Source organism: Heloderma suspectum, chromosome 8 (genome assembly GCF_057233095.1).
Source record: "Heloderma suspectum isolate Gila_16-S chromosome 8, 16-S_ref, whole genome shotgun sequence".
NCBI classification, from domain to species: domain Eukaryota; kingdom Metazoa; phylum Chordata; class Lepidosauria; order Squamata; family Helodermatidae; genus Heloderma; species Heloderma suspectum.
In genome coordinates this window covers 41,669,164-42,229,667 of record NC_139465.1, presented here as the reverse complement: position 1 = coordinate 42,229,667, position 560,504 = coordinate 41,669,164, and the positions used below count along the sequence as shown (strand labels likewise).

At 46.7% G+C, this 560,504-nt stretch overlaps 7 protein-coding genes and 1 non-coding gene across 36 annotated transcripts; 3 read left to right on the top strand and 5 right to left on the bottom strand.

Annotated features, from left to right (window-relative positions):
* The first annotated feature begins 47,705 nt into the window (after positions 1–47,705).
* TRNAL-CAG (transfer RNA leucine (anticodon CAG)) lies at positions 47,706–47,788 on the top strand. The gene has a single exon. It is a non-coding gene; the product is annotated as a tRNA-Leu (tRNA).
* Positions 47,789–56,228: 8,440 nt separating this feature from the next.
* PLLP (plasmolipin) lies at positions 56,229–92,432 on the top strand. Of its 2 annotated transcripts, none has more exons than XM_084812144.1 (4): positions 56,229–56,480; positions 77,508–77,681; positions 86,742–86,864; positions 90,910–92,432. In XM_084812144.1, the coding sequence occupies exons 1-4, from the start codon at positions 56,352–56,354 to the stop codon at positions 91,027–91,029; spliced, it is 546 nt and encodes a 181-aa protein (XP_084668270.1). In that variant the 5' UTR covers positions 56,229–56,351; the 3' UTR covers positions 91,030–92,432. The 2 variants fall into 2 exon arrangements, with proteins under 2 accessions (XP_084668270.1, XP_084668271.1); XM_084812145.1 differs by lacking the exon at positions 56,229–56,480 and adding an exon at positions 71,459–71,734.
* A 3,014-nt stretch (positions 92,433–95,446) lies between these two features.
* ARL2BP (ARF like GTPase 2 binding protein) lies at positions 95,447–111,102 on the bottom strand. Of its 3 annotated transcripts, XM_084812148.1 has the most exons (7): positions 110,968–111,102; positions 106,767–106,818; positions 103,937–103,998; positions 102,847–102,953; positions 100,607–100,692; positions 97,959–98,055; positions 95,447–96,369 (listed from the first exon to the last, which is right to left on the bottom strand). In XM_084812148.1, the coding sequence occupies exons 2-7, from the start codon at positions 106,802–106,804 to the stop codon at positions 96,271–96,273; spliced, it is 489 nt and encodes a 162-aa protein (XP_084668274.1). In that variant the 5' UTR covers positions 106,805–106,818; positions 110,968–111,102; the 3' UTR covers positions 95,447–96,270. The 3 variants fall into 3 exon arrangements, with proteins under 3 accessions (XP_084668274.1, XP_084668275.1, XP_084668273.1); XM_084812149.1 differs by lacking the exon at positions 106,767–106,818; XM_084812147.1 differs by lacking the exon at positions 95,447–96,369 and having other exon boundaries at positions 97,753–98,055.
* Positions 111,103–114,151: 3,049 nt separating this feature from the next.
* On the bottom strand, positions 114,152–157,444 carry RSPRY1 (ring finger and SPRY domain containing 1). 5 transcript variants are annotated; one of them, XM_084812127.1, is made up of 16 exons: positions 157,254–157,444; positions 143,185–143,676; positions 137,501–137,571; positions 137,263–137,315; positions 134,619–134,731; positions 133,004–133,130; positions 132,113–132,171; positions 131,008–131,074; positions 129,229–129,360; positions 126,272–126,387; positions 124,090–124,233; positions 121,771–121,882; positions 120,630–120,732; positions 119,166–119,318; positions 118,271–118,375; positions 114,152–115,221 (listed from the first exon to the last, which is right to left on the bottom strand). In XM_084812127.1, the coding sequence occupies exons 3-16, from the start codon at positions 137,551–137,553 to the stop codon at positions 115,125–115,127; spliced, it is 1,434 nt and encodes a 477-aa protein (XP_084668253.1). In that variant the 5' UTR covers positions 137,554–137,571; positions 143,185–143,676; positions 157,254–157,444; the 3' UTR covers positions 114,152–115,124. The 5 variants fall into 5 exon arrangements, with proteins under 5 accessions (XP_084668253.1, XP_084668249.1, XP_084668250.1 ...); XM_084812123.1 differs by lacking the exon at positions 137,501–137,571 and having other exon boundaries at positions 121,726–121,882; XM_084812124.1 differs by lacking the exon at positions 137,501–137,571.
* Positions 157,445–157,639: 195 nt separating this feature from the next.
* Positions 157,640–181,490, top strand: PSME3IP1 (proteasome activator subunit 3 interacting protein 1). Of its 4 annotated transcripts, none has more exons than XM_084812143.1 (7): positions 157,640–157,729; positions 163,847–163,987; positions 167,636–167,734; positions 169,552–169,674; positions 172,243–172,375; positions 175,476–175,543; positions 180,726–181,490. In XM_084812143.1, exons 2-7 carry the CDS (start codon positions 163,858–163,860, stop codon positions 180,944–180,946), a joined length of 774 nt encoding a protein of 257 aa, XP_084668269.1. In that variant the 5' UTR covers positions 157,640–157,729; positions 163,847–163,857; the 3' UTR covers positions 180,947–181,490. The 4 variants fall into 4 exon arrangements, with proteins under 4 accessions (XP_084668269.1, XP_084668268.1, XP_084668266.1 ...); XM_084812142.1 differs by lacking the exon at positions 157,640–157,729 and adding an exon at positions 157,794–157,853; XM_084812140.1 differs by lacking the exon at positions 157,640–157,729 and adding an exon at positions 157,797–157,903.
* Positions 181,491–187,498: 6,008 nt separating this feature from the next.
* On the bottom strand, positions 187,499–370,815 carry CPNE2 (copine 2). Of its 11 annotated transcripts, XM_084812131.1 has the most exons (17): positions 370,457–370,535; positions 339,592–339,665; positions 334,357–334,553; positions 302,185–302,364; positions 298,012–298,086; positions 260,621–260,692; positions 254,484–254,567; positions 244,687–244,776; positions 242,654–242,752; positions 228,570–228,656; positions 227,416–227,475; positions 219,451–219,584; positions 218,155–218,209; positions 204,290–204,341; positions 197,477–197,610; positions 189,035–189,271; positions 187,499–188,035 (listed from the first exon to the last, which is right to left on the bottom strand). In XM_084812131.1, exons 3-17 carry the CDS (start codon positions 334,522–334,524, stop codon positions 187,928–187,930), a joined length of 1,635 nt encoding a protein of 544 aa, XP_084668257.1. In that variant the 5' UTR covers positions 334,525–334,553; positions 339,592–339,665; positions 370,457–370,535; the 3' UTR covers positions 187,499–187,927. The 11 variants fall into 11 exon arrangements, with proteins under 11 accessions (XP_084668257.1, XP_084668260.1, XP_084668256.1 ...); XM_084812134.1 differs by lacking the exons at positions 339,592–339,665; positions 370,457–370,535 and adding an exon at positions 370,744–370,815; XM_084812130.1 differs by lacking the exon at positions 339,592–339,665 and having other exon boundaries at positions 370,457–370,628.
* A 14,438-nt stretch (positions 370,816–385,253) lies between these two features.
* On the bottom strand, positions 385,254–494,817 carry NLRC5 (NLR family CARD domain containing 5). Of its 9 annotated transcripts, none has more exons than XM_084812098.1 (50): positions 494,642–494,817; positions 487,952–488,094; positions 481,834–482,143; positions 479,125–479,175; positions 473,090–473,164; positions 469,538–471,275; positions 466,786–466,869; positions 463,022–463,105; positions 462,813–462,896; positions 460,965–461,054; positions 460,574–460,624; positions 458,018–458,080; positions 456,715–456,798; positions 455,338–455,421; positions 454,592–454,681; positions 451,764–451,829; positions 450,945–451,016; positions 447,609–447,692; positions 447,180–447,263; positions 445,797–445,886; positions 445,605–445,652; positions 444,407–444,472; positions 443,439–443,522; positions 442,441–442,524; positions 439,046–439,135; positions 435,236–435,298; positions 431,481–431,564; positions 429,922–430,005; positions 428,584–428,673; positions 423,858–423,923; positions 422,823–422,906; positions 422,616–422,699; positions 422,125–422,211; positions 421,291–421,365; positions 419,611–419,694; positions 417,075–417,158; positions 415,651–415,734; positions 413,328–413,411; positions 412,885–413,061; positions 411,388–411,468; positions 407,150–407,233; positions 403,173–403,256; positions 402,417–402,500; positions 401,071–401,154; positions 400,489–400,572; positions 399,601–399,684; positions 397,053–397,136; positions 396,739–396,822; positions 394,280–394,363; positions 385,254–385,977 (listed from the first exon to the last, which is right to left on the bottom strand). In XM_084812098.1, exons 2-50 carry the CDS (start codon positions 487,958–487,960, stop codon positions 385,902–385,904), a joined length of 5,808 nt encoding a protein of 1,935 aa, XP_084668224.1. In that variant the 5' UTR covers positions 487,961–488,094; positions 494,642–494,817; the 3' UTR covers positions 385,254–385,901. The 9 variants fall into 9 exon arrangements, 8 of the variants coding, with proteins under 8 accessions (XP_084668224.1, XP_084668225.1, XP_084668226.1 ...); XM_084812099.1 differs by having other exon boundaries at positions 494,646–494,817; XM_084812100.1 differs by lacking the exon at positions 494,642–494,817 and adding an exon at positions 489,991–494,635.
* Positions 494,818–506,521: 11,704 nt separating this feature from the next.
* CETP (cholesteryl ester transfer protein) lies at positions 506,522–555,184 on the bottom strand. Its single transcript, XM_084812454.1, has 16 exons — positions 554,895–555,184; positions 548,796–548,910; positions 547,046–547,180; positions 544,804–544,874; positions 542,513–542,600; positions 537,014–537,083; positions 533,798–533,858; positions 531,936–532,027; positions 529,147–529,326; positions 525,578–525,628; positions 519,556–519,723; positions 518,435–518,502; positions 518,277–518,319; positions 509,505–509,574; positions 508,605–508,690; positions 506,522–507,551 (listed from the first exon to the last, which is right to left on the bottom strand). The coding sequence occupies exons 1-16, from the start codon at positions 555,019–555,021 to the stop codon at positions 507,477–507,479; spliced, it is 1,500 nt and encodes a 499-aa protein (XP_084668580.1). The 5' UTR covers positions 555,022–555,184; the 3' UTR covers positions 506,522–507,476.
* Between the last annotated feature and the right edge of the window lie 5,320 nt (positions 555,185–560,504).

The window sequence follows — 560,504 nt, the reverse complement described above, 5'->3', positions numbered from 1 at the left end:
GTCCAGATGGCCTTGTGCCCCTTATCTCCATCAGCGAATGGCTTCTCCGCTAGAGCATTTTGCTCCCTGAGGTGACATTTTGCTGCCTGAGGTGAAGAACAAGATGGTGTCTCCTCCCGTTCTGTGTACAAAAGCTGACTGGACTGGGAGGTGAATCTTACTTCAGTACTAGCGGTGGGGCAGCATCCTCCGTGATGCCTGAAGGCAGCAGGCTAGCTTAGGGGGCGCAGGGCACTTGGCACACAGCTCTCTCATCTGACATCCTGCTGCGGCCTCCCATCATCTGCCTGAAGTGACTCTGCCTCACGGCCGGGCCGGGCCGGGCCTGTTCTCCACAGAACAAGCACTGTGTAACAATATGAAGGAGCTGCAGGGTTCCGCCTGACTGGGTTGTGCTTCCTGGGAGGAACCAAGAAGTAAGGGCAGCGCCCAGTGATTCCGGCCTGAGGGGAGCGCGGGCACGCACAGCATGAGAGAGTTCTGCAGAAAAGCCTTTTTGTTTAAATAACACTTGCAAGTTGTTTAGGGAGCACCGTTTTTATTCTATGAGGTGCAATCCAGCAACTTTGAAACACAGTACGTGTCTACAAACCAATGTGCCAGGTCTGTTTTCAGTGTCTGCTATCCTTACAGAATGTAATACAAAGTTTTACTGGATTAGTGTCAAGTGCTCAGTGTTGGGCTGCCTTTGAAAACTGTCCAGAAGTTGCAGCTGGCCCAGGATGCTGCAGCCAGACTGCCAAGTGGGACCAGTTACAGCAGGGAGCGTGTGACTTCCTTGCTGACAACAACTTCACGGGCTCCTAGTACATTCCCAGGCACAATTGATAGTGCTGATTATTATCTCTTTAAAGCCCTACACAACCTGGGACCAGGTTAACTGAAAAATCCCCTTCTCCCATACATGTCCATGCAGAAATGGTTTGGCCTTCCCCTTGGGCTAGAATACAAGTCCAGCTTCTACATTTTCACAATAGAATGTTAACTTTGCCATCTTCATGTTTAGGCTGTAAAATTTATGGCTCTCCCTTAAAATCTCAAAAGAGAATAACTACATTTCAGATGCTTTCTAGAGTCCTTGATGGTCCCTGACTAAGATCCAGTCGAGGTCCAAACCTCAGTTCAGTCTTTTTGTGTTTGGAAAAGACTTTCTAACTGATGCAGTAATGGTCCTAGATTTTTTGGTTGAGTCCATGTATCAAGTCAGATAATCAGAAAGGCAAGTTCTTTGGGTCTTATTGCTTTAGCTTCACGTAGGAATGCTTTTGCAGAATTAAGGTTTAGTGTTGTCCCCTCTGCTTTCTTAGGAAGTGGTTAAAAGTAATTACCATTAGAACAGTGTTCTTGTGTATTTCATAAAACAGTTACTGAGGATATTGTGTATTATGTTACCCAATGCCCTCTTTATAAAGATCTGCATTAAAAATATATCTCTGAGTTTGGACTCAGGAAGAATTTAGTTACACCTAGGCTCAATCTACACATAGCAGTTACACTGTTATCATATCATTATAATAACTATTGGTGCCCATTGGTGTCATGTGTAACAATAGTTATGATAACGGTTGTCGAGGTTGAGTAGTAGTGGGAATTAAAGAATTCCACACTTGCAAAACCCTTGTTTATTATTTGGGTAGGAAAACAGATAGCTGCAGCGGATCTATCTTCATACACGCAGGTATGAAGACGAACACTTTCACATGGTGCTTTGCACTCTTTATACCTGACATTCGTCACAGGCTGCTTCTTCCGTGGCTCCCCCTCCCATTTTCCTGTGGCCTTTAGACAACGCAATGCAACCCTATGAGAATCAACAATACGGTGCTTTCCAGTTTCATAGGAAATAGCTTAACCACAAATTTGTGGTAAGAATTACAAAAAAAAGGTAGCATGGGCAAGTTTCTGAAGCAAAGTTTTCTAGTGCAGCCTTTTACCAAAATACAGAGCCAAGAAATAGGCTCATACAAGATGGAGGTCCAAACATAAAATGGCATTGCTTTGGTTAATGCCCTCTACCTTCCATCACACGGTATAACTGCTAAGTGTAGATTCAGCCCTAGTGAATGTGTATGTTTTCTATTCTTTGATCATGAAAATTATATTACTTTTGGAGTTTCCTTATTTGTCCTGGCAGCCAGCAGAGCTAATCTGAAAGCTACATTTGTTGCTCAGCTCTGAATGTTCTTTCTGTTTTTGCTACAGCTTATAGCTAAACAATAAAATTACTGCTACATATTACAAACCTGCCCAGGTTTTAAGGTGTTCGGAAGAGGCCTTCTTAGAGTGGCCACCTAGGGATTGACCAAAAAAGGACACCCCCACAGATTTGCATAACATTTGCATACATGAATATATATGTATAGATGCAAATTTAGAAATAATTACTATGATTTAAACAGAAATACACCGATGCAATGAATATGAACTTGAGCACACTCCGGGAGAGAGCAGAGGACAGGGAGGCCTGGCATGCTATGGTCCATGGGGTCACGAAGAGTTGGACACGACTGAACGACTGAACAACAACAACAAACAGAAATACAGTACAGCTGACCATAGCAGAGAAGAAGGTGACCTGTGTGCCCGCCTGTTCGGTCTGCTGTACAGGTGTGTGCAGCATATTTCTTTAGGGTGTATGCCTAGGGAATTCTTTTTTATTTTAAAGGCAAACATTTATTGAATACTCAGTTGTAAAAGACATTATTTTTATTCATAAAACAAACTAAAGAAACTAAAACTTAACTAAACTTAATTTTTTAAATTAACAACTTTACTTTAAAAATACAAACTTAAAAATGAGACACAAAATACCGATTTTTTTGTGGCTTCTTATATAGTTCAAAGAATTTTCTAGAAATTCTAGAAACTAGTCGGAGGGGAGGACCAATGGTAATACGGCGCCACAGTAGTGGGGATGCATGTTTGGAGGGAACGCGGGCTATATACATTGTATACATTTCTACAACATCTATATTATGCCATTTGGTGCTTATTGCATAATACAACAATCCATACTTTAAAACTAAAACAGTGTATTATGCGATTAAATTAAAATGCAAAGTCACTTCTTCTTTTGAGACATTAGGGTGTGGCTGGGCACACCCTGTATGCATGCCTGTGTGTGCAGGTGCTAAAGGCTGATGGGCAACTTCAAGTCTCCTGCGCGCCCTCCCTTTTTATGGTTCTATATCTTTAAACAGGCTTCGGACTGGACAGCCCTTCAGACGACTGTCCTCTGTACTGTAAGACCCATGGCCACCCTAGCCCTTTCTCAATGTCCCACAAACATCAGAGGCATATTGGCTGGGGATGAAAGAGAGAGCCTTCTCAGTGGCTGCCCCTAGCCTTTGGGGCTCTCTGCCGAGGACTACAAGTCCCATCAACCCCAGCCAATGGCTAGGGGTGCTGGGTGTAGTAGTCAAAAACATCTCAAGGGACCCAGATTGGAGAAGACTGCTGTTGGGGAAGGTAAGGCTGTGATTCCAGAGCCATGACTAACTTATGTCGAGCAAATCAGGCACTGCTCTCAGTACAAACTCTACTGGAGTTTCATCTCCTGCCGTGATCAGTATTAGCCATAACTCTATATCCTAGATCAGAGGAAGGGAACCTCTGGCCCACAGGCCTGGTCTGGGCCACAGAGGTTCTCTATCCAGCCTGCGGAGACTTAGGCTCCTTCCAGTGGAGGCTGGTGGCTCCGATTTCGGTGGGGCTGTTATTCTGCTCTGGGTTTCAGTCAGAACTCTAAAGAAGCTATCCAAGATGTTGATCCTATTTGGTGACAGGGTTCAGCACCAGGTTCAGCACCTTGGATAGCTCCTTTAGCGTTCTGGCTGAAACCCAGATTGGATCCACAGCCCCACTGATGTTGGAGCCCTCATCTCCACTGGCTCCCTCCCCTCCCCAAGCCCCACTTCCTGGTCTAGAAACTACTGGGGCTTGGGGGCAGGGAGAGGCAGGGAGAGTAATCCCCTTGTTATCTCTGATCTGTGATCAGAGATAACAAGGGGGCTCTCCTGTGCACCTCTCCCCCTCCCAATGGCACATTCTCCTGGTGTGTTGGCCAGGGACCAAAAAGCATCATGGGAGGGGGGGCTGGCCCCCACCCCCTGAAGTCATTCAGACCATGGTGGGGTGGGGTGAGGTCATCTGGCCCGTGACCCCAAAACAGTTCCTCACCATGTCCTACATCGAAACGGTAGAGATTTCCTCAGCCTGTCTCCTGAAGAACTTTAATCTTTCTTCTTTCGAGAGAGGGCATCTCATTTAGAATGTGGGGTTAGGGTGTTTCCAGCAGAACCATTATGGCTGCAATCCTATGCATGTTTAGAGAGAGAAAAGTCCTACAACTCCCAGCATTCCCCAGCCAGCCATGCTGGCTGGGGAATGCTGGGAGTTGTAGGACTTTTCTCTCTCTAAACATGCATAGGATTGCACCCTTAATTTATTTTCTAGAGACAGTTTGAAAAAGCCAACACAAGGCCTGGGAAAGAGAAACTTTTGAGTTGGGTTGCCCTATTGCCCAGGTTATACCCATATTCTAGTCATGCCACCCAATGCCTGTTTGCACCAGTAGCTGGCCTGCATTCTCGGCTGCCTTTCTTTTTCTTTTTTTCTTTCAAAAAGCAAGTATCATCTAGTCACTGTAGATCCAGAGATACCATGCAAAGTGTGCAAGCACTACTCTGCCCAATTGATTTGTGAGAAACTACCCTGCTCCCGCCTTTCAGCGTTTTTAGCCCATCAGTGTAGATATGATTGACATTTAGAGGAGCCATACTAGCCTCATAGAGATAAAAAGAGAAATAGAGTGACATGCCCATCATCTCAAGAAGGAACTTCTTGATTCATTATGGTTATGATGGTTTGCTTTTGAGATTGCTCATTTGAAGTTGTTTTACATATATATTTCTTTTGTGTATATTGTCTGTTCATGTGTGTTTTTTTTAATGTAAATGGTTTTTAATCTCTGTATATTGTATGTTTAATGTTTTTAATCTCTGTAAATCACCCAGAGAGCTTCAGCTATTAGGCAATATAGAAATGTAATTAATAATAACAACAACAATTTTGAATCTTTTGAGGGTGTATTCCCTTATTATAATACAGCCACTTATTATAGTCATCGGAGGTTTTTTATACCTGGAGGTTGCCATGTGTCAGTCCTCTATTTGAGGGGCTGCTGGTGAACCATCTTCTATGTGAAGGTGGCCTTAATTTAAAGGTGCCCTCTCCTTGAATGACTATCCAGTCCAATTCCAGTTTAAAAATAATGAACAGTAAGACCTATTGTCTGTCAACAGTTAGCACCTGGAAAGTAGACTGAACAGGTAGACACAGAGATGTACTGTTGTTGTTGTTCAGTCGTTAAGTCGTGTACGACTCTTCGTGACCCCATAGACCATAGCACACCAGGCCTTCCTGTCCTCCACTCTCTCCCGGAGTGTGCTCAGGTTCATCAATGTTCAATCTTGCCATCTCTAGGGATGGCGGAGAATTTCTCCACGAATCTCCGGGAGGCCGAATGCCAATGCATTTGGCCCCCCGAAATTGGTGGTGAAATTCTCCGCCCCCCCGCGCCCCCCTGGGATGGGACTTACCTCTGTCGAATGTCCCTCTCGGCGGCGGCAGGTCCCGGCGGCATTTCGGCGGCTTTTCGGCAGCGGCGGGAGCAGCGGCCAGTCTTCCAACCAGCTGCCGCCGCCGCCATTAGAAAATAAAGTAAAAAAAACAAAACAAAACGTGATAGGCTACGTAACGATTTACGTAGCCTATCACGGCTAGATTTTCAAAGTCAGCCGTGATAGGCTACGTAAATCTTTACGTAGCCTATCACGGCTGACTTTGAAAAGAAAAGAAAAAAAGCACGTACGCAAATGGCGGCGCCCATGGGGGCTGCCATTTGCGTTCCTTATTTGGGCAGGGATAGTCTACGTAAAGATTTACGTAGACTACGGCGAAAATAAGGGCAATGCTGCGTTGCTCTTATTTTCGCCGTAGTCTACGTAAATCTTTACATAGGCTACCCCTGCCCAAACAAGGAACACAAATGGCGGCGCCCATAGGCGCCGCCATTTGCGTGCACGCTTTTTTTTCCCCCCCAAAGTCTGCCGTGATAGGCTACGTAAAGATTTACATAGCCTATCACGGCTGACTTTGAAAATCTAGCCATGATAGGCTACATAAATCGTTACGTAGCCTATCACTTTTTTTTTTCAATTTACTTTTTTATTTTGCGGCCGGGGAGACGGGGCGCTCCCCCCCGGCCTGAATTTCGGCAGTGAGGGATGGGGCGCCTCCCCCCCCGGCCTGAATTTCGGGGGGAGAACCGGAGCGCCTCCCACACACATCGAACACAGCTGCGGGACCAGGTAAGGGACTTTCGTCCATCCTTAGCCATCTCATGTTTGACCACCTCCAGCTTACCTTGATTCATTGACCTTACATTCCAGGTTCCTAAACAATATTGTTCTTTACAGCATCGGACTTTCTTTTCACCACCAGACACATCCACAGCTGAGTGTCCTTTCGGCTTTGGCCCAGCCGCTTCACTCTTTCTGGCGCTCCTTGGAAATTCCCTCTGCTCTTCCCCAGTAGTGTATTGGACACCTTCCGACCTGAGGGGCTCATCTTCCAGCGTCATCTCTTTTAGCCTTGTGATACGTTCCATGGGGTTTTCTTGGCAAGAATCCTGGAGTGGGTTGCCATTTCCTTCTCCAGTGGACCACATTTTGTCAGAACTCTCCGCCATGACCTGTCCGTCTTGGGTGGCCCTGCACGGCATAGCTTATGGCTTCACTGAGTTACGCAAGCCCCTTCGCCACAACAAGGCAGTGATCCAGGAAGGGGGAGATGTACTGTATTTCTATTTAAATTATAATAACTTTTTAAAATTTGCAACTATGCATATCAATTAGCATGTGCAAATCATATACAAATCACTGCCCTTTTTGTCCTCTTTTTTGGTGATTCTTAACTGCCCCCCGCTCATTCCTGAGAGAGAAGACATATTGTTGGGGGGTGGCAGTGAAGTTCAGTGTTGTCCAGCCTCCTGGCATGTTGATGTTTTAGGCAAATGCAGTTGGGGGCTGGACTGTGAAGGCGATTATAGGAACAACAACTGAATTGGGCTGACCAGAGATGTAAAGGGTTGATCTCCACTTTTTTTTTTTTTAACAGTGGTATTGATATCAAAGTCAGAGACAAAAATACCACTTAAAAGTATTGAGTGATGCCTCTCTCCAAGAAAGAAAAGAAAACACCAGACTACATAGAAAAGAATAGAGTAAGGATTTTCCAAGCATAAAGGAAAAAAAAAAAACAGATTATGTAGCATCCTGCAGCCTTTACAAATTGAAGATTACTTCCTTGATTAGGCTAACAAGGTAGTCCTATACATTTTTTCCCCCAGAAGTAAGTGAGGCTTACCCTCAGGAAAGTGGGCATAGGATTGCAGCCATACACATATTACAAATATATAATTCTGTTGATTACTTTATTTAACCCTTGAGGGTTCAGATACATATTACATGCAAAATATCTAAGAAAACACAACTTTATGTTTCCTCCCCCTAAAGGAACTTTGAAACGGGTGATTTTGAGTGGGAAATCAAGAGGGAGAGAATTGCTTAACACTTGCCCAGCCCAGCACATGATCTGCATAATTAGCAAATATTTTGCATACTATGCAAATTAGGATGCCCAGATTTGGGGACCTGGAATATGCCAACCCAAAACTCCACTCTCAAGGCAGCCCACTGGTTTTTCCTAATCTGGCCTGGCAATAAATGTTTCCAAAGTCTCATCTACGCAGCACCAGAATGAGGTGGCACAGTGAATTGTATCATGTCAGACTGCAGGTGGAGGTGCCATTATTAATGCTTCCTCGTGGAAACCAGGCTTGCAAATTAAACCTGGGGCATTATCAGAGAGGTTCTCAGTTTATTGCTTGGCATCTTCAGGTGAAATAATCAGGTAGGAGATGATAGAAAAGACCTATATCTCAAATCGTGGAAAACTATAGCTTTTTAGAATAGATTAAGAGGGGACAGAAAATAGATTTTCAGATGTTTGGAATTTTAACCCCCCAAATTAGTCCCAGCATGGACATTCTGGGAGTGGATGTCCAAAACATCTGAAGATTTTCTTTTTCCACACCCCTGGAATGTATAATACTGAACTAGATGAATAAATAGTCTGACCTAGGGCAAAGCAATGTTCTGTATTCCCATAAATATACTTAGAGCTGTTTGTTGTTCAGAGCAGTCTTGATGCTGTACAGAAGATGAACATATATAATGTGCAGTGGAAGGGCAGGTGGCGGTGGGATGGGAGAGGGGCTTGACAACGAGCAGGAAAGATGGAGAAAAGGAATGTCAGGTGACCACAGAAGAAGAGGGCCTCAGTACTTGGTTATAGTCTCTACTGGGCATGTGAAGAACAGAAGGTGCAGGTTCCAGGAGGGGTGAGACCTGGGTCGGAATGGAATGTTGTACCAGAGGGCCTAGAGCAGTGATGAGAGTTGCAGTGGAGGAGGGGGTGATGGGATATGTGTGTGCGGGCACACATGCGTTTGTGTGCACGTGTGAATATGAGTGAGTGGGGTCTGGGCAATCACGCTGGGGCTGCATGCCAGCAGTGGGATCGCCCCGCCCACTGCTGACATGCACTCCCCAATATAGTTGCCCAGAACTAATTTGGCCCAAGGGCCAAAAATGTTCTCCACCCCTCGCCTAAGGAGAGCCTAGGGAACAGTTGAGTTCTGCATTAAGGTAGCACACAAGGAAAACCAATAGCAGGCAAGAGTCTAAGCAAAGAAGACTTACTGAAAGGAGCAGAACAACATAATTATCTCTATCGGAAAACCCAGGCACAGCTCCCATGGTACTGGATTCAGGCACATATAGATCTTCCCAGACTCAGTCCTAATCATCAGAGGTACTCCTGGTTGTGCCATGTCCTGCAAATGTTCATCTGGCAACAAACAGGAAGGGGGCCTTTTCTGTGGTGGCACCCACTCGCTGCAGTACCCTCCCCCCACCAATAGAACATGCATCAACTCTGATGCAGTTCAGGCCCATGTTGAAAACTTAAAAAAAAATATTTGCCCCGATGTTTGATGATTTGTGATGCTTGCCATTTTGATTTGTTCGTTTTCTGATGGATATTGATTATGTTTTAGTTACATTGTGTGGGTAAAATCCAAGATAAGCCCTATTTAGAGCAGCCCCCCCCCCCCAAATGAATGGGGCTTAAGTTTCTCCTCCATCAGTCAAAAACGGAAATGAGTTTTCATGGAATTTTCTTGACTGTTTCCTTTTTTCTCTTAATTGAAAGTACTCAGTCATATTTTACACTTCAACAACATGCAATAATTCAGAAAACCACATTTTTACAGCTGGAATTTCACTACTTTTCCACTTTGTGGCAATAAGTATTTTTGCAGCTGTCAACAAATTCCAAACCAGCTCATAGTATAATGATTTTACTTCCTCTTTGATATTTATTTATTTTATTTATTTCATTTCTATACCGCCCAATAGCCGAAGCTCTCTATAAGCTAACAATGTAACATAAATATATAACTATAAGATATAAGCTAACAATGTAACATAATCATAACATAATCAATGTTAATGACACACAATGATATACAATCATTAATAGTGCGATCTTATGCATGTTTAGACAGAAAGAAAGCCTAAAAGTCCCAGGATGCCCCAGCCAGCCGTGCTGGGAGTTGCAGGCCCTTTTTCTGTCTAAATATGTATAGGATTGTGCTTTAAGGGTACAATCCTGCTGGATTGCTCCCTGATAGATGGAAGTCTCCAATCCCGGAGGCTTCCATGTAACCAATGCCCCGCTGGGCTGCTGTCTGGCAGCACTGCTGGAGGAGCAAGGGAGGGGGGTTTTCTCTCCCCCTCCCCGTTTTCAGCATTTCCCACTAAACAGGCCTCTGAGCCCATCTTGTGGAGTTGTGCTACCAGAGGCGTCCCTGGGCCCTGAGAGGCCTTTGAATCCAGTGGATCCTCAGCCTCTCCCCTCCCCGTTCGCCAACACACAGATTGCAACAGCGATCTCCGAAGAGAAGCCCCCACAGTGCTTATTACAGTGGCTGTGAGGCACTGGGGTGGGAGACCATAGGACCATAGACCATTGGTCTGTAAATTAATGATATATCTGATCTTTTTCAGAGGATAACAATTTTGGGACAAGGCCACCAAATATGTCAAAAATTGGCATTCCTTTGTGCACCTCTCTAGCGCTGCCCTTTATCATTTTGACAGATCTTATTTAGATGTGCTGGGATTAAGTACCAATGATACTGAACTTTATAATAATTCTCTTTAATATTAATACAAGGAAACCATGCTGTTCTTTTAGTAAAAACCAACTGCCACTTTGATTCACTGAGAATTCTCCCAAGTGAATTTTTTTCTTGAAATTATGACCTAGACCTCCATCTTTCTCCAAAAGATAAATCTGACAAACTAACCCGCTATTTTCTCTAGTTTTAAAAATCATCTTTTCAAAATCTGATCGCCCAGTCTTCAAATTACCCTCCATAGTATTGGTTGCCACATAACTTGAGATTTGTAGATACCAGCAAATCATTTTCAAGCTTTTGTCTAATTTCAGTGCTGTTTAAACCTCTCCCTTCCAAAACTCTATCTTTAAACCTTAAAGAGCTACCTTTAAACCTCCTTCTACCTTTTGAAACTCTCCCCAATCTTAAACTGGTTGGAGTATATAAAGGATGTTAATAATGAATTAACTGGAGTAATTTATTTTCTAAATCTATCCCACACTTCAAGAACTGTTCTCATGCAAATAGTTTCTATTTTTAATATTAATGATGTAGTATATTTGCCAGTACAGTACCAGGGGACAAATTCCAGTAGGACTTAATTTTTAAAAATTTATTATTAACATGTATATACTGCCTTCTTTGCTAAACAAGCCATCAAGGCTATGTACAACCATTTAATACAATACATTTAAAACAACAAAAAGAACATTAAAACACTAAAAACATCAAAACTATACATTTTAAAAAGCTAAATTGGAAAGATGCATCTTCACATCCTTTCTAAAATCCAAGAGAGCATGGCCAATCCTAATTGTTGAGGGAGCACATCTCATAGTTTGGGGACAACCCAGGAGAAGGCCCTTTCACACAAACAGGCCTCTGGAGGAAACCGCACCTTCAAAAGGGCCTCTCCTGCAGATCTTAATACTCGGGCAGGTTCATACTGAGACATGGGATCCCTTAGACAGCCATGTCCAGAGCCATTTAGGGCTTTAAGGGCTAAAACTAACACCTTGAATTGAGCCTGGAAAGCAATTGGCAACCAGTGCAGGTCTTTCAGGACAGGTGTGATGTGGCCCCAATACCACACAGCCTAAGAGCCACAGTTTGCACCAATTGAAGCTTCCATGCACTCTTCAGGGGTAGCCCCATGTAGAGTGACTGCAGTAGTCTAAATGTTATCCAAGGCATGGATAACTGTTGCCAAGTCAGGCTGTCATCTTTGCTCTATAGAGCACCAAATTGGTCAATTTTTGTGAACCACCAAGACAGCTTCGGCTATTGTGCAGAATAGAAAGAAAGAAATAAAATTAAAATAAACAATTGATATTAACAATCCAAGCTGCAATAGCTTTATTTATTTATTTATTTATTTATTGAATATATTTCTAATCCATCCAACAACTAATGTTCTCTAATGTACAATAATAACTAATGTTACAACCATATCGCAGCATAGTATTATATAATATTAGGGAATTCCAAAACTTTATTCTGCTGTTTCTGAAGGCTGACAGGTTCATTTACGATTTACAGGGCCACCCTATCAGATGGAGGCGCACAAAGGCAGTTCATAGCTTATTGGCTGGCCGTCTCCTCCTCTTCATTCCCAGGCAACAACATCAAGAGCTTGGATTGTGGCCTTCATGGCTGCCCAGGGCATAGACAGTTGTACAGGGGAGGAAGTGTCAGGCATTAAAAGTAAAAGTGAGAAATCTCTGCTAACTCAGCATGGAGGATGGAGAGATTATGAGCGGAAACTATAATTTCTGCAGGGCAGCAAGAAAACAGAAATAAAAATAGGGTCAGTCCCATCTCCAGAATACGCGCTTTGGTAGAACACATCAATCCTCTGTAGTTCAAAAAAGTGGTAAGAGGAAGTGAAATGTATTCAGGCTCAGAGTTCAGGGCCTGGTCTCAATGAACTGAGTTCTCCTTTAAGGAGAAATTCCTAAAAAAAAACCAGATGAGGAAGCTGACCCTGGAGAACAGCCTTCTGCAACATGGTGCCCTACACATGTATTGGACCAACTCCTAGCTTCCCTCAGCCAGCCAACACATCTGTAGCCCAATACATCTGGAAGCAGTGTCGATCCAGGTTTTGGAAGGCCCTTTCGCAAGTCACCCTCAGTGGACCCTCTCCCTTAGTAAGCCTACCTTCTCATCAACATTTTGTTACCACATCATTGCTACCACATGCTTGCTTGACAGATGGAGAGCCAGTGCGTAAGTAGGCAGCAGAATCTACTGCTCGTCCTCTCCTCCTCACCACCTCTGTTGTCTGGGCCAGAGTGAGAGGCAGATAAACAAGCAGATTGCAGTGGTAAAGAGAAGCATGTCTAGGGGGCTCTTGTCAGTGGGCCCTTGACAGGAGCCTGATCATGCCCACCCTTGACGTCAACCCCATCTAGAGGGCACCAGTATGTAATCTTGCAGTGGGTGTTACGGCCTAGTCCTCCTTCCTCTCACTCAGGGCTCTTGCTTGTCCCAATTTATAATCCTCAATCAAGGAAGCAGTGCACCACTCCAGCTCACCTGTAGGGAATTCTGGGAAATACGCTTCCTATTTGATTGTGTAAGCCACTGCCCAAAGGTTGGATGGGTACTTCCCTGTTTGTCCATTAACCTTAAGAAATACGAACCAATACGTTGGGGGCCCTCAGCCCGGGGAAGTTTGCCCCCTTTGCATCGCGTCTCTGCACCTCTTGAAAGGAATGGGCGTGGATCATTACTAGTAGACCGTGTGCCTTTCATCCTAGCTTCAATTAGCATCTCTAGTTAGAAGGATCTCAGGTGGAAGAACTGGAAAAAGCAGCCTCCACCTGCAATCTTTGAAGGCCACTAACAGTGCAGGCCAACATGGACCATGCAGCAACATGTCCCTATTTTTCACCTGTGAGCTGGTGGATGGTATGATACTACCAGCAACTTGAATGCTGGTTCAGCTAGCATCAGGGCTGGTTCCAGGTTTTGAGGGCCCTTGGGCAAGACACCCTTGCTGCCCTCCCCCCTCAGTGAGTCTTCCTTTGCACCACCACTGTCACCAGCTGCTCTCGCTCCTCCGGGGAGCTCTTGCAGTAAGCCCCTACTGGGGTGTGGGCCCTCAGCTGGTGCCCGACCATGCCTACCTTTGACGCTGGCCCTGGCTGGAAGACTTCCCCTACCACGATGCTTCAAGTGAGCTGTCCACCTTCCTTATTGTTAAAAATGCCACATGAGCATTCATATGTCCCTAATTAAAAATGAAGACTTCTTTGTTATTAACTTTCCGCTGACAAGATTGTTCTTGTTTGATAAAAATAGGACTTTCCTTATCTGCCCCTACTGAACCCACTACCCAATGTTGGATTCTGCTCTGACACAACAGACAAAAAATCCATTTCAAGCCTGGAGACTTAGCTCAGAGGTTAGGAGAGTCCAGGTTGACTCAGAGGTCCAGAGGGCTGCCTGCCTGCCTGCCTGCCTGCCATGTAAACCCTGCAGCTTCCTGGCTCCGCTTCCCTTCCAAATGCCGTGAAATAGCTCCACAAAGATTTGGCTGCAGTTCTGTGCATACTTCAAGCCAAACCAGACGCGACCCAAAATGTGTGAGGACATTGATGATCCACATTTTTCCTCACACATCTCCAAGTAGGATTGCCAAGTCTCTGGGACTCAGGTTTTGGAGTCCATTCTCAAAATGGCAAGTTCAAATCTCAGGGCCACCAGCTCATTGCAACTTATGACCACTGGATTTTGGATCTAGCAGTTATGTAATGGTATTATTTTTAAAATATGACTTAAAGGAAATCACTCATTCTGAAAGCGAAAATAAGAGGGTATTCCCTCCAAGATTTCCCCACATTTCCAGTTTTCCCAGTGGAAAAACTGAATCCCTCCTATGAAAAACAAACATGTTTTTCCCCTGATTGGTTCCATTTTCCTGGGGGGTGTTTCCACCAGCAATTTACTCCAAGTGGGCTGCATGTTGAGGTCGTTAGGGATGCATGATGTTATGGCCATCCAGCAGCCACCCCGGAGCTTAGCATTTTAAAATCCGGTACTCCTCCATTCGCTTCTCCTTCCATTGTTGTGGAAACACACACTTGGACCTTCACATCTTCACCATATGCAAACATCCCCAGACCTTGCCTAGGTGTCAGGTTATCTTTTGACAGCCCCGTGACATCACTATGTCACACTGCATGAATCTCAGGCCTTGGTAGGTTGGGGGATAATGGGAATTATAACAGATCCAGAGGGCACCAGGTTGAGGAAAGCTAGTTGAAGCAGAATTATGTTGTTGCATTCAGCATTTCCCTGCTCACAGCAGCATGGGGAAACACCGGCCATGATGTGTTCACAGATCAGGTCTGCTTCAAGCAGTGGAGGAGTGGGGGCTCTGCACCTTGGATAGCTGCTTTAGGATTCTGACTGAAACCCGGACTGGATTCACCGCCCCACTGACATCAGAGCCCCCAGACCCCACTGGTTTCAAGTAGATGTTACTGAAAGACAGCGTGAAGAGATGCAGACTGGTGCCAGCCATGCATTTCATGCGAGAAATCCAATGTTAGCTCTGTGCAGAACAGTCCCATTTAAATGAATGGGAAGAGGCTGCGGACGAGCATCTGCTTTGCATGAAGGAGAGCCCAGGTTCAATCCCCAACTTCGCCAGGTAGGGCTGGAAAGTCTGGAGAACCACAGTGAGTCGGTGTCAACAATACTGGGCTAAATGGCCCAAGGGTCTGAGTCCATATAAGGCACCTTCCTACATACCTATGAATGGGACTTAAGTTAGTCATGGCTAACTCAAGTCCCATTTATTTCAGTGGTCTTCTCTACATAAAATGCATGTTGGATTTCACTGCAGGTACTGAATCTGCTGCTGCAAGATGAGGCGGTGGTGCCTCCAGGGGTTTGCAAGTGGACAAGACAAATTCGACAAGGAGCATGGATCTATCAGTGGCTATTAGGCCAATGGTGACCACATGGAGCCTTCAAGTTCAGGCAGCACAAGAAGAGACACAGTGGGGAAGGACCTCTCTTGCTACTGTGGGGAACAGACTACATAGACCTTTGATCTGCTCCACCTGGACCGTTCTTATGGAACATCTAGTTTGGCCTCTGCTTAGGGCAACCTTCCCCAGCCAGGCTCCCTCCAGATGCATCAGACTGCAACTCCCACCATTCTCAGCCAGCATGACCATGCTGGCTGAGGATGATGGGAGTTGTAGTCCAACATATCTGGAGAGTGCCAGGTCGGGGAAGGCTGGTTTGCAAGCAGGGCCCACGAAGCTTGCTGAGCCTTTCTTTCAACTGTACCACTCTGCTTCCAGTGCTGCAAGGAGAGAGCTCCAGGGAACAAATCTGGGTTCGTTCTAAAAAGCAGGATCTGCAGACAGTTTGAAGTCCAAACATGGGGAGTTCCAGAGAAGAGCTAGGTTATCTCAGGGAAATGTGAAGCAGGAGCTAATACGCCACCCTCATCTCAGCCCTCTGTGCTGGGAACTGAAGGCTTTGACCCCTGATCCTTCGGAGGCCACCCAGAGCACAGCTGTAGGCCATCAGTGCCACCTGAGGAGAGGTCTACTCATTAGAGCCTTGCTAGTTACAAGTACATCATTACTCTTGAGGAGTCCTTATTCCTCAGGTGGGTTTTTTGCATCTGGCAGCTAGCCAAGCCTGCAACTGGGCTCTGTGGCCAGGCCACTCAGCATCTGCCTTTGAGTCCAAGAGAGAGAATGGCCCTCTCTCAAGGGTTCAGGATCACACACTCCACCCCACAATCTGCATCAAGATCCCTTGACAAAACAGCTTTTTCAATGTTTGGCTTAGGGACTCTAACTCATAATCTGAAGAGTACTTTTCCAGAGGGGAGATGAAACATTGATGCACTGGATTTCATGAAACATAGAGTGGCCAGATAGCCTACTTTACAGAGAACATTCCTCTCTCAAAGGACCATCAGGGATAATCCTCTCTTTGAATATGTCTTCTGTTTGAAAGGGTTTCAGTCCAAACCTGGTTTAAAGAGAAAGACTCCTGAAAGCAGAGTTTTCAAGATACCCATCATTAACCAACCCCTGAACAGCCACCTGACCAGGCTGGAGGGGGCATCTGGTCACTGTCTTCCCCACTATGGTGAGATGCATTGCATTTCTATTTAAATTACAGTCATTCTTTCTCAATTTGCATCTATGCATATAAAATAGCATATACACAGTTTATACAGATCTGTGTCCACCCTCTTCTTTTGGTAAGGCATTTCCTCTTTTTTGGTGATGTGGAAATGGCCATCTTTTTTTCTACCCACCCTGCCCTCAGATCCAACATTGCATTTTAGGGCACCATCCTATGCATGTTTAGACAGAAAAAAGTCCTAGAACTTCCAGCATTCCCCAGCCGGCACAGCTGTGACCAGATGACAGGGAAACGCTGAGAGCTGTAGGACTTTTTTTTTTCTAAGCATAGAATTGCACAATTAGCTTGTTTTTTCTCCAGCTGGGCTCCAAGATGGAAAATAAGCCCAGGTTGATGAGTATATGTGTGGTGGGTGAGGGGATGATAATGTTGGGTGGGGGGCATTTGCAAGAGAGAATGAGTGGCAAGTATGGGACATCAATGTCAACCATTGTCCCCTACAAATGCCCCTCCACCTGTCCTTGCACGGTTATGTCTTGTGTTGTGTTTTTATGCTGTTGTAAACCACACTGAAATCAAGTCAAAAGGAGGGTGCTATGTAAATATTTTAAACAAAGAAATAAATGTGCATGGCTTCATTTGCAGAGGCTATCTTGTGGTTTCACATTCCCCGACTTTACCCAGTGAGTACGGTCATTATTGCTCACTGTGGTCTGAAGCCCTGCATGTTGGCTGAGTCATAACCACATCATAGCCCGAAGCATCCAAAATGTCAGCTTTCTATTTTCCTGAGGTGAAGCACCTGCTCAAGCAGAGGTGCTCGCTGTGCACAGGTATGAAGCAGGGCTGGCCCAGTCCTCGAGACAAACTAGGCAGTCACCTAGGGCCCCAAAATTACAAAGGTGCTGACCTCAGCTATGTGAAAATCATGGCCTGCTTAACCTATGGGCTAAGGAGACTGCATCCAGGGCCAGCCCTACCATAAGGCAGAGTGAAGCAACTGCCTCGGGTGGCAGATACTTGGAAGTGGCAACAAGGTGCTAGAAGACAGAGTAGTGTACCATGCAGCCTGCTTTGTGCCCCCTAAGCTAGCCCACTGCCTTCAGGTGCAGTAAAGGATGTTGTCCCATCAGCATAGAAGACAGATTCATCTGCCAGTCCAGTCAGCTTTTGTACCTGGAATGGGAGGGGGCGCCGTCTCATCCTTTGTCTTGGGTCAGGCCTGGTTGCAGCCCCCCAGCACAGCATCTAAGGGGGCCCACGAACTAGCCCAGATTCCTAGCTTTCAAATAATAACAAAAAGGAGCAAGTCTATGAGTATTTTGAGTCCTTTCTGTGCCTGACAGAAACCGGGAGAGAGGGAAGGGAGGTTTAGGTTGCAATTCTACGCACACTTACCTGAGAGCAAGTCTGCTTGAACACCATGGTTCCCTCTGCTCTAAGTTGACATACATAGGACTCTGCTGTAATGCTGCAGTTCTATACATGCTTTCCTGGGAGTAAGCCCCATTGAACTCAGTGGCACATCTGAGTAGAAATGTATGAGGTTTCACCATTAATAAAATGTCTTTGAGTTGATGACCATGCAGATAGAGGCATATGAGTGGGGGGAATGAGAAGCAGGAGAATGTTGTGTTGTTTTCCCCAAATTTTGAATGTTTAGAATGAGTTATAAGAGTGGGTGTCAGTCTTCAGGATTTAGCGCCATCCCCAGGGGCCTCTATATGAAGACACACCAGCAGAGTACTGGATGCATCTTGTCTCTTGCACAGGCATGTGAGTGTGTGTACATGGTAAGGCAACATGCACGCCCAGTTGGCCATTTTACATGCTAGGGAGGCTTATTATGGATATGGTGTAAGACAATTATGTTTTTCTAATATATCTATTTTTATTTGATTACATTTATGTTCTGCCTTTCCTCCATAAAGATCTCCCCATTTTTATCCTCACAACGATCCTGTGAGGTATGTTACACTAAAAAATAGTGAGTGGTCCAAGGTCATCCAGTGAGTAACTCTGGGAGTGGGAGGGGGGATACTTGCCAGCCCAAGATGTTTGCTTTTTGCTTATTTGTGTCTCTGTCTCCCTCTCCTGCCCTGTTTTTCTTTCATGTCCTAGTGAGTTGGTGATTCAGTCTGTTTCTCTTTCTGAAGTGTCTCTCTGTGTGAGTGTTTTAGTGAGAGAATTCCTATGTGTGTTTATGTTTCCTGTGCTGTATGCTGTAAAAGGGGAAGTGAGAAATGGGAGGTTCTGTTTGTACCTGAGTTCTCTACAATGCGTGAGATATTAGCCTTTTCCTCCCAGGAAAACACAGGAGATGATTTTGACTAAGATATGTAATGACAGAAGTTTTCAGTTGTTTGTTGTACATAAAATAGCTTTATTTGACTTTTTCTCTCTCTCTGTCTCTCTCCCTGTGTGTGTGTGTGTGTGTGTGTGTGCGTGCGCGTGCGCGTGCACAGATGTAATGTGTGAGTTCAGTGTAGAATAAGGAGCCCAGTATAGCTTGCTAGCCCCAGGGACCATCATGGCCTTGATCCTGCCCTGGTGAAAGTCTGGTAGAGACAGCACCACCGCTGGTCCTTTTCGAGGAAGGGCCATGCATGCACAGAAGAAGCTTAGCAGCTTGTGAGCAAGGCGATACCCCTTGCAATCCAAGGGAGACAGCTCAAGAGAAGTCTGCTCTCTACAGCTACGCCGGGCATAGATAGGGTCATAAAGGTGCTGGAGGAGTGGTAAATATTAAAAATGAAAAAACCATATGCTGACCAGCTCTTAATCATTTCATGCACTATTATGCTGTTCACCATATGATAAGACACTGGCAGTGGAGGCTGGTGTCTCCATTGTCAGTGGGGCGGTGAATCCACTCTGGTTTCAGTCAGAACCAGTCAGAACTCTAAAGGAGCTATGCAAGGTGCTCCGCTCTTTTAGAGTTCTGAGTGAAACCGGGAGCGGATTTACTGCCCCATTGACATCGGAGCCACCAGCCTCCACTAGACACAGGGGGGCATTTTAATTCTCCTACAAATGCAAAAATACATAAATCTGGGCCCAACCTCAGGCAGACAGTAGAGTTTAGGAGAGCTAGAAGGGCTTTGAGAGAGGCACCACATTCCCATGATGTACACATACATCTCTTTAGTCCCACTTTCACCTCTGATCAAACAGGTTCGGGGAGCAATACAAAAAATAACTGCAAAGCCTGTTTGACTAGAGGTAAAAGAAATTAGCAGCAGCAGCCTTTCTTTCAAAACTTCCTTCAGCCTCTGAAAACATTGGTCATGTTTCCAGTCAAACGGAGCCTGAAGCAAGAACCAAGCCAAACTGTATTTTAAAAAATTGCCCTGGATCAGAGCCTAAACCATTATAGTTCTTGGTGAAGGGGAGAGGAGGAGTGGTAGGTCGCTGATGCCAAAGGATTTGATGGGCTATTGGCCTCAGACGATCGTTGCCACCTTCAGAGTATTTCTACACCAGCCTAAAATCCTGCATTTAAAAAGGGGCTTTCTGCTTCCGTTTTAAATGCAGGATCACCACTGACTGCCCTTACACGCACTCCCCTCCCTGTATCCGAGCCTTCCATTATCTTTCATTGCTCTCGCTCCTTTTCTTGCTGCTTTAACTCTTTTGACGGAGGAAACTGAAGCAGAACACAGCTGGGTAATTTGATGGCTCATTATCTGCCATCTATTTAAAAACAGAACAAAGGGTATTTAGTGCAGGAGGTGCCTTGGAGGTTCACGGTGTCATGCAAAGAGCCCGCAAACATCCGTGAAGGAGCAATCTCAATTGCAGCATAAAAGCCCTGGTGTGAAGGAGCCCTTAAAATGTCTATTCCTGCCAGCCTGGTTGCTAGCTAACAGATTCACACACACGCATGCCCCTCTCTCTCTCTCTTTTTCATCTTTCACAGACACACTGGCCCTTCCTCCAAAATCTTCCTGGCTTTGCTTGACATAAACAGCAACCATTTTGCGCTTAACTTTGAAACTGAAAACGGCTGCATCTTCCCATTCCCGGAGCAGATTTGGGTGTGGCAAACAATTACAGCCACTTTGATGCACAGTTCCTTCTGCGTCAGACTGAGGGGGCTTGTTCATCTGGTCCACAGAGGCTACTGTGGCCTCCCCTAACCTTCTGCCCTTCAGATGTGTTGGACTGCAGCTCCCATCATCCCCAGCCGGGAAGAAGATTCAGTCTGGAAGAAGGGCTGCCAGCAAGGTGTGGATGTGACTGCCCATCAGGCTGGCTGCTGTTTTGCACACCCAAAGCCGTTCCCAGCAAAGAGAACACAGAAGTGAGCATTGGCTGATTAGGTCACATGGGTATGTAAACTGGCATTGATAATGTGGACCAGCTGTAAATGATTCTTAAGCTAGGCAGTCTCTCCAATTAAAGAATCCTGAGTCACCAGCTGAAAAAATAAATTACACTTTATATTTATTTTAAAGTGTGGTGTAGCGGCAAGAGTGTTGGGCTGGGAGCGGGGAGACCCAGGTTCTAGTCCCCACTAGGACTTGGCCATGGAAGTTCACTGGGTGACCTTGGGCCAGTCACAGCCCAACCTACCTCACAGGGTTGTTGTAAGGATAAAATGGACAGGAGAAGGATAATGTATGCCTCCTTGGATTCCTCAAAGAAGAAAAAAGGTGGGATATAAATGTAATAAACAAATATTATTAAAAAAACAGAAGTTATAGTCTCAGTTGATTACAGTCTTGGCTCAATTTAGAAAATATGCCAAACCATGGTTTGCACCAACCTTAGGTAAGAACCTAAGCCATGCTTTTAGCTTCCAAAGTTACAACCAAACCATGTTTTACAGCTGCTTATTTGCTTTTTCTGTCTGACATTTTCTGTCTACTCAGCACTCCAGTCTTTATGTTCAATGGCGTCCAGAGGCTTAGCAACAACTGCGAACCATGGTTTGTCCATTACATCACGCCATAGCATTTATAAACCTTAATTCGCAAACCCACTTCAAACCAGAGTTTCTGATTCTGGTTGGTAGCGTATTGTAACTCAAGGTGTGACAATTCAGGCATCACACCAAACCAAAACTTGCTCAAGCACGGGCTGGAGTAAACTGAGTCAACGTGACAAACTCAGAGGCATAGTCAATAAAGAGCAGCATAACAGATAGCACATCTGTTTTTTCTCCACAAATTCTTGACTCGTTGTTACTGCTGCTGCAGTGAACAAAACATCTATTTTAGTAGTAGTAGTTGTGTGTGTGTGTTTTTACAATCTTTGCTATATAACAGAAAAAAACAAACCTTTGCACCACCTTTAAAAATGTGATTGTGGCAGAAGCTTTAATGGACAAGACCCCACTTTACCACATGCAACGGGTGTTCACCTCAATGGGTTAGGATACCAGTCCTGAGTCCAAAGAGAAGACAATTATATATATATTAATAAAAGAGGATGTGTGCCCATCTATCTGTCTGTCAGCATCATAACTGCAACCCCGTGAAACCTAGACACCTGAAACTTGGCATGTGTACTAAGGGGACCATAGAGGTGCACACCTTGGGGTTATTTGATTTTTTTAAATACATTAATTAATTTTAATTAATTTAAATGTGTCCATGTGATTGTAGCCTGCAGTGATGCCTTCAGCCATTAGGGGCAGCCTTCCCTAACCAGCACTTGGCTTTGCAGCCCATACAGTCTGAAGCCCAGGGAAGAACAGGAGGTGCGGGGAGAGTTATAAGCCTCCCCCCTCCCCGCTGCTATGAGACCCCCCCAGGGGGGGAATGGAGTGGATAGATCCCTCCCTCCATTGGGGTGCACCATGGCAGGAGCCATGCCCAGGGGTGCCAGCAGACATGCCTTCACTCAGCCAGGGAGGCACAATGTGTCCAGCTCTGACAGCTCTGTGAAGTTGGCTTGAGGCTTTCCCTGCTTCAAACTGAGGGCTGTTCCGGAGCCAGGTCCCTCCACTGGTTTGTAATATGACAAAGGGAGGCCAAAAGGTCAAGCAGAAGAAGGAAGTGGTGCTTGGATGCTGGTGACATTTCGTAGCTGTCCTTTCTAAGTAAAGTTGTTTCCTCTTCATGATTAGAAAAAGGTGCCGGGGGCCAGGGCAGGGAAGGGCAAAGAGCTTTGGTCCCCAGCCACTTCCTGGGGAACATTGTGGGGGAGGCTCATGTTCCAGTTGCCCATACATGCAAAGGCTCCTGGATTCTGTTGAACTGGGAGAAGCAGCAGCCTTCTGCGTGTCCTTCAGTCCTCTGCCCAGCCCAGGGTGGACACCCTCTGGCCTGCCGCCTAATTTCACAAGCCCTCTGGCTGTGATCTGCCTATCCCTCTGGTGGGAGCACTCCGACCTTTCCCTGGCAGCTCGCTGGGCAGAAAGGAAGAGGGGGACAGCAACAAGAGGGTGGCAGAAAGTGAGAGAAAAGAGGGTGGCAGGAAGAGAAAAGGGGTGAGCCCCCCACGTTTGGCTCAGATTCCCCACAAAGGAATGCGGCCCTTGCCAGAAAAAAAGTTGCCCGCTCTTGGTCTAGTTCTTAAGTTTGCTATTAGCTCAGTTTGGGGGTTTTAACCACTGGCATGGCCTCGCTCTTTGTTGCTGGCCACCAGCCCAGACAACGAAAAAGGAAACGCTGTTTTTTTTAAAACCAGAAGCATCTGGCTGACCTCTGCTGGAAACAGGACGCTGGTCTAGATGGGCCTTTGATCTGATCTGGCAGGGCTCTTCTGATGCTCTTAGACAGTTCAGATGCCCCCTGCCCTTGGGGCCTGCTTCCAGAGATGGGCACTGTAAGAGTGGCAGTGCCCATCTCTTAGGGGCAGAAAGGCTCTGAATCCACGAGTCCCCTCTGCTCCCTCCAAGACATTGCCAGGCCCAGGACAACGTGCACTTCAGCTATTCCTGCTTTTATGTCACCACACCTAAAAAAGGATATTGTAGGACTGGGAAAAGTGCAAAAAAGGGCTACTAAAATAATTCAGGGGCTGGAGCATCTCTCCTGTGAGGGAAGGGACTGTTTAACTTAGAAACAAGGCAAGTAAAGGGAGACATGATAGAGATGTACAAATGATCCATGTTGTGGAGAAAATGGGTAGGGAGACCTTTTTCTCCCTTTCTCATAATACTAGAACCCCCGGGTCATCCCATAAAGCTGATTGGTGGGAGATTCAGGACTATGTGCTGTGTACTTCTTCACACAGCACATAGTCAGACTATGGAACTTGCTACCACAGGATGTAGTGATGGCCACCAATTTGGATGGCTTTAAACGGGGGTTGGACAAATTCCTGGAGGAGAAGGCTATCAATGGCTTCTAGTCCTGATGGCTATGTGCTGCCTCCAGTACTAGAGGCAATGAGCCTATCTACACCACTTGCTGGGGAACATGGGTGGGGGGGTGCTCTTGCAGTCATGTCCTCTTGTGGTTTCCTGGTCGACAGCTGGTTGGCCTCTGTGTGAAATGGACTAGATGGACCCTTGGTCTCATCCCACATGGCTCTTCTTATGTTCCTATTCCTGTTTACTAGGGACAGTTCTTGCAGGGTTTTGGGTCCCTCTGCCTACGTTTGCCTTTGTGGTGTTGCGCACGCATGCGCATGGTGGTGCCTTTTATAAATTGTGGCAACTTAAGGTGCTAGTGCTGTCATTCAGCTCCCATCTGCTGCTCACCGCCCAACCAGGGATTCTTAACACTGAGGCTGCGATCCTATGCACACTTACCTGCAAGTAACCTCCACTGAATTCAGTGGGATTTCTGAGCAGACGTGCATAGTATTGCACTGCAAATCTCTGAGTGGGGAACAGATGCCTCTTGTCTCTAGTGCAAATGCACGTCCAAGAACAGTAAGTCACCATGCAATGCACAACTTGTGCTTTCAGATGCTGCAGCTGCTGAGGTGTATTTTTAATTGTAGATATAAGACTGCAGGACAGTTGGGTTTTTCTAGTACATCTTTAATCCAAAGATCGTCATCTAGATCAGCCTTCCCCAAGTTGGTGCCATCCAGATGTATTGGACTACAACTCCCAGCATCCCCCAGTATCCCTGGGACTGTTAGACCAGAATATGGAGGGCACCAGGCTGGGGAAGGCTGATCTAGGCTTTTAAATCAGTGGCAAATAAGCTCTTGGAAGGCCATTTCTATATGAGGCTTTTATCCCGCACATTTACCGTGGCTTCTGCTTCTGGATTGTTTGTAGGATTAAGATCAGCTCCTTTACGCATGCTTTTTTCCCAGGGGCTTTCTTTCTCTGTCTTTCTATATGTTTCATTATACAGCCACTAGACTGTGGTATAGCAGAATTGCGCAATTACATTAGACTCTCATTTCGCCAGTTTTAAATATTATCAGACTTTCCTTGTTGGGAAAAAAACCCCATGATAATGGGAATGGCCCTGGCGGATGATGATGTCATATAAAGGACCCACAAACTACTGTGAGTGAGCAATCACAAGTGCCCAATAAAAGCCTCCTGTAAAAGGCTGTAAATGAACAGGGTGTGGGAAGGTGAGACAATATTTTCAGCTGTTGAAAGGTATGGGAGGGACTTTGTAGCCTGGGCAAAATTTGACCCAGTGCTTCTCTGAGGGACGTTTTACCTGCCAGGGAAATAAAAAAGTGGTAACCATACTACTCTGTGACCTTAATAGACTGTCTTTATTTAAAACCTTTATATTCTCTCTTTCATTACATTAAAGAGCACCCAAGGTGATTAACAGTAAATATAAAACCAAAAAAAGTGCCATCAACCCCTTACATTACTAAAACATGGAAAAACTATAATTTAAAATAAAATTACACCCCCGCCCCTGCAAACCAACTTCAGCCTTGTAGTCTACAGGGCAATCGTATTAGGAAGGCCATGTACACATGGCCAAAAAAGAGGCCCAAAGGGGGTACTAATCTGCATAACATTTGCATATGGAAATGTATATATATAGGTGGAAATTTAGTGGTAATAACTACAGATGTAAAATTTCCAGAAATTTTGAGGCCATGGAAGAAAAACTTTTTTTGGGGGGGGGGGGGTCCGAAAAACCCAGTAATTCTGGGAAGAATGGAAAAATAAGCAATACTTATTTTTTTAGCACGCCTTACAGATCTAAAGTCACTTTGTTGCTTTAAGACAGCCTTCCGCAACATGGTGCCCTCCAGATATTTTGGACTTCAGCTCCCATCAGTTGCAGGCAGCATGGCCAATGGTTAGGAATGCTGGGCACTGTAGTCCAACACATCTGGAGGGCACCAGTTTGGGGAGGGCTGCTTTAGGAACATAAAGCAGCCTGTCTGTTCCTAAAGGTATTTTATGTATGGCTTAGTTTGCTCTTAAAATTATCATTATATTTTAAAACTTTTAAAAGTAAACTCAGTAAATTTGTAATTTTTGTCTGAATAGATTAGAACTACATTAAATGAGGAGAGGATTCCCTCTGGGCCTTGGTTGCCCTGCAGTTTTCCTTAGACACCTGATTTTGGGCGTCTAAGCATGGCTTCATGGAGGGGGCAGGAACGGGGCTGGAGACCGCATAGGAAACTGTCTAAATAGCTTCCGCAGCCTCCTCCCCTCCCTGCCCTGGGAATGCCCCCTTTTTGCCCTGTCCATGCTCCATGTTACGAGCATGGACAGGCACGGAGGGGCATCTGCTGTGGTTCTCTCCGCCCCAGCTACGAGCGGGAGGGGGAAGGGTGCATGGTTTCCCGGCTCTGAGCTCGTAATGCTGTCTATGAGCTTGGACTTGGGAAATAGAAAAATCCTATTTCCCCCAGACACTGTTTAGGGGACATAGGATTGCTCTCTAAAGGACTGCTACAGCATCAGAAACACAGGACTCTATAGAACAAAACCCAAACTGTCGAGAATGCACAATGGTGACCCTACTCACATGTTGGGAAACTGAGCATAAATGTCTGTCAGGAAAATATACTTTAGATCAGTATTTTTAATAAGGAATGGAAGAGCTAACTATGCTGTGAATCTTACAGAGAGGATTAAAGAAACATTTTTCTCCACGGCTTCATTATTTCCAGACATTTTACATCTCAAGTCTTTCTATAATAGTGTTCTTCTTACATAGTTTCTAGAAATCACTTCAGGGGGTGTAAAAGCTGGGTAACAATATATAAATGCTTTGTCTTAAATTCTAAAAGAAAATATTTCATAACCCAAAGCTGTTCAGTTTTGGAGGAGAAGGCTGTCAGTGGCTACCTGTCTTGATGGCTATGTGCTACCTCCAGTACCAGAGGCAGTGAGCCTGTGTGCACCAGTTGCTGGGGAACATGGGTGGGAGGGTGCTGTTGCACTCAGGTCCCTGGTCGACAGCTGGTTGGCCACTGCGTGAACAGAATGCTGGACTAGATGGACCCTTTGTCTGATCCAGTATGGCTCTTCTTATATTCTTATGTTCTTAATTTTTCCAATTTTTCAGAAAAAAGACGGTTCTCGGGGGAACCCCCCCCCCCTGGAAAAAACTTTTTTTCCCTCTGGATTTTTCAGGTTTTTTTCCGGGCCTTCACATCTCTAGTAATAACTATAATTTAAATAGAAATACATCTCATCTTCAAGGTCCCAGCCTGCTCTCCTTTCTGCTCTCCCTTCTGATGGTTTTATCTTTAAACCAGACATGGACTGGACAGCCCATCAGAGGACACCTTCAAAGAGGGAGCTGTCCTCTGCACATGCATGTAGATATGTATCTGTTTGTTTATTATTTATTTATTTATTATGTTTATATCCCACTTTTCCACCAAGAAGCTCAAGGCAGCTTATATTATCCCCCCTCTCCATTTTAGCCTCACAACAATCCTGTGAGGTAGGAACATAGGAAGCCGCCTTCTACTTGAGTCAGACCCTGGGTCCATCTAGCCCAGTATTGTCGACACTGGCAGGCAGCGGCTCTCCAGGGTTTCAGGCAGGAATTTTTCCTGCCCTACCTGGAGATGCTGGGGGTTGAACCTGGGGCCTCTGCATGCAAGGCAGGGGCTCTACCACTGAGCCACGGCCCCTAAGGTAGGTTAGGCTGAGAGTCAGTGACTGGCCCAAAGTCACCCAGTGAGCTCCATGGGTGAGTGAGGATTTGAACCCACGGCTCCCAAGTCCCATTCCAACATTCTAATCACTATGCCACACTGGCTGTCTAAAACATACATACAAATCAGGAACAAAAATTACTTTCTGAATGTATCACTTTCTCGTGAAACTATAAAAAAATCGTTCCAAAAACTTTTTTTGGGGGGGGGGGGTGAAATGGAAGGTACTGAGAACTGAATTTCAGGAGAAGTTTCGATTTCCAAAGGGTAGTGGTGTTCGTCTATTGCAGCAAAAGAACAACACATCTTGTGGCAACTTCCTGCTTTCCAAATGATCATAGGCATAGCGAGGCACCCTATGCCTCCAACTCAGTATTGTGCTAGCTAGCAGCTCTCCAGGTTCTCAAAGATTTTTTTTACCCGCTGGAGATGCCGGGGACTGAGCCAGGGACTTTCTGCATGCAAAGCACCCAGAATCCCTGACTACGTTAGAAAATTGCTGTTGAAGGATGTATTGATAGTGGTTGGAATATATTTAAAAGATATAAAATAGAGGAAGGCAAATATTGGTATTGTTGTGATGAGAAAGATGACCTTTTTCATCTATGTGGTAGACAGACAGACAGATGATAAAGATGAAAATGTTCATACATGACATAAATGAAATGTCCCAGCAGAAGTTCTCTGTACAGCCAAAGTTATATTTACTAACTTTTGCTAAGAATATTGCACCTCTTAACTATTCTCACCCCGCTTTATAGTTACATCCTGCAGCTAGAGGTACATATGAGAAACTCTGGAACTCCTTAAGAAAAACAACAACACCTGAATGACTTTGTGAAGTCTGGGCATTAGTCAACGTAGTTAAACAAACCACTTCTCAAAGAGCAAACAGTGATTTTTTTTTCCTCCTCAAATGTTTGTGTTATCTGGAGACCGGTGACGCATATTCTATTTCAGAAATTCCCAGTAGTACCACTGTGAATCATAATGTTTATTGTTAACTTGATATAAATCAATTTCTGGTGCGTTGCCTTATCTTATGTTATTCTGTTACCTTTGTGATTTTCAAGAATGATTTGCTATTTGTGTGTCCCTGTATTGGGTAAGATTAAAACATTAAGTAGATGGACGCATACAAACATGGGGCTTCCAGGGCTCCAGCGATGATTTTTGTCTTTAATAGCAGCTTGATTCTACAGAAAACATCAGGGGAAAACTTTTCATTCCGTGGAGGTAAACATGATCACCCGCTAATATCTCCACATCATGGGGCTGTTAATGGTACAGCTACAAGGACCTGTGGAACAGTTGGCAATTCTGGGGAACCATGTAATGCAGGTATGGCAGCTACACAGAGTCCAGGAGCTACTTCTTGCCCCCCCAGAACCCACTGGGGAAGCACCGCCACCACCTCCACCCTCTGCAGCCAAATTTGCCACCAAACTGCTGTTGGCGATCTCGTAGCAGCAAAACTGCATTTCCAGGAAAACCTGGAAGAAAATAATTTGCCATTCAAACAAGGCATCAACTCACCGTGTACCTTGTTTTAACAGGGAAATGCATCTCAGAGGCACAGCAGTGGTGCTTGGGGGGGGGGTGCCAAAAAGAGGCAGAGGAGCCCTCATTTGACGGCGGTGGGGGAGTGTTGTCCATCCCTGATGTAATGCACATCCTGCAGTTTCAAACACCAAAGGTGTTGAAGGACCTTTTGAACTGTTAAGGATACATACAGATGTACCTTAAAAAGAAGATCTACCATGGGTTTTCTCTCTCTCAAAGTGAGCCTGGATTCCCTATGCCAGGTGTGGGGCTCAGGGGTCAAATGTGACCTGGGGTCCCAATTCAGGGTTCCCTAAAAGGCCACACCCCTGTTACTGATTTTTAATGGTTTCTCAGCATTTCCCCCTGTATTCTAAAAGATTGCAACTCCTCTCTTAAAGCTGAGTTACTGTTATCGTTTATTAAGTGTTACTAATTTTCCAAACAAAAGGACAAACAAGCAAATAACAAAAGAAAAGAAAATTACATCATGTTTAAGTCTTGTTGCTGATAAAGGGTAGTATATCTAACATATTTTCCCCTTTAAAGACAAAAATATAGATGGAATGCATTGGCTGCTTGGAAGTTTTCTTTATGTTTCTTCTTAATAGGAAATTATATGGAGGGAGCAATCCTATGGCCGCTAGACAGCAGCTAGATGGCCATAGGATATCTTGTTTTCCGGGAACTGACCTCAGAGCCCGCACTCCAAGGCTGCTTCCCAGAGAACTGACCTCCTGCCACTTCCATGCTGCCTCCAAGGCAGTGTGGAACAGCCCCGTGCATGAAGACCATGGAGCGGCTGAAAAGGGGTGTTCCCGGAGGGCGTTCTGGAGCGGGGAGGGCGGAAATGCCTGTACGACACATCCTATGTGTTGTATGGCAGCCTCCTCCTCCGCTCTGCCCTCCCACAGCTACATAGCCGCAATCGGCTGTCTAGCTGAAAATGCAGGACAGGAGAAGCACGGAGGGAACGATCCCCTCCGTGCTTCTCCTGCCCTGCACTGGATAGGCGGCCACCTCTGAGTTCGGAGGCGGCCGCCTATCTGAATAGGATTGCACCCTGAGTCTCTTTTCAATAATGTGAGGAAAGGCTTAGATAGATGTTGCTGGATATGTACTAAATTTGTATATGAAATCAAATCATGTAAAAATATGTAAAAATCAGATATTTTAACTTTGCCCGTAGTAAATTTCAATTGATACATCATTTTTTTCTGACATGGCTCTTTGTCACAGCTCTGTGTACCAAGACTTCAGTGTTAAAAGTTCTGCAGTTTTCCAGTTTGTAGGTATTACCCTATGTGCTGCCATCAGTATGAATAGGATTAATTCCTTAGTTGTCGCTTGCTTAGTATTTTTGACAGACAGACTTATCAGTGAATTGAACAATGATTTATCTGTCTCATACCCATCTCCTAGCTTCAGGCAGTCCAGTTACTTTTTTTTTTTTTAAAGCACCACTTGCAAGTTTATCCAATTTAGTTCAGTATTTTATTTTAACACCCCCCCCCCACACACACACAGACACTTTATCTCTAAAGAGTTGAAAAACTGCTTCCTGGGGGTGGGCAGGTAACGCAGCATCACAAGCACCCAGCCAGTCAATGCAGTACACAGCCACCTTCTGTGTCAAACACACAGATCCAGTTTTCTCTGAACTCAATCCTGGAGAGAGAGAAGACTGTGCATATGAACCCAACACGGTGTGTATACTCCTACAGTGGCCCCACCACTCAAAACATCTATGCCCCCCATTTTATTAAACTGGGTTATTAAACCCAATATCTGATATATTAATACGTAATGTATGAATAGAAATTAAAAGTGTGTGAGAGAAGAAAAACAACCATGCCTGCCTGCCTGCCTGCCTGCCTGCCTGCCTGCCTGCCTGCCTGCCTGCCTGCCTGCCTATCTATCTATCTATCTATCTATCTATCTATCTAATCACACATACAGAGAGAGAGAGACGGAGAGGGGGAGAGAGAGCCCCAAATGAACAACTCATGAACACAGAAGAAGAGCCGTGCTGGATCAGACCGAGGGTCCATCTAGTCCAGCATTCTGTTCACACAGTGGCCAGCCAGCTGTTGACCAAGAACCCACAAGCAGGACACGAGTGCAACAGGACCCTATTGCCCATGTTCCCCAGCAACTGGTGTACATAGACATACTGCCTCTGAAACTGGAGGTAGCATAGAGGCATTAGGACTAATAGCCATTGATAGCCCTCTCCTCCAGGAATTTGTCTAATACCCTTTTAAAGCCATCCAAATGGGTGGTCATCACGACATCCTGTGGTAGCAAATTCCATAGTTTAACTATGTGCTGTGTGAAGAAGCCCCTCCTTTTATCTGTCCTGAATCTCCCACTGATCCGCTTCGTGGGATGACCCTGGGTTCTAGTATTTTGAGAGTGGGAGAAATGAACTCAATGAACTCAGGCCAAATTGCTTGGAATTTCTCTTCCTTGCCATTCTGAGCATTTCTACATCAGACTAAGATCCCACAACTTTACCGGGGCTTTCTGCTTCCGTTTTAATGCAGGATCACGATGGGTTCCCTTTACACATGCTTCCTTCCCCCTCCCCCACTTTTCCCCTTTAGCTGTGTGTTCTATATGTTTCATTATACAGCCACTAGATAGCGCTGTGGTCTAGCTCCTCTTATTATGCAACTTCCTCTTTTCATGAGGAAACTCAATGTGCTGTAATTTGATAGCTCATTATCTCCAGTCTTTTAAAAAATGGGATAAAGGTCATTTAGTGCGGGAGACACCCTGGAAGTTGATGACGTCATCTAAAGCATCCACAAACCTCCATGAGTAACCAATCTCAATCACAGGATAAAAGCCCCATGTGGAGAAGCCCTTTGTCAGAAAAAGAGCCCATTCAAATGTTGATAAAGAACAAACATCAGCTCTCCACTGTTGTAAATCACAAGTGGATTTGTCCTTCCAGTGGTGTACCTGAATCTGGTGCCCTCTAGACTTTGACGGTGAAGCCCATCAAATAGAGAGCTCCTTCAAATAGAAGGGGGGGGGCAGAGAAAGAGGCAGAGGTGTAGCTTTAAGCTCTGGAAACAGTGGCGCCATTAGGATAGGACTTCGGGGCAGGTGTACAGGGCCTCACTCAGCAGAACGAGCAGAAGGGCCTCCAAATGCAGTAGGGCTGGCTTGCCATATTTTCAGGTAACACACATTAGCATCCAAGGGCATTCAGTTCACAGTGTAAAATTGCATAACTGAAGCACTTAGAAGTGTCTTTTTGGGGGGCTGCCTTTCTGGAGATGTGATGTGGGGAATGTGCTGTTTGCAGGAGTTAAGCTGTCTGCCTACATGCATGTTCAGCTTGTACATTTGCAAATAAACTCAGTTTTTGCAAAATGCCTTAAATCTCTAGTGAACCCTCCATCCAAAGGCAATTGAACCTGGGTAAGCACTGCATCTCTGGAACTTCTTCCACACCACCCATAGAAGTGGGGCACATGGGACATAGTATGTTAAGGGCAGGAGGCTTGAGTAGTGGTGTGAGAATAGGGATATAATAAATGGGGATGTATGAGAAATTCATTTCAGCTCGTTTCTGAACAGAATTTACCCAGTTCGTATCTCCCAGAATTGAACACAGATCCCAATGCAATCCGAACCTAAAATCATTTCCGAGTTTGCGATGTCATTTGCAGAACAAAAAAGATGCATTAAAAATGTGTACATTTGAAAAATGCTTATGAGCATGTATTCTCTTGAAAAATATGAACAAAGATGCTTTAATCATTGGAAGAAAAATGCCCATATTTAAAAAATACACACAGTTGATGTGTCCATTTGGGGAAAATTTGCATGTGTTTGTGTAAGAAGAGAAACAAATAAAGTTCGTAATATAATGCGGACACAAGTCGGAATGAACTTTGAGGTGGTATTCAGAGAACGTCAGTGCACTCACGTTTTGCTGATTCGCACACAGTCTTTATTTTCACTGGTGAGATGTTGGAAGGTATGGAGCTTCCAAAACAAGGGCAAACTCAATTACTCTCGGCCCTCTGGCGACTCCAGTGACTGTGCTTGTTCATCCCCCTCCAGTATCTTATTATCATCTCTCCAAAATAACACAAGTAACCTCCCAGATGCCCGTCCATTGTGAGCTTCCTTTTCCTGGCGTCTCCTCCCATGAGCTGTTTCCCAGTGTCCCGATGACACAGGCATGTAGCATCTTGTCAAGAGGGCTAGATGGCTTCCTCAGCAAGTAAAAAAGTGCCCAAAGATCACAATGAGAAGGAGACGGGTTGTGTAACTCTTGAAGAGACATTTTGTCTGAAAATGGAAGGGCCCATGAATCGGAGTAGGTGCATTGCAGACGCGTTTGGGCCTGCACAGATACTCTGCATATTTCATGTTTGGTGAAGCAATATGGAAACTGAGGTGTCTGAGAAAGGTTTAGCAGAACTCCAATCCACTAGGTCTGAGGAGTTTAAAAGACCAGCTATATGGACACTACAGGAAAAGCTTAAGAACTGAAACTCTGCACAATGACTCAGAAGATTGCTCTTAGAGGGCCTGGTTCCTGGATGGCACCATTTCAGGCTGCAGCTGGAAGGCTTCAATGTTTTGTACTCCCCAATGTAACAAACACACACCCCTCCCTGCCAGTGCAAAGCCGTGAGCCAAAGTAGACGCGACATGTGAGGAACATGACCGGATCTCCCAACATCTTTTTATCGGGTTAATACCAGTCTCTCTGGGCTGCCACTCACAAGGTGCTATTGTCTGCGGTGGGGGTGGGGGATCCATATTGTACTGGACTTCCTCCCACTCCCTTGCATGATTAATAGCTTGAAGAAGGCACAATTCACACTGAGGGAAGGCATGGGTGGGGAAGGGCTAAACCCCTCCCTCCTGCGATGCATCCCCAATCCAAATAAGAACATAAGAAGAGCCCTGCTGGATCAGTCCAAGGGTCCATCTAGTCCAGCATTGTTCATACAGTGGCCAACCAGCTGTTGACCAGTAACCCACAAGCAGGACGTGAGTGCAGCAGCACCCTCCCACCCATGTTCCCCAGCAACTGGTGCATATAGGCATACTGCCTCTGATACTGGAGGCAGCATATAGCCATCAGGACTAGTAGCCATTGGTAGCCTTCTCCTCCATGGCTTTTAAAGCCATCCAAATGGATGGCCATCACTACATCCTGTGGTAGCAAATTCCATAGTTTAACTCTGCGCTGTGTGAAGTCCTTCCTTTTATCTGTCCTGAATCTCCCACCAATCAGCTTCATGGGGTGACTCCACAGGGTTCTAGTATTATGAGAGAGGGAGGAAAATGTCTCCCTATGCACATTCTCCACACCAGGCATCCTTTGATACATGTCTACTAGGAAGAAAGCAACAAGTCTTCTGCCGTGTGAAGTCTTCCTGATGCCCACCTGGGCAAGCCTTAAAGTGTCTTTCGAAAGCTGGGTTTCAGCCTTTGGGAGAAGTGAAGTCATGAGAAAGAGTGCCTCTGAGGATATGCAGAGGTCTTCCCCCCTCGCCACCCCCCCGCCCCAAATAAACGCAATTACTATCCATTGGTCTGGGATTGGGTGGGCTGGTTTCAAGGCCAGAGGGTGAAACTTCCCAGTGAGGTTGCTGGTCTGATTCCAGTATTGTAGAAGTTTGGAACAAGATTTGGGGGCTTCCTCCACCCCAAGCCTGTACACCTCTTTTTTTCACTGAGGATCCTGCCTTGCGAGGAGGATAACAAAAGGTGCTAGCATTGTTTTGTTTTTTACTGACCTCAGGGCTGGCGTCAAGGGTAGGCATGGTTGGGCACCTGCCGAGGGCCCACACCCCAGCAGGGGCCCACTGACAAGAACCCCCTGGCCTTGCTCCTCCTCCTCACCATTGCATGTTCACCTGCCTCTTGCTCTGGCCCAGGCAACAGTGGTGGTGAGGAAGAGGAGGAGAGGCCACGGCCTGCCTGCTCCCTGGCTCTCCGCCTGCCAAGCAAGCATGTGGGAGCCATGATGAGGAAGAGGAGGAGGAGCAAGAGAAGCTGGTGACAGTGGTGGTGGAAAGGTAGACTCACTTGGGGAGTGGCCCAGTGGCGGGGGTCTTGCCAGGGGCCCTCCCAAACCTTCAGCCAGCACTGACGGCTTTTACACTTGTGCTTTCAACAGCAGCCTGACACACACAAACATCGAGAGGCAAAGCCGCTTTCCTGTGCAAGGAAAAAAGGGAGCTGTGATTTTTTTGTGGCCTTCCAACCAGCCTTAAAACCCCGTGCTCTTTTGCAGAGACTCGATGAAATGCCATCATCCACATCCTGCCGGGAGTTTCTGCCTAGCTCACACGTTTCCTTTTCCCCACGGAACTCTCAGCGTTGGGCCTTCAGAGGGAAAATCCCTGGGAACGATGTGGAAAGCTTCATCTCGCCTGGCCCAGCCAGCAGTACATGTGCTCGAGATGATGAAACCCGAGATCCTTGGCACGGGCTTCTCTGCACACAGAACCACATCCTTCCAGCAGCCCACTCTGCTCCCTCCTGCACAATCCACTAGGGAAGGACAAATCTGTCGATGACAGTTTTGCTCCATTTCTCCTTAGCCTTCCGCCCTGCCCACCGCTGGGATGCAGCCCCCAAGAGTTTCTCCAAACTTGAATGCAGCCCTCGGCTGAAAGAGGTTTGGCACCCCTGGCCTAGGCTGACTGGCTGGCTTTCGGAGAGAAGTCTTACCCAGACCTACCTGGAAATGCCAGGGACGCAACCTGGGGAGACCTTTGCATGCAAGGCATGTGCTCTGCCACTCAGCTCTGGCCCTTAGTGGGTGGTTAGTCTGCCCAAGTTGGTGGTGGTCAACCTGTTCTGGATAGGGCTGCATTTCCCCCAGAGGAACAGGTCCACCATTGAAGGGCTGCTCCTGGATCCAGCGTTGTCAACAGTCCTTCCAGTAGCCTTGGTGGCTCAGAGTGTTTCCCACCAGCTAAGGCTGGTGCACCAGTTGCAACCCCACCTGCAGAGAGATAGCCTGGCCATAGTTAGCCATGCTCCAGTCATGGCCAAATTAGACTACTCCAATGCAATTATACGCGGGGCTGCCCTTGAAGAATCATAGAATCATAGAATAGTAGGGTTGGAAGGGGCCTACAAGGCCATCGAGTCCAACCCCCTGCTCAATGCAGGAATCCAAGTCAGAGCATCCCTGACAAATGGCTGTCCAGCCTCGTCTTGAAGGCCTCCAGTGTGGGAGAGCCCACCACCTCCCCAGGTAATTGGTTCCATTGCCGTATTGCTCTGACACTCAGGAAGTTTTTCCTGTCCAAAGACTGTTTGGACACTGCAGTTACTTCAAAATATAGTGCTCAGCTGCTAACTGGAACAAGTGGAAAGGTACATAACTCTCCAGTGCGTAAACAGCTGCTCAGTCTTGGTCAGTTTCTGGGCACAATGTAAAGTTCTGATGCCTTACTTTTAAAGCCCTTCCTAGCCTGGGGCCTAAGCATAGGGTGTTGTTGTTCAGTTGTTAAGTCGTGTTCGACTCTTCGTGACCCCATGGACCATAGCACGCCAGGCCTTCCTGTCCTCCTCTCTCTCCCGGCGTGTGCTCAAGTCCATATTCATTGCATCGGTGATACTATCTAGCCATCTCATCTTCTGCCGTCCCCTTCTCCTTTTGCCTTCAATCTTTCCCAGCATCAGGATCTTTTCCAGGGAGTTTTCTCTTCGCATTAGGTGGCCAAAAGATTTGAGCTTCAGCTTCAGTATCTGTCCTTCCAATGAGCAGTCAGGGTTGGTTTCCTTTAGGATGGACTGATTTGACCTCCTTGCAGTCCAGGGGACTCGTAAGTCTTCTCCAGCACCAAAGCATAGGGTGGCCAGATGCAAAAAAGTACAGGGCTCCTGAACATTTAATAGTTTTGCAGAAGAGGGGATTTCAGTCCCCTCTTCTACACAACAATTAAAGGCGCAGGGGTCCTCTCCTCTGATGTATCACCAACACCAAACATAAGCCTGCCTACAACTTAGGGCACCTTCAGAGGGTCTCCCCCAGGTTTCCCCACTGCCTCTTGGTTGTGGCACCCCATTTATGGAATGCTCTCCTCAGGGAGCATCACTCAGTATGTACCCTATTGCCATTTGGGAGCCAGGCATTATTTCCCCAGGTTTGTAACCTGCAAAAGGAATAGTTCTAAGTGCTGGTTTTAAGCAATGTCATTTTAGTCTTGTGTTTCTGTTTTTATCATGGATTGCTTTAATGTTCCTTTGTGAGTCACCCCTGAATTATTACTTCTTTTTTTTTACATTGAAGGGGGGGATATAAACTGATTAAGTAAGTAAGTAAAACAGTTAAGAGAGCAATAGGACAATGGAACCAATGACCCAGGGAGGTGGGGGGCTCTCCCACACTGGAGGCATTCAAGATGAGGCTGGACAGCCATCTGTCAGGGATGCTCTGACTTGGATTCCTGCACTGAGCAGGGGGTTGGACTCGATGGCCTTGTAGGCCCCTTTCAACCCTACTATTCTATGATTCTATGATTCAATCCAATGGCACCATAGGAAACGGCAAATTGCCTCCTCTGCCCCCGTAGATGGAACTCCGAGCACGGCAGAAGAGACCTGGTCATGGCTCTTTCCTTCCCTCCCCTCCCCTCCCCTCCCCTCTCCCAGCTGCCCTGGAAAGCAATATGGCCTTGTAAGAGAAGTCAGAGGTCTGTCTAGCTGCTTTTTCATTTTAAATGGAGGAATTTTGCCTCTGTCCCTCTCTCGCCCTACCTGGCTCTTTGACAGCAGGGCTTAGGATAGTTAGAGGACTCCAAGTTCATTTAGGACAAACAGGTTCAGCCCAAGTAATTTTTGTGAACCTCCTACAGAACTTCAGCTATTGGGCTGTATAGAAATGAATGAATGAATGAATGATAAGACAGTTTGCTGCCTGAGGCAAAGGAGAAGATGCTGCACTTTTCCATTCCATGTAGAAAAGCTGCCTGGACTGTTCTCCAACTGTGGTTATGAAGGGGTATCTTCCATAGCACTTTAAGGCAGCAGGCTGGCTTTGGGGGCACTTGACACACAGTTCTCTCTTCCGACGCTCCAGTGTCATCTCCCAGCTTCTGCTGCCTGAAGCAACCGTTTCATTCTGCCTAATGGTAGAGCCGGCCCTTCGCACTGCAGAAAGAGACACAAACTGACTCATTGTCTCAGGCAGCAAAATAGGACAGGAGACCAGTGATGGATATTTATGTTCTGGCACTAGCTGCCCACTGTGTGAACAGAACTGCTGGACTAGATAGACCCTTGGTCTGATTCAGCATGGCTGTTCGTATATTCTTATGACAATTATTCCTTCCTCTCTGCCCTATCACCACAAATGTTTTGTCTGCAGACCTGACATGCTTTTGTCTGCAGTACTCTGAGATGGCACAGAGTTCTGCTCATTGCTGCTGATCAAAATCCTGTTACATGGACAGTTACAAGAGCTGGTTCAAAGGTTGGCAACTCCAGAAAAAACTCCATCCAAACTGAACAGTCTCTCTGGATCTCTTGTTACAACTAGGGTGGCCAGATGCAAAAGAGGAGAGGGCTCCTGTGCCTTTAATCATTGTGTAGAAGAGGGAATTTCAGCAGGTGTCGTTCATCCTCTTTTGCATCTGGCCACCCCCAGAAGAGCTGTTTGAAAGGCAAAATAATACTGCAGGAAACAATGAGATTTACCCTTCATGTAAGATGGAAGCAGAAAATCACAAGTTGGCTCTAAAATCCATATTAGTGTAATACCCTTATTAGGCCACCCCAAAGACTGCCAAAAAAATGTGCAAGCTTTCAAGATCTTCAGATCTCTTCATCAGGAAAAATGTTACAAAAAAGCAGGTCAAGCAGGGGGAGAGGTAGGGGGAAGAAGGTTGACTGGATGTTGTAGTCAGCCTATCTACACAGTCCAAATCTTAAGATGTTATAGAGAAGGAGGGTTTGCAGATATTCGAATTGGGCTCTGCCTTTTTCTCCCCACCTTCAATCTTGCCTGATGAAGAGATCTGGAGATCTCAAAAGTTTGCACATTGGGGGGGGGGGAATCTTTTGGTTGGCTTCATAAAGGGATGGCACTGTATGGATTTTAGAATCTTTCTTATGGCCAATGCGGCTACCTTTGCGTTTTGTTTTGTGTAGGCTCTAGTTTCTAGGATGGGCGAGCCAACAATTTTCGAGCTTGCTTAGATTCTCTGAAAATCACTTTGAAGCTTGTTTCAGCTTGCTCCTATTCTTTTTAACCTTTTCCCGGCATGTTCGAATGGGGGAAAGTGCACATTTTGAAGGGGAAAACTGCACATTTCTGTGCGTATTTTTCAAACGTGTACACTTCTCCCCCATTGACCAAAGCTTGAAAATGCAGTTGTTGTTTTTTTTAAAGGTGCATTTCAAAGTGCGTATCTTAAAAATTATGCATTTTTCAAATGTGATCACAAATTTGGGAATTTGTGAACATTTCTCCCCAAAACCTGCTCATGCTCACATTCAGAATTGCAAATGGGGCATGTTCGCATGATTTGCCGACAAACAAAATGCTTGTACATCGGTATCTGCTCATTCTGCTGAGTTTAGCTACTGCAGCTAACACAGCCCTCATGTGGCCATTCTAAGATTTGCACCGTTAGGTACTGCGTCTGCGGGGCATTTTTTAAGAGACATATAAAGCATTGGGGAAATTCTCCACCAGCTGGCATGAATTCCCCACCAGTGAACTCAAATGCCCCCATCAGCAAAATACCCTTTTCAACTCACTCAGCTTCTTTCTTCAGCCTAAGGACACACAGGCCCCTTTGTGCGCCTTCTCAGTAAATGCAAACCATTTCGTGTTGCTCCCTCTGAAATGCATTGTTCATAGCACCACGCAGACAGGGCTGGGATAACAGGCAAGCAAGCTAGCAATGCAGCTGCCATTCCTGTCTCCTAGCTCTTCTCAGGGCCCCTTTTGCTCTGCTGCCCATCTTTATTTGTTTAATGTATGTATGTAAAGTATTTTTGCCCTACTCCTCCGCCAAAAAGGTTCCCAGAGTGGCTTACATGCGATCAGTAAAACAAGATAGCCGCTGCCCACAGGATTACAAAAGACATAACACAAAAGGAACAAGGGATGGGTAGGGAAGAGGGAAAAATTACATAGTCTTTCAGCAGGGCTGGCAGAGTGAAGTGTCTCCCTCTGTACAGACTGCTGGAATGGCTCTTGGTTTTTGAGTCTTCAGTGTTACATGTGGTGAAAACGTGATGAGATTCACTGCTCACTTGAATAATTTCCTCTTTCCATGGACAGAAAAGAATATGGGAAAGCAGCAGTTAAACTGATACCCAGTTCCCTCATGCACCCAGGCTTTTGCATTGTTCCACCCCTGGGCGCTAGAGGTGAATGCAGAGGAGGGAGGGAAGAGTTTAACTTCGACTTGCTAAATACATCATAAAGAAGAGAATACCTCGGAAATCAAGAGAAATGTGTTTTCTGCAGGCTGGGTTATTGTGTTGTTTGAACGCAGCGTGTTTTCCGTAGGGTGGCTTGTTAACCATGCAGTGTGGCTTATTTTTCTCAAACACACCCCCTTGAGAGCCCATGGCTTGTTGTTGGGTTGTTCAGGGTGGTTAACAAGACACACTGCATGGTTAATGAGCAACCCTGCAGAAAATGCGCTGCGTTCAGGCAACATGCTAACCCACGATTCAACAACAAGCCACACTGGGGTGGGTCAGCATGTTGTGTGAACCCAGCCATTGAGAAGGAGAAAGGTAGTTTATTTTAATCAACTTGGGGCAGCCTTGTCCAACTTGGTATCATCCAGATGCATTGGACTACAATTCCCAGCATCCACCAGCCATGGAGTGGTCCAGTATGCATATAACTCTCTGCAAGCTGGTCTTGCCCCAGCTTCCTTAATAAACAAACAGACCTAAAGCTGAACAGGGAAGGATTTATTGGAATGCAAAGGGTAATAAGAGAGCAAGGAGCTCCCTGCCCACTCTTTCTGTGTGCAAGAGGCAGGAAGGCCTAGTTGGAGTCTGAATTAACAGCACAATCCTTTGCCTGATTACTCTGAAACAAGCTTCACTTTCCTCAATGGGGCTTACTCCTACATAAGTGGGACTAGGCTTGCAACCTAAGACTGTAGCCTAGGACAGCAGTGGGCAGAAAGGAGATCTCCAGATGTTTTGCACTTCACCTTCCAGCATTCCTGACCATTGGCCATGCTGGCAGAGGCTGCTGGGAGCTGAAGTCCAAAACAGCTGGAGATCAACCTTCTGCCCAGCCCTAGCGTAGGAGACTCAGGTGGGAGTAGGGTGGCCAGATGCCAAAGAGGGCAGGGCTTCTGTGGCTTTCATAGTTTAGCAGAATTCGGAATTTCAGCAAGTGCAGCTTGCATGACAAGCTAAAATCCCCTCTTCTACACAATGATTAAAGGCACAGGATCTCTCTCATCTTTGGCATCTGGCCACCTTACTGGCCGATCCATTTGTTTTCAGGTGCAATTCAAAAGGCTGGTTTTAAGCTTGAAATCCACTGGGACCTGAGTGACTTCAACTTCCACACCGAGACTGTAATTTCTGGGGCTTGGGACTTTGTGGCCACCACGGCAACCATGGGGCTATCCCAACATGTCATTGGCCCAGCGCATGTGGCAGGACTTACTCTTGATTTGGTCTTCAGTACTGGGCTGGAGGATGGGGATCTGGAGGTGGGGGACCTAACACGGTACCTATTGTCATGGTCAGATCACATTCTATTGAGGTTTACAGCCTTTCTACATGAGGCTGTTATTGTGCGCTCAGGATTGCTCACTCACAATATTTTGCGGGTCCTTTACAAGATGTCATCCTCCTCTAGGGCCCCTTCCACTCTTTGCAACCATTATCACATTTTTTTTTTCCTAACAAGGAAAGTCTGGTATTATTTAGAAATGGCAGAATGGGAGTCTCTTGTAATAGCGCAATTCTGCTGTATGACAGCACCATCTAGTGGCTGTATAATAAAACATATAGAAAGGCAGAGAAAGACCCCCCCCCCCAAAAGCACGTATAAAGGAGCCGAGCTTAATCCTGCAAAGAATCTAAAAGCAGAAGCCTTAGTAAAGGTGCGGGATAAATGCCTCATGTAGAATTGCCCTTGGACTTCTGGCTCCATTCCCCCTCTGCAAGGCTGAGGGGCCTATTAGAATGGTCTGCCCTCAGAGAATGATGGAAACTGATGGACTCCTGAGGGCTCTGGGGAATTTTCCTGCTGATACGGCTGGCGCTCCTGTTGAAACCTTGGCCTCCCAGTGGGATTCAGAAATGACCAGGGTGTTGACACAATTCCTCCTCAGCGCTTTGGTGAGAAGGCAGCCTCGCTGAAGGGAGGGGGCCCATTGAGGGTGTCTCTTTCCCAAAGGGCCTCAAAAACCTGGAGTCAACACTGGTGCTTCTTCATCTCATCCAAAAAAGGCTCACAGCCGGAAACCCCCCCCCCGCCCCCCCCCAAGCAAGTGCTACCACCCAAACCTGGAAGGAGGACCGTTCATGGGGTTCATCATGCCACAAAAAGTGAAGCAAAGGGGTACTTCTTTTTTCTTGCAAAGGGAGGCCAAAAGAGAAGGAAGTGAAAAGACAGGCCGCCTGTAACGTTCCCTGAACATTATTTCTCTGAACGTTCTAAGGAAAGATGTTTCCTTTTTTAAAAGGGTGGTGGTGGTGGGGGGGCGGCGGAGGAGATAAATGTCAAAACATTGCCGTCTATAGCTGCTTCCACGAGAGCCTAGGGTGGCCGGATGCTGGAACCGCACGGTGTGCTCGCAGAAGCTCTCACTGCTTTACCTTCACCCCTTGCAAATCCTTCCTTAGGCCTGGTAGCCCCAAGATCATCCAGGGCAAGCACAATCCTGAAGCAGGGCGGTGAGATGCAAAAGAGAATCGGGTTCCTGCACCTTTCGTAGCTGTGTAGAAGAGGGTAGTTCAGCAGTCACGCCGGGGCACCCCAGGGGAGGGCAACTACTCCCTCCCGTCGCCACTCCTTGGGCAAAGCTTTTCGAATTTATCACAATGCTTGGTCTATGTCAGGGTTCGGCATAGCTGGGCACTTGCTGAGGGCCATGACCTAGTGAGGACCCACCACCGGTCTCTACAGCCTCCTAACCTACAGCTGCTGCTGTTCCTTGCTCGCTTCTTATACTTATATCCCATCTTTTGTTCCAGGAGCCCAAGACTGTGTACATGGTCCTCTCCCCACATATTATATTATTATTATTATTATTAACATTTCTATACCGCCCAACAGCCAAAGTTCCCTGGGCAGATCCCAAAGTTAAAACCCTAAATTGCAACATGATAAAACATAATCTAATACCTTTAACATACAAAGATTTAAAACCATCTAAAACAGCTATAAAAAAAAGGACTTAACAATAACATTTCAGGACCTGATAAAATAACTATCAAAATTTTAGGAGCCCCTCATATGCCATCAAATGCCTGGGAGCAGGGGAAAGTCTTAACCTGGCACCGAAAAGATGACTTTGTTGGCACCAGGCAGATCTCACTGTACTGGGGAAAGCATTTGCAATTAGGGGGCTGCCACCAAGAAGACCCTCTCTGTTGTTTCCACCCACTGAACTTCCTTCAGAGGAGGACCTTGGAGGAGGGCCTCAGATATTGATCATAATGTACAGGTAAGTTAATATCGGGAGAAGCACTCCATCAGGTATTGTGATTCCGAGGCATCTAAGGCTTTGCAGGTCAAAATCAGCACTTTGAATTGGGCTTGGAAATGTACAGGCAGTCAGTACAAGTGGACCAGAAACACTGTTATATGCTCAGACCCCCTTCTATCAATCTGGCCACCACATTTTGCACATGTTGCAGCTTCCAAACTGCCTTCAAAGGCAGCCACACATAGAGTGTGTTGCAGTAGTCTAACCTGGAGGTTACCAGAACATAGACCGCTGAAGCCAGGCTATACTTGTCCAACAACCCTGTGAGGCAGGTTACTCTGAGAGTTGGTGACTGGCTCAAGTTTCATGGGTGGGTGGGGATCTGAACCTGGGTTCATCTGCACTCAGTGTGAGGAGAAGGAACAGTAACCTTCTCCCCATATTCTGGGAGGTGGTGTGGACTGGGCCCAGAGGAAGAGCAAGTGAGTGGGGCAGCAGATAAGAAGGAGTTGAGCCCTGAACAGTGACTCATCCAGAGACATGCAAAAGATGAAGAAGATCTTATCGGCAAAGGCAGGAAGAATCCTGAGTGAGGTGGCAGCTGCTGGGGCGGTGAGGCGGGGAGGTGTTGGAGGACAGAGCTGTGTGTGCCACTCCACCTGCCCTACGCCCCCCAAGCTAGCCTGCTTCCCTCAGGTACAGTGGCGGACATTGCCCCATTGCCACGCTTTGGTCCACTTCTGTTCCAGAGGGTGCCATCTTGGGATAAGTGGGCGGCTGCCATCTTGTCCTTGCCTCAGACCGCAAGATGTCTTGGGCCAGCCCTGGCTGCTTCCCTTCACCTAGAAGGGAAGTTGTAACCACTCCAGATGTTTGAGAGCCCTTGGGCAAAACACCTCTCCCTCGGCCTGCCTTCTCACCACCCATATCACCAGCTCCTCATCCTCTTCCCCATCGTGGCTCCCACTTGCTTGCCTCACAGGCAGAGAGCCAGAGCGCAAGTAGGCTGTGGCCTCTCCTGCTCCTCCTCCTCGCCACCACCACCGTCGGCTCGCCCAGAGCGAGAGGCAGGTGAACAAGCAGGTCGTAAGGGCTAAGAGGAGGAGCAAGGCCAGGGGGCTCTTGACAATGGGCCCCTGCTGGGGTGTGGGCCCTCAGCAGGTGCCTGACCAGGCCTACCGTGGGCTACCTTCTGATCACCCTTGTCTCCACCTGCTCTTGCTCCTTCTCTGTGGTAACCCTTAGCTTCCATCCCTGCAACCGCTGATGTCGACAGATCACGTTGTTTTTAGGCCTAAGACCAGGCCAGGCTTTTTTCTTCATCTATTCACAGCTCTGCCTGCAGGTTTTGTCCACTTGGGCCGTGGCGGCTGCAGAAACTTCGCTTGGCATGCTGGGTGCCATTATCCCATGGATGAATTAACAAGATTTGTTTTGACCATCCGAGTCCTCCTCCACCAAAGCCCGTGTGTGTGTGTGTGTGTGTGTGTGTGTGTGTACAGTCATGGAAAGAACCCAGGGGACAGATGGTCAAAGGGGTTTTTGTTTTTTTCCCAGTGGCCAAAGGCTGGCAATTATCAAGCAGTGCGGCTGACCGGCTGCCAAGCTCAGGGCCCGGGCCCGGGCCCGCCCAAACAGCCCTTAGGCAATTGCTTCCTTGGCTCAAAAGCTTCTCATGATGATGGGCAAAACCAGTGGAGGCCTGGCCTAGCAACATTGCTGGATTCAAATCAAAACTGTACCTCTTGAATTTCTGCCTGTCACTCAGCTCTTAAAATGGGAACTCCTAAACTGTGTGCTGAGGCACATTAGTGGGCTATGAGAAGGCTTTTCAGATGCCTCTAGTTGGCCACTGTGGGAAACACAGTGCTGTCCTTGGCGGTCTGATTCAGCAGGAGTCCTCCGATGCTCTTGATAAAAGGCAAGTGGGAACTGCAACCAAATGTTGCAGTGCAGGAGTGCTCCTGGTCAGGGTGACAGCCTGGCCTTCCCTCCAAGCAGGGAATTCCACCACCTGCCTCCGTTTCCTGTTTTTATTTATACATTTCTATACCCAGTGTCGGCTCCGGCTTTTGGAAGGCCTTTGGGCAGGATATCTTTAGTGGGGCCCCTCCCTCACCGAGTCTCCCTTCTCACCACCACTGTCTCCAGCTGCTCTTGCTCTTCCTCCTTCTTTCTCATCATTGCTCCCACTTGCTTGCTGGCAGGCAAAGAACAGTGAACAAGTAGGCCGTGGCATCTCCTGCTCCTCATTTGCACCGCCACCATTGTCCGCACCACAGCAAAAGGCAGATAAGCAAAGAGGTTGCAATGGTGAGGAGGAGCAAGTCCAGGGGGTTCTTGTCCGTGGGCCCCTGCTGGGCTGCGGGCCCTCAGCGGATGCCCGACAATGCCTACCTGTGACACTGGCCCGGTCTATACCATCCAACAGCCAAAGCTCTTTGGCTGTTGGATGGTATAATATAAAAACCTTTAAAAGTTTAAAGCGGAATAATACCAAAGTAATAGCCAGCGTAAAAGCCAGCAGCAGGATAAAGATCTAAAACCACAATAACACATTAAAAAAAAAAAATTAAAACCGACGCACGGTAATTTTCAAAATGACCCACATGACATTCTATGGCTTGCCAGCTCTCATCGGCTTGTTTCGGGAAGGAGAAAAAGAATGATCAAAAAATCTTCTGTACTTCTGCAAATGTCAGCACTCTCTCAAGTGCGCTGATATCACCCCTCTTCTTCGTAAGGGCCAAACAATATGTTATATTTCCTGCATGCCTAGTTGCCACATGGAGGATTTTTTAATTTTTAATTTTAGGCACGGGGTGTGTGTGTGTGTGTGTGAGATGCACCCCCTCCAGCCACAAGCCTTAAGTGAAAAAACTCCCTTTGGCACCAGTGGGAGTTTTTCTAAGGGCTGAAAACTTGCAGCCTCATGCACCCTTACTTACTTAGAAATAAGCCTCATTTAACTCAGTATGACATCTGAGTAAACATGCACAGAATTACTCTCCGAAGTTGCAAGCCCTAACTACACTTAATTGGGGATTGGTCCCATTTAGAGTGGCCCGATGCAAAGGGCTGCTGCACCTTTAATAGTTGTATAGAGCAGTAGCAGGCAGACTACATCAGGCTTACAGGATCTACTTAAAAAAAAAAAAACAACCTACCATCCCGAGATCCACCAACCAGAGCTTGGTGTCAGAGTCATACAGTTGGAATTAAAGAATTCTGGGCCCAGGAATTTGTTTCCTATACCAGACCTGAATTGAGCTCAGAGTCCTTCCACACAACTATCCACTCAAGGTTATCCCAAACTGTTTTCATTTCTGCAGTATTAGGATGGCTGGGGAGCCATTTTGTTGCTGCTATGGTTGAACAACTGGAAGCCAGAAATCCTTGATGATGCATTGCAAATTACCTTGAGATCTACCAGTAGCCCCAGATGCCCCTTCTGCCCACCTCTGGTGCAGAAGAGGGGATTTTAGCAGTTGTGGCTTGCAGGACAAGCTACACACCTGCCAGAATTCCCCCTTCTACTCAAGAGCTACAATTCCAGGAGCCCTGGTCTCTTTTTTTGCATCAAACTACTTTTTTCCCTGGCCCCCCACCCCACCCCAACCCGCACCCTCATCCCAGAAATCAGCATGCATACAATAAGGCTGCACTGATCTTTCCTCCAGCCTTTCAGAACGATGGGAGCTGTAGTGCAACACATCTGGAGGGCACCAGGTTGGGGAAGGCCGGTGTATTTCCTCCCTAGAGCATCCCCTCCCTCCCTTTCAGACACAGCTAGAGCCCCCTGCAAACCAGCGCGTGCAGATCTAGGGAAACTTCACCCTGCCTGTGTTCCTCCCCAGCTAAACTGCAAGTTTCCCTGCAATCCACAGGGCGCTAAGACCCAGGGCACACCGGTCGGGTCCTTCCCTGAAGCTGGAGCAGCAATCTTGGCAACAGGAACGCAACACCAAAGGCGATCAAAGTGCGCCTGCGCGGGCGCCTCGCAACTGCCGCGCTGCGCGCACCCGGGTCTCCGATGAAAGCTCTTCTACGTGAGGGCAAGAAGAGCCAATCAGCCAGTCAGGATGGCCGAGCGGTCTAAGGCGCTGCGTTCAGGTCGCAGTCTCCCCTGGAGGCGTGGGTTCGAATCCCACTTCTGACAAAGAGCTGAATTTTTTCCCCCTCGTCCTAAAATGTTCTTGCAATAATTTTCCCTCCACCTTCCCCTCCTTGTTTAACAGCCCGAGTCCCTGCAAACAGGATCTACCGGGAGCAGACCAGAAAGGGGAGGCGGAAGCCCTGCTCAGCCCGAGTCCTGTAGGTAGAAGCTGCACTTCTGCTGACTCCGGATTAGGATTGTTCCGACCGTGTGAACACCCCCTTGAGCCCGATCCAACCTGGAGGGAGGCTTTACAAGACGCCGAATGGGATTTTGCAGGCGTTTTCTGCTTGCTTCCCAATTCCAGGCTGCAAAGCTCTTTTGCAACGGTCTCTCAGGATTATTCTGCGTATTCTTGCTCTATTTTGTTGTTCAGTCGTTGCGTCCGCCTCTTCGTGACCCCATGGACCACAGCACGCCAGGCCTTCCTGTCCTGCGCTCTCTCCCGGAGCGTGCTCAAGTTCATATTCATTGCATCGGTGATGCTATCTAGCCATCTCATCCTCTGCCGTCCCCTTCTCCTTTGGCCTTCAATCTTTCCCAGCATCAGGGTCTTTTCCAGGGAGTTTTCTCTTCGCATTAGGTGGCCAAAATATTTGAGCTTCAGCTTCAGTATCTGTCCTTTCCAATGAGCACTCAGGGTTGATTTCCTTCAGGATGGACTGATGTGACCTCCTTGCAGTCCAGGGGACTCGTAAGAGTCTTCTCCAGCACCACAGTTCGAAAGCATGCCCCAGCAGCAATTAAGATTGCCGGGAGTAGCCTCTTGTTGAAGGTGAAAGCGGAGAGTGCAAAAGCTGGTTCACCCTCAACAAGAGGCTCTTTAGATCGTCTTCGCTTTCTGCCATTAGGCTGGTATCGTCTGCGTATCTGAGGTTGTTGATAATTCTCCGGGCAAACTTAATTCCGACCTGTGATTCATCCAACCCGGTGTTTCTCATGATGTACTCTGCATATAAGTTAAATAAGCAGGGTGACAATATGCAGCCTTGTCGTACTCCTTTCCCAATTTTGAACCACTCGGTTGTTCCATGTCAGGTTCTTACTCTTGCTGCTTGACCCTCATACAGGTTTCTCAGGAGACAGGTAAGGTGGTCTGGTCCTCCCATCTCTTTCAGAATTTGCCACAGTTTGTTGTGATCCACACAATCAAAGGCTTTAGCGTAGTCAATGAAGCAGAAATAGACGTTTTTCTGGAATTCTCTTGCTTTCTCCATGATCCAGCAAATGTTGGCGATTTGATCTCTAGTTCCTCTGCCTCTTCGAAACCCAGCTTGTACTTCCGGTAGTTCTTGGTTCGCATACTGCTGAAGCCTAGCTTGTAGGATTTTGAGCATCACCTTGCTGGCATGTGAAATGAGCTCAATTGTATGGTAGTTTGAACACTCTTTGGCATTGCCCTTCTTTGGAACTGGAATGTAAACTGACCTTTTCCAGTCTTGTGGCCACTGTGGAATGTTCCAAATTTGTTGGCATATTGAGTGCAGCACTTGAACAGCATCATCTTTTAGGATTTTAAATAGCTCAGCTGGAAAACTGTCATCTCCTCTAGCTTTGTTGTTAGTAATGCTTCCTAAGGCCCACTTGACTTCACTGTCGAGGATGTCCGGCTCAAGTTCAGTGACCGCACTATCATGGCTATCATATACATTCAGATCTTTCCTGTATAGTTCTTCTGTGTATTCTTGCCACCTCTTCTTAATCTCATCTGCTTCTGTTAGGTCCCTGCCTTCTTTGTCCTTTATCATGCCCGTCTTTGCACAAAACGTTCCCTTGAGATCTCCGATTTTCTTGAAGAGATCTCTAGTCTTTCCCATTCTGTTGTTTTCCTCGATTTCCTTGCATTGTGGATTTATGCTACTGTAAAATTTTGTTTTCTTGCTGCTGGTTCAGGCATGACATGCACAAGAATGGATGAGGATAAACTTGGGGCAGAACGAGGCATGATCTCATCCAAGGCATGCTCCCAAATCCATGTTTGCTGAAGGAACACGCATGCAGGGCAGACAGGAGTGGCACGTGCAGAGGAAAACAAGATGGTGGATGAAAGTGCTTCACCTGCACTCGGGCCTGTTAATTCTCCCCTGCAAAAGTATCTCCCAAGGTTGCATTTTGCTCAAATAAGCATACTTCTGCCTTCAGAGCTGAGTGGAGTGGGATGGTTAAAAACCATCTCAGGGGGGATTTGTGAGGAAGAATTAGTAAGCAGGGGAAGGGTTAAGCATTTTTCCCTCTTACCGGCTGATTTCCTCCTAGACGTGCCACTTCTTCCCACAGTAAGGTTGTGAGGAAAACCAGGTTGGGAAGATCACATTTTATGTCCATATATGATGTAGCCATGGGAAGGCTCCTGCTCTGAAAAGCGACCAAGGAATATTTTAAATAAATACAAATCAATGAATTTGTGGATTGTGCAGGCTAAGCGACTGAACTATGAGTCCAGAAGTCCCCGATATGAATTGGCCACAAAATCAATCTACAAATATAGATCTCATAATAATACCAACCTGCTTTACAGGGTTGTTGTGAGGATGGCAACAAGGGGTGTCTGACTGTGCATCAGTTCTACATGTTAGGCTGTAGAAGTCTGCCACCTAGTGGAGCACACTAAGAAATGCTTGCAGAAGCCATAAGAAAAAGAAGCCCAGCTAGGCTGATGGGAAAACTGATCTGCATTATCTCCATTTTTATGTGTGTGTTCTGTAAAAAGCACAAATGGGAATGTAGAGCATTTCTACATGAGGCTTTTATTGCAGGCTCATGATTGGTCGCATACAGAAGTTTACAGGTCCTTTACACAAGGTCGTCAACCTCCAGGGCACATCCAGCGGTTTTTGAACTTTATCCCACTTTTAAAAAGATTGGAGATAATGCACTCCTTAAATGTAAATCTGCTTTAATGTTCTTATGTAATTGTGCAGTTGCACAATAACCTCAGCCTGGGAAGAAGCGAAGCATACTGACTGGGGCGGAGCAGGAAAATCACAGCTCCCCCCCCCCCCCCCGCATGTCTGCCTGTTAACCTGGGCTGGGAAGAGAGTTTTCTGGCTGAGCTAGGAGAGGTTCAAAGCAAGCACAGAGCTGACGGGGGGAAGAAGATGATAACCCCCCATGTAAAGAGCTGACAGCAATGAAGCGCCATACTGCTTTGCAGAGAGAGAGAGGCTTTGGATCTGTCGGGAGACTCACTGATTCACAGCTCGCTTTCTTGCTCTCTGCCCCAGAGGTTGAGGAGAACCTGCAGCCCGTGTCAGCCTGTGTAAGAAGCCGATCTTTAATCCTGCATAGAATCCTGAAGCAGAAGCCCTGGTAAATTGTGGAATAAAACGCAAATATGGTGTGGTGAAGCCCATATAGCGTGGATTAATGTTATAGTTGGCAGTGCAGCTAAAACTGGATCTTGGGGCTAAAGTCCAGGAGGTTCCCAAATGACCACTGACAGAGCAGCAGGTGATGGCAGGGCGGCTGCAAACAAGCCTGGGCATCAGCATCTGGGCTGATGCGGCTCATCATTTTCCTCTTATTTTAAAACTGTTTATAGTCAGGAAGCAGCCAGCAGGGCATGTGCATGGTTACAGATGCCCATTTTATTATATTTACTTCCAGCGTCTGTTATCCTTTTCTGCAACAAAATGGCACTTATTTGCAAGTCCAAGTGTTTAGCATCAGGGCAGCGGAAGTAAACTCCCATCTTATTCCTGTAGCCATGATGGTTCAAGGGAGTTTAAAATGCAAAATTGCTTATGCTCAGACTATTTCCTTTAAGAAAAAAAAAAAATCAGGGTTGACAAACAGCCTCCCCTCCCCCCCCCCCCGCAACATATCAGGAATGTAGAAGAAGTTGTAAAGCATGGAATGGCGGCTGGGGCGGGGCAGAAAAGTTTGTTGAGAACTTCACAACTGAACTGATGTTCATGGCCATCCAAACACCCCCATCTCACCAATAAGATCAATGGGTCTAAAATTACTTAGCTGTACCACTGGTTATTTTACTTTATGGCATGGTTGGGGGAGTTACTGGATGTAAAGTTTAGGTGTTTACCACCCCAACTTTCCCACAGTATCCCAGAGTGATGCTACATTAAGGGCATTGTGGGTAGGGATTTTGTTAAATCCGTTACGTTTGTGTTTTGCAGATTGTCAAGCACCTTCCGTTCCATCTTCCACTCATTGACGGAATCAGATTTTTTATATGAGAATTGCATTCATTTGCATATGTGCCCTTGTGCTTATGCGCATTAGCACTAATGCACCCTTGTGCTAATGTACATTAATGGAAGTCTGCATTACCATTAATGCACATTAGCCCAAGTGCACATTTGCAAACAAACAGAATTGCACAAAGCCCCCTCCCCCCGTAAAAAACTGATCTGAGAGTTGGTAGAATCCCCATGACTCAGAAGAAGTGGGTCCACTGTGGAAACCACAGGCTGGATTCATAGAAATCCAGACTCACTGGAACCAGCTGCAAATTTCTCCGACATCCTGAATTGTGGGAATTTAAATGGAGGTTCTTGAACCCAACATGGGGGTGTTGAGTAGAGGGCCCAGGGCAGGTGTCAGCAGTAAGCAGGACCAGACCAGACTGACCGTTAGGCAGAGTGAGACAACCACCTTAGGCAGTTGATTTGGAATGTCATAAAAAAGCAGCACATTTTAGAAATGTATCATTATTGTAGTTTCACCACCAGAGTAAAGGCACATCTAGGACTTTCTGTCTCAAGAGTCACTTGACTCTTGAGACAGAGTACCAGGGGCACTGGGGCACTGCTGAGATACTGGGCTGGTATGCACGTGGGGCCTCTTCTCTCACTCACCAAACATGTAGCTGACAGGAGGAGGTTCAGAGGATGGCAACAAGGGAGAGGGCCTTCTCGGTGGTGGCTCCCAATTATGGAACACTCCCCAGTGACAACAATGTCATCTTTTTGGCAGCAGGTTAAGACTTTCCTCTACTCCCAGGCATTTGATACCATATGATAGGGTTTTTCATGGGTCCTGGAATTTATTACCGCTGATTGTTAGCATTGTTTTTATTTTTTGTATGTCAGTGTTTTTTTTATATTAAGTATTGTATTTTTAAGGTTTTAAGGTTTGCCGCTGCCCAGTGAGCTTGAGTGGCTCTTGAGTGGTATAGAAATGTAATGAATGAAAGGAAATGAGCTGTGTTGCGCTCGAACATCCTTTCTATTATCCAACGTACAGTGGAGGCTGGTGGCTTGAGTTTTGGTGGGGCTATGCATCCATTCTGGGTTCCCACCAGACCGCCAAAGGAGCTATCCAAGGTGCTGAATCCCCCCCCCAAATAAGTTTGACACGTTGTATTCACAGCCTCACCAAAATCGGAGCCACCAGCCTCCACTGCCAACCTAAAGTACCTGACGGGGTTCATTGTGAGAATAAAGTGAGGGAAACTTGTGCGTGAACCCCTAGAATGGACTTCCCCAACCAGTTGCCCTCTAGATGTGTTGGGCTGCAACCCCCATCATCCCCAGCCAGCATGGCCAATGGCTATCTGACTCTGGCAAATGCTGAACAGGATGCAAATCTTTTCAGAATGCTCTGCCATCCAAGGACTGATGCTGCTCCCAGGAAGTGCTCCAGGTTTTGGGGGGCCCTTCAAGACACCCTCCATGGGCTCCATGGGTCCATCCTCTCATGGCCATGGTCCCCAGCTGCTCTGGCTCCCCCTCCTCTTTCTCATCCTTGCTTCCATGTGCTTGCTGGGCAGGCGGAGAGCCAGGGAGCAGGCAGGCCCTGGCCTCTCCTGCTCCTCCGCCTCACCACCACTGTAGTCTGGGCCAAAGTGAGAGGCGGGGGAACAAGCAGGCTGCCATGGTGAGGAAGAGGAAAAGCAGCTCCAGGGGTCTCTTGTCAGTGGGCCCCTGCTGGGGTGTGGGCCCTTGGCAGGTGCCCAACCATGCCTACCCTTGACGCCAGCTCTGCCCGCTATTATTATTAGCTGCACTAGTAGGCGATGATGGATAACAACAAAGAAGCTGCAGACACCTTTATGAGATCCATTTTTGTTCATGGAAACTGATGTGGCTGGGTGACCAGTCAGATGGGCGATTAATAAATGTAATAAATAAATAAATAAATAAATGTGGAGCCCCATTCACATCTGTCTTCATATCTAAAAACCAGCTCCCATCACACTTCGTAACCCGCCCAGAGAGCTCCGGCTATTGGGCGGTATAGAAATGTAATAAATAAATAAATAAATAAATAAATAACACTGTCACCCCACTAGTGTGACCAAGAGACAGGCAACGTTAGAGTTGGGTCGACATGGATTGGAAGCTGGCAGAGTTGTCACTTGATACCTCAGTTAGGTCTCTCCCCCTTAATATGCAAGTGTCTTGCTGCTCTTCAACTCAGTAGAAGGGAGGCAGCCATCTGATATGTGAGCGGGGGGGGAGCTATTTTGGGGATAGGGTTCAGCACCTTGAGTAGCTCCTTTAGTGTTCTGGCTGAAACCCAGAGGGGACTCATCGCCCCACCAAAATCGAAGCCACCAGCCTGGCTTGGTCATCTGAATGGGCTCCGCCACGCCTTGCAAAGCTCCGCCTACTGGCTCCTGAGCATCACACCTCTGTTAAAAGCCTCCTGGGGAGGCAGGGCAGCTAGGTAACGCTGGACGGTAATACTTCACTTCCTGCCAGATGTGGGAACTAGCCCTGCTGGTCTGGGCGGCCTTCCTGCTCATTCTGCTTAGCCGGGCCCCAGACGTGTGCCCCCAAGTCCCGTCGTAAGGGCACCGCTGCTCAGCCACACAGAGGCCAGATGAAAAGTGGGACCCCGCCTGGCTCTATTGCCTCCTCGTTTGTCCCAGATCTCCTCCGCCTCCTCACAAAAGCAGTATTTCATTTCCGAAAGGGAGCCTCGTTAGGCCGCTGCAGCAAGAGCAAGGAAGAGCCAGGGTGGCGCAGTGGCGAGAGTGTTGGACTGGGGCTGGGGAGACCCCGGTTCTAGTCCCCGCTCGGCCATGAAGCTCCCTGGGTGACTTTGGGCCAGTCGCTAACTCTCAGCCTAACCTCCCTCACAGGGTTGTTGTTGTGAGGATAAAATGGAGGGGGGGGGTCATGTCAGTTGCCTTGGCCTCCTGGGAGGAAAAGGGTGGCATATAAAAGCACTACTACAAAATAGGGTTTTTTGTGTCACTTCAAACACTAACAGCCCACTTCATCAGATGCAGTATTTAAGAGTCAGTCGCATGTGGGGTATTCTGCCTTACACAGCCCTATCCTAAGCACGTTAGCAAGTCCCGCTGAGTCTATGGGACGTACTCCTGGGTAAAGTGTCCCTTGGCCTGCAGCCTTCCAGCCCAGACCTACGCAGGTTCGCTCGGTAAACCGCACTGAGCTCAAAGGGGCTTTCTCCCAAGCAAGTGACCCTCTGGCTGGCGGCCACGGCGTGGCAACTCTCGGCGCGTCGCGCGGGAGCAGGCGGGCAGCGGGCCGGATGTGAGCAGGCGGGCGCGCCACACGCCCGCGCGAGAAGGCCCGTCTGTGAACGTGGGAATGGGTGCGACAGGGCCCAGAGACGCTGCAGGGGAGGGAACGGGCTTGCCCGCTCTTTTTCCCCAGCCCCGCTCCTGCCCTTTTGAAACAGCGGCCCGGTGCCCAGAAACGGAGCAGGGGGCGCTTTCCCTTCCGCGCCAGGGGGCAACGGCGCGGCAAGGCCGTTCTGGACTCGGGCTTCAGACGCGGCCAGCGGCGCAGGAGCGAGACATGGCCACGCGCATTACTTCAGCCGCGAAATGCGCCGCCCGCATTTCTCCCCCGCCGCCCCTGTCGCGCAGCTGTCTCGGCAGCCTTCACGCGCTAGGAGGGTCGCTAGCCCCGCTTTAGGGCAGGCTTCCCGAAGCGCGGCGCGATTCCGCGCGCCGGGCTCCCTCACGCCACAGCCCTGCCATGGGCGCGGGCACGGGCGCGGCGCGGAGCCCGCTTCGGCTGTCCTGGGGCAGGGTCCGATGGCAGGCCCGCGCGAGCAGACCCGCTGACAGGAATGAGCGCGGGCGCGAGCCGCGACTGACGTCAGCCCCGTGCATTCCCGCGGGCCAGCTCTCCGCAGGCCTCGCACCGGCTGCTACCCGGGGGTCCTCCTCGCCGGCCGCTCATCCGGGGCCCCCGGGGCGCGGGCTCCCGGGCGTCAGCCCCGAGGTCCGGCCCAGCTGCGCCTCGGCCGAGGAGGGCAGCTGCCCTCGCGGAAGCGCCTGTCCGGCCGCCCGGAGGCGCCGGAGCAGGGCCGGCTTCGCAGCGGCGGCGGGCGGGCGGGGCGCGCGGCCGTGCGCCTCGGGCGGCGGGAAGGGGTTAAGGCCGTTGCCTGGAGACCCCGCCCGGGCGCGCCCTCCCGGCTCCCGCGGGGCTGGGCGGCGCGGCGCGGCCCCGCGCTCCTCCTCCGCCTCGCCAGCCCGCGCGCACCGGCCGGGCGCGCCCTCGGGGCACCCGCACCAGCGCCGCTGCTCGACGGCGCGGCAGCCGCGCTCCCAGCTCCGCCGCCGCCGGCCTCCGCGGACCCCCCCCCGCCCAGCCGAGCCCCCCCTGCGCGGGGCGCCGGCAGCATGGCCGAGTTCCCGGCCAAAGTGAGCACCCGCACCAGCACGCCCGCCGGGGCGCCCGCGCCGCGCTCCCCCGCCCTGGACCTCGAGTTCCTGCGGTCGCTCTTCGGCGTCTTGATGGTCGTGGAAATCGTGAGTGCCGGCGAGGGGCTCTGAGCGCCCCGCCCCACTTCCCGCCGCGGGAAGCCGCCTCAGGGAGAGGAGCGTGCCTCTGAGCACGTGCAGAGCGCCTCTCCTCTCTTCCCCGGGAGATGCCGGCCGCCGCTCGGCGCGTTGCAGCGCCCTGGGGAGAAGAGCAGCGGCCGCCGGGGGTGGTTCAAGGAGCTCGATGCGAGCCTGGGCTCCTCTGAGTGTGCTGCTTGGGGCGGCTGGAGTGGGGGGCTCCTTCTCCCCAGGTTTTTGTTTTTCAGCCACGCCGCCCCTTCCCCCTGCGCCATAAGTGGATGGAGCCCGGGGCGTGGAGGAGCGGGAGGGAATCTGTCCTCTGCCCAGATCCTGTTGCCCCAGGAGGCTCTAGGTCGGGGGGCAACCGGATAAATCCCGAAGGACCTGGCGGATTCAGGGCTCGCAGAAGGTAGAACGGGACCTACTGGCGGCGCTCTGGGTGACTTGCAGGAGAGCAGCGGGGGGTTCTGGCTCCCGGTTGTCCAAGGGGGCTTCCAGGCGAGGCTGTCATTGTGCCATCGCCCTGCCTTAATCACAGACTTCTAGGGGGTCCGGAAAGGACCGTCATCCACTTGCAACCCGCCCGTGTTTCCCCGCCGCTTCTCCCGTCTTTTTTCTTCCATCCGAATAGCTGCGCCGCGCCTTCTGATTGCTGGCGCTATCTGGAAGCCCCCTACCAAGAGCACCGCTTAAAAGCCGTGTTTCCCCTGAAGCAGGGGGCTGGAAAAGACTGCTTTGGGTGGGGGGAGCCAGGAGTGGATTTTTGCACAAAAGGACCTGTCAGCTTGATTCTGGTGTGGATCACAGATTCCTGGGCGGAGGATGTGCTCAGAGGTACCCTGGCCCTTTATTCTGGGGTCTCCCCACCTGCCCGAGTCATGTTTTGCACCTGGTTCTGGTTGGTACTTTGGGGTTCCAGTAAAAAACAAAATAGGTCCAGCAAGCCTGAAGAGTCTCCCCGCCCAGCTGCCCTAGGCAGTCACCTATGTTGCTGGTAGGCTTGGGCCAGCCCTGGCCGAGATGTGTCCTGGTTTTTGTGCCAGAAGGTTTCTGTTCTGCGGCAGGCACCCGTGCCTGGGCTGGGATGGGGGGGAAGGCATGGGTTGATATTAAGAAAGGGGAGACTGGGAGAAGGTGAGGGGGTGATTCAGGACAGGGTCTGGGAAGCAGTTGTTTCAAGAACGGGAGATGGGGGACTGATGGATGGACCGTTCCGGGGTAGTGGAGAGGCGAGAAGCTGTCGGGGCGATCCTAAGTTGGGCATGGAGTCAGCGGGGCTAGGTGCAAAAGAAGGCCACGCTAACCGTCCAAGAGGGAATTGGGGCGGATGCGCCTTTCACGCCTTCATGGGAAGCTGCCCTGCTCCCCCTTTTGACAGGAGCCCATTCTGCTTTGCATCTGGCTACCCTCGACATAGGACAAGAGGCGAAGGGCTTAACATGGGGGGACTAGGACCTTGAGGCAGGCACGAAGGCTGCTGGAGAGCTAGGACTGGGCGTCATACCGCGATGTGGGTCGCTAGCTCATACCTGGCTGCGGTTGGAGTGTGGGGGTGGCATGACTTCCACATCAGTTTTTTGGTACGGAGGGGGCTTCCTGGTACTCCTCTGTTGGAACTCTTGTGCCATGTAAAGTAATGAGTGCCTCTAAGCATGTACAGAGTACCTTTTACCTGCACAATGTCAGACTGGGGGGGGGAATCATATTTTTGCATGCTCCCTGTCTAAGAACAAACTCTTCCCTGCAAATAGAAAACTAGCAGAGCATAGAGAGAGGGCTGGAGGAGAACCTTCCCCTCTGACATGTTAGTCTTCTACTTAGAGTTTTCTCAAACATTTTGAATTCCGGGGGAGCGGCTTCTGAGCCTGTTGTAGTTTTTTGGGGCCCCGACTCAGGAGAGCGTGTCGATTAGATAGATCTTTGTCCCAACTGTGATGCTTGTCCAGCTTTCCCAAACCTGGTCCCCTCCAGATGTGTTGGATTACAATCCCCATCATGCTGGTTTGGGATGATGGGGCTTGTAGTCCAACACATCTGGAGGGGGCCGGGTTGGGGAGCACTGCTCTAATCCAACATTGCGTTAACAGAAGAACAGAGCACGATCTCTTCTGTCTATCTGTTTCCACCCGGATGGTAAGCCCCTCCAGGCAGGGACTCGTCCTCTCATTCTTTGTAATGTAGCGGTGCCCAGGGGCAGGGCAGGACTTTGGGGAGATGTCCCAGGCCCCATTCAGTGCAGTGAGCAGGAGGACCCCCAAATGCAGCAGGCTAGACTTACCCCATGTTGACGGAAGTGAAGTGCTACACGCCACCATCCAAAGCGCCCCACCCAGGCAAGACGATAAGTCCAGTGTCTAAAATTACCCAGCTGCACCACTGCATTTGTGGAGGTCATAGGGCAGGATGAAGGAAATTCCCAGCGTTTTCTCTGGCACCTCCTCTTTCCGGGGAGGGTTGAGTGTGTATTTCAGCCTACCTCACCTTGAGATGGTCAACTTGTCTCTGGGGTGTACCACTTTGGCTGCGGGAGGGGGCTCACAAGACAGAATGCTCCTTGGTGCAAAAATCCCCCTCTATGGAGAAAACTAGCCTTTTAGTGAGGAAGCTTCCAGCCTGGTCTTCTCCCTGAGGCGCTAGTTTTCTACATGGAAAGCTGGTTTGGGGCTGTGGGGGGACATTCAGTCACGTGAGCCCTGCCCCCCACAGTCAGAAGTGGTATAGCCCAGACCTGGGACTGCCAGCTCAGGGAGAATGAGGCTGTGGAGTGAGGGAGGCTTGGTGAGTGAAGGCTTTAGGTCTTTTGCTCCCTAAGGTGAAACTCAGTTTGCCTTCCACCCCCTCTGCCCACATCACAGGTGTATGGGAGGATCTGTAGCTCAGTGGTAGAGCCCCTGCTTTGCCCGCCCACGGTCCCAGGCTCGATCCCCAGCATCTCCAGGTCGGGCTAGGAAAGAATCCTGCCTGAATCCTTGGAGAGCCGCTGCCAGTCAGTGTTCCTATGTACTTACGTTCCTATGTCAGGGGAAGCAATTGTCTTCCTTGATGGGTTCCCCAATTGCAGCCCCCTTTCCCTCTTCTGTACACCTAGCAGGTAGCTGAAAATGGGGGGAGGGGAATGGAGGGGGCACACCTCCCCCCCTCATCTCAGAGCTTTGGAGGAATGGGGCGGGGGGGGGGAGTAGACAGGACAGATCAAAGGCAGGACTTCTTCACACAGCACATAGTTAAACTATGGAATTCGCTACCACAAGCTGTGGTGATGGCTACCAACTTGGATGGCTTTGAAGGAGGGTTAGACAAATTCCTGGAGGAAAAGGCTATCAATGGCTACTAGGCTTGAGGGCTATGTGCTGCCTCCAGTATCAGAGGTATACCCGTGTACACCAGTTGTTGGGGAACATGGGTGGGGGGGTGCTGTTGTCCTCATGCCCTGCTTGTGGGTTCCTAGTCGACAGCTAGTCAGCCACTGTGTGATCAGAATGCTGGACTAGAGGGACCCTTGGCCTGATCCAGCAGGGCTCTTCTTATGTTCTGATGAAGAACAGTGTTTCTCCCCCCCCCCCATCAAGGGCATTCTTAATTGAGTCTGAGACCCTGAGTCTCCTTTTGGGGGTTCCTGATTAGCCCCTGCCCCTCTTATTCTGCCTGTCCGAGGCAGCTGTTTCTGGGGGCCCAGCTTCTTGCACCCACCTCTGCAGTGGCATACATTGCCGTCTTCCCCACTTCATGGAAGCTGTTCAGGCCAGCGTCCCTCAACTCGGGGCCCCTTAGATGTGTTGGATTACAACTGCCATCCTCCCCAGCTGGCCCAACACATCTGGAGAGTGCCGTGTTGAGGAAGGCTGGATTCAGTGGAGGCTAGTGGCTGCGATGTCAGTGGGGTGATGAGTCCACTCCGGGTTCCAGTCAGAGCCAGTCAGATGGGGTCTGACTTAACCCCGGAGTACCTGCAGTGCCCCACTGACATTGAAGCCACCAGCCGCCACTGGCTGGATTAGATCCTACGGGAGGGTGGAGCAGGGCTGAGGGCCAGTCGCGGAGGCACCAGGGCCTGCTTGGCACATTTTACCCCTGCGGGTGACTACACAACATGACGCAACCTCTGCAAGGTGCAACCCAGAGATAAGAGTCCCCTCCTCCTCCTCCTCCTCTTGTGAGGTGTGTGCATGTGTCCGCCTTGCGGCTGGCACCATCCAAACATCATAAAGCAACTTTGCAGGGAATTCTTCTGATTGCATGTTCCTTTTAAAATCTTGCTACCCCAGGTGAGATGGGGGAAGCTGGGCTGGTCCTGAGAGGAGGTGTGTGTGTGTGTGTGTGTGTGCATGCACAAGTCCATAATGGGGGGGGGGAGGCTTTTGTGGCTATTGCACTCCTGTTTTTGGGGAGTTTCATATGTTGTTTCCCAAAGGGTTGCCACATTAGTCTGTTGCAGCAAAAGGTCTTGTGGAAGACCAGCAAATTTATTATGCGATAATAAGCTCTTGTGGACTATCGCAGTGTGAAACCGGCGAATTGGAATTCATCAAGAACAACGAAGAGTCTTGTGGCACCTTAATGACTGACACGTTTATTCTGGCATAAGCTTTCATGGACAACTGTGCACTTCATCAGATGCATGAACTGTTATCCTCAAACAGTCAGATTTATATATCCATGCTTGGGGGCGGGTGGCAGTGGAGATGTAAACTGTGTTGTCAAAGGGAATTGGAGTGCACAAAGTACAGACAGTGATAATTACCTTAACAGTTGCCACTAACAAATCGTTGTTGGGTGATAACACAGACATAATTGCGATGGTGAGCCAATTAAACGTACAGAATGTACTGTGGTAATAAAAACCTTTGTCCTTATTCAGACTACAGGAAATAGACTTTAATCTATTGATGAATTGTACTTCAGTAATTTCACATTGATATCCTTTAAATTTGCTTTGTTCAAGAATGACCTTAAGGCCATTGACAGGAACCAGACCCTGTGGTAGACACAGATGCTAACTCTTTCCCCATATCTACGATGGCAATATTAATACAGGGCCTAATAATGCCATCTACAGCATCAGGGGTCGAATACCTGTTCATCTTCCAATAGGATATATGCCATCATTTGCCAGCAATGCCCTGTTGCGTTCTCCATAGGACAAACAGGCCTGTCTTTTTGCAAAAAGAATAAATGGACACAAATTTGACATCAGGAGTGGCAGTGTTCAGAAACCCTTGGGGAAACATTTCAGTTTCAAAGACCAATATCAAGGCGAACTTCCTGAAGTACAATTCATCAAGAGATTCAACTCTATTTCCTGTGGTCTGAATAAGGACAAAGGGTGTTTTTTAAAAAAAAAATCACAGTACATATGGTTCCAATGATGTCTGTGTTATCACCCAACAAGTTCTGTGAATGGCAGCTGCTTAAGGTAATTATCACTGTCCCATGCCTAGCCTCCATGCTGACCCCAGTTGTAATGTATTTATTCCCTCATATCCTGAGCCCTCTTCCCATGCAGCCATTAGATCTGTCCTTGTCGCTGCATGATGGAACTAGCTGGTATTACTTGCACAGTCCGCAATTATTTTGCTCAATTGGATAATAATGGTTAACAGGTACCCAGGAAGGAAACAAAAGGAACTAGACAATTAGGAAGGAGAGAGAGGAAGAATGAAAGAAAGAATAAAGAAAAGAAGCTGGGGAAAGGACTACCACAGAGAAGCAGCAGGGAGAATTGTCAGAGACTGACAAAGGGACTTCAGGGTGTTTATTCCCAGAAGCTTTTAAGGGAAAAAGAAATGGTTGCAAAAGCAGGGAATGTCCTCTGCTGCATCTGCGGGCCTTGGACAAAGCCCAGGCAGTCCCCCTCTGGTACCAGCCCTGTTTGGAAAGCTGCAAGAGGCCAGTCACTTTCCAACTGGGTGTGATCCCACTGCTGTGACCAGCTCTGCCCATGCTTCTAGTCCTCTTGGTCTGTGACTGGGCTGATGTGGGTACTGCAGATTGCAAAATGCCCTGGAGTATGCCAGCGCCAGTCTTTAAATAGCTTTTTGTGCTGGAAAGATCGTGCAGTGCTGTGCTTGATGCCCACAGGACTGTGTTACCCATTAATAAATATTGAGCTGGAATGGAAATGACCTATTCTTTTTCTTTCTTGCTAACTTTAATATAATGGGTCTGTTTCTCACCCTGATCTCCAGGATAGGTCATGGTACGAGTCCAAATGGTAAGGCAGTAGCCAGTAGTATTCCTACACAGAGTGCACCCACTGAAGTGAATGGGCGTAGTCTACGTAGGACTACCATTGGATACCGCCCAAGGTATTTTATTATTTTGCTCAAACATCCTGCCTTTATCCCGCCCTGGGTCTGTGCACTTTGGGCTCCCAGTTTCTGATCCGGTGTCCAGATTGAGATCTACTTAGCTTCAGCGCAGTTCTTGAATCCGGTGTCATCTTCATGTTAATTGCAAAGTACCGTAGCTGACGCTGTAAGAAGAAACAAAGGATATGTAATGCCAGCGAAGAAAGAGAGAAAGAAATGAAAACCATACCACAAAAATATAATTGGCTTTTGGCACTGGGTGCCATTAGATCAGGGTTGTTGAACTTCAGGCCCAGGGGTCAAATCCAGCCTACCTGTGTTCCCAGTCTGGTCTTCTGAGGGTCCCCAGCGATTGCCATGGTCCCATCTGCTTTCCCTCGACTGCCAGTAGTCTGGTGACTTCCTGGCTGAAATGAAACCTGCAAGGTTGAAATGCCTCTCATAGGGCTCAGTCACGAGGAGTGAGAGCTTTGAAGTAAATTGTGCTGGCATTTTGGTCCTGCCCTCTTTGGCTTCAGCCCTGCCCAGCTTGGGAATGCAGCCCCCAGGAGCTTCCCCGAAACTGAACCCCCCCCCCCCCCCCGGCTGAAAGTGGTTCTACACCTGTGCATTTTTTATTTGATTTGATCGATCGATTGCATTTCTATACTGCCCAATAGCCAAGGCGCTCATAAAAAAATCTTGTGGTCAGTTTATTAATGCAGGCTGCTTCAGAGGGGTCAGCAAAGGACAGACTGTTTCAGGGTAAATGCATCCCATCCTGTGTGCCCAGGCCGAGAAGGGCTGGGCCAAAGCTCAGGGGCAGAGCACGTGCTTTGCATGCAAAAGCGCCTCGTGGTTCAGTCCTCAGCATCTCCAGGGAGGGCTGGAAAAGACCCTGCCTGTCGGTGGAGACAGCAGCGGGGTAAATGGACCATTTGGAATAAGGTGGCTTCCTATGTAAGACGCTTCAGCAACACGCAGACAGTGGGGTGGTGGAGGCAGGGCTCACAAGGTCAAAGTGCTGGGACCGTTTGATTGGCAGGGACGCCGCCGACATCTTCCAGCCCCCTCAGACTACCCTGTTTCCTCCGAGCTTAGCTGCACTCTGTACAGTAGCTGGAGGTAGGGAGTTGGATTTTCCCAGAAACAATACATGGTTATCCCAAAGTATTTTGGGGTGGCTTGGTCTTGAATGGGCAATTATGGCCCATTTGCTTTACAAAAGACATAATACTGAGAGAGAGAGAGCGAGAGAGAGGGATGAGTGCAGCTGTCTGCATTTTGGGCTCTCCTTAAGGGCGTAGCTGAGGGGCCTATCATGATGAGTGCCTGCACTTCAAAATTTAGCACGACACCGCCGTTTGCAGGGCGGCCTTGCCTGGTGCTGAGAGTGTCAGATCCTTGAAAGTCAATAATCACAACACTAAACAAATTCCTGGCATCTGCCCTGGTTGGGCTCTCTGGAGCCCTGGCGTTTTCCCGACCTTGCTGGGTGCCGACTGCAGGCCTGGTGTGGGGGGTGTCTTGGGCAGTGAGCCTTGGTGTGTAATGTTGAAAGTAAGTAAATGAACCCCAGTTTCACCCATGGATGTTAGAGGGGTTGTGTTTTTCCCTCCTATCACTGTATGTTAGAGGGCTCAAGACTTCTTTTTTTTTTTTAAGGAGCCGAATATTTTAAAGGAGCTGAACATGCAGAAATTCCAGGGGCCTGGGTCTCACCGCGCCCCCCGCCCCAGCGACAACCCTGCTCACTGCCTGTTCTTTCATGATCAGGACGCAGTCCAAAGTGCACTTCCTGGAGAGGAGGCCCGGATCAGCGGGATGGGGCTGGCCTCTGCGTGAGCACACTCGGGACATGCGGTCAGCCCCTCAGCCCGGCTCCCTTGCAGCAGCACTTGCACTGCCCGGTGCCTTCCTGGGCAAACTCCCACCCAGTGGCCGGCCCGGTCGAGATGCAGCCCTCGTGGCTCAGTCTGCGGAATTGCGGTGCTGGAGGTGGAGGAGGGCGCAGTGTGGGCGTTGCAAGCATTTGTACTATGCCAGCCACGAGAACAATTTGGAGAGGCGCGAGTGAAAGTGGAGCAGAGATGCGAAGCGTTTGGTCTCCCAGCCGAGGCCGTCCGGGCCTGTCTCAGAAAAAGGACCGGGGTGGAGGCCAGTGGGGTGGTGGTCGGTTTGGCAGGGCAGGCGCTCATCGTGCAGCCCCCTTAGCCACGTCACGCAAGGGGAGTCCCAAAATCCAGGCTGCTGTGTTGATCCATATCAACAAGCCAGTTGCAGCAGTTCTCGTCTCCACCGGGAGCAGGTCTTTTTGTGAATGTGGCGGGTCTGAATTGCCCCTTCAAGACCAAGACACCCCGAAAACAGGGATCGCTGAGAACTGTGTATTGCTGCTAGAAAAACCCAGCGGAGGCCGGTGGCTCTGATGTCAGTGGGGCGGTGAATCCGCTCCGGGTTTCAGTCAGGACCAGTCAGAACTCTGAAGGAGCTCTCCAAGGTGCTTTGCGCCCTGAATACCTCCTTTAGGGTAGTATCCTGTGTTAGTCCTACATAGAGTAGAGCTATTGAAATAATAGAGTCTGAAGTTAGTCACGACTGACTAAAGTCTTATTCATTTCAGTGGATCAGCTCTGTACAGGACTAACACTGGATGCTACACTTAGAGTTCTGACTGAAACCTGGAGTGGATTCACCTCCCCCCTGAGATCGGAGCCATGAGCCTCCACTGGAAAAATCAGTCCCCCACTAGCTACTGTGAGGACTTCCGCTGTGTTCCGAGGGAACAGGGGAGCCCGAAGGGGCTGGCAGGTGATGTCATCGTCCCTGCTAAGGAAAATGTCTCAGCGCTTCGACCCTGCGAGCCCCGGCTCCACTATGCCGCTGGCCAGTGGGCGCGTGATGGCCTCGCATGTCCCCCCCTTCTTGGGTTTTCCTTCAGTTCCGAGCTGCTGCAGCTGCTGTGGTCCTGAAAGACCTGGCAAAAGTAGAGCAGGGGGCAAAATGTGAGATGGAGACTGCCCAGAGTCAGAAGGGGTGGGTGGCGGCTAACCTTCACAAGCCGGGGTGGGGTGGGGGCTGCAACTGCTAGTCCACCCTTCCCTTCCCTGGCTGTGGGATTATGAGAGCTGAAGTCAAGCACATCTGGAAGGCACCAGGTTGGGGAAGGCTGCTTTAGTCAAGTACAGTGCAATCCAGTACAAGTCTACTCAGAAGTAAGCCCCTTTGAGTTCAATGGGACTTACTCCCAAGTTGGCAAGACTAGGATTGTCGCTTTTGTTCATTTAGAACAGGGGTGTCAAATCTCTTTCTGCCGGAAGTCCCAATTCCAATTTGGAGATGCTTGGGGCGGGGGGGGGGGGCTCATTCCAGTGGTGGTGGGAGCCAAAATAGCAGCCTGTTTTAGCTTAAAGCTCTTACTGCCAGTAAGCAAAGTTTGGGAGAGACGTTTCACCCTTTTAGAGTGGGAAGAAATCTGCACAAAAGCCGGGAAACCACCAAACGGTGTGTGTGGGGGGGAAGAGTAGGGAGCCCGGCCCTCTGGGGAACCACGGAGGGCCGGATTTGGCACCTGGGCCAGAGGTTCTGTGCCTCTGGTTTAGATGAATTGCATTAAAAAAAAAACCCTCTTTAATCAAAAAGGTGCCTCTTACTCATCGATCGGCAGATTTTTAAAACAATATATTTTTGATAACGGCTGCTTGCAAAGTCGTGGGTGGCCGGCACCAGCTGGGAAGGTGCCATCACACCCACCCTCCTCTGTCACACAGAAGTTGATGACTCTTCTGAGGGGCTGGTCACTGAGCTGCGTGCCTGCGTAGCCTCGAAACAAAGTACGCTCACTTTCTACTACAATGTGATGTGGCTGCAAAAAAGGCAAATGCTCTTTTGGGCTGCATTATTAGAAGCATAGCTTCCAAATCCCGGGAAGTACTAGTTCCCCTCTACTCAGCACTGGTTAGGCCTCATCTGGAGTACTGTGTCCGGTTCTGGACACCACACTTTAAGAAGGATGCATACAGACTGGAGAGGGTCCAGAGGAGGGCAACAAAGATGATCAGGGGACTGGAAACAAAGCCCTGTGAAGAGAGACTGAAAGAACTGGGCATGTTTAGCCTTGAGAAGAGAAGACCGAGGGGAGATAGGATAGCGCTCTTCAAGTACTTGAAAGGTTGTCCCAGAGAGGAAGGCCAGGATCTCTTCTCCATCATCCCAGAGTGCAGGTCATGGAATAATGGGCTCAAGTTACAGGCATCCAGATTCCAGCTGAACATTAGGAGAAACTTCCTGACTGTTAAGAGCAATACGACAATGGAACCAATGACCCAGGGAGGTGGTGGGCTCTCCCACACTGGAGGCATTCAAGACGAGGCTGGACAGCCATCTGCCAGGGATGCTCTGACTTGGATTCCTACACTGAGCAGGGGGTTGGACTCGATGGTCTTGTAGGCCCCTTCCAACCCTACTATGATTCCAGTCTTGTTTTCTTCCTACGCAACTGCACGCAGCTTTAATCCATTACCACATTTATGATTAAATCAGCTAAGATTATTGCTGGCTGGCTGGCAGTCCTGCAAGCAAGACATGGAGAGGGAGAGGGAGAGGGAGACAAGATTGTGGGAAAGGATGAGCTGTTTCTATGAGATCAGGACCCATTGGCAACAGAGCTCTTTGTCTCTTCCCGTTTTAAGCCAAATGCAGATCCTTGAAAGCCTTAACTTTCTTCTTCAGAAAGAGGCCAGCTGCTGTGTGGCCTAGTGGGTTAGGAGCTCACCTGCAGAACAGAAGACTTGTGGGAGGAAGATGGAGCTCTGTACCTCCGTGGAAATTTTAGGAGAGGGTCCATAGTTCAGTGCTAGAGAAACCGTAGCTCAGTGGTCGAGCACCTGCTTTGCACGCCAGTCGCAGGTTCACTTCCCAGCTTCTCCAGGTAGGGCTAGGAAAGAATCCTGCCTGAAACCCTGGAGAGCCGCTGCCAATAAGTGTTGGCAGTACTGGGCCAGATGGACCAAGGGTCTGACTTGGCAGCTTCCGACATTCCTATATGCTCACTTTCCTATGTCAGGGGAGGTGACTACCTTCTTTCCTCGATGGTTTCCCCAGTTGCAGCTCCTTTTCCTTGTTTGAGAATCCTGCTTGAAACCCTAGAGCAGAGCTTTCCAAACTTTTCGTGTTAGTGACACACTTTTTAGACATGCATCATTTCGTGACACGGTAATTCAGTTTTACTAGCAAATCGGAGGTTAAACTAACCCGTTATAAGAGATGCGGACACATACATAAATTGTAATAACGAAATGTATGGGGATACAACATATCTCATGAAAACCTTTCATTTATATTTTTTAAAATATATGATTTGTAAGATAATAACATACATTGTTGTCATTTATGAGTAACAGTATGTAAATATGTGTAAGAATTTTAAAAAGTTGAATAACACCAATAACTACTTACCATTTCCAGGTCCAGGTAGGAGCTCAGCTGTAAAAACACATGAAGTAGAGAAGCAAAAGTCCAACAAAAATGGTGTAAATATATATGTCTCACTACAAGGCTATACTGCTGTAAATATTTGCAATGCCTATATCCAGAGTCCAGTGCCAGCACTCTCCGGTGGTACACTGCCAGTGGGTGGTTAATCCACAATTACAGCAGAGTAAAAATAAAAATAAATGGCAGAAATCAACTGAGCTCCGTTCCGACTGGCCAAGATGGCGGACGGCCCGCTCGGTGCAGTCCCAGGTGGCGTTTCCACCTGTGTGTTACTTTGGCCTGGCCGTGCGGCAGCGCGGTGCAGAAGTCCGCGAAGGGCACGCCTGAAACCACGCAGGGCTGGTGGCTGCTGCCACTTCTCTGCGCCGGTGTCGGCTGAGCTCTGCTCCCAGGGCAGTGCTTCCCTTCCCCTCTCTTCGCCCCGCTCCTCTACCTTTCTGGGGAGCGCAGGCTCGAACCTCCTCACCTGCCTGGCGCAGCCCTCCCTGCTCTGGGGGCATCCAGCGGGCCGTTGTTCTGCCCCGCTGCCCTGCAGCCGCACCGAGGACGTGGGGAAGCCTCTCGCCCGAGCTGATTGCAAATTGCTCGACTAATTGCTCTGCTAACTTGGAATTCTCCACACTCCTCGTGCAGCCAGCGTTACCACACTCCTCGCCGTACTGCTCCAACACCGCCAATCACGTGCGTCCTGTATCAGGACGCCACATGATCCTAAAGCAGCTAATGTTAAAGCACCTAAGCCTTAGCAGCTAAGCTGCATTAACATTAGCTGCTTTAAGGAAGTTCCAGGGGAGGGACCAAGCGAAGCAAATGTGAGTAAGGGAACTCCGCGGTGCCCTTCTGCACAATTTTCACGCGATACACCTACACACTGCCGGTGACACACTAATGTGTCGCGACACACAGTTTGGAAAGCTCTGCCCTAGAGAGCTGCTGCCAGTCAGTGTTGGCAGTAAGGGCCAGATGGACCAATGGCTTGACACAGTATAAGGCAGCTTCCGATGCAGAGCATGTGCTTTGCATGCAGGAGCAGGGCTGGCGCCAGGTTGAGCGGACCCTTGGCGTAGTGCCAATACGTCCACCCCACCTCCAGCCTCTGTCCCTTGGGCCCTGCCGCTGCCAATCACTCCCCCTGGATGTGTCCCCTGCTGGCAGTGCTGCTTCTGGATGAGTGGCACAGGCAGCCACTGCCTTCTCTTTCCCCAAATGCTGTGCCTGATGTCCGCACGTCGCTTGGGCCCTGGCAGCTGCCCAGGCTGTGCCCTCTGAGTTGAGCTGAGCTGTCATGATGAGCACCTGTGCTCCAGATTTTATCACTCCACTGCTGTTGCTGGCACTGGGCCTGTGCAGAAGGGCCCAGATTTGCTCCCCAGCCTCCTCGATGGAACGATTGTGGATAGCAGGGTGGGCAAAACCCTTGCTTGACACCTTGGAGAGAGCTGCCATCAGTCAGAGTAAGATAATCCTGAGCTGGATGGACCAGTGGTTGGCGCAGTGTATGTTCCATGACTTACGTTGGTATTTTCTTTCTTTTTTTAATAAATGGTTTGGGTTTGTTTTTCCATTGCTTTTTCTGGGGCGTATTATGTAAATCGTTTCCTTTGAACAACAGCAGATTACCTATGCAGCTTTCCCCAATTTGGCACCCTCTAGATGTGTTGGACTACAACTCCCAGCATCTCCCAGCCAGCATGGCTGGCTGGGGGATGCTAGGACTTTAAGGGCACCAGATTGGGGAAGGCTGATCTAAGCTGTATTCCAGCCTCCCTCCACTGGGCGTCCCTGCAGAAGTTTTGGATTACAACTCCAATCAGCCCCAGCCAGCGTGTCCAATGGTCAGGAATGCTGGGAGCTGAAGTCCAAGACATCTGGAAGGCACCAGGAAGCCTACTGCAGTCCATGCAGAAATTCAACCGGTTCCTTGAGTGGAAGAGTCCTCAACAATACAAGGTTAATGGAAGCCTGTCTGTGTAACATCTTCTTAAGTGAAAAACTGATTTTGCTTTCTGCATCGATGCTTGAAGAAGAGTTCTGTGTAACCCGAAAGTCTGTTTCCAGGACTTTGAATGTTAGTTAATCCAGTCACGGTACTGCCTTACTTACACCATCTATATCTTGTTGGTGGGACCAACAGAGCTGCCAGGATTCTGGGTATGCTTCTGGACGGGCTCCTAGCACTACCAACAAGAGGGCATTGTGCAGCAGCTATGCTGTCATTTCTTTCTTAACAGATTATCTGTGGTAAGAGAAAAAATGGAAGAAGTGGTGGGAAAACATGGGAGGGCTTCCAGTTGTAGACAATGTCATCTCCTCCCTGTCTGTTAACATCCATGAAGGAGGCAGTGCGATAGGACAGCTGACTATGTGTGAGAATCATTTTCCCCAAATCTTTCACCGTCATCCATTACTGCTCTGGTCACTGAGATTGTGCAGGGTTTTGTAATGCTTTAAAACAGCCCTGAAAATACAAATTCATAAAAGCTACTAGCTTGCCTGCCTACTGCCTAGACACATGCAGGGCTAAACGAAATGTGTGTTTACTAAACATGGCCTTGCCAGTTCAGCTATAAAGTGGGGGTTGGGTGGTTAACTTTTAACCATGAAAGGAGTGTGTGGGGAATGGGAGTCAGTTGGCCATGTGTCGTCTTTTACTGAGGACGGTCTACTCTTCGAAGGGCCCTCCTGTCCAATTCCCATTTAAAGATACAGGGCCTTTTCACATGTCACGGTGGCAATTTGGTTGTTTAACCCAGGAATTGTGGATGAGTGGAGTGCATGAGCTGCATGCTTGTCATTTCTGCTGTTAATTGACAACCCAGGAATGCCCTGGGTTGTTTCGTGACATGCAGACCCGGAACCTCTGGGTTCCCAGAGTTAACAACCCAGAGTTAACCCAACGATGAACTATTGTTCCTGGAATATTAATTGAAATTGGAAATGGCTTGCACGGTCTGCTCGTTCCTGCAATTCCTGGGTTAAACAACCCAGGAATTGCTGCTGTGACATGCAAGTCGGGTCAAAGAACCATAAGAACTGTTGCCCAGTAACAGTTGGCATCGGCACTGGGCTGAGCAGGCGGACACACCTGGTCACTGTCTTCCGCACTATGGCGAGATGTACTGTATTCTTCTTTAAATTAAAATAATGATTTATAAATAAACCTGCATATGCAAATTTTATACAATTCACTGTCCTCTTTTCTCCTTTTTTGGGGTGATTGTTGTTGTTGTTCAGTCGTTAAGTCGTGTCCGACTCTTCGTGACCCCATGGACCATAGCATGCCAGGCCTTCGTGTCCTCTGCTCTCTCCCGGAGGGTGCTCAAGTTCATATTCATTGCATCAGTGATGCTATCCAGCCATCTCATCCTCTGCCGTCCCCTTCTTCTTTTGCCTTCAGTCTTTCCCAGCATCAGGGTCTTTTCCAGGGAGTTTTCTCAGGTGATTCATACTTGGCCACCCTTGAAGGGAGCAAAACCTGCCCCTCATGCTCTGTTGCTTTACAGTGTTTTCCTCCAGCTCCAGTTCCAGCTATTGGAGCTGTGTTGGGGAAAACTTTTCAAAGCAGTGGAATGCAGGGAGGGAAGGTGGGAGGGTGGACTAGTGCTCCTTTGAATATTACAGTTGATAGCGTGTGTCCAGCCACCCCACGCTCGTCTGGTTTGGTCCTTTGTCACTTACGGTCTAAAACAAACAACTTTGTTAAGATCCCCTGTTTGATCATCCAAAGGCAATTTTGGAATGTGGTTTCAGCACGGCTTAAGATCCCGGTTAGTAAACAGACTTTAAACCACAGTTCCCCTGTTTGGATGTAACAGGGAACTGTGGTTTGAGCTCACCAGGATGGATGTGCCGAAGCTGGTGTGCAAAGGGAGACAACGAGGGGAGAGCATACAGACCTGACCGTCATTCCCATCTGGCCACAAATCTTATATCCAAACTGGGCCTCTATTCTGCTTTGATGTTTTTGTTTATTCAGAAGTGAGCCCTGAATATATGCTTTTCCTATTGTATCTGCTGATTTGTTCTCATGTTTTGGGAGTGGACTTACTATAAACTCGTGTCCCCCACTCAGCTGCCCCCAACCCCCCGTGAGCAATCACTCCGCTGCCGCCACGTTTCAGATCATCTGTGATTATTTTTTAGGATCACCTCTCTAATTCTTAAGAGATACTATTTTAAAAAAACAGCTGCCACAAATGCTCTTCGAATATATCTATGAGTAGCAGGGCTGACCCATCCTGTTCTTCACCTCAAGGCCTGAGGAGCAACAGGATGGCGCCCCCTCCAATTCCGTGTACAAAATTCGGCTGGACTGGCAGAGAAGTCTGTCTTCAGCACTGATGATGAGACAGCGTCTTCCACTGCAGCCGAAGGCAGCTGGCTAGGTTAGGGGGCACAGAGCAAGCCGCGTGGCATGCAGGTCTTCACCCTGCCTACTGGTAGGGCCGGCTCTGTCAGTAGGCCTTTCAGGCTTTAGTGGGAATGTTGTCTCTCCCCCACCCTTATTAAAAACTCCAGCGATGCCTTAGCGTTTGCCACGAACAGTGCCGCAAAACTGCCACTCCCTCACGGTAGTCCCCCCACTCCGGTTAAACCAAGAGCAGTTTTTCTCAATTGTGCTTTTGGCCTTCTGTACTGACATTACAAAACCAAACAAAAAACCGCCCTATTGTGTGGGTTAGAAACCGAGGACAAAAAAGAAGGCATTGTCCAGGCTGGAGCGAGAGGAGGGAGCCGGAGCGTTTGTGCTGGAGACAAACAATGTCTTTTTGGCCGCACAGCGTCCCTTTCATGGCTGTGAGCAATGAAGACTTTTGTAGAGTCACCGGTGGTAAATCAAGAGCCCGGACAGCTGCTTCCATGGCACCGTTCCCCTCCTCCGTCGGTGGCATTTTAATGAATCGAGCCCCTCGTGTCACAGGCTTTTGAACCTGGAGCTAGAGAGAGGGGCAGGCAGGAGGCGCAAGCCTACCTCGGAGGACTGGGCCAGGAATGGCCCAACTGGGACACAGGCCCTTCTCACCTGCAGGGGTGGGTCTGACATCAGTGCTTGGCAGAAGGTTTGTGAGAGAAACAGTAGTAGGCAGTTTGGCGGGGGGGAGTGAGTGCGAGCGCCAAGTGGTGCAGGTAGAGCTTCAACTGCCCCCCCCCCCCAAGCAGCAGGTGATAGGGGCAGCAGCAAACAAGCCCGGTGTAAGGACCTGGGCTGGCCCGCTGGGCTGACACTACTTGCCCGAGCATCCTTTCCTCCTTTTTATTTTTAAAAGCAGCTTCGAGTCAGAGGGCGGCCCGTGGGGCACGTACATTGTTGCAGATGGTCATCTTCATTATTTTTCCTTTAAAACTATATTCCCTTTTTCTACAACAAAACGGCGCTTCTTCCCAAGTAAATCAGGGCAGCAGAAGCAAACTCAGTTGTATTCCTGTAGCCCTGATGGTGCCATGATTTGAGCTCAAAATGTGGAACTGCACGTACTTCCTGATCAGGGTTGGCAAACAGGTTTTCTTTGTTAGTTTGCCCTGGCCTATCAGGAACGTAGAGGCAATTGCAAACCATGTAACAGTGTGGGGAAGAGGAGAAGCGTGGTGTGTTTCACAACAGAAGTGATGCACGTAGCCAGCTCAAGCCCACCCCCTCACCCCCGGCCCTCCGGTAAGTCTCTTGCCCCACTGCAAGAGTTTCTAGTCGGCGTGAGCAGGAACTGGGTTGCAGCATGAAAATTCCCAATCTGTGTAGCAGTAATGAAGTACTGGGTGTCGAGGCATACATTGCTCTCCCTGTTCACCCCCTGTTTTACTGTGACAACAACCCTGTGAGGTAGGAACATAAGAAGAGCCCTGCTGGGTCAGACCAAGGGTTCATCTAATCCAGCATTCTGTTTGCACAGCGGCCCACCAGCTTCCCATGGGGAACCCACAGGCAGGAGAGGAGCACAACAGCACCCTCCCACCCATGTTCCCCAGCAACTGGTGTACATAGGCATCCTGCCTCTGATACTGGAGGTGGCAGAGAGCCATCAGGACTAGTCGCCATTGAGAGCCTTCCCCTCCCTGGTTGGGCTGAGAGATACTGCCTGGCCTGAGGGCACATAGTGAGCTTTGTGGCTGAGTAGGGGGTCCAGGCAGTCCTAGCAGGACACCCTGACCACTGCACGGTACACACATGACCTCAGCAGTCCTTACAACAACCCTGTGAAGCAGTCCTGTGTGATTCCCCCCACATTGCAGCTGGTGGGAAGTGGAGAAGCGCCCCCTGAGCGCATAGCTGAGATGAGATTTGAACCTGGGCCTTCCCTGTTTCTGTTCTTGGTTGCTGCCATCTCACCAGCTGCTCATGGAGAGAGAACTGCGCTCTTTTCCAGTGTCCCGGCTTTTAATGTTCTAAAGTTTCCCTTTGCTGGTTTTAGTGCTGTAATTTAGATGGGTGCTTCTTTTTCTAGTTTGCTTATGGTAATGCATGTTTTGCTTTTTGATATCCCTTCTTTTTTGTATTCAGTCTCGTGAAACGGCTCTCGCGTGCCCTGTGGGCGGACGAGCAGAGCAGACATTGCTTGCTTTTCACAGGGGCCCAAGGGGCCGGCGGCCTTCGTTCAGGCAGCAACGGGTGGGCTGAGCCCCAGAGCCAGGAAAGACAACGGGCGCCAAGCCTCTGGGGAGGTGCAACATTTCTCTGGGTGGGTGGGGATATGCCAACGTGGTGCAGGAGTAACCATGGACACCGATGCCACGAGGCGACTTAAAGGTTCTGGAAGCACAGATACCCGAGGGAGTGCTAGGAGCAGAGGCAAAACAGTGGCAGACGGATCGGCTGCTGCACACCTGTGCATTGGTAGCAAAGAGCCCAGAGAAACCACAGCAGTCTGCTCCCTGTGCACCTCCGGAGTGGTTTTCCCTTGGACTGAAGTAGCCTAATGCTGGAATGTACCAGCTGACGATGCGTGTTTTGGGTGGCGCGGGCTGCACCTCACCGTCTTTCTTTTCATAAAAAAACCTCAAAGCAAATTAAAATGAGAACAGCTGTTTCAGGAGGATGTGATTCAGAGCAGTTGCACCCCCCCCGCCCCCCCCCGCCCAGGTCGCTTTTCTGGGTGAAAAAGGGCTGTTGGACTACGGTTGCATGTGCTTGGAACGTGAATCTTGGCATGCTGGCTGAGTATGATGGGAATTGTAGTCCAGCACATCTGGCAGACCCTGGGTTGAAGAAGGCTAATTTGGGGAGTGAGATGTGCAGTTAGAGCAATAACAGTGTCCAAATCGATAATTTCTGTGTGAGAACGTTCCCCTTCTGGGCTGCAGGGGAATGTATATTCTGGATTCAATCTTTCAGACATAATTTAGAGCATGCCGTTGCCCTCAGACCCCCCACAGAGGTGGCTTGGTCACTGGCACATGATTTCTGGGGAGGGGAGATGTGAAGGCTGGAGCCTGGGTGTCCCATTGCTGCACTGGTTCCTTTGCGTCCTGTTCCTGTGCCGCAAGGCAATGTGTGGGTATGGTATTTATAGCAGTGGTGTAGCGGGGCCAGTGTTTGCAGGGTCAAAGCGCCCAGACGTTTGGATTAGCAGGGGTGATGACATCACCTGCCAGCCCCCTCCGACTTCCCTCTGAACTTAGGCTCAATCTTAGCTGGGGGGAAACTGACTTTCTCAGCAACACTGCATTGTTGTGAGCTATCCTTGTGACGCAAAGTAATTTGGGGTGGCTTGGTCTCAAACGGGAAATTAAGACCAATTCACTTTGCTGAAGACCTCGTGTGAAGGTTTGAGGCCTACAGAGGTAAGGAAAGGGAGAAAGTCAGGCCTAGAGGCCTGGAGTTTTTGTTGGAAGGGGGTGTCCCTGAGAGGAGTAGTTTCATTTCCCTTGTTAGCTTTCATTTTCATTTCCCCAGTTAAGTTTCATTTCTTCAGGTTTGAAGCAGTACTTTCAGTTTTGGAAGAGGAGGGTATAAAAAGAGTCAGGGAGACCAGAGCGGAAAGAGCAGAGTCAGGGAGATCAGAGCCTGAAGAAGGAGCAGGAAGAAGCAGCCTGGAAGAGTCTAAGTTCAGCTAGGGTAAAGGAACTTGAGTTTTGCGACTTTTATTTTCTTGTAAGGCCTTTTGTATCACTCAGCTCTATTATGTAAATGACTTTAGTTGAGATTTGCTTGCTTTAATTCACTGGTAAACTGTTGTGGTTAAACCCTGTGTCTAGAGTGTCAACCACCCCACGTCTACAGCCTAAGCTCCAGGTTACTAAAAAGGGGAAGGTAAAAGAAGGAAGGTTGGACTCTTAAGGAGGCAAGAGATCCTTAAGGAGTTTCCCAGGGGTTCCAGGTCATAAGGGGAACCCTGACGCTGACTAAAGACAGAGATAAAAACTGCTATATCTGGTTTGTTGATTTTGAGATTCAACCTTTTTTCCTGGAGCTGGGAAAAGAAAATGCTGGGAAAAACTAAGTTGGTAGTCGTGTGCTGTGGGGACATGTTGTGTCTCTCCCTTTCCCTTTCTCATGTATTCTTGGGTCTCTCCAGCCAAAGCCCAGCATGCTAACCACTACACTGCCCTTTGTTGGCTCACTGTTCTGTGGCTGTCAGCTGATCATAATAAACTGGGTACCCCACTCTTTTGGTGGGGGGTGTGCACACGTACACAGACACGCACACACACAGAGATCAACAGAGTTGCCTGTATATTGGACCCTCCTTGGGGGCGTGGCTATGGGGACTGTCATGATGTCCACCTGCACTTCCAAATTGACCACTGCACCACTGATTTATACAGTGCTGGAAATGTACAGAGCGACATAACAAGCAAGATCCCTGCCCCAAAGAGTTTACAGTCTAAACTCTCACAGTGAAGAAGTCCGCACCGAGCAGGGAAAAATGGATAGGAAGGATAACTAACATGGGACGAAGATGAGCGTTCTTGTTTTGGGTGAGACTAACTTGCTATGGCCAAGGTTTGGCAGGAAAGGTGAAAAGCTTTTTTGCTGTGACAGAGGTCTCATGGGAATACGAGCTTATGAAAGCATTGCTGAACCTACAGTTTATGCATTTGTATTTATTTATAACACATCCAACATCCTTTGTGCAACAACTAGGTAAAGGCTGCATGGTTACTGTGTGTGGAGGAAAAAAGATGGACTTAAAAGATCCTTGGAGAACATAGATCCCTGAACCTATGTGTTAATGGCTCACTGTCAACACTGTTTCTCTCTTTCCCTTTTGTGCAGGTGCTGGGTTGTTTGGTGTGGGCTCTCATTGCCGACACGTACTACCAACCCTACCCTTCCTATGGCTGGGTGATGTTTGTAGCTGTATTTTTCTGGTTGGTGACTGTCATACTTTTTGGGATGTACCTTTTTCAACTTCAGATGAAGCTCTACATGATCCCTTGGCCAATTGTGGTGAGTACTGAAGGCTGGGAAGAGACGGCCTGTTCTGTTAGTTTTGGAAGCACTGGTGTTTTATTTATTTATTAATACATATATACCGCTTAATATAATAAAATCCCGCCGTGTTTACATATAACAATATTAAAAGCACAGCTTCCGATACGCTATTAAAACAATTTCAGCTACCATAACATATTGTGGTTTTAACGTTCTATATGTTTTAAATTGTTTTATTGTGTGCTGTTTGGTTTTAATTTTTGTGAGCCGCCCAGAGAGCTTCGGCTATTGGGCGGTATAGAAATTAAATAAATAAATAAATAAATAAACAGCAATAGAAAAAAACAATAAAATGAACAGCAGCGTGATTAATTACGATTAATTACAAGTCAGGAAAAGCTACTTTAGGGCATTTTCACACACAGGCTTTCCAAACCTTGTGCCTTCCAGATGTCTTGGACTGCAGCTTCCATAATCCCCCAGGCAGTATACCATTAGGCCAGGGTTCCCCAACTTTGAGGGGTTAGTAGGCACATTTGGAATTTTGAGAGAGTGCTGTGGGCACTCTCACAAAGTGAGTGTCAAGGGGGGGGGGTTGCCCATTAATTGAGCCAGCTCTTCCCCCTCCGCCTTGACTCTGTGCAGAGAGAGGCACAGAGCTCCGTGGTGCTCTCTGCATGGAGAAAGTGACTTGGGGCTTGCAGGAGATAGCACCTGCAAGAACTGACCAAATCCGGTGCCTCCTGCGTGCACCACTTGCTTCACAGTTGTTGTGTGAGAGGTGCTGGAAGGGACTCCACTGGGCTTTGCAGGACCTGGTCCTGCAAGCTCCAGCCAAATGCAGGGGAATCACTTTGTTATCTTGGCTCTCTGATCGTAGATAACAAAGGAATTCCCCTCTGCCACTCACCCTCCTGTTGGTGAATCGCCTTATCTCTGATCAGCGATAATGGGGCTGTTCGCATGTAACGGCAACATTCAGTGGCAAATTGGGGGTTAATTAAGCCATGATTTGCCAGGGATGTGCAGAGCACGCAAGCTGCTTCTGGGTTGCAAAACCACCTACAAATGCCTTGTTTGTAGATTGTTAGTGTGATGTCTGAACCCAGGCACTTTGGGTTATTTGTGGGTTAAACAACCCAAAGTTGACCTAAGAACAAATCGTAGGTTAACCTTGGGTTATTTAATCCACTAACAACCCAAAGTGTCCAGGTTCAGAGGTCACACTAACAACCTACGAATGGGGCATTAGTAGGTTGCTCTTTAAAAGTGGAAGTGGTGGGTGTGCAGGAGGCAGTGTGCCTACTCTCTCCTCTCATGCATGACAACCCATAGGTTGTTTAAACCATGGGCTGTTGTTACATGCGAACCACGTCAACTTGGGGATTCCTCTCCCCAGGCTAGAGGAGGAGGCATGGTGCCCAACCCTCTGCAGGCTGGAACTGGGCCAGCGGTTACTCTTGCCTGTGGTATAAGATAGCGTCCTAGGTTCCTGAGTTACAATATTTTACTTATGACCCTGCATTTCTCAGTTGAGTTTAATGTTTACCCACCCTGAGTTTGTGACATAGGGCAAACTAGCAATCCAACTAGATTAAATACATGATTTTCAAATATTCTTATGACTGTTATCACCCTGTAAGTGTACCTAATCCCCTTCATGGATCACTGCCTTGCTGTGGCGAAGGGGCTTGCATAACTCAGTGAAGCCATAAGCTATGCCATGCAGGGCCACCCAAGACGGACAGGTCATGGCAGAGAGTTCTGACAAAATGCAGTCCACTGGAGAAGGAAATGGCAACCTACTCCAGTATTCTTGCCAAGAAAACTCCATGGAACGTATCACAAGGCTAAAAGATATGACGCCGGAAGATGAGCCCCTCAGGTCGGAAGGTGGCCAATATACTACTGGGGAAGAGCAGAGGGTATTTCCAAGTAGCGCCAGAAAGAGTGAAGCGGCTGGGCTAAAGCCGAAAGGACACTCAGCTGTGGATGTGTCTGGTGGTGAAAAGAAAATCCGATGCTGTAAAGAACAATATTGTTTAGGAACCTGGAATGTCAGATCAATGAATCAAGGTAAGCTGGAGGTGGTCAAACATGAGATGGCAAGATTGAACATCGACATCTTGGGAATCAGCGAACGAAAATGGACAGGCATGGGTGAATTTAATTCAGGTGACTATCATATCTACTACTGTGGGCAAGAATCCCTTAGAAGAAATGGAGTAGCACTCATAGTCAACAAAAGGGTGGGAAAAGCTGTACTGGGGTACAATCTTAAAAACGATAGAATGATCTCAATACGAATCCAAGGCAAACCATTCAACATCACAGTAATTCAAGTCTGTGCCCCAACCACTGATGCCGAAGAAGCTGAGGTTGATCTATGAAGACCTACAACACCTTCTAGAACTACCACCAAAAAAAGATGTCCTCTTCATCATAGGGGATTGGAATGCTAAAGTAGGAAGTCAAGAAATCACCGGGATAACAGGCAGGCATGGCCTTGGTGTACAAAATGAAGCAGGACAAAAGCTAATAGAGTTTTGCCAAGAAAACACGCTGATCATAGCAAACACTCTTTTCCAACAGCACAAGAGACGACTCTACACATGGACATCACCAGATGGTCAATATCGAAATCAGATTGATTATGTATTTTGCAGCCAAAGATGGAGAAGCTCTATACAGTCCGTAAAAACAAGACCTGGAGCTGACTGTGGTTCAGATCATGAGCTTCCTGTTGCAAAATTTCGGCTTAAATTGAAGAACGTAGGGAAAACCACTAAACCATTCAGGTATGATCTAAATCATATCCCTTATGAATATACAGTGGAGGTGAGGAATAGATTTCAGGGATTAGACCTGATAGACAGAGTGCCTGAGGAACTATGGACGGAGGTCCGTAACATTGTTCAGGAGGCAGCAACTCAATCCACCCCAAAGAAAAAGAAATGCAAGAAAGCAAAGTGGCTGTCTGGTGAGGCTTTACAAGTAGCTGAGGAAAGAAGGGAAGCGAAAAGCAAGGGAGAAAGGGGAAGATATATCCAATTGAATGCAGAGTTCCAGAGAATAGCAAGGAGAGACAAGAAGGCCTTCTTAAATGAACCATGCAAAGAAATTGAGGAAAACAACAGAATGGGAAAGACTAGAGATCTCTTCAAGAAAATCGGAGATCTCAAGGGAACGTTTTGTGCAAAGACGGGCATGATAAAGGACAAAGAAGGCAGGGACCTCACAGAAGCAGATGAGATTAAGAAGAGGTGGCAAGAATACACAGAAGAACTATACAGGAAAGATCTGAATGTCCCTGATAGCCATGATAGTGCGGTCACTGAACTGGAGCCGGACATCCTTGAGAGTGAAGTCAAGTGGGCCTTAGGAACCTTTAGTAACAACAAAGCTAGCGGAGATGACAGTATTCCAGCTGAGCTATTTAAAATCCTAAAAGATGATGCTGTTAAAGTGCTGCACTCAATATGCCAACAAATTTGGAACACTCAACACTGGCTGCAAGACTGGAAAAGGTCAGTTTACATTCCAATTCCAAAGAAGGGCAACGCCAAAGAGTGTTCAAACTACCGCACAATTGCGCTCATTTCACATGCCAGCAAGGTGATGCTCAAAATCCTACAAGCTAGGCTTCAGCAGTATGCGAACCGAGAACTACCGGAAGTACAAGCTGGGTTTCGAAGAGGCAGAGGAACTAGAGATCAAATCACCAACATTCGCTGCATCATGGAGAAAGCAAGAGAATTCCAGAAGAACGTCTATTTCTGCTTCATTGACTACGCTAAAGCCTTTGATTGTGTGGATCACAACAAACTGTGGCAAATTCTTAAAGTGATGGGAGTACCAGGCCACCTTACCTGTCTCCTGAGAAACCTGTACGAGGGTCAAGAAGCAACAGTAAGAACCAGACATGGAACAACCGATTGGTTCCAAATTGGGAAAGGAGTACGACAAGGCTGCATATTGTCGCCCTGCTTATTTAACTTATATGCAGAGTACATCATGAGAAACGCGGGGTTGGATGAATCGGAATTAAGATTGCCAGGAGAATTATCAACAACCTCCGATATGCAGATGATACCACCCTAATGGCAGAAAGCGAAGAGGATCTAAAGAGCCTCTTGTTGAGGGTGAAAGAGGAGAGTGCAAAAGCTGGTTTGAAACTCAACATTAAAAAAACTAAGATCATGGCATCTGGCCCCATCACTTCCTGGCATATAGAAGGGGAAGAAATGGAAGCAGTGACAGATTTTACTTTCTTGGGCTCCAAGATCACCGCAGACGGTGACTGTAGCCATGAAATTAAAAGACGCTTGCTCCTTGGGAGGAAAGCTATGGCAAACCTAGACAGCATAGTAAGAAGCAGAGACATCACCTTGCCAACAAAGGTCTGTCTAATCAAAGCAATGGTTTTCCCAGTAGTAACGTATGGCTGTGAGAGCTGGACTATAAGGAAGGCTGAGCGCCGAAGAATTGATGCTTTCGAACTGTGGTGCTGGAGAAGACTCTTACGAGTCCCCTGGACTGCAAGGAGTTCAAATCAGTCAATCCTGAAGGAAATCAACCCCGAGTGCTCATTGGAAGGACTGATACTGAAGCTGAAGCTCAAATCTTTTGGCCACCTAATGCGAAGAGAAAACTCCCTGGAAAAGACCCTGATGCTGGGAAAGACTGAAGGCAAAAGGAGAAGGGGATGGCAGAGGATGAGATGGCTAGATAGCATCACCGACGCAATGAATATGAACTTGCGCATGCTCTGGGAGAGAGCGCAGGACAGGAAGGCCTGGCGTGCTATGGTCCATGGGGTCACGAAGAGTCGGACACGACTGAATGACTGAACAACAACAAAAAGTGTACCTAAGGATAGGTTTTTACCATGCAGTCTCTAACTTGTCTGTGATTAATATTGCAAATATGTACACCACACCTACGTCAAAAAGCTCTGCTGAGTGAAAGAGAAGACAGTGGGCCAGTTCACATGATCAAATAAGTCACAGTGGCTTGCTTTAATCAGCGGTTTGTGCCAGCCACCATTTACCTAATTACCTGTCCAGGCCAGGGGTTATTTGAGGGTTGTTTTCTACACACACAAGCCATGCTGCCTGGGTTCGGACGACATGACAAGCCAGCTCAGGCTGGTAATTCGGCTAATGGTGGCTGGCATGCCCCGCCGATTAAAGCAAGCCACCATGGCGAACAGGGTCTCCACGACCATTTCCACAAATGAAGTAGTGGTAGGATTTTGTCTGTTTTCCTGGTTTTAGGTTGCAGTCCTATACATACTGCCTGGGGAGTAAACTCATTGATAGGGTTCGCACAACACACTAACCCACACTCAGTGGTGGAGCTGTGGGTTGTTCGTTGAACTGTGGGTTAGTGTGTTGTCTCTGCAGGACTTTTTCTGCAGGGTAGCTTGTTCACCATGTAGTATGGCTTATTTTTCTTGAACAAGCCACCTTGAGAATCCATGGTTTGTTGTTGGGTTGTGCAGGGAGGTTAACAAGCCACACTACATGGTTAACTAGCCACCCTGCTGAAAACATGCTGCGTTCAGACAACACGCTAACCCACGGTTCAACAACAACCAACACTCAACTACTGAGTGTGGGCTAGAGTGTTGCGTGAACAGCCCCACAGGGACTTCCGTTGGAGTAAGCCTGCAGTGGATTGTGCTGTTAGTTGTGTTCTGGTTTTTATTGTGAGTTTATGATCTCAGCCGCTTTGAGTGCTCTTTCGGTCATTGGAAAACAGTCTTTAATTACTACTTTGGTGTGCACTTAAGAATTAAATGTATTTCCAACCTTGTAGTTAGACCAGGAGAAGGCAGCCCTGTGCCCTCCAATTGTTTTGGACCACACCTGCCATAATCCCTGACAATTCGCCATGCTGGCTGAGCCTGATGGGAATTGTGGTCCAAACCATCTGGAGGGCACCAGGGGCAGTATCTCACTTTGTCATTCTGTTAGCGCAAATGACGTTATGCTAGCAGCAACTAGGTTCTGAACAATGGGCAAGAGGAGAATCCAACTGAAGTTACGTTTGTGCAAGTGCAGTTGCACACTACGCTCGTGCAACCCATTGTGCAACTGGGCTGTGAAATGGGATTGCTCAACAAAGTTGCATGAGTTGCGTAATCCCGCCGCACAACAGAGTTGCGTAGTCCCGCTGCACAACAGAGTTGTGCAATGGAATTGTGCCACCGGTTGCACAGCTGCTCACACAACCAGTTGTGCGAGCGTAATGGGCAACCACTTGTGCAGCAGAAAGATTTGGCGCAGCTTCACTAGCGCTATTCGAGTTTGCGCAATGACACCGTTGGATACTGCCCCAGGTTGCCTACCCCTGAATTAGACAATCAGATGATGAGGAGGATGATTTTGAAAAAATGAACCTATGCAGAACTTGCAATGTTACACTACCAGAAGTGGGTTCATGTTGCATCTGCCAGCAGGGACTTAAACATAGCTGAGTTCCGTGCAAAATAGTTATAAAAGTGCTCACTTTTGCAGCAGTTCAGCAAGTCCCTTCCCTGCTGCCATGGATCAGCAAAGCGGCACCTCGCCTTTCTGCTTGCATTGTGCCAGCCCAGAAGGCAGACAGGGAAAGGAACAGTGCTTTCATTGTTATGCTTTCATGACTAGTAGGACTAGAATTCTTACGGCCATCTAAGCATAAACTGTTGCCAGAGTTCCAAAATCTAAAGGGCATCTCTTGTGGTTGCTTCTGCACAAATTAGTGAAGCATGCACTCATTTGGGCCAGAGAACATGACATCCTAATTTCATTCATTGGCCAGGAACGGATCCGCCAAAGGGCACATCCACGGGGGCTCACTTCTAAGGGATTGCATGTGCTTTCTTAGAGCACCTTTCCTTTCCTTTCCTTTCCTTTCCTTTCCTTTCCTTTCCTTTCCTTTCCTTTCCTTTCCTTTCCTTTCCTTTCCTTTCCTTTCCTTTCCTAGAGCAGTAAGGGGTGAAGCCAGACTTAATAGAAAGGCTGATTTTCTGTGTGCTGATTAGCTGTGGTGCAAAGCTGGCATTACAGTTTGAAGCTGGGATGCAGAAGCTCAGGCTCATGGGCTAAATTTGGACCTCTTGAGGTCCCAATCTGGCCCTGTGGGGTTCCCTGGACAGCTACGCCCCCTCCTGCTGGCCCCACCCCCTTTCCTCCAACTGCCGGTCATCTGGTAGTTTGCCTGGCATATGTATAGCGTCCCCCACCCCGTTGTAAATGGTTGGAATGCCTCTCTTAAGGCTTGCTTACAGGTTGAAAGAGCTTTAAGATAAAATACGCTGCTACTTTTGGGCCTGCCCCTTTTTGTCTTTGGCCCCACCCTCTTATGCCTTCAGCCCAGCTCCCACTCTAATGTGACCCCCCTCCGAGAGCGTCTCTGAAATAGAATTTGGCCCAAGGGAGCCATTTTGTGGTGGTGCCCACAGCAGTTTCTCAAATTCCCAAGTGTGTCCATGGGTCCAAAAAGGTTGGCGACCCCTGCTGTAGACACCCCTGTGACTTCGGGAGGGGGACTACACAGTCTGAGCTTTCCCCCTGTCTGCTCCCCCTTGCAGCCGCTGCAGAAAGAACTGTGTTGGCTGCTTTCCGAAGTCACAAACGCGGCCACAGAAGACCTTGTAGAGGTCAAAAAGGGAGTGCTCTGGTAGGAGTAGAAGGGAGGGGAGAGGCCAGAGTACGAACAATCCGATGGCCTCTCATGCTCCGACCCTGATAGTGCACCTCCACTAGATGGGCTGAAGCTAGAGGGGAAAATTTAAAAGGATGGGGAGGCGAAAATCACCTCCAGTGGTCCCCCGGCCCTGACTGTGGGCAGCAACCTGGCAGGGCATCGGATACTTGGAAGCCTCTGAGATTGGAGGCTTCTGCCTCGCAGGCAGCAGTCCCATAGGATGGCGCCCTCAATCGCATTCCCCAGCCATGGCCATTTGCAGTCAGCACATCTGGGGTTGGATGCAGACTAAGGCTGCAATCCTGTACACATTCCCCTGGAAGTAAGTCTCATTGAATGCAATGGGAAGTACGTCTGGGTAGACGAGTATAGGATTACAGAATAAACCCGGGGTTGGATCCAGGGTCTGCCCTCCATGAGAGAAAGTGCTCCATTCACGGAAGATCCCTTCACCCAATTTTGGGGGATTCCCCACCCCTCAATTTATCAGGGTCTCCTGACTCTGTGTCGCGTTTTCAGGCGGGTGGAGGGGATGCCATTGGAAGGAGGGGATGAGGAAGTCCACTTCCACCAGCGCAGTTGATCCAGCATAAATCTGGATCCAGTCCCTGGAGGGCACCAGGTGGGGGAAGATTGCTAAATCCTTCTTTTCCCTAGGATAAGCATACAAGTTCTCATCAACCAATTCTCCCGAAATTTGCATTCTAATATTTTAACCATATTGCTTGCACCTCCTTGAACACAGTGTGTTCCAAACAAGGCCTCATCACTGCTTATGACTTCTGACTCTTGGAAATGATGCTGTTGAGACCACGTAAACTGGCTTTAGCCTTTGAGGGGTGAAGGTAGGGGGTCAGAGGATGGCTGTGTAGTTACTGCAAACCCATGCCAACGCCTGCTTAGGGTGAAGACAGATGTAACCATTAAAAAGTGGCAGAGGTGTTCTGGAAGCACCTTCAGTGTTCTGGAAATGGATTTGCATCCTAAAACTCCTGGAGCACGGTCTTGCGGGGGGAAAGGGTTCTGCAATTTCCCAACATCTCTGGGAACATCCAGCTATGATTGGTGTCTATTGGCTAGAACCAGCTAGGTCAAACTTACCTCCCCCTTTCCAATTTCTTCAGCAGTTTTCAACTTGTTTCAAAATGTTTGTGATGTGTGAGATACATATAGATATAGATATAGATAAACTCTAAAATATATATTATAAAAATATATATATGGGGGAGGGGCAAGACTTGAGATTCAGCTTGCACAAGTAAGGCAAGTTGTGACATGGGGTTCATGCTGCGGGCAAAAGTCCACTGTGTCTTCTCCAGCATGAGGTCCCATGCAGCTTTGTAGAACTCTCCCCAAGACCGTCCTTCTCTTTTTCCCCAGCTAGTAGTATTCAATGTTGCAGCGACTGTCTTGTATGCAACGGCTTTCATAACGAGTGCTGCGTCCGTCGAGCCTTACTCCTGGCCACATTCACCGGACTACAACAGGAGAGCCTCTGCATCGGTAGGTAACAGTTTCTTCTCACCTCCCTGCTGTGCTCAGTGAAAATGCAGAAGAGAGGGCCTTGTTGGTAGTGGCCCCGAGTGTGGAATACCCTCCTCAGTGAGATCAGCCTGGTGCCAACATTGTTGTCTTTTCAGCACCTGGTTAAGACTTCCCTCCACTCCCAGGCATTGGTCAGCATATGAAGGGGCTTCTTGATCTAGTTATTTTACTGGGTCTTGATTGCTTGTCAGTGTGGTGTAGTGATCAGAGTGTTGGACGGGGAGCTGGGAGATCTGGGTTCTAGTCCCCACTCAGCCACGGAAGCTCACTGGGTGACTTTGGGCCAGTCACAGACTCTCAGCCCAACCTACCTCACAGGGTTGTTGTTGTGAGGATAAAATGGAGAGGAGGAGGATAATGTAAGCTGCCTTGGGTTCCTTGCAAGAGGAAAAAAGGTGGGATAGAAATGCAAACAATCAATCAGTGGTAATTGTTTTTAGTTTCTAAAAATTCTTTTAATGCAAAGTATGTTTTTAACCCTTGCTTGAGTCTTTTTTTTAGAGAAAGGCGCCGAATAAATTGAATAAACGAAATGAAAAGGCAAGCTGTTCCCAGTTAAGGGTGGGCCACAGGTCACCCACCAGTCACATCAGATCTGCTGGACCCTGCTAAATAGCATGGAGACCCTGCCCATTTATTATTTATTTAAAATATTTATATGCTGCCCATCATTAACAAATCACACAGGATGGTGTACAAAACGCATTAAAATAAAACACAAAGATAAAAACAGTAAAGAGAAGCTACTAGGTAGGTGTTAAAATCAGCAGCTGCCAGGATATACAGACAGATCAGTTTTCTTATCTAGCAGCTGCCTAAACACCACCAAGGGCAGCGCCTGGCGCACTGCAGTGGGGAGAATTCCAAAGGTGGGGGGGAAGCACTGCAGATAACGCCCTCCCCCTGGTTGCTGTCAGAGGTACACATGCAGGCAATGGGGCAAGCAGGAGGGCCTGATCTGTGGATCTTGGCGAACGGGCAGGTTGACCTGGGAGAAGGCTAGATTTCACACTGCCAATATCATACTGCCTTCACACAGATCTATGGTGTGACCACACTTGGAATACTGTGTACAGTTCTGGTCACCGCACCTTAAAAATGAAAAAGATATTGGAGAGCTGGAAAAAGTGCAGAAAAGGGCAAGTAAAATGATCAAGGGCTGGAGCATCTCCCCTATGAGGGAAGGTTACAACAGCTGGGATTGTTTAGCTTGGAAAAAAGGAGGGTCGGGAGACGTGACAGAGGTTTATGAAGTTATGCATGGTGTGGGGAATGTGGATAGGGAGAAAATTTTCTTCCTCATAATACTAGAAGCCAATGGGGGGGGGGGCATCCCATGAAGCTGATTAGTGAGAGATTCAGGACAGATCAAAGGAAGGGCTTCTTCACACAGCACATAGTTAAGCTATGGAATTCACTACCACAACATGTAGTAATGGCCGCCAATTTTGATGGCTTTAAAAAGGAGACAAATTCCTGGGGGAGAAGGCTATCAATGGCCACTAGTCCTGATGGTGATGTGCTGCCTCCAATATCGGAGGTGGAATGCCTATGGGTACCAGTTGCTGGGGAACATGGGTGGGAGGGTGCTGTTGCACTTGTGTCCTGCTTGTGGGTTTCCCGTGGGCAGCTGGTTGGCCACTGTGTGAGAAGAATGCTGGACTAGATGGACCCTTGGAGTGATCCAGCATGGCTCTTTTCATGTTCGTAAGGTGCACTCTCAAATAGCCTGGTCCCAAGCCCTTTAGGGCAGCATATCTCAATAACATCACCTTGAACCTGGCCTGGTAATATATTGGCAGCCAGTGCAGCTGTCGGAGCAAAAGTGAACCATGCTCACGAGAGGCTGCCCCACGCAGCAACCCAGCTGCTAAATTCTGCATTAGCTGCAGTATCTGGATCAGTCTCAAGATCAGCCCCAAATAGAGCACACTGTTTTCTTCTATTGTTCCAAGATGGTCTGTAACCCAGATTGCCTCTTCTCCCCTTGCCATCTTTTTTTTTAAACGGGGCTTGCTTTCTAGGGCATCATTTTGTGTCCTCATTCAGAGCTTGCAGTGCCAGCAATGAGCTAATACTCAGTAACTGGGAAAACAGCTGAAGCTACATCATACATTATATCCTCCTCTTTCCCCACACACAACTCCCTACTCCAGTGCCAGCCACCAGCATGATGAGGCTTATGTGGGGCTCCTCTGTTCCCTAAAGGCCATTTAACCTTTAGGGATGTTCTCATTAGACAAGGTACATTTCCACAGTCTAGGGTCCTCAGGTTGCATCCTTGTGGAGGGGCAAAGCCAGAGAGATCAGCTTGCTTAGATTATTCAGAGGATTTAGTCTCTGACAATGCTGAGGTTAAAATGTACTATTTCTTCCAAGACTTAAACATTCCATGTTGTCACAAAATCACCCCAGTCAACTTTCCAAGCTACATAAACATGATCCATAAGTAAGAAAAGAAGTTGCATCTATTTCAACCTTCCCCAACCTGGTGCCCTTCAGATGTTTTGGGCTGTAGCTTCCAGCATTCCTGACCATTGGCCATGCTTGGCTGGAGCTGATTGGAATTGGAAGACAAAAACATCTGGTGGGTGCCAGGCAGATGTTTACTTGAGGCAACTTTCCAGTAGACCCAGACCCAGTAGTTCCAGTCAGATTCCAAGATCCCTGTCTGGCCCGAAGTTTCTGCTGAAGTCAGTTTTAAGTTGTCACTGTTGTTTTGGCAACAGATTGACTTTGTGTTGAAAATTACCGGCTCGTATTGAATGCAGGTCCATTTGTGATTCAGGGTCTTACAATAGCCTGGTTCTACCATCAAGAGTGAAGTGCTGTTGCAGTAACAGTGGTTCTTAAATGTTGTTGTACTGAGGACCAGTTTTGGGTTGGTTGTGCTTGGCCTTAATTAGCGATGCATGAACCAGCAAAATATGAGCTTGCTGATGTTCTCTGAATTCCACCTCAAAGCTCATTCTGACATATGTCCATATCAGATTATGAGCTCCCTCCCCTTTTTTGCATGAAAATTTGTGCATATTTCAGTGCACATTTCCCCAATTTGTACACATCAATTTGGCATTTCTGAAACGTATGCATTTTCTTCCATTGATTAAAGCATGTTTGTGTGTATTTTACAAAAGTACACAATTTTTCTGTTCGTTTTTTGTCTTGCGAATCACATCGCAAGCTCAGATATGTATGGACTTTGACCACAGACTGCGTTTGTGTCTGTGTCCGATCCTGGGAGGTACAAACTGGGCAAATTTGGGTAAAAAACAAACGAACAAATTTCTCATATATCCCTAGCTGAGCGCCATCTTTTGTTACCTTATGAAAAACCATTGGGTTGGATGTTTTGAAAGGCTTCCCCACTCTCTCAGCACCTATTAGTATGATCCAGTGAATGAACATGAGAGATCTGTGGACAGGGCTCATTGCCAAGTTGCCATTTCCTTTACATTCCTGCTCCAGATGCCTGCAGGGATGAAAAGGCAGCCCACTTTGCACTGAGATTTGAAACTGAAAAGTGAGTTGCCTCTACAGGGCGCACTGGAAATCTCCCAAAGAAATGCTGGGTCTTCCGCATTTTCTTCTTCCATGTATTTGAAATATTTTTACCCCACCCTTCAGCTGAAAAAGGTCCCAGAGCGGCTGACCTAAAATCAGTAAAAACAAGCCAGACAGTCTTTTCCCACAGGCTTCAACACTCTAACCTTCGTACTTTTATATCCATAACTGTGGGGTCTGAGGTTCCAGATCCACTGGAAGGGTACTGTCTTAAGTGTTAGCCTACAACGCCGCCTTCCCCAAACTGGTGCTCTCCATGCGTGCTAGACTACAATGTCCACCACTCCACAGCCAGCATCCTCCAAATGTGTTGGACTACATCTCCTATCATTCTTAGCCAGCACGGCCAGTGCAGTCCCATACAGCTGGAGGGCGCCAGGTTGGCGAAGGCTGCTCTAGCTCCCGATGCACTAACGGCACCCCCCTCCTGTCTTTGCAGTTCTTCGCATGCCTGGTGATGATTGGCTATGGGGTCAGCGCCTGCCTCAGCATCCGAGCCTGGAGAGGATATGGAAGCAATGCAGCAACCAGCCAGGCAACGTTTTCTAATCATGCCTGAAAACTGTGGGCCATTTTGAATCAGCGTGGATTGACTGGGTGGCTCTGTGGCTATTGGGGCCTCTGGGTGCTTAGTTCTCTCCCCCCCATCCTCCCGCCCCTTTCAGACCTAGTACAGCCTGAAACATATTCCTGGCCCCAGCTTTTAGCATGGCCCCTGCTGTTTTAATGCCACCTATATAGCTGGTTTAGTGCTTGCCCCCTGCCTTGCACTAATCAGCATCCTTGGCAGATTGGCTATGGTGCGGCTGAGCCATGAAGACAGGACATCTTGCAAGGCCGGCAAACGATGACCTAGTGCTGGTTTGCAAACCCACGATTCCTGGTTTGTGCTGGGTCAGCACAGATTTCACACCACAGCTAGAAATGTCATGGTGTCTCATACTACCTTTAACACAGTGCTTTTCGAGGGAGGGGTTTTTACATGTTTTAGATGGGGCTTGTGCCCTGTACTGTAATCGGTGATGGAAATGTACGTGTGAACCCCACCCTTAATAGAGGGTTCCCCATCCTTTTTGCATCAGTGGATACATTTGCAGTGTTGAAAGTGTGTTGTGGGTACTCTCACAAAGTGGCTGCCATAGGGGTGAGGCTTGCCTATTCCTAAGATGGCTGCATAACCAATCGCAGGACACCCATTTCCCAGAAGGCAAACTCGAGACTAAAAGACACTTTCCCAAGAATCTTAAGTATAAGGCAGAGGTAAGGTCTGAGTTCCAAAACACAAAGCCACTCTTATGAACCCAGATAAAGATGGTTGCTGGAGGGCAGCACTTCATTTTGCAGCATGGCAGCCTATCAGTTTAAAAAAATCTTAAGAAATACAATAAAAATCAGGAGGGGCAGGGAGCCTTGTGGGCACCAAGAGGTTTCCATGGGGCACCACATTGGGGACCCCAACCTTAATATGAACGGATTACTGAAAACCACTGCATCTGGGCAATTGGTCTAGCATGGGTGGCATGTATCCACATGTGCAGATCTCTAATTTGACACTCCACAGGCCTGTTCCACACATGCGTTTACATCACTTGATGGCCGATTACCCTGAAAAGGCATTGTGTTTTAAGGTGATATGAATGTTCTCTTTGTGGTGCTTGAAATGGGATGGTCCACTCGCTCGTGCAGTTGTCGAGAGATGAACATGCATGTGCGAACCAGCCCAGAGGGTGCCTGTTTCCAGGGATGGCCAAGCCAGTACATCTCACCAGAACTAAAATCAACTAAAATGCAAACTCTGCAGCCTCCTCTTACGCCAGCCACTTGCAGCTGCTGTGTAAATAATGTATAATGATTAACTCATTATGTTTCATAGTAGCAGGGATGCTTCTGATACAAGAACACAGCAAGTATTTTGTTTCTAAAAAAATGTTTTAAATTAAAAAAAAATCTAAATCTCTCTCAGAGATGATAGTGTCACTGGCAGCTTGCTCCTTTAATATGAATCAGCAGGGAATGTCAGTCTCCCTCCTTCTTAATCATTTTAGATAGCACCACGGTAGGAGTGTGGGCATCTTGATCGCACCATGCAAGTGCATCATCCCCCACCTAGCATGGAATTCAGCACCCTGAGAAAGTCAGCTTTCATTCTGTGGTTAGGCAGGCAGAAAGGAAGTTTCTAGTCCTTATGCTGCAGGGGGACTGACAGCCTGGCTTCCTAAGGCAGAATAGGACTTGGCAACGAAGAGTTCCAAGCATACCAGGGGAGCTAGCTAGCTTTATATGATGGCATGTCTCACACCCTGCCTCTCTTCCCTGGTAGAACGCAAGGCAGCAGAGATGGAAGTGCCAGGCCATCTCCCATCCCAGCACTGACTAGACCCAGACCCACCCTCAAACCTAGCTGTTCCATGATGCTGAGCAGCCCTCCCCAAACACATTTGGAGGATGCCAGGCTGGAGAAGGCCAAATTAAGCGTGAGGGTTGTCCCCTCTTGCTTCTCCCCTCCCCCCAAATGTAGTGCTTCCTTCATAGGTACCACCTTACACTACAAAGGGAACGGTGATCTCCATTTACTGGCAGAAGAGCAACTAGCTGCAGTGGAAGGCAGTTACTGCTCCTTTAGTATTTGCCTAGAAGAGGATATTTCAAAAACTGCAGCTTTGATGTTCCCTCCCTGTAGAATACCTGCCGTCCATTGTTGTAGGATTGAAGACTTCCAACCCAGTGTAGAAGAAACACTGCCCCCTGACTACAGTGGGGCAGGGGGACTGCTAAAAATGAGGAACAATTACTTCAGAATACTAGCATACAGAGCAGTTAACTCAGAAGTTCCCTATGGGAGCAGAATCAAAAGCCACATTATTCTTGGATAAAAAAATATACAGACGTAATGATAATGGAATGGTAAAGAACTAGGGGCTGTTTCAACTCCACTGAACAAGTGCAAATGTGCAAACACGACTGCAAGGTTAGGCTCAGCTATCTGCTACGTTCTGCATTTATACACCCCAAAGAGGATTATTTTCAATTTAATTGTTTAATCCAACACAAAACAATAGTTATTTTTAGTGTCTCCACATGGCTTCAAAACCTCAATACAAGACATGCATTAACACACTACAAAAAGTAACGCCAGCCTTCACACCGAGGCTCTGGATAGCAGGAGTTGCCTTTGCCATTACAAACATGATGCTTCCTTTGTAGTCCTCCAAGGATTTTTTTTAGACTATTCAGTACCATAGGGACATCTAAAAATCCGTAGAGCCTGGATCGAAATTAATCCAATGCACCTCAGCCAGCCTTCCCCACCCTGGTGCCCCAGCAGTTGGGACTACAACCCACATGAATTGGCCCTGCTGCCTTGGGATGGTGGGAGTTGTAAGCCAACACATCTGGAGAGTACTAGGCTGGAGAAGGCTGTTCTAAGTCATTTTGGACAGGGTTAGAAAATGAAAACTCTTCCTTCTGTCTCTTCTCAAAGCTGCTCCAGATGTTGAAATGCAGTGCCTCTGAAATCAAGCTGGGGCTTTTGGCAACTGGGGAAAGGCCAGGGAAAGGGGAAATGTGCTGCTCGGGAGCTGATTCTGCACTCCAGACCTTGTCATCTATTGCTGATGAAACCACAGGGCCAAGATTGGACTTTAGAAAGCAAACAGCACCAAGATAAATACTGTTAACATTTTCAGCATCCTTTCACTTTGAAAATGCATGATTTGCTCCTTTCAGTATTAGTAAAGCTAAATACTAACAGACCAGTACCTTCAAGGTAAGGGGATACTTATTTATATACACGGGAGCCTGCAGGAAGAAACACTGCTCACAGAAAAGTTACAATAAATATCCCTTGCAATGTACAGTTTGCTTTGGCTGAAGATCTTGCAAACCAAATTTGAGATCAGTGTACAGTTCAAAAACATTACAGAACATCTTCAACCCCAGGAGGGAAACTTATGCAAGAGAAATACCACAGCAACTGTGAATATGGAATCACTAATTGTAAACTCCACAGTACTCTCTTCTATCTTCAGTATTTATTCCAAACCAAGTATTTGCCAAGCACATACTGCTCTGTAGATGACCCAAAGAATGACAATGGAAGAAGTTTGTAGCCAACCACATTGCAAGAAACACTCACCTTTCCTTGTATGAAAAAAAGATTTAAAGTTTGAAAGGCTCCACTAGTACATCTACTGGTCTCAATCATTTTGGCCTTTCTTCCATTATGTGTCTTTGGAAAAAGTCTTCCCCAGATATGGCTGAGTCTAGGAGTCACAGGAGCATACCTATAGGTTGTACATATGCAAGTTCTTAACCACTGTGTTGCCAATCTAGAATAAAGGCAGGTTACACACAAAATGGGAATCTTGGGGTTTTGAACTTCTTACTTCTATTGGCTTGCCCTGCTGTGAGGCTGAATTCAAGATGGCAGCAGTCACTACATCCTTGGCAGGAGCTCCACGGACCCATGTCAGGGCAAGCAAGAACTGGGATGTGGATGTGTGCGTTGAGCTAGTCCAATGCCACTGGCAGGTATTATCAGCTGATCTGGCTTAGCCAGGATTTAGGAAGGAAGACCTCGGTGAAGGTCTGGAGGTCTGTTTTTGTAATTGTGCAATGAAAGCTGTAGTAGGAACAGTATGCCCCACATACAATTTTCCAAATACCTAGTGAAGATGCAAACCTACAGATACATCTGCACAAGCAAAGGTCTCTGGAAAACCCAACACCGATGAAATTCCAGAGCTCACAGGTAATGGAATCATACAGGATAGATCTGCCACACTTTAAAACTAGTTGAAATGCCACTGCTTTCCTGGACAAACCCTGGGAACTTTACTTCTCACAGAGCAATTCCTGAGATACCTGTGGGGGGAATCATGATCATTGCAACCAGCTTAGGTTGGTAGTGTAGAAGACCAGCTTAGCCATCATTATGGTATCTGGGGAGCTATGCTTCCATTTTTAAGAAATGTAAGGGAAATCTCCGCATCTCACACAACTGTAATTCCAAAAGTTCCTTGGAAGCCACAACAGTTACAGGTTTAGGTTGAGAGTCCAGACACACACCATATTGACGGTGCAGAAAAAACATTGTCCATGCTAGAGAATATACTGTTGGTAGTAACAATATATGGTATGATGTTTCCCAGGAAAGAAAACTTGGATTTCCAAAGTAACTTGGTCACTTTTGCAGTTCAGGAGGCCTTTAGGTTCAAGTTATGAGAGCAACATAGTTAAGTCTGCTGGGGAGGAGGGGCAAGGAAGATACAAGTTCACAATTACTAGACAACAGATAACATTTTCATTTGTCACACGCACACACTACTTGTTAAGAGTAAAAATGTGGCATTCTGAACTACACTAAAAACATTGGGCCAGATGTGTTGTGGTTATGAGACTTCATAGAGGTTGTGTGGTTAGAACCATCGCACCCAAGGCAAGTTCAACACATGTCTTCCATTGCTATTTGCCCATGAAGGAGAAGTGCCAGGTTTTTGTGTTGCTTTTTAAAAACAACCACCCAGCAGCCATTAAACAGAGCATTGCGCTCACTGACCTTCATGACATAAAATCCAACTTGGGTGGCACAGCATGAGTGCTAAGAGACCATTATTTTAAGAGGGCTGGAGTTATACTTGATCATGGGGAAACACGAATTCATACGAGCAGCTGAGAAGAAGACTGGGCCTGCCAAAATGTCATTAGGTCTGTAACCCTAGGGATCACGCTCATATTTTCTGCTGTCTTTAGTGTTCAGTACATATCCCAAGTGAAGACAGCTCTCCTTTGGAGGCAAGCGCTAATGTCGTCGGCTGTTCTGGGAAGGCAACAGGGAGGACTTGCTTAAGGGCGTCACCACTAATCCACCACTTAAGTCCAGGCCTCGGCCTTCTTTTTCCTAGATGGAGACAAAAAACAGTCTCAATTCAGTGGCATTTCTAAATAGCAGACTTTCAGACAGGAAAGGAAGCAAATTCATCACAAACACTGGCCGTTTATTTTCTGCAATGATGCAGGCAAGAAATTCCACATGGAATCTGGCACAAACAATCAAGGATTTCAGCAGCTGTCAGTTGCTGGGGGCAAAGCCAGAGGGGACCGGGCAGGCTTTCTAGTGACCAGGGCACAGCTCTGATGTCTAGCACAGTTGCCTGTCCTCTTTCTATCACTATTCCAAGTTTCCCAGACACTGGTGCCCACCAGCTAGCCTCCAAGATCCATGTTCTTTCCCTGCCATCTTGCCCTCTTTCACCCGGATCTGTTACCCTCACAAGAATCAAGTTAATAAATGCATATGAATGGACCACGCACACACAATATACCTGTGCATCTGTGGGAGCTCGCTACTCAGGATTACTTCTACTTCATTTGGTGGGTATCTCTTTTAAATTCAGAGAACTACCACTATATGGCTGTGATCCTATACGCACCTACTTGAGTGGAAATCCCACTGAATTCAGCAAGACTGATTTCTTAGTAAATGTGTACAGCATCAGGCTGCATGTAATGCAGACACACCACACCATAGACTAAACTAAATCCTGAATTATTCTTGAGGAGAGGCAGAGTGGGGAGGTGGGATGCAGTAGGGCTGGGTCATAATATTTCCCTTACTCTTTCTGGCTTCGGCCTAATCAGCCTCTGGAAACCGCATGTTTCCTCTTGGCCTTTTCAAGTCCTCACTGAGGCAAAATATTAAGATTTGTGTTTTAAGATCCACATTAATGACACTTTTTGAATAACTACATACAGAACTTTTGCACGCCAATTTCACCAAACACACATTCCTCTAGACCACACCCTTTTACTCTTTTCTGAATAAATATTTCTGGAGAGAAACCTGTGGAACTGACAGATATCTAACCACTTACATGAATCTTAAGACACAGACCTAACTAGCTTATTCGGGCAAAAAAAGTAATGGCAGATGCAAACCCACCAGGTGGCTTTGGGCAAGTCATGTTTAGCCTCAGTTTTTCCACCTATAAAAAGCAGGAAAATATCCCACCCACACACAGGCAGATCTGGGAGGGAAAAACCCTTCCTCATCCAGAATGTGCCAAACTATAGACCAGGGCTACTTCATATGTGAAGTTGTTTCTGCGTAGGAAAGAAATCACACATGAAGCCGCCTCAAACCTCTCCTGAATTGGGGTCCCATCTCTCACTCACAGAATGCAAAAGCAAGGAAATGGCCACAGCTCAGGGACAGACTCCACCTGCTTTGCATGCATATCGATCGATCAAGCAATCAATCCCCAGCATTTCCAGTTAAATTTATTTATTTATTTGATCTCCCCCACCCCACCCCCAGCCTTTCCACCAAAAATGGTGCCCAAGGTGCCTGTGTCTTCAGTAGGAGAGCTGGGAAGGGGACCTCTGCCCAAGACCTTCGAAAGCCACTGCCAGCTGGAGCTGAGCGTGCCATGCTAGGCAGACCACCTGCTCTGACCGTTCAATGTGCTGTCTGGGCTTTGGGGTACTTACGGCTCTGTAGTCCAGGAACATTTCTTTAAATGCCAGAAAGTCGGTAAATGTGAGAAGCATGTCAAAAATATCCCCAGCTATTTCATCCTTGTGCTGCCTATAAGTGAGGAATTTAGATCTGTCATTAACATCGAAAGAGTTTAAAGAGCACTGAGGTAAGACAGGTTGCAAAATCTAAACTGGAAAAAAATCCTATTGACAAAAGTCTGAATTTTCTCTTTAACATATCAGACTCCCCATATAAGCCATAGTTGACATAAAAGTAATTTGTACTGAAAACAACGGGACTGGTCCGGGATGCTTCATAGTCATGTGATCAAGTGAAAGAACAAGGGCCACAGCCATGTTTTCATGAAGACCTAGTTTACCCAGCAAGTTCCTCCACATCAACATGTGCTCATGGGCTGTCATGGACAGGGTGCCGTGTAAACAAGTTCTGAGGACCCGTTTGTTAGGCACTGGAATATCCATTTGACACCAGATTTTATTCTGCGATCTTTAGAATGATCAACGATATGCGGCCCTCAAGAATGATTCCATAAGTAGTGTGGTACTGGAAGGACCTTGTAAGCATCTCCAAAGCAGGGCTTGTAAAGGGATGACTGGCTGAGCATAAAAGGGCCTTCGCTCTGCAGGGAGCTGACCTAATAGTAGAAATGGAAGTTTACCCCTGTTTGGCTCTCCATTTCTGCAGGCCACAACCGTTTTGGGCTCAGGGCCGGGCAGAAGGTAGATCAGGTTCTAAGGATCTGGGCCCAAATCTGGCCCGCTCAGGTTCCCAAAATAGCCATACTGCCTTTCCCTGGCCCCACCCCCTTCCCCCTAACCACCAATTGTTCGGTCGTTTCCTGGCTTTTGTAGTTTTGTAGAGGGCATTCCAAAGCCAGGGTGCTACCACAGAGAAGGCCCTATCTTATGCTACCACTCAATGTACTTCCCCCAGTGGTGGGACAATGAGACTGCCTTCCCCACAGATCTCAGAGAACAGGCAGGCTGGTACAGGGAGAGGCATTCCTTCAGATTCTTGGGTCCCAAGGCATTTAGGTACGGATGTATGAAACTCACTTACCTTTTCGCAACTTTGATTCACGGTGGGGGGGAGGCGCTCCGCCCCTCCCCCCGGAATCCTCCCTAGGCCGGCTCTGCTCCACGGCAGCTCTGCGGAGCCGCTGGCCATGGCCATCCACAGCCGGAGTTCCAGCCACGGCCGGCTGCTGCGGCCGCCACAGTGGCCGCCATTTGCATCCTGCCAGGCTGCTGTGATAGGCTATGTAAGTATTTACGTAGCCTATCACGACAAAGAGCAGGGACGCAAACGGCGGCCGCTGTGCCGTTTACGCCGCTGCTCTTTCCGTGATAGGCTACGTAAGTATTTGTGTGGCTGCCTTTGCCGTGATAGGCTACGTAAATTCTTACGCAGCCTATCACAGAAAGAGCAGTGGCGCAAACGACGTAGCGGCTGCCGTTTGCGCCCCTGCTCTTTGCCGTGATAGGCTACGTAAATTCTTATGTAGCCTATCACGGCAGCCTGGCAGGACACAAATGGCAGCTGCCATTTGCAGCCGCAGCAGCCAGCCGAGAGACCAGCCGCCGCCAGAGCCGCCGCCGCAACATCCGCCCCGCGGGGATTCCGCGGTGTGGGAGGACATTCCGCCATGGGTTTCGGGGGGCCGAATGCCAGTGCATGCGGCCTCACTGAAATCTGTGGCGGAATTCTCCGCCATCCCTACGTTTAGGGCTTTGTAGATCAACACCAGCACCTTGAATTCCAGCACCTATATGACTCATGAGATGCAGTAGGTAACAGACTCCATCCCCGAGCCACTACTTTGTGTCTGGCTCTGGTCCCTACCATTATTTTGCACTTGGCTTTGGTTGTTGGGCCTCGGTGTTCTAATAAAAAAGAACGTAGATCCCACAAGCCTGACGTCTGCCCATCCCTGCCATATATGGTGGATGTTATTGCTTTATTTGGCACCTAAATGAAAAAAAGCTGAGGGCCTAGTGGGTTTCCTTAAGGCAGGCTAAATCGATGCTTTCGAACTGTGGTGCTGGAGAAGACTCTTACGAGTCCCCTGGACTGCAAGGAGGTCAAATCAGTCAATCCTAAAGGAAATCAACCCTGACTGCTCATTGGAAGGACAGATACTGAAGCTGAAACTCAAATATTTGGCCACCAAATGCGAAGAGAAAACTCCCTGGAAAAGACCCTGATGCTGGGAAAGATTGAAGGCGAAAGGAGAAGGGGACAGCAGAGGATGAGATGGCTAGATAGCATCACCGATGCAATGAATATGGACTTGAGCACACTCCGGGAGAGAGTGGAGGACAGGAAGGCCTGGTGTGCTATGGTCCATGGGGTCACGAAGAGTCAGACACGACTGAACAACTGAACAACAACAACAGTAACACTACAGAGATCCTTGTTCCGTGTACCACACGACCTCATCTCAGAGTAAGGACAGCACCTGGAACAAGGATTCGTAGGCAGACCTTAAAATAGGGGTGATACATGTGGGAGAAGATGCTCCCAGGTATACAGTATGAATACCTTCTCCCCCCACCCCCCACTAAATGACCTTAAAACAACATAAGCATCGAGGAGTACAAAGATGAAAAAACAAACACAAAGGAAATATCTAGCTTACTGTAATGACAAGATGAATGCAGACATGCTGAAACCAGGAATCCTGTCCAGGAGCTTTTCTTCAATATATTTCTCAACTAAGCAGATCTAAAATGGGGAACACATTATTATTATTCCCAGCTGAAGTTGACATACGGAAACATGGCTCCTTTCATCTCACAGTCTGGGGAGCAAAGACAAGGGGACTACATTTGGGGGGACATTACAGGCAGTTACTGGCAGTTGTTGAATCCACCAGCTCAAAATATGTGAAATAAAGTCTCTGCCTTGAGGAAGAAATTTGTTTTTCGTTTCTGCCCATTGCCTCCAAGTTATAAGAACCTTGCGGGCTCTTAATAAAACAGCCATTAAACATTTTTTTAAAAGTTTTTACAAGGAAAATGACTAAAGAGATTAGTAGATGCAGACTTTCAGAACCCAACTAAAGACTTGCAAGTTACCACAAATGTCCTTCAAAAGTCAGATGTGTTCCAGTGATAATCAGGGTGGCCAGCTTCTGAACCAGCTCCTGTAACTGTGCCTCTAACAGCTATTTGATCTGCAGCAATGACAAAAAAAACCTTCACCAGTTAAGGGCACAGTCCTATGTGTGTTTAGACAGAGAACAGGCCTCCAACTCCCAGCATGCTGGCTGGGGAATGCTGTGAGTTGTAGGCCTTTTCTCTGTCTAAACACACATAGGATTGCACCCTAAGCTGCTATTAAAGACACAAGAGTTGGCCGGGCTGGTTGGTGCCCCCCTCCTCCCAAGAGTAAAACTCCACAGGCACAGTGGGAAAAGCGATGGCGTGGCCCTAAGAGGCCCATATTGTCCCCCTGAAGCTTTACTAGATGGCCTACAGTATCTGCACTGAAGTCTTGGGTCCCTTTAAGTGTGTGATGGAAGCCAGCACATCCTGCCAGTGATGTGTGGCAGAAAATTTTCCAGGACTTTATTTTTCCGTGAACATTTTTCTATTTCATACATTCACTAGTAAGAATGAACAGATGCCAATTGCAAATGCAATATGAGGCAATCCTGGCAGTTTCAAAGTTGTAATTAATGTTTTCCAGGTGTTTCAGTATTCCAATGAAAAATTATATGTAACATTTAAATCACATTAAATGTGTTTTAATTTTCCTCCTCAAATATTTCAAGTCAAATACATATGGTATACTGAGACAAAAAAATAACAATGTGGTATACTTTTAAAAAAAGTGTTGTTGTTTACTAAATGCAAGTAAAATAAACATACTAAGCAAGATCACTGTCAAGGGCAGGGGTGAGCACCTTGGGGCTCTCCAGACATTTTGGCCTACAACTCCTATCATCCCTCACCATTGGATAGGCTGAGAGTTGTGGGCCAAAGCATGTGGAGGGCCAGAAGCTGCCCACCCAGGCTCTAGGGCATCAGAACATTTTACGATGGAAAGTGAACATATTTACGATGCAAGCTGAAAATGTTCCTATGCAAATTAGCCTAATTTGCATGGGAAAATTTTCCAGAAATGTATCCAGTTCAAAATTGTCCGGAAAACCCACATCACTACATCGTGCCTGTGCCAGCTGCGTGGTCATCACTAGCAGGTTGCACTGTAATGGCCCCAGGAGTGTAACCAAGTCACCTGTACTTTTAGAGGGGCCTAGAGATCCATAATGCTTGGCTTAGGTTCATTATAAGTGCAATTTCCTTGCTAGTGGGCCTCTGAGCCTGTGAGATGAGTCAAAGGTTAATAGCGCGGCCTCAGCACATTCCATGCTAACTAAGGCTAGTATCTTATCAAGGCCTAGGATGTGCCTGAGAAGTGAGGCTATGTTTATGCCGAGTTACAGGTGGCTGTGCTGGGAAAGTTCTGATTGTTTTCCCTCTGAACAAGTACTGTTAGCCTATGCTGGGAAAGTTGCAAATTAACACTTGCTGCTGTCATGCTGCCTCACTGCTAACATGTATGGTATAAAACCCATTTTACCCCATGGCTCTGGGTTCAGAGAAGCTGTCTGATCCAACCACTGGGTACCCCTGTGTGCTGTAAGTACTCAATAAAGTCTCCTTGTAAGCAAACCTGGATCTGGCTTATCATTATCTCGGCACCTCCAACCCTTAGCAGCCCATGGCTGGGGCATACATGCACGCACTGCTGAAACTCACAGAATCCAGCTTCTCGCCTTCAATGGCAAAGTTCAGCAATGTGCAAGAAAGCCCCTTCCAACCCTACTATTCTATGATTCTATGAAAGCAATGATCCAAACCCAACACTTACATATTCATTAAAAATAGGAGTGTAGGTGAGCTTATTTTCCTCGGTATCATCAAACTCTTGGTAGTATTTGTCCATGAAGTTTCTTTGTATTAGCTGGAAGTCATCATCTGAAATCACAACACAGTTCCACTCAGTACAGCCATTTAGTTGACAAACAGTAGCCACATTCATTGGTGTGCTGTCCGCTGCTTGAAATCCAGTACATTGTGCCCCATGTCAGTGGTGACAAGAACACAGCTGCAGCGAGCTGGGGCACGGTCTATACAGCAGCTTGCATTTCTCGCTAGCTAGCTGGGCCTCCTACAGGACGAGGAGTTCTTGTCACTGGCATAAACAAGGCTGAGCCTGAGAAGAGCCTTGTGGCAAGTTTCATCTCAGTAATGGAGCTGGAGAAACAACATCAATTCCCTGGAGAGTTCAATATGCACACAATCACAATCCTTTATTCAGGATGAATTAATTGGGCATCATTTATCCACTGTACTCACAGCATGGCTCTTGAGCAGTTGTATATTAAAGGGATTGCTTCATGGTCTCAGAAACCTACTGGACAATACCTCAAACATCACTGATTTATTGAGACCTGCCTTTCCATAAAATATGCTTAAATTACAATACTGTGGCATATCCCCAGCCCTTAACAGGAGTGGTCCTAGTAAAAGCTAGTACAGGAGCCAAAACCAGATAGGATAAGAATTTTTAAGAATTCTGCTTCTATGTAAAAGGTAAGGAATACAAGTTCCAACTTCAGCCAGAAATAAACGCTAAAAGTTTTATACTTTCCATGTGCCAATGCCCAACACCTTCTTCCTTGTGGAATAACTATTTTATTTACTAGTTTTCTATTCCTTGTTTTGGCAGCAAAGCCCTCAAGGAAACCTACAAAATATATGAACAATAAGATCACCTAGATCAAGTATATGTATACAAACTTAACACAGAAAAAAATCTACCCAACAGACATAATGGGATTAAAACAATTTATCTAACATCTTCAAATTCATACAATTTTAGCCAGTCATCTACAAACATGAGGACAGATTGCTTGTTGCAGGCCTTTTGAGGCAGTATTACTTAAAGCAGAACTTACCCATTATGATGTCTTCCAAATATCCGACAACAGCATCAAATTCGGCATCAGAAGGTGAAGAGCTGAAGTAAGAGAAATTAGATTCAGGTTACCATGGAAGTTGCCGGCATGTGCATCATCATAACATATACTTTGCACTTTAATAGCATACAGGAGCATTCAAAGCACTTTACTTATTTCCAGAGGGCCAGATTAGTCTGTTGCAGCAAACACAACAAAGGGTCTCATGGCACCTTAAAGACAAGTACACTTATTATGGCATAGGTTTGCATACACTGCAGTCCACTTCATCCGATGCATGAGTGTTTCCTGAACCACTGGAATATACATCTATGGAGGGCCTTACTGCTTACAATTTCTACCCTAACCATGAGTATATACACTGTATCTGATGGTCTGTAGTCCACGAAAGGTTATACCGTAATAAAGTTAAGTCTTTAAGGTACCACAAACCTATTTATACATTATCCTAGTAATTCTTTCAACAGACCTGTAAAGTAGTCCAGCCTTATCATCTCCATATCACAGTTCAGGCCAAGAGAACAAGAGTTTACCCAAGACGGTCTATAGTGTTCATTGCTCTGATGAGATTTCGTATCTGACTTCCTGGTTCATAGCTGAGTCTTTGCCACTGCAGTGCTCTCTTTCTCACTACAGATCACAGAACTGATCTCCGCAGCTTCCATTACATTCAGCGTACAGCCATTATTTATTCAAACACAATAGTTTCTGAAAGGCACAATTATTTTATTGTGACATTCTTCTGTCAGACCAGTTGTCTACCCCACACACATCATCTGGTCTCAGAGTTAGACCTGGGTTCAAACTGTGTCTTAGCCATACAAGCACTAAGTGAGATTCTGGGCAAGTCATGATCCTTCAGCTTCTACTCCCTTGACATTACATAGGAATAACAGTAAGCGCCTGACAATAAATTGTTATGATGAAAACTGAGAAAGAGATTGCCCCTGTATGGCTAAGACACAGTTTGAAACCAGGTCTAACTGGGACCAGACTTGATGTGTGTGGGGGCAGACAACTGCTCTGACAAAAGAATATCAGATGAGGGGTAGAATGGTTTGAGAAATTATTGCCACCTACTGCCATCTAGCCATATACAAGGGGGATGACAACCATCTGTCACAATCAGAAGATTTGTATATATATATTTAAAATTATTTTTAGGCCACCCTTAAGGTAGAACTCTTCCAAGAATATCTTTATTGCTGCCATTAAAAGTTGAATTGCATATTACTAGAACTGAGAGTCCTTAATACGTGGACTTGCAGTTACTCAGCAAAATTGACTGGAGGTTACCCGATGAAACTGACAGGCAGTAAATTCAGGGAGGAGAGAAACCCTTAGGACAGGGGTCCCCAACCCAGTGCCCATGAAGGGGTCTCCAACATGGCACCCACAGGGCACCTGCAAAACTTTTACATTTTTTATTTTTCTGGGTTTTTTAAATATATGTACATGAATTTCTACATATCCATAGCAATGAAGACATATGAAATGCATACAACATTCTAGCAATTTTACATAGGCTTCAACAAAAGCAGACCAAATATCCAGATAAGTATCACTTGAAGGTGGTGTCTATATGCAACCCGTTGAAATACTGAAAGTGTTGTGAGGTCCTCAATCCATTGTATTATAGGTGAGTGTTATCCTTCCAATGTTGTAATATCAGTCTTTTAGCTGTCAAAAGGGCATTGAGAATCCATTTACACTGACCATTTGTTAATTTCCATGAAGCAAGTAAATAATTTAAGAGTGTGTACATCAGTGAATATTAAAGACTGTTCCAGTACAAAATTTATCCATGTAATAACCTCCTCCCAAAAAGAAGCAACTACTGGACATTGCCAAAACACATGTTTAAGAGAAGCATTATCTGTATTGCCCTGCCTGCAATTAGCCAAATTAGACAATTCCTTATTAGAGATTATATGATATCCAAGACATGCAACAAACGTTTTTGCTGAATAAGACACAGCCCAAGATCCATAGACAAGACAGGCAGATGCCAAAGTGGTGATTAGGAATTTTGTGGTGGTGCCCACAGCCATTTCTCAAATTCCCAAATGTGCCCACAGATCCAAAAGGGTTGGGAAACTCTGCCTTAGGAAGTTAACATTAGTACTGAGCAACCAGAGATGTCTCTCCCACTTCAGGTATCAAATTATAACAGCAAACTTAGGAAGGTTGTGTTTATCACCAGTGACTACTGTTGTGAATAGCTCATGTTCTCACCTGAGACTACCAGATGTATATGCTTTTGTAGACCACAGCTCACTTCATCATCTAGGTTCCAGTCCACAAAAGCTTCTACCACAAAAAATCTGGTAGTCTTTAAAGTGCCACAAGATGGTTGCTTTTGCTGCAACAGATTCACACAACGGCCACTGTGGAAATCGTTCTTATCTTGGATACATTTGAGCTTTACATAGAAGTGACATACACCTACTGATCCTCTTAGATTGCATGACCTTTTGGCCCCACTGTATTGTTTTTTTATCTAAGTTCCCATGCAAGCATGCATATGTAACCTGTTGAGGATAATAGTTCATGCATCTGACAAAGTGGGCTCTAAGTCCACAAAAGCTTCTGCCACAATACATCCCACAGGACTCCAGTTCTAATGCTGCAAGATTAACTTCCTTCTGTATGTTTTAAGAATGGTGTTGTTTTCAACTACTGCCCCAAACATTCTTACAGGAGTTGATGTCTGTCCTTACATCATATTGTTATTTTACAATTCAAATGTAGTTCTGCATATTGATCTTTTTAAGTTTCAGTGGCAATGCAGAAGTAGAAATATACTTACATGGATACTCCAAAGTTTTCTTCTTCTAAAGTCTCCATCACTGCTCTGTCACCTGTTTTACAAGGCAAACATTTACACACTTTGATTTCTCCTCAAAAGCCAAGGGCTGCATGTGGCCACTCTAACTTCATTGTCAGGGCTGAAGTCTATCTGGAAGTAGCATACCGTCCACTCATCTGGGAGCCCTTCCCTTTCACTGTGGGGTCTCCAAAGTAGCATCCATAGGCACCAATGTGCCCGCAGACACCACTGTTGGTGTCCGCAGGCTCCCTCCCCTTCCAGATTTTTATTTTACTCTATAAGACTTTTAAATTAAAAAAAATAGTGAAGTGGTCCCCTCCAGTGCCATCTTTATTTGGGGTCATAAGAGTAGTTTTGTGTTTTGGAGCTCAGACCCCATCTCTGCCTTGTTCTTAGCTTCTTGGGCAAATTAGTTCTCTTTTACTCTCACCAGTTTGCATTCTGGGAAATGAGTATTTTGTGACTGGCTATGCCCACCATGGGAACGATTTTATGAATGGGCAAGACTACCTGTACAGCAGCCATTTTGTGAGAGGACCCATGAAACTCTCTCAAAATTCTAAATGTGCCCACCAACCAAAAGATGTTCAGGGCCCTTGTCTAATTATTCATAGTGGGGATTCTCTGATTTGCGTTTATATTTTAATTATAATTGTGCATTTTACATTATTAGCTCCCATGAGCACTAATTGTAGAGGGAAGGCAGGATATAAGTGTAATAAAATAAATGCAGTTATTTAGCAGTGAGGGAAGGACACTCTGGACCTGGTCAGAGGTATTATCAATTATTCATGTGTTCAAAGGATGGCACTGAAGGAGCTGCCAGGGCTGATCGGTCCTGGCACAAAGTGAATTACACCATACTCTCTTAATATACCTTTAAAAGTAACAACAAAATCATTTGTCTTCCATTTCCTTGACAGTCCACAAATAAAATAAACACACAGATAAGTAGCAGAGCAGTTTGCTTGGAATAAAAGCAATTTGCCACATAGAACTAGAGGTGTGAAGCTCTGACGATACAGCGTTTCACATCTTAGGAATCCTGGGGTTTGGTTTTGAAAGGAAAGGGGGAGGATCCATAGAATATCTAGACTTACAAAGATATAATGGGACTTGGTGATTCTAACTAGGCTGCCAGACGTGCAAGATGTCTTGTATATATGCAGTCATCAAGCTCCAGACTTTGCTTATTTGAAGCATTAATCTGGGATGCTATGCTACTTCCAGAGGCACTACCTTACAGGGAAATCCCTTCTTATAGGCTTGCTGTGGGAGAAATAGAAAGGAATGCAGAAGAGGACTATGACTGGAGTTTTCCCTCCTGCCTACCCTGAGAAAAAACAAACTGATGATCACTGCTCAGGAGAATGAGGTGGAAGAGTGGACTGTGCAGCATCAGGCTGCAGGTAGAAGGATCATATTTTTCAATGCTCTAACCCCCCCCCCCATGCACATTAAGAACTAGCACATGGCGAAGGACATTCTAGATCAGCCTACTCTCTCCTGTGCTAGTTTTCTAGTTGTAGGGAGGTTTTTTGGTGGGGTGGTATGGTTAAAGTAGGGAAGTATTTAAAAGGTGAGACAAAGGAGCTCAGCCCCAAGGCCCCCCAGTATACAGCTATTTAGGATTGTGTATAGATGGGAGGGCCTGATAAAGGTTTGTTAAATGAGGCATGATGTGGACACAAATTCCCTGCACCAATAGAAGACTAGAACTTTGGGTCACCCAGTGAAACTGTTTGACAGGAGATTCACAAAAGAAAATGCATCATCACATAACATATAATTAATTTATGGAATTTACATACATCATTATTTATTATTCATTTCAGAACAAAACTACATCACCTTTTATTTATTTTTTAAAAAACAAAGTAGTTCACAAGTAGGTACAATAGAACCAATCAATAAAGCACTGATAAAATAATAACCAAGAGCAGCTGGCAATCCTAGCAGTCAGGAAAATACCTGGGCACACAGATATACATGTCTTTGGTTGTCAGCAGAAATAGTCCACACTAAAAGCCCACATAATCAGATAATTACAGGTTGCGTGAAGTAGCACTTTCTTCACATGAAAAATGATTTATGGAATTGCCTGCCACAAGAGGTAGCGACCATCACTTGCTTAGTTGGCTTTAATATGGGATTAGCCAAATTCACGAAGCAGGGCATGTCCATCAGGAGTTCTGTCTACATTGGCTATATGGGACCTGCATATCCAGAGGCAGGAGGCTACTGGGTACCATCAACTGGGAAGTGGCAGCAGCACAAACTTGCTTGTTGGCTTCCTGGAAACAACTGTGGAAGAAGGGGTGTTTGCGGAACTAGAAAGACCCATCGCAGTCTGATCCAGCCAGCTTCTTCCTATGCTCTTATGAATCAGCCTTCCCTCAAACTGGTGCCCTTCTGATGTGTTGGACTGCAATCTTTATCATTCCCAGCCATTGGCCATGCCGGCTGGGAATGATGGGAGTTGCAGTCTGACACATCGGGAGGGCACCAGGGTGCATACTCCTGGTCTACACTGACTGACAATGGCTTTCCAGAATTTCCCCCCAGCCCTGCTTGGAGATAGTGAGGAACTGAATAAGGACTGTGGTGTGAATGGAGGAGAGTTTAACACAGACTCCCCCAACCTGGTGCCCTCCAGATGTGCTGGACTGGAACTCCCAACATTCCCAGCCAGCCATGCTTGCTAGGAATGATAGGAATTGCAGTCCAACATATCCAGAGCACACCAGGTTGGGGAAGGCTGCTATGAAGGATTTGAAAAGTTTGCAGGGACCAAGCTGACCCACTGCTGTTGGGTGAAACAGAACCTCCATGTTCAGAGGCTGTCTTTCTCTGAGTATCAGATGCCAGAGACACAACTTGGTCTGCCTCCTACCACTGGGAGATGAGAGGGGAAGCAGGGCCATTCCACCAGCCCTGCTGAAAACAACTTACTTTTTTCCTCTTCCCTCCCCATCCCTTTACTTCATGTGTTGTATCTTTTTTAGACTGTAAGCCTGCAGGAAGGGTCTGTCTTCTCTGCTGATTGTAAGCCACTCTGGGAGCCTTTTTTGGCTGAGGAGCAGGATAAAAATGCTTTAAATACATAATGTATTTGTTTTATTGATTACATTTCTATGCCACCCAATAGGTGAATGACTAAAAAATGGAGAGCTATTGTGTCCTCATGCTCTGCCTGCGGGGCCGCGTCCCAGAGCCATCCGATTAGCCACCTTGGAAAGCTGGGACGCTGCTGGACTAGAGGGAGGAGCCAATCCTGTAACGGGCTGCCTCCGAAGAGGGCTCAGAAACTTCAGCTGGTGCAGAATGTGGCCGCCCAAGTGCTGGAGGGGGTGAGGTGGTCAGATCATATAACACCTATACTGCATCAGCTGCACTGGTTACTGGTGTGTTTCTGAGCCCAATTTAAAGTTTTGATCGTTAGAGCGCAATCCTATGCATGTTTCAATGGAAAGAAAGTCCTACAACTCCCAGCATGCCCCAGCCAGCCGGCTGGGGAACGCTGGGAGTCGTAGGCCTTTGTCTGTCTAAACATGCACAGGACTGCGCCCTTAAATGGTTCGGGAGCAAATTACTTCAAGGGCCACCTTGACTCAGTGTCAGCCTGCCCGCCCTTTAAAGATCTGCAAGAGCGTCCCTTCTCACTCGCCGGCCTTCGAGGGCAGCCAGGTGGGCAAGCACACGAGAGAGGGCCTTTTTTGCAGTGCCCCCCCCCCCGCCCTCCGCGATGGGTTGCCATCGAGGGCGCCATCACCGCAGGCTTTTAGGAAGGCGCTGAACACCCAGAGGAAAAGCCCGCTTGCTTTGGCCTTCGCTGGTTACAAGCGCGCGCGCGTTGCTGCTTCGATTTCTGCCTTTAAAACATCGGAACTGTATCGGTCCGTCGTACTGCTGCAGGGGCTCCTGCCCTGCAAGGCGGCTCAGAAATGTTTTAAATACATAAACCAACCCTGGCCTGCGTCCGCGGCCACGAGGTGGAGCCTCCAGGGGCGGCAGCAGCCTATGCACCGCCCCCCCCAATACCAAACCCCTGCTGGGGACCAAGAATAGGGCCCACCCAGCAGGGCTGTTGTGAGGGCAGCAAGGGGCCCAGACGCGCGGGCAGGGGGACGGGGCCCCGCCCCGGCACCTCCCTCGTCAGCCCCGGCCCCGTCGCTCCTACCCGTCGTCCAGCCAGCGCCGCCACGTCGCTCCCCACCAAGACAAAGGCGAAGGCGAAGGCTTCGGCCTTCCCCATGGAGTCCGTTACAAAGGCCGCTACCTTCCTCCTCCTCCTCCCGTTGCCCAGGAAACGGCCACTTCCGGTAACCGCGCTCGAGCGGACCAATGCGTGGCGTGGAAGGAGGGAGCCAATCAGAGGCGGCTAGGCGGAGGCTTCTCCGCGGGCCAATAGCATGCGTGCAAGGAGAAAGCCAATCAGAGAGAAGGGGCAGGGCTTTCGCGGGGCCCCGCCCCCCCACCCCATGCCGACGGAGCACGTGGCGGTATCTCGCTCCGCTGGAAGTCACCGGAGACAGATTTGGAGGGGAAGAGAATTTGCTTCACCATTAATTAAAAAAAAAAAAAGCGGAAGGAAAATTTCTCAAGAAACTGTAAGCACGAATCGGACAGTGTCAAGGTCTTTGGACTCTGTGGTTCTGGACCTGGAGAAGAACCTAAAATGTATTGTTCTAGTCAGCCTCCCCGATCTGGTGCCTCCCGGGTATTTGGACTTTAACTCACATCAGCCCCAGCCAGCATAGCCAATGGCCAGGAATTCTGGGAGTGAAACGGTTACTCCAGCCTTCCCCATCCGGGTGCCCTCCAATCATGTTGGACTACAATTCCCATGCTGGCTGGAAGATGCTGGGAGTTGTAGTCTAACACATCTGCAGGATACGGGGAGATTGGGTCAACTCTCTGCTCCCAGTACATTGTGCTACTGGTGTTGCACTCCCTGGAGGAGTCCTGCTAAATCCACCTCTAGTCCAATATTCTAGTAAGAAGCTTAAATGCAGTCCTGGTTCCAACGGACATCTTTTGGTGGTTTTTCCCCCCCAGCATCTAGTGCTCCAGAAGTATACTGTCTTTTAACACAGAAGCTCTATCATGGCCAATAGCTGTGGATAGACCTATCTGCCTCCATGAACTTTCCCAATTCTTTTTTTAAAAAAACATCTTAAGCTTTAAAGTACCAATGATGCTGTTCACCTCAGATAGAAAGACCCTTTTACCTAGGAGTGCTCAACCCAAGAATTTGTTTTCACTACCAGCACTGCAGGCTTTATTAAATCAAATGTTTCTTTGTGTCCTTTTAATTACAAAAGCAATACTGTGTATACTTGCTTAGGAGTAAGTCCTCTTGACTTCATGGTTGAATGGTTACAGCAGGCACATTTGCACTGGTGCCTTAGCCCCGCAGCAGGACAGCCATTTCTCTTCTTGCAGGCTAAATCCATTTTACTACAGGACAATTCAGTGCTATCTTTTGGATGGCTACTGGGGATGCAAATGGCTATTCTGTTGCAGCGGCTCTGCCTATACTGTGTCCAAAAGAGCACCAACAGAATTTGTTACTGCATGCTTTCAACAAACATTTGAACCTAGTTGTAATTATTTGGTTAGGCACATATTCCATTTAATTGTATACTAGCAAAAGGGCCTATCATTACGATGGGTCATGTGTGCATGTGGAGACTTGTATATTTTGGGGTTAAGGGTGTAGCACATCTGTTCCATGCAGAGTCGCTGCACCTAGGATTCATCAGTCAAGGTCGGGTCACCAACTGTTTTGGGAGGACAGCAAATTATACCTGAATCCACAAGTGCAGTATTTGCACACATGTGCATACACACAAGAGGGAAGTTATTGTGACAGCCTTTCTCAACCTGGTGCCGTCCAGGTATATCGGGCTAAAGCTCCCATCATCCAGTGGGAGCTGTAGTCCAACACATGTGGAGGGCAGCAGGTTAGGGAAGGCTGTTCTGTAATGAGCCACACTTCTCTACAGAAAGCAACTGTCCTGCAGTGGGTGTTTGTGTACTTCACCTCCCTCTCCACTCCCCCCGCCTTCTTATCTCTGTGTGAAAAAAAATAATAATTATATATATATATATATATATACACACACACACACACACATATATACATACATACATACATACACACACACACACACATCTGTCAACCTAGCATAACAGCATGCATCTGATGAAGTGGATTCTAGCCCACTAAAGCTTATACCATAATAAGGTTCTGTTTCCTGTTCATGGAAACACAGAAACAAACGGAGAGCAATAGAAAAGGGGTTTTATGACAAGGGCAGTTAGGTCATATTGCTCTAAACATTAGTAATTCCTTTCCACTTTGTTGCTTTCAGGATGCGTTACTGACCTTAGAACATCTTGGCTCCAGCTCTTCCTTAAAATTACAAATACCCAGTTTTTGCATTTGGCAATTACTACTGAAGTTACCACAGCAATACAGTGAGATGCAGCAACGCTTTAAAAAATCGTTAGTGCAAATGGGCAGGATGGCAAATCCAGTGGGATTTTTTTTACTTTCTCTGGACACGACACATCCCTCCTCCAGTGTGTTTATGTCACAAACTGCTTTTAAAACTTCTTGCAAGTGCAACAGTGGTTTGACAGCTGACATGTGGGGTTGCTGTTCAAAAAGATGCAAGGCTAAAGCCCATCTGGGAAGACAGAACCAGTTGCACGGTGCTTTGGATCCTGGCTAGGTAGCAGAAAATGGAAGACTTCTTTCCAAAAAAATGTATTTACAACTGAGGCATACATTTTTGATTGAAAATGGGCAGAGGCATATATAAGGTTACATCACTCTGAAGAATTAAAGTTTGAAAGAAAGCTAAATTCTGCACTCGTAAATTTGTGTAAATTTCTCTTGGTTTGTGGAGCGATGAGGAAGGGCAAAGAGCTGGATGGGAAACCGAAGCCCTATCCTGAACCACTGGAATTTTATTCAGCCAGGCCTCTGGCATCTCAGATTTCAACAGGCACTACCCACATAGGTTTTCAAGTATATCTTTACAGCCATAAGGGCTAGAAACGTGCATTCATTTTTTTAAAGCTGAGCTTCTTATACCAATTCAGCATCTTTTCTGCACTTCCATGGAATCACAGCATGCACACTGCCCCAAATATCAAAATGAACTTCTTGACACTAGCGTGCATAACCTTAAAAAGTTGTTATTTCAGAACCCCATGAGTAACTTGGCACAAGACTATGTGTGACTAGTCGCCTCACTAAAGTGTCTTCAGGTATGTATGCAGGAGCTTAGCAAAATATAATTGTAAGTTTGTTGGAGCCTGCTTAAACAAAATAGTAGTTTAACCAACCTAGGTTCACTTGCTATTCAAACATGTATTTCTTTCAAAACAATATTAACACATTTGTTCCCTGTTGTTTCCAGATCTTGAAGTCTATAGCTCAACAATTTTCAAAATGTACAGAACTTGCAGGAACAGGTATTGACTTTTAAAAAAAGAGCAATGATCAATGGTATCTTAAAAATATCCAGAATATCAAACTATCTCCAGTCGAGCACTGCAGTTACAAGAATTTCTCCTGAAAATTAGTTTTCTTTTCACAAAAATGTAGGTACTGAAATTGAAGGAATTAGAAACACTATGAATGAAAATACCACCAATTTTCTGCAGTTAAAAAAAAAAAAAGAAATGAAGCAATGTTCTTTGGAATCTCTAAGTTATCAAAAAAAAATTGGATTCTTCTATAGTCTCCACATCTTCTTTACAAATCAGTTTCTTCATGTAGATTTCAAGTCTTTGAACATTTTCATGTCAACAGTCCGAAAAATACAGAGGGTCTCTGACCAGCAGGAAGCTACATTGACCATGAAATATTGGTATTTTGTTGTAGATGCATAATGGCTGCCAAAAATAAAGGTTTTAGGAGACAGATATGCCCTCCATTAGAGGAGATTATGAATTATATGTTTCCAGTGCAAAATAGTCAGTATGTGATAGGCAAGTGGCAGGAGAAGCAAAAGAAGGGGGAAAGTAAAAGAAAAGGTAGGGGAGGAAATCAAGAGAGACTCTCCAGCAGTCTTGGCTGGAGACAAACCAACAGGTAACTCAAGTTTCACCACCAACTTTCATTACTGCTAAAAGAACTATTCCACAGGTCTGAAACAGTGGAGTGATTTAACAGGTTTCCACTGACTGCCCTTTCTGAAAAAAAATGGGCCATGGCTGGGCTTTCAGCGTGCACGTGGCTTGGGTTGAGTTGCCGTTCTCTTTTCTGGCACTGGATGGAATGGATCAGAGGCAAATCCACGAGATACAGTTTTTCACCTGTCATGAAATGTGAGCGATCTGTCGGACTCGAGTCTGTATTTCTTGTCGACACAAAGGGCAGGTCTCCAGTTGCAAGGCACACGCCATGCACAGGTCACTAAAAGGACAATGATACAAGGCCAATTATTAAGGCAACTTCTGTCCAGGTAATAATATGCAAGCTTTTAAGTTACACAGAACTCTTCCTCAGGAATAATAGAAATATCTTACTTTTTTTAAACAAAAGAAGTTCATCCAATTGTGTTGTGGACATGAGGGAGATAGATACAAGAACATAAGAAGGGCCATGCTGGATCAGATCAAGGGTCCATCTAGTCCAGCATTCTGTTCACACAGCGGCCAAGCAGCTGCCCATGGGAAACCCACAAGCAGGACCTGAGTGGAAAAGCACCCTCCCACCCATGTTCCCCAGCAACGGGTGAACAGAGGCTTGCTGCCTCAGATACTGGAGGTAGCACATAGCCATCAGGACTAGTAGCCATTAATAGCCTTCTCCTCCAGGAATTTGTCTAAAGCCATTCACATTGGTGGCCATCACTAAGTCTTGTGATATATACCTGCACGGGAATAGTGATCTGGAACGATACAGCTAGTATGGTCTGGACATGTCAATTTTATTGTGGACAACTGTGAGTAAAGTAGAAGGTAAAGGTGTCCCCAACCAGTCGTGTCCGACTCTAGGGTGCGGTGCTCATCCCCGTTTCTAAGCCGAAGAGCCAGCGCTGTCCGAAGACGCTTCCGTGGTCATGTGGCCGGCATGACTGAACACCAAGGTGCACGGAACGCTGTTACCTTTCCCGCCGAGGCGGTACCTATTTATCTACTTGCAATTTCTTGCTTTCGAACTGCTAGGTTGGCAGAAGCTGGGACTGAAGACGGGAGCTCACTCCGTCACGCGGCATTCGGGTCTCGAACTGCTGACCTGCCGACCTTCCAGTCTGCAGTTCAGCGTCTTAACCACTAAGCCACCGCGTACAAGTATATTAAACCTATTTTAAGCAGCAAAATTCATCTTCTGTCTTGCCTCATAACTTAGATCTGGTTTACACTTGCAGCAGAATGAGCTGGGAATCAGGTGGTAGAGTCTTGAGGAGTAGAATGGATTGTACCACTTCAGACTGCAGATAGGGAGTCACATTTTTTTTAAAGGAAATGTTCTCGCAGACAAATTCCCTACAAGAAGAAAACTAGCAGAGAAGGCAGCAAGTTGGTCTAGAACTTCTCCACTTGTTGTACGGGGGGGGGGGGGGGTTGCTTGCAAGGATTTCTTTTAACGGGGAGGAGCTTGCAAAAATGGCATGCCTTGCCTACAGTCTGAAGTGGTATCGTCTACTCTACCAACTCATTCTGCTACATACAGTCAGGGCCAGAAATATTGGAACAAGGATAACTGTTCTGGCAGTTGGCCTCTGTACACCACCACATTGAAGTTGAAAGGAAACACACCCAGATGGAAGCGAAGTCAGGACTTTCAGCTGTAATTCAGGGGGTTTGACAAAAGTGGGGCACCAGCCATTCGGGAAGGACAGCCAGTGGCATACGCACACACCCATCGTTGGTGGCTCATAAGTAATGGAACAAACCAACATCATTTCTTTCTGCCTTCAGGCTTGTCTTCAGTAAGTGAAAAGCATGCTCTATTGGGTTGAGATCAGGTGATGCTTTTCACTTACTGAAGACAAGCCTGAAGGCAGAAAGACCCACAAACAAGCAGCAGCTGAAGGCAGCTGCAGTAAAGGCCTGGCAAAGCATCTCAAGGGAAGAAACTCAGTATTTGGTCATGTCCATGGGTTCCAGACTTCAGGCGGTCATTGACTGCAAAGGATTTTCATCCAGGTATTAAAGACGATCCTTAAGTCTGAAATGATGTTGGCCATTGAAGAACATCCCACTTCTTTGCCTTCAGAAATATGTTTTGAGTCATTATCCATCTGCAATATGAAGCGGCGTCCTATCAGTTTGGCAGCATTCGGCTGAATCTGAGCAGAAAGTATAGCCCTATACTCTTCAGAATTCATCCTGCTGCTTTTATCTGCAGTAAGGTCATCAATAAACACCAGTGACCCAGCTCCATTGGCAGCCATACATGCCCATGCCATAATTCTGCCTCCACCATGTTTGATAGATGATGTGGTATGCTTTGGATCATGAGCTGTTCCTTTCCTTGTCCATACTTTTCTCTCCCCATCATTCTGGTACAAATTAATCTTGGTTTCATCAGTCCAAAGAATCTTATTCCAGAACTGGGCAGGCCTCTTTAGGTGTTTGCTGGCAAAGGCTAATCTGGCCTGTCTGTTCTTGAGCGTTACCAGTGGTTTGCACCTTGTTGTGAAGCCTCTGTATTTACATTCATAAAGCCGTCTCTTGACTGTAGATGTTGACAATGACATGCCTACCTCCTCAAGAGCGTTCTTGACCTGGCTAGATGTTGTGAAAGGGTTCCTCTTCACCATGAGCAGCATTCTGCGGTCATCCACTTTAGTTGTCTTCCATGGTCTTCCAGGCCTTTTCCTGTTGCTGAGCTTGCCAGTTAATTCCTTCTTTTTTGGGATGTTCCAAACTGTTGTGTTGGCCATTCCCAATGTTTTTGCTATCTCTCTGATGGGTTTATTTTGTTTCCTCAGCCTAATGATGGCCTCCTTCACTCGCATGAACACCTCTTTGGACCTCATGTTGGGAGTTCCAAATGCAAATGTAACACTCAGAACCACCTCCAGGCCTTTTATCTGCTTAATTGGTCATGGGGTACCAGGAAACAGGCCACAACTGGCCATGCAGCTGCTTGTCAGCCATTTGTTCCATTACTTATGAGCCACCAATGATGGGTGTGTGTGTATACCACCGGCTGTCCTTCCCGAATGGTTAGTGCCCCACTTTTGTCAAACCCCTTGAATTACAGCTGAAAGTCCTGACTTCGCTCCCATCTGGGTGTGTTTCCTTTCAACTTCAATGTGGTGGTGTACAGAGGCCAACTGCCAAAACAGTTATCCTTGTTCCAATATTTCTGGCCCTGACTGTATGTAGACCAGGCCTACTAGCCTGGCTTGCAAGGATTTTTAAAGGCAAAACTCCATACCATACCTAGACAATTAATACGGGAAAGCTACACAAACATGATACATCAACATAATTATTATTCATAATACCTGTGTCCACACGGCCTGAGTTCTGTGTCAGCAATTTCATCACAGCAAAGAGTGCAGCAATTTTCTCGGATGCTCACTTGCTTTAGCAAGGCCAGGCGTCTATGTCTGAAGATGAAAAATGAGAAAGAGAAAAATAGCACAGCACTGATTAATGTGATTCAACATTTAAAGAGATTATTACATGGCATCATACTCATATCAAATGTATACCACTGTGCACATAATCACATGGTACAATGATGAATCTCAGAATCTGTAAAAAAAATATGCACAGCTGTGGATATTTCATTAAGTCTTTAATTAAGGCCACTGCTGAATGCATGTTCTACATATTTGCAAGTTTATCTAACAAGCACATGAATTTAATACCTGGCATCTGGAAGATTCAGACTTCTCATTTAACAAAACCCACTGCCACTGAAAAGAAGTTTCTACCCTGTATGGTTGGAGAGGGGGAGCTAGACAGAACAGGGAAGTATCTCCCCCTGCCTTCACTCACTTTCCTTTGATCTTTGTCAAACAGCAAACTATCAGACATTATTAAATAAAACCTGAATCTCGGAAGCTAGATAAATTGTGCGGAATGAATGAAGTCTAGGCAAAAATGGCAGAATCTATCTCAAATTTTGCCCCCCAAACATCTCTTGAAACTACAGGTGTTTGCCATTTCCCACATTACTTTGTTCAGGTTTCATCTTCTAAAAGCCATGCAGAAAAGATCCCTGCGGTGACTGATTTGTCCCAGCACAGGCGGCAGGTTCTTGACACAACTTCAAATGTACAAAAACTTCACAGCATCTCATGAGTTTATCGTATACAGATGTGTCAGCTCCTACAAGGCACTTTTTAAATCCCAGCTCTTCAGTTTCATGCCCTGACAAGTAGAAAACATTACCTTGGTAAAATGATTTTCTCTTCTGCCGTCAAGAAGGCATAATCATTAAAGGTGCTAAATTTAGCTGATGGAGGATATTTGAAAGGTTTTCCTCCAAAGTTAAACTCACACTGTTGATAAGACATGAAACTAGCTGCAGCGAAGAAGCCAGACCTGCAAAGTAAAGTTGGAGAACATCAGAGTGCACCCATGCAAACCAGCTGACACACGATGCTCTTCCTATGATTGTTGGTTATTCGCTCAGTCGCTTCTGGCTCTTCGTGACTTCATGGACCAGCCCGCGCCAGAGCTTCCTGTCGGCTGTTGCCACCCCCAGCTCCCCCAAGGTCGAGTCCATCACCTCCAGAATATCATCCATCCATCTTGCCCTTGGTCGGCCCCTTTTCCTTTTGCCTTCCACTTTCCCTAGCATCAGCATCTTCGCCAGGGTGTCCTGTCTTCTCATTATGTGGTCAAAGTACTTCAGTTTTGCCTTTAATATCATTCCTGTGATTAGACTGGGAAACACCCACGACTTGTCTATCAACCGATGCAACAGAGTCACACAGTGAGCCTCAGTGCAGGGGAAGGGAGCCCGTGGCCCTTCAAATGCTGGACTACAACTCTCATCCCGACCACTGACCATGCTGTTTGGGGCTGATAGAAGCTCTAGTCCAACAATGCCTGGAGGGCCACAGCTTCCCCACTCCTGCCCTAATGTATTGGACGACTCTACAAGTCACAGGTTTTCACAGTCTAATAGCACTGGCTAGGTCAAATTAATAGATGGATTGCAGACTCTCCCCTCTCCTGGCTTTGCTGCCCCCTTATATCCTCAGCTCACAGCTGGCATTCCATGCCTGCTCTCCTCATTCCCCCCCGGTCCTAGCTTCTCAGCCCATGGCCTAATCTATCCCCCTCCTTTCTGTTATCCGGTGCCTCTCAAATCTCTCCCCATTCAGCTTCCAAGTCCTCACCCTCTGTGCCTCTTTCCTATCCCTCCTGAATGACATTACAAACCCTACCTTCTTTTAGCCTTTTCGAAGCCCCACCATCACCACTTCCCCCTTGGTTCATCTTTTCCTCAGTTCAATGCCCCCTTTCCTTCCATTATATCTCCACATATGAGCACACTGCCTATTCTGTCCCCTCTTCTCCAACCACTCAATCTCTGGGATTCACTCTTCCTTGTTTCCAGTATCTTCAACCCACCCAGGTTTCTAGACTGCAGCCTCCCTGCCACACACTACACTGCAGACCTCAGGAATGATTTAAATTAATTTGAAACAAGCTGGCTTTTTGTTTTTTATACCAGCTGTGCTGTTGTCCATTTGCTGACACATTCATCTTGAGCAAGTAAATGTTTGTGGACTTCCTGCAACATTATAGCAACTTAACAAATATCTGACTGCTGCCTTGCAAATACTACAAAAATGTTAATCTTCTGCTAAATTTCCACTGCCCTTAAGAGGACTATGTACTTACACAGCAGAAGAAAAGACTTGCTTCTCAGCAGGAAGCTGGTTCCCATTTAAATAAAAAATCATTTTCTTGTCTTGGAGGTCCAGCAAAAATCCTATTGTGTCACCTTAAGTTGAACACAAGGCAAAAAACAAGGCTGTTACAGATCTGATTAGAACACAAATGCACCCCACCCCCCCATAAGCCTATTCATAGAATCATAGAATAATAGGGTTGGAAGGGGCCTACAAGACCATTGAGTCCAACCCCCTTCTCAATGCAGGAATCCAAGTCAGAGCATCCCTGACAGATGGCGGTCCAGCCTCATCTTGAAAAAATGAAGAAAAAAATTGCTAAAAAAGAAGAAGAAAAAAGACACCCCCTTAAGAGCAGATGTGGCAGCTTGTGAAAGAGGAACGGGGCCTCAGATATTATCTGATCCAGCCCACTGAAATGGCGAAATTTCACAGAGCTGGGCTATGCTGACATGCAGTCTTAGCCAAAAGGCCAAGAAACTATGACCAGGTTCCATCTTAATGAAAGCTTGTAAATCTGCTTCAAGCCCTGGTTAAGATGGGAACTTGAGTTAGCACCAACCAGGATCAGTCAGCATCTGTAATATTAAACTATGGTTAAAGCTGGGGAGGAGAGAATTCACACAGGAGACGGAAGCATGCATACCTGAGGCTGGCCCCTGCTTTGTAAGCCACATTTACATTACATTTTCACCAAGCCATCTTCAACACTTGCACAAATCTAAGTATTTAGGAAGCTCCATAGATTTGGTTACATTTATGCCTGGGAGGAACAGGAAATGTTGCTCTCCTTTTTAGCCAGGATATTTGTAGTATCAACTGATGCCATACAAATTCCACACGATGCAGACAAGATCATGTTGAACAGAAGCACATTAGGGCATGGGTCCCGGCCACGGGTCCCAGGGACAGGATGCTGTGTATCAAAAGTAGCAGTGGCCTGTTCTGAATGTGTAAACTGGGACTTTGAGGGGGAATATCTATAATGATAGAGGACAGGGTAGAAGAGGCTCTAAGATGCTGCTAGCAAATACTAAATTAATAAATATCTATACTCTTGGGAGAGTCCTAGAACAATTACTCACCAAAGGTGAAAGACAACAACATGTGTAACAAGAGAGGTGGAGTACCTTCCTTCCAGCATGGATGGGAATGCGGTTTACTTCTGGCATTATACCAGATCAGCTGCCGGCAGCCGTCATATGCGCAGGAGTACTCATCGTCCCCGATACCATAACCTTCCTTCAGGGAAAACAGGAAACAGCATTTAATTTTCTTGGGACATGACAGAACTAGTGGAATTCTTTTCTAAAAGCCAAACATAACTGTAGGTATATGTGACTATCAATATGTTACCTTTTAACAAATGGGGAGCCTGGTCAGAGAACTGTTTGTTCAAGGATGGGATCTGAATGTAGGTCTAAACTTGATCCATTTTTCGACTATGCTGGCCTCCACTGAAATCCTCTTGCAGTTGCTGTGTTTAGCCCCACACATTTAGAGTGGATCCCCCATCATGTGATCTCACCCAGTTGATGTACATGGGGTGAATAGTAGCACCAGAAAGATCCAGTGACTAGGGCTCCCGTGTTCTGTCTGTGTTCCCTTAACTTTCCATGATCTCCATTCCCAATCCAGCCTCTCCTGCCCTTCACCCTCTCAAGCCTTTGGTGTGAAACTTCGGATTTTATTTGGGACGGACCCAAATTCCAGTGCAACATAAGCAGAGGTAGAGATTATTCCTTACCTTTGCTGCTGCCCTCATTCCAGAAAACTAGGAAGTGGGAACCTGTTCTGTTTTACACCTCTCTTTGCTTTCCTGGCTACCTATGTCCCTGCTCTTTCATACCCCAGCTAGCAGATTCAGGGGTCTTTCCAACCCTGAATGCATTTTCAATTACGGTAGAAGACAACATTTTATTACACAAACAAGAATGTTAATAGGTACAATGAGATTAGACAAACAAAAAGGGCAGTCAGATACTGTCCTTTCTATTCATAAACTGTGCTTTAGAAGTTATTTGGGCAAGCAGTCAGGAGAGCCTGTGACACAGTGCAGACAACAATTGTCTGATTTCTTAACCTTGGTTAAGAAATTGGCAACACCCCATAGTCTTACATGCTGCCTCCCTCATAAAAAATACTCCTCTCATCCCTTTTCAACATTGACTATGATATAGGTACACATCTATACAGGTATCAGTGCTAACTATAGCTAGTTTTAACCAGAATTTGCAAATCATCTTCAAACTTTGGTGGAGATGCAATGCTACAACACAATCAATGCTGGAAAAAAGGGGGGATTGTGCAGGAGAGGAGGAGGAGAGTGAGTGTGCAAATAGGTGGGGTATTCAGGTTCTCTTAATCAAAGTTAAGAGATTAAACAAATTCTATCTTAACCAGGCCATTGTGCCAAATGATTAGCACAAGGTAAGCAAATTAACAAATGTATATTTACTGTATCGGGATAAAGGATTTTTAAAAAAATAACACTACATGTGTTTAATTGGCTTACCTAGTTCCAGGCTGTTTGTGTTATCAGCAACAACTACACTGTGAATAACCACTGTTAATAACATGATTGTCACCTTCTGCATTTAATTTCCTGTTGACTTAACAGTTCACAATTCGTCCCCTCCCCGCCACATGTACTGTATAACCGGAAACTCTCCATAACACTCCATGCATCTGATGAAGTGGGCTATATTCCACAAAAGCTTATGCTAGAATACATGTGTTGGTCTTTGAGATGCCAAACGACACCTAGGATTCTGGCAGTTAGGTATTGCCTGGAGATCAATAGCTGCTGGAAGCTTGGGTTGTCACTCTCCCAGCAAAGATATTGCCACTACCACTGCTCTGAGGGAGACTGTAGAAGGATGCTGGTTATCTGGAAACAGCCTTGTGGTAAGTTTTAGAGCAGCCTTCCCAAACCTGGAGCTGGCTGGGAGATACTGGGAATTGTAGTCTGACGTATCTGGAAAGCTCCAGTTTGGGGAAGGCTGTTTTAGAGGGAAGCTCTATTTGTTTAATATTTTGCCCCTTTGAAAACCAAAGCTTGAGAACAACAAAGTAAAATCTAAGCAAGTAAAAATGCCTTAGTAAGTGAAACCCCCCCAAGAAAGACTGAAATGATGAAAATTATTTAAGTAGGATATAGCTGTTTATAGGACTGGCTGAGCTATAACTTTGGATGAGTACCTTTATATTTAAGATTGTTATACCCTACTTTTCTAATTATGTTGTTCGCTGATTTTAGGAGCATGGAACCCAAAGGTACAGGAAAACAGCAGCCTTCACTTGGCTTCTACAAAGAAATCAGAAGAGCATGGTGCCACACAGAAAACCTGGCTCTCATCTGCCCCTGTTCCAAAGCTGGAGGGTCCCACAGAAGGGCCTCCAACACCAATTAAATCTGATGGGTAGGTTCCCATGGGTGAGCCACTTACATGATTGAGAAATTTGCTGTCTTTGGTAGCCCATCCTATCTGCATCACTCCGGAAGTAATGACTGTGACTTCATAATACCAAACTCCAGAATCCACACAGAAGGTACACCGTACACTTTCAAAAGACGAGGCATCGCATCGGGCCTAACAGACAAAAAGGAAAAATAATCACCTGCTCGCCAAAGATGAGAACAGCCTGGCACAGCAGCAGGAGGAGTTTAAACCCACACAGATGTTCTCAGTGCGACTTTCAGGAAGCTGGCTAGCAGAACTAATCTTTGCTATTCTATGTTGTGCTAAACACGAAACTATCTGAATCTTGTAAGTACTCAAATTTTGTTCAGCTATCAAATCACTTTAAGTAAATCTCGAGCAGTGAACTAAAAATAAAATTGAAGTTCCAAATTCTGCCCCTAGAAAAATCTAAACTCTGCCGTAGGAATAAAATTACATATATTAGATCTAGATGAACCTTCCCCAACCAGGAGCCCTCCAGCTGTGTTGGACTAAAACTTCCATCATCCCCACCCAGCCTGGTCATTGTCATGCTGGCTGGGGTTGATGGGAGTTGTAATCCAAAACATCTGGAAATCACCAGGTTGGGGGAAGGCAGATCTAGATGCTTGCTGTTTATTATTGTTTCCTTGTAGTACTGTCTTATCAAAATATATAAGGGTTATACAATATAAAATATATGGTTCAGAACTTTCAACTTGTTCAAAGTTCAGCAGCCAGAATTTTCATTGGTTCATTTCAATGGAACCATATTACACCGATTCTTAAGGAATTGCATTTACTCCCTATTAACTACCGAAGCCCTAAATGCTTTGGGACCCAAATTCCTGAAGGACCGCCTCCTCATTCTCACCTGTCCATGCACAAAGATCTTCAGAGGAGGCCCTTCTCCAAAACCATCTGTGGGAGACATACGCTATGTATTTAAAAGGAGACGGCCTTTTGTGTGGTGGCGCCCCTTTGGCCCCGGCCACCACTAGAATGTGACCCCTGAGCGTTTTTCCAAAACCAAATTCAGCCCTTGGGCTGAAAGAGGTTTGAGACCCCTGGCTTAGAAACTCAGGCTTGTAGATAATGAATGTAAGCAGTGTTATGAGTCTGGGTGCTTGGTTACTGTGCATGAAGGGCCATAGCTCAGCGGCAGAGCACACCTGCTTTTCATGCCGCAGGTCCCAGGCTCGATCCCTGGCATCTCCAGGTAGGGCTGGGAGAACTCCTGCCTGAAACCCTAAAGAGCCGCTGCCAGTCAGTGTCGACAACACTGGGCTAGATGGACCCAGGGTCTGACTCAGTATAAGGCAGCTTCCTATGTTCCTGATGCCGTTTGCTTCTAGTATGTCTTGATAGGAGTCAGGGATTTGATAAGAGAAACTACATGCTCTTTTAATGGGTGCACATGTTTTCTGAGAAGCAGCATTTTAAAAAATGAATAAATCAACAGAGCTGAGAGTTTCTAGCTGGATTTTGCTGGAAACTGGGGTGTAACCTTGGAGGTGCTATACGCATTGCTCTCTGGGAATCCGATGTAGGGGTCAGCGGATCTGATGCCTTGCAGGAGTGCCTGCTGGACCCCCACTTATACTCTGCTTTTTGTATTTGCAGATAATACAAGCCAGCATTGATTTAGAAAATAACTAGTTTGGGGCTTTTTAGCTTAGAAAAAAAGGGTGACATGATAGAGATGTATAAAATTACATGTGGAGTGGGAGACATATTTCTTCCTCTCTCGTAATATTAGAACCCAATGGAGTCATCCAATGAAGCTGAGCAGGAGAAAGAATGCCAGCTGTATGTATGCATCTAGAAACATGTATTAACGAGAAAATCTGTATCCCCTTCTTAACCTCTAAAGGATGGGATCTTATATGGTTGTGTTTCTCCTTAGATCCGACAATCATATTACTAAAAACGCTATTAAAATCTCTAGCTAATATACTCCCCCTTTCTTATTTCAAATAGTTTTGTTTTAAAGAAATCTTAGAGAAACCTGCTTGGTTTGAGCTAGGACCTGGTTAGTTTTAAGCTAGAAAGACACAAAATATATGATGTCCTTTGATCCAATCCAAAGGAAACCAAACCCAGATAGTGCTATTGCTGAAACTTCTTACTGTTCAGGGAAGTGGAGAGTGCAAAATAATATATGAGGATTAAAAACATTAAAACCTACCTCCAACCCATGCGGCGAGATCTTAAGGTATTCACTGACATCATTACTATTCAACATGGCCTTAATGTTCGTCAAGTCAACTTTCTCATATGTAAACTGTCTGCCTTCTTTCAAAACTGCAAAAAGGGGGGGTATACATTTAAAAATTATAAACGGCTACTACAGCAGTGTCAATATTGCAGAACACAAGATCTGGTTATCCAGGGATGGGAAACTTGGGGCTTTCGAGATGTTTTGACCTTCACCTCCCCTCAGCTGCTCTCAGCCCAAGCCAGCATAGGCCATGGTGAGGCATGATGGGAGTAGTAGGCCAAAACATTTGGAGGCCCACAAGTTGCCCACCACTGGAAAAATTAAGTGCTACTGTTTATGCAGAGTAGCCATCCTGAACCTGTTGCCCTCTAGATGTGTTGGACTGCAACCCCCATCATTCCCAGCCAGCACTGGCCATGCTGGCTAGGAATGATGGGAGTTCAGGCTAACACATCTGGAAGGCAACAGGTTGAGGAATGCTGATGTAGATAGTTAGCCAAGATATACCAGGTAATTTCCAAACAAGCACCCCACCCCTCCAAACTATACCCAGACTCTGAAGACAGGCCTGATACAGGCTAGAGACGCTACAATTGGTGGCATTTCTCCAGGGGGTTTAGCCCTCAGTGTTGCACTAGAGACAGGCTACAGTAATCCCTTGTGGATTCTTGCTAACCCCTAGCAAGAATTCACATTCAGCCAATGTGTAGGAGGCAGGCTTGCCACTACCTAAATATGACAAACCTCTCTGGGTGTACCAGTTAAAGAGGTAACATGCGAATTCAAAGCAAGCAACTGAGGACAGAGGGCCACGTCACATGCCTTTCTATTTGTCACATGCCCCCCTGGTTGCCTTTTCTATTTGTGTTGCTCAGTTCAGGGGGAGGATTGAGGAGGGGCTGAGTGGAAAAGTGCCAGGGGATGAATCTTGTTCACAGGCAACCCAGTAGGCCATGCTGGACAAATGGCCTGGAATGTGACCATGAAGAAAGTCCTGAGCCCTGGAATCTCACTATATACATTTTCCAGTTTGAACAAAACATTGGAAGTTATGCAAAAGCAGACAAACGCCATGGCTACACTTCATTTACAGGCTTGATTTTGCACACTGTAAATGGAATTGGGAAGTTTTGTTGTCGTTGTCAAGGATGGAGCACTGGAATTCTCAGATCCCTGAGGAGGAGTGAGAGGTGTACAAGAGGACAAAGAGGGAACCACTGAGAAACTGTGTGAAATTATGCACCTCTCCTTCAGTAAAGGACTGTCCTCCAGTGCAGACTTCCCAACATTGGTGCCCTCCAGATCTGTGGGGCTACAACTCCCATAATTCCCCAGCCAGTAGAGCTAGCTGGGGGATGAGAATTGTAGCCTAACACACCTGGGAGGCACCAGATTGGGGAAGGCTGCATTAGTTTAGGACACTGTCCACAGGTTTTCATTCATTTCTTTTTGCAATTTATATGATGCCACAGTAAGGGTCCCTTCCCCTGCCCCGGTGTGGCTTATAACATATAAGAAGTCCAATCAATACAATATCACACATTAAAGCAGAATACCACAAGCAATAAACATCTGTAACAGGGAAAATACACAGTAGCAGCAGCACACCAATACAACCTCCATAAAATACGGGGGGAGGGGGAGGAAACGCTGAACCCTACCGAAGCAGAATAAAGCTTCACTGAGCTCCATAACAGAATAAGCCTTCATTGACCTCCACAAAATCATTATCAAGCACGGCCAAGTTTCACAACAAAGGTGTCATCACTCCAAAAGCCCTGCCCCTTTATCAGCCAACATGATGTCAGGTCAAGGTACCACAGGGAGCTTCATACAGGACGCAGTGTTCCCTAGATGTCTTACAATGAGGCAATTTAGGGCTTTAAAAAATTAAAACCAGCCCTTTAGATTGCACCCATAAACTTACTGGAAGCCAATACATGTTTGTATGGTTCGTAAGATGGTTTGTTAGTGGTCTCACTAACAAATGGGCTGCCTCATCTGAGCCAACTGAGTTCAAATACAAGGACTAGAAGCATGATTCCCCCTTTTTAATAGCACCCTTATTTTCAGACATCCAGGAGCAACCAAGCCTTTGTCAGAGGCTAGATTCTAGACCCACAAAAAGTAGCAATACAAGGAAGATCCAATGGTGGAAGAACGTATCATCCTGCTTCATATACCACCCAGAGCGACATGATTGTCACTTTCTATGGATGCTCCCACAACACTCCTGTTAACATGTGCAGCTCACACCTGAGTTAGGGTGGGTTGCATAACATCACAATTCAGGGCACCTTGTGAAGTGGGTTACAGTCTCACACTAATTATAATGTTTCTAAAGGGAAGGCAAAACAAAGCCAATTAAAAATACGACCAACAACAAGAATAACATTTCCACCAGTCCATTTCTTTTCTTCTTGCTGGGAGCAGAAGCACGCTTTCAAAAATGCAAGGCAGATGTCTGCTTGGGGCCATACATTCTCTGCAGCAAGTCAGAGCAAGTTGCATTTACAAAAGATGTACACCTCACTTACCACCCTCTGTGAAAATTGCCTCTGACAGTCTTGTTTGGCCTAAAAGCCAATATACACAGGGACAAAAGAATGCTGAAATAGTCAGAAGTGCAGCCGGATTTGATTTTCTCGGGGCCTTTGAGCACACAAAGGCTGTTAGAAGCTACCCCCCAAAGCATACCCCAACCTTCCTCCCGCTTTGAGTGATGCTGCTCCAGGCTTAGTGGCCTGAGTTCAGCAGTGGAACATGCACATCCTACTATTACAGACTTAGGTGCATGAAGTGCTGGTTTTAACCAAGAAGCTTACACATTCTGATCTTGACAGCTACATTACCTGTGACATTATACATGCCACAATGGCAAATGTTTGCTTAACTAAGGAAAAAAATAACACATCCTTACTTACATAGATTGTCTAAACTCCACTGGGCACAGAATCCTACTTGGCGTTTTAAGTAGTCTGGATTATCAGTCCATTTCTCTAACAAGACAAGCTGGTCACTGATGCACGTGTCAGAAACTGTCATTTTATTTTCACCTGCAATTGAGACATTTATTTATTTATTGCATTTATATCCCGTCTTTTTTCCTCTTGCAAGGTGCCCAAGGCAGCTTACATTATCCCCCTTCTCTCCATTTTATCCTCACAACAACAACCCTGTGAGGTAGGTTGGGCTGAGAGTCTGTGATTGGCCCAAAGACACCCAGTGAGCTTCCATGGCCAAGTGGGGACTAGAAACTGGATCTCTCAGCTCCCAGTCCAACACTCTCACCAGTACACCACACTGGCTCTCCTGGAACATGGAGTGATAGTTGTGAAAAAAAGTTCAACAGAAATATAAACACATTCTTTCTTTAGTATTAGCATTTATTTACTGCCTTATCTGCTAAAAATGATTAAGGCAATGTACAACAATTTAAAACAATAAAACCATAATACAAGAAAAACAAGAAAAGTAAAAATGGTAAAAACATTATAACGACAGATTTTAAAAAGCTAAATTAAAAAGACGCAGTTTTCTAAAACTCAGTATCATAAAGCAAAAGCAAGAGGATTTGTTTCTGCTTTCTCTTTCTCAGAGAAAACCATGCACATTCAAGTATTTAAGGTGCAATCCTATGCATGTTTAGACAAAAAAAATTCTTACAACTCCCAGCATTCCCTAGCCAGCCTAGCTGAATAGGGCATGCTGAGAGTTGTAGGACTTTTTTCTGTCTAAACATGAATAGGGTTGTGCCCTTAGTGATCTAGTCACTGGCAGTTTGGCCACTAGCTAACAAAGCAGCTTTTCCAAGCAGGAAAGAGACCCTTATGGGCTCCCACACAATCTCTATATTTTCCCCAAAGGGCCCATATGGCAGTAATATCCAAGAACTGGAGACCAGCAACACTATGTTGCTGAGGTATATCTTCAGCCTGGAACAGGAGTCAGGGGCAAGGGGTCACAAGTGGACTCCCTTTTTGCCTTGCAATGCTCCTGAATGCCTCTCCCCACCATGTCCAGCTTCAGGCCTGAACCTGCTTTGACCCCAACCCTCCTGCCCACTCCCCACATCCACTGGGAGTCACGTCTTCGCAGGACATCAGGGGCACAACTAACAGACCTGCCCTTCCCCAGCCACTGAACTAAGGCACCATCCAGCCATTTTGTTCTCTTTGGAGGAAGCTGTTACTGACAAACAGCAGTCATTTTGCTCAGTTCTTTCCAGGCAACCAAGTACGCCCCACAATCTCAGCTGAAGCTTGGCCATAGAGGGGAGAAAAGAGCTGCTGTGCTGTGCTGGCCCACAATGAAGGTCTCTGTAGGACGGGGTGGGCAACATTTCTGTCCCCAAGGGTCACCTGCAGTGGTGGCTGAGCACTCTGAGGCCACATACCAGCGCGCGTGGGCTGGATGCATACACACATAGCTCCTCGCACACCTTCTTCACCATCGGTAGTGGGGAATGGAGGGGCAGGAGGAGATTTGGGTCCCCATACGGGCCGTACGGAAGGCCTATGTGAGCTGTGTGTAGCTCACGGCTGGCCATATGTGCTGCGGGATGCGGAGCGAGGAAATGGAGCAAACCAAGACCACAGGTGTGCTTCAAAAAAAGCGGGGGGGGGGGGAGAGAATCCCCACATTGACTACTAGGAACCACCTTGTTTTTTCTTATGAGATGTATTTTGAGCAAACATACTTACTTGTTTGTGCAAACTTTTCCAGGGCTATTAGTGCAAAAAGCATTACTGTTGGGTGGGACTGAAACTCCTAAGATAAAGCAGATAATTAGTGGATTCAGTAATTCCCACTAAGCTGCCTTCAGAAACAACAAACTTTTCCTGATTTATCCAACATAGGGAAAACATTGCCAAGACAAAATATTCATTTCCTAACACGGCATGATTATTGTCCAACGACAAGGCTGATTTCATAGATCCAAGCCCCAACACAAAGTCCTACACATACAGAAAAATTAAGCCCTTCTGGATTGGAGAGAAAGAAATAAAGCTATGTTGGCAAACTATAGTGAAATGAACCCCCCAAATGCAGGAAATAATAGTGCATGAGAAGGCAGGAAGGAGTTAGTACTGTGACACATTCCTGAACCTCTGAACCATGGTTTGGAAGACTAGACTGTGACATCTGAGCCAAGCCATAGATGGGATGTTCAAGATGCAAAGAGATGCCTGCCTCACTATTAAGATCAGCAGGGGCGGTCCTACTGTGTCCGCATCACTTTCAGAGATGAGAACTACAGGAGCAAAAGCTAAGGCTCTTTCAGAGGAATTGCCTATTCAGGGATGCTTGCTGGACTATAAAACTCTCTTTAATTTCCAACAGCACGTTAAGAGTGTGTGTGTTTTTTACTTTCCAAGGTCTCCCCACAAAACTGAAGCCTCTAAAATTGTAGCTGCCCCATCTGCTACTGTTTCTTATATCCCTTGTTTGTACTAAATAATGCAATGGTTTTATAATGTTGGTCTTACTTTACTATTATTTTTGTACACCCCTTTGAGTATTTTGAAAAGCAGAAAAAGTGACTAGTACATTTCTAAATACATGCAACTTGAAGGCTTCTGAGTGCAAGGTATGTGTGCTAACTTAGAGCTATGGATGCTTCCCATGTCTATGTATTCCCTCAACCCAGATCCTGTCACTGAAAAGCAATGATGGAGATGTGACCCAGCTCTTTCCTACTGAATCATAACAGAATGAAATCCAAGACACACTCCTCCTTCTGATGCTCACACACAAAAGCAGTTTAAAGAGGAACAACTCAGAATACTGATTTATTTTGATACTCACCAAGCTCTGCAGTAAGTATTCCAAAATTCCTTGGCTGAGTAAACCTACACTTGCAGGGCCTGCAAGAACACTAAAAATGAAACATGTGCATCGAAGCTGCTGCATTACTTTCTTTAAAAAGTCACTTTCAAAGAGCTTAGTGTGCTACTCTGACTGCCCTGCTGTTTTGCTTTATAGGAGGAAGATATTGTGTCAGTGATTTTCAAATAAGAGGAGCTCAGAAAGTTAGATTCCACAGGGCAGTTCACAATGTGGCATGAAGACAATTGTCTATTCCCTGTTGTTAGGCCGTACCTCTACCAATCAAAAGTATATTGGATGCAAGCAGGAGTCTACAGATTTTGCCCAGGTTTGGTAGCCAACTACTACTTCTAGTAGACAGAGAGGCACCTGCTTCACAGAGGCAAAGAATGTACATTCCCCTGGTACTGCCTGGAAAGGGTTTTCAAGGAAGAGCAACAGGAGGGTGATATGTGTGTGCAGTTCACCTCCTCTCCAATCCGTAACAGTTATGCTGCATTCCAGCAGATGACCCACCTGGCACCACTTTCAAAGAATCACCCTCTCCCTTCCAGTAGTCCCAGCGTGATTTTTTTTTACATGTTATTTCTGTGGAAAAATAAATTGGAGGCTTTCCCTGCTAGTCATGAAACTTAAAATTCTAATCATTCATATTTGTGGATGCCTGGGTGCAGATAAGCGAAGTTAGGCACTTTTAAGTTAAAGCTTTAAGCACTGACACAGGATCTGGAGAATATAATGGCTAGTTACATGCAATATATTTACTGCAAGATAACCTGTGGACTGAGGAGAGGCGGGGGGGGGGGCACTAGAGACAAACAGAAGGGGGGCTAAGTTGACCACCCCCACAATTACATAAACACCCCTTACCTGCAAGCTTTTCTGCCAAACAGCCCAGTACTGCGGTTGTGTTCCGATGTTTAGCAGGATGACAGGCATCCTGGCGAGCAACAGCTCCACTTAAACTTAATATTTCTGTCAACTTCTGCAGTGCATCCTAAACAGGGAAGTTAACATGCTGCTGAATGACAGAACACCAGAGGACATGTTCCATTCTGCTCATCTCAATACAGAATCAAGAGCTCATTTCTAGTATACTCCCATTAAAATTTAAATAATCCACTGATTCAGGTAATTAAAATTGTATGCACTGGAAAAAATAAACTGGGCTTCCTTTTTTGTGCACCTTTGCTTACTGTTATCCACTGTATTAAAAACCAACACATACCTATTGAACTGTGCGGGCTAGCAACACTGACTAGCAGTCACAGGTTTTTAAGGAAGTCAAGAAATAATTTCAAACCCATAAACTGCAGGCCATATCTCCCCCAACTGTGCCACAAGAAAACACTTAGTTTCTTTTTAAAATATATACAAAAAAAACTCACTGTAAAACTTATAGCTGAAATCCTGAAGTCACTTACTCTGGAGTTATGCCACTGAACTCCAGAATAAGCAATTTAGGAATCCTGGCCAAAAGAAAACATAAAAGCCACTCTGCCTTTAACTCTTACTACATTTACTGGATGAGAGGAGGCTCAGGGAGGGAGCAATCCTATGTGGTGAGGCGGCCACCTCTGAACTTGGGAGGCCACCACCTATCCAATGCATGGCAGGAGGAGAATGGAGGGGATCCTCTCCTCCATGCTCCAGCCACCCTGCATTCGCGGCTAGATGGCCGATTTCAGCTGTTTAGCCGTGTGACATCAGAGCACGGGGTGCGGAGGCTGGACGATGCAGAGGAAGCATCCTATCGGCACTTACACACTCCCGTGTCATGATTAACCCATATAAAGTTGGTTAAAATGATGCAAAATTGCAAAAGAAGAATTCTCGTCAATTCCCATTGTCATGCTGTGAAACATATTGTTACATATTTAATTTGGAAATAGTTTATACAACAAAGTTGTATATATAACTTTGTTATATTAACAAAGTTTATACTGACAGGATACAAGAAGGGTAGAAATGAACATCCTTGCAAAATGGCAAAGTCTACATGAATGCAGATGGCATCAAAATACAGACTTTTCTATTTGGACAAGCAAATAGTACAAGTACAAATAGTACAAGCAAATAGGACAAATAGGACAAGCAAGTAGCAGCCCTAGATAAACAAGCGCTTATTTAGCAGTATAATTTTTTAAAAATGAAGGTATTTTAAAAATATATATAAACACAAGAAATATTCTTATTTTTATTGTTATTGTTACACCCCCGTCCTCCCGCACCCAGTGCATCAATTTCACCTGAACGGGGCTTTTTGTTCAATGATTTTCAGTTCTGCTCTGAACTGTTTTCTAGGATATTTAGTTGATGCAAAATTCACATACATCTACTGTTCTAAAGCAACATCAACACAGATCTCATTACTCATTTAAGGTATCTGCATTGTTAAAAATAGTGTTTGAAGTAGGTTCTATAACTGTGGCTGCTAAATGCTGTTGAAATTAGATCACCAATTACATATATTTATTTAACTTACTTTTGTTGGCAATGGACACTCATCCAATAGTAAAGTTATAACAGCTGGCCCCAGGGGATCTTCTAATGGAATAACTCTAATTAAGGATTGGACAACTTCCAGCCAGCCTTCATCTGTCAACCACAGAACAGACACAACTATCTCAGAATGGCAACAATAGATGGAGACAGTCATCATAAAAAACAATCACAAGTATGATTGCAACAGCATTTTAAGAATTCATCTGTACAACTCATCTCAGTCAAACCCTAAGAAGTTAACGAACAGCTGCTTATTGAGACTGAAATGGTAAAACAAAGTTAGCCGCTCCTAGTGATAGGACAAATATTCATAGCTCCAGGGATTCATGTTAGAACAAGTTCACAGACACATGTTATCCAGCTATTCAAGAACCTTTTAACTGATGATGCCAGGGACTGAACTTGGAACCTTCTGCATGCAAAGCATGTGCTCAACCACTGAGCAGAACACTTTTCAGTGGAAGCAACTCACAAATTCAGCTGCTATTTATTACTTGATGTGTGTGCAAAATGAGCTTCATGAGTTACTATGGCTTATACAGAAAGGTTAGTTCCCCACCCACCCCACTTCACTGTGCCACACTGAAGCTTCTTTACTTTGCCCCACAGAACTCAATGGGAGCCACCAAGACCTGGACCAGCCCACCTCATCATACCCTCATCCAGGGTTCCAACTGGTGTGTAACAGAATCTAGGAACTGGCTTCTATACATACTGACTAGTGAAATGTGTATGTAGATGGATTGCCTGTATATTACAGCAATCCAGGGTGTGTGCGTGCACACGTGCGTGTGCACGCATGTCCTATTTCACAGCTTATTGTTAGAGTGAGGATGAAGAGTGTGAAAAGGATTGTCCCACCCTCACCAGTTTGGAGCTGCCTCTGGAAAGAGGATGATGGAGGGAATTAAGCTCTAACATACTGCCGCCTTCATCCTCCTATCACGTAATGCTTCTGCATTACGTGATAGGGGGCAAAAGATCAGAAACATGTTGCCCCTCCTTCTACAGCTAGATCCTAAGTCTCAGGAAGGCATAAAGGAGAGGCAATGCATCAAACTAGTTCCCAGCATTCTCCCTCTCCAACATGCCCCGAGCATGTCAAGAGACAGGAAGTTGTGAACAGGCAATCATATTTCTTATTATTTCTATATAAAGTGAGCCATGCATGACTTGCTAGTCAAATAAGAAAATCTGAATTCTCACAAGTCTCTGCTCTTGAAAGATGATTGGCTAGGTGTTGTGTTCCCCTGGCCCCTTTCTCCAAATCCCTCTCCAAGAAAAGAAGAGGGAAGGTCAGTGACTGAGGCTTAGAGGCTTATAGAGCAGTTCAAGACATGATCAGGGCTGCATTAGAGTTTTTAGTTGCATTTTTCTTTCATACATGTTAAGAATAGCATCAATTTAGAATGGGTAATTCTGAGATCACAATGGATTTTGCCTTTTAATTCAAAGAGGGCCCAAGCCTCTTTGGGGACCCTTTTAGGGCTGAAAGGGCTGTTTTTATAAATTAAATAAATAAAAAGGATGAAAAAACTATCAGTTTCACAGACATTCCAACCCCCATTAGATATAAAAGAGACATGAAACTGAGGTTTTTCTAGCCCACAGGTAGGCAACCTGGTGCCCTCCAGATGATTCAGACTACAACTCCCGGACTTCCTGATCACTGGCCATCCTGGCTGGGGCTGAAGGGAGTTGTAGTCCAAAATATCTGGAGGGCACCAGGTTGCCTAGCCCTGCCTCTAAAGAGTTACTCACAATTCTCAGGTTATGTACTTTGGAGCTGTGCTACAGAGGGATTCAGGCCTTTGCAGTTGCTCTGAGGGGCAGAATGCTTTAAAAGGTACAAGCAGACTGGATATAGAGATAGCCTGGAGGTATCAACACAGTGACCTGGCTCGCACGATCACAGCAGCGTAGGCAAGCCACGGTGGCTTGTTTAAGTCATGATGCATGCTGGGTGCTATTGGCCTAATTACCTGCCCCAGTGTGGCTTATTGTGTCATCCAAACCCGGGCAGTGTGGCTTGTTGGAGGGAGGGAACAACCCTTAAATAACCCATGAGCTGTTGTTGGGTTATTTGAGACTTGTTTCCCACTCCAACAAGCCATGCTGCCCAGGTTCGGACAACATGACAAGCCAGGTGGGTAATTAGATCAATGGTGCCCAGCACGTGCCAGAGCTTAAACAAGCCACCGTGATCATGCAAACTGTGCTGTTTGGCGCACTCCTCCCTTCTCCTGCAATACTCCTTAGTCTTTAATGACAATTTCCCCTTCAGTTTGGAGGCAAAGGACATAGATGTTCCCTTAGATACTCCAAAGCCTATTCACTTGCTCACTGTAAAACCCAGATAAGCCTGTTAGCTTTTGCCTGGTGGCAGCTGGCAGGCTGGTATTGCAATAACCTACCTCATAAATTTAACCAGATTAGACAGGTACACACTTTAAGCTAATTACCATTTTACCAAACTCGTTGTCAAGTCTTGGTATTACTTAGATAATTACTGTAAATTGCCGGAACCCTAGGAAATAAACATGCAGTTCAACTTTATACTTCTTTTCAGGGCTAAACAGTTTCTCAGATCATAACCGGAATGCCACACAAGAGTATGGAGATACCTGTTTCAGCCATTTCATGCAAAGTCATCATTGAATAAGGAGGTTCCTGATCACTGAAAGAAAAACAAAACAAAGCAGAGTTATGTGAATCATTATCAGAGTTGGTAGACTTCTACCAACACACATTGAAAAGATAAACAGCTATGTAGATATGTGTTTCCCAGGAGTGTCCAATAGCCAGCAAATTCCCACATTTACAACAGAAAACATTCATTGTCCATGGTATTTATGTGCCTACCTGATTTTTATCCCATCCTTTCTCCAAGTAGCTACAACTGCATACAGTCTCATTTTATCCTCAGAACAACCCTGTGAAGGAAGTTAGGCTGAGAATGGCCCGGTTCGCATGTAACGGCAAATCATAAGTTAATTAAACCCCCACCCCCGAGTCACCCACAAGCCTCCTTCATCACTCCCATTGCTCCCTGCAGCCTTGGTCTTCCTGCTACCTCTTTCCCTATCACACCCTAGTCTCCTGGCTTCCTACTCCACTGGGTTACCTCCTACTCCACTGGGTTACCTCCTACTCCACTGGGTTACCTCCTACTCCACTGGGTTACCTCCTACTCCACTGGGTTACCTCCTACTCCACTGGGTTACCTCCAACTCTCCCCCATGTCAACCCCAGCACTCCCCCCATTTCCCTGCTGCCACCCCCAAGACTCTGCTTTACCAGGCAGCAGTAATGGAGTTTGCCCCTGCCAGGGTGGGGCAGCAACCAGGGTTGGTTCAAAGCAAAGCACTGGTCTCCAGCCAGCCACCATCTGTACTTCCTAAGAATGTCTCTGGGTTCATGTGGGGCACAGAGGCATTCAGGGAAATAAAGATGGCAGCAGCTGGAGGTCAGTGCTTCACTATGAAGTACTCCTTGGCACACAATTCAATTAAAAAAATAAAAATATAAATTACAGGTATCAGCAGGGCACTTTGTGGGTGCAGGGTGGAGCAGACAATGTAGAAGCTAGTTTTGTCCAATAGATCTTGGCTACTGGATACATGTCCGCTGAAATCCGTGGCGCCTAAGTACATGATAGCTCAGTCTTCTCCAACCTGGTGCCCTCTAATGTTTTGGACTGAAACTCCCAGCATTCCTGACCATTGGCTATGCTGCCTGGGGCTGATGGGAGCTGAAGTCCAAAACATCTGGAAAGCACCAGTATGGGGAAAGTTACTGTAGTTAGACTGGGCCAAGATACTAAAATCCAGGGATCTCCATGCACAGATGAACCTGAAGGATGTTTACCAGCCCCCTGACAAACTGCAAACAGAATTTTATACAATGTGGATAAAACAGCAGTTTTGTGGTGTTGCAGTCTGCTGGAGTGAAAATGAAAACAAAGCACCCGACTTGGCACGCAAAATCTCTTACTGCATGTGGCAGGGATTCTCTAGACTACAGCCATAATCAGCCCTGAACACCAGAGTTCAATGACCAGAAACTATCATCTGTCTCATTTAGTTAAGAGATTTTTAGGCTGCCTTCCAGCCAAAGGCTTTGAACTTTTTATTTATTTATTCTGAAGAATTATAACCCACCCTTATACGGTACATGAAGCGCTCAGGGCGGTTCACCACCATTATAGCATTTAAAACAAAAGCCAACAATCAAAAGCCGATCAATAATGGAACAGAGACAGGTGCAGAAGATAAAACCATCTAGAAACATGGGGACTGGACATTAAAAGCTTCAACCTGGCAGGCCACACGTCTTCTGGAATACAAACATTTTGGCCGGGGAGCAGAAAGCATGGAGAAATGGGGCCAAGTATATCTCCCAAGTTCCACAATCTAGGTGTGGCCATGGAGAAAACCCTCTCCTGCATCCCAGTCAGCTGAGCCTCAGGATGTAGAGCAGCCACCTCTGCAGAACTTAGGGACTACACAGGCACATATGGGAAAAGACAGTCCTTTAGGTATCACAGTCCTTTAGGTATCCTGGGCTCAAGCAATGTAGGGCTTTAAAGGCAATCACTAACACTTTGAATTGTGCCTGGAAACAAACTGGCAACTGGTGCAGCGGCTGCAAACTGGATGTAATATGCTCCCATGGATGAGAATCCCCTAACATGTTCACTGCTGCAGAGCACATTGCAACAGTCCAACTTCAAAGGGAAATGAAAAGGAACACACTAATGTAGAACATTTTTAATATTTCCAAAGTGCCTAAAAACACCAAGTGCTTTTACAAAAGGACAGAAGTAGAGATCTACGCTCACAGTCTAAAATCCAAAAAGCAACACCATCAATGGAACAAGAGAGAGAAGGGGAACATTTCTCTCTCCAGAGCAGAACACAGATTGACTCACTTGGGGCAAGGTGCTACACATCAAGTAATGCTAAGACTGAACTCAAAAGAAGAGAAACTACCGAAGGGGAAAAAAAGAAAATAGAAACAGGCAGCCCAGGACAATAGATGTAGTGCAAACCTGAGTACAACTGGTTCTAGAATATGTATATTCACATCCATCTGGGCAACCAAATCAAGCATCACCATCATGCTTTATTCCTCCCTCCCAAACTCTTTCCTTGTGTCTTTTTAGGTTGCAAGCATAAGGGCAGGGACGGTCTAATTATTGATTCTTGTAAGCTGCTCTGAGAGCGTTTTGACTAAAGAACAGGATAAAAATGCTTTGAATAAGTAATACGTAAATAATAATCAAACAACAATAGAAGACAGCTTCCATGGGTATGGATGTTGACAAGTACTGAATGACAGAGGGCACAAAGGAAGAAAAGCACAGAATGCCAGACATGTCCTTTTGCAGTTTTCAAGCGTTGGGTTGGGGGAAATCACAAACTCATTTCCCACTTCATAGATAATGCAGTGGGCAGCTAAGAGCAGCATACTCAAATAGCCAGCCTCCCCCTGCCAACCAATATAACATGAGTGTTTTACAGTAAGTTCTACACAGAGGACTGTAATCAAAACCTTGCTCATCTACAAAGCCCATTGGATGATCTCAGACAAGGCTCAGCCTAGCCTACCTCACAGTATTGTTGTGAAGACAAAAAGGGAGAATCCCCTGAATACTACTTTCGGATCCTAGGAGGAAAAACAAGATTCAAGTGGGATGAATTTCTAGTGCTCAAACTATTGTGGTTTACCCAAGAATGCTAAAAAAAAAAAGTGGTTCTGGAGGAAGCTGCACCCATCATTTTGTACAAGTGAGATAGTCACTCATTTTCTTTTCAGCAGAGGCTGGGTAGGAATAGCAGCAAAGGTCATTCACCCCAATAAATAGGCCATGTGAAGAGCACCAGAGAAGCATTATACAGCTGAGGTTCAACCCAAGGAAACTACTGATGCCTGAGAAAGTAGGTGCAAATACATTCCATTTTGCTCAAAAACTTAGATTTATATCCGGGGAGGACAACCCAATCCAGCCCAGGAAGGGCTGAACACCCTCTGTGGGCCGCTACCCCTGGCCTGGAGGCTTCGGGAGGAGGCAGGGGTGGGGCTGGACTTGGCCTCCCTGGACTTGGCCAGCTCTTGCAAGCCCCAGCCAAGTCCCTTCCCACACCTCTCGTGCCCCAACTGGGAGGGAAGCAGCATGGGAACGAGGTGCCCAACTCAGCTGGTGCTTGCAGGAACTGGTTCCTGCAAGTGCTGGCCAAGTCCATTTCTCCATGCAAAGAGAGGTATGGAATAGAAGGAAAAAGTAGGCAGGGCAAAGGTCACAGGAGGGGCAGGGATCAGGTCAGGGACCCACCCCATCGACATAATCTGGCCTGCCAGCTTTGTCCAGGGGCTGTGGCAATCAAGCCCCCACAACAAGAGGTTGCCCATCCCTGATTTATATTCCCCTTTTCTTTCATCATGGAACTCAAAGTGGAATACACTGCATTCCCAGGCCATCTTCCATCCAGGCACTAGACCTGCTTAGCTTCAGCAAGGTTGTGGCATCATGTGCCTTCAGACCATGCCCTGGGACCAAAAGGAGCTCTGTTCCTTGCTGGAAAAGATTTGAAGAGATCTGGAGCCGGCAGACAGCAAAGAATGATAATCTAAGGCAGCCTTTCCCAACCTGGTGCCCTCCAGGTGTGTTGGACTGCAACCTCCATCATTCCCAGCCATCAATCCCGCACATCTGGAGGGCACCAGGTTGGGAAAGGTTGACCTAAGGTGTTATGAAAGAGCGTTTTGACAGCAGCAGCAGGAGTCTGAATAATGAAGCAGGAAAGAAACTGTCAACACCCTTGTCGAGAGTAAGATATGAAGATAATCAAAACTGGCAATGAAAAACAATTATTTTAATCAAGGAAGGAAATATGTGGGGTTTTAAGGACAAAACACCATCATTGCAAGCAGATGTAACTTTCAAGTTAATCCTTCTTTTTTTTCTTTTGGCTACAGTATGTAGCAGTAGCTACACTGCCATTTGAATGGAGTGATCACATCCCTCCCCCTATATATACTTTGCTTGTCTTGGTCACTCCTTCCCCCACCTGTCCACTCCCCCTAATTTCTCCCACTGTGCTCATTTTCATTTGAAAGATGTAAACAACAACAACCCACTGTGATTTATTTAAAATTCCTTGGAAGTAGTATGTTCCTTTTTTGTGTGTGGGCAAGACAGGTACATGAGTTTTTCTAAACCTAGACCAGGGGCTTTCCTAAGCCAAGAATTCCTTTTCATGCTTCCCCAATGCTACATAGCACAAAGACAAAACACTACTTCAGCAGAAATACTCAGTACAGATCCTAATATAGACCTGTGTGATCACAAAGATCACTGGAGGAGGCCTTGCAGGTTGTAGCACAAACTGCAGATTGTCATCTGGCAGCAACCCAGAAGCAGGCCTTCTCTGTGGGGCACCCATCTTATGGAATGCCCTCCTCACTGGTTATCAGGAGGCACCAACTGTGGTATGTTTTAGGCGCCTGTTAAAGGTTCGTCTCTTTAACCAAGCTTTCCCTGAATTATGGTGCTTTGAGCTTTGATTTTAAACATTTTAACTTTGTTTTTGTATTTATTATGATATACTTTAATCTGATTCTGTAAACCACTTAGAGATATCTTTAGATATAGTAAGCAGTATATAAGTTTAACAACAACACTCAAATTTGATTCAAAGATGCAGGTGATCATGCGTTACAGTCCTATCACACAACTGTGCCACTAGAGAACGCACACAGGGACTGCTTCTTTGAAAGTGACCTTACATCACTCCATCAATCTGGCTGGAAGTACCTGCCATTTGGCTCCTTCCCACACAGAACAGTCTTTCCCAGTCACCTTTCCGCCTAGTCATAACATTTATGTTACATTATATAAAAACTGGCACATATTGTAAGAAGGGCCCTGCTAGAACAGACCAAAATCTTGTCTCGTCCAGCATCCTGATTCATGAAGAGGCCAACCAGATGCCTCTGAAAAGGCAACAGTCCTCTCCCATTTGTATCTCCCAGAAACTGATATTCAGAGCCATGTTGCCTCTGATCCTGGTGATAGCATATTGCCATCATAACTAATTGCCATTGAGAGCCTTATCCTCCATGAATTTATCAAGTCCCCCTTTAAAGTCTGAAATTGCTTGTTTACTCCTCCTTCCCCATCCATTCCTCCTTTTGTATGGCATGTATTATTAGACCAGGGGTTGGCAGACTTTAGGCTTCACCGCATATTAATAAGGATATTGCAGAGCTGGAAAAGGTGCAGAAAAGGGCAACAAAAATGATCAAGAAGCTGGAGCAAACTTGTTATGAAAATAAGGTTACAATGTTTGGGGCTTTTTAGCTTAGAAAAAAGGCCATTATGAAGTGTGTGATAGTCTATGAAAGCTTATACCAAAATAAATGTGTTATAGTCGTTAATGTGTCACGAGACTGTTATTACATCAGAGCGTCTTCCCAAACAGCAGCACAGGAGTCTGCAGGAGAAGACACATTCATGCCAACATTGCTCTTCAGGAAGAACTTACTTGTCTACCAGCGTTCTAATTACTGCCAGTGTGTCAAGTACTAATCCATCCACATTATGTTTCTTCCTCCTTGGTTCATGTGGCCCCCGCCCCCGCCGGGGGGGCCGTACTGGGTCCCTCAGATGGCTCCTTGTTTCCGGTACAGGTACCCTGCTGTTCTCTGTCTGGCGACTCCTGGATTCTGCATTGTCTTCTGCACCACTGTCTTCTCGACAGACACAGGAGTTGCCCATGTTGCCAGCCCCCAAGGTTTGCAGCAAACAAGGAATGTGCTGTTCAAGGGTCAGCCGTAAACCTTGAAGAAGGCTTCTGCTCGCATAGAACACAACCAAAGCAACGACAATCATCTAGACAGTTTTAAAAGCAATGTTTTTTGGATGTTGAATTGCAGCCTTTGCATCATACAAGTTTGTAACAGTAATGGACACGGAATGGTTGGTTTCGTTTCTGACATTATCACAGGAGTTACTCATACGTCATCCAAAAGCAGGTCTGAAGGGAAAGAAAAAACACAAACCCATCAATTTAGATGTCAACTGTAATATTATATAATGCAGCTAGCTAGCAAGGTTCTTTCCAAGTAGTCAAGTAATAGATTTCCCCTTTGGCAAAGCTTCATGCCTTAAACCCGCTTACAGCCATTACTCAAAAAGATGGAAAACTTGCTACTTGATCCAGCAGCTGCCCTGTCCACTTAACCCAAAATCTGCTTCAATCCCCAGCATTCAATTACTTGTCATTATCTATCCCAGGTTCAGATACCTTCCAGTTACTCAGTATATAAAGCACAGTCAGCTGCAATTCCTGCCAACCTATACCCACCCTGAAGCATTCTGTCATCCAGTAAAGGTCTGAGTTCTCAAAGTACACTGATGCACCTGGTACATCAGTGTACTTTGGTGGTGGTGGTGGTGGTGGTGTGTGTGTGTGTGTGTGTGTGTGTGTGTGTATCCATGCGTAATATTGTGGGGAAAAAGAGAGCAGGTCCACTGATCAAAATTATGGAAAGTGTTGATTCTTGATTAGTCATCTTAGATTTTTATATAAATATATATCCTGAGAACGTAGTTTGAAAGTCAATATATTTAGATCATCCTGCAGATCTACACTTAAGGCAGAATTTCACAGACTCCTGGAGACTGAAACATCTGCCAATCATGGAGTCTTCCCAACGTAAAACAACCCATCAGATGGGCTGTCCCCTCTGGGGAGAAGATGCATATCCACCTACTTTTTTCCTAAACAAATGCAGGCTGTATGACAGAATGTATTATGTAATTTCAAATCACATGATTTCCAAGTTTCTCTTATAATCATGAGGAGTCCACTTATGATATTAAACAGATGAGTTAGCAACACCCGCCAGTGGAACGTATCACTCTTCTCAGTTTGCCAGATTACTCTTTCCTGAAAATAAAGTTCTATGCAAGCTGCAAAGACAAAGATAAGTAGCCCACATGACTTTACTGAAAATGTGTAAATGCTGTAGTCTGGAATTCCCAATTGCAAGGAAACTATCTGTGCATCAGCAGTCTTCCAGTTCACAGTATGCTTCCTATGTCACCTCAGCTGCCAAGTCCTAGGTTAGTGTATGTCACAGTGGCACAGAAAGAAACAGCATAAAAATTAACATTAGATATATTAGGATAGAAAAGCAAACTTCATTTAAGTGACTCTTTAGAGGCAAATCCTTCCTTCCTGTTCTTTTCACATAAAGAGAAACACATAAATCTATAAAGTGATTAAATGGGACAGTCTTTAGCCTCTAATTTGTTTAGCTTTGTCTCACATACGCCACATATCCTCCACCTCCTGCAGCCCCTCTTCTGGAAATGTTGAAGTCATGGGGAAATACTCTCCCTCATGCATGGAAAGACACAGAAATTTGGGAGAAAAATGAAATATATGCAATAATAAATTTGTTTAAGAATATAAACTTATTTATGAATAAAATATGCAATATTGTATAGCACATTAAAATGTATTGTTTGGTATATTTATGAAATTTAGAAGTATAACTGTCTTAGTTTCATTCAGTCATTCATTCCATCTCTATACCACCCAATAGCCAAAGCTCTCTGGGCAGTTTACAAAGATTACACAATGTTGGCGCCAGGTGGGTCTCACAGGGGAGAGTGTTCTAAAAACAGGAGGCCACCACTGAGAAGGCCCTCTCCCTTACTGCCATCCTTCAAGTGTCCCTTAGAGGAGGCACTTGAAGGAGGGCCTCAGATGATGATTGTAGTATACAGGTACAGTCATCATAATAGAGAAACAGAAGGAATCATACAAAAATGTGCAATACTGGTTTACTAGAGATAACAGTGGGATGAGTGTACATACCACAAACAATTATCCCTCATTCTGACTGGCTTGAGCACTCTGGAAAAAAACGGTGTTAGCCTCTAGCCTACCAGTCCTCGGTATTAAGGACTATTAGAATATTGAGTTAAATTTTGTAACATTGTATCAGCATCATGCACAATAAACCTGCAACCCTCAACAGATGTACCTGGGATTATTCCCAATGAATGCAATGGGTCTTACTTCTGAGTAGATATGTATAGTATTGCACTGAACATTGTAGGAATTATGGGCAAAATTATCCAGATGAAACATATGTCATTTAAACAATAAATAATACACCCGTGAAAATGCTACCATCTCAAGTCTTTTTCTCTTTTAAGAATCTGTTTCTGAAAGATCAGTAGCTTCCAGTTTTGAATGTCCATTTGTATTGCTGTGGGCTTCAGAGCTCTGGAGCCTGCACAGACAGCAGAAACGACACACAAGGCAAGTGCTAGTGATCACAAAGGTCCAGCAGCATCTACGGGCCAAGCCATACATTCGGCAGCAGACACAGATTTAGAAACCCATTGCCACCTCTGACACAAAGTGTCAAGGGGGAGCGACATGACTGGCAGAGAAGTGGTGTCTCCGGGTAACCAATCCCTCACCCACAACTTTTCCTTTCTCGTAGTTGCTTTGCTCCTGCCAGGGTTCCAAAAGGCTGCATTCGCATCAAAGGGGAAAAGCAGCAGGGGAGGTGGGCAAGGGGAAGGTCAAGCATACAAACCAGCATTTGTACCCAATCTGCTGCCAAAAGCGAATGGGCCAGTCATCCCCAGTCCTCAACTACCAGCTTATATGACACGAGTATCACTCACAGCTAGGGATGTATGAGAAATTCATTTCAGTTCATTTTTGATCAGGATTTACTCCGTTTGCACCTTCTGGACCGAACACGGATGCAATCTGCAGTCAAAGTATGTACATATCCACGCTTGCAATGTGATTTGTGGACCACAAAAATTTGTCTGATAGAATGCATACGTTTGAAAGATATTCATGAAGAAATGTGTACTTTTGAAAAATGCACAAATACACTTTAATCAATGAGAGAAGAATGTGTACATTTCAAAGATGCCCACAAGTGATGCGAACATTTGGGAAAAACGCACTAAAATACACATCGATTTTCACATGAGAAGAAAAACACGAAGCTCACAATCTGAGATGGACCTGAGTCAAAAACGAGTTTCAAGATGGAATATGGAGCTAGGAACCATGAGAACTCCAACTACTAAGCAACTTTCAGCTGCTATCTCTTAACCACAGCAGGTATTTTTAGCAACATGTTTGCCAAATGATTGCATCAGACACACATTCTTGGAGCAAGAGTTCTATTTTTGTGGGCTCCAGGCACAACACTGTGAATATACTCCAGGATCTTTTGACACCTGATACTCTCCCTTTTCTCACCATAAAAGAAAGATACACATAGTACTTACTATGAGCTAGCTTCCCAACTGCTCAGGAACTCCGGCAATTCATTGCCACCCTTTGTGCCAAAAGTCAGCCCTCTCATTTAGCAGAATGCACGTTTTGGCTTGAGAATAGTTCTGAACCACAGAGTGTATATAAACACATTTAGCCCTGTCTATCCACATAAAATTTCTACGGGAAGCTTTTTAATTAAAGAACGTTTACATCCATTCTTCTAGCAGGACATACAATACGGCTAGAACCCCCACCCCCGCATCCCCAGCCAGGACATTTAGACCATCCCTCACAAACACATTTTTTTCCTAGTCCAAACAATACAGCAGAGAAGATCAGCAAATAACCTGCCTGGAAATGGTTTCAGTCCAGTTGTTTCTGTAATATGTAGTGAAGGAATCAATGATTCACAGTCTTGTGTATTTGGTTACACTCAGCCATAAACACCTCATTGTGGAAAAGTCTGCCTGGTCTGAATTCTTGCCAAGAAGCTAAAGCTGAATACGAGCATGATTTCAACCACCAAACTACTTCTCTTTTCAGTTTCCACTCCTAGCTGAGTAACTTGCCATGCGTTGATAAAACCCTACCTTTCAGAGAACCAATCCTTGAAAGCTGTTACAGATATTTTATTTGCATTCCAAAGAATGAAAACCTCTTTGGTTGACTGTTTGTGCCCAGAAAACAAGAACGTCCATTTATGAACCAGACCTTGGGGTCTGAGGAACTAGATAAATCGTATCTTCCTATCACACCATACCAGGAGTTTCTTATATTCTAGTATTAATCTTGCCTGAATTAGGAAGTGTTTGGCAATTCTGTTAACTGCATAAACTTCTGTTTAAAAACCAAACATGAATGCACAATTGCCTCCAAAACCTTAATTTTTCTAAGCATTGGTTTGCAATTAGCACTTATTTATTTGATTTGTACTCTGCCTTTCCACCAATGGCACTGAAGGTGGTTTGCAAGCACAATTAAAATGAATTAAAACAATAAAACAATACATTTAAATACAATAAAACATAACAATTACTTGTTTTGTTCTTGTTGACAAGTTATGACAAGTTCCTGTTTTGTCATTGTCCCCATTTACAAAACATTTCCAGAAACTCCATTTTAAACACACAATTAGCCCTACTGATGAAACACCGACTATTCATTTGCTTTCTGAACAAGGATACTGCAGCCTTTATATTAGAAAGTTATACTCCTCAAGTCTAATTTCTTAGAGGGGGGGTGGACAGTAATAATGAGTGTGAGTAAGTATTTAAGTTTTTCATGTCTTCTTGGCATCAGGGCTATTCACAATCAAAGCACAGGGTTTGCAAACGTGCAGGTCACAATCATGCTAGGGTTGCTAAAAAGGAAGAATATATTTGTAGCATGGGACTGTGCAGGGCTTATTAACCTCAACTGGGAGGTGAAGTGACACAGGGAGGTGTGCAGAAACGAGGAGTGAAAAGAGGCAGGGTGTGAAGCCGCATGATGGGAGATGCTGCGGGGAGGGGTCTGAAAGAAGCAGAGCATGGGCTGGGGTACACGTGAACATGAGATTGAGCTAAAATGTTTAGGTGAGGACAATTACATTAAGTCTGAGAAAACACTGGCCTGGTTCACATGTAACAAAATATTTCTGGCTCGTCATGAATGAGCCAGCTGGCAGGGGTATGCTACCTGATTGCTCCTGCTTGGCTCCTCCTGCAAGTGGGGGCAGCTAAACAAACCTTCTATTTGTTTAGTGCGATGTGCGAACTGGGAACTCTGGCTTGATTCTCCCCAGACAAGCTAGTGGGCTGCTCGCATGACACGACAGCCCACCATGGGTTATTTAACCGGCAATGAAGCTGTGATGTCTGCAGGGAGCATGCAGCTGCCATTTTGAATATGCAAACCCTGCTCAGGGGTTGTCATGTTGTGCAAACCTAGCAAGGGTGGGTTAACCGAGGGTTAACCAACCCTCGCATAACTCATGGTCTGTTTTAGGGTTACACAAGGGTTGCTTAACCTTTGCAACACCCACACCTCCCCAGGTTTGCACAACACAACAACCCCCTAGTGAGGGCTGCATATTCAAAATGGTGGCCACGGTACCATGACCCGACATGGATCAAATAACCCATGACGAGCTGCAATGTGTTGTCCAAACCCAGTCAGTGTCATAAGCCAGCAATCAGATAGCGTGCACCAGCACCAATGCTACGGGGCAAATAAAATTCCAGTGCTGTATTTTTCTGTGGAACATTTCCCATTTCAAAAAGTCATTGGTAACAATGAATGGATGCCAATTGCAGATACAATTTTGAAACTTGCCCGACAGTGTAATTAATATTTTTCAGATGACCATCCCTAGCAAATACGTGAGAGAACTCATATATGTCGCTGAAATATATATATGTCTCACTGTGAAACAGAATAGGTAGTGACACGGAAACTGAAGGTGCCCCAGCGACCTCAGTGGAAGAGAGCTGAATTCTGTTGAAATATGAGTGGTTGTTAGCATATTATGCATAGTTCTTTGGATTGCTAAAACTTATTAGCGTGCCAATGGTCTTCAATGCCTTTGTTTAAATTTAAGAAAATAACAATGTAAGGGAACTACACGCTATTGTCTTTAATTTTTTTTAAAGTATTCCAATAAAAATGCCTATGTAATATAATATTTAAGTGTGCTTTAATTTCACCCCTCAAATATTTCAGGTCAAATGCTTGTGGTGTATTGAGAAAAAATTAAGGGGCACTTTTTTTTTAGTTCTGTTTGCTAAATATAAGTAAAATAAACATGCTAAATTCAAATTTTCTGATGCAAATTACCCTAATCTACATAGGAAAAAATGCAATTCAGACTTTTCCGGAAAACCCTCATCACTAACCAGCATGCTGGCACATTCACAATAGGCCTTCTAATAAAGTGTGAACAGGTCCACTGTCTATGTTCAAATTCCTCCTTGCTGTAGGTTTTCAATATACTGTTTTGCTTGGCAAGACATCCACAGGCCCCCTATGATTCTCAGGCAAGTCCTATCATCACATATAGAGGGCAGTTCCTAAGACCCTCACTGACAGAGAGATCAAAGGATGAGAGCACATGCGTAACACACTTGCATCTCCCATGAGTCCTTGCAACAGGCAAGCCCCTACTTTCACTCACACAACCCATCCATGATAGGCAATTTGCTAGCCCGGCCTTCCCCCACTGTTGACCTCCAATTGTGTTGGACTGTAACTCAGTAACCCCCAGCTGGTTGGCTGGGGGATGCTGGGAGTTGCAGCCCAACCCATCTGGAGGGTACCAGGTGGGGGAAGGCTAGGCTAGCCCATTACTGACCTAACCTCCTGAAACTAACAATTGCATATCCAAATGCTTCTAACAAATTAGTTCATGTATTAGGAGAATGCACCCTGTGATTACAAGGCCAGTTTTTATGGACTGAGGAAACATGGCTGCCACTTCCATGCAGCTGCATCCCCACGCTGCATGTTTGCGACTGGGGACCATGTAGATCAGCCAGGCAATGTGGTTCTCTTTGGGGGGCAGCAGCATTGGTATGGCATCAGCTGCCTGCCCCATACAGTGCATGGTTATGAGTTATGAGTAATGCGTATTACTGCCACACCCAACCACTGGAAGCAGCAGCCTTACTTCAACTCTTTGTAGGAATATGGGCATAGTGAGATATATGGGAGTAGTTTGGGAAGTTGATTATAAAGAGGCACGAAGTTGGTGAAAATCAAGTTATATCATTGATCTCTAATGCTGACACTTGATACAAGAGGGTAGGACATATAGTACCTTGCATAAATATTCACACACACCCCTTGACTTTTCCACATTTTGTTGTGCATTACAACCTGGAATTAAAATGGATTTAATTAGGATTTCTTGTCACTGATCTACACAAAACAGTCCATAATGTCAACGCAGGGGGAAAAAAACCTACGTATTTTTCAAAATGGTTCACAAATATAAAATGGAAAAATCTGGATTGCATAAGTATTCACCCCCTTTGCTGTGACACCCCTAAATAAGCTCTGGTGCAACCAACTGTCTTCAAAAGTCACATAATTAGTTGGGAGTCCACCTGTGTATAATTCAAGTATCACATGATCTCAGATTAAATACACCTCTTTCTGGAAGGCTCCAGAGTTTGGGGGAGAGTGTATCTAAACAAACAGCACCATAAAGACCAAGAAGCTATCAAAACAAATCCAGGATAAAGTTCTGGAGAAGCACCAATCAGGGTTGGGTTATAAAAAAATATCCCAAACTATGAACATCCCCTGGAGCACCGTTACATCCATTATTACAAAATGGAAAGAATATGGCACAACCGTGACTCTGCCTAGAAAAGGCTGTCCACCAAATCTCAGTGACCAGGAAGGAGGGCATTAGTCAGAGAAGCAACCCAGAGGCCAATGGTAACTCTGAAGGAGCTGGAGAGATCCACAGGTGAGACAGGAGAAACCATCCATGGGACAACTATCACTTGGACACTCCACAAAGCTGGGCTTTATGGAAGAGTGGCGAGAAGAAAGCCATTGCTGAAAACACACACATCAAATCCCTTTTGGATTTTGCCAAAAGGCATGTGGGAGACATGGCAAACATGTGGAAAAAGGTTATCTGGTCTGATGAGAGCAAAATTGAACTTTTTGGCCTTACCGCAAAACCCTATGTGTGGCGCAACGCCAACAGTGCTCACCGCTTTGAGAATACCCTCCCCACGGTGAAGCATGGTGGTGGCAGCATCATGTTGTGGGAATGCCTTTCATCGGCGGGGTCTGGGAAACTTGTCAGGATTGAGGGCAAGATGGATGGGGCCAAATACAGGGCAATTCTAGAGGAAAACCTGTTTCAGTCTGCAAGGGACCTGGGACTGGGGCGGAGGTTAACCTTCCAGCAGGACAATGACCCTGAACACACAGCCAAAGTTACACTGGACTGGTTTAAAAACAAGAACCTCAATGTCTTAGAATGGCAGTCAAAGCCCAGACCTCAATCTGATTGAGAATCTGTGGCAAGGCTTGAAAATGGCTGTTCACCAATGGTCCCCATCCAACCTGACAGAGCTTGAGCAATTGTGCCCAGCAGAAAAGGCAAAAATTGCAGCATTGATGAGCAAAGCTGGTAGAGACTTATCCAAAACGATTCACAGCTGTAATTGCTGCCAAAGGTGCTTCTACCAAGTATTGACTCAGGGGGGTGAATACTTATGCAACCAACAAATGCCAATTTGTCTTTATTTAATTAACTTCTGTACCACAATAAGGGAGCAATCCTATGGCTGCTAGTCGGCGGCTAGACGGCCATAGCATATGTGGTTTTCCGGGAACCGACCTCGGAGCATCAGTTCCCGGAGAATAGACCTCCCCCTCTTCCACGCTGCCTCACAGGCAGCACGGAACAGCCCCACGCTCCCCATTCGGAAGAAGAGTGCGGAGCGGCCAAAACAGGGCGTTCTGGGGGGCATTCCGGGGAGGGGAAGGTGGAAATGCTGGTATGACACATCCTACATGTCATCCAGCAGCCTCCTCCTTCGTTCCGCCTTCCTGCCGCTAGACAGCCGATATTGGCTGTCTAGTCGCAAACGCAGAGCAGGAGGAGCGCGGAGGGAACGATCTCCTCCATGTGTCTCCTGCCCTGCATTGGATAGGTCACCGGCGGCTGCCTATCCCCAAGGGAGTGCACTCTAAAAATATTTTGCACCTTCAGAGTGTTAAGTATGTTGTGTAGATCAAATGGTAAAAATGCCAATTAAATCCATTTTAATTCCAGGTTGTAACACAACAAAATGTGGAAAAGTCAAAGGGGGTGAATACTTATGCAAGGCACTGTATTACACTCTCTAGTACTGCAGCGACTGAAAGGAGTTGGAATGGGGCAGGAAGCAGTGTCAAACAAAACCCTCCAACTGCCTACATCTCGCTCCAAAAGATCCTTTTGAAAACTCTGGTTTTCAAAACACACATGGGCGTGATTTGCTGAAAAGTTTTATGCAACAGCCATGGAGATGAAACTTCAATACACCGTCCCTCCAGACCTGTTCATATACGACTTGTTTGGGATAGGAGGATGAATTCTCACCCCTTTACCCTAGTCTTTAAGATGCAATGTGTTCTATCCCTGCTGCTGATTTTACTTTTGGTTTTATTATGTGCTGTTGCTGGTTTAACTTTGCTTTTATCCGATTTGTTTCATTATTGTTTTATTGCTACTTTGCATTTTATTTTTAATTTATACAGCACCCAGTGAACTTTGGTCACTGGGAGATTTAAAAATGAAATAAATAAGCAAGCAAGCCGCTCCACAGGCAACAAAGCCACCTACATGCCTAGAGTTTTTGAGCTATGAAACCATTTAATATTGAGCCGATCAACTGTGCTAAGGCCAATGGGTCATCCTGTTCCAGCAGCAGTCATGCTCCAGGCTGAGCAATCATCTTCTTTATTTAAATTATTATGGGTGAAGCGGCAACACATTTTCACTATAAGGATTCTCACTAAAGGACCCAAATGAATATAACACAAGATGTGTGTCAACTTTAGTCAAACATGTAGTTACTTTATTTATTACATTTATATCCCGCCTTTTTTCCTCCTTATGGAACCCAAGGTGGTGTACATAATCCTCCTCCTCTCCATTTTATTCTCACAACAACCCTGTGAGGTAGGTTGGGCTGAGAGTCTGTGACTGCATTACATTAAACATTAAAAGCAATGGAACAGCAGGCATGATTAAGGGTTACTCATGTGAGTCAATACCAAGAGAATATAGACAAGAGGCTTTATTTATATAAATATTGCTGATTTGGGTCCATATTCTGTACGTTCCCTCCACAGTACTACCTCCTACTTTCCTATTACATACAAAAAACAGCACTTGATTAAATTTCATTTTCCCAGGGGGAGTTCCTTACACTTCTACTACTATTAATCATTTAGTAGCAAAATGCCTGTTATGACAGAGTGCCTTGGAGGAAGGACTTGAATATTACAAAAGTCTCTGATGAGGGGTGAAGTGTGTCTCTGTGTCAGCCTTCTCCAATGTGGTGCCCTCCAGATGTGTTAGCCTACAAATCCCATCAATGGGATGATGGGAGTTGGAGTCCAACACATTTGCAGGGCACCACGCTGGGGAAGGCTTCTCTATGCTTTGTACAGAGACACTTCACACTCCACTGACAGATCCTCACCAGGTAAGCTTCATGACATTTAGCATGAGGGATGGAAGGCAGGATTTATTCTCTTCACAAAAGCATCATGAAGTGCACCACTTTACTTTTTCTCCACAGGAGTGAATGGCAGTAAAAGTGAACTATCTATGTAAATGGGAAAAAAAGTATTAGATGTGAAGATATGGAAGTACTTCATAGATTACAGCAGCCGAACCCACCCGGAAGCCCTCCAATGTGTTGGCCTGTAACTCCCATAATTCCCAGCCAGCATGGCCAACACCTGGGAGTTGCAGGCTAACACATCTGAAGGATGCCAGGTTGGGGAAGGTTGATTACAGGGAGAAACTGCAAATGGCATTTTTCAGCAGCTTCTCTGAAGCAACCAATTCAGCCTCATTTCCATTATGAGCAATTATAAGCACTAAAATGACAGGTAGCTCAAAAGCAATGCCATAGCTGTGACATATTGAGAGTAAATGCAAATCAGGAATGCACCGGAGAAACCCTCTGGAGCACACCTATGTTCTATGCTCCAGTCAAAAGAGAACGTCCCATACTGTAAGGAGCACTTAACCTCTTCTGCATCATGAAAGACGAGAAGAAAACACTGTTCTGTCCCTACCACCTAACCTTTAGATTCTAAAAGGAGAAGGAATCAGCCACCACTCTCCCTCTGAAATTGCCTCAAGACAATAGGGCAGCAGTTCCCAAACTTTTAATAGCAGAGGTATGCTTTTTTCCCTGAGCTGAAATTAAAGATATGCTACAGATGCTTCACTCTTATACTCAAAAAAACATTTAGAGCAGCCTTCCCCAACTTGCTGCCTTCCAGACAGGCTGGGCTACAACTTCCACCATCTCCAACCAGCATTAACTGGCCATGCTGGCTGGGGATGATAAAAGTTGTAGTCCAACATCTGGCACCTGGTTGTGGAAGGTTGGTTTCGGGTGTGAAAGAATTACCTAGGTTCAATGGTCCCCCCCCCCCATGTTCTTGTGTAAGTTGTGCCTCCAGGCCTGCCTTGTAGTCAGGAGGCAAGCCCAGAACAGTGACTCATGCAGAGATGCAACAGGCAAACTCCTCAAGGGGTGGATAACTGTGCAGCATTGGAAATGACTGAATGATCCAAATACAGCCAAACTAAAGATGAGACAGAATTACCTACCTCCAGAGGAAGCCAAGTAGAAAAAGGCAAGGCATAGCAGTGAATCATATAGAGAGAGACAGAGCAGGCAACTTCCTATACAAGTGAGTACTCTGAGCTCTCAAGAACCCCTCTTTCATTCATCAGGAGCACATGCAATTTGGCATGACTGATCTTGAGAAGGGAGAGGAAACCAGCTGCCAATTTCCCCTAGAAACTGCCTGGCTCATCACAAGATAGAATACTCACTCCAACCTAGCTGTGCCTACTGTCTGCTCATCAACCCCCCCCCCCAGAAAACAGGCCACCTTTTTGTCATACAGTTCTCCCACTTTTGTCTTATCTCCAGAAGAAGATTCCTTTCTTCAGGCTCTCCCTCATATGCCATTCCTCACATTGTTTCAGTTTTGCTCTAGTCTCTCAGAACCTCTTGCTCACAGGAGATGTATTCCAAACTCCCAGGGCTTCATCCTACCATTTTCAACTCTAGGGAAACCTCATCTTCTAGATGCACATGTTCAAGTTCGTACAGCGTACCAGGTTATTCTAGCCTTAGCCGCCCTTTTAGCAAGAGGGTCAAACAAACTGGTAAAAGGCATGGTATTTTCCCCTCCATGCACCAGCAGAAAAGTCGTTAGGTGACTTGTCCTGTCCAAAGAGCAGCATATAGATTCATTTGTACTTTCTTTTAGCTCCACTCCTCACAAGAATGGAAAAGGAATGAAAGTAAGTTGAGGGTTTTGTTCTATAGGGGAGGAATGAACTGGGTAGAAATGAGGTTTGCAGGTGAGGAAATTGTAATCACCACAGATTTAAGTGTGATCTTGTGAATGCAATCTTAGAGTGTGTCTGCAGGTTGGGCACACACAATATTAGAAGGGCAAAGAAAAACAAACCCTGTGAAGGGGAGGGCAGGCATGAAAAATGCAAAGGATTAGGTATGGCTCCTGAAGATGGAGACAGGAGGGAGAATAGGTACTTTCTCCTAATAAAAATTAATCTAGGATACGTAGGGTTTAAAGAATCTTAAATAAAAATTTTCATTTATTTTGGGGACACAGCTCACCCTACCCAGAGTCATGTGCGCGTGTGTGTGTGGGGATAACACACTCCTTATTTATACTGCCTCTTTAAAATGTGGTTTTGTCTCTCAGATGCACACACACTTTTGCTGCCCTACAGCACAGTTATCTGGGTGCTATTAAATAACAGCAGCCCCAATTCTGGCATTTCTGTCAGAAGCATAGAAGAGTAGGGCTGGAAGGGGCCTGTCTGACCATCGGGTCTACCACAGGGGGGAGGACAGCAAGCTCCCAGGCTTTCCCCTTCGTTGAGGGCTTACCAGCCTTTGATAACGGAGATAAACATACGCCAAATGCCGTAAGGCGCTATCACCATGCATAACGTTATCAGTTATTAATGACGCTGTATTTAATATACCACTGCTATGGTCCTATACGCCAGCCTTCTCCAACCCGGCACCCTCCAGACGTGTCAGAAATACGACTCACCAGCCAGGGACGGGGATGATGGGAATTGCAGCCCAACAGAGCTGGAGGGCCCCGGGTTGGAGAAGCCTGGTTTAAGTAACAGCATCATGAACTTGAACATGGATGTAACAACTCATACGGTTACTGGCATCCATCGTTATGAATATCAACGCCACCATTCCTATTATTGTGAAGGAATATCAATGCCACAATCCCTATTGTTGGTATTGATCATTAGGTATTACATTAACGTGGCACAAAGGGCCTCATGTCGCGCCAGGCGCTGCACAGCTCCAGGTTCCCACCCCTCTCGTCAAGCCTGCCCCGCCGCCGTGGCTTCCTCAGCTGCCCCACCCCCACCCCGGGGGGATCGCCTCGCCTCGCCTCGCCCCACCCGTGGAAGGGGGGCCCTTCACGCCTCCGCCGTCCTCCTCAGGATCGGGCCCCCCTCCCGGCCAGCCGCCCCGCCCAAGGCTCACCGCGGCCAGTCCTCGCCGGCTTCCGCTTCTTCCTTCCCCTCAGACCGTCAGGCCGGAGAGCCGGCGGCGGAGGCGCCGTGCGCCATCCCCTTCTCCCTCAGGCAGCGGCGCGGCGGGGCGGAAAGACGGACGAGGCCCCAGCGGACCTCCCCATTCCGGCGCGGCGGAGGCAGCTCCGCCCACCTCCCCTCCAGGCCGCGCGGCCGCCCCTCCGCAACCCCGGGCAACTAGCCACGCCCCTGCCCCTCCCCCCTTCCTTCGCTCGCTCGCTCCCTCTCTCTCTCACACACTCGCACACACCCGCCAATCCATTCCGAAGCGAAGCCCCGCCCACTGCTCTGAGGCGGCTTGACCAATCCTGGCGCCCGCCCGCGGGCGCCTATGTTCTCATTCATCGGCAGGCGGCCCAATCCTAGCTCCGCTGTCAGGACGGTGGGGTGGTTTGCAACGGAAGCCGCCGTTGGGTGAATGGGCAGGTAAGGCCGGTTGTGGGGAAAAGCAAGGCGGTGTCTGATTGGGTCGGCGGAGGGCGGAAGAGGCGGGGAGGAAGTAGGAGGCGAGGAGGCGTGGCGTTGGTGCGGCCGGGCTCCGGCCACAAAGGTGGGCTTGGGAGGACGAGGAGGCCCCTCTGAGGGGCCCATGGCGGACAGGTGGGGGCTGAGGCGCGTCTTCTGGCGCTTGTGAGTGGCGGGGCCGCGGGAGGGCCGCGGGAGGGCCGGGGGCCCGGCTGGCTCGGCTAATAATCAGGCGACGACGTGGTTTAATGGTTGTTTTCGTTTTGTCTTTTCTTTTCGGTATCTTTATTTTTATTTTGTTCTTTGTTTTCGATATCTTTATTTTCATCATTGATACGCGTACTATAATGCTGCCGTGGAGGATAAAATTCGTCTTAGAATCATAGAATAGTGGGGTTGGAAGGGGCCTACAAGACCATCGAGTCCAACCCCCTGCTCAAGGCAGGAATCCAACTCAGAGCATCCCTGACAGGTGGCTGTCCAGCCTCGTCCTGAAGGCCTCCAGTGGGGGAGAGCCCACCGCCTCCCTGGGTCATTGGCTCCATTGTCGTATTGCTCTGGCAGTCAGGAAGTTTTTCCTGATGTTCAGCCGGAATCTGGCTTCCTGTCACTTGAGCCCATTATTCCGTGTCCTGCACTCTGGGATGATCAGGAAGAGATCCTGGCTTTCCTCTCTGGGACAACCTTTCAAGTACTTGAAGAGCGCTATCCTATCTCCCCTCAGTCTGCTCTTCTCAAGGCTAAACATGTCCAGTTCTTTCAGTCTCTTCTCATAGGGCTTTGTTTCCAGTCCCCTGATCCTCATTGTTGCCCTCTTCTGAACTCTCTCCAGTTTGTCTGCATCCTTCTTAAAGTGCGGTGCCCAGAACTGGACACAGTACTCCAGATGAGGCCTAACCAGTGCGGAGTAGAGGGGAACTCGTACTTCCTGGGATTTGGAAATTATGCTTCTATTAATGCAGCCCAAAAAAGCATTTGCCTTTTTTGCAGCCACATCACATGGTTGGCTCATATCAGCTTGTGATTGACAGCAATTCCAAGATCCTTCTCACTTGTAGTGTTGTTGAGCCACGTATCCCCCATCTTGTAACTGTGCATTTGGTTTTGATAATATGATTGGTTTTAATCTTATTATCATTACTGTTATTGTTTATCCAGCATTACTATTATCAATGCTTGTCCAGTGCTTCAAAGTATCCAAAGCACTTCACGTTTGTTATCTAGCTGTAGGCCTTACAACAGCTCTCTAAGGCAGGGCTGGGCAAACGTGTAGCCCTCCAAATGTTCTAATCCACAACGCCCATCAGCCCTAGCCAGCATAGCTAATGGTGAGGGCTAAGGGGAGTTGTAGTCCCAAACATCTGGAGGGCCACAAGTTGCCCACCCCTGCATGTAAGGTACGTCAGTTTTATTATCCGCCATATTGCAGAGATGGAGAGTGAGGCTGAGGCAGAGTGGCTTGCCTTAGGCTGCCTAATGAGCTCCTGAGAGAGGCGAGACTTGAACCATAACTTAGTCCTAGGCACTATGCAAGCCTAGTCCTCCAGATGTGTTGGACTGCAGCTCCCATTTTTCCCAGCCGTCATGATGATAGGAGCTGCCATACTACACATCTGGAGGGCCACAGCTTGGGGAAGGTGCACTATGCTATTTTGGTAGGTATTATTAATAATACTGTTCATATTATTATTATTGTTATGACTGCCATTGGTGTTACTGTTATTTATTTATTTAAAACATATATACCCCACTAGGGTAAGGTAGCTTACAACAGGTCATTAAAAACACGCTTCCCATTTACAGCATAACATAAAATGTATAAAATACACATATCTGTATGTTTAGGATAATGCAGCATTTATTTAGCTCTTCAGAGTATTTAAAGCACTCCTCAGAGTATTTAAAGCACTCCTCATTCTCAATTTACAGCAGCCCTCCAAAGCAGGTCGAGATTGCTACTGCCCTAGACAAGAAGACCAAGCAAAGCATTTGGGCATCCTCCCATCCTCAAAACTGCAAATAAGGACAGTTATCTTAAGCTGTTTTTAACACCCCTCTTCTCACCCCAAGGCTCGCTGTCTGAATGCTCCCCCTATTACATTTCAGCAAAAAGCCCATCATGACAAGTGGAGTATGGGGCTTTTAAATTTCAAGGGCCTGCAGGATTGGTCCCAGTGTCAGGGACTCTGTGTGGTGGGGGGTGGAGGGGGGTGGGAGGTTTTGTCTCACTGTAATGGTGTTCCCGAGTACAAATGTTTTACTTTTCCTGAGGGGAGGTAACAGCAGACATTCATTTATATGGAAGAAAGTTAAGGGCACATTCAGGTCACATTGTGGTGGAGGCTAAACTTCCTTGCTCCAGTTATTGAGAATTAAGCCTTTGCTTATTGGCTTAACTCTTCTCTCCCCTAACCCCCAGCCTTCCTGCATGATAGGGCCATCTCTGTGTTTAAACATACAGGATCATTGTGTCTGGTTTGGCTGTGGTTAATGTTAACTGTGGCTACTGTCAGTACCTGTAAACTGTGTAACTGTGGTAAGGGAGGAAATTTGATCCAGATAGATTGCAAGGAGGAAGCACATGTTGCGGATTATGGCTCCAATTTGTGTAACAGGTAGCCAGTATTTACATCTGTTTCATCCCATTATTTATATATACTAAGCTAGCAAGTAACTGCATCCTTCTCTCAACCAGGAGAACCTTCTGAGTGTAAAAGGAGCCTGTGACTGAAGTAATTCACAACTTGAGGGGCTTGCTAGCCAAAGGGGACTGTCATCAGCCTCTACTCACCTACGAACTCTGCCCTTTATTAATCACTTGAGGGTCTTTACCACTTGAACCACCTGCCTGTTCAGGACAGTAATGTGGTCTAAGTATTTTTGCTCACATTTACCCCAGCTTCCATATCTGTGTTCTTTCAGAATAACGTTCTGTTGCAGTTCATGGAGGTGAGGCGTAGAAATAACGTACATGAAGTAAGATGTGGTGCAGAGATGATTTTTATGCAGGCCATGTGAGAGAATAAATGACCATTTTGGCAAATGCACCCTCCTGCTTCGTTGCTGTTAATGCCAGATGGTACAATTTTGTAGGTAATAGTCATGACCTTTCTCATTAAGAAACTCCTGCTCCTGATAAACAGGAAGGGCTGGGGTGTGTGTGTCTGAATTTAGCATTCCAGTAGATAGCACAAAACCAGGGACAGCATCAAATCCTTCACTAAACTGTCCCCAACACTTTGTTTTCTCTTTCCTCATCGATCAAAGTCAGCAGATGATGTCTGGAAACTTAGCTCTGTGAGGTCACTTCTCTTTGCATAATTCAGCGGTTGCCAGCTTTTGTGACAAATGCTCCACAAGCTGAGTCCAAGCAGGAGAGTGTCCCACTTTAACTCTTGCTGCAGTATATACACAGCCTCCCTTCTTCCAGTATTCTGTTGTGTTTTGCTTCTGGTCTAGTGAGGTAGGGTTGGTCAGTGTGGGAAGTTGTAGGGAGGAATGCAAATCTGCCTTTAGCTTGGTAGTCTTTTTCTCTCACAGGTGGTCTACCTGTGTCTGTACAACTTTAAACTGCAGGATAGAGCTTCGTATAATTCAGTGCACCTCCATAGAAAACAGGCACATTGGAAGAAGAGTTTTAGCCTAGCCTTCTCCCTGACAACTAGTTTTCTATGTGCAGCAAATGTTTGGTTTACATGGAGGTGCATTCCATTAGCTGAGCCCCCATGCTGTAGTCTGAAGTTGTACAGTAACTACACATGTTGATCACCAGGCCTCCTTCTGTTGAGACATGTGGCAAATCCTTCCTTATCTGTGCATGTTTTAGGTTGGCTATCTGTGGTGTTATCTGGCTGTTTTGGGGGTGCAGAAGTCTTGTGGCTAGAGCTGCTAATGGTTAAGGAAAAATTAAATCCACAATATTTATTTTCTAGACATGATCAAAAACACAAAGTGCTTTTGCATGAACTTTTCTGGGTAGGAGTCTACTTCACTGGGTGTGTTACAGATAAGAGTTTTCTGTGTCTGCTTGATATATACACAATTTTTTCTCAGTAGGTATATTGTCATAGTTTTGCATTTGCTGATGAGGAGGTGCTGCAAACATCTTATTCCTCCAGACATTCTGTGTTTTTAAAAAACACCTTTTTTCCTCTCTTTGGCGGTTGCCTCCAAGTTGTAATTTAATTGTGTTTTTAGTGTATTTTATGATTGCTTTTAAGTGTGTTTTTATTTTAAATGTTGGTTTTTATCGTTGGGTGCCTTCAGCACTATTTGCTGATAGAATGATGGGGACGTATGTTTATTAAATACATAAAAAATAAAGATCTAGTAAGACTCCACAAAATTCTCTCCATTTCTGAAAAGTTGTATGTCTCTAGAAGGGTTCATTAATTTCAGCCACCCTTGGTAGATGTCCAAAATTTGTGCTTGCAGTGATCCTGCCCACCTTGTAGAGAGAGGGATGGAGTCTTGTTTGATGTCACGCTTCGTTTAAGAGCCAGGATGGCTAGGGATGGGATACTACTCCCAGCCCTGAGCTGGGAAAGGGTAAGGGTTTATCCCTGTTGTGAAGACACTTCAAAAACAGGGGAAGTCTACTCTGAATGTCTCAAAGTTTCAGCATGGAGTCGTACAGAATGGCAGGGCTCTTCCTGATGCTGCTGTTGTCAGTACGATGCTTTGTAGATCCTTGCATCTCAGTATAATTTTAATTTAGGGAGAAGACAGAGGATGGACAGAAAGATGTGTAAAACATCTCAGTCCTGCCTCTTGAGATCAGGAGCCTTGCCAAAGACTTCAAAGGCTGGAATCCTATATCCACTTACCTGGGTGTAAGCCCCATTGAAATCAATGGGACTTACTTCTGAGTAGACATGCCTAGAATTGCACTGTAAGCCTCCCTTAGCTTCTAAGGAAATACTGTTTTCACATTTTTCATGAGTTTTAGTCAGTCTGTTAAGTTATTCAGTTGATGCAATTTGCAAATTGGTACAAATGATTGTTCTGAAGCAAAAGCATATTTTCTTTGTTTTTAGGTGGTGCATATAAGCGTTGTAGCAGGTATCCTTTCAAAGACGTTTTTCCCTTTCATTTGAGGTTGAAAGTATAATGCCTCTCAAGATGGTGCTTGCCATTTGCAGTTTTTATAAGCACTTGCACTAAAAATAATGACCTAAAAAAATCTGTTTGATTGGTGGTACCCTCTTAATCAATCAGAAGTGTTTTTCATTAATCTATTAAGGGTGCTATCCTATGGCCACTAGACAGTGTCTAGACGGCCATAGGATTTTTCATTTTCTGGGAACTGACCTCGGAGCAGAAAACTGACTCCCTGTCGTCCTCCCACCACCTCATAGCAGCACGGTTCATCCCCGGCTGTGTGCATATGAGCGTTCCTGGCGGCAGGCATGGCGGAAGCACTGTTACGATGCTTCCTATGTGCTGTCCGGCCTCCCCCCCCGCCCCGAGGTGCTCTGGCTAGACAGCTGAAATCTGCCATCTAGCCACAAATGCAGGGTGACCAGAGCGTGGAGGAGAAAATCCCCTCCACACTCTGCCCACCCTACATTGGATAGTCAGTCGCCTCCGAGTTTGGCTAACTACGTCCTTCGTTAATCTATTAGACATTGTAGCCCTAACTTTCAGACATGTGTCTGCAACCATTAGGGTAAGACACAAAGCCAAAAATAAATTGCACCACATAGTTCTACTCTAGAGAGTGTGAGTGTGCATGTGTAGAAATTGTCCTGGTTATACATTGGGGGTGCAGGACCTTGTGCCTGGGGTCCCAATCCAGCCCTCTTGGGGTCCCAGTCTGGTAATCTGGGGTTCTCCACACCTGCTTCCCTTCACCCCATTGGTGGGTGGTTTCCTGGCTTTCGTGCAGTTTTTTCCCCATTCTAAAAGGATGAAATGCCTCTCCTAAGGCTGAGTTACTGCAGGAAGAGCTTTAAACAAAAATATGCTGATATTTTTTGACCACTAGAATGCGGCCCTCAGGAACGTCTTCGCAATGGGATGCGGCCCTTGGGCTGAAAGAGGTTCAACACTTCTGTTCTAAACTTCTTCTCTTCACAGGCTGCTCCACAATGGATGGAGGAGAAGGTAGTGCTGACCTTGTGATTAACAAAAGGTTTGTGTCCGAAGCGGAGATAGAAGAGCGGCGCAAGCGAAGACAGGAAGAATGGGAGAAGGTCCGGAAACCCGAAGACCCCGAAGGTATTGCCCTATTGGTTGGGAAACTGCAAGAAAAACACTAGGATTGCTTTATCTGATTACTGGTTCTTGTAAGCTGCTCTGAGAGTCTTTCGACTAAAGAACGGGATATAAATGTTTTGAATAAATAAATAATTTCAGTAGGATCACAATACCAGTCAAGGCTCCAATACCTGTCTACAGCACATGAGTGCAGGATACTGGCTTGAGAGAGGGGTTGACTGAATAGGGAAGGGGCAGGACACTAGGAGCCAAAAGAAATGGCTGGGAACTAGGAACCAAAAAGAACTGTTACCAAGCTCAGCTGAAACTTGTCAAACCCTGCGTAAATCATCTCCAAAATATAATTGCCCAGCTTTTTAAACAGAAAAACTCAAAGGGATTCATAGCCTTCTTGGACGTTGCTGACCTTCATCTATCATTATGATCGACAGTTGGGCAATATTTATTTATTTATTCGTTCATTCATTACATTTCTATACTGCCCAATTGCCGAAGCTCCTTGGGCAGTTCACAACAATTAAAACCATAAAATATAACATAATGAAACAATATAAAAATTTAAAACTGCAGTATAAAACCGCAATAAAAAATAAAAACCAAAATAAAACCTAGCGGCAGTGCAAAGATTTAGATTACAGTAACATATTTAAAAACAACAGAAACTGAAAGACTAAAATGCCTGGGAAAATAAGAAGGTCTTCACTTGGAGCTGAAAAGACCACGATGTAGATGCCAGGTGAGCCTCTCTGCAGAGCTCATTTCACAGCCGGGGTGTCACAACAGAAAAGGCCCTTTTCTTAGTAGCCACCCACCTCACTTCCTTTGGTGGGGACTCCCAGACAAGGACCTTTGAAGATGACCTTAGAGTCCAGGCAGGTATATATGGGAGGAGATGATCCTTCAAGTAACCTGGCCCCAAGCCGTTTAGGGCTTTGAATGTTTTTTAATTTTTATTGTAAAATTTCAACAAAACAAAAGAGGAAAAGAAATGTAGCTATGGAGATTTGAATATATCTATTTCAATACACACATATGAGTGTGTTGAGTATATATTTATATACACGAAAATACGGCTTCCTAAGCATTATACATAAACTTCAACAAAAGCAGACCAAATATCCATATAAGTATCCATTCAGAAGTGCCGTCTATATGCCACCCATTCAAATGTTGAAAGCTGTGTTAGGTCCTCAATCCATTGCATTATAGGAGGTGAGCGTTTATCCTTGTAGTGCTGGATTATCAGCCTTTTAGCTGTCAGAAAGGCGTAGAGAATCCATTTGTGCTGACTGTGTGTCAACCTCCAGAAAGCAGGTAAATAATTTAAGAGAACATGTACATTAGTACATATTAAGGTGTTCCAATACAGAGTTTATCTTTATAATGAGGCAACTTTTGGGCATTGCCAGAACATATACTTAAAAGAAGCATTAGCTGTGTTACACCTTCAGCAATTACCCAACTTAGACAAGCCCTTATTAAAGAGATGTTGTGCCGTACAATAGAGCTTTGAATGTTGACACCAGCACTTTGAATCGGACCCAATACCTTTATTAGGATCTACCAAAATGCTACAACAGTTTATGCAAGCTTCTGAGTTCTCCAGAGTGCTTCATCAGGCTAAGTGGTTTTAAAAAAACTGCGGGATGGGGGAAGGTGTTACAGGTATCAGATTACACCTAGCATTTCAGGAACAAAGCATTAAGGGCTCGCCTCCATTTTTGAAAAGAAAAGTTTGGCTGTAACTCACATCTGTCTCTTGCTTTGGGTAAAGCACAGAGATTCCTGGGTAGGCAGAGAGCAGAAGTAAAGAGAAACATGAGAGTCTTCATAGTAGTAAAGCTGGAGATTATTTTTGATGTTTTACTGTTTTTAATGCTCTTAGATTTTTTAATGAAGGTTTTTTGTTTGTTCTGCATCGCCTTCCCCCATCCCCTATTTGTTTGTTTTTAATATCTAGTGTAATGAAGCGTTCTAGAGAACCTGAAAGCTTGCACATTCCTTTGTGGAATTTTGGTTGATCCTAATAACCGTTGCCCAGCTATGGATTTTGGATTTTTTTTTCTCGTGGACCATTGAGGCTACCTTTGTTCTTTATCTTTGTGATTTTTGCTGCCATGTTTAAAGGCGTTAAACTCAGATGTACAGCAACTAAGTGTGGATGCTGCAGGAGCTCTGCCATTTCACAAGATAAGCAGTTAGTTGTCTGGAGAAGGCAAAAACCTTTTCTCTAGCAGCAATTGGTGCTCGCAGCCCTTTTTGCATAAGCTGTCTTCACTTGTGCAACAGAACCATTACTTCCTCAGCTTCAGAGAGAGAAACTGTCTGCACAGCCCACAGAATATGAAGAGAAGTGGCAAGAGCTTTTAAGGACACGTGGAGAAATCCTATACCCTTGGGAGCCCTGGAGCCTGCCAGAACCCCTCTTGTCCCACCACCACCACCCACATCCATTGTCACTGCTGCTTCTGCCTCCTGCCACACTAAGCAACTAGGAAGCAGGATGTCAGTGGACTGGGACGCTTATCTCCCGATGTGCTGACTTCCTGCTTCCTCACTGCTGAGCTGTGTGTGGTGGGAGGCAGAGGCGGCAGTGGGATGGAGCAGTGGGGGTGAGAAGGGAGATGGGGGGGCAGGGAAGAAGCGGCAGGCGTGGGAATAAGAAAGGAGAGGCAGAGGGCGAAGGAAGCCCTGAGCGGGGAGGAGTGGGGGGGGGGCAAGAACATTGGGTATCCTGGAAAATGTGCCCGGTGGGCCCAGAAAATGTGCCCGGTGGGCCCAGAAAATGTGCCCGGTGGGCCCAGAAAATGTGCCCGGTGGGCCCAAAAAGCTTGGCTACTCCATCTTATACCAAGGAATGAAATGAGGCAAAACTCTACTTTGGTATGATTGAATGACTAATTTTTACACAGTAATAATATTTCCTAGCACTTATGCAGCGCTCTTGAGTTTTCAGTATTGTTATATAAAGATTGCAACAACTGTGTGAGGTAGGTTGGCAGATGTGGCGGGTGAGGCTGATCAGGAGCGGCTTGCCTGGGGGCATCTAGGGAGTTCATAGCAGATTTGTGACTTGACGTGGGAGGTCCCACTCAGCAATTTGGCCTCTGTGCTACATCTGCTCACCAGCGTGATGTGGAGCCACACAGTGCTGAACAGGGTCTAGAGCAGGGATGGGGAATGTGTGGCCCTCCAGATGTTGCTGGATTGCAACTCCTTCCAGCCCTCACCATTGGCTATGCTGGTTAAGGCTGATGGGAGTTGCAGTCCAACATCTGGAGGGCCACACATTCCTAACCTCTGGTCCAGAGTTGGTGTGTTGTGGAAGAATGACCTGTAGAACAAAGCTGTAGCGTTATCTGCTTCAGGGAAATTATGGGTGGAGTCCAGTATACCAGGTTCGTAAATAGCCACTTGCCGGATCATCCGTGGCAAGAATCTCCTCTAGGTGACAAAGGGATGAGCTTTCCAGATGCTTGTTCTCACTTCCTTTTTAGTCCAAAAATGACTAACAGGTATGCATTAAGTTAACATGCCCACCTGGCTTATCTGGGCTTATTGACAAGGCTGCTAGAGAGTGCCTTTTCCACTAGCTTGGTTCCTTTCAAAATGATCACCTGTAAAGTCTGTTTCTTTCTCATCTCCCAGAATGTCCTGAGGAAGTGTATGACTCCCGATCGCTCTACGAAAGACTCCAAGAACAAAAGGACAAGAAGCAGCAGGAGTTTGAGGAGCAGTTCAAGTTCAGTAAGTTTGAGCAAGCATCTCCTCTTGTGCGGAGATGTATTCTATGTACTTGGTGGTCCTCCCATTTTTTTTCTAAAATGAGAAGATGACAATGTTTGGTGGGGATTAGAGAGAGGGCTTTCTCGGTGACTGCTCCCTGCCGTGGGAAGCTACATTGGCTCTCTCTCTGCTGTGCTTCTGCTGGCAGGCAAAGACATTTTTATTCAAGCCCACAGCCCAGAAAGGTTGCCTGCCCTTAATCTAGCCCATGATTGCCTGCTCTGGATGGCAGCAGCTCTCCAAGGTTTCAGGCAGAGAGGCCTTTCCGCGGTTCCTCTCAGCTGGAGACGCTATTGAGGCTTCTGCATCCGAAGTCTGTGTCCTCTTACTAAACTATGTCCCACCTGCCCAGAGCTTTGGATTCCATGTGAGGCCCACATTGACGTCCCTTGCCTCTGAAAATAAAGGAACTGAGCTATGAAGCAGGAAGTCCCCAATCACACCTCTGCAGTATGGGAGATAATAATAGCAACTTGCCTCATATAGTTGTTATAAGGGTTGCAACTAGACAATGCATGTGAAGCATGTTGAATACTCAAAAGCACTATGCAAATGCTGCTGATGCCACTTTCTTTTCTTTCTTTCTTTCTCTCTCTCTCTCTCTCTCTCTCATCCCCCCGCTCCCCCAGATAGCTACTGTTTGCTTGCCTTGTTTTGTAAAAAAAAAAAAAACCAACAGCCCAGGCTGCAAAAATCGAGCAAATATCTGGGCTAAGTGTTATGCATCCACAGAGTTGCTGCGCAAGCATAAAATTTGGCATCCTAAAAATCCCAAGTTTTTTTAATGTTTCTAGTCCGTAAGGTTGTAACGGCAAACTTAAGCGTGTTCAGTGTCTCTTAAGCTGAGAAGCAAGAGTAAGGATGAACTTCTAGTCCCTATGGCATGGAGTTCTAGTTCCTGGTCCCTGTGCCTCCCTCACAAGCTACTATTTTCTATCCATACATTTTGCCCTTGTTCTTGCTGAGGGGGTGAGTCCATGTCTGGCCTGTATCACTTCAGAAGAGGAGGTGGGGGTGAGTTCATGCAATTGAGTGCTTCTCAGTACAAAGCCAATTCCTTGTACATAGAAAGGTAGCATGTAGGAGAAGGCTAGGCTACAACCCTTCTCCCGGATTTCTAGTTTTCTATGTGGAGGGCACCTTTTTATACAGAGGAGCATTCAAATCATGCGTCCGTCCCATCTGTCCCCGCAGTATTAAATGGTACAGTCTAGACACAGGTCTACTATCCCATTGATAACTAGGCTCCTTCCCAGCCTCCATGCAAGGCCAAATTGGCTTAGCTTCAGCAATAAACCTGTTGTGTGAGTTCAGGCAGACATCTAAATTGTTTTAAAACTCTTGAGTCTTGAAAGCAGATTACAATGCATAAGAGAAGTGTGTGTGTATGTGTTCACGCGAATGCATGCGCAATATATCATGACGACAGGCTTTGAGTTACTGTGGCTCAGGCTTGCTTATACTACCCACCTTTAAAGCACTGAAACATCAAGCTGGAGTGGGAGGGAGGGAGGAAGCTCAGGTAGAGCCCCTGCTTTGCATGCACAAGGTCCCAGGTTCAATCCCCGGCATCTCCAGTTAGGGCTAGGAAAGAATCCCGCCTGAAACCCTCAAGAGCCGCTGCTGCCAATCAGTGTTGACAATACAGAGCTAGATAGACCCAGGGTCTGACTCACTATAAAGCAGCTTCCTTTGTTCCTAATAGCAATACAGCAATGGCTTCATGGTCAAACAGCTTGTCATCTTACCAAAGCCTGTTCTCCTGCCTCCTCCTTCAGAAAACATGGTCAGAGGCCTAGACGAAGATGAATCCAAGTTCCTTGATGAGGTTTCTCGCCAGCAAGTGCTCATAGAGAAGCAGCGTAGAGAAGAAGATCTAAAGGAGCTGAACGAGTACAGAATATCCTTGGCGCTGCAGCAGTTGTTCTTGCCCTGACACGAGAGGTAAAAAGGGGCAGTCGGCTTGCTCAGCTCTGAGATGCGCCCAGCGCGTGAACGTGAGCTGAAGAGCTAGAGCTGGTTGGCATTATTAACGGTGACGTGTTTGGGGTTTGCTTGCTCTTTTAAGTTGCAAGATCCCTTCTTTGGCATGGGTGAGTTTGGGACTAAAGCTGGGGGGCGTGTTGTGTTATTTCTCTGATAATTCTATCCTAGTAAACTTGTTTTTATCACTCTGGTGGTTAAAGGTTACTGGCATTACCCGTTCCAGGCTGAAATGATGTGAATTCCATCAAGAAACATTGGCATGGAATTGAAATGTGTCTGTGGTAAAAGTTTCCAAGTGACACTTCTGCTGATGAGACTTGTCACAAGATGGCACCAGAGAACTGCCTTTAACAGTACTGGCAAGCATCCCCATAAAATAAGAGTCAAACTAGACAGGACTAGAGATATACAATTTCTGGAAATTTTGAGGCCATGGAAAAAACCCTTTGTGGGGGCCAGGGATGGAAATTTTGAGGAAAAATAAGCCATACTTACTTTTTAGTGCTCTTTAGAGATCTCAAGTCACTTTGTTGCTTTAAGACAGCTTTCCCCAACCTGGTGCCCTCCAAATAGTTTGAACTTCAGCTGCCATCAGCCTCAGGCACCATGGCCAATGGTCAGGAATGCTGAGCACTGTAGTCCAAAACATCTGGAGGCCACCAGGTTGGGGAGGGCTGCTTTAGGAACATAAAGCAGCATTTCTGTTCCTAAAGTTATTTTATGTATAACTTGGTTTCCTCATAAAATTATTATATTTTAAAACGTTTAGAAGTAAACTCAGTTAGTAAATTTGTAATTATTGTCTAAATTATACTTTTACATTTAATGTACCAAACATGATAATTTTATGAGCAAACCAAGATATACAGTATATAACATATTCTAGGTTCCTGTTTAAAGTCTGACCAGAGGGAACATCAGCAAGTAGTCCCTGATACATCTGAATCATCCTAGAAGCCAGAAGAAGCAGGAAGAACTGGAGGCAGAGTAAGACTCATGTACAGCATGTGTTTCCATTTGTTAGGAAATTTAGGGAAATTCCTAAACCTGTTCCTGTTTGTGGGGTGGAGCTTAGGGAAATCTGATCTGAAGGAAAAGCTACTGAGATTTTATTTAGTCAGGAAAGACTCAGTTTAGGAACGTCCATCACTAAAATATACTTTAGATCAATAATTTTAATAAGGAATGAAAGAAATAACTATGCTGGGAATCTTACGAAGAGGATTTAAAAAAACAATTTTGCCCTATGGCTTCATTATTTCTAGACGTTTTACATTTCTAGTCTTTCTATAAAGGTGTTGTTATAGTATTTAGAAATCATTTGGGGGGGAATACAGGCTGGGTAACAATATATGAACACTTTGTCTTACATTCTAAAAGAAAATATTTCATAATCTAAAGCTGTTCAGTTTTTCTATTTGGGGGGGGGGAGCCCCAAACTTGTCCTCAGGGGAAAAATGGTTTTTTTTCCATGCCTTCACATCTCTAGACATGACATTAAAGGTGCAATCCTATGCATGTTTAGATAGGAAAAAATCCAACCACTCTCAGCATTCCCCAGCCTGCATAGCTGGCTGGGGCATTCTGGGGGTTGTAGGACTTATTTCTGTCTAAACATGCATAGGATTGTGCCCTTAATGGGTATTTGTATTTAATGCTTAGCTTTTTAAAACAGATGCAGCAACAGGTGTGTGTGGGGGTAGCGTGTGATTAATGTGGGATCACAGCAGGTGTGGAGTGTAGCCCTTCTATCTCTTGCCTTGGTCCTGAGGAAAATCTTTAAACTGAAGCTGGAATTTGCTTTGGGAGGAACTCCTCTGTTAACTCCGCTGTGGGATTTCCTCCCAGTGGACGTTCTGGTTTCAAAGGAGCAATTTCCTTGGGACCAAAGCAAGAGAGGTAAGGGTTAAATTCCCTCTCCACACCTGCTGTGATCCAAATAATGATCATCCAGTCAGCTGATACTATCTGGATTTTTAAAAAATACCCTGCATGCTTAAGATGCATTTTATCTCCTCCAGTTCGGCCCTAAGTAGCTGCAAGAAAGCTGATGATGTGATGAGGAACGTTAGAAATATGATGGGTTGGGTTGGATACTTAAGCAACTAAATGTTGCTGAGGAATATAGACTCACCACTATGTGACAGTTTAAAATTTCGATCGTTTTATTTTATTTGAGTAAATCATTGGTGAATGAATTAATCTACTGGGGCATCTGATTTAAAGCTTGCAGCCCTAATGGAAAGTAAATCCACAAAGATCAGTTTCCATCTCTTGTGCAGGTTTTCACTTTTGTTCATGTCTGTCACTCTCTCTCTTCCCAAGACATTGATGTTAACGGTAGTTGCTAAGGTCCAGAAAACCCATTGCCGTCTGCTGCTACTGGAACTGCAAGCCCTGATCCAAGGAGACCCAATTCCTCTTGGTTTCTTGCATTCCAGTCACCCCTCAAATTCCATTTGCTCCTTAACCTTGAATTCACAGCACTTTGTCAAAGGTGGGGGTCAGCGCTGACCTGAAGAAGGAGACAGAGAAGAAGCTGTCGGTGAAATCAGCAGAAAACAAGAGCAAGTTCTCTCAGGCAAAGCTGTTGGCAGGAGCCGTGAAACACAGAAGGTGAGCTTTGCACCTGTATATGTTCTCGGGGACAGTAGTGCACTTGGCAACAGAGCCTAAAGACTCAAAGTGAGGCAGAATGAGGGAAAGTCTGGTATCTGGACTTTCTCATCCAGGCAAATCCAAGCCTCTTCTCATTGGATCTGGGATGTAAAGCCAAGATTCCTCCCTCTTGGAACTGGCGTTATAACCATGGCTTACGCATGCGTCCAGAATGATGTTTCGTGTAGTGAGCCAGAAGCCTCTGGGTGACTGCAGTAGCTGTTGGTTCCAGTGCCTGCTGTGAGCACTAGCAGAAGGCGGGTCTTCTTGCCAAGTCCTCTTGGTGCCCCCGTTCGAGCAGTGATGCCTTGTTCCTCTCCGCTGTTCCAAGTCCAGGAGGCAGTCCGGCAATGCCAGATGTGTACTGAAAGAGGGCTGGAGAGGGGTGAGCCAAAGCCATGGGAGAGAGGAGCAGAAAGTGCCCCTACCCACTCCGGCAAAATCTGGAAAGGGGTAAAAGCGTTTGCCTGTTCTGAATAAGTGTAGAATGTGATCCAGCTGACCCACATCTCCAGTGTGACCAGTGCAGGAAGCGTTGCCCTCGCTCTGGGTTGGCTTTGTTTGCCCTCACTGACACCATCATGCAGCCATGTGTGATTGGTGCTATCATATCCTCATGTCCACCTCATGATCCTTGGTTGGCTGGGATCCTTCTAGGCAGGACAAAAAACTTTAACAAAAAGGTGTGGAAGCAAGATAAGAACAGCAAAGCAATCAGCCAGAGGCTTCTGAAGCAGGAGAAGAGAGGTTTGAAAAAAGGTGATGGGGGAGATGGGTTGAAGGACATTTCAAGCTATATTTTTGGCCCCCAAATCAAAACAAGCCAACACTTGGCACTGCTTTAGGAAGGTGGCTGTAGCAGCTGCCAGCACCACCGGCTGCTACAGGCCAACAGAGGCTCCTCACTACAGAAAACCTTGTGAACCCTTTTTTGTTTTGCAAGGTGTGGGGAAAGGTGGCCTGTCAGGTCAGGTAGCTCTGGGAGAAAGTCTAGTAGCTGTGCAGGGCACTGAAGCCAGCCTGCAGGCTGCTGCCGGTCTTCCTTTGTGCCATTCTCCCTTGAGATTTCTGGGACGAAGCGTAGGGAGCTGCCAAACCAAGCCAGGCTGTTTGTCCATCAAGCTCCATGTTGTCTGCTCTGGCTGAGGCTCTCCAAGATCTTAAGCAGAGGTCTCTCTCATCGTCTGCTTCCTGTTCCTTTTTTAAAAATCCAAGATGCCACAGGTTTGATGTGGGTCCTTTGTTTTGTGGTGCACGTGCTCCACCACTGAACTACTGCCCCTCCCAGTACAGTGTCCACATGTCTGCTAGACTTCCGTCTCTAGCCATAAGGACTAGAATCCTGATCTTGTTTGTCTTGCAAACGTGGTGGTGCACACCTTCAGAAGGCTCACTGCTTTCTGAACACTGCCAAGCCAATGGAACCCATGGGGCTATGATGTGAAATCTCATAGTTTTTCTATCTTCTGCTCTCAGTGTCAGAAACTTTCAGTCCTTGGCAGCATGCCTGAGCTAAGTGGCCTGCCTTTTTAGCTGCAGAGGCTTTTGCCTACTGGCCTGTCAAATGTTGCAGAGCTGGAGTACACATCCAGGCCGAGCTCAGTTTCCCCCCAGCTCAGACTTCAAAAGCTGTTGTCACTGATTTTTCCAGAGCTCTCCACTGGAGCTAAAAGGCCAAATCCCATTTGTTGTCTTCACTGTCTTATCCTCTTGCTACAATCCAACATTCCCTCAGCCATCTCTCCTCTGCTCCAGCCCCCAATATAAGGAAAAGATTGACCAACCTTAGAGAGGCGTTGCAAGGATTGCTGGAATGATGTCTGCAGTGTGGTTTGAACACCCATAATGCAGGGATGCACAGGCTTACAGGATCTAAACTTAGTGGCCCATCAGGTAATTTGAGATGGAGGAGCCTTTTTCATTTGTTGATATTATTAGGTGATTGGGGGGGTCAGAAACCCTTGCTGATCTACTGCAGATCGGCCAGTAGATCCTGATCTACGCTCTGACCACCCCTACAATGAAGGCTTACATGAAATTATCACTACATTCTTCTCCCCCGTGGCAGACACAGCTGCGGTGTAGGCCATGCAGGGCTTGGGAAAAGGCTAACCAGCAACTGCTCCTGCACCCCCATGCAAGCTCCAGCAGGCTGCAGCAGCCCTTAACTAAGCCCCACGCGCTTGTACTGGTCCCCTCCATGTTGCGCACGATGCAGATCTTTCTGGGAAGTTCGCCGAATCTTCAGCTAGGCATGCTTGGGAAGGGAGCAGTGAGCCAGAAAAGGCTCACTGGAGAAGCCACTGGAGATGGTGGAGGCTCACCCAGCGGCAGAGACAGCCAACCCAATTTCCCTTACCCCAAAAAGCCCTCTGCAGACGCAGGTCTCTCCTGCTTCTCTGGCACTCTCAGGCACATGGGCTGGTTCAGCGCCTCTGTTTTCAAACACCTGTTTGTCACATGCAGACTTGCCCACCTGGAAAAGGTCAACTTTAAAAAATAAAACTGAAGAAGCTCTTTTTTTTCTGGGAAAAGGAAAAAGGTACATTTGTATGAATGATTCAGGGTGTAATCTGGGCTACCTGTTAAGCAGAAATTGATAGTAGCTGTTCCATCAGAGGCCCATGAATTCAGTTGCCATAGCAAGCATCACTTCTCCCCCTGCCCCAGGAGTGAGAAGCTGAGCGTGGTGGGGATCAGCCCCAGCTGAGAACAGTCATGCTGGGCTTTAGAGGCTCCCAAGAGGCCCTGAAGCTCAGCAAGACTGGGCAGGGCATGCGTAAGTTTGGGCTGGCTGCCAGTGCCCGCCAAACTTTGTGGACTTCTGCATTCCATGGAGAGGTGCTAGGGAGGGACAGGCAGTGAATATTCTCTAGTACAGGGGTGGGCAACTTGTGGCCCTCCAGATGTTTTGGCCTACGACTCCCATCAGCCCTAGTGAGCATAGCCAGTGTTGAATGCTGATGGGAATTGTAGGCAAAACATCTGGAAGGCCACAAGTGGCCCACCCTTGCTCTAGCATGACACCTCAGCTGTTTGACTTTGCATTTCCTTACAGTTCAGAAGGTGCCAACAGTGTGAAAAGACTGAAGCTCGATCCGGATCCTGACCATGACCAGGCTCCAGGTATGTGTGATGAGTGTGTTGCGGGGAGGGCATGTACTGGGCAAAATTCCTTTTCTAGTTAGCTGTGCATGGATCCATTTGCCTTTGTGAACTTTTCATCAGTGGGTGATTGCGGGGAGGAGCGGGGCATTTTACTCTGCCAGGCCATTGGACAACCCCTGCCAGGAGACTTGCCCAGGCAAGCCCTTAATGAACTGACCTCTGCCAGAGCATCTGTCTTGGACTGATAGGGTGAGACCCACAAGTGGCTTGTGATTGACCTCGAGTGCTTGCAGGAGTAGCACCATTTTCTGTTGTTGTTGTTGCTATTCTTGTTTAGGATTTTTGAAACGTGTGTGTGTGTACACGCTCTGTCTTGTTCTCTCTCTCTCTCTCTCTCTCTCTCACACACACACACACACACACACACACACACCCATCCATCCGTACATGTACATATGTGGGGGGAGGTGATTTACATATATACACAATTAAAACTGGATTCCACCTTGAAGGCTTGGATTAAGAGTGGGGCTGGTCCAGGCTCTAAAGAGTCTGAAGACTGTCCTAGAGAACTTCCCGGTGGTTTCTGCCTGTGCGGTTTGCAGCTGTTGCATTCTGTAAGCAGCATGAAATACCTTTCCAGTTAATAGAAGTGTGATACGCTCTAGGCAAGCAGGTTGGCAGAGCAGCTCTGGATGCTGGCAAGCGTCTCTCACCTGAGGAGTGAAGCCAGTTCTTGTAGATGTGTATCTGGTCTGCTCTCAGGTTGGGGTCTGGGTGGGCGCAGCTTCGGTCCCTGTTCAGTGAGGTCAGCTTGCTGCTCTCCCTTTTTTAGAGGAGTCCTGAACTAGGGGTTTGGATTCAGGTTGTCTGACCCACTAGGCCACGCTGCCCATTTCATCTGTGCCTATGCACATCAGTTGTGACCACACTGGAAACACCACAGTGCTCCCAAGCAGAGGGAGGTCCTTTCTTCTCTTATTGGTGACCTTTGAGCCTAACTCCTGCATTTACATTCTGCATTTACATTTACAAATAGCTATGTAAATCCCTAGTTGGTGAGGGATATATTCTGAACTGCTGAAGGGCCAGCAGCATTGGCTCTGCCCACTGACTCACTGCTTTGAGCCGAGCGGTTAACTGTAGCTTAGCCAAAATGCAAACGAACAAGAAGGGAACTCTGCCAGAGCCTCATTTGTTACTCATGCTGGGGGAGGGGGTGTTAAGGAGCCCTTTGCTTGTGCCTCAGTTTAGGACGGCCTTCTCCCAACCTGGTGCCCTCCAGATGTGGTGGACCACAACTCCCATCACCCCAACCAGCATGGCCAGTAATAGTGAGCTGGCTTACAATTCCGGCCTTCTTTGGGAACAGCAAACCAGGAGTCCCTGTGTGGACGCAGTGCTAAGCTGTTTCCTCCCGGTGAGCTCCTGGGTGCTGTAGATACTCCTGCTAGGTGGGCATCTGGGCGTCACCAGGCCACATGCACTACTTTGCTGCTCATGGGCACAGTTGTTTTGTTTCAAGCATTTTTGCCCAGCTGTTCAGCCAGAAAGGCTCCCAGAGCCACTTGCAAACGAACAACAGGGCAGCCCTTGCCTGCGGACTTAAAGTCTAAAAGTCAGGGTGCGAAATGAAAAAGGGATGGGGCGGGAAGAGAAACGAAGGAAACTCAGCCACCGGTTCTCAGAATTCCAGATGTGGCCTCTGCCTTCCTCCCCGCCCCCCGCAAATAATTACCTGGGAGCAGCTTAACCTGCTATGGTAACAAAAGCTTCCTTCCAAGGCCGGCTTGCTGGAGTGTATTGGAAGAACTGGCAGAAGAAAGGCTGAGCAAAGCTGGAATATAGTTACTTGCTACTGTTACTTAGTTGTTATTGTGGCCAGGCCAAGCTTTCACTCTTCACTTCCGGCTGGGGGTGTGATGAGCCGAGAAGTTGTGTAACTGCAACCGCAGCACCGCCCGGCTCTCCATCTGCTCGGCTCGCTCCCCGTCCAGCGTTCTCCAAGCTAATTAGCTATGGAAGGTTGGCTGTTTTTCTCTTTGCAACATTAGTCACTCTCCCAAATGCTTGATGGGGGGTTGTCAAATGTTCCCTATCGCAGAACCACTTTGCATTTTGTTGGGCACTCCATGAAATGTCAAAGCTGAATGGAGACAGTTCTGGAGCTGTGGGCTCAGACAGTCACTGGCCTCATCTATTCTGTCAAGCTCCTAGGGACACAGGAAGCGGCCTTCTTCTGAGTTAGACCACTGGCCTGTCTACCCCAGTACTTTCACCACTGACTGGCAGCTGTTCTGCGGGGTTTCAGGCAGGTGTTTTTCCAGCCCTATCTGGAGATGCTGGGGATTGAACCTGGGACCTTCTGCTCGTAAAGCAGGCACTCCACTGCTGAGCTAGGGCTCCTCCCAAAGGGGGGGCCAGTGACTTCGAAATCCTGAAGAGATTCATGCATGTCTGAGCCTGTCCAGCAGTTTGGATCCTCTTTGGAGGCCTTTCCTCCCAAGTGCCTCTGCCTTCCCAGTTGAGGTGGGTGACAGCTGGGACAGGGCCTTTTCCATGTTAGCACCCAAGTTGTGCAATTCTCTCCACAGAGATGTTTGCCTGGTGCCAAGTCTATGGAGCTTCGAACACCACATGAAAATCTTTTTATTCTCCGAAGTATTACTGACAAATTGAGGTTTTTACTGCTGCTTCTGTGTTTGAGTTTGTCTTCTGCTTATACTTGCTTTTGTCATTTTACTGTGTTTTATGTCTGAATGGTTCATGTTTAATTTTCTAAGCCACCTTGGCAACTTCTTAGAATTAAGAAGCATGTGTACAATGTGCCGTTGGAGGTGAGGTGTACCTTGAAAGATTATTATAGCGGATACATCTATTGCTCTGTGTCCCTTGGGGTGGGGAAAGCCCATGTAGCAGCATGGATCTTCTCAGCAGTGTTGTCATTCCAGTGCGGGTGATCCCTGACAGAGGGGGATCCTAGACACATCACCATTGCCTAGAAAGAGTGGACCCTTCCCTGAGGCCCCATAGAGGGGAATGGTGGGATACCGAGAGGCTCTATTAAAATTGGGCTGTCTTGCAATAGCAAGGAAGATGCATACCAGTTATACTGGGAGCTGGCTGAGAAAAGACACGCATGTGTATTTTGGAATGTAATGAGGTATCTCTTCAATTTTTAAATCAAGGTGTAGTGGGGGGGAAACCCTCAGCCCCAAGTATCAAAAGTTCTGGAAATGCTGCTTCTAAGAAGTGAATGGCTTCTTAGAATGGATAGATTTTTCCATATTAGAACTGGGGGCTACCCAATAGAATTGATCCGCAGTTGTTTCAGAACAGATGAAAAGAGCTGATTTCACGCAATGCATAGTTTCGGCTGATTTCACGCAGTGCATAGCTTCGGCCGTTGTGGGTTTCTATCACACGTGGGGAAAAGTGACCAAAGGCGATGACGGGGGGACTGATGGACGGCCAAGCCAATCTTAGGAAGGTGGTTGCAAAAATAAATTGGAAGTGGAGGGCAGTGGAGCGGGGCTGCTAATCCAAAAAAAGTAGCAGAATACAGAGAAGAGGCAAGAGAGCCAGGAAAAGGAAGCAGAGGAGGGACCTTTGCTAGGTGTTGGGTGCACCTGTCTTGAGGCCCCAGGAAGCCTGAGGGGGAGCCCCCAGGCTCTTCGCTTGGCTGCAGGAGGGTACATACGAGCGTAAAGCCCACCATTCTGAATAGGCCTGCTACTTGCACTGTTAGGTGGGGGTCTGCCTGGACGGCTGCGTGGGTCTGCCCACAGAGGTTCATATCCCTGGGACTCTGCACACGGAAGCAGCCCCTCGGGAGGCAGCTGAGCTCCCAGTGTGCTTGGGTGGCACCCCTGAAACGGAGGCTGCCTCAGTGCTGCAGTGGGCACTTCCTGGGGAGTGAGGCTCTGTCTGGGAACGCGAGGCAGCACAGGAGAGGAAAGCTCCTGGCTCCTCGGACCCAGAGGGAGGGACCGTAATAGGAGCAGATCCCAAGGAATGGGCGGCCTGCCAGGCAGACCCCGGGAGAATCGTAGGCTCCTGCAGCGGAGGGTCTGTGTATGTTGGGTCCTGTGCTCACACTGAGGGTTTGGGGCCGAGGGCGAAGGACACCAAGGAGATCCCAACTCTGGGTGTGCTCAGGCTGGGGTCAAACCCAAGGCTGTAGAGCTTGGGTTTTGGACTGAGTAGAAAACTTCCCTTAGACTCCTGGTTCTGGGACTGGGCAGGCTGATTGGGCATTACATAGCCGTGCCACCAAGGGATAATTAGGTACAGGCCACCTGAAACAACGGGACCCTGAGGGGTCGAATTAGGCAAAGGGGGCTAGTCAGGTAGAGCTGCTTTCCCCTAATAATCTGTATGGAGGTGCAGATGCTTCAGGACTGGAGGAAGTTTCCGGCCAGGGTTCTAGACTGGCCAACTGAAATTGGCTGCTGCTACTACGATCCCTCCCGCTGGGACCTTTTGAATGATTTGACTATGGTAGTGACTTGTTAGTGTATCTGGAGTTCCCATTCTTTGCCTACTCATGCAAGGGTGACTCCTCTCTCTTCAGTTAGGGAAGAGGACAGGCAGGCTGCGCACTGTAAATATATTAGATACCAGTAGCTTGCACATTAAATCTGGAGCCTTGTGCACCTAGCTGCCATGAGTTCCTTGCTCATGCAGCCTCCTGGGACAACTTAAGATATGTCAATCACAGTGTTAGGGCTACGGTGTGCAACTTGCCTTCCAGATATTTTGGCCTACGACCCCCATCAGCCCTCACTCTTGGCCAGACTGAGAGTTGTAGGCCAGAACATCTGGAGGGACATGAATTGCCCACCCCTGTGCTAGGGTGAAGACCAAATAACATATAAATGCCAGCATGGCTGAACTGCTCAGTGACAAATGCGCAGTCTGATTCAAAATAGAACCTGTAAATCAATGAATGCAAAGAAGCAGGACATGACTCTGTAGAGCAACCTTCCCCAGCCTGGCACCCTCAGGTGTGTTGGACTATAACTCCTATAATCCCCAGCCACCTTGGCCAATGGTCCAACATATCTGGAGGGCACCAGGTTGAGGGCGGCTGCTGTAGAGGCTTGTCAGGCAGAGCACCTGAGGGGCTCTGCCTTGAATGTGGCTCGCAACTGCCCTTCTTGCCTGCCCCCGATAATGGCCTGCCTGCCCCCTTTTCCAGAAAAGCCGCTGTGCGTTCCACTGGGCAGCAGCTCCGCGAGTGGCTCTGCGCTCCACTGCCCCTCGGCTGCCGTGTGCATCGGGATCCTGCCAGGCCTCGGCGCCTACTCCGGCAGCAGCGACTCCGAGTCCAGCTCCGACAGCGAGGGCACCATCAACTCCACCGGCAAGATTGTCTCTTCGGTGTTCCGTGGCAGTACCTTCTTTGACGCCCCGCTGTAGAATTCTCCCCAGCCCCCTTAGATGCTCTGTTGGGACATTTCCCGTTTTTGTTTTTCATCCTGGTCATCTTCCAAACTCGCCACTTTTCCCCTGTCTCTGTTTTTCAGGCAATACCACGATAATGTCCTGAAGCTGTCTCTGTGGGTATGTCTCCCTCCCTCTCTCTCTTTTTCTTTCCCTCTAAGGCTGAGTTCCGTTTGCGAGGGAGTGTGGGTGGGTTGCTCATTCAGTGAGCTTAAATCCAGAAATACATTTGTTGGAGCAAAAGACTTGAGGCTTTGAGGTTCAAGGATGAGGATGGGAAGTGCCTCGTATTTTTAAAAATATTACACGGGAGGGTGTTGCAAGCTGGTTTTACCAAGACACATTCTTGGGGCATAGATGTCTGGCAGGTGGGACGGCTCTCTAGTTTTCACGTATCGTTTGTATGGCGTAATTGAGAAAGAGGAGAGAGAGCAGAATCAAGCAGATGGTAAAATGTGGATTGCCATGCCACTGTAACAAAGTTTTAGTGTTGCATCTGATTAAAAAAATCCTGAAAACATTTTTTTTAATCTTGGATTTTGCCATTCATAATTATTCCCTCAGTCCTTCTGCTGAAGTTCAGGCTGAGCAGAGCTCCTTGCTGAACATGCGAGATAACCAGGTTCCTCATCCGGTGTGTGTTTCAGTTCCGGGGTGGGGTGGAGATGATTGCAGGAGTTCTGGGCTTCCTTCAAAGAGTTTTGTAGGTTTCTCTGTAAGATCAGTCATGAGCCCTTGGCTACTGCATAGCCTACTAAAAATGAATGACTATGCAGAGTTGGGAACTGTTGAAAATGCCGACTGCAAACCACTGTTTACAGCAGCCTTCTGCAATCTGCCCCTGCTGATGAGGATGAGTGGAGTTGTACTCCAACAGAGCTGGAGGGCGCCAGGTCAGGCAAGGCTGGTCTGCAGAATGATCACGGGGTGGATGGTCTTTGTGATATTTAGGAACTTGGGATGAGACTGGTCAGCAGCCAAAATGTTGGGCAGAGATAGGAGGTGCACCACGTAGGTTTAGTGTAAACTCTGGGGTTATCTATGTAAAACTGAAACATCCATGCTTGCAAGATGAATACTATGAATACTGTTATATGTTACTATAAGGCAAATTATTAAACACACTAATGGCAGACAAGCGTCCTTGAAAAACAGTCTGCTTGTCATTTCTGATGTGTTGGGTACCTGTTGGATACCCATTCAGTTCAGCCAAAATACCTTGTCAATGGAAAGTGCACCACAGATTGTTGGTTCAGCACTTTTCAAAACTACAAGCTTGAGTGCACCCAGAATCTGCTACAAACGGGGTGGACAACATGTGGCTCACAGGCCACTTGCGCCCCCCGATAATCGCTAAACATATTTGTTTAAATTCCTGAAAAAAGAATGGTGTCCGTAGTGGCAAGGGGGCATGAAAAGGGTCAAAGTAAGCTTGTTCACAAGCTAATTTTGAACCTTTTAGCACTCTGTAGTGATGACTCATGCCATATTTTGCTTCATTCATTCGTTCATTTATGTGGTGGGAGGGGGCCCCAGGGGGCAAAAATGGCCCCCAGACCTCCTGCAGTTGCCCACTCCCGCTCTACAATGTCGCAGACGTGTCGGGGTTCCTCGACCGAAAATGTATGTGGAAAGGATTCCTTGAGAGTCAAGAGCTTGAACGCTCACTACTCTAAGCCACCTGTTTTCAAGGGAATAGGTGGAAATAGAATTAAAATCAGCTGCTGCCATCTCATGTATTTGAGCACCAGGGCTGAAAATCAACAGGAGTTCCCTCACTTTTTGTATTGGTAATTTTTCTGTTCATTGCTGTAAGCTAGGGCTACACAAAATTCTTAAAGGGATGGGAGGACCAGACCACCTTACCTGTCTCCTGAGAAACCTGTACGAGGGCCAAGAAGCAACAGTAAGAACCAGACATGGAACAACCGACTGGTTCAAAATTGGGAAAGGAGTACGATAAGGCTGCATATTGTCGCCCTGCTTATTTAACTTGTATGCAGAGTACATCATGAGAAACGCCGGGTTGGATGAATCACAGGTCGGAATTAAGATTGCCGGGAGAATTATCAACAACCTCCAATACGCAGACGATACCACCCTAATGGCAGAAAGCGAAGAGGATCTAAAGAGCCTGTTGTTGAGGGTGAAAGTGGAGAGTGCAAAAGCTGGTTTGAAACTCAACGTTAAAAAAACTAAGGTCATGGCATCTGGCCCCATCACTTCCTGCATATAGAAGGGGAAGAAATGGAAGCAGTGACAGATTTTATTTTCTTGGGCTCCAAGATCACCGCAGATGGTGACTGTAGCCATGAAATTAAAAGACGCTTGCTCCTTGGGAGGAAAGCTATGGCAAACCTAGACAGCATAGGAAGAAGCAGAGACATCACCTTGCCGACAAAGGTTCGTATAATCAAAGCTATGGTTTTCCCAGTAGTAACGTATGGCTGTGAGAGCTGGACTATAAGGAAGGCTGAGCACCGAAGAGTTGATGCTTTCGAACTGTGGTGCTGGAGAAGACTCTTACGAGTCCCCTGGACTGCAAGGAGGTCAAATCAGTCCATCCTAAAGGAAATCAACCCTGACTGCTCATTGGAAGGACAGATGCTGAAGCTCAAATATTTTGGCCACCAAATGCGAAGAGAAAACTCTCTGGAAAAGTCACTGATGCTGGGAAAGATTGAAGGCAAAAGGAGAAGGGGACGGCAGAGGATGAGATGGCTAGATAGCATCACCTATGCAGTGAATGTGAACTTGAGCACACTCCGGGAGAGAGCGGAGGACAGGAAGGCCTGGCGTGCTGTGGTCCATCGGGTCACGAAGAGTCGGACACGACTTAATGACTGAACAACAAAGGGCTACACAACCTGATGCTCTCCAGATATTTTGGGGCTATAATTCTTCTAAGTCCCCATGGCTATAGTCCAAAACATCAGGTGGGTACTGGGTTGCAAAATAAATAATCTTCTTTAAGCCTGGCTTGTATAATACAGGATGCTTATGCTATAGTCCATGTAAGAATAAGGCATTTCACATTTGCGTAAGATACACAAATTAAAAGAAAAAGGAAAGGAGACAAGGGTTGGAAAAATGTTTGGCATGTCTTCTCTCCTGCAGGCTAAGATGGGAGCAGGGGAGGAAAAAGCAGGAAGAAGCAAGCACATAGGGTCGCAGTCCATTAGAGATGTACAAGAAATTAATTTCAATTTGGTTTTGATCAGGATTTACCGAGTTTGCACCTTCCGGACCAAACGAGGATGCAAGCTGCAGTCATAGTCTATACATTCCTGAGTTTGCAGTGTGATTCACAGACCAAAAATGTGTTCAACAGGATATGCATTTGAAAAATGCACATGAAAAAATGGGTACTCTTGAAAAATGTTCACAAATGCAGTTTAGTCAATGGGAGAAGAATGCGTACATTTCATAGATGCACACACTTGATGGGTACATTTGGAAAAATGTGATAAAACTACACGTGGATTTTCATGTAGAAAGAAAAACAAAACTAGCAATCTGATACAGATTTGAATCAGCTTTGAGATGGAATTTGGAGAACTCAGGCAAGCTCAAGTTTTGTTGATTTTGGACATCCCTACAGTCCATAGAGTTTGAAGCAAGGAGTTCAGTAGACTGAAGAGTGGAGTTGTAGGTCTGCCCCCTCCCCCCTGCTATGGGGCAGTGCCCCCCTCATGAAAGTAGAGTTGGCAGACCCCTCCCTCCGCACTATAGGGGTGCACTGTGGGGACGGTGGTACCTAGGGGTGCCAGCGAACATGGCTTTGCTCAGATGGGAGTGGGTAGGCACCCAGACTGGGGGCAGGGGTGCAGATTGTTTCACTAGTTACGAATAAAATAAGACTACCTTGGTCTAAAAAACTCACACAAGCCACGTCAGTTAACATGAATCTCTATGTATAGGGAGTTGGTTTTTGAAATATTGACAACTGAAAGGGGTTTCAGGTAACTTAAATTTGTTTCTAGTATGTTGGTACAGTTGCCATAATCTTAACTGGGCCCTACAGCAGTTGCTCAGTTTGCAACAGTGAGGAAGGTGAGAATGCTCATCTTTGTCAGGGTACAGAGATGAGCAGTATCACTTTGCTGACTGCGGCAAATCAAGCTCCTGTGAAAGGCTTCACTGCAGGGACCAGTACAGACGATGGCCACTTTTGTTCTTGGACAGGACGACAACATTGCTTCACTTACTCTGTCTCCAGACAACTATTAGTTGATTACATTTCTATACCTGCCCAATAGGCAAAGCGCTCTGGGCAGTTCACAAGCTCTGACACGGGAAAGTCCGATTAAATTGCCTAATAATACAAGGCTGGTAACTTGGTTGCAGTTTGTAAACTTGTTCCCATTAAAAACTGATGGCACTGCGCTCAACTAATTTAGTCTAGATACAGCCTAGGGTTTGTTTTTGTAAACCTGCCCCTATATTAACTTCGGAGCAGAGGTCTTCAGAGCTCTTCTATCCGCTAGAGAGCCAGTCACAGGTAAAACCTGAGCAAAGGCATGTCTGCGAATAAAGACAAGCTCTGCAACTTTTCTGAGGAAGCCTGCTGCTGTGTGCCAATGGCTGGAGCAAAGCAGGTGCGAGGAGAGATCTATTTATGATCAATAGCTCAACAAGCTTGGGAGAGATTTTAACTATAGAGCTCTGGGCTTTCTCAAAGGAAGCTGCCTTATACAGGCACAGACCATTGGTCCATCCAGCCTGGGGGGGGGAGGAACTTGGGGGGGCATTTTTGCCCACCAGACCCCCGCCCCCAGGATCAAAATTGCTAGTTTGCCACCATAATTCAGCAGCAAATGACTCTGTAGTACTAGAGAGTGCCACAAAGGCTAAAGTTTGCTTGTTTCCAAGCTAAAAGTAACCCCTTTAGGGCTCCCTAGCTGCTACAGATGCCTTTTGTGGGGTGGGGGAATTTTTTTTTAAATTGGGAGAGGCAGTGGGGGCTGCATCCCTGCCTGTGATCTAGCCCAGTACTATCAACACTGACTGGCAGCAGCTCTCTAGGGTTCCAAGCGGGTTCTAGGGTTCCAAGCGGGAATCTTTCCAAGCACTACCTGGAGATGGAGCCTGGGACCTTCTCCACAAGTGCTCTATTGCTGAGCTGTGGTTAGACTCCTAGTCTTGTCGTGTATGGTCAGGGGGTGAATAGATATGTGGAACATGCTAGAGCTCTTCACTGTCCTCCTGTCTGGTCCAGGTGACCAGAGGCAAAGGGCAGCTTTATTCTCAGCCTTATGGTGGGGAAGCAGCTTGTTACCCCTGCTTTATTTTTCAACAATGAAAGGTGCAGCAATCCTGTCTTCTCCCAACCTTGAAACTGCTTTGTAAAACTTCCCAAGTTTCAGAATTAGCTGGGATTTGGCAGAGTATAAAACTTGCTGCTAAAGGGACACTCATGGGGTGTGCTGTGAGAAGAGAAACTGTACACACACACACACACACACACACACACTAGCAGAGCTTCATAACTTTAAGTAACTATGGCCAAGCAAATTACAGCAAAGTGAAGCTTTTCCTGGCATCTTAATGCAGCTACAGAAAAAGCTTCACCTGCTCATGTTTTGTCACTGAGCTCTTGGATGCATGAGAGAAATGTTGGAAATCCCAATTAGCAGTAGCATATACCTAAGAACATAAGAAGAGCCAGGCTCAATCAGACCAAAGCCCAGCTTTCTGCTCACACAGTGACCAACCAGCTGCCTGTGGGAAGCCCCCAGATGGGACAAGAGCACTCTCCCGCTTGTGTTCCCCAGCAACTGGCATACTGGCTCTGATACTGGCAGTAATATATAGCCATCAGGACTAGTAACCTTATCCTCCATGAATGCAGTTAATTCTGTACTTCATGGGCAGTCTTCCCTTTATCAGCACCGAATCCCTGAGCCATTTCCCTACTTTCCCTGCTCACTTTCCCCACACTGCATAGTTTTGTACGCCTCTAACATCTCTCCTTGCGTGCTTTTTTTCTTAAGCTAAACAGTCCCAGATGTCGTAACCTTTCCTCATAGGAGAGCTGTTCGAGCCCCTTGAAAATCTTCTCTGTCTTGGAAGTGGTATCTAGGCCAGGGCTGGACAAACATCAGTTTTATGGGACCTACTTTGTTTTTGTTTTTTTACTAGAAACCCAAGATGCACCAACCAAAGCCAGGTGCAAAAGACATATGCTTTTAAAGAACACATTCTCTAAGTGCATTCTGAGCCTAGACATTTGTTTTGAACTAAACTCAGCCCATTCATCCCAAACTGAACGCCTTGTTACCCCAACCTTTCTTCATTTCAGCAGCCTAATTTTGGTGGGAAAAGTCAATTTGTTATCACTGCTGTTAAACACCTGGGAGTCAGAAACTCTTGTTGATCAACTGCAAATCACTCAGAGATCTATCTACCAGTAGATCCCATTCTATCTTCTGCCCACCCCAATCTATAACATAGCATCCAGGAAATAATTACTGCTCTGCTGATTGAACCGTGGGATGGTAGAGCTCAAGACAGATCACACCAGGATTTCACAAAGCTGTGAAGAGTCCAAGTTTGTTTATTCACCTGAGTATAACAAATATAACATATACACAGTATAAAAATTAACATAGAGCATGAGAAGTACAAGTACGACATATTTATGAACTGTCCACATTTCTTTGGGTAATGACATATTGAGAACATCATGGCTTGGAAAAAGCAAGCGCCAGTTGTAAAAATTTTCTCTCGTTTCACAAAAATCATACAAAGTACATTCAAATACTTAAAAGTTGATTCTTGGAGCTAAGGAGGGGAAATGTCCTGCACTGACAACACTTTTCTTGGCCCAGGAATCTTGATCACAGGTCCAGATCATTTAAATAAAAAGTACAAATTGTCTGAAACCACGTGAGACATGCAACCTCCTGTCATCAACGAGTTTGGGGTACATGCAGGCAAAGAGCGACCGACTCCGCTCTAAGCAGGCTCTGAATTGGTGGGCGGCAGGTTCTGCTGCTTGAAGTACTGAACCACTTGCTGTGGGAGCTCCGCCAGCACGGCTTTGGCCAAGGTCTCCTTAGGTGCCTACAGAGAGAGAACACCAGAACGCCGGTGACAAAGGGCTGGTTCACACACGTTTCATCACTTGAGGACTGTTCTGTATCAAATGCCACCTTGTGAATGAGCCATCTCGGAGCCAATGCAACAGATGGGACCCTCATAAATGCTTTTCAACAGAGTCAATTTCAGACAATCAGCTGCGAGTTGAGTGATCAACAGCTGAGATATCCAAGTGCTGCATAACCATATGCCAACTGCCTTTGAGCCCTGAGTGTGGGATTCTGGGAGGAGCCACCACTAAGCAGTGGCCCCTTCCTTGGGGAGGGATCACAGTGCTGTGGCAGAGGATGTACCAGATTCAATCCCTGGCACCTCCAGTCAAAAGAGCACCATTCAGTGGTGACGGGAAAGGGATCTCTGCCGAAGTGGCAGCCTATCAGAGTATAGAGCTAACACGGACTGATGGTTTGACTCCACAGAAAGCAACTTCGTATGTTCATAGGTGGCACCAAGAAAGATTTTATTTTATCTCAAAGGTAGTTTAAACCCAGAAGAAGAGCCTTGCTAGACCAGAGCAAAGGCCCATTCAATCCAGGGTCCAGTTTCTGACATGTCCAGCCAGAAGGCCATTTGGGAACCCCACACAGTTGTTCCCCTGGTGAATAGGATTGCTGCATCACGTCACTCAGGAAGTGGCCCTTTTTTAATTCCATCAAGAGAAATCTGGCTGTTTCATCTGATTGATGTGTGTCTTTGATGGCTAGTTGCCATCTGCAACTAGCAGGGGGCCAGTTCACACACAAGACATCCCTGGGAGATATTACTACTGAGGCTGAGAAATAACCTACCCCCTACCCCAAAATAGAAATCTTTGTAACGAATAAATGCTTTGTAGAAAGAAAACCAAGGAGGGCACCACCTGAATGCTGCTGCATTTCCACCCTAGGGAGGATACTTTTTCCAGGTCCAATCTCTGCCCCCACCCCGCCCTTCGAGACGGCCAAGGAAGCCTTATGCACTTACGCTGCGGAATTCGCGGAATGGCACAAACTGGACGATGTCGCGCACGGCCTCCTCGCCGGTGTACGACCTGAGCACGCGGCTGTCCCCATCCAGAAACTCCATGGCTGCGAAGTCCGCGTTCCCTACCCCCACAATGATGATGGACATGGGCAGCCTGGAGGCCTGTACGACGGCATGCCTCGTCTCGTCCATGTCGCTGATGACGCCATCGGTGATGATCAAGAGGATGAAGTATTGCTGAAGAGGGAGAGCGAAGGAGCAAACACTGAGACCCAGGTGCATTTGTATTTGCGTGCCAGAGGGAGCGGGCGCTGTGTGCCTTTGAGATGGCGACTAAGAAGGCGGATGAGCCGTGGCTCCGTAGTGGAGCCCCTGCTCTGCATGCGGAAGGTCCCCGGTTCGATCCCTGGCATCTCTAGAAAGGCTAGGAGAAATTCCTGCTGAAATCCTGGAGAGCCGGTGCTGCCTGTCAGTGGGAGAGCCGGTGGAGAGCCGGTGCTGCCTGTCAGCTGGTGCTGCCCTACTGGGCTAGATGGACCAAGGATCTGATTCGGTACACGGCAGCTTCCTGTGTGGAGCGGTCCTGCTCATGCTGGTGGTGGCAGCCCTGCTCTGAGGCATGCTGGCACAGCTGCCTCAGGCGGCAGCTTGGGGGGCAATGTTAAGGGTGGCGGCATGGGAGACACGCCTGACCCAGGGGGCCCAATTCAGCAGCACGTGTTCCTGGGCAAGACCCACTGAGCCAAAGAATCACAAGGCCGTGCTTTTGCACAGCTCCTATTCAATCCAGGGAGGCTTGCGCAGGCAGTTAAGGGCAATGGATGGGGTTGGTGCCATTTGGTTGGTTCTTCCTCCAGCACCAAACTGACTCCAGTGGGCCCTGCTGCTTCTCAGCCCACCCCTTTTTCTTCTGCCAGTGTCTACTCTAGTAGAAACATGAGAGTCTGTTGCACCCTTGAGATGGGCCAGGGCGTGAGGGGTCTATCAAGGCAGTGGTCAGTTGCACAACTGGGGGCAAGCAGCCTAAGCAGATGAGTCCACATGGTCTCAGATGTGATAGCGTGATATAATGGATCCCCTGATACATCCTCTCATGTTGGGCTTCTAGTTATCACATGGCTTTGGGTTCCTGAAGAGACCCTGGCGATGAAGAATGGTAGTGACCCTAGTCAATTTTCACCGTGCATCAGTGCTAAGCCTGGGATGGGAAGGAGGAGACCTGGCAAATCAGGTTTATATGTAACCTGAGCCATTCTGTGGTAGTGGGTGGGTGTTAGGTGGAGGGGACACAGACAGGATCCACCCCAATTTAAGGGTTGTGGGCTACAGAGAATTGAGCCAAAAGAACAATGGAACCAATTACCTAGGGAGGTGGTGGGCTCTCCCCCACTGGAGGCATTCAAGACGAGGCTGGACAGCCACCCGTCAGGGATGCTCTGACTTGGATTCCTGCATTGAGCAGGGGGTTGGACTTGATGGCCTTGTAGGCCCCTTCCAACCCTACTATTCTATGATTCTATGAATACCTAAGAGGCTTGCGGCTCCTGGGTTCAAGCAGATAGGCCGGGACACAGATGGAGTTTTATTTATTCCATTTTAATTGGTCTAAATATCTAAATAAGTAAGCCACCTATATCTGTGTGAAACTAGGGATGGACAAACCACCCCGCATGCCACTCCCCAGATCCCTGCCACTTACCCACTCTGTTCAGGATGCTGGGAGAGCCACCAGACAGTCCGCGGGTCCGCTTGGTGAGCGGCGCACAGTGTCTCCCCATCCCACGAGCCGCCATTTTGCATAATTGGACCATTTACGCCTGTAATTTTGAGTAAATGGTACTATTTACAGCTGCCATTTTACGCAAATGATGATTTACGTAAATAGCTGGGCCGCCATTTTAATGCAAAATGGTGGCTTGCGGACAAGGGGGGATCCCCGTGCTTGCCCAACTCAGCATATGCCGAGTCAGGCATGTGCAGGAATCCGCAGACTGGCATCCGGGGGGCCAAGCTGGCAAGACATTGCTGAACTTTGAGCCCCACCTGGACTCCCACGACGTCCCTATATGAAACTGCCTGTTCATCAATCTCTGTATCCAAATCCCTGCTCTGAGCTGCCATCAGCTGCAGAAGCAAGGTGGGCAGCAGCTAGAAGCAGGGCCTTTTCAGTGGTGATGCCCCATTTGCAGAACGTTCTCTCCAAGGACATTCATCTGGCGCCAGCAAGTGGGTATTTTATTCTCCCAGCTCTTTAACAGCTTTATTTCTATAATTTCTTATTTTGTAGCAGCTTTTCATGTTTCTTCTGTTATTATTGTCGTATCTGATGTTCATTTGCTTCACATTTTTATTTTTATTTTTTAGTGCTGTGCCGAAAACTTCTCCCACATTTCTTTCAACTATTCTCATTCAATTTGATAGAAGAGAAATTGCTTTCGAAAAGAAATTCAATGGTGAAGAAATTTTGGAGAAATTCCCGTGGGTTGGGTTTCTTGGGCTTGCTTCCCTTAGGAGGTGGCCACACAAGGGTCCTGCCTTTCATTGTACAATCATCTCTCTGGCAGCCTGGAGCCTCCTTCCTACACTTCAACTAAAGCCCAGCAGAAGGCAACATGAGGTGGTTATTCCCACAGGGCTTTTTCAGATCAGGAAGTGCAGGCAGCCTGGGAGGCTGTACAGCAATGGAGAGATGTGTAACAGAAAGAAAAACACACAGCACCCTCAGCCACCTTGCAGTGATTAGGTAAGCTCAAAAACACCACAAAAGTACATTATAAAACATCCTGAGTGAGGCAGAGCAATGGAAGCCTCTTTAACGGGGGGAGAAAAATTCAGGAAATTGGAGGTCAGATTTTGGCAGAGCACCAGCCCCACCTCATCCCTGGAGCTGGACACAACACTGCCCCCACTGGCACTGTGGTGGATGCAACCCGGGGGCCGGCCTGCCAAGACAGCTGATGCTGTTGCAACACGAAAACCCACACAGCCCTTACCAAAAAAGGAAGAAGCTGAGCTACAAGCCCTGCCAACGGGGAGCCCTACCTGGGAGAAACTGTTGAGACATTCTCCTCCTCCTGGAAAAAACTGGTGAAACTGTCTCCCGAATTCCTCTGCCCACAAATAAGGTGGAGAATTTCAAGAGGCCCTTTGCGCACTGCTTTAATTTTTTTATTAGCTGCCATGGAAGCTTCAGTCGAAAGGCAGCCAAGACATTTTAAAATCAGCACATTAATAAACAAAGCTACGGGGTCCTTGTTCAGATCGAAGTGCCTACATACCTGGTTCTTCCTGCATCCTTCCTAATAAAGCATCCAGGGGTATAACAATGTGCCAAAACACCGCTCATCTAGTGTATGGGTTAAAATGCACAGGCTCAAATAAATTAGTAATTACATTTAATTCCTCCGAGAAGATTTAAGTTGCGTCTTTGAAAGTCCCTTTTGGCTCGCATGGAAAGTTAATGGCTTTCATTTATTTGCACAGTTCACTGAAATATGCCTGTGTTCCTTCCGGTTCCCCTCCCTCCAAGGTCACTCTGGCCACTTGCAAGCAGGGCGGGTGGGCGGGCGGGCGTTAAGCAGTAAGAGTCCCTCAAGGGCAGCTGTTCAATTTATCCCAACAACAGCACACTCACAGAGAGCCAAGCTGTGTGCATTCCACAATATGTGCAAGTTGGAGAACTGGGTACTGGACACAGAAGTCAGCAGCAGCTGTCATTTAAATGCACACAGACGTTTCTAGGCCTTGTGGTTGTGGAGATAAGCTTCAAAGTACGTGAGCAAAGCATGGAGTCAGAGGGGAGACTTGGAAAGCGTTTCAGTGGGGATGTTTCAACACAGCACTGCATAGCACTTTAATCCTGTGACCAGCAACAAGGGAATAAAGGAGGAAAAATAAGCAAGTGTTGGATAATTTGTTTACATTTTACAAGCTGCAGGATTGAATTCTTTGTGCCGTATGGGATTTTGACGCCCGCTCCCAGCACAGAGTTAACTGTAAATTGGCTTGGAAAGAGTCTTAGAGTGGCTGGGATTTCGGCCAGGAATTCTCCGAGACTCGGGATTTCAGCATTTCTCTCCCCCATAGATGGGTCAAGACAGGATGGAGACTGATGGTTCAATGGACAGTGGAGCTCAGTCTCTTTCTAGGACTTGGAGCAGGCAGGCTGGAGGAAATATGGGGGGCAAAGCCCATTTGTGCCTAAAGAACCATCAGCTGATTCAAGGAAATGGATACACTGAGACTCAGTCCAGACAAGATGGAGACACTGTTTGTGGGTAGTTTGTCCAGTTAAAGCTGTTCTGGCACTCCCCCTGAAGGATCGGATTTGTAGCTCGGGGGTGCTCTTGGATCCATCAGGGAGGCTAGAAGCACAGGTGACCTCGCTGGCTCAGAGTGCCTCTTCTCAGCTTCAGCTGATACAGCCACTACAACCCTACCTGGACAGAGGTAGCCTTGTGAGAGCTATTCACACTCTGGCAATATCCTGTTTGGATTATTGCTATGTGTTATATATGCGGCTGCCTTTGAAAATGGTCTGGGAATTTCGGTGGGCAGCTAGACTGTTAATTGGGACTGGCTGATATGATCATATCATATGGTCGTCATCCGAGGCCTTCTACCAGGTGCCCCTGCTAAATGAAGCAAGGCGGGTGGCCACAAGATACATGGCCTTTTCAATGGTGGCCCCCCATCTGTCAAATGCCCTCCTCAGAGAGGCCTGCCTGGCGCCTACGTTATGCTCCTTTGGGTACCAGGCGAAGAGCTTTTGGTTCTCCCAAATATTCAGTGCTTTCAGTGCTTTTCACTATTTGAGTTTTGCTCCTCATTTAATTATGCACTGCATTGTTCTTACCCCTTGCTACTTGTTTTACCCTGTGCTATTTTATTATCATTGTTTTATTGTGCTTTGGCATTGCATGTTTTTAATTCACCTGTCCACTGCCCAGAGAACTTAGCTACTGAGCAGTATAAAAGTCTAAAAAGGTATAAATAAACAAACACAAAGCTTTGATTCTTCTCATGTTTAAACAAGCCCAGGTCACTGCCTTGTCTTGGAACATTTCCTGCACCAGGGTAAAGACTATGGGAAAGTTGGAAGTGTGTGAATACTCCACAGCTCTCACAATGCAAGGCAACCACTCCAACCCACAAGGAGGAACATCGGAAGCTGCCTAGTACTGAGTCAGACCCTGGGTCCATCAAGCCCAGTATTGTCGACACTGACTGGCAACAGCTCTCTAGGGTTTCAGGCAAGATTCTTTCCTAGGCCTACCTGGAGATGCCGGGGATCGAACTGGGGACCTTTGGCATGCAAAGCAGGGGCTCTGCCACTGAGTTATGGCCCTAAGAGCTTCTTCCTAGATCCCTTCTGGGCTAAATTCTGAGTGTGCAGCTGCATTTCTCTAGCTGAGTGGCAACTGATGGGAAACCTAACTACCACCCATCTATAGAATTGTAAAATCCCAGGAGTTGCTAGTATTGTTCCCCTCCCCGATCTTTCTTTCCTTCAACCTGCCTCCTGCAAGGCCCCAAAATCAGAGTGAGCATTACATTGGTCTCTCTTCTACCTTGAACTATCCACAGGAGGAGAGAAATGCTGAAAAACCACAAATAATCCCTTCTTTACTAGACCTCTTCTGAGGGCCTTTGCAGTTAATGCTGAGCCCCTGAACTCCTTATCTCCCTAGCCTGCCCCTCCTAGTTATAACCTAATATTTACTCTTTACACCTCCTCCCTTACCCAGAGACTCCTCCAAGAAATCTGAATGCAGGGACCTGCCATGACCTAGCAGAATCCACCAGGAACACAGGAGGGCTCCTCATCCGATGCACGTTGTTATGGCAACACTGTGGAACCCATGTCCCAGTGAACATGGTCAGACAAGTGGATGGCAGCCACAGGAACTGGGCATGCCACTGGAGTTCTTGCTTCCTTTTCCTCTGTACATCACACACAGGAGATGGGAGCACCTCTGTGTGTGTGAGTGTTAAAAATGGGCGGGGGGAGAATTCCACTGGCGAGTGGCTATGAGCAAAGCAGATGTGGCTGCAACTCATGCAACTGGAGAAAGACAAAATCTATAAAGCAACTAAATGAAGGAAGGGCCGAGTGTTCAAATCTGAAGTGGAACTGGTGCACTAGGAATTCTCCATTCTTCTGTTTGTTTTATTTCTGAACGGAGCACAGAGCAGACGCGGTTTACCGCAGTGTCCAGTCCCTTCATTTTATTTGTGTCTTGTCCCCACCCCACCACCACAGCGATGTACACATTAATGACAGTGGCAAAGAACAAACTCGATAGGATCATACACATGATTACACTGGGATGTGCGTGTGCACATGTCAATGTACATGTATGCGCACAGGTAAGACACTGCAAAACAATGGTGTTTTTCCAATGTGTATGAGTGTAAGTGTGCATCAGTAAAGAACATCCCCACAAAAAGAAACCTGATGTAAACATCCAGACTATCAAGCCTATATTGTTGCTGCTACTGCTGCAGTGTTTTGTTAATGCACACATGTGCATCAGTAATATAGAGGGGGGAAGATTTCAATGAACTGAAAGAACTATAAGCTGTGGCAAACTGTGCATACTCCACTTAGGGAATTACATATTAGAAATCCTCCTAGTTAAAGTGGAATTCAGGGATTGGGGGGTGGGGGCACCACTCATCCCTGCTTCAAATGTGGCGGTAATAAGACACAACCCACCTGAAACGGGAAAAATACAGGAAACAGATGGCAATTGCAGTGACTGAAGACACCTTGCGGTGGGGTTGGAAAGGGCTCCGTTTTGTATTTACTCTGCGGCAATGTGGCCTCTTCAAGAAAGGGCATCGCCCTTGGGAGCAGTGGGCATTATCCAGTGCAACGCTACCGCTAATGTAAATTACACTGCACTAGCAGAAGTGCCCCCCGGCGCAACATCAATAGTGTTTGCTGGTGTAACAGGCTTTCCAGGGAAACATCATGGGCATCGCGCTAGAGGCCGCTTAGCGAGCACAACACAGTTCACACCGGCGGTGGTGTCGCCTTGGATCCTGCCCACAGTGCCAGTGGTCCAGTCCGTGAGCGGCATACCATCTCTCTGGCTTCGCTTCTTGCAAACGCTCTGTGCTCTCATCTCTTTAAGGGTTTATCAGCTCCTTCGTAATTTGCGTTGCTATGGTGAAAGCACGAGCACATCCCAAAACACACAATGAAGACTTCTCATGCCAAGGGGACGTCTGGTCTTAGGTAAGCTACCAGAATGACTGATTCGGTGACAAGGCAGAAAGAACCAAAGGCACTACAAATCTAGTCTGGTGACACCCAGGCTAGACTACTGTATTGTGTTCTATGCAGGGCTGCCTTTAACGACTGTTGCTTGCAGGGGCTAGGTGGTCAGAGCACGTATCACCAATTCTGCACTAGCCGCACTGGTGTGCCCAGGCCCAATTTAAAGTGCCGGTGATCACCTTTGAAGTCCCGAATGGCTTGGGACCGGGTTATCCGAGCCTCGCTGGGTTCAAGGCAGAGATAGAGAAGTAGGAGGGATGTCTTCTTGTTTTGTATGCTGGTATAGTTACAAAAGGGTTTCTGTCTCCCATGTCATTGGCGGAAGAGGTTTCACCCAGGGCCAAACTAAACATTGCACACTCGCTGCATTAAAAAACAAAAATAAGAGCAGCAAAGAAGGACAGCAATCCTGAGCAGGGGATTAGTGGCAGGGGCGGGGCTGCTGCCTCACCTGCTCCACTAAGGCAATTTTCCTATTTATTTATTTGCAATATTTATATATCACTTCATCTGAATAAATCCTGAAGTGGTTAACAAGAAGGATATAAAAATACATAATGGTATCATATTGGAGGTTGGTTCAAAGAGAGCTCATGATCCGGGGAAACATAAAGTAAACACTAATGCACTCGATCTTGTCCCATCTCTCCTTCCAGCAACCTCTGCCCTCCAGTGGACTAAAAGATGTCAAGCCTAATTAGGGATGTCAGAGAAATCCATCTGGGGAGTGCAGTTAGACAGGTTTTCTTAGGGTCAGCCCCCCGGACTTTGTTTTGGTTCCCGCTGTAGCGCTCAACTCGATCTGCAGTGAGTCGGGCTAGTTCATGGAATTATCCAGGATTTGCAATTTGTGCAAATTTCTGAGCAACTTGTGCTAATTTCGGCCACAATTTCTGCAAATTGCACAGACATTTGCATAAATTGCTGAGAAATTTGCACAAATTCCCCAAAAATGTGCAAAAAAGTTCCCAGACGCTGGGGAACAGTCTGCAGTTCAGCGTGCAAACACACATCAAATCATACACACTGCGGAACTCCATCAAGCCAAAAAAGAAGCGGATTTCCCAGTGACGGCCAACCCTAAACCTAATGAGCTTTTGGACTGAAATCTCAGGTCAAATGAGAAAGAAAAACAAGAGGAACGTGCTGGAACTTACGGCTGCAGATTCCTGCTGGGTGGCCTGGGCTGCAAACCGAGCCACGTGATTAATGATGGGGGAGAAGTTGGTTGGTCCGTAGAAGCGTATGTGAGGCAGGCAGGTGGAGTAGGCTTGGACAATACCATCTACACCTTCAGGGCAGCAGAAGAGAATGCATGGTAAGCATTGCAGGCTCCCGGCAGCACACAAATCCAGCACAGCCCTATTTTTTGTTCCCAAGGTGAACCTGTTTTGGTTTGCTAGCATTGTGTTCCCAAAATTCCACCCCTAAAATGGCTGCATTTGATTTATATATCCCTTCCTAGCCTTGTCTCTCCAATTCCTCCCTTCCTGCTGTTGTCCTCTCTGCTGTTGAAAGTTAAGACTGTAAGGTTCTCAGGGCAGTGATATTATTTATATATTTCATTTATTTACATCCTGCCATTCCACCAAAAAAGGCTCTGAAGTCAGCTAACGATAAAATAAAGATATTATTATTATTATTAATAATAATAATATCCCACCTTTTCCCCAATACTGGGACTCACAGCGGCTTTACAACATTAAAACATTAAAAACAAAACTTTAAATTAAAACATAATGTAAAAATAAATTGAAAACACAACAATATAAGAAATAAACAGCACGCAACCAATTAAAACCCCCTTCAGCAACAGACTAGGTTATATGTTGTTGATGTTGCTCTGAAAAGAATCACTGGCACTGACGGCCCTATATTTTTATGTATTTATTACGTTTTTATTCTGTTGCATGTATGTGTGTGTGTGTGTATCTATATCTATATCTATCTATCTCAGAGTCTAACTGAGATGTCATTTTTTGTTCCTTTAATAAATAGTATATATTTTAAAAATTGAGAAACAGCACTGTGGGTGGGGGTGCGGGGAGAGGATTAAACCATCCTCTACCAGCACCACAGTCCCAATCCAAACTAGTCTCTTGTGACTGCTTTTATTTTATTAAAACACACGAGATCCTGTTCATGTCTAGTTTGGCCCACAGAGAGATGCCAGATTGGATATTGCAAGGAAAAATGCCAGCAGCAGAAATCATACAGATGACAACTGTATAAATACAGAGGACTAAAATGAGGGGGAGAGCCCCCAAAATGGAGCTCTGTGCATTGCAGGGGAGAACAAGATATGTAATATCTGTTGTCTTGGTTTATTTAAATACCTACCTGGGCTGGGAAGAGATAAAACACATCTGGGGCTTCAACTGATGACTCCATTACATTAGTCACATTGGAGCTGTTCCAAGTCACCCTGTTTCTGCAGGGTGGCTTGTTAACCACCCTGAACAACCCAACAACACACCATGGGTTCTTCTATTGCCCCTGCAGTAGGCCTCGAACTCTTAATTTAGAGGTGCCAAGATAGTGATAAATCAGATCCAGGTTTACTTACAAGGAGATACTTTATTGAGTACAGTCAGCACACAGGCATACCGAATGGTTGAATCAGACAGCTTCTCTGAACCCAGAGCCATGGGGCAAAATGGGTTTTATACCATACATGTCAGCAGTGGGGCAGCATGACAACAGCAAGCATTAATTAGCATTTGTTCTCAGCATAGGCATAACAGTGCTTGGTCAGCCCAGCACAGACACCTGCAGCTTGGCATAAACATCGCTTCACTTCCCAGGCACATCTTGATAAGACACTCCACTTGTTAGTATGGAATGCGCCTGAGGCTGCACTGTCGGCCTTTGACTCATCTCACATGCTCAGAGGCCCACTAGCAAGGGCATTGCACTAATAATGAGCCTAAGCAGAGCATTAGGGATCTCTAGGCCCCTCTAACACTACAGGTAACTTGGTTACAAGCCTATTTCAAGAAGGAAATAGAGCATGCTGCTTTCTAGTTCAACTTTTAATATGATTTGATGTTCTAATGTTTCCAAACTATAACTTCTTGTTTTATTTTTTGATACTTTTGTATGGTCTTAGTGTTAAGGTTTTAAATATTTGTCAGTAGTTTGGGAAATCACCATGATTAAGATTTTAAACTTCCCCTTTCGCTCTCACATTGGAGAGAGGATGCCTTTTCTAAGAAGGTGTCTGCTGGTGTCTAAAAACCAAAGCATTCTTTTTCTTCTTCTGTTTTACTCCCACGTGAATTTAATCAATTAACAGTGTGATCCTGTGCATGCTTACTCAAAGGTAAGTCCCACTATGTTCAGTGGGCTTATGCCTAGGTAAGCATACATAGGATACAGCCTTACAATGTATGTTTAACTCAGAAATACGTCCCACTGAGTTCAATGGGACTTGGTTTCAGCTAAATGTATATAGCAGGGGTGTTTGAACCTCAGGTTTGTGGGCCAAATTCGGCCCACCTGGGTTCTAATCTGGCCATCCAGGGCTCTCCAGAAGGTCCCCCCCTTGGCCCCCCTCCCCACTTCTGATCATTTGGTGGTTTCCTGGCTTTTGCACACACACATACACACGCCTTTCTAAAAAGTTGAAATGCTTCTCCCTAGGCTTACTGACAGTAAGAGCTTTAAGCTAAAATTTGCTGGCATTTGGGGTATCTGGCCCCACTCACCACTGGAATGCAGCCTCCTAGAGCTTCCAAAATTGAATGTGGGCCTCAGGCTGAAAGAGGTTCAACACCATCTTGTGAATAGGATTGCAGCCTAAAACTCATACAATTAATTGCCTAAGACTTGTTTAATTGGGGGGGGGGAGCCTTAAATATAACTAATGAAATATACAACCCCAAACAGCTTCATTCTTATCTCTGGGGGCTAAATTATTCTAAAAGACATAACCTTTGAAAAGCTTCTTGAAAAGCTGTTTGGGCTTTGCGGGGGGGGCTCCTGCTTTGCTCTATCCAGAAGTGTGTAGGGGTTCCTGTTTTTTAAATTCCTGTTATCTATACTTCTCACCTTGTTAAGTCAGTTGATTCTCCAACCTATCACTCAACCAACGCATACAAACACCTACAAGCTCTCCCAGACTGCTTCATGCCTCCGAGGCGTAGGCTGCTTGTTTAGTTATCATAACTCTCATTTCACGGAGGATACAGGTGATTCATAGAGGCCAGGCCTGATCAGTAATGACTAACGATAGTAGTTGAATGGAGCTCCCATGTGCAGAAGCAGTATACCACTGAGAAACAGTTGCTGAGAACAAACAAGAGGGGACGAACCATCTGCTTCACGCCCTCCATGTGGGCCTCCTAGAGGCATTTAGCTGGCCGTTGCTGGAAACAGTATACTAGTCTAGATAGACTTTCGGTCACTGGGGCAGTGAATTTGCTCCAGGTTTCAGTCAGAACCAGTCAGAATTCTAAAGGAGCTAGTTCTGACTGGTTCTGACTGAAACCTGGAGCCGATTCACCGCCCCACTGACATCAGAACCACCAGCGCCCACTGCTTTTGTTCTAATCCAGGGATGGGTGAAATGTGGGCTGTGGGCTCCATGCCACCCCCTCATGCCTTTTAAGTGCTGCCCCCCAGCACTGTTGCCAAATTTGCTGCAGAAATCTGGTGGCACAATAGCCAAAAAGGGCTGGTTTTCCCTTGTGTAAAGGGAAAAAAGTTGGGGTTGTCACCGAAATTCAGCAGCACGGCAGCCAAAGAAGGGGAAATCAGCCTTTTTGCTGCTGCTGCACCGCTGAACTTCCATAGCAAATTCGGTGGTGTGGTGGGGGCAGGGTGTGGCCCCCAGCAAATGCCAGGGAAAGAATTGGCCCATGGACTCTCAGAGGTTGCCCACCCCTCGTCTAATTCAAAAAGGCAATTCCCAGGTCCTTATTTGTGTCATGCATCCTGCTCTTTCCTCAGGGGTGGGTAAGCTCAATGTGGCCCTCAACCTAATGTCATGTGGCCCTCAGCCTCATTTCAAAAGCCCTCTACATGCATTCAGTTCATACCTCTGGCAAGAGCTCTTTGTTCCTTCCCTGGCGGACTGCTGAATGGGAAGGAAGAGGGGCACTGAAAAAAGGGGATGGAAGAAAGAGAAAAGGGGTGACTCACCCACTTTTGCCTCTGACCCTGCTAGCTTCAACACTGCCCATCACCAACGTGCAGCCTGACAGATTATCCGCGAGGGAATGCAGCCCTCGACAGGACAGCGGTTGCCCATCCCTGCTCTAAAGAGCTCAGAGTGGTGTTTCAGCATGATGACGCACTGTGAGGTAGTGCTTTGCTCAAGGTCTCCCAGTAAGTTGCGTGATGGAGCCAGGTTTGAACTATGGTTTCCCATGCCCTAGCCTAGAACTCTAGCCACAAAGCCATACTGCTGCCTGCCTGCTATAATCTAGTCTATGGTGCCAGAAGGCTTATTGATCTGAAGCCGTTAGGGAGGCACACGGTTGCTGTTACATAATCCATCTCCTGGGGAAGGGAAACTCTGGGAAGTTACATGTTCATCACCGATTAGGACTGGGGAGACAGAACAACTCACAATTTTAATAGTAAATTCACATAACAACAACAACAACAACCCACTATTGTTCACTCCTTATTTCTTACTCAGATTCAAGGCTAGTAAAAGGATGAAGTGATTCCATTATTTTCAGAGCATTGATTCAGCCATTTATGTCACATCTACCTGTTCACCTTCAAGCACATTTTTAGAATATGGCTTAATTTTATCTGCAGTTTTGCTGCCCTTAAACCAAGCGTGTTGAACCTTGTTTTAAGCCTTACAAGAGGCATTTCAACCTTTTAGAATTGGGGGGGGGGGATGAGCAAAAGCTGGGAAACGACCAAACAATTAGCAGTTGGGGGGAAAGGGGGTGGGGCCAGGGGGAGTGGCCATCCAGGGAACCCCAGAGGGTTGGACTGAGACCCAGGCAGGCTGAATTTGGCCCATGGGCCTAAGGTTCAACACCTCTGCTTTAAACCATAATTATCTTCTCTGATTTATTAGAGGTAAGATAGTATTAATTCTGTTCTTGTTATATGTCTGGACAGAGTTGCTTTGGTTCTTTATGAGAAATCACTTGGCATTGCAATTATGCCTTCCCAAGATCTGTATACTACTGACCCTCTTGTAGTAACTACTCATGGTGAAGATATGTCACCTGAATGGTTTCCAGTCTACATACACTCAGTTACTGACTATATCCTGTACTTCAGGGCATCTGGAAATAAGGAACACATGAACCTGCGTTATACAAGGGTCCATCTGGCCCATTATTGTCTACTCTAGAAAAGTTCTCCTGGCACCTATGTTGTACTCCTTCCAGTGCTAGGTGAAGACCTTTTTATTTTCCCAGCATTTTAGCACTCTTTTAGCTCTGCTCTTCTAAATCCGTATTTTAAATCTCTGCATTGCCGCTATATTTTATTCTGGTTGTACTTTTATATTGTAATTTTAAGCTTTCATATTTTATATTGTTTTATGCTGTACTTTGTGGTTTTAATTTCTGTGAACTGCCCAGACAGCTTCGGCTATTGGGTGATATAGAAATGAAATAAATACTCTGAATATGAGCAGCTCTCCGGGGATGCAGACAGAAGTCTTTCCAGCCCTGCTTCTTAAACTCTTAAGAGGAACTGAATGTGGGACCTTCTAGGTTGAATCTTGGTTGACCTCTTGGAAGCAAAGGTGTGCCTGTGTGTGTGCACAACAGAAATAAGTTGTATCTTTAAAAATTTGGTCAAAAGAATCTAATTTGGAAGGCCTAAAAACCTTGTTTGGAACTGGTCCAGTATCTGTGTGTCTGCAGTTCCTCATTGTGCACTGAAGTTGGTTCCCATGGCAGATGCATTTCAAACCCCATCAGCCTGCAAAATATGTGCTGTTAACCAGTATACTTAGTTGCAAGGATGTCTGGCTTCCTGGCCTGATAAGCTCTGTGGTGTGTGAATGACTAAGATAAAGAGGATGGTGTCCTCCTGTAAGCCCAGGTGTGATTATTCAACAACACTTCACAAAGAAGAGATTCAATTTTCCATCTGACTTGTCATTTTTTATTGGTTTATATATCTCAAAGTGGATTGATCGCTCCCACTTCTAGATGAAAGGGTGTTGCCTATTTACACAGGCGTGGCCAACTTATGCCCTTCCAGATGTTTTTGGCCTACAGCCCTCATCATCCCCCACCCTTGGCTAGGCTGGCTAGGGCTGATGGGAGTTGTAGGCCAAAACATCTGGAGGGCTACAAGTTTTCTAAAAAAAAAAAAGGTAAAGGTGTCCCCAACCAGTTGTGTCCGACTCTAGGGTGTGGTGCTCAAATCCAAAGGAGGGTGTGAATTTGCAAAGTGCCTAGGTATCTCTGAGCATAGGTAAGTAGTATACAGAGTTCCTTTTGTGTACTGGACAGGGAACCTACTTCCTCTTGGGCAAGAATGCCCAGGAAGCCATAGGAAGGAGACATACTCTTTCTCTGTCTGAAACATGTGTCTAGAACACTCTTTTTTAGGTGAAATTCAAAGTATTTTTCCTGTAACCAAGAATTAAAGGCTATCTAGCCAGACCAATATCATGGAGACAAACAAACAAAGGTGAGCATCATCATTTTTTAAAGTTTTATCTTTTCCATCTTTTTACTTTAATTGCCAGTTAGCTTTGATATCCGTAAAAAAATTAACTTATATATTTTATTAAAATAAGTGCTTCACATTCAATCTATTCACAGAACTTTGGAGCTCACGTTACTAGGAGACCTGATTCCTCCCTTGATAAAGGGTTTTTTTTCTTTTATAAGTGTTTCAGATACCTCTTAAGTATTAAGGTCCCTTTGTTTCCTTATCAGCCTGAATGACAAATAAGGGCTTTTGTGTCTTTTCAAATGGTTGGGAATCTCTGAGATCTTGCTTTTGAGCTCTCAGGGAGAGATCATACGTAAACTTACCAAGGCAAAAAGGGTTGGTAGGGTTGAAGTTAATGGCAAACTCATGAGAAACCTGGAAGGGGAAATAAAGACAATCAGGGATTAAAAATAGTCCTCTTACAAACAGCTCATGAAACATGCCAGACATCAAACTTTCAAGGCGAGCCTTTGATTGTTTCATCCATTTGAGCCCCAGACCTGATGCTTATTATTCATTCATTCATTCATTTATTTAACACCAGTGGTGTAGTGGTAAATAAACATTGAGAACTGGGAAGCTCTAACCCATGAGCATTCCAGCTGGAGGTCAGCCTATATTAAAGTTGCTATGGGCTTTGAAGAAGCACGAGTACGGGCGAAAGGGAGAAACGAGCCCAGCGGAAGGCACGTCAAGCAAATCCTCACCGTGACCGCCTTCCACCTGGAAACCTATGTCCTCCCTGTGGGAGGCTGTGTGGATCCACAGCCACCTGCAGACCCACTGCTAAGACTCTACCCCGGAAGACAATCTTACTCGGTCACGAGTGATCGCCATGATGATGAGGAGCGGTAAATGTTGAAGTGCAGTTGCATATCATGGCAATCCTCCAAGGAAAGTACAAAATTGCAGGCAGCTGTGTTGAGCCATATCAACAAACCAGTTCTAGGAGTTTTCATCTGCTAGGAGCAGGTCTTTTGTAAAAACTAAAATGGGTCTTAATTGCCCATTCAAGACCAAGGCACCCCAAAATACTACAAGGAGCAGTATATTGTTGTTGGGAAAATCCAATTTTATCCAACTACTGTGAAGATCGCAGCTAAGCTCAGAGGGAACAGGGGACTGTAAGGGAGGTGGCAGATGACATCAGCATCCCTGCTACTAAAAAAATGCTGGTCCTGCATCCCTGTGAGCCCTGGCTCCACTGCTTAACGCATTTTTACCTCTTTCTTTAGCCGAAAAATACTCCCAGAGCAGCATACTAAGATTAATAATAAGACAGTTTCTGCCCGCAGGCTCACTATCGCCTCTCTTGAAGTTCAGGAGTCTTCCATCCCCCACCAAAGATTGTTCCATGGCACAATGCACTATCCTCAGTTTTTGCTTATATCCTGCTCAGTGGTATAGTGGTAGCTTCTGAAGTGCAGGCAATCATCATGACATGTCGATGATCCATGTGTGTTATATGTCTTTTGTAGGTCTTTTGTAAAGCCAGTAGGTCTTAATTACCCATTCAAGACCAAGCCACCCCAAAAGGGACAGCTCATAACAATATATTGTTACTGGCAAAATCCATTTCCTCCCAGCTACTGTGAGGATTTCGACTAAGTTCAGAAGGAACAGGGAATCTGGGGGTGGGGGGGGCAATGAGGTCACCATCCCTGTTCAACCCTGTGGGCCCCGATTCCATTACACCACTCATCTTGCTTGTCCACATAACAACTGACAGTAATAATGGGGCCAACATATTCTGCAGCATCTTTGCAATTCAAGACAGAACTTCAGTGCACCTCTCAACAAGCTGAAGTTCCATGAAAAATATCCAGTGTGGTGTAGTGGTGAGAGTGTTGGACCGGGAGCTGGGAGATCTGGGTTCTAGTCCCCATTCATCTCACTGGGTGACTTTGGGCCAGTCACAGACTCTCAGCCCCACCTACATCACAGGGTTGTTGGGAGGAGAGGAGGAGGATCATGTAAGCCGCCTTGGGTTCCTTGCAAGAGGAAAAAAGGCGGGATATAAATGCAATAAACAAACAAAAAGATAACAAATTGTCAGGTTGGAGGCTGCATCAAGTTGTGACACAGACACACCTGTCCACTGAAGCTCCCATTTCATTTTGTCCTTTTGTGGCTTCTGCGTACTCAGGGAACTGCCCAGATACACAGAAGATTAGCTTGTAAATTAGAAGAAAAATAAATTTTAAAAAACAACAACCAACAAATAGGCCCAACTAGGATGTGTGTGACCTTCAGGACCTAAGGAATGTTGAGGGCAGCTGAGCCCTGTGTTATGAATTAAGCAAACTGCATAAATGTGAACAGTGTGCTTAATGTACTCAGTAATCTTGTTTTTGTTTTGCTTTCCATTAGAGAAATGTCCTTATATCTGTATTTGTGCCTACGGTTCCTGCCATGGCCCCAGATTTAAGACACCATGGAACACTGATCAATTCCAAAAGGGAAAGAAAGGAAAAAAGAAGGGAAGAAAGAGAAAGGAAGGAAGGAAAAAGTAGGAAAGACAGATAAAGCAAAAAAGGAAAGAGAGAAACACACACAGAGAGAGAGAGAGAGAGAGAGAGAGAAAGAATGAAAGAAAGAAAGAAAGAAAGAAAGAAAGAAAGAATTCATTAGTGTATGTAAGCCGATTTTAAGTATAGCATGGTACAGTGTACAGTACTGAGCTTATGGTATTGTAGTGATCAGCATTAGGGCTGAGGGAATGTGAGCCGTGAGGTTAAAAAAAACCCTCCTTTGTGCACTATATGAGGACCGCCCCAAACAGAATCCTTTGGTACTACATAGCCCAGTGCAGGGAAAGCTTCGAAGGGTGTTCTTTTTCCTTTCCCCCATTTCGAACTCGCCCAACCCAGCCTAGGAAGCCCTGACCAGCTCTACAAGGATCCTGTTCTAGGCTGGCTGAAGCCCTAAACAAGATCACTCTGTTACAACCTGGGGTCAGGTCCTCACATCACACAACACTCATCATCTCATGTTTTCCATAAATACTCACCTAGGAGGTGGGGGGGGGGGAGAGCAAATAAAAAGGACATTGAGAAAGAATTACGAATGGGCCAGATGGATGCAGCAGCCACAGTTTCCAGTAAGGTGGAGGGAGATGCCTTCTGTTTTGGAATGAAGCATCAGGGATGTCGAACCTCTTCTGGGCCGAGGGCCAAATATCATTCCAGAGAAGCTCTTGGGAGCCACATTCCAGCCGTGGGAGGGGCCAAAGACAAAGGAAGCGGGGCCAAAAATACCCACATATTTTAACTTAAAGCTCTCACTGCCAGTAACTAAACCATAGGGGAGGCATTTCAACTTTTTAGAAGGGGGGTGCAGGAAACCATCAAATAATTGGTGGTCGGGGGAAAGTAGTGGAACCAGTGGAAGGGGGCATGGCCATCTGGGGAAACCTGGAGGGCCGGATTGGGATCCCAGGCCAGCTAGATTTTGTCGGTAGGTCTGAGGTTCACCGCCCCTGATATGCATGGATGGATTCTAATCTACAGGAGTTTGTAGTCTTTCCTTACAGCCTCTACAGAGAAAGCTTCTAGACATTCTTCTTACGGGGTGGTTAGCATTTCAAGATGTTCTCTGACATTTCCCACATGACTCTTTGCATGCTGAATATCTTATTCATATCAGTTCTTTGAAAGCATTCTGCGACGCCATGGCAACAAGAGCATCAAGAGAACAAAGCATGATGATTTATATGTCTCTTATCTTTAACGATCAGCCCCGTTTCTATTCTGGTCCCCACTGTACAATAGCCACATTTGGACTTTGTTACATGCCGCCCATTGGGAATGCAGATTACCATTCACGAGGTTATGGATGTGGCAAAAACTAAGAGAAAATGTTTAAAAAAGGGAGAGGGGTAATAATTCACAGAGGCGGTTTGAAAATAACCATCATGGGTTAATGAAAATTTTATAATGACATCAAATCCCAAGATTTGAAAAAAAATACACCTAAAGGCACACTTTCAAATATTTATTAAGGGCACAATCCTAAACATGTTTAGACAGAAAACAGTCCTACAACTCCCAGCATTCCTCAGCCCCATTCCCTGGCTGGGGAATGCTGGGAGTTGTAGAATACTTTTTCTGTCTAAACATGCAATGGACTGCACCCTAATTTGCTAAATACTGTGACAAATATTTGCCCCAGAAGCCTTTGCATCTTGCAAGACTCCTGCACCAACCTGCATAGTAGGCTACCTTGCAAATATTTATTATTATTATTATTATTATTATTATTATTATTAAATGTATTAATCGCCCATCTGGCTGGTCACCCAGCCACTCTGGGTGATGTACAACGTACAATAAAACAGTTTAAAACAATAAAATTCTACAGTAAAAACATTTTCTAAAATATCCTAACCCACCCCAAATGCCTGCCTGAACAACCACGTTTTTAATGCACGACGGAAGCTCATTAAAGAGGGGGCATGACGGAGTTCCCTAGGGAGGGAGTTCCACCGAGTGGGGGCCACCACAGAAAAGGCCCTCTCCCTCGTCCCCACCAGCCTAGCTGTCCTGGCTGACGGGACAGAGAGAAGGCCATCCGAGGTTGATCTTGTTAAGCAGCCTGTCTGGTGTTGCTGGAGGCGCTCCTTAAGATAGGCTGGGCCAGAACCATATAGGGTTTTAAAGGTCAAAACCAACACCTTGAATTTGGCCCGGAAAACAACTGGTAACCAGTGCAGCTCCTTCAGCACTGGAGTGATGTGATCTCACCGGCGGCTGCCTTTAATCAGGCGAGCCGCTGCGTTCTATACCAGCTGCAGCTTCCGAACTGTCTTCAAGGGTAACCCCACGTAGAGCGCATTACAGTAGTCTAAACGAGAGGAGACCAGGGCATGTACTACCAATGGGAGCAGATGGTCGGGAAGGAAGGGGCGCAGCCACCGTATCAGTTAGAGTAGATACAGCGCTGTCCAGCTCACAGCTGACACCTGAGCCTCCATGGATAGCTGGGAGTCCAAAATGACCCCCAGGCTGCAGACCTGGTCTTTCAAGTGTAGCCATACCCCATTCAACACCAGGTCAACATCCCCCAGCCTCCTCTTGTCTCCCACCAAAAGTACCTCGGTCTTGTCAGGGTTCAGCTTCAGCTTATTCCGCCCCATCCAGCCACTCACCGTCTCCAGACATTTGGACAGGGATTCTACGGCCAACCTTGGTGAAGATTTGAACGAGAGGTAGAGCTGCGTATCATCCGCATATTGATGACACCGCACCTCAAACCTCCTGACGATAGCCCCCAGCGGCTTCACACAGATGTTAAATAGCATCGGGGAGAGGATGGAACCCTGTGGCACCCCACAAGTGAGTGGCCACGGGTCCGAAACCTCCTCTCCCAGTGCTACCCTCTGGTACCTGCCGGAGAGGAAGGACCAGAACCACCGCAATACGGTGTCTCCAATCCCTAACCCCTCCAGGCGGTCCAAGAGGATACCATGGTCAACGGTATCAAAAGCCGCTGAGAGGTCGAGGAGAACAAGGAAGGCGCATTCACCCCTATCCAGGGCCCTCCTCATATCATCTACCAAGGCGACCAAGGCCGTTTCTGTCCCATGCCCAAGACTGAAGCCTGACTGAAATGGGTCTAGATAATCAGTTTCTTCCAAGTGTGCCTTCAACTGCATTGCCACCACCCGCTAAATCACGTTGCCCAAAAATGGCAGATTTGAGACTGGGCAAAAGTTGTTCAGAACTTGGGGATCCAAGGAGGGCTTCTTTAAGAGCAGTCTTATCACTGCCTCCTTGAGGGCTGATGGCATCACTCCCTCCTCAAGGGAGGCATTCACCACTGCCCTGATCCCCTTACCCAGTCTCTCTCTGCAGCCCATAATGAGCCAAGATGGGCAAGGATCAAGTAAGCAGGTGGTCAGCCTTACAGATGAAAGCACCTTGTCCACTTCATCAGGAAGAAGAAGCTGGAACCAATCCCACAAAACTGGTTTGCCATAGGCCACCTCTTGCTCACTAACTGTATCCACAGCGTGCAGAGTAACACACCTAATTTGATCAATTTTATCTGCAAAGTGCCTTGCCAAGGCCTCACAGGAGGCCTTAGAATGGTCCAGTGGTTCCGGAGCCACAGGACCGACCAGGCTCCGGACCACTTGGAACAGCCTCCTGGGACAGCACTCTGCAGACACGATAGAGGCAGCGTAATATGCCTTTTTTGCTGCCTTCACCGCCACGTGATAGGCTGAAGATACAGCTCTAGCCCATGTCTGATAGTCTTTGGAGCGAGACTTCCGCCACCGGCGCTCTAGCCATCCCACCTCCTGTTTCAGAGCTCGTAACCGCGAACTGAACCATGGTACAGTCCGAGCCCTGTTCAGGGGGAGAGGGCGTTTCGGAGCCACCTGATCTAATGCCCCAGTGATTGCGGCATTCCAGCCACCCACCAGGGTCTCGACCGAGTGGCCGTTGGCGTGCCCCAGAGAATCCCCAAGCGTGTTCAGGAATCCATTTGGATCCATAAGACGCCTGGGGTGGACCATTTTAATGGGTCCTCCACCCTTGCGGAGGGGTTGTGGAACCAAGAAGTCCAACGTCACCAGATAGTGATCTGACCATGACAAGGGGGTGGTGGATATACCCCCGACTTCCAGATCACTCCCCGCTTCTCCAGAAACAAACACAAGGTCTAGTGCATGACCGGCTACATGGGTGGGCCCAGTTAGAATATGGTGCAGCTCCCAGGAGGCCATGGTCTCCATGAAGTCCCGAGGTGCTCCTGCGAGGATGGCCTCCGAATGTACGTTGAAGTCCCCCAACACCAGTAAGTTAGGGGACTGTACACGCACATCGGAGACCACCTCAAGCACCTCGGCCAGGGAGTCAGTTGTGCAGCGGGGTTGACGGTACACGAGCAGAATCCCCTGACTGCCCTTCGGGCCCAACCTCCAGTACATGCACTCAGCAACCTTGGTCTCCCGGGGAGGGGGTCTGGTGAAGACCAAGGACTCTCGGTAGATAACTGCCACTCCCCCTCCCCGATCCCCAGCCCTCGGCTGCTGTGCATACGAAAATCCGGCTGGACACATGGCTGCAAGGGTCAGAGCAGCAGCCTCGGCCAGCCAGGTCTCCGTAATACATGCCAGGTCTGCACCCTCATCCAGGATCATGTCATGGATGAGGGAGGTTTTCTGGGTAACAGACCTGGCATTGCAGAGCAGCAAACGAAGGCCAGAAGATGGGGTCATGCCTCCCCCAGCCATCCTTTGGCTCTGGACAGGCCCGGAGCAGGGGACAGATACTACACATCTCTCCCTTGTTCCCCTTACCTGGCATGGCCTGCCCCTAGCGCTCCGCCAGCACCTGCCGCCCAGCCTCGGTATGTTCTGGCCCCCAAAGGTCCCCGCACTGCCTCCATCAGGTGGACACATGCCCCCTCGCTCCCGCCTATCAGGCAGGCTACCCACCCCTAAAAACACAACACAATCCCCCAGAAATTAAAAAACAAAACAACAACAAAACAATTAAAAAAGACAATTAAAAATCCCCTTAAAAATAATGCCAGGCAGGAGTCCACAGGGAAGGCCTGGTGTTGGTGGCAGCAGCAGCAGGCCCAGCAGCAGCAGGCATGCCTCTTCCCAATGGTGGCAGCTTCTCCTGCGGGTCCTGGCTCTCCCAAGCCACCTCAGCCAGCCAGCTTATGTAGCCCCTCCAGGAAGAGGCAGGTGGAAGCAGCACAGCTGGCTGGGTACCTGGGGGCCTGGTCCTGCAGGGACTGGCGGTCTGCCAGGCAGAAGTCCACAGGGAAGGCCTGGTGTTGGTGGCAGTGGCAGCAGCAACAGGCCCGGCAGCAGCAGGCATGCCTCTTCCCAATGGTGGCAGCTTCTCCTGCAGGTCCTGGCTCTCCCAGGCCACCTCAGCCAGCCAGCTTATGTAGCCCCTCCAGGAAGGGGCAGGTGGAAGCAGCACAGCTGGCTCGGTACCTGGGGGCCTGGTCCTGCAGGGACTGGCAGTCTGCCAGGCAGAAGTCCACAGGGAAGGCCTGGTGTTGGTGGTGGCGGCAGTTTATCCAATGTAAAGAGTTATTTGGTCTTCCACATTATTCTCTGCAAAACTGTCCTAAGCTATGATTTTCATAAACAAGCAATGGAATGTTAAGATATATTCCTTTTATGAAGATAAACGAAATTTGGATCAGTTTGATTCTAACAAAGGCATTCTAGCAGAAGCATTCAGGCTAACAGGCTGAGAGTTTTGACTGAACGTTTCACTGACCTAGGAACTTGCTATGGGAAAGTCAACATTTTCCCAGATGAATTCGGGAAAGGAGTAACAGGGTCATCAGATAAGAAAGTTGGGGGGAAAGAATAACTGAGTACGTACTATTGTACATGTTCCGGTTATGACACAAATAAATGAACATGAAATAGTGTACTAAGTGAAACAATAAATCTACGGAAGAGAATATTTTAAATTGCATTTTGCTTGCAACTACTTTGTATCTTTGTACGTTCAATGGTCTTACATCATGAAATGTAAAAGACTGCTTAAGATTTTAAAGTAAAAGATAAAAAGACACACCTGATCTCTGAATCTATTTTAAAAACTCTACGCGTTGATACCAGGAATACTGTAAACTTAACAGTTCTTTGGTGAGACTTTGTACCAGGAATATGGCATGGGATATATTACCTGCTGATCCATGTTCAAAGCTAAGTAGAAAAATCCCATATCATAATATCCCTAGTCAAGGACAAATCTGTCACAGTATGCTAGTCAATAGTCTTCCACTTGTTCAGACCTTGGACCCGCCTTTAGCCCAAACATTAATTATGTGACCCACTTCTTAATTTATTTACCATGTGCAGGGTCAGTGTAACTGGTGCAACCCAGCTTATCACAGGCTGCAACCCAACTTAGGTCATGTTTTGGGTCACAACCCACCAGCTGAGGCCCAATGTACTAGACTTAAGTATCCCTCTCTCTTCAACTGCTTGTCCAATTTGCAAGAAAGAAAGGGAGGGGGGAAGAGTTTTGATTGGCAAACAGAAAAATCTATATGCATTCAGGCCTTTGGCTGTTAAACTGAACTAATTCACAGAACCTTGGCAGAGATAGCTTGACCAAGAGCCTACTGGTGAGACTATGGCTGATCAAAAAAATTAAAGCCAGGCCTCCCAGCTCCCTGTTCTACACTCCTATCAGCTGGGTACACTATCAGGATACTTTGCGAGGAACACAGGTATGCTACTGCAAATGTTGTGGTCATGATGGGTAAAGGGGAGGGGATCCACATCTGAAATTGCAACCTAAAATACTTCCCCACAGTGCAGCCTAACATTTCTTGTGGCAAGGCTGGCTGAAAACATGATCTTAGCCTGAGATGAAAACCCAAGGGTTTCAACCTGAGCCTCGGTGTCAGAATCAAGGTTCTCAATCTGCTGACCTAAGGGATGCCAGGGAGAGAATTAACTTGTGTGCTGCCAACTCCCAGCTCTGAGCAAAGGAGGGAAGAGGAGGCAGAGCGGTGGCACCGGCCTCGGAACCAATTTGCACCAACAGCTCAGTGTGGGTCACGTTAAACACTATAAAAGTGGTTCTTGGGCTTCTGGTTTTATTGGTAACCTCTGTTTTTATAGAATTTTTAATGATAATTGTTATTTCATCCATTTGTTTTGGGTTTGTTTTTAATAAATCTTTTATGCCACCTTAGGGAGATTCCACCCATAAAAGTGGCCTAAATATAATTTTAAATCAACAAATAAACAAGTAAACAAATAAATAAAAGGTCTTGGGTCAAGCTTGCTCACTGGTCTGAGCAGCTAGGACAGCTGCTTTTGCCTTCCTCATCCTTTGTCTTGGTCTCCCCCATCCCGCACACTAAAAAAAATGGTTTCCATTTTATGAATCCCCTTTCAGCTCAAACAGCGCTCCCAACGCAAGGTACAATTTCAGAATGCCCACCCCCACCCACCCCCACGCGTTTCAGTCAGAACCAGTCAGAATTCTAACGGAGCTAGGCAAGGTGGTTTGCACCTCAGTGGCTGTGACTGAAACCCGGAGCAGATTCACTGCCCCACTGACATCAGAGCCACCACTCTCCGCTGCCTCCACCCTGAAGTCTCTGGCAGACATCCTTATGCGCAAAAGATTTCCTAAGCTAAGATAAACAGAGGGTTCTTGAATGGTGGTCTGGTTTCCCGAAAGGTACCCAGCCATCACCTCTAACAGATAAAAACAGATAGTTTATTCTGCTTGTTGTGTCAGATAATCTCTAACAACACATCAGAGACACCAGAAAGAAATTTCACTGTTCTCTGGCTGGAGACTAAATCAGATTTATAGACCATTAACTACCTTCTCGGACAAGCATTATGGACATACATACATACATACATATATATATATATATATATAGGCAGGCTAAAGATTTAGGGAAGTGAGTCACTGGGCCCAGCTGGAAGGAGAGGGAACATGGCGAGGTTACTTGTCTGATTAATAGGTTCTGAGCGGGAATGTTAGGTTCACAGAGCTACTGTGCTTATAGGGTACCCACCCATGAATTGCCCCCAAAGAGGAAATGCATCACTAAAAAAAGCACCGTGGTTTGCATAAAATTTGCACCATAGTGGAGGAGAGTGTGACCAGGTTACCTGTGTGGCTCCCGGTTCAGCCTGCTGTTCAGGGACTAACTGGTGATGGGCAACAGTTCTGATTATTTTTCATCTTTAAACTGGAATTGGAGAGGACAGCCCTTCAAATAGAGGACGGCCCTCTGTAAAAGAGGACACAGGGCCACCCTATACTTACCAGATCCAGTTGCAGAGTTAGGGTTTCTGATAGCAGAATCCATGTAAACTAATACTAGACTTGTCAATCAATTAGGGAGCAATCCCACGGAAGTTTAGAGAGAAAAAAGTCCTACAGCGCCAAGCAGAGCCGTAGACCTTTTCGTGTCCTGCATCCTGGCATTTTTGCTTGTTTAAAGCCTCGCCAATTCACAAGGTACCAAATGTTTCTTAAATCTTCGACTGATTATTCACATGTAATACTGAAATGTGCCACCCTCCCACCCATCTGTGTATGAAAAGAAACCCTAATCCCAGATTGCCACTTTATTTGGGAAGGGGGAAAAAACACTTCCTAAATTGAATGTTCAGAAACAAAGCAGCATGTCACCCATCTCACTTTTTTCACTTTGTTTCAAGTCCTATTAAAATGTCAAAAAATGATTTTTTTACCCTCAGGAACAACAAATTGGACACTTTCAGAACTGAAAGATGTTTACTGAATTCATCGTAAAGGAGGAAAGTGACAGGCAGACATAACATTTCATGCTTAAAGAGGGGACGAGTCACTCCCAGGCAGTACACAGGGTGCCTGATCCTGCAGTGATCATCACCAGAACCTCTGTTCACAGGGCACACAGTACTCCAAACCGCCGTCTTGATGGCAGGAGGACAATAGAAATCAATGCACACTGATTTCTACTGGAACTCTTAGCCATTAGGACAGCAGCCTAAACTAAAAGAATGTCTCTAAACCTCGACACGAGCACAAAAAAGGGGTTGCTCTGTTGCTGCCTGCCCAAATGGAGCTGAAGTCTTCCCTTGCTGGAGGAATCCTCCTCCTCCTTGTCTGACCTGGGGGAGCCTGGGCCCTCAGGGGAGATGACCGCAGATCCATCCCCACAGGAGGAGGGGAGTTCCGCCTCTGAGGCAGAGGCTGGGTGGCCACCTAGTCCCCAAGAGCGTTGGCACCTTAAGAGGTGGGCCAGGAGGGCTCCTTTGAGAAGGAGTGCTTGATTACAAAGACTCCTCAAGAGGAAAAGACCCCTCAAGAGCAAGGCCCTCCCCACAAGTAGGACTTTTGCCAGAGGGCCTGCAACAAACTGCAGCTAGGGGTGGACGGAGTCGCTGGAGTCCGTGCTTGGCGGGTGCCCGAGCAGCAGCCGCTGGCCCGCACGAGCCAGGCTGCCCGAGCCACTGGAGGGCTCGGAGGGCTGTCTGGGCGTGCGCCACAGCTGCCCACAGCTCCATGTGAGCCGCCTTCTTTTATGCAAGATGGAGCTCTGTATTTTCACATATTTACTCTTGTGCACAGTGGCGGCTGTAAAGGGCCATTTCCACAACGTTAGAGGCCTCTAACGTTGTGGAAATGGCCCTTTACGGCTGCCATTGTGCACAACAGCAAATACACAAAAATATAGAGCCCCATCTTGCATAAAAGATGGCGGCTTGAAAGGAAGACAGACGGCTGCTGGGCGTGAGCAGACAGGTCCAATAAGTCCCAAGCACTCATGTGGTTTGGTGGGGGGGACCCAGTCAGGCGCCTGCACCATCCCTAACTGCAGCTGAGCCCTAGGTGGGGCCCAGGAAGCTCTGGCTATGTAAGCTTTCAGTTTCAGTCTAGCCATTGTTGGATCAGTGTCTTACCTTTAGCTCCAGTGTCCTGTATCCTTGACCTTGCCTTGAGAGTGAAACTCTGTGCTACTGACCTCTGGACTCCTGCTTAACTCTGCTTTTTGGACTCCATTTCTGCTTGACTACTCTCCTATGTTTTGACCTTGGCTGCACCTCAGACCTTCTAGAAATCACGTACTTGTCTGGTAACACTGTGCTTTGACCACTGCCTATATCTTGACCACTTCTGCCTTAGTCTGGATTGAAACCTTTGTGCTTGACCACTTGCTGGCTTAATTGACTTGCCTATTGGATTCACCTTGTATTTGCCTAGCACAGAGTGTGACCCAGTTAGAGCAGGACAGATGTGCCCAAAGGGCCTCTCAAAATTCTCCACAGGATTTGCAGGCAGAAAAGCTCAGGGAAACTGTGAACAAATTTCCATAAATTTCATCAGGGATAGGAGAAATTCTCCAAGTTTCTTGGGGCTGAGGCTCGCCATTAGCACCATTACCAGCCTGCCCAGTTACTGAGGTCATGAGATGAGGGGCTCCTGGTGGTCAGTTTGGAGTCTACTCAGAGTAGAGCCTGCAGTGTAATGGCTCCCTTGCCCTGCCTGTTGATCTCAGGTAGGTGCCGATGTTGTTTTGTTTTTGGTACCTGCTGAAGGCACTTTTATTTATGTGGTAGCACCCAGACTAAGGCCCTCAACCTGTTGAATAAAATGTCTAGTGTCTTTAATGTACAATGTTGCAGAAGTTTCAGTTGGCGAGAGAAAGAAAACTACATACTGGGCTAATAGTTCTAACAAGGACCCTGATCCTGAAATAACTGGTCTGCCAGGAGGTGGAAAGCCTTCTTTGTGCTCTGTGATTCTTAGCCTGAGTGGTCTAGAAGTTTGTCCCACATATAACTTAGGACATTTTTATTTAAACGTGCCTTCCTTGATTAACCAGCAACGGTTTTACTAGCATAATTGGACTGTAAAGATTTTAACTCTGTATTTTTATTCTTTTCTTCCTTTTTATTGTTCATTGCTCAATAATTTTATTAGATGTAGAGCAGTATACAAGTGTTGTTAATTAATTAAACAGCTTCTTTCTTTTTTTCCCCTAAAGGTGTTTTTGCTATTGCAAGGGACAGCAACCTGACCACTATTTTGTTTCCTCCATAATGATCCAGGGCTGTGTATATAAAAAATAATGGCAGCTGCCATATGCACATGGTAGAGAACATTCAGAGAAAATTTTCTAGGGGCCAAGGGCATGAGAGAAAGAAAGATCTCACAATTTTTCTCAGAACAATTTCTTCTGAGAAATGTCAGCTCAGGTCTAGTGCTGCTTCGGGATGTCTGCCCCTAGTGACTGATGTTACTGCAGGCTTCAACCACATGGACACATTTGAATTAATTAAGAACAATTGATTTGTTTTAAAAACAAAATAACCCTGAGCTGCGCACTCCTAGGGTCCCATTAGTATGCATGCCAAATTTTAGGTGTCTTGGTCTCACTGTTTTGGTGGTGACAGACAAGATACACATCCCCTTTTATTATTATAGATCAACTGTGGGGACCTGCACCATGGATTGTACTCTATACACCAACAAGGGGGCGGGGGGGGGGGGTTACAGAGATGGAATGTCACTCTTAGCTGACAGATGCTTCTAGCCTCAATGTCCCAATACAGTGACCTCTCTCTTTTCATTCCGTTTGACTTAGAAGCAAGAAGGAATCACTGAAATGTTCACTCCACCCAAAGATATGCACACTGTAGGCATGAAAAAGTACACAGCAATGGGACTGTATTTACCTTCCAGTCTGGTGGCAACTGGGCACCAAATCCCAAGGCAGGAAACATTTTATCTCTACAAAAGAATCAGAAAAACAAAAGAATGAGAAAGCAAGGGGCTTTCTGAACCAAACTTGGTTGATAAGTTGGGTATGAATAATTAAATAAATAAACACTAATAAAGTGGACAGTTTCCACAAAAGATCATGCCATAACAAATGTGTTAGTCTTTAAGGCAGGGATGTTGAACATCTCTCAACCCTGGATGTGAATTCAATTTCGGAAAAGTTTTCAGGAGCCGCACTGTAGTGGAGCCAAAGGCAAAACGGGGCAAAATACCAAAGATACCAGCATATTTTAGCTTAAAATTCTTATTGCCAGCATCTAAGCCTTAGGAGAAGCACTTTTAACTTTTAGAATAGGAAAAAAATGTGCAAAAGCTGGGAAACCACCAAACAATGGGTGGTCAGGGGGAAGGAGGCATCGCCATCTGCGGAACCCAGGTGGCCTGGGTTGGAAGTCCAGGCAGGCCAGATTTGGCCCGCAAGCCTGAGGTTCATCACCCCTGCTTTGAAATGCCACAAGACTCTTGGTTCTACAGTTCTGTAAACAGCACTATGCTCCACCATGGTGACCTGTACTGATTAAGGGGAGTCTGAAGAGTTCCATGGGGGATTTAAGAAGAGCCCTGCTAGTTCAGAGCAAAGTCCGCCTAGCCAGCATCCCATTTCCTAAGTGGCCGCCAGATGCTTCTGGAAGATCACAAACAGGACACCAAGGCTCATAAGCCTTGTGCTGATTTTTCTCTCTGCAGTTTTTGGCCATCAAGGTGGAGTGCCTTTGAATCCAGAGGTTCCACTTAGCAATCGTGGTTACTAGCTTTTGATAGGCCTCTCCTCCACGGATTTGATAAGGTATTTGACATCTGGTGCATTGTTTAGATGTTCCCTTCGGGGCAGGGATAGGCAAAGTGGCACCTGTGGGCACCAGTGTGCCTTCAGACACCTTTCTTGGTGCCCACCAAGGTGCCTTACCCCTTCCACTTTTTAAAAAGTTTCTTACTGGCAGATGGGATCGCTCCAAAGCTAAGTGAGAGCTCCTAGCTGCTCCCATCTTCTTTTCCCATGAACACCTCCGGGCCACATGTGTGGTTCTGAGTCATTCATGGGAAAAGAACATGGCGGGCAGCTACAGGCCAATGCTGACCTCTGCAGTGCGCCCATTTTGTGGTGGCGCCCAGGACAGTTTCTCAAACTGCCAAATGCACCATGGGCCCTAAGCAGTTGCCACCCCAGCCATACGGAAGGCAGCACTTACGTGTCGTAGTCTTGGATGATCTGCCCCACTGCCCAAATAGCCGAAAGGTATTCGTTTGTTCCCATGGGGTTGATGTAGTGCAAAGATGTGGGGTCCCGAGGATTCCCATTGGATGCTGTGAAGTCAATCCCAACCTGCAAGGAAAGATCATCCTTATTAGACATCCCCTCCTGTAGCAGCTGCATGGGCTAAGACTGGGCTGTTTTTCCTGGGAAAATCCACAAGAGACTAGGAAACTCTCATTTCCTGGGAGAAGACATCCACAAGGATCACAGTGGCTCTGATGTAAATGAAAATGCTCCTTTTTCTCTTCCTTCTACCGCAGCCTTCCCCCATGCAGATGCCAACACAACATAATTGTGGAATTATGGGAGTTGCAGTCCAACACATCTGGAGGGTGCAAGGTTGGAGAAGGCTGTTCCACAAGGAAGCCTAATGTGCAAAGGGGGGTGGGAGAAGAACACCGGTGGCGGCTCTGATGTCAGCAGAACTGTGAATCCGCTCCAGGTTTCTGCCACCTGGAGCCACCAAGCTTCACACCTTGGAGAGCTCCTTTAGAGTTCTGAGTGGTTCTGACTGAAACCCAGAGTGGATTCACTGTCCCACTGACATCAGAGCCACCATCCTCCCTGGAAGACACTCACAGTTGCCAACTTTTCCTGGCAAAGTTCCTGAATCATTAACAACTGAATGACAGGCAGATAAATTGTGACCTTTTCAACACCATTTCTTATTGCTCCTTTGCAGATTCTGGCCAAGTGCTGTGTGTTTCGCCACCCCCGAACCTCTATAGAAAGGCAGCCAGGACAAGAAAGGAGTTCGCCAAGTCACCAGTGCCACGGCCTTGAGGTCTCCCCCAACCCAGCCCCTCTGTGTGCTGCAGTTTCCCATCTGACCCATTTCAGCTGGGTTTTATTCATCCGTTACTTTAGGTAGCATGGGGGTTGGCTGTTAGACATGGGGGTGAGTAACCTAAAAAGAAGAATAAAATTTAAAACTTTTTTGCTGGAAACTTTGTGCCACAGCAAAGTTTCGAGCAAAAAAGTTTTAAATTTTATTGAAGAAAAATGGTAATAGGAAAGTTTTAAAATCTGAATGAATATACACACATAACACATTAAAAGATACACACACGAGCAAAAGGGTAATATAATAACCACAGATAAATGCATCCAGCTAACCTAAGTAGACTGTGTCCCTATTTTATCCAAGTAATTCCTTACTGTCACAAGTCCAACACTCTGTCAACAAGTTCTCCAGTTCTAGCAGCTCTGACTCTTTCTAGTCTTTTTTCCTTCCTTCTCTCCTTTTCTCTCTGCTTCAACCTAAATTTCTATTTCCTGACTTTCTGCTGTACCTCCTGCAAACCTTTGGCTTCCTGAACAGATATGTTGCCTCCTTTAATCTAAATAAACATTTGAGCTTTTGGCTGAGACAGACACACACACACACACACACACTTAACCCCATAACGTCCCCAAACCAAACTAAATACAAAAATGGAGGACAGTTCTGTTCCTTCACATATCTATCCCTCCATCTTCTTCAGCATTCTCTATTGTCTCCCTAGGGAGAAATCCTATGGCTGCTAGTCAGGCTACGTGGCCATAGGATATGTGGTTTTCCGGGTACCGACCTTCCCCCTTTTCCGTGCTGCCTGCGAGGTAGCGCAGAATGGCCCTGCGCTCCCTGCTTGGAAGAGGAGCACAGAGAGGCTCAAATGGGGCGTGCCGGGGGGCGTGCCAGGGCGGGGAAGGTGGAAATGCCGATACGACACATCCTATGTGTCGTCTGGCAGCCTCCTCCCCCGCTCCGCCTTCCCACGGCTAGACAGCCAAAATTGGCTGTCTAGCCACAAATGCAGGGCAGGAGAAGCGCGGAGGGAACAATCGCCTCTGGGCTTCTCCTGCCCTGCATTGGATAGGAAGTCACCTCCCAGTTCGGAGGGCTGCCTATCCCCTAGGATTGCGCCCCTAGTGTTTCATTTTAGATTGCAAGCTCCACGGGGCAGGGACCTGTCCTCTTCTACTTTGTAAAGTGCCCTACGCAATGGTGGTGCTATAGAAATAATGAATCATCACTGGGCCACACTGTTCAATGGAAAACAGTTTGTACTCACTTGGACACACGGTGTCATTGCAGGACTCCAATACCTTCCAACCACACCACAGGAGAAAACCACAAGCCTCACCAGTTACTTAAGCTTTGGGCAGACAATTCTGGCTCTGGGTGCTTGTTTATCTGCATGCCAAATAAACTATTTCCTCCTTTTGTGCCAGCAAACCTTTATGCAATAGTTCAGCAGCATATATAACACACTTGCACTCATTCCTGTTTCTATGGCAACTCTTCCTCCCTTCCCCTTTATGCCTCTTTAGACCAAACAACAAATAAAAATTTAAGTCCTACATTTTTGTGCAGACACAAAACTCTTGCGTGCTGCACTCTAACGAAGACGTTTGGGGTGGGGGATGCGTGTGCAATTCACCTCACGAAACAGGCAGATTTAAAAGCTCTGGAGGACCCTCCTGGAACGCAAATCCCACAAATGGACCACACAAAACAAAAGGAAGATCTCTTTATCACATGCAAGTAATATGTCCGCAAACATCCAAGAGGAATAAACACAAAAGCTTTAACCGAGATTGTCTCAATAAAATCAAGCCAGTGGGAAAGGTGGCCCATGAGGGAACAGAGATTCTGCTGTGTAACAAATGGAATTCAGATCTTCTTGTGTCAAAGCAAGCCATAACTGAAACGTCCAAAGCTACTGGAATCAAAGGCCATTTTTAGGGGGTTAGCATCTCTTTAAAAAGTGTTAGGGGAAAGCACTTCCTCTTTCCTCACCCTTATATTTTGTAGACAAGAAATGCAGTTGCTGCATGGGGTCCAGCTATTTATTTGTTAGGTTTCTGCCCAATATCCAAAGCTCTCTGGATGATATCTCCCCCATAAGGTGTGGGGAGAATGGCAGACCTGCACAACTTGTGATCAACCAAGCCAAATATGGGCCTGAACTTCAATCCGGTGTTCCCCAACCTGCTGTGCTCCAGATATGATGGAATACAACTCCCATCACCTCCAGTAAGCATGGCCATGCTAGCTGGGGAATGTGGGAATTGTAGTCCACCTGGAGGGCACCAGATTGGGGAAAGCTGACCTAGACTTTATAATTTATTTTCTTAGTCTGCTTAGATCATTTTTTTTATCTTTGCCTTGGGATTATAGATTGCTTTTGCAGTTTTATAGATATGTAATTTCTTTTTTCTTGCATTTTGTATTTCAAACAGCATATTTGATTCTAAATAGCATAGTTGATTTTTGTTAGCTGCCCTGAGAATACTGTGGAAGCGGAGAGATATAAATATTTCAAACAAACAATTGTGCCATTGTTCAAACACCCCAGGCAAAATACCTTGAAATGCAGAAAATGTGATGTCTTCCCACAGACCGCACAATCACTAGTTATTGTGGTTGGTGTGAAGGATGTGTTTGGTATGCTTTTAGGGTGAGGGGAAGCTTCCCATGGCCATGGTGGAAGGCTCTTCCCTTTTTAAAAAATGCAGCTTGTTCTAGGGGCAGTGTGGCGTTCCTGCCTGGGCTCCACCTTTTCCCCAGCCTCCACCTCTGAAAGTGAGAAACAAACCCCTCAGGAAACGCCTGCTTTCACCAGGGTCAGTTGCTCCCACTGACATCGAAGCTTCAGCCCTTTTACCCTCTCTGGGTTCCAGAGAAACTCAGTATGCTCCATTGGTTCTCTCAAGCCACTGCAGGAGAAGTAGCAAGGAACTAGATTGAATAATCATAGAATCATAGAATAGTAGGGTTGGAAGGGGCCTATAAGACCATCGAGTCCAACCCCCTGCTCAATGCAGGAATCTAGGTCAAAGCATTCTGACAGATGTCCAGCTTCATCTTGATACAATTAATTAATAACTGTACTTTCTCAATTCAATTCAATACTTACCTTTTTTTCCCCAATCAAACTTGCATTATAATCAATTATAGCTGTTAAACAACACTCGGGGACCTCTTTCTCTATATTCCAATAGTTACTCTTTTTGTCGCCAATACTGAATAAATTTGTCCCAGTGATTTCTAGAATACTTGTTTGTAGCTTGACTGTCCCATATTTTTTATAATATGAGCTCTTATGGATTAATACTCTATGCCAAATATTATTTTCCCATTCCCTTGGAGATGGCGCTTCCTGTTTTTTCAAATATTTTGTTATTAGAATCCAAGCTGAAACCATCATGTTTGCACTCATCTGTTCACTCTTCAATGCTACCAATTCATCTAACTTACCTAATAATAAAACCATTGGATCCCTTTTGGGAATCACAAGTAATTATTAATTAAGGGTCTAAGTATATTATTTGTTTTTAAACAGATAAAATAAGAAAGACACACCCTTCCACCAACATGATCCAAATAATTTCAACACCTAACCCACCAAAACCATCAGAATGGCCTCACCCCAATTCAACAACTGTAAATGGGGGTAGTGAATTTGGCTCAGCCTTAATTTAGGCCCCCTCACCACAAAATTTTAGGCTATTGACCTGACCAGGAGGTTCCCCTGTCAGAGCTGCACTGAATAGCAGCTCCTGGATATTTCAATGAAGTGTGCACAAAAGAATCTCCTGGTTTATCATGGTCCACATAATTAAGCAGTGTCAGAGTGTGTGTGTTTGTGTATGAGTGAGAGAATATTTGGATTTTCTGCCTCGTGCACCAAAGTGTCTTGGGCGAGCCCTGCTTGTGTGTGCAGCAAGCCTGTCTAATTGAGACATAATTCATCATTAGCTCAAGTAATGAGGTTACCGAGGAAGCATGCATAACAAGTCATGGATGCCGTGGCCCTAAAATGAACATGGATTCATGAGGAAAGTGATGTGCTGGAAAAAAAAATGTGCTGGATGATGTGCTGGAAAAAAACCACCACCTGGCTTTGAGTTTTTCAGCCAAATTAACTGCCTTGGTTGCATAGCAGTGTTGCTTTCCTTACACCCCAATAGCTGGACTGATGTCACTATTTCTATTGTACTTCACACCTTGTTTGCGATCAGAGTAAGGGCTGACAGGCAGCACTCTGAAATCCACAATGCTTGCCTACACACTAGAGTCATAAACTCCTCAAGGCTGCTCTGATCAAAAAGATCCTTACTGGAGCAGCTTAATTCCCTTCGTGATCTGATTCAGTGGAAATGGGGTGTGAGGTGAGGAACTAGGATGGTGTGTATTCAAATGATTTCATTCAGGAAATAGAACTCTGGCCTTAATCCAAGCAGACACAATAAATGCAGTGTATAGCAAAAAGGTTCTTCCACAAAGAGTATTCAGCCAAAGTAAGTAAATTGCATCTAAGGCATTATAGCATTCATCTTCTCTCATCTTCAAGTGCCATGGGGTCACGAAGAGTCGGACACGACTGAACGACTGAACAACAACAACAACATTGTCTTACTTTATTATTTTTTGTGTTAATAACCCACCTTCCTTCCACGCCGGGACTCAAGGCAGTATATATGGGTTCCCAGGTGGTTTCCCATCCTAGCACTGATCAGACCCAAACTTGCTTACCTTCAGCAAAAGTGCTGCCTCATGTGCCCTGAATACCATGCCCTGTACTCATAAAGAGATGGACTTGGACCACATTGATCTAGACTGAATGCCAGGAACTCACTGGGTAGCCTTGGACAAATCATTCTCTCTCTCTCTCGCTCTCTGGCTCACTTTGCCAGCTGTAAAATGGGAGCCTTGCAGGTCTGTTATGAGATCAAGCTAAGGACTGCAAAGCATTCTGGAAATTTTAAGCGTGTAATATAAACTCTTTTAAAGAAATGTTGGTTGCTCCCTTTGACCACTGTTATGTGTTCAATATGGGGTAGCTGATGGCAGAACAGGAGGCACCCTTCTGCACTAATTCCACTCCTTCCTTGGTGGGGGGGAGTTCCAGAAGGTGAAACTGGGGACCCCCCTCTTCAGTTCCTTAGCTATTAGTGTATCGCAGCTTTCCCCAATCTCGTGCCCTCCAGATATGTTGGACTACAACTCCCAGTGTCCCTCAAGGATTGATTCTGTCCCCAACTTTATTTAACACCTATATGGAACCGCTTAGAGAGGTCATCCAAAGGTTTGGAGTGCATTGCCACCAGTCTGAAGATAACGCACAGCTCTGTTTCTCTTTTTCATTTAACATCAAAGAAGCTGTTGGGGTTCTAAACCAGTGGTGGTAATGGGCTGAATGAGTTCTAACAAACTGAAGCTCAGCCTGGACATGACAGATGTGCTCCTGGCCAGGAGAGAGAGTCCCTGGCACTGGGATTCAACCTGTTCTCGATGGGGTTGACTTCCCCTTGGAAAAATCAGCTTCACAACTGGGGGCGGGGTGTTGCTCCTGGACTTGGGGTTGCATCTGGATGACCAGGTGGCAGCATTGGCCAGGAGTAACTTTGCCCAGCTTAGGCTGGTGCACCAGCTGGACCCATTCCTAAGGAAGTCAGACCTAGCTATGGTAAGACATGCCTCAGTTACATCAAGACTGACTTAGTGCAATGTGCGCTATATGGGGCTACCCCTGAAGAGTCTTTTGAAGCTGCATTTGGTCTAGAATGCAGCAGCAAGGATGCTAGTGGGCACATGCCAATGGAAGTATGTTACACCTATACTGCAACATCTGCCAGTTTGCTTCCAGGCACAATCCAAAGTGTTGGCAATCACCTTTAAAGCCCTTAATGGCTTGGGTCCTAGATACCTGAGCAATCACCTCCTCCCATACCAACCTGCCCATTCCCTCAGATCAGAAGGAGAAGCCCATCTCTGCATCCTGCCTCAGGTGGAGGCATGACTGATGATGACTAGAGGCAGGGCCTTCTCAGTGGCTGCACCAATAAAGTGGAACAGCTTGCACCATGAAGTGCACATGACCCCCTTTCTGACTGTCTTTTGCCAGCTGGTGAAGACATTTTTATTCCAGCAGTACTAACGTTTTATTTAAAGCTACATTTTATCTATGGTCTCTGACATATTTTACTCTGCTTTTATTTGTTTTTTGTATTTTTACCAGATGTATTGTTTTATATTGTAATACAGTTTTGAACTATTGTAAGCCACTCTGAGTGGTGTATGGGCACTGAAATGGCACAACAAAAATCTCTACAGGAACAAACATATATAAATAAAATGAGACCAGGCAAGTCCATGAGACCACTGGTTTGCTCTGACTGGAGCAACAATTCCAGACCTCCGATGAGGGTTTTTTCCCCCCAGCCCTACTATCCAAGTTCCTTTTACAATGGAGACCCCAGAGATTAAACCCGGGCCCCCCAGCATCGGCTTTATGCCAGTCCTCTACAGTCTGGAAGAGTCTTGAGATTTAACTGGGACAGGGTATATGCTGCAATGCCATGGAGGAGCACAAAAATTTGTCATAGCCCAGGAGCCCTCCAGAAACAGTGGCTCCGAGGAGGCACCAGAACCAATCCCCGGTCCCTCGGAACTGGGCCCCACTGCCTTGGATTTCATATCCTATCCACATAACCCCCGGGGAGGTGCTATTGCCTGTGACCAGGGAGTTTCTGAGGAGCAGTCCCCAACTGGCTCCTCACCCCTCCAACATTCTCTCCCCAAGAAAAGCCAATGACTACAGGAAAAGGCTAGTGGCCCTTTAACAGCCAGATACTGGGCTGGAGCTTCCAGAAATATTCTCCTGGCCTGACTATGAAACCCTGCCAGTTGCTCCCAGTCAGTGCTGAAATAGCTTTTCAGTATTCTATCTCTGGGATGACTGTCTATGGTCCTGAAATCAACTCGGGTCTCATATGTGAGCTAAGCAAGCCAATTTCCAACCACTGAGCCTTCCTGATGCTTTAACTAATTTTGAGTCTAATTGGGAGTCACCAATTGTGATGTTATGATTATGTTTATTATAGTTCACTGAATGAAAAAGAAAACCCTTACCGTAAACATTAATTGGCAGCCCCCGAGGATGTAGTCCAGGAAGGAGTAATCTCTGGTGATCTTAAAATGGACATGAAAGGGTTGGGGAGTGGGATGGAAGATAAGAGAGGGAGGGTAATTTTAGTGTAATCTAAGGCTGATTTCACAGAAATGATGCAATATTTGCAAGAGGAAGAACATGTTCAAAATTATAAGCCCCTTTTTATCTTTGATCTCCAAGAAACAAATCTCCTGGTGAGCATCAAACTGTAGAAGCAATGCAACGTACGTCCAGAGGAGCTGGGCACAGTGTTTTGAATGAGCATTGTTAGCATTCATGTTTATTTGTATCAGAAAAATTTGTATCAGTGCTTTTTTAATTTTACATATTTGTCTATGATTAAATTTGCATAAAATTCCGGGAAGTAAAAAAAAAATGGTCCGCAAGCCCCCAGAATCCATGCAACTCGGGAAAAGCCAATCCACTGCAGAATCCTTGTGTCGGATTCATAGAAATCCGAACTCATTTGATTCCATTGCAGATGTCTCCAGCATCCCTAGCAGTGGTCCACACACACATGGAGGTATCATTGGATATTGCCATCCTCAGGCTCTGAGTGTGCATATGTGTACCACAGCTCCCATATTAGGACCATCCTGGCAAGTAGGTTTGCTGTTTATGCGCCAACATTTGCAGCAATAAAACAGGCATCCATAAGGAGCTACCCTTCTGCCTTACAACAATTTGTAGCATCCCCAGTTTCTTACAAATATCTCAGCATCTCGCCTTGTCTCCTCCCCTCCACTATAACTTCCCTTAACACCAGCTTTCCCACAACCTGGTGCCCTCCAGATGAGTTGGACTGCCACTCCCATCATTCCCATGGCCAGCAAGTCTGGAGGGCACGAGCTTGGGTGAAGGCTGCTTTACATGCTAATATGTGTATTAAAAACCCAATGGCTATTTCCTTTAAGCAGGGGGTGGGGAGCTAAATCCTCCCTGTGACTGTTTTTGTGCTGCAGTATTCCCTCCACCTGCCTTATTTGGAAAACTGTGGGAGCACATCACCCACTACCACCCTCTCTTAAACAATAGCTTTTCCTGCAAGAAGTAGCTGTCAGTGTTTTAATTAATATATGTGGTCAAGCAGCAATAGTTTACATGATCAACTCACTTTGCAGGATTTCACAATGATGACACCTGAGTTCTTGTAGCTCCTTTTCTTCTTCTGCTTTTTGGGGTTAATGCATTCAAATTCTACCTGTTGTGGGGGGGGGGGGGGATGGAAGAAAGAAGGAAATACATGCCACAGTAAATGCAAGGCATTCTGAAAATCAGTCCTTGCCCTGCAGAAGGCCAACAGTACATGTGGAAAGGTGCGCACAGCCATTTGCTATCCTACCGAGATATCCACTGCATGAAAAGAAATGTGTAATATTCAAAGTTGTTCTGCTTTGAAGATTAATGCTTTAAGCCAGCCTTTCCCCACCTGGTGCCCTCCAGATGTTTTGGACTTCCAACTCCCATCAGCGCTAGTCAGCATGGCCAGGGATCAGGAATTCTGGGAGTTGTAGTCCAAAACATCTGGAAGGCACCAGGTTTGAAGGGAGTCAGTTTTAACCCAATCTTGCATGGCCAAAGTGAGTGGTCTGGAGCAGCAAGTGCTGAAGCAAAGCAGAGGCGGACCAGATCCTGACACTGGACGGGGAGCCCTGTATAAGAGATGGATGGATGGATGGATAGATGGATGAATAAACTAGCAGGGATTGAGGGAACTTTCACAGAAAGGTTAGTTGTAATGTGGGAGATGGCAGGAGCAGCTGCTGAGGCTTTGATGGGAGGGAAGAATCCCTGGAGTGAACCGGTTTGTAGAGCAGGGGTGGGCAACCAGTAGCCCTAGTGCCAAATGCAGCCCTCGGACTATTTATTTATTTATGATTAAATTTATTAATCGCCCAACTGGCTGGTCACCCAGCCACTCTGGGCAATGTACAACACACCATAAAACAATTTAAAACAATAAAATTCTACCATAATTTTTTTTTTTAAATACCCTAACCCACCCCAAATGCCTGCCTGAACAACCACGTTTTTAATGCACGACGGAAGCTCATTAAAGAGGGGGCATGACGGAGTTCCCTAGGGAGGGAGTTCCACAGAGTGGAGGCCACCATAGAAAAGGCCCTCTCCCTCGTCCCCACCAGTCTAGCTGTCCTGGCTGATGGGACAGAGAGAAGGCCATCTGAGGCTGATCTTGTTAAGCGGCCTGTCTGGTGTTGCTGGAGACGCTCCTTAAGATAGGCTGGGCCAGAACCATATAGGGTTTTAAAGGTCAAAACCAACACCTTGAATTTGGCCCAGAAAACAACTGGTAACCAGTGCAACTCCTTCAGCACTGGAGTGATGTGATCTCGCCGGCAGCTGCCTTTAATCAGGCGAGCCGCCGCGTTCTGTACCAGCTGCAGCTTCCGAACCGTCTTCAAGGGTAACCCCACGTAGAGCGCATTACAGTAGTCTAAACGAGAGGAGACCAGGGCATGTACTACCGATGGGAGCAGATGGTCGGGAAGGAAGGGGCGCAGCCGCCGTATCAGATGGAGTTGATACAGCGCTGTCCGGCTCACAGCTGACACCTGAGCCTCCATGGACAGCTGGGAGTCCAAAATGACCCCCAGGCTGCGGACCTGGTCTTTCAAGGGTAGCCGTACCCCATTCAACACCAGGTCAACATCCCCCAGCCTCCTCTTGTCTCCCACCAAAAGTACCTCGGTCTTGTCAGGGTTCAGCTTCAGCTTATTCCTCCCCATCCAGCCACTCACCGTCTCCAGACATTTGGACAGGGATTCTAAGGCCAACCTTGGTGAAGATTTGAATGAGAGGTAGAGCTGCGTGTCATCCGCATATTGATGACACTGCACCCCAAACCTCCTGATGATAGCCCCCAGCGGCTTCACATAGATGTTAAATAGCATTGGGGAGAGGATGGAACCCTGTGGCACCCCACAAGTAAGTGGCCACGGGTCCGAAACCTCCTCTTCCAGTGCTACCCTCTGGTACCTGCCAGAGAGGAAGGACCGGAACCACCGCAATACAGTGCCTCCAATGCCCAACCCCTCCAGGCGGTCCAGGAGGATACCGTGGTCAACGGTATCAAAAGCCGCTGAGAGGTCGAGGAGAACAAGGAAGGAGCATTCACCCCTATCCAGAGCCCTCCTCATATCATCCACCAAGGCGACCAAGGCCGTTTCTGTCCCATGCCCAGGCCTGAAGCCCGACTGAAATGGGTATAGATAATCAGTTTCTTCCAAGTGTGCCTTCAACTGCACCGCCACCACCCGCTAAATCACCTTGCCCAAAAATGGCAGATTTGAGACTGGGCGAAAGTTGTTCAGAACTTGAGGATCCAAGGAGGGCTTCTTTAAGAGCGGTCTTATCACTGCCTCCTTGAGGGCTGATGGCATCACTCCCTCCCCAAGGGAGGTGTTCACCACTGCCTTGATCCCCTCACCCAGTCTCTCTCTGCAGCTCATAATGAGCCAAGATGGGCAAGGATCAAGTAAGCAGGTGGTCGGCCTTACAGATGAAAGCACCTTGTCCACTTCATCAGGAGGAAGAAGCTGGAACCGATCCCACAAAACCGGTGTGCCACAGGCCGCCTCTTGCTCACTAACTGTATCCACAGTGTGCAGAGTAACACACCTAATCTGATCAATTTTATCCGCAAAGTGCCTTGCCAAAGCCTCACAGGAGGCCTTAGAATGCTCCAGTGGTTCCGGAGCCACAGGACCGACCAGGCTCCGGACCACTTGCAACAGCCTCCTGGGACAGCACTCTGCAGACGCGATGGAGGCAGCATAATATGCCTTTTTTGCTGCCTTCACCACCACGTGATAGGCTGAAGATACAGCTCTAGCCCGTGTCTGATAGTCTTTGGAGCGAGACTTCTGCCACCGGCGCTCCAGCCATCCCACCTCCTGTTTCAGCGCTCGTAACCACAGATTGAACCATGGTGCAGTCCGAGCCCTGTTCAGGGGGAGAGGGCGTTTCGGAGCCACCCGATCTAATGCCCCAGTGATTGCGGCATTCCAGCCACCCACCAGGGTCTCGACCGAGTGGCCGTTGGCATGCCCCAGAGAATCCCCAAGCGCGTTCAGGAATCCATTTGGATCCATAAGACGCCTGGGGTGGACCATTTTAATGGGTCCTCCACCCCTGCGGAGGGGTTGTGGAACCGAGAAGTCCAACATCACCAGATAGTGATCTGACCATGACAAGGGGGTGGTGGATATACCCCCGACTTCCAGATCACTCCCCACTTCTCCAGAAACAAACACAAGGTCTAGTGCATGACTGGCTACATGGGTGGGCCCAGTTAGAATATGGTGCAGCTCCCAGGAGGCCATGGTCTCCATGAAGTCCCGAGGTGCTCCTGTGAGGATGGCCTCCGAATGTACGTTGAAGTCCCCCAACACCAGTAAGTTAGGGGACTGTACACGCACATCAGAGACCACCTCAAGCACCTCAGCCAGGGAGTCAGTCGTGCAGCGGGGTGGACGGTACACGAGCAGAATCCCCCAACTGCCCTTCGGGCCCAACCTCCAGTACATGCACTCAGCAACCTTGGTCTCCCGGGGAGGGGGTCTGGTGAAGACCAAGGACTCTCGGTAGATAACTGCCACTCCCCCTCCCCGATCCCCAGCCCTCGGCTGCTGTGCACACGAAAATCCGGCTGGACACATGGCTGCAAGGGTTGGAGCAGCAGCCTCGGCCAGCCAGGTCTCCGTAATACATGCCAGGTCTGCGCCCTCATCCAGGATCATGTCATGGATGAGGGAGGTTTTCTGGGTAACAGACCTGGCATTGCAGAGCAGCAAACGAAGGCCAGAAGATGGGGTCACGCCTCCCCCAGCCATCCTTTGGCTCTGGACAGGCCCGGAGCAGGGGACAGATACTACACATCTCTCCCTTGTTCCCCTTACCTGGCATGGCTGCCCCTCGCGCTCCGCCAGCGCCTGCCGCCCAGCCTCGGTATCTTCTGGCCCCCAACAGTCCCCGCACTGCCTCCATCAGGTGGACACATGCCCCCTCGCCCCCGCCTATCAGGCAGGCTACCCACCCCTAAAAACACAACAAAATCCCCCCCAACAAAATAAAACAAACAAACAAAACAATTAAAATCCCCTTAAAAATGCCAGGCAGGAGTCCACAGGGAAGGCCTGGTGGTGGTGGTGGTGGTGGTGGCGGCGGCGGCGGCAGCAGCAGCAAGCCCAGCAGCAGCAGCAGCAGGCCCAGCAGCAGGCCCAGCAGCAGCAGCAGGCCCGGCGGCGGCAGCAGCGGCAGCAGCGGCAGCAGCGGCAGCAGCGGCAGCAGCGGCAGCAGCGGCAGCAGCGGCAGCAGCGGCAGCAGCGGCAGCAGCGGCAGCAGCGGCAGCAGCGGCAGCAGCGGCAGCAGCGGCAGCAGCGGCATGCCTCTTCCCCGGTGGTGGTGGTGGCAGCTTCTCCTGCAGGCCCTGGCTCTCCCAGGCCACCTCAGCCAGCCAGCTTATGTAGCCCCTCCAGGGAGGGGCAGGTGGAGCAGCACAGCTGGCTCGGTACCTGGGGGCCTGGTCCTGCAGGGACTGGCGGTCTGCCAGGCAGAAGTCCACAGGGAAGACCTGGTGGTGGTGGCAGCGGCGGCAGCAGCAGGCCCAGCAGCAGCAATCTCCTCCACTCCATTTTATCCTCACAACAACCCTGTGAGATAGGTTAGGCTGAGAGGCAGTGACTGGCCCAAAGTCACCCACTGAGCTCCATGGCTGAGTGGGGGTTAGAACCCAGATCCTCCAAGTCCTGTCCAATACTCTAACCACTACAGTGTTCCAGTCAGCTTTTTTGGCTGTCAAGTTGAACCGTGAGACATAGGGTTGCCTGGCCAAGGCAGGTTCTGCAGCAGCAGGCATAAACTGGCCATGCATACAAATTGTTCAGTCTCCTGTAGGTGAGGGTGTGTTTACTTCTCTCTCTAGTTCCTATTTTCAGTATGTCTTCATAGCCAATGCTTTTATTTGTCACCACAAGCAAAGTTTCGTGACTATACCAAGCAGCTTGAATTGGTGTCCGTATGGAACCAAGAATCCACTGACCTGGTTTACACCACATGACAGTCGGCTATGGCATAATTTACCCATGGGCATTGCATCATGCTGGGCACCAATTCTGCTGGCTTGCCAGGTCATGCGAACCCTGGCTACAAGGGTCGTTTTGAGGGTTAGACAACCCTCAAATAACCCATGGCTTTAGGGTTATTTGAGGGCTGTCTTACCCTCAAACAACCCCTGCTGCCTGGGCTCACGCAGCACGACAAGCCACGCCAAGCCAAGTGCCTGCAGGCACCGTGCAAAAACGGTGTTTGTGGGTGCCCAACATAATTCCACGGTGCCTGCAGATAAATTAAGTCATGGGGAGTTTTCGTGTCATGCGAACCAGGTCATTGTTTGTCAGCAAACAGCAGGAAACGCAGGAAATGTATAATCAGGGATAGATGGGCCCTTGAACTGATCAAGCAAGGCTCTTTTTAGTCTCTCAGCATTTCCCCCTCTGTGAAATGAGAATAATATTGACATTTTTCATAGGCCTTTAAGGTTAGCGAGGGAAGCTCTGCTAATTTGAGCCATATACTATTACTAGTGATAAAGGAGTTCTCTGGCTTGTGTCTTGACAATGGAGCTCAGAAACACAGCATTCCTTATGGTCTTTAGGGCCTGAGGTTTGGAATAAAGGATCCGCCTGAGCTATTTACAGCAGGTAACTACATTTAGAAGCACTCAGCACCAGACAGAAATGAAAGCGGAAACAGCAGATGAAAGCAGTAGGGATTCCAGGCTTTGGGGTGTTGAGAAGGGGGGCGGGGGAGGATGTTGATTACTCACAAGGTAAACAAATGCGTGTGCCCATTTTATTTTTAAGCTTTTATATCGAAGCACCCCAACTGTCTCTTTGAAAGAACCTCCCCCACACCCAGCCAAGAACATGTCGGCATGCATTTATAGGAGACAAAAGTAAGGTTTTGTTTACTCCTAGGCTCAAAGAGCTGTGAAATGGATATATAACAATCATGAATGGCCATTTAAAAATCTGACCTGCTGGGGTTTTATCAGCTTGTAGAATAATCTGTGCTGCGCACTCTGTTCTGAGAGGGATCAATGCTACAACCTTTCAACCACTAGGTAATACTACTGAACTGAAACAGAACGGAATTCTCCGCCCTTTGTGCACACCAACCTCCAGCGTAACAGATCTCGGATTTATATAATACACGAAAAGCTGACTTTTTATCAGCCTTCTATAATCTTCCACTGAGGTACTAGGAAGCTGCCTCACACAGGGTCAGACCTACGTCAGCACTGTCCCAATGACTAGCAATAGATATCCAAGGTTTGAGAGAGAGGGATCTTTCCCTGCCTCACTTTGAGAAGCTGGGGACTGAAATGGGAACCTGTTGCATGAAAAGCACAGGCTCCAGCACTGAGCTTTGTTCTTACTGTGATGCCACAGAATGTTCACAAATGTTCCAATAGCCGAAGGGGAAGTGTCAGTCTTATAACACTGAGAAACAATACATTTGCTGTGAGAGATATGAAATCAGTTTGATTGGGACCAAAAAAAGGACCTAGAAACAGGAAGGGCTGTATGCTATTGGTCAGAAGAGGAAACACAGGAGGGGTAGCTGAAGGGTGGGAAAAGGATTATAGAAACAAAGGGCTAAGGAAAACGTTGGAAAAACCTCACCCAGGGCTTATTATTTATTTAAAAGATTGTTAACCTGCCTTTCAGGACATGCTGCCCTGACAAGACAAGTTATAATATTACAAAAACATGAACACACAAATTACAATTAAACGCACACACGTGCCGCCACCGCCAATGATTTTAAAGCCGCAAATGCAGATTGGAACTAATGTGCCTTCAGTTGTTTTTTTAAAAAGCCAGCAGTGATAAGGCCTTATGTATCTCCCTGAGGATGGAGTTCCAAAGGTGTGGGGCCACCACTAATAAATCCCTATTCCGCCAGTCTAATGGCTTTTGCTGGTGGGCCAGAGGCCTCTGACACTGATCTTACAGGCTCATCTAGGTGTGGCGGTCCTTCAAATAACATGGTCTGAAACCATTTAGGCCTTTAAAGGCCAAAAATAGCACCTTGAACTGGGTCTAGTAACTTACAGGCAGCCACTGTAAACCATACAGAATAGGAGTAATATGATCTGAATGCTTAGCTCCCACAAGCATTCTGTACTTTTTGCAGGTTCCGAATAGTCATTGGTTTAGAGACAGAAGTTGTGTTTGGGGGGAGAAAATGAATTTCAAATATTCACTGGAAATCACAACTAAATTATTGGCTGTATTCAGTAATTTAAATATGTGAAGTAGTGAAGCCATGACTGAAGCAAAGCCATCAGAACCCCAAAGTCCTACATGACATGGGAGCAAATCGCTAAGCACTGTTCTGCAAGAAAAACTTTCTGTACAAAAAAACTGATAAGAGGGCCTTAACTGGACCGATTCCAGTCTTAGCTTGGCAGTAGAAGTGACATTTGCTAATGAGGGTCAGTATAAACACTTGATAATGAGCAAGGGTCGGACACAAATGAAAATAACAACCCAAGAGAATGCAAGTAAATGAAGATGGCAAATTAATCCTGGCAAAGCGGGACATGGAAATACAGAGGCAGCAACCATTCCTTTTTAAAGAAAAAGACTCAGCTGGAGTTTCTTTGCAGCAGAATCCCACTGATAACAGTAACCATGAAGTCTCCTCTCTCAACTGTCACCACCACCAGCCATTCTCACATGCTGTACTGAGGGAGATGAGAGGGGAAGTGGGGCCATTTCACCAGCCCTCCTAAAATACTTTATTTTTTTCCTCTTCCCTCCCCATCCCTTTTACCTTGTATGTCATGTCTTTTTAGAGTGTAAACCCGTGGGCAGGGACTGTCTTGTTTTACTGATTGCACGTAAGCCACTCTAGGAGCCTTTTTGGCTGAGGAGTGGAAAAAATACTTTCAATAAATAAATCTTGCACAGCTAACACAGAGGGAGAAGCGAGACAGCAAGGCCCCCTCCATCAGCCCAGCTGGGATCAACTGCCTCTTGACTCCTCCACTCCAGAACTGTCTCCTACAGTGGATGTTCCATCTGGCCACTATATCTTAGAATCATAGAATAGTAGGGCTGGAAGGGGCCTATAAGACCACTGAGTCCAACCCCAATGTCCAACCCCAATATGGCTTGTTAGATCAAAGCACTAAAGATTCAGTAACTGGATTTGGTCATTTTCCTCTTACTTTTATTATTTCATCTATTTAAAATGATTTTAGGCTGCTTTTAAGGGAAGAAGGTCCAAGAGAAAAACTAATACAAGACAATGCTAACCAAATACAATAGAAAACCAACCAATAAATATTCAATTAAAAATGCTATAAAAAACAGATTAACACCAATAAAACCTGCAACCCAGATTACTGAAAGGCCAGCAAAAACAGATGGGTCTTCAGAGCCTTCCTGAAGACATGCAAAGAGGGGGCCTGATAAACCACAGACAGAAGCCTATTCCAGAGGTGTGGGGCCACCACCAAAAAGCCCCCCCGTTTATATAAAGGGGGTTACACAAATTCCTGGAGGAGAAGGCTATCACTGACTACTAGTCCAGATGGCTATGTGCTACCTCCAGTATCAGAGGCAGTATGCCTATGTACACCAGTTCCTGGGGAACATGGGTGGGAGGGTGCTGTTGCACTCATGTCCTGCTTGTGGGTTTTCTGTGGGCAACTGGTTGGCCAGCGTGTGAACAAAATGCTGGTCTAGATCGACCCTTGGTCTCATCCAGCAGGGCTCTTCTTACATCGTTATGTTCTTACTCACTAACGTAACTGCCCTTGGTGATGGGCAGGTGAAAAGGGCCTCTGCTGATGACCTCAGAGTGCTCTTCCCTCCCCATCCCTTTTGTATCCATGTCTTATCAATGGAAAGCCATCGTTTTACTCTGCTCCGAGTGGCTTGGCAGAAAGACTGTATATACAGATCATAAACAAACAAACTTGTGATCTACTAGATCAAATGCTACCAAGGGTAGTATGGTGCTTATTCATTCATTTATTTATTACATTTCTATATCACCCAATAGCCAAAGCTCTCTGGGCAGTTTACAAAGATTAAAAACATTTAAAAATACAATATACAGATTTTAAGGCCAATTCCATAAGAAGCACATGCACAGACATTATACACAAGAACATAGATCTAAAACAACTTCAAACAAGCAATCTCAAAGCAAACAACCATAACCATAATCCATTCCAGGATGAATTAAAAGTTATCATATGCTGCCAAATGCCTGGGAGAAGAGAAAGGTCTTAACCTGGCGCCGAAAAGTTAACAATGTTGGTGCCAGGAGAGCCTCGTCGGGGAGATCATTCCATTATTTGGGGGCCACCAGCAAGAAGGCCCTCTCCCTTGTTGCCATCTTCCGAGCTTCCCTCAGAGTAGGCAGCCAGAGCAGGGCCTTAGATGTTGAGCATAGTGTATGGGTAAGTTTGTGTCAGGAGAGGTGCTCCGTCAGGTATTTTGGTCCCAAGCCGTGTAAAGCTTTATAGGTTAAAACCAGCACCTTGAATCGGGCTCAGAAACATATAGGCAGCCAGTGCAGGCGGGCCCGAGTCAGTCTCATATGTTCAGACCTTCTGGTCCCCGTTATCATTCTGGCTGCTGCATTTTGCATGAGCTATAGCTTCTGTACGGCAGCCCCATGTAGAGTGCATTGCAGTAATCTAACTTGGAGATTACCAGATCATAGACAATTGAAGCCAGGTTATTCCTATTCAGATAGGGGCGTAGCTGGGCCACCAGCCGAAGCTGGTAGAAAGCACTCGGTGCCACTGAGGACACCTGAGCCTCAAGTCACAGAGATGGCTCAAGGAGAACCCCCAAGCTACAAACCTGCTCCTTCAGGGGGAGTGCAACCCCATACAGGTCAGGTTGAGAACCCTCCATCCAGTCAGAAGAACCACCCACCAACAGCATCTCAGTCTTGTCTGGATTGAGTGTCAATTTATTAGCCCTCATCCAGTCCATTGTAACAGCCAGGCACCGATTTAGCACATCCACAGCCTCACCTGAAGATGATGAATAGGAGAAATAGAGCCGCGTGTCGTCAGCATACTGATGACAACGCACTCCAAAACTCCGGATGACCACACTCAACAGTTTCATGTAGATGTTAAATAGCATGGGGGACAAAACTGACCCCTGTGGAACCCCATACAGAAGAATCCATGGGGCCGAGCAATATTCCCCAAGCACCACCTTCTGGAGCCGACCATCCAAATAGGAGTGAAACCACTGCAATGCAGTGCCTCCCACTCCCAGCTCAGACAATCATTCCAGAAGGATACCATGGTCGATGATATCAAAACCTGCAAAGAGGTCAAGGAGAATCAACAAGGTCACACTCCCCCTGTCTCTCACCCGACAAAGGTAATCATACAGGGCAACCAAGGCTGTTTCCACGCCAAAACCCAGCCTGAACCCCAACTGAAATGGATCTAGATAATCGGTCTCATCCAAGAGTGTCTGGAGCTGGCTGGCAACCACCCGCTCAAGAACCTTGCCCAGGAAAGGAACATTTGCCACTGGCTTAAAATTACTAAGATTTTGCGGGTCCAGGGAGGGTTTCTTCACTACTGCTTCTTTGAGGAGGCCCAGGACCACTCCCTCTCACAAGGAGGCATTAATCACCTTCCTGGCACAGCCAACTGTTCCTTCCCTGCCAGTTTTTGCTTGACAAGCCTCCCACATTTTTGCAGTTCCAGGCAAGCAGCAAAACCAGGAAATTCCTCAAACTCTCAGTGGACTGCCATACAAGGTTTGTAGGCTGTATTTCACTTGGTTGGTCACTGACTGTGCAGGTCTGCCATGCTGAGAGTCTTCCACATCTCCAACCATCCATGTATCATAAACAAGATAAAGAGGTGTTCTCAGTATCTGCTAACGAATTTCCTCCCCTTGGAAACTTATCAAAGCATCCTTCAGAACTGCCCGATAAATAAGGATGTATGAGAATTTCATTTTAGCATGCAAAACATGTGAGCATGCCCTGTTTGAAGCTCCAAGTATGTATCCACCGAAAATATTCGCAAATTGTCAAACACCTGCTCACATTTGTCTTGTTCCCGATTCCCAGTTCAATTTGCGCAAATTTCCTAATTTGCACAAATTTCCTCTGTAGACTGAATCAGCCCCACTTTAACCTATGGAGGAAAGTTGTGCAAATCAGGAAATGTATGCAAATTTAGGGAGATACAGCTAGATCTGTGCAAGTTTCCCGTTCGTGCAAAGCAATCAGTGATTGCAAATACAAACAGGAACCAGGCACAAATGAGCGGCAAGACAATGTTTGGAGAATCCTGGTGAACTCGATCACTGTTCATTTGCCAACCCCTACCTATATCCTTCATATTTGAACTGGCTTTTTCAGGATGGTGTAACACCAATAGAAGGCTATGGTTCTGGTTGTTTTCACTGGCTTTTAACTGACATTTAACAAGAGATTGTATATTTAGGGCTGCAAACTGTAATCAGTTTAATTGGTACATAATGTGCTAAGGCCGGGGTCTCCAGAAAGTAGGTTGGGATCTCCTGGTGGATGTCCGGAGGATTATCAGTAGATTTGCAAGGGCTTCTGACTCCCAACTGTCTAACTAGCAACAACTAAAAAGCTTTCTCTGCCACCCCCGCCCTGCAAAATTAGGTTGTTGAAAAAGAATTAAGATTTGGAGAAAAACAAGAGTGGATTTCTGTGGGAAGAGACTTGAGAACTTGGTTCTGGTACCAATCACAAATTCCTGGGCTAAGCATGTGCTCAGAGCCACCCTGTCCCTTAATTCCTAGCTTATGTCTACCTGCCTGAGCCACTATTTTGCACCTGGCTCCAATCAGTGGATCTTGGGGTTCTAATAATAATAAAAAAGACCCTGCAAGCCTGAAGTCTGCCCAGCCGTTCTAGCACCGAGCTAGATGCTGACTTGGGATGAGATCTTTGTCTTTGCATATAGGAGGTCCCAAGTTCAACCCCTGACATCTCCAGTTAAAAGACTGGAACTAAAAAATGGAAACATCTAAAGCAGCTTTTCCCAACCTGGTGTCCTCCAGATGTGTTGGACTAGAACTCCCAGCATGCTAGGAGTTGTAGTCCAACACATCTGGAGGACACCAGGTTGGGGAAGGCAGATGTACAGGAAGAGACTATAAACAAAAACAGAAAGAAAGAGAAAACCCAACTCAGTCTCCAGAGATAAGATGAGGATACAAGAAGAAACTTATTCGCTATGCTATTGCTGTGGTGGTCAAAGAGGAACTGGGCAAGTAGGCGGGAACCACATCCTAGGCCTGCACAGGGGGACAGTGTGGGGGCCCCTGCCAAAACCTTTCTGCTCTAGAACATTCCAAACAAGGCTCTGTGTGGACACAAGACCTATATGTGTGCTGCACAGAGGCCACTAAGGAGACCTTCTGCCAAGATATTAGAACAGGGGTATGCAACCTTCTTGGACCATGGGCACATTTGGCAATTTGAGGAACTGCCCTGAGCACCACCACAAAATGGCTGTCATGGAAGGCATGGAAAAGGATCAGTAAGACTGAGTACAAGGTAGAGCTGGGGGCTGAGCCCCAACACACTAAACAACTCCCTTAAACCCCCCGTTTTCAGCAACAACAGAAACCAATTTCTGCTGGTAAGAAAATGTGTGAATTTAAAAAGAAAAAAAGTGGAAGGGGTCAGGCACCTTGATGGGCACCTAGAAAGGTGTCTAGGGTGCACCGATGCCCACGGGAACCATGTTGCCTATTCCTGCATTAGAGAATCGCTGGTGGATGGAACAGCCCAGACGTCCCCAACCATTTTAGATCCATGAGCGTATTTGGGAATTTGAGAACATGCTGTGGGCACCACCACAAAATGCCTATTCTGTGGGTGGCCGCTTTGGCATCTACTTTTCCTGTCTATGGATCTTAGGCTGCACCTTATTCAACAAAAACTAGGGATGGGCAGATTACTCACCCAGTTCCGGTCCGGGGCATCCGCTGGTGGGGGGAGGCGATCCATCCCTCCCCCACGGAATCCTCCCCGGCCGGCTCCGCTCCGCAGCAAAGCCATGGAGCCGCCGGCCAGGGCCGGCCGCAACCAGACTTCCAGCCACAGCTGCCATGCTGCGGATGCAAATGGCAGCTGTCATAGCGGGCGCCATTTGCATCCGTGCCTTGGGCCGTGATAGGCTACGTAAGTATTTATGTAGCCTATCACGGCAAAGAACAGGGGCGTAAATGGCGCCCATTACGCCATTTGCGCCCCTGCTCTTTGCCGTGATAGGCTACGTAAGTATTTACATATCCTGACACGGCCTAAGGCATGGACGCAAATAGCAGCCGCTACGACAGCTGCCATTTGTGGCCACAGCAGCCGGAACACAACCCCCCGCCACGGCAGCATCCACCGCCGCATCCGCTGCCAGGTAGGTCCGTTCTGGGGGGGACTTTGTGGGGTGGCAGGGGGGATTGCTCTAAAGAATCCAGCCTCACTGGAGTCCGTGGCGGAATTCTCCAACATCCCTAACAAAAACCTTTGTTTCTATTGGACTTTCTAATTCAACTAACTGCTGACAGCGCGATGCAGCTAGTGCGTCTTTTAAACGTATGTTTTGGCAATGTCCAGAAGTTGCTTCTTTGGGGCAGGGGGATGGTTATTACACAGATAAATTTTGTACTGGAACAGTCTTTAAAATTCACTGACGTACAGGCTCTCTTAAATTATTTACCTGCTTCATGGAAATTAACAAACAGTCAGTGTAAATGGATTCTCTGCACCTTTTTGACAGCTAAAAGACTAATATTACAACATTGGAAGGATAAACACTCACCTCCTATAATGCAATCGATTGAGGACCTTTCAAGACTTTCAATATTTGAAAGGGTAGCATATAATCATCATCTTCAAATGGATGCTTATTTGGATATTTGGTCCACTTTTGTTGCAGCCCATGCATAATTATTAGAAAGTTGTATGCATTTCATACAAATCCATGAAAAAAATCAGGTGCCCACGGGCATCACATTGGGAACCCCTGGAATAGCCATTCCTGCACTCAACAGACTGTGCATTTGGCTCAGGAGAAGGCAGCTTCTTTTATGCTCCTACCCTTCAGATCCAAGGCTGTTCTTCAGATCTTACCACATAGGCATCGTGGGATTCACACATCTTAGCGACAGAGGTCTGGAAGTCTCCGATGAAGTCATGCCCCCCATCATTATCGTAATCGTAACACACGATCTGATAGGAAAAGGAGGAGAGCAGTCAGGGGGAGGATACAGAGGTCCAGATGTTACCCACCGCCAGCCACGCACACCAAAGAAGCTAGAAGTTAAATTTTTCCCCCTTCTTCTGTAAGAACAATTTCAGGAAAGAAAGTCCAGATGTTGCAACTAATTGTCAGAAATAACAAGATGCTGTCTAGAAAGAGTAAATTAAAGCAGAATGTCTCCAATGAATGGATAAAGACTGAGGCCATGAAAACAATGACAGCTATTTCTAAAAACTTCCAAGAACTTCCTATTTACATATTGATCCCCCGCAAAAAGCCAACCAAATTTTTAAATTTGCAAAATTGTGCTGTGGAAAGGATCATGATGTCACAATCACCAGCCAACCAACACTGTGCATAGTCTGCTTCTAACCCACAGCTCTGGTTTTCCCCGCGCTTCGCCTTGAAAAGAACAGATACATTTGACAACCGTGTGGCAAGTGCTATTCCAGAGCACAACAAACCTCAGGTTTCAGCATCTCTGTATATATCCATTCTCTGACCATCATCTAATGCAATATTTGCCATCCTGGGGTGCTTCTAGAATGACTTTTGTAAAATAGCCACTTAAAAAAACATTACATAGGAAATCAGCATCCCAGATAATTTTCTGGGATGACCCTGAGAGAGCCAACGTGATGCAGTGGTTAGAGTACTGGAAATGGGACTCAGAAGATGAAGGTTTTAGTCCCCATGTGGCCATGAAGCTCACTGGGTGACTTTGGGTCAGCCTAACCTACCTCACAGGATTACTGTGAGGATAAAATGGAAAGGAGGAGGGCCATGTAAGCTGCCTTGCATTCCTTACAAAAGGAAAAATTGCTGGATATAAATGTAGTAGTAGTAGTAATACTATAAAGAGGTTGGAAGGAAACCTAGTATCCTATTTATGGATCTTTTCTGACAAAGCTACTCTGAATGACCAGTTCCAGTGACATTAATGAAAGAATTGAGGTAGGGTGGGAGTTTAGGATTTGCACAGAAGTTTAGGATTTGTGGTTTAGTACCAAGATAGATCTTAAGGGGCATCACCCCACATGCACTGGGATCTTTGAAGGAGGCCTGGTCAAAGTGCTCCTCCCCTCTGAAGAGGAGCAGGTGACTATGAGACTCAGGGCCTTCTTCATGGTTGCCCCCTCATGCAGAATCCACTTTCAAGGCTCACTCTTCATTGTTTTTTAGGAAGCTGGTGATGATACGGCTTCTAAAAAGGCACTGGTCAGTAAGCTGTTGCTGATGCGGCAGCCATAACTAAAATAATTTAAAGGTTGCAAACTCAGGTCTAGGAACTCGAGTCTTTAACACCCAGGATGAAATGAATGAGAGTGTGATTTGGAGAGGAACTTAACCCCTCTGCTCGCCTCTTTCCTCCTGAAGTCTGCTTTTCTCCCAGCTGCAGGAAATACATCTGAGAGCCTGAGCTGGAGAAAAGCAACTGGGAGGAGTCAGAAGGGGCAAGATGGGGTACAGCTGAGCGAGCACCCCTTCCCCATCCATCAGTTGCTCCCTTCACTTTTTAAATACTGAGTGGAGACAAGACCTGGGTCCCAAGCTTGGATCTGTCACCAAATATATATGTCTGTTTTGACAGAGCTTTACTGAATTGCAATATATTGCTATGGGGATTTTTTTTTTAAACGTGAACCATGTTGATGGCCTTTGAGCTAAAAAGTAGGCTAAACGTTTTCAAAATTAATTCTTTAGTTAGTGGAAAAGGAACAGTGGGCAGTAGGAGAGGAGGAGGCAGCAACTGGGAAGGGTTACATGTCCTGTGGCTTCTAGGCACAGATTTCAGATTTTGGCACACCGCTCTCATGATTAGGAACTCTAATTAAAATTGCTCTCTCCATCAGCAGCACTGGAGACAATGGAACTGAACAGAGGAAGACTGGGCCACTGGTACCTTGATCTGTTTTTCAATGTCCCCATCACACAGAGATATTAAAGGCACAGTGAATGGCTTCCACACAGGATCCAGTGTGTATTTAATCACCTGCAATTTGGAGAGAGAGATGGAGAGGCATTAGGTAAGAGAATTTCACAGTCTTGTCCAGACACTGAAGGCCAAACTAGACATGATGGGGACAAGGGATGTACAGATTTTGTGAAATCTGTTCCGTCTCTGTTTCACAGACTATCAGGTGCTTTTCTTCTGTCGTCTGCTCATTGGTGGAATCAGATTTTTCCCCATTTACTGAATTTGTGCAAATTCACAGTTGTGCAAATTCACACTTGTGAAAATGTGCAAATCCCCCCTGAATGCATAAATCCCCTCAATATGCACAAACCCCCCAAAATGTGTATTTTCATGCTTTAGCCTACAGGGAAAATATGTATTTTCAGCTAGTTTCTTTGAACACATTTTTCTACATTTGCATAAAATTCCAGAAAGTAAAAAAGAAGGCTCTGCAAATCCACAGAATCCCTGAGACTCGGGAAAAACCAGTCCGCTGCGGAATCCACGGGTCAAATTCAGAGACATTCAAACTCATTTGATTCCATTGCAGATTCCTCCGAATTATCTAATGGGGAAAGCCTTATTCATGTGATTGTCCTATTCACACAGAACAAGGGTGAAGAACACCTGGCCTGCAGGTCTAATCCAGCCCAGCAGGCTCCCTAACCCAGCCTGCACAGCCTCTTGAGGTTCTTCCAGGCCCCCCTGGAGAAATCCCTCTGAAGGAATCCCCACTGTGGTGGGAGGCTCTGTGACAGCCAGGTGCTTCACATGGCACCCCCATGGGATGCTGGACAAAGCTAGGGTCTCCCAGCAGTGTTCAAGCCCCTTTCTCCATGCCTGATGCAGCTATACCTGCACATCGGCGGGTATAGCTGCACCCACTGATGTCATCCAGCCAGGGGTGTCGTGCTAAATTTTGAAGTGCTGGCACTCATCATGATAGTCCCCACACCCACAAGGAGAGGTCAAAAATGCAGGCAGCTGTGCTGAACCATATGAACAAACCAAGGGCATCTCTACATCAGGCTAAAATCCTGCATTTAAAATGAGGCTTTCTGCTTCCGTTTTAAATGCAGCATCACAACGGCTCCCTTTTTCACCCGTTTCCTTTCCCCCTCCCCTTTCCCCCTCCTTCTCCCCATATCTGAGTCTTCCACTATCTTTCATTGATCTCGCTCCTCTTCCTCTTTTCAAGGAGGGAGCTTAAGCGGAACACAATGGGTAATTTGATAGCTCATTATCTGCGATCTATTTAAAAATGGAACACAGGGCATTTAGTGCAGGAGACACCCTGGAGGATCATGGCATCACGTAAAGAGCCTGCGAACTTCTGTGAAGGAGCAATCTCAATTGCAGGATAAAAGCCCCGTGTGAAGAAAGCCCAATTCTAGCAGTGTTCATCTCCACCAGGAGCAGGACTTTTATAAAGCTATTTGGTCTTAATTCCCCATTAAAGAACAGGCCACCCCAAAATACAACAGGGATAGATCACAACTATATATTGTTGCTGAGAAAATTCATCCCCCCCGCCCCATCTACTGTGAGGATTGCAGCTAAGCGTAAGAGAAAAGGGAATTCTAAGGGGGGAGGGGGGAGGCCATCAGCATCCCTGCTAATAAAGAAGTTTCAGCGCTGCATCCTTGTGAGCCCTGGCTCCACTACTCCACTGCATCCTGCCCATGAAGGGCACAATCCAGTCTCCCCCATATCATTCTGCACGCTTGACACAGAAAATAGGGGGGGTCTGCGAGTTCTGTACTTTTTACATCAAAAGTTGTGCAAGGGTGACAGATGTGCTTGATTACTTTCCTCCACATGCTTGATTACTTCCAGCACTTTTCTCCCAGTCCAGGTCTGATACTGGTAGCAAGGGAGACTGGGGAAAAAATACCGGAAGTGTTAAAGCGTAAGGAGGTAAGGCAGGGAAAGGTTCAGCTCCCTTCATCTGCGTGCAACTCTTGAATAAGACTCTTCACCCCCTGATTTAAACACAAATGGGGCAGACAAGTGAATTAGCAAACATGGCTTCCCCTGTTCCATTTGATTTGACCTTGGCACCACCACAAAGTAAAGACAGTAATACAAATTATGAGCTAATAATCTCTGGCCAACCACAGTAAAAGACTGAACACAATAGCCTTCAAATGAAACCATAATGGGATTTTAAAATCATCTCCATTTTTTTCCCCTGATGCACTCAGTGCATCAACTGGTTTTCATTAATGCACTCAAATTTCTTGCTGTGATGTACACAGGAACCAGCCCTACCATTAGGCAAAGTGAGACAACCTCCTCAGGCACTAGATGCTGAATCGCCCTGCCCCTAGCCATTCCTCCCAAGTTCCTTCAAACTGGATAACATCAGGCTGCACGAATCATGAAACCACATGACTTTCCCCCACTAGATTAGGAGTGCTTCTAGTGCTACTAATCAAAAGGTACGTGTAGCTGTTCCATCTTTTCCCCCTTAATGGATTTTCTGCAGTCAGGGAAAAGGCTGAAGTGGTGGGAAAACACAGGCAGGTTACGAGCGTAAGATGATGTCTGGACCCTGTAAAATTATGTGAATGGGGTAGAGCAATGGCATCGTAAAGGCCTCATCTGGAAGCAACCCTGGCTGCTGAAATGAAGACAGTTTGGGGTAACCGGGAGTGGATGTTTGTGTGAAAGCTCTGTGAGCTCAGTTCAGTTCTAGTACTGAAAACATATTCCTAGGCTCAGGGTGTGATCAGGAGCACCCTGTTCTTTAATTCAAAGGGTATGTTTTTGGTGGATCTTGGGGGGTCTAGCAAAAACAAAAAAAAACAAAAGTAGCTCCAACATCTCTGGTTGTACTGATCCATTTAGTTTTGGATCAGTACAACTTTACTTCCATAAGGAAGGCTGAGCGAAGGAAGATCGATGCTTTTGAACTGTGGTGCTGGAGGAAAATTCTGAGAGTGCCTTGGACTGCAAGAAGATCAAACCAGTCCATACTCCGGGAAATAAAGCCAGACTGCTCACTGGAGGGAATGATATGAAAGGCAAAACTGAAGTACTTTGGCCACATCATGAGAAGACAGGACACCCTGGAGAAGATGCTGATGCTAGGGAAAGTGGAAGGCAAAAGGAAGAGGGGCCGACCAAGGGCAAGATGGATGGATGATATTCTGGAGGTGACGGACTCAACCTCGGGGGAGCTGGGGGTGGCGACGGCTGACAGGAAGCTCTGGCGTGGGCTGGTCCATGAAGTCACGAAGAGTCGGAAGTGACTGACCGAATAAACAACAACAAAAAAGATCCAACATGCCTGAATTCTGTCCACCCAAGCTTAAATTTTAACAATTCATCCATGGTCTAACCCAGGGGTGGACAGTCTTCAGGCTTATCAGATCTACTCTGACTGGAAACACTTACTGCATGGAGCTGGACAGAATAAAAAACAACCCACACACTGATAGTAGGAATGGTGTAAAACTGAGACTGTGTAGAACTGTCAGGATGCTGAAACCCTGTGTGGGTGTCTGGAAGGACAGCCCATGCGGAAAATCCACACTTTGCAAAAGTGTCAGCACTGACGGAAATCTATGTAAGAAGGTTCTTCCATATGATGCTGCAGGCCGCTCTGTCACCAGTCCACAGCTGTCGTCTGAGCTCTGCACCACACAGTGCTTCATTTGCATGCTCATGAACAATTACACTGCAGAATCCAGAGAAGAGTCCAGTGCAATGACTGTGCTTTGGGGTCCCCAACCTTTTTTGGGGTCAGTGGGCACATTAGGAAGTTTGAGTGTGTGTTCTGGGCACTCTCACAAAATGGCTGCTATGAAATACTCATTTTTCAGAAGGCCAACTGGTGAGAATGAAAGGAGATTCACTGGCCCAAGAACCAAAGTACAAGGCAGAGGTGAGGTCTGAGCTCCAAAACGCAGAGCCATCCTTTTGAACCCAAATAAAGACGGTGCTGGAGGGAAGCACTTCACTTCGCAGAAAGACCAACAAACCTGCCAGCTTTAAAAAAAATGCTTTAATTTTAAACAATCTTAGGAAATAAAACAAAACTAATGAGGGGCAGGGAACCTGGTGGCCGAAAAAAGAAGGGTACATTGGCACCATGTTGGGAGACCCTAGACCCAAGGCATGCTCTGGCACTCTGTTATCTTACACCACTCCGCTTCTGATTTGTGATGTGCAACGCAGTTTGGAGCCCCTATGTCTGTCGCTGTCACAGTGCTGGAAGCCAAACTTGCAGGCACAGCATAAGCACTGCAAACACATGGAGAAACCAGTGACTGCTACATTTCTGGGGCACAGGGCTGCAATGCTAGGCACAGTCCCATACAAACAATCATAGAACTTCACCCCCTCCATCATATCCCTGTCACCCCTGCCTCTCCACCTTCCATACGTTGCGAGGAAGGTCTGAAGAGCGGATTGCAGCTGGGAGGAAAGGGTTAAACCTTCCTTCCCCACATTCTGTGGTCCTAATGAAAATCAGGGGCCTTGTATCAAGTATTTCCTTTTCAAAAAAACCAAAGTAGTTGCTAATAATGCATTTAGCATCACATCTAGCTTGATTCTCAACGTTAGGGGTGGAACTGAAGGCAGCGTCATGAAGTGCAAAATGTAATTCTTTCCTATAGAAGTGAATGGTAACCCATTCATATGCAAAGAAGAAAGTCAAGGGGTGCAGTCAGCCATTGCTGCCTGCCCTGGTCTCCCCAGCATCTGGATCAGGCGAGATTTGTCCTGTCTCATCTATTTCCCAAGCTGGGTTTCTTGGTCACACCAGGATGTGACGGAATTTTGGGAACCACCTTTTATTCATTTAGAGCATGGCTTCATCCCATCCTCAGTGGATGGGGTTAAAAGCACTCCTCCACTTTGGATGTAATTCTTAAATGATCCTTGAAATTTTTAAAAAGGCCTTGGAATGAAAACGAACTGTGGCCTGTTGCAGACGTAACACCATCCCATAATTTCAATCAGGCTGCAGAGCAAAGGGAGAGAAGAGAAGGAGGGCTACGCCACAGTCTCTCCTGACAGAGCAGATGCCTGTCTGCAACTGTCATCTAGCTGGAAGTCATTTTATCAAGTTGCTGGAACCGTTTCCATCCCAACTGCTTGTGATAAGAACTGCAACTTTAAGAACTGGTCCCTGAATTATTATTTTTCCTCCTCCCTTCCCATCCCTTTTTTCCTTTTGTGCCATTTCTTTTAGACTGTAAGCCTAAAGGCAGGGACCGCCTTAACTACTGATATTTCCTTCAATGCAAGCTGCCCTGAAAACTGGATGTCATCTTTCCATGTCTGCCACAACTTCAAGCAGCAAACATTTTAGTCCAAGAGAGGCGAGCAGATGAGCCCAAGACTCACCTCTGCTCTTCCAGGTAACACTGTACTTTAGCATTACGTCTGAAATGGGCCACTTCCTGTCTTCATGCTGAGATCTTTTTAAAAATTTCAAGGATCATATAAGAATGGCAGATTAATGTTAAGGAATGCAAAATCAATAAAACTTGCTTCCACATACTGTTATTTAGGACTGGCATGGAAGAAGAAAACAAATTCATAAATAATTGTCTCCATGTAAGATTCTGAGAAGAGCAACTGCCTCTTTTCGGGGCTGGGAAGCAGAGAGACACAGAGGTTCTTAAAAGCTTTGGCCTGGAGAATGTTTTTTTTTAAATCTTTTCCTGGCCAGTCAAGAAGAAAGCAATGGAGTCACATCTATCCATTAACCTTCACAATGCTTGTTCAGGTCCACAGATACTCACGATAATGAAGGAACAAAGATCGCAAAATGGCAAACCTCCAGCCAACAAAGCAATTGTTAAAAGTCTTCTAAGGGCTCAATCTTATGCATGATTAGGCAGAAAAAAGGCCTACAACTCCCAACATGCCCCAGCCAGCTATGCTGACTGGGGCATGCTGGGAGTTGTAGGCCTTTTTCTGTCTAAACATGCATAGGATTGCGCCTTAAATGACGTTTTTATTTGGCTAGATGGTGGAAATTTCCTTCCTTTCCCAGGAGGAAATACCACACAAGGGCAGAACTACTTACAGTGAAATCCTAAGCACGTTTACGCAGAAGTCTCATTCAGCTCACTGGGACTTACATATTAATAAATGTGTTTAGGATCGGACCCTAAGTGATTTGGGGGTTTGTCAGGCCCTTTGCAGGTCTTCAGGAAGGCTCTGAAGCCTGTTTTGGCTGGTCTTTCAATAGTCTGTGGGCTACGGGTTTTATTAGTGTTTTTAATAGCATTTTTCTTGAATATTCGTTGATGGCTTTTTATTGTATTTGGTTAGCATTGTTATGTATTGCTCTTATCTGCCCCTTAAAGGTGGCCTAAAGATAATTTGAAATAAATAAAAAGTTAAAGAAATCCTGACCACTGGAAGAAAGTAATCTGCTTGCCTTGTCCAGGGAACACAGCCAAGGTCAGGAATCCGTCCCCATAGTCATTCCCTTCAAATCTCTAGCCAGCACATTGTAAACCTTTTCCCAGCCACCATGACTACCATCGCCACCACTTGTCTTGACCAAAGGAAGAAAATAACTTTTCTCTTCTGTTCCAGTGGTCAAGATGGATGGTTGAAACAGAAGCTTTTACTCATTAGTGAAATCATACATGACTTGGCCTGCAGTGTGCATCCATAATTTTGACTTTGAAAGTCAAGGACAAGGCTGCTTTTCATTGCTCCCAAAAAGCATCTGAAAGCAACTGTGTATTAAAACAGTAACACCACAAAGAACAGCGCCACCATCTCAGCAGGAATGTTATACCAACAACCCCAGCGGTTCAGCTGTCATCGGGACTGAAGCAAACCACGGAAGGGGGAAGAAAAGCCTCAGTTCTCCGCTAAAACAGGCAGAACCTTTATCCCAGTTGCTTCTCTCAGCAGCTTCCAAACCTCAGAAAAACACCCAGAACTGCTCTCAGATGTCTGGTGTGAGACTGTGTTTTAAAAGCAGGCAGTGTTAACTTCTGACTGCCAAGAGAACCACCCAGTGTCGCCAGGAAGGTTTATGGACCTGGAGCAGGTGTAATGTTGGGAACCCTGCTGCTGCCCCCTACAAGGACCCATGCACATGTGGGGCTTGGTGAGCTATGTCTGAGGACTGGGCTAGGGTCCAACCGTATGTGCCAAAGCTGAGGCACAAAGCCCCTTGCTTTGTGGCGGCCTGAGTTTGGATTGCTGGTATCAGTGTCCCCTGCAGGGTGGGGAGGAAATATTAGGGTAGGCCACCACCCAGAGACTTATGGAATCCAAGGGATTCCTGAATGCCTCGGGGGGATTTCTGGTTGGCATGACAGGGGCACCTGCTGAGGAACTGGAAACCAAAGTCAAAAAAGAAACCGCTGCACCAATTAAATTCCCAACGCGTTCCGACACTTGGTCTTTATCAAGGGAATTGAAGAATACAAAATATAAAATACATAATGAAGACCAAGCGTCAAAACGCACTGGGAATTTAACTGGTGCAGCGGTTTCTTTTTTGACTTTTGTTTCCAGCTTTCCAGCTGTATTTTCTGGTCCCTCTTAGCACTGTTGCACCTGCTGAGGCCCTAGTCTCCCTGTGGAAGTTGAAAGGGCCACCCACATGGTGGCACCTCAGCTCCCTCTCTGGAGTTGCAGAGTTCAGGCAGCTCCTGGGTTTTCAGGAGAGCCTCAGGTTTTGAAGCAGAATGGACAGCAAGTGGTGCAGCTACTGGAACAAATGCAACCAAGCACAGGTGGATGCTACCACAAGACGTAGTGATGGCCACCAATTTGGATGGCTTTAAAAAGGGGTTAGACGAATTGCTGGAGAAGGAGGCTATCAATGGCTACTAGTCCTGGTGGCTATATGCTACCTCCAGTATGAGAGGCATAGGCCTATGTACACCAGTTGCTGGGGAACGTGGGCGGGGGCCGGGGTGCTGTTGCACTCATGTCCTGCTTGTGGGTTTCCATGGACAGCTGGTTGGCCACTGTGTGAACAGAATGCTGGACTAGATGAACCCTTGGTCTGATCCAGTGGGGCTCTTCTTATGTTCTTATGAACGCACATAATTGTGCCTACCATGTGGCAGCCGTGGTGGTGGTGGAGAAGGCTTACTCCTCCACCACTGTTGTGTCCTCATGTAGCCATCAGCAGAGCTTTTCCAAATGGTTAAGGAGTTGATGGGACCCTCTCATGGAAGGGAGAGCCTTGAGCCCTTGGAGGCCCACTGTGACCATTTTGCAAGGTATACCGCTCACATTCAGGCTAAACTTGACACTACGGTTCTTACAAGTCTGGGGGACCATCGAATCTGATTGTTTTGGATCATTTGCAGCCTGGAGATGTGAACAAGGCACTTGAAGGTGTTTGGCCTACCACACATAAACTTCACTCTTGCTCATTGTGACTGGGAAAAGCTAGCTGGAGAGGACTGACAGGGAGGTTCCAGGGAGTTGTGAATGCTTTCTTGTAAGAAATGGTAGTACCAGCCACCCTGAAAGAGGTGGACCAGGAAGTGTGTGATATTTACCAACCAGTTGCAAATATTTCCTTTTGGGGCAAGATATACTCAAAGAGGATGGTGGCTGGCCAGCTTCAGATGTGCTTGGAAGAAGCTGATTATTTAGACCAAGGCAAGCAAAAGTGGAGGTTGGTCTGATTTTGGTAAGGCTGGGAATCCACTCTGGGTTTCAGTTAGAGCCAGCCAGAAGTCAAAAGGAGCTATCCAAGGTGCTGGACCTATTTTGGGGATAGGGGTCAGCACCTTGGATAGCTATTTTAGAGTTCTGACTAGTTCTGACTGAAACCCAGAATGGATGCACTGCCCCACCGAAATTGGAGTCACCATCCTCCACTGATGGGCAACTTGTGGCCCTCCAGACGTTATAGCCTACAATCTCCATTGGCCCTAGCCAGCACAGCCAATTATGAGGGATGATGGGAGTTTTAGGCCAAAACATCTGGAGCACCTCAAGTTGCTCATCCCTGAGTTAGACCCATCTGGCTTCAGGCCTGTTTTTTTTTGTTTTTTTTAACTGAAATAGCTTTGGTCACCCTGATTGATTAGTTGTATCAGGCAGGGGTCAGGGAATGTGCAATCCAGTTAATTTGCTTTGATTTCTTAGTGGTTTTTGATATTATCAGCCATGGTATGTTTCTCAAGCGATCCTGTGAGTTGGGAGCTGGAGGCATGCTATTACAGTGGTTCCTCTCCGCCCAAGCCCTTTCCAGAAAGTAGCGATGGGGAATTTCTGCTTGGCTTCTTGGAAGCCCCAACTGGAATGGCCTCCTCCTACACCTGCTATTTGCAATGGGAGGAAAGATTCCTTTGGCGCCATGGTGGGGCAAAGGGTTACCATCCCCCCTTCCACTATGCCACACACGGTCCTGATCTTGCTTGATCCACCCCACCCCAGCTAATTGTTAAAGAAAAATCAACTACGCAAGGGCAAACTATGTGTCAAATAGTTTTCACCTCTAGTTCGGTCCCAAGCCTCCCTATTGCTTATCTGCTGTGTTCATGTTCCATGCTACTGAAGACCAGGTGTCCCCCAAACGCCTAGAAAAGGTGGTGATAATAACTGCTTCTTGCAAGTTTCCAAAGATGTTTTAAAGGACTGGTCTGAAGGCACAAGGGTAATAAAACTCTCCAAGTGGCCCTGGGTCTCCCCACACTTCTTAAGTCACTCATCCCTTGCTGCAAGAAAAAAATCACTTTTGCATTGCACAAGATGATGCTCAATTTATGCCAACAACCCCCGCTGCTTACCTCTGTTCTGTGGACCAACATCCATTTCCCATCATCCCCTGGTTTATAGAACTCTAAAAATGGGTCTGATTTTCCAAACAAGTCCTACAAGAGAAAAAACATGGTAATGGCTATAAAATTATTTCTCTTCAGCAGCCTTGGTCCCATGCAAGGGATCATTATGGGAAGAGGGAAAGGAGATCATTAAGCTATAAGGCAGAGATGGCTGCTGACTCTTGTTATGTTCTCCCTGCAATAGAATTCAAATGAATAAGAGGCACAGGTCTATAAATCGTGACAATCTAAACACGAGTGAGTAGCAAGCATCCACATACTGCGTTATTTCCCCAAAGCAATGAACGTTCTTGGTATGAAACTGCCTCCTGGTGCTGACACACAAAAGACATCACAACGTACGAATTCTGAGCAACTTTATCAGCAATGCCAGGGGCTTTAATTGGCAAAATTGCCTGCTGTGCTGGTCAGCTGGCCTATTTAAAGGGCTACCCAATAGTTATGCCCAAGGGCCAAGGTAGACAATATGTGGGAGATGTGTGAATAGTCTCTTGGCTTTTAAAAATTGCAAAGAAGCACTGAAGGCTGCAATCAAGAATGGAACATCAGTGGGCAAGAGGGGATGCTTAGTCCTTTTGCCTGTTATCTGTGCAAAATCCACCCCCAGTGGCTTTCCCAGCAAAGAATCAGGAACCCAGTGTTGTTTTCCCCTGTGGGGAGCGCAACTGTAAGCAGACAAACTTCAGGAAACGAAAGGAATATCCATCCCTCTCTACTGTAAGTTTCAGCCTCCATCAGCTATTTATTTATTACATTTCTAACAGTGGAGGCTGGTGGCTCCGATGTCAGTGGGGCGGTGAATCCGCTCTGGGTTTCAGTCAGAACCATTCAAAACTCTAAAGCAGCTATCCAAGGTGCAGAAGGCAAGAGGTATTTGGTCCCATCACCAGTGTTGGAATAAGATTCAACTATCAATTCAGTCAGCTACTTTCAATTTTTTTAAAAATCAGAAAACTCCAGATGTCTCTCCTACATCTGGTCTACTTTGACCCTCAATCTTGGCCTGCTGCACTATTATGCTAAACAACATTTTGCAGCATTGAGAGTTCAAATAGGGGATAACTGACCAATTTATATGACTGGACTTGTCTAGTCTCAAGCTAGAAGGGCCTGTTGAATTGAAACAGTGGACAGAGCTGCAGATGCAGGGAGTGCTGAAGGACAGAGCTGTGAGGGCCACAGAGCCCGCCCTGTGCCCCTAAGTTAGTCTACTGCGCTCTGGTGCTGTGGAGGATGCTGTCCCATCACCAGTGTTGGAAGAAGATTAAACTGTCAATTCAGTCAGTATCTGTATGGCTGGAGATGGAGTGGGCAGGGGCAGTGCGTGCAGGGACATTGGGGGTGAGACCAGTGTACACAACCGTGTGTCCCTTACATAACCTGTTTGGACTTAATGCCTGAACAAGGCTCAGTGTGGGAAACCCCATGTGGGCAAACTTGCAGACACACACACACATGCACATATAGACACTCCATATCATATTTGAATCCAGCCTCAGCCATCACTACGGGTGCTTCCAGATGGAAGGCTCCTACAGCTACCAATCAAAAAGGTGTTCTGTTTTGCCTCCAGTCGTGGCATCATTGGACACTGGTAAGGCCTGGATTACAGGGTTCCCATATGGACTGGGTCTTTACCAGAGTTTTGGGCAAGCAGGTTTCCCAGGGAGACAGGAATGGGAATAGGACAGCACCACGGATAGCTCCAGGTGGGGCTGGAAGCCAGACAAGCTTGTCTGTATGTTGCTCCAACAAGCAGCAGATTGTGACTGAGCCTTAAGTAGGCTTTTGACTTCCTTTAGGCTGGTTAGTCCTGCCTCTACACTAACAAAGGCCTTTTCTCTTAAAAGTGCCCTGTCTGTTTTAGCAGCCTCAGGCTGTGATGACACAGGCATGGCTGTGGTATGCTAGGCTCTTCATGGCTGGTGTCCTCAGTCCAAGAATGGCACTGCTCCTCTGGATGTGGTGGGAGGGGGGAGTCCCTGGGGTCTTCCTGGAGAATTGAGTCCTGAGGAAATATGATGCTTTTCTGTAACTGAGTCCTCTCCCTGAACAGTTAACTCAGAGGCCTCTTGTTCTGAGCACAAGGGGTCAGGATCCTGGTCCATGACACAGGTATTGTGTGCCTATTCCAGCTTTTCCTCCTCAACAGATTTTTTTCTGGTAAGGAAAAATGACTGAAGAAGCAGTGGGAAAACATGGGAGGGTTACAAATTAAAGACCTTGTTGTCTGGACTCACTGTAAAATTCAATGAATGAGGCAAGGTGATGGCACAATAAAAGTCTCATTTGGAAGCCCCGTGAAAAGCAGGGTAAAAATGAATTATAATAAATAACTAAAGAGGTAAGCAGCTGGCAATTTTCAATCGAAGCTGCATATCTGAATGGATGATCATTTGAATTCCAAGTGGTGTGCCTGTGGAAACAGCTACAGAAAAGAAAATCCTAAGAAACCAGAGGGGAAATATTTTTAAAAGCAGAGGTGTCCCCGAGGAAAAATATACAACGTAGACCAACAAAGCACAGAGCACTCCTCTTCCAGTTCCTTTTCATCAGGTGCCACTAACCTTAACCTGCACCACATGGAACAACCCTGAAAAACAAACCGACTCTCGCCAACATTCCTGTGCTGTCTCTTTCAATAGGGCCTTTACAGCTTTTCCTGTTAAAGGACTGCTTGTTTTCAATCAGTTTACACCACCTGATTTATAGATGCACAAGAGTTTCTCAAAAGCACACACATGGCACCCATCCATTGGTACAGACCCAATATGTTTGTTTATTGTAAGCATTTCAATACACCATGCAATCATTTTTACAAAGACAAAACAAAGCAAGCTAAAAACCACATCTTCATAAAAGCAGCATAAAACACTCAGCAGGATTAAAACTGTATCTAAAAAGCTTGGGGAAATAAAAAAGGTTTCTGCCTGGCGCCAAAAGGACAAGGCCTGGCACCAAAAGGTCTACAGTGCATAGAATTTGCACTCCAAAAAGAGATACAACTCTCAACTTTCATTTTCTCTCAAAAATATACCAGGCTTCTAGATCTCATGATATGAAGATGTATAGGAAAGCAGGAGAGCTAACAAAAGTTCAGAAACTGGATACTGAAGAGGTCTTCAAACAGTCTGGGAACGGGGAGGAACTGCGTACCTTACTAAATTCGCCAGTCCCCATCTCCCTACCTCTTCTGGGTCCCAAGTATATCCTTCAACTGTTTTTGCTCTCTGCTGCATTGTGCTGGCAAACCTGGCTCACACCCTTTCAGCTAGCGATGCTGCAGGAATCCGTCCGGGGGGTGGAACTCACTGAGCTTTCATCAGCTTCGCCACCTGGTCTATGGCTCACTTCTCCATGAGCTACCCCAACTCAATCTACATCAAGTCAGGCCAGCTCACAGATTTTGGGGACAAGTTTCGTAAAGAGAAAGTTGCACAAATTCCAGCTGGAATTTGCTTGTGCAATTTTCTGTTTATGAAATTTAAAAAATGAAAAAATTCTCAGATTTCAGGAAAAGAACATGGCTTGGCTTGCAAATGCAAGCCAAACTGGGCAGGCAGCAGGAATACGTCAGACCCCAAAAGGGCCATATTTGCAAATGATGGACATCCTTACTTTCAGCATCATGCTGTGCAAATGGCCAAAGGCGTTTGCAGCAGCTCAGCCAAAAATTAATGCAACTGAGGAGGCAAAGGGAGAGGGGAGGAATTATTTATGTTTTTAGTTCGGACAAGTTATTAGGAACTCTGTTCTCTGGAAGACTAGTGAGAAAATTAGTGCTGCCCCTTTGTTTCCTGGAGCCTCAATAACTTAAATAACTTAAATAACTTAAATGTCTGAATGAATCTCACAGTTTTCTGAATGGAAAAGGACAGAATCCGAGGAACAGCTAACTGAAGCCTAAGGTAGGAGAAAGTCTTGTATTTATATTCAGAACTAAAACAGTTAGGAACATAGGAAGCTGCCTTCTACTGACTACTGGTCCTTCTGCTGACTACTGGTCCTTCTAACTGACACTGACAGCAGTGGCTCTCTACAGTTTCAGGCAGGATTCCTTCCTAGCCCTACCTGGAGATGCTGCTGGGATTGAAGATGGGATCGTCTGCATGCAAAGCAGGCGCTCTACCACTGAGCTACAGCCTCTCTCCTGTTAATGACTGCCCATGGAGCTGCTGTCAAAGGCACAGCTGCAGTGGCTGGTTGAAAAGACAGCAAACTAAAGTGCTACTGAAGTAGCATTCCTTCTAATTGTGTTACAAAGACTCCTCACCGTTTCCAGGGCACTCGGTGTGAGATAAGTGTAGAAAAGGCATCTCAGAATCAACCAGAGATGTGCTTGGGTAGCTCACAGGAACACAGGAAGCTGCCTGATACGGAGTCAAACTTTTGGTCCTTCTAGCCCAGTATTGTCCACACCAACTGGCAGTGGCTCTCTGTGGTTTCAGGCATAGAATCATAGAATAGCAGGGTTGGAAGGGGCTTACAAGGCCATCGAGTCCAACCCCCTGCTCAATGTAGGAATCCAAGTCAGAGCATCCCCTGACAAATGGCTGTCCAGCCTCGTCTTGAAGGCCTCCAGTGTGGGAGAGCCCACCACCTCCCCAGGTAATTGGTTCCATTGTCATGTTGCTCTTACAGTCAGGACGTTTTCCTTATGTTCAGCCGGAATCTGGCTTCCTGTAACTTGAGCCCATTATTCCGTGTCCTGCACTCTGGGATGATCAAGAAGAGATCCTGGCCTTCCTCTCTGTGACAACCTTTCAAGTACTTGAAGAGTGCTATCTTCATGGACCTCCTCCTCTCCATTTTATCCTCACAGCAACACTATGAGATAGGTTAGGTCGAGAGTCAGTGACTGGCTCAAAGTCACTCACTGGCCAAATGGGGACTAGAACTTGGATTTCCTGAGTCCCAGACCAACACTCTAACCACACTGGCTGTCTTTTGAAAACATGTTTTCATCCGAGGCCTTCCTCCAAGTGCCATCTCTAAGGGTGCTCAGAAGGGTGCTGAGGGAAGCTCAGAAGGTGGCAACAAGGGAGAGGGCCTTTTTGCTGGTGACCCCCCAATTATAGAATGACGTCCCCACTGAGTCCTCCCTGGTGCCAACACTGTCATCTTTTCAGCATCAGGTTAAGACTATTCTCTACTTCCAGGCGTTTAATGGCATATGATGGGGCATTTATGCCAGGCTGTTTGAATAGGTCTAGTATTTTATTGAAATTGTTTTTAGCTGTTTGCAGGGCGTATTCCAGCTCTACCTGGAGATCTCCTGCGTGCAAAGTGGGTGCTCTACCACTGAGTTGTGGCTCCTCCCCTAGTTATGCACTCAGGATCTCCACCCACTCCACTTGTGCTTCATTGTACCTAGTGTGAGTTTCCTTGGTGAATAAAATGATGGGATTATTTAGTAATGATGCCTCCTGTTAGAAAGGCAATTAGCAGAGACAAAACAAAAAGGCAAAACAGAATGAGTGTTTCCTTGTCCCATATGCACAGAGGCTATCTTAGCATGATAAAAGGAGACCATGCCCTTCTTCAGTGAAGGAAACAGTTTTACTCACAAACATTCTTGCATGTACAATGCAGGTACAGCATAGAATTTCAAAAGGAGTTTGTTCAATCCATTTTGTGTTCCACTACACCGTCAGGAGTGAGAGAGCAAACGCATGTGTTCCCAGCAATGGTGGATGTCAGAAAGGGGAGTGGGGAAGGAAGGAACAAAAGGAAGAAGTCACAGGAAACCACACTGCAGGCTACAGAGATCCCGAGGCTAGCTATGGTCAAAAAATCCCCATGAACTAACTAACTGCAACACTGCCCCCTTCCAGTAACTTGGAGAAAAGGTTGCAATATTCCAAACATGAGATGTTTTACGCTGCAAGACATCTGACACTGAAAATACAGTGGGAAATGGCCTGCCACACACTTAAGGCTTGTGCGAGGTTTCACTTAATGAGATTTCACTGCAGGCATATACTCAAGAATGTCACAGTAAATATAAGAGATTCCATAATTGGTTACATACTGCATCCTCGTGAATATACTTGTGGGGGCGACAAAGCCCCCCAAACACGTACCTTTTTATCCAGCTTTCTGCCAGCCATACTGAGAGTAATCACACGGTTGTCCGACAGCTCCTGGGCTGCTATCTGAAAAACAAGGGAGACCTTCCTTCATTCTCAGCAAGCCACACACGCCCTAAATTTGAGCCCTAAATGATGAAGGAAGCCGTGCCTTTAAGGGGAAACATCGCTGTGCAAAACCGCCCAACAAGCCGGCCATTCCTTATTTTATTTATTTTTATTTTATTTATTTAATTTCTATACCGCCCAATAGCCGAAGCTCTCTGGGCGGTTCACAAAAATTAAAACCAAACAGCACACAATAAAACAATTTAAAATATATAGAACAATAAAACCACAATATAACAATACAACCACAATAAAACCTAGCAGCAGTGCAGGAGTTTAAAATACAGATTTAAAACAGCAAAGCTAAAAATTTAGAAAGCTAAAATGCTAAAATGCCTGGGCAAATAAAAAGGTCTTCACCTGGCACCGAAAGGAATACAATGTAGGCACCAGGCGAACCTCACTAGGGAGCTCATTCCAGAGCCAGGGTGCCACAGCAGAAAAAGCCCTCCTCCTAGTAGCCACCCGCCTCACTTCCTTTGGCAGGGGCTCACGGAGGAGGGCCGCTGACGATGATCTTAAGGTCCGGGCAGCCACATATGGGAGGAGGCGATCCTTCAGGTAACCTGGCCCCAAGCCGTTAAGGGCTTTGAATGTTAACACCAGCACTTTGAATCGGGCCCGGAAATGGACTGGCAGCCAGTGCAGCTGGAAAAGTACTGGCGTAATATGAGCTCACAGGCCAGTCCCTGTTAACAATCTTGCTGCCCTATTTTGGACCAGCTGAAGTTTCCGGACCATTTTCAAAGGCAGCCCCACGAATAACGCAAGGGCGTAGTTGGTATACCAGCCTAAGCTGATAAAAAGTGCTCCGTGCCACTGAGTTCACCTGTGCTTCAAGTGACAGTTCTGGATCCAAGAGCACCCCCAAACTACGAACCCGATCCTTTAGGGGGAGTGCAACCCCCTCCAGAACAGGTTGAATATCATCTAGCCAGGCAGACGAACCACCCACTAACAGTACCTCCGTCTTCTCTGGATTGAGTTTCAGTTTATTGGCCCTCTTCCAGTCCATTACCGTGCCCAGGCACTGATTCAGAACAGCCACTGCCTCACCTGGGTTTGATGAGAAAGAGAGGTACAGCTGGGTGTCATCCACATATTGATGGCACCTCAGCCCACACCTCCGGATAACCTCCCCCAGCGGTTTCATGTAGATGTTAAACAGCATAGGGGATAAAATAGAGCCCTGTGGAACCCCATGGCACAATTGCTACGGCACAGAGCAATAATCCCCCAGCACCACCTTCTGGAATCGGCCATCCAAGTAGGAGCGGAACCACTGTAGTGCAGTGCCTCCAACTCCCAACCCAGACAACCTATCCAGAAGGATACCATGGTCGATGGTATCAAAAGCCGCTGAGAGGTCCAGAAGAATCAACAGGGTCACACTCCCCCTGTCCCTCTCCCAGCAGAGGTCATCCCACAGAGCGACCAAGGCAGTTTCTGTTCCAAAACCAGGCCTGAAGCCCAACTGAAATGGATCTAGATAATCCATTTAATTCAACAGTGCCTGGAGCTGTCCTACAACCACCCGCTCAAGCACCTTGCCCAGGAAGGGGATGTTGGCCACTGGCCTATAATTGTTAACATCCTCTGGGTCCAGGTTAGGCTTTTTCAGGAGTGGTCTAATTACCGCCTCTTTTAAAGCGGCAGGCCCCACTCCCTCTCTCAAGGAGGAATTTACAACCTCCTGGACCCAGCCAGACATCCCCTCCTTGTTTGATTTAATAAGCCATGAAGAGCAAGGGTCAAGCACACAAGTGGTCGATCGGACTTGGCCAAGCACCTTGTCCGCATCCTCAGGCCTCAGTAACTGAAACTCATCCAATAAAACTGGACCAGACGGTGCTCTGAACGCCTCTACCAATGGAACTGCATTAATGGTGGTGTCCAACTCATGACGAATCTGAGCGACTTTATCTTCAAAGTGCCATGCAAACTCGTCACAGCGTGCTACCAAGGGTTCCACCATCTCTCTCCCTGGCCCAGAATGTAACAGGCCACGAACCACTCAGAAAATCTCCGCTGGACGACACTGAGAAGATGCAATGCTGGTGGAAAAGAACTGTCTCTTTGCCACCCTCATCGCCACAGAGTAGGCTTGATAGTGGCCTCTTACCTGTGTGCGGTCAGACTCAGCATGAGTTTTCCTCCACCTGCGTTCTAGCCGTCTCCCCTCTTGCTTCATTGCCCTCAGCTCAGGTGTATACCAAGGAGCTGGCCGGGCTCTGCTCAGAGGGAGAGGGCGCTTGGGCGCGATCGTGTCAACCGCCTGAGTCATCTCTGCATTCCACAGAGCGACCTGGGCTTCTTCAGGAGCACCAGCCATACCAGCAGGAAAATCCCCCAGAGCCCTCTGGAATCCATCGGAATCCATTAATCTCCGGGGGCGGACCATTTTAATAGGTCCCCCACCCTTGCAGAGGGGAAAGGCCGCCAGGAGTCTAAACCTCAGCAGGAAGTGATCTGTCCATGACAAAGGGACAGATGTTAACTCCTCCACTTTCAGATCACCATCCTCCTGCCCAGTCGAGAAAACCAGATCAAGTGTGTGTCCTTTTGTATGCGTTGGGCCGATGACATGTTGGGACAGCCCCTTGGTTGTCATGGCGGCCATGAAGTCCTGAGCCGCCCCGGATACAGCGGCCTCAGCATGGAAGTTGAGATCCCCCAGGACCATCATCCTGGGGGTCCTCAACACCAAGTCCGAGACCACCTCCTTCTAGTTCTGATGTCTGGGCACGAGTGCCGTTGCTTATATAGCACATGGTATTATGCATGTGCAAGAGGGTGGTATCAGCAGGGTCAGGGAAACCTCCAGGATTGCAGAAAGGCCCCAAAAAAATGTTTAGGGGGAAAAATTGCTAAAGGGAGGGGGCACTCAAAAACAACCCAATGAGGAATGAGTGGGCTGAGCAACCATGGAATGGCGACTTTGGGCGGGGGGCAGGGCGATGGAAGGAAATATCCTGAAGGAGGTCACGGCTGGCTAATTGGAAGAGCGAACAGGAGCACTCCAAGCTGTAACATGGTGCTCCGGATCCCACTTACATACTACGAAAGCAATGGAGGCTGGTGGCTCCAATGTCAGTGGGGTGGTGATTCCAGTCTGGGTTTAAGTCAGAATCAGTCAGAACTCTAAAGGAGTTTCCACGCCTCACATCGCTCCTTTAGAGTTCTGACTGGTTCTGACTGAAACCCGGAGCGGATTCTTCGCCCCACTGGCATCAGGGCCCCAGCCTCTACTGTACAAAAGGCAACAATAAAAACCCAGCAGGGCTGGCCCAGGATGAGCATTTGCCTGGCAAAAGGGCCCAGTGCCACCCTGTTCTGCAGGGAGGACCCAAGAGAGTTATTGGGGATGGGGGCTCAGGCAGTAATTCTGGGTACAAGAACCAAGTATGTTTGCAGGGCCATCTTCGGGGGCAGCATCTCAGGTGGCTGCCAAGGCCCGTGTCCCAATAGAGGGGTCCCAGGGCCGATTCCCAGACCCTCCTGTCCCTGCTGCTTCCCTTCCTTGCTGCTGCTGCCACTACCTGTTCACCAAACCTCTCCCAGTGAGCAAGCAGTGTCAGGGTTCCCCTTATGACCTGGACCCCCCGAGCAACTCCTTAAGGATCTCTTGCCTCCTTAAGAGACCCACCTTCCTTCTTGTACCTTCCCCTTTCCAGTTATGTGGGGTTTAGGCTGTAGGCATGGGGTGGTTGACACTCTAGACACAGGGTTTAACCACAACAGTTTACTGGTGAATTAAAGCAAGCAAATCTCAACTAACGCCATTTACATAATAGAGCTGAGTGATACAAAAGACATTCAAAAAATTTTTAAAAATGAAATTTAACTGGGGAAATGAAAATGAAACTTAATCAGGGAAATGAAACTATTCCTCTCAGGGATACCCCCTCCCCCCCAAAAATCTCCAGGCCTCTAGGCCTAAGCTTTTCCTTTTCCTTGCCTCTGTAAGCCTCAAACCTTCACAAGCAGCAAGAGGAACCAGGAGGACAAGTAACCTCCATATGCCTTATCAGGGAGGTGATGGAGACTGGACCCAGGGGGAGAGGCAAACGAATGTGCAGCTGCAGCAGCAACAGAAGAGGAGGAGGTGGGCACACACAGAGCATCTTGCCCAAGGACCCCCAAAACCTGGAATCAGCGTTGCACATCTGTTTTCATCTGTGAAATAATCATAGCAATTACTTATCATCATTGTTAAGAACTCCATTTTCTTTCTGTACTCTGTATGCGAGACTTCTCGTTTGTCCAGCCTGAAACAGCGCATGGTAATCGCATTACATGGTAATGCAAGGGGCCGCGGTGGCTTAGTGGTTAAGACGCTGAACTGCAGACCGGAAGGTCGGCAGGACAGCAGTTCGAGACCCGAGTGCCGCGTGACGGAGTGAGCTCCCGTCTTCAGTCCCAGCTGCTGCCAACCTAGCAGTTCAAAAGCAAGAAATTGCAAGTAGATAAATAGGTACCGCCACGGCAGGAAAGGTAACAGCGTTCCGTGCACCTCGGTGTTCAGTCATGCCCGCCACATGGCCACGGAAGCGTCTTTGGTCAGCGCTGGCTCTTCGGCTTAGAAATTGAGATGAGCACCACACCCTAGAGTCGGACACAACTGGTTGGGGACACCTTTACCTTTAATGCAACCACCTGTGGGTCTGTTATCTGTAGACAGCCCTGGCTTTCAAGGCCAGAGTAAGACTCAGTGAATTTGGCTGAATGATCTCAGCTGCCTTCCTATGGGAACTTCCCTGCTCCTTCATAGGATTTTGGGAATGCTGCTGGAGTCGGCCTGTGATTGGCAGTCAGAGATCTTCCCGGCGTTGTCAAGGGCATGAGGATAACAAGGGAAGACTCGAGTTGCCCAGTCGTCTCCATCTCCCTGTGCCAACTTGCTTTTGGGCTTGTGAATTCTTGGATACTGGATTGGGCCCTGTACCATTGGGAGACCCATGCTTAGGGAATGTATGGGACAGGCTTAGGTGTTGTTTTGTTATTTTTGCCTGGAGTACTGTTCCAAAGGTTCCCTTTGACTTTTGTATACTTTTTTATCCCTTCTTCTTTCCCCCATGTAAGTAAACTTCATCTCTACCTCTAGAACTGTGTGTATGCTTCCTTCCAGGTAAACCTCTGACAACTTCCCCTCTGGATTACTGCAATGCGTTATACGTGGGGCTGCCTTTGAAAATGGTCCAGAAACTTCAGCTGGCCCAAAACAGGGCAGCAAGACTGTTAACAGGGACTGGCCAATGTGATCATATTATGCCAGTACTTTCCCAGCTCCACTGCCTGCCAGTCCATGTCTGGGCCCAATTCAAAGTGCTGGTATTAACATTCAAAGCCCTAAACAGCTTAGGGCCAGGTTATCTGAAGGACTGTGCCTGCCAAAAGAAGTGAGGCAGGTGGTGACCTGGAAGAGGGCCTTTTTTTGCTGTGGCACCCCAGTTGTGGAATGAGCTTCCTAAAAAGGTTCACCTGGCACCTGCATTGTGCTCTTTCCAGAGCCAGGTGAAGACCTTTTTATTTTCCCAGGCATTTTAGCATTCTAGTCTTTTATCTCTGTTGTTTAAAATCTGCTTTGTTGATGTTCAGTCGTTCAGTCATGTCCGACTCTTCGTGACCCCATGGACCATAGCACGCCAGGCCTTCCTGTCCTCCGCTCTCTCCCCGAGTGTGCTCAAGTTCCTATTCATTGCATCAGTGATGCTATCTAGCCATCTCATCCTCTGCCGTCCCCTTCTCCTTTTGCCTTCAGTCTTCCCCAGCATCAGGGTCTTTTCCAGGGAGTTTTCTCTTCGCATTTGGTGGCCAAAATATTTGAGCTTCAGCTTCAGTATCTGTCCTTCCAAGGAGCAGTCAGGGTTGATTTCCTTTAGGATGGACTGATTTGACCTCCTTGCAGTCCAGGGGACTCGTAAGAGTCTTCTCCAGCACCACAGTTTTTCCAGCATCGAAAAAGCTTTGTTGTTAGTAATGCTTCCTAAGACCCACTTGACTTCACTCTCTAGGATGTCCGGCTCAAGTTCAGTGACCGCACTATCATGGCTATCAGGGACATTCAGATCTTTCCTGTATAGTTCTTCTGTGTATTCTTTCCACCTCCTCTTAATCTCATCTGCTTCTGTTAGGTCCCTGCCTTCTTTGTCCTTTATCATGCCCGTCTTTGCACAAAACGTTCCCTTGAGATCTCCGATTTTCTTGAAAAGATCTCTAGTCTTTCCCATTCTGTTGTTTTCCTCGATTTCTTTGCATGGTTCATTTAAGAAGGCCTTCTTGTCTCTCCTTGCTATTCTCTGGAACTCTGTATTCAGTTGGATATATCTTCCCCTTTCTCCCTTGCTTTTCGCTTCCCTTCTTTCCTCAGCTACTTGTAAAGCCTCATTAGACAGTCACTTGGCTTTCTTGCATTTCTTTTGCTTTGGGATGGATTTAGTTGCTGCCTCCTGAACAATGTTACGGACCTCCATCCATAGTTCCTCAGGCACTCTGTCTATCCGGTCTAATCCCTTAAATCTATTCCTCACCTCCACTGTATATTCATAAGGGATATGATTTAGGTTATACCTGAATGGTTTAGTGGTTTTCCCTATGTTCTTCAATTTCAGCCAAAATTTTGCAAGAAGCAGCTCATGATCTGAGCCACAGTCAGCTCCAGGTCTTGTTCTGACTGACTGTATAGAGCTTCTCCATCTTTGGCTGCAAAGGACATAATCAATCTGTTTTCGATATTGACCATCTGGTGATGTCCATGTGTACAGTCGCCTCTCTTGCATTCTAAATCTCTGCATTGCTGCTAGATTTTACTGTGGTTGTACTTTTCTACAGTTTTAAGCAATTATATTTTATATTGTATTTTATGCTGTATTTTGTGGTTTTAATTTTTGTGAACTGGTGGTGGCAGTCTACTGGGCAATTGTTTGTCCCTGCCTACACTGTAAGGAGTTTGGGCAACCCCCTTTCTCCTTTCACTACCAACATCATTATTTCTTTTTAGATTTCTTAAGACACCTTTCTCAAAAAAGACTCAAGGCGTCTTACAACAAAATTAAAACATACACAATTTAAAGCAGCTACAAAACAATTATCCACTAAAATACCATGAACAACCATGAGACAACTAAAACATCAGTGACACCAAAACAATTCAAGTGATGCATTAAGGAGTCCATCATATGCCCAGGGCCCCATGGAGGGTGTCCTACCCAAGGGCCCTCAAAAGCATGGAACCGGCATGCCATTAATACATTTGTTAAGTCTTTAAGGTACGACAAGGCTCCTTTGTTGGTGGTGCTGCAAGAGACTAACAGGGCTACCCCTCTAGAAATTGTTTCCTTGCCTCACTGTAGCAGGGTAAGGAATCTCTCCCCAACTCAAGAGTCCTTGTTCAAATCTTGCCTGGGAGAGCGGGGGCTGGGCAGTGGGATGACATTGACCAGTGCTGAAAATAGCTCTTCCCTGTTAGCTGTTTGCTTTCCAAAATGATTTGAATAAAGAGCAGTGAGTCATAGAGCTTTTGTTGGTGGAGATGACCCAAGATGAGCTGGTAATCGCTTCTTTTTTTCTCATTAGTGTCAAGCAGATGGAAAGCCAGACCTTCCTAACTCAGTCAGATACAATACAGAGCTGCTCTCTAACTGATCTCGCAACTGATTCTTACTGCTGGCCCTCTTCAGAGTGTGGTCACCAGCCTTCAGGGTTTGAGCTGGAGTTGCTAAAATTCTGGGCTCACCCCCAGGCCAAAGCCTTTGGATTTCTGGGCTGGGGGACAATGGTGCAACTGCAAAACCTAGTTGGGTTGCTGAAATTCCAGCTTTCATGTTCTGATACTGGACTCAGAGTCTCCAACGTGGTCGCCATGTGCACCACTGTGCCCACGGACACCTCCCTTGGTGCCCACTAGGCTCCTTGCCCCTCCTGATTTTAATTTTATTTCTTAAGATTTTTTACAATTATTTTTTAACTGGGAGGCTGGCATTATGCAAAGCAAAGTGTTGCCCTCCAGCACCATCTTTGTTTGGGTTCAAAGACCTCAGACCCCACTTTTGCCTTGTGCTTAGGTTCTTGGGCAAGTTACATTTCTTTTATTCTCACCAATTTGCCTTCTGGGGAATGAATATTCATAGCACCCATGTTGTGAGAGTGCCCACAACACACACTCCAAATGCGTCCACTGACCCAATAAGGTTGAGGACCCCTGAGGACAATCACTGCACTGGGCTTTTCCTTGGATTCTCACCAGTTTGCCTTCTGAGAAATGAATATTTTGTGACTGGCCATCCCTATCACAGCAGCCATTTGATGAATGAGTAATGCCTCCCCATGACAACCATTTTGTGAGAGTGCCCACAACGCTCTCCCAAAATTGCAAATGTGCCCACTAACCCAACATTTTGGGAACCCCTAATTAGACCATTAAAAAGTGGGGTGGGGAAAGTAAAAATAATCCAAACAATAACCAAAGTGCGTGTGTGTGTGGGGGGAACACCATAAGGACATACCCCACACACTAGGTAATAATACGACTGAAACATAAAACACCAACGTAGATACACATATTATATATTATACTGCCAGACTAACATCAGTAATTAAATTTATTTATTTATTTGTAAAAACTATGAACTGTGAAATAGACATGAATACTAGCAGAAGATGCTAAGCTAAAATATGATCCTAAGAGTCGGACACAACTGAACGACTGAACAACAACAACTAACAGCAAACTCATTCTTTGAACATGGATCCTTAGATAGCCCAAACTGCACCATCCACACAAATCAGCAAGTTTGAAGAAATAAAAAGAAAATATTTAGGAGAATATCCCAAAATAACTCTATGAAGACTGAGCATGCTCAGTGGCTACAAAACACAGAGTGTCTGGTGGAGGGGAGAATGGAAAATTGAAGTGAGGATGAATGGAATAGAATATCCCAGAAAAGGGCATGGCTGGCTGGAACCCTGAACAGGAGCACTGCCGACTGGAACATTTGTTCTGGTCCCTCTCGTAATAATACTAAGGGCCAAACTAGACAAGACATTAGAGATTTGTGATAAGATCTCCCCCCCTCCCCTTGTTTTTAATTAAAAGCAACCACAGCCATGGCATTGGGAGGTATTTTTAAAAAACATTTTAACCTTTGCTCACTTCCTGTTTTCCCAATGCAACATACACCACACTACAAATTATTTGTCCTGACAGGCAAAAATACATGTGCCTGTAAGTTTTCCCCAACAGGGCACATAACAGAAACAAAGAGCTGGGCTGGCCCCAGCTTGAGAGGTTGGGGAAACAGTGCAGGGAGAAATGGTTAATTCCCCCCTTCCCTAGACCACCTGAGGCTGAAGCAAGACTGGGGGGGGGGTCACATGTTTAATTACTCCTCCATAGAAAGAAAGAAAAAAACTTCATTGCCCATAGTACAGTAGCATGTCAGAGAAAAGAGCTGCAGCATAGCCTTTCCCGGCATGTTGGTTTTCTACATGCAAGGATATTTTCATGTACGGAAGAGCATTCAAATATATGGGTTGGTATAAATATATACCAACCCAACTGCAGTATGAAGGGGTACTGCTCAGAGACACAGGCTGAGGACAAGGCCTTCATATTGACCCTGGCATCCTGCTGAGCAGCATTCAAAGATGCACAAAGTTGTATCGTGACTAAGGCACTCTTAACACCTGAGTATTTTTAGCAGGATTGTTCTTCTTTAATCACTAGTTTTCACAGGAGCGTTAGATGATGCCGCTGCTTCTCTGCTGCTATCTCACAACTTCCACTCCCTCTTTCCGTGTTATCTGAGAACGGGGAAAACCTGGCGTTTTCTGTGCTTGCAGCTGAAATCGCCATTTCCTCCATGTTGCTTATTTCCCCTTTAGCGCTTTTTCCTGTTTTGTGTAGGCGTGTGCGAGGGGGTGGTGCTGGGTGACGCTGAATAACATTGGCATGACAACAAATTGGTGGGAAGGGGGGCAGGTCACTGACCGTTTCTGCCTCTCTCCCATTCCACTACGGGCTCCAAGATCCCTTGAACACAGCAATGATTACTTCTGAGTAAACTCATTGGCTGTTAGGCTTTCCGTTCCTGGGAGTAAGTGCCACTGAAATCTGTGTGGCTTGCTTCTGAGTAGGCATGCATAGGAGTGCATCCCCTTCAGTGCATTTACTTGGAACTTCCCCCTCCCATTGACTTCACTGACTGCTTCTTCTCCCTTTTGCTCACCACTTTGATGTTTTTTTTTTCCTCCCAGGTGATGGGGAAGTATCCCTTCTCAGCCACATAGGAGAAAGGCTTGACAGTTAGGATTTCAGTGGGTATTAAAAGTGCCTTTTCTCCTCCCCTGAATAAATTAACCATGTAGAGCTTAGAATGGTCATTTTTAATAGTTCCCTTTTGAGGTGTGGAGTTGTTTTAGATAAGGCAGTAATGCTTCAGTGGTTTTCCATAGTACTCCCTCCCACCTAGCCAGCCACTATCTCTTCTCCTAGCCCACCTTGCAGGGTCGTTGGAAAGCCAGAATAAGGGGGACGAGCAACAACAGCAAGCGGGGGGGGGGTGACAAGCTGGGTCTAATGAAGAAGGTGTCTCCCATGAAGCAGTCACCGGGGGAGGGGGGGCTGCTAGGGATGGCTTGGTGCATTGACTGTACACAAGTCCATTTGTGGATTCTGACTTCTGTAGTTGGGAACCCGGAAATTGGTATACCCTTCAAACTCAGTAGTGCAAGCAATATACTGCACTGAATTCCATCACACACTGACATAATTAGCAGAGAAGGACTAGCAGCGCCAGCAACCTTGGGGTAAGCCACTGAGAAGACTCTCACTCCTGCGGAGGAAGGAGGGGATCAGCTCCCATAGTCTGCTATCCAGATCACTTCCGATTCCCTCCTGCTTTGGGGGAGTGGAGGGGATGGGGCGGAGCCATCAATCATGTTACAGGAACCCATGATCAGGGGAGGGGAGGGCGGTATGGCGCCAGCAGCCCCCTTCTGTCCTGATTGTTCCGTGCAGTTTGGCCCAGCCATGAAAAAATATGGCACTATGACAGAGGCCTGTTTACAGGGCCAGTCTAAATCCCAGAAAGGATCAGGAATCAAAAGATACAGTTTGTAGTGGAATAAAATGCCAGATGTGAAGAGAGCCTAAGACTATATAAATCCAGTTGAGCTACACAGACTAAGCAAAATCTTCCATATAGATTCAGACTGTTTGCAACAAGAGGGGACCCAAATCCTGTGCTTAGCATCTTCTCAAACAATCGCATATATCATACAACTGCATTGTGGTAACACCTGTGGTGATATTTTAATCCAGACTTCCCCAACCTACTGCTCTCCAGCTGGCTGGGGCATGCTGGGAGTTGTAGTCCAACACAGCTGGAGGGTGCCAGGTTGGGGAATGCTGTTTTTAGTCCCTTTGGGACCAAACTAAATAAGTTGGAGCTCTGTGATCAACTCTCCTATAACTTTATTTAAAAACAACAACAACAACAACACCAGCTGGAGGCCCTAATTCTGATCAGGAGAAGTGTTTGTGTATAATATCCACATGGAGCCATGTTGCTGGTCCCTCAGCCTTTATTCAGTTGAAAGTAAGCCCCCTGCTTAAAAAAACAGGAGCTGAACAGGGGCCTAGAAATACCAGTCGATCCTTAACCACAAGCTCCTTCCTGGGTGCAAGCAGGGACGTCCAGCCTTTGCACTCAAAAGAAGAGATATTGCAGGGAACACTGGAAGAAGAAGAAGAAGAAGAAAAAAGAAGAAAAAAACCCCTGGCATCTTCTCTTCCACCCACTGAGCCTGGAACCGCCTCTCACGTCTATGTTCCGTACAGCACCTGTTCGTGCTAAATAAACGTTGAACAGTAGCAGCAGACGGCAGCGGGGAGGCCGGTGACAGACATCTCTAGGTATCAAGCACTGAAACCTGGAGTCTTGCTAGTCACACACCAACACCCCACTCCCTGTTGCTAGGCACCTAAAAGATTCCAGGCCCAATCTTTCCATTGGCATCAATGGACATCCCCCCCCCCCCGCCCTGCCAAGCAAAATTGCCACATGGATGTTGGGGGGGGGGGACAATTCACAGGAAAGGGAGGGTTAACCCTTCTCTCCCCAACTGTGAGTCCCCATGGAAATCCTTTCCCCTGCTTCCCAGTAAGGTAGCTTTGGAAAAACCTCTTCTTGGCACCTATGGAAAGTTTTTTTTCCCCCTAAGCTTAGTTGCTATACAGGGAGGAGGGGAGAATTAATCCTTATTTCCCAAGCTGTAATCTCTCTTGAAAATTGCCCCCCTGCATGGCAATTAAGCGGAGGAGAAAAAAACACCTTCCATTGGCCCAGACACTTAGGACGCTGGGAAACAGGAAATAGATTTGGGACTGGGACCCCATGGACCCAGGCCTAACAACGACCCCAGCATCCGAGCCACCGGTTGGAGGGTGGAACAACAGGCAGCTCGAGCCAAGATGCTTTCAATACCTTCCAAGAGTTCTTCTAAAGAGCTCTGAGATGGTGCTCCGTATGCTAACCATTCATCTCACATTAACTCCAACATACACATGCTATGGTTTTTTGTGATTAAATTATTGCTCTAGCAAAACAAAAAATGTGCAGCTTGAAAGTTTGCTCCCAGACCAACGGATGCCATTGAAGGCAAACCGCGAGCCAGGCAGCACAGCGACGAAGAAACTGAAATAAATGGGCGGCTTTGGGGAGGCTTGTGCCAGCACAGAAAGCGCAGCCTGCACTGGAGGAGGAGGTGGTTGCATTGCCAGCCCGATCTGGCTAGCCTTGACGGGAAGCCGCCTACACGTGCCGGCAGCCATTTGGCTGCACGGCCTCGTCCCTGCACGGCACCATCTCCAGAGAGCTCGTGGTCTCGCTGCCCTTTTCTACTAAGCCCCTGCATGACCTTTCGGGTAGCAGTAGCCCAGTCCTGCTCCGAAGCAGTATCCTGATGGTGGGGAAATCTCAAGCCACACCCTCCTGCCCTCTCTGTAAGGCCCTCAGCCATTTTATAGACAAACAGCCCTCCCCCAAAACTTGCCTTTCCGGTGAAGCCTTTGCAACATCCCTCTAGTTTCAAAATCCTCCTGCAAACTTCCCCAACTTGGTGCCCACCAAATGTGTTGGGACTGCAGCTGCCATTATCCTCAGCCAGCCTGCCTGGGGATGATAGGAGCTGCAGTCCAAGACATCTGGTGGGCACCGGGGTGGGGAAAGTAGTCCTACTGTAACCAATCCAAAGTATATGTCATGTCACATAAACAACTGCATATTCTTCCCCTGCCACCCCTGCTTCCATTTCCCTCCTGTTCCTTGGCTGTTTCTCCTTGTGTCTATTTCTAGATTATAAACCCCTTGGGGCAGGGACCTCTCCTCTCATTCTTTGTAAAGCACCCTGCAGATAGATGGTGTAATGACAATGGGTTGAATCCAACTCAGACCTTCCACTAACACAGATGTGGGCAACTTGTGGGCCTCCAGATGTTTTGGCCTACAACCCCCATCAGCCGTAGCCAGCAAAGTGAATAACGAGGGATGATGGGAGTTGTAGGTCAAAACATATGGAGGGCCACAAGTAACAGAGGGCCCTGCACTCACAGAAGAGAAGGGGAGACTATTTTCAACCATTCCCCCTTCCCCTGCAGCTACCTGCACCACCTTCCAAACTCTCTGGAGCAGATGGGGGGGGGAGGAATACAGTGGGCTGCAGGGGGAAATCAGTGAAAACTGCCTTCCCTCCTCTGCTGCAAATGGAACGGCCAGGATGGATTCCAGCTAATCATCATCATGAATTAATAAATTTGCAGCAGCAAGTAATAATTATATTTTAAAACTCCCAATAGTGGGGTGGGTCTATAGAGACCCAAGTGCTTTACTGCAGCATATGATTTTATTGTAGCCAGGTTCTACTTTGGGGGATATATTCATCGGTTATAGTGGTCACTTTATTTTCACTTAAAATATTTATAATCCCCTTAAATAAAAGTTATTGAAAGCATTTCTATCCCAGAGTCCTGATCATGCGGAAGCAGTCGGCTCACGTCAAGCCTCCTTCACTACAGACAGCCCATGCCAACCGGTGGATGCTCAGGGGTGGTACCACCAGCATGCTGCATGCTGGGGGTGGAGTAGTAGTATGGGCCCACTCCTGGTTATCGTGTGAATGGGGCTCAGGCTTTTCTAAGCTCTGGCACACCCCTATATCCTTCTGGTTGTGCTTCAATTCTGGTTTACTCCTTGGTCTTGCCTCCCGATATATCCTTTGGTCCTGGCTTGCGCTTTGATCATACTTCTGAGTTCATCCCATGGTTCCCAATTACCAGCTCCTGGCTCACTTCAGACTGTTGCCCAAACCCAGGCCTCAAAGTACCAGAGACAGGGTCTTTTCTGCAGTAGCACCTAGGTGATAGAATCCCCTCCACTGGAAAATCTGGCGAGCACCCTCTCTTTGCGCTTTCAAGCACATTTTGTAAATATTTTTATTCAGAAGGGCTTCTAATGATTTATTATTATTTCGATGTGCTGGCATGATTTTAAGAAGTACTTCTTTAAAAAAAAGCTGTGCTGGTTTACATCATTTGTGTTATGCTGTTTTATTGTTACTCAGGATTTTATTTTTCTATTTGATGTGTTTTTATTGTTCTTAAACGTTTGAAAGTAGCCTTGTTTGAGGAGTCATCCTAAACTGCAGGGTATAAAGACAGAAAATCAATTCTGTCTTTCTGTCTGTCTTTCTTAAGAGACAATGTCTCCATTGGAAGTGTAGCTACCTGGCAGGAAGCCTGGAGCAGTAGACCATTAAAAGAAAAGCCAGTTGGAAAGAGATAAACACTGAGAGAACCATTACTTGGGCTTTAGAGAAAAAAGAATGACAACAAAGCCCTTCCAAATTTCCCTTGAGGCAAAAAGAGCAGACTGAGACATGCTCCTAAGATGGCCATGTGTCCTACTTAACAGAGGATAAGTCCGATATTGGAAGCTATCCTCAGTCTATTGGAAGGGGTGCCCAGACCAAGTCAGCTTTAAAAATAAAGAACCAGAAAAAGGGAGAGCAGCAGGGGTGTTGAAGTTGCCCATCAACGTTTAGCAAAACCTGGACAGCAGAGACTAGCAGGCATACAGGTCACCTGGTCACAGTCTTCTTGTCTATAGTGAGATGTACGTGTATTTCTCTTTAAATTAGAATCATTATTTCTAAATTTATATCTAGACATATAAATTAGCACATGCAAGTCTTATGCAAGTCCTCGTTTGTCCTCTTATTTGGTGATGTGTAAGTGGCCAACCTACCTGCTTCCCCTCTCAAATGAGGCCAGGGTTTATTATTACTTTCATTCCTAGCAATTTGCGGGAAAGACATAAAGAACAGAAGTGGCCGCAGGTTGAAGAAAGCAAAGGCTAGGAAGGAAAAGCAGAGGGCTCGTATCATAGAATCATAGAACAGTAGGGTTGGAAGGGGCCTACAAGGCCATCGAGTCCAACCCCCTGCTCAATGCAGGAATCCAAGTCAGAGCATCCCTGACAGATGGCTGTCCAGCCTCGTCTTGAATGCCTCCAGGGTGGGAGAGCCCCCCACCTCCCTAGGTAAGTGGTTCCATTGTCGTATTCCTCTAGCAGTCAGGAAGTTTCTCCTGATGTTCAGCCGGAATCTGGCTTCCTGTCACTTGAGCCCATTATTCCGTGTCCTGCACTCTGGGATGATCGAGAAGAGATCCTGGACTTCCTCTCTGTGACAACCTTTCAAGTCCGTGAAGAGCACTATCCTATCTCCCCTCAGTCTTCTCTTCTCAAGGCGAAACAGGACCAGTTCTTTCAGTCTCTCTTCATAGGGCTTTGTTTCCAGTCCCCTGATCATCTTCGTTGCCCTCCTCTGAACCCTCCCCAGTTTGTCTGCATCCTTCTTAAAGTGTGGTGCCCAGAACTGGACACAGTACTCCAGATGAGGGCTAACCAGTACTGAGTAGAGGGGAACTAGTACTTCCCAGGATTTGGAAGCTATGCTTCTATTAATGCAGCCCAAAATAGCATTTGCCTTTTTTGCAGCCACATCATATTGTTGGCTCATATTCAGCTGGTGATCGACAACAATTCCAAAATCCTTCTCGGCTGTAGTGTTGTTGAGCCACGTATCCCCCATCTTGTAACTGTACATTTGGTTTCTTTTTCCTAGGTGCAGAACTTGGCATTTATCCCTATTAAATGTCATTCTGTTGTTTTCTGCCCAGCTCTCCAGTCTATCCAGATCACTTTGAATTTTGTTTCTGTCTTCCAAAGTGCGGAGAGCCAGTGTGGTGTAGTGGCTAGAGTGCTGGACTGGGAATCGGGAGATCCGGGTTCTAGTCCCCACTCGGCCATGGAAGCTCTTTGGGCCAATGACTTTGGGCCAATCACGACTCTCAGCCCAACCCACCTCACAGGGTTGTTGTTGTGAGGATAAAATGGAGGAAGGAGAAGGATCATGTACGCTGCCTTGAGTTCCTTGGAGGAAAAAAGGCGGGATATAAATGCAATAAATAAATAAAATAAAAGTATTAGCTATCCCGCCCCATTTTGTGTCATCTGCAAATTTGATCAGCATTCCCTGCACCTCCTCCTCCAAGTCATTAATAAAAATGTTGAAGAACACTGGGCCCAGGACTGAGCCCTGCGGTACCCCACTTGTTACCTCTCCCCAGGGGCACTTTGTCGAAAGCTTTGCTGAAGTCGAGGTATATGATGTCCACAGCATTTCCACAGTCCACAAGGGAAGTTATCTGATCAAAAAATGAGATCAGATCAGTCTGGCAGGATTTCTTCTTGACAAATCCATGTTGCCTTCGAGTAATCACGGCATTGTTTTCAAGGTGCTTCCAGATGGATTGCTTTATCATCTGCTCCAGAATTTTCCCAGGGATTGATGTCAGACTGACTGGTCTGTAGTTCCCAGATTCCTCCTTTGTACCCTTTTTGAAGATAGGGACAACATTAGCCCTCCTCCAGTCATCTGGCACTTCCCCTGTCCTCCATGATTTCTCAAAGAGAACAGACAGCGGTTCTGAGAGTTCTTCTGCCAGTTCCTTTATTACTCTAGGGTGCAGCTCATCTGGCCCTGGAGATTTGAACTCATTCAAAGTAATGAGGTGTTCCTTGACCATATGCCTATCGATCTCAAGCTGCAATCCTGCCCCTTCAGCCTGTACTTCCCCTTTGCCAGGGGGGTCATAGACCCTCTTTTGGGAGAAGACTGAGCCGAAGTAGGAATTGAGCACCTCTGCCTTTTCTTTGTCATCTGTTATCGTTTTGCCATCTTTATTTAATAGCTGAACAACCATTTCTTTCCTCTGCCTTTTACTATGCACATAGCTGAAGAAAGCCTTTTTGTTGTTTTTAGCATCCCCAGCTAATCTCAGCTCCTTCTCAGCTTTAGCCTTCCAGACACCATCCCTGCAATTTTGTGCTATCTGCCTCTACTCTTCCTTTGTAGCTTGGCCTTTCTTCCACTTCCTGGAAGTGTCCTTTTTAGTTTTCAGGTCATCTCTAAGCTTTTTGTGAAGCCACACTGGCTTCTTCTGTTATCTTCCACCTTTTTTTCTTGTTGGAATTGTTTGTAATTGTGCCTTGAGAATTTCCTTTTTAAAAAAATCCCACCCATTTTGGACTCCTTTTCTCGTTAGAGTTGCTTGCCATGGGACCTTACTTATCATTGTTCTGAGTTTATTAAACTTAGCTTTCCTAAAATCTAGGGTACATGTTTGGCTACACTCGGCTTTTGCTTTCTTTAGAACCAAGAACTCAAGTATAACATGGTCGCTTTCCCCCAAAGTTCCCATAACTGCTACTTTATCCACTAAGTCATCTCTATTGGTTGGGATCAAGTCAAGGATAGCCAATCCTCTAGTTCCTTCCTCCACTTTCTGTAGGAGGAAGTTTTCCGCAACACAAGTCAGGAATTTCTTGGAAGGGTCATGTTTTGCAGAATTTCTCTCCCAACAAATACCAGGGAAATTGAAGTCCCCCATTACTACATCATGCTTCCTTGAAACACTGGCCATTTGTTTTTCAAAAATTTCATCCTCATCTTCTCCTTGATTGGGTGGCCGGTAGTAGACTCTGACCACCAGGTTCCTTTTATTCTTTGCTCCATTTATTTTAACCCAGATGCTCTTGATGGAGCTACCAAGCTCATCCTCCTGTATTTCTGTGCAGAGATCGGTATTTTTCACATATAGTGCAACCCCACCTCCCTTTCTGTTCCTCCTGTTCTTTTTGAACAAGTTATAGCCATCAATTGCTGTATTCCAGTCATGGGAGTCATCCCACCAAGTCTCAGTTACACCTATCAAGTCATAATTTCCCTCTTGTATTAAGAGTTCAAGTTCGTTCTGTTTGTTTCCCATACTCTGGGCATTAGTAATACTAATTCGGCCACATTCGGCCCCCCGAAATTGGCGGTGAAATTCTCCGCCACCCCCCCCCACCCCCCCGGGATGGGACTTACCTCCTTCGAATGTCCCTCTCGGCGGCGGGTCCCGGCAGCGTTTCGGCGGCGTTTCGGCGGGGGCAGGGGCGGCAGCTGGTCTTCCGACCGGCCACCGCCGCCGCCATTACAAAGTAAATGTAAAAAAACAACAACACACACACGTGATAGGCTACGTAACGATTTACGTAGCCTATCACGGCTGACTTTGGAAATCTAGCCGTGATAGGCTACGTAAATCGTTACGTAGCCTATCATGTGTGGTTTGTTTGTTTTTTACATTTACTTTTTTATTTCGCAGCCAGGGAGACGGGGCGCCTCCCCCCCTGGCCTGAATTTCGGCCGGGCGGGACGCCTCCCCCCCTGCCCTGAACTTCGGGGGGAGAACTGAAGCGCCTCCCGCCCACCGCGAAGCAAGCTGCGGGACCAGGTAAGGGACTTTCGTCCATCCTTAATTAGTATACAGACATCGAAGACCATGTGCTTCATAGTCTGGCTTTCTTCCTACATGTGTCTGAAGACTATTATTGGGCTCTACTAGAGCTGTTCTCTCCGTTGCAGTGCATGAGCCTTCGTCCATTGTTACCCCCAACTTTACGTCTCCCTCCCCTGTGGGATTCAGTTTAAAGCCTTCCTGATGAAGTTCTTCATGCTGTGGCCAAACACATTCTTCCCAGCCCTTGTGAGGTGCAACCCATCCCTTGCCAACAGTCGGTCTTCCAGGAAGTATAGCCCGTGGTCCCAGAATCCAAATCTCTCATGTCGGCACCACCTTCATAGTCAGTCATTCACCTGGAGTATTTTTCTTTCCCTTTCTATCCCTTTTCTAACTACTGGAAGGATGGATGAGAAATCTATCTGGGCCCCAAAGTTCTTGAGTTTCCTTCCCAAAGCTTCAAAGTCTGACGTGATTTCTTCGTAGCTCCACTTAGCGGTATCATTTGTTCCCACATGGATGAGAAGAAAGGGATACCTGTCACTGGGCTTTATGAGTGCAGGCAACCCTTCAGTCACGTCTCTAATCCGTCCCCCTGGGAGACAGCATACCTGGTGAGTCCACAGGTCTTTGCGACATACTTGGGTTTCGAACCCACGCAGCAAGGAGTCTCCCACAACTACTCTTCTTCTCTTCTTGTTGTTGTAGGCCTTGGTTTCATCGCCTCTGCTTGACTGGCCTTCAGCTTCTTGCTCGCTCTCATGCGAGCGAACTATTTCAAAAATTAAATTTCACTAGTCTAGTCCATTTTACATGTGCTAGACCAGTCTTTCCCAATCTGCTGCCCTCCAGATGTGTTGGACTACAACTTCCAGCATCCCACAGCCAGCCAGTCCAACACATCTGGAGGACACCAGGTTTGGGAAGGCTGTTCCAGACAGGCTAGAAAAAAATAACCGTTTTACCAAATGCTTCATGTCTTAATATGCTCCATATATGCATGGTCACTGTTTTGATGAGCAGTCTGTGGACGACAGCATGTGCTTGAGTGATTGACTTTGCATATATTTCTAGTTCTTGTTTTGTGCTTCTGGTCTGGATTATGGTAGTCTGGATTATGGTAGTCTGGATTATGGTGGCCTCATATAATCTGTGAGGGCCCACTTTCCTTCTTGAAGGATTCCTTACAATTCCACACCTGGTGGAAGGCTCTCAAAACAGAGACTGGCAGTAGACTCAGACATTTTATTATCTGTGCTACCATGGTAGATAGCTTGAGGAGGGAGTTACTGGCCAGAGGGCAATCAGGTGACTCAAAAGACCAATAAGGTTCCACCTGGCTCCATGAAAGCTTGATTCCAGCTGGATTCCTTTGTCTGAAACTGGTTGCTCAGGGTATCATACTAAATATCATACTAAATATCATACTAAAATGATATATTTAACAGTAGCATAATGCCCCTGTCGTGGGAAGTAACAGTTCTACTCTATTTTAAATTAGTCAGGCTGCATTTGGAATACTGTATCCAGTTATGGACACCACATTTTAAGAAGGTCACTGACAAACTGGAGGATGTCCAGAGAAAGGCGACCAGGATGGCGAGGGGTCTGGAAACCAAGTCCTACGAGGAATGGCTGAAAGAGCTGGGTATGCTTAGCCTGGAGAAGAGAAGATGAAGGGGAGGTGTGACAGCAAGGCATGATAGCCGTCCTCAAATACCTGAAAGGCTATCATGCAGAACATGGAGCAGAGTTGTTCTCTGTTGCTCCAGAGGGCAGGGCTAGAACCAATGGTTGGAAGTTGCAGGGAAGCAGATTTTGACTAAATGTAGGAGACACGTCCTAACAGTGAGGGCCATCCAGCAGTCGAACAGACTGCCTCAGGAGGTGGTGAGTTTTCTTTCACTGGATATATTTCAGCCAGGGCCGGATGGCCATCTGTCAAGGTGCTGTTGCACCCTGGATAGCATCTTTAGAGTTCTGACTTAAACCCAGAGCAGATTCACCGCCCCACTGGCATCAATGCACTCCCAGTCTCCTCGATAGTCTTAGCAAAATGCCCCATCCCCAAATTTATCAGGTGGAGCAAAGGGCACCAGAGGGATAAGTGCTGGTTCAGTTCAACTTGGAACAGCGTCACCAAGTAGTTTCTCAATCCATTGCGCAGCAGGCTTTGAACTGAGGTGGGTGGGGGTGGGAATTACTCAAGTTAAACGGCTGCTCTCTAATCCACTGACACAATTTCCTTCCATAATTTCCTGCTTGATTGGCAACTGGCTGAGTGCAGAGTAAGGCCAAGCTGAGATGAAGATGTTTCCAGCAGCAGACACTAAGCACACGTGATCAGTGAAGGAGATGAAAGCCCAGCATGGAACAACCAAATCAGAGCAGGCTGCAATTTGCATCATGAAGCAGACAGGCTGAGAGTACTGAGCCTGGCCCCTTTTCCCCCTTGCTTCCCCTTAGGCCTAGAACCTCTTAGGACACCCTTGCAATGCCGCCACCACCTTCCTTCCAATCCCTCCTCAAGACCCACCGCTTCCATAAAGCTTTTTATTTAATCCAGCCTTTCCCAACTTGGTGCCCCCAGAGGGGTTGGACTACAACTCCCAGCATCCCCTGCCAGCATGTTGATATCCAATGCCTTTGTAGGGCACCAAGTTGGGGAAGACTGGATTAATCCCTTAGTCCTTGTTCACAACCAAATCCAAGGGTAGGTACATTTAACAGAACTGAATACCTACTCCTGGGATCTCCAGTATGAAGCCCATGGGCATCAATATCCCTGAGGACCCCACTCTTGGTGCCCACCAAGCTCCCTGCCCCTCCTGATTTTTATTTCATTTCTTAAAGATTATTTTAATTTATTTTTTGAACTGGGAGCCTGGCATGCTTCAAAGAGAAGGGATGCCCTCCAGCACCATCTTTATTTGGGTTCAAAAGCGTGGTTCTGTGTTTTGGAGCTCAGACCCCAACTCTGCCTTTTACTTAACGTTCTTGGGCAAGTTATTTTTCTGTTAGTCTCCCCAGTTTGCCTTTTGGGAAATGAGTGTTTGGTGACCAGCCATACTCCACACAGCAGCCATTTTATGAATGAGCAAGCCGCTTCCACTATGTCAGCCATTTTGTGAGAGTGCCCATAACACTCTCTCAAAATTCCAAATATGCCCACCAACCCCAAAAGGTTTTCTGTATTTACCCCTTCAAAGTGCCTCCCCAGGGTCAAATTTTACACTGTAAGCTCTTTGGGGCAGAGACATGACTACTTTTTCCCCCTCTGCAAAGCACTATGTCCACTGATGGCGTAATAACAAACAAATAATTTAATATTTGGAAGAATGGAAGCCAAATACAGCACCCAAATGCTTTCGATTTGACCTCTGATCCCTAGAACCCCTCCGCATACAACACATATGGGCAAAGCGCTCTTTAACCCTTTCTCTGCCAATACAAACAGCTAGAAGCTTTGACAGGAAGAGAGCCCTTCTCTTTCTGGTGCATCTCAACTGCTGACTCCCACACACAAGCAAAGGCAAAAGACAAGCTGTTGCCAAAGCCTCTCTTTCTATTTTCTCCTGAAGGAGAGGGGGTTAAAAAGAGCTCTTTGCATGTGTGCGACTGAGTGGGTGGGCAGCCAGCCGAGCCAATATCACCAGGCCTTTTGCAGAAGATACACCCCTGTTGAAAGTTAGTCATTGACCAGCACTCAAGAGAGACAGCTTAAAAAATGGGTGTTGGGGGGCAAACTCAATGAACTTCAGGACTACAAGGTCATCACGTCATGTCCTGTACTGCAAATCAGCAATGGTGCAGTCAGGTGATTTTAGGGTTTAAATTTAAAATCCTAAGATTTAAATTTAAATCTTAAATTTAGACTCTGGACTTAATGGTCTTAGGGACGGGGGACTTTAGAAGGCTACATAAGAAAATAAGAACATAAGAAGAGCCCTGCTGGATCAGACCAAGGGTCCATCTAGTCCAGCATTCTGTTCACACAGCAGCCAACCAGCTACCCACGGGAAACCCACAAGCAGGACATGAGTGCAACAGCAACTGGTGTACATAGGCATACTGCCTCTGATACTGGAGGTAGCATACAGCCATCAGGACTAGTAGCTATTGATAGACTTCTCAATTGATAGTATTACTTCATTTGTGAAACACACAACTAACATTTCTATTCTACACACACACACAAGCGCACACACACACACACCATTCCATGCTTTACAACTACTTCTACACTCTTAGCATGTTAGAGGGGAAACACATGGAAATCCTACACTAGTCTTTCCTAACATGGCACCCCCCAGGTGTGTCGGACTACAACTCTCATGGGGATGATGGGCATTGTAGTCCAAAACATATGGGGTGCTGCACTAGGAGAGGCTGCCCTAAACACTGGCCAAGAAGATGCCCCCCAGAGACCACATAACTCCACAGAGATGCTGGCATGCTCAATCGTTAAACTTTATGTTGTCACGAGCACTACCACCACTATTTTTTTTAGTATGGGAGAGACCACACCACTAGGAGAAGAGTCTGGATGCTAAGTTACAAAATGGTAAAACTTGCAATCAGTAATAAACATAATTAAGGCCCCATTAAGACTGTCTGTACACAGAAATATGAAAACAGGCATCTTCCAGCTCATTCTAATTAAACAGCCAGATGGACCATAATTAAAATTAAAAATGGCTATTTCCTGTGTTACAGGCTCTTCACTAATGTGGGTGGTCCCACACACACGTTTTTTTTCTCAATTAGGAACAAATACCTTTTTTCCCTTTTTTTTTTGCAAAGCATGTCAGAGTGGCTATAGGCTGAGCTACTAGCAAATCTGCTGGCAAAACAGAAAATTCTCTCATCAAATTATCTCGAGGATCTTACAAGGGTTAATGAGTACAACTGGCAAGGACAACTACGTCCGGAGTAACAGGTCATTGTACAAAGTGGAAAGAGAGAACCTGCAAGAGATATGACAGCTCATCATGCATATAAAGACATCTGGCAGTGGATGCCTGAGCTCAGTATTACTAACAAGGAACAGGAATGGCCCTTACAAAGTACAGTGGTAAAATGCCAACTGACAGGCTCAGGGTTTTTTATTTGCATCTCCATCATCTGGATCTGCCTCAGGCATTTCTAGCTGCTACACCACCATAGCATGAGAAGTAAGTACCGCTTTTATGGAAAATGACACATTTAATGAATCATTTAATGACACATTTAATGCAAACATCACTAGCACTAATCCAGAGGGTGAACTGTGCCCCATTCCATACAACTGGAAGCCCCCCTGTGATCACTCGTAGAGTGTGTGGATCTGACAAGTCGGCTTGTGGCCCAGCAGGAAGTGCATGAATCTCTGTATGAAACCAGCAGCTTCATTTGGGGTGGGGGCATGCAACACGCGGTGACTGTATGCGGCCCCCCCAGCCTTGTTTGCAGCTACCACCACTGAAGGTACCACCAAAATCCAGCAGCGCAGCAGCAGCAACAACAAATCAATTTCACAGTTGATCAAGGCATGCAGGGAGCGTGAGCCTTGTTTAAAACCAAAATCACTCTCCTCTGAAGCTTTCTGGGAGTGTGATTTTGCTTTGAAACACTGGCAAATTTGGCAGCGTGGTGGCAATTCTGGGGAGGGGGTGTCCCCTGCTGGGTTCCAGGGGGGAAAAGCAGGCCCTAGACCAGTGGACATTGTCCAGCCCTAATCTGGGAGCTAGGCTGTCAGGAGCGCCCTAGCGGCCTCTTTCAGTAGACTCCAATAGCCAACTCAAGACACAGACAAAAGGATTCTTTTCAAGGCTTTAATCCTTTTACAACTTAATGACTCTTTCAGATGCTAATCACCAGCGACTAAGCAAAGAACAGCAGAGTAGCCTATGCACCGAGTAGGCAGTTGATCCCCATTTGAAGGAGAGTCACTTGAAGACCCTGAACTTATGGGCTAGGGAGAGATCCTCCCTCTTTCCCCTGGGACCATGGGAGGCGGCCGTTGCTTGCGCGCCAAACGGGTGCTACGCCTCCTTTCTGCGCCCTCCATCGCTCGTCACTCCCTGCGTCTGCATCGAGCGTCTAGCAAGCCCCGTTCCTGCACTTTCTCACTGCTAGGATCACTATCTATCTCAGGAATGCCGGCAGGAGGAATCTCTGCCAGCTGCTGTGCCTGTGAGGGATGAGCGGGCTCCTCTCCCACAGATTGCTGATCCTCTTCAGAATCAGAACTGCTCTGGGGTTCTATTGGCTCAGTTTCCACCCTGACATAGACACACGACCCATGTGCAGACAGCCATCAAATGCACAAATGAGTGTGTGTCTGTGTGTGTGTTGAAATCTTACCCCCTGGCCCTACCCTCAAATTCCATGCATTGAAGAGCCTTTTTGCCCAGGAGCCAACACACCTACAGGATTTGTACCCAGCAAAAATGGAGGGTATGGATTGCACGTAGGCCTGTGAGCAAACAGGATCTTGAGCACACAGAGGTCTTGGGCAGAGCCAAGAGTGATGACACAGGACTGGCCATTCTGCACTGCTGGACTGGTGAGAGAAAAGAACTGAGGGGAGAGGATTGATCCATCGTTTACAGCTGGCTGGTTGCTTGCTGCCTGTAAACCCCCCCCCCCCATCTCCCAGTATCCTGCCTTGCGTCAGCCTGCGCTGATTGCAGGGTGAGTGGGGACACCTGCCGAAGTTTTCTCCAGCCAACCGGAGCAGAGTGCTATCTCTGAGCCTTGAGATCTCCAGGCATTGTGGAGACTTAAAAACTGCCCTGCTACGAGGTGGTGGGCCGACACCAAAGGGGGTGCGCCCCTTTGGTTTGCCACGAGGGCGAGGGTGCCTTCCATCTTCTCTTCCTTTTGGATTACTTACATCCTGGTCATCTATTGATTGCCTGTATTGTGTGAAGTGATGTATGTGAAGTGAGGTGTCCCTGAGTGAGAACAGGGACCCTCTGTCAACAGCAGTTCTTCATATGTTATTGTTGCCCACCCTGGGTGAGAGACAGGGGATAGAGGCTTCATATCCCACAACTACTTCTCTGCCCCGGGTGGGAGCCTGTGGGAGCTTGAAGTGGAGCTCACCCTGGGTGAGAGCTGGGGGGCGGGGGGGAGAACTGCTTTGTCACTTTCCAGGTGAGATAGAATGAGCATGAACCAATGGAAGACAGTTACATGGCTAGGAAATAGCACTCTACTTGTTCTCTGCTTTATTTGGTTGATTAACAAGCCTGACGTCCTAACTGTGACCAGCGGCTGGTTACAACCACAATCACAACCTGTGACTGTATTAGTTTGGTTGGGAGTGATTGTTGAATGAGTGGAGTGTATGAGTTGAATGGTTGATTGTATATTTGAATGGTGGGTGGTTGTGGAGAGTGTGTGGGTATTTTACGGTGGTAAGGATGTGCCTAGGAGATTCTAATGCGGGGACCCATGGAGGAGGCACCACTATTCCAGTGACTTGGGGCAGAAGGAGATACGGCAGGAAGAGGGGGTTGGGACATCAAAGTAGAATGGGCCAGAGGTGTTTATACACTGTTCCCCTTCAACCCCCCTCCTCTAGTTCTCATGTAGCTGGTAGCTCTTCCACTGCGCCCTCCTGTCTTGCAGTGCTGCTATTTAATGCCAGATCGGTCTGCAATAAGACCGCACTCGTTCACGATTTAATCGTGGATGAGAGGGCCGACCTGGTGTGTATCACTGAGACTTGGGTGGGTGAGCTGGGTGGAGTCAACCTGACTCAGCTCTGCCCACCTGGGTACTCAGTGCAGCACCAACATAGGTTTGAGGGCCAGGGGGGGAGTTGCCGTGGTTCACAGAACCTCCATCTCTTTCACCAGGAGACCACTCCACCTTGGGGTGGACTTTGAAGGGTTGCACCTGGTGTTGGGCCATAGAGACAGATTGGGGATGCTGCTGGTGTACCCTGCTGCCCAGCATCCTCCCTGACTGAGCTGGCAGAGGCAGTCGCAAGTGTGGTGTTGGAGGAACCCAGGACAGTGGTTCTGGGTGACTTCAACTTCCACCCTAAGGCTGTCTCTGGAGTTTCAGCTCAGGACTTCATGGCCTCCATGACAACCATGGGGCTGTCTCGGTATGTCATCGGCCCAACACATGAAGCAGGGCACACCCTTGATTTGGTTTTTGCTCCAACTTGTGAGATGGGTAGTCTGAAGACTGGGGGGCTCCAAGTAACCCCATTGTCATGGTCAGACCATTTCCTGGTGAGATTTGAACTTATACAGGGAAGGAGCCTGCGGGAAGGAGGACCAGCCAGCTGCACCAGGTGGTTCCTGAGCCTGCTTCTGCCCCCGCCAAACAGGTACTTAAGGCGGGGCTGCCAGAGGCTGCGCCTCGGCGTCGCACCAAGTACGACGCTAAGCGTCACACTTGGAGTCGCACAGAACAGCACCTGAAGACCCACCCACCTGCCTCTCCAGAGACACCAGCAGCCACAGATACCAGCAGCAAATAGCAGCAGCAGGGGGCAGCAGCTTTAAAGACCAGAGAGAAAGGGGCAAACGTAGACTTTATCTGCTCCTTCTCAGCTGCTGTTCTCTTTTATCTCTTATATTCTTTTACACTATTTTACATTTTATAACCCAACATTTTAATATCTCCCTGGGAGGACTACTGAGCAACTCAGGGGGTCGGGGAGGTGCCACTATAACTGTGGTCACGGGCAGGGGGAGGAATGGCATTGGGGGATTAACAGGCCAGCTGAGAAGGGCTAGACACCTTACAGCTGTCCCCTCTTCTGGTTCTTTCCCCAACCTGATGGTTTCTGGCAGCCTTACCAGTATGCCCTCAGGTCTGGTGGTGCTGCTGCTGAATGCCAGGTCGGCCCAAAAATAAAATCTCCCTCATCCATGATTTGATAGTAGATGAGGGGGCTGACCTGGTATGTATTACTGAGCCCTGGGTGGGGGAACTGGGAGGGGTCACTCTCTTCCAGCTGTGCCCTCCTGGGTACTCGGTACAGCACCAACACCGACTTGAGGGTCGGGGAGGGGGGGTTGCCGTGGTCTATAGGAATTCAATCTCCCTCTCCAGGCTTCCTGCTCATTCGAGTGCAGATCTTGAGTGTTTGTACCTTGTGTTAGGTACCCGGGACAGATTAGGGATTCTGTTGGTGTGCCGCCCACCCCGCTGCCCATCAGACTCCCTGCCTGAGCTGACGGAGGTGGTCTCGGACTTGGTGTTGAGGACTCCTAGGATGATGGTCCTGGGGGATCTCAACTTCCATGCCGAGGCCGCTGTATCCGGGGCAGCTCAGGATTTCATGGCCACCATGACAACCATGGGGCTGTCCCAACATGTCAACGGCCCAACACATATAAAAGGACACACGCTTGATCTGGTTTTCTCGACTGGGCAGGAGGATGGTGATCTGAAAGTGGAGGAATTAACATCTGTCCCTTTGTCATGGTCAGATAACTTCCTGCAGAGGTTTAGACTCCTGGCAGCCTTCCCCCTCTGCAAGGGTGGGGGACCTATTAAAATGGTCCACCCCCGAAGATTAATGGATTAATGGAGGTGTGGGCTAGGTGCCATCAATATGCGGATGAAACCCAGCTCCTCCTCTCTTTCTCATCAAACCCAGGTGAGGCAGTGGCTGTTCTGAATCAGTGCCTGGGCACGGTAATGGACTGGAAGAGGGACAATAAACGGAAACTCAATCCAGACAAGACGGAGGTACTGTTAGTGGGTGGTTCGTCTGCCTGGCTAGATGATATTCAACCTGTTCTGGAGGGGGTTGCACTCCCCCTAAAGGATCACGTTTGTAGTTTGGGGGTGCTCTTGGATCCAGAACTGTCACTTGAGGCACAGGTGAACTCAGTGGCACAGAGCACTTTTTATCAGCTTAGGCTGGTATACCAACTACGCCCTTATCTGGACAGACAGAGCCTAGCTACAGTTATTCATGCTCTGATAACTTCTCGTCTGGATTACTGCAATGCGTTATACGTGGGGCTGCCTTTGAAAACGGTCCAGAAACTTCAGCTGGTCCAAAATAGGGCAGCAAGATTGTTAACAGGGACTGGCCTGCGAGCTCATATTACGCCAGTACCTTTTCAGCTGCACTGGCTGCCAGTCCATTTCCGGGCCCGATTCAAAGTGCTGGTATTAACATTTAAAGCCCTTAAAGGCTTGGGGCCAGGTTATCTGAAGGATTGTCTCCTCCCATATGTGCCTGCCCAGACCTTAAGATCATCGTCAGCGGCCCTTCTCTGTGAGCCCCTGCCAAAGGAAGTGAGGCGGGTGGCTACTAGAAGGAGGGCTTTTTCTGCTGTGGCACCCTGGCTCTGGAATGAGCTCCCTAGTGAGGTTCGCCTGGCACCTACATTGTATTCCTTTTGGTGCCAAGTGAAGACCTTTTTATTTGCCCAGGCATTTTAGCTCTCTAAACTTTTAGCTTTGCTGTTTTAAATCTGTATTTTAAACTCCTGCACTGCTGCTAGGTTTTATTGTGGTTATATTATTATATTGTGGTTTTAATGTTCTATATATTTTAAATTGTTTTATTGTGTGCTGTTTGGTTTTAATTTTTGTGAACCGCCCAGAGAGCTTCGGCTATTGGGCGGTATAGAAATGAAAATAAATAAATAAATAAATAAATAAATAAATAACAGCATTACTTTCCTCCCATGGCGGTGGGGGACCTATTCGGATGGTCCGCCCTAGGAGACTGATGGAATCCAATTGATTTCTGAATGCTCTTGGGGATTTTCCAGTGGAGAGAGCTGGTGATCCAGCCGAGGCCCTAGCCTCACTGAGGAACAGTGAGACGCGGAGGGCCATCGACATGATCGCACCTGGGTGCCCTCTCCGGCACTGTGGAGCCCGTTCTGCTCCCTGGTATACTGGGGAGCTGCGGTCAATGAAACAGGCTGGACGTCGGCTGGAGCGCAAATGACACAAGACTCGAAGTGAAGACAACTGAGCACACTCTAGAGTGCATAATCATGCCTATTGCGTGGCAGTGCGGGCAGCAAAGAAGGTTTATTTTGCTGCCTCCATTGTGTCCTCAAGTAGCCGTCCAGCGGAGCTCTTCCAGGTGGTCCGGCGGTTGTTAACATCTTCCCCAATAAATGGGGCCCTGGCCCTGTCGAGGACCCACTGTGACCTTTTGGCATCACACTTTGAGGACAAAATTGCTTGTCTCCGCAGCGACCTTGATGCTGTTGTTGGTGCAGTACCAGTCGAGGTGTCTGATGCCACCATCTGCCCAATTTTGTGGGATCAGTTCCAGTTGCTACAGCCTGATGATGTGGACAAGATGCTTGCAATAATGCGACCGACCACATGCCCTCTTGATCCCTGTCCCTCCTGGCTAATAAAAGCTAGCTGAAGGGGTATGACTGGGTGGGTCCAGGGAGTGATAAATACTTCCCTACGGGAAGGGGTGGTCCCTGCTGTCCTTAAGGAGGCAGTAGTGCGGTCACTCCTGGAGAAGTCCATCCTGGACCCAATGGTATTAGACAACTACCGCCCGGTTGCAAATACCCCTTTTCTAGGGAAGGTACTTGAGAGGGTTGTGGGGAACCAATTGCAGGCACTCTTGGAGGATACTAATTATCTAGACCCATTTCAGTCTGGGTTTTGTTCTGGTTACAGGACTGAATCAGCCTTGGTCGCCCTGATGGATGACCTTCATCGAGAGAGGGACAGGGGGAGTGCAACCCTGTTAATTCTGCTCAATCTCTCATCAGCTTTTGATACCATTGACCATGGTATCCTCCTGGATGGACTCCGTGGGATGGGTATTGGAGGCACTGTGCTACAGTGGTTCCAGTCCTACCTAGGGGGCCGATTTCAGAGAGTAACATTGGGTGACTATTCCTCGGCCCCTTGGCAATTGAGCTATGGGGTGCCACAGGGTAAGTTGTTTAACATCTATATGAAGCCGCTGGGAGTGGTCATTAGGGGATTTGGAGCTAAATGCCATCAGTATGTTGAAGACACGCAGCTCTATCTCCCTATGACATCTGAATCAGGAGAAGCTGTGCAAGTCCTGAATCAGTCCCTAGACTCAGCAATGGGCTGGATAAAGGCCAATAAACTGAAGCTGAATCCTGGCAAGACGGAAGCCCTGTGGGTGAGTGGTTCCCGGGTCCAGGAGACAGGCTCATTGCCTGTTCTGGATGGGGTTGCACTCCCTCTGAAAGATCAGGTCCATAGTCTGGGGGTACTCCTAGATCCATCATTGTCGCTGGAAGCCCAAGTGGTTGCGGCGGCTCCGAGTGCCTTTTCCAGCTTCAGCTGGTTCGCCAGCTACGGCCTCTCCTGGACAGGGATAGCTTGACCATGGTGGTACAGACATTAGTAACCTCAAGACTGGATTACTGCAATGCTCTCTATGTGGGGCTGCCCTTAAGGCTGGTCTGGAAGCTGGAGCTAGTGCAGAATGCAGCAGCTCGGCTGTTGTCGGGAGCTGCCCCTTTTCAGTGTGTAACTCCTTTGCTGAGGGAACTGCACTGGCTGTCTATTCGTTACCGGGCCAGGTTTAAGGTATTAGTACTAGTGTACAAAGCCCTAAACAACTTGGGACCAGGATACCTGAGAGAGCACCTCCTTCCCTACCAACCTGCCTGGTCACTGAGGTCATCAGAGGGCATGTTCCTGGTGGTTCCACATGGACCCATGACCCGGTTGGAGTCCACCAGGAGAAGAGCCTTCAGTGTGGTGGCCCCCTTCCTGTGGAATTCCCTGCCTTTAGAGGTCAGGCAGGCGCCAACATTGTGTTCCTTCCGGTGCCTCCTGAAGACGTTGTTCTTTCAAGAGGCCTTCCTTGCATGGCCAGCAGTGGTTTGTTGAACTCCACTTCGTTGAGATTTGTCTTTTTTAAAAAAAATGTTGTAACTCTTTTAATCACTGTTTTATTCTTTATCATGTTGTTCACTGCTCCGAAATCTTCTGATGAGGAGCGGTATATAAATATTGTGAATGAATGAATGAATGAATGAACCGAATTCCCTCTCCCCTTCCATGCGTTCAATCATACGTCTGGCAACAGTCTGAACAGGACTGTATCTCCACCACTGATGCAATGGTGACTGCTTGTAAAAGAGCTTCTGTGATCACGACAGCAGCAGCACCTGTGCATACAGCCTCCATGTGGACGTGCCAATTTGTACCATCAGTGCTTTCGCTTCTGTATGACTCCTGCTGGATCCTCCATGTTCATCCCATACGTGATTGGGGTGGAGTGCAAGTGTATGAAATAGAGAAATGTCTCAAAATCTTAGGCTGTGGCTGAACCAAGAAGGAGTGGAATTCTCCTTTAAGTAACAAGAAGTGCTTGTTACTAGATACATAGTGGTAGAGCACATTCATATTATTTAGAAGTGGAATTGCATATCCCATTAAGGAGCATATATCCAAGGGTCTCACTAATTTAAGTCTCCTTTGAGAGCTGCCCAGAGAGCTTCGGCTATTGGGAGGTATAAAAATGAAATGAAATTAATAACAATAACAACTACCACCACCACCACCACCACCATTAGGCTCTTGCACCTCTGCATGATCCTAGTCAATATGGAACGTTATCACTTGATACAACTCATCATGCAAAGGCTTCCTTTTACACACATGAGATAAAATGGTTCTGCCTCCAATACCCTGACTGTTGATTCATTGGGCCATTGAACCGTTAGTCATTCATCACTCAAACAATGCTAGCATTTCCCCAATACACACAGGCATCAACCAGTTCCTCAATTGCTCGGTGTCCTTCTCAATGGACACGTGCATGGTGGTTTTGATGTAGTTCAGAAGTGCATTTGATGCACTTCCAAGCCCTTTATTGCTCCTCCATCTGGGAGTCCACACCACAAAACAATGATCTGCCAGGTATCAAGCCAGCTGTGCAGTTTGCACTTCTGGCTTTCTGATTCCAAAGCACAGGGAATGGTGCCTCCTTTCCCAACTGACTTAAGTTCCAACATCCTCTCCATGTTTATGGCTTGGTGCAAATGCACTGTGCCGAAAATACCTTGTGGGCATAACCCTAACATGGTTATATCACAAAGTGGACATATCCTCACAAGTTACATCGGGGTGGGCAACTTGTGGCCCTCCAGATGTTTTGGCCTACAACTCCCATCATCCCTCACCATAGTCTATGCAGGTTAGGGCTGATGGGAGTTGTAGGCCACAAGTTGCCTACCCCTGGATTACACTGGATAAGGTGTGGGTTGGTAAGCAGACTGTGGCTACAAGACAGGGTGAGGGCAGATGCTCCTGTAACACCCAGCCCCGAATTATTTTTCTTTGCAAACCACTTTGTTAGCTTGTGGCTGCAGCACTAGCTTTCTATGACCAATAAATATATATTCCTGCATATGGGAAGGAATATGGACGTGAGAATTCTTTTTTAACCTTTAGCACTGATAAAGAGGCAAGCCGCTTTCCCGGTTTCATCTTAAAATGTAAGCTGTAAGAAGCTTGCCTCTTCAGCATGTAATCTAAACATTAGAGACGCTTCGAGCTCTTCACCATTTTCCTCTCTTACTTTCAATTTAGTATCAGAGCAGTATCCCACAGTGTCATTCAGCAAACTCAAATAGCACTAGTGGAACTCAGCTGAATCTTTCCGTTGCACAAGTGGTTGCCGATTATTGCTGCACAAGCATTATGCGCAACCAGAATGCTCAAGCATTATGCGCAACCAGAATGCTCAAGCATTATGCGCAACCAGAATGCTCAAGCATTATGCGCAACCAGAATGCTCAAGCATTATGCGCAACCAGAATGCTCAAGCATTATGCGCAACCAGAATGCTCAAGCATTATGCGCAACCAGAATGCTCAAGCATTATGCGCAACCAGAATGCTCAAGCATTATGCGCAACCAGAATGCTCAAGCATTATGCACAACCCCTTGCGCATCCGCACTTGCACAAACGTAACTTTGGTGGATTCTTCTCCTGCACATAGTTCAGAACCTAGTTTCCACTAGCGCAATGTCATCTGCGCTAACAGAATGACACAGTTGGATCTTGCCCGCAGAGTCCACACCACCTGAAAGTGTATCAGGATGGACCCAAGGCCACAATGCGAGAACCAGTGACCTAACATACGCAACATACCAGCAGCTCTCTGGTTCATGGCACATATCCCATAAGGTTGTCATATGCGGAACTAGTTTTCCATGTCAATTTAAAATTATAGATGACAGACCTTTTTTTTTTTTGCAGGCTAATATTACTTCTTTTAATTTGCAAAACTAGCTAAATATGTCTATAATGAAAAAGGCATAGCACTGTGTGTCAAGTGTACAAGAGAAGAAAAACTGTTGCTAAGAAACCTGTTGCTAAGTAGTAAACCCTATCCCTTTTACCACAAAGAATACATATTATCATCCCAATAAATCTAGCCTTTTGTCTTGATTTATCCTGTGATATTGCTTACAGATACACAGAGCATGAAAGAATTTGCACAAGAAATATCTGCTTGTGTGTGTGTGTGTATATATATTTATACAAATGGTTTTATACTACTATAAATATACTGTATATGATTTTCCTTTTCCTTTCCTATCCCTTTTTCCTTTTGTGTTGCGTCTTTTAGACTATAAGCCTGAAGGCTTTTTATTGATCTTACGTAGGCTGCTCTGGGAGCGTTTCTGTATGAAGAGCGGTGTATAAATGCTTTAAGGGCGCAATCCCGTACATGTTTAGACAGAAAAAAAGTCCTACAGCTGCCAGCATGCCCCAGCCAGTGACTGTATTTACTCTGAGTGCCATCCAGTCAAAGCTTAGACCTATTTAGAGTAGACCCACTGAAATGAATAGAACTTAACTGAGACTAAGACTGGATGTAACCCATTGCTTCCAGTGGGAAAGATTTAAGCCGCCTTGTTGCAAGATGCTTTGGTGTGTTTCTTGGAACAGAAAGAAGGTAAGAGGCCAGTCTACAAAGACCTAAATGAAAAATCCAGACTTTGGGAACATGGTGTTGAACAAGTTCAAATTTCAAAAATCATACATGCAAACGCTGCGCTCTAAAGAAAGTCTGCAAATCAAGACATTTCTATGGAAATAATAGTCTGCATGCTTTATTCCTGCCCTGCCAGTGGTGTTGACTTAGCAGCTCCTTGCTCGTGCCAACACTCAAATGGACAGCGAGAATTCGACCATCCCCATTCACTTCAAAGGAGGGGATGCATGGATGCCCCTTTTGCTTCAAGTCAACACTGAAACATTGGGGGGGGTGTATATGAGCACTGCTGCTTGCGCTCGATCACTTGATCGCACTCCCTTGCTCCCTCCCTTCCTCCACCGCTGCAGCCGCCCCCAGGGCTCCCCTCACCCTGCCCTGCCCATACGTGCCTGCCTTGGCAATTGGTGCAGGAAGCACCAGAGATCCGCTATCTCTCATATACCAGGTGGGAGTGGGGCTGGCCTGAGCAGGGGCTGCCCTTTCACAGAACTTCTGCAGTGCCTCCATTTCTGTTGGGTGGTGGGGAACGACCTCTCACAGAAGCACTGCAGCTGGGCCACAACGTAAGAGTAGCTGAACAGTCAGGAGCAAGAAGTTAGCCAGGTTGCTGGCTGACCAAGTGGGTGACGGAAGCTGAGCAAGTGGGTGGGCAGGTGGCAGGTGCGGCCAAAGTGGCGGGGGGGGGGGCAGCTCTGGATCCTCCTGGCCGGGGTGCAGGGAAGAGCAGCACACTTCACTGCCACCACCTGATGCAGGCGCATGACCTCGCATAATGGTAGGGTACTATTACTAATATCTGGCTCTAGGAAGGGCTTCCCATACTTCAGTAGTACTGCCTTCATCACCCAGCAGAGAAGCAGCTCACCCCTCAGTACCCTCATCCCCACATGCTGTTCCCTCCTATGAATCCAATACTGACACATCATAATGACAAAAAAGACCTGTGCGACCAAATTACAGCACACCCTTTGAGTAAAGGCAAAATATCCTAATGTGCACACTGTACTCCAATTGGAGAACTGGAATTTAAGTCCAGGATGCTAGGCCTCTATTATGCAGCTGCCATAACAGATCATCACTAAGCTCATTGGAGGAGGCCTTGCTGTTTGTACTGTGACCTGCAGATTGCCATCTGGTGGCAATCTGAAACGGGCCTTCTCTGTGGTGGCATCCACTTTGTGGCATGCCCTCATCCTTGGTATGGCGGAGGCACCAACTGTCAGAACTCTGAGTCTTCCCACTGTGCAATCACCAGGCTTGATCTTCAAGTCAACAGTCCTTTAATATGCTAACAGCTAGTCTTTCAGACAATATAGATTCAGTACTTGCCCAAAACTGCCACAGGCATAATTAGCTAATCCTGAGTTCTCTGACAGAGAAAGACTTCAGTGGAGTAAGAGAGAGAATGTTGCTGCTGAACGAACATTAGGTGACTTACACAGTACTCGGAGGTCCTTCCTCCATTGACTCTGCGGAGAGGCTAATCTGGCAGAGCGTCTCAGTTCCTTCTTATGCTCCGCCCCCTCTGAGCGAGGGCGGGCTCTTGCGTCCGCCAAGTCTTGCCCCTCCACCTCTGTGAGTTGCTGCTTTCCCACAGAAGGAGAATCCATATCTGTGCCTGGCCAACTGATTATAAGAAGTTAAGAAGAGCCCTGCTGGATCAGATCAAGGTCTATCTCATCCAGCATTCTGTTCACACAGTGGCCAACCAGCTTCCTGTGGGAAGCCCACGAGTAGAACATGAGTGCAAAGCACCCTCCCACCCATGTTCCCCAGCAACTGGTGCACATAGACATACTGCCTTTGTTACTGGAGGTACCACACAGCCGTTAGGACTAGTAGTCATTGATAGCTTTCTCCTCCAGGAATTTGTTCAACCCCCTTTTAAAGCCATCCAAATTGGTAACCATCACTACGTCTTTTGGTGGTAAATTCCACAGTTTAACTATGCGCTCTGCGCCCTTAGGAAAATTCATCCCTGACTCCTGGAGTCTCTTGGGGAATTTCCTCCCCCACTCTCTGACCCAGCTCTTCTCCCAACTCCACCTCTGAATCTGACTCAGAATCTTCGGTCTCCACAGGGAGCCTCGGCCCAATCCTGACACCAACTGTGACATGTTTTAGGCACCAATTAAAAACCTACCTTTTCACCCAAGCCTTCCTTGACTGACTGTGCTGCCCAGTTTTGTTGGTGGTTAATTCTTTGATATTAAATGTTTTAATTGAGAAGGGGGGGAGGAGGTTGTATTAAATGTTTTTAAACCGAGACATTTTGTATTTCCTGTTCTTTAAATGATTTAACTGTGGACGTTTTGTATTTCAAACGTTTACACTGTAAACTGCTTTGAGATGTCTTTTTAGATATAGACAAGCAATATGTAGATTGATTGACTGATTGATTGAATGAATGAAACGAGCCGTACCGTTATCATTCCCTTTCCAGCTGGTTTTCCATTCCCTAAAAGGAGTGCTCTTGTTATCTTCTTACTTGAGACAATCTAAGGGGGAAAACAGAACACAAAACAGGGAGGTATTTAACCATTATCCAAAGAACATACAACTAGGAATGTACAAATCAGCAAAACTCAAGCTCGCCAAAGTTTTCCAAACTGCATCTTGAAACTTGTTCTGACTCTCTATATCAGACTGCAAGCCTTTTTTTCCCACATGAAAACTTGTGCACATTTCCGGGTGTACGTCTCCAAATGGACGCATCAATTGTGCACGGTTTTTAAATGAATGCACTCGTCTCCCATTGGTTAAAGTGTATTTCTGCTTATTTTTCAAAAGTACCCATTTTTTGTGCACATTTTTCAAACGTACACATGCTATCAAACACATTTGGAGGGGGGTCTATGAATCACATTGCAAGCTTGGAAATGAACGGACTTTGACTGCAGATTGTGTCCAAGTCTGTGTTCGGTCCGGAAGGTGGGAAGTGGATAAATCCTGATCAAAACTGAACTGAAACCAGTTTCTCATACATCCCTATGTACAACACATGTGTGATACTGGGCACGGCTAAAATCCCTGTTCAAACATGTACCTGCTCAGTGGCCTTGGACAAGCTATGGACTCAAAGTGCTTAATATGAGATGTGACATTTGCTCACATCTGTCTTGGGTCTGGAGAAAACACACAGCCATGCCTACTGCTGAGAAGAGACAGACACAAGCAAAAAGCATACAACTGGAGTAGACATTTTCATAGTGCAGCTCAGTTGGGGAACAGACTTTTCTTTCAGATCTCAGCACATTGTCAGCTCATGACTAAAACCAAGGGGTTTATCTCCCCCACCTTCCTTGGTTTTCTAGTTTACTTGGCTATGAGGTTGCCAGGGGGTGACAGGAGAAGCAAGTCTTTCCATTTAATCCAGCCACAGAATTAATCAGGTGCATCGCAACAGCCTGACTAAGCTGCCAGAAGTCTGATGTAAAGTGAAATTAAAAAAAGAGGGAGAAAGGCAGACATTCTTCTTGGATGCCAAATTATCCTCAGTTTAGGTAAGTCCATTCCAAGTCTATTCATTGGCTGCTCAGACCTCTTGGACAAAAAAGGCAGGCTAGAAGAAACCTTTGATAGACTTAAAGAGCACTGGCTCAAAACACAGCCAGACCGAGGAGGCCGCCAGAAATACAGGCTCACCAAGTCTGAGATGGCTCCATTCATCACTGCACGCTGCACCTTCCCCTGGCCAATGATCATGGCCTAATTGAAAACTTACCTCCTGAAGGAGAAAGGTTGAGGAAAAATTTTCACAGGGAGAGGATTTCAAAGGAGTTATTACCCACATAAAATGAAGGTAATACAGTCCTTCAGGAGGTTATACTAGCCTCCCCAAGATGTGTTGAACTACAACTCCCATAATCCCTGTAAGAGTTGCAGTCCACCAGAACTGAAGGACAGCAGGTTGGGGAAAGCTGTAGTATACTATCAGGCCTTTTGGGATGGAACTGGAAACTTTGGGGTCTGAGGCTGCAAATACATGTCCCACTCGGCCCCATGTATCTGTTCTCTGGCATTTTTTAAAAGAAGAAACCAACAGCAACTTCTGAGGCAGCAGGTTTCAGTGGCGAACCAGAGGCGTGCCCTTATTTATGGTGGTCAGAGCTCCAGGATTAGTCAGGGTCAGTTCTAAAGGTCTGTAAGCAGTCCAAACACAGGGAGTTTCAGAGAAGAGTTAGATTACTAGGGAAATACAAGGCATGAAACTAGGAACTGATACATAAATCTCATGGCAGCACTCTGGGCCTAGAACTGAAGGCTTTTAAGCCTGAGCCTTCAGTGCCTCACCCTGAGCACAGCTGCAGGCCATCAGTGCCACCTGAGGAAGGATCTATTCATGAGTAAGCCTTGCTCATAAGTATACCTCTACTCACAAGGAGTCCTTATTCCTCAGGCAGGATTTTCTGCATCAAGCAGCCAGCTGGGCCTGCACCTTTAGGTGACTGCACTCCCTGGGCCTAGGTGGCCACTCGGCATCTGCCTACAAGTCTCAGAGAAAGTTGACTCCACCTTGAGGGGAAGGGTCAATGTCTGTCTCCCTCAAGGGCCCAGGATCACACTGATCTGCTTCAAGATTCCTCAACACAGGCCGCTCTTCTGCAATGTTTGGCTCAGGGCGGGGTGTGTGTGTGCGCTCCACATTGTCCTCTGAAGAGGAGTCTGCCAGAGGTGGCATAACACAGAGGGAAGAGCCACGAAAGCCTTTCACTTTTGGATGTTTCTGTTCCACTCTCCAAAATTCCACTCTCCATAGACACCAGCTGCTTTCACCAAGGCTGGCCTATCATTTTGCTGCCTGAGGTGACGGACAAGATGGCGCCCCCTCCCATTCCAACTGCAGAGGCTGACCAGACTGGCAGCTGAGGCTTAATTCAACACTGGCGGTGGGTCAGCGTCTTCCACCTGTTACAGAGGAGCTCAGGACATGATGGCTCACCAACACGTGTATTGCATGTCATGGCATTACCCTGACACCTTGGCTAACGGATCCATTTTGGCTTCCAAAAGCGCAGCCTGAAAAGCTGCCAGGAATGTCATTAAGGCTCTCAACCATCTCAGAGCCACAGGAGCCACAGAACATACTTGCTGCCTCCTTGACTGCATTAAAGAAGGTCATCCCCTGTGACCTCAGAAACCTGCAAATGCTTGCGTAATTGCCATGCTGCCGCCCAGCCAACTGAATTGGTCAATCACAAGCCCTGGCACTTCCTGAGCAACCTTAATGACAGTTTGGTTTGAATACTGCACTACGCTACTCAGTATAGCTAGCTCAATGTAAACCTCACTGTGCCTTCTATTCAGTTGCCAGAACCAAACTAGCATGATTCACTGTTCCACTCTGCTGACTATTCCACATTTCCAGGGCCAGAGTTCCCCTACTGCTTTCCTCTCAAGCCACCTTATTGCCATGTTTGCAAAGAGAGATCCGTTACCTTGTACACCGTGTCCTCGGCACCCCGCTTCTATACCACCCTGCACCTCTCCCATCATCTGACTCCGAGGATGACTTCCCTGCAGCTTCCCCCTGCCCCTCAGCTATGCAGGATCACAAACATGCTGGAACAGGCAGCATCCCTTTAACAACTGCAGTCAGAATCTAACAGGGGTGGACCCACTGAATGACCAGGTCCTGCCAGTTTTCTTAAGGCCTCAGTTGACTGCAGTCCTTTACTGGGACAGCAGATGGGAGAATGCTCTAGCTAGCACTAGGAATACTGGAAGAATCTGGTTTGGGGGTAGAGCTCGGTGAGCCCACCAACCCCAGATTCCAGCTCACTCTTCCACAAGCTGACCCGACTCGACCACTATGAGTCAGGCCAGCTCACAGACTCCTGCCGCCCGCCAACCCCTCAGCCTTCCTCACCAATGCATAAGGAGTGATCACAAGCGGTTGGCAGGTGGCGGCGGCAGGGGTCCCCTTACAAGGAGAGTGTGAGGGGTTGACATGCAGCAGGGGCAGGACTCCCACATCGCCCACCAACCCCTCGTTCTCTCCTTACAAGGAGAGTGTGAGGGGATGGTGGGCAGTGACAGGGACTCCTGCCCCTAATTAGACCGTTTACACATGCAATTTTGCACAAATGGCACTATTTATGGTCATCATTTTGCACAAAACACAATTTCTGTAAAGTCATACCCACGATTTTTGCACAAACTGGCAGTTCGCGGGGTGGGGAGAGCTCTTGCAGGGCATCCGCAGACTGTCTGGCAGCTTGTCCTGCACACCCACCAGGGTCAGGCAGCTGGTGGGAGTCTGGCGAGCTGCCCATGAGCAAGACATGGGGGAGTTCACCCATCCCTAGCTAGCACTCCCTGCAGGGAGCTATCCAAGGTCCTGATGGGACCTCAAACAGACGGGTGCTATGCTACAGTCTACTTCCTCTGTGCCTCACACCTAGTCAGGATGCAGGCCATTGTTGGAAACAGGTTGCTGGATTAGATAGACCTTTAGTCTGGTCCAGGAGGATTCTTCTTATCACTGTCTCGCCTTCTATTCTCTTCCATTGCAAGAAGAACAAGTATTGCTTTGCCACGTGACCTGTGATGCACAGGAAGCAGCATCTCTTAGCTGCATCTGCAGCAACACTCACCGTTCCCAAAGTGCAGGAAAATTCCCCCAGGAAGTCATGTTCATACAGCTGCATGCTTGATTTGTCTTGGTCAAACAAGGCAAATTTCAACTTCTGCACCTCCTCAAAGCGATAATCTATGATGAACTTCTTGGAGAAGGCTGGGTTGAGGTTGTTCACAGCTGTTTCTGTCCTGTCAATCTACAAAGAGAGAATGAGGTTGAGCAAGTGGCCTGATCAACAAATCTTTTAGGTAAATACAATACATCCTTCATCACCATTTAAAGATGAATGATGTAACATTTTGTGTGGTGGGGCCCATTTGGAAGTGCTCTTACAACGTTCGATCTAGACATGTCTTTCCTCTCCAAAGCTGAGCTCCAAAAACTAAAACAAAACCATAGCTCTGCAAGTTTGAAGCAGAAGCCAGCTGTGCACAGTGCTGATTGGTTAGTACCAGAGAGATCACCAAGAAACCCACCCTCCAATCTCTGGAACAGGTTTGCACTCAAAGAGAAAAAAATCCTTTAAAAATGTATTATTAAAAGCAGCGGAGGCTGGTGGCTCCAATGTCAGTGGGGTGGTGAATCCGTTCCGGGTTTCAGTCAGAACCAGTCAGAACTCTAAAGGAGCTATCCAAGGTGCGGAGCTATCCTTTAGTGTTCTGACTGAAACCTGGAGTGGATTCACTGCCCCAGTGACACTGGAGCCACCAACCTCCACTAATTAAATGGTGATTGGAAGAGTCCTGCAGCGCAGCCTCCAGGCAGTGATAAACCCAAGGGCAATAGCCTTCTCCTGCTGTTGTTCCCTGGAAACTGGTAATTTACCGGCATTCTGCCTCTGATCCTGAAGGTAGCATATAGCCATCATGACGTAGCCACTGATAGACTTATCCTCCATGAACACGCTTAATCCCCCTTTTTAAAGTAATCTAAACTCATGACCACAACCATCTTTGCCAGCAAATTCTATAGTTTATGGTCTGCGCAAAGTAATACTTCCTTTTGTCTGTCCTGAATCTACTGACAATCAATTTCATTAGAAGAGATCAAATTCTAGCATGGGGGGGGGGGGGAGGGAGGAGAGAAATTATTAATCCTATTATTAATCAAAGTAAGCTGCCTTGGAGCATATTTGGGCTAAAGAGCAGGGTAAAAATGCTGTAAATAAATATATTTATCTCTATCCACACTCTCCATGCCATGTATAACTCTGTAATGGATAAATGTACAGGAGTTTCAAGCATACAGTGAAGCAATGAAAATGGGTGGCATCAGGACCAAAACTTGCTGTGGTTTGTTGTCTGTGGCCCAGAAATATTACATGTTCCCTGAAGAGAAATGTCAACGCAACCAGGTTCCACTTCCCAAGTATTTCTATTACCATTTCTTTGCAAGTTCTTGTTTGACTAAAATCATTCAACATCTTGCTACCTTCTATTTGTTACAATTCCTTGGTTGGTATCCAATGTTAGTCCAATTCTTTTCAATGGGTCTAGTCTAAGTAGGACTATTATTGGATTTATTTATTTATTTATTTATTTATTTATTTCTATACCGCCCAATAGCCGAAGCTCTCTGGGCGGTTCACAAAAACTAAAACCAAACAACACACAATAAAACAATTTAAAATATATAGAACATTAAAACCACAATATAACAATACAACCACAATAAAACCTAGCAGCAGTACAGGAGTTTAAAATACAGATTTAAAACAGCAAAGATAAAAATTTAGAAAGCTAAAATGCCTGGGAAAATAAAAAGGTCTTCACCTGGCGCCGAAAGGAGTACAATGTAGGCGCCAGGCGAACCTCACTAGGGAGCTCATTCCAGAGCCGGGGTGCCACAACAGAAAAAGCCCTCCTCCTAGTAGCCACCCGCCTCACTTCCTTTGGCAGGGGCTCACGGAGAAGGGCTGCTGCTGATGATCTTAAGGTCCGGGCAGGCAAATATGGGAGGAGGCGATCCTTCAGGTAACCTGGCCCCAAGCCGTTAAGGGCTTTGAATGTTAACACCAGCACTTTGAATCGGGCCCGGAAATGGACCGGCAGCCAGTGCAGCTGGAAAAGTACTGGCGTAATATGAGCTCGCAGGCCAGTCCCTGTTAACAATCTTGCTGCCCTATTTTGGACCAGCTGAAGTTTCCGGACCGTTTTCAAAGGCAGCCCCACGTATAACGCATTGCAGTAATCCAGACGAGAAGTTATCAGAGCATGGATAACTGTAGCTAGGCTCTGTCTGTCCAGATAAGGGCGTAGTTGGTATACCAGCCTAAGCTGATAAAAAGTGCTCCGTGCCACTGAGTTCACCTGTGCCTCAAGTGACAGTTCTGGATCCAAGAGCACCCCCAAACTACGAACCTGATCCTTTAGGGGGAGTGCAACCCCCTCCAGAACAGGTTGATTATCACCTAGCCGGGCAGACGAACCACCCACTAACAGTACCTCCGTCTTCTCTGGATTGAGTTTCAGTTTATTGGCCCTCATCCAGTCCATTACCGTGCCCAGGCACTGGTTCAGAACAGCCACTGCCTCACCTGGTTTTGATGAGAAAGAGAGGTAGAGCTGGGTGTCATCCGCATATTGATGGCACCTCAGCCCACACCTCCGGATAACCTCCCCCAGCGGTTTCATGTAGATGTTAAACAGCATGGGGGATAAAATAGAGCCCTGTGGAACCCCATGGCACAATTGCCATGGCACAGAGCAATAATCCCCCAGCACCACCTTCTGGAATCGGCCATCCAAGTAGGAGCGGAACCACTGTAGTGCAGTGCCTCCAACTCCCAACCCAGACAACCTATCCAGAAGGATACCATGGTCGATGGTATCGAAAGCTGCTGAGAGGTCCAGGAGAATCAACAGGGTCGCACTCCCCCTGTCCCTCTCCCGGCCGAGGTCATCCCACAGGGCGACCAAGGCAGTTTCCGTTCCAAAACCAGGCCTGAAGCCCGATTGAAATGGATCTAGATAATCCGTTTCATTCAAGAGTGCCTGGAGCTGTCCTACAACCACCCGCTCAAGCACCTTGCCCAGGAAGGGGATGTTGGCCACTGGCCTATAATTGTTAACATCCTCTGGGTCCAGGTTAGGCTTTTTCAGGAGTGGTCTAATTACTGCCTCTTTTAAAGCGGCAGGCACCACTCCCTCTCTCAAGGAGGAATTTACAACCTCCTGGACCCAGCCGGACAACCCCTCCTTGTTTGATTTAATAAGCCATGAAGGGCAAGGGTCAAGCACACAAGTGGTCGATCGGACTTGGCCAAGCACCTTGTCCGCATCCTCAGGCCTCAGTAACTGAAACTCATCCAATAAAACTGGACCAGACGGTGCTCTGAACGCCTCTACCAATGGAACTGCATTAATCGTGGTGTCCAATTCATGACGAATCTGAGCGACTTTATCCTCAAAGTGCTGCGCAAACCCGTCACAGCGTGCTACCGAGGGTTCCACCGTCTCTCTCCCTGGCCCAGAATGTAACAGGCCACGAACCACTCGGAAAAGCTCCGCCGGACGACACTGAGAAGATGCAATGCTGGTGGAAAAGAACTGCCTCTTTGCCACCCTCACCGCCACAGAGTAGGCTCGATAGTGGGCTCATACCTGTGTTCGGTCAGACTCAGCATGAGTTTTCCTCCACCTGCGTTCTAGCCGTCTCCCCTCTTGCTTCATTGCCCTCAGCTCAGGTGTATACCAAGGAGCTGGCCGGGCTCTGCTCAGAGGGAGAGGGCGCTTGGGTGCGATCGTGTCAACCGCCCGAGTCATCTCTGCATTCCACAGAGCGACCTGGGCTTCGACAGGAGCACCAGCCATACCAGCAGGAAAATCCCCCAGAGCCCTCTGGAATCCATCGGAATCCATTAATCTCCGGGGGCGGACCATTTTAATAGGTTCCCCACCCTTGCAGAGGGGAAAGGCCGCCAGAAGTCTAAACCTCAGCAGGAAGTGATCTGACCATGACAAAGGGACAGATGTTAATTCCTCTACTTTCAGATCACCATCCTCCTGCCCAGTCGAGAAAACCAGATCAAGCGTGTGTCCTTTTATATGCGTTGGGCCAATGACATGTTGGGACAGCCCCATGGTTGTCATGGCGGCCATGAAGTCCTGAGCCGCCCCGGATACAGCGGCCTCAGCATGGAAGTTGAGATCCCCCAGGACCATCATCCTGGGGGTCCTCAACACCAAGTCCGAGACCACCTCCGTCAGCTCAGGCAGGGAGGCTGATGGGCAGCGGGGTGGGCGGTACACCAACAGAATCCCTAATCTGTCCCGGGTACCCAACACAAGGTACAGACACTCAAGATCTGCACTCGAATGAGCAGGAAGCCTGGAGAGGGAGATGGAATTCCTATAGACCACGGCAACCCCCCCTCCCCGACCCTCAAGTCGGTGTTGGTGCTGCACTGAGTACCCAGGAGGGCACAGCTGGGAGAGAGTGACCCCTCCCAGTTCCCCCACCCAGGTCTCAGTAATACATACCAGGTCAGCCCCCTCATCCACAATCAAATCATGGATGAGGGAGGTCTTATTTTGGGCCGACCTGGCATTCAGCAGCAGCACCACCAGACCCGAGGGCAGACTGGTAAGGCTGCCAGGAACCATCAGGTTGGGGGAAGAACCAGAAGAGGGGACAGCTGTAAGGTGTCTAGCCCCTCTTCTCCTCAGCTGGCCTGTTAATCCCCCAACGCCATACCTCCCCCTGCCCGTGACCACAGTTATGGTGGCACCTCCCCCACCCCCTGAGTTGTCCAATAGTCCCCCCAGGCACATATTAAAATATTAAGATATAAAATATACAACAGTTTAAAAGAATATAAAAGAGATAAAAGAGAACAGCAGCTAAGAAGGAGCAGATAGTCCACGTTTGCCCCTTCCCCTGGTCTTTAAAGCTGCTGCCCTCTGCTGCTGCTGCTATTTGCTGCTGGTGTTGTGGCTGCTGGTGTCTCTGGAGAGGCAGGTGGGTAGATCTTGCGACTCCAAGTGTGACGCTAAGTGCGCACTTAGCGTCGCACTTGGCGCGACGCCGAGGCGCTGCCTCTGGCAGCCCCGCCTTAAGTACCTGTGGGCGGGGGCAGAAGCAGGCTCAGGCTCAGGATCCACCTGGTGCAGCTGCTGGCTGGTCCTCCTTCCCCAGGCTCCTTCCCGAGCAGCCTCTGGCAGCCCCGCCTTAAGTACCTGTGGGCGGGGGCAGAAGCAGGATCCACCTGGTGCAGCTGCTGGCTGGTCCTCCTTCCCCAGGCTCCTTGGATACAACCTTTTGCCAGCAAAGCCTGAGACCTAGGGCCCCATCTACATGAGCATTTTACTCTGGAGCAGCTGCGAGTTGAGGTCCCTCGGGGCAGTCACCACTTCGCAACCATCCGTGGTTTTTTCCCGGAAAATGGAGATTTCCAAGGAGGCATTTTGCTGCAATGTTTTTCGCTTGCCGCAAGCCATCCATCCCTTCTCCAAACCGACTTCGCATTTTGCAGTGGGCGTGTTGTGGGTGTGCGTAGTGCTTGCATCACTCTGTGACGCCCCTTTACTCCCCCCATCCCTTCGCAGCTACGCAGTTACAGAGGCACAGAGAGGCATTTTCATTTATTGAATCACACTTTTGCACATTTTTGCAGGTTCATATCTTCGTAATGGTTGCTTTTGGAATCAGTGCCCAAGGGCCGGGGGGGTCTTGGGGAAGGACCAATTTTGCTCCAGCCACCATTTTGGAGCGATGGGTAGGCATGTACCGCTCAAGCCTTGTGAGAGCGAACCATCGCGAGAGTCTCAGGCTGCGGAACTGACAAACAGATGGTGTGGAAATGAAGGCGCACAGAACATCCACTTTTTACCTAACGAGGGACAGACAGACACACCAGAACTCCTAAAATACAAAACAGCCACTGAAGTGTCACACCCCCATGCTCAAGGGACTGCAGATCTGCACATTAAAGTAGAATGGCAAAAAAAGAGGGCACAGTGGAGTCTGTTAGAGAAGCCTGCAGTAAATCACGAGTGTATCCCAGCAGAAGCTAATTTGAAGCTGAAATGCTGCACAGCTGCGACGGAGTGAAGGGTGAAAGCGGTGCCATGTAGACGGGTCCCTAGTTAGAGTAACCACTAAATTGTATGCTACACACATACTACACTTTTGCAGAGAGGGGGCTATTGAGTAGTCCCTCTCACTTTTTCCCAATCCCTAAAAGCAATTTAATGCAAACATTTTTGAAGCTCACAACTCCAAAATTAAGACTCACAGTTCAGGAGGTTTGCTCTATGGTGTGCCAGGTTTGCTTTGGTTCCCAGTATATGCTTCAACCCCCTTCATGGATCACTGCCTTGTTGTGGCAAAGGGGCTTGCGTAACTCAGTGAAGCCATAAGCTATGCCGTGCAGGGCCACCCAAGACAGACAGGTCATGGTGGAGAGTTCTGACAAAATGTGGTCCACTGGAGAAGGAAATGGCAATCCACTCCAGTATTCTTGCCAAGAAAACGCCATGGAATGTATCACAAGGCTAAAAGAGATGACGCCGGAAGATGAGCCCCTCAGGTCGGAAGGTGTCCAATATACTACTGGGGAAGAGCAGAGGGAATTTCCAAGTAGCGCCAGAAAGAGTGAAGCGGCTGGGCCAAAGCCGAAAGGACACTCAGCTGTGGATGTGTCTGGTGGTGAAAAGAAAGTCCAATGCTGTAAAGAACAATATTGTTTAGGAACCTGGAATGTAAGATCAATGAATCAAGGTAAGCTGGAGGTGGTCAAACATGAGATGGCAAGATTGAACATCGACATCTTGGGAATCAGCGAACTCAAATGGACAGGCATGGGCGAGTTTAATTCAGGTGACCATCATATCTACTACTGTGGGCAAGAATCCCCTAGAAGAAATGGAGTAGCACTCATAGTCAACAAAAGGGTGGGAAAAGCAGTACTGGGGTACAATCTCAAAAACAATACAATGATCTCAGTACGAATCCAAGGCAAACCATTCAACATCACATTAATTCAAGTCTATGCCCCAACCACTGAGGCCGAAGAAGCTAAGGTTGATCGGTTCTATGAAGACCTACAACACCTTCTAGAACTAACACCAACAAAAGATGTCCTCTTCATCATAGGGGATTGGAATGCTAAAGTAGGAAGTCAAGAAATCACCAGGATAACAGGCAAGCATGGCCTTGGTGAAGCTTCACAAAATGAAGCAGGACAAAGGCTAATAGAGTTTTGCCAAGAGAACACGCTGATCATAGCAAACACCTTTTTCCAACAGCACAAGAGGCGACTCTACACATGAACATCACCAGATGGTCAATATCAAAATCAGATTGATTATGTCCTTTGCAGCCAAAGATGGAGAAGCTCTATACAGTCAGTAAAAACAAGACCTGGAGCTGACTGTGGCTCAGATCATGAGCTTCTTGTTGCAAAATTTCAGCTTAAATTGAAGAACGTAGGGAAAGCCACTAAACCATTCAGGTAGGACCTAAATCATATCCCTTATGAATATACAGTGGAGGTGACGAATAGATTTAAGGGATTAGACCAGATAGACAGAGTGCCTGAGGAACTATGGACAGAGGTCCGTAACATTGTTCAGGAGGCAGCAACGAAATCCATCCCAAAGGAAAAGAAATGCAAGAAAGCCAAGTGGCTGTCTGAGGAGGCTTTACAAGTAGCTGAGGAAAGAAGGGAAGCGAAAAGCAAGGGAGAAAGGGGAAGATATACCCAACTGAATGCAGAGTTCCAGAGAATAGCAAGGAGAGACAAGAAGGCCTTCTTAAATGAACCATGCAAAGAAATCAAGGAAAACAATAGAATGGGAAAGACTAGAGATCTTTTCAAGAAAATTGGAGGTATCAAGGGAACATTTTGTGCAAAGACAGGCATGATAAAGGACAAAGAAGGCAGGGACCTAACAGAAGCAGATGAGATTAAGAAGAGGTGGAAAGAATACACAGAAGAACTATACAGGAAAGATCTTAATGTCCCTGATAGCCATGATAGTGCGCTCACTGAACTTCAGCCGGACATCCTAGAGAGTGAAGTCAAGTGGGCCTTAGGAAGCATTACTAACAACAGAGCTAGCGGAGATGACAGTATTCCAGCTAAGCTATTTAAGATCCTAAAAGATGATGCCGTTCAAGTGCTGCTCTCAATATGCCAACACATTTGGAACACTCAACAATGGCCACAAGACTGGAAAAGGTCAGTTTATATTCCAATTCTGAAGAAGGGCAATGCCAAAGAGTGTTCAAACTACCGTACAATTGCGCTCATTTCACATGCCAGCAAGGTGATGCTCAAAATCCTACAAGCTAGGCTTTAGCAGTATGTGAACAGAGAACTACCGGAAGTACAAGCTGGGTTTCGAAGAGGCAGAGGAACTAGAGATCAAATCACCAACATTTGCTGGATCATGGAGAAAGCAAGAGAATTCCAGAAAAACGTCTATTTCTGCTTCATTGACTATGCTAAAGCCTTTGATTGTGTGGATCACAACAAACTGTGGCAAATGCTTAAAGATATGGGAGGACCAGACCACCTTACCTGTCTCCTGAGAAACCTGTACGAGGGTCAAGAAGCAACAGTAAGAACCAGACATGGAACAACTGATTGGTTCCAAATTGGGAAAGGAGTACGACAAGGCTGCATATTGTCGCCCTGCTTATTTAACTTATATGCAGAGTACATCATGAGAAACACCGGGTTGGATGAACCACAGGTTGGAATTAAGATTGCCGGGAGAATTATCAACAACCTCAGATACACAGACGATACCACCCTAATGGCAGAAAGCGAAGACGATCTAAGGAGCCTCTTGTTGAGGGTGAAAGTGGAGAGTGCAAAAGCTGGTTTGAAACTCAACATTAAAAAAACTAAAATCATGGCATCTGGCCCCATCACTTCCTGGCATATAGAAGGGGAAGAAATGGAAGCAGTGACAGATTTTATTTTCTTGGGCTCCAAGATCACCGCAGATGGTGACTGTAGCCATGAAATTAAAAGATGCTTGCTCCTTGGGAGGAAAGCTATGGCAAACCTAGACAGCATAGTCAGAAGCAGAGACATCACCTTGCCGACAAAGGTTCGTATAATCAAAGCTATGGTTTTCCCAGCAGCAACGTATGGCTGTGAGAGCTGGACTATAAGGAAGGCTGGGCACTGAAGAATTTATGCTTTCGAACTGTGGTGCTGGAGAAGACTCTTACGAGTCCTCTGGACTGCAAGGAGGTCAAATCAGTCCATCCTAAAGGAAATCAACCCTGAGTGCTCATTGGAAGGACAGATACTGAAGCTGAAGCTCAAATATTTTGGCCAGCTAATGTGAAGAGAAAACTCTCTGGAAAAGACCCTGATACTGGGAAAGATTGAAGGCAAAAGGAGAAGGGGACGGCAGAGGATGAGAGGACTAGATAGCATCACCGATGCGATGAATATGAACTTGAGCACACTCCGGGAGAGAGCGAAGGACAGGAAGGCCTGGTGTGCTATGGTCCATGGGGTCACAAAGAGTCGGACACAACTGAACGACTGAACAACAACAACAACAACAATATGCTTCAACACATATCTTTTTTTTCCCTTGGCTTGAGAGAGAGAGAGAAAGAGAGAGAGAGAGACTTAGGGTGCAATCCTATGGGGATCGGTGGCCGCCTCTGAACTTGGAAGCGACTGCCTGTCCAATGCAGGGCAAGAGAAGCACGGAGGGGATCATCCCCTCTGCACTTCAGCTACCCTGCATTTGCAGCTAGACAGCCAATTTCGGCTGTCTAGCCACGGGACGGTGGACCGGGTGAAGTGGCTGCCAGACGACATGTAGGATGTGTTGTACTGGCATTTCCACCTTCCCCAACCCGGAATGCCCTGTTTTCGCTGCTCCATGCTCCTCTTCTGAGTGCACAGCACAAGGCCATTCCGAGCTGCCTCCAAGGCAGCGCGGGCGGGGCAGAACGTCGGTTCTCCGGGAAACCGACATATCCTATGGCTGTCTAGCTACTGACTAGAGGCCATAAGATTGCTCCCTTAATTCCTTTTTCTTTCTTTTTTCTGCATGCTCACGTTTAAATTGAACCGATGTAAAGAGGAAGGAGCAAAAAATTGCTTACACCTCCCACAACTTGCCATGTTGAAATGGCAGATTTTGCAGGGATCAGTAGCAGGGCCTTTTCCTCCTTATGAGGACTGGTACCAATGTAACTCGCTCCATCTGTCTCACTGGCATCCTTTCAACTATAAGCTTTGGCATGGAGGAAGCTACAGTAAAGTTTTACTTTCATGTAATTGGCTTTGCTGCCTAATGGAACTCGCATTCCTAGAAAAGCCAACCAAGGAGAATGACAGGTTTTTGGCTCCCTCCGCTAGGCTTCCTGTACCAGTTGATGCCTTCAAAGGCAAGGAAGGAAAACCAGAACTCAAGTTTGGATGGTGGCATAAAAGCACAAGATAGGTGACCATGATACAGCGCAAAATACACAAAAATTGGATAGAGCCATGTTGGCCTGTTGGAAAACAAAATCCAGAAGTAACAGCAGAGTCAATTGGCTTACTGCATTTGGATATTCTGCTGCAATACCCCAAAGGAATTAGGCACATTCTTTTATTGGACCAAATTCAGCAGAATGCATGGGAATGAAGTGGAAGAAAAGATGGCATCACTTTAGATTTCAGGTATAGGGTCACAATTTTTGAATGCTCTGCTGTGCAAAAACAAGAAGAAAACAATCCCGTAAAGCAACAGGCTGGGACAGACTCTCTCTCCCTGATGCGTGAGGGTTTTGTTTCTTATATTAATGCTCCACCTACAGCATGAAGTGGTGTACTCTGTTCTACCACCTTATGCAGGTCTAATACCACCCCCCAGCATGCATGGTGGGCCAAATGCCAGGGGGGATGGCCCCAATGGGCCCATCTGAAGGATGCCACTGTCCCATCAAAAAGGATATGGAGGCTGCAATCCTAGGGGATAGCTGGCCGCCTCCAAACTTGGAGGCAGCCGACTATCCAATGCAGGGCAGGGGACCTTCTCCTCCATGCTCCGGCCACCCTGAATTTGTGGCTAGATAGCCAATTTTGGCCATCTAACCAAGGAACATTGGAGAGTGGGGGGAGAGGCTGGATGGTACATAGGAAGCCTCACAACGGTGCTTCTGTGGTCTCCGCTCCCAGGAACGCCCCCTTTTTCTACTGCTCCGTGCTGCTCTTACAAGTGCGGAGCTGGGGACGAACCACATCGCCTATGAGGCGATGGGAGAGGGGAGACGGGAGAGGAAGCACGGAACTGAAAAATTCTATGGCTGCCTAGGTGCTGTCTAGTGGCCACAGGATTGCGACCTAAAAGAGATGGATGGATGGATGGATGGATGATGGATAGACAGACAGATGATGGTCCAGCACTGTGAAGGGATGTGTTGGGCCAGGTGGTTCTGGCTCAACACATCCCTTCTGATGCTTCTGGGTTGGCTCCACACATGCAGCACATTGGGGACAAGGCCCAGAGCCATTGGGAATAATAGCAGAAGATGGTGGTGGTTACAGCTGCTTCACAAAGCACTTCGCAGGATGAGGAATTACCACCCATCTTCATCACCTCCTGGTAAGCCGCAGGGAGACAACAGGACACCATGCTCTGTGGTCTCCCAAACATGACATCAGTGAAGTGGGGTGGAAAATATTCTGGAAATTTCTGCAATGCTTAATTTTTCCATGGAAAATTTTTCATTTCATAATTTCATTCGTAACAATGAATGGATGCCAACTGCAAATACAATCCTTAGGCAACCTTGGCAGTTTCAAAGCTGTAATTAATGTATTTCAGGTGATTATCCCTAGCAAGTATGTGAGAAAATACTTATATGTAATTGAAATTCATATATGCCTCACTGTGAAATGGAACTAGTAGGTAGTGACAGCGAAACCGAAGGTCTCCCAACAACCTCAGTGGAGGAGCGTTGAACTCTGCTGAAATAGATGAGTGGCTGTCAGCAAATCATGCACAGTTTTTTCAGATGCTAACATTTATTAGTGTGTCAACAGTTTTCAGTAGCCTTGGTTTTTTTCTTTAAATAATGTATGGGAGGTACATGCAATTGTATTTAATTTTTACAAGTATTCCAATAACATTTCTGCATAATATAATATTTAGTTCACATTAACTTTTAATTTTTTCCCTCAAATCAAACACTTATGGTGTATTGAGACAAAAAATTAAGGGGTACTTTTTTAGTTATGTTTATTAAATATAAGCAAATTACCCTAATTTGCATAGGAAATTAGCATGGGGCACTTTTTAAAGCTTTGTTGTTTATTAAGTACAAATAAAATAAACTTGCTAAGTTTGATGGCTCTCTAGGGCACCAGAAAATTTTCTAATGAAAACTGTTTTTTTCTGATGCAAATTACCCTAATTTGCACAGGGTAAAATTTCAAGAAAATGTTCCAAATGTTTGTTTGTTTTTCAAGAAAACCCATATCACTACCTGGCACTGAATCTGACTTCAGGATTCTTCCACCTCATTCTCAAATGCCACAGAGTAATAAAGAAGTTTTTGAGATCCCTAGAATTCTCTTCCAAAATGGATGTTAAATAAAAGGAGAGGAGAAGAGCTTTTGCTGAGGAAGAGTTCTGGGGAACTCGAAAGCTTGCTCCCTATTTTGTGATAATTTAGTTAGTCCTAATATAGGTATTACTCTACTGCTACAAGCCATTTTCCTAATACAATGCTTTTTAATGTAACTTCCCCTAATATATGCATTTTTGTATGCATTTTTTGATTGGAGAACTCCACTGCAAAATTCAGATAAGTGCAAATTCCAGATAACTGAATTTTGGCCCACAAAGTGGTCCAAAAATGTGAAATTAGATAAATTCACATTGAAATTGGCTTCAATGGTGGTGCTATTAAAATGCAAACTGAATGAATTTCTCCCCCGTCCCTCGCCTAAGGTAAGCCACTATCTCTCAGCCTCCCATCTGCAATAAGGAGGTAATTAATTTCAGCCCTATTTTACAAATTTGTTGCAAGGCAGCATTTCCCAAATTTTTGGTAGCTTTTATGAAAGGGGCTCAGCACATGGTCTGCACTCATAAAATCTGTAGCGTCTCTAAACCAAGAGTAGTAAATCTTTTTGGGCCATGGGCATGGTCTGAAGGCACATGAGGCAGCAACCTTGCGGAAGCTAAGCAGGTCTGGATTTGGTCCGTGCTTGGAGGGAAGACCACTGCGAACCACATGTAGCCACCTTGAGTTCCACAATGGAAGAAAGGTGGGATATAAATGTAATAAATAAATTAAATTTTGCCATTTGAGAAACTGTCCTGGGTATCACCACAAAATGGCTGCCATGGGATGTGTGTCAAAGGACAACTAGCCTGCCCAAAAGACTGAGTACAAGGCAAAGGTGGATCTGAGCCCCAACATACTAAACAACTCCTTTGAACCGAGAGTTTTCAGCTCCAGCAGAAATTCATTTCACAGTGATCCCAGCTGCTAGTAAAAACAAAACAAAAAAGGTGCCTTCTACCAACTTCAGTTGGTGGCCCGGCTACACCCCTACCTGGACGGGGATAACCTGGCTTCAGTAATTGATGCTCTGGTAAACTCCAAGTTAGATTACTACAATGCACTCTGCATGGGGCTGCCTTTGAAGATAGTTCAGAAGCTGCAGCTTGTGCAAAATGTGGTGGCCAGACTGATAACAAGGACAGGAAAGTCTGACCATATAACACCAATTCCGGCCTACTTGCACTGGCTGTCTGTATGTTTCCAAGTCCAATTCAAGGTTCTGGTTTTGACCTATAAAGCCTTACATGGCTCAGGACCACAGTGCCTGATGTAGCACCTCTCCCTGCAGGAAGCGACCCGTACACTACGCTCTGCATCCAAGGCCCTCCTCCAGGAGCCTCCTCCAAGGGAGGCTTCGAGGGCGGCAACAAGGGAGAGGGCCTTCTCAATGGTGGCCCCCCATTTATGGAATGAACTCCCTGACGAAGCCCACCTGGCGCCAACCTTGTCATCTTCTCAGCGCCAGGTTAAAACTGCCCTCTTCTCTCAGGCATTTGGTAGAATATAACAAGTCTTTTGATCAGCTCCTGGATGGTCTCAGACTGATGGTTTTAAATCGTTTTAGATATATGTTGTTGTTGTTGTGTGTGCTATCTGTTTTATGTCATTACAGGAATGGTTTTATACTTTATATAATGTATTTTAAGGGTTCTTAATTTGTGTGAACCGCCCAGAGAGCTTCAGCGATGGGGCAGTATAGAAACAGAATAAATGAAATGAAATTTAGAAAAAAAAGTGGATCAGTAGGGTACCTTGGTAGGTACCAAGAAAGGTGACTAGGGCACACCGGTGCCCATGGGTTCCATGTTGCCTATCTCTGCTCTACTCAAAGGCTCTCCAGTTAGTTACAGGGCTAGAAAAGACCTCAAGACCCTGGAGAACCATTCAAAATAGACAGTACTGGGGAAAATAGACGAATGATCTGACAGCATAAAGCCACACCCTATATTCCTATTTTCACTGTTAGGCTCATCTTACAGCTTGTTAATCGTTCTCACAATTTTCCTTTAGTGACGGGATTATCCCCCATGGACACTAAAGGTGCTACCTCAATCAATCACCACCGGACTGGACCCCCTATGTGGTGGCTTAACTTGTTCCTATGCAGATCTGGCCATCTAAAAAGTCATGAACAAGAATGTTTCCAGAAATGTGCAAAATGCCTTTCCCTTATCACCATGACTAAAGCACCCACACATCTGCTACAAAGCCACAGTACGTCCCGGTCCAAAGGTTTAGCTCCCAATGAGGAACGCATTCCAGCACCTTTCTTACTGCAAATTAAGCCTCAATTGGAGGTATTATTGCTGAATTACAGAGAAGGGCAGAAAAATCCACCCTTGCTTCTAAAGAGCTACAAGGGGAAAAAAGATACAATGGCCCCGTTTCACCACAGCTTCAATTATCCTAAGATAAAGCTCTTAAAAATGCACAAAATTGCAGTAGTGATTATATCAAGATGTTAAAAGTAGCCAGAGCGGAGACAGTGCGCCTCGGGAGAATTAACTGGCAAATGCGGCACGGTGTACCCTGCACAGCTCTCAATTAATAGCACCACCGTTGGAACCAAAAACTTACACACAGAGACAAACACCACAACTCCAGTCCTGACAGGCTTTTCCAGGCTTTTCCAGGAAACCCTGGAAAACGGTAACATTTCACAGGCCCACTTGACCTGGAATTGAGCATTTATGTATTAATACCTCCTTCATTCTGAAAGAAGCTCTGTTTGAATGGTTGGAATCCAGCTGCTGTGAGGTGCCTAGCTGTCCTGGCAATGCATTTTTATCACATGCCTCCAAAACTGTACTACAGGGAGGGAGAGGGAGTGTATACAACTCAGTTCTTCCCCAACCTCGTGTCCTCCAGATGTGTTGGACTACAACTCCCAGCATCCCCCAACCACTGATGGGGAAGGCAGATGTGATACGTGTAATGAGTTACTTCCAAGAACCTGACTCCCATATGATCTCCATTCTATACCTGTCTGTTTGCTTCCAGCAGCAAATGATGCCAAGATTGTCAGGACAGACAGCTGAAGGGGCGTGGAGGGAGGTTCTGCCTTTTGCTAGAGCTCCACATTCACCCCAAGGGCCTTCCCCACCCAGAAGCCTTTGCATGGAAGTAGTTTGTTTCTATAATGAAAACTGGAAGATTAGGGGGACTTGTTCTAATCAACAGTCATGAGAGCTAAGCTGACTTGGTTTTTCTTTTCAAACTACCACAGCGCCAAAAGCCTTTCCATGGAGCTCTGTGTGCGCGTATGTGTGTGCGTGTGTGTGTACACACGCACGCACACACAAACACATACACGTGGGATGCTGCATGCTTCAATGCTTCGGTATATAGAGAAAGCAAGCATATCAGAGAAAAGGCAAGGGCCTTTTCCCTAATGCACTGGTTTCCACAGGCAGGGAGTTTTTGACCTGGGAGAACATTCAATCATGTACACACACACACACCAACTGCATTCTGAAGTGGTTCATTCTCAAGAGGACTGACATGTACATAAGAAGAGCCCTGCTGGATCAGACCAAGGCTCCATCCAGTCCAGCATTCTGTTCACACAATGGCCAACCAGCTATCGACCAGAAACCCATAAGCAGGACATGAGCGCAACAGCACCCTCCCACCCATGTTCCCCAGTAACTGGTGTACATAGGCTCACTGCCTCTGGTACTGGAGGTAGCACATAGCCTTCAAAATTAGTAGCCATCGATAGCCTTTTCCTCCAGGAATTTGTCTAACCCCCTTTTAAAGCCATCCAAATTGGCGGCCATCATTACATGCTGTGGTAGCAAATTCCATAGTTTAACTATGTGCTGTGTGAAGAAGGACTTGATCTGTCATGAATCTCCCACCAATCAGCTTCATGGAGTGACCCTGGATTGTAGTATCTTGAGAGAGGTTGAGAAATGTCTCCCTATGGCCTATTCACATTCTCCACACTGTGCATAATTTTGTAAACCTCTATCATGTCTCCCCTTACCCTCCTTTTTTCCAAGCTAAAAATCCCAGCTGTTGTAACCTTCCCTCATAGGGGAGATGCTCCAGCCCCTTGATGATTTTAGTTGCTTTTTTCCTGCACTTTTTCCAGCTCTACAGTATCTTTTTTTAGGTGTGGTGACCAGAACTGTACACAGTATTCCAAGTTTGGTCACACCATAGATTTGTATAAGGGCAGTATGGTACTGGCAGCTTTAATCTCAATTCCTTTTCTAATTATGCCTAACACATTGTTTGCCTTTTTTACAGTGACCGCACACTGGGTTGACATCTTCACGGAGCTGTTCCACCACAACCTCAAGATCTCTTTCTTAGTCAGTCACCACAAGCTCAGATCCCATCAGGTTATATTTGAAGCTGGGATTTTTTTGCCCCAATGTGCATCACATCGTCATCATCTACATTTCTATACCGCCCAATAGCCAGAGCTCTCTGGGCGGTTTACAAAGATGAAGCATGTTACATGCGTTTACACTGAACCGCATTGGCCATTTAGATTCTCCCGGTTTGGAGAGATCCTTTTGGAGCTCCTCACAATCCCTTTTTGTTTTAACCGCCCTAAATAATTTGGTGTCATCGGCAAACTTGGCCACTTCACTGCCCACTCCTAATGCCACCTTTACATTGCTACTGAGCGCTAACCACTAGATCTTGTTTTCTGCAGCTATAATTCTATTTTTATTTTTTATTCGTTACATACTGCTTAATATAATAAAATCTCATGCACTCATAAAAACATAAGAACAGCCATGCTGGATCAGACCAACAGCCTAGTTAGTCCACCATCCTCTTTCCCCACAGTGGCCAGCCAGGTGCCTGAAGGAAGCCCACAAGTAGGACATGAGTGCAATAGCACCTCCTTCCTTGTCTCCCCCAGCGACTGGTATTAGGAGGGACACTGCCTCTGGTCCTGGAGGTAGGATATAGCCATCATGACTAGTAGCCATTCATAGCCGTATCCTTCATGAATTTGTCTAATCCCCTTGTCAAGCCATCTAAATTGGTGGCCGTCACTACATCTTGTGGAAGTGCATTGCAGAGTCTAACTATGCACTGTCAATCTGAGAACGCACCATTCCCTATTTACTCTGAGATCTCTTAGCACTGGCAAAGGGAAAAGGATGTAACAAAGCTTGCCAACATTTGAAAGCTAGAAATAGGTACACAACGGGGGGTGGGGGATGGAAGAGAGGAGCTGAAAAGGGAGGAGGAGAAAAAGTGTAGCACTGTCTAAATTTTTTTAAACATGGGAGAAATGTTTGGAAATGCACAACAACAATATGGTAATTGTGCTAAAAATACAGGGAAGGTTGGTAGGGAAATGGAACAGTAAGTTACTGTGGACCAGCTGTCGGGGGGGGGGGGGAAGAGTAGAAAACTAATGTTATCTTCTCAAAACAGATTCCTACACGATCGTTTGGGAGGAGAGCAATCAAATAATCAGCTACGTATTAGTAGTAATTACATAGCACAACCTTGGGATTCAGAATTGATTGTTACTTGTCGTTTCGTTGTGCACTGAATGATATATTTCACTGCGGCGCTACATAGATCCTCACACTTGTTTTTCTTTTATTTGTGAGGTTTATTTTTAGTCTAGCAGCATTTACACTTATTCTACCCCAAGTCACAAGATGAGAAGCAGTATTTTTTTAATTTATCCAACCTCACAGTCAGTTCAGCCTGGACTACTAACCCCATTTCATTGTATGATTGACTGTAAAAAAAACTTCCTGACTGTAAGAGCAATACGACAATGGAACCAATTACCTGGGGAGGTGGTGGGCTCTCCCACACTGGAGGCCTTCAAGATGAGGCTGGACAGCCATTTGTCAGGGATGCTCTGACTTGGATTCCTGCATTGAGCAGGGGGTTGGACTCGATGGCCTTGTAGGCCCCTTCCAACCCTACTATTCTATGATTCTATGATTGGGAAAAAATGGCCTCACTTATGCCATCCAGTAATTTTTTTGGCTGCAGTGGGATTACAACCCAGGATCCAAGCCCAAGACTCTTTCCACGGGACCACCCAGCTGGCAATCTAAAGGAACATGCAGATTTTGTTATGTATCCATTTAATGGATACACGTAAACATAGATTAACTAGAGGAAGTTCATTAAACATCCTTTGCGCAGTTATGGAGTTAATTGCTGATCATTCCAGGATTTAGTCATCAACAGCAAAGAGGCTGGCGCTGCAAATCCAAATATGGCATGAAGTGATTCAAGCAGGTGCAAAAAACAGTGTTTGTAGTATTTAAAACTACCACCATGTTTCAGGAGCACGTGTAAGTTGTTCTATGATAAATACCTGCTCAATATTCAGAGGAGGTCATATACCAATCTTTGAAAGAACCTTTCATAGAGGCTCAAAGAATATAAAGGCAGCAGTGCTGAATCATCAGATCAAAGACCTATCTAGTCCAGGATTCTGTTCTCACAGTGGCCAACCAGATGACTATGGGAAACCCACAAACAGGACATGAGTGCAACAACACCCTCCCATCCATGTTCCCCAGCAACTGGTATAGTGATACAAACTGCCTCCGATACTGGAGGTAATATATAGCCATCAGGGCCAGTAGCCATTGGTAGCCTTATCCTGCATGAATTTGTCTAATCCCCTTTTAAAGCTGTCCATGTTGGTGGCCATCACTTTATCTTGTGGTACCAAATTGAATAGTTTAATTATGTGCTGTGTGAAGAAGGACTTCCTTTTATTTGTCCTGAATCTCCCATCATTCACCATCAGGGGATGACTGCCTGTTCGCTTTCTCCACACCATGCATAATTTTATACGTATCTACCATGCCGCCCCTTACTCACTTTTTTGCTAAGCTAAAAAGTCCCAAACATTGTAACCTTTCTTCAGAGGGGAGTTGCTCCAGCCCTTTGATCATTTTTGGCTGCCCTTTTCTGCCCTTTTTCCAACTCTACAATCTCTATTTTGAGGTGTGGAGACCAGAATAACACACAGTATTCCAAGTGTGGTTGCACCATAGATTTGTATAAAACAGGGTTGTCCTACTGCCTCCACTTTGGGGGATGAAAGCTTTGGAATAATTGGTGTAACAACAAAATGTCCTGTACCTAAATTCCAGTACTAGCACTCTAAGCATTATTCCCATGGAAGAAGTTGACTTAGGGAGTAAACCTATGGCCACTAGTCAGCGGCTAGATGGCCATAGGATATGTGGGTTTCCAAGAATCGACCTCAGAGCCCGTGCTCCATGGTCGGTTCCTGGAGAACTGATCTTCCCCAACTTCCGCGCTGTCTCACAGGCAGCGTGGAACAGCCCCATGTTCCGCATGAGCAGCCAAAACAGGGAGATCCGAGGCAGGAAAGGTGGAAATGCCAGTACAACGCTTCCTATGTGTCGTCCAGCTGCCTCCTCCCCCGCTCTGCCTTCATGTGGCTAGATAGCTGAAATCAGCTGTCTAGCTGCAAATGCAGGGCAGGAGAAGCACGAGGGAAATGATCCCCTCTGTGCTTCTCCTGCCCTGCATTGGATAGGCAGTCGCTTCTGAGTTCGGAGGTGGCTGCCTATCCCCATAGGATTGTGCCCTTAATATATAAAAGACCTCATTTCCCACCCCTTGGTAATGTCAAAAGTGGGGTTACCCATTGTCAGGGTTGCCCTTATGACCTGGACCCCCCTGAGCAACTCCTTAAGGATCTCTTGCCTCCTTAAGAGCCCCCCTTCCTTCTTTTACCATCCACTTTCCAATAATGTGGGGTTTAGGCTATAGACGTGGGCTGACTGGCACTTCAGACACTGAGTTTAACCACAACAGTTTACTGGTAAATTAAAGCAAACTAGTCACAACTAAAAGTATGTACACAATAGAGCCGAGTGATACAAAAGGCATTAAGAGAAAATAAAAGATGCAACATGCAAGTTCCTTTATCCTAGCTGTACTGAGACTTCTCCAGGCTGCTTCTTCCTGTTCCCTCTTCAGGCTCTGGTCTCCCCAACTCTGCTCTTAATGGTTCTCTCGCTCTCTTTATATATCCTCCTCCCTCAAAACCGAAAGTATGGTTTCAGACTTGAAGAAATGAAACTTAACTGGGGAAATGAAACTACTACTCTCAGGGTTACCACCTCCCAACAGAAAAACCCAGGCCTCTAAGCCTAACCCTTTCCCCCCTTTGCCTCTGTAGGCTTCAAACCTTCAAAGCCATGCACTGGAAGAGCCCAGCACACTCCTCTATAAAGGAACAACTATGGGGCTGTTTAATCATGGAAAGAGTAATAAATGCAAATTGTCTGAGGTCTTGACTGACCTAGACCCAGGCCAAGCAGTCTCCTCAGATGAAGATTCTGAGGCTGAAAACCCTATGGGTCACATACAGACACACGACTCCAGCACTTGCTCTCTTTTGGATCGCCTTTCCAGCTTTGCAAACTTCTCTCTCAAACAGCTACTGGGCTGACTGCTCCTGCATTCTCCTCTCCGCCCAGCCACCCCCAGCCACCTTACAACTGATGAACAGCAGTTCTCCCAGCTCCCCACCCCTGAAGCTTCCTCCAGTAGCCCAGATCACAGCAGCCGTCCCACTGCTAAAGCAAACAAGGCAAAGTTAGAGACTCCCTGATGAGAGTGAGCAGCTACTGCAGAGAGAAACAGAGAGACAGATGAAACTTGGGGTGACTGGGAGCCACCAGTGACCCTCGGGCCTTGCAGTGAAGAACACCCCCCTACTGTTTGACCACCAGCATTCTGCCTCTGACCCTGGAAGTTCCACATTGCCTTCATGCATGGAGGCGGTGGGTCTCCCCCACTGGAGGCGTCCAAGACGAGGCTGGACAGCCGTCTGGCAGGGATGCTCTGACTTGGATTCCTGCATTGAGCAGGGGGTTGGGCTCGATGGCCTTGTAGGCCCCTTCCAAACCTACTATTCTATGAGGCATAGATAGCCTTCCTCCAAGGAGTTCAGGGCAACACACATGATTTTCTCCCCTGCCCCACCCATTTTTATCCTCACGACAACTCTGCAAGGTAGGTTGGGATGAGAAAGTGGGAGTCCCCCTTGGTCACCCACCAGTGGGGTTTAGAACCCAGATCTCCACAGTCTTAGCACTCTAACCACTGCACCACACTGGATCTAATTTGCTGACAAGAACCACAGGCTTTTGACAAGTAAGGAATCAGAGCAAATATAGCTCAAAGCCAGATAAATGTATTCTCACAAATCCAATAATATTAAAGAAAGACTCCATATTTGATAAAGTACTCTTTTCTTATAGATTTTTCCTACTGTGAACAATATTAACTTGGCTAATTTTGTGGTATTTCATAGTTCAGTTGTTGTTGTTCAGTTGTTAAGTCGTGTTTGACTCTTCGTGACCCCATGGACCATAGCACGCCAGGCCTTCCTGTCCTCCGCTCTCTCCCGAAGTGTGCTCAAGTTCATATTCATCGCATCGGTGATGCTATCTAGCCATCTCACCCTCTGCCGTCCCCTTCTCCTTTTGCCTTCAATCTTTCCCAGCATCAGGGTCTTTTCCAGAGAGTTTTCTCTTCGCATTAGATGGCCAAAATATTTGAGCTTCAGCTTCAGTACCTGTCCTTCCAATGAGCAGTCAGGGTTGATTTCCTTTAGGATGGACTGATTTGACCTCCTTGCAGTCCAGGGGACTCGTAAGAGTCTTCTCCAGCACCACAGTTCGAAAGCATCAATTCTTTGGCCCTCAGCCTTCCTTATAGTCCAGCTCTCACAGCCATACGTTGCTACTGGGAAAACCATAGCTTTGATTATACGGATCTTTGTTGGCAAGGTGATGTCTCTGCTTCTGACTATGCTGTCTAGGTTTGCCATAGCTTTCTTCCCAAGGAGCAAGCATCTTTTAATTTCATGGCTACAGTCACCGTCTGCAGTGATCTTGGAGCCCAAGAAAATAAAATTTGTCACTGCTTCCATTTCTTCCCCTTCTATATGCCAGGAAGTGATGGGGCCAGATGCCATGACCTTTGTTTTTTTAATGTTGAGTTTCAAACCAGCTTTTGCACTCTCCACTTTCACCCTCAACAAGAGGCTCTTTAGATCTTCTTCATTTTCTGCCATTAGGGTGGTATCGTCTGCATATCTGTGGTTGCTGATAATTCTCCCGGCAATCTTAATTCCGACCTGTGATTCATCCAACCCGGCGTTTCTCATGATGTACTCTGCATATAAGTTAAATAAGCAGGGTGACAATATTCAGCCTTGTCGTACGCCTTTCCCAATTTTGAACCTATCGGTTGTTCCATGTCCGGTTCTTACTGTTGCTTTTTGACCCTCATACAGGTTTCTCAGGAGACAGGTAAGGTGGTCTGGTCCTCCCATCTCTTTCAGAATTTGCCAGAGTTTGTTGTGATCCACACAATCAAAGGCTTTAGCGTAGTCAATGAAGCAGAAATAAACGTTTTTCTGGAATTCTCTTGCTTTCTCCATGATCCAGCAAATGTTGGCGATTTGATCTCTAGTTCCTCACCTTTTCAGATCTGGAACCCATCTTTAGCCGAAACCTGCTTTGGGGGACCCATTTAATTTTTTTTTTTTACTATATATTTGTATGGTGGTAGGGGCTGCTGGTATGGTTCATCATAGGTCAGAGGTGTGACCTAAGTGGTATTTGGGTTTCTGATCCCAATTTATACTAAAACATGAGAATCAATGTCAAACATAGTCAAACATAGTTTTATAACAGTGCTGGGAATTCTCAGTTTCAAGCATCCCTGAAAGAGCTTGCAATTCCAGACATACCTGGAGGAAACAAAGAAAGGCTATATATCCTTATTATATTTTATACTACAGTATTATATTTTCCAATTGCATTGCAGCTGTAAAAGCATTTTGTTAGACAAAAAGAAATAAAGCCCATCATATATCTATAAAATATTCAATTTTATTCGCACATATTTATCTTACTGCAGTTAAGGGGAGGGGGGGATGCTTTTTTTTAATCCAGCATTCAGTATCCCAAACTAAAAGACAAGAAAGAATCTTTGTGCATCCTGCAGTTTTGTAAATGTCCACTAAAACTTATTAGGCCACGAAACATTTTACTGGCTTGCTTACAGATCCACAGAACCATGCAGTGTGCCATGTACATTGGTAGGGAAAGGGGAGGGAGGGAGGGAGGCAGCAAAGTTGTGACACAAAGGTATTCGTTAAAACCAGAGGGACCTACGATAAAATGCTGCAATATATCCTCACTCCCTCATAAGAATGTTCCTGTTCAGGGTTCCGGCTAGCCAAGAGATCCATTTTCCCTTTCCCAGTTTCTCTTTTTCCTTTCCAACTGTCACTCAACATTCCATGGCTACTGAGCATGCTCAGTCCTCACTGAACTGTTTTGGGATGGGAGGAGGGAGGCTTAGTTTGTTCTCATTTTAAAATATATTTTTGTACTTCTGCAAACCTCAAGATTTCCCAAGCATGCCAATACCTCCCTCTTGTTTCTCGGTGGCCTGTTGTGGCTTCAACCCTGTTGGCACTAGAGATGGAAAATATCTGGAAATTTTGAAGCCATGGAAACAGTTTTCCCCCTGGAGTTTTGGGGAGGGAAATTTTTGGAGGAAATTGAATAATATACAATACATGTTTTTAAGTACTTTTTACAGAACTAAAGTCACACTGTTACTGTAGGACCATGAAATGTATTATGTATAACTTGGTTTGTTCATAAAATTATCATTAGAAGGAGAACATTTAAAAGTAAATTCAGTTAGAAAATGTGTAAGTATTGTCTGAATAAACAATAGTTTTAAATTTAATATACCAAACATGATCATTTTATGAGCAAACCAAGTTATACATAATACATTTTAGGAACTTCAGCAACTCTGAAACATCTGAATTATCCTAGAAGCCAGAAGAAGTAGGAATTGCTGGAGGCAGTGGAAGACCGGTGTATAGCATCTGTTCCTGTTTGTGAGGAATTGGTTGAAGGTAGAATTTAGGGAAATCTGGGCAGAAGGAAAAGCTACCAAGAGCTCTTAGGTATGGTAACTAAGCATATTTAATTTAAGAACCTTTCAGCAATCTCAGTATGTTTTTGAACATTTCGTTCCCTTTTGTAAATAATTCCTCTTAATAAACATCTTTATTAGTCAGGATGGCCAAGCAGTCTAAGGGGCTGCATTCTGGTTGCAGTCTCCCCGGGAGGCATGGGTTCGAATGCCACTTTGTTAGAGCTTAAGTTTTGTGTGGTGAATTCGTGTCCCGCTCGTGGGTTCCTGGTCGACAGCTGGTTGGCCACTGTGTGAACAGAATGCTGGACTAGATGGACTCTTGGTTTGATCCAGTATGGCTCTTCTGATGCTCTTCTGATGTTCTTATCTTAGGGTGGAATGCTATGGGTTGTGCTTGTAAGTACTTGTATGACCCTGAACTCGGAGGCTTACAAGCATCCTATGCAGAGAGGGACGCAATATCCTATTGCAACTCCCAGGTTGCATTTTAGCTAGATGGGCTAAATTCGCCCATCTACAAGAAGCTTTGGGGAGGGGGAAGGAAGGAGGCTGAGGCTGTGACAGGAAAAGGTGTCAGTCAGCTGCCCCAACCTCCTTCCCTCCCCGCTCCCAGGAATGCCTCCTTTCCCACGTCTCTGTGCTCTGTTTACTGAGTGCAGAGAGGCAGCCAGCGCGGGTCTCTCCGCAAAAGCTACAAGGGGGAGGGGGCAGGGAGCACGGTTTCCTGGCTCCAAGCTCAGAGCCCTGTCTTCGAGCGTGGAGCTAGGAAACCGAAAAATCCTTTGTCCTCCAGACGCTATCTAGGGGACATAAGATTGCTCCCTTAATTTTTGTTTGTTTTGAAAGCTTGTCTCCGATTTTTGGTCATTTTGAAAGCCTGTCTCCAATCCTATGTTTACATCATAAGAACTCAGGCTACTGGGTTTCTTTTAGGTATAGAGTGTTTATTTGATGGCAGTAGTTAAAGATTTTATATCTGGGGCAGTATTCTCTAATAGTGAGATCAAATTGGTAACATTATTAAACTGTGGTGGCAGTGAGTTCCATAGACCAAAGCCTCTAAGTTTTTGTTTGTTTAAAGAAACATAACTGGGATAACCCATGTGTTATTCCATCACATATGGTGGCAGAGGGGGATAACCTACAGTGTTTCACTCACATGTGGATTTTAGAATTAACAGTCATTGACAGCTAAAGCATCTCACCAGAACAACCCCCAAAACACAGGACTCTATAGAAAAAAATCCAAACTGTCAAGTTGCACATACAGTGACTGAAATGCTGGGAAACTGAGCATGACTTGGAGAATGCCTAAAATGTTTATCAGTAGAAGATACATTAGATCAATAATTTTAATAAGGAATGGAAGAAATAACTATGCAGCGAAACTTACAGAGATGATAAACACACACACACACCCCGGCCATGGCTTCAAAATTTCCAGGAATTTTATATCTCTAGTCTTCCTATAAATATCTTCCTATTCATTTTTAGGCAGCAAAGGCCAGGTAGTAATGTACAAACACCTTGTCTTAAACATTTTACTCATACTTCTAAAAGAAAATATTTCATAATCCAAAATGGTTCAAATTTTTCAATTTGGGGGAGGGGAACAGAAAAGGTCCTTGGAGGGGAGAAAAATCACACTGCCTTTCCCTGATTTTTTCTTTTTTCCCAAGCCTACATATCTCTCCTCAACACTCAGTATCAGAGTTCGCTATTAGTTTAGTTAAAATGGGACAAAGCATGGCCAAAAATGGGGGGAGGGCTTTAAAAAAGGAATTTAAAAGCCACCCATAGCTGCCTTCAGCACTATTTTCAGTGGAGAGGTGGAATATACATTAAATAAATAAGTAAATAAAAGTGACATACTTTCTGGACGATTCCCCATGTACCAACAACCCTCTCAAATGAAGCCTTTTGTATTCTACTCCTTGTTTTCCCCCACCTCAAGGCAGCCCAAATTCTGACAGCTATGCTGTAAATACACAGCTGTCACCCTCCTCCCATTGCCATTACTGGCAATTTTCTGACCTCCCTTCAAAATCACAGCAACAGCCCACATCTCACAGAGTATCCATTCAAGATTCCTTTTCTCTTTCATTCCATGCCACTTTTTTTTTTTTGTTAAGGAGCAGCCTAAAAATAGCACAGGCAAAAATAAAAAAACACATGTTTTTAAGTTTGCATTAGAGACTCTCCAGCACTAATGCTACTGGACTGAAAACCCTGAACTGTGAGGGAGCTTGAAACAGTGAAAACTGGCCCTCAAGAACACCAATGGGAAAAGCACATTTTTCTAATTCAGGAGGAAACCTACACATGACATGCCAGCTTTCCCCAACCTGGTTCTCTCCAGATGTGTTGGACTCCAACTTCCATCTGCCCCAGCCAATATGGCCACTAGTCACGAAGGCTGGGAGTTGCAGTCCCAAATATCTGACAGGCCCCGGGCAAAGGAAGGCTGCAGAGTGTCCAGATGCCACTGTTAAAACAGAGGCTTTCTTCACACAGAGCTTTTATCCTGCAATTGAGATTGCTCCTCCATGGAAGTTTGCAGGCTCTTTACATGACAACGTGAACCTCCAAGGCGTCTCCTGCTCTGAATGACCTTTGTTCTGTTTTTAAACAGATCAAAGATAACGAGCTATCAAATTACCCCATTGAGTTCCGCTTGAGTTCCCTCCGTGAAAAGAAAAAAAGGGGCAAGAAGAGAAGAGAAGCGAGATCAATGAAAGATAATAGAAGACTCAGATATGGGGAGAAGGAGGGGGAAAGGGGAGGGGGAAAGGAAGCACGTGAAAAAGGGAGTCGTTGTGATCCTGCATTTAAAACGGAAGCAGAAAGCCCCATTTTAAATGCAGGATTTTAGGCTGGTGTAGAGTTGCCCGGAGGGAAGAATTTAGTGAAAATAAACAACTGAGGAGGAAGGAGACAGAGGATGCGCTTAACCCTCTCCCTACCCAAAAATGCCTCCTTCCCCCCACAAGGTACAAATGGTGCTGTTTTGCGGGGTTTGTTACAGAGCAGGGGAAAAGGTACACACCTTCGCCGTTGCCACTTCTCCACTCTAAATTCTTCCCCTCTGAAATGGGTATCTAGGCACTGTACGTGCTGCCCCACCCTCAGAAGACCAGGTTGCCTTATGTCTATCCCTCTACACTGGGGCCACACGTAGGTCCTCAGACTAATTTCATGTGGTGTGGGGGAGCCCAAAGGGGGGAGAAGGATGGCAGGAGAGGAAACATCTTTTTAAACAGAGCAGGAGAGGCTAATGCAGAGTACCTTTCCCTTTTATCAAACCCAGGTGAGGCAGTGGATGTTCTGAATCAGTGCCTGAGCAGGGCAATGGACTGGATGAGGGCCAAAAAACTGAAGCTCAATCTAGACAAGATGGAGATACTGTTAGCAGGTGGTTCGTTTGCCCGGCTGAGTGGTGTTCAACCTGTCCTCAAGGGAGCCGCACTCTTCTGAAACATCAGGCACGCAGCTTGGGGGTGCTCCTAGATTCATCACTGTCACCTGAGGCCCAGATGGGCTTGGTAGCCAAGAGCACCTTTTATCAGCTTAGGCTGATATCCCAGCTGCGATCCTATCTGGACACTTATCCACATTCTGGTAACCTCCTGGTTGAATTATTGCAATGCGTTGTATGTGGGGCTACCCTTGAAGATGGTTTTGAAACTTCAGTTAGTAACCTAGCAGCTCTGTTTTGCACTAACTGGGACTGGCTGGTTCGCCCATTTGATGCCAGTGCTTTGTCAGCTGCACTGGCCCCCAGTCGGTTTCCAAGCCAAATTCAAAGTGTTGGGGTTGACCTTTAAAGCCCTAAACGGCTTGGGACCAGAGATGCTAAAGGAACATCTCCTCCCAATGTACCTGCTTGGACCCTTAAGTTCTCCTCTGGGTGCCCTGCCAAAGGAAGCTAGACAGGTGGCTACAAGAGAGAGGGGCCTTCTCAGTGGTGGCACCCCATTTATGGAATAAACTCCCCAGAGAGGTTCACCTGGCACCCAAGGTGTAATCATTCCAGCACCAGGCAGAGACCTTTTCTCCCATTTTAGACACCTAGTTCTAGGTTATTATGGCTGTTTTATCTATGCCTGTGCTGTACATTGTTTTACATTATATTGTATTTTATTATGTTAAATATTTTATTGTATTTTATATTTTTAACTGTTCTGTGATGTTTTAGTTTTTCAACTGTTCATAATCCAACCAGAGAACATTAGTTATTGAGCAGACTAGAAAGGTAAATAAACAAACAAACAAACAAACAAATGCATACAGCAGGCAGACTAGAACCTTCAGCTACTGATCATGCGAACAGGACTGCGTCAACCAGATCTAAATTCCCCAACTCCTTCCCTAGACAGTTCTACAACTCAGTGGTTTCTCTGCACAGTGTTAGGTATGTCCCTCTGCCTCTTATCAGAACAAGAGTTGTTACCAGGTTTTCAATATCGTCAGAAGCAGTAACGCATTTCGCTTTAAGAAAATGAGGATGCTTCTTCATAATGGGCAGGGGGGGAAAATGATATTCACAGAGGAATCCCAACAGCTTGCAAATATCTGCTTCCAGCTACTGGGCAGTACAGTTTGTCTTCTCTCTGAATATATTAGCATGAAAGAGAGTGGTTTTCGTTCAATTATCTCTATGTGTGCGTGTGTGTCTCATTTTACACCACTTGTCAAAGAAAACCGATAGTAGTATCCGTTTAGAGAGTGCACAGCTGTTATAAAAAAGCACTCCTTCACGCAGTATGTAATATAAATTCTGAAATTCACTGCCACAAAATGTGGCAGGAACCACTAAGCCTAAATGGTTTTTAAGGAGGATGTGGGAGCTTCATGGAGGATGAGTATTAGCCATGATCGCTATATAGGAACTTCATGTTCAGAGGCAGCATATCTCTGAATTCCACTGCTGGGGAGAAAAGGGGGAAGGCCACTGTATTCATGCCCTTCTTGGGAACTTTGCAGGGGGCTACCTGGCTGGCCATTGCTGGATATAGAATGCTGGATGGTGATCCATTATCCAGGAAGGCTCTTATGTTTTGCTTTTCCAGCAGGCTGTACTGGGGGAGATGAGAGGGGAAGCGGGGCCATTCCACCAGTCCTGCTGAAAGAATACTTCATGTTTTCCTCTTCCCTCCCCACCCCTTTTTCCTTGTGTGCCATATATTTTTAACTGGCAGGACTGCAGGTAAGGACTGCTTTGCTTTACTAAGGGAGCAATCCTATGGCCAGTAGATGCTGTCTGGTGGGTCACAGGATATGCTCATATCCGGGAACCGACCTCGGAGCCCGCACTCCAAGGTCAGTTCCTGGAAAAACGATCTCCCCCCTCGGAGGCTGCACAGAGAAGCCCCGTCCTCCGCACTTGGGAGGATGAGCGCGGAGCGACTGAAAAGGGCGTTCCAGGGCGGGGAGAGTGGAGTTCCGCGTACGACACATCCAATGTGTTGTACGGCAGCTTCCTCTCCCGGTGGCCCCCCCCCCCAGCCGCTAGACAGCCAAAAACAGCTAGCGAAAAATAGCAAGGCAGAAGAGGCACAAAGGGAATGATCCCCCCCCCCCATGCCTTTCCTGCCTTGCTTTGGAGGTTCGGAGGCAGCTGCTTATCTTGATAGGATTGCGCCCTAATTGGATGGAAGCCAAATCTGGCCCTCCTGGATCTCAATCCAGCCCTCCAGGGGGTTCCTCAGATAGCCACATACCTTTTTCCCAACCATCAGTCATTCAGTGGTTTCCTGACTTTTTTAGTTTTGCCCCGCCTAACACTGGAATGTGGTCCCCAAAGGTTCTCTGAAATTGAATCCAGCTCTTCGGCTGAAAGAGATTCAGTGTTGAACACAGGCATGAACCTTCGCACAAGCTGTAATAGACCAGTCTGCCAGCAGCCTCTCCCTGCTGCCTTTCACAGAGGCTCACGGGAGGCAGGAGAGATGACAGACAACAATTTATTTGCAACTAAGCTAAACTGTATGTCAAAGGCATGATTACCAACAATTATTTTTCTGGTTAACTGTTTGCTCCATAAGGATTCCTTACTGAACTTTAATAAAACTTTAAAAAAAAACATTCCTTTGTTATGAAAGGAAAGATAACAATTTGCCAACAGATTTATTCAAAGCAGGAGTCTGCAAACAGGTGATAACATAAATGCCTGACCAACACAACCAGGATGTCACTAAAATTTTCATTCGGATAATAACTAATTCCTGGGCCTCAAATTCAAAGACTTCAACTACTACAAACTTTAGAAGGTGAAGATAACTACATGGCTGGCCAGTTCTGATTTTTCTGGGATGTATTTTCTGGGTGTGGGAAGAACTTGAAGATTATAGGATATTGCTCATTCATCCATACACACATATGCAAAGAGAGAGAGAGAGAGAGAGAGAGAGAGATTGATTCCTCTTGGCTGCTGTTCAGCTGATTCTTAAGTAGCAGGTGGGACAGGGGGCGGATTGTGAGGGGGAGAGATTTAAGCCTCTCCTCATGATCTGACTATAATCAGGCCCAGCATTTATTTAAACATTTATATCCAACTTTTCTTATGGATAACTCAAAGCAACTGACAGAGAATTATTAAAAACAATCAGAATTAAACTTTCAGAATAAAATCAAGGAAGTAGACACCAGTAAAACAGCTAACTAATCATATTCACAAAACCTCAAAATCAGTAATAAGCAGAAACAGAAAGAATAACTCGAGACAGAAAAAGAAGAGAGCTAGAAGGCCTTCCTGAAGAGTCAAGTTTATCTTCTGGCATCTGAAGGCATTCAGAATTGGGTTTCGGTGGGCCTCTTTAGAGTGGGCATTTTACAGTTGGTGCCACTTCTAAAAAGACCCTGCTCCTAGGAGATCTATCTGTCAAGGTTAGTCATACTTCTGGACCATTAGTGTGACTCAGAGTATGATGGGAGATAGTTTTCTTTTTGCAGCGGTGGGGCATGAGTGTGCAGCAAACATTATAATAAAGTATTCATAACATACATTCAGGGGTTCTTCCAAGGCCTTGGCCTCTTCTGAGTTAGAAAAAGGAAACAGCAGTTCTGGAAACCAGGAAAAATGCCAACGGTTGAACATGCACAATGCTGGTTGGAGAAAGATGCAGGAAAACTCCAGAAGTGATTTAAGTCTGTCTGGTGAAAGCACTTAATGCTACCTTTTCACCAACACCACACTGGTTTCGGGGAAATTGTTTTGGAAACAGAACATCCCCATTCTAGCATAGAATAGCTTATAAAAACTAGGCATTCCCATTTACAGTCTATACATATAGCAGCCTTCCCCAACTTGCTGCCCTCCAGATGTGTATGACCACAACTCCCATCATCGCCGGGCAATGGGTTGGGGAAGTCTGAGAGAGAGCGAAGCATTGCACATAGTTCACCCCAAGAAAGGATCATGCTTAACTAGACTAGCAAAAGGAAAAAGAAAAACAAGGACGAAGATTCACACATTTTACAAAACTTTCAGATCTACAGGCAGTTATAAAACACCAGTCCTAGGAAAAAGCAGTGCAAAACCACAGTCTCTGCCCTGAAAGCCCACAACAGTAGGGTCAGTGGTGATGCATACTTGCTCAGTTATTCCTCCAGTTTAATAAGAGCACCAGCTGCTGGTAAGAATTAAGACAAGCTAGAGAGAACAGGTCAAAGCTTTGGGTCTTACCTCTGTCCATTTGCCATTTACTTCCATAAATAAGACACAGAAGGGGTCAGATTTAGAGGTCACATCTCTGTCCAAAAGGTTTTGGCCACACACAGACAGTTCGACTTTGCAGACACAATACTGGGGTCCCACAGGCATGGAAGGGGAGGGGCTCATTGTGTACGCCATCGGTTCAGGCAGCAACAGCTCCTGACAGTCTGCAAGGGGCAAAAAAAGTTATTAGTACAAAGAGATAGGGAGAGGGAGACAAACCATACAATCAAGCTTGCTCACCATTTTGTGACATTTTAATTGGCCCCCAATTTATTACCTTACTGTGGCTTTCATTTCCCCCCCTAATGGCCCTGCACAGCATTATTTGCATGTTTTGAAGAACACTGCCAATTATTCTTGTATTTTGAAGAATACCGTCAAGGATTTTTGCAGTTTGAAGAATACTGTCAAGACATAGGATCTTAAAAAGCTGGAGGAAGATGATCTTCTACCACCCTTAACTTTGGGGGGGGGGGGTTACTTGGCCTTCAGGCACTAGGTAATGCAACTCAATTTGGCTTTCACTTACCTTTTACCTAGTGCACCATCTAAAATTAATTTCTAGCTTTGATAATATATAAAACACCACATTCCCTGTTATTTCTGCTCTCCCCGTCACGGGACCCAGGTGTTCTGGTCTGTGATGGAAACAGATCTGAGTTAACAGCTAGACTGTATATTGTCAAAATATGGGATTATCGTTTCTTTCTTCCAGCAGCCCTTGGTGCAAGGCGGCTCTGTCTCCTACTTTACAGAGGACTGTCCTGTATTTCAAGGGCTGTCAAGTTCAAGATAAGGAACCATAAGGAGCGAGAGCAGAAGAGGCCGTGAAGTTGCCCAGCAATAGTGAGCATCTAGACTGCAGACTGAGCAGACACACAAGTCACCCGAACAGTCTTCCCCATTATGGTGAACTGTGTTGTTTTTCTATTTCAATTATAGTCATTATTCCTAAATTTGCATATATACAAATATTATATTATATTTTATTCCTGCATTGAGCAGGGGGTTGGACTCGATGGCCTTGTAGGCCCCTTCCAACCCTACTACTATTCTATGATTCTACATATAAATCATCAGATGCAAATTTTATGCAAGTATCTGTCCTCTTTTGGGTGATACATTTCCTCTTTTTTGGCAATGTATAAAAGGTCACCCTACCTCAGTGCAACCTGAAATCTGCTTTGCGCCTAGCAGAGATTAATCTGGTTAACAGTGCAATCCTAGGCATATCTGCTCAGAAGTAAGCCCCATGAAGTTCAAGCTTTCCAGCTTCGATCTGCAACCAGAAGCACAATGCAAGCAAAGACATCCCTACATAGATCATACAAGCCATATGGACTGGCAAGGGTTCCCACTGTAGACTGAAGCAATCCACACTTCCAGACTTTTATTTGTTTATATTTAATGTACTTGTAAATTTATGAGTCACCTTTTGGCCCAAATAGTACCACCCCCACCCTCAGCGACTTAAAAATGAACATAGACTAAAATGGTGCTGTTTATTAGCTCCATCCCTGAATCGAGGCACAGCTGGGTGTACCTTCACGGAACTGCCACTCCCCTCAGCTTAAAATCTTCTTCCCCAGTTCAGTGGACCATGCCTGCTTCCATATGGCTGAGCATTAAAACCCGATTTACAGCATCTTTTTAATCACAAAAGGCAGGAATGTCCACAAATGCGCTCACTCACTGCAGCTGCTAACAGCTGAGTCCCATTAAGGGTCAGCAATTTATTCCCGCTCCCCCTCCCCAGGTCCTTTCAGCTATCTTTCTGCCAACAGGGATGTGATCATTCGGATGGTTCAGACACCTCCCTTGCTCAGACATGCAGAACCACGCCATGAACGCCAGCAGGTCTTAATCTGTAGGAAGAGCGCGTGCCCCAATGCTGCAGCTCCTGAATACAGGGGCATAGTAGCAGCTGCAGAGAAGATTTTGTTGAGCGATGTGTGCTCTGCACATTCTCAGGGGAACCCTCCACTCGAGGTTTATTTATTTAAAATATTTTTATCCCTCTCCTCAGCCAAAACGGCCCCCAGAACAGCTTACATGCAGTCAGTAAATCAAGACAGGCTTACAGTCTAAACAGAAACAACACACAAGGAAAGGGGGGTGGGAAGGGAAGAGGAAAAAAGCAGTTTTTCAGCAGGGTTGGTGGAATCTGGAGGGCACCAGGTTGGGGAAGGCTGGTCTAGCTGCTTTGGGGTTGGGTCTCATTGTATGCTCATGGTACCAGCTCCACCTCTCCTTTTCAACTGATGCCAAGGGAGCTGTGGAAGTCCTGAACCACTGCCTGGACACAGTGAGTGACTGGTTGTGGGTGAGCGAAGTGAGGTTCAATTCAGACAAGAAGGAAGCCTTGTTGGGCTACCTAACCTAATTGAGGACTGGGGATACAATCTGCTCAGGATAGGGTAGCACTCCCTCTGAAAGATCAGACCCAAAGCTTGGCGATGCTCTTGGACCTGGGGTTGCTCCTGGAAGGTCAGGTGGTAGCAGTAGCCAGGAATGCCTTTGCTCAGCTTCAACTGGTGCACCAGCTGCATCCTTTCTTGGGGAAGGAAGATCTGGCCTCAGTGACTCATGGCTTAATCACTTCTCGCTTGGATTAATGCAATTCACTGAACGTGAGGATACCCTTGAAAAATGTTTGAAAACTACAGTTTTTGCAAAATGTGGCTAGACATTTGTCAGGAGTGTGCTCTGTAGATGACACCAGTCACTGATCAACTTCACTGGCGTCCTGTTTGTTTCCAGGCATAATTCAAGGGCTTTCTTCACATGGAGCTTTTATCCTACGATTGAGGTTGCTCCTTCATGGACGTTTGCCGGCTCTTTACATGACGCCGTGACCCTCCAGGGTGTCTCCTGCACTAAATGCCCTTTGTTCTGTTTTTAAATAGATCGCAGATAATGAGCTATCAAATTACCCCATTGTGTTCCGCTGGAATTCCCTCTGTAAAAAAAGGAAAAGCAGCAAGAAGAGGAGCGAGATCAATGAAAGATAATGGAAGACTCAGATATGGAGAGAAGGGGGAAGGGGATGGGGAAAAGGAAGCACGTGAAAAAGGGAGTCGTGATCCTGCATTTAAAATGGAACCAGAAAGCCCCATTTTAAATGCAGGATTTTAGGCTGGTGTAGAGATGCCCACGGTCTTGGTTTTGACCTACAAATCCCTAAATGGCATAGGGCCAGGATATTTGAATGGCCACATCCACCCATATGGACCTGCCTATAATTTACTATCACCATCTAAGGCTCTGTTATATGCCCCAGCATCTAGAAAGGTGAGGTTGGTGGGTTCCCAAGACAGGGCCTTTTCGGTACCAGCACCTCAGTATGGAACTTCCTCCCAAAGGAGGAAAGACGGGCTCTTTCTTTGCTTTAGAAAGGCAGTAAAGAATTCAGTTCCATTGGGCTTTTAATGCTGTGTAACTGTGTTTTACGTCACTCTTCAATTCCAAGTTAAATGCCATTCTCAAATGTTATTGCATTTAATGATATTTTTGCTCCTTTGTTTTTTGCTTTCATGAAGTTAAAATATTTAATGACATTTTTATTGCGTAGAGCCACGGGCCCCTGGTAGGCAGAGGGTGGAATTCATACATTTAGTAAAATAAATAAATACATAAATAAATAAATAAATAAATAAATAGGCAAGCGATGCCAGCCCTCATGCATACGTTCAAACAGTCCCTATTTATTGAGAATAGTCTCCATTTTCTGGTACCTATTTCCAGTCAAAAACTGCTTTGTCTCTGTTTTTACCTCCTGGGTGAGATGCTGGGGACACCTTTAAAACAAGTTCTAAAACCTACAGTTGGGCAATAAATTTGGTCTTTATAAAGTGTCACAAAACAATGATCAAGCTTTTGAGATCTCCAGAACTCTTCATTTGGCTACAGGATAAGCAGCCAAAGGGGTGGAGGTGGGGGAGGGAAGGCTGGTTTGATATTAAAGCCACAAAGTCTGCATTCAGTCGCAGTCTTTGTAATATCGAGATACTACCGTCCTGCCTTACAGGGCTGTCGTAAAGATTAACAGCACAATCCTACACATGTTTACTCAGAAGTAAGTCCTACCATGTCCCATAGAGCTTACTTACTCATAAGTGTGTTTAGGGTTGCAAACTAAGATCACGCACATGAAGTGTTCTGGACACTTTAAATATATAAATGCTGTGCTGTTGTTGTTGTTGTTGTTGTTAAATTACTGATATCCAGTCACCCGGTGACGCATTATCTTCCAACAGACAGCAACCATTATATACATCTGTGTCAAATTTCACGTTTCCACGTATTTAATTTTGTTACATTTATGGCTAAACATTTCCTTACCTCATTTACCTCACAACAATTTTGTGAGGTAATCTATGTTTGGGGTGCGTGTAACAACGGCAGTGAAAGTGTCTGAGTGCGTGCGCTTGCGTGTGCGCACACGCGCAGAGGAAGAGAGGAGGGAAAACAAGAGGTTCTCCATGGAGGCGAGCCCTGGGCACGATTACAGCAATGCCGGAGGCTAATCTTGAGCCTTGGAATCCAGCCTCGCATTTTTCCATGCTGAAGAGTATTTTGGTTTTGTTCAGAAAGGGCGTGACATGGGCCAAGCTAAAACTAGCTATGTCGGTAAAGCTGCTACGCAAGGGGAAAAAGTGTTGATGTCACTGACCGCAGGATTATCAATCATCCACTTCCCTCCAATTTAGATAACCCTTCAGGGCTCTGTTTTTACAGGCCCCTGAAAGCCTCAAAAATATTCCAGACTGGTATGAAGTGTTTCCACCTAGCATTACTTTAAAAAAAAATATATAGGGGGGGAAGATACACTTAAAATAAGCTTAAAATAAGCAGGCTTGTTCTATTTATATCACATCGTCTCTTTTTCCACACCAAAAACACATTCACAACAGATGTGTTGGCACAAGTCTTATCGCGTGGCGGGACGGACTGGAAGGGAAGAAAGTGGTGGGTTCGATCCAAGAGCAAATGCTCATCCACTAAACACATGGATGTGTGGGAAATCATTGGGTGGTATCCAGTGTCAGTCCTCCTTTGAATAGAGCCACTGAAATGAATGGGACTTAAGTTTTTGTAATATTGTAAGCCGCCTTGTGAAGGCAGTGCCCCACCACCACCAAAAAAGCACGTTAAAAATTGTTTAACAAAATGTATTTATTTATTATTACATTTATATCCCACCTTTTTTCCTCTTGCAAGGAACCCGAGGCTGCTGACATGGTCGTTGTCCTCTGCATTTTATCCTCACAACAACCCTGTGAGGTAGGTTAGACTGAGAGTCAGTGACTGGCCCAAAGTAACCCAGTAAGGTGACTTGATGGCTAATTGGGTTCTAGAACCCACGTCTCCCCAGCCCCATTCGAACACTCTAGCCACTACACCACACTAGGGATGTACAGACTGTGTAAAATCCACTCCATCTGTGTTTCGGGGATTGTCAGGTGCCTTTTGTTCCATCATCCGCCCACAGACAGATGCAAAATTTTTTTTCATCATGCAGGAAAATACGTAAATAATTACGCATTTACGTATTTACATAATTTACCTTAGTGCATAACATTTAGTGTATTGTCCCCCATTCCATTCAACGTTTCCTCAACAGAAACGTACACATTTTCCTATGAATTTATATGCGTAAATTTTGGGAAAGTAAAAACAATAATCTCAAAGTCCACGGATTCCACGCAGCCTGAGGAGGTCGGTCCATAGCGGATTCCGCAGATTGCGTTCTTAGAAATCTGAGCTCATTTTAGTCCAGCTCGAATTTCTCCAGCATCCCTACACCCACCACACAGGCTATAAGGTCACAGACTAAGGCCATTCATGGCCGCAAGTACTAGGGCTGTACCCCCTCCACGTGATCGGGCTTTAACTCTCCAGTGGAGAATTGGATGCCAGTCTAGACAACTGCTGAAAGAACTGAAGGTATCAAGGAAGGGAACACACACAACATACTGCTGTGAGTAAAACATTAAAAATTAGGAAGACTCAAGGAAAGCCAATATCACACACACACACACCCGCCCCGTAGATCTGGTAAGGATAAACGCTTTTGAAACATTTGACAGCATTTGCCCAATATCTGGCTGAACCGTCTTTGACCAGTTTGGGGCGTAATCCTATTGGGATGGCTGTAAGCTTCTGAACGCAGAGGCGTCCAGCCATCCAATGCAGAGCAGGACAAGCAGCAGAGCCGATCTTCTCCTCCATGCTCCTCCCACTCTACATTTTGGCTAAATGGGCTTTTTCACCCATCTAATTGAGGCTCTGCCAAGCAAGAGGGAAGGAAGCTGGGGAGGCCTGGGGATACGTCGTAAGCCGCCCTGTCCCCCGCCCCCTCTCCCCTCTGCCCAATGGCACGACCCCTTTCCCTCCTTTCCAAGGTCGTCTTTGCAACCTCGGAGAGGCAGCTGGCGCGGTTCTCTCTGCGCCAGCTGTGGGGGGGGAGGGGCGCTCGGACTTCTGAATCCAAGGTCAGAGCTCTGTCTCCAACCTCAGATCCACGAATCTGAACTATCCTATGCGCCCCCCCGACTCTGTCTAGGGGCCACAGGATTACTCCCTAAATGCCCAACCCGAGTCTAAACAATGCATCTGATCCCTGAAATCCAGGTCCTTGGGATGTGCCTCCCTTTTGCTGCTGCTCAGCCTAGCCACCCCATCTGTCCCGCTACCCTGCTCTCCTGGAAGGCTTAGAAGGCACACTGGTCAAGAACATAGGCAGGATCTTGTCTCCCAGCCTCAGAATTCTGCACCTAGGAAGCAGTCGCTTTCGGCCAGGTCTTTGTGCCAGCCACGCTGGCCAATTCATTGGTTGCCTTTGACTAGTTTTGGGAACAGCTCTGCTCGCCAATTTTAGAGTTGTATTTCAATCCCTGCACCATAGTGACTCAGATATAGGTATGGATATGCAAGCCAGCCTGCACTATGAGCTTTTCTACACGAGGCTGTTAATCAGCTATTTATCCACTGTATCTACTTTTGGTTTTGTTGCAGAACTGAGGTGTATCCAAGCATTACACAGCGAGCATTTCCTTTCCTGCTTGTCCGCTACACAAGCTCTAGGTGGCACTGTGGTATAGCAAAATCACGCAAATACACAAGAGGTAATCACACTTTTGCTTTCACAATTCAATGCTGCATTTGCCCTTCTCTAAAAAAAACTCAACAAAAGTGTGATGTCGTCTAAAGAACCCATAAACAACAGTGAGTAGGGAATGACAAGCCCATGATAAATGTATCATGTAGAAAAGCCCTATGGCTCTAGAATGGCAAGAGATCATTGGCTACACTCCCTTAACCATCATTTTGCATCTAGCTCCCTGCCCCCTGCCCCCCCACACACAAGTAGCCACTATTTTGCAACTGGTCCTGGTTGTTGTCCCTTGACTATCTATTAAAAAATCCAAAGTTGAACCTACAAGCTTGAAATCTGCCCACCCACGTTTTCAATGGCTGGAGAACAGGATACTACTCCCTTAAGGACCATCCTGTCTCCTCTCTTCAGATGTCAAGTGTCACCTCACCTCTGGAGGTCCAGCGGGTGGGCAAATGGAACAGTGCCTTTTTAGTCACTGCACCCAGGCTCTGGAACTTCTGGGGAGGTATATAAGAACATAAGAAGAGCCACGCTGAAGCAGACTCAAGACTTATCTAGACCCACATTCTATTCCTACAGTGACCAACCAGATGCCTCTGGGAAGCCCACAAGCAGGACATGAGCGCAAGAGCACCCTCCCACCCATGTTCCCCAGCAACCGGTATTGAGATGCATACTGCTTCCAACACTTGAGGCAGTTTGCACGTTAATGGCAATCATGGGCTAATTAAGGCACGAATTGCCAAAATCTGGTGGGAGTGAGAGCTCTGCTTTCAAGGAACAACCTACAATTGCCCTTTTCATAGGCTGTTAGTGTGATGTTTGAACCCAGATACTCTGGGATGTTTAGGCATTAAACAACCCAGAGTTAACCCACAACAAACCATGCTGTTATATGTGAACCGGGTCAATATATCACCTGAGCCCCTTCTCACTCCTGGCCTTCCATTGTTCTGTTAAGACATTTGACAGGATAGAGAGGTGGGGCGTAGAAACGTGGCATTTGGTTTCCTGGGTAATGGGGGTGGGGGGAAGGTGGCAGGATTTCCAGGCTTCATTCTCTATGTTACCCAATCTTATTTTATCTTTGTTTTTAATACTTATTTGGGGGATTTTGGAAACTGAAGATTTTTTTTCTTTCTTAATGGAAAAAACGGGCAATTTCAAAATTATATTCCAGCACTAGTAGCAAGTGCCTAGGCCTCAGTCCATACACCCCTCAAAATGGAGGGGTACTTGCAAAACCAGCCCAAACTATGTAGGTTCCCCAGCCAACTTCCCCTACAGGGCCACTGCACTAAAAGTGTTTGGGGCCATAGGGGAGAACACTACAAGAAGCTACCCGGGTGACATGCCCTTCTTTTACAAGGCAGAGTGTGTTTTGTTCAGTTTGCCAGGTTTGCCAGCTTGCACCTGGTTTTAATAACAGACTTGCAGCTTGCCAGCTCGTCTCTGTATTAGTCATGCACAAGGCAGCCATTCACCCCCACCCCACCCCCACCCTGGCCCATGTTCTGTCAGGAGAAAAATATCTTTGGCTATTTGGTTCTATTTTATCTGCAGGAACAACTGAGAGGAGCAAACTTCTAGATCAGGGGTGCAGAACCTCTTTCACCCCAGGGGCCGAATTCCATTTCAGAGAAGTTCTTGGGGGCCGCATTCCAGTGGTGGGTGGGGCAAAAGGGTGGGGTCAAAAAACTAAAATACCAGTATATTTTAGCTTAAAGTTCTTAGTGCCAGGAACAAAACCTTTGGAGAAGCATTTCAACCTTTTAGAATGTGGGGAAAATGGTACAAAAGCCAGGGAACCACGAAATGATCGGTGGTTGGAGGGAAGGGAGCATGGCTGGATTGAGACGCCCGGAGAACCAGATACGGCCTCTGGATCTGAATTTCTACGCCCCTTTGCTAGATTAACATGCCCAATGGGGCTGTAAGGCCACCTCCAATGCCATGTGGCAAATCACATTAGCAAAGTCTGGGATTTTTAAAAGCCCCTAGGGCTCTGTCCTTCCAGGGCTGTGGGAGAGAATATTAGAAGATGCCCAGCCCCCTAATACTAGCTTTAGACAATTTTGCATCTAAAGCAAAACAAAAATCAAATCACCCACCACCACCACATACACCGCTTAATCTGCTCTAGAATGAAGCTTCTTTTTGTGGGGGAGGCGGTTTAATACCACAGAGAGCTGCGATAAGCCCTATTTGGAACGCAGTATCCGAAGCAACTGGTTCAATGATGCTTCCCATGAAGGCCAATTCTGGAAATCCTGCTGAGTGTGCACAAGCCTTCAGGCACACTTAAAAATAACTCTCTGCATGTACATGGAGAAACATAGGAAACTGCCTTATACTGGGTCAAGCTATTTTGTCCAACCAACTCAGTGTTCAGTACATCAGGAATGGCCTGACATCATTTAGGCTTGCAGGATCTACTTTGGGTTTTCCAACAACCCTGAGAGCCATCCATCGGGGCCAGGTACAACATAGCGGCTCAGGCATATGTGGGTAGACATGCGCTAAGAATGAAGGACCGGGGTGCCTCCTAGCACATGCTCAAGCTCAGAAGTTTGGGACCAGTACCAGAACCAAGCTCACAAGTCCTTTCATGCAAAATTCCATTCCTAGTTTTCCCCCACAGCTTTCTTTTTCAACCACCTGTTTTTCAGTTGTTGCTACTGTTAGACAACTGGGAGTCAGAAAGCCTTGCTGATTTACCCAGAGATCTACTAGTAGATCTTGATCTATCTTCTACCCAACCCTGGTGCACATGGACTAGCAGGGGTCTCCAGAGTCTGTGGCAAAAACCTTTGCCATCAACCTGCTATCTGATCCTTTTAACTGGAGATACCTGAATTGGACCTGGTACCTTCTGCAAGTAATGCAGGTGCTCTACCGGTGAGCTACGGTCCCTCCATGGTCCATATGTAGTCACCTGGGTTATGTGCACAGGTGCCAGATCATGCCAATTTCTCTGCAGCACTAACCAGGCACGAGGCTGACAGAGAATGTGTTCTATAACAGTGTAATACTACCATGTTACTACTCAATCAGGAGCCCAGCAAGGACAGCAAATGAGCACCACAGCTCAGGTTGTAAAAGGCTCCCAAACTGAGTCGACCTGGCATGCCAATCATCTACGTTGTTCAATGATGCTTCAGCTGCCACAATACGTTACTTTTCAGAAATAAAAATCCACACTGGACTTTGAAGCTAAGGAGCCGAACTGCATTTCGGAGAAGTTCTTGGGGGCCATATTCTGGGACGGGCCAATGGTAAAAGGGGCGGGGCCAAAAATACCAGCCTATTTTTGCTTAAAGCTCTGACTGCCACTAACTAAGCCCTAGGAGCAGCATTTCACCCTTTCTGAATGGAAGAAAAACTCTGCATAAGTCAAGAAACCACCCAATGATCGGTGGTTGGAGGAAATGGGGTGGGGCCAGGGCAATCCCAAAGGGCTGGATTGGAACCCCAAGTGGGCAAGATGTGGCCCATGAGCCTGAGGTTCGACACCCCTGCCTTTAAGGATCAATCCCATGGCCTGTATTTCTCCTCCTTTCTGTGACCTCCAATCACGTGTGCTCCCAGACATGGTGGAGTGGAAGATACTTGACTCCTTAGGCGAACTGAACTCAGGGGAAGTCATCCAGGAGGGTCCTGGGTCAGCTTTGGCAGGCTCCTGACCACTCAGCATCAGGAACCCAGTCTAATCACTCAGCCAGTGGTACAGCAGCCCCAGGCTCAGCTGGCTCATCCTCCTCCAACTCTGAGCTCAAGGCCAGCACAATCACACTGGGCTAGCCTTGTCCAACCTGGTGCCCTCCAGCTGTGTTGGACTACAACTCCCATGCTGGCTGGAATTTTGGAGTGAAATTTGGGGGAATTTGCGCAACTCTCCTAATTTGCGCAACTTGCATCCACTGACTGAAGTGGGGATGATTCAGTCTACAGGGAAAATTTGTGCAAAGTTTGACTGCAAAAGTTGCACAAATCGAATCTAAGCACATGTCTGGCAATCTGTGAACATTTTCAGTGGACATATGATCACACTTGCGTTTGGGCCTTCGAACATGGCATGTTCGTATATTTGCAAGCAAAAACAAAGTTCTTATACATCCCTAGATATTATCCCTTAGATCTCCAGGTACAAGAATCCCGGGTGGCAGGGCTGGCAAAGAAGTTGGTCCGACAGCCACTGGCAGTCACAGTGAACTATGCTGGGCTAGAGGGACCAATGGCTGGAGTCAATGTAAAAGTGGGCCCCACCTGCCATATAGCTGTTAAAGATGAGGAGAGTGTCAGAAAACAAAAAAAGAAGAGGTGGTAACTGTAATCGAGCACCACAAACATGGCTGAAAGCATAGGGCAGCCCTTCCTCAACCAGGCACCCTCCAGCTGTCTCTGATTACAATGCCCATCATCCCCAGCCAGCATGGCCAATGGGTAATGGGGCTTGCAGTCCAACACAGATAGAGAGTGCCAGGTTGAGGAAGGCTGGCATATTTATTTAATTCGTTTATTTAAAATAATTTTCTTTAAAATGAGAGAAATCTATCAAGGCAGCGTACAAGATAAAAGCAATAGAAAAGTAAGCAAAAATAAATAGAAGACAGCAAATATTCAATTAATAGGGATAGCAATCCAAACCCTGTCTTTTAAGAGCTAAGCACTCAAAGCTAGCCAAATCTGTCAGTTTTGCTTTCTCCTACATTTTATTTTTTCTTTTTTAAAAAAATCAGAAGTTTTTCCTGTCCCATTGATAAAGGGATGTGTACCTTTAAGTTCTTTAAAAAAAAAAAACAACCCCGAACCAAATTAAACTCTCTCTCACCCTACTAACGTTCATATATAGTTAGACTGTCTCAAGGTAGTCCTTAATACCTTCCCTTTGAGCAACAACAGCCTCAATAATGCCTTGAGAACAACCACAACAAGCAGAGCATTAGCAATGCTGCCCCAAAGGAGAACTACAAAAATGTCCCGATCAGATTCGACAGGAGAGAACGGCTTAAATACCAAACCCTTTTTCTTGTGTTGACAAAACAAACGCGTACATAACCCAACACACATTGCACATGAGACTAAATGAACCACGACATCCCTCCTTGTGGAAAGTGATACACCTGTAGATTTAGTTAGGGATTAGAGTCAAGCCCTTGAGTTTGCCCCTGGACTGAGATTTTAAGAGTTTGAGCTGGAGGATTTGGAGACAGCACCAAGGGTCAAATGTTCTCCTACTCACCTTCAATCTCAATGGACTTCTGCAAGCTAAAGAAGGAACACATCCTAAGTCCTTGTTTGTGGCAACTGTTAATGGCGCAGACTTTAGTTCTGCTGACACGGATGGAACCACCACAGAGTAGGTAGAACGCAGCGCACAGATAAGGCTCGGATAATGCCTGCGAGTATGGAGCCTCATAAAGCGGACTGAAAAAGGCAAGTGGCGGGGTAGAGAGAGGGTAAAAGGGAAGGGAGCCTCAGGACAAGTTTAAAGATGTAATTAAGGAAAAGTAAACCTCGCTTAGTGGAAACGCTGAGTTGCAGAGCTCTAGTGGATAATCACCACTTACGGCAGGGCAACACTGAGTTTTCAACGATAGTAATAACATAGCACATGGTTAAATACAGATTTTTGCTTTGTTTTGTTTTGAGAAATCCAGAAATCATCATTCAGTGGTATAGCAAGGAGGGCACCTGAAATCTCTGTATTCGCATGCCTGTGCCTGACCATGTCATTGGCACCACTTCGCATAAGCAGTGGGATCATGTGGAAGCCTGGACTGTACCACTTCAAGCTGCCGGGGGGAGGACTGCATGCAACTTCCCTGCGGGCGCTCAATGGAGATGGGAGTGGGAGTCCTAGGCCAAGGAAGCAGGATGCACTACCAAGTGGAGGCTGTGACTCCTGTCAGTGGGGCAGTGAATACGCTCTGGGTTTCAGTCAGAACCAGTCAGAACTCTAAAGGAACTATCCAAGGTGCTTCACATCTCGCATTGGAGCCACCAGCCTCCACTAGCCATTACCCCATTGACCAGGCAAGGGGAGGAGGCCGGGTTCACTGTATTTCTACCAGGCCTGCCCACCTGGTAGTTTCCTTCTACCTACCAATCCCACAGCTTGATGCTTCTGTACCACTGTTTCTTCCCAGCTTGCACTCTGGAGCTCGAGTGCCCACAGTCTCAACCAGCTCCATGGAGTAGGCTCCAGTTTCCCCGTTCAAGCCCCAGAGTTCCCAGGAGGCAAATAACAGCCTTGCCATTTTTTGTTAAGGACTAAACAATGCTTTACAAAGATGTGCATAGACATACTTGAGAGACCGCCTTTTCCCTGCCTGGATTTTAAGAACTTCCAGGGGAGGCCCTTCACCTGGTACCACCACCATAAGAGGCACCTTTGGCAGGGATGAGAGAGAGAGGGCCTTCTGGGTGGCAGCTCCCAGGCTCTGGAACTCCATGCCAAAGGAGGCTGGGTTGGCCCTCACTCTGTTGTACTTTTGCCAGCAGGCAAAGATATTTCTGTTCAGGCAGTTATTTGGCACATAAGCTGGTCTGCTGGTGATGGGATTTTTAATTGGTTGTTGCTGTTCATTTCTTTTATTGTTGTATTCTTAATTTGTTTTTATGTTACGTTTTAATTAAGACTTTCCATTTAACCTGGATTTTATCATTAGCAGCCTAGAGCACCATTTTTTGACAGTATGGTGGAACACAAATAAAAAATCACTTTTTTTTTTTTAATGAACATTGCACAGGGATTGCAGAGTGACTCTCATCAGCAAAGTCAAAGACACTGTCATGCTGAATTAAGTCAGCTCAGTTAAATACAATCCCCCATTATATTTGCCTCTCCATGGGCCAAGCTGCCTTAATTATGGGGAGCATGTATCCAATGCCTGCTCCTAGCTGCTAAAATGCAGAGCCTCTCCTTTCCTTTCCAATAATCTCAGGTAGTAGCCCCCTTCAGATGTGAAATGGGGGTTAAGTGGATCCACATGGGGCCAGATTGCATCATGGTAGCAGGCTTCTTCCCATCCCTCAATTGGAGAGGCCAGTGCTCAGTGGTAGAGCAACTGCTTTGCATGTAGAAGGTCCTGGGTTCAACCCCCAGCATTTCTAGGGAGGGCAGGAAAAAAGCCTGTCTGAAACCCCGGAGAGTGTTGACAATACTGGGCTACATGGACCAATGGCATTAAAGTCAGATCATGTGGAAGGGATGCGCCTCTAGTTCCTGCAGCCATGAATGGCCTTAGGTGGTGACCTATGCCACTACGCACAGCTTGTGTTCCTGCTTGGGGCTTAGAGTGTAATGTAGCGGTTAAGAGTGTTGGTTTGGGACTTCATTGGCAGTCAGCCATGAAGCTCGTTGGGTGACCTTGGGCCAGTCATCGACTCTCAGCCTAACCCACCTCACAGGGTTGTTGTGAGGATAAAACAGAGAGAACAGGGAACATGTAAGCTGCCTTGGGCTCCTGGCAAGAAGAAAAAAGGCAGGACATTATTGTAATAATAAAAAAGAATTAAAAATGGTCGGACTCAGTATAGAATCATAGAATAGTAGGGTTGGAAGGGGCCTACAAGGCCATCGAGTCCAGCCCCCTGCTCAATGCAGGAATCCAAGTCAGAGCAACCCTGACAGATGGCTGTCCAGCCTCGTCTTGAATGCCTCCAGTGTGGGAGAGCCCACCGCCTCCCTAGGTCATGGGTTCCATTGTCGTATTGCTCTAACAGTCAGGAAGTTTCTCCTGACGTTCAGCTGGAATCTGGCTTCCTGTAACTTGAGCCCATTATTCTATGTCCTGCACTCTGGGATGATGGAGAAGAGATCCTGGCCTTCCTCTCTGGGACAACCTTTCAAGGACTTGAAGAATCCACAGCTGAGTGTCCTTTTGGCTTTGGCCCAGCCGCTTCACTTTTTCTGGTGCTACTTGGAAATACCCTCTGCTCTTCCCCAGTAGTATATTGGACACCTTCCGACCTGAGGGGCTCATCTTCCAGCATCATATCTTTTAGCCTTGTGATACGTTCCATGGAGTTTTCTTGGCAAGAATACTGGAGTGGGTTGCCATTTCCTTCTCCAGTGGACCACATTTTGTCAGAACTCTCCACTATGACCTGGCAATCCTCCTTAACTCATTGAAGCCATAAGCTATGTCGTGCAGGGCCACCCAAGACGGACAGGTCCTTCGCCACAACAAGGCAGTGATCCATGAAGGAGGCAATCCTACATACACTTAGCTAAAAGTAAGTCCCATTGAACTCAAAGGACACTTCTGAGTAGATAGGCATAGGATTGCTTTGTGAATTTCAAGCCTTCCTGATAAATATGATGTATAACAATGTAAAACATTAACTCATCAAATTCAATATATTGCATCCTGTTTGTCTGAAAACCCGCAAGTCCAGCAAGATCTTAATTGAGAATGTTGTAAAATATTAAATTAGAAGCCTACGTTTTGCAAGCACATTTAAATGGTAGGAAGTTGAGAATTGCCCTCCTCCATTTATTTCAGCATGGAGGCAAAACATGTTTCAAACTATACTGGATATTCAACAAAGGGAAGGGGAAAGTCTGGGTTGTACTTTAAGGGATAGTGCAGTTAGGTCCACAACACACATTACTCAAGAATATGGAAGAATGATTAGGCCTACTAAAACAATTACAGGAAGCCAGATTCCAGCTGAACATCAGGAAAAACTTACTGACTGTTAGACCAATACGACAAGGGAACCCATTACCTGGGGAGGTGGTGGGCTCTCCCACACTGGAGGCATTCAAGATGAGGCTGGACAGCCATCTGTCAGGGATGCTCTGACTTGGATTCCTGCATTGAGCGGGGGGCTGGACTCGATGGCCTTGTAGGCCCCTTCCAACCCTACTATTCTATGGTTCTATGAATCCTTAGATTGCTCTGTACAACCAGGGCCAAGAAGAAATGCAAGAAAGCTACGTACGTGCATGAAAGTATGACCCGAGGAAAGAGTTTGAGATCTGAAATGGGTGACATCACTACATCTTGTGGTAGCAAAGGCCATAGTTTAACTATGCGCTGTGTGAAGAAGGACTTCCTTTTATAAAACACTGAGCAAATACAATGGATATACCAAGAACCATACACTCAAAAAACAACAACCAGCCTTACTAAAATAGCAGCCAACATCTGATACTCCTCTCACAGGGCAGTTTGGTGAAGAGGGAGCTGAAGCACACTTTGATGTCTTATGTATCTATTATTTTCGGAACCTGGAGCCCTCCAGATGTGTTAGACTACAAATCCCATCAGCATTGGCCATGCTGGGTGAGAATAATGTGAATTGTAGCCCAACATGTCTGGAAGCCACCAAGTTAGAATCACAGAATAGTGGGGTTGGAAGGGGCCTACAAGACCATCGAGTCCAACCCCCTGCTCAATGCAGGAATCCAACTCAGAGCATCCCTGACAGATGGCTGTCCAGCCTCGTCTTGAAGGCCTCCAATGTGGGAGAGCCCACCACCTCCCTAGGTCATGGGTTCCATTGTCATATTGCTCTGACAGTCAGGAAGTTTCTCCTGATGTTCAGCCGGAATCTGGCTTACTGTCACTTGAGCCCATTATTCCGTGTCCTGCACTCTGGGATGGTCGAGAAGAGATCCTGGCCTTCCTCTCTGTGACAGCCTTCCAAGGACTTGAAGAGCACTATCCTATCTCCCCTCAGTCTTCTCTTCTCAAGGCTAAACATACCCAGTTCTTTCAGTCTCTCTTCATAGGGCTTTGTTTCCAGTCCTCTGATCATCTTTGTTGCCCTCCTATGAACCCTCTCCAGCTTGTCTGCATCCTTCTTAAAGTGCAGTGCCCAGAACTGGACACAGTACTCCAGATGAGGCCTAACCAGTGCTGAGTAGAGGGGAACTAGTACTTCCTGGGATTTGGAAGCTATGCTTCTATTAATGCAGCCCAAAAGAGCATTTGCTTTTTTTGCAGCCACATCACATTGTTGGCTCATATCCAGCTTGTGATCGACAACAATTCCAAGATCCTTCTCACTTGTAGTGTTAATCAAACCATCGATCACTTCGTATCGTGGAAGGTATTATGTTGTGTTTCTTTCCTATATAAAAAACAAATTGTAGCTAAATCTTTGCTCAGAGCAATGAGGATACACGTGAAAATATTATCTGATAGATTACATTTGGTTTCCTGTATTAATACAGATATTTGATCTGTTTTTGGTCGTTACTCCTGTAAGTTAATTGATATCTTGTGAATTTTATTTCATATTTTAACTGCGAAGATGAAGTGGCCATTCCCGGTCAAGCTTACAATCTGTGCTCCAAATCAGGACTGCAAGGATACTGAGACAGGGATGCCATGAAGCAGGGGTGCTGAGCCTCTTTCAGTCCGAGGGCCAAATTCAGTTTGGGAGAAGCTCACGGGAACCATATTCCAGCAACGGGCAGCAGCAAAATACCCATATATTTTAGTTTAAAACTCTTACTGGCAATAATAAACATTAGGAGAAGCATTTCAACCTTTTAGGGTACAATCCTATGCATGTTCAGACAGAAAAAAGTCCTACAACTCCCAGCATTCGCCACCCAGAACAGCTGGCTGGGGAATGCTGGGAGTTGTAGGACTTTTTTTCTATCTAAATATGCATAGGATTGCACCCTTAGAATGGAAAGAAACAGTGCAAAAACTGAGAAACCACCGAACTATCAGCCGTTGGGAGAAAGGGTGTGGAGCCAGGAAAAAGGGGGTGGAACCAGGGGAAGCAGGCATGGTCATCTAGGGAACCCCAGAGGGCCAAATCTAGGGCAGGGGAATGAACCTCAGGCCTGCAGGGCAGATTTGGCACATGGGCCTGAGGTTCAACACCCCTGCTCTGGAGCCTCACCAAAGCCCAAATCTAGAGAGGTGTTCAGTTGAGCTCCTCCCCATATAATCCAATGCATGAAGAGGGCAGCAGAAGTGTGGCTCTCAGTCCTGCCAGCCCCACGTCAGACACCTGCATGTTCAGTGAGACATCTGAAAGCGGGAGGCCTCAACACATGCAACCACACACACCAGGCTCTCCACACAATCAGGAACCCTGAGCAATCGTGGTTTCCAACCCTGTTGTTCTGCTTTTTTATTTGCAGGGTGGTGTGCGTTTTTTAAAAAAGTAGGGAGCTAAGGAGGAGATCTTTGTCCTGGAAATGTGGCATAAATGAGATGAGGTGGGTGGCTACCAAGGGGAAGGTTTTTCAGAGGTGACCCCCAGTTATGGAACGCTCACCCCAGAGAGGCTCACCTGATACCTTTTCGGTATCTTTTTGGCACCAGGTAAAGACCTTCTTATTCTCCCAGGCATTTTACTTTGTTAAGTCTGTTGTGTTTAAATCTGTCATTGTATTTTTAAACCTCTACACTGCTGCTGTTTTTTACCTTGGTTTTATACGGTAGTTTTAAATTTTAAAAAGATACGTATATTACATTTTATCCTGTAGTGTTTTATGGTTTTAATTGTGTGACCCACCCAGGAAGATTTGGCTATTGGGCAGTATAGAAATGTAATCCATCAGTAAATATAAATAAATTAGATAAGATACATGCCAGAGAAGAGCTTGCTCCTGGTGATCAAAATGTGCGTGCGCGCGCGCGCGCATGCACACACACACACCTGTATCTTCTACTGTCCAATCTCCCACCACAGGACTCTACCAAATTATGTGCATGCAATTCTTCTGCATGCACAGGCCAGGCCTGGGTATCTTCCAGAAGTGATGTAAGCTGTGAACATAATGAATATTGGCTTTTCGTGTCCAGAGAGAGAACACATACGGGCATAAATAAATGTAATTTAGAGTTTTGCAATTAACATGTTACCTGCTTCAAGCGCATGGGGGTGGATAGTTAATGGAAGAAAACGAAGGAATGATTTACTGAACTTATAACCGGTCTTATTCCTGAATGCTAAAGAAGCATGCCGATGCCTTTCAAATGTATTAAAATATTAACATACAGCTAAAATAAATCCTGCTCCAAGATTAAATACACCATCTGAGACCTGTCAAACAACCCAGATTAACTGCAAATAAGAAGAGGGAGCGAGGCACAGGATGCTTGTCTACTCCAATCAAAAATTCTGCTTGCACTTTAATAATAAAAAAGGGCTAACTAAAACTGCCAATTACACCATTAGCTATCCTTGAAGTACAGTCAGTTCTGGTTTGCTTACACATGCATGGAATGAATGAGACTAAAACCCAAGCAATATCGGGGGATGTCTCCCTTCCTTTTTTCACACAGAGCAAGCCATTTAGGAGGTGATTATCCATGGTTCTGTTCATGGGCGCGCACATGGATGAGCATGCCACAATCACATGGGCAGGACCACAGTGAGTGAGTTCGCACATCACGCTAAGCCACCCTGAGAACAAGTCACCACAGGTTGGTTGTTGGCTCATTAACCTGACAAACTATTGTGTGCTCTGCAGCTTGCCGTGACTTGTTTCCCCCTCAGCCCTCCCACCAGCTCCCAGCATGTATCCCAGGCACTTTTGTGGCAGCACTCCTCGTTTCTCCAGTCCCTACATCAGCACCCTTTCTGCAACTGGTCCGCTGGGGTTGCCTGCTCCTGAGGAACACCTCCCTCCCCGCATCAGATTGCCAAATGGAATTAATATTCTAAGCCCTTATGAACACGTTCACAATTTTTTCACTTGTGCAAGACTGCCTGTTCACTATTTAGCCAAGCATACTGATATTCCCCTCTTGTCAAGATCATCATCCCTTTGCTAGAGAACACCTTTTTCAAAAAAGAAAAAGGCTGCTTCCTGCTCCCAAAGTAAACACACCCACCCCAAAAGATCCTTCTCCTGCAGCTGGTTTTGGCTCCCCCACCCTCCACTTCATGCTTGTCACTTCCGTCCACTGGTTCCATTGTTAGCTGCCAGATATACGTGTAGATTACAGAGGGGGATCAGTAATTATATGCAAATTTCAATGCAGAGCAGTAAAGCTGAGGGGAAAATTATGCAAACTGCACGGCCAAGCAGTGAGGCAGATCACTAAGAATATGCAAATTACATGGCAGAGCAGTAAAGCTGAGGGGGGAAATATGCAAATTTCATAGCAGCAGACTTTCACATCTGCGCACTTGCACAAGACTGAATGTTTTTTTAAAGGTTGCGAACGCATTTGGGACACTCTCCAGTGCCCTTTCTTCTTGATTTTTAGAAGCATGGGTGGAGGGCACGGACAAGGAAGGATGGTGGCAGCGCTAACAAGATCATGAGGAGTGGCAGGGGATTTTGCTGCTCTTGCCAGGTGGCTCTCTAGCCACTCCCAACAGCCCACGATGAAGTTCCCCTGCCAGGTTCAGACGTCATGTCAAGCAACCCTGAACAGCCCAACAAGCCCTAGGGTGAGTTCACACAACCATGGAGGAAAAATAAGCCACGGTTGCTTCTTTTCCCTCCCTGTGCATGCAGGTCATGAGCTTCCTAATTAGCATAATTACCCTCGCTGGGCACAGGCTGTCATGAAAGCCAAACCCAGTGAGGATGAGTGGCTGGGGTGGTTTACAAACCACCCAGCAGGCACAGAACCCATGGGTTTCAGGGTGGTTTGTAACCCACCCCAGCCACCCACCAACTCTGGGTTCAGACATCACGACAACCTGTGCCTGGCGAGAGTAATTATGCCAATTAGGACCTGGTGATCAGCCCGTCCAAGGAGGTAAAATAAACCATCATGCTTTTTTCCCTCTGTGATCATGTGAACCCATTTATAGGTTCTCAGGGTGACTTGTTCGTGAAAAATAAGCAGCCCAATAGAAACCAGGTTCGAACGTCATAATAACCCACCATGGGTCATCACCCATGTTGGGTTATCATGTCGTGTGAACCAGGTCTCTGTCTTTTTCCCACCATGGAGAGCAGAACCACAGTGGTGGGGGTGGAGAGCTGTTCCTCCAAAAATCTAGCATCGCCATGTGCAGGAGGCAGGTTAGCCCCTACCCTGAACAGTATTCCTGAGTATCCGCTAACCTCTTCCCATATAAATGAATAGCATTCACTATCACAGGAAGATCAGATGTACTGCATTAGGGAATATTGTTATTTGAGGACAAAATCCCCCAATGTGAGAGGCCCCATGTGGAGAATACAACACATTTCCATGCACAGAACATACAGATACACAGCACATCCCCAGGGCTGCCTGCAATACACACAGGCTCTCTCTATCCAGCCCGAGATACTCTGTCCATCATAATGATGAGTATTTTGCAGACGGATGAGGAAAAACCCTCCATATGCTTAAGATATAATAGATGACTAATAAAAAATAAAAGATCAATGGAAGTATTCACTTCTCTTAGATTTGTATCGGTGTCGCAAGCCAATTCGGTGCCATGTTATCCCTCTAATAATGTGTGTTCTGCAGCAATTTTGATCCTCAATTGAAAAGAAAGACCCGCAGGAACTGGGAAGCACACATATTAGCTGTGTTCAAAGAACCCCTCTGGCATTGCACTGCTGTTCACATGTGGCTAATGACAACATTTGGCACTCGCAGAACACAACACCTCAGTGTGTCCCAAATGCTCAATAAGCATTAATGGATTAAACATATATGCACACACCCACCACTTTCCCCTCTGGTGGCAGGTAAGTGTTATCATTACAATAGGGAGCCAATGCTGCTTACAAATGAATCCGATTCCACGATTCTACAAATACGAGCAGGGTAGGGTGGGGTGGGGCTGTGTCACATAATAAAGAAGAAGAAAAAACATAACCAAACTGGGCCTGTGCATTCAGCACAGGTCAACCTTCTTTATGACGCTGGAAAGTTGTGTGGGTATCCAAAAACACACATAGGAACATATGCCTTGGTCCATATAGCCCAGTATTGTCAACACTGATGGACAGTGGCTGTAGGATTTCAGGCAGGGTTTTTTTCCAGCCCTACCTGGAGATGCCAGAGATCGAACCTGCGACCTTCTGCAGTCAAAGCTGGTGCTCTACCACCAAGCTATGGCCCCTTCCCTGAGCTATCACCCCATAGCCTTTTTCACCCCACAGCCTTTTTCTCCCCAGCTTTCTTTTCTCTCTCCTTGGTCCTCTGTCTAGAACTCTTATTGCCAAAATCATCCACCTCATCATCCTGGCTACCCGATGGTCCCCATCAAATCCCTAAAAAGGCTTTCCCATCCTTCCAGCATCCCTCATTCCTTTGCCCTTACCTTTAAAGAACACCTCCGCCTGGCCTCCTCATCTTTCAGCTTTCATGTCACAATACAGCCTTGCCCATGTCCTTCACCTCCTCTCCATCTCTACCACCCTGAGTTGCTGGCAGAACACCTGCCCTCTTAAAAGGCTCCACCCGATTCTCCCTTGCTGCCCATTGCACTTGTGACCCCCTCCCTGCATGGTACCACTTCGCTCTCACTCGCTCTCCCTTCAAACACATGACCAAGCCTGCCTTTTCCATGACGTCCCTTCATCCCCACTGAGGAGCATTTGCTTGTCTAGTCTACTCTCCTCTTTCCCTCCTGACCCCTTCTTTCCTTCCCCTACCCAAATTAAAATTAAACTTCAACCTCTACAGGAGGCCAAATCCTGCCTGCCTGCCTGCCTGGGGTCCCAATCTGGTCCTCCAGGGTTCCCCAGGTTGCCACGCCTCCTTCTCTTGGCCCCACCCCCTTTCCACTAACCACCCATCGTTTGGAGGCTTCCCAGCTTTTGTACAGTTTTTTCCCCATTCTAAAAGGCTGAAAAGCCTCTCCTAAGCCTTCATTCCTATCAGTAAGAGCTTTGAGTTAAAACAGGCTGGTATTTTGCCCCTGCTCCCTTTTACTTTCAGCCCTGCCCACCACTGAAATGTAGCTTCCAAGAGCTTCTCCAAAATTGAATTTGGCCCGCAGGGTGAAAGAGGTTCAACACCCCTTTCTCTATAGGGCAGTGACCTGATCTTTGCTTATGATACATGGATAGCAGTATTGTTAGCTGCAGTCGTAGCATTAATAATAATAATGTCATCATTATCTTCTTCATCATCATCTTTATCATCGCAAATCAATGGGACTGCATCAAACTAGGGAAGGGGGGCCACAACTCAGTGACAGAGCAGCTGCCTGCTTTGCACACTGAAGGTCTGCAAGTTGAACCCCGGCCCCTCCAGCTAGAATGATCCGGTAACAGGTGAAGCAGAAGACCTCGTGCCGATGACCCCAGAGGACTGTGGCTAGTCAGAGTAGACAACATCTGGTGAGACAAACCAATGGTCTGTCCTGGGGTACGGCTGTGTCGCGGGTTCCTAGGAAGTTTGCTTATTCCCACCAAACCCCAGTTGTAGGAACTATGTGCAACAGGCTGAAAACAGCTTTTACAAGTGGAGTCTGAACGACCCTTGTACAAAACACACGCACACATAAATAAATAAATCTGGATGCGACCAGTTCCAAGGTCTTTTGTATTCCATGCTGAACGCATCCCAGGTATAATCATGGAAGTACAGAGGTTTTCGTGGAACCAGTTGCGATTCCAGATGGCTTTGGAGACCATCCAAGAGCCCGCAGTTGTGATGCTCTGGCCGCATCCCATCCAGACTACCGTAATGTGGGGCTGCCTTTGAAAACTGTTTGGAAACCTCACCTGGTCCACAATGCTGTGGCCAGACTGTTGCCCGGGGCAGGTTTCAAGGAGCACGTGACTCCCTTGTACAACAGCATCACGAGCTACCAGTCTGTTTCCAGGCCCAATTCAAAGTGCTGGTTATATAAAGCCCTATATGGCTTGGGACCAGGCTACCTGTAAGACTGCCTTGTCCCATATGAGCCAGCCTGGGTTTTAAGATCCTTGGGGGAGGCCCTTCTTTTGGTCCTGGCACCCTCAGAGGCACATTCGGTGCCATGGTGAAGTAGTAAATTTGGAAGGGCAGGAGCTCATCATGACAGTTCCCACAGCCACACTCCCAAGGAGAGCCCAGAACTGCAGGTAGCTGTACTGATCCATACCAAATGACCAGCTCTAGCCTTCCCTTTCCACCAGGAGCACATCTGTTGTAGAGCGAATGGGTCTTCATAGCCCATTCAAGAACAAGCCAGGGCAAAATACTCTGCATTACAACATAAACTGTTGTTGGGGAAATTCATTCTCTTCCCTCTCCCCCAGCCCCCAGCTACTGTGAGAACTGCAGCTAAGCTCAGAGACAACAGAGAATTAGGAGAGGGGTGGCAGTGTCCCTGCCACAAAAAGTGCTGGCACTGCGTCCTGGAGAGCCCTGGCTCCGCTACACCAGACAGGGCCTTCCTGGTGGTGGCTCCTCGCCTCTGGAACTCCCTCCTGAGGGAGGCTAGGTTGGCTCCTTTGCTGCTGCCCTTCTGCCAGCAGGCAAAGATATTTTTATTCAAGCGGGTCTTTGGCATGTAAAGCAGTCTGCTGCTGAAGTGGGTTCAATTGTTTTTGAGTTCTATTTGTTTTTACAATTGTTTTCACTAAATGTATTTTAATATATGCTTTATGGCTGTTAGCTGCCTTGAGCACCATTATTTTGTGGAAAGGCGGAGTATACATGAATGAAAGAAAGAAAAATAATGCTCCAGTCAGTGCAGATTCATCAACCTGGTGCCCTCTAGATGTGTTGGAGTACAATTCTCAGCATCCCCTACCCAGCCGTGGGGAATGCTGCTCTAGTGTAACCATGTACCTACCTGGCTTCCCAAAGGAGCCGACAACAGAAAGCAAATAACAATGGTTATAGTAACTGTCTCCCAAAGGGCAGATCTTTCAGAAGCAGCAAGTGCTTCTCCCTGTCTGAGGCCAGTGCTTGGTCGATGAAGGACTCCAGAAAGCTCAACTGACCTCCCGGTTCATCTTCCAAAGAGCCCGAGCACCCATCTGGCTCCCAAGCAGTGCACAGGGCCAGACCCATGGCAAGCATGGTAAAAACCCTGCCCTTCTCCCAAACGTGGCACTGGAGAGGGAATGAGGAGGAACATCCGTGACTCTGTGCTGCATTTCAGAGGTGCTATGAAAACTCACATGCAGTCTCAGAGATGAGGCTCCGTCCCTCTGCCGAGTTGGGAAGGGCAACCACAAAGTTTGTCTACCAAGCTGAGTCAATATGGGTAGGACCCTTTCTTTTATGCCAGGGGTGGGCAACTTGTCGAGAGCTGCCCTTTTCCATCATGTAACTCCTTCGCTGAGGGAACTGCACTGGCTGCCTATTCGCTACTGGGCCAGGTTTAAGGTTTTAGTACTAGTGTACAAAGCCCTAAACAACTTGGGACCAGAATATCTGAGAGAGCGCCTTCTCCCCTGCCCGGTCACTGAGGTCATCAGAGGGCCTGCTCCCGGTGGTTCCATATGGACCCATGGCCCAATCGGAGTCTACCAGGAGAAGAGCCTTCGGCATGGTGGCCCCCTTTCTTTGGAATTCCTTGCCCCTGGAGGTCAGGCAGGCACCAACACTGCATCCTGAAAACAGCACTGTTCCAGGAGGCGTTCCTTAATTGACCAGTCATTGTTTCAACTGGCATTGTATTTTTTAAACAAGTATAATTCTAATGTGCTGTTTTAATCTTTTTATTCTTTTACTGTTTTATTTTTTGTATTCACCGCTCCAAAATCTGTTCTAGATATGGAGTGGTATATAATTATTGTAAATAAATAAAATAAATAAACTTGTGGCCCTCCAGATGTTTCGGCCTCAACTCTCATCAGCCAGCATAGCCAGCGGTGAAGGGGGTTGTCGACCAAAACATCCGGAAGGCCACCAGTTGCCCACCTCTATGTTATACCATTCCCTGTGCATCATCTGAAGCCTGGATGACTCCACCCAGCATCCCTCCACTCACCACTTCAAGACCCATGGCACACAAGCAATCAGTACAATGATTAATTTAAAGCAAATTGCTCATGGACTTTAGCATTTAAGTGTCATTGGCAGACGTTCTCATATGTCACAACAACTCTCAGACAATCATTACAAATGCAGTAACTGAATTTACTTTTAAATTATTTTAATTTTTATTACAAACGGAACTCCAAGCTCAACTCTAAGGAGCTAGCCTCTCTAGCATTTGAGAGGTGCATTGTACTGTTTGTTCTCAGCATACGGGAATTGTTAAAGTGTAATAGTACATAATCTTCCAAAAAAGTCATCCTATTACACAGTTTTTAGGTATCATTTCTGGGGAGCAAAGGTCAGGTAGCAATATATGGACATCTAATCATAAACATTTTATTCATCATTTCTAAAAGAAAATAGGTGATAATAAAATTATTTTGGAAAAAGCACCCAGAAAGGCCTTGGAAAAATACAGCAAAACTCCAGTTCTTTCCCTCCTGAATTTTTCTGCCTGGGCCTTCACATCTCCACTTCCAGGTGTTGTTGTTGTTGTTACTATTATTAAAATTCATGCATCGCTTCCCACCACAAAAAACAATCTCAGAGCAACTTACACACACAAATACAAAAATTCATAATTAATAGAACAGAACAGACACAAACCCAATATAAAACATAATCAGCACAAATAAAAAACAAACACCACAAACATATAATCTAAAAACATTACGAAAAATATTCATCCACAATACACAAAATCTCCCCCCACCCCCTCACAGCCCAGAATGAACATCACAAGAGCAGTCCACAACAATTGGGCCACAACTAAGGTCCAGATAATTTAAATAAAAAACTAAACAACTAGAATTAACGCCTAGGTAAGCAAATACATCTTCACCTGGCACCGAAAATATGACTGCATCAGCACCAGGCGAGCCTCCTAGGGGAGAGCATCCCAAAAACACAGGGCTAACACGGAAAAGTCCCATTCCCAAAGTGCCACCTGCCCACCAGAGCCTTTCCCGAAGGGGGTGTACGGAGAACGGCCTTTGAAGCCAATCTCAGGTAGTGGGTAGGGTCATGGGGGAGAGGTGGTCCTTGAAGCAGTGGGATCCCAATGCTTTATAGGGCTTCAGAGGTTAAAACCATCACTCTGACTTTGGCCCGCCACACCAGGGCCCACTGACAGAAGCCCACCAGAGGTCACTTTCCCCACAGTCCCCTCAAGCCTGGAGCTGGCACTATTTTCAGCCTGCTTTAGAGCACATCTTCCTCGCACATTTAAACCGCTTCCAAACTGATTTAGCTGCAGGAGCTTCTCCTGGGATCGGCGGTTTTCTGAAGGTGCCAAGAATTATTTTTCAGTGTAAGATCTCTAGCCCATACAGCCCTGCCTTGGCCTGACCCGGGGCTGGGATCAGCTTATGCCTGATCTTTTTCTACTTGTACGACAACAAACCAATGCAGACCACATGAACCACCCTGGCTCAGGTCAGCATCACCCCAAACCACAGTTTGCGCTGGCCTCAGTTAGGAATCCAAACCATCATTTCAGCTTCCAGACATACAAGTTTAAAGTTCTTTTCATTTTTCCACCTCAAACAGCACCGCCGTCTATAAGCGCAGCAGCCTCTTGGGATGGCGCAGTGATGGGAACTGCAGTTTGTCAGTTCAGATATCACACCAAACTGCCACTTCCCTCAACCGTTTTTTAGCCCGAGGGCCAAATTCAATTTCACAGAAGCTCTCGGGGGCCGCAATGCAGGAGTGTGTGGGGGTGAAGGCTAAATGGTATGCCATTTAGTATACCATTTAGTTGGCATACCAAATACACTCTTATCTGGACAGAGATAGCCTAGCTACAGTTATCCATACTCTGGTAACCTCTCGTCTGGATTACTGCAATGCGTTATACGTGGGGCTGCCTTTGAAAACGGTCTGGAAACTTCAGCTAGTCCTAAATAGAAGCAAGATTGTTAACAGGGACTGGCCAACAAGATCACATTACGCCAGTACTTTTCCAGCTGCACTGGCTGTCAGTCCGTTTCCGGGCCCGATTCAAAGTGCTGGTATTAACATTCAAAACCCTAACCGGCTTGGGGCCAGGTTACCTGAAGGATCGCCTCCTCCCATATGTGCCTGCCCAGATCATCCTCAGCAGCCCTTCTCCGTGAGCGCCTGCCAAGTGAGGCGGGTGGCTATTAGGAGGAGGGCCTTTTCTGCTGTGGCACCTCAGCTGTGGAATGAGCTCCCTAGAGAGGTTCGCCTGGCACCTACATTGTACTCCTTCCAGCGCCAGGTGAAGACTTTTGTATTCTCTCAGTATTTTAGCTTCCTAGTCTTTTAGCTTTAGTGTTTAAAATCTGTGTTTTAAGTCTCTGCATTGCTGCTAGGCTTTATTCTGGTTGTACTGTTACATTGTGGCTTTAGGCTTTCATATTTTATACTGTTTTATGCTGCACTTTGTGGTTTTAATTGTTGTGAACTGCCTAGAGAGCTTCAGCTAGTGGGTGGTATAGAAATGAATAAATAAATAAATGGGGCAGGGCCAAAACAGCCAGCATATTTTAACTTAAAAGCTCTTACTACCTTTTAGAACTGGGGACAAAAAACACACCAAGGCCAAGAAACTACCCAATGATCAGCAGTCGGAGGAAAGAGGGTGGGGCCAGCAGAAGGGGGCACAGTCTTCTGGAGAACTCCAGAGGGCTGGACTGGGGCCTCCAAGAGGGCTGGATTTGACCCACGGCTCTGAGGTTCTGCACCCTTTCTCTAACCATAACGATGTCGGAATAGAGTACTATTAAGCTGCACATGGTGGTGCAACTTCACTGCACTTTGCAAAGCAGGAGGGAATCTGTCGTTAATTGAGGCATTTGAAAACACGCGGTACTTCAGCTAAAAGCGACGAACTTTGCCCAAACAGCCACGTTTTTCAGAGATCTAGCCATTTATCTCGGTTAAGTGCCAATACATTGTTCAGGAAACTGCTGCAGGAAGCAAGTCACCACATATTCCATAGAAGCAGGGGGAGGGAAAAAAGAGAGAGAGCGTGAAACAAGTGGGACACATTAATTACAGCAATTTTCCAGAACCAAATGCAAAAAAGCAGGTTGGATTAATGGGGACACGAGATCCCGTTTAGCAGCTGGCTCGGTAGAATGAGTGCCACTGAATTGGTCGGGCAGCTCTCAGACTCGCTAATGTACTGACCTGTTGCAAACACAGTCAGCGGCTGCCTCTGTGCCCCTGCCTTCGCATGGGCTGAAAGGAGACGCCAGAACAAATTCAAAGGGGAATGAATATCAGACACCCAACGTTAAGAGAATCTCAGGCTGACATGAAAGCACAACTCAACAAAAAGAGCAAAGCAGCAGTGACCAACAGATTCAACTCGCGCATAGAAGACAGAGGTAACAGTGTGCTTCCACGCGCACCCACGCACACGTTTCCCTTTATCAAGCCAAAGGCAAAAGGAGACTGCCTCCCCTTAACACCAAGAACAGCCTTTCCCAAACTTCCAGCAGGGAGTTCACCTTTCCCCCTGAATTATAACTAGAAGCAGTAGGTAAGTTTCACGTTTGCACCTCAAAAGGTGTCAGCATCACAAGTCATCAGAGCAGCCGTAAGGGAAGGGCCATAGGCCAATGGTGGAGCACTGCTTTGCACATAGAAGGTCCCTACTGTGCTGGAAGGACCAAAGTCTAACTCGAGATAAAGCAGCTTTGTATGTTCAGATGACTCCACCCGACGCAAGATACAAGCTCCACGCAGAAATTCATACAGTGATGGAACATCCCCTACCAAGGGTAGCTCCTTCTGCTGCATCTTAGTATTGGCATCTTGGCAACTGGATACATCACAGCCACAAAAAGAGACAAGGCAGGGTTTCCCAGCTTTCCACCCCAGCAGATGGCCAGAGCAGCAAATCATACAGAGAGGTGACATGCACCCTCCTGAGGGTGAGTGATTCAGCTGAGCTTCTGCATCAAAAACAATCCAGTCATACCCAATGCAAGAGAACTGTTGTCGTCCCCACCCAACATTGCAAAGGTAAATTGGCAGAGGGCCAAGACAGAGCCATGGATCATGCAGAGAGGCATAGAACAACTTCCTCTGTGGATGAGTGCTTTGGAGCTCAGAGGGCCCCCGATTCAATTTATTTCTTGCAGCACACTAGCAGGTTTTTCATAGCATGCAGTTTGGGCATTGCAAGCTTAGCATATTGATTTATTATTACTATTATTATTAAATTTCTTAAGACACCTTTCTCAGAAAAAAAACCCCTCAAGGTGACTTACAATAAAATTAAAACATAAATATTTTAAACAGCTGAAAACAATTATCAATAAAATACCACAACACCATAGAGTACTAAAACATCAGCGACAACCACAAACAATTGTAGCATTAAGAAGCCCATCGTATGCCGCCAAATGCCTGGGAAGAAAGTCTTAACTGGTGCAGAAAAGATGACAACGCTGGTGCCAGGCAGATCTTGCTGGGAAGAGCATTCCACAAGCGAGGGGGCCACCACCAAAAAGCGTCAACACTTACTGGCAGTGGCTCTCTGCGGGTTTCAGGCTGGAATATTTCCAGCCCTGCCTGAAGATGTTAGGAAATGAACTTGGGACCGTCTGCATCTAAAGCATGTACTCTACTACTGAACCACAGCCCTTCTCATTCTCTCTTGTTGCCTTCCTCCAAACCTCCCTTTGAGGAGGGCCTCAGAGGGCCTCAGATGTTGATCATGGTGTACAGGATTTAGAGTGACTTCCTTGGTACTGGAGGATACCTTGTGTGACACACTTATCAAGAAGAGGCAAAGATAAGCAGCAGTTGCAAACTGGATTGTCCCACACGCCAGGAAAGCTAAAGTCTCTTCCCCTAACAACCTTTGGCTAGAGGACCTTTTGGAATTTTCTGGCCATTACTTCCACCATCTCTGAACTATAATAGAATACCATCCTATACCACCATGGTGCAGTGGCTAGAGTGTTGGACTAGGACTGGGGAAACCCAGGTTCAAGTCCCTATTCGACCGTGAAGCTCACTGGGTGATTTTGACCCAGTCACTCTCAGCCTCACCTAGATCACAAGCTGAGTATCAGCCAACAATAAGATGTGGCTGCAAAAAAGGCAAATGATATTTTGGGCTGCATTAATAGAAGTACACCTTCCAAATCCCAGGTAGTAGTAGTTCCCCTCTGCTCATCACTGGTTAGGCCTCATCTGGAGTACTGTGTCCAGTTCTGGGCATCACATTTTAAGAAGGATGCAGACAAGCTGGAGAGGGTTCAGAGGAGGGCAACGAAGATGATCAGGGGACTGGAAACAAAGCCCTATAAGGAGAGACGTAAAGAACTGAGCATGTTTAGCCTTGAGAAGAGAAGACTGAGGGGAGATATGATAACGCTCTTTGAAAGGTTGTCCCAGAGAGGAAGGACAGGATCTCTTCTCGATCATCCCAGAGTGCAGAACACAGAATAATGGGCTCAAGTTACAGGAAGCTGGATTCTGGCTGAACATCAGGAAAAACTTCCTGTTACAGCAATATGACAATGGAACCGATTACCTAGGGAGGTGGTGGGCTCTCCCACATTGGAGGCATTCAAGATCCAGCTGGACAGCCACCTGTCAGGGATGCTTTGACTTGAATTCCTGCACTTAGCAGGGGGTTGGACTCGATGGTCTTATAGGCCCCTTCCAACCCTACTGTTCTATGATTCTACCTCAAAGGGTTGTTGTGAGGAGCAGTATCATGTATGCCACCTTATGCTTCTTGGAGGAAAAGCTGGGATACAAATGTAACAAATAAATAACTTACATAAATAGAAGACATTATAATATTCATATTTTGCTTCAAATCCTGCCCTGCCCACATGTAGACTCCAATTTCCCTCTCCATTTTGTTTGTTTTGTTGCTGCTGATAGTTGTCAATGTCATTTGTTTGTTTGTTTTATTCAATATATATACCACCCATATGGTATGCCCTTGAGATGATTTATAATAATAAAAAGCAAAAACAGCAATTGAATAACCAAAACAATACATCAATGAAACTATCAAAATATTAAAACATTAAAAAATATTAAAGAGCCTGTTAATAATCAGAACAACAGATTAAAGATTAAATGTCTGCTAGAAGAGAAATATCTTGGCCTGCATCTAAATATATAGTGGATCTCCCTGGGAAGTGCATTCCATAGATGGGAGGCCACCACAGAGAAGGCTCTTTTGCTGGTAGCCACCTGTCACACCATTGTGGGTGGCAGCTCCCAGGAAAGATGATGGTGTTGTCCCTGTGCTGGTAGCTTAGATCCATATCAGGAGGTGAGCAGATGGTATATCAGGATCTACTAGATTAGCAAGAGTTTCTGACTCCCAATAGTTTAACAGCAGCAAGTCAAAATGACAAGAATTCCTTGCTATGGCTTCACATCACCCAGTTTCAGTGTTCTACACATATAAAGTAGTTGCTTTTGACCAGGGGTTTGTGTAAAGGGGGTGGGGAAACTCTTTCAGTCTGAGGGCCAAATTAAATTCCACAGAAGCTCGCAAGGGCCGCGTTCTAGTGGTGGGCAGGGCGAAAGGGGTGGGGCCAAAAATACAAAATAAACCCAGCATATTGTAGCTTAAGGGCACAGTCCTATGCATGTTTAGACAGAAAAATGTCCTACAATTCCCAGCGTGCCCCAGCCAGCCATGCTGCCAGTAATTAAGCCTTGGGACAGCTATCTGAACATTTCAGAATGGGGGGGAAAACTGCAGAGAAGCCGGGAAATCACAAACAATTGATGGTTGGGAAAAAGGGGGTGGGACCAGGGGAAGGGGCGTGGCCCTCTGGAGAACTGGATTTGGGCCCCGGGGAGGACCACATCTGGACACCGGGCTTGAGGTTCCCCACCCCTGCTGGCCAATTTTCAAGCTGTGCTAGAATCCCAGCTCCACAGAAACTCAAATGTAGATTTGTATCCAGGTCAACCCAATCCATGGCACAGGACTGGCAGAAGATGATTTGCTCTGCTCCCTTAACCAGCATTTGGCATCTAGCTCCTCCCCACTAGTCACTATTTTATCTACAAATGTAGATTTGTATAGACCAGTCAGCCCAATTTTGTACCTAGCTACTATTTTGTATCAATTTTTGCATCAATTTTTGCATCTAGCTCCTCCCCACTAGCCACTATTTTACACCTGGCCATAACTGGTGGCCCTGGGCTATCTAGCAAAAACAACAACAACCCTACATACCTGAAGTCTGCCAAACTCTGTCAGTAGATATGTGACTGCCTATGCCTGACTATTGCAGCCTTTCCCAACCCGGTAGCCTCCGGGTGTGTTGGACTGCAACCCTCTTCAGCCTCAGACAGTGCTGCCAATCAGCAGGCATGATGGAAGTTGTAGTCTAAAACATTAGGAGGGCACCAGGTTGGGGAAGGCTGGTCTATTGAGTGACAGTGAATTGGGATGGGATGGCCTTGTACAGTTCCACCAGAAATGTGATCAACTTTAAATGATAAAAAAATAGAGGTAGTGATCTGCAGTAAGGGATTAGAAGAGCTTCACCCAGTTGAGTAGCAACTGCAGGCATCAGAATGTGTGAATTAGTGCTCTACTGCCAATTTCCTTATATATTTAGTTAGAGGTGGGGACTGGCTGCAGTTACTCAATGGAGAAACTCCTATTGCTAATTTAGTTAAACATGCATATCCGGCCTTATGTAAGACAGCTTACATAAAAAAGCCCCAATACAAAGTGAATCTAAAATCAATTCAAGAAAAATACCACCAAACCAAAGAGCAACAGTTCCAGTTCTAAGATGCAGTTCTAAGCACTATCTAGGACACCCTTCCCCAAACTGCCACCCCCCCAGATGTCTTGGACTGTAAATCCCAGCAATATGGGAGCTGTAGTCCCATAAAAACATCTGGAGGGCACCTGGTGGCAGAAAGCTGTTCTGAATTGACCTGCTGCTGCCTACGGCTTTAATAAAAAAGCTATTTTTATTTTTAAAAATTACCTGGTGCTTAAAAGATATCACAGACTGTGTCTACACTCCACAGATGGGTACCAGAACAGAAAAAGCCCATCCAAGCTCCACAGGAATCCATTTGCCCTAATGTTTGCGATGAGGTTGCCTGTGGAGACAGTGACTTCTGGCAGAACAGCTGGTGAAACCATGTTCCTGCTGCTGGGTGACCATCTTTTGCGAGAGAGATTACTCTTTCAGGGTGCAATCCTATGCATGTTTAGACCCATGGCTAGCTGGGGAATGCTGGGAGTTACAGGACTTTTTCTGGCTAAACATGCACAAAATTGCACCCTAAGCCTTAAAGTTTAAAGAGCTGATGCCTAAGGGCGAATGCTCAGAAAATGGTTTGAGATCTCAGAGAGTGCTAAATGGGAGGGAGAGCCATCAGAGCTTGAGCAGAACTTCACATCCCGCTCCAGTTAAAGGGAAAGGGTTGATGTAAGACGGCCTTCTCCAACCTGTAGCTCGGAATGATGGGAGTTGTAGTCTAACACATCCGGAGGGTTCCAGGTTGGAGGAGAAGGCTGATGTAAGAAGCATGAGTGTAGCAACAAAAGCAGAGCTGACAAGAAATGGTCTATAAACAGTGGAGGCTGGTGGCTCCGATTTCGGTGGGGCTGTGCATCCACTCTGGGTTTCAGGAGAACCAGCCAGAACCCCAAAGGAGCTATCCAAGGTGCTAAACCCTATACCCAAAATAGGTCCGGCACCTTGGATAGCTCCTTTAGAGTTCTGGCTGGTTCTGCCTGAAACCCAGAGTGGATGCACAGCCCCACTGAAATCGGAGCCACCAGCCTCCACTGCCTATAAAGCCTGAAGAGGCCTACCACGAGAGCACCTCCTTCACCATAAAAATGAATCGAGGTGTTTTTGCACTCTGCACTTGCTCAGAGGCACTCTTCTGGGTCACTGCTCTAGGATTTTGTCTTCAAAAGTCCACTTCCCTTTGGAAAAATCCACTGTCTGTGCTGAAGGCTGGCAGCGACAGAGAAACAGAACAAGCACACGCCAACGCTCGCACTGGCGCGGAGACCGCCCCCCGGCCCGGCCCGGGGGCACCAATTCACACACACCACCCTTTCCTCGCCGATGCACCGACGCCGTCTTAACGGCAGGCTCGAAGCGCTGAACAACACGTGGGGGCAAAGTTATGTATGCCAACACGTGTCTTACACACCTCTGATGGGGGGGGCAGGATTAATGTAAACCCGCGTTTGGCCCCATGTCCCGTGCGAAAAGCCTTTCCGGGGCAGCTTTTCACCTCGGGCACGACGGACAAGCCAGCCTTCGAGGCTTCTGCCTGCCACGGATCGCCGGGGAGCGCGGCTGGCGCGCGGCTGGCGCGGGACCCGGAGCCACTGCGGGGCAAAGGCCACCGCCCCGGGCGCCGCGCGCCGCTCCCAGCCCGCCCCTCGCCGCCGCCGCCGCCGCCGCCGCACACTCACCGCTCGGGCGCTCCGGACGCGGCTCACCGCCGAGGCGCGGGCATGCCCGGGGCGCGCGAGCAAGGCGGCTCGCCGGCGCGGTCGATCGCCGCTTCCTCCGGGCGAGCGGGGCGCGCCAGCGCCGCTGCTCGCCCGCGCCTTCCGTCCGCCGCGCGGCGCTCCTCCCCGCCGCCGGCGCCGCCGCCCCGGAGCGCCCCCGCGCTCCTCTCGCCGCCGGGCTCCGCGCGAACGGCTGGCCGCGCCGCTGCGGGCGGGCGGGCAGCCGGCGCCGAGGGGCCGCGCGGCTCGGGCCGGCCGGGCGGGCGGGGAGCGCGGGCCGGCCTCGCCACGGGCCGCGCAGAGTCGCCGCCGCTGCCCCGTCCCAGCGCGCCGGGCGGCTCCCCTTCCGCGCCGCCTCGCGGCCCCCGACAGACGCGGGCGAGGCCGCAGCCCCGGGGCGGAGCGGGCGGCGGGGAGAGCGCGGGCAGGACGCCCAGGACCCCGCGGCCCGACGCTGCCTCGGCGGAGCCCAGCCCCGGCGCAGGGGCGCGGGGCCCGATCCCACGCGCGTTTACTCTGGAGTAAGCCCCAAGGGAGGGTTCGGGGCGGAGGCGGAGGCGGCTCTGCACGCGGGGCAAAAGGGACAGCCACCCCCCAGCCGTCCCCGCTCACTCGTGGCAGGGAGATCCGCCCGCAGTCCGGCACAGTGGCGCCTCTGCGCGGCGTGCGGCGGCCCCGCGTGAGCTGCTCGCTCCTCTCCGCTGGCGCTTTCAGCACAGTCTCGAGTGTCTGCCCTGCCTCCCGCCCCACCAGCCCCACTGAGCACCAGCCGCCATGCGGGGGGGGGGGGGCACTCGTGAATGGCCGGAAAAGAGGAAATGCATCACCCAAAAGGAGTGATCTGCATAAGCTAATGCTAATGAGGATTGCAATTTAAATAGAAATACAGCACATCTTACCTGGAAGACTGTGCACAGGTGACCCGTGTGCCTGGCTGCTCTGGATGCTGTGCAGAGGCTCTTGATGGGCAACTTTCAGCTCATCCTTAAGATGTTGTTTTTTTTAATCTTTAAACCAGACAGCCCTCAAATAGAGGACACCTTCAAAGCTGAGGACAGTCCTCTGGCAGCCCTTCAGAGAGAAGACTGTTCTCTGTAAAAGAGGACACAAGGACACTCTACAGGTTGCTCAATAGCAGCATGCCCTGTGGCCCTCTCCCAGTGTGCCTGTTGTTTTCTCAAAAGTAAGCCTCACTCTGTCCAGTGAGGGGAGCTGACTACTCTCAAATAAAGATGCATGGGATTTGCAACTTTGGTCGGGGCCCTCTGAAGTCTTCGGGACTCACCTCCTACTTAGCAAACGTGCATAGGACCAGGCTGCAATCCTATTTGCACACTTCCCATTGAGCTTATCTCTGTGGGACTTGGGAAGGATCTACACTGGAACCCTTTTCATTTGTGAGGCACCAGTATTCCAAAATGTAATAGCTGCTCCAAGGGCACACATCAATTAATACAGCATGGTATCACCCGTGTCTATAACACGATCAAGTGCCCCACACCAATGCATAGTGTTGTAATTGCAGGAGAGGTAGGAGGAGCTTGAACGGTCACACGCGCGTTTCATTGTTTGTGTTTATAGTGCGAGCACATGCCACAAGCCACAGTATATTGTTGCAATTGCAAGAGGAATGGGAAGACGTGCTTCAATTTCAATTTCAGCTTCTTTTCTTTTTGTGAGCCCGCAAACTGCATGCGCACCTTTGCAGCTGTGCAGGAATGGAGGTTTAAAAATAAAGTGTGGTTATTCACTGCTGCGCAGCTCTGTAGGTGTGCAGTGAAAAATAACTGCCCCCCCCCCCCGGTGGATTTCCTGCCCACAAACCTCATGAAAATCAATGCAAGGAAAGAGCAGGGAACAAAAGGAAGAGGAGGAGGGGAAGTGTAGATCCTACCATAGGAGGGGGAAAACAGATTCTACAGCTTTAAAGCCACTCCCACTGGTAAGTGTTATAATACCGCTATATTGGGACACACATGTCTTTGTAGCTCATGGAAACTGCAAGCCCCTCCAAAACTGTCAAAAGTAGTTTAAGAGCAAGCACCATATTGAAAGAGAAATAGCAAGAAGACAATGGGTTGAGGTGTACCCTGCACATGAGCCAAATCTTACAATACTATGGGAAAATACAAGTGTATATTACTCCTTACTTCGGAGTAAACATACTTAAGAACATAAGAGGAGCCGTGCTGGATCAGACCAAGGGTCCATCTAGTCCAGCATTCTGTTCACACAGTGGCCAACCAGCTGTCAACCAGGAACTGACAAGCAGGGCATGAGTACAACACCATCCTCCCACCCATGTTCCCCAGCAACTGGTGTACATAGGCTCACTGCCTCTGGTACTGGAGGTAGCACATAGCCATCAAAATTAGTAGCCATCGATAGCCTTTTCCTCCAGGAATTTGTCTAACCCCCTTTTAAAGCCATCCAAATTGGTGGCCATCACTACATGCTGTGGTAGCAAATTCCATAGTTTAACTATGTGCTGTGTGAAGAAGGACTTGATCTGTCCTGAATCTCCCACCAATCAACTTCATGGGGTGACCCCAGATTGCAGTATCTTGAGAGAGGGAGAAAAATGTCTCCCCATCCGCATTCTCCACACCGTGCATAATTTTGCTCACCTCTCTCCTGTCTCCCCTGACCCTCCTTTTTTCCAAGCTCAACAATCCCAGCTGTTGTAACCGGCCCTCATAGGGGAGATGCTCCAGCCCCTCAATCATTTAGTTGCCCGTTTCTACTTCAGACCACTGCATGTTGCCTGGACAAATAGAGAGCAGCAGGAGAAAGGCACATAGAGAGGACAGCACATGCCTCCCACTACCCTCAAGCAGAACCTCAGGAGACACCTTCCCAAAGTTCAGCCCTGGGAGTAGCAAAAAAAAGTGTGGGAGAGAGCTATGAAGCTCCACCACCATGCCTCTGTCTCCTGCTGGACAACCCTGACTCCTCAAATGAATTCAAACTAATAGAACTTTAGGCTTGATTCACACATTACTTTTTAAGATGGTAAGGAAACCAGGGAATGGTTTTGTATGCACTCTGACAACCAAGAGCCACACCAGATTCTCAAAGGGCTGCTTCACACCATTATTTTTTTAAGTGTACATGAAATGTAGTGTGCCAAACACACGTGAATCCTGGAGCGTTTGCTGCACTATACACAAGGTAGCAAACCTGGGTTTGTTCCTATATCAGGGGTCTCTTTTGGGGGGTTGCTGGGCACATTTGGAATTAGGGGACCATGTCATGGGCAGTATCACGAAACGGCTGCCAAGGGGGTTGCCGCCAATTCATAAAACGGCCACCATGGCCGATCACAAAACACTCATTTCCCAGAAGGCAAACTGGTGAAACTAAAAGAAGAGGCACTTGCTCAAGAAGCCAGGTGGAAGGCACAGGTGGGATCTGTGCTCCAGCACACAAAACCACTGTTTTGGACCCAAATAAAGACAGCCCTGGGAGGCAGCGCTTTGCAGCATGCCAGTTAAAATAGTTTTAAAACTCTAAAAAAATATAAAAATCGGGAGGGAGCCTGGTGGGTGCCAGGAGAGGTGTCTGTTGGCACATAGGTGTCCATAGGCATCGTGTTGGAGGTCTCAGTGCTATGTCATGTGTGAACTGACACCCCCCCACCTTACCATATCTATAGGGCCCGTAATAGCCACATGCAGAAGTATCAAGCGCTAGTTAGTCACACATTTCTCTAAACAGGCCTAAAGGAGAAAGGGATCAGGCCTGCTTGAGGCTGCTGACTTCAGCCCTGCCCTGGATGCGAGTTTGATTGAAGACTGCACACACAAGTCAAGTGTGCTTAGGTGCTGTTCATGCCACTGCAAACCCTTGAAGAGGCCAGGCCTGTGACTGCGCTTGCAAAGCCTTTGCACGTGCAAACTGCAAGTGTGGACGATCTTCCGGACCTTCCACCAAAAGTGCATGCAGGACAGGGCTGGGGCTAGTGAGGCCGCAACCACTCGCCCAGCGTCCCGCACGCTAGTTCCAATGAATGTGAGAATGGCGCTCCAATCAGCCAGCTAAACCTATTGTTAAACTGCTGTTCATCCTAAGGGTACCACCTTTCTTGAGCTCGCTCATGTCATCAGAGGAGAAGCTACAGACGGCTGGCTGCCTACACGGTGAACAGCTGCCAAGAATCCACCCTGTTCTATGCTAGTGAATTGCAGCAGGTAGATCATATATTGTATGAATGCGCCCTCGTATGGCAAATGTCAGTATTTACTGTGCCGGTGCGAACCTTAATCCAGTGGTTTGATGATGGGGGCATCCCTTGCTTGAAGCATGAGGAGGTGACTTTATGGTATCCACCTTTACGGTATCCAGATGTTTTTGTGCCTCCGCTTGGAAATCCAAACGCCATGCTCACACGCTGATTGACACGGGGCACGGTCCAGTGGGATGTTCCGCACAAGCTTCCTTGGAAGTCAGCCGGCAGTTGACGTTCATTTCAGGAAGGGCTGAACAAGACAGCTTCCTGGCCAGCTGTCAGGGCCAGGCCCACCTTGAGGCAGAGGGAGGCAGTCCCCCCATTCCTCATGCAGTGTCCAAGCGGACCGGCAGCTGGTGCTCGCTTCAGCACTGGTGATGCCACGCCTGAGAGAGCGACAGGCTAGCTTAGGCAGCTCAGGGAAGGAGGGGCCGCCTCCTCCTTGCGCTCAGTATCTGCCGCCTGAGGTGGGCAGTTCACTCTGCCCTAATGGCAGGGCCGGCCCTGTGACTCCATCCATGAATGGAAACCCAAATCTGCCAGCTGAGGCGGCTGCCTTCCCTTGACTCAGAGTAGGGCGGCCTCTGACCCCATCCAAAAGTAAATGCATGAAGTGGACTCTAATTTTATTATTCTTTCTGGCACTCTGCTCTTGGGCACATCCAGGAACGTTTGACACTTGGTTCCACTACTACTGTGATGTAGTGATGTCTACATGCTACATGTTACTACTACATGTAATGCTGTCAGTGGAGGCTGGTGGCTCTGATGTCGGTGGGGTGGTGAATCCACTCCAGGTTTCAGTCAGAACCAGTCAGAACTCTAAAGGAGCTGCCCAAGCTGGCTCCGATGCTGGTGAGGCAGTTAATCCTCTCTGGGTTTCAGTCAGAACTCGAAAGGAGCTATCCCAGTGGGGTGGTGAATCCACTCCAGGTTTCAGTCAGAACCAGTGCACCTTGGGTAGCTCCTTTAGAGTTCTGACTGAAACCTGGTGCGGATTCACCACCCCATTGACATCAGAGCCACCAGCCTCCAGTGGGTACTATCAGGACAGGGCTTTGGGGCAGATCATGTCCAGGGGTCCACTCAGCAGAATGAGCAGCATGGCCCCAAATGCCGCAGGGATGGCTTACCACAGAGGTGGGGAACCTGAAGCCCAGGGCCAAATCCAGCCCTCCTAGTGTCCCAGTCTAATGCGCCAGGGTTCTCCATGCCCCTTTCCCCGAACCACCAATCATTTGGTGTTTACCTGGCTTTTGTGTATGTTTTCTCCCATTCTAAAAGGTTGAGATGACTCTCCTAAGGCTTAGTGACGGGCAATAGGAGCTTTAAATAATCCACACTATATGGGGGGGGGGCTTTAGCACTACCCCTTTTGCCTTTGGCCTGCCCCTTTGCCTTCGGCTCTGCCCACCACTGAAATGCGGCTCCTGGGAGGTTCTCCAAAATGGAATTCAGCCCTCGGGCTGAAAGAGGTTCAACGCCCCTCGCTCCCCACATTTTGAAGTGCAAACACGTTGCCCCCTAGCTTCCTCACCCCCTAAAACAATGAAGCTCGGAGTCTTACATTACCTAACTTTACCACTGACCAGTTGCTGGCAGGGGAGTGGCAACTCCAGGGGAAGGACTACAGTCCTTTGTTTTGGGTGTCCCTTGAAACATTTGGTCTTAGCTACTGAGAAACAAAAGACTGGATTAGATGAAACCGTGATCTTATCCAGGAAGGCAGGCCGTCGCTTCTTTCCTTCCATTCATCCCACACGTGTCTCTTTATTCCTGTTTAAACATAGCGAGCACAACAGCAAAGGGCTGAACTTTCCTCAAATTATGCTCACTCCAAATATTTGCCGTTGTACCAACTATTTGCCAGTCCAGTTATTATGTGATTGATCACCTTGGCCACATGATATCGTTGCTGGGCCCCAATTGGTTGAAACGCTTTAAGGTGCTTACTCCTGCCAGCTTTGTTCTGTTGCCCAACCGTGCACATTTAATCATCACATATCATCTGTACACAATGGACCTGAAAATTCACACCCCACAGGCCAGTTTAAAGTATTACTGCTGAAACACGGAGTTTGATGCCCAAAGTATGAGCTTATCTTCAAAAAAAATGTTCTATTTGTTTTCTGAAAAGTTTTTGAGTTCTTTCAGCTTGTCATGTACAAGCTGTTCCTGTTCTGACCAATGAGGACGATATGCTCCATTTGCTAAGAACAGAGGGCACAATCCAGTCAAAGTGAAGCACTTTGAAGGCTTAATGCAGAGGTGGTTCTATATTGGGGGCAAGTGGGGCAGTGACCCTCCACCTGTCTCCCACCCACTTGTGGCAGGGACGACCAGGCTCATGACCAGCCGAGTGCCACACATGATCTTCTCTGGCCTCCTCTGGCAATCTCAACAGAATATTGCACATCTGCCCTGACCTCTGCCCTACCAGCTCCAATGGGCCCCAGCCGCCACTGCTTTAATCCTAAACACGTCATGGTGCAGCTAGGGCTGGCTGAAGCCCGGGGCAGGCGGGCAAACAACCACCCAGAGATCCGTTCCACACGTAGTGTTAAAGCCATGGTTGTTGGGGCTGGGCAACAGCAAGCGAAAATGCTGCCTCCCGCGTGCTCAGCGTTTCCACGTTCAGTTAACAAGCCAGGAAGTGGGTCCACGTGCGCGCGCACACGGCACTCTTGGGTAGCAGGGTGGTTTTATCGACATTCCTGCAGGGCTACATTTATACTGTAATTGCTCTGAGCCTGGCAAATCAGGGGGTTGGGGCAGGGGGAGAATATCATACATGCAATGTACAATTCTCAATTTTCTGAGTGTTGCTCCTGCTGTAGCCAGAACGGCACCAGCCATGCACAAGCTTTGGGAGAGGGGAAACCTGGGTCGGGGAAGGACTAACTAAAAAGAGCCCAATGTGAGAATGTCAGCGGGTATGGAATGCTGAGTGGTTGGAGGGTGGTGGTGGGATGGAGCTGCTGGAATCCCGAACAGGGAGCATTCCGCATGGCAGCATTCCACTTGCGCACCATAATGTTACGAGTGGAACCTGCCAGTGGAGGCTGGTGTCTGATTTCAGTGGGGCTGTGAATCCATTCTGGGTTTCCGTCAAAACCAGCCAGAACTCTAAAGAAGCTACCCAAGGTGCTGAAATTTGGGGATTAGGAACAGTGCCTTGGATAGCTCCTTTAGAGTTCTGGCTGGTTCTGACTGAAACCCAGAATGGATTGACTGCCCCACCAAAATCGGAGCTACCAGCCTCCCCTGGAACCCGCAACAAATTGCTGAAATGCATGGCGTGTTCCCTGGCCAGGATTCCAGCCATTCGACACACACCCTTGTATGATTTCCCCCCAACAGTGGTTTCCCCCCAACCATTCCCCTGATGGTTTCCCCGTCAGTTAACATTCTGTGGCTACTGAGCATACTCAGTCCACATTAGGCTGCCTCCCCCCCCGCCGCCATTAGAGGTCCCTCCCCCCTAAAGAGTTGCTGTACTTCCACAAACCCCCGAGTCCCCGCAAACCTGCTGATTCCTCCCTTTTGTGTGTAGACGGTGCCATTTTGGCGACATAAGCCATGGCGCTCACAGCTCCAACGTCAGAAAGTGTAGTTTCTGCTGTCGGGGTGTGTGTGTGCGTGTGACCCAGCCACTTCTCCAGGGCACAAGGAAGGCCCGTTTCTTTAGCAATGAAGCTATTGCAAAGTTTCCAAGGGCTGCTCTGCTTCCTCCCCTTCCCCCCCCCCCGCTGCTTTTTCTTTTCTTTTCCAGAACACACACAAAGCAAAAACCTATCAGGAAATTGCTCCAGAATTTTGGCACAACCTCCATCTAGTGCTGATTAACATTCTCCTTGGAACGACACATTCAACGGCAGTGATACCATCCTGGCCATAAATGCAAATAGGGCTGGTCGCCTTTTATCATGCAATTTCCTCTCTTAGTTCAACAGAGAGAGGCGGGGCAGGATACTTCCACTTGCCAGGTCCTTGAATCCCAGCTAGGAGATCTGAGGACTCGGGGAGAGACAGGCGGCGGCTGACGCTTTGTACCGCTAAGTTTGCTCCAGCAGTTGGCTAACCAGATCGGAAGCACAACAAGAGATTACGGGCCTGTCACAACGTACTCTTCATCTCTGTCGGTGGATGCTGTCCAAAAGCCCAATCTGCATGAACAACGGGCAAACACAGCCCCTTGAATAGCAGCTGCTGGCACAAGCCACAGGCAGAATCACAGCCAAGAGGTCAGCACAAAGGGCAGAGGGGAACAAGAGAGCAAAGGTGTAGGATAAACTGTCCCTACAGCAGCCTTCTCCGACTTGGTGCCCTCCAGAAGTGTTGGACGTCAACTCCCATAAGCCTCAGCCAGCATGGCCAATGGTGAGGAATGCTGGGAGCTGTAGTCAAACATCTGGGGGGCACCAGATTGCAGAAGGCTGCACTGTAGGAACAAGTGAGGCAGTGTGGGTTGGACCCAGAAGCAAGGCAGAGCCCAACTGGGGGGGGATCAGGCCATTGATACCACCACCATTATCTTTTCTTTTTTAGTAGTTGTTTTTTAAAGAAAGAAAAAGTCAAAAATGAAGGGGGGAAATATACACACTGAGAGGCTGTTCACTCAACACACTAACCCACACTCACTGGTTAACTGTGGGTTGTTTTGAACCATGGATTATTTGTTGAACCATGGGTTAGCATGTTGTCTGAAAGCGGCCAGGGTGGCTTGTTAACCATGCAGTGTGGCTTATTTTCTGAACAAGCCAGCTTGAGAACCCATGGATTGTTGTCAGGTTGTTCAGGGTGATTAACAAGCCACACTGCATGGTTAACAAGCCACCTTGGCTGCATTCAGACAACACGATAACCCACCCTGCAGAAAACGTGCTGCATTCAGTCAACACTCTAACCCATGGTTCAACAAACAACCCATGGTTCAAAACAACCCACACTCAACCACTGAGTGTAGGTTAGAGTGTTGTGTGAACAGCAGACAGGAGGGTGACCAAATACAAGAGGGGATAGACCATCCTGGTCTAATGTTTTTAATCTTTGTAAACCACCCAGAGAGCTTTGGCTGTTTTGCTGTATAGAGATGATGATAATTTGTTAATGAATATTGGGCTGCCTCTGATATAAGCTATGTATGACATGTAACCGGAAGTTTGGGGAGCTCTTCATTTAGATAAGTGTCAAATTTGGCAGGCAAGGAGGAGCTTTCTAGAAATGCTTCCCCCCACACACACACACCTCTGGTTCCATTTCAGGGCTGAGAGAAGAGATTAAACTAATAGATTACTCACAACACGTCACATGCCAGAGCTGCCTTGTACATTCAAGGAAGGCATGAATCACCACACAAACACATATGTGAGCATTTCTCAGACTGACCGATCAAGTTCAGTTATTCATTTCCATGTGAGTTTAATCTTTTCAGCCATCTGACTTCACATCAAATCTCTTCCAGGCGCTTTGACTTCATTTTGAGTCCTAATAGATTTTGTCTACGTTGTGGGTGACATGTCTGATACTGCATGGTTCCTAGTAAACTAAGGCTGATCTCAAATGCTCTAAAACAGTGGTGTGGAACCTCAGGCCCATGGGCCAAATTCAGCCTTCCTAGTGTCCTGGCCCAACCATCCAGGGTTACCCAGAACACCCCTTTCCCTTCTGGGAAAGCCCCCTGTCTGAAAGCCTGGAGACTTCTTAGTGCAGCCTTTCCCAACCAGGGGCCTTCCAGATGTGTAGGACTACAAACTCCCAGGCTGTGGTGGCTTGGGATGATGGGAGTTGTAGGGCCCAACACATCTGGTAGGTGCCAGGTTGGGGAAAGCTGCGCTAGTGGATAGTTAGTGACAATTAAGGGTGCAATCTGATGCATGTTTAGACAGAAACAAATCCTACAATTCCGAGCATTCCCCAGCCAGCATAGTTCTAATGAGCGATTTATAGCACATTTGTGGTCACTCATGGAAGTTTGCGGGTCCTTTACACAACATCAACCTCCAGGATGTGTCCCGCACTTTTTCTCCTTTATCCCACTTTCAAAAAGATCGGAGATAATGCAATAAAATACATTGACCCGATCTATCGGCTGTGTGAAATGACGGCAATGGGCTATAATCACAGCACCATTTAGTGGCTGTAAAATGAAACCTATAAAATGTATAGAACTACAGAGAAAGGACTTTCCTTGGTTCAAACCACATTATCTGCCCATGTAAAGGAGCCAGTGGTAATCCCACAAAGAATCCGGAAGCAGAAAGCCCTGGTAACTCAGGGTGTGTCTTACTGCCTCTGAGTTCACAGAACTAGAGGAGGCATTTGGCCTCTCTCTGTCATTCAAGGTTAAGGTACCGATTCTCTCAGCACGTTGGGGGAGAGATCCTCTCTGTTCACAGCCCAACCCACAAAACAGGCAAGTTTCTCATTTCCTCATGTCTCTTAAAGAAAACAAAATGACTAATAGTCCTTTTCTGGGGTGTCTTGTTCATACTTTTCCAGAGCAGGGAAGTTAGGAGTAACACCACACCTGTAGTCATGGCCGCAGCTGAGATAGCTGCCCAGGAAAGGCCCACCTTGGAGAGCCGGCGTGGTGTAGTGGCTAGAGTGCTGGACTGGGAGTCGGGAGATCCGGGTTCTAGTCCCCACTCGGCCATGAAGCTCACTGGGGGACTTTGGGCCAGTCGCTGACTCTCAGCCCAACCTACCTCACAGGGTTGTTGTTGTGAGGATAAACTGGAGAGGAGGAGGATTATGTATGCCATCTTAAGACGGAAAAAAGGTGAGATATAAATTAATAAAAATAAATAAACCATCCTTCCGCAACCTGGTGCTCTCCAGATGTGTTGGACTGCAACTCCCACCATGCTGAGCCAGTCTGGCTTCCCACTATGCCCTCCTCCTCCTATGTTTCCATCTACCCTTTCTGCTCCTCCACTTTCCCCCTAGGGACCTAGAAGCAGGGCTGGAATAAGACATGCTGAGGCCCTAAGCCATATCAAGATTCAGAGGCCCCGTCCCATAAAAATAAAGAGAAAAAAGTGTATTATATTATAATATGAAGGGTAATGAAAGGGCACCACCCAGTGTTAGGGGTGCTTGTATCTAAACAGTGTTGCATAGCCTTCTCTGACGATGTGCATAAAAGCACTAATAAAGCGAGTTGATTTGAACTTCTTTTAAACTGGATCTAGTTTGCGCTTATTGCCTCCAATACTAAATGCTGTGTTGCCACGCTTTCTCTGTATAAGGCAACTTTGCTGTAAATCACACCAGACTTTCTAACATATTTAAGCCAAATTGATGTCCTCTTGGCTACCTTACATCTCGGTTACCTCCAAGAGATTTAGAGGCCCCTCAGAATGTGAGGCCCGAAGCCATGGCTTACTTGGCTTGTTCCTAAATCCGGCACTGTCTATAAGCCACTGGCAGTCCCAACCTGTGTTTCCCCTTTGACTGCTCTCTGTCTGACTTTTGTTTGTCTTTCCCCTGCTTCAGCTGCCACCTTTGTTCTCTCTTTCCCATCCAATCCCCGCTCCCAACCTTTCTTCTTGCTTTTAGGCTCTCTGTCTCACCCCCTAAACCTGGGGTGGGGAACGTCTTTCAGCCCAAGGGCTGCATTCAGTTTCAGAGACGCTTGGGTGGGGGTGGGCATTCCAGTGGGAGTGGGGCTGAAGGCAAAAGGGGCGGGGCCAAAAATATCGCCCTGTGTTATCACAACGCTCTCACAGCCGGGAGCTAAGCCTTTGTTTTAGAATCGGGGAAAAACTGCACAAAAGCTGGGAAACCGTCAAACGGTTGGTGGCTAGTGGAAAGGCAGGGCCAAGGAAGGAGGCATGCCCATCTGGGGAATGCTGGAGGGCTCGACTGAGACCCTAAGAGGGCTGAATTTGGCCCATGCGCCTGAGGTTTCCCCACCCTGCTCTAAACCTCTTTCCGTTCTCTCCTTCCTGCCTGGGCTCCCTGCCTCTGGCCTCCTTCGCTCCAGCTGGGGCTTATATACTTTATATACTTATTATACTCCCTGATCACATTCCTGAGAGTGGTAGTGACCCTGGCAGGCAGGGGGAGGGAGGGACAACTGGTGCCTCGAGACGCGAGGCGCTGGCGCAGGGACAAGTGGGAGATGGAGGGTGCCGAGAGGAGGCGCTCAGCCCACTTGGCACGACATCAACAGCTGCGCCCCGATGCCCCATGGGAAAGGGGAGGACTTTCGCCTCCTAGCCCTTAAGTTCAGAGGCTTCCCGCCTTTCCCCTCCAAATGGAGACCAACTGATTCCCTAAGGCTAGAAACCCCTGGTAGGCAGCTCTCTTAAGTTTCCCTCATTAGCCTCCTGCAATTAGCATCTGTAAGCGTCATTAGGATGAATGGAAATAAAGCCTTGGAAAAGAGCCCTGTGGTCTGCGTGTTGATTCTGGCTACGCCTTCTTGAGGATTTCAGAAGGCAGCAAAGGGGCTCCCGACAGTAGACTCCCTGAAGGAGAGGGCCTTCAGGGGGAAATCTACAAAAAAACCCACCAAAACCCAAATCCACAAAAACTTTTCCCTTGATTTTGTTTTGTTTTGTAACTCATGGACCCACACATCTTTGTTCATCTTTGGTTTTTACGTGCCCTAGAGAAATCCCTTTGAGTGTGAGAGTACCATGCACAGATGGGAGCTCTTGATCCTACATGGAAGTGAGAAAATGGGACAAAGCTCTGCACCTTCTCAGCTGTATCTCTGCATCTCTTGGCATTAGAAAGTTCTTCTCTTTTTAAAAAAGGAATATTGAGGCCCAAATGAGAAGGGATATGAATTAGTGGATACAATTAACCTGCATGTTTAAAAAAGTCTAAGTAGCACCCATGGGTGGCAGAGCGGGGGGAGAAGTAGTAGCAGGACTGCAGAGGGGAGTGGGGAGGGAGGGAATATCCATTTCCCCTCCTGCCATGGTGGGATCACCCCTCCCAAAGCTTCTGTTTGCATTGGGAGGGAAGTCTCCCATGGCACCCACAGAGTCTTCCCTACCAATGCATATAGCAACTTGTGGGGGGAGAGTGATTTGCATTGGGACCACAGCAGGAGGAAAGGCTTAAATTCACCCTCTCTTTGCAATCCTGTGTGGCTACTATTTGTACCAGGGGTAGGAAACCTGTTTTGGTCAGGGGGGCCAGATTCCCCCTGGGACCAAGCTGATGAGCCAGATGATGTCACAGGAGGGGAGGGGCTTCAGGGCAACCTGGCCCCTTGACCTCATCCAGCTTTGCCCCACCCACATTTTATTTCTCCTCCCCATGCAGGGAGTTCCTTGCCTTTCTTTGCATGGAAAAAGGGACTGGGCCAGAACTTGCAGGACTGGCTCCTGTGAGACCGAGCCAATTCGGGCGCCTCCTTCCCATGCTGCTTGCATCCCAAGTGTGGTATTAGCAGTTCAGGAAGGGACTTGGCCAGGGTTGCCAGAGCCAGTCCTGCAGAGCCAGTCCAGTTCTGTGGACAGCCAGAGCCAGTCCAGTTCTGTGGACACAGCCCTGGCTGTGTCCACAGAATCCCCAGGTTATCTCCGACTGGTGATAACGTTGGGAACCCCCTTTGCACCGCTTGCCCTCCAATTGGATCAGAGATAAACTGGGGATTCACTTCCCCTGCCTCGTCCCCAAGCTTCCAGACCAGGGGGCGAGGACCATGCAGGGTGCCCAACTCTCCACAAACCGAACTGGGCACCTCCACCGGCCAGATTAGGTCCACTAGCCAGAAGTTGTCTTCCCTTGATTTACATGTTTAAAATGTGCATCTTAACTGTATTCACACAACTATAGTTTGGCCCTGAGATGCCTACTAATCCAAATTTTGTATCCGATTCATTAATTCTTTTATTAAAAATATTTCTAATCTGCCTTTCACATTAACCTCACAAGGCAGTTTACAAAAAAATAAAAACACACACACAATAAATAAAAACACAAAAAATTACAATTTTAAAACATTAATTAAACCAGAAACTGCAAAAAAAAAAAAAATTCCCAAAGCACACCATATTAACAAAACACAGACTGGAATAAAAATATCTTCAGGATTTTCTGAAAAGCTAACGGTGATGACTTTCCTGAGGAGGGAACTGTAAAGGTGTGGGGCCACTACTGAGAAGGCTCTCCCTGCCAATACCCAGCAACCTGGTGTGGAGAAGAAGGTAGATTGGCAGACTTCTCTCTCTCTCTCTCTCTCTCTCCTATAATACTAGAATCTGAGCTCACCCCATGAAGCTGATTGGGAGATTCAGGACAAATAAAAAGAAGGACTTCTTCACACAGCGCATGGTTAAACTATGGAATTTGCTACCACAAGATGCAGTGATGGTCACCAATTCGGATAGCTTTAAAAGGGGGTTAGACAAATTCCTAGAGGAGAAGGCTATCAATGGCTACTAGTCTTGATGGCTGTGTGCGACCTCCAGTATCAGAGACAGTGAGCCTATGTACACCAGTTGCTGGGGAAAGTGGGTGGGAGGGCGCTATTGCACTCATGCCCTGCTTGTGGGCTCCTGGTTGACAGCTGGTTGGCCACTGTGTGAACAGAACAGAATGCTGGACTAGATGGACCCTTGGACTGATCCAGCAGGACTTTCCTTATGTTCTTAATCTAACAGTTCTTGCTGGCTGTAATGCCAGATGTTAGATTCATTGTAGAAATCCACATGCAAAAACTACAGAAACAAGGATTTACTGTATCCGAAGCCAAGAGCTCAAACACATACAGTGAGAAATAACATAGAGCCAGTGTGGCGTAGTGGCTAGAGTGTTGGACTGGGAGCTGGGAGATCCGGGTTCTAGTCCCCACTCAGCCATGGAAGCTCACTGGGTGACTTTGGGCCAGTCACACACTCTCAGCCCAACCTACCTCACAGGGTTGTTGTTGTGAGGATAAAAGGGAGAGGAGGAGGATCATGTAAGCCGCCTTGGGTTCCTTGCAAGAGGAAAAAAGGCGGGATATAAATGCAATAAAATAAAATAATAAAAAAAAACATGACAAAAGAGCCCAAATGGCAAAGTGTGTGTGTGTGTGTGTGTGCGCGCACCCACATGCGTGCGTGCGTGAGACTAGCAATGGTTAGAAACAGGATTCTAGTATTCTGCAAGGGTGCAAGGAAAGCACAGAATGTGATACACAGAATCCAGGTTCCTGAGCATCCCTGCTCCCGTTAAAAAAAACAACACTGCAGTTTCTAGTCATTATGGCTGTGAATGAAGATGAGCTTCAAAATGTGCTGGCACATCCTGATGAATTCTCAAAAGCCAGGGGGCTTGTTTAAATATTTTCAGTAGTCAGGAGAAAGGTGCAGGGCAGACCTTCCAGGGCCTGCATAGCTCCTTGCTTCTCCAGGTGACTAACAAAAGTAAAACACATCATAAATAAATAAATAAATGCAAAAGCCCACACTTCATACATCTTGCAGAACCCACTTTTCCCCCTTCCATGCTGGTTTTAAAAAAAATATTGACAAAGGACTTGGCTATTTTCACATGAAGTAGACGTTGCCTGGGCTAAACCCCACCATCCCACATGGGCATGGAGGTTACAAAACTGGATTTGGGGTTTTGTGCAAGACGTTCCCATTGGGCAAGGCCCAAGATCCTGCCGCCTCTCCTAGCAAGCCTTCTTGACTTCTTTCATAAGCAGTCACCTATTTTCTCGCCATGCTGACAAAGCACAATAATGAACCTCTTCTTTCTTTCTAGAAGACACTGCTACTGCCCCTTTACCCAGAAACCTTCACAGTTTTGTTACATGGCTGTTTTTCAGCAGCAAATCCATGGCTGGTGGTGCCCTGATCTTCTCCCTTTCTCTTTCATTTAAGAGAAATGCAGCCGTGGCTCTTGCTCTCCCAGCTTTCGCTCAACATCCTTAGGAATCCGATTGTGCCACAGCCTAGAAAGACAGAGAGAGGTAATTTAGACCCTTCCCCATCTGCACCTCTTTTCCAGCAAGACCGACGGTTTCTAAAAAAGGGAAAGATCATGTTATTATTAGTATCATCATCATTAATATTTATATACTGCTTCTCGTTGAACGAATCCCAAAGTGGTTTAGAAAGGAATACAAAAAATACACAATAATATTATATTAAGAACATAAGAAGAGCCATGTAGGATCAGACCAAGGGTCCATGTAGCCCAGCATTCTGTTCACACAGTGGCCAACCAGCTGCCTGTGGGAAACCCACAAGTAGGACATGAGTGCAACAGCACCCTCCCGCTCATGTTCCCCAGCAACTGCTCTGCCTTTTATCTGTCCTGAATCTCCAACCCATCAATTTCATGGGATGACCCCTTTGGGTTCTAGTATTAGGGAGAGGGAAAAATGTCTCTTTATCCACTTCCTCCACATCATGCATGATTCTGTACATCTTTATCAGGTTTCCCCTTACCGTTTTTCTAAGCTAAACAGCCACAGATCTTTCCTCATAGGGGAGTGACTCCAGAATTTTCTGCACTTTTTTCCAATTCTTTTTTTAAAGCATAAAAAAGGGTTGGTTCAAAGATAGCTCACGGCTGGGGAAAAGCCAAAGTAAAAAGATACATTTTCGATAAACATGAAGGGGTTCATCACACAGAGCTTTTATCCTGCTATTGAGATGACTCTGTCACGGAAGTTTGCAGGCTCTTTAGATGATGCTGTTACCCTCCAGGGTGTCTCCCGCCATTTTCTCCAGCCTATCCCGTGTTTTCCCCAAGCACAAAAAATGTAGAATTTTCCCCAGCCCACGGAACAGGAGCTCCATGACCTCCACGTGAAATTCTCCCATAGTGGAAGAAACCGCTCTGCCTGCCTGCTGTGGGCATTTGTTTTTGGTTGCTGGGGGCGCAGTCAGGATGAAGAAGGCATTGAGGATGGGAGCAGGGTTGCAGGGAAGGAGACCCGAGCAGATCTGACAAGTGCAAGGGCAGGAATCGCCTGCCCATTGCGTCTCCTGCCTCTGCATTTTTCAATCGGAGGGAGAAGAGAGTGGGATAAAATGCCTCCCTGCAACGAAGGGAGACACATCTGATCCCCCACCCCACCAAGCTCAGAAGCAATGCCCTCTATTGTTTCAGAGCACCCTATTAAGTTCAATGGGGCTTACTCCCAAGTAAGTGTGCCGAGGGTTGCAGACTTACAGGGTGATCTTATGTCTACTCAGAAGTAAGTCCCACTGAGTTCAATACGGCTTACTCCCAAATAAGTGTGCCCAGGATTGCAGACTTAGGCCAGATCTACACCTTGTGTCATATCATTACGATCCCATCATGGATCTATATCCCTCTTGTGCATTTATACCTCGTAGGACATACAATGACAGTGGCTGTGGTATTTTGGATAATGTGGAATAAAGAGCAGGAAATAACACTAAAAAAGCAGTATATCGAATGCGTAACGTGCCCCAACAGTTATCAGGGCTCTTCAATACCACTATAAAGCAGTAGCGTAGATCTAGCCTTATACCGTGGTATTATCTCCACTCAGAAGTAAATCAGAGGTTTCCTGGGGGCTGCGAGAAAACAGTACAGCAGAAGTTGAGCTACGAAAACAAGACTCCCCCACTTCTCCTTTGCACACATGCCAGGGAGGGAGGGAGGAAGGCACTCCCTCAGCTCATTCCATGTGGCTGCCATGTACTGAAGCCCTTCTTAATCCCGCAAAGAAAGCGAAAGCAGGAAGCTCGGGAAAGGATGTGGGTTTTTGCGGGGGGGGGGTTTGCTTAATGTAGAGACACCCTGAAACGCGCCAGCACTGAGGTCTGACGTACCTCAGATGGGAGATCTTTTCACAGGGCAGACACCAATGCAGAGAAAGCCCATATCCATGTCGCTGCCAGATGCAAATCGGAAGGCCACAATATGGACAACAATCCCTGAAGACTGTAGCGGCCTGAGAGGTTGGCTTGGGGGAGATGGGACCAGATTACCTCAAGGAAAGAGTTGGATAGGGCTTTGTATACTAATACGAACACCTTAAACCGAGCTCAGTAGTGGCTGGCTGGCCACCAGCGTAGATACTTTAGCACAGGCATAATATGTGTGCAGTAAGGCACGCCAGCCAGTAACCTGGTCACGGCATTCTGCCCTAAGGACAGATCCACATGGAGCACACGACAGTAATCCAGTCTCGAGGTTACCAATATGTGGATCACAGTGGCCAGGCTATCCAGGTCGAGGAACGGGCACAGTTGGCAAACCAGCCTCAGCTTGTATGTATTTATTTAGCATATTTATATCCCACTTTCTGAATAGAGTCCTTAAGTGGCTTGCAGCATTTATAAAATGCGACGGGTACAGCAAGAATCACATGCTAAAACACAAACACTTGAACAATACAGTCAGCTCTGCTGGAGCCAGCTTCTGATGTTCCTTTCCACAGAGCAGCTGATGGGCGTTTTTACATGGGGCATTTATCATGCGCTCGTGATTGTTCACTCACGGAAGTTCGCGAGTCCTTTTCATGACGTCATCAACCTCCGGTGCTTCTCTCTTTGTTTTTTAGATTTATTCTGCCATCTTAAAAATCACCAAAAATGCAGTAACAACAACAACAACAAAACACAACACAACACCTGCCAAAAACCACATCAAGGAGGTGATGTAATTCAAGAATTGCATGAAATTTTAGAAATCTTGCAGTGCCATCCACTGGCTGAATAAATGAAACATATGGAACATGCCCACAAAGCGACTGGAAAAAACAAGGGGAGGGGGGAAGCGCGTGTGTTGTACCCATTGTAAACCCGCAAAGGCTCCGGAAGATGAAGCCCTGGTAAGTTTGCGGGATTTTTCCTTAATGTAGAGAAGCTTGACGTCAGTTAGCCGGGGGGGGGGGGGTGTTAGTCCAACTGAAACAGTCCCTGATGTTCCCTTTGACTGTCTCCTTTCATTAAGAGCTCTTAGCCACGGAGGTCACTTGGGCTTCCAATGTCAGCAGATCCAGGAGCACCCCCAAACTGCAAGCCCCCAGACTTCAGGGGGAGTGCAATCTCATCCAAATCTCACAACTGCCCTAATTTTTGGACCTGGGGACCACTCACCCATAGCGCCTCCATCTTCTCAGGATTCAGCTCACTGGCCCTCATCCAGCCCACCACTGCGTTCAAGAACCGAGCTGGGTCATGCTCAGCCTTCTCCCAATTCAGATGTAATAGAGAAATAGAGCTGGGTGTCCTTGGCATATTGATGACACCTCACCCCAAATCCCCTAATGACTTCACATAGATATTAAATAACATTGAAGACAAGATGGTGCCTTGAGGCACTGCACAGCAAGACTGTCGGAGGGCTGACATACAATCGCCCAGGGCTATTCTCTGAAACCTGCCCTGGAGGCAGGAGCAGAGCCAGCACAAAATACTGACCCCAGCCCCCAATCTGCAGAGTTGATCTAGGAGGATACCATGATCAATATTATCACAAGCCACTGAGAGATCGAGTAAGAGTAACAGAGTTACATTCTATGAAGAAACTGAGGTAAAACTGAGGTAAAATGCGTTTTGTTTCAGTCGCGTAAGGTCTGAATCAGTTAACAGTAAAAGAAAAATGTATGGTTTTTACTCAAGGCTTGTGCCTGAGGGGAGTTACATCGTAAATATGGTGTGCTGGCAAATGGGCAGTTGTTGTTACCCTTAGGAGGTGAACAGGAAGGCCAGGTTCCCTCTATTTATATGGTAGGACTGAAATTGGTACCATCTGATTGGGGAATCACTGAACATTCTAAAGATGCCCATTGGTTGAACATTTCCACAAGAGATGGGGTGATGGAATGTTGGACATCCCAAAGCTGATTGGCTGGAGGGTTCTTACTGGAACAAATATAAGGAGCTATGGAGAGTCTGACAGGGGAGCCTGTCAGGAGGAGTCTGACCGGACGGTTGCCTGAGGAGGTGTCTTCGGGAGAGGCTGGGGAGCCTGAAGAAGACGTCAGCCAGGAGGAAGAGCAGCTACAAGACCAGGAGGCCCAGCTGAGAGCACGTGAGGCAGAAGCTGAAGGAGGTCTGCAGGTGGGGAGAGGAAGACTGCTGGAGCAGCCCTCCGAGGAACGAGCTGAAGCCCGAGTGACAGCTGGTGGCAGTGGTCTGAAGACTGAGCAGCTGCGGGACCAGACTGAAGACTTCAGGGGAAGCCTTGAAGGTTCCTGGTAGAAGGCAAACCTGACCAGAGAGAAGACTGCCCTTCGAGCCCTCATCAGGAAAAAATCCCTGACTGTCAGAGCAATACGACAATGGAGCCAATGACCCAGGGAGGCGGTGGGCTCTCCCACACTGGAGGCGCTCAAGACGAGGCTGGGCAGCCATCTGTCAGGGATGCCCTGACTTGGATTCCTGCACTGGGCAGGGGGTTGGACTCGATGGCCTTGTGGGCCCCTTCCAACCCTACTATTCTATGACTCTATGATTGTTCGGCCTGTGAATTAATTGTGGTGGAGCTTGATAGGGGGATTCGCTTACGTTTCGTTAGGGGTAGGAACTGGGGCTTCTAACGTCTGATTGGTGGTAAAAGTAACTGTATAGGAAACCTGTTTTAAAGTAGTTACAACATCCGCAAATAATAAGGTTTCTTGTTTTCTTTTGAATAAAATGCTGTCTTTGTTTACTTTTCTGGAACCTCTGATCTGTTTTGTCTCACCTAATGACCAGTTACTTTAGGGGAAAAGGTGTACACACATTAAATAAAAGGGGTGTAGTTTATTGGTGGCAGCGGAAGTGAAGGGAAGGAGTACCCAGTGGTGAGGGGTGGTCCTCCACATTTGGGGATAGGGATGGGTTTCCCCAAGAGTAGAAAGCCCCGCCCAAGACCCAGCCTTTCCACACACTCCCTCTATGGATAAAGATCATCCATTAAGTGACCAAGGCCAATTCTGTCCAATAACTGCGCTGGAACCCAGACTGGAATGGGTCTAGACCAGGGGTGGGCAACTGAGAGAGGTCTGGGGGCCATTTTTTCCCCTCTTCCCATGGGCCACATTCTGTGGGGTGTACCCCAAAAAAGTTTTTAAAAGGGGGGAAACTGCTGTATAGTGCTACAGAGTGAAACAAAGGTTAAATTTAGCTTGTTTCCAAGCTTAACGTATAACCCTTTTAGCAGTCTGAAGCGGCTATGGAGTGCCAAAATTTTGCTTTCAAACAAGCTAAAATTGGCCTTTTGGCACTCCATAGTTGCTACAGATGCCATTTTTAAAAACTTCGGGGGCACAGGGGGAGCACAGTGCTTCCCATTCCGGGCCTTGACGATGAGTATCCTTCAAGAACACCTGTAATTGAGTCAGAACCTTGACCCATAAGGGGTATTTGTCACCAGGCAGTAGTTACTGTAACCCCTGGATCCAGGGAAGGTTTTTTCAGGAGTGGTCACACACCACTGCCTCCTTAAGGGCAGCAGGGACCCCCTTCTCACAGAATGAAGAGGAAGCTGCCTTTTACCAAGTTGGACCAGTGGGCCATCTAGCTCAGTACTGTCTGTGACTCAAACGTTTCAGAGAGGAGGGCACAAATCAAGGTGCATAGTGCCGAAGAACAAGTTAGTTTGGCACTTCATTTGATTTTATTATTTATTTCATTTCTATACCGCCCGATAGCCAAAGCCCTTTGGGCAGTTCACAAAAATTAAAACCGAAAAGCATACAGTAAGACAATATAAAATATAAAAACAGTAAAACCACAATATAACAATACAACCAGAATAAAACCAGAGTAAAACCCAGCAGCAATGCAGAGATTTAAAATACAGATTTAAAATACCAAAGCTAAAAGGCTAGAAAGCTAAAATGCTAGGGAAAATAAAAAGGTCTCCACCTGGCGCCGGAAGGAATACAATGTAGGTGCTAGGCAAACCTCACTAGGGCACTCATTATACAGCTGGGGTGCCACAGCAGAAAAGGCCCTTCTCCTAGTAGCCACCCGCCTCACTTCCTTTGGCAGGGGCTCATGGAGAAGGGCCACTGAGGATGATCTTAAGGTCTGGGCAGGCACATATGGGAGGAGGTGATCCTTCAGATAACTTGGCCCCAAGCTGGTTAGAGCTCTGAATGTTAATACCAGCACTTTGAATCAGGCCTGGAAATGGACTGGCAGCCAGTGCAGCTGGACAAGTACTGGTGTAATATGAGGCAGCAAATCCCCTAAGCCAGGGCTGGGAGTGTATGGTCCTCCAGATGTTGTTGGACTGCAGCTCCCATCAACCTTAGTCAGCATAGCCAACAGTAGGGGTGATGGGAACCCAACAGCAGGGGTGATGGGAACCCAACAGCATCTGAGGGCCACACGGTCCCCACCCCTGCCATAAGCACGTCTCTCCCTTCCTGGCAGTAAAAATACCATCATAATTAAATTATATAGGTAGCACTCTGCAGTCCTTTCATGACACCCAAATGCAGTGGTTGGTCCCCCCTGGGCCACCTGACCTGTGCCTTGTGGTCTAGCCCTGATGGTGCTACTGACGTTCAGGGCATAAGCCTCCTCCTCAGGCTCTCCAGGGGAAGGAGCACAATCTCAGGGTGAGAAGATAAGCGATATTCTGTTGACTTAATGAGAGCTTCTACTAATAGTTCCACTGGGTACAGGCAGGATCTGACCACTAACAGATAAGTCTTCAATCTTTCCTTGTAGAGACTTAGTTTCTAGCCCCCTGATCATCTTTGTTGCCCTTCTCTGAACTTATTCCAACTTATCTCAGTCCTTCTTGAAGTGTGGTGTCCAGAACTGGGCACAATATTCGAGGTGAGGTCTGACCAGCACACAGTAGAGTGGAACTATCATTTCCTGTGATTTTGAAACTATACTTCTATTGATGCAACCTAAAATTGCATTTGCCTTTTTTTGCAGCCACAGCACACTGCTGACACGTATTCAGCTTGTGATCGACTACAACTCCAAGATCTTTTTCATACATACCATTTCCAAGCCAGGTATCCCCCCGTCTTATCCCTGTGCATTTTATTTCTTTTTCCTAAGTGAAGAACTTTGCACCTGTCTTTTTAAAATTTCATTCTGTTATTCTCTGCCCAGTCTTCTAACTTCTCAAAATCACTTTGAATTTTGTTTCTGTCTTGTAAGGTATTAGCTGTCCCACACAATTTTGTGTCACCTGCAAATTTGATAAGCATTCCTCCCCACCTCTTGAACTCCTCTTCCTGTTCAGTTTTCCTGACATAGAAACCTACTTATCAGTGCTCTGAGTTTAATAAAATCAGCCTTCTTGAAGTCCAAGGAAGTTTACAAAGACAGTACTTCATTGTCAGCAGATTCACATGCTTTCTTAGCTGCTTCAAAAGTGTTGTTGAAAATAGTATCATTTTGCAGTCCTGCAACTGTCTCTGACCAGTCAAGAAGTTTCAATGCTGCCTTGATATCCAGATTTTTCTGCTGCAGCAAGGATGTTACAGGTTTTAGCATAATTTCAGTAAGAAAGGGAAAAGAAACACTACTGGTCCAAGAGCTTCAGTCTTTGGATGACAAAAAAAAATTCGTAAGGTGAAGATGCACTGATTAATTTGGGTGTAGAAAGAATGAATTCTTCATCTGAATGTATAACCATAACTGAATCCAAGTGTCCAGTCCATCGTTGAACCAACAAACATTTTAATGAACTGCCTTTATAAATCTGAACAACATGCCCCCTCTTAAAAAAAAAACCGTGCATGCTTAAGTCCAAATATTCCTTCATCTCAGGTATGGCCTCAATTGCATGCATTATTAGGAATATGTGGGCAGCTTCCACTGTGGCACTGCCCCCAAATAATGGCATCTATACCTTTAAGAAGAAGAAAACATAATGGCATCTATACCTTTAATTAAAAAAAGCAAAGGCTTTCCTGTTGGTTTTCTAAAATGGCACAATAAATTTTATTATTTGTCTGTAAAAAAATTGGGGGGAGCAAGAGAAAACTTAGGGAGGCAGGGGCCCCCTAGCCCTTCCTGGCTACGGGCCCCCTAGCCTCTCCTGGCTACAGGCCAGTAGCCTGACTTAAGATACAGGCACCACCAGCACCTTACAAATATATGGTAAAAAATTAAGACGTGGTTGCATAATGCATGTTTGGGCCAAAAGTGGGGGACTGGGCAGAGAAGGCAAGTCTGAAAAGGCTGAAGATCACTAGTTTTATGTTATTAATCCAGCCTCAGAGTCATGGCACGCCAGTCTTGAACACAAGAAATAAAACCTGGCACCTCCTATTGGTAGGAGGCCAGTATCTTTCACAGGGGACTCACCGTATAAACTGGATTCCTCGACACCGAGCCAGTTCCTTCGCTAGACTTCCGGCACCGTGAGCAGTGATACAGTTCTTGTCCAGACTTTTTAAAAAAGCAGAAGAATAGTGAGGATATAACTGACAGGGGCTAAGTAACATGGCAAACTTACCATAGAATCATAGAGTAGTAGGGTTGGATGGGGCCTATGAGATCTTCGAGACCAACCCCCTGCTCAATGCAGGAATCTAAGTCAAAGCATCCCTGACAGATGGCTGTCCAGCCTCGTCTTGAATGCCTCCAGTGGGGGAGAGCCCACCACCTCCCTAGGTGATTGGTTCCATGGTGGCATTGCTCTAACAGTCAGGAAGTTTTTCCTGATGTTCAGCCAGAATCTGTCTTCCTATAACTTGAGCCCATTATTCTGTGTCCTGCACTCTGGGATGATCAAGGAGAGATCCTGGCCTTCCTCTCTGTGACAACCTTTCAAATCCTTGAAGAGCGCTATCATATCTCCCTTCAGTCTCCTCTTCTCAAGGCTAAACAGGCCCAGTTCTTTCAGTCTCTCCTCATGGGGCTTTGTTTCCAGTCCCCTGATCATCTTCGTTGCCCTCCTCTGAACCCTCTCTCGTTTGTCTGCATCCTTCTTAAAGTGTGGTGTCCATTGCCTCTCCATTCCTCTCCCTACCAAATAAAAAACAACTTGCAAGCTGAATAGTTATGAAAACTACAGAATAAGGGGTAAGCACCGGATTTTCAGCCTCCCCCAAGGTGAATTTCCACCTGGCAGACCCGTGAGGTGCTCCTAGAGATGGCAGAGAATTCCGCCACAGACCCAAATGAGGCCAGATTCAAAAGAATCCGGCCTCCGGAGTCCGCAGCAGAATGGATCACTTACCTCCGCCTCCCCTCCAGAATCCTCCGGAGCCAGCTCCTCTTCACAGTGATTCCACAGAGCTGCACACCAGCTCCATATCGCTGGCGATACAGTAATGGTGGCCGCCATTACCCTATCACCGTGAGGAATGATGCTCACTACGCCACTACGCCATTTGCGGCTGTATTCGTTCCTCACAGAGATATGGAGCTGGCGTGCAGCTCCGCGGAATCGCCGCAGAGAGGAGCCGGCTCTGGAGGATTCTGGGGGGAGGAATGGGTCGACTCCCCCCCGGGTGGATTCCCCACAGACCAGAAGGTAGGGAATCTGCCCATCCCTAGGTGCTCCTTCCTCTTCCTCCTCACATCAATCACTACTTGGAAAATATATCTGTCTAACTACCTCCCTGCCCCCCTAATCAATAGCTTCCAACAGATTGCAAAATCTCAGGCCTGGGGGCCAAATCTGACCCCCCCCCAAGGGCCAAATCCCAGAGGGCACCTCACCCTTCCCTGCCCCCACCCACTTTTCTGAACTGTCAGTTGTTTGGTGGTTTCCTGGCTTTTATGCTGTTCTTTTCCCCATTGTACGAGGTTGATACACCTCTCCTAAGACTTAGTTACTGGTAGTAAAAGCATCATCATCATTATTATTATTATTATCATTATTATTATTATTATTATTATTATTGCAAAACAACACTGAAACGGGGGGGAAATCAATTCACAGTAACCATTCACAACACTGTTAATAAAAATAGAAAAAGGAAGAAAAAGTACAAGCCTTCTATTTCAAATATAAGAGTTTTAAGCTAAAATAGGCTGATATCTTTGGCCCCACCCCTTTTGCCTTCAGCCCCGCCCACCACTGAAATGTGGCTGGAGAACCTGGATAGGGGTGGGTTTGCACATCCCTAGGGAGAAATTCTAAAAAAATTCAGGCATGGAGGTCCTAAGTGGTGTGGTGGTGAACCACTTAGGCCCACCTGGTGTCCAAATCTGGAGCTCTGGGGTTTCCCAGATGGCCATGTCCTTTCCCCTCAGTGGTTTCCTGTTTTTTGTGGGGGGTTTCCCCCATTTTAAAAGGCTGAGATGTGTCTCCTAGGGCTGAGTTACTGACAGTAAGAGCTTTGAGTGAAAATATGCTGGTATTTTTGGCCCCACCTCCCTTTTGCCATCAGCCCCGCCTACCACTAGAATACAGCCCACAAGACCTTCTCTGAAACTGAGTTTGGCCATCGGGCCGAAACCGGTTCGACACCCCTGGCTCATGACGAAAGCGGTGGTGGGTGGCATTGCCTTTAAAAAAAAAATAAAATCTGAATTTGCCAAGGAAGTGGTGGTGGGGCAACTGAGCTAAAGAAAGAAGAAAACGGTTTTTCTTTTTAAAGTCAATGCCACCAGTACCACTTTTCCCTGGTAAGCTGCATCATACAGATTATCTACTTACCCCCTGAAAAAAAAAGGAATTGCCCCACCACTTCCTGCCTTTCATTGGACTTTCTGAAAAACTCCCCCAAAAGCACAGAGATAAAAATTGAGCTCTGCTCTAAATCCTGGTTTCTTTGCTGCAAGACTTTGGGTTAGAGATTACTTCTACTCACTCCAGTACTCTCAACTTCACCATCACCGGGAGAGCCTTGGCCAGTTCCAAAGCACAGTCATCACCAAGTTGGTTCCAGGATAGGCTAAAGAGAACAGGAACGATTAACCACCCAGTCACCCCCAAAACAACAACATGCAAGCCACGTGTTGCTTGCCGCTGATCCAGATGTTACTGGAGAGGCATGGGAAGCAGCCACGCCAAAGCGGCTCCCACCTCGTGGCGGCAATGTACTGTATGAATCAGCACAAAGTCAAGAAGCACAGACGCAGGCACCCCCCCCACACACACACACACACTCTTGTTTGTACTCACATCATCTCTTCCAGGAGAGGGCAGCGGCTAACCCAAAAGGCGAGCATCTTGGAAGCACAGTCACTGATGCCACAGACCTTGAGCCTAAAAAGGACATGTTGCAAAAGCTCAGCCACTTTCACACTAATTTGAGAGTCATGGATTTCCCCAAGTCACCGTGAGAATGGCAATTTGGGAAAGCGGAGAGAATTCACTTAGGGTTCATCCTCCATATCATTTAAGACAGATTAGTTGCTCCTTCACACACAACGAACACTGCTTTGCAGTCATAAACAAGGTAGCGGAAGGGCAGGTCGACGGCTGGATAAGTGGCTGGGGCCGTGGCTCAGTGGTAGAGCACCTCCTTTGCATGCAGAAGGCCCTAGGGTCAATCCCCAACTTCTCCAGTTAAAAGGATGAGGTAGCAAGGGACTGTGGGAAGACCCCTCCATGCCGGACAAACTGGAGGACGGCCACCAGTCTAAGTAGACAATACTGGGCTAAATGGGCAAATAAACTAACTGGATATCAAGGCAGATTCCTACATTACCATTTCTTTATGTATTGCTTTTCATACGAAGCTCTGCTGGCTTGGGGGTAATGGGAGTTGCAGTCCCACACATCCGGAGGGCACCAGGTTGTGGAAGCCTGCCTCACACTAAGGCAGAGCTTTCCAAACTTTTCATGTTGGTGACACACTTTTTGGACATGCATCGTTTCGTGACACGGTAATTCAGTTTTACTAGCAAACCGGAGGTTAAACTAACCCATTATAAGAGATACGGACACATACATAAATTGTAATAACAAAATGTATGGGGATAGAACATATCTCATGAAAACCTTTCATTTATATTTTTTAAAATATACGATTTGTAAGATAATAACATACATTGTTGTCATTTATGAGTAACAGTGTGTAAATATGTGCAAGAAAATGTGAAAAATAAACAAAATTAACTAAAGTATTTACAATACATATTAGGACACATAGGCCCAGGTAGGAGCTCAGCTGCAAAAACACATGAAGTAGAGAAGCAAAAGTCCAACAAAAATGGTGTAAATAAATATATATGTCTCACTACAAGGCTATACTGCTGTAAATATTTGCAAAGCCTATGTCCAGAGTCCAGTTCCAGCACTCTCCGGTGGTACACTGCCAGTGGTTGGTTAATCCACAATTACAGCAGAGTAAAAATAAAAATAAATGGCAGAAATCAAATCATAAGTGCCACGTGGTGGGTGGCTTGCTGTTTGCCACATAGGGTTTGGGAGGGTGGCCTCCCTTCAGCCAGCAGCAGGTGGGTTGACTGGGTGACAGCCTGCAGCTGCGCTCGCCCGGGTGATTGGGAGCACGCTGATCTGAGGCTTCTGGCCTCCACTGAGCTCCATTCCGACTGGCCAAGATGGCGGATGGCCCGCTTGGTACAGTCCCAGTCCTAGGTGGCGTTTCCACCCACGCGCTACTCTGGCCTGGCTGCGCAGGAGCGCAGTGCAGATGTCCGTGAAGGGCGCGCACGAAATCTCACAGGGCTGGTGGCCGCTGCCACTTCTCCGCACTGGCGTTGGCCAAGCTCTGCTCCCAAGGCGGCGCCTCCCCTCCCCTCTCTTTGCTCCGCGCCTCTACCTCGCCGTACTGCTCCAACACCGCCAGTCACGTGCGTCCTACGTCAAGACGCCACATGATCCTAAAGCAGCTAATGTTAAAGCAGCTAAGCCTTAGCTGCTTTAACATTAGCTGCTTTAGGAAGTTCTGGGGGAGGGGCCAAGGGAAGCAAATGCGAGTAAGGGAGCTCCGCGGTGCCCTTCCGCACAATTTTCTGCATTTCGCGTGACACACCTACACACTAATGTGTCGCGGCACAGTTTGGAAAGCTCTGCGCTAAGGGAATGCAGATTTTGCAATTAGAATAGATCTCTCTTCCAGTGTTTGGTAGCCAATGCAGGAAGGGACTCCCAGGAATTACTGGTCCAGCTCTGCCCCTTAGATGTCATCACCGGGGGGCGGGTGCATGGCTGTTGCCCACTTGTCTTTGTTTGAAAGCCATGTAAAAGAGAGTGAGTGTTGTGTAATGGCTAGAATGTTGGGATTTGACTGGGGAGACTTGGGTTCAAATCTGCCCTATTAAAGCTCACTGAGTGGCCCTGGGCCAGTCACCTCTCCTCAGTCTAACCTACCTCAGAGGGTTGTTGTGATAATAAAGTGTATGCCACCTTGGGCTTCGTGGAGGAAAGATGGGTCAGTAGTGTCATAAAGTTAAATTCGAAATAAATAAATACCGCCACGTATGCCACCCTGAGGACTTTGAATAAAGAGGGAGGTATAACTGTGAAAGATAGGTAGAAACATTTTTTTTTAAATGAAGGTGGGATCCTCAGTGGTATTATTAAAATTATACATCCCAGAGGTAGGTCCATCTTAGTCTGTTACAACACATGCCAGAAAAAAAGGAAGTCTTGAGGCATTTGAAGACTAAGAAATAGTGAATTTGTGCAATCAAGATTATACTCCTAGTAATATAGAGTGCTTCACTGGGTTTAAGCCAGATCAAAGTTGCAGAGGACTTACTCAATTTTCCTGAGTTGTGAGGACTGGGGCAGCTGCTTTGCAAATGCAGTCACTCCTTGGTACCCGACAGTATTTTCCGACAAACTGCAAAGGAAAAGAGAGTAATCAGCCTGAAGGATTCAATTAAAAAAACAAACACACACACCAAAAAAGACGCTTTTTTCCCTCAATTGTTTATAACTGATGAATGAACTTCAATCATGGGGTGCTTCCAGACAGGGCTTTTATTATGCAATCACCCTTAGGGATGTACGGACTGTGTAAAATGCGCTCCGTCTGTGTTTCGCAGATTTTCAGGTGCCTTTTGTTCCGTCGTCTGCCCACAGACGGATGTGAATGTATTTTTTTTGTCATGCGGGAAATATGTAAATAATTACATAAGTATTTTTGTAAGTATTTACATGATTTACCTTAGTACATAACATTTAGCGTATTGTCTCCCATTCCATTCAACGTTTCCTCAGCAGAAACTTACGTATTTTCCTATGAATTTATATGTGTAAATTTCGGGAAAGTAAAAAATCATCTGAAAGTCAATGGATTCCGTGTGGCCTGAGGGGGTCGCTCCGCAGCGGATTCCTCAGGTTGGATTCTTAGAAATCTGAGCTCATTTAGTCCATCTCAAATTTCTCCAGCATCCCTAATCCCGCTACCTCAGTCATGGAGTTTTACTGGGGTGGTGATGGAAAACAAAGTCATCTGGACCACCATTTGTAACACCCCCCCCCAGGTGTCTTCCCACTGCTTCTTCTATCTTCTCTCTTACCACAAAAAAGAAGGGAAAGATGGAAGAGCTGCACATGGCTTTGGATGGATCCCTCCCTATGGAAGTGCCCCTTGTTTCACATTCTTCCTGCCTTGGCTTCCTTCACCATCAGCTGCGTTTACCTGATTTCCTCTATTTGCGGGCATCTGAATAGACCTCTGGCCAAGTGAACCACACCGTCAGCGTCAATGTTACAGGAAGACAGGCTGGGGGTGGGGGGAGAGAGAAGAGGGCATTTAAGTGGAAGTTGGAGAAGAAGGAAGTTGGATCTTAAGAGACATGCATGACTTTTGGCTTGCTTTCTCTCACCCTGTTGAGACTAGTACACCAGTCAATCCCTGAGCAGTACATTGCAAAGAGTAAGAGAGCTTCCTCTCATTCTTCTGTTGGAAAATAATGATGGATCAAGGCCAAAGGAAAGGCCCTATGACTGCCACTAATTGTGACTAATTATCAACAGGCTTTCACACTTCCCAAATGTTCCAATGCCATTATCAGCTCAAAAAAAAGTATCAAAATACATGTAGAACTCTGTATTTTGAGTGAAAATACATTTAGAAATGTGTTTTTAAATACAGATTTTCATGTAGATTAAAAGGAAGAATTTGCACATTAAGGCAGAATGAACTCATGGGGGAACACACGTGAAAGTGGCACAGAGCAGAAACAGACTAAATCGCGCATCCCTAGGCCTTGATACCTACTGAAGGACCTTCAAGCGGAGCATGGAAGGCAGAACTGGAGCCAGTTTTTCCAAAGTCTCATTTCCGATATTGTTCCCAGATAAACTGAAAGGAAGTAGCATATGAAATACCACTGAGAAAGCATTTAACATTTCGCTGGTAGCATCTCCCTGAACTTCAACAAAGGTAGAATGTGCAGTGCACACTGTGCCTCGAGCATGGGCTTGCACCCAACAGAATGATTTAGTGCACAGGCACACAGGTAAGATGAGAAAGAGAGGTCCTGCTGGGAGAGATTTTGCCTTTCCTTAGAATATGTCTCTTCCATGGCCTACTTTCCTGATCGTCTGGCACTACAGTTCAGATTGCTCTGATAAATTTAGGGACCATTAAGAAACTATCAGTACTGCTGCTGCACTCCTAGCAGGACTGAAGATGCAAGGAGGAACCTACTAATTAAAGTTGCAGGGGACCTTTGCTGGACAAGATTTACTTCTGAGTAAACATTATAGAAGGATCTTTGCCACGGAGACAGACATTACCAGATAATACAGTGCTGTATTGTGCCATGTAGAACCTCTATTTTTATTCTATTTCCAGCTGGTTGCGGAAAAGCAATACCTCAGCAGAAAAGTTAGCAACAATCAGGATGTCAGATGCTAAAAACGTATCTGGCCACCAAATACCTACAAGAGCTATTTGTAACAGTTACTTAGATCTTCTGCCTGTGACTTGAAAACTTTCTTCCAAGGGAGGACTAATGTGATGTAGTGGCTAAAGGATTGAATTTGGACTGGGAAGACCTGGGTTCCAGTCCTCACTAAACCACAGAGTTTTCTGAGCGACCTTGGGCCAATCATTATCTTTTAGCTGTGAAGATAAAAAAGATAAAATAAACCCTTCACAGGGTTGCTGTGAAGATAAAATGGGCAAACACATCTGCTGCCCTGAGCAACTTGGAGGGAGAGTGGGATCGATATCACAACTATCTAGAGTAGCATAAACACCAAAGAATCCTGCAGTACCTTAATGACTAATTCATGTTTTGTGGCTTTCATAGGCTAAAGCCAAGTTCATCAGATGCAAGAGTCACTACCAAATTATGCCACTTGACTGAATCATAAGGATAGACAGCCTTCCCCTACCTGCCCGCCAGGGGATGATCATCTCTTGCTCTTGGAGCATGCCCAACCACTTTATTTCCTTATAACATCTGAATGTGCACAATATCAGTCAACTTGAGAGATGAGGGGAAGAGGCAGAGGCCGGGGGGAGAGGCTTTGCAGGTGTGAAGAGTATTGAGGAACAGGAATTTAGTGTGTCCTAAAGGGGCTTCTTGAAAATCCAAGCTAGACATTTTGGCTTACCTGAGCATCTCTAGATTCTTGCTATCAGCGAGAGCCTCCACAAAACACTGTCCTCCAGCAGAGCTGATAATGTTACAGGAGAGGCTGAAATGTTTTGCAGGAGGATAAGACAGGGACAGTAAGTAACTGAATTGGAAAGACGCACAAGCTATCTGATCAGTGATGTGCTGCATGTTCAACCCTGCACCAATTTGCACTGCGGGGCTTGGCTGCAGGGTTGGGAATAAAAGGGGAAACTGTAAAATTGGGGAATGTCTCTTTAAGAGACAGGCAGCTCCCCAGAGGGGGTAGGGTTAACAGCAGGCCCAGATAAGGCAGCCATCATAAAGCCTCAGAAGTCATCTGCAGTTGCTGGGACAACAGCTCTTCCTGAGCAAGCTCCAGCCAGCATAGATCTGTCCAGGGTCCTGATAGACCCTGCCTGGTCTGACCTTGCCATCGTGCTTCAGCAGGCTTAATACTGACTCACCCCTTTAGTAAGTGCAACTGCTTCAAATTAGCTGGGCTCAAGGTTCCCAGGGAAGCCAGACAGGATGACTGCCCAGGACCCTGGCCACCAGCCTGATGGGACCATGCCATTTGCCTCGGACCATGCTGGGCCATCCATAATCCTCATCCTCTCCTGCAGTGGGGTAGCTAATCTGTTACAGATGGATTGGGGATGGAGGATTCCCCCTCTTCCCCCAGCCTTTCCTATAACCCAGTTCTAGAAACTGCAGACCCCTCTCTGGGATGATATACATGAAAGAGACTCACTCAATTTGCTTCATGTTCTGCATTTCTGGAACAGCTGTAGCAATTTCTTTCAAACCGGCATCATCAATCTTGTTGTAGCTTAAACTTCAAAAGAAAACCCATTGCGTGTAAGATGAGAGAAAGTATCCACGCTGTTCATGATACTGTGTTCTAGTTCAGGGCTGGACAGACATCAGATAGAATCCCAAGATCCACCAACAGAAGCCAGGTGCAAAATAGTGACTATGGTGGGGATGCTTAAAATCCAGTGCATCTGAGCACATGCCTGTGCCAATAATGTACTGAATGCTAATATCATAGTGCCCTTATACAAATCTACAGTGTGACCACTCTTGGAATACAGTTCTGGTCACCACCCTTAAAAAAGGATATGGTCGAGCTGGAAAAGGTGCAGAAAAGGTCAAGCAAAATGAACAAGGGGCTGGAGAAACTCCTCTATGAGGAAAGGTTGCACCATCTGGGATTGTTTAGCTTAGGAAAAAGGTGAGTAAGAGAAGACATGATAGAGGTGTACAAAATTATGCATGGTGTGGAGAAAGTACATAGGGAGATGTTTTTTCTCCCACTGTCATAATACCAAAACCCAGTGCAGTCACCCCATGAAGCTGATTGGTGGGAAATTCAGGACAGATAAAAGGAAGGACTTCACACAGTGCAGAGTTAAAATATGGAATTTGCTACCACAGGAAGCAGTGATGGCCACCAGTTTGGATGGCTTTAAAAGGGGGCTGGACAAATTCGTGGAGGAGAAGGCTATCAATGGCTACTAATTGGAATGGCTATATATTACCTCCAATATTGGAGCCAGTACGTCTCTCAGTACTAGGCAGCTGGTTGGCCTCTGTGTTAACAGAATGCTGGACTACATGGGCCCTTGGTCTGATTCAACATGGCTCTTCTTATGTTAAGGGTGATCTAATGTGTCAATAAATAAATATAGAAAATGAGGGCCAAACTAGATGTGTGCATGTTTATCAAGCACCCGCTTGCCGGTCCAGCTATACAGGAATGTGCACCACAAGGAACGCGCACCAGGAATGTGCACCAACCCCACCCCACCCCCTTCCCCTTATCTCCCAGTGTTCTGCTGCTTGAAGACATTTTCTCCCTGCTGGCTCACTTCTGGTACTGGAGCCAGGCTGGGGGAAAACGTCTTAGAGTGAATTTTGCACAGCGTTTGTGCGGTGAGGGCTAGTGCGCCAACTGCGCCTGTTCCTAGAGATGTCTGATCTGGCCATGGCCACGCATGTTTTAGTTATGTCCCATCTGGGCTGTTGTAATGGGCTCTGCGTGGGGCTGCCTTGGAAAAGTGCATGGAAACGTCAGCTGTCCCAGACTGCTGTGGCCAGACTGTTGACTGGGGCCAGTTACAGGGAGCATGTGACTCCTTTGTTACATCAGCTTCATTGGCTACCAGTCTGTTTCCATGCACAATTCCAAGGGCTGGTTATGACCTATAAAGCCCTATACGGCTTGAGACCAGGCTACCTGAAAGACCGCCTTCTCCCATAGGAGCCTGCCCGGTTCTTAAGGTCTTCTGGAGAGGCCCTTCTTTTGATACTACCACCTTCAGAGGCACATTTGGTGAGGATGTGCGGGAGGGCCTTGTCAGTGGTGGCTCCCAGGCTCTGAACTCCCTGCTAAGCAGGGCTAGGTTGGCTCCCTCTCTGTTGTCCTTCCACTGGCAGTCAAAGATTTCTTATTCATGCATATAGGCCTTTAGCATATAATCTGGTCTGCTGCTTGTAAATTTTTATTCTGGTTTTATTCTGGTTGTACTGTTATATTGTGGTTTTAATGTTTTTATATTTTATATTGTTTTACTCTGTGCTTTTTGGTTTTAATTTTTGTGAACTGGCCAGAGAGCTTCAGCTATTGGGCGGTACAGAAATGAAATGAAATGAAATGAAATGAAATGAAATGAAATGGAATGAATGAATGAATGAATTTGGTCCTGTTTAACCTCAGAACCCGCACCAAATTCCTCACGATATAGCATCCCTGTTCCTTCAAGGAGTAATGAGCCTCACTGAGGCCCTTGCCTTTGACGACAGCAAGTGTAGAAAAGCACAGGTTGAGAGAGCAATTTTCTTTTGCTGCTTGCTGCCACACGTGTCTGAACCACCTGCCCCAAGACTTTGGGTAACTATGGAACGTGCAAATGGTGTTAACCCTTCGCCTTCTGAAGTAATATTTTCTGAACTTGGGACGGGGAATTATTTCTGATGTTGGGACTGGGAATTATTTCCACTTCTTTGGTTTCTCTCTTCACTCCAGCTTCTCCTTTTGACTGAATGTAATTCTTCACATGCCTAGAGGAACTTAGCAATGTTTTAGCTTCACTTTTCATACTCAAGTGATGCTCAGTAGGGAGTAAAGGGAGAGTTGACCATTTTGTTTAGGGCACAACCCGTCTGCAATAGTTGGCAGCCTCCAAAGTTAGGGACTACTGAGTATCCAGTGCAGGGTGGCCATAGCACAGAGGCGACCCTTGCCTCCGTACTCTGGCCGACCTGCATTTTTGGCTAGATGGCCGATTTTGGCTGACTAGCCATGGCTTCAGGGAGGGGGAGGGAAGGAGGCTGTGCGGCCCATAGGAAGCTGCATAACACAGCTTCTGCTGTTTCCTCCCCTCCCCTCCCTGCCCACCCCCTTTCCCCCATCTCTGCACTCCATTTCTGAGCACAGAGACATAGCTGGCAAGGAGAGAACCGCACTGGCTATGGGGGGGCAGGGAGCATGGTTTCTGGGAACTGCGTTCGGAGCCCTGGCTCCAACCTTGGTTCCCAGAAACCAAAAAATCCTATGGCCTTCCAGACAGTGTTTAGTGACCATAGGATTGCTCCCTCCATATATTTTAGTTTAGCTGTAAACCACAAGTAGTGAGCAGGAGGATAAGAAGGAGTCATTACAATGTTAGAAGCTCAAGTTGTTACCCCGCTAGCTACATTTGTAATACCAGCTTTGACAATTACAATTTTTAAAATTAAGCTCTTTTTTAACATTCTCTTTCCCTGTAATTACAGAAAAAGTTTCTAACGCTCAATGTCAGGGGTGTTTCTGAGTGCAGGGAGGGGGATAGCAGTTCAGATTCTGAAGTAGAACCACCAGACATGGGGGAGGTGTTTTCCCAGGCTAGTCCAGACATGACTAGGCTGGCTTCCCAAGCTACAAACGTCCAGCTGGCTGAGGATGAGGGTCCTTCTTCACACACCCCTGTGAGAGGCAGCAAACAGGAGGAGGAGGAGTTTGGGGAGTCTGACCTAATAGACGCCAGACGTAGGCACAGGGCAAAGAGAGAGAAAGTAGGGGCGGAACTTATACGGTCTACCCGACTGGCCTTGTGTGAAAAGCTGCGCTTAGAGGCCTCACGAGAGAGCGGGACGTCCCCCCCCTTAAGATAGGCTAGTGAGACCGCCTCCCTCTTCAAATGGCGGGCAACTCTCGTAACTTCCCTTTGAATCCTCTGAAGGCATTCCTTTGTAGATGGAGAGTCACTGAGAATTTGCACCTGTATGACCCTGTGAAGTAACGGATTAAAAGCTGTAGACTGAAGCCTCTCATCAGTGTTTGTTTTCACGTTGAAATAAAGTGGGGGCTAAAGGTATCCTGACACTCAAATAACCACCATGCTACTTTCTTTTAATTTTGTAACTTTCTAAAATAAGCCATTACACAGATTTCAATTCACAATTTTGTCTGTGGTGATGTTTGCCTGTTTGGACTTAGCTTGGTTACCCACTGAGGTGTTTAGAACCCATTTGGTGTAGGTTCTGAAGTTAAACAGGACCAATTTAACATTGCTGAATAGGGCTTTAATTGGTTGGTGCTGTTCATTTCTTTTATTGCTGCACTTTTAATTGTGTTTTTTAATTTATTTGTTTGTATGTTTTAATTTTGATTTTAATCTGAATTTTATTGTTTAAGTGGAATGGTGGGTTATAAATAAAGAAGGAAAGTGAAAATCATGAACCTACTTGATTTCTTCCATGTGAATGGCATTCTTCAAAGCTTCTGCAAGGCGAGGACAGGCTTCGCTGCCAAGACGGTTATTGTTCAAACTGGGAAACAGTCATAAAATGCCAAACATTACATCAAATATTCTGTAGAAGACTATGGTATTCAACCAGGAGAATCCTTCTCAGGAAGCAAATTTAGTGATCAGTGCTTTCTTCACTAGACCACAGGGGGTAGAGCAGCCTTGCCCAACTTTGTACCCTGCACATGTATCGCACTACAACTCCCATCGTTCCTAGCTAGCGTGCCCCGATGGCAATGGTGGGAGTTGTAATCCAACACAGTGGCCCTATTCATACGTGAAAGAGATAAGAGTGGTTAGGATAACTACAGAGCAGGGAAGGTTAGGCTAACCAAGACGTGCACAACCATCACATGATCAGGAACTGTGTGGCGCGCTGTGGTTTATTTACCCATACCCACTCCGTGGTTACAGCATCATACTCTCGCTGCCATCGCCAGTTATCCCAGTGGCCGTTGCGCTGGGGAATGGTCACACCGGCCGCTGCATTTGTCACTATTCAACGGCGACCAGAGTCCGGTCACGTTGCCTAGAGCAGTGCTGGATGTGGCGGATGCTCTAGGGTGCTGTCTCTATGGCCGCTGCATTTTCACGTGAAACAGCCGTTTTTAACAGATCCCGCCACATGATATGGTGAGCCAACCCAGGCCCCTTTAACCCCACTGCAGAGGGGTGGTTAGCCAGGGTGGTTTTCTAGCTATCGTGATCGGGATTTTGACCCCACACACAACACGTTAAGCCACCATGGATCACTCAAAAATGCGAACCACAACAGCTTAGCCTGACATCTGAACAGGCCCAGTGAGAAATGCAACGTTTGTAACAGTGGCCATCACTGTGAGTCCTTTACCAGTAGTAGTGTGTGGTCCTTTAACAAAATCCATACATCTCTAGTGGTAAGCAAGACATGAGCATAGGAAGCTGCCTTATACTTGATGGGATTTATTTGGTAATGATGCCTCCTATCAGAAAGGCAACTAGCAGAGGAAAAAAAAAAAAAAGGCAAAGCAGAATGAGGTTTACTAGTCCCACCTGCACACAGGCTATCTTAAAAGGAGACCACACCCTTCTTCAGTGTAGAAAAGAAAACAGCATAACTCACAAGTATTCCTGCATATACAATGCAGGTACAGTGTAGAATTTTAAAAGAAGTTTGTTCAGTCCATTTTGTGTTCCATTACACAGGCAGGAGCAAGAGACCAAACAAAAGCGCTCCCAGAAATGGCGGAGGTCACAGGGGGAGCAAAAGGAATAAATCACAGGAAACCACACTGTAGGCTATAGAGACCCTAAGGCTAGCTGTGGTCCAAATTCCTATGAACTAACTAACTCCAACATGGCCCCCTTCCAGTAACTTGCAGATGAGGATGCAATATTCCCAACAATACTGGGTCAAGACCATTGGTCTATCTAGCCCAGTATTGTTGACACTGACTGGCAGCGGCGCTCCAGTTTCATGCACAAAAATGTCCATCTGTCAAGGTTCCCCTTATGACCTGGACCCCCTGAGCAACCCCACAAGGATCTCTTGCCTCCTTAAGAGTTCCCCTTCCTTCTTTTAAACTTCCCCTTCCTGATAACGTGGGGTTTAGGCTGTAGACGTGGGGTGACACACCAGACATTTGGGGTTTAACAGTTTACTAGTGAATTTAAAGCAAACAATCACAACTAAAAGTATTTCCACAATAGAGCGGTTTGATACAAGAGGCCTTAAAAGAAAAGAAAAGTTGCAAAACTCAAGTTCCTTGACCCTAGCTGTCCTTAGACTTTTCTAGGCTGCTTCTCCACGCTCTCACTTCAGGCTCTGCTCTTCCTGACTCGCTCTTGCTCTGCTGCAGCCTGGTCTTTCTCTCACCCTGACTGGCGCTCTCCATCTCTCTCTCTCTCTCTCTCCTTATATACCCTCCTCCTCCCAGCAAAACCATAAGTGCTGCCTCAAGCCTGAAGAAATGAAACTAAAGTGGAGAAATGAAACTGGCACTTATCCGGAGAAATGAAACTGCGCCTCTCAGGGTTGCCCCCTCTCAACAGAAAACTCCAGGCCTCTAAGCCTGACCTTTCCCCCCTTCGCCTCTGTAGGCCTCAAACCTTCACACCATCCCTACCACGACAAGCCGCGGCTCAAACCTGGGACCTTCTACATGGAAAGCAGCTGCTCTGCCACTGGGCTGTGGCACCTCCCAGGGCGCTGGACTAGATGAGCTAGAACCCCGCAGGGATCTTCTTATGTCTCCTTATTAAATAAATAGTCATCTCAAAAACAGTTGCTAAACCACTGTGGAGATGGGTGGTGGGCCGAAGTGCACTGGTGTTGTCATTGGTGCTACCCAACGGGCAACTTCAACAGCTGTTTTAGGCCTCCATTTCAAATGGACATATAATGCTTTAGACCAGGTGTTCCCAACCTGGTCCCCTCATTGGCTATTGGGAGTGCTGGCTGGGAATGCTGGGAATTGCAGTCCAGCACATCTGGAGGGCACCAGGTTGGGGAAGGCTGCTTTAGACTCCACAGCCTGGAAAGCTGTTTGGCAGGCTGTTGTAAGTTCCCCATGCACCTAGCTTCCTAGCAGAATTTCAGGGATTTTCACTAGGCGGCCGCTCCTGGCAACAATGGCAGGGTATGGTCCCCAAACCCTCAATGTTGCCCAGCTCTTCTGTAGAGCTTTCCCTGGGACACCAAGAGGACATGTGTCGTGAATGCAGGGAGGGCGCTTTCAGACCAGCCCCTCTACTCTTCAAACATTATATCAGTTTCCACTCATTATTCCTCACTTCCAAGGAAGTGCCCAAAGCTTGCTTTCACTTCTTTCCGGAGGCAGGTGGTCCGAATCCTGCTGATTCTGAAGCACTGGAGGCTGGTGGCTCCGATGTCAGTGAGGCGGTGCATCCGCTCCAGGTTTCAGTCAGAACTCTAAAGGAGCTCTCCAAGGTGAAAGCACCTTGGATAGCTCCTGTAGAGTTCTGACTGGTTCTGATTGAAACATGGAGTGGATTCACTGCCCCACTGACATCGGAGTCATCAGCCTCCACTGTCCAGAGTTAAAATATCCCCAACCAATGGCTGCCCAGCGTCGGATCAAAGATCTCTGGCAAGGACAATGTTTCCTCTTTCACTCTACCCACGTGTAAGAAGTTACCCGATTTTTTGGGCAAGTCAAAGACAGGATGAACATTAGGAGGGGTGTTTTGCGAAAGGCAGAGAGGTTCTTTTAGGATTCGGAGCAAGGACCACACAAGTGGGTAAGAGTCAAAAAGCTTTACTAACTTATAGCAGGCAGAGTATTACAGTTAAGCATACGGTGTTATAAAGCAAACTAAGCAAAATATCTTACTCCTCCGTTCTGCTCTCGGGAGCCCCAGATAACAACAGCGGAGAGACTCCAGTCGGCCGACATGCAGCACCTCCATGGTCCCGGTCTGCACTGAAGCTCAACTGAGTGACGCTCTGGAGGGCCTTATATACTTGAAGCCCCCCCCCCCCCCCCCGTCTACATGGTGTTTCTCACAGGGGCTCTCTGGGTCTACGCCTTCTTAATAACACCTGCTGTGATGGTCTCATGATGTCTCAGCAACTTCAGTTAAATGAGCAGGTGGACCGCAGCCAAAGAGACCCTCCCTGCCTTCCAAGGCCATCCAGACTCTTAATTCTAACCTTGAAAAACAAGAATAAGATCTAGGAGTCTCACAGTTCTGGAAGAGGCCTAAGAGACCTGGCTTTTAAGGCCTCACAGGGAGTTTAGGCATGACAGGAGCAGTTGCAGCATGTCACATCCATCTCCTCGATATACAACAGTCTTCTGGAATTTCCTCTACAAGGGGTCATAGCTCAGTCGTGATAGAGCCCCTGCTTTGCATGTAGAAGGTCCCACATTCAATCCCCAGCATCTCCAGGTACAGCTGGAAAGAAAATCCTGCCTGGATCCCTGGAAAGAAAATCCTGCCAGTCAGTGTTGATAATACTGGGCTAGATGGACCAACAGTCTAATTCTGTATAAGGCAACTTCCTATGTTCTATAGGAACATAGGAAGTTGCCTTATACAGAATCAGACTGTTGGCTCCATGATGGTCCCATCCTTCTCTTGCATAACGCTGGCAACAAAAAACGGCCATTGTTAACACCAGCATAATAAGATCTTGAGGAGCTGGGCTGAACCTCAATCTATAGACATACTTACATAAGCCTTCTCAGGAGAGGCATTGTGGACAGTCTTGGAGTCAGCTTCAGGATATTTGCATTAAGATTCAGAGAGCCCAGGCTAAGAAATAGAGAAGGGTAGGATACAGGAATAATAATCATTTGGGATTAACCTCCACTGGCAACAACTTTGGTATTTGGGACAAAAGCAGATCCCCTTTTCGATCCCACAAGAATATGCACATTTTTGCAATCACCATTTTGTTTCCCCCCAAAACAGGACCGCAGACCTCGACGAGGCCACTGGAGTGAGTGCAGGGCCGGGGGGCAAGCAGGGTCAGGGGCTCGGGGAGCGGGGTTTGTGGGTGCAGGCAGAGGTAGTTCCTCTGGATTCCCAGAAGGAATGGGGTGCCTGCACAATCCCTACACACAGCCACACTGGTTCAGCATCAGTCTTCCCCGCATCATCCAAGCAGAGATCTGTAGAGGATAAAGCATTCTGCTGGACTGGACTGCATGTGAGATTCCAAACCCTGCAGACAGGGAGGTTGGAGAAATCTATAACAGAACCAAATGAGTTTGGATTTTCATGAATCTGACCACGGATTCTACAGTGAACCGGCTTTTCCCCTGTCAGGCGGATTCTGTGGACTTGTGGACCAACTTTCTAAGTTTCCCAAATTTCATGCAAATTTCATCACAGAAAAATATGCAGAATTTTAAACATGGGAGGAAATGTGCATTTCCCCTATAGGCTAATGCATGAAAATGCACATGGGGGATTTGTGCATTTTTGCATGTGCAAATTTGTAAGCAAAAAAATCCGATTCTGTCCATGGGAGGACAACGGAATGAAAGCCACCTGGCAATCTGTGAAACACAGATGGAACGGATTTTACACAGTCCATACATCTCTACCTGCAGATAGAAGCTCCCCGGAAATTACCTAAAGGAAAAATCTTACGCATGTTTAGACAGGTGCTGAAAGCACCTTGGAGAGCACCTTTAGAGTTCTGACTGGTTCTGACTGAAGTGGAGCAGATTCACCACCCCACTGACATTGCAGCTCACTGCCCCGAGGGCATGCAGGCCTGAAGTTCCCCACCCCTGAGTCGAGGTACCACAATGAGCAGAACCCTGTTGGATCAGCCCAAAGGTCCACCCTAATCCAGCATCTTGCTTCCCACTGTGGCCAAGCAGAGCTATTTGGGAAGCCCACAAGCAGGCTTGGAAGGCACTTTGACTCTTCACTGACTGCCCCACAGTGGAATTTGTCTGTAGCGTGGTATCCTGCCCCTGAACCTGGAGGCGCCACAGAGCCCTCAAAACTAATAGCACATGGCTCAGCATTGCTGTTTTCAAACTGCTTTGCCTTACACTGAAACAAAGACACAGTTCATGGCACAACTGCAAGATGGTTCTTCTCCTTCATGCCCCACAATCCTGGGCACGTTTTCTCAGAAGCTGAAAACTGCTATCTTTTACATGAGAGTAATCCCCATTGAACAGACTGGGACTTGCTTCCAAGCAAATGTACCTAGGATTAGGGATGTCGGAGAAATCTTCAATGGCTTCAGCTGAATTTGGATTTCTACCAATTTGACCTGTGGCTTCTGCAGGAGACAGCTTTTCCTGAGTTGTGCAGGTTCTGCAGGTGTGTGGACTGGCTTTTTCCTTTGGGGGAGATTTGCACACTTGCATCCCTAAAAAAAATCTGATTCCATCAATGAGCTGACAGTGGAACGAAAGACGCTGGACAATCCACGAAACACAGGTGGAACAGAAGTAACAAAATTCGTACATCTCTACCTAGGATTGCACTAAACATCACAAAAGTTTACGGCAGCCTTCTCCGACCTGGCACCCTCCAGGTGCGTTGGAATACAACTCCCATCACCCCCAGCCACCAGGGCCCTGCTAGCTGGAGATGATAGGAGCTGCTGGGGAAAGCGGACCTCCAGCAGTTAAAAGACAACTTACTTTATGCTCTTCAAGTGACGTTTGCCCTCCAGGGCATTCAGAAGAGTACCGATACCATCCATGCTGAGTTCGCTTTTGGACAAGCTGGAAAGAAAGTACAATAGTTACATATTCAGTTTACACGTGATTGTGCAGAAGGGCATGGGAATGGCAACCTGGGCCCCATCTACACCGGGCTTTTACTCCAGGACGGGTGCGAGTCGAAGTCCCTCATGTCAGATGACGCAGCCATGACTTCACAGCCATCCATGGCTGCCGCCCAGAAATAGTGGAGTTCCATGGAGTCGTTTTACTGCAATCTTGGGGGTTTACTGTGTGTTTCTCCACAGTTGCAGGCCATCTGTTCCTTCCCCGACCTCACTCTGCATCTTACATTGGGCGTGTTGCAGGCGTGCGTAGTGCCTGCATCATACTGTGATGCCCCTTTGCTCTCCCATCCCTTCACAGCTGCACAGTTACAGAGGCACTGAGGGGCATTTTCATCTATTCAATCACACTTCCGCACATTTTTGCAGCTTCCTATCTTTGCAACGGTTGCTTTTGGACTCAGTACCCAAGGGCTAGGGGGCGGTCTTGGGGGAGGAACAACATTGCTGTGGCCACCATTTCAGAGCGATGGCTAGGCACGTAGCGCTCATGCTTGTGAGTGCGAACCATTGCAAGAGTCTCAGGCTGGGGAACAGACGAACTGATGGTACGGAAATGGAGGAGTGCAAAACACCCAATTTTTACCTAAAACAGAGTCAGAAAGACACAGCAGAGCCCCTGAAATATAAAACAGCCACTGAAGTGTCACATCCCCACACTCATGGGACTGCACAGCTGTGCATTTCAGTGTAATGGCAAAAAAAAAGGGCACGGTGAGTCTGTTAGGGAAGCACGCAGTACATCGCGAGTGTATCGCAGGGCATGGTGATTCGAAGCCGCATTGCTGCGCAGTTGCGATGGGCTATGGGGGTTAAAGCAGTGCCATATAGATGGGGCCCTGGAGTTACGGGATAAATATAATGCTTTATTTGTTGAACCAGCATTTTCTACACTTCTCCAAGGTATTACTGCTAATACTTAGGTTTCCCACCTAATATGGCTAATTTGCTCTCTCTCCCCACCCATTTTCTAGAAGGAAAAGGGACTGAGGGCACAGTCCTATGCATGCTTAGCACAGAACACAGCAGCTCGGCTGTTGTCAGGAGCTGCCCCTTTTCAGCATGCAACTCCTTTGCCCAGGGAATTGCACTGGTCGCCTATTAAAGTACAAATTCCTAAACAGGATATCTGAGAGAGTGCCTTCTCCTTTAATAACCTGCCTGGTCATTGCGATAGGGATGGTGGAGGAATCCGCCACGGACTGGCCCCCCGGAGTCCGTGGTGGAACGGACTACACCCGCCGCCACCCCCCAAAATCCCCCCCAGATGGACCCTACCTGCTGCCGGCTGGTCCGGTCCATCTGCTGCCATCCACTGCTCAGGTCTGTGGCCGCAAATGGCATCCAGCATAGCGGAAACCATTTGCATCCGCTACGCCATTTGTGTCCCTGCTCTTTGTCGTGATAGGCTACGTAAATGTTTACGTAGCCTATCACGGCTAAAGCAGGGACGCAAATGGCATCCCCTACGTCAGACGCCATTTGCAGACACAGCCCGGCAACGGACGGAAGTCCGGCTGCGGACAGGCCCAGCCAGCAGTGCCACAGACTCACCGTGGAGTGGAGCTGGCCATGGAGGATTCCGGGGGGAGGGACAGATCGCCCCCTGGAACCTGGAGGTAAGTATTTTGTACATCCCTAAACTGAGGTCATCAGAGGGCATGTTCCTGGTGGTTCCACATGGACCCATGGCCTGATCAGGGTCCACCAGGAAAAGAGTCTTCAGTGTGGTGGCCCCCTTCCTATGGAATTCCCTGCCTTTGGAGGTCAGGCAAGCACCAATGTTGTATTGCTTTTGGCACCTGCTAAAAACGTTGTTATTTCAGGAAGCCTTCCTCGAGTGACCAGCCGTGGTTTATCAAACTTGGTTTTATCAAAATTCTGTCTCTTCTTAAAACAATTTTAAATTATTTTAACATGGTGTTTTTATTCTTTATCCTGTCTGCTGTTCACCACTCCGAGGTCTTTGGTTGTGAAGCAGTATATAAATATTGTAAATAAATTAAATAAACAAGGCCTACAACTTCCAGCATGCCCCAGCCAGCATGGGAGTTGTAGGACTGATAGTTTCCATTGTAAGTCCCCATCCCAGAAATCTTTTATTTTGTGCTGTGGTGAAATGGGGTGATGTCAAGGACATGCATAATGGCCATTCCCACATTGGATATTCGACTTACTCAAGCTCTTCAATGGCATGGCATTGGTGCAATGCAGCAGCCAGGCTCTCCATTCCAGTGGGAGGGATCCTGCAACAGGTGAACCTAGAAATGTGGAAACACTGCAAGTTCAGAATAGCCAACAACATTTTGACCACCAAGTGCAGAAAACATCAGCTGGAACAACCATTTGCAACTTGGGAAATAGCTTTATAAAAGCCCATAACACATGTCTTATGAAACTGAGAATTTCCCCTCCCCTTCTTTACTATGGTTATGAGCAACTCATGAACATCTGCGAGAGGCTTACTGGACAGACACACTAGCTGAAGAAGAGGGGTAACATCAAAGTGAATGGGATCCAGCTGTTTTGCTTTGTAGTATTTAACAGGGAGAATAAGGGCAGAGTCGTGTTATGGGCAGGGGAATCCAAAGGTTCTTGGCCAGGAGACCAAGTCCCCTGAGGAAAGACTGAAGGAGCGGAGTATGTTTAGCTTTGAGAAGAGGCGATTAAGAGGAAAGATGGAAGCCATCTTTGAAGTGCTGCCAGACACAGGGTGGAGAGAATTTGTTTTCTATTGATCCAGAACAGCGTTTTCCAACCTGGTGCCCTCCGATGGCCATGTTGGCTGGGAATGATGGGGTTTGTAGTCCACCACACCTGGAGGGCGCCAAACTGGGAAAGGCTGCCCTAAGCCTTTAAGAAACATTGCAAAGTTTAGCATGGTAAGTAGATTGGACTCGAGGGGGGGGGGCGTTGGACTTGATGGTCTTATAGGCTCCTGCCAACCCCACTATTCTATGATTCCAGATTACACTTCTCTTCCCCCGCTCCTCCCCAGTTCTGGAGGGTTGTCATTCCCTTGCTCTGGAGACAATTGACCATTTTCCATACACAGAGGTTTGTTTTACCTGCATCTCTCTTAAACATATTAGCAAGCATGGGGAAATGCGTGGCCTTCCAGAGGTTGTTGGACTGCAACTCCCATCGTCCCTCACCTTTGACTATGCTGGTTAGGGCTGATGGGAGATTAAGTCTGATAACATCTGGGGAGTCACACATTCCCCACCTCCAATTTAGAGCCTGGATCAGCCTTCCCCAACCTAGCGCCCTCCAGCTGTGTTAGACTACAACTCCCATCACCCCAGCCAGCATGGGGTTGATGGGAGTTGTATTCCAATAGTCTGGAGAGTACCAGGTTCGGAAAGGCTGACCCACACGATAGTTTTAAAGTAATAATACATAATTCCACCCATTTTAATTTCCCAAACTGGAGATGCGTGAGGTTGAGTTTCTGGTTCTCAGCTCTAGAAGTCCAGATTGAGATTCTCCATATCACAGAAGAAAGCTGAGCACAAGCAAGCCTCCATGAAGCTTGGAAGATGCCCCATACTCAGGCACAGAGGGATACAATAATCCAAAGCATGACTCAGGCAGGGCATACTCAAGTCTCTTCAGTGCTGGAAAATGCAGGAGGGTGTCAAAGGTGGTCGCCGCTTCAGCATCCGTGAGCTGCACCTGAGACCACCTGCAGTGACAAAAGAACTCATGTGATGCATTGACGGGCGTTCGTTCCGAAAAGTACAAAGTGATGAAATCAGTGAAGGATGGTGGCTCTGATGTCACTGGGGCAGTAATTCCGCTCCAGGTTTCAGTGAGAACCAGTCAGAACTCTAAAGGAGCTATGTTGGATAGCTCCACGGGTAACCCATTTGTCTTAGGACATCAGAGACGGTCCAAGAGGGTTGAACCAGACCTTATAAGAGACACAGGGCTGGCAATACTGCTGGTTACAAAGTGATTTTTTTTTTAAAGAGAAATTGAGGTCATGGCATTTACGTTTATATGGATGATGATAATCAAACTTTATTTTCAAAAAATGATATGCTCCCATTTAAAAATAAATAAATAAAAGCAAAATGATTTCAAATTGTGGTATGATTTAGGGCTAAACTTGCTGTCATGTTAATACATGTGTCTTTGCATTCAACATGAGGTTTATGAACAGGTGTAATGGAGCCAGGGCTGGCAAGGTTGAAGCGCCGGGACTTTTTGATTGGCAGAGACAATGGTGTCATCGGCCACCAGTGGAGACCGGTGGCTCAGATTTTGGTGGGGCTGAAAATCCATTTTAGGTTGCAGTTGGAAACAGCCAGAACTCTAAAGGAGCTACCCCAAGTGCTGAACCCTATCCCAAAAATTGATCCAGCACCTTGGATGGCTCCTTTAGAATCCTGGGTGGTTCTGACTAAAACCCAGGATGGATTCGCAGCCCCACCGAAATCGGAGCCACCAGCCTCCACTGACTGCCACCCTACTCACGTCTCCTTCTAAACTTAGTTGTAATCCTCACAGGAGCCGTGGAGGACAAATGGATTTTCCCAGCAACAGTATATTGTTGTGACTGAGCTATCCCTGTCATAATGCAAAGTGATTTGGGGTGGCTTGGTCTTGAATGGGCAGTGAAAAAGACCCACTAGCTTTGCGAAAGACCTACAAAAGACCTAAATAATACAGGGGAGGGTGGGGAGGGAGAGAAGATGCATAGATCAGCACAGTTGCCTGCATTTCTTGGGCTCTCCTTGGGGGTCTGGCTATGAGGAATGTCATGATGAGTGCCTGCCTTCAAAATGTACTGCTACACCACTGTTTTCTTAAAAATAGAGCATCTCTACACCAGCCTAAAATCCCACATTTAAAAAGGGGCTTTTTGCTTCCATTTTAAATGTAGGAGCATGACGGACTCCCTTTACACGTGCTTCCCCACCCTGTTTCCCCCCTCCTTTCCCCCTTTATCTGAGTCTTCCATATGCTGTGGTCTAGTGCCTCTTATTGCGCCTTTTCCTCTTTTCACGGAGGGAACTCAAGCGTTGTAATTTGATAGCTCATTATCTCCAATCTTTTTAAAAAAATAGAATAAAGATCATTTAGTGTGGGAGACGCCCTGGAAGTTGACGATGTCATCTAAAGGGCCTGCAAACTTCCATGAGTAACCAATCTCAATAGCAAGATAAAAGGTTCCTGTGAAGAAGCCCATGCAAATAGCATCAGCTGTGCAGAGTCATGGGCTGATAATGATCAGGAGTGCAGTAGGCATGGGGGGGGGATTTAACCCTTTCTTCCCCTACTGTGGTTGTCAGGAATAGATCTTCCCTCCGACACTGATATTTGCTTTGGGAGCAGGAGAGGAAGAGGTTAATGCCTCCTGCAATGCCTGCAAAGTGAACACCAGCTTCAGAAGACAGATTTCCCTCAGAAATACAGCAGGGGAGGAAAAGGTTAAATTCCCCCTCTGTGCCTGCTACATTCCTGTTCATTATCTGCTCCCCCACCCCACTATACACACCCAGCTGATGCTATTTGCATTTTGAAAAGCCCACAGGTTAAATGCAAAGACACATTTGAAATCACAAGCAGTTTGGCCTTTAAATATTAATTCTTCCAAGAAAAGATCATTTACCATTAAAATGAATATCCTCCACAAATTAAACTCATTTTTCTAACGTGTACTTACTTGTTTGTATATCTGATATATTAAGACATAATCTTTTACCAATCTCTTATTTCATTTGCAAAGGGGGGGGGGCAGGATTCAGTCTTAAAATTGCAATAGAGATGTTTAACCTCCCCACCTTTCCACAAATAAAATGACCCAAGGTAACCATTTGTATCTGTCCAGACTCTTCATTCTAACATTAGTCTAGGCTCATAGTATTGCCAACTTCTTTTTCTGGCAGAGCAGCTGTGCTTTTAATAGCTTCATGACAAGTAGAAAAGCAGATGAGTTTGCCCTGGTATGCAAAAGCAGTAAAGTCCACCACCTGAAATTTCAGCCTGTGCAAATGTCATGGGAGCCCTTCCAGAAAAAAGCGGGAGGCAACCCGGTGGAGAAACATTTCCTCCTCCTCCCCCAAGGGAGATGAATTCTCTCTTTTTCCTGAGACTTTTTTTTACACTGCAGTAGGGAAACCCACACTCACTTTAATGCCCAAAGCTGGCTGCATTTCTCAATGAGTTTTGGCAAGAAGTGAATTCCTTTGGCTTTCAGTTCACACTGATGCAACCTGCAGGCCTCAGACACACAAACACAGAAAGACACACACAGCAGCTTAGAACAGATATTGCCTGTGCATGTACAAATGCCGTGAAATCTACAAAGGCACCATAGGGATGATTTTCAAATTAAGCAGAAACATGTTTTTTCCTCCCCTCCCTTCTTTAGTGTAGGGTTGCCAACTTTTCAACTGATCCCTTGTGCCTTTAATGGAAACTTAATCGGCAGCTGATTGCATTTACCTCCATGCTGTGAAAAGCATCATCTGCTAGTATATGCGCATCAAATTGGTGTTTCTCCCACTCGCCCTGGTCATTTGGCAACCGTGTCTGCTTCAGCATGTTGGAAGTAATGAAATTTAGCTAAACAAAAGTGGGAGTTATGGGATCACAGTCTGGAAGAGAGCAAAAGGCCAGCGAGCTGAATTGTCTTCCGTTTTATATATGCCTTTGGCATCTCTACAAATCAGCCTGCGTTATGGCAGGGGTGGGCAGCGTTCTCCCATGGCCACTTTTGCAGCCCCCCTGCCAGGTTTGCCACTGTGGCAGCAAAAAATGTGGCAATTTTACAAGAGAACAAGGCAAGCAGGGAGGGTGTCGCTCCTTGTCTGCAAGCAGAATCGTGCTCCTGGGAGTCTCCTGGGAGCATGATTCTGGAGTCTCCAGGAGTCTCCTGGGACCATGATTCTGCTTGTAAACAAGCTATGCATTCCACCACGCACCCGGTTTCCTTGCAAAATTACTGCACTCTCTGCAGCCACAGCAGCAACTTTGTTGGTGGCAATTTCAGGGGCAGGGGGGGGGGGCGCCTGGCAGGTTCTGGGAGGGCAATGCAGGCCCTCAGGGGCCCCTCCCTGCATTACAGTTTGGTGAATGTTCAGCATGGCAAACATTCCCCCCTCCTCTGGCGAGTGTGATGAATTTTCACCCTTCCCTTGAGGTGGGGGCTGGAGAAAAGGAGCGGGAGTCATTGCTACGATTGCTCTTGGGCTTCAGAGGAGGTCCTAGCACCTCCAAAGTGCAGCCTGACAGAAAGACAAGCCTGCATCTCCCTCCTGAGAAGGGACAGCAAGAGACTACCTCTGACTCTGAGTGCCTCCAAAGCTCACTGTCATGTCAGACACAAACTATGTCCTTCCCGCAATTTACAAAGGCCCATCCAAACGTGCAGAGCTGAGCAAGCCACACACGACAGGGGACAGCCTCGCATCTTCCCACTTCTCAAGGGCGGTGGGATGTTGACATGGGGGGGGGAGATTCCCATATTCCCCATATGACTTGCACAATTGGGGGTCAGTCAGAACCTAAGCATGCTCATGCCGCTCAGCATCCCACATCTAACTGTGGTCGTCCAATGGTGGATCCAGGCTACCATTTTGCTCCAACATGAGATGATTTGTACAGACACCGCAAGGCAGGAATCAAGGGGAACTTGCTTGTCTGAAGCAGTCTAAGCACACTGGGGACTATATTGCTCAAATCCTGCATTATCTGTTGATCCAAGACCTCCTGGCGATGCAAGTGCCGATGAATGGGTCAGGAGAAATACCAACTGATTTATAAAATACGCAACAGCCACAGCAGCAAGAGGACAGTGAGTGTCTCACCTGGTAGCCACAGACTCCACTTTCTCCATCGGACGAGGAAATTCCTGTTCCACCACAAAGAGAGCTCCGTCTCTCCTTATGGTATGCAAAAAAAGAAAAAGAAAAAAAAGCAAGGAAAAATTAGACAGGTTGAAATGTTTTGGGCCTCCTTTTTATTTCATTTATTATATTTTAGCCTGTCCAATACCAAATGCTCTTTGGGAAAATTATAAATAGGGTGGCCATGTGGGCCTGTAAGCCTGATGGCAGGAACTATCTCAGTATTCATCTTTGTAAGCCACTCTGGGAGCCTTTTTTTTTTGGCGAAAGAGCAGGGTAAAAATGCTGTAAGTAAGTAAGAAATGACAGGCCACATACAGCCTCTCTTGTGCCTAGCAAGCCCTTTACAGGTCACTCCAACCTTTGTGAAACTAAGAGAGTTTCTGCTTGAGAAGTGGGGGAACAGACAGGGGGGACAGGGGGCTGCACTTTTGAAGTGCTTCTATCGAATGCTCGAAAAACCCCTCAAGGTTTTTTAAACATTCAGCAGGAAGACTCGAAAACTTCATCCCGTTTTCAAAATGACTTGGGAGACAGATGTACTTTAAATTCTCAGATGAAGTGGTACATTCAGCAGTTATAGATTCTCCCGCCTGTGCCAGAAAGATGGGATACAAATCTTTATAAAGCCATGGCCAGCTCTGTGGGAATACGAGAACATGTTCTTAGGAAAGAGAGAGAACAAATATCTCTGTAAGGGATCCGGGGCATCTCTTCTGGGCCTTCTCTGCCAACCATATATTTAACTCTAGAGAAGCAACACGGGAAGACATCAGACACGGAGAATCTAATTACCTCACTGCCGTGATGTTTCCCTGGACTTCGGCAGCCACCTGCAGAAGAGCAACGAGGCTCTTGTCTTTCACCCACGGTTCTTCTATGCTGCAATGCAAACCACACGCCACTTTTGCTTTGATGCAGGGCAGGGGTGCGGAACCCCTTTCAGCCAGAGGGCCAAATTCCATTTCAGAGAAGCTCTCGGGGGCCGCATTCCAGTGGTGGGTGGGGCCAAAAGCAAAAGGGGTGGCCCCCCAGAATACCAAAAATACCAGTGTATTTTAGCTTAAAGCTTTTACTGCCAGCAACGAAGCATTGGGAGAGGCATTCCGACCTTTCAGGATGGAAAAACTGCACAATAGCCAGGAAACCATCACACGATTGGTGACCGGGGAAAGGGGGTGGGAACATGGGAAGGAGATGGAACCATCTGGGGAACCCCGGAGGGCCAGGTTTGGCCCCAGGGCTATGGTTTGAACAGAACCAATTGAGAGAACAGAAATTCTTACCCTATTCTTAGCATGCCCACTGGTTTCCTTAGGGTCCTAAACAGATCTTCTGCATTGCTGACCATCATGCCATTATTAGTTGACCTAAGAACAAAGATGACAATCTTGTGAGACAGAGTCTTATTAGATGGGCCCTAAGTAACCAGAGTAGAATTTCATGCCAGCCAGGATAGAAAAGTAATCTTGACAGCGGGAACACAAACTCACGTGAAAACGCTCAGGGCAATGCATTTTTCCAGCCTGGAGAACAGTTGCACCAGATGTTCTGCTTGGAAGCTGCATTGCTTTAGTCTTGAAGAAAGGAGAGAACAAGCCATATTAGCTCCTTCTGGGCAGGTCAACAAGCTGCAGGGTGTAGCTGGTAAAGCTTCATAGCGCAATGACTTTGAAGAGATCCTTTGGATGATTTGGATATCCCAGTGGAGGCTGGTGGCTCCAATGTCAGTGGGGTGGTGAAGCTGCTCTGGGTTTCAGTTAGAACCACCTCTGGTAGCTTCTTTAGAGTTCTGACTGGTTCTGACTGAAACCGGGTGTGGGAGCCACTAGCCGCCACTGCACTACATCACTGGTGCTGGACCTCCACCCTAATAGGTCTCACTCCAGTTTTATGGTGGCGGTGGACTCCCGTGGCCATCATCTCTCTAGAGATGAAGAGCCAAACATATATGGAGAGATGATCAACATTAATTTTTATAAAAATTTGATGCTTTATTTAACAAAGTGAAAATTGGTTTGAAATTGTGGTATGATTTAGGGATAAACTAGATGTGATGTTCAATACTTTTTTGCATGGAAACCTCCTGCTTTTAAAAATGCAGATAGCATCAGCTGGGAGCTGATAATTAGTGGGATTACAGCAGTCGTGAAGGAGGAATTTAATCTTTTTCTCCCTGCTGCAATCCTGAGGAAAATCCTTCCTCTGAAACTAGTGCTTGACTTGGGAGGAAATCTCCTGTTGCCATCAGACGGGGACCACCAAAGCTAGTGTATGTGTGCACACCAGCTTCAAAGGGTGGATTCTTCTCAGGACCACAGCATGGGAGGAATCGTTAAAACCCCCTCGGTGCCTATTTGTCTTTTTTCCTGTCTTAAATTTGGTTTCTTCTGAACTTTGAGAATTTTTCCAATTGGCTGGCTGGGTCATGCTGGGAATTGTAGGACTTTTTTCTGTCTAAACATGCACAGGATTGTGCCCTGAATGGCTCAAAGGGGATGTATGTGTAATAATGCTTAACTAATTACCTCAGGATCTTTTGAGGTTTATCTTCTCTCACTAATGTGATAAACAGCATTTCCTCAGAGAACAAACTGGAAGACAAGAACGACACACGGCTTTAGAAAAAACAAGGACTGGGGGAATTTTTCTTTGAAAGACAGCTCGTTGTACACCTGAATTCTGGAATGTATATATTCTCTGCTGGACATATTCTCCCCCGCCCCCACGCTTTTTTTTCTTTTAGTGAAACATATCCAGAATGAGCTAAAGAATGATATAAATAAATAATTTTGGAGATTTACATCCTTCAACAAAAATTCCCTGGGTGGCTTGCAAAATTTCAAAATGCAATAAAACAAATAAAACATCTGATACGGGGGCTGCACCCTACCTTCCCGGCCATCTGCTCCCATCAGTAGTACGTGCCCTGGTCTCCTCTCGTTTAGACTACTGTAATGCGCTCTACGTGGGGTTACCCCTGAAGACGGTTCGGAAGCTGCAGCTGGGACAGAACGCGACGGCTCGCCTGATTAAAGGCAGCCGCCGGCGAGATCATATCACTCCAGTGCTGAAGGAGCAGCACTGGTTACCAGTTGTTTTCCGGGCCAAATTCAAGGTGTTGGTTTTGACCTTTAAAACCCGATATGGTTCCGGCCCAGCCTATCTTAAGGAGCGCCTCCAGCAACACCAGACAGGCCACTTAACAAGATCAGCCTTGGATGGCCTTCTCTCTGTCCCATCAGCCAGGACAGCTAGACTGGTGAGGATGAGGGAGAGGGCCTTCTCTGTGGTGGCCCCCACTCTGTGGAACTCCCTCCCTAGGGAACTCCGCTATGCCCCCTCTTTAATGAGCTTCCACCACGCATTGAAAACGTGGTTATTCAGGCAGGCATTTGGGGTGGGTTAGGGTATTTTTAGAAATATGATGTTTTTAATGTAGAATGTTATTGTTATAAACTGTTTCTATTATAGTACATCGCCCAGAGTGGCTGGGTGACCAGCCAGATGGGCGATTAATAAATTTAATAAATTAATATAAATTAAAAGCAAACTAAGAGAGCAATAAATAATTAACAATTAATAATTATTGACAAAGATAATTAAGAATTCTTGATAATTCTTGATAATTAATTAATAATTAATAAGAGAGCAATAAATAATTTTGGAGATTTATACCCTTCACCAAAATTCCCTGGATGGCTTAAAAATTTTCAAAACACAATAAAACAAATTAAAAACAGACTAAGGGGGCATTCCTATGGCCCCAGATTGTGTCTGAGGGGCCACAGAATGCTGGGAATCCTCCCCAAGCCATAGACAGAGCTAGAATCTTCTAGGGTGAAATCCAAACAGGGGTGTCCCATGACTCCACCTCTTCCAGCCATCGCAGAAATCTCTATGGCAGCCCCTCTCTCAAGGTCTGGGCTCCAATTGTGGGCAGAGAATGGGGAGGGGGGCATGCTGGGGGGCATGGCAGGGCCATGGATCTGCCAGTAAGAGATTCAGACAGGCTCAGAGGCCTGTCTATCTTAAAATGCATTTCAGGAGGAACCGGAGTGGAGAAAATCTTCCCACCCTGCCAGCCTCTTGCCAGCAGGGCACAGGGTAGATGGGGGCTCTGACAATCATGAGAAGCAGCAGAAAAAACAACAAAACCATCTAAGATATCTTTCCATGGGCAAATACAAAATAGGTAACAACAAGCCATTTCAGTCAAGCAACAGTTTTTGCTTTCGTATTTCAAATCCAATAATTGAACCTCTATCTCTCCAGAGTTTCAAACTGCAGACGCCCAAGTTTCAAAAATAGCCAATGATTTGGTAATTCTGAGATATGAAACTGGGAACGTACGGAAGCTGTGAATTGTGTTCCATCAAAATGCACACCGCAGTATTTTTGCATTAATCTCACTCCCTCTTGTAATTATCATGTAATTATCCCGATGCTTACATTTCTGCCATAGCTCCTGGTTGTTTCCCACATCAAACTTAAGCGTATGGTTATAACTTACACTTAGGGAATTTTCACACATGAAGGTTACTAGGGAGCCAAACGGATTAATCATAGTCTCCCAGTTTATCTGAACCAGGAAATTATGGCTACCAAATTTGGAACAAGCCAGGATATTACACCATGGTTTGTATCTTGGCTTGTTCCAAAGCTGGTTCAGATGAAACAGGAAACTATGATTAATTAGAGCTTCCAGGTTTGCTTGCTCATGATGCAAAAGAAGGAGCAAAGGAGCTGTACATGTGGGCAAAAGGCTTGTTCATAGTTTCTTAAGCCAAGATATGATCATCTGAATCTGGTCACTATCTACCTTATGCAAACCAGGAGAGATGTTTATAATGCGAATGAACATTGCGGCTGGTAGGGAAACTTAGTTTTGTTAATCCCTACCAAGGCCGTGTTTCCACAACAATGGAAGGAGAAGCTAACGGAGGAGTGGCAGGTTTGTTTGTTTTTTAAAAAGGAATTGGCTTTGCTGTGAGCAGGGCTCCACGAGCAGATTCTCTAGACCAGTAAAAATCACTTCACAGAGCATACTTCTGGGTGGGGGTGGGGGTTGGAGTGAATGTCATCTGACTGGCAGGGGCAGTTCAACCAATAAGAGGGGCTTCCCCCCTCCCCCCTTTCTCCTTTTGCCTGAAAGCTGAGATGCACCTGCATTTCAGGAGCAAGCCTCACTGAGCACAATGGGGGCTACTTCCGAGTAGACACACACATGCGTGTACTGGGAAAGGGAGGAGGAGATCACAAAAATGGAAACCAGCCCCCATTTTAACTTGCAGGACCTCATTGACCACAATGGGAGTTACTTCTGGGGAGACATGGGTTTGTTGTGGGAAAGAGAGCAGTAAACACAAAGACAGAAACCAGCCCCCATTGTAACCCGCGGGATCTCTATAACGAAGCTGTGAAGTACTTACTTCCTAAGACAATGAATCGGAGCTTCGAGATCGCGCTGAATCACACTTAAGGAATTGGGCTTTAATGTGTGCCATTTCAATTGAGGGGGAATCTCTGTAAGTTCTGATGTGGGCGTTCAAAGGCAAGCCTCATTCAGCACAATGGGAGTTACTTCTGAGGAGACACTAATGGATTTGTTGTGGGAAAGAGAGGGAAACCAGCCCCCATTTTAATGCACAGGATCTCTGTTAGGAAGCTGTGAAGTACTTACTTCCTAAGGCAATGAATTGGAGCCTCGAGATTGTGCTTAATTGCACGTAAGGATTTGGCTTTAAAATGTGCCGTGTCAATTGAGGGGCTTCTCTGTTATTTATGTGGTCACTGAGAGGGCAAGCCTCATTCAGCACAATGGGGGGAACACCCCTTGACCGGGGTCACGGTGAAAGGCACACCCCTGGGCAGGGCTAGCATGCCCGAGGTCAATGCGGGGGTTGGGGCACACAGCAACTATACTGGGGAGAACCCGACTTGAGGAAAAGAATTGGACTATAAGCAGTCTCAGGAAATCCATTTTTTCCCTGCTAAGCTCTGGGGTGGCTGCTGGATGGCCACGACGTCATGTACCCCTAACAACCTCAACACACAGCCGGCTCGGAGTAAATCACTGGTGGAAACACCCCCCAAGTGAAGAAACTGAGGCTGTATGTTGGAATACTCTTTATTTGTATTTTTGCTATTCATGCCCAAGAACCACATCCATTATCCATGAGACATGCATGATCCTAGTCCCAATCTACCTTCTGCCCAGCCCTGCTTTAAAAGCATCATTTGACATGCAGCTATAAGAACATAAGAAGAGCCATGCTGGAGTAGGCCAAAGGGTCCATCCAGCCCAGCATTTTGTTTACACAGTGGCCAACCAGCTATTGACCAGGAAACCACTAGCAGGACACGAATGCAAGAGCACCCTCCCACCCATGTTCCCCAGCAACTGGTGTACATAGGCATACCGCCTCTGGTACAGGAGGTAGGACATAGCTATCAAGCCTAGTAGCCATTGATAGCCTTCTCCTCTGGGAATTTGTCTAACCCCCTTTTAAAGACATCCAAGTTGGTAGCTATCACTACATCTTGTGGTAGTGAATTCCTTAGCTTAACTATGCGCTCTGTGAAGAAACCCTTCCTTTTATCTGTCCTGAATCTCCCACCAATCAGTTTCATGGGATGACCCCAGGTTCTAGTATTATGAGAGAGGGAGAAATGTCTCCCTACATTCCCCATACCATGCATAAGTTTGTAGACCTCTATCATGTCTCCCCTTATCCTCCTTTTTTCCCCAAGCTAAACAATTCCAGCTGTTGTAATCTACCCTCATAGGGGAGATGTTCCAGCCCTTTGATCATTTTAGTTGCCCTTTTCTGTACTTTTTCCAGCTCTACAATATCTTTGTTTTAGGTGTGATGACCAGAAAGGTACACAGTATTCCAAGGGTGGTTGCACCATAGATTTATATAAGGGCAGTATGATATTGGCATTTTATTCTCAATCTCTGTCATCTACCTACTTCTCTCCACTCCATGCAAGCACATCAATACCACATCTTCCATTCCCGCTTTTATGCCTTCTGCCACACAGCTTCCTCTCCTCTGAAGCAATTTTAAATTCCCCCCCCTCGCATATTGAAAGTCTACTCCCTTTCACTAAAAGGGAACCCACCTCCTTCAAATCCCTCATTTAAAAAACCATCTTTTTCTCAAAATCTGTGCACCTTTTCCAAGTCCAAATTGGTTCGCAAGGGAAAGGGTGGGGGGAGGAAAGAGAAATGACTACAAGCAACTGTACCTTGCGTTAACTTCAGCTACGTTTTGGTATGTGGCGAGGACATTAACGAGATGGAGAACTCCCTCTTGCGAGATCCTGTTCTGGCTGATTCTACACAAAAGAAGACAGCAAATGTCTCAGACTGTTGCTCAGTGGTTTACAATGGTGTGTGTTGTCTGGATGATCCTTCTCCATTCTGGCACCTTCTCCCTCCTTAGGGCTAAGATGCATCCACGTGAATTTTATTGTGCTGAAATTATCATTTAGGAATCTTCCCCCAAGTTCAGTTCATGTACATTATCACCATTTTTCACAAGTTATGCTTTCCCTAGTTTAAATGCCACCATATACTCTACCAGGCTAGCCAGGAACAGGGACATGCTTTTATTTTTGCATGAAAAATTATGTGTATTTTCTTGCATATTTTTCCAAATATATGCATCGAATGTGTGCATTTTTTAATGTACACATTCTTCTCCCACTGATTAAAGTATATTTGTGTGCATTTTTCAAAAGTGCACATTTTCCAAATGTATACACTTTTCATTTTGTTTTGTGAGTTCCATCACAAGCTCGGAAATGTATGGACATCAACCACAAATCGAGTTCTGGTCTGTGTTCAGCTCCAGGAGGAGTGAACTGAGTAAATTCTGATAAAGAAAACCCTGAAGCCAATTTCTCTTAAATCTCTGAAATCAGAATCAGATAAACCAAACTAGTGTTCTAGCAGGGGCAGATACCAGGAAATAGGGACAGCTGGATCATATGAGATGATTGCAATGACATTAAACCGTCGTTTGTAATTCCCCACATGTTGGATGTTCTTGCGTATTTTTTCAAATGTATGCATCCAATGTGTGCATTTTTTATTGTAATTGGATACAAACTGCAATGGATGCTTGCAGAAAACTTGCAAGCAAACAAAGCTTTCAAAGGCTAGAGCAGGGATGGGGAACTTCCGGCTCAGGCGGCCTGCAGAGCCTCACGTGAGGCTCCTCCCCCTCCCAAAGACCTACCCCCTCAGAAGCATTGGTCCTCCATCACCTTTCTGGCATGGGAAGACACTAGCGCTTACCCTTGCAATGGTTTTCAACAATTATTTTTACAATTAAAGTGTGTTCCAGTTGACTGAAAGTAACGTCAAAGCTGATTTCGTTGATGGCTGCCAGGGAGAAGTTGGGGCAGGGAAGGACCTCTAGACTATGTATGTGTGTATGTGTGTGCTGATGGTGGTGGTGGTGGTGGTGGAGGAGGAGGAGGAGGATGAAGAGCCATTGCCAGAAGTGGGTTTGGGAATGGTGCATCCCAAATCTCATAGCTGGTCCTCTGTCTCTTGGATGTATAACTACAGCCACTTACTTCAGGAGGCAGGAAACTTTGATCTTGGGCAAATGTTCTAAGAGACACCTCAATCCTTCATTGCCAAGATGATTCCCAGAAAGACTGAAAAAGAAACACAACTAATGAAATCCCACTGGATCTGCATGCATCAGACACCACCACATCCCATCAATACATTTCAATGGTAAGTCAAAGTTACTGACCCAGCAACAGGTCAGTAACAACAACATTCAACCCAGTACAACAGCTTTCCCCAACCTGGTGCCTTCCAGACATGTTGGATTACAACTCCCATAATCCCAGCCAGTTGGCTGGCTCAGGGATTATGGGAGTTGTAGCTCAACACATCTGGAGGGCACTAAGTTGGGGAAAGCTGCAGGATGAACTCCTGGCTGTGGACATAATTTATTTATTTGTATTCATTTATAAAATTTATTAGTCAGGAGATGTACATAAACAAAACAGAAGAAATTAACAGTTCTACTTCCCAAAATGGTGAAAACAAGAAAAACTAACAATTATAATTCCAAAAAACAGTGAAATCATTAGAATCACCATAAAAACAAGAAACCCAGACAATCAACCCACACCGATCAAATTAAATGAAAAGGTCTGAGAATTATTACGTTTTAAAAAGTCTTCACTTGGTACTGAAATCACAACAGGGTGGGTGCCTGGTGAGCCTCTCTGAGGAGGGTGTTCTATAATAGAGGAGTCACCTCTGAGAAGGCCAGGGGTTGACACATTTTGGTGGGCCTTGCTGACCAACCCAAAATTGGCTGTCTCCAGGACCTCCAAAACACGGCATGAGGTCAGGGGGAAAAACCTGCTCCTCTCTCCAGCTCTAAGCTTGAAGACAGAGTGGGAGATCCTTCCCAATGTGAAAACTAGCCCCTGCCCAGCAACAACTCAGAGCTGAAGAGGGCGGAAGCAGGGTTAGTGTCAAGGGTAGGTATGTTTGGGCACCCACCAAGGGCCCACAGCCCAGCAGGGGCCCACTGACAAGAGCCCCTTGGACTCGCTCCTCCTCTTCACCACTGCAACCGGCTTGCTCACCTGCCTCTCACCCTGGACCAGACAAGGGTGGTGGTGAGAAGGAAAGAGGAGCAGGAGATGCCGTGGCCTTCCTGCTCTCTGGTGCTCTGCCTGCCAAGCAAGCAAGTGGAAGCAATGATGAGAAAGAGGAGAAGGAGCAAGAACGGCTGGTGACAATGATGGTGAGAAGGTGGACTCACTGAGGGAGGGGGCCCATGGAGGGTGTCTTGCCCAAGAGCCGTCAAAACCTGGATCTGGCCCTGGTTGGCTTTGCCAGACACTCAGAAAGCTCACCAGGGCTAACAGATAACGGACTGCCACATTTATTACTTTCTCTCTTACGGTATTATGTTTTGTACATTATTCTGCTAGAGCTCCTTTATTTAACTTAAAAAGCAAAGAAATAAACCCTAAAATGCATGTATTATTTACAAAACAGAAAATTACCACAGTGAGCCATTAACAGCATTTTCCAGACAAAATCCCTACTCCATCCCAGTTTATGTATCTGAGGACGTAACAGCAATAGTGACCCCACTTACTCCAGTTCTGCAAGATGGTCACACTTCTCGAGGATGGCACAGAGCTCTTGGATATCATCCTGGCCAATGCCACAGTCTGTTAGCCTGTTTGAGGGAAGATAAGCAGCAGGTTTGTGTGTTTTTTAACAAAGGAAGTGATAGACCAGTGATGTATATTGTATTTGTAATCTAGCCTCTCCTCCCCGCCCCTGCCCCCAGAGCTTGAAAATGTCTCATTTTATTTCTCCAGTTCTCTAATAGAAACAGTGGTTCAGTTAGGGTTGGATGTCAGAGCTGAAAGACAGGACCTCTGCAACCCATGGGGTCCCCAAATGACTGTCCGGAGAGCGGTAGGTGATGGGACAGTGGTAAACAGGTCCTGGGTCAACATCTGGGCTGGCATGAACATGTCAGAGCCTACCAGGGCTGAAACTGCTCATTGAAACATATTTTCTTTCTTCTTATTGTTAAACACATTTTATAGTCAGGGGGGCCAGCCAGACATTTATTTTATTTATTTAGCACATTTCTAATCCGCCCAATAACTAACGTTTTCTGGGTGGATTACAATCAGTTCAAAAACTAAAAATGCCAGTTTAAAACAGTTAAAAATATAAAATGCAATACAAATATTTAGAAGAATAAAATGCAATATAACAAACAAGAAACAACACAGGCATAGATAAAACAACCATAATAACCTAGAACTACATCCCTAAAATGCCTGGGAGAAAAGAAAGGCCTTTGCCTCATGCCAGAAAGATAATAGCGCAAGCACCAGGTGAACCTCTTTGGTGAGTTTATTCCATAAGTGGGGTGCCATCACTGGGAAGGCCCTGTCTCTTGTAGCCACCTGCCTAGCTTCCTTTGGCAGGGGCTCCTGAAGGAGGCCCCTGAAGATGCAAGCAGGGTCCAAGAAGGTAGATGCAGGAGGAGAGGTGCCTTTAGGTACTTGTGTCCCACGCAATTTAGGGCTTTAAAGGACAACACCAACCCTTTGAATTTGGCTTGGAAACAGACTGGGTGCCAGAGCAGCTGACAAAGCTCTGGCATCACATGGTCGAATAGGCCAGTCCCAGTTAGTAACCTAGCAGCTCTGTTTTGTACTAACTGAAGTTTCTGAACCATCTTCAAAGGCAAACCCACATACAATGCATTGTAATAATCCAACCAGGAGGTTACCAGAGCATGGATAACTGTCACCGCATGGATAACATCGCAGCCGGTATATCATCCTAAGCTGATAAAAGGTGCTCCTGGCAAAGGGGGACACCTGGGCCTCAAGAGAAAGTGAAGAATCCAGGAGCACTCCAAGCTGCGTTCCTGCACTTACATGGGGACTAGGGTTGGCGGAGAATTTCTCCCCGAAACTTCGGGGGGCCGAGCGCCAACGTGTTCGGCCCCCCGAACAAGTTTCGGGGAGAAATCCTCCGAACCCCCCCCGCACCCGCCCCCGGGACGGGACTTACCTTCGCCGAATGTCCCTCCCGGCGGCGGGTCCAGCCGGCGGTTCGGCGGGTGTTCGAGCGGGGCGGGAGCGGCAGCCGGTCTTTCGACCAGCTGCTGCTGCCGCCATTGCAATCAAAGAAAAAAAAAAAAAAACGCCCCCTGATAGGCTACGTGACGATTCACGTAGCCTATCACGGCTAGATCTGCAAAGTCAGCCGTGATAGGCTACGTCAATCGTCACGTAGCCTATCACGGGTGACTTTAAAAAAAAAAAGTGTGTACGGATAATGGCGGCCCCCATAGGGAGCCGCCATTCCCGTTCCTTATTTGGTCGCTGTAGTCTACGTAAATGTTTACGTAGACTACGGCGAAAATAAGGGCGAAGCGCTCCCCCCCACCGCGAACAAGCTGCGAGAAAAGGTAAGTGACTTTCGTCCACCCCTAGGCCTAGCTTGTAGGATTTTGAGCACTTTGCTGGCTTGTGAAATTAGCGCAATTGTATGGTAGTTTGAACACTCTTTGGCATTGCCCTTCTTTGGAATTGGAATGTAAACTGACCTTTTCCAGTCTTGTGGCCACTGTTGAGTGTTCCAAATTTGTTGGCATATTGAGTGCAGCACTTTAACAGCATCATCTTTTAGGATTTTAAATAGCTCAGCTGGAATACTGTAATCTCCGCTAGCTTTGTTGTTAGTAATGCTTCCTAAGGCCCACTTGACTTCACTCTCTAGGATGTCCGGCTCAAGTTCAGTGACTGCACTATCATGGCTATCATATACATTCAGATCTTTCCTGTATAGTTCTTCTGTGTATTCTTTCCACCTCTTCTTAATCTCATCTGCTTCTGTTAGGTCCCTGCCTTCTTTGTCCTTTATCATGCCCGTCTTTGCACAAAACGTTCCCTTGAGATCTCCGATTTTCTTGAAGAGATCTCTAGTCTTTCCCATTCTGTTGTTTTCCTCGATTTCTTTGCATTGTTCATTTAAGAAGGCCTTCTTGTCTCTCCTTGCTATTCTCTGGAACTCTGCATTCAGTTGGGTATATCTTCCCCTTTCTCCCTTGCTTTTCGCTTCCCTTCTTTCCTCAGCTACTTGTAAAGCCTCATCAGACAGCCACTTGGCTTTCTTGCATTTCTTTTTCTTTGGGATGGATTGAGTTGCTGCCTCCTGAACAGTGTTACGGACCTCCGTCCATAGTTCCTCAGGTGCTGTGTCTATCAGGTCTAATCCCTTAAATCTATTCCTCACCTCCACTGTATATTCATAAGGGATATGATTTAGGTCATACCTGAATGGTTTAGTGGTTTTCCCTACGTTCTTCAATTTGAGCCGAAATTTTGCAACAAGAAGCTCATGATCTGAGCCATAGTCAGCTCCAGGTCTTGTTTTTAGTGACTGTATAGAGCTTCTCCATCTTTGGCTGCAAAGGACATAATCAATCTGATTTCGATATTGACCATCTGGTGATGTCCATGTGTAGAGTCGCCTCTTGTGCTGTTGGAAAAGAGTGTTTGCTATGATCAGCGTGTTCTCTTGGCAAAACTCTATTAGCCTTTGTCCTGCTTCATTTTGTGAAGCTTCACCAAGGCCATGCTTGCCTGTTATCCCAGTGATTTCTTGACTTCCTACTTTAGCATTCCAATCCCCTATGATGAAGAGGACATCTTTGTTTGGTGTTAGTTCTAGAAGGTGTTGTAGGTCTTCATAGAACCGATCAACCTCAGCTTCTTCGGCCTCAGTGGTTGGGGCATAGACTTGAATTACTGTGATGTTGAATGGTTTGCCTTGGATTCGTACTAAGATCATTCTGTCGTTTTTGAGATTGTACCCCAGTACTGCTTTTCCCACCCTTTTACTGACTATGAGTGCTACTCCATTTCTTCTAAGGGATTCTTGCCTACAGTAGTAGATATAATGGTCACCTGAATTAAATTCGCCCATGCTTGTCCATTTTAGTTCGCTGATTCCCAAGATGTCGATGTTCAATCTTGCCATCTCATGTTTGACCACCTCCAGCTTACCTTGATTCATTGAAGTAATACATATGACCATCTAAAGCCAGCAGCCCCTGCCCCGGTTATTAAGTCTTGGGTCTTACATTTCCTAGATGGACTACTGCATAGAAAGCGCAAGTATACTCTGTCATTACAAAGGGGAAAATATTTTGTATAGGTCGAATAAGTCTTGGGTGGAACATATTTAATCATCTGGGCACTTCTTGGTTCAATCTGCCCGTGTCCCTGCATTTTTAAAGCATGCTAGCCATTTTCAGCATGTTTGTAGGATACAAAATGGTAATGGCATAAAGATGATTAAGTTTGCACATACCTGCAGCATATTTCTTGGCTGTCTTGACTTTCCACAAAATGCAAAAAAGCATTTTCACTTGATCTAGAATCACACAAGGAAAGATGTCATGTTCCGAGGTTTGAACTTGTCTGCTGGCGTGGACAATTATCCCAAACCTGCTTTGTGTCTGAGTCTATCTCATCTTCTTTTTGTTGGGGGAGACAGGATATTCTAGGGATGGCGGAGAATTTCTCCACGAATCTTCGGGAGGCTGAGCGCCGAGGCATTCAGCCCCCCGAAAGTGTTGGGGAAATTCTCCACCGGCCCCCCGCCCGCCCCCCGGGATGGGACTTACCTTCAGCGAATGTCCCTCTCAGCGGCGGGTCCCAGCGGCATTTCGGCGGCGTTTCGGCGGGGGCGGGGGCGGCGGCCGGTCTCCCGACCGGCTGCCGCCGCCGCCATTACAAAATAAAAAAGTTAAAAAAAAACCTGTGATAGGCTACGTAACGATTAACGTAGCCTATCACTACGGGTGACGTTGGGGAAAAAAAAGCGCGTACGCAAATGGCGGCGGCCCATGGGCGCCGCCATTTGCATTCCTTATTTTGGCACGTCTAGTTTACGTAAACATTTACGTAGACTACGGCGAAAATAAGGGCAACGCAAATAGCGTTCCCTTATTTTCGCCGTAGTCTACGTAAATCTTTACGTAGACTAGACGTGCCAAAATAAGGAACGCAAATGGCAGCGCCCATGGGCCGCCGCCATTTGTGTACGCGCTTTTTCCCCCCCCCAAAGTCACCCGTGATAGGCTACGTGACGATTAACGTAGCCTATCACGGCTGACTTTGGAAATCTAGCCGTGATAGGCTACGATAATCGTTACGTAGCCTATCACGGGTTTGTTTGTTTTTTTTAACTTTTTCTTTCGCCGCCAGGGAGACAGGGCGCTTCTCCCCGGCCTGAATTTCGGCCGGGCGAGGCGGGATGCCTCCCCCCCCTCGCCTGAACTTCAGGGGGAGAAGCAAAGCGCCTCCCCCCCACCATGAATCACCCCTGCAAAAAGGTAAATGACTTTCGTACATCCCTAGGATATTCTTGGTGTCTGGATGCATGAAGGTAAAGTTGTAGAGGAAAGAGCACACTCCATCAGGTGGGGAAGCTGATAGTGCAGAGAACACCAAACATCCGAGCCCAGCATGGCAAACCATGAAGGAGCTCGTTTGCATGCTGAATAGAGTTGTTCATATGTTTCACTGTAACTGTTAAACTGAGCTAAGAAACCAAAAGGGGTGTTTGGGACACTTGAGGGGTTTTTTTCTCCCCTTGTCAGCCCCCTGCAGTTTGAGTGTTGAATAGGTGTTGGCCCGCCCTGATCTTTCGTGGCCCTTGGAGAGAAGGGGTCGCATTTCTGGGCAGAAAGAGGGTGTAGGATGGGGGCTATAGTTTCCCTTTGCGAAGAAAGAGCCAGGGTAATTGTTTGTTGGAAACTGTTTCTTATTTACAAAGGAAAGGTTGAAGAGCTGAACTATTCCCATGCTGGGTGCTAGAAATAGGGAGTTGCTTAGCTTTACTATACTAGTCTAGAGCTGAATCATTATTGGCTGGAAATCATGAACAGGTGGGCTCTTGCTCCGCGGCTGAAATCATTACTAGGTGGGGAGGGTTAGAGCTATGGTAGCGCTGTGGAACTAACTTAGCAGCCCCCATTGGAGCTGCAGAGTCACTGAGGTTCCCCAGCTGGCACGGTGCAAGACATCACAATGCTCTCCAGTTGTCCGGATTCCCTTTTTGCCCAGCTGAGAACTCCAAGAGCCAAATCAACACTCAGGCCAGAGGCTGCATTTCCAAGGCTTTAATTCCATTTACCCTACTGAGGCATACAGATGCAAATTGCCGGAGACTCATAGAACGCAAAAGAAACAGCCTTCAGGGCGTTCAAAGGCAGACTACGAAAGTTGATCTCCATTTGGGGAAAAAGGCGGCAAGCTCTCTTAACTTCAGGGGTGGGAGGGGAAGATCTCCCCCTCTCCCGGACACTTCCAGGCGCAGCTGTTGACGCCGAGCCAATCGGGCAGAGCGCCAAAGTTCAGCCCCTGCGACTTCCCACTTGTGCTCGCATCTGCATCTTGCGTCTAAAAGTTCAGGTTGTTCTTCCCTCGCCTCCCCCTGTCCGCTATCTCTCCCAGGGATGTGTGAATGGGGGGAGGGCTCTCCGTGCAGCTGTGCCTCTGGAGCATGGGAAAAGTCCTTCCCCACATGTTGCAGCTCTTCCTCCAAATCTGAGCTACTCTGACACTCTATATGCTCAGAGGCAACCCTGACACCAGTCCTGTGCCTGCCTTTGTGCTGCTGCCTGCTGGTTGGAGTCCCTCACTGCAATGCACCCCAGCTGTTGCTGCTGTCCCCCACAGGTGCAACATACTGCAATGCTCTCAAATCCTGTGCCTAGAGCATCCCTACTCATTGGCTGCATTCCTGGACGAACTGTGAGCAAGGTCAAAGGACACAGACTTCCTCTGATATATCTAGACCATGGGAGAGAGTGATATGAGTTGGACTAAAAGATATTTTTGGCTTATCTGTTATTGATTGACTGTTGACTTGAATAAATACCATTATTTGTACATATCTCTGGAGTGTGTGTGGGGGTAAGGTTGCTATTTAGACACCCAAATTGGAGTCCCAGGTTTCCTGGGTGGGGGCTTGAGCCAGAACTAAAAGTAAGGGAAGAATAACCTCTAGACATTGAACCTGGCCCTGGGTGCTGACCCAAGGGTTACACGAACTCTTGCACAAGCTAGTTGGGAGTTTCAAAATGGGTGCAACCAAACGTGCATCCCACAGAAAGCAAAGAAGACTGAGGGGGGATATGATGGCACTTTTCAAGTACATAAAGGGTTGTCACACAGAAAAGGGCTGCAGCCTTTTCCCTATCACCCAAGACTGTAGGACATGGCATAACAGCCTTAAGTTTCAGGAAGGGCAGACCTTTGGCTGAAAATCAGGAAAAATTTCCTAATGGTCAGAGCAGTCAGCAAATGGAGTCAGCTGCCTAGGGAGGTGCTGCGCTCTTTGTCACTGGAAGTATTCAAGCAGAGACTGGACAGCCATCTGTCAAGGATGCTTTTAAACTGGATTCCTGCCCTGAGCTGGAATGGACTGGAGGGCGTAAATGGCCCCCTCTGACTCTATGATTCTAGAAAGGAGAACATCTGCATTTCAGAGCATACTCTGTATCCAATTTATGCTTTCATTTCCTAAAGGCAAAGATACCCAAGGAACTCCATGGAGTATCTGTGGATATTTGAGATGGTGGCAGGGAGGAGGAGAAAAAAAGAAAGGAAGGAAGGAAGGAAGGAAGGAAGGAAGGAAGGAAGGGACAGGATTTGCAATCTTTGCTTGCAAACATACCAGAATGAATTGCTGCAGAGGACAGGACCAGAAGTAGTGGGTGGAAATAGGAAGGGAACTAAACATTAGGAAAAACATTCTAATGGTAAGAGCAGTTCAACAGGGGAGCAGGCTGTCTTGGGGGGCAGGGTGAGCGCTCCTTTGCTGAAGGAGTTTAACCACAGGCTGCTTGGCCATTTGTCGGGGATGCTGTCATTGCAAGATTCCTGCGCTGAGCAAGAGATCAGGTGACCTCCAAGATCCCTTCCACCTTGCTGATTATGGGACTTCTTCACACAAAATGGCCGCAAAAGTAAAGGCTTCATTCTTTCACCTCTCACTGAGAGAGGGGGAAGGAAAAGGGATGGAAGGGTAAATGAGGCTATCCATGTCACGATATGCCTGGGCCCAACCCAATCTGCCCAAATTAGGTCTCTAATGGCTTTAACCCCTTACCTGACTTCTACTTCACAGATTCTCTTGCACAGGCTAAATGAGTTGGCCAGCAAGCGAACGCAGTTTGGTGAAAATTTGTTCTCACGGATGCTGCAGGAGGGAGTGGGGGTTGGAGGGGAGAGAAGCAGAACTGTCAAAACATTGAGTCTGGAAATCAGGCAACTTTGGCTTGGTGATGGATCAGGATTGGCAATGGATTAGCTGTAAATACAGATCAAGTGCAAGTACGTTGGTTAATTAACAAGGCCATCCCGAGTTTAGTTCTTTGAGGGAAGGGAAGGCATGATATGTGAACGTGTCAACATGTGTCTAGGGGGCACCACAATGTATCCCAGAAGGCTTTTCAACTGTAGGTTGAGCCAGGAAGTGGCAAATTGCAATGATGAACTGTTAGAGAGCATCTCCCCAAATGGGTTACCCTGACTTAGGGATGTTGCGGGCATCCGACATGGAGTGGTGTTCGACACACTCCAGCCCACTCGGCCTGCTGGACTGGGGTCCACAGACCTCACTGGCTGCTTGGCACACAACTAGGGATGGCGGAGAATTTCTCCCCGAATCTTTGGGGGGCCGAGCGCCAACGCATTCGGCCCCCCGAAATCGGCGGTGAAATTCTCCGCCACCCCCCCTGCCACCCCCCCGGGATGGGACTTACCTTTGGCGAATGTCCCTCCCGGCGGCAGGTCTCAGCGGCGGTTCGTTGGCCTTTCGGCGGGGGCGGGGGCGGCAGCTGGTCTTCCGACCGGCTGCTGTCGCTGCCATTACAGAGTGTAAAAAAAACCCAAAAAGCCCGTGATAGGCTACATAACAAAAGATTAACGTAGCCTATCACGGCTAGATTTCCAAAGTCAGCCGTGATAGGCTACGTTAATCGTTACGTAGCCTATCACGGGTGACTTTGAAAGAAAAAAAAAAGCGCATACGCAAATGGCGGCGCCCTATGGGCGCCGCCATTTGCATTCCTTATTTGGTCCCGGTAGTCTACGTAAAGATTTACGTAGACTACCGGGACCAAATAAGGAATGCAAATGGCAGCGCCCATAGGCCGCCGCCATTTGCGTACATGCTTTTTTTTTTTTCAAAGTCACCCGTGATAGGCTACGTAACGATTTACGTAGCCTATCACGGCTGACTTTGGAAATCTAGCCATGATAGGCTACGTTAATCGTTACGTAGGCTATCACGGGGTTTTTCTGTGTTTTTTTACACTTTGTTTCGCGGCCGGGGAGACGGGGCGCTTCTCCCCGGCCTCAATTTCGGCCGGGCGAGGCGGGAAGCCTCCCCCCCCGGCCTGAATTTCGGCCGGGTGAGGCAGGACGCCTCCCCCCCCCTCGCCTGAACTTCGGGGGGAGAAGCGAAGCGCCTCCCCCCCACCGCGAAGCACCCCTGCGAAAAGGTAAGTGACTTTCGTACATCCCTACACACAACAGTTCGACGAGCACCCAGTGACTGCTGTGCGGCTGCCTGGTCCCTTAGCGAGCCACAGTTTGCATAAAAATGGCGGCTCATTATTCTGCATAAAAGGCCTTTTACGGAAATGGCAGCCCTAAAGCTGCCTTTTACACAACGTTACAGGGATGAATGGTCCACACACAGACTACATAAAAAATGGTGGTGTGAACAAGCCCACGAGCATTGAACCTCCTTAAGCCCAAGGGCCACATTCCTTTCCAGAGAAGCTCATGGGGGGCATATTCCAGTGGTGGGCGGAGCCAAATACAAAAGGGGCAGGGCCAAAACACCAGCATAGTTTAGTTCAAAGCCCTTACTGCCAGTAACTAAGTCTTAGGAGAAGCATTTCAACTTTTTAGAATGGGGGGCTGCACAAAAGCCAGGAAACCACCAAACAGCAGTGTTCTGGAAAAGGGGTGGGGCCAGGGGAAGGGGGTATGGTCATCTGGGAAACCCTGGAGGGCTGGACTGGAAGGGCTGGATTTGGCCCCCAGGTCTGAAGTTCTGCACCCTTGCCATACAAGGACTTCTGTGCTTTTGCGGGGTTATTAAATGTAGGAGCAGATAGGCATGACAGAGAAATCTGAAACGGAATCAAATGAGTTTAGATTTCTATAAATCCAACCTGTAGCTTCTGCAGCAGGCCGGCTTTTCCTGAGTGGCACAGATTCCACAGACTTGCAGACTGATTTTTTTTGCATTCCGGAATTGTATGCAGATTTAGTTGCAGAAAAATACATAAGATTTAAAAAAAACACCGAGCCAAAATGTGCATTTCCTCTATAGGCTAAACCACGAATGTGCACATTTGGGGTGGGATTTATGCAGTTTTGCAAGTGTGTGCTTGCGCAAGTGTGAATTTGGGAAATTGGAAAAAGTCTGATTCCATCAATGAGTGCACGGCGGAATGAAAGGCACCTGACAATCTGTGAAATGTAGACTGAATGGATTTTACAAAATCTGCACATCCTTAGCAGCAGACTAAGCCCGACAGTGTCTACTGCTTAGCATCTTAGGGGGGTTAGCTTCTTTCAAGACTGCCATGTTATTCAAAAGTTCGGAATCATTGGGCTGACTCAAAGCCTAGCTTGCCAAGCCATCTGAGGAGCCTTGGGGCTCTCTTCAGGCCCAAGGCAAGAGCAATATTCCCTGCTTGAGAGAACTCACCAGAGTTTCTCTCCTTCCCGTTGATTCTCTTGCTGCTCCAGCCTCCCCTAAGAAGCCCCTGCACCACTGTCTTGCCTGCCTCTGTCCAACTCCTGCATTTCCTACCTTGTGGTTTTGCCTTGCAGTAGCTTTAATTTGTCTGCTAAGGACAATTACCATGGCATGTCTGGACTTGTCAAAGAAGCCACCAGTAGCCTTGGCTTGTCCTTGAGAAAGTAAATGCATTTCCAGAAGTCTCACTTTGTTAGTGTGTTGCAGCACAACCAGCAAAGAGTCCTGCAACTGTTGAGTTTTTCAGGGGACACAAGGATCTTTGCTGTGCCCCCCCCCCACATCTATTACAAGTTGTGTTCTATTCCAGCCACCCCTGATATCATTAGTACTTGTGCTGTGTGGAGTTCCCAGCCCCCAGATCCAAGTAGTTCCACAAGTAATTGCAATTTGCAAACAAACAGTCTTGTATCTTAATGCTGTTCAGTGATCGGATGAGATCAGATAACTCCAACTCTGTTGCAGGAGGTTTATTGTATTGAATCAAACCTCAAAATGTGTGGAATTCAGCTCCTCCTTCCTCCAGAAAGTCTAGAACTGGAGAGACGACTCACACATCAACTACCGCTGTAGCATTAAAAGGCTTCTGTCATATAAACCTGTGAACCAGCAGTATACAATCAGGGCACCCGACGTTATTGACTCTGAGTGGCGGCAGGTCCCCAGGGGCCTCGGGCAGAGGTCCCGTCCCTAACCCTGTCAAGAAGATGGATGTCCAGACTCACCTTAAGAGCTTCAGGCTGTTGAGACAGGGCAGGAACGACAGCAAATGCTCAACACTGTCATCATTCAGCGAGTTCCCAGATAAGCTGCAGAGCCAGGGAGGAGAGTTTGGAACACATGGGAAGAAGAGAGTTTGACCATCTATTGTGGGGCGGAAGCCTGGAGGGTTCACAAAGCTGTTGAAATGGCTTGAAGCAGTTGCACAGTTTGCACGCAATGACAACCCAGGTGTGTGTGTTTTTTAACCCTTGGGTAGTTGTGAATGAGCCAGTGTGCCAATTCACCCCACTCTGACTTGTCGGGGGAGAGGCAAGACAGAGTTCCAGTTTCGGACAGCACGCTAAACGACCTGGGACGGCACATCCCTGGGTTGCTCAGCCGCTCCCACTGGCAGCGAGAGCTATCAAGTCGCATCAACAAACACACCAGCTTGTAGGGATGTATGAGTAATTCATTTCAGTTTTATTTTAGACTAGAATTTCTTTTAAAATACTGGGCTTCTTTAGGAGTTTGGATTTGTCTGTATCCTTAGAGTCAAACTGCACACTATGTTAATTGTGTAGCTTGTAACTAAGGCTTTTTTTACTCTAGAGTAAGTACATGCATCCCCAATTCAGATCAGGACCACCGCACACCAGGAGGGGAGGATGAAACCTTCCTCCTTACACAAGCCATTGACACCAATGGAGACTTCTCCCCCTTTTTTAACTCCTGCATCAGGAGAGGAGGTGGGATTTCAGGAAGCAAACTGGTGATGCTGGGAAGGTTTCACCCCACCCCACCCTGGTGTGTCATAGCCCCGATCCAAATCAGGGGCATGTGCAGTTATTCTAGAGTTTTAAAAAAGCTTCAGCTACACGCTTTGCAGTTAAAGTAATGTGTAGTTTGACTCGTTGTGCTAATTTGGTCATGTGAATTGGGCCTCCGGCTCAATTCCACTGACTTTAAATGAGTGGGATGGGTTGGTACAAATACACTCACATACACACACAGCACTTACTTGATCTCTGTCAGCCCAGAACATGTGGTTAGAATCCCAAAGAGTCGGTCCACATCCTCCGGGCCCACCAGGCAGTCCCTAAGGCTGAAACACAGAACCTGTTCAGCAGCACACCAAAGATCGTTGGAGGCTGGTGGGTCCGATGTCAGTGGGGTGGCGAATCCGCTCCGGGTTTCAGTCAGAACCAGTCAGAACTGACTGGTTCTGACTGAAACCCGGAGCGGATTCGCCGCCCCACTGACATCGGACCCACCAGCCTCCATTGCCAAAGACTTAAATCAGCATTAATTCTGCTCCAGTGCTACCTGATGGATATATTGGAGGAGGGAACAAAATAAATAGCAGGTAGGCCACATCTGGCCCAGGGGCCTGCGGTTCAACAGCCTTCCCCAAGAGAGAGGGCAGAAGACATTTGCTCTCACTGTGATTGACTCAGAAGGCTGCCATGTCATCACGTAGAACTGTTCCGAAGCCAAACACAGAGAAGGCGACACTTCCTGCCCTCACTCTAGGGACTTACAGAAGGGGATGCTCTGACTTGGATGCCTGCATTGAGCAGGGGGTTGGACTCAATGGTCCTGTAGGCCCCTTCCAACCCTACTATTCTGTGATTCTAGGAGAGTGGTGTCCACCAGCTACTGGGAGGAGTTCCAGAAGCACTGTTGCATCATGGTGGGTTCACTGCCAGCTTTGCCCCCTTTCACCCCACCCACCAAACAGCCGAAATGGCCCTCCACTTTGGAGAAGGAAAGAAATTACCCTTTCAATTTCACGCCCTTCAAATGGGGTGGGAAACTGGGATGGGGAGTGGGGGGGCATTTCCTCTCAGCCCCAGGCATATCGGATGGGTCTGTTTCAGGGCACTGCAAGCTTCTGCAATAATATCACAGCTTGAAATGGCTGAACGGCTACAGTTTAATTTGCAAGTCGTTTGAGATTCCCAAGCAGAAAGTAAAATAGAAACTCACCAAAAGCACCGGCCACAGACAGCACGATCCAGCATCTCCCCTGGATGCTCACTGGCCAGGCTATGTCTTCAGAGGAAAAGAAAACCCACCAGGTTAGTCACCTTGAAGACACACTTGGATTATGCTTCTGAAATTATCCTGAGACGTACTTTCTCCCCAGAGGAAACTGGAAATCTGAATCTGCCCTGGTCTTATCTCTGAAGTGAGATTGGCACATTACAAATCCTCCCTTGTTCCATTTTGAATTTCTGAATTTTGTGGAGACCACTGTTTGTTATAGCTTTCAGTTCCTTTGTTTCTCCCCTTCCCTCTGTATTACTAAGGCACATTGGTAAACAGTGCAAAGAAGAAGAAGCTTGGCATGATTGTACATAAGAGCCCTATTCAGAAGAGAACTGTTCCTGAGCAGGACTGTGCTAAGTAGTCACATTTCTGATGCCAGCGCATGAGCAGGACTGTGCTAAGTAGCCACACCCGATGCCAGCGCATGAGCAGGACTGTGCTGACTAGCCACATCCCTGATGTCACACATTCTGACTAGGCCAAAGCCCCTTGATGTCTGCACATACAGCATGAACATCTGCAGGGAGGGAACCTTTGGTGAAGGCCCTCTACCTGCAGATGTTTGCCCTGCATGTGCAAGGGGTGGGCAAGTCTTTAAGGCAGCCTTCCTCAACCTGGTGCCCTCCAGATGTGTGGGCTTACAACTCCCGTAATTCCCAGGCAACCCACCAGGCTGGGGAAGGCTGCTTTAAGGGGCTGCAAGATGCTTTTATGTTTTTGCTGCAACAGACTAACACAGCTTCCCTTCTGGAAAAAGTGGTATTAAAGATGTGGAATGTCTATAGGAAGCTGCTGAATCCCAGGCCAAATTACTTGTCCACCTAGTCCATCTGCTTTTACTGGAAGCTGTTCTCCAGAGTCTCAGGCAGAGAGGGGTCTTTTCTACCCCCTGCTACCTGATTCTTTGAACTGGAGATGCTGGGGAATTGAGATTGGCACTGGAGGCTGGGAGCTCCAATGTCAGTGGGGCAGTGAATGCACTCCAGGTTTCAGTCAAAACTCTAAAGGCACTATCCAAGGTGCTTTGCATTCCAGCCTCCACTGGAACCTGGGATGTCCTGTGTGCAAAACAGGTGCTCTTCTACTGAACTGTGGTCCCTCCACCCCAAGATGCATTGACATGAGTGATCTTTACCTGATTTTTTCCCCAAAGGTTAAGTGAACTTGCTGGGGAGTACCCAAACTGGAATGAGAAAGAGGATGCAAACCGTGAGCAGAGGCAGGAGTTCTAGCATTCTGTTAGACACACCCCTCCATGCCAGACACACAGACGCACCCTTCTGTAGGCTGGCTGCACAGATAAGAGAAAGGTGATTTGCAAACATACCCTAATCGCATCGATTCCATATGTTCTGAGGAACAGAAGAATTGTGCCAAGCAAAAGACACTATCCAGGGACACATGGTTACCATCCAGCCTTGAAGAAAAGGAAGCAATAAAGACTTTATCACCAGGAATGCATGAGCCTCGTGTGGCACAGAGTGGTAGGCAGCAGTATTGCAACCGAAACTCTCCCCACGACCTGAGTTCGATCCCAGCAGAAGCTGGGTCTCGGGTAGCCGGCTCAGGTCGACTCAGCCTTCCATCCTTCCAAGATCAGTAAAATGAGCACCCAGCTTGCTGGGGGAAAGGTAGTCACGACTGGGGAAGGCAATGGCTAACCACCCCGCTATAGTCTGCCATGAAAACACCAGCGCAAGCGGCATCCCTCTAGGAGTCAGCAATGACTCGGTGCTTGTACAGGAGGGACCTTTCCTTTCCTTTTTTCCGCCAGGAACACAGCTATGATGATTCAGTGCTGCAAAAGGACAAAACTTGATTTATTCATGGGGACTTCCTTGTTGCTTAGGGTGACTCTTTTACAGTTGGCACCTGGGTTCAGCAGACTGAACAGGCGGGCACAGATCTGGTGTATTTCTATTTAAATTATAATAGTTATTTCTGAATTTGCATCTATACTTATAAATGAGCATATGCAAATCATATGCGGATTGCTGCCCCCATTTTTGGTGATGCATTTCCTCTTTTCTGGTGATTCCTAAGTGACTACTCTAGAATTGTTCCAGCTGTAGAGCTCGCTGCTACCAGATGTGGGCACAACTAATAGAAAAGCCATCGCTTTTTAATGTGATCCTACTCACTTACAGTCCTGCCCCACTTACATTTGTGTAACAGTTCCACAGAGGGAAGATGGGGGTGAAGGAAGGCCAGCCTGAGTTGACCTTAAGGAATGAAATTCCCTAAGGTCGCACTAGATGCTGTTTGCTTGGCAGGAGAGAGAGACAGAGACTAATACAGAGGCCCAGCCAAGTAAGAAATTGACACCACTTGTAATCAGTTAAAGATTTCTGGAGTGCTTTGCTACGAAAATCCTGCATTTGCACTGGGAGGCCTAGTATTCACTGAGGTGGTCCATATCTGGACAGCCTGGAGGTAAGGGCTCAATGGATGAATGCTCCTCCATATAAATTCACACACACACACAATCCATCTGACTAGAAGTTAGGGAGAAGGGTTATAACCCTAGCCTTCTCCCTTACACACTTGTTTTCCACTTGCAGAGAATTCTAAGTGCACAACACCCCCCACCTACAGTCTGAAGTGGTACAGTCCAGATGCTGGTCAACTACCTTGCTGAGGAATAGGCCAGGATAACCCCAGTTTAAATATATCATTAAATATATACACAAGCAGGACGACTGTCACTTACCTTAAGGAACGTAACATGTTCTGCTCTGAGAGTAGCTCTGTCAATTTCAAAACCCCTGGGTCACCCAGAAAATTATTTGACAAGCTACAATTTTTTAAAAAAAAGAAGAGATTTTTTAAAAAAAAGATAAACACACACTTTATATTTATAGCTCATATTATGGCTTCTTTGCCTGGATGAATTAAGTGATGGATTCTTTTTATCGTCCTTGTTCTTGGTAGAGGACATGGTGGAAGACGTGGGTGAATGTCAACAGACCTTAAGGGAATGATCTATGTATGTCCAAAAGGTGGGGAAAGATATACATATTTTCAGACATTAATGAAACACATCAGGGCTTGTCTGTCTTTACATGTGAATATCAATGTTCATCAAAGCTTGGACATTCACTGTAATGTTTGATTACAAGACCAAGAACCAAGAACTTACTCTAACTCAGATACACCATGGCACGTTCTCAGGGACGAGCACAAGTTCTTCAGTTCTTCACCACAAAGATTATTGTCTGCCAAGCTAGAGAAGAAGGAAAATCACATCTGTGTTTGGGAGGGGCCATAGCTCAGTGTGACAGAGCACGTGCTTGGCATGCCGAAGGTCCCGGTTCATTCCCCGGATTCTTCTGGTAGGGCAAGGAAAGAATCCTGCCTGAAACCCTTAGGAGCTGCTGCCAGTCAGTGTCGACAATACTGGGCTAGATGGACCAAGGGTCTGACTTGGTACAAGGCAGCTTCCTATGTTCCTATGTGTTTATAATAGGACATAATATCCAGTGGTGCATTGGTAAAGTCTGACGTGCTCATCAAGACAGTTCCTGTAGCCATGCTGCCAATGAGAGACCAAAAATGCATGCAGCTGAGTTGATTGATTCATCTCTCTGTGTGTGAGTATTGCATACGTGTGCATTGCATGTGCTTGTGTGTGCATTGTGTGTGTGTGTCCATTGCATGTGCATGTCTTTGTACACACACGCACACACCCACTCAAGATTTTCCAGGAGTTTCTTTTCCCAGCCCCAGGGAGAAACATTTGATCTCAAAGTCAACAAACATTTGATCTCGAAGTCAACAAAGCAGTTTCATCTCCACCCCAAGTAAGTTTTTTTGTAAAGTTAATTAGTCTAACCGGCCCATTTAAGATCAACCCATGCCAAAATGCTTTCCAGTACAAGGAAGGGTCACAACAATATTTTGTTGTTGGGAAAATGTCATTGTTGGGAAAATTCATCCCCCGCCCCGGTTCCCCGGAGGATTGTAGCTAATCTCAGAGGGAAGAGGTGAGGGGGCTGGCAGGTGATGTCATCATGCCTGCTAATCAAACAGTCCCAGCGCTTCAACCCTGTGAGCCCTGCTTCCGCTGCACCACGGATGATAGCTCTGCTCACATGGCACAGCTGTGCTAAGTAAATGTGCATGGCGAGTGGGGAGCATGACTGCAAAGCCAAGGAGGGCCCATAGCTCAGTGGCAGGGCACTTGCTTTGCATGCAGAAAGTCCCAGGTTCAGTTCCTGGCATCTCCATGTAGAGCAGGAAAAACTCCTGCCTGAAAGCCTGTAGAGCCACTGCCAGTCAGTGCCGACAATACTGGGCACCATGGACCAAGGGGCGGTTCCTGTGTTCCTACACACTGCACCTGCTCTACACACATTCAACTGAATGTCTGCATCAATCCTTTCTGCATACGGAAATGATGCAACGTGTCTTCAGTCAGCACAATTATATGTGAATACTGACAGTATGAAATAAGCTATTTGGTTTAAAAACAACAACAACAACAACAACAACCATGATTCAAAACAGTAGCAACCACCAGACACCCAAAGCAGGGTCAGTTTGGGAACCCATTCTGGGTTTCAGTCCGAACAAGCCAGAACTGTAAAGGAGCTATTCAAGGTGCTGAAACCTATCCCCCCAAAAGGGAGAGCACCTTGGATAGCACTTGAATAGCTATTGAATAGTGTTCTGGCTTGTTCTGACTGAAACCCAGAATGGATTCACAACCCCACCGAAATCACAGCCACCAGCCTTCATTGCTGGAATTCTAACAGCATCCCCAAACCCACAAGCATCCCTGGTTTTAGTCTGATATTTGTGAATCTGAAAATGAACTTCATAATTCAAACTCATTTTGGCCACATTCTTAGAACTGTACACACTGCTACCTACCAACCCAATGAAATTCCAACCTAGCTGTATCTTAATGATTTGGGTGTTGAATAACGGAATAATGAAAATACTTCGCAAATATAGAAAACTAGATGTCAGGGCGAAAGCTAATATAGTGTTCTCCTTGACATGCTAGATTTCTATATGCAAGAAATGGGGGGTGGGCCCAAAGATTCAGTTGTGCAGTCCTCCCTGTCCAAATTGTCATGGCTGGTAGTCTGGACACAAACAGGTAAGTGAGCTGTGGAACTGGAAGGCACACAAGGAGGAAGGGATGGGCAGCCTGAGAATAAACTGACCTATGCCCAAAAGATTGAGGAGCCAAGTCAACACTAGGAGTGTTATAGGACTAGGTGGAATCCTATTAGCCCCTTGCATCACCTGACCTCTGCTGACTTTCTGGCGTATTTGCTTTATTTTATTTTATTTATTTATTTCATTTCTATATAGCCCAATAGCCAGAGCTCTCTGGGCGGTTCACAGAAATTAAAATCATAAAGTACTACATAAAACAATACCAAATGTAAAAGTTTAAGACTGCAATATAAAAGTACAACCTGAATAAAACCTAGCCACAATGCAGAGATTTAAAATACAGACCTGAAACAGCAGAGCTAAAAGACTAGAGTGCTAAAATACTGGGAGAATAAAAAGGTCTTCACCTGGCACTGAAAGGAGTACAACATAGGCACCAGGCAAACCTCTCTAGAGAGCTTATTCTACAGCCAGGGGGCCACAGCAGAAAAGGCCCTCTTCCTGGTAGCCACCTGTCTCACTTCCTTTGGCAGAGGCTCCTGGAGAAGGACCCCTGAAGATGATCTTAGGTGGCTTGTAGCTGTTGCAATACTGCACTCTGGCCTTCCACAGTGGCAGTGCTAGAGGGCAGCAGCAAATAGGTTAGCAGCATACTCTTCTGAAGTTACCATGACAGCATGGAGAGGAAGGCTTCCGGGTCCCCCTGCCAGTGTCCCCAATTCAAAACCCTTGGTGCCTGCCTTGCAATCATCTTTACATGCAATAGGCTGTTTTTCTAAAGAGCCTCTAAGAGGAATAATCTCTAAGCCGATTGTATTGCCCCTGCAGTAGGCTCTGAACTCTTAATTTAGACGTGCCAAGATAGTGATGAATCAGATCCAGGTTTACTGATAAAGGAGTGCTTTATTGAGTAACTTACAGCACACAGGCGTACCCAGTGGTTGGATCAGACAGTTTCTCTGAACCCAGAGCCATGGGGTAACATGGGTTTTATAGCATACATGTGAGCAATGAGGCAGCATGACATCAGCAAGCGCCCCTGGCATTCATTCTCAGCATAGACTAACAGCACTTGGTTCTCAGCACAGCCACCTGTACCTTTAAGGTAAACAAACTTCACTTCCCAGGCACGTCTTGATGAGATACTCTACTCATTAGTATGGAATGTGCTAGGCTGCGCTATCAGCCTTTTGACTCATCTTCACATGCTCAGAGGCTTACTAGCAAGGGAATTGCACTAATAATGAACTTAAGCAAAGCATTATGGATCTCTAGGCCCCTCTAACACTACAGGTGACTTGGTCATGCTCCTGGGGCCAAAACACCGATATAATCAATGCCACAGTACCATATTTTCCTTGATGTGGTCATCATCTGACATCCGTCACTCCTTAACTGATCATCATTAGAAGAGTGTCGCCTGGAGCAAGGACAAATGAGAAAGTGTTACATGAGAAAATGTTACTTGGGGTGGTGGTGGATTGCCATTCTGGTACAAGCCAGAGCTTCACATTGGCATATGAGAAGAAGAAGGAGAAGAAGAGAACTGACGTGCAGACAAACATCTCTAGGATCAATGCATTTACAGAAGAGGTGCACATATTAGCTAAAATGGTTGCAAACTTTCTAAAGGCCATGAGTGAGTGGGCCTGGTACACCATTCCCCAACCTGGGGCCCTCCAGATGAGTTGGACTGCAATGCCCATCATCCCCAGCTAACACAGCCATTGGATCCAGCAGTACTCTGCTTTAATGGCACGGACTGGACCGTGATTGAGGAAAATATGTATCTACCAATCTGCCCAGTGCCAGCTCTAGGTTTCTGAGGCCTCTTGGGCAAGACACCCTCAAGGGCCCCCCTCCCTCAGTGAGTCTACCTTCTCATGGCCATGGTCACCAGCTGCTCTGGCTCCCCCTCCTCTTCCTCATCATGGCTCCCACTTGCTTGCTTGGCAGGCGGAGAGCCAGGGATCAGGCAGGCCGTGGCCTCTCCTCCTCTTCCTTACCACCACTGTTGCCTGGGCCAGAGCGAGAGGCAGGTGAACAAGCAGGTTGCCATGGGGAAGAGGAGGAACGAGTCCAGGAGGTTCTTGTCAGTGGGCCCCTGCTGCGGTGAGGGCCCTCGGCAGGTGCCCGACCATCTGCCCATGCCCGGAATCCGACATACCTGGAAAGAGCGGCATCAATGACGTCTTTGCCAACAAGTGTCAAGGTTGCAGTTTGATGATGAATGCTAAAGAGAGGAGAGAGAGGGAGACCTCCATCATTTATACTTGATTCAGTGGCAACACTGATCAAAAACTCAACGTCTACATGTCCAAGAGGAGGCTGGAGCAGTTGGGATGCAATGGATGCATGGGTAGCCAGCTGGGATTGCCATACCCAACCACAATGCATTCAAGATGGCAATTTCAGGTAGCAATCTTATTAATGCTTAGACAGAAAAAGATCCTACAACGCCCAGCATCCCCCAGCCAGTTTTTTTGACTGAAAAATTAGACAGAAAAATTAGACAGAAAACATTTTAGACAGAAAAAATGGACAGAAAAAGGTCCTACAATGCCCAGCGTTCCCCAGCCATTTTTAGACAAAAAAATTATACAAAAAAAATTTTAGACAGAAAAATTACACAGAAAAACATTTAGACAGAAAAAGGTTCTACAACACCCAGCATTCCCCAGACAGTTTTTAGACAAGAAAATGAGACAGAAAGATTAGACAGAAAAAATTAGAAAAGTTTCAGACATAAATTTTTTTTTAGACAGAAAAATCAGACAGAAAAAGGTCCTGCAACACCCAGCATTCCCCAGACAGTTTTTAGACAAGAAAATTAGACAGAAAGATTAGACAGAAAAAATTAGACAGAAAAGATTTAGACAGAAATTTTTTTTAGACAGAAAAATCAGACAGAAAAAGGTCCTGCAACACCCAGCATTCCCCATACAGTTTTTAGTCAAGAAAATTAGACAGACATTTTTTTTAGACAGAAAAATTAGACAGAAAAAGGTCTTGCAACACAACACCCAGCATTCCCCAGACAGCTTTTAGACAGACAAAGGTCCCGCAACACCCAGCATCCCCCAGCCAGCCAGCCAGCCTTGGCAGTTTCTGCTTGTGGAGCACTGTGTAGGGGTCACCTCAGGACATGTGGAGAGTAGGAATGCAGAGATTAGGTCCTGTCCTCCTCTCTGGATATACGTCTCACCCGTGGTTGAATAACTACCGTGCGCCTCCTTCCCTTAGTTCAGGCTTCCCCAGCCTGGTGTCCCGCAGGTGTTTCAGACTTCAACTCCCATGAGCCCAGCCAGCATGGCCAATTGTCAGGAATGCTGAGAGTTGACCTCCAGTGTTTTGAGCCACAGCTCCCAGCATTCCTGACCACTGGCCATGCTGGCTGGGGCTCATGGGAGTTGAAGTCCAAAACATCTGGAGGGCATCAGGTCTGGGAAGGCTGCCTCAGATGTCAAGGGGCATCCCGGGTGATGCCCCCCACGGAGTCTCCTTTGGGACGGCAGCCACTGAATATTAAGGAACAGCAGAATAACATTCCCAGGATGAATTAAAGACTTGTTATGTGCTCCCATTTCTCTGAGCACTGAGACTTTTCAGGGCAGCCTTCCCCAGATGTGCTGGACCACAACTCCCAGCATCCCCCAGCCATTGGCCATGCTGGCTGGGAATTTTGTGGGTTGCAGTCCACACATCTGGAAGGCCCCAGCCTGTGGAAGCCAGGCCTAGTAGGCCGCACTAGATACCAAACTCCATAGACTATTTACTCTGTATCAGCTGGCTGGGGGATACAGGGAGCTGTTGTCCAACACATCTGGAGAATCCTAGGTTGAGGAAGGCTGTTCCACGCCAGGCTTGGTTCCCTTTGGAAGGAGGTTACTGGGGGCTTATGGCATCTTGCAATTTTTTTTAAAAAAAATATTACATTTATATCCTGCCTTTTTTCCTCCTTAAGGAACCCAAGGTGGCATACATAATCCTTCTCCTCTCCATTTTATCCTCACAACAACAACCCTGTGAGGTAGGTCAGGCTGAGAGTCAGCGACTGGCCCAAAGTCAACCAGTGAGCTTCATGGCTGAGTGGGGACTAGAACCCCGGTCTCCCGACTCCCAGTCCAACACTCTAGCCACTACACCACACCAGCTCTCATATCTGATTTATTCACAAATTTATTAGGTTGACCATAGGTGGAGGCACACAGCTTAAAAGCTCAAATAGATCACCACACCAACAGATCTCTAGGGAGACAACCAGCACCCTAAAATACTGTTGGCTTACAGAATCCACAAACTCAACAATAGACTGCAGTTTGAGTCTGAGATGAAGAGTGGAACGCTTCAGTCCATTGTTCTTTTCACACACAGACACCTTGCTGCTTCCCCCTAGCTGCTTCCCTAGAGGGGAAGAAACCACATGCAGGCATCATCTAAAAACAAAGGAAGTATGATTTACCCCCATTATATCTATTGTTTTTCTCATAAACACATCTAGGAAGATTTAATTCAATTAATTAATAGACTAAGCATAGCTGGCTGAGGAATGCTGGGAGTTCTAGGACTTCCTTCTGTCTAAACATGCAAAGAATTGTGCCCTAAGAGTGCCATCCTATGCATGTTTAGATAGAAAAAAGCCCAACAACTCCCAAGACACAACACTTGATCTTAGCCAGCTGGGCCTGCTGGGAGTTGTCGGACTTTTTTCTGTCTAAACATGCATAGGATTGTGCCCTGAATTACTAAAATTCATATGGTTCATTGACAAAGACAGCTTTAATTGGGTGATAGCTCTATTGTTTGTACAGCTTCTAAATGACTCAGGATATTTAAGATTATGCAGAGGCAACAAGGTAGGAGGATAGTTTGCAGCAAACCTTGGAATAGTCCTGGAAGGAGGGACCAGACAAACTCACCACCCACACCCACCCCAAAGAAATGTAATGCCATTAAGACATGAGCACAATTTCTTGATTGAACCCCCATGGTTACCTGGCTTCAAGCTTCACTATATTTGGACAAATACTCATTGAACTGAGGAAACAGAAAATGCTCTTCATGGACAGCTGGTTGTTGCTTAAACTGTAGAAAATGAAAAATGTTACTTTCAGAAAAGCACTGCAACAATAAATACTACATAAATGCATGCAATTTTGTATGTAATTTTGCCTAAGATACACATTTTTTGCAAGTCATTTTCCTAATAAAATGCATCTTTGGATGTTATGCTCCCAAATGCATATTTATTTATTTATTTATTTATATACTGCCGAATAGCCAAAGCTGTCTGGGCGATTCACAACAAATGCATATTTGTGTGCGCTTTCCCCTAATATATGCATTTTAAAAAAATGGAGATCTACATTGCAAAATTCTGAGAAGTACACATTTCAAAGGATAGCTGAGTTTTGTTTTTGTGTTTTGGCCCAAAAGTGCAAAATTAGGTGAGTTTGCATTAAAATGTGAACTGAATTAATTTCTCTCTCATTCATTCATATAAAGCAGCTTCATAGATCACAGGTCCCAAAGAACCACCTTCTACTCTTGCCATTGCTCTGATCATTGTAAGAAAAGAGACACCCAAGCAAATGGAGTGAGTATATAAATTCAAATTATTACATTCTCACATTTACATTTACTAACTGCACATTAGTGTTTTCTTGCTGCAAAATTTAGATTGGAGATGTACGCATGGCAGAAAATGAACAAGCATGGTATTAGGAATAGGAGATACTTACATCAGAGGGCCAGAAATGCACATTTTGGGCACCATCTTCATCAGCTTCCTGCATCCTTCATCGCCAAGTTGGTTATCTGATAGACTGACATATATTTCCAAATTAATAGAATATGAATTACCTCTGTTCTAGTGTGTATTTAAGAAAAATTATATGACATGCAGTTATTATGTATATGTGGCTTGGGGAGAGCAATCATATGGCTGCAAGACAGTGTCTATGATTTCTCAGTTTCTGGGAACTGAGCTCGGAGCCAGGGATCTGAGCTTGGTTCCCCGAAACCATGCTCTCCGTCTCCTCCCCCACGGCCTTGTAGGTGGCACGGTTCTTCCCTGTCTCCATGCTCATAACTGCAGCACAGAGCAGGCAAAAAAGGGGCGTTCCACAGGAAACCACAGAAGCGTCGTTACACTTCCTATACACCATGCAGCCTCCCCCACTCTGACATCCTGTGGCTAGACAGCCAAAATCAGCTATCTAGCTGCACATGCAGGGCGGCCAGCATGTGAAGGAGAGGAGACCCTCTGTGCTCCACCCACCCTGCATTGGATAGTCGGCCGCCTCTGATTTTGGAGGCGGATGACTATCCAGGTAGGATTTGCCCTAAGAGATGTATATATAAAAAAGACCTTGAGGGTAAAACGAACACCCCTGCCTGGAAAACTCACAGCCATTGAAACTTACTGATTAAGTCACCTGGGATTTGAGGTTCGAATAATTTGGTGGTCTTTCAGAACTGTTAGGTTTGTTGGTATAACCATGTTATTGAAACTTTGCATTTGTTTCTTAGTTAATCTTCCTTTGGGAGAACTAATAAGATGTTTTGGGTTGGAGAGACATCTTAAATGATTGTCTTATTTTCACTCCCATGGTGTGTGCTCATTATTAGTGGCGGTGAGTTTTGGAATACTTTGAAGTCATTTTCCACATTATTCTTATTTCAAATATCTTATGCTTTTATTGGAGTTGCGTAACCTCATATGGGGATTTATACTACATTATGTTATGTTTTCCAGTTAATGAAATTGTACACATGAAGAACTGATTTACTGAGGAAGCTGTTTATGGCAAAACAGGATTGAAACTGGATTCCTGTAATCTACCTGCATTTATAAACATCCAAGTTTTAGCTTCGTACTTTAATGTTCATATGTGTTGTCCTCTGCCTTCGTTTCACTCCTGGTCAGTTTATCTTATAATGTAATCAGTGGATTTCACATTACATCAGGTTTGATACTGTGTTGGTCTGTTTACCCCTTTTTGTTGTTACTAATTATATCATTACTTCTCTCATTTTTTGTGCAGTTGTATGCTTTTTAACATTGATTAACTTGGTTCACTCTATTACCAGACAGTTGCAAAGAAGGAGGTACTTACTCAATTTCAGAAAGGTTGGAACAGCTCTGGAGAACATCAGCCATCTCCTCTGCCCATTGGGAGTCTAACCGGCAGTCCTGCAATCTGTATATGTATAAAAGGATGTATATGGATGTGTGTGTGTGCATATGTGCACATGGATACACACATACACACACACACACACACACGCAAACAGCAAGGAAGAGGCTGCAAAGAATGGTATTTTTGAATGTAACATTTAATTTATTATTATTATTAACTCAACTTTTCTATCTGTGGACACACGAAGCAGCTTACACAATTAACGATAAAAATAAATATGAACAATTTTTGCTGCCAATATAGAGCAGTTGTAGTTCAACAAAGACAGGCTATAGAAGGTTTCAAAGACATACTTATTCAGAACTGTTATTAAAAAATGGACTACAGGAGGCCAACATGGTACAGGTATTCCTTCATCAGAGGACTCTATGCCAAGCAAATCAACCATTTCATTGACTCAGTATATAATTTTGTAAAGGACAAATATACAGTATTGATCTTCTCTTTTTAAAACTGAAAAATCAGAAAAAGGAAAACTTTAGAAGTCTACAGTGTAAGAAATGCACCTCAAAGTGCAATCAAGGTCTCAGGATCCAGGGAAGTCTCTGTGTGCAGAAATTGACATGTGAAGCCACCCACAGGTCAGATTTCTACAGGAAGGCATAGACAGCAGGAGCGGGATATTTAGCCGGCCATATCATAAATTGATATTGGGGCTAAATATCAACAACCTCACAGGTTGCTTCAACATGCTGTGAGCCTTCACGTGAGTAGTGCAAGAAGGGTCCTTATAGTTTGAGCCTGAATTCCTTAGGGATAACTTTGTGTTAGCACAAGTTACACTTGTACATTGCTGCAGCTAGTTCACATTTCTAGGATCAATGTGTTACATTGCAGGACATTAGAACTTTTGATCCATTTCCAAATGCAATAGCTTAGCTGAATTTTTTATTATTATTATAATTATTATTATTTACTTCAAACTATTTCAATTTTGGGATATCTTTAAATAATAGCTCGGGTCTTTGGAGGAAGAACAGTGCAAATATTTAAATAAAATTTAAAAAAAATCACAGCCTTATTCATTTTTAACATTATTTTAGGCTGCCTAAAGTCCCCTCAAGTTGGTGTACAGGATGAAAAACATACAAAAATATATAAATAGACATTAAATATACTATAAAATACTATAAAACTCCATAAAATGAATTATACCAGGCCCTGGCATACTTTAGAAGGTATATCAATTAAGTTCTCACAAATCTAAATATATATTTACCGTAATATTAAAGTGTTAGCTTTAGGAACAGTTTCCTCTTCCTTTATCACCACATCTTTTAACCTGAAATCAAAAAAGTATTTATTTATTTTTCTAATCTTCAACACACCAGAATGTTAAAGAACAAACAGCCCACACACAAAAGGTTGCATCCAGACCTACTCATACTTGGAGTAGATAGATTCACTGAAATCAGTAGGGCTTAAGTCAGTTATAAGTAACTTGAGTCCCACTGAATTCAGTAGGTCTACTCTTATTATCATTATGAATAATCATTATTGCTGATTTAATGATATGTATGAATTGCTTACATTAAAGAAATTTCCAAATGATGTACAAAACAAGTCATCATACAGAGGACAAGATTACCTTTCTGGGAAAGTCTGACTAAATCAGTTCAGTGGCACAAATGTTGCTAAATATGATTCTGGCAGCAACCGGAGAACCTTCCCCCCGCCAAAGGAAATACCAGGTTTAGAGGAGGGTTCTTCCTCATGATTACAGTACAGGAGGAAAGGGTTGACTCAATTTACTCTTTTAAGAACCTGCACATTAAATGCAAAGGTGAAAATAAGAACAGAAGAAGAGTGCCATGACCCAGGGGTCTGACTGCCCCTCCTCAGGAGGTGCAGCCTCTGATGTAGATCTCTCTGTCCCAGAAGAGGATGTGGCCACAGAAACACCCATCAATGTGCCTCTCCCCTCAGGACCGGTCAGCCTCAGAAGTGCCCCTGGAATCAGTCCCCCTGCTTCCGGAGGAACTTGCATTGACAGTCTCAGACTTCAAGGATTTTGGTTCTGCTGTCACCACCGTACCCCAGTTGCCTCATGCCGTCGCAGCCAAATGTTTCAAAAGCAAGCATGGCCCCTTTAAGGGAGATGGCCTCATGGAGTGTGTGGGCGGAGCTAGCAGCCTCTTGGAAGACCAAGTCCTATTTAAGGCTCAGTCTGCCACTTGTTGGAGCAACATACAAGCTGAGCTTGTCTGGCTTCCAGCCACTTGGAGCGCCCCATGGTGCTAACTGCTCATTGGTTTCTCTAAGGGCACAACCCATGTGGATTCTCAGTAGCATCTGAACCCGGAGGCTGCCAAGTATCCAATGCATGCCAGGAGGGGAGCGGAGGCGATCTTTGCCTCTGCGCTCCAGCCGCCCTGCATTTCTCCTAGACAGGCGATTTCGCCCATCTAGCAGCGGCACCTTGGAGGGGGAGGGAAGGAGGCTGGGGCGGCCATAGGATAGGTCATAGCACAGCCACCCCATTCTCCTCCCCTCCCCACCCCCAGGAATGTCCCCCTTTCCCCGTCCCCGTGCTCCATTTTCTGAGCACGGGAGAGGTAGTTGGCGCGGTTCCCTCTGCGCTGGCTATGAGGGGGAGGGGGCAAGGAGCGCGGTTTCCTGGATCCAAGGTTGGAGAGCTGTCTCTGACCTCAGAGCCAGGAAATCAAACTATCCTATGCCCCCCAGCAAAAGATTGCTCCCTAAGATAGCCGTCCCCAACCTGGTGCCCTATAGATGTGTTCAGCTATAACTCTCAGCATCCCCCAGCCAGTCTAGTCTAGCATTATGTTCCCACAGTGGTAATTTAGATGCCTCTGGGAAGCTCAAAGCAGGACATGAGTGCAATAGCACCATCCTTCTTTTGTTCCCTAGCAATTGGAATAAAAAGATATACTAGTAAAATATAGCAGGCATGATCGCCATATCCTCCATGGTGCATTTAACAGCCCAAGTAATTAGGCCCTTGGTTGTTTTTTCCTTCCTCTCAGTTTCCTGATCTCATCCTAGGAATGTGGGAGAAACATGTTCGGTTCACATTTTAATGCAAACATTCCTATATTCGCACTTTTGGACCAATATGTGAAGCAAAACTCAGCTATCCTTCAAAATTTGCACTTCTAAAATTTTACAGCGGAGTTCTCCGATCAAAAAATGTTTACAAATAGGTATATTAGGGGAAAATGCACATAAAAATGTATATATTCACAAAAATAACATAAAATGCATTATATTAGGACAATTGCCTGCAAAAACGTGTATATTAGGCAAAATTGCATATAAAAATGCATGTATTCGTGAGAAATGTACACAACAATGTGTACATATTTTCATGCAAACCATTAAGAAAATATATCAAAATTTGAGATGAACCTAACTTAAGGTTGGAAAAATGAGAAACTAAGGGCACAATCCCATGCATGTTTAGACAGAGAGAAGGCCTACAACTCCCAGCATGGCTGTCTGGGGAATGCTGGGAGTTCTAGGCCTTTTCTCTGTCTAAACATGCATAGGACTGTGCCCTTAGAGAAACGAAAATTTACAGACACATCTTTCCCTTAACTCATTCCATTACTTTCTCTTTACTCTTCATCTGGATTTCCTGCACCTCCCAAATTCCTATACCTGGGAACCCTTGCCAGTCCTCAACATGCCCCACACAGCAACACCTGTCCTTAGGGACTCTTTGAAATGTTAAACCCAGCCAAACATTCTCCCAAACCTATTTATATCACACGATCCGGAACTGACAGTGAATACTCCAAGGACAACTTCTCACCTTGGATCTTTTTCGGAGTGGTTGGAGAAATAGATTGTTAAAGTATTCCTCCTGCAAACAAGCAGTGGAAAATTAATTTTCAAATCTCCCCAAACAGAGGAGCTTAAAGTAGCAATTTTATTTATTTATTTATTTATTTATTTATTTCTGTGCCACCCAATAGCTGAAGCTCTCTGGGCAGCTCACAAAAATTAAAACAGTTAATACTATTATTAAATATTAATACTGAGTTGACTATATGAGCAAAACCTCTGTTTCTCCGTTAGGAAATAGGTGAATTAACTGGTGAACAACAATGTTAATTACAGAAAAAGAAAGCTACTATTTTTAAAAGGGAAAATAGAAAATGAAACAACAAATAGAAAATGAAACAGCTCCTGCCAGCCAGTACCTTACGTGCAGCTTGGTAACTTTTGGACAAGTTGCAGCGGCTCTGGTGAAAGCGAGAACGACGCTCACCGAAATCTCATTTAGGCTTAAACTGTTTGAAATGTAATATATTATTGTTATTATAATTATTATTATAGTTAGTATTATATTTCTATTTATATTCCAATCCTTTTCCTCTTGCAAGGAACCCAAGGTGGCTTATATGGTCGCACCTTGGAGAGCTCCTTTAGAGTTCTGACTGTCCTGACTGAAAACCGGAGCGGATTCGCCGCCCCACTGACTTCAGAGCCACCAGCCTCCACTGTAATGGGCTGGATAAGCCTTCTTTGGTCTGATCCAGTACAGCTCTTATGTTTTATTTTGTGTCATTAGTCCCTCTTCCTGTTAATAACTTCTTCTTGCCCTCCTGCCTGCACAACATCCCTCCATCGAGTGGGGCTGGACTCGATGGCCTTGTAGGCCCCTTCCAACCCTACTATTCTATGATGCTATGATTTTACATTATTAGTAGTAAGGCAACCAAATACAGGTTGTAGCAAGACGTACACACTTCTGAAAATAAAACATACATAAAATGGAGCCTATCATATACAGAGAATAAAACATACAAAATCTTACATCTCGAGGTAGGCCAGATAAGCTTGTCTAACCTGGCCAGCCTTCACTGCAAATGTAGCCATATTAAACATAATAAATCTATCTGGGGCTGGACAATAGGTGTTTTATCCATATAACTGGAAGTAGGGATCTTGGCTACAAGATTCTGCAAATATTTTTGCCTGGGTCCATCATACAATTTACAATACAACATATATTATATGGTGTCTTCTACCTGTTGGCTGCTGCAAATGCATAGGCACTATTCTCTGGGAATGTTCTTGAATCTCCCTTCCCCCAAAATTGATTTCATTGTCTGATAGCGCAAAGCTGTATATGCCTTGCGAAGAGAAGCTGGTTTTAATTCAGGCAAGCATTTCTCTTCTCCGTGGCACTGTTTTAAACTGGGGAAGGAATTAGAAAATCTGGATGGATTTATACCATCCATATCCTTTGCTACAAACAAGTCTTGAAGCTGCGCTAAAATATTGCATTGGCTGGAGTGAATTCCAGCAGCAAAAGGGGACTCTAAATAGGGTCCGTATTTTCTCAGTAGTAATTTGCTATTAGTTAACCAGTTATTCTGAGGATATGTGTAACTGCTCTGTTATACACAGTTTAACCAGTTCATTTGCAGTGTTTTTCAGTTTTAAAAAATAATTAAAAATGGTCCTCAAAATAAAATACCGTATCGGCATTACACCAGCTTCTGCCCGCAGATATGCTGCTGGCGTTCCTGGTGGAGGACCCGGTTATGTTTTATATTCACACAGCAGGAAGGAGGAAAGCCTGCTCTCTCAGTTTTCCCTGCTCTTAATTGCTAGCAGTTCATCTAATCCCATACAAGTGAAAGGAAGGAGTGCTGAAATTGACTAGACCAGATCACAAAGAGCTTCTGGTCTAGTAAATTTCACTCCTAAGAAAAATGTCTCTCTCACACCCACCCCTCTCCTTTTTAAAGGAATATGCCATTATGTGGACGTGCACGCCTAATTTTACATTCCAGACAACTGGATAACAAGTGTCTTGTTGTTGTCATCAAATTCCCATTAGTATGTACACTGTACCCCATTATCAACTAGTACAGAGCCAGAATGGAGGGCCGCTTTACATAACAGGACAGTGAGACTTATAACAATGATATGATTTCCCTACAGATCTGTTAGCACCTATTTCTCAACTAGGTTTCACCCAGATACTTGAAATTGCCCTCTTCGTACCATTAATTGCTTCATCTTTTTTTTGAACTTACTCCATTTTCTTTAACTTTTTCACAGTAGAAAATATTTCTGTAATCTTGATCATTTCTTGCTCCTTCAGTCTGTTGTCCTGCAAGCTAAAATGGAGCAGTGTTAATTAATCTGGCCCACTTCCCCAAAAAATGTTCATCTGATTAATAAATCAGGCTATTCATGCTCACACACACACTACCCTTCTCCTTGATAAAACAGAATAAATTACTTTATGTCTTCCAGCTGATGGCAGTTTGGAAAAGCTCGTATCAGATCTTCCAGTCCTAGGATTGTGATATTTGCACCTGTTAAGCTAAAAACCAAAAGTGACAATGTTATAATTAAGTCTAAAAAACAGGAAGACTGCAGTCTATATGGAAACCAAAAGCAACCACCAGACTGAGAAAATTGTTTAACGAATAACTATATAGTACCCATATATTACACAATGTTTAGGTGCGCAAAAATTATTGTAATGTTGATTACAAATGGCTTATTTATAGATGTTCTTAAGGGTATTATCTGCAAATTAACTTCTCCACAAGGTAAACAACCCCTACGGGTCTCAGCGTTGCTGCAACAGAAGCTCATCTACAAATAACCCATTTTTAATCAATGCTACCCACTCCAGAGAGGAAATGTTTTGATATTCCCTTTGGATCATTTTTGCACACTTGACTGGTCATTTTAATTACTTTGAAGATTGTTCTGAAGAAGCTGTTTACAAGACAGGCAGATGCCAGGAAGCCTTTCAAGTCTGTCTGTTCTATATTATGCACAATTTGCATGATCATAAAGCTCAGTAAGATCTCAATCTTTAATATACACATCGTGTATTTTTGTGTAAATGTAACATAAAATTGTCCACAAGATCTTATGGTTGATAAAGCCTTGTATTTTTGTTATATAAACTTAAATTATGCATATTTGTGTAAACACTGTGTAATATATGGGTAAAAAGGTAAAGGTAAAGGTGTCTCCAACCAGTCGTGTCCGACTCTAGGGTGCGGTGCTCATCCCCGTTTCTAAGCCGAAGAGCCAGCGCTGTCCAAAGACGCTTCCGTGGTCATGTGGCCGGCATGACTGAACACCGAGGTGCACGGAACGCTGTTACCTTTCCCACCGAAGCGGTACCTATTTATCTACTTGCAATTTCTTGCTTTCGAACTACTAGGTTGGCAGAAGCTGGGACTGAAGACGGGAGCTCACTCCGTCACGCGGCACTCGGGTCTCAAACTGCTGTCCTGCCGACCTTCCAGTCTGCAGTTCAGCGTCTTAACCACTAAGCCACCGCGGCCCCTAATATATGGGTACTATATGGTTAAACAACCGTGAAGTCTAAGACATTTGTTTTGTGACAAAAACTGTGCATCAAGACCACTTCTGCCACACTTACAATGTATCCCTCCCTTCACTCTATAGCAGAGGTGGGCAACTTGGTACCCTCCAGATGTTTTAGGCTACAACTCCCATAATCCACAGCCAGCATGGACAATGGTCAAGGATTATGAGGGTTGTGGTTCAAAAAACTGAAAGGCACCAGGTTACCTACATCTGCTCTGTAGAGTACTGTCACAAGCTCCAAGTACATAACTTGATGCAACTATATTGACAAGATCTGCAGCAAGTCCTTCTGATGTCATCAGTCAGAACTATACAGTATTTAATACTGAATTGCTTTTCCTAATTTACACTTTGTGGTACCACAGATTTAATGGAGGCAAACCTTTGGTCCAACTATTTATCAGATGCTTATATAGCAGATGCTTTCAAACTGTGGTGCTGGAGAAGACTCTTACGAGTCCCCTGGACTGCAAGGAGGTCAAATCAGTCAATCCTAAAGGAAATCAACCCTGACTGTTCATTGGAAGGACAGATACTGAAGCTGAAGCTCAAATATTTTGGCCACCTAATGCGAAGAGAAAACTCCCTGGAAAAGACCCTGATGCTGGGAAAGATTGAAGGCAAAAGGAGAGGGGGACGGCAGAGGATGAGATGGCTAGATAGCATCACCGATGCAATGAATATGGACTTGAGCACACTCCGGGAGAGAGCGCAGGACAGGAAGGCCTGGCGTGCTATGGTCCATGGGGTCACGAAGAGTCGGACACGACTTAACGACTGAACAACAACAACAACTGCACTCCTCACAATGATGATACATTGAGAAGGGCCTCCTTTCAAGATCTCAGTGCAGGGGCAGGATGGTACAGGAGCAGTGTTCTTTAGTTGGGGCCCAAGCTGTTTACTAGCTCAAAATTTTCTACTCTGACTATGCTGGGATTTTTTCCAGCCCAGACATTTGATAGCCTTTTTACTGGGAATACTGAGGAATCAACTTGGGAGCTTCCGCATGCAAAGCATACCTGAAGAAGCATCTGCTCCCATATGTGCCTACCCAGATACTACGGTCATCATCTCAACCCCTCCCCCAGGTGCCTCCACCAAATGAGGCAGGGTGGGGTGGGGGGCGACAAGACAGAGAGGGTCTTTTCAGTGGTGGCACCTCATCTGTGGAATGCCCTCCCCAGAGAGGCTTGCCTGGCGCCTACATTATGGTCTTTTCAGTGCCAGGTGAAGACCTTTTCATTCTCCTAGGCATCTTAAGAATGGTTTTTAGTGCTTATAGATGCACTTTTATTGGACCTGGTTTTACATGCTGGAGGGTTCTTCTAAACCTTTGCTACTGCTTTTACCTTGGTTTTATTATGTTCTGTTTTTATTCATTGTTTTATTGTTTGTATTTTATGTGTCAATTTATTGTACGCTGCCATTTGAGGCTGCCTTACACTGGATCAAAAAATTGGCTCATCCAACTTTTTGTCTACTCTGACTGGCAGCCACCTTCAGATCTCTGTCACCCATAATCCTTTAAGAAAAAAGTCCTACAACATTCAGCATTCCCCAGCCAGTCTTTTTCTGTCTAAACATGCATGGGATGGCACCTTAACTTGAGATTAAAGCAGGGACTTTGTGCATACAAAGTGAATGCACTGCCCCTGAACTATGGTCTCTCCCTTAGTTAGTTTTAAATAAAAAGCTGGCTATATCACTCGGTTCTAGAGCTGAGCTGAAAGTCCTCGGAAGACTTTTTTTCTGAGAAAAAGCCTGTGGTTTTTCTTTCAGTCACACCACCCTGGCTCTCAGAGAAAGAAGACCACTTTGCAGAAATTTCCCCAAATATTCTCCACCATTTTGTTTTTGGGGCGGCATGCACCATCCCGCCTCCCAGAATGCCACAGAACAATACCATGTCCAAGGCATCACAGAGGAGGCAAAATGGCGGCCAAGCTGTCAAGAGCTGTCAACACAAAAACAAAACCCAAGGAAAAAAGAAAGGAGCTGTGCTACTGCCACTGCCCATGGTGAGACCCACTCCTGAGAACCTGTTGGAGAATTTCACCTCCCCTGGAGAAATTTGGTGAAATGGTTTCCCCAGTTTCTTTGCTCATAAACGGGGGAAAATTTTGAGAAGCCATTTACACACAGCTCTACCTGTTCATTGTCAGATTTTTTCATGCATGGGTTGTGCGTTCTAGTAACTGGAGGATCAAACTACATGTTACATTAATTGCATAGTGTGTAGCTGATGATTTTATTTTTTTACTCTGCAGTTAAGTGTGCACAGCCCTGATTCAGACTGGGACCACTGCATACCAGGAGAGGAGGATTAAATCCCCCTCCTGTTTTTTCCTTGAAATCCCCCTCCTACAAGACAAAAGCCTCCAGGGGGGGGGGAGATTTCAGGAAAACATGGGGGGAAGAGTTAATCCTCCCCTCCCAGTGCCTGGTGGACCCAATCCGTATACTTTCTCTAGAGTAAAAAGAATGATGACTTTCAGTGACATGGGACATAATTAACATAATGTGTAGTCTGACACTCAGCTTCTACTGTTCCACTCTCTGAATAGTAAGTAGGATTGCCAGATTAGGTCAGAATCCTAAACCGCAACCATTCCAGAATAGCATATGTGATACTGAAGCAATGCTTACTGAAATGTTGTCAGGTGGTTGATCTTTGGTAGGCTTTGAGAAAGGGCTGCAGCAAACTCATTTCCATACTTCCTGCTCTTGAAACTAAGGATAAAGGGAAACAAAAAAAAACATTGTGGTTAGTCAGATAGCAAATCAGCCCTACCCTTGAGGCTAGCTACCATAAGGACTTCTGCACAAGATTTTCCCGATAATCATTGGGTTGGATCCAGACTTAGTCATACTTAGAGTAGACTCATTGAAGTAATGACTTACTTGACTCCCATTGATTTCAGTGGGTCTATTCTAACTACAACAAAGTTGGAATTCAATCGATAGCATGGGAAGCATGGGATACCCCAGACATAATCTATTCCACCTCCTGACAAAGTAGGAAATCCATGACTACAGCATCTCAGATCGGTGGCCATTCAGCCTCTACTTAAAAGGCTCTAATGAAAGAGAGCCCACCAGCTTCTGACATAGACTGGGTTTGCACAACACACTAATCTAAACTTGGTGGTTGAGTGTGGGTTGTTGCTGAATCATAGGTTGTTGGTTGAACCATGGGTTGGTGTGTTGTCTGAACCCAGGACATTTTCCACAGTCTGCAGAGTGGCTTGTTACCCATGCAGTGTGGTTTATTTTTCTCGAACAAGCCACCTTGAGAACCCATGGTTTGTTGTTGGGTTGTTTAGGGTGGTTAATAAGCCACACTGTACAGTTAACAAGCCACCCTGTAGAAACTGTCCTGGGTTCAGACAACATGCTAGCCCATCGTTCAACCAACAACGCATGGCTCAAACCATGGCTAGCGTATTGTGTGAACAGCCCCGTTGTCTGTTCCACTGTTGAACAGCTTGTAGCATCCGAAAATTCTTCCTCATATTTAGTTAAAATCCCATTTCTTGTAATTCGCCCTCAGTGGTTTGAGTCCTTATTCTCTAGAGCAACAGAAAATAAAGTTGCTCCAAGTATTTGAAGTTGGCTGGCATGTTACCTCTTAATCATTGCTTCTGTCAACTCTCTCAACCTTTCCTCATAGAACCTGGTCTCTACACCCCATTTTGTTGCCCTCCTCTGGACTAGAGAAGGGGAAGAAATTTGTTTGCTTTGCATTTTAGTACAAACCAACCTAATTCACACTTCCAAAAAAAATAGGTGAACCGGAATGCTTCTCTGAATTTTGCAATGCTGTTCTTCAATCAAGAAAATAATACACAAAGACGTATGCATTTTTGTACACACTTCTGCTAATGTATGCATGAGGACACATGTGGGCAACCCATAGCCCTTGGCCATTCTGGGTGGCCTGCAGAGCCCTGTCCACTTCCCCCAACCACCCATCTGAACAGCCATCACAGAACAGGTCCCAGTTTTCCAGCAAGGAAGAAGTGATCTTCATCGGCATCGCTGGGAGGGAGAGGCTAAACTTCCTCAGTACCCACGTTCTTTATGACAAGCCATTTTCAAGCGCAACAGCTATTATTTTATTTATTTATTTACTTACTTACTTACTTACTGACCGACTGACTGAACTTTTAAACTGCCCAATAACCAAAGCTAGTAATGCTGAGTGGGGCCATTGTCCCGCCTGAGCTTGGTTTATCTTATTTTCTCATTTTTTCAATCTTGAGTTTGTTTTGTCTTGAACTCTGAGAATTTTTCCAATCCAGTGGCGGCTGGTGGCTCTGATGTCAGTGGGGTGGTGAATCCACTCCAGGTTTCAGTCAGAACCAATCAGACTGAACCTTGGATAGCTCCTTGGAGTGTTGGCTGGTTCTGACTGAAACCCGGAGTGGATTCACTGCCCCACTGACATCATAGCCACTAGACTCCACTGGCTTTAATGTCTTTCCTCAAGTGACCATGGTTATGATCGCTCTTTCCCTGTTGCTTATACCAACTGGGAAATAGACCTCTTAAGGGGGATCATTGAGGGGGAGGCTTCAACCTACCCCCCCAGTGATCCTGACAAAGATTGCTGGGGGAGGGGCAAGTGTGTGTGTGTGTTGTGTATATGAGAGAGACAGAATGAGAGTGAACTCATTCTCAACTCCTCCCTCCCCGTAAGATCTTGTACTCCCACAGATGGAAAAGTTTCTGTTTGGCTCTGAACCAACTGATTAACTGGCCTCTGGAAAGATCCCTCCCTTCCACTGCCTCCTTGCTCTATCTCCTGAAACTCTGGCAACTCCTCCACCACTTCACCCTCTTCCTCATCAGACTCTGAGTCCTTTCCCATGCCATCTCAAGATGCTTCTGCAGAGATGCTGGGCCCAATCCTTACACCCACCACTGCCCCGCTCATCAGCAGCCTCATCCACTCATATGGGCCCTGAAGGGTTCCACAGAGACCAATATGACCCCCTGTCATTAAAAGGTTGCCTACTCCCGCCTTAGGAGAAATGCATACCGAAGTGCCAACATTAGCAGAAGCATGTGCAGAAATGAATACAGTTGCGGAAATGCATGAAAAACTGCGTATGAATTTTTGTGCTGACATTTTACCCTCAAATTTGCAAACTGATGCAGAAGTGGGACGGAATGAATTTGTGCTTCAAAATGTTTGGAAGGTGTAGAAACCAAAATAGATTCGTCCATTCCTATTCTGGACATGTTCCAGTTAGTCAATATCTTTCTTAAACTGCAGTAGAAAGCTACAGATTTCATCCTAGCATCTTTCCTTGTTAGATTAATGGATATGTATCCATCTATATCTATCTATGATCTTCTTTTGAGCCTTATGGATACGGTGGCATATTTTTCCTACCTCAAGTTCTTTATATTTCCACAGCTGCCCAAGACATCCAAATAGTCAAGTTCCATGGGGCATCCATCAAATTTCAAGGACACCAAATCTGGGCTGCTGTTGATGACAAAAGCCAGAGTCATCATGTCCAGTGGCATCAGCCTGAAGTTTCTAAACGGATACCTGAAATTTAACTGTTTCGCAACATGCTGGGCTAAGTCAAGGTCTTGCGTCTCGTACACGCAATGGCACAGCTCAGCTATTTTGGGCCCCGTTAATTGAGGCGTTGCCAGCTTCTTCAGCAGCTGCACAAATATGGCTTGTCGCTCCTGTATCCAGGTCTCACTTTGCCTGGCTAAGGAGCTAAGGAATTGCCGGCACCCTTGGGATGAAAGGCCAGACAGGAAGACGTGGCAGTTCTCAGTGAATGGCATCTTGGTTTCCTTCTTTAAAGTCCACTTTGACCTCAGAAAGAACCTCTGCTTCAGAAAGCGGCTGTCAACAGTTCGGCTTGTCAACAGGAAGAGTGCTGCAAAGAACTCTTGCAGACTGAAGTGGACAAAGGTATAACTGGCCTGCGCCTGGCCAGTACTTTTCTTTACCTCAAAGGTCGATAGGAGCCCACACAGGCAAGCAAAATCTTTCACGTGCTCTGGCACCTCGCCAGCATAAAACAACATCTTTTTCTCTTCTAGGCCTTTAAAGGCCAACTCACACAGGCCTGCAAGAGTTGCTTGGTGCGGATTCAAATCCACTTCTTCTCTGAAAGCACTCAGCTTCTGATGTTTGCATATAAATGTGTGGAGCATTTTGAGGTAAAACTGAGTTATGGTTTGAGGGACCTGGACACTTCCTGTGTTTTGAAGGAGCAAATATTCCAGGCAAATGCAGACAATGTTACACAAGGCAGGGATATAACACATGCTCAAGAGTTTGCTGTTGCTTCTCAGGCAAGCGAGGGCTTGCTCTTTCTGTGAATGCTGCTGGAAAAAATAGTTGGCATATTCCTCGACTTTTTCACGGTCAAAGCCCCAGATTTCTGCTAGAAGGGTGTCAGTACTGAAGAAACCTTCAGGAAACATCTTTGGCCGGGTTGTGACCAACACAGTACAGCCAGGCAAGAGTTTTCCATGGCAAAGACCGGCAAAAAGTTCAGAGACAGAGACAGGGTTGACAAGATCAGGGAATGGTGTTTGACGGGAGGTTGGGAGCTGAATGTTCCCCACAAACTCATCCAGCCCATCAAAGATCACCAGTGTGTGCTGGGCACCCTCCAGGAGGTGTTCAAATACTGCATCCGGGCAATTTTCCGGTTGGAGAAAGAAGTCAAACAAAAGTTCTCGGAGCGTAAGCTTTCTCTTGATCAGGGTCAGCTGCCTGAACTCAAAGAAGAAGATGAATTGGAACTGTGGTAGGGCTTCCTCAGCCCACTGCTGGCAAATTTTGTGCATGAGTCTAGTTTTTCCCATTCCTGGTTTACCCAACAAAAGTATGACCTTGGTGGCACCCATGTGGACACTTTCGAAGAGATCAGACAATCTAATGGTTGCACTAACGTGTTCCTCTGCATCATGATCCTCCTTGGCTTTATCCATCTTTCCTTTTACCCGAAAAGCTTTGCTGTGACGAATCACAAGGCTGACAAAGGCTTGGCTGAAAGCTGATGATCTAACTACTGGTGTTGCTTCCACTGATCTATTAATTCCATATCTTCGAAGAATTGAGGTGATGACAAGTTGCCGGTATCTTTCGGCAGAATCTGATAAAAGCCAAGGATGAAGAAAAGAGAGTAAGAGAGCAATCCTATGCCCCCCAGACAGATTCTGGGGGGCCATATAATAGTTTGGATTCCTGGATCCGAGGTCAGAGACAGTGCTCCAACCTTGGACCCAAGAGTCCGAATTCCCCACCCCCTCTGCCTCGCAGCCCGTGCAGAGAAAACCACACCAGCTGCCGGTTGTAAACGCGACCTTGGAGAGGAGGGAAAGGGCGTGGTTCTATGGGTGGACAGGGGGCTGGGGAGGCTGGCTTATGAAGAATCCTCCAGCCTCTGCAGCCTCCTTCTCTCCCAGTCCGCAGAGCCCCAGCTGGACGGGCGAAAGCAACCGTCTAGCAAAAATGCAGAGTGGAAGGAGTGCAGAGGTGAAGATCGCCTCTGTCCTCTTCCTGCTCTGCATAGGATGCCTGTCAGTCTCCGAGTTCGGAGGCTGCCGGGCAACCCGATAGGATTGCGCCCTAAATATACTATATGTAACCCTGTGCGGTGCAGCCCTCTGGTGGAACGCCTAGCGTCCAACCCTTCTTGACTTGAGGCGCTGTGGAAGAAGGGCTGGTTCTGAGGGAGGGGAGAGGTTCCAAGGAGGCTGTGAGGAGGAGAGAAAAAGGGGCACAGATTGTGAAGAAAGAGTCTGAGGAAAGTGAAGAGGGAGAGACAGAGACAGACAAGAGAGGTCCTGAGGAGGCTGAGAAAAGACCAGGAAAGAGAGCAGAAGCATTCTGACCTCCCCAAGTTAGCAGCCAAGAGATGCTTGACAACCAGCCATCAGGACTTGAGGCCGACAGTTACTTCTGAGTCCTGGACTGCACAGCTAGAGATAGGTTTTAGGAAACAACCTGTCTTTGTGAACCATAGAACTATTGGACTCCCTTCCCTCCATCTCTTTGTCAAAAGATTTACTTTAAATCATTCATTCATTTGAATGTTTGTTTTGCCTCCCCCCACCCTCTTTCCTCTTCCTTGTTAAATAAACCCTAGTTCTTGTTTTATAAGTTGCTCACTGGTTTTACCAAGAAAACAGAAGGAGGTGAGCATCCAAAGTAAATCACAAAGAAGAGAAACAGGTTCTCAGGATGCAAACAACAACAACAACAACAACAACCACCCAGTAGATTGACATGGGACACTTTTGCTGAAAACATTCTGCAGACTTATTTCTCTACCCTCTGAAGAAGGCCTAAAAATAAGAAAAAGGCCAAAAGGCGTTGGGCTTCGTACGGTAATGTGTGTGGGGGGTTGCATCCTGAGAACCCGTTTCTCTTCTTTGTGATTCACTGGTGTTACCCCCAACCCTTTACAGGGAACAGGGTGCTGGTGAGCTGCAGACACCACACACTAGTTTGGGGTGAGGATTTTTCTCCCTCACCCATCCCACTACTGTATGAACCCAGGTCCCATGGTTTCCACCACCCCACAGGGTTGCTGATAGGGAAAGTGGGGTTATCTGTCTGTCTGTCTGTCTGTCTAATCTATCTATCTACACTACACAACATGAAACAAACTTTGCTACGCTGCCTTCTCCTAAAGAATTCTGGGGACTGTAGTTTTGTCAACTAATTTTTTTTAAGCAGGGCCCACATTTTGAATTGAGCTAGACCTGAGGGTAACATTCAGCCACACTGGCACATTCCACAGGCTCATTCCTAGGACAGCTAAAATACAGGCAAAGGGCTCCTTGACCTCTCAGCCCCCAAAGTGAACAGCAACGGAGGCAGTAGCCAAATTCCCTGTTGCACCTCAGCTGCTCATGTTTCTTGGCTCATGAAAATAAATAATGATAACGAAGAACTACATGCCGAGACGCTGCTGCTTTGATTGTTTGCAGTGGCTGTTCGCAGAGGGGCAGCTCCATGGACGGCGTCTTTCAAGCCCTGGAGGAACAACAATGCAGTTAATACGGCGATTTCTCTTTTGGAGACGCATCAGGGCCACAATCCAGAGAGGAATTCGAACTTCTCTCTGGGTTGTGCCCCTGATCACTACCTCAGCAACACACACAATTTCAATAGTTTGGGTGCATTGTCTTTTTTTTTTAAATCGTATTTTTTATGTCAAAAGCAGGGGCAGGAGGACACCATTTTGCTGGGTGCGGCGGATGTCATATAAAAAGTTTCCTAAATGCATACAAAATAGTATACATTCCTTAATAAGAGAGGATAAAATACAAGCTTCTAATCTAAAAGAGAACATTATATATATATATATATATATATATATATATATATATGTTGTCATGAAAATTAGCGATCCAATAATTCATTAGTGAAGTCCAAGTTTCCCCAGATCTGTCTGCTGTTCTTGCTTCCCTTGTTTTTTGCTTTTTGTTTGTTTACACTAAGTTAGTTTGCTCCTAAGAGCGATTGTCCATATTCTCAAACCATTCTAAAACAGAGAGCAGTTCAGGACAAGTTCCTTTATAGTGGTGAAAGAAGCTGTTTTAGGGAGTACCAGGGATGCTCACACTTGTTGAAATTCTCTGAACGTCACTTCACAGCTGGTTTCGCTCCTGTTCTTGTTTGCAACCCGTTTTTCCGTTCGTTCAAATGGGGAAACTGCACGTTTTTCAAAAGTTGCACATTTTAAAGGTGGGGCATGTTTGAAAAGTTGTGCAAGTTTCAGAAGTACACGTGTTGTGAACACAAGTTTGGGAATTTGCAGACATTTTTGGAGAACCTGCGCTCCCGTTCACATTTGGGTTTGTGAATGAGGCATTTTTGAGTGATTTGTGAACTGAAATAAAATTCTCATATGTCCCTAGCTGCCTTATACCAAGTCAGATTTGGGGTCTATTTGGCTCAGCATTGTATACACTGACTGACTGTGGCTCTCCAGGGTTTCAGATGTCAGTCTTTCCCAGCCCTACCTGGAGACACCAGGGATTGAAGCTGGGGCCTTCTGCATGCCGAGCACGTGCTCTACCACTGAGCTACGGCCCAACATCTCTGACAGCAAAATAGGAAGCTGCTTTGTTGCTGTTCAGTCGTTAAGTTGTGTCCGACTCTTCGTGACCCCACGGACCAGAGCACGCCAGGCCTTCCTGTCCTCTGCTCTCTCCCGGAGTGTGCTCAAGTTCATATTCATTGCATCGGTGATGCTATCTAGCCATCTCATCCTCTGCTGTCCCCTTCTCCTTTTGCCTTCAGTCTTTCCCAGCAACAGGGTCTTTTCCAGGGAGTTTTCTCTTCGCATTAGGTGGCCAAAATATTGGAGCTTCAGCTTCAGGATCTGTCCTTCCAATGAGCAGTCAGGGTTGATTTCCTTGAGGATGGACTGATTTGACCTCCTTGCAGTCCAGGGCACTCGTAAGAGTCTTCTCCAGCGCCACAGTTCAAAAGCATCGATTCTTCGGCGCTCAGCCTTCCTTATAGTCCAGCTCTCACAGCCATACATTGCTACTGGGAAAACCATCGCTTTGATTAGACGGACCTTTGTCGGCAAGGTGATGTCTCTGCTTCTTACTATGCTGTCTAGGTTTGCCATAGCTTTCCTCCCAAGGAGCAAGCGTCTTTTGATTTCATGGCTACAGTCACCATCTGCGGTGATCTTGGAGCCCAAGAAAATAAAATCTGTCACTGCTTCCATTTCTTCCCCTTCTATATGCCAGGAAGTGATGGGGCCAGATGCCATGATCTTAGTTTTGTTAATATTGAGTTTCAGACCAGCTTTTGCAGTCTAGGAAGCTGCTTTACACTGAGGCAGACTATGGTTCCATCTAGCCCAGTGTGGTTTCGACAGTGTGGTTTAGATTCTCCCAGGGTTTTAGACAGGAGTCTTTCCTAGCCCCATCTGGAGATGCTGGGGATTGAATCTGGGATCTTTTGCATGAGAAACGTGCGCTCTGCCACTGAATTATGGCCCTTCACTTAAAACAGGGGTAATCATTCCCTCTAATAGCAATTTCAGCTGGTGAGTGCTGACAGGATTGTGGCCAAGACGGAGAAACTATATCAGCATGCTTGGGAGAATCCCAAATATCTGCAGAAGTACAAAACAATTCTTGGGGGGAGGGGATCCTTAAGGGTGCAAAGCCACAGTAACCCAGACTAGCACAATGAGGACAGAACATGCTCAGTAGCCACAGGATGTTGAGTATCTGTATAGATGGGGGAAGGCCAAAAATCAGGGGGAGGGAGAACGGAATGGCATACCCCGGCTGAGGGCATGGCTGGCTGAAACACTGCACAGGAGCACTCCACCCTGCAACATGGTCTTGCAGGTTCCATTTTAAGTACTATAAGAACAAGGTGGGTTCGCCCATCACTACTGACTCTACTTCCTGTGGTTTAAAGGTGGTGGTGCTACCCTTATTTTGAGTTTGAGTTGACAGGATGAACAGCTGCTGAGGTCCTCCGCTTTCTGAGATCCTTTTAGGTATCTGTGAAAACCAATATGCTTTCCCCATCCCTTCCCCTTTTCTCTCGGCTAAAGGTACCCAGTTCTTCCAGCCTGTCCTTGCTAGTTTGGATATCTAGACCCCTCTTCCAAACTATGGTGTTTAGAAGAGAACACACATTTTTAGCAACCAAATCTTTTTAGCTAGTTGGTTGGCTGGATGATAGGGGAGAGGGAAAGGGCCAGTTAACTATACATTTCTTCATCTGCTGTGGGCATACACCACAATTGCTCCACATACAGGAAATGCATGCTGCAAGCAAAGAGCTGGTGACCGAGAAGCATCCAGTCCCTTTGGGCAGTGAGGAAAAGCAACATGTCTTGTCTTGAACTCATATCTCCTTGAAATCTGGTCATCAAAGGGTTCAGAGGAAAGAAAACAGGCCTCTGGTTCTTTGCACTAGTCACTGATTGAAGGATGTGTGATCAGTGGGGTTATTATTTCCCCACGGGACAGGGACAGGCTTTTTTGACCCAGTTCTGCTTTTTTATAAGCAGATTGCTGCAACAGGCAGGAATACTTTTCATTGCACAGGCTCCATCACTCCTAGATCAGGAGTAGGCAAACGTTTGGGCACTGGGCACATTTGGCAATTTGAGGAAACTGTCCTGGGCACCACCACAAGATGGCTGCCATGTGAAGGACAAGTAACCTGTCCCAAAGACTGAGTACAAAGCAGAGGTGAAGTCTGAGTTCCAATGCACTGAACAACTCCTTTGAACTCACAGTTTTGAGCACCATCATAAACCTATTTCACAGCTATCTCAGCCACTGGTAAGAAAATGTCAATTTTAAAAAAAGTGGGAGGGGTAGGGAAAATTGGTGGGCATCAAAAAGGAAATAATAACCCCACTGATCACACATCCTTCAATGTGTCGGACAAAAAGGTGTCCGAGGGCATGTTGCCTACCTCTGTCCTAGACCCACAGGACACGTTCCTTTAAAGATGTAGCAAGCAGCTATGCCATTTTTCTTTTTCTACTCTAGAAAAAGTGCAGGGACCCGATCAGGATCGAAAACCTAATGTGGGAGATATGGGGGCTTTAGGCCTCCCGCCTGGTGCACTCCCAATTTGGATTGGGGGGGGGGGAAATGCACCCACAATTTATGCTGCCAAATAGTGATCCATTAAGGCAAATGCAGTGTGTGTGTGTGTGGGGGGAGGGTTACAGCCCCCCATGATGGGGTCCTAATCTGGATCGAAACCCCAGTGGCAAAGTAAAAAAAGGGGGGGTGTAGCTGCTTGCTATGTCTTTAAAGTAATGTGTGATTTAGTCCCTGGATAGAAAGGATCTTGCAATGCTGAACCATGCTTTTGAAACCTCCAGACTTGACTACTGTAATGCACCCTATGTGGGTCTGCCTTAGAAGAGAATTCAAAAGCTTCAGCTAGTGCAGAATGCAGCACTGTCTCTCCTTACGGATATTGGGAAGACTACAGGCATAAGCAGCCACAATTACATATGTTGCACTGGCTACCTTCTAGGCTCAGTTCAAGGGGCAGTTTTAATTAAAGTCCTTCATGGCCTGGGCCCCACCTTTGGTATCTCAGAGCCCCCCTCTCCCTAAATCAGCTCCCACTCCAAGGTGCGTCATCCATTCAGGCCTTGCTTCAAGTTCCTCCTCTGTGTGATACGAAGACCACTGCAGCAAGAAGGGCGGCTTTACCTCTGTTGACCTGAGGTTGTGGGATTATCTCACCTCCCAGGAGTGCCTCAGCCCCCCCCCCCCACTATCAACAAAATATATGTCTGTGAATCATGTTGAACGCTTACACCAAGTATCACTTCTTTTAGGCTGGGCTATGACCTCACTCATGGGGAATATAAGGACGCTAGCGGGCCGTGAGGCCATGCTTCACCTGTGCCACCAGAACGTATGTGGAATCTGGCCCACCAGCAAAAGAGTAGAGAGTCAGAAACTAGTCTAAATTTCAGCGAGCAAATATCTCAGGCAGAGAAATGGGTTTTGGAGTTGGTATTAAGAGAAAGCTAAGAAGGTCGTCCCTGATTTGAAAACGTTTGGATGGAAGCTTTCAGTACATTAATGTAGCTAGCCATGCATCTGGTCCTGCCTGTGTACTTGCTTCTGCACCCCCATAATACCCACACAACCGGTCCAAGAGCAGATGGGGACCAAGGCACCATACATGCGCTCTCCTCCAAAGCAAACTGATTCACTCCCACTGCTCAGGGAAGTGGGACTATGAAACTATTGTTTGGTTCCAGACTTAGTCATACTTAGAGCAGACCCATGAAAATCAATGGGACGTAAGTCAGGAATAGCTAACTTAAGTCCCATTGATTTCAATGGGTCTACTTTAAGTATGACTAAGTCCGGATCCAGCCTCATATTAACAGCATTCCATCCAGTGGAGGCTGGTGGCTCTGATTTTGGTGGGGATGTAAAACCATTCTGGGTTTTAGTCAGAACCAGCCAGAACTCTAAAGGAGCTATCCGAGGTGCTGAACTCTGTCCCTAAAAATAAGTTCAGAACTTTGGATAGCACTTTTAGAGTTCTGGCTGGTTCTTACTAAAATCCAGAATGGATTTACAGCCCCACCGAAATCAGAACCACCAGCCTCCATTGATTCCATCTATCTGTTATAGATGAAATAGACAGTTGGCATAATTGCAAAGAATATAAATTCCTCAGCTTCAAATTTTGCCTTTGTAATGAACTCATTAGGGGGGCTTAGGTAAGCATCTCTCTCTCTCTCTCTCTCTCTCTCTCTCTCTCAGCCCCCCAGTAGTACCAGCGAGATAATTAAAGTGTTTATTAAATTCAGGCTTATCGGACATTGTCTCTTTTAAAATGTTTTAACTGTTTTAACATGGTGTTTTATTCTTTTATCCTTGCTGTTCACCGCTCCAAAATCTTTTGATGTGGAGAGGTATATAAATATTGTAAATACATAAATAAAACTAAATAATGGTACTGACTCCTGATTCATTAAAATAAAATAGAATATGCTTTTTGCCCTTTCAGTTACAGAATGAAAACTGAACATTGGATGGCAAAATTTTCCTCTGTATGTTAAAGTTAAATAAATACCTCTACAGTTCATCAAAACATAGGATGTGGTCATTTCTTGGTCTGAAACTGCTGCATTAATTAATTCTGCAATAAGCAAGCAATTCTAATTTGAAAGGAATGGCTTCCTTAATGGGAGTCCTAAATGGACAGAGAAAGATGTGGGTAAGCATTTTCCCTAGGTGTGCTCCTTGATGGATTTGGCCCATTATATCATCTCGTATCATATTATTTTATTTTATTTACCACCCAACTGGCAAATGCCCTCAGAGTGGTTTACAATTAAAAAAACAAACACCACCAACAATAAAATAACAACCCAAGCAACAAATACCACAGTGAAAGATCTATTGAAGATCTTCTGCCCCAAACCATCAATTTCATCTCACAGAGAAGAATCTTACTTGCTGATGTTGATGCGGATGGAACGGCAGCTTCTTCGAAATCCTCTTGCCCTTGAGTGACATGATCACAATTATTCATTTAAATCAATGTGTCATTCATAGCTGCTGTACACTTGTGCCATTGCACTGGTATGCACAAGGAATGCGAATGACAAAGTTCTCCATGATCTCCTGATTAGCAAACTAGATTAAAGTGGGCTTGATGAAATAACCATCAGGTGGATCCACAGCTGGCTACAGAATCGGACTCAAAGAGTGCTTATCAGTGGGATCTTCTCAAACTGGGGAGAGGTAACGAGTGGGGTACCACAGGGCTCAGTCCTGGGCCCAGTGCTCTTCCACATTTTTATTAATGGCTTGGAGGAGGAGGTGCAGGGAATGCTGATCAAATTTGCAGATGACACAAAATTGGGCGGGATAGCTAATACTTTGGGAGACAGAAACAACATTCAAAGTGATCTGGATAGACTGGAGCGCTGGGCAGAAAACAACAGAATGACATTTAATAGGGATAAATGCCAAGTTCTGCACCTAGGAAAAAGAAACCAAATGCACAGTTACAAGATGGTGGATACTTGGCTCAACAGTACTACAAATGAGAAGGATCTTGGAATTGTTGTCGATCACAAGCTGAATATGAGCCAACAATGTGATGTGGCTGCAAAAAAGGCCAATGCTCTTTTGGGTGGCATTAATAGAAGCATAGCTCCCAAATCCCAGGAAGTACTAGTTCCCCTCTACTCAGCACTGGTTAGGCCTCATCTGGAGTACTGTGTCCAGTTCTGGGCACCACACTTTAAGAAGGACGCAGACAAACTAGAAAAGGTTCAGAGGAGGGCAACAAAGAGGAGGGACTGGAAACAAAGCCCTATGAAGAGAGACTGAAAGAACTGGGCATGTTTAGCCTTGAGAAGAGAAGACTGAGGGGAGATAGGACAGCGCTCTTCAAGTCCTTGAAAGGTTGTCCCAGAGAGGAAGGCCAGGATCTCTTCTCGATCATCCCAGGGTGCAGGACACGGAATCATGGGCTCAAGTTACAGGAACCCAGATTCCGACTGAACATCAGGGAAAACTTCCTGGCTGTTAGAGCAATACGACAATGGAACCAATGACCTAGGCAGGTGGTGGGCTCTCCTACACTGGAGGCGTTCAAGTCGAGGCTGGACGGCCATCTGTTGGGGTGCTTTGACTTGGATTCCTGCATTGAGCAGGGGGTTGGACTCAATCTTCTTGTGGGCCCCATCCACCCCACTATTCTATGATTCTGTGAATCAGAATGATCACACCAGACCAGCACAGGCCTAAACCAGGTTGCTTCTTATCTCGCAGGGATGACATCTATCATGAGTGGAAGGACTACAGCTAATTCCTTTCTATTTAAGGTGCACTTACGATGTCATCCTGATCCAACAGAAATTTCAACTATGGCAGCAATTTTCAAGTTCTCTATGTTCAGGGACCCCTTTCCACATTGACGAGTCTGCTGAGGAAGCAGACACGAAGCAGGACAGTCTTCACAGAGTGTCTCTTAAATGCAGCTGCAGAGGCTCTGAAATCAATCGGAAGTGACAGTGTTTGACCCTTTTCCTGCAATCCATTTCCCAGATCAAAGTGCCCCTCTCAAGCTACTTTACTCTCTGCAGAGGGAAAAATACACAGATCCAGTATCTTTTTCCCTGAGAAGAGAAAAGCGATGTGTAAGCAAGGACCATGATGTTGATCGGGAAAACGGCTCACGCAGGAAAGGGTTAAATACCACTACCACCTCCGATCAAATTCAGAGCCTCCTCAGTTGCCTTAAAGTAAAAGCAAAAGCTGGTAGGAGCCCCTGTGAAAATCTTCTGCATCCTGCTGAGTTTAGGGGTGTGCATTTGTTTAAAAAAATAATGGAAAATGAAACAAATGAGCCCCCAGTTAAGGTAACAAATAATAATTCAAAGGAATGAGTTCTGAATTAAAATACATGTGTTCTTCATTCAATTTGTTTTTCATTTGTTTTGCTTGGGATGAAAAAATTTAACAGTCTACAACAGCCTGTACAGGGCATAGGAAGGTTATGGGGTGGGAGAGGGAGCAGTGAAACTGACGGATAGAAAATGGGACCTATAGAATGGGTGCCTTGTTGTGTCCAACGGGTCTGAAATTTCGCAGGTCTGATTCTGGAGGGGAGTTGTAGAATGCCTGAATGTTTCATGTTGTTTAGATTGAAAACATGGAGGTTACAGGCAACAGAAGGCTGCTGGGTGTCCCACTGAAATCAGTGAACAAATAAACAAGAATGGAAAAAACAAATGGAATTCAAACAAATGGAAAACAAAACAAATGCAATTCAAGTGAAGGGAAGATGAAAGAAACAGAACTCAACTGGGTGGAAAGCCAAACCAAGGCCATTCAAATGAACAGCAAACAAAACAAGTGAACAACACAACTGAATGGAAAAATGAAACAATTTTTGGTTGTTGCTCGCCCCTAGTCTAATGTGACCCTAACATGGATCAGAACCAATGGCCCCAGTGGGGGTTATTTTCATTTTTCGGTGGGGGAGAGAGGCTGAGTGGGAAAGTAGAAACCTCCCCTGCCTGTGCACAGTGGCCCCTGTCTGGATCGGGGCACCACATGCTGTCTTTCGAGGTTAAAAGGGGGAGGATGTGCTGCCTGCTACACATTTACAGGAGCAAGTAGTGCAGCCCTCTGTGCTCCTGTTCTTACCTTCTCCTGACACGCTCATGAACAGTATTTCCAGCTCCATGGGAAGGTTGCATTCCATACAGACGCTCTGCATAAACTTTTTCAAGATGGCAGCATCGGCATCCGCAACTCTCAGAAACATGTCCAGGACCAACGAGACCTTCTCTTTGGGGTCGGCGACTCCTTCAGCCCAACTCAAGTCTACCCGTGGGAGAAACTGCGTGGCTTTCCCCAGCACCCACTCAGGATGGTGACTGAGGAAGTCCACCAGTTGGGGCCAAGCGTTCCGGATGGCCCTCTGGACGACCGCACCCTCCAGCTTGAATGGAGGCTGGAAGGAAAAGGGAGCAGAAGGCAAAGATGCCACAAAACCGGCAAATGCACGCTGAAACTAATATTTGGACACTTGCCCTACCTCAGCTTTCCCCAACATGGCATGCTCCAGATGTTTTGGACTACCCCCCCCCCAGCATGGTGTAGAGCCAGTGTGGCATAGTGGTGAGAGTGTTGGACTGGGACTCAGGGGATTGAGGTTCTAGTCCCCACTCAGCCATGAAGCTCACTAGGTGACTTTGGGCCAGTCACTGACTCTCAGCCTGACCTACCTCACAGGGTTGTTGTGAGGAAAAGATAGAGAGGAGGAGGGCCATGTAAGCCACCTTGGGTTCCTTGCAAGAAGAAAAAGGGTGGGACATAAATGTAATAATAAAATTTTAAAAATAAAAAACTCCCCGCATTCCTGACCTTGGCCATGCCAGCTGGGGCTGGGGGGAGTTGACTAGGTTGGGGAAGGCTGACCTACCTAGATTTTGAAGGCCCAGGGCAAATGCAATGCTTCTGAATAACTGTTCTGCCAGGTTCCCGAAGGGAGCTGCTTGGGGATGGCTGGTGTGCTTTCTGTCAGGATTCCCTTAGTCCCCACTTCACTTCAACGCCCAAACATACACAGACGAGTGGCTTCGGTCTGCAGCTTTTAATCCATTACTTCACAGGGTGATACAGATGCAAATTCTCAGAGACTCTCCATCTACAAAGGAATGCCTTCAGGGGATCCAAATGGAATTTACGAGAGTTGCCCGCCATTTGAAGAGGGAGGCGGTCTGGCTAGCCTAACTTAAGGGGGGGAGGTCCCTCTCTTGCCATGAGACCTCTAAGCGCAGCTTTTCACGCGAGGCCAATTGGGTACCGTCTAAGTTCCGCCCCTGCCTTCCCTCTCTTTGCTCTGCGCCTGGCGTCTATTAGGTCATCCTCCCCAAACCCCGTCTCCTCCTGTTCGCTGCCTCTCACGGGGGGGTGAGGAGGGACCCTCATGCTCAGCCATCTGGATGTCTGTAACCTGGGAAGCCGGCCTACTCATACTCATCCTGGACTAGCCTGGGAAAAACAGCTCCCCCATGTCTGGCGTTTCTCCTTCAGAATCTGAACTGCTATCCCACTCCCTGCACTCAGAAACACCCCTGACACTTTCATCCCCAACCCCAAAATGCTAGTCTGCACACAACTGTTTCTAAGACTTCGCTGCAATTAGTAACAGGCTGCTGTCGATGGTGCCAATACACAAAATGAAATCCAGTTATCCTTCAAACGTGGCACTTCTCTGAATTTTCCTCTGCATTTTAAAGTTGTTTGCTAATTAGAAAGGAATAGTTTCCTTAATGGGAGTCTTAAATTGGCAGAGAAAGATGTGGGTAAGCATTTTCCCCAAGTGTGCTCTTTGATGGATTTGGCCCTTGATGTCATATTATTTTTATTTTATTTTATTTTATTTACCACCCAACTGGCAAATGCCTCAGAATGGTTTACAATTAAAAAAAAAACACCACCAACAATAAAATAACAACCCAAACAATAAATACAGCAATGTCAGCGGGGCAGTGAATCTGCTCCAGGTTTCAATCAGAACCAGTCAGAACTCTAAGGAGCTATCCAAGGTTCAGTCTGACCGGTTCTGACTGAAACCCAGAGCAGATTCACCACCCCACTGACATTGGAGTCACCAGCCTCCACTGGATTGGAAAAATTCTCAGAGTTCAAGATGAAACAAACTCAAGATTGGAAAAATGAAGACCAAGAGGGAACGTTTTATCATTTATGGTGGACTTGTAAAAAAGCTAAAACATTTTGGAAACGAATACAGTCTTTAGCTCAAAGAATATTGAAGACTACTGTAGAACTAAAGCCAAAAACTTTCTTATTGGGACTAACAGATAAACACATAAAAGAGAAGGGGGGGGGGACCCTCTTTCTCTACATGACAATGGCTGCAAGGTTATTGTATGCACAAAAGTGGAAGAATGAAACAAAACCAGCTGTGAGCGAGTGGATCATGAAAATGATGGAGCTGGCAGAGATGGCAAAACTTACTATTATAATTAAAGAAGGATCAACAACTAAATTTATGTTAGATTGGAAACCCTTTATAGAATTTGTACAAGAAATAGAGAAAAATGATATCTATGTATGTGGATTTTGAACTTTGAGATGGTTGATTCTCTTTTTTCTGTTGTTAAAATTAAGAGAAAGGAGATAATGTCTGTAAACTCAATGTATGATATACAACTAAGATAAGAACTAGGGAATAATAATGAGCATTTGTTGTGTAAGGGGAGCCAGTGGTATATAACTTACAATCTTAAGAGATGTTTTAGTGTATGTGTATTGTGTGTTTATGTTGTGTTGTGTTTTTCTTTTAAAAAACAAAACAAAACAAGATTGGAAAAATGAAAAAATGAAGGGGGAAAAAAGAGAAACCAAGCTCAGGCGGGACAATGGTCTTACTAGCTTTGGTTATTGGGTGGCTGAATAGTTCAGCCAGCCAGCCAGCCAATAAATAAATAAAATAATAGCTGTTGCACTTGGAACTCGCTTGTCATGAAGAACGTGAGTATTGAGGAAGTTGATGGGCTTTTCACTTGCATAAGCTGCGGGCAGCTGAAGGATGAATATGAAATAAATGACTGCTACTGGATACCTGTATGCATCCTTTTTCAACATGAAAGTGCCTCTTCTTCAGTATGAGTGGTCGCCCTTCCTTTCTGGCTGGCACACCACAACAAATTGCTCTATTTAAGTATGCTGCTACAGGGTGTTTTGCCAATGTAGGTCATTAATATTTTGGTGCTAATGTGTTCCCCTTGTTACGTTCGCCATTTATACTGACAATGCCGAATTCTACAAATTGTAATAAAAAGCATGTGTGATTAACATGTGTATTTGTGGCATTCTCCGAACCGCAGTCGCTGAATAACTGTGGGCAATCAATGCAGAATTTTGGTGCTGGTGGTTATCCCAACAGTCACCTTTCTTTTCTTCCTTGCATTCATGTTCACCCACCCAAAATGTTATCCTGAGAAAAAATCGTAGCGCTGTCTTCAGCCTCTGACTTGTTTAAAATGAGCAAGAGCTTTAAAGAGAGTTTGCAACTCTTGGAAAGATCATCCCATTCCAGGATAAGTGAATTATTGCATAAATAATACGAAGATTGTTAGATTTGTCTTATGCAAAGGTGGGTTGGGGTTCCTAGCTCTAGGGGTGCATAAGAGATCTGGCTTTAATGGCACAACAGGGGCTACATCATACTGTACCAAACACAGGACAAAATGAGGGTTGTCTGTTTTGTTAACCTATTGAATTAAATTTTTAAGCAATTGTGAATGCTGTTGAAGGATGAAACAAAAAGAACAATATTTGTTGGATTTATACCCCACCTTTTTCCACACACACAAAATCACCCAAGGCAGTTAACAATAAATTCAAATACATAGATCAGAAGATCAAAGCATTAAAATGTACATAAATAATGCAGAAAATAAAGAAATAAAAGAGTGATGTGCGAAAACTAAAAACAGCATGCATCTAAAAATAGTGTGCATGCATATACACCCTGTATACTCATATATTTGCTTCTCTAAAGGCACAATCCTATGCACGTTTAGACAGAGAAAAGGCCTACACCTCCCAGCATGCCCCAGCTATCATAGCAGGCTGGGGCATGCTGGGAGTTGTAGGCCTTTTCTCTGTCTAGCTGTGCATAGGATTGTGCCCTAAGTGAAAAGGTCGAAGCCAAACTAGATGAAGGATGGGAGAGCAGCATGTGGGACTCCTTAAGGCAGGATGAAAGCAGTTTTGGTGAACTGGGGAATGGTGTGAGGAGTACCTCTTGCTACCTCTGAAGCCACACACGGTCCTTGGTGTGCTGAGCGCTCAACCCTCTTTCAACACTCCATTATTGCCTGAAATCACTTTTTGTGCATATGCTTCATACTGGTGAGCAGCACAGGTACCGAAACAGATGGCCTCTTGTAATTGGCCTCTTGAAATTCTCCATCTTATTTGCAGGCAAAAAAAATGGGGTGGGGTAGGACACACTTCACCAAATTTCTCCAGGAGGAGAAATTCTCCAGCAGTTTCTCACAGGTAGGGCTCACCATCAGCAGTGTTTGTAGCACATTCTTTCTTTTTTCCTAAGAGTTTTTGCTTTTTACATTGCCACCATTTTGACGGTGTTATTGAGCTAACCTTATTATTGCAAATTGGCTAAGGGTGCTGTGTGTGTTTTCTTTCTTTCTTCCTTTCTTCCTTTCTTCCTGTTACACCTCTCTCTGCAGCTTCCCTGGCTGCCTGCACTTTCTGATCTGAAAAAGCCGCGAGGGGGAGGAGTTACCTGATGATGTCTTCCGATGGGGGAGGAGTTTGCGAGAGGACATCATCAGGTAACTCCTCTCCCTCTGGGGGTTTTCAGATCAGGAAGTGCAGGCAGCCAGGGAGGCTACAGAGAGACGTGTAATAGAAAGAATGCATTGCCCTTTGCCATGTAATTATCTGCCACTTTTGTTTGTTTGTTTGTTTGTTTGCTGCTCTACCACCTGGGTAGAAGTGTTACCTCTACTAATTGTACAGATCCTTAATTGTTCCTGATTAAGAATCTTTTTGCCCCTCCCCACCAGGCTAGTGCCTGAGTGAAGGCAGTTGAGATGCCTCCTCCTGGGCTTTCATTGAAGTGCAAGAAGCCATGGAAGCTGCAGACCAGAGATTATTGTACAAGAGACAGGATGCTCATGCACACTTCTTGGCCACTTCATAAGCAAGGTAAGGACCTCACACCCACCCATGAGAATTTCTTCAAAACATCCTTCTCCTTTGAATATTCTTTCGAAAGCCATTTCTTTTCTATCAAATCCCACACGAAGGGTCAAAAAATGTGGATGAAATGTTGGGCACTGTACCAAAACCTCCCACAGTGGTTAAACACTTCCCTTCCGTTTGTTTGCATGTTCTCCTGCTGCATATTGTCTATGGAGTCATTCACATCATGAGTCTATCCGACAACACAACCACGTTGCCCTTTGCCATGTAATTTATCTGCCACTTTATGCCACTGTCAAGCAGGGCCTTGCATCATAAGATGGGCTCTCCCTTGTGCTGTCACAAGCTGTGGCCCACCATCTGCAAGCAGCTCACCAACCATATAAGCCAGCCTTCCCCAATCAAGTGCCCTCTAGATGTTTTGGACTACATCTGGCCGGGGGGTTCTGGGAGATGTAGTCTGACACATCTGGGGGGCACCAGGTTGGGGAAGGCAGTTGTAGGCTGTTGGTGGAAGGAGCCGTGGCGCTTGGAAACTCCACTCTCTTTGCCATCTCAGCGCCTACCTGCACATCACCTGCAAAACCGTGGGATATAGCCATGCCATCGGCAGGCTAACTATAGATAGCATTAAGGTGGGTGAAAAAGTAATGCTAACTGTAGCTAACTCTGAAATGAAAGGGGGAATTCCTGCAAAAGAGAAGGAGTTGGAGGAGGGAAAAGGAGAACTTTGCTTGCTTGCAGGACACCCTTGACTTCTTAGCCATGGTTAGGAAATCAAGTAATGTTGTATCTGTAACAGCCCACTGAGTTTTCCATAGGTGGTATCCAATGTTAGCCCTACTTAGAGTAGACCCATTGAAATGAACAGGACTTAAGTTAGACCAACACTGGATGCAACGCCATATATTCCCCCCACCCCCGCTTATGTACACCCAAAGGCATTTTAAAATGTTATTGCGACCTCTTTTACTTTCCCACTGCACATTTTTCTGTTCCCAGCATCCTCCAAGCAACCACCCTACGAAAATTGCAGCAATCTGCTTCCTCCTACCGTCGTCATTTTGCAAATCTCGTCGGGTTACAGCGGTGCTGTCTGTGCCACGCTCAGGGAGGGCTTCACATTTTCAGCACTTTGCAGGACCCACAGAATCATCTTCTGCACTGACAGAGAGATGCCATGCCAAGAACAGCCTCCTGCAGGAGAAAAAGACCGGGAGAAGCTCTGAATACAGCCACCACACGTGGGCAGCAATGCTGGAGGAATTCAGTCTTTGCACATTCCAGTACAAATGGACCTGATCCGCACCTCCTGGACAAATGGGAGGATGGGGCCTTACTTATCCACTGGCTTTTGCACTTCTCAAATAGCCTGATGCAGTTCTCAGCTCAGAAGATGTACCACAGTGTGTTCAAAAGTATGTGTTACAGGGGAGAATGCATACTTTGAATGAAGATACTTCCTCTAGCTGTACTGCCTTTTCCCCAACCACAAACCATTCAGTGGTTTCCAGGCTTTTGTACAGTTCCCCATCCCCACCCCCCTTCTTAAAGCTTGAAATGCCTATTCAAAGGCAGTTAGTGGCGGTATGAGCTTTAAGCTCAAATATGGTGGTATTTTTTGCTCTGCCCCTTTTGCCCCACCCACCAGTAGAATGTGGCCCGAGAGCTTCTCTGAAATGGAATTCAGACCTTGGATTGGAAGAGGTTCTGCATCCCATGCTGGCTGGGGGTGATGGGAGTTGTAGTTCAACATATCTGGAGGGCACCATGCTGGAGAAAGCTGCTTTAGAGGCAGCATGAGAACACTGGAGATTCCATCACATTGCTTATGTGGGGAAATGATCAAGAGACCACTGAGAAAGTCCAGCTAGCAAAGTTTTGGGGCTCCTTCACACGGAGCTTTTATCCTGCTATTGAGATTGGCTACTCACAGATGTTTGCAGGCCATTTAGATGACCTCATCAACCTCCAGGGCGTCTCCCGCACTAAATGACCTTTATTCCATTTTTAAATAGATCCAAGATAACGAGCTATCAAATTACAGCGCTTGAGTTCTGCTTGAGTTCCCTCCTGAAAAGAGGAAAAGCCACAATAAGAGGCGCTAGACCACAGCACCATCCAGCAGCTGTATAATGAAAGATATGGAAGACTCAGATAAGGGGGCAAAGGAGGGAGAAAATGGAGGTGGGGAGGAAGCATGTGTCAAGGGAGTCCTTCGTGAACCTGCATGTAAAATGGAAGCAGAAAGCCCCGCTTTAAATGCAGGGTTTTAGGCTGGTGTTGCGGTGCTCTTGATCATTCTCCCACATAGGATTTTGATGGAGTGAGCAGAAGCGGTGAGCAGCAGAAGATAGACTGGGATCTACTAGTAGATCTCTGGGTGATTTGCAGAAGATTGGCAAGGGTTTCCCACTCCCAATGTTTCAACACCAAAATGCCTCACTCACTCGCTGTTCAAAATTCTCCTGTGCCGAACTGGAAAAAAAAGCTGGAGGACCCCAACCAGGAGTGGATTTTTGCATGGGGGGATGGTGAGCTCCATGCATTTCCGGCACTAAAACAACTCATAGTTACTTGATTCTTAACGTACATCTAGGGTGGCCGTTGATGCAGTGCCAAACAAGAGGAAAAATCTCACCAAAAAAGAGGACAAAAGAGGGCAGAGGTTTGTAGCAAATGTGCGTATTCTAATTTATATGTACAGATGCAAATGTAGGAATTATTACTAGATTTCAAAGAAAAATGCAATACATCTTGCCCTAGCAGGGAGGACTTTGTTCAGGTGAGTGCTGTTAGGTCCCCCACCTAGATGGTCCACCACCTGCTAAATACTGGTGTGCTACTCACCCTCCTTAAGCGTCTTTATCTTTAAACTCGATTTGGACTGGCCAGGCCTTCGAACAGGGGCCATTTTCAAATAGAGGACTGTCCCCTGTAAAGTAGGACACCTGGCCACCCTCCCTGGCTCTGGTTGGTGGCTCTTGGGGTTCTAATAAAAAAAAACAACGTAGATCCCGCAAGTCTGAAGTCTTGGCATAGAACATAAAACTTTGTAGTGAAAGATAGGCACACTTCGACATGGGTACTTACCAGAGTTTTGGAGCCATCAAAGAGCAAAACAACAGAACAAGTCAAAAATCCCTGACTTGGAGCAGGGGGTTGGACTCGATGGTCTTGTAGGCCCCTTCCGACCCTACTATTCTATGATTCTATGAAAACTAGATGAAAAGAGCTGACTCTGGTCTACACCAATTCCTCTTTGATCTTTGTCTCTCTTTGTCACTCCCACACATGGCTGTGGATGTCCTGTATGTCTGCCTGTGCAAAGGTTTGGGGGACAAGGTTCTTAAAAATGAAAGTAGAAGTGCCCGGAATTCCCCAAGCTCAACAGCAAAAAGTTAACGCCTACATCTGCTATCAAACATGAAGAGACTGAAAAAACCTTTACCCTACAGATGTCTGCTACTCCACTGCAACACGCAAACTTGGCAACTTTTAAGTAATTTCTAATTGGGAGAATCGTTTTCTTGCTTGGTAGTCAATGCAAGACTCTTTGACAGACACCCACTGTGGAAAGTTGCACAAAGATGGGCCACCAAAAATTGCAGAGGCTATACCTGTATCCATGTGTACATCAAACGGCTTGAGTAATGGACAAAATCAATGCATTTGTCAGAAGAATAAACTCCAGTTATGCACCAGGATAAGGTCACAATCATCTTTTCCCAGGAGCATTATTTTCCCCTAGAATCCCCCAGCAGACAGATTTTTTAAAAAATAAATACATAGTATTTTTATTTAACTATTTCTAGGCTGCCTTTCTGGATCCAGACCACCCAGGGCAGGAAACAAAATACATAAATATACAATAACATACTACAAATAAAAGGTTTAAATGAAAAACAAAGACATAGAATCCAGCCAGTATAGAAACCATTTCCAGAGACACAGCAAGAAATAATCCATAAAACAGCAGAATAACCAATGACACGCATCAAGATGGCCTTTCAAAGACTTTTAAAAGTGAGGGGTGCTTAACCGCCAAGTGCTTAACCCTTGGGAGAGGGGTGGGAAACTTTTCTAAACCCAGGGCCCAAATTCAAATTTGGGAAAGCTCTTGGAGGCTCCATTCCAGTGGTGTGCAGGAGCAAAGGCCAAAGGGTTCAAGGGCAGAACAAGAGCAACCAAAATATCAACAGCAGCAGCCTATTTTAGCTTAAAGCTTTTACTGCCAGTAACTAAGCCTTATGAGACGTATTTCAATGGGAAAAATACTGCATAAAATTATTAGAATGGGAAAAATCCTGCACAAAAGCCAGGAAACCACCATTATTCAATCTGCAAGCTATGCTCAGTTAATCAGTGTAACCAATACAGTGTCAATACATATTTGAAAGCTGGGTCTGTCCCAATAATTAACCTATGAGTGGTACTGAACTTCAGTATGTTCTGAACGGGTGTTGCAGACATTCTGAGACAGTAATACACGGCGATCCATACACCCAAATTTGAGGAATAATAAAAATATTAAAGCTTGCCTTTTCTCCTACAAACAAGCCATTTTTGTTTGTCTCATAATTAACAAAAAGTGTCACTTTCATTTAGATGCCTTGAAAACCTACGGAGTTGTTGTCAGTTAATTTACTGAAGTTATTTAAAGATTAGATGATCATTAACTGATCAGACAGGTAATGGATTCAAATGCTTTATTTACATGGTGCTATCTTATGTTGGGACTTTCCTATTTACGTATGTGCTGCTTTTCAGCTGAAGACCCTCAAAGCAGCATACAGAGTTCAAAAGTACAAAATAAAAATGGTAAGATTGCATAACAAGTAAATATTTGGCGTTAAACCCTACAGCAGGCTTGCCTTTCCTATTGTCCAAAACACAGAGTGAAAATTATCTATCAGACAACCAGATTATTGGTACAGTTTTAATTCAGTACCTAAACACATCTTTAAACAAATTGAGAAGGATGAATACACATGCCAAGTGCAACAATTTGAGGTATGTGGTTTATCCCAAAGAAGATTTAAGGCGCAATCCTATTCAGATAGGCGGCCGCCTCTGAACTCGGAGGTGACCGCCTATCCAATACAGGGCAGGAGAAGCACGGAGGGATCATTCCCTCCTCATTTCAGCCACCCTGCATTTTCTGCTAGACAGCTGATTTTGGCTGTCTAGCTGCGGGGGGGCTGAGTGGGGGAGGAGTCTGCTGTACAACACATTGTCATACAGGCATTTTTGCTCTCTCTGCCCCGGAATGCCCCCAGACACAACCCTTTTCAGCCGCTCCACGCTCCTCTTGTGAGCACGGAGGACGGGGTTGTTCTGTGCTGCCTCGGAGGGAGCACGGAAGTGGGGGGAGGTCAGTTCTCTGGGAACTGACCTCGGACCACGGGCTCCGAGGTCGGTTCTCAGAAAACAACATATCCTATGGCCGTCTAGCCGCTGTCGTGATACACGTTGACGGTATTTATACAGATCGCCACATCTCATTTATTACATTTCCATACCACCCAATAGCCAAAGCTATTACCATAAAGTTAAAAGTTAAAACCATATAATACAGCAACATGATGAAACATAATATAAAAGTTCAAAATTACAACAGAAAACCAAACTAAAGGCTAGCAGCAGTGTAAACATCTAGAAATACGACAACACGGTTGAAAACAAAAACTGAATGCACAAAAACATTTGTGCACATACTTTAAGTGTACTTCGACCCCCCCTTTCATGCCAAAGCTGTTCAAGGCAGCTTCCAACAAAGAGCAACAAATATATATTAAAAACATAACATTTTTTTAAAAAAAACCAAAGCTGCAATAAAATAACAAATACAGTCAGTGACGGGAAATATGTCCCCTAACGTAGCAGCCTGCTCAAATAAAATACTCTTTCCTTGTTACCAGAAAGCTAGCAGCGAGGGGGCAGAACACCCCTCTGCTCAGTTTGCACAGCTAGCAGCGCGTATCTATGTGGGACCCATGCCGAGTAAATGTGAACTGCAAGACTAGTCTGTGCCATGTCAGGAGAAGGGATGTATGGAAGGCACTCGAAAGGCGTGTGGCATTCATGGGCACCTTATGGCTGCAGTTCTTACCAGGAAGGAAATTCTGCTGGAACCAAATAGACAAGATGGAGGAGATGTGTGAATGGACATTTTAATTTTGAAAGAGCCATGGGGAAAAGATTGGATCAAGGCAGCTGCTCAAGCAGAGCTGGGAGTAGTTAAACCCTCTCCACCTGTGCCATTTCCTCAAGTCTGCTATTAGCCCTGCAACATGGCCAAGGCAGGGGTCAGGGGGTGGGGAATACAGGTAGGCCTCTGTATCTTTTCCATTTCAGTGCTAATAGCTGCTTGGGAGAAGGGGGAAGGGCCATCTAGAGTGGGGAAATGGCTCGAGGGAGAAGCCTTAAAACAATTCCAGTCTCCCTCCAGCTGTGGATATTTTTAAGTTAAAATCACAACGCAGGGAGGTCTGATCGCAGAACCCCAGCTTCTCGTCTCTCTGGGCCCTGATTTCCGCCTTTTGGAAATGATGCCATGCGCTGCCCTAAGAATATTCATATTAAAGAAAGCATATACAGCCCATCAGATAAAGAAATGAACAGATTGTAGCTGTGTTCCAAAGCATATGCAGAGTGCTACGACAGCAGGAACTTCCACTCATGAAAGATGCATCTGGAGAGCTTTCTCCAGTGTCACATACAGCACCCTTCCCTAAGCTGGTGCCCTCCAAATGTGTTGTATTGCAAGTCCCATCACACCCAGCCAAGACTGGGGAAGAAGGCTGACATACAGATATGCGTACTAAGCAGTAGCTAGGTCACTAGCTATATATGTGTACTTACAGGTATGGCTGGCATACAGGTACATATACTCAGAAGTAGATAGGTCAAGTAAGCCTCCATCTTACCAAGATTGTAAAGCTGTGTGTTGGGGGGGGTGACATACCACTTAACGCTATGGGGGGGGCTGTCACATGACGGAATGTTCCTCCTCCCCTCGTCCTCCCCAGAACCCCTTCACACAGAAAAAAACAACACCAACACATCACAGACAAGGCTAGCCTACAACTGTTCCCCTGACAACTAGTTTTCTGTATGCAGGGAAACTTGTGTATTCAGCCACACTGCAGTTCAAAGCGGCACAGCCTCTATGTTCTGGTTTGAGGGTATACCAAACTGGTAGAGCCCCACTCCCATTTATTCTTAAGGAGTTAGGTGGGTCTTAATATTTGAGCCAAGGACTCATCAAAATGTAGTCCCCAGATCTGTTGGGGAAGGCTAGTATAAGTAATCACGATCGTGCCTCTAAGCATGCGCAGAGCGCACATCCGTCAGCACTAACCACAGTGAATAACTACGGATTGGAGATTAACAATCCCAAATCCAACAAAGGGATCTTGCTCCAAATCCTCTCCTTTTACGAAATAAATACCGAGGCAGGATTTCCTGGCAGGTGTGAAGCTCAGTAGCTCATCCCCACCCCTCTTTTTTACACATTCAGCTCCTGGCTTGAGCCCGTAGGCCTGGCCTCTTTGACAATTTCTTAATTTTGATACTTTTTTAACTTTTAAAAAAGTTTTAAACTTTTTTTTTAAAACGCGAAGGTTGGTGAGCGAAGTAGTAGAACTGAGTTAGGAGAAAGCGAAACAGACAATGGTGCCCTCTAGCTGCCAGACCTATCGGACTGAAATTGACCACAATGTCTCCTCCCGCTTTCTCATACCTACGTGCAGCAAGAAGCAGACGGGGGCATCTCTCCCTGCAGCATCCAGCATCCCTTTTCATCTCCCCGGTCTACCTGATGCCTTGGCACGGCTGCTGCAATCCACCGTCAGACCTGCTTCATGCCATCTCTACTAGCTCCAGCAAGAGTTGCTGGAATATGAAAGTGAAACTTAACTAGAGTTACAGCTGTGAGGCTATGCTAGAAACGGGCAGGGCTTTGCCAGGAAATCATGTGTTTCTAAATACAGCGGGCAGCAAGCACCCGCTTGCCCAAACCGGGCTCTGGCTGAGCACACCCCTGCCCCAGCACCTCGCCTCTTGTGCTGTGTGGGCACATGAGTGTTTTTATTTGTAGTGATTTTATAAAATTGGCAAACTGCTCTCTATCTAAAAAGGAAAAAGATTCCCGAGTGGCCATGAGGAAAGGGAGAAAAAAAGAGAAAGAATCAAAATACAAAAGAATCCAAAGTCTTCAAAATCACATTCTACCCATAAAACCATGACTGGTGGTTTGGGGAAAATGCGGTTTAAATAAAAATGTCTTTAGCAGATGCTCCAAACCAAGCAACCTTGGCGCCTGCCTGACATCGATTTTGTTCAGTTTGGGGTGGACTGGTAAAACGTTGTTGCTGTTGTTGTTTCATTCATATATATATATATATATATATATATACACACATATACTTTAGAGAGCAATCCTATGTGCCCTGGACAGCATCTGAGGGAGAGAGGATTTCTTGGTTTCCCAGCTCCGAGCTCGTGGACAGTGCTACAAGCTTGGAGGCGGGAAACCGCACTGCCCTCCCCCTCCCTGCCGGCGCAGAGAGAACCATGGCGGTTGCCCCTCCATGCCTGTCAGTGTTCGTAACATGGAGCAAAGGCAGGGCAAAAAGGGGGTGTTCCCGGGGCTGAGGAGGGAAGGAGGCCACGGAAGCTGTTTTAGACAGCTTCCTATGCAGTCTCCAGCCCCGCCCCTGCCCCAGAGCCGTGCTTAGACCGCCGAAATTGGGCATCTAAGGAAAAGTGCAGGTCAGCCAGAGCACAGAGGGAATCCTCTCCTCTGCGCTTTAGCCACCCAGCATTGGATGGGCGGTCACCTCTGACTTCAGAGGTTGTCAGAGGCAAACGTCTAGCTCAATGGGATTGCGCCCTTAGTATTTTAAATAATTTTAGCTTTTAAGAGTGCAATCCTATACACACTTACCTAGGAATAAGTCCTACTGAACACACTGGGAGAGGCCCAGTCCTACCATTAGGCAGAGTGAGGCAGTTGCCTCAGGCGGTAGATGCTAGGGGGCGGCAGCAAGAAGTTGGCAGAGAAAGTTGTGTGTCATATGGCCTGTCTGGTGACCCCTAAGCTAACCTGGTGCCTTATGTGTGGTGGAGAAGGTGGTCCCATTGTCATTGTTGAAGAGAGATTAAACTGCCTGTCCAGTCAGCTTTTGCACATGGAATGGGAGGGTGCGCCATCTTGTTTTTCACCTCCAGCAGCAAAATCTCTTGAGATGGCCCTGCACTGGGGCTTACATCTGAGTAGATGTGCATAGGATTGTGCTGCAAATTGTTTTGAACATTTTAAAATTGTTTTGAATGGGTGTTTTATTTTATATTTTTACATTTTACATTTTTTTAAAATTACATTTTAAGCTGAATATGAGCTAACAGCATGATGTGGCTGCAAAAAAGGCAAATGCTATTTTGGGCTGCATTAATAAAAGTATAGTTTCCAAATCCTGGGAAGTACTAGTTCCCCTCTACCCAGCACTGGTTAGCCCTCATCTTGAGTACTGTGTCCAGTTCTGGGTACCACACTTTAAAAAGGGCGCCAACAAACTGGAGAAGATTCAGAGGAGGGCAACGAAGATGATCAGGAGACTGGAAACAAAGCCCTATAAGGAGAGACTGAGAAGAGAAGACTGAGGGGAGCTAGGATAGCGCTCTTCAAGTACTTGAAAGGTTGTCACAGAGAGGAAGGCCAGGATCTCTTCTCCATCATCCCAGAGTGCAGGACACAGAACAATGGGCTCAAGTGACAGGCATCCAGATTCCAGCTGAACATCAGGAGAAACTTCCTGACTGTTAGAGCAATGCAACAATGGAACCAATTACCTGGGGAGGTGGTGGGCTCTCCCACACTGGAGGCATTCAAGACGAGGCTGGACAGCTACCTGTCAGGGATGCTCTGACTTGGATTCCTGCACTGAGCAGAGGGTTGGACTCTATGGTCTCATATGCCCCTTCCAACCCTACTATTCTATGATTCTATGAAAAAATTACGTTTTAAAAATTGTTGCATATTTTAATTATAAGTCACCTTGGGGCTTATTTATTTATAGATGAAATAAAAATCAATCTGCCAGCTGGCAGGGAATTCCACAGAGAGGGATCCAGTAGTATACTAAAAGCTCTGCTCTCAGTGAACTCCAAATGGACGTCAGGTTGATGAGGAATCAGGAGTGCCTCATCTGATGACCTCAGCAGCTGGGTAGTTTGGTACAGGAGAAGGCATTCTCTTGGATACCAAGGCACCCAGCTTGTGGTGCAGCTTGGGCTGATGTCCCGGGGCCCCAAACAATTTCTCAGAGAGTGGCAAGTGACAGGAGGCTGGGGCAAACAGGCTGGTATGGACATGCTGTGGGCCACTGAGGCTGCTGCTGCTCTTTGCGGCATCTTTTTTCTGATTTTTTTTTAAAAAAAACTTTTTTAGCCAGGAGCAACCGGGCAGGTATGTACATGGTTCAAGATGCCAGTTTTATTTTGCTTACTTTAAAAACCCTTAAAAACTCTTTAAAAACCCTTTTACAGCCAGGGGCAACTGGGCAGACATCTACATGGTTCAAGATGCCCGTTTGATTTTGCTTACTTTAAAAACCCTTAAAACTCTTTAAAAACCCTTTTACAGCCAGGGGCAACCGGGCAGACATCTACATGGTTCAAGATGCCTGTTTGATTTTGCTTACTTTAAAAACCCTTAAAAACTCTTTAAAAACCCTTTTACAGCCAGGGGCAACCAGGCAGGCATGTACATGGTTCAAGATGCCCGTTTTATTTTGCTTACTTTAAAAACTCTTTAAAAGCCCTTTTACAGCCAGGGGCAACTGGGCAGACATCTACATGGTTCAAGATGCCCGTTTGATTTTGCTTACTTTAAAAACCGTTAAAAAAAGGTAAAGATGTCCCCAACCAGTCGTGTCCGACTCTAGGGTGCGGTGCTCATCCCCGTTTCTAAGCCGAAGAGCCAGCGCTGTCCGAAGACGCTTCCGTGGTCATGTGGCCAGCATGACTGAACACCGAGGTGCACGGAACGCTGTTACCTTTCCCGCCGAGGCGGTACCTATTTATCTACTTGCAATTTCTTGCTTTCGAACTGCTAGGTTGGCAGAAGCTGGGACTGAAGACGGGAGCTCACTCCGTCACGCGGCACTCGGGTCTCGAACTGCTGACCTGCCGACCTTCCAGTCTGCAGTTCAGCGTCTTAACCACTGGTTCAAGATGCCTGTTAAAATATAAGCAAAACAGAAAAGACAAGGTCGCCAATAACAGCTTGAAACAAGCATACATAGTGCAAAGGCCCTATCAGAACTGCACTAGACCAAAAAGGTAATTTTATACCATTTGGAGTTTTATCATTCTACAGAACCCTGGTATATTCCCATTTCAACTATCCATAGTCTTCATCAGGAGCTCCTATAGACCATTTTAAAGGTACACAACATTCTCTAATAACAAACTCTAAGAACTGATATAATTGAAACATTGTTTCACCTTAAGAATTGTCTATACGAGTTCTTGATGAAGACTATGTATAGGCAAAATGGGAATATGCTGGGGTTCCATACACTGATATGATTATGACTGATATGGTTGGGCCGATCTACATTGCACCCACCATCGCAATGAATTCGGTGCCCTGTCGGGTTAAATGCTCTCACATTAAAACATGATTATCCACACTCACCCATTTTCCCCGTTGCAGTGCTTCATCAAATGTGCAAGCTTGGTTCACACTCGAGCGCTGTGCTGTTTTCCTGCTCTTAAAGATGGAGGATCTCACTGGAGGATCAGAAACTCTTCCTGTTTCTGATGATTCCATGCCCACCACACTCACAGCTCTCCACGGCCCCATGTCGTCTTCCGGCTACTGATCACATAGCTTCCTCAGCACTCAATGTTTCCTCAGCAACAAGCAAAGGGCTGGATGTGCACATGCTTGTCTGATCTCGAAAGCTAAGCAGGGTTGGCCCTGGTCAGTAGTTGGCTGGGCGACCGCCTGGGAATCAGGCTTCTTGCACTGAGCAGGGGGTTGTTCTATCCCTTCAAGTGAGACTAAGTTTTACCCCCTCCTATCCCCCGCTTCAGATTTTTTAAAAAAATTAAGGCGTTATCTTCGAAGAATCGTGGCTTCTCCGTGATTTTTTTTTTCTAATTCAGGCATGATCTTCGAAGATTTGAAAATTTGAAGATTTGAAGCTTCAAATCTTCAAATTTTCGAATCTTCGAAGATCATGCCTGAATTAGAGAAACAAATCGCGGAGAAGCCACGATTCTTCGAAGATAACGCCTTAATAAAAAAAACACACAAAGCAGGGGATAGGAGGTGGTAAAACTTAGTCTCATTTGAAAGGATAGAACAATCCCCTGCTCAATGCAGGAGGCCTGATTCCCAGGTGGTCGCCCATCCAACTACTGACCGGGGCCAACCCTGCTTAGCTTCCGAGATCAGACAAGCACACGCACATCCAGCCCTTTGCTTGTTGCCGAGGAAACTTCCTTGAGTGCTGAGGAAGCTATGCAATCAGTAGCCAGAAGACGACATGGGGCCATTGAGAGTTGTGATTGGACAGGAGGGAAATACAAACACTGCTGTATATGGACAGACAGGGGAGGGGACTCCGACCAGATACAGTAGCGAAGGCAGAAAATCAGAGCACATTAAGTGGAAATACCGGCATATCAGGTAGGGATGTCAGAGAATTCCGCCACAGATCTCGGTGAGGCTGAATGCACTGGCAGAACTGTTCTGCCGAAATCCGTGGCAGAACAAAGCCCCCCACCCCACTACCCCGCGAAAGGCCCGCGAAATGGGACACTTACCTGATGCCATTTGCACTGCTTTGCGAATGGCGGCCGCATCTGCGGCCGCCATTCACTTCCCTATTTTTGCCGTGATAGGCTACGTAAATACTTATTACGTAGCAGAAGCAAACTCCATTTCATTATTATATTTATTATAATTCTAATCATTATTTATTACATTTTTGCATCACTTCCCACCATAAAAAGCAATTTCAAAGTGACTTACACACCCAAATACAGAACGCCATTATTAATATAACAGAAAAAAACCCAAATCCAATATAAACTATTTTCAGTACAACAATACAAATAAACACCATAAAATATAATCTAAAAACAATATGAAAAGTGTTCATCCACAATACACAAAATCTTTCCCTCCCTCCCCCTTCACATCCTAGAATGAACAAAAGATCAGCCATTAATGGTGGCGATATGATAGCGCTGTTCAAGTACTTGAAAGGTTGTCACAGAGAGGAAGGCCAGGATCTCTTCTCGATCATCTCAGAGTGCAGGACACAGAATAATGGGCTCAAGTTACAGGAAGCCAGGTTCCGGCTGAACATCAGGAAAAACTTCCCGACTGTTAGAGCAATATGACAATAGAACCAATGACCTAGGGAGGTGGCGGGCTGTCCCACACTGGAGCCATTCAAGATGAAGCTGGACAGCCACTTGGCAGGGATGCTTTGATCTGGGTTCCTGCATTGAGCAGGGAGTTGGACTCGATGGTCTCATAGGCCCCTTCCAACCCTACTATTCTATAATTCTATAAGGCACAAAACTATATATTCAACTTCTCCTTAGATCATTTTATTTTTATATAGGTTTAAGTTAGCAAATACAGCTGACATTCAACAAGCATAGGGGCGTTCATGTCCCACTTTGAACACTTCATGTTCCTGGCGGCCACCACAGTTGCACTGTCCCCCAATGTGATTCTGCTTTGAGTGGCAACTCCCCTAGTCCAATGGGCCCCCCGTTGCGTGGCCTTGCTTGCTCTCTGCTAAAGTTGTGGGCTGCTGGGAGACAGACATAACGTTGGGAGTCAGACATCACATTGTAATTTTCAAGAAAGAGAGAGGAAACGGTGTTTGTTTTCAGACTGCTGCAGCCTTAGTCATTAGGGTGTCTTAGAATGACATGAGTCCCAAATGTCAGCGCTGCAGCTTTGGCGGAACGGACCCCAAGAGTGTTCTGGGCAGAAAGACGAGCAACTGAACCAATCAAACTAACAGGTCATGTAGCCCAGAGTGGCCAGCACCAACTCGATTCAAGGGCCAAATTCCATTTTGGACAATGTCTCAGGGATCAGGTTCCAGTGGTGGGCGGAGCCAAAGTCAAAGGAGGCGAGGCCAAAATTCCAGCACATTTTAACTTAAAGCTCTTCCTGCCAGTCACTAGGCCTTAGAAGAGGCATTTCAGTTTTTTAGAGGCAGCTGTCCAGGATCAAACGGCCTCTTGAATTTCTCCACCCTATTTGTGTGCAGAGAAACTAGATGGACCATTTCACTGAATTTTCCCAGGAGGAAGACAAATTCCCTGCATTTCTCAGGTGGGGCTCACCATTAGCAGTTGCACAGTTTCTTTCCTTTCTCCTAGCCTAGTTTGTGTGTGTGTTTTGGGGCCGCTGCTGCTGCAACTCACAGCAGCAGGAACTGTGAGTCGCTCGCCCACCCTTATCCTCCACAGTGCCCCAGACATAGCCTGAGACAGTGTATGGAGTGACTACCGACTTTGGCTTTGATCCTTCCCCACACAGCTTTTGCTTTGGCTACACCCACCGGTTCCACGCAGCCTCTGGAGAATTAGCCACAAGGGAACACAGCAGTCCTCAGGCTGAAAAGCATCTTCACCCCTGGATTGGGTTGGGTTGAGGGGTGGGGGTGTTAAATCTAAAGGTAGGCACAGTAATGCAGTGCATTAGATACCCTGGATTATTTTTAGGATACAAGGATCACGCGGCATTTAAATCCAGAAAAGAAAGGATTCCAAAATCTGGTTGAAAGGTGACCCACTGTTGCTTGTAGTAGCTGGTTCCAATCCAAATCAAGACAGGGTGGGTGAGTGGTAGAGTTTATCTGTCACTGCTTTAGAGCAGGGGTGTAGAACCTCAGGCATGGAGGCCAAAACTGGCTTGCCTAGATTGCCCAGATGGCTACACCCCTTTTCTCTGACCACCGTTTGACAGTTCCCTGGCTTTTGTGCAGTTTTTTTCCCATTCTAAAAGATTGAAATGCCTCTTCTAAGGCTTAGTTACTGTCAGTAAAAGCTTTACGGGAAAATAGGCTGGCATTTTTTGTGTTTTAGCCCCGTCCTCTTGTTTTTGGCACCACCTACCATGAAGCCCCTTCATGGATCACTGCCTTGTTGTGGCGAAGGGGCTTGTGTAACTCAGTGAAGCCATAAGCTATGCCGTGCAGGCCACCCAAGACAGACAGGTCATGGTGGAGAGTTCTGACAAAATGTGGTCCACTGGAGAAGGAACTGGCAACTAGGGATGGTGGAGAATTTCTCCCCGAAACTTCGGGGGGCTGAGCACCAACGTGTTCGGCCCCCCGAACAAGTTTCGGGGAGAAATCCTCCGCCCCCCCGCCCCCCCCCCCGGGACGGGACTTACCTTCCCTGAATGTCCCTCCCGGCGGCGGGTCCGGCTGGCGGTTCGTCCGGTGTTCGAGCGGGGCGGGAGCGGCAGCCAGTCTTTCGACCGGCTGCCGCCCCCGCCATTGCAATCAAAGAAAAAAAAAAAAAACGTCCCCTGATAGGCTACGTGACGATTCACGTAGCCTATCACGGCTAGATTTGCAAAGTCAGCCGTGATAGGCTACATGAATCATCACGTAGCCTATCACGGGTGACTTTAAAAAAAAAAAAAAAGCGCGTACGCGAATGGCGGCCCCCATAGGGAGCCGCCATTCCCATTCCTTATTTGGTCGCTGTAGTCTACGTCAATCTTTACGTAGACTACGGCGAAAATAAGGGCAACGCTATTTGCGTTGCCCTTATTTTCGCCGTAGTCTACGTAAACATTGACGTAGACTACAGCAACTAAATAAGGAACGCGAATGGCGGCTCCCTATGGGGGCCGCCATTCGCGTACGCGCTTTTTTTTTTTAAAGTCACCCGTGATAGGCTACGTGACGATTCACGTAGCCTATCATGGCTGACTTTCCAGATCTAGCCGTGATAGGCTACGTGAATCGTCATGTAGCCTATCAGGGGACTTTTTTTTTTTTTTTTTTACTTTCGTGTTCGCGGCCGGGCAAGGCGGGAAGCCTCCTCCCCGGCCTGAATTTCGGCCGGGCGAGGCGGGAAGCCTCCCCCCCTGGCCTGAATTTCGGCCGGGCGAGGCGGGAAGCCTCCCCCCCCCGGCCTGAACTTCGCGGGGGGAGCAGCGAAGCGCTCCCCCCCACCGCGAAAAAGCTGCGAGAAAAGTTAAGTGACTTTCGTTCACCCCTACTGGCAACCCACTCCAGTATTTTTGCCAAGAAAACCCCATGGAACGTGTCACAAGGCTAAAAGACATGACGCTGGAAGATGACCCCTCAGGTCGGAAGGTGTCCAATATACTACTGGGGAAGAGCAGAGGGTATTTCCAAGTAGCGCCAGAAAGAGTGAAGCAGTTGGGCCAAAGCCAAAAGGACACTCAGCTGTGGATGTGTCTGGTGGTGAAAAGAAAGCCCGATGCTGTAAAGAACAATATTCTTTAGGAACCTGGAATGTCAGATCAATGAATCAAGGTAAGCTGGAGGTGGTCAAACATGAGATGGCAAGATTGAACATCGACATCTTGGGAATCAGCGAACTAAAATGGACAAGCATGGATGAATTTAATTCAGGTGACCATCATATCTACTACAGTGGGCAAGAATCCCTTAGAAGAAATGGAGTAGCACTCATAGTCAACAAAAGGGTGGGAAAAACAGTACTGGGGTACAATCTCAAAAACGATAGAATGATCTCAGTACGAATCCAAGGCAAACCATTCAACATCACAGTAATTCAAGTCTATGCCCCAACCACTGAGGCCAAAGAAGCTGAGGTTGATCAGTTCTATGAAGACCTACAACACCTTCTAGAACTAACACCAAACAAAGATGTCCTCTTCATCATAGGGGATTGGAATGCTAAAGTAGGAAGTCAAGAAATCACCAGGACAACAGGCAAGCATGGCCTTGGTGTACAAAATGAAGCAGGACAAAGGCTAATAGAGTTTTGCCAAGAGAACACGCTGATCATAGCAAACACTCTTTTCCAACTGCACAAGAGGTGACTCTACACGTGGACATCACCAGATGGTCAATATCGAAACCAGATTGATTATGTACTTTTCAGCCAAAGATGGAGAAGCTCTATACAGTCAGTAAAAACAAGACCTGGAGCTGACTGTGGCTCAAATCATGAGCTTCTTGTTGCAAAATTTCGGCTTAAATTGAAGAATGTAGGGAAAGCCACTAAACCATTCAGGTATGACCTAAATCATATCCCTTATGAATATACAGTGGAGATGAGGAATAGATTTAAGGGATTAGACTGGATAGACAGAGTGCCTGAGGAACTATGGACAGAGGTCCGTAACATCGTTCAGGAGGCAGCAACGAAATCCATCCCAAAGAAAAAGAAATGCAAGAAAGCAAAGTGGCTGTCTGATGAGGCTTTACAACTAGCTGAGGAAAGAAGGGAAGTGAAAAGCAAGGGACAAAGGGGAAGATATACCCAACTGAATGCAGAGTTCCAGAGAATAGCAAGGAGAGACAAGAAGGCCTTCTTAAATGAACAATGCAAAGAAATCGAGGAAAACAACAGAATGGGAAAGACTAGAGATCTTTTCAAGAAAATCGGAGATCTCAAGGGAACGTTTTGTGCAAAGACAGGCATGATCAAGGACAAAGAAGGCAGGGACCTAACAGAAGCAGATGAGATTAAGAAGAGGTGGCAAGAATACACAGAAGAACTATACAGGAAAGATCTTAATGTCCCTGATAGCCATGATAGTGCGGTCACTGAACTTGAGCCGGACATCCTCGAGAGTGAAGTCAAGTGGGCCTTAGGAAGCATTACTAACAACAAAGCTAGCGGAGATGACCGTATTCCAGCTGAGCTATTTAAGATCCTAAAATTTGATGCTGTTAAAATGTTGCACTCAATATGCCAACAAATTTGGAACACTCAACAATGGCCACAAGACTGGAAAAACAATGGCCACAAGACTGGAAAATTCCAAAGAAGGGCAATGCCAAAGAGTGTTCAAACTACCGTACAGTTACGCTCATTTCACATGCTAGCAAGGTGATGCCCAGAATCCTACAAGCTAGGTTTCAGCAGCATGTGAACCGAGAACTACTGGAAGTACAACCTGGGTTTCGAAGAGGCAGAGGAACTAGAGATCAAATCGCCAACATTCGCTGGATCATGGAGAAAGCAAGAGAATTCCAGAAAAACGTCTATTTCTGCTTCATTGTCTACGCTAAAGCCTTTGATTGTGTGGATCACAACAAACTCTGGCAAATTCTGAAAGAGATGGGAGTACCAGACCACCTTACCTGTCTCCTGAGAAACCTGTACGAGGGTCAAGAAGTGTCAAGGTGGACACTGAGCCCATAGAATCCCAGAGTAGTTCTGATTCTGAGGTGGAGCAGCCGCTCCTGGGAGAGGAGCGTGCTCATCCTTCCCAGGGCCAACAGCTGGCAGAGATTCCTCCCACCAGCATTCCTGACATAGATAGCGGTGCTGGGAATGAGAGAGTGCAAGAAGAAGACTAGCTGGATGCGCGACGCCGACGCAGGGAGCAGCACCAAATGGAGGGCACGGAAAGGAGGCGTAGTGCCCGGTTGGCGTGCAAACAATGGTTGCGCCCAGAGGATCCAAGGGAAAAGGGGAGGGACTCTCCCTAGCCCATAAGTTCAGGGTCTGCCAGTGATTCTCCTTCAAACGGGGACCAACTGTTCCAACTTAGGGCATAGTTACTCTGCTGCTCATAGCTAGTCGCTGATAGTAGAGTTGTTGTAAAAAAGGAATAAAGCTTTGAAAAGAATGTCTTTGTCTGTGTCTGGACTTGGCTACTGGATTAGACTGAAAGAGGTTGCCAAGGAGCCCTTGACAAGAAGCAACAGTAAGAACCGGACATGGAACAACCGATTGGTTCAAAATTGGGAAAGGACTACGACAAAGCTGTATATTGTCGCCCTGCTTATTTAATTTATATGGAGAGTACATCATGAGAAACGCCGGGTTGGATGAATCACAGGTCGGAATTAAGATTGCCGGGAGAATTATCAACAACCTCAGATACGCAGACGATACCACCCTAATGGCAGAAAGCGAAGAGGATCTAAAGAGCCTCTTGTTGAGGGTGAAAGTGGAGAGTGCAAAAGCTGGTTTGAAACTCAACATTAAATATTTTGGCCACCTAATGCGAAGAGAAAACTCCCTGGAAAAGACCCTGATGCTGGGAAAGATTGAAGGCAAAAGAAGCAGGGAACGGCAGAGGATGAGATGGCTGGATAGCATCACTGCTGCAATGAATATGGACTTGAGCACACTCTGGGAGAGAGCGCAGGACAGGAAGGCCTGGCATGCTATGGTCCATGGGGTCACGAAGAGTTGGACACGACTGAACGACTGAACAACAGCAACCACTGCAGTGCGGCCTTGAGAACATTTCCAAAATTGGATTCAGCCCTGGGGCTGAAAGAGCTCAACCCCCCTGGGTTATAGGATTTAATTATGCCCAGAATTGATGGGCAACAGTTAACTAGGTGGGGAAAAAATGGTGGCAGAACAGAGAGGTTCTTCTTGTCATGGTGGTGGCTAAGAAATATTTATTTATTTATTATTTCATTTCTATACTGCCCAATAGCCGGAGCTTTCTGGGAGGTTCACAAAAATTAAAACCAAAGAGCACACAATAAAATAAAACAAAATATATAAAACATTATATAATACACAGAAACTGATTCCATAATGGGGTTTGGGACACTTTTAAAAATGGATGCTGGCAGGTTTCTTGCAGTCATCTTGTTCAACATAGACTGGGTTCGAGATGGCTTTAGGCAGGACAAGTTCCCAAGCAACTGGTATGAAGAGGCCTGCTGCCTCCAGTACTGGAGGTATTGTACATCCTTCATGGAGGTATGTGCTCCTCCTGAAAGCATGGCACCCTGGGGGCGTCTCTACACCAGCCTAAACTCCTGCATTTAAAACAAGGCTTTTTGCTTCCGTTTTAAATGCAGGATCATGACAGACTCCCTTTATATGCCCTTCCTTTCCCCCCTCCCCTTTCCCCCTCCTTTTCCCCATATCTGAGTCTTCCGTTATCTTTCCTTGATCTCGCTCCTCTTCTTGCCTCTTTAAGTCTTTTCATGGAGGAAACTGAAGTGGAACACAATGGGGTAATTTGATAGCTCAGTATCTGCAATCTGTTTAAAAACGGAACAAAGGGTGTTTAGTGCAGGAGACGTCTTGGAGGTTCATGGCGTCATGTAAAGAGCCTGCAAACTTCCATGAAGGAGCGATCTCTATCGCAGGATAAAAGCTCTGTGTGAAGAAAGCCTGGCTTTGGAGACTCAGTTTTCTCTCATACCAAGATCCAGCGATTCCGAAACGTTTTCCAAAGGAGTTGAAGCCGTATGGGGGACGTCAAATGTGTCTTCGACTCCAAATTTTGCTCTGACCCCATGATGCCCAAACACAGCCTCAGTCCTGGCAGGAAATCCACCAAAGACGACAGGGCGTTTACTTTCTTCTTGATGATCCTTCTATAGAGTTTTCTTAAGGAAATCGATGAGCAAATGGTGCGGGAAGCTGAAGTCCAGCTGGATAATGAAGTATCCCTATTGGGGAAGGTGGGGGGGGGAGAGGGTACAGAATAAGGTGGACTGGATGGTTGTGATGGTGCCTGGGAGGGGCTTTGCCCACAGGCAGGGCCATAGATGACAGGGCAATACATACACCTGCATTTGGCTCAGGGTGGTGTAGCAGTGTGAATTGCGACTGGGGAGACTTGGGTTCAAGTCCCTGCTCAGCCATGAAGCTCACTGGGTGACTTTGGGCCAGTCACAGACTCTCAGCCCAACCCACCTCACAGGGTTGTTGTTGTGAGGATAAAATGGAGAGGAGGAGGATAATGTAAGCCGCCTTGGGTTCCTTGCAAGAGGAAAAAAGGCGGGATATAAATGCAATAAATAAATAAATAAATAAAAATACCTTGGGTCCCTTGGAAGAAAAGGCAGGATATAATTTTATTATTATTATTATTATTATTAATAATAATAATAATAATAATATTCTTGGGTGGGATGTGGTGTAGATGGTGTGGAAAGACCACTGTTAATCAAAAGCAGAGCCGGCCCTACCATTAGGCAGAGTGTGACAGCTGCTTCAGGTGGCAGATGCAGCAAGGGACAGCAGTGAAGTGTCGGAGGACAGAGCTGGGGGTGCTATGCAGCCTGCTATGCACCTCTAAGCTAGTTGACTGTCTTCCCGTTGCCACTGTTGAATTTAGGATTTAACTATCACTTTGGTCAAGGTCAGCAAAATTACTTCAGCCAGTCCTGGCCAAAAGCACAAAGTGAATGTGATACAGGAACACAAAAGAAAAAAAAAAGTTCAATGCAGTTGGCAGATGCAGCTTGGGATTCTGAAGAATTGCTGTGAATCGAGTACTGCCTGTGTGCTTGCTTCTGCACCCCACCATAATATCAGCTCAGTCCCCTGCCCCGAGACATCATCAATCCCCAGGGCTCTGTCTTTCATGGAAAGCCTCGTAAGGCTGCCCTGAACTTTCCACTGCTAGGGAAAGGGGAAACATGGGACAATACTGTGACTCGGCCTTGGCCACTGTCATAGGGTGGGATATAAGCCCAAGTATATAAAGTGGAACTTGCCTTTTTGGTTATTATCTCAGGGTCTTTGATTTCAAACAGGTGGAGTCCTTTGCTGTTCATTAGGGAGGTTAGAGTGTGCTCAATTCCTACAGAGACAAATTAAACCCAACTTGCATGATGTCGTAATAGGATTCAGATTTTACAGCAAGAGTGCCAAATCTCTTCCAGCCCAACGGCCAAATTCCGTTTTGGAGAAGCTCTCAGGGGCCGCACTGCAGTGCTGGTAAACGGGGCGAGGCCAAAATGCCCCAAATACTGACGTCATTTAACTTTTAGAATGGGGGGTGGGGGGACTTGGAAAAGCACCAAATGATTGGGGGCAAAGGTGAGGGAGAAAAGCAGGAACCCCCTGGTGATATGAAGGGGCCATGAAGGGGATGAAATGCGGAAGGGGCCATGGCCATTTGAGGAAACTGCAGAGGGCAAGATTAGGACCCCACGTGGGCTGGATTTGGCTCCTGAGTCTGAGGTTTGGTACCCTTGCTTTACAGTGATGGGTCGGGATGGGCACTATTTTAGCAGCAGGGATACTGACGTCATGTGCCACCCCCCACCCCCTGACTTCTCTGTTCCCTCTGAGCTTAGCTGAAATTCTCACGGTGGGGGGCAGGGGGGAGATTTTTTTTTCCCAGTGACAAGATATTGCTCCCTGTTGTAATGCAAAGCATTACAATGCATCTATCTCTGGCCTGGATATTGATCCAAGTCAGAAAAGGGTTTGCGGGTGGTCTCAAAGCCCACCTCTCCTTTGACGTGGGCTTTCAAGAGCCCCAAGAGTTCTTTTCCCAACCAAGCTCAGACAACCTCCCACAATACATCTACTGGTTTTGCCCAGCTGACCCTCAGAGCTGTCTCCCCCCACCCCCTGCACCCCCACTGAAACACGACAAATAAACTCACTTGAAATCACTTCTGGGATCCCAGCAACCAAAGCGATTTTCTCCAAAACATGCCTCAGAGTCTCGTTATTCTGAAATAAGATGCAGCAAGCAATGTTATTGATTGCAGCCATATTTCCCCTTGTTATTACTGGTATTCATTTCTAAATGGATGTGAAGAAGTACTGGCGCTAACCCCAACGTCCCTGCTAAGTAAGACAGGCCAAACCTGGCCTCAAGCCCCAAAAGACACTCAGTAACTGGCCTCTCCTGCCAAGAAGCACTGGATTTAGCACTGAGGTTGAACAGAAAGGATCACACCAGTTTGGAGTTGGACAGCTGTTTATTATAAGGGAGGGGTAAAGAGAAGGGGAGAGTTAGAGGTAGTAGGTTGTACAGAAGGTTACGAAGCTGAAAGTTTGCAAGAAAACCAAAATATCCACAGAGAGCCTTTATACTGCACCCCCAAGCAAAATAACTAAACTAGCCAGCCTATCCTTTCCACATTCCTAGGTACGGGCCTCCTAGGATAGCATCCAGCCGACAGCAGGTCCCAAACCACCATGACGAAGGGAGACATCATGCCTCTCCCTTGATCTCCTCTTAAGGGCCAGCCCCAGCAACCCAGGGCAGATTTCCCTTAGCCAGTCCCCAGCTCAGGCCCCAAAGGGACCACCTTTGCCCAGAAGATCTTCCCACCACTCCCAGCTGTTATCTATTTCCCAATAGATAACTGCATAGAACCAGCTAGTACACACATCTACGAATATCAATAGAGGAGACAAAGTGGGAGTTAGAGAAGTTGCCAGCAGTCTGGGCATGAACTTCTCAGCCAGACTTGCTTCGCAGGGATGGCCCTCCCTCAGGGTGGCTCCCTCCTACGTTGGCTTCCACAACTGGGCAATCTGGCAGAGTGTCAGAGCCCTGCCCCAAACTTTTCCCGCTTCACACTACAACGGACCCTAGCATCCCTCAAGCCACGCCCCTCCTCCTCCTCCTCCTCCTCCTCCGAAACTTGAGTTCTCATTGCAGAGGAATGGGGGAGCTGTTCAGCCTGGGCCATCTGTGTGTCAAGGTCTTGGGAAGAAAGTCTCGCTGTATCTGGGCTCACTAGGGAGGGTGCCTTCCCCTGTTCTTGCTGTTCCCATTCTGATTCCGAATCTGAGCTGCCAGACATCTCCACATGCTCAGATTCATTCCTGACATCAGGTGGAGCAATTAAAAAAAAAATACAGAAAATACCAGCATAGTGTAGCTTGAAGTTCTTACTGCTAGTAACTAAGCTTTTCAACACTGTAGAACGGGGCGGAAACTGCACATCACTTGGGAAACCACCAAACGATCGGTGGCTACAGGAAATAATAATAATAATAATAATAATAATACAAATTTATATTGAGCTCTATACCAGAGTGCATTCCAATTCACCCCAAAACATACAACACAATAATATAAATAAAGTCAATAATTACACATTAAATAAACTACTAATCAAAATTTTAACTACTTACAACCAATCAGTTACAACAACCAACCAATTTGAAACCCAGTTACGAAGTGATTGTTCCTCACTCCATACCCTAACATCTACGGTTCTGACTTGAACAAATCCATTTTCAAGCCTCGTCTAAATTTGTCCAAATTTAGGCTGTTGGGCCAGGGGAAGTGGAAAGGGGGTGACCATCTGTGAAACCCCAGAGGGCTGGGTTGAGACTGCAGGTGAGCCAAATTTAGCTCACACACCTGTGGTTCTGCATCAATGGTTTAGCAGGGAAATGTCTGTGATCCTACACTTTACACTGTTGCAATAGGGAGATGTTACTATGCCTCTTTGCAGCGGATGATGCAGATTTTCCCCAGCGTTTCAGTCAGTGGACAAATTCCATTGTTAAAACAGAATTTCTTTTAGGATGCCAAATTAGGCTTATCTTGGGTGAGCTTCACTCCAGTTTCCCTAGCCATAGAAGGGGGAGTAATTGCTAGTACATATGTTGCTTTGAAATGTTATAGCCCTTCACATACATCCTCTCAATCATTCTCACGCGAACCTGTCAGGAGCGCCCTAGCTGCCTCTTGCAGTCCCCACCAATAGCCAACTCAGGACACAGACGACGAGGAATTCTTTCCAAGACTTTATCCCTTTATTACTTTATGACCCTTTCAGAATACTAGTCGCTAGCGCCAAAGCAAGGAACAGCACTGGGGAAAGATAGCTGAGTAGCCTAAGCTCCAGGTAAGGCAGTTGGTCCCTGTTTGAAGGAGAATCATGGGAAGACCCTGAATTTATGGGCTAGGGAGAGATGCTCCCTCTTTTCCTTGGGTCCTCGGGATGCGACCGTTGTTTGCATGCCAAGCGAGCACTACGCCTCCTTTCTGCGCCCTCCAGCTGTCGGTGCTCCCGGCCAGCAAGCCCCCCTCCAGAGCTCTCTCGTTGCCAGGGTCACTATCTTTCCCAGGAATGCTGGCAGGAGGAATCTCTGCCAGCTGCTGTGCTTGTGAGAGATGAGCGCGCTCCTCTCCCACGGATAGCTGTTCCTCCTCAGAATCAGAACTGCTCTGGGCTCTATTGGCTCAGTTTCCACCCTGACATCATCCCCGCTCCCATGAGGCCCCCCCTCGTGTCCCTCCCCTGGGGCCCGGGCTTGTGGGGGTACAGCTGGTGGAAATGCCTCAGCAGCAATGGAGCATGCACATTTTCCGCGGGTTCCCAGGACCGCTCATCTGGCCCATACCCCTTCCAGTCCACCAGATATTGCAGGCGGCCACGAGAAAGGCGGGAGTCCTGAATCTCTGCGACTTCAAACTCCTCCTCCCCCTCCCCCTCCACCAGCACTGGCGGCGGGGGGGAGCCGGCCGAGCGATGAGGGTCGCCAGAAACCAGGGGGGATAGCAAGGACCGATTAAAAACAGGATGGATCTTCATGGAGGGGGGGAGAGCCAGGCGAAAGGCAACCAGTTAATCTGGGCCGTAATCTGGAAAGGCCCCGTGAGGCGAGGCGCGAGCTTCCTTGCGGGCAAGTGAGAGGGGAGGTATTGGGTGGACTACCAAACTCAGTCCCCTGGTTGCAGAGATGGACCCGGCTGGCGCTGCCAGTCTGCAGAGGCCTTGTAGGCTGTCTTGGCTTGCTCGAGGGAGTCCCATAAGAGGTGGTGTACCACTCGCAACTCCTCTAAAAAGTCATGGGCCACTGGCACTGAAGAGGGAGCTAGGGTGGACGGGAAGGCCTTGGGGTGGTAACCAAAAATGGCAAAAAATGGAGTTTGGTGGGTGGAAGCATGGCAGGCATTGTTATAAGCAAATTCTGCAAGAGGCAGCAAGGAAAACCAGTCATCTTGCTGGTAATTGACATAACAGCACAAATATTGCTCCAGAGTCGCATTGGTGCGCTCGGTCTGACCGTCCGTCTGTGGATGGTGGGTGGAGGAAAGACGGAGCATCACATGGAGAAGCCCAAGTAGCTCCCTCCAGAAATGGGCAGTGAATTGGGCCCCCCTATCCGAAATGAGACCCTCAGGCCATCCGTGGAGCCGGAAAACATATGCCAAAAAAAGCTCTGCCGTCTCCCTGGCTGTGGGCAACCCAGAGCAGGGGATCATAGAATCATAAAATCATAGAATCATAGAATAGTAGGGTTGGAAGGGGCCTACAAGGCCATCGAGTCCAACCCCCTGCTCAATGCAGGAATCCAAGTCAGAGCATCCCTGACAAATGGCTGTCCAGCCTCATCTTGAACGCCTCCAGTGTGGGAGAGCCCACCACCACCCCAGGTAATTGGTTCCATAGTCGTATTGCTCTAACAGTCAGGAAGTTTTTCCTGATGTTCAGCCGGAATCTGGCTTCCTGTAACTTGAGCCCATTATTCCGTGTCCTGCACTCTGGGATGATCAAGAAGAGATCCTGGCCTTCTTCTCTGGGACAACCTTTCAAGTACTTGGATGAAATGATGAAAGGATGAAATGGGCCATCTTAGAAAACAAATCCACCACCACCAGAATAGTGGTCTTACTGTGTGAGCGAGGCAAGTCAGTGATGAAGTCAAGGGAGAGCAGTTTCCAAGGTCCTGAGGGGGTAGGCAGGGGGTGAAGCAAGCGTGTGGGCTTGCCTGAGGGGGCCTTCACCCGCTGGCAGATTGGGCAGGAGGCGACATAGGTCTTGACGTCCTGACACACACGAGGCCACCAAAAATCCCATGTCACTCCATGCAGGGTCTTGGCGAAGCCAAAATGCCCAGCGGTGGGGGAGTCATGGCACTGATGGAGGACCTTCTTACAGAGGGGTCTAGAAGGCACATAGACCCGGCCGGAATGGTAAGGCAGGCCACCTCGCAAAGAGAAGGGGGTAGAGTGGGGGAGGCCAGAGGCTAGCCCCAATTCCTCCACTTTTGTGCGGACAAAAGCATCCTAAGCCTGTTCAGAGTGAAGATGACGCCAGGTCTCCAAAGCGGACTTGATGGCCAACAGTTCCTTCTCCCAGATGGTATAATTCCTCTCAGACATGTTCAGCTTCCTGGAGTGGTAGGCGCAGGGTTGCAACCCGCTGCCCGCCCGATTTGGCTGAAAAAGCACCACCCCCACCACAAAGTCAGAGGCATCAGTTTGCACTACAAAAGGCTTCCTCAGGTCAGGATGTAACAGGATTGGCTCAGAACTAAAAAGCTCCTTAAGTTCCTCGAAAGCCTGTTGGGCAGTCGCCATCCAATGAAAAGGAGATTTCCTGCCCTTAAAGAGGTCCGTGAGAGGAGATGTCAGCCGAGCAAAGCTGGGCAGGAACTTTCTGTAAAAATTAGCAAACCCCAGAAAATGTTGCAAGTCCTTCATGGTGGATGGAGCCTACCAGGAGAGGACAGCCTGGACCTTTGCAGGATCCATCCTGATACCGTCAGCTGAGATAATGTAGCCAAGATAGTCCAAAGAGGTTACGTCAAACGCACATTTCTCCAGCTTGGCATAAAGATGGTGCTCGCGGAGGTGCTGGAGGACAGCGGAGACATGGTGCTGATGGGTGTGGGGGTCCTCAGAAAATATAAGTAAATCATCAAGATACGCACTGAGGAAAGTGTCCAAATAGTCCCGGAAGATGGCATTCATAAAACGCGAAAACGTGGGGGGGGGGGCCCGCAGGCGAGCCCAAATGGCATCACTAGGTATTCATACGCTCTGTACCGGGTGTCAAAACAGGTCTTCCACTCATCCCCCTCCCAGATGTGAATCAGATTGTAGGCGCCACGCGAGTCCAACTTTGTGAAAATCTTGGCTTGCCCCAGGCGCTCCAGCATCTCTGGTATGAGGGGGAGGGGGTACTTGTCAGGGGTCAAGACTGAATTCAAAGCTCTGAAATTGTGCACCGGGTGGAGTTCACCCGATTTCTCGTGCATAAACATGGTAGGGGCTCAGGCAGGGGAGGAGGAGGGGCGAATGAAGCCACATCTGAGGTTTGTGTCCAAAAACTCCCGCAGAGCTCGAAGCTCCAGCTCTGACATCGAATACAGCCGGCCAGCGGGGATGGTCGCCCCAGGAATGAGGTTAATGGCACAGTCAAAAGGGCGGTGGGGGGGAGCTGGTTGGCCTCCTTCTTGCCAAAAACATCCCGAAAAGCCACATACTTCTCTGGGAGGATCACGGTAGCTGAAGACTGCCAGAAGCAGATGAAGAGGGGGAGGAAAGAGTTAAGGCCTGGACTGGGACTGGCGCCCAGTCAGTAGGGAGACACAAACTCCACTTGCTGAAGCCCCCAAGAAATCTGAGGATTATGCTTAGAGAGCCAGGAAACACCCAGCACGATTGGGTATTGGGAACCTTGGCCAAGTGAAACTGAATCTGCTCAACGTGGGACTGGGAGCGCAGAGTGAGTGGAGCTGTAATCTGGGTCACCGCGCCCGAAGAAAGAGGATGCCCATCGATGGTCTCCACTGCCAAGGGGGCAGGAAGAGGCAGGGTAGGAATCTTGTGGAAGAGAGCGAACATTTCATCCATGAAACTGTTCATAGCCCCAGAGTCCACTAAAGCTAGGGCCTCCACCTCACCCCACTGGGAGGAGCAGAGGTGAACATGCAATAGCAGATGGGAGGGCGGGGGGGGTTGCGGAAGGCACCCACTGGTGGGGAACCGACCCCCACACTGGAGACCCCCAACAGGCTTGGGGGGCAGCCTAGTCAGGCCTGGGGACAAGGAGGAAGGAGAGGAGGGGGAGGCGGTGGGGCTGCGGGTCTAGTGCAGCAGGTTTTGGCGAAATGTCCCAGTTTTCCACACTGAAAGCATCGGCGCTCCGCGTGCCGCCGCTCTAGTTCCTCCGGCGGCAGCAGGGCTCGGGTAGCTCCCAGCTGCATCGGGGTCTCCTCTGCCCCCACCGCAGGAATGGGAAGAGGGAAATCTCAGCCCCCAGCACCCTGCCGGGTCTGCCGGCACCCCTCCAGCCGACTATCTATCTGGAGGCAGGTCTGGATGAGGTCCTCCAAAGTAGGCGGGCTAGGCATGCGTGCCAACTCATCCAAGATCTCGTCGTTCAAACCGTCCAAAAACTGAGCCACCAGCACGGCATCATTCCACTGTAAATCCTGCATCATCAAGCAAAAAGTTGTCGTGTAGCTGGAAACTGAGTCCTTGCCCTACCTGAGGTGGCGAACCTCCTGAGAAGCCATCTGTGTGCTCAGGGGATCACCGAAAAAACTGGCCATTGCTGTCATGAAACCTTGATAGTCCCCGAGCAGGGGGTCATTAGCGAGAAGAAGTCCCGAAGCCCATTTAGCTGCCATGCCTGAAAGTAGGTTAATGATGAAGCCCACACGAACCTGGTCTGTCAGGAAATCCTCAGGTCATAGGCGCATGTACAGCTCTGATTGGGCCCAGAAAATCTGAAAAAGTCCTTTCTAACCGGAAAACTTCTCTGGCAGAGCCACCGGGCACTTGCGGTGGGGGGGAATTGCAGGTGGTGGGGGTTGAACCGCAGCTTGCAGACTCTGTACGGCAGTCGTCAGTTCAGCCACTTGATCACGAAGAGCCTGGTTCTCTTGCGCGAGAGCTTGCACCGCCGAGTCCATGGCAGCCTCCAGAGGCAGTAGGAGCAGAAAGGAAAAAAAAGAGGAACGGGGACCAAGCTGTCAGGAGCACCCCAGCTGCCTCTTGCAGTGCCCACCAATAGCCAACTCAGAACACAGACGACAAGGAATTCTTTCCAAGACTTTATTCCTTTATTACTTTATGACTCTTTCAGAATACTAGTAGCTGGCACCAAAGCAAGGAACAGCACTAGGGAAAGATAGCTGAGTAGCCTAAGCTCCAGGTAAGGCAGTTGGTCCCCGTTTGAAGGAGAATCATGGGAAGACCCTGAACTTATGGGCTAGGGAGAGATCCTCCCTCTTTCCCTTGGGTCCTCGGGACGCAACCGTTGTTTGAACGCCAAACGAGTGGAACGCCTCCTTTCGGCGCCCTCCATCTGTCGCCGCTCCCTGTGTCTGCGCCGAGCGTCCAGCAAGCCCCCCTCCAGCACTCTCTCGCTGCCAGGGTCACTATCTATCCCAGGAATGCTGGCAGGAGGAATCTCTGCCAGCTGCTGTGCTTGTGGGAGATGAGCGAGCTCCTCTCCCACAGATTGCTGTTCCTCCTCAGAATCAGAACTGCTCTGGGGCTCTATTGGCTCAGTTTCCACCCTGACAGAACCCGGTCAGCCGGGCTGGTATTTTCTCAATATTTATGCTATTATAATATCTTTGGATGTCAAATTCTGACATCAAATTTCACCAACACATCCAGGGAATATATGACAGCAAAATTTATGGAGAAAATGGAACTGGGTGGGGATTATTTATTAACAGTATTGATATGCAACCGTATAACAAAGGTATCTTGGGCAGTTTACAAAAAAATAAAAATATTAACACACAATTATAAACTATAAACTTCCAAAGGAAGTGAGGCGGGTGGCTACTAGGAGGAGGGCTTTTTCTGCTGTGGCACCCCGGCTCTGGAATGAGCTCCCTAGTGAGGTTCGCCTGACATCTACATTGTATTCCTTTCGGCGCCAGGTGAAGACCTTTTAATTTCCCCAGGCATTTTAGCATTTTAGCTTTCTAAATTTTTATCTTTGCTGTTTTAAATCTGTATTTTAAACTCCTGCACTGCTGCTAGGTTTTATTGTGGTTGTATTGTTATATTGTGGTTTTAATGTTCTATATATTTTAAATTGTTTTATTGTGTGTTGTTTGGTTTTAATTTTTGTGAACCGCCCAGAGAGCTTCGGCTATTGGGCGGTATAGAAATAAATAAATAAATGAATGAATGAATGAACAGGGGGAAATGCAGCATAATTAATTTTCACTCAGTGTTTCAGGCTCAGACCATAAATTAGGGGGTGGGCAACCTATAACCCATGACCTAATGTCATGTGGCTCTCAGCCTAATTTCAAAAAAACCTCTGCATGCAATCAGTTCAGGCCTCTGGCAAGAACAACCTGACCATGTCCTGGCAACCCCCACTGCATGAGAAGGAAGTGGCGGGGGGGCGGGGGGAAAGAAGGAAGGGGGTGGGAGAGAGAGAGAGAGAGAGAGAAGAGGGTGGCAGAAAGAGAGAGGGGAGAGAGAAAAGAGGGTGGCAGGAAGAGAAAGAGAAGACAGTAGCAGGAAGAGAGAGGGGCGGGGAGAAGGATGGCAAATAGAGGGAGAGAAAGGGGTGGCCCACCCACTCTTGGCTCTGGCTGTGCCCACTGCTGGCTGTGGTCCCTGACAGATTACCCATAAGGGAATGCCACCCTTGGCCAGAAAAGGGTTGCTCACCCTGCCATAAATGCTGGACACTTACCACAGCTATATCAGGGGAGCACTTTAATGTTCTGGGCTTTATCCTGTAGGGGAAATATGAAGCCAAGTGTGAGTGAGTGTAACAGGTCCTTCCCCCATCACCCTCTGCACACCAGCTGGTGGGAACCACACAATGCACAGTGGGATGGCAATACATACGTGGCATGAGAGTGATGCAGGACCAGCTTTTTTTGCACATAGGCAGCTTGGATTGTGACGGTGACGTCCTGCAAGTAGAGACAGACCGAACACTGGGGCATGACCAAGTATATGTAAATGAACAGGAGGATGAAAGAAGAAAGAAACGAGAAATCAGCAGGTTTCCCATGGCAGAATGCAAGATCTGAGGGGGACTCAAAGGACAGGCAGTAGATTCAGAACAAAATGTATCCTTTCCACACAATGCACATTATTATTTAAACCTGGATAACATCCAGTAGTCTCCAAGGCAGCTCACAGAACAATATAACACCACATGAAATCAAGCCACATTTTTAGTACCCCTGATAAGTGGAGGAGCGATAGCTCAGTGGCACAGCACAAACTTTGCATGTGGAAGGTGGTCCCAAGTTCAGTTTACGGAGACGGCTGGGAAAGGCTCCTGCCTGAAACCCCAGACAGCAGTTGCTCAGGCCAGCAGATGAGATGGGGCAGTGGAAGCTGTCAGCTCCGATGTCAGGGGGACGGTGAATCCGCTCCGGGTTTCAGTCAGAACCAGTCAAAACTCTAAAGGAGCTCTCCAAGGTGTGGACATCCCAGCATATTTGAGCTTAAAGGCCTTACTTGCCAGTAACAAAGCCTTGGGAGAGGCAGTTCTACCTTTTAGAATGGGAAACAAGCATGCAAACGCCAGGAAAGCACCAAATGACTGGCAGCTGCGGGAAGGGAGCTGGGGCCAGGGGAAGGGGACAGGGCCATGTCGGGAACCCCGGGCCTGAGGCCTGTTTTACGGTTCGTCTCTGATAACCTTCTCCCCCACCCCCACCCAGTGGAGGCTGGTGGCTCCGATGTCAGCCGGACTTCAGTCAGAACACTAAAGGAGCTATCCAAAGTGCACTCTGGATAGCTCCTTTAGAGTTCTGACTGGTTCTGACTGAAGCCTGGCACGGATTCACCACCCCACTGACATCGGAGCCACCAGTCTCTACTGTACAGTGGTACAGTCCAATACTGAGCCATCTCCTTCTACATAAGATGTGTTTGCTTGTATCGGCTGGTTTCCAATCAGATTGCAGGCAGCCTCAGTTTCCTTGCTCCCCCAAGGTTACACATTAACTCACCTTTTCAAAATACAAAACCATAGAAGGCTCTGCTCCCTGCGAAGGAACAGCGAGCTCCACAGCCACAGATGATGTCACCACGGTCCCTTCAGGCTCAAAGGTGATCTGGGGAGGGACTACACTCCACACCTTGGCCGTGGAATCGTTGTAGGAGGAGCCCCGAAAAATCTGAGATGGAAAGAGGAACACAGGGCAGCCATGGCTAACACTCTCGAGGCACAGCGTTGGGTTTATCATCTGCTCCTCAACAGAAAGGCACATTGTACCAAGAGATGCATTCGTTGCTCAGCGTTGAACGAAAAGGCAGGAGTGAAGCAGGAGAATTAGTGGGTGGTGGGAGAGGAAATGCTTCATGCACCCGTCATGTTTCTTCCATACTTGAGCCCCAGCTGAGGAAAAAACGGTGGGTGGGGGTAATGGGTGGGAGAAGGGTTAAGCACCCTAAATGCCTATTGAGACCCAGATTGATGCTGCAAGGCAAACACAGGGCCAGTAACTCCACAATCAGTTCCTAACATGTTAATTGTGCCCTGACTGCAGTGCCCTCATGACTCTGTACCATAAGACATGCCTGAAAAGGAATATGAACAAGCAATTTATGAATCGGCTGATACCCCTGTTCAACTTCCCACCCACATAAATATCTATATATCTAATTTGTACACACACACACAAACATAGAGTTCTTGGATAGGGATGGAAGATCCAGCAATTTTCAAGCTTGCCTAAAATCACTTCAAAGCTCACTTCATTTTCAACCTGTTTTTTGGATCATTTGAATGGGGAAACTGCATATTTCTGTGCATATTTTTCAAAAGTGCACACTTTTCCACTGTTGATTAAAGCAGGAACATACCTTACTTTAAAAAAATGTGCATTTCAAAGTGCGCATTTTCCAAAAATACTCATTTTTCAAATGCAATCACAAATTCGGGACTTTGCAAGCACTTCTCAAAAAAGGCGCTCCTGCTCACACTCGGGACTGCAAACAGATACGGAATTTTTGTACATCCCTAAACAAGACAAATTTATTCACATCTTAAATAGAAGACAACAGGATATAAAGGACAGAAAGTAATCTGTACTGACAGACATAGCAGGATTTTATATCAGGAATGGGGAACCTTCAGCCCATAGGAGTTCCCCATTCGCTTGCAGGTTTCTTTTGCACTTACCTCCATCCATTGGAGATAAGAGGGTATTTAAAGGCATTTATCCTTTAAATGCCCTGCAAAGAATCCAGCTGTTGCAAAGATTTTGAGCCGTGCATTTTGCAGGCAGGAGACCTGCTTACTTGAAAGCACAGAGTGATTCAGTCCTAAGGGGTGTCTCCACGAGTGATTTACTCTGAGTTGGCTGCATGCTGAGGCTGTTAGGGATACATGAGATCATGGCCATCCAGCAGCCACCCTGGAGCTTATCAGGGAAAAAACGGATTTCCCAAGACTGCTTAAAGTCCGATTTTTTTTCTCAAGTCGGGTTCTCCCCAGTATAGTTGCGGTGTGCCCCAACCCCTGCATTGACCTCTGGCATACCAGCCCTGCCCAGGGGTGTGCCTGTGACCCCAGTCAAGGGGTGTTTCCTGTGCGTTTCCCATCCCTGCACAAACCAATTAGTGTCTACTCAGAAGTAACTCCTATTGTGCTCAATGAGGCTTGCTCCTGAAATGCAGGTGCATCTGGACTTTCAGGGGAAAGGAGAATGGGGGGGAGCCTCTTTTATTGGTTGAGCAGCCCCTGAAGTCAGATGACAATTCACTCCAACTCCAACTCCCACCTCCACCAGGAAGTATGTTCTGTGAAGTGATTTTTACTGGTGTGGAGCACTCACTTGTGGAGCCCTCATGGACCAAAGCACAGCAAAGCTGATTCCTTTTAAAAGAATCTGTACTCCTCCATGTGCTTCTCCTTCCGTTGTCATGGAGACACGGCCCTAGTTACACCTGAGCAGACACACTGAAGCCTTGTCCTGCTTACTTCTGAGTAGGCTTAAAATGATAATAATCACACTTAGCCCCACCTCCAGATGGAAAGTGGCCCCCCAGACCTTTCCCATTTTGCAAGTTGGGCCTCGGATTGAGAGAGGTTCCCCATCCTGGTTTAATGCCATAGACATATGCATGATTTATTTTGTCACCCTATACACTTACAGGTCTTTTAAAGTTTGCTCAACCCACCACTCATTTTTTCAAGGGATTATTACAGAATGTTGTTTGTCACATGTAGATCTTACTCAAGTTGTGGGCCAGTCTGAGAAGTTACTTCCCCTGCTACGTGCTGGAGCAGCGGCAGTGTGCCTTCCCTTCCTGTCCAGCCAGAGAATCCCGTCGCTCTTCCGAGGCTAGAGGATCTCGGCACATGGATGCAAGGTAGACTTTCCCAACTGTGGGACACTGGATGGTGCTGGACTTCAACTCCCATCCTCCCCAGCAGCATGGCCAATGGTCAGGGGTGATGGAAGTTGTGTTTCCCCAGATGGTGTTGGACCATGTTTGGGAAAAGCTGGAATAATGCTTCAATAGGATGTACACATGTATAATCCAATGTGTGGGTAAGCCAGCACAGTGCAGTTCATATCCCAGATGAAACCTGGAAATCAGCTGTTTGCTATCTGGGCCTACCTGTGTTCGACTCTATGCACAGATGTCCTACTTGAATGTCACAGCCATAGATGTCTGGGGGCTTCAGGGGAGGGACAAGCGTCCTGGGTAGGTGGGGAGGAAAAGTGTGCTCTTGCCCCTCCCCATCGCACATGTGGGAAGAATCTTCTCCAAACCAGGTCCTAACGTCCTTGACCTTAGCTATGCAGCAACAGCACTGAACTACCAGTGAATTCTCCTTTCATGCCAGTGCTCCTGAGCGGCCATAACAGGCCTCTCACAGGTGCATATATTTTCCCAGCCTGCAGAGCTGTGGTGCTGAACCTCTGCATTCCAGTGGTGGGTGGAGCCAAAGGGAAAAGGGGCAGGGCTAAAAAGACCAGCAAAAATACCAGAGCTAGTGTGGTGTAGTGGCGAGAGTGTTGGACGGGGAGCTGGGAGATCTGGGTTCTAGTCCCCACTCAGCCATGGAAGCTCACTGGGTGACTTTGGGCCAGTCACAGACTCTCGGCCCAACCTACCTCACAGGGTTGTTGTTGTGAGGATAAAATGGAGAGGAGGAGGATTATGTATGCGGCCTTGGGTTCCTTAGGAGGAAAAAAGGCAGGATATAAATGTAATAAATAAAGAGCAATACGACAATGGAACCAATGACCTAGGGAGGTGGTGGGCTCTCCCACACTGGAGGCATTCAAGATGAAGCTGGACAGCCATCTGTAAGGGATGCTTTGACTTGGATTCCTGTCTATAAGCTTCTCGAAAGGCTTCTGCATAATAGAATCAGCCAGAAGATACTCCAGATAATTCCAGTGGAACAAGCTGGATTTCGCCCCACACGAAGCTGCGCTGACCAAGTGCTTTCACTAACAACCTATATAGAAGCAGGATACCAGACGAAGCAAAAAACGTCAGTTGCCTTCATAGATTTGAGTGCAGCATATGATACAGTGTGGAGACATGGACTACTTTATAAATTAATACAAGTAACCTCATGCCGAAAAACTACCCGACTTATTGATAATATGCTTGCTGGAAGAACTTTCTCTGTGACTATAGGAGAGGATACCAGCATCCCTAAAATTCTAAACAACGGACTACCACAAGGCTCAGTTCTTGCACCTCTCCTTTTCAATCTATACATAGCTGACATACCACACACAAAGTCTAGGAAGTTTGGCTACATGGATGATTGGGCTATAGCCACTCAACATAAATCCTTTGAAACAACTGAAGATGTCCTCACTTCCGATCTAGACATACTGGATAAATATTTTCGTAAGTGGAGGTTACAGCCTAATCCAACAAAGACAGAAGTAACATGCTTCCACCTTTGTAATAGATCGGCAGGCAGAGAGCTCAACATTCAATTTAAGGGAAATTGGCTCAGTCATAATATGCATCCCAAATATCTTGGGGTCACACTGGATAGGACACTTTCTTATAAAGAACACCTGATGAAGACTCCTGCCAAACTGAGAGTAGAAATAACATTCTACACAAATTATGCGGCACTAGCTGGGGTTCGACAGCAGATACGCTGAGAACGACCGCACTCAGTCTGGCTTACTCAGCAGCAGAGTACTTCGCCCCAGTGTGGCTTAATAGTCCGCACACGAAAAAGATCGATACACAACTGAATGAGTCAATGCGCATCGTTAGTGGGACCTACTCCCACATACTGGCTGCCTGTTTTGAGCCACATACCACCTCCGGATGCAAGACGGAAGAGTGCCCTTCTTCAAGAATATCGGAAGATTATTGACAATCTCCAGCTACCAATATCAAATGACGTAACCTACTTGGAGCGAAACAGGCTAAGATGGAGACATCCAGCCATTTCTACCGCTAAAGCTCTTCTAGAAGATGATTTTAATATTCACAACACATGGAAACAACATTGGCTAGGAAACTGCCCTCCACAATGCCAAAGCTTGCCTGGCATCTTGGAAAAACCACCTGGATTTGACCAGCCCCGTGCCATATGGACAACCTTGAGCTGAATTCGCACGGGTCATGGTAGATGTGCAGATGCCCTTTATAAATGGGGCAAAATAACATCATCAAATTGTGATTGTGGGGCTGAAAAACAAACTATCCAACACATAGTGACAAAACCAAGCCTACAATGGAGACTTTGCTGATTTCCTGGCTGTGACAACTGAAGCAAAAAACTATATCTGTAACCTAGACATACATTTGTGATCTTCCTGTCAATATTTTATATTTCATATTTATTATGCTCTATGTTTTTATTGTAATGCGATGTGAATGTGCCATACAATAAATAAATAAATAGCCATCTGTCAGGGATGCTTTGACTTGGACTCCTGCATTGAGCAGGGGGTTGGACTCGATGGTCTTATAGGCCCCTTCCAACCCTACTATTCTATGATTCTATGATTCTATGAAATAAATAAATATTGTAGCTTAATTCTCTTACTGCCACTATCTAAGCTCTAAGAGGGGCTTTTCAGCCTTTTAGAATGGGGGGCAGGGGGGCAGGGACTGCACAAAAGCCAGGAACCCAGGCAATAATCAGTGGTTTGGGGAAAGGGATGGGGCCAAGGGAAGGGGGTAGGGCTGTCTGGGCAATCCAAGAGGGCCAGATTTGGCACCTAGGCCTATGGTTCTGCACCCCTGCTGCAGAGGCAGCAATGAGGAAACTTTCGCCTGTTGAATTCCTGTTCATCGTACAGCTCTGCGTCAGCTTCCCCTGCTCAGGAAGGCCTTGTATCAGAACTTGGAGCTCTGGGAGAGCTGTTGCTTCAGCAACAAGCCAATTCAGACTGAGGGCTGATATAAGAGCTGGAGGCTCCACCACTTCTTTGTTCTCAGCCAGGCCCTGATCTGGGTAGGTGTTGACACATGCTCCCCGCTCCTCCCATGTAGACTGATCTGGGACTAGCTGGGCATGTTGTGTGGGGGCCTGAAGCTCTTGTCTTGTATGCCATTTCCTCTGTTCCTGTGGTCCTGGGGGTGATGAGGGAGGGTCTGAGAGCTGGTCAGGAACTCGGGAACTGACATGGAGACCTCTGGTCCTGTGATTACCATGTCTGGGTCCAGGTCATTGGGGATGCAGGAGTCTGCTACAGAATCCTGCTTCCCCAGCTTCTCCTCTAAGAAGACCACACATCTGAGCAGGGCTGAAACCTGACACCATAAAGGGTACAAGGCCCTGGCCAAAATGAAGTTGGAAGTCCTGTTCCTAACAGCAGAAAACTGGCCCTGCCTGGTGATGCAATCCCTTTGCGTGAAACTCTCAAACACAAAGCCTTCCTTCTGTTTTGCAAACACTTTGGTTTTTTGAGAAAAGAGGGATTTGCAAAAAGAGGGATCCCCCTGCCCTTAAGTGCAGTGACATGCAATTATCCATTTGTTACCTGTTTGTCAACGGATAGCTTGGGAGATTTGGTCAACAGTTACCTCTTGCACAGTGTCCTGGTGAGTTTTCAGCTCTTCACTTTCAAACATTTCCTTTAAAGAAAGAAAGAAAAAGAAGTGGGGGAGAAATATTTTCCCCCTATCCTAGTGTGATTGTACAAGGTTGTGTGCAGCCTGAGCACTAGATGCAACCGAATGTTGTCTTGTACACAAGAAATGACATCTATGAAATGGGGTAGGGTGCCATTTTTAACTCCTTCTAATACTGAACACTGGGCCAACAAGATTAGAGCGAAAATGGAGGCACTGAGAAGTAAGAGGGAGGTAGCAGCATGCTTGGGTGAACCCCGAGTGAGACAGTACTAAAGAAGAAAACTTTAAAATGCACGCACATACACGCACACACAGGGCTTCATCACACGGATCTTTTATCTTGTGATTGAGCTTGCTCCTTCACGGATGTTTGTGGGCTCTTTAAATGACGCCGTGAACCTCCAAGACGTCTCCTGCCCTTTGTTCCGTTTTTAAACAGATCGCAGATAATGAGCTATCAAATTACCCCGTTGTGTTCCACTCGAGTTCCCTCTGTGAAAAGAGGAAAAGCGGCAAGAAGAGGACCGAGATCAATGAAAGATAATGGAAGACTCAGATATGGGGAGAAGGAGGGGAAAAGGAGTGGGGGGAAAGGAAGCGGGTGAAAAAGGGAGTTGTCATGATCCTGCATTTAAAATGGAAGCAGAAAGCCCTGTTTTAAATGCACAATTTTAAGCTGGTGTAGAGATGCCTGCCCCTTCATGGATCACTGCCTTGTTGTGGCGAAGGGGCTTGCGTAACTCAGTGAAGCCATAAGCTATGCCATGCAGGGCCACCCAAGACGGACAGGTCATGGCGGAGAGTTCTGACAAAATGTGGTCCACTGGAGAAGGAAATGGCAACCCACTCCAGTATTCTTGCCAAGAAAACCCCATGGAACGTATCACAAGGCTGAAAGAGATGACGCCAGAAGATGAGCCCCTCAGGTCGGAAGGTGTCCAATATACTACTGGGGAACAGCAGAGGGTATTTCCAAGTAGCGCCAGAAAGAATGAAGCGGCTGGGCCAAAGCCGAAAGGACACTCAGCTGTGGATGTGTCTGGTGGTGAAAAGAAAATCTGATGCTGTAAAGAACAATATTGTTTAGGAACCTGGAATGTAAGATCAGTGAATCAAGGTAAGCTGGAGGTGGTCAAACATGAGATGGCAAGATTGAACATCGACATCTTGGGAATCAGCGAATGAAAATGGACAGGCATGGATGAATTTAATTCAGGTGACCATCATATCTACTACTGTGGGCAAGAATCCCTTAAAAGAATTGGAGTAGCACTCATAGTCAACAAAAGGGTGGGAAAAGCAGTACTGGGGTACAATCTCAAAAACGATAGAATGATCTCAGTACAAATCCAAGGCAAACCATTCAACATCACAGTAATTCAGGTCTATGCCCCAACCACTGATGCCGAAGAAGCTGAGGTTGATCGGTTCTGTGAAGACCTACAACACCTTCTAGAACTAACACCAACAAAAGATGTCCTCTTCATCATAGGGGATTGGAATGCTAAAGTAGGAAGTCAAGAAATCACCGGGATAACAGGCAGGCATGGCCTTGGTGTACAAAATGAAGCAGGACAAAAGCTAATAGAGTTTTGCCAAGAGAACACGCTGATCATAGCAAACACTCTTTTCCAACAGCACAAGAGGCGACTCTACACATGGACGTCACCAGATGGTCAATATCGAAATCAGATTGCTTATGTCCTTTGCAGTCAAAGATGGAGAAGCTCTATACAGTCAGTAAAAACAAGACCTGGAGCTGATTGTGGCTCAGATCATGAGCTTCTTGTTGCAAAATTTCAGCTTAAATTGAAGAACATAGGGAAAACCACTAAACCATTCAGGTATGACCTAAATCATATCCCTTATGAATATACAATGGAGGTGAGGAATAGATTTAAGGGATTAGACCGGATAGACACAGCACCTGAGGAACTATGGACGGAGGTCCGTAACACTGTTCAGGAGGCAGCAACTCAATCCATCCCAAAGAAAAAGCAATGCAAGAAAGCCAAGTGGCTGTCTGATGAGGCTTTACAAGTAGCTCACGAAAGAAGGGAAGCGAAAAGCAAGGGAGAAAGGGGAAGATATAACCAACTGAATGCAGAGTTCCAGAGAATAGCAAGGAGAGACAAGAAGGCCTTCTTAAATGAACAATGCAAAGAAATCGAGGAAAACAACAGAATGGGAAAGACTAGAGATCTTTTCAAGAAAATCGGAGATCTCAAGGGAACGTTTTGTGCAAAGACGGGCATGATCAAGGACAAAGAAGGCAGGGACCTAACAGAAGCAGATGAGATTAAGAAGAGGTGGAAAGAATACACAGAAGAACTATACAGGAAAGATCTTAATGTCCCTGATAGCCATGAGAGTGCGATCACTGAACTTGAGCCGGACATCCTTGAGAGTGAAGTCAAGTGGGCCTTAGGAAGCATTAGTAACAACAAAGCTAGCGGAGATGACTGTATTCCAGCTGAGCTATTTAATATCCTAAAAGATGATGCTGTTAAAGAGCTGCACTCAATATGCCAACAAATTTGGAACACTCAACAGTGGCCGCAAGACTGGAAAAGGTCAGTTTACATTCCAATTCCAAAGAAGGGCAACACCAAAGAGTGTTCAAACTACCGCACAATTGCACTCATTTCACATGCCAGCAAGGTGATGCTCAAAATCCTACAACCTAGGCTTCAGCAGTATGCGAACCAAGAACTACCAGAAGTACAAGCTGGGTTTCGAAGAGGCAGAGGAACTAGAGATCAAATCGCCAATGTTCGCTGGATCATGGAGAAAGCAAGAGAATTCCAGAAAAACGTCTATTTCTGCTTCATTGACTACACTAAAGCCTTTGATTGTGTGGATCACAACAAACTGTGGCAAATTCTTAAAGTGATGGGAGTACCAGACCACCTTACCTGTCTCCTGAGAAACCTGTACGAGGGACAAGAAGCAATAGTAAGAACCAGACATGGAACAACCGATTGGTTCAAAATTGGGAAAGGAGTACGACAAGGCTGCACATTGTCACCCTGCTTATTTAACTTATATGCAGAGTACATCATGAGAAACGCTGGGTTGGATGAATCACAGGTCGGAATTAAGATTGTCGGGAGAATTATCAACAACCTCAGATACGCAGACGATACCACCCTAATGGCAGAAAGCGAAGAGGATCTCAAGATTCTTTTGTTGAGGGTGAAAGAGGAGAGTGCAAAAGCTGGTTTGAAACTCAACATTAAAAAAACGAAGATCATGGCATCTGGCCCCGTCACTTCCTGGCATATAGAAGGGGAAGAAATGGAAGCAGTGACAGATTTTACTTTCTTGGGCTCCAAGATCACCGCAGACGGTGACTGTAGCCATGAAATTAAAAGACGTTTGCTCCTTGGGAGGAAAGCTATGGCAAACCTAGACAGCATAGTCAGAAGCAGAGACATCACCTTGCCGACAAAGGTCCGTCTAATCAAAGCTATGGTTTTCCCAGTAGTAACAGCTCCAATGACATCCACAATCATTACCTTTAATTCTTCTCCTGTGATTGTTAATTCCAGACGTTTATCTAGAAAGGCTGCGAAGGCCACAGAGTTGATGACATGTTCTGAAAACCAGAAGGAGAGCATTCGGGATTCGGACAGGAGAGACGGTGTGAACACAGAAGGATGGAAGACACCGGAAGTGTTCTTGTACAGGAGGAGGCCCTTTGAGGAGAACAGAAGGCATTGTGCTTTATGGACTGGACCTACTGCAGATGCTACCTAAAAAGCTCTTAAGAATAGAGGGCTGCTGCACCCCTTATATTTTTCCTAGGCACAGATCATTGCCATGGAGGAAAATTCTCCAACATATTTGTTCATGTTTGGGGGGGAAAAAAGCACTCTTACCACACACAGAAATACAAACACAGGAAACTGCCCAATGCTCATTCAGACCACGTGTCCATCTAGCCCTGTATTGTTTACTCTGGCTGGCAGGGTCTGGAGACATTATTTACATCATCATCAACAACAACATTTCTATACCGCCCAATAGCCAAAAACATTAAAAATACTGTATACAGAGATTAAAAGCCATTTAATTTTTTTTTAAAAACCCACAAACAGACAATACACACAAGAGAACATATATCTAAAACAACTTCAAACAAGCAATCACAAGCAAACAACCATAACCATAAGACAATCCAGGATCGATTAAAACTTATCATATGCTGCCAAATGCCTGGGAGAAGAGAAAGGTCTTAACCTGGTGCCGAAAAGATAACAATGTTGGCGCCAGGCAGGCCTCATCAGGAAGGTGATTCCATAATTGGGAGGCCACCAATTTATGCATTTGTCCCATTGGGAAATCCAGTAATTGGCCTGCCACTGGTCCATTTATTCCATTACTGCAGGGGTGTAGAACTCAGGCCAAGTAGGCCAAATCTTATCTGGCCCACCTGGGGTCCCAATAACCCCTCCAGGATTCCCTAGATCAGCAGTCCCAAATCCTTTTGGCACCAGGGACCGGTTTCGTGGAAGACAATTTTTCCACGGCCCGGGGGGGGGGGGATGGTTAAATGTAAGCACATTACATTTATTCTGTACTTTATTTCTATTATTATTACTACCCTCCCCCAATCACCCCCTGAAATCCCCCTGGGACGGAACCTACCTGGCGGCGGTTGGTCCGGGTCCATCCGCTGCTGTCCACCTGCTGCGCCCAGACTGCAGATGCAAATGGCATCCAGCATAGATAAAGTACAGAATAAATGTAATGCGCTTACATTTAACCATCCCCCCCTGGTCCGTGGAAAAATTGTCTTCCACGAAACCGGTCCCTGGTGCCAAAAAGGTTGGGGACCGCTGATCTAGGGCAGGGGTCTCCAACCCCCGGGCCGTGGACCGGTACTGGTCTGTGGCCTGTTAGGAACCGGGCCGTACAGCAGGAGGTGAGCGGTAGGCGAGCATCCCTGTTCTTCAAGTAATAGGCTACATAAATCTTTATGTAACCTATTACTGCAAAGAACAGGGATGCAAATGGCGTAGCAGGTGCCATTTGCGTCCCTGTTCTTTGCAGTAATAACAGGCTACGTAAAGATTTACGTAGCCTATTACTTGAAGAACAGGGATGCTCGCCTACCGCTCACCTCCTGCTGTATGGCCCGGTTCCTAACAGGCCACGGACCGCTACCGGTCTGCGGCCCAGGGGTTGGGGACCCCTGCCCTAGATCACCTACCCCCTTTACGATAACTTATAATTGTTTGGTAATTTCCAGCTTTTGCACAGTTTTTCCCCATTCTAAAAGATTGAAATGCCTCTCCTAAGGCTTGGTTACTTCCAGTGAGAGCTTTAAGCTAAAACAGGCAGGTATTTTTGGTCCCACCCCTTTTGCTTTCGGGCCCTGCCCACCATTGGAATGTGGCCCTTGGAAGCTTCTCCAAATTGGAAATTTGGCCCTCAGGCTGAAAGAGGTTCTGCATCCCTCCAGTCCTCTCTACTGGTAAGGGTAGAGGCTGGTTCCCAGTTTTGGTACCAGCTGACATTCTTTTAACTGGAGATGTCAGAAATATATACCAAAGGCCCTTGTGGAAGTTGCTATTCCCCAACAGAGGAGAATCTCCAATAGACTCCAACATAAAATAGCTGAATTAGAAGTAATCACCAGGTTTGATTTTATTAATTTAGGCTTGAATAGAGACAATGGGTTTCCTGACCCACAAGAGGTATTAATTTACTTAGCAGTGCTAAGTTGACATCAAGTGAACCTTTTCCCCTCCTATTCCCACCCCTACCTCTTTTTGTAACTTCTTGCCTGATGAAGAGATCTGGAGATCTCAAAAGCTTGCACAGTTTTTGTGACCTTTGAGTTATCCCAATAAAGGTACCACACTAATATGGATTCTGGATTTTTTCTTATGGCTGACACAGCAACCTTTGCTTATTGTATGTTATCACAATTACTGCTGTTGTAATTGGTCACTGCGGTTATACTGCATACATTAAGTGCTAATGGAATTGTCACAGACTTTTTGCATTTTGTTACCATTTAACCCCACCTTTTACATTTCCCTGTTACAGCCATGTGTATATATACCTGCCATCTAAGGATAATGCCTCATGCATCTGATAAAGTAAATAAACACTTTAGTCTTCTAGGTGCTCAACGACTCTTCATTGTCATTATTATGTGGATATTGCACCCTTTTGGGTTGGCTGAATCGCAAACACTTCCGTTGAATTGGCTATAAAAAGATTGAGCTAGCATCGTCAACAATGATACCCTTTTGCTCTACATGGGCAGATTTGCCATGTGGACATATCTCCTTACCTTATGATGTGATTCTATGTAATTTGCTTTTATTACAGGGAATGACGCCAGAGAAATATCCAGTCCTATATCCTCATCTTGGAGAAAATATGCTGCCAGAAAATTAAGAAAATAGTTTTTCAACCCAACAATATATCTAAAATAAGAATAAAGAAAGCTCCTTTTTCAAGGACAGCTGTCTACCCTGGTGGTCCTGGCTGTTGCCAAGGAGCCCCATGGCAAGACCCTCAAACCTAGCTCCTTGTGTTATCCTGCGGAAAATACAGATGAGAAGGAGATATAGGCTGCCCCACCTTTTCCTGGGCCCATGCAGCTTGAGGGTGAGGCCTTTCTGCCTTCTTCTGATCAGGCAGATCTCAATAATATCCTTCAATAATATCCCCATCCCCTCCACACTATAGTAGCCAGTACTTGTAGAACTGGACAAGGTCTCTTGAAGAGAGCTCCTTCAAGGGGGCAGGGCCAACCAAAGCACAGACCTTACTAACCTACTTAACGTTTCAGTTGGCCTCAGCATTCTGTTGAGACAACATCTCTTGAGAGCTCAGCCAGAGGACCCAGCTTTGCCTGGAAGAGTTTTTTTCAACTCCTCCACCTCCTGTGAATCCCAGGCCCAGAGGTTAGGATGTCCTAGGGTTTGGGGAGGGCATTTCCCCATGAACATGCAAAGCAGGCCTCGAATTAGGAATGTATGAGTATTTTGTTCCATTTGTTCTTGACCCAAATTTATCAAGTTTGCACCTCCCAGACCTGAATGCAATCTGTGGTCAAAGTCCGTAGAGCTTGCGATGCGTGTTTGAAAATGCAAACATCTGAAAAATGTACATGGAAAAATTTGAACTTTTGACAAATGCACATAAATGTGCTTTCATTGATGGGGGACATGCATACATTAAAAAATGTGCACAATTGATGCTATATTTGGGGGAAATGCACATGTGAATTTCCATGCAAGAAGGAAAAAAACAAAGCTCATAATCTGATATGTACAGGAGTTGGAATGACTCTGGAGGTGGGATTTGGACCTCAGTGAGCTCGGATTTTGCTGATTTCCACATCCCAAGCTCCAGTGCATTTGATCTTCTGTGGAATATTCCCACGTTTCTTTATAGCCCCAAAGCCCTCCCTTATATGGCCCATTAGATGAAAAAGTAGACCTCCGAAGTAAGGATGTCCAAATTTTGTGAAATCCATCCCATGTGTGTTTCATGGATTGTGCAGTGTCATTTGTTCTGGCATCTGTTCACAGACCGATTCGAATCCCCCTGCCCCGTTATCTAGAAAAGTACTCAAATATTTCTGTAAGAGGGTTAGCAACAATTTACGTAATTTGTGTTAGTATGTAACATTTAGTGTATTGTCCCCTATTCCATTCACCTTTTCCCCACGTATATTTTCCGGGATGGCATATGTCTCAACAGAAACGTGCGTATTTTCCTACAAATAAATTTGCGTAAATTTCGGGAAAGTAAAAAATAAAAGTTCCAAAAGTGCATGGACTCCCCGTGGCCTGAGGAGGCTGGTCCGCAGGGGATTCTGGAGGTCAGATTCTGAGAAATCCAAACTCATTTTAGACTGCCTCGAATTTCTCTAGCATCCCTACTCCAAAGTCTCTGGAAAAAATTTGTCGCCTTGAGCCCTGCTATTTTCGATCTCTAACTAGGGTCACCTGAAATTAAGCTGGGTACTTCATGCATGCAAAGCATACATTCCAGATCCACAAGTTCAGCAGGATGAAGCGACAGAGCCCTCATGCTGTAGAGCAGACTGTGCCATGTGAGACCGCAAGTGGACTTTGTTGTATTGAGCGAGGGTAAAACTTTTAATACAGTGTGTGTAATAAAAAAGAAGTCTGCATTTACCTGCTGTGTCTTGAACAAAATCTGCCAGTAGCTGAGCAAGGAAGTTAATTTCTTTACACACCTACAAAGGAGGAAGGGAGCTGTACAAATCATTGTGTCTGTAGATGTTTTTCCTGTATACATTTTGAAAGATAAAGTGGCCCTGTCACAAAATATGAATGTAATGTGCATTGTTGATAAAATTCATTGTATTTCATAGGAGTGCTGTTCATAATGATCTGTGTATACCAATTGTAAGTACCAAGTGATTGGTTATGTATGCTATAAGCTGGCTTTAACTCCAAAAATGTGTTCTTGGAAGTGGGGCAAAAAACTTTGCCAGGTTGGTTGATTCTGGGAAGTAAAAAGCTCATTACCTCATGAGGAGATGTAAGCTTGGCTGTGTTATGGAGAGGCCTTCCTGTGGTCATGAGTAACACCTATGACTGAGTCCAAGAAGTCTAAGTGAATAGAATGTGTGTTTAAGATAACGGAGCAAGAGCTATTGCAAGGTAGAATGTTACAATGGAGGGTGGTGGCTCTGATGTCAGTGGGGCGGTAAATCCACCCCAGATTTCAGTCAGAACTGAGAGCTCCTTTAGAGTTCTGACTGGTTCTAAATGAAACCCAGAGTGGATTCACCGCCCCACTGACATCAGAGCCACCAGCCTCCACTGGAACGTTATAAGTGGTAAGATTTTGACATGGTTGACCAGAGAGATCCTGGGTGAATGGGAAGCCAACCAAACACGATTATCTAAGCTCTGCCAACCATGCCTGCCTGATAGGGAACTATAAGATCTTAATGATGACTGCTTTATTGGTTGAGAAGAAGAGAGCTTCAAGTTTACTAAGAAATACGTTAGCCATGGTTTCTATGTTGCTTCAAATCATTCTAATTGCATTCTATGTAGCAATGTGTTTTGCTCTTTTCTTTATTGCAAAGTTTTGTTATTCTCTAATACTGTTGGAGCAAAAAATATTTCTTTTGCGGTAATGCTTTGTGTTGTTTGGATTGAGGGGTGTTTTCAGAGACCACAACCCAGATTCATTAATTCGTGAAGCCCAGAACACGCAGCTGAGATTTACGCTTCTGTTGCTGAAAAGGGTCTGTCCATACAGCCGCTATTTTCTCTCTTGGTCAGGTAAGTCATAGACATACCTGTTCAGGTAAGAGAAACAAGCTAGTTGGATGGAGCAGGAATTGTTCCCTCAGCCCTTCACAACTCAATTTTTAGAGTTTAAAAGAGGGGCATCGAACCATTCAGCCCAAGAGCCAAATTCCATTTTGGAGAAGCCCTTGGGGGGTGCTTTACAGTGGTGGTGGGGGGCTAAAAGACAAAAGGTGGAAGGGTGCAGAATTTTGTTTTCCAAATTAAAAACAGATGTGTGTGTGTGGGGGGATTAAAGCAAGTCTAAGACTGGGTAGGAACTAACCTTTTCCTCCCATACCGATTTCCTGATCTGTAGTGACTATTTGCCCTACAGGGGAAAACACACAGAAAATATACAAGGCATGCATTCCCTGAGACAACTTCCCCCAACCTGGTGTCTCCAGATGTTTTAGATTTCAATTCCCATAAGCCTCAGCCAGCATGGTCAATGATCAGGAATGCTGGGAATTGTAATCCGAAAGTTCTGGAGGGCACCAGGATGGGGCAGGCTCCCCTAAGATGTTGTGCTCCCAAATCTGTATGTTTTCCTACATGGGGCAAGCAATCACTTTAGGGGAGTAATTCAGATGATGAAAAGAGGGATGAGAAGGGGCAGCAACTCCCATAATCTCGGTGCACAGAGAGCAAGGGTGCTTCCAAAGGAGGCATCGCCTGCCTTGTTCACGGAGTTTCACAGTGGGGTCCAGGTGATGGCGTCTTCTACTCATAACTATCCCATGTTTAACAGCCACTTCAGAGGTGCCAACAGGTTTGAGGGGGTACTAGGCAAGGTGTTTTCGGGGGGGGTTCCCCCTGGCCAGCCTCTCCCTGTTGTCTGGCCAGCCCCTTTTTCTTTTCTTTTCTTTTCTTTTCTTTCCTTTTTTTACCATGGGGGTGGTGGCTGAGGCTTCGCATGGAGCTTTTATCTGCCTATTGAGGTTGCTCGCTCACGGAAGTTTGCGAGCCCTTTAGATGAAGCTGTGGCCCTCCAGCACATCTCCTGCACTAAATTACCTTTATTCCATTTTTAAATAGATCAGAGATAATGAGCTCTCAAATTACCCCTTGAGTTCCCTCTGTGAAAAAGGAAAAGTTGCAAGAAGAGGAGCGAGATCAGTGAAACATATGGAAGACTCAGATAAGGGGGAGAAGGAAGGGAAAAGGTGAGGGGGGAAAGGAAGCACGTGTAAAGGGAGTCCGTCGTGATCCTACATTTAAAAAGGAAGCAGAAAGCCCCGTTTTAAATGCAGGGTTTTTTTAGGCGGTGTAGAGATGCTCTAGATCTACACTACTGCTTTATACAGTATTACACTGATAACTGTTGGGGCACATTACACATTCGATATACTGCTTCTGTAGTGTTATTTCCTGCTTTGTATTCCACATTATCCAGCATACTGCAACGAATGTCATTGTGTGTCCTACGAGGTAGAAATGTGTAAGAGGGATATAGCATTACCGTAATGGGATTGTAATGACATGACACAAGGTGTAGATCTGGCCCCAGCTTCTTGGCTCAGCTCCACTCCTGCCACGGCACTTCCTTTTAGCAGCGGGTTGGCAGGAGGAGCGGCCACCTCTAGTCAGGGGGACATTTGGGGGCCCTCCCAGACTGCCGAGCCCCGGAACCATACCCTGTGGTCCAACCGTGGTGACACCACTGCACCCCTTTTTCCGTCTTCTTTCTAAAAATCCGTTAAGGAGAAAGAGACAGAGGGCAAGTATCCAATGGCACTCCTACCCAGAGTGGGCCTATTTAAGTGAATGGGCCTAGTCTGGGTAGGACCAGCATCGGATACTGTGCAGAATAGCTGCCAAATGCTTTCTAAGTGGTAAAGCTAGGAGCCTTCCATCTGGAAGCACCCTAATAGTCTGGGGAAACTCCTCTTCCAGTTTACAAAGTATCCAAGGCCAGGTTACAGCCCTCCACCATCTTTCAAGGCAAAGCCAGATCAACCATACTTCTGTTCAGATCTTGCAAACCAGGCCTCTTAGCTCCACTGTTTTTGACATACTGGAGTCCAATTAATTAGCTGTTCAGTTCTTACTGCTTCTGAATCATTGACCCATCCATGCTTCTTACCTGGTTTTTGAGAACTAGCTTCAAGGTAAACGAGATGAATTTCGTGAAAAGCTGTTTTAGCCATCCCGGACTATATGGGAGAGAGATGGGAGGAGAGTTCAACCATCCATTTTAAAAGACAACATGTTTGGATTTTTTCCCCTACCCTATCCTACAGGCTCTTAGGGAGTAACAACAATGGGATCTAAACATATACAATCCAAATCAAAACAAGGTCACAATGCCAGCACAGAGCAGATTCCCTATGAAAGCTCCCCAAATCACATTTATCCTAGACTTTAGACACCAGGGCCAGCAGAATCGCCTTACAAAAATTAATATAAAGATACGAAGGGCCAAACTACATGTACCACTAAACACATCCTTAGCAAGCATGTCAGGTTGGGTTTCTTTAAAGGTGCAGGGTCCCCCAGTTTTATCAGAACCACAGCATGCAGGGAGAGGAGGCTTAACCCTTTCTTTCCAGCCATGGTCCTGTCAATCCCACCCTCCGCCTTCACTGTGCTTGTATTAGCCCCAGAAAAAAAAAAGCTCCTATTGGTGCCAATGGGAGCTTTTATGTTAGGGCTAATAGTAGCCCAGGGGTGAGATCATTGGGGAACATGGCAGGGGAGGGAAGATTTAAGGCCCTCCTCCCCATGCACTGGGGTCCAAAAAGAAAATCACATACATCCCTCCTATGCCTGATATGAATTAAGGCAGGGGTGCCAAGCCTCAAGGTAAGCTGGAGGTGGTCAAACATGAGATGGCAAGATTGAACATTGACATCTTGGGAATCAGCGAACTAAAATGGACAAGCATGGATGAATTTAATTCAGGTGACCATTATATCTACTACTGTGGGCAAGAATCCCTTAGAAGAAATGGAGTAGCACTCATAGTCAATAAAAGGGTAGGAAAAGCAGTACTGGGGTACAATCTCAAAAACAATAGAATGATCTCAGTACGAATCCAAGGCAAACCATTCAACATCACAGTAATTCAAGTCTGTGCCCCAACCACTGAGGCTGAAGAAGCTGAGGTTGATCGGTTCTATGAAGACCTACAACACCTTCTAGAACTAACACCAACAAAAGATGTCCTCCTCATCATAGGGGATTGGAATGCCAAAGTAGGAAGTCAAGAAATCACCGGGATAACAGGCAAGCATGGCCTTGGTGTACAAAATGAAGCAGGACAAAGGCTAATAGAGTTTTGCCAAGAGAACATGCTGATCATAGCAAACACTCTTTTCCAACAGCACAAGAGGCGACTCTACACATGGACATTACCAGATGGTCAATATCGAAACCAGATTGATTATGTCCTTTGTAGCCAAAGATGGAGAAGCTCTATACAGTCAGTCAAAACAAGACCTGGAGCTGACTGTGGCTCAGATCATGAGCTTCTTGTTGCAAAATTTCGGCTTAAATTGAAGAACGTAGGGAAAGCCACTAAACCATTCAGGTATGACCTAAATCATATCCCTTATGAATATACAGTGGAGGTGAGGAATAGATTTAAGGGATTAGACCGGATAGACAGAGTGTCAGAGGAACTATGGACGGAGGTCCGTAACACTGTTTAGGAGGCAGCAACTCAATCCACCCCAAAGAAAAAGAAATGCAAGAAAGCAAAGTGGCTGTCTGGTGAGGATTTACAAGTAGCTGAGGAAAGAAGGGAAGCAAAAAGCAAGGGAGAAAGGGGAAGATATATCCAACTGAATGCAGAGTTCCAGAGAATAGCAAGGAGACAAGAAGGCCTTCTTAAATGAACCATGCAAAGAAATCGAGGAAAACAATAGAATGGGAAAGACTAGAGATCTTTTCAAGAAAATCAGAGATCTCCAGGGAACGTTTTGTGCAAAGACGGGCATGATAAAGGACAAAGAAGGCAGGGACCTAACAGAAGCAGATGAGATTAAGAAGAGGTGGAAAGAATACACAGAAGAACTATACAGGAAAGATCTGAATGTCCTTGATAGCCATGATAGTGTGGTCACTGAACTTGAGCCAAACATCCCAGAGAGTGAAGTCAAGTGGGCCTTAGGAAGCATTAGTAACAACAAAGCTAGCGGAGATGACAGTATTCCAGCTGAGCTATTTAAAATCTTAAAAGATGATGCTGTTAAAGTGCTGCACTCAATATGCCGGCAAATTTGGAACACTCAACAGTGGCCACAAGACTGGAAAAGGTCAGTTTACATTCCAATTCCAAAGAAAGGCAACGCCAAAGAGAGTTCAAACTACAGTACAATTGTGCTCATTTCACATGCCTGCAAGGTTATGCTCAAAATCCTACAAGCTAGGCTTCAGCAGTATGTGAACTGAGAACTACCGGAAGTACAAGCTGGGTTTCAAAGAGCCTTTGATTGTGTGGATCACAACAAACTGTGGCAAATTCTTAAAGAGATGGGAGTACCAGACCACCTTACCTGTCTCCTGAGAAACCTGTATGAGGGTCAAGAAGCAACAGTAAGAACCAGACATGGAACAACCAATTGGTTCAAAATTGGGAAAGGAGTACGACAAGGCTGCATATTGTCGCCCTGCTTGTTTAACCTATATGCAGAGTACATCATGAGAAATGCCGGGTTGGATGAATCACAGGTCAGAATTAAGATTGCTGGGAGAATTATCAGCAACCTCACATACACAGACGATACCACCCTAATGGCAGAAAGCGAAGAAGATCTAAAGAGCCTCTTGTTGAGGGTGGAAGTGGAGAGTGCAAAAGCTGGTTTGAAACTCAACATTAAAAGAACAAAGATCATGGCATCTGGCCCCATCACTTCCTGGCATATGGAAGGGGAATAAATGGAAGCAGTGACAGATTTTATTTTCTTGGGCTCCAAGATCACCGCAGACGGTGACTGTAGCCATGAAATTAAAAGTCACTTGCTCCCTGGGAGGAAAGCTATGGCAAACCTAGACAGCATAGTAAGAAGCAGAGACATCACCTTGCCGACAAAGGACCGTATAATCAAAGCTATGGTTTTCCCATTGGTAATGTATGGCTGTAAGAGCTGTACTATAAGGAAGGCTGAGCGCCGAAGAATTGATGCTTTCGAACTGTGGTGCTGGAGAAGACTCTTACGAGTCCCCTGGACTGCAAGGAGGTCCAATCAGTCCATCCTAAAGGAAATCAACCCTGAGTGCTCATTGGAAGGACAGATCCTGAAGCTGAAGCTCAAATATTTTGGCCACCTAAGGTGAAGAGAAAACTCCCTGGAAAAGACCCTGATGCTGGGAAAGATTGAAGGCAAAAGGAGAAGGGGACGGCAGAGGATGAGATGGCTAGATAGTATCACCGATGCAATGAATATGGACTTGAGCACGCTCTGGGAGAGAGCGGAGGACAGGAGGGCTTGGTGTGCTATGGTCCATGGAGTCATGAAGAGTCGGACACGACTTAACGACTGAACAACGACAAAGCCAAGCCTCTCTCTGACCAAGTTCAATGTGGATGAAGTCTTGGGGGCCGCATTCCAGGGAGGGGCAGGCCCAAAGGCAAAAGGGGCAGGGCCAAGAATACCAGCACTGTTTAGCTTAAAGCCCTTACTGCCAGTCGCTAAGCCTTGCGAGAGGCATTTCAACCTTTCAGAATATGAGGGAGGGGCCATAGCTCAGTGTGACAGAGCACATGTTTTGCATGCAGAAGTACCCAGGTTCGGTCCCCGGACTCTTCAGGTAGGACAAGCAAAGAATCCTGCCTGAAACCCTGGAGAGCTGCTGCTTGTCAGTGTCGGCAATACTGGGCTAGATGGACCCAGGGTCTGACTCAGTCTCAGGCAGCTTCCGATGTTCCTAATAGGGGGAAAACATGCAAAAGCCAGGAAACAACCAAGGGATTGCCAGTGGGGGGGAGGCACCAGGGGAATGGGGCATTGGCCATGTGGGGAGCCCTGGAGGGGCAGATTTGGCCCACAGGTCTGAGGTTTAACACCCCTGAATTAATGCAAATACTGCTCACATGTAGTTTCGCCCTTTGGCTTCGGATTTAGTTACTCCACAAAATGGGAGAGGTCTACAACTGCAAAGCAGCTACCAAGAATGCCTTTTCATCAGGCAGCCTGATAGATCTGGGAGTCCTTCCAATAAAGGCGAGCAGTGCCAAACCCTGGCATGCATTTCAGCTGACGGAGCACACCCCGTGCCTCCCACGTGGAAGGTCCGGGCCAGCGGTACTGGCTTAGCACAGCCCTGAGAATGTCAACTGAACTACAGGCAGCTTTGCACAGGCATTTTTCTCCCTCTCTCATAATGCTAGAAGCCAACGGGGCCATCCCATGAAGCTGATTGTGGGAGATTCAGGACAGATAGAAGGAAGGGCTTCGTCATACCGTGCAGAGTCAAACAATGGCATTCGCTACCACAGGATATAGTGATGGCCACCAATTTGGACGGCTTTAAAAGGGGGTTGGACAAATTCCTGGAGAAGAAGGCTATCAATAGCTTGATGGTCTTGATGGCTATGTGCTGCCTCCAGTACCAGAGGCATTGAGCCTCTGTACACCAATTGCTGGGGAACATGGGTGAGAGGGTGCTGTTGCACTCATGTCCTGCTTGTGAGTTTCCCGTGGGCAGCTGGTTGGTCACTGTGAGAACAGAATGTTAGATGAGATGGACCTTGGTGTGATCCAGCATGGCTCTTCTCATGTTCTTAAATTGTAGGAGGAGAGCCAGGTATGCTGCCTTGAGCTCTTTGGAAGAAAGGCAGGACATAAATGTAATATTATTATTTATTATAAATTATTTATTCAATTTATGAGTTGCTCTATAGCCAAAGCACTCAGGGGGTTATCTGTAATAATACATGAGAATGTGTATCTGACTGTCTCTTGGTGCCATAGTTCCAAGACCATGAAACTTAGACACCTAAAACTTGGCATGCACACCAAGGGGACCCTACAGCGGTGCACCTTGGGGTCCTGGGTTTTTAAAACACACTAATTCATTTTAATGCGTCTGTGTGTTTGAACCCTGTAGTACCACCTTCAGTCACTAGTTGGCAGCCTTCCGTAACCGGCATATAGCTTGCAGTCTACACAGTTTGAATCTAGGGTGGGCGGGGGGGGGGGGGTAGACATACTTAAAGTAGACCTAATGAAATTAATGGAACTCAAGTAGTCCAATGGGATCAAGCCTATATGGACCTGACTAAGGCTCTCCAGTGAACCTGTAGCCAAGGAGAGATTTGAACAGGCTCATTCCGGCTCCTGGCTCCTAGCCTGTGCCTTTAACCATCCCACTACACTGTTCCTTAAGCAGCAGGTATGTTAGCAGATAATGCGCTGCGATGTGCAGGTGTGGAAGCATGAGCAGAAGATCCCACACCACTGGCTTGGTTCTCCATTCCCCTCCTTTTGTGACACCCCTGCACCAAACGACAGCCAGATGAATCATAGAATAGTAGAATCATAGAATGGTTCCAAGAATCCTAGATGGACCCAAGGGACCTTCTGATAGAGACTAGCAGGGCCAAACCCTGGCGTGGTGCAGGTCAGATGAAGGAGCGTACTCTTTGTCTCCGTGGAGATGCAGGGTCAGCGTGTGGAAAGTCAGGTAACAGTCTGAGGTGTCCACTGCCAAGCGCTCCTTTTCACACACTGTTCAACAGACAAACACAGGCCACAAGTTATTAGGAACCACGGGCCAGATGGATACATGCACACATCCAGTGTTGGCACCTGCACCGGGTCTCCGTGGGCAGCTGCCAGGGCCGCAAGGCCCAACAGGATCCGCTGCCGATACCTGCTCCCCTAATTTTGTTTTCTTCTCCAGAGCTCGGAGTAGCAAGATCTAGCCTCCCTTTTAATTTCCCAGAATGCCCCCAACCTACCTTTGCTCTGGGGCATTGTGGGAAAATTACAAGGGCGGCTAGTCCCTGCCACCCAGCACTGCTTGGGGGGCTCCCTCTGCTGCTAGGTAAGCCCTCCAGGGCCCATAGAGGACGGAGCCCACCCAGTGGAGGCTGGTGGCTCCGATTTCAGTGGGGCTGTGGATCCATTCCGGGTTCCAGTCAGACCCAGCCAGAACTCTCGAGGAGCTATGGAGCACCTTAGGCATGGAATAATGGGCTCAAGTGACAGGAAGCCAGATTCTGGCTGAACACCAGGAGAAACTTCCTGACTGTTAGAGCAATACAACAACAGATCCCATTACCTAGGGAGGTGGTGGGCTCTCCCACACTGGAGGCATTCAAGACGAGCCAGACAGCCATCTGTCAGGGATGCTTTGACTTGGATTCCTGCACTGAGCAGGGGGTTGGACTCGATGGTCTTGTAGGCCCCTACTATTCTATGACCTATTTGGGGGGTAGGGTTCAGCACCTTGGATAGCTCCTTTAGAGTTCCGGCTGGTTCTGACTGAAACCCAGAAAGGACTCACAGCCCCACTGAAATCGGAGCCACCAGCCTCCATGGGGTCCACCTGAGGACACATTGCCCCCTCAACTCTAGATCTGTCCTTGAGTCCTCCGCAGACTGCAGACTCCTTTGGCAGACAAGGGGAAAGGGTTCCATAGAGGAAGAAGGTTGCATAAAGCCATGGAGCTTAACTAAAACTGGGGCTGTCTCTCCCAGCATGATTTCCACAAAATGATTTCCAAAATGGCCTACCAGCTATTCAGCAGAATATGGCTGCAAAGCCTATCAGTCCATTTTAGGGATGGGCAAACTCACCTCAGCCCGCCTCACATGCCGCTCACCATCCGCTGGCCCCTGCTTTTAGACCATTCATGCCTGCAATGTGGCATAAATGGGCCTCTTGATGGCTGCCATTTACGTAAAATTGGCCTTTATAGAAAAGGCCAAGCTGCCATTTTGCGCAGAATGGCAGGTCGGAGGAGCACCGGGGACCGCTGTGCTTGCCTGAGTTGGCATGTGCCCAGTCGGGCAAGCGCGGGGGTCCATGGACTGGCATCTGGGGGGCCAAGCCGGCGAGAAATTGCCGAGCCTCATGCCCCAACTGGAAGCCCACGACATTCCTAGTCCATTTGCATATACCACATCCATCCAGGACATTTCATTTGATTTTGGAGATAATAAAGCAGAGTTTACTACACACAAAGGAGCTGCGAGCTTTCCTCCATCTCTCTCTGTCCCAAGGGGCCGTTGACGTGCATTTATTATTAGTGCTTCATTCTACCCAACCTGTAAATCAGGGGTGAGAAACTTTTTTCAGCTCGAGGGATGAATTGGTTCCCGGCAAGCATGATGAGGCGGCATCCAAAGTTTGTGAGGGTCACTTTCCAAAGTGTGTGTTTCGGGGGGGGGGGCACTCTACTGCTGGCATGTGGCTCTACAACGTAATTGCCCACACACATGCACACACACACGCATGCACATATACACGCTTATACCTTGCCCCTTCTCCGCGGCAATCAGACATTTAAAAAGCCTCCATTGGTACCGATGGAGGCTTTGAAAAAGCCTTATTGCTGCAGGTGATTTTTTGAGGGGGATGCAGTGCTGGGGAGCAGAGGGTTAACTGTTCCCTCCCCAGCAGCCACATGCCCCCCACCCAAATGCCCCATGCTGCAATTCAGCTTAGAAAAAACCCTCCGTTGGCATCAATGGGGGCTTTCCAGAAGTCTTAATGTAGCATGCACAGGGAGCAGTGCAACTGTGTTACCTCCAGTCAGTGAAGCTGCCAGGCTGGATGGGGACCTCCACGGGCCTTGTTAAGCCAGAGGTTCCTCATCCCTGCTTAGAGATATTTTTAAATATGGTCACCAGTATATAACTCTATTAAAGTAAATAAATAAATAAAGCCAATGATACAGCATTGTGGAGTTCCGCAGCTACTTACTCATTTTAACATTTATCTGGAGATCGATGGAGGAATCAATTTCAAAGTCAATAGAATGGATGAATTTCACCCTGTAAAAACATTTGGGGGTTAGGGTGCAAATCCACAATCAACCACAACAGACCTGCGCTCAGCTAGGTTGCCAATGAGATGGTTCAGGAACATGGAAAATAGCTAGGATTAACAAGGAAGGTGATGGTTGAGTGGCAGAACTCATGCTTCGCATGCATATGTCTCTAGGTAGGGCTCTAGGTCAGTTGCTTGCCTAAGGCTGTAGGTCAAGCATTGGCCATAGTAGCTGGGAATGATGGAAGCTTAGTCCAACACATCTGGTGGGCACCAGGTTGGGGAAGGCTGCTCTAGGGTTCTCTGTCTTGCATTTCCGGTTAAAATATCTTGGGTAAAAAAATCACATTTACACCCAAACAGAGGCTGTTGAATCACTTTCCCAACATTTTCTCCTAAGGACAAGTGGTGTAGTGGTAAATTGCGACACGCGGAAGCTCATCACAACAACCCGTGTAGCCAGACTCCCAGGGATAATAGAATCATAGAATCAGAGAATAGTAGGGTTGGAAGGGACCTACCAGACTACTGAGTCCAGCCCCCCGCTCAGTGCAGGAATCCAAGTCAGAGCATCCCTGACAGATGGCTGTCCAGCCTCATCTTGAATGCCTCCAGTGTGGGACAGCCCACCACCTCCCTAGGTAATGGGATCCATTGTTGTATTGCTCTAACAGTCAGGAAGTTTTTCCTGATGTTCAGCCAGAATCTGGGTTCCTGTAACTTGAGCCCATTATTCCGTGACCTGCACTCTGGGATGATGGAGAAGAGATCCTGGCTTTCCTCTCTGTGACAACCTTTCAAGTCCTTGAAGAGCGCTATCCTATCTCCCCTCAGTCTTCTCTTCTCAAGGCTAAACATGCCCAGTTCTTTCAGTCTCTCTTCATAGGGCTTTGTTTCCAGTCCCCTGATCATCTTCGTTGCCCTTCTCTGAACCCTCTCCAAGAGATACATATACATCCAATGTTTCTAATACCTATACTCCAGGGAGCTAACACTGCAGTTGAAACCTTCATCACAAAACAGAGACATGCAAACCAAACAAAATAAAGTGCTAATAAAATCTCGCAATTAGGTTTACACAGCATGAATGCAGTCAGGCATAGTTACCTGGGAGTAGGGATGCTGGAGGAATCCATCTAGGGGGTGAAGTTCACGGAGTGTTCATCAGCTCAGCCCCCGGATTTCGGCTCAATTACCTGTGAGCTGTCCCGACTCAATGCAGATCGAGTCAGGGCAGCCCATGGATTATCAGGTTTTTTGTTTTGTGTTTCTTAAATAGACAATTGTGCAAACTGCAGCCCTTATTTGTGCAAATTATGCAAATAGCAGCTGCAATTTGCACCAATGTCTATTTAAGAAAAAAAAGGAGAAAAGTTCCTGGATTTCAGGAAACGCCCGCAGCTTGGCTTGCAAATGTAAGCCGAGCCGTGCGTGCAGTGGGGATCCATCAGGCCCCCAAAAGGCCAGGTTTGGAAATGTTGGACACCCCTACCTGGGAATAAGCTCCAGCAAACTCAGTGGCGCTACCTTCCGGCTTGTGAAATGCTTTAAGCTTTAACAAAGGGTCTTCAGCCAGCTGAAATGCAACCTTTCGTTTTTAATGAGCAATGCAAACAATCTTGCAAGAAATTGTTACCATTGTAGCACGTAAAAGCCTTGTTATTACCTCACTCACTTGCCAAGGAAGAGAGATGTGATGATATCACCAACCCCGGTGCTCTGGCAGGTGATGTCATCGCAGTGGGTTCCCCTGCTCTCCCCTTCCACTACACCGCTGCTACACTGACACACTAGGACCTGGTTTGCACAACACGCCAGGCGCACCGTGGGTTGTTTAACCCCTGATGAGCCATGGTGCATGCTGGGCATCATTTTGAATACACAAGTCCCAATCGGGGTGATCAGGTGGTTGCCTTATCATGTGAACCCAGCCACCGTAGGTTATTTAAGGATTAAACAAACCTTGCATAACCCATGGTTTGTAGCAGGGTTATGTGAGGATTGTTTAACCCTCAAATAACCCATAGTGGTCAGGTCTGGATGACATGGCAACCCCCCCAATTGCAGGCTGCATAGGATGCCTTGCATATGTCATGGCTCATTGGGGGTTAAACAACCCACAGTAAGCCCAGTGTGCCATGAAAACCAGGCCAAGGGCTCTTCTGGGAATACTCACAGCCAGGTGCCCACGTAGCCATAGCTCAGGGTTCCTTTGAAGGAGGCCGAGACGTTCCAGATTGCGATGTCTATGGCATCCTCCTCCTTGAAGTTGACCTCAGTGCTTTCTATGGACAGGTCATTAATATGGATGCTATGGAAGGGAAACAGGGAATGGTTGGCTCAGTAGAATTGAACTCAGGTGGGCTGTGTTGGCCGTAGGGGAGGCACATCTCCATACCGGAGAATGCCTCACCACCACTACCACCCTGAGTCAGATGCACTCACCTTGCACACATGAGCCCTGCCATCACAAGTACACCCTTATGTAGCGGCACTAGCTGTGGGTGATGCATAGCGCACTATACAGAAGTGAGACATTCAGAGGACACAGCCCCACAATCCACACACAGATTTTTTATCACTAATGTAGGAGCCAGATAGAAGAGTGACCATAGCTGAGTGGTAAAACATGCTTTGTAGTAGATGGTCACAGATTCAGTCTTAGGGATGCTGGAGGAATCCGGGGGGCGGGGGGTGAAGCTCAAAGAGCTTTGCTTGGTTTGGCCCCCCCAGACTTTGGTCCGTTTTCCTCCACAGAGCCTGCATCAAGTTGGGCCGGTTTGTGTTATTTCTGTATTTTAATTGGTGTGAATTATGGCCAAATTTTGCGCAAATTTCAGCCACAACTCGCACAAATTACACAAATTTTGGCTGAAATTTGCCTGAATTTGCGCAAATTGTGGATCGCCACCCCCCCACCCCCCAAAAAGCTCACAGAGTTCGGGGGGAAACCTGTAGCTCGGCCCACAAATGCAAACTAAGTCAGGTACAATGGGAAACTCTGTCGGGCCAAAAAAGAAATGGATTTCCCGGTGACAGACATCCCTACTTCAGTCCCTGGCATCTCCATTTAAAGGGGTCAAAGAGAGACCTCTTGCTGACTGAGGCTCTGGAGAACCACAGCCAGATGCAACAGACTGGCAGTAAGAGCTTTAAGCTGAAGTATGCCAGTATTTGGCCCCTCCCTGTTTACCTTAAGCCCCACCCACCATTGGAATGCGGCCCCTGGGGGCTCTTCTGGAAGTTGGCCCTCAGGCTGAAAGTGGCTCAACACCTCTGCTTTAGGTGTCCAGCATCCAAACCATTTAAGGCAGGAGAGGTGGATTGGGATCCCAGGCGGACTGGTCTGAGGTTCTGCACCCCTGATATAAAGGGTCACCTCTACCCATATGAACCTTGCCTGTATGAACCTGTACACTCCAGTCTTCAGAGCAGAGCCTGCTCTGTTTCCATTGCCACCTGAGATAAATTTGGTAGGCACATAGGACCGGGCCTTCTTGTTGGCCGCACCCAGGCTGTGGAGCCCCCTGTCACCAGGGATCCAGTTGGCTTCCTCCCTTTGTGCCTACAAGCATCAACTAAGAAGATGACTGTTTTCAGTAAGGCACTCTTGGATAACTGCTATGTTTTATCCCAGTCCTCCCCAACCCGGTGCCCTCCAGATATTTTGGACTGCAACTCCCACAATCCCTGACCATTGGCTGTACTGGCTGGGGCTGATAAGAGTTGTATAGTCCAAAACATCTGGAAGGCACTACATTGGGGACGGCGATTGACAGCTGTTGTTTGGGGTTTTGCTTTAAACATTTTGCTGTTTTACTGATTATTTCTTATCTCTTTAGCCACCTGAAGAGCCCTATTTTAAGACAGAAAAGCAGGATATACAGTATATACAGTATATAAGTGAGATTAGAAGCCACACTTACTTGGTTAATCCATAGGCAATTTTGCCAAGAAACTGCATGGACTTCTCTCCTTTAACATCTGGGTAGTCTGCATTTTGAAAGGCTGCTTGAATTACCTGAGCTGTTTGCTCGTTCACTGCCAGTGAGAGAACAAAGACACGACCGTCACGGACAGCTGCCATTGTTAAGTCCATATACATTCCATGATCCTGTGCTAAAAGCAAGAACTTTGAGGCTATAGTATTCAGCACCCTGAAAATCCTTTTGACGTTCATTTGTTGCAAATTAAGTTTCTAGCCCTTAACACTACGAAGATAGCAGTAGGCCCCATGTGTTTGAAAGCTCTGAAGCCAAAAGAGAGATGCCACAGATTCAGTGCCCTGCATAGTTTTCATTCTCTCCTGCTGGCCAGCAGAATAAATTATGTAAACATGATTCATTTGCCTGATTTATACAGTTCCCAGAACTGGAATCCCTCGGTACAGAATTCATTCATTTATTTTTATTTATTTAATTATAGTGTGTCTATACCACCCAATAGCCAATGCTCTGTGGGTGGTTCACAAAAGTTAAAAAAAACCCACCAAAATTCAACATGATAAAATGTAAAACCTTTAAAAAGTTCAAAGCAGAGATTAAATTTTAGCACACTGCCTTTCATCATTCCCCCAACCCATACAGTTTAGATCCCCCCATCCTAAGCCTTATGGAGAATGACCCCCCCAAAAAAAAAACAGAAATACACAGCTGTAAACATGATTGTGAACCAAACAACGTCCCTACCTTCTAGACCTTCATATTTATTTGCAGACAATGATGAAAGGAGCACTGCACAGTACACGGAAGTGATATGTTTCTCTGTCTGCCTAGAGGTGTTAACAACAAGGGCTGTGCAGGGGCCCCCCGATCCAACTTGGAAGCCGCTTCCTGGCTTCCAAGGCAGGCCTGATCCAGCTCGGGCAGATTCGGGGGACCCCCAACCTGCCTCGGCCCCGAACCCGAAGCAGGGTTCGGATGTTGAACTCCGCTTCGGGTCCCCCCCCAATGCCCCCGTGCAAACCCCCTTACCTTGCCACCGCCACTGCTGCCTCCTCTGCCATCTTCGTCTTTGCCGCCTCCTCCACTGCTGTCGTCCTCACTGCTGCCGCCCTCGCCGTTGTCCTCACCGCCGCCACCGCCACCGTTGCCGCCGTCCTCGCCACCGCCAACCGCTGAGGCCTGGACAAGTGCAGCGACTCTTATTGCAGGGAGTCGCCATTTTTTAAATGGCAACCTCCAGGAAGTTCCAGGAGGCTACCATTTTAAAAATGGCGACTCTCTACAGTAAGAGTCGCCGCGCACGTCCAGGCCTCAGCAGTTGGCGGTGGCGCGGGAGGCAGCAATGGCAAGGATGGCAGCGACAGAGGCGGCAATGGAGGCGGCGGCGAGGACAGTGATGGCGAGGACGGCAATGGCGGTGGCAGCGGCTCAGGTAAGGACCTGGAGGTGCTGGGGGGGCCGGGCTGGGGGGGCCGAAGCTGTGAAGTGCCCCGAGTGCTTCGGAGAGCCCCCCACCTGCTCCGGGCCGCTTCGTGCCTCTTCCGCTTCACCTCGGAAGGGTCACAAAGTGACCCGAAGCAGCCCACTCCGACTCGGGCCTTGGGCCTCGGGCTGAAGCACTGCACAGCCCTACTTACAACCTCTAGGGTTGTAGAGGGGGATAGGGGAGGGAAAGAGGAGATGGACAGAAGGACAGCAAAAGTGGATACCGAGAGCTCTTACAGTTGCAAAGAGACCTGGAAGGATAAACACCCATCACCTATCACTCAGTGGGCTGAAGACCTTTCCGCTCTTGCTGCATTTGAACGTATCCCCTACAGCTGTTAGTTTCATACGGATGCTTATTTAGACATAGCGGCGGCTTATATTCTCTCTCTCTCTCATACACACACACACACACACACACACTTTGAAATAGAAGAGTTAAATCCTTCTTTCTCCCTCTATGTCTTTTTGTTTGTTTGTTTTTATATATCAAGGAGGATGTAAATGATTCTTGTCTATGTTCTATCATTTGCTCTTTTTCCCTTTCTTCTCCCCCCCCCTTTGTGCCCCCCCTTTTATTTTTGGTCTAGTTTGTTGTTTTTGTATTTGCAATTTTTTGTGGAAGGTAGGGATGTTCCAAGACATGGTCTGAAGACACATGAGACAGCTCCCTTGCTGAAGCTAAGCAGGTCTGGGTCTGGTCCATGCTTGGAGGGGAGACCACCTGGGAACCACGTGCAGCCGCCTTGAGTTCCATGATGGAAGAAAGGTAGGATATAAGTGTAATAAATAAATACATACATACATATTTAAATAAGACAGAGACCGGGAACTGGTGAAGATGAGTAGCTGTGGTGGGGGGAGGAGATTCATAACAATGGAGATGACGCTTCACACATTTGCACCCGGGCAGAGAACCAGTGGAGGCTGGTGGATCCAATTTCGGTGGGGCAGAGATTCCATTCTGGGCTTCTTTCTTTCTTTCTTTCTTTCTTTCTTTCTTTCATTTCTATACCGCCAAATAGCCGAAGCTCTCTGGGCAGTTCACAAAAATTAAAACCAAACGGCACACAATAAAATAATTTGGAATATTTAGAACATTAAAACCACAACATAACAATACAACCACAAGAAAACCTAGCAGTAGTGCAGGAATTTAAAATACAGATTTAAAACAGCAAAGCTAAAAGTCTAGAAAGCTAAAAAGCTTTAGTTACAACCAGCCAGAAGTACAGAGAAACCATCCAAGGTGCTGGACCCATTTTGGGGACAGGGTCCAGCACCTTGGATAGCTTCTTTAGAGTTCTGGCTGGTTGTGACTAAAACCCAGAATGGAATCTCCGCCCCACCGAAATCGGGTCCACCAGCCTCTCCTGCAAAGAACTGGAGAACAGCCTGGGGCAGCCGGGCCAAGGCATGCCAGAGCTGAACGACCCCCAGCCATGCCAGTGGAACGGGAAGGTGTGGTGGGTTTGTGCTCTCCAGTCTGTGTTCTTTTCATCCTCACTCCTCCGCGATCCGTTCGGATGTTTAGGGCTAGGCTGAAAGCTGCATCTTGCGAGCATTCAACCTGGATCCATGTTCCATCAGAGCAGTGGTGTGGTGGTAAATTTCGAAGTGCAGGCCCCCATCGTGACAGTTCCCATGGCTGCACCCCCAAGAAAAATCCGAAAACGCAGGTAGCGGCACTAACCCCGATCTCTGTGCTGTGTGTGCGTGGGATAGCGCACACCAGTGCATTGTTCCTGGGAAGATCCATTTGTTCCCCCCCCCCTTGCTGCTGTGGGGCATGCAGCTGAACTCAGAGGGAACAGGGAAGCCTGAGAGGGCTGGGGGCATATGACGCCATCATCCCTGCTGACCAAAGAGTCCTGGCACTTTGGCCCTGTGACCACCACAGCCTCCACTGCAGCACTGCGTCAGCTCCTGCCAATTCTCACTTACCTGGGCCTGGTATCCTCGATACAAGAGGTCCTTGGTTCACCACTGCCTCCATTCCCCTCCCCTTCCTCTGTTGTCCCTCCTATGTCCGATTTTAGATTGTAAGTTCCTTGGGGCACGAACTTGCCCTCTTGTACACCGTAAACCATCATGCACATTGGCGGCATTATGATCACCATCATCGGGGCCGGCGTCAAAGGTAAGCATGGTTGGGCACCTCCCAGGGCCCACACCCCAGCAGGGGCCCACCGACAAGATCCTTTTTTACCATGGCAACCTGCTTGTTCAGCTGCCTCTCACGCTGGCCCAGGCAAAGGTGGGGGTGAGGAGGAGGAGCAGGAGAGGCCCGGGCCTCCTTGCGCCCTGGCGCTCTGCCCGTCAAGCAAGCAAGCAGTAGCAACGAGCAGAACGAGGATGAGGCGCAATAGCAGCTCATGACAATGGCGGTGAGAAGGGAGACTCATTGAGGGAGGCGGCCCGTTGAGGGGGGCTTGCCCAGGGCCCTCCAAAACCGCCCAAACCATCAGCGGCCTGAAACTTCCATTCCCTACCAAGTATTGTAGTGTCTACACCACACCAATCACCACTCATCCCTGCAGTTATGTGCATTTCATTTGTGCAATATCATTGAGTGGCATCGTTTGAATTTCCTTGCCTCTCTCTAATTTTAATATCTTTTCCTTTTACCGTTTATTTGTTTAGATTCATAACCGCCATGGGTTCAGTAAATAGGCTTAGTCAATATATCTGTTACCATAAATATGCATAAATAGACATATTCGAGATTACATATCAAGAAAGGACATGTGCATGTAGTATGAACATTACGGAACTCAGGATGGGAGAACCAGGGATGCCCAGCTCGCTGAGATTTTCCAAGCTCCACCTTGAAGCTCGATTTGTCTCACTCCCATTTTCATTTGTGACCCGTGTTTTTTTTTTCTGTCCCAATGGGGGAAATTGCACATTTCAAATGGGAAATGTGCTCATTTAACTAAAGTGTGAAAATACACACACACACACACACAAACACACATATATACTAAATCACATTTTAAAGTGCACATTTAAAAAACACACACACGCTTTTTAAAATGCTCATTTAAAAAGAAAACCCACACTTTTTAAAGTGCACATTAAAAAAAAAAACACTCACTTTTCAAAATGCACTTGCAAATTCAGGAATGTATGAGTTTTTATCTGAAAAAAATGTTCTCCTGTTCGCATTTGGGGTTTTGACCAGGGCAAGTTCTGATGATTTGCAAACTGAAACAAAATTCTCAATCATCCCTATACAGAACTCGTAAGTATTCATGGGCACACTTTTTAGATCTGCTCACCAGTCTGGTCCAGTGGATTTGGGTGAAAAGGACAAGGGTTTGAACACATGCTCTGCTATAGATTCGACCTTGGGCAAGTCACCACCCTTCATCCTCAGTTTTCCAATCTGTCAAATATGGGCATTAGAAGTGAGCCTTCTCAAAGGATATAAGAGATACGATATTAAACTCTTTGCATCTTGCAGAGCTGGCCCTGGAAGATGCAGAAAGGTTCAGCCCCAAGGTTGCAATCCTATCAGGAGTAAGTCTCATGGAACTCAATGGGTCTTACATCTGAGCAGACACAGGGGTTGCACTGGGTTGCACTGTGTGCTGTGTGTGCATGGGATAGCGCACACCAGTGCATTGTTCCTGGGAAGATCCATTCGCTCCCCCCCCACCCGCAACCTAGGGGTTACACTGGGTTGCATATAGGGTTACACTGTCAAGTTGCAGTCTGATGCACACTTGCTTAGGAATATGCTCCATTGAACCCAACTGGATCTACTCTTGAGTAAAGGATTGGGCTGCACAGGATTAGTAGTTGATCATTAACGCCTATGCTGTCAGACATACAACAGAAAAATCACAGTTCAGGAAATAACTCCTTTATCCCAAAAGGACATGTGTCCTGCTCCCCCCACCCCAATTAAAAATGCAGTTCTGCACCTATGCATTCAAAATTCTGCACCAAGAAAAGCTGACCTGTATAAATTATGCAAATTGAGTAAATGTGCATAAACTGACTTATTTTGCACAAATTTTGCCTTTTTTACTATTTTGCAGTTCATTCTGGTTTTGCTGGTCATGGGGAGGCTAGCTATGTAAGCTACCACAGCCCTGCTCCCAACTGCTAGAGAAGTTATTCAGCAGTAATAACAGTGATAATAGTAACCACATGCTTCCAAAATCCACAATTGGGCAATACCATTATTAGGGCCAACCAAAATTTAATGAAGCTGTGCAAGCTTTGGAGTTCTCCAAGCCTTTTATCAGGCTAGCTGATACAAAAAACAGGAGACTGGAGAAGAAGCTTGCTTCCAAGTATATCTTCCCAGCCATGAGGGCTAGAAACTTGCTTTTGTTTTTAAATTAAAGCTGAGATCCTCCGGAGGCTACATATGGCACCCTGTACCACACTTTCTTCTGCTTTTTCTGTGCTGCATAAAAATCATGCTATACACATGGAGCCCTGGACGTAGCATGAAAATGGGAAACACAGCTACTGAGAGCAGAGGAGAGGATGAATGAGAAGCATTTCTCCATTCATCCAGACTGGGCTGCCCTGCTCTTGAGCAAGAACAAGGGGAAGCAACACAGAGCGGCAAAGACTTACACACTAGTGCAGCCGGCTTGGTGAGTCTGCAGACGATCCCTGTGTCGTTGAAGGAGGATGGCTCAAAGTTGCAAGCCAGAGATCTGCTGAGCAGAGCTACTAAGATCACCAGGATGCTGTCCATCATCCCCTAAGAATTCCCAAAGCTGGGTTCGCTAGCATTGAAGATCCTAGGAGCAGCTCCCGGCCTCCTCCTGTCCTCAGCGCAAAGGGCATTGGCCATTTGTATACCCCACAGCTCCTGTTCTTCTCAGACAGGACATGACCCGCTTCCTTGTTTCTGAGCAGCCCTATCTGTTTCCTCGAGTTCTCACAGCCTCCTTAACCCTTTCAGAACTGTCACCTGGCCTTGACAAGGTAATGCTCCAGAGGATAAGAGGATAACGATCAGGAGGAGGGGACTTTGGGGCAGACATGCAGGGCACCTTTCGGCAGAAGGAGCAGAACGGCCCCTAAACGCAGCGGGGCAGGCTTACCACAATAATACACAGAATGGTGCAGCTTGGCAATTTTAGATGCTGGCCCTAATGGTCTTATGGGGGGCCCATGAGATGGCCATGTGTATTGCTTCAGTTCCGAAGCATAGCACTAGCATTTCACGTCTCCCCTGCCCACCTCCAACCATCAGTCCATGCTTAAAACAGCTTCCACATTTCTGATATGTTACAACAACAAACTGCTTGCCAACCTTGATTTCAACCAACCAACCAACCTCTGAACATGTGCAGTCTTGCATTTTAAACTCACTTAAATCATAGCACCATCATGACTGGAGTTTGTTTCTGCCACTCTGATGCCCTCATCACCTGAGGCTCTCTGGGTGGTCATTCGGAGGGCGGGGGCTGGCTGCAGAGCCCTGGACTTTGAGCCTTTCTACAGGAGGCTTTCATTGTGTGCTCATGATTGCTCAGCCACGGTAGTTTGCAGGTCCTTCATACAATAGCCTCCTCCTCCAGGTCCTCTCCCATGCTTTGCAACCATTATTGCAGTTTTTTTTTCTTTAACGGGGAAAGTGTGGTTGTTGTTTTTCTGAATGGGGTCTATAACACCATAGAAATCTTGTGTAATTGCACAATTCCACTATACCACAGCACTGCCTAGCTGTTGTACAATGGAACATATACAAAGGCAGAGAAAGAAACCCCCCGGGGGGAATAACATGTAAAGGAGCCAATGTTAATCCCGCAAAAAATCCAGAAGCAGAAGCCTCACTAAAAGTACAGGTTAAAAGCTTCATGTAGGGCTTCACCACACAAGGCTAAATTCCTACACCTTTATCAGAGCTTCTGCTTCTGGATTCTTTGCGGGATTAACATTAGCTCCTTTATACAGGCTGACACGGGCTGTTTTTTCTGGGCTTTATTTCTCGGCACGTTTTATACGTTTCATTTTACAGCCACTAGATGGTGCTGTGGTTATAGTGGAACTGCACAATTTCACACAGCCATTACAGTGGATTAAAGTGGATTAATATTTACTACTGCATTATCCACGATCTTTTTAAAATCAGGATAAATGTCAGAAAGTGCTAGAGACACCCTAGAGGTTGACAGCGTCATGTAAGGACCCGCAAACTTCTGCGAGTGACCAATCACAAGCGTGCAATAGAAGCCGCGTGTACAAATGCCCATAGAAAAGCCCTTTGGTCCAAGGTCCAACCCTGGCTGCACCACTGAATTACACATTACCATCTTAAAGTGTGTGTGTGTGGAGGGGTGGAGAGCATTAAGTCTAGAATCTAAAATTACCTAACTACAATACTGCTTTGAGAGGGAATATCTTGAAAAGAAAAGGGATGCTTTAAAACTGTTAAGGTCTATGGGAAGGTTTAAACAAGTTTGCGGAAAAGTGGGAGCCAATTAAGTATGGGATTATGGTGTTGCTATGAGTACATTATGGGGGGGGTATAGTTTTGTTTAGTTTTTAGTAAGAGAATTCATAAATATAATAGCCCCCAGAAAATTAAGTGCTTTTAAGACTCACTGAAATCAATGGTGCATGTTAAAGTCATTTTTACAGTGTGGTTTCAGGTGTGTCTGCTCAGAAGTAAGGCCAACTCTGTTCAATGGAATTTACTCCCCAGGTGCATGCGATGGCAGTCTTAGTGCCTTTTGGTTCAATGGGAACTTCAAGTCCAACTAATTCCTACTGGATCAGAGCCATTGGCCCTGAAGCCCACAAGGCATGGTGTACCTGATCGGAAAACCAGCAGTACCTGTTCAGAGGGGAAGTATTGTGTGGGGGTGGGGCACACATATACAATATCATCTCCCACTCTCGTTGCAGAGAAAAAGATTCTAGCACAGCCCTCTGCTTGCTATGCTAATTGTCTACGTGCAGGGAGACAGTGTGTAAAAAAGTAGGAGATACATACATTCCAATGGGTCTCATTTTCTGGTGTCTGCTGGTGGTCAATTAATGTCCCTCTTTTTGCTTTTGGGGGATGCCTTGTTAAAAATGGGCCCTGTTCACTCGCACACAGGGGGAGGGTGGTAAGAGTGATTACGGAGGGGTGAGGGGTTAGCAAAACAATGACACGCGGGCCCGTCACACGGCTGGGAACCACGTGGCGCTGCACGGCTCTGCTCCCCCCACACCTGTAGTTACCTGGCGATCTTACCAGAGTGGCTAGCGCACATCCTGATGTTCTCTGCAGCATGAACAGGCTCCCAGTGGTCACCCCAGCAGGCACCCCAGTGGCCCAAATGGCCATGCAACCATAGAGAAAGTCTGCGGAAGCTGGAGCATTGCCCACAGTGGCAGACACTCCAGCTAGTGGACTCTATATTTGCAGCCCAGACGTCCTCCAGAGCCCATTTAAACCACTGGAGAGTGCACCAGATGACACAATAAGTCACCCCAGGGCCCCTTAAACCTTTTACAGAGGAGCGGTTAGCAGGAGTGGCTTACTAACCATGGGAACATGGTTTTCTCCCCTCACACAACACACTAAGCCACTGTGGTGAGCGGAAATTCCCTAACCATCATGGCTTGGTGTGACCGCCTGAACAGGCCTAGTGTGTTAGTGTGAGCTGCTAGGGTTGTCCCTCTTCAGGTACCCTCAAAGTCAGAAGGATGCATTTTGCTCCTAGCGCACATCTAGCACAGGTTTGTAAACTCTAAGGACACAATCCTATGCATGTTTCGACAGAACAAAGTCCTACAACTCCCAGAATGCTCCAGCTAGCATGGCTGGCTTGGGAATGCTGGGAATTTTAGGACTTTTTTTTTTGTCTAAACATGCATAGGATTGTGCCTGAAGGGTACATCTAGGTAGCTACCTTCATTTTATTGATCCAGTCAACAGGCCTCACAACAAGATATCCACATCAGTTAACGTGCAGAAATAAGACTCAGAAACAGCAGTCCAAACACAAAAATCAGGCATCTCTTTTAATACAAAAGACGAAGAAAATATTAATCTAATTAGATAATATCTTAGCCTGTATCCTCATTGCTTTCAGAAAATATTTAGCTACAGTTTCTGTAACAGACTCCTTTGTAACAGAAAGAAACAGAAGAACATAATATTCAGACATTCTTCCAGGATACAAAGAGTTTAATAGGTTAATTAACTCATGATGGAGATCTCAGAAAAGGAAGCACAGGGCCATAATCTGTTGGAATAAGGTATCCCCCCAAAACTCCCATCCAAGAGCGCTGAAGCGATCACGTTAAAACATACAAGACATGTATGTTTTAATACCCTCCTGTACTTGAAAGACTTAATTTTTTCCAAGTATTTGGCTTGAAAAACGACAGCATGACCAGATCAATGCCAAATGACAAGAGGAGAACAGGTCTTATTCACTGCAAGTGAAACATGAAAATCCATATATTTAATACGTGGGATAATATGTGATCTTGTCAGTCCATGGAGGAAAAAAAAATTGTGATGGAGAAAACCCTTCTGAGCATTAGGTCCAGGGGTGGCTAGTGACCACTTCCAGAGGGGTGGTAATTCCATTCTGGGTTTTAGTTACTACCAGCCAAAGCTCTAAAGGTGCTATCCGAGGTGCTGAACCCATTGATTATGTCCTTTGCAGCCAAAGATGGAGAAGCTCCATACAGTCAGTAAAAACAAGACCTGGAGCTGACTGTGGCTCAGATCATGAGCTGCTTCTTGCAAAATTTCGGCTTAAATTGAAGAACATAGGGAAAACCACTAAACCGTTCAGGTATGACCTAAATCATATCCCTTATGAATATACAGTGGAGGTGAGGAATAGATTTAAGGGATTAGACCCGATAGACAGAGTGCCTGAGGAACTATGGACGGAGGTCCGTAACATTGTTCAGGAGGCAGCAACGAAATCCGTCCCAAAGAAAAAGAAATGCAAGAAAGCCAAGTGGCTGTCTGATGAGGCTTTACAAGTAGCTCACGAAAGAAGGGAAGCGAAAAGCAAGGGAGAAAGGGGAAGATATAGCCAACTGAATGCAGAGTTCCAGAGAATAGCAAGGAGAGACAAGAAGGCCTTCTTAAATGAACCATGCAAAGAAATCGAGGAAAACAACAGAATGGGAAAGACTAGATATCTCTTCAAGAAAATTGGAGATCTCAAGGGAATGTTTTGTGCAAAGACGGGCATGATAAAGGACAAAGAAGGCAGGGACCTAACAGAAGCAGATGAAATTAAGAAGAGGTGGCAAGAATACACAGAAGAACTATACAGGAAAGATCTGAATGTCCCTGATAGCCATGAGAGTGCGGTCACTGAACTTGAGCCGGACATCCTAGAGAGTGAAGTCAAGTGGGCCTTAGGAAGCATTAGTAACAACAAAGCTAGCGGAGATGACAGTATTCCAGCCGAGCTATTTAAAATCCTAAAAGATGATGCTGTTAAAGTGCTGCATTCAATATGCCAACAAATCTGGAACACTCAACGGTGGCCACAAGACTGGAAAAGGTCAGTTTACATTCCAATTCCAAAGAAGGGCAACACCAAAGAGTGTTCAAACTACCATACAATTGCGCTCATTTCACATGCCAGCAAGGTGATGCTCAAAATCCTACAAGCTAGGCTTCAGCAGTATGCGAACCGAGAACTACCGGAAGTACAAGCTGGGTTTAGAAAGGGCAGAGGAACTAGAGATCAAATCGCCAACATTTGCTGTATCATGGAGAAAGCAAGAGAATTCCAGAAAAACGTCTATTTCTGCTTCATTGACTACGCTAAAGCCTTTGATTGTGTGGATCACAACAAACTGTGGCAAATTCTTAAAGTGATGGGAGTACCAGACCACCTTACCTGTCTCCTGAGAAACCTGTATGAGGGTCAAGAAGCAACAGTAAGAACCAGACATGGAACAACCGATTGGTTCAAAATTGGGAAAGGAGTACGACAAGGCTGCATATTGTCACCCTGCTTATTTAACTTATATGCAGAGTACATCATGAGAAATGCCGGGTTGGATGAATCAGAGGTCGGAATTAAGATTGCTGGGAGAATTATCAACAACCTCCGATATGCAGACGATACCACCCTAATGGCAGAAAGCGAAGAGGATCTCAAGAGCCTCTTGTTGAGGGTGAAAGAGGAGAGTGCAAAAGCTGGTTTGAAACTCAACATTAAAAAAACGAAGATCATGGCATCTGGCCCCATCACTTCC

Bases quoted from the DNA above. Each gene is read 5' to 3' on its own strand.
- CETP (XM_084812454.1), bottom strand. From the start codon at position 555,021: ATGATGGACAGCATCCTGGTGATCTTAGTAGCTCTGCTCAGCAGATCT. The intron at 529,327-531,935 runs GTAAGGAGATAT...TTCTCCTCAAAG, and splicing joins ACATAGAATCACATCATAAG to GGCCTCCTCCTGTACAAGAA. The intron at 525,629-529,146 runs GTAATGATTGTG...CTTTCTTTAAAG, and splicing joins TCACAGGAGAAGAATTAAAG to GAAATGTTTGAAAGTGAAGA.
- CPNE2 (XM_084812128.1), bottom strand. From the start codon at position 346,794: ATGTGTTCCTTCTTTAGCTTGCAGAAGTCCATTGAGATTGAAG. The intron at 298,087-302,184 runs GTGAGTGTTGCT...TTTCCCCCTTAG, and splicing joins TTTCCTGCACTTTGGGAACG to ATTGTCTCAAGTAAGAAGAT. The intron at 204,342-218,154 runs GTAAATACAGTC...TTCCCCTTCCAG, and splicing joins AGTTGCCACCAGACTGGAAG to GTTTCTCATGAGTTTGCCAT.
- PSME3IP1 (XM_084812143.1), top strand. From the start codon at position 163,858: ATGGATGGAGGAGAAGGTAGTGCTGACCTTGTGATTAACAAAAGGTTT. The intron at 169,675-172,242 runs TATCCTTGGCGC...CTTGAATTCACA, and splicing joins GGAGCTGAACGAGTACAGAA to GCACTTTGTCAAAGGTGGGG. The intron at 172,376-175,475 runs GTGAGCTTTGCA...ATTTCCTTACAG, and splicing joins GGAGCCGTGAAACACAGAAG to TTCAGAAGGTGCCAACAGTG.
- PLLP (XM_084812144.1), top strand. From the start codon at position 56,352: ATGGCCGAGTTCCCGGCCAAAGTGAGCACCCGCACCAGCACGCCCGCC. The intron at 77,682-86,741 runs GTGAGTACTGAA...CTTTTTCCCCAG, and splicing joins TGATCCCTTGGCCAATTGTG to CTAGTAGTATTCAATGTTGC. The intron at 86,865-90,909 runs GTAGGTAACAGT...CTGTCTTTGCAG, and splicing joins ACAGGAGAGCCTCTGCATCG to TTCTTCGCATGCCTGGTGAT.
- NLRC5 (XM_084812098.1), bottom strand. The intron at 461,055-462,812 runs GTAAGTTCAAAA...CATTTCAAACAG, and splicing joins AAAAAGTTAAAGAAAATGGA to TTTAAGCCTAAATGAGATTT. The intron at 394,364-396,738 runs GTGAGTAGAAGT...TTTTTTAAAAAG, and splicing joins GTGAAGTTGAGAGTACTGGA to TCTGGACAAGAACTGTATCA.
- RSPRY1 (XM_084812123.1), bottom strand. From the start codon at position 143,531: ATGATTGTCGTTGCTTTGGTTGTGTTCTATGCGAGCAGAAGCCTTCTT. The intron at 129,361-131,007 runs GTAAGTATGTTT...TCTCAATTGCAG, and splicing joins GGAAAAGTTTGCACAAACAA to GTGAAAATAAAATGACAGTT. The intron at 115,222-118,270 runs GTATTATGAATA...TTGTCCTTTTAG, and splicing joins CTCAGGCCGTGTGGACACAG to TGACCTGTGCATGGCGTGTG.
- ARL2BP (XM_084812147.1), bottom strand. From the start codon at position 106,804: ATGGAGACTTTAGAAGAAGAAAACTTTGGAGTATCCAT. The intron at 102,954-103,936 runs GTAAGTTCTGCT...TTGTGATTTCAG, and splicing joins TTTGGAAGACATCATAATGG to ATGATGACTTCCAGCTAATA. The intron at 98,056-100,606 runs GTAAGCTAGATA...CCTCACTTATAG, and splicing joins GCATTCATCTTGTCATTACA to GCAGCACAAGGATGAAATAG.